Genomic DNA, 576,716 nt, shown 5'->3' on the forward strand with positions numbered 1-576,716 from the left:
GAAATATTGGGCAATATGTTATGTAAAAATTAGTTAGTTTAGGTTTATTATTTAATTTTCAGTTAAATTAGACGAAAGGGCACGATCATAAGATCATGCCCTTCCCCAAAGGGTGTCCATGGCGGTATATAAGCCAAGAACCCCACTTTGTAAACACTCATCATCTGTCTATTCATTTTTAATAAGATATTTATAAATATATTTCTGTTATCAAGAAGTTTTTTACTTCATCTGGTATCAGAGCATACGATCCTCAGTTGCTCTGTTGTTGCACAGATCCAATTGCCATTCACTTCCGCCATTTTGTTCTTTTTCTACCGCCATCCGACTGTGCCACTTGTTGTTCTGCTGATCTCGGTCGTCCCTTGTCACTCCGCTTTCCGCTTCCCATTTTACGCCCATAGCCCAATCATTTTTCTAATAACCCTTCGGCTATAAAATTTCCGTGTGGAACCAGAGTTAATTTGGGATTTGTGCAGGGCTTCTTTAAAGATGCGATTGAATTGAAAAAAAGAGCACAAAGTAGAGTATAAAACTATTGTAAAACCCCCCATTTCAGAAACCCTCGCCAGACGTCGAGATAAACTGCTCTGCACAGTTCAAATCGCTGCACAGGGACCCCCCATCACTTCGCCCTAGCTCTGTTGTCCATCCTCGACACTCGAATCGCCCAAAACGACTGCATGTGGCTACGTGGAATAATCTCTGTGGGGGTCCGTGTGGCATAACCTGCGGTGATAAACGCTGAAATTCCGGCGTTTTTTTCTACGTTATTATCCCTGCCCCAACCGAGAAGAGTTTGAACAGTCAACGGAACGTGACATTTCCGTTTGGACATGACTGTCCATTCGATCATTAAAATAATTCTCGAAATAATGCGTGACGGTAGACATATAAAACTATATATAACGTCAAATATATATATATAACATTTATTTATATATATAACGTGAAATATATAATATATATAACATATATACATAATTTTATTATATATTATATATAATCTATATAATTTAATTAATTAAATTTATTTTAATTAATTAAAAGTTATATACACACACACACACATATATATATATATATAAGTTAATTTAGTTAATTAAATTTATTTTAATTAATTAAAAGTTATATGTATAAAATTTATTTTAGCTAATTAAAAAAAAAAAAAAGAGGAAAAATATTTTAGCTGGCAAATAAATACACACCCCCGCAAACCCGCTCAATGTCGACAATGACAATGGCGGATTTCCAAAAAAAATTGTTGGATGCGAAGCATAAGATAAATAGCAACGACGATGAGGTCAGTAGAAGATTAGATGAATTCCATATCAAGCTTGAGAGGCAGGCTGACGATATCAAAAATCAGGCTGACAAAATCAAAAATCTTCAAGATACGACAAATCGAATAAAAATAAAGATGGAAAACCAACATGCCCAAACAGAAGTAAACATCAAAGAGGTCTTAACAATGCTGAAAATTCTGTGTAAAAAGGCGAATTGTACACCTGAATAACTATTAAAAGAAAATGAAGAGAATCAAGAACACATCTCATCAGATTCAACAAAGTCAACAGACTCTCATGACAAAGTTGAATCCCCAAAAAAATCAGCGACACCCCACCAAGAAGTGAGTAACACAACCCTTACAAACAAGCAACTCTGGGATACCTTTACCAATCAACACCCCTTTTTCGCTCAACCATTAGCAACATACCAGCGAAGGGCAAAGGTCAAGATGCCTAAATTCGATGGAAACGAAAAAAACAATGTTGCATGGATAAATAAAGCAGAAAAATACTTTGAGATATATGACATCAATGACGATGACGAAAAGCTCAGGCATGCATCCATGAAAATGGAAGGAGAAGCATATAACTGGTATATGTGGTGGGAAAAAACAACACACATCATTAGCTAGAGAAAATTTAAAGATGCCTTCTTTAAAAGATTCCAAGGTGTAAGAGGAGAAGAGTTTTTTTCAAAACTCATCAAGTTACGACAAAAAGGAAGTGTGGACGAATACACTCAAGAATGGAAGACCTTAGTAACATGAGTACTTGGGTTATTAGAATCTCATCTGATTCAATCATACGTCTCAGGACTCAAAACCCATTTACAAGCAGAACTTGAGATGCATGACATTACATCAATAGAAGTAGCAAGACGGAAAGCAAAAACAGCCGAAAAGAAATCCGAACCAATATTTTGGTCAAAAGCAGAAAAAACATATTCAAGACGAAGGATACCCCAGTATGTGGACTCAAATAATACAAGATATGTTCCACCACATCGTCGTGAAGATGAAAAATCTAATGTGGAAATGCAAAGGATAAAAAAGGGTAAATGTAAACGCTGTAGTGAGAAGTGGGACCCCAAACATAGATGTGCTAAAGGAAAAGAACCAAAGAACCTATATAATTGTGAAGCAACCAATGATTCAAACAGTGAAGGTTCTAACATAGAAAAAATAGAAGATGCCCCAGAATTCTCACCAGAATTAGATGACGGGAGTATTCCGCAAGTGTCATTATCAGCCATGACAGGTATATCACAACCTCAAACCTTAAAGTTAAAAGGACACATAAAGAAGAACAACGTAGTGGTTCTCATCGACTTTGGAAGCACACACAATTTTTTAGATGCAACCGTGGCAAAGAGACTCAATATCTTTTCATTTCCCTTGCCAAACATGAAAGTGATGGTAGCTAATGGTAAGAAGATTGAAAAGGTGGGGAAATGCCATAAGGTCAATTTGCAGATTCAAGACTTTAATCTAGAGTCTCCGTTCTTCACAGTACCGTTAGGAGGAGTAGATGTAGTCTTAGGTATCCAATGGCTACGAACTTTAGGTACTTATGCCGCCAACCATCAAGTACAATTTATAAAATTCAAATGGGGAGGTCAAAAGTACAAACTACACGGATTCCAAGCACCAGAAAATCAAGTTGTATCATCATCTCAAATGATGAAGCTGAGTCGAAAAGGAGCACCTGCTTATGTAGTACAATGTCACCAATTAGAAATGTTATCTGCAAATATGACCAGAGAAGAGTCACCAGAGATACAAGATCTGATTCGGAAGCATGAAAAAGTATTTCAAGACCTACCTATGAAGATGCCGCCTAATAGGGAAATTGAGCATACAATAGAAGTCAAGGCAAGATCAGACCTCGTCAACATCAAGCCATACCGATATTCACATCACCAAAAAACGGAAATTGAGAGATTAATCCAAGACCTTTTAAAGTGTGGGACCTTGATCATCTTGGAATATCTGATCAAGTGGAAGAACTTACCGAAGAAGATGCTTCTTGGGAGAATGAAGCATTTTGTCATCAACATCCGTCGTTACGTATGCTTTGAGGACAAAGCATTCTTTCGAGAGGAAGGCAATGTTATGTAAAAATTAGTTAGTTTAGGTTTATTATTTAATTTTCAGTTAAATTAGACGAAAGGGCACGATCATAAGATCATGCCCTTTCCCCAAAGGGTGTCCATGGCGGTATATAAGCCAGGAACCCCATTTTGTAAACACTCATCATCTGTCTATTCAATTTTTAATAAAATATTTATACATATATTTCTGTTATCAGAAAGTTTTTTACTTCACAATATGAGGGTGGGTGTGGGTGAGGGAAAATATTGGGCAAAACATATTTATCGTAGATATGTTTTGCTCAACTTTTCCCTGCACCCCCACCCTCACACATACCCAAGATGTATAAATGTGTACCCAAGATGTATAAATGTGTTGCAAATGGATCTCTAAATGTGTTTAGTTTGACGTCGACCTGTAGGTTGACAAGGTTGACAAGGATCTGTAGGTTTAGCATGGTTCCAAGGATGGGGTTGAGGAGAAATATACGCTAACATAATGTTTAAAATCTTTGGACAGAAAACAAAAAGGCATTGTTAAATAATTGCTTTATTTCATAAAATGTTCCAACTTCAATAAAACCAAATATTCATTTTCTGCATACATTCAGTCCAAACATATTTAAAAATGGTTAAATATTTCTTAGCAACGGCTCATTAATTGAGAGCCCTTTTTTATGTAAAGCATTCAGTCCAAACATTATTTAGAAAAGGTTAAATCTCTCTCAGCAACAACGGCCCATCCCTAGGTAGCCTTTTTTAAACAGGAATGCCTGTGGTTAGTCACAAATAGAGACACTTAATTGTTCACCAGACCCATGGGCCATCTCTTCCCTTTATGCTAATCTCTAGTTACTAACCACAAAAGCTATGGTTGGTCTTTCCAGCCATTGTCTGGGATTTGAACCTAGGCCATCTTTGCAAGCATTCCAAAGTATTGCAAAACCACACACAGCCAGAGTTAGGATTGTTGAACCTAGGTCATCTTCTCAAGCATTCCAAATTGTTGCTAAACTACATCCAGCCAGACTCAGGCACAATCTTGTAAGGGGCAATAATATTAACCGTTAGAATTTTTAAACTACCTAGCAAATATTGCATTGCCCAACAACTATCCCCATTTAAAGTTAAATGGTTGCCTGAACACTGTGGGAAAGTTTACAATTAAAACAAATGTCTCTTAGTAACAAGAATCCTTCAACACAGAACCCTTTTTTTAACTGAAAAGCTTGGGCTTAGCCCACTAACAAAACCAGTTAATTGTTCTCCTCACTCATGTGTAATCACGGTTACAGGAACTATCACCTGGGCTCAGATGTGATTTCTACCATGGGTATGGCTAGGATCTACACCTGGATCATCATTACAATAAACACTAACTTGCCACTGGACCACAGGCCAACATGCTTGAATGGACACATACAACCTTATAGGGACAATAATAATACGCTTAAAAGATTACATTTCTAAAACCACCTAGTTGCATACACCAGTGCTTGTCCTGAAATGGAGGATTATCGAATAACAAAATAGAAATAAATCATTATGTGGCATGACACAAAATACAGAACATCCAAAACATACATGGAGCCATAGAAGCATAACTACTGAATTTCTTGAAACTGTTGCAGAGGGTTCCTTGTATACAAAACCCCAACCTTTGAATTGCAGGAACAGAACCCAGAGAGCATATATCATTGAACTGGACAACATGATGCTTACCCAATACAATGTTATTGAATAGCAGAAAGCAAGGTAAGATGTCAACATCATGGCAGCTCAGACAACTACATACACTATACTACTCTATTAAGAGAGATTCAAAGCATTCTCTGACATAGCAACAACCTTGGAATCAAAGAAATCCTTTGCAATACTGAAAACAAATGTAGGTAGACAAGAAGTTAACATGTCTCTTCTATTACAGGTTTTAAACCATTATGACTCTACCACCACAATCTTGGAACTTTAATCAAAGACAACCTATGCACCATCTAAACAACGGCATCTTAAATAGCAAACTCCGTGACGAACAGATAGGATATACAGAGAATCAGGATATCAGCCTCAGCTCCTACACTTATAAGAAATATCTGAGACATTTAGGGATATTATTATGATATTGCATGGAAGAAAGAACAGGCAGACCCAAAGGATTATGTAGAAATGGTTAAATCTTTCTTAGCAACGGCCCATTAATTCAGGCCCCTTTCTTATGTAAAGCACTCAGTCCGAACATTATTTAGAAAAGGTTAAATCTCTATTAGCAACAACAGCCCATCAATACAGAGTCCTTTTTTGACAGGAAAGTTTGTGCGTAGTCCACAAACAGAGACACTTAATTGTTCACCATACTCGTGGGCCATCTCTTTTTTTAACATGAACGTTTGTGCTTGGTCAACAAACAGAGACACTTAATTGTTCACCACACTTGTCGGCCATTTCTTCTCTTTATGTTAATCTCTAGATACTAACGAGAGCTATGGTTGGTTTTTTCTGGCCACTGTCCAGGATTTGAACCTGGGCCATCTTCACAAGCACTCCAAATTGCCTCCAGAGTCCAAACCATAGCCAGCCAGACTCATATGGACACAATCTTGGAGGGGGCAATAATATTAAGATTCACGATTGCATTTCTAAAACAAACTAGCAAATATTGCATTTCCTTAAAGCTGTCCCAAGTTAAACTTAAATGGTTACCCAAACACAATCTGAGAAAGCTTGTAATTCAAAAGAATTTTCTCTTAGCAACAAGAATCCTCCAACACAGAACCTTTTTTATAAGGGAAAAAGACACTTGCTACGTAATATGGAACATATGCATATAATAAAATGTCATTGCACTCTGCTATGTACTTGCTATGTTTCAAAGGGCCAGAGTACAAATGCTTATAAATTTAGTATTGAGGAATCTAAGAATTTTTGTGAATGATTGATTGGTAAATGTGTCCAAGGCCAATACTGAATCATTTAGAGAATCTATGGAGATATGTAGGAAACCTAGCCTTGCAGCAGCAAAAGTATATCTTCGTCACCCCCAGTAGGAAGTTATTAGTCATGCACCGAGTGCAAGAGGATTCCATGCCCCTACATCCAACTTTGCTCCAAGGACTGCTCAAGAAATGTGAAGTGGACTTTGTTGATACATTCAAACATCCACATAGAAAGGGAAGGTGTAGGTATATCATTATGCTACAGAGTTGTTGATAAAGTAGGTGGAATCTCAAACACCTCGGAATCTGGCTTGAATCAAGAATTGAGTCTCTTTGTATGAAAACATCGTAACAAGGTACCTATGCTCACTACGATTGCCGAGTAGCAGAGGATGTCACTTTGTGAATCATGTTACTAAGAAGTTAATGGAGGAATTCATGATTGCACATCAATGTCAGGTTCTTAGTATCCCCAAGCTAATGTAAAAGTAGAAGCATCAAAATTATTGCACAGAAAGGTTACATGTGTCCTGTTGGCTTGCAGAACTCCATATAAAGTAACTACAAACACATTCACTTTGAACTGCATATGGCCAGGAGATATGGTGCCCTTGGAATTTGTGGTTTGTGGTTTGACAGTAGCTGCGCAAAATTGTCTTAGAAATAAAGAAAGTATACATCATAATCTTGGGAAACTTATACAGTTAGACAAAAGGAGAATCTGTGCAAGTTGGGTTACTGCAGTGGCACAACGAAGATGTTAAGTAGGAATGACGAGAACCTAAGAAAACATCAGATTAAGGAGGGAACACTATTCAAGAACCCCAAATTCCGTCTCCTTGTCTCTGCTCAAAAGGCCACAATGATATCACAAAGGCAACCAATCAAAACTCCACCTGAAATTTGAATATCATTGATTCACATTGACCAAAATTTCATTGGTAGCTGGAGACTTGGCATTGCTTTGTAGCCAAGGCAACGGAGCGAGCACTTTAATGACCTAAGTGGTAACAATATTCACTGATAATTCAGTCTTCAGACTCCGAGTTCAAAAATGATGGGAATTTTGGTAAGTGTATTTCTTGTTGCTGATAACCAAATAAAATAGTTGACAAAATTTCATCAGCAACAAAAATCTTGAACAACACTGAGGTTGTCAAAATCCAAGCCTGTGCATCATTCTTGACAACATCAATGTCTCCACTCCATTTTAGAACGTCTGTCTGCAAATCAGACGTTATTAGAGCCAACATGTTCTGAGGCATGAGTATCACAAGTTGTAATCCAATCTCATTCTAAGGATGTGCTACGTCACAAAAAAATACTAGGTGTGAACCCCCCAAACCATAATGAGAACATGGGTCGCTAATAAGCACATAGTTTTTTTAAAATTTTCCAACATGGGTGGCTAATAACTGCATAGCATTTTTTTTCCAACTAGGCTGAGCCTAGGCAAGGGCTTGGATGGAAGAAAGAGCCCTAGAATTAAATTAAATCACACATTAAGGTACTGTTTTGTTTCATGCATTGCAATCCAATCTCATCATGAGAAACCTATTTTGATATCATACACTTCAGTACAACCTCAACCTGATGATGCAGTGCTGCATCTAATAAGCTCTGTTTTCCTGCCAATGAGATAGCGCAATTTAGTGCTTTATTCAACCTCATGACCACTACTGTAAGTCACATGTGAGGTGGGCATCAATGCTACGCAGTCATTTTTCACATTAAAAAAAACATGCATGCAACATCCAATCGTTGCAAAACAATAAACAATGAAACCATGCTTTGCACTGAGAAGTAGCCATTCAAAGCATCGACCCAAAAAAACATAAATCCCAGAAACGATGACATAATAATAATCCAATCCTGCTCCCAAACAATCAACCCCCCTTTCCATAAACAAAAGCAGCCTTTTTTTGCAAATCAAACAACCCAACTTCTAATACCAATCAAAATTGCAGACCCCACCTTCTCCCCGAATAAAAGAAAATCTGCATAATCATAGAACAAAATTTTACCAAAATCCAAAATCAACTGACCTTCAAGTCGCGAATGAATGATACGACTTCCCCTTGGCAAGATTGAATGCCCTCAGAAGAATCCCAATTGCCAAGCTGACTCCATACACCATGAGAAAGCTCTGGCACAAATTCCCAACCGCATTGGCCACGCAGGAATCCGATGATTACATAAAGGACCCTGCCCCTTATGCTGTTTGAATTTCTTCTGCACTTCCTGGATGGCATCTCTCAGGCTTGCCTCCCTATTCCTCACCCTCCTCACCGCCTCCTCCCTATCATCCTTCTCCTTCTTGAACTGCCCGCCTGCAAACACCTCGGCCCTTGACATTACTCTGAGCCCTGCAGGAGAATTCTCATTGAATGAAGAAGAAAGAAGATCGCCACTGCTGAAGCAAGTACAAAGTCCTCAGAATTTAGTGTGGAGAGGGCCATCAAGGCTACAGGGACTTCAACCTGGCCTCAGATGTGGGTTGTACCAGAGTATGGCCGGGATTTGAAAATAACTTCACAACATACGGCGACCAGGAGAACAAGTATAATGCACTACATTTTCTGCCTAAGTGTTGCTGTATGGACCTCAGAATTTTCCATTTATTATTAATTTTCAGAAAAACTTCCCCATTCTAAATTTTGGCTAGACACCACGCAATTATTCGCAGGAGCGAGATAGAAAACTTTGAAATTCTCAAACGAACTAGCCTTCGATGAACTGGTCGACCACAGCACAACCCACATTCAATTTTTCATTACTGAGTAAGCGTAGTATAAACAGTTCACGAATTTTCTGTTACTTGACAAGTGTAATCAACGCGGTTGAGATGGTGTACAGAGCATTACCCGTGATATGCTTTATCCAGATACAACTGCATGGATTCTTACCGTGATATGCTTCAACCAAACACACCTTCTTGGAATTCGCATGCTTTTTATTCGGATCCAGCCAAGTTCCAGTTATTTTGAACCGCGTAGGAGGGCACAATTGAATAGGCTAGTTTAAATATGGCGAAAAATAAATAATTTATGGTAGAATTTCTATATCAAAAAAATTAAATAATAATTTATGGTAGAATTTCTATATTAAAAAATCAAATTAATATGAAGTATACTGATTTTCTTAAAAAGAATTTATATATAATAAAATATATAATATAAAAAATTACATTTTTAATATAGTAAAATAAAAAAATTAGTCACAAGTATGAGTGCTAAAGATTTTTATTTTTTTTTTTTTAATTTAATATTTTTAAATTATGATTAAAATTGTGAAGAGAAAAGATATAATCTTATTAATTGTATTGTTGATTTAATTTTTTTTTTTTATATTGTATCATGGTTTAAAATCGATTTGTGAAAATATATAATATAAATTTTATTTTTTATATTGCATCATGATTTAAAATTGAATTTTGAAAATACATAATATATATAAGGATTATTGAAGAAAATGATTTAACCAAGTCTATTTAATAATAACAATCACAAAACAAAAATATGAAAAAAATCAGAAAGGGAAAGATCAGTTTGAAGCTTCCTTAAATTGGCCAGTTTCTATAGTTAGTAAAAGCTCAAAACAGAATGGCAACTAATTTTTTTTGGAAAAGGAAACATTAAATATAAAAAGTTTAATATTTAATTTTAAAAAAACTTTAATAAATTTCAGAAATAGTTTTTAAAAATTTGCAAATTTAATTAAAAGTCAAAGCATTTTGACTCAAATTAGTTACAATATATAATATAATTTTTTATATTAATTTGAGAAAATTTCACTGAAATTCTTGAAAAATTGTAAAGTTATGAGTGTGTCCCAATTGTCTTAGAGTTGTGACACTGCTCACCATGATTATTGGTGCTGACCCAAATACTATTTAAATACTTTGGATTTTTCCAATATTTTTTATTCTAATTCCCAAACGCTTTGGATTTCTCAAAAAAAAATATCCTAATTCCCATAATAAAAAAAAAAAAAAAAATTAACAGTAAATCAAAATTGTAACTTCATTAAACAATACTATGTAAAATTAAATTAAATTATTAATTATTGACCATTAATGATTAATATTTAAATATAAAATTTTAAATTTATTTTAATTAATAAATATTTTTAATTATATTAAAATATATTATTTATTTTCAAAATTAAATATTACATATTTAACGCATCATAGTTAAATTAATATATCAAAATGCAAATCAATTACTACAATGCTACCTTGGCAGGGTCTAACAATGGTGTGACATATGATGGTAATGCATTCATCCCACAAGCCTAAATTGATGAAAGATTATATGGGTTCACATATGAGGAGGTTTGTTCCACCAATAATATAAGGGAAAGTTTCTATTTTATTAAATATATTATTTATTTTTAAAGTTGAATATTATTTGTTATATAGATTGAAGGCAAATTAATTATAATTAAAAATTTCACATTGGAAACTAATAATAATGTGATCATGTAATGAGTAATGCATTTATCTAAATTAATTGATGATTATATGAGTTTACATATGCAAGTGTGATGAGGTTTTTTCAATTAGAAAGGTGAGGGGAGATCCCTGGACTTAGGCTTTTTTATTTGGCAAAGTCACTTGGGCCATGACTTTTTGTTCTTTTGTGAAAATTTATCACAATTAAATTGTGAAAATGAGATAGTCATTCTTTATAATTGGCGTGTAGTTTACAATAGTTGGGTCCCCTCTTAATTAGGGGCTTTGGCTTAGATGGTGCTTGGACTTTAGAATTGGGATGGTTACAAGGTATCTTTGGGGTTTTGTCGTATACTTTACATGGTGTTCGACCTTTAACATTGGGATAGTTGTGAGGTATTTGGGGTTTTTCTGCAATGGGATGGTTGTGAGGTATTTTGGGTTTTGTCGTGTGGCTTACATTAGGGTTTTACTATGTAATATATATAGTACTTGGATTTTAGTATTAGGATGGTTGATGCTTGGACTTCAACATTGGGGAGGTTGCAAGGTATTTAGGGTGTTTCCATGAGCTTATATGGTACTTAAAATTTAGCATTGGGATGGTGGTGAAGTATTTAGGGTTTTGCTATGTAGCTTACCTAGTGCTATAGACTTCAACATCAGGAAGCTTGCATTAGGGTTTTGCTATGTAGCTTGCCTAGTGCTATAGACTTCAACATTGGGAAGCTTGCATGGTGCTTGGACTTGAGCATTGGGATGGTTGTGAGGTATTTGGGGTTTTGTTGTGTAGTTCACATGGCAATTGGATTTGTAGCTTACATGGTACTTGGTGCTTGCACCTGAGTATTGGGATGGTTATGAGGTATTTGGCATTTTGTTATGTAGCATACATGGCACTTGGTGCTTGGACTTGATCATTGGGATGTTTGTGAGGTATTTGGGGTTCTGGTGTGTAGCTTACATGGTGCTTGGACTTGAATATTAGAATGCTTTAGCATTGACAATTGGTGGATTTTGAGATCCTTAGTCAACATAGACTATTTGGTTGATGAATAGAGACAATTTTGTTGATGCATTATTGTGTGTCAACTTATCAACTAATAAAACCTTACTTCAGTGCCTAGTTGACTAATCAACTAAGATTATTATTTGCATTATTTTGACAACATTTGGGGATTTCATTCAAATTCTCATATTGTTTGTTATATATGCCTTTCTTTTCCTTTTTTTTGTATAAAAGAGATGTAATTCTCATTGTACTTATTGATAGAAAGTGAATCTTTTTATTCCCCACAAAAGGTTACATTTGCAAATTTGCATAGAAACTAGGATATTGTTTGAGACTTGATAAGTTTTTGTAATTGCTTCATTTTGTCATTATATTGCCTTTTGCAATGGTTATCACACAAACCTTCACTTCTTGAGATAAAGTCATAAATCTTGAGTGAGGCTTTGGTGTAACTGAGAGGGGGGCACTGTCACCTCACCAAACCTCCTTTGGCCCATAGAAGCCTCCTTAGGGTAGGATTGTTAGGATGTTACAATAGTGAATTCCAAGGTGATACAAAGAGCAAATCTAGCAAAGCAATTTTGAATTTGATTAAGAAAAATGAGTTTGATGGAAGGACTAGAAACTAGTTCCTTTTCATTGGGCATATAAGGTCAACAAAGGCTCCTCTTTGGGAAGTTAAAAGTAAAACTAAAATGATAACTAGGGTTGTTGTAGTTTGGTGAAAAGTATGCATTTGTTACCAGTAGATCCGTATACCAAGAAGATATTAAGTAAATATTGGCATGCAATTGTATATAAGAGATAGTAAAGAGAGAGAACAAAAGTAGTGGTCGACCAACAAAAGCACCTCTTGTATTAATCCACGATGATCATCAGTATATTCTTATGAGATACATCAATATTTATACTAGACTCTTAATACTTACAACTAATTTAATTGGTTAACTAACTCAGTTGGTCAACTCGACAGAGAAGTTGACCTGACTACTAGGTGGATTCAACTAGCGAGTTGACCCAAGTTACATATCAACTGAAGAGTCTAGTTAGTTATCTCGACTTGTGGGCTTAGTCGACTAAGTCAACTAGTCCTTCCAACATCTCCCCCATACTCAATTCCTTCTCCATCCTAAAGAATGGGAGACTTAGAGATTTTATACAAAATTTGAGAGCAAAAGTTCAGGAAGAGAAGAATATACTAAAAATTAATCATTCTTCAACAAGGTGTATTTGTCATAGATTTGGGTGTTTTTTTTTGTCGTGGATGTCATTGGTGTTGATGTAGCTAGCTAATCCATTGTTTGTGTTTTTGTCCAAGGCTGGAGAGGCACATCTTTATCCATGGGCTTGATGCCTCTTCTTTCTTTCTCTGTAGTAAACCAATTTGATCCTTCAACTTCCACCTTAGTTCTGGCTGAGTGAATTAGATGAGCATGTGGTGCACCTTCAAAAACACTTGTTTGAAAAAAATTGTACTTTGGTCAAGGAGGTGAAGACTCTTGCACTGAAGATACAATCTAAGTTCCCCAAATGTTATTTTAACTATTTTTGGGACCAAAATTTGCAAGTGTTGATTAAAGGTGTTCCATTCTTTGATTGAATATTCAACTTGAGCTTCAAGTGTCTTCATATGTGAAATGTGCTTCAATTGTTTAGATATGGAGTTGCTCTAAAACTCTTGAAGATTGATTTTTCTTTCTATGTCTTGTACTTGTCGAATTTTAAGTAGGTGGTCATAAGTATTATTTGCCTCAACCTGTGCCTTCTTTCCTTCTTTAAGCCATTGTATTTCCTCCTGCATTAGCTTGGTCTCCAGGCTCTTCTCTTGTTGTATTTACGTATCCAATGTTGTTGCCGCTCTTCCTTCTTATATGGAGCTCCTTTTTTTGGCTAAGTCCTTGACTATAATTTGTTGCATTTTGAGTCTACTATAAGTAGATGACAAGTATGTTGTCGAGTTATTCAGAATTACAGTCATTGTGGCAACACGATCCATTGTTGTGTCTAGTTATTGTTTGACTTTGTCAAATGAAGCAAACTATTGTTGTTGGATAAAGGATGCTTCATCGACACTCGAATTGTCAAATATCTTCCAATACAAAGGGGAATAACCATGTTGTTTCTAGCTTTCTCAACTTCCCTTCAATTTGACTATCATATAGTAATGCAAGATCTCCTATCTTCAAGTCTTTAGACTTAATATTCCTATCATGTCAAGTTTTCTATTGATTTTTCGAAGCCTCTTGCTAGTGTAATGCATGAAGTCGATTTTATTTAAGTATATGTAGTTGGTGGAGTCATTCTCATTTTTCATTATCATTATCATACTTAATAGCAGTCAAAACTTTGGTTGTGTTTGTCATGGAGTGTAAAGGGATAACAACTTCTTGTTCGTAGACTAGTTGAAATGGTGTATGATTGTCAATCTTTTGTATGTTGTTTTATAGGCCCATAGAAATGTTGGCACTTTATAATCCTAGTTGTTTCACTCGATTCCAAAAATATTTGTAAGTCATTTATGAAGTGTCTTATTAAAGGGACTAACCGCACCATTGGCTTGAGGATGGTACGTTGCCATTCTCTTGTGGTAAATCATGAATTTTCGCGATAAATACTTGTAGTGTTGCATTGACAAAGTGAGTGCCCCTATCACTAATAAGTGTTATGGAGTATATGAATAGCATGATGATGTTTTCATAAATAAACTTCATTGCAACTTCCTTGATACATGATTCAACCAGTTTTGCTTCAAATCATTTAGTGGGATACTCTACTATGGTTATAATATATTTGGTGCCTTTATTTTTCTCTTATTGTGAATGGACCAACAAAGTTAATGGTCCAAATTTCAAAGGTTAGACTCGAGTTAATTGACTTCAAGGGAATATCATATTTCCATAACATTTGGACCACCATTTGAAAAATATCGCATCATTTTATCCTTACTTGGAAATCTATAAATACGGTCGACCACCCTAGTCCCATTCAGAGTATCTTTCTCATTGTAATATTTGTTTGATAATGGATTCCTACTAGACCCCTGTGTTCTTCGTCGATAAAATTTTCTTACTCATTCTCAAGTACACATCTTTTGGGAATGTTCTTGGGTCCTAACTTACATAAGTATCCATTGACATGAATGGTGTAGCTTTCACTGCTAACACTTTCTTCTTGTTTTTTCGAGTAGATCCTTAGGGGCTTTTCGTTGATGTGAAAATTCAACTATCTCTACCAACTTAGTTGGAGTGGCTTCAACTCTAAACAAATGTGCATTTGGAATATCATCATCAATGCCTATTGGTTCTTCCCCTGTCTTAAGTTGACTTAAGTGATCAGACCCAACATTTTATTTCCTCCATCTCACTATTATGTTGAACTCAAATTTCTAGAATAATAAGAGCCATCAATAGATTCTCCCTCGGCGCATTGGTTTGTTCATTGAATAATTCAAGCCTTGATGATCCGTAAATAATGTGAATGGGTTAGTCAAAAAATAATGTGAAAATTTGTGTAGAGCACATATCATAACAAGTGCTTCTCGTTCTATAGTTGAGTAGTTTTGTTGTGCCTTGTTTAACTTCATATTGGCATAAACATTCATGTGGTTAATTGTGTTATTATCGGGTTGGGATAGTACCACCCTGACTACTACATTTAATGTATTGACATGAACATGAAATCTCTTTTCTCAATCGAGGAATTTCAGTATTGGTGTCTTTACCAATTTTGTTTATAATAACTTGAAATATTTGTTACACTCTTTTCTTTATACATACTTGACATCGTTATTTAGTAACTAGACAAGTGGGAAGGTGATGTCTGAGTAGTGACGAATGAATTTTCTATAAAAACTAGTGTGTCCCCCATTTTTTTTTTGTGCTTTAGAAGAGGCTTCAAGTCGAGGATGACCTTTATTTTTTCCATATCAACTTTGATTCCATATTTGTGCCTCACAATATTCCAATGGATGTGTCAAAGAGACATTTTTTTATATTGAGAGACAAATGGATTTGTATACAATGTTCAAGCATTAATCTTAGCCACTTGGTATGGTCATTCAAAAGAGTGTAGACATTCCAATCATCAAAATAGATTGCCATTGTCTTGTATATGTATTGTTGAAAGGCTTTTACTACAATCCTTAAAAACATTGTTGGAGTGTTTTCCAATCCAAATGGCATTACTTTGTACGTAAAGGAGCAAACTTTGAGATAAAAGTCATATTTTTCATGATCCTCGACTGCAATTAGAACTTGATTTTACCTTGAGAACCTATTTGTGAAGGAGTAGCATTCATGGTCTACCACCTCATTCATGATTTCATCAACAAATAGAGTTGAGAATAAATTTGTGATAGTAACTTCGGTTAAAGCCTCTGAAGTTGGCACAAATTCTCAATTTCTTTAGGTTGTGCCAATTGTGCTGCATGATTATAGGGCTTGCCAATTCTGATTTTTCCATGCAACATATATAACCCATGTTGCTAGCATCCCTTCTATCTCTTTTTACTCCATGGGCTTATACTTATGAGCCAATTTGTAAGGTATTTTCTTAATTGGCTTTGCTCCTTGGATAAGGTCTATTTTTATCTTGGTCATTTCTTTAACAAGTCCCTTTATATCTTTATAGTACCTAGCAAACACATCTTGGTATTCTTTTAGTAAGTCGATAAATTATATGGTTTGTTTGCTTGACCAATAGTCACTAAGTTGAACCATTTTTGGTCCACTGTCACTAGGGATATTGACTTCTTCAATTTTAAATTATGCATTCATTTATTCGGAGGCTTTTGCCTCCTCAAGTTCTCAATTATTGATTTTGACTTCTTAGTATACTGGTGCAAAATCAGGGTTCTAAGGATTTTCTTTCTCTTCGTTCGATAATTTTAGTAGTGTTTTTATTTTCCTTCATGTTTTAGGATAATTTTTTTTTCTATTTGATAATCTGCCCTAGAGATATGATATTCTCCATATCTAAACAGATCATTGATTGGTTAGCTTTCTTGTGGCATGATAGTCTATTACAATTTGAAGTGAAAGCAATTTTGACCTTTCGTTTCCCTTCTTTACAGTTGTGATGGGGTTTGTTCTTCCAAAAAAGTCACATATACTTTGTATTGCTTGCCATAAATCTTCCTCCTTAGATCGAAACTCAAAATCTTTTATGAAGTTGTTTTCAATTCCTTCCATTGTAAGGTTTCTCCTTGGGCCTCTTCGATGTCATACCACTTATTAGGCATGTTAAAAAGTGTGGATGGGAACATGTGTGGTCAAACTTGTTCATCCCCATAACCAAGTCGTTTCCATTCATTTTCACAACATTCGATATGTTCAGCAAGATCGTATGTTGGATTAAATTTCAAATTGCGGCCTTAACTAACAATTTTTTCTCACCAAATCACTCGATGAAGTACATTGTTGCATTTTTCCAAGTTTGTAGTTGGGGGGCATGAATGTCCCACCATCGAGTTGCTTGTCTAGTGAAATTCTAGACAAGAATTTACATTTTGCCTTGGTTCCCAAATGACTCAGATATTTCTCCAACACGATTCGATGAAGAACTCTATTCACCGTATCTTAGGAGTGTACCCGACCCAACCTTAAGCTTTGAAGGGACCAAATTCAAGGTTTGTATAAGTATATTTTCATAAATAATAGTTACTACTTTTACTAAAAAATGTGGTTGACTCCTCTCGATTGGAATTACTTTAATATGACAAATTTCTTTGGCCTTTGACTCGTAATTTTCTAGTTTCCACTTGTATAATTTAGCATCAGAGTTTTTGTCAATATTGGATAAAATTTCACCTTTAGAATTTGACTCGACATTGTATTTATCTTTAGGGATGACTTCATAAAGTTGTTTGGATTTCGATTCATCTTGTACTTCAATCTAGGGCTTTCCCTCTCATGGGTCTAGAGGGATGATATTTTTCCTATTATTTCCTTTTAATTTTGTTTTATCCCTCTCCAAGGAAATGGTCACTTTCATTTTCTAACCCATATTCTTCTAACCAGATCAAGGTATGTTCACATCCCTTCTACTAAGTTGATGACTTCAAAATTAACGAAAGTTAGAATACCCATTATAAATATTTGGATATTCTTTAATGTGTCAATTGGCTCTAGGAAGAGTTGATATGCTAACTTTAGATAATTTGTAGTTCTTTGAACTATCAATTTTCTTAGCTTCATCCAAGTGTCTCTAGGTAGATTTTTGACTTGTGATCCAAATTTGATTGTGAGCCACTTTACCATGTACGCATCGATTTCCAAGTTGACTTGGGGATCATGATCCTCATGACGATTTTCATGGTTGAGGTGTTGAAGGCTTTTAAATTGTTAATGCTCTTCTTTGCATCCTATTAATATATTTAATAATTTTATTAGTTGATTAATTGACTGGTTTTCTTTAACTAATTTTAAGAATTCTTCGAGGATGTTATCCTTATCTCACATTTCCTTTTAACGATCAATAGATTGATATTTGAAGAAGTCGAGTGCTTCTTGATAAGGAAGACCCACTACACCATATTTGAAGAAGATAAGTGCTTCTTTCATTGCTCATTCCTAACATTCAACATCTGGATATGGAGTAGTGGGTCTTCTTTATCAAGATATATGTTTCTATAGGGTGGGTTTTCTTGCCCTACCCTGGATCTAGTGACAATATCAAGATGTTTTGAATTTTGAACCTCAAGTTTGGGCATTAAGTGTAATAAATTTACAATTTTTTTTATTTATCACATTTTCTATAATTTTAGGGAAATCCTCAAAAGAGTGATTTCCTAGGCTGCATATATTACTAAATCGAGGGTCAGTTTTGTAAGTTTGTCTTTTAATGTGAGGAAATATATTCAGTGTCTACCTCGATCTCGGCCTCTGCCAAATCTACCATCGAATCCTCTGTGGCCTCTACCTCTTTGATAACCACCCCGACCTTGGTCGTTGTTTCCTTGATATGAATTTCCTCTACCTCTTTGCATGTTTGAATTCATTGATGAATCAGTCGACTATGTATGATATACTACATGATAATTGTGTTTGTTTCAACTATTCAACTGGGATTCTTTTGCAGAGTGGGTAATTTCCTTGCATATGACACAATATTTTGGTTTTACATTTTTGAAATTATATGGACAATCCTGTGTGGTCTAAGTGGTTGGAATCTAACAAATTTCACAAAATAATTTGAGTTGCACCTGACAAATGTCTTCTTTTAAGGTATATAAAAAAATTCAATTATCTTTGGTATCAAACCTTCACTCATGTAGTTTTTTTACCATAATTCATTACGTTGGAGTGAAAGACTTTTTATATTTTGTTGAAGTTGTGTTGTAGCGGCTACAACCACCCTCCAAAATTTTTCCTTAGCTTCGCTATCAACCATCCTAGAAGCATGTCTTGCACTGTCAAGTACATAGGCTTCATTGGTTTTTCAACAGCCCGCCAGCCTGTGAATGTTAGTTTGCTTCTCTCCCCTCACAGGCTGCCATTCTGAACTGGGGCTAGTTGATGGCTGAGCAGCTCCCTCATAAAATTGCACAATTCTAGAGGGGAACCAACCTTCCCTCCATAAATTGCGCAAATCTGCTGGGCTCAGAAATTGCGGAATGCAGTCAGACAATCTTCCTTGGGAAAATTGTGCAATCTGGACTAGCACTGCAGCTCAGCCTAGAAATTGCGCAATTATGGGAAGTAGTCACCTGCTGACCCCAAAAATTACACAATCCCTCTGGGACAGCCAACCCAATCTAGGACTGAGCAAAATTGATTTGAATGCATGGGCTGCTCTTCCAAAAATAGCAAAAGGCATCCCTAGATCTAGGGATCTATTTTTAGCAGTTGGAGGTTACATGCAAAGATCATTTCAGAAACCTCCCGCCAAGTGTCGCTTTTTCCTAGATTTGTGGCATGCACGTCATAACCTCAATCTTATCAAAAATTATGAACCGGACGTTGCAGAGCTCATTCCTCACATTGATCTTACAACTCTGACATCCCACATCGCATCCAGGATTCTTCGGCACTTTCAACTTAGCTATTTCAAGGTAAGTCTGCTTTTCATGTCTTGCGCTGTGTTTCTGTCACTTTTTGCGTTCTACTTTGTGTGAGTGTTGTCTTCTTGATTTCAATGAGTGCTTGTTGTTGTTTCAATGTATGTTAGCTTATAGAAGCATCGTTTCAGTTTTCGTTCACATCTCACTATTGTCACATGCATGACACTGCTTTTTCATCGACGATCGTCATTGCGGCGACTCGCTTCAAACATATGCATGCTTTCTCGTTTCTGAATCCTGCACCTTACTATTTGCATGCATGATCATTCACTCTTGTTTACACTTAGTTTCAACATGCATTCATACTTTCATGCTTTCAGTCGCCCGTCAGCAGGTCTAGGCTGCCTTGGACTAGACCTTGCCTTGCCCGGCTAGCATTGCGCATTTCTGGAAGTGAAGGTCTGCCTTCCCTCTAGAAATTGCACAAACTTGGCCGAACACTGACCTCCAGGCTTACATTGCACAATTTTGGAAGGCAGTGCCTTGTTGGCCTCAGAAACTGCACAATGCAGATCGCTGGTTTGCATGTCACTGCCGACTGAAATTGCACATTACGCAGTTTCAGTGCTCAACAGGTCAGGCTGGGTTGTGCATTGCGAAGTTCCAATAGTCAGTCAGCCTCCCGACAGCCCGGATTGTGCCTTGTGCATTTTTGGCAGTCAGTCTCCCAGCCTCCTAGTGAAAATTGCGCAATATTCACAGAGAGTCACATAGGTATGTTGCTTGTCAGTCCTCTAGTTTGTTTTGGTTTTCAACTGACAGATTGCTTGCCATGAGTGTTGCTATTCTCCGGGTATCACAAGTGTTCGTTTGCCTCTCAGCAGCACAGGTACAATGACTTCCAGGTGAGTAGAGTCAAAGACACCATTGAGAGCGCAATTGGGGATGCAGTCGATCAAGTGCTTATGAACTTGCCTATTTATGAAGACATCAAGTTGTTCATGGACAAGGATATCAAGATGAAATGGCAGCGACATCACAGTGAAAAGCACCATCAACAACAACAAAATGTAGCAGACTTGCTTGCAACAAATAAAAGAGGAAGGTTGTTGATAGCGTAGAGGCGGAGCAAAGTTGCAAGTTTGAGTAGATCCACTTGTGATGAAAGCATATTTGGAGATTGAGGCTATGAGGCGACATCGCGACAAGAAAATCACATGAAGGCAAAGAGAGAGAAACAGAGAAGGAGTTGCAGCTGTTGAAGCGACAACTCAAGGAAGAACAAGAGATGCATAGATGAGAGAAGGAGTTGCAGCAGGAACAGGTACAACAAGAGGTGCAACATGCACAGACTGATGAAACTGCACCTATACAGGTTATAGACCCAGCCCAACAACTGGCACAAAGAAGACATGGTGAGCAGTGTCAGCGATCGCATGCAAGGGTTTTCAGGAGCATAGATGTCGTTATGTGAACGCATGCGATCCCACCCATTGTCACACTCGCCAAGACGAAGACAAGAACCGAGTCCGACCGGAGCTAAACATGTATCTCAATATGTTGATGTGCATAGTCACCAGAACACACTTGGAGATCAACACATACACTATGCATCAGTATGTTGTTGGTCCAACTACACTCAAGACGATGATGCGCATGTTATCAAACAAGTTGTATAGAGGAGCCATATCAGTGTACCCGGATGCAACGGAGGCAAGGGTTTGCTTTTAGCATGGTGTCACCATTGAGCACACGGACACCATCACAGGTGACCAAGCTTGACATCAGTTCGCCACCATCGATCATCACAAGGATGTCAAAGAGTTGGTCTTACCACAACTGTCCGAGTGTCAGTGATAGCTTGCATGGCTTGCTCAAGCCTATTTTGTCTCACATGGGTACATGTGCAGATTGTACGTAACATCTTTTCAAGTGGAAGTTCAAGTGTTGATAGTTGAATGCAACAATCATAGAGTAGTTGAAGAGTCATGAGGGTAGGTGAATAGTCACAAAGGGGAATGTCAAGGATCGCCCCACCCTTTGCTATATATAGTACCTTATAACTCATTGCAGAGGCTTTTGGTCAGCCAAGCTTCCGATAAGAGTATCTTAGAGAAAGCTTGGGCAGTATTGTAACAAGCCTTGACTTCTCCACAGTGCAAAGCTAGTAGATATCTTTGGAGGAGCAAGCGGCATTGACTGTAATGTTTCACTATCGGGACTATTGTTTGGTCATGGTTGTACTGTATGATTGGAACTTTCACTTCTTAATATAACAGAGCCATCACGTTTCATGCATATGTTTTTATTGTATTTCAGCTATCTTGGTTACTCTAATGATATATGTATATGTTTTCTTACGCATGCATGTATGGAATCTTTCTATATAAGTATGTATGAATCTTACTGAGATGTGTTGTTGGTTTAACCATCACTTTGGATTGTTAGCTTACTTGCTTTCCAGTTTGTGGTGCACCTTCGCTCGTGTGTTCCCTTCAAAGCCGCGTGCTTCTACAGGTTTTCAAGGGGCACACTCACCTCACTTTCCATGTGTTAGAGCCGTTCATGCACCTTCATTGGCTTGTTGCGCATGTCACACCCTTGCTAGCAATAGGGAAATCTTACTTGCCTCTGCGTGCAACCGTGGTCAAGGCAATACTGTACAACCCATTATTGGGACTCCTATACCAAACAGTCTGAGGTCTAGTTGGGACTTCTTACCAGGGAGATCCCCTGACATGTTGGCGGGTCCAACACCGTCAACAAGTTGCTTTAATTTTTGTCTAGCCTTTTTCATGTCAATGAGGAAGTCGACAGGCTGTCATCATCAGTTTTAATACACTATGCCTTTTTCAAGACTTCCTCACATGCTAATTTCATGGATAGATAATTGACCTTGAATACTTTGCGAAATTCCAACTACGTACCCTTGGACAAGGAGAGATTCATGGTACAAGAGTTGACTTAACAAGTTCTTGAATCTTTTGTTGTATTCTCACACTTTTTCCCTAGGCTTTTGTTTAATTTATTTGAGTCACTAGGTTGTGAGATGCTTAACATCTCAAACCTTGAAGAATGTAAGGAGGCTACTCTATATTTTATCTTTTGTTTTAGTACGATTTTTTATTAAGTTCATGAACAATGTGAGTGTTGTTTTTAACAAAGCTCCAACAAATTGCACCGTCTATTTGTGTTCATTAGTTATATCATTATCATGCCAAAACTTTTTAGAGATGAACTAATGTATTTTTAAATCCTCATCTCCCTCATAGAGGGGAATGTGGCTGAATCCCATTGTTTGTTTTGGGGGTTTATGCGGTAAACTTAATTTGTTAGAGTGGGTAGGTGGTGGTGATTTGACTGCTTTAATAGAACAGGTAATTGAATGGGGTACCTGCTCGACTGAAATAGTTGTTTTGTTTCAAAATAAACTCTCGCTTCCTTAAATTGGTTGATTGTGAAAAAACTTACTTCTATACTGATTTTAACAATTATGGTTGGGAACAATGTGTCATCAGTTTGACATGCTTTATCTATATATTTTTTGAAACACGTGACTCTTCATTGACACGTTCCATGAAATTTTCATGTTCTTATGCAGTTAATAAATTTTATAGAGGGGGCTCATTCTTGAGATCTCTTATGTGAAGAAGTATGTCGTTGGCTTCTTCATTACCAATCCAAGTTTTATTAACTATTGGTATTTCTAGGAGAAACTGATCACTCATATTCCTTACTCATATTTTCCATACCAGATCGCGGAGGGTTATGAGTCAACGTGTAACATTTGATTAATAAATTCTCGTATTTTAGGACTTGTTATATTCAACATAGGAGACTGAGGTATTGCAAGTCTAGAGTCATCAATGTCCATATTGTTGACATTCCTTCTTTGGTTCAAACTATGTTGGGAACGTTCACTACCTTCTGGAGTCGTTGAGGCTAAGCCTCTCCAATATTGGTGTTCTTCGACATCCTTAGAGGAGTCCCATGCACCAACAATCTACCACTTAAGGTTTTTGGTTGGATTTTTGGTCAACTTGACTAATATAACATTCCTACATTATGCATCTCCTCTCTTTTCTTATAACATTTGCCGTCTCAATATTTTGGATATCAATTGATGGTTTATAGTAATGTTTGCAAATTTGTGTTTTTTTAAGAGACTGTTCATCAAGTCTATACTCTTGATTCTTTCTGGTCAAACTTCTCCTTTTCATATTGACTCCTCAACTTTGGACGACCTTTTCCTTGTTAGAAGTATTTCATAGATGATTACCCCCCATTTATGACCCCAACTTACTCTTGGTTGGTGGCTATGCAAGACATAAGCATGATTAGTTTCTCACAAAATAGTCCCACACATGTTTGGTGTCTCTGCAGTGGGCTTCTAGAAACTATTTCTAGTCTTCTTAGCTTTATTAATCCTATAGGTTTATTGGTTAATGCAATGAGGCTCAACACTCTACAATGTGGCCAATGTCCTTATCTAGGAGGAACTTGTGTAACATACAAGGGATTGTACATAATAATCCTTCATGGAAGTCAATATAGAATCGTTCATTGATCTTGTTAACTGAAGTGTGACCTTTAATTTCTTTTTCTTCACAATAATATTTGAGAATCTGTTTGACCTACTCATGTAGATTTGTTCTACCTCTGTTGATGATTTTGGACATCAATCATGCATTAGTTATCAAGTGATGCATTAGGAGGTAGGTTGATATAATTTTTCAATTCTAAAGAGTTCGACTCAATAAATTCTTTGTGGGTCTCTATGAAGAACTATGACCATGCCTTTGCAAACAATAGTTGATTTCTCCTTGCGTAATTCTATTTGGTCAATTTAGTGTGTCCTAAATTGCTATATAAGTTGTCAATCCGGGAGTCGTAAACTGCTGAAGTGAAGTGCACTGTATATGCAAGATAACCGATTTCTTAATTCTTTGTCATTTGTGATTTTTAGTTTGTTTTTGGGTTTATCTTTTGTTGATTCCCTAATGTGAGATGGCAAAATTCAAGTATGGATATAAGTGTTCAAGGCAATGGTGACCTCTAAAATAATTTCCAAACTTCAAAATTCTCAGAAAGGTTTTAAAATTTACAGTGATGAAATCAATTCCTAAAAAAAAATAAAGATGTACCAAATAGTGAGCTAGTGACAATGAAGCCCAGTATCCTTGCTGTTGTATAAAAAGAGAAAAAACTGAACTTAAAGCAATTCAAAAACTGTAACAAAGTAAATCATACTACTTCAACTCATATTCTAACCCCTCACTAGTAGTCTCGCTCTGGCTATAGGAGGTAATCATAAACAAATTGAGTAATCTGATATCTAAATTGCATAAAATGAAACTAAGATCAAACTACGCATTCATACCTTCAATCCCTCACCAGTAGTCTCGCTCTGGAGCTAGGAGGTAACTGAAAATGACATGAGTAATCTAATCACTAACTTGCAGAAAAGTAAACTAAATCATATCACATCAACTCATATTCTGACCCCTCACCAGTAGTCTCGCTCTGGCTACAGGAGGTAATCATAAACAAATTGAGTAATCTGATTTCTAAATTGCATAAAATTAAATGAGCAAAACAAAACTGAAAGAAATAAACGGTGCTGGAATTAGAACTCAGAAAATAAATCAGCAGAAGGACAAGATGATTTCATGTCATTAGTCATTAAAAAGCTATGTAAAATTGCCCAGGCTGTCTACAAGAACTTGAAAGAAAAACACTGATCAGTTAGCAATCATGAGAAAGCATAAAAGAAAATATGGACAGCAGTTAACATGAATATCAAAAACAGTATAATATATACAAAAAAATGGTTATGGAAACAGTAACATAATGGAAGAAAGCAAGAAACTATACAGTAGTTACAGAGCCTTGGTGTACAGGGGCCCTCTGCAACCTCGGCCAATCAGCAATCAGTCACAAATTGAACTTAAGAACACTGTCTTCTCATATATTAAAATGCAGTCATAAGATAAAGATAGAGCACGACACAGTGGGCTCGTAAAACAGTCAAAATTACATATATCAAGCTAACTAACAAGCGTATGATAACGCGTTATTTATAACTGAGGATGCTACAACTACTTCCTAAATTCTGCGCTGCTAAACAGACACGTGAATAACCACGTCCGGAGATCTAGCAATATGGTAGCCGTGACAATTAAATCCAAGGAGTGGTGGCTGTTGGATTTGGGTTCACGGAACAGTCCACAGGTGTTAGCACACCTCCTGAGATTGAGGAATTTTCCACGCAAGTCTTCACGTGGTGAAAAACAGAGTCCTGCCACCGCAAAACTCTTAGGTTGACCACCGCTTTGACTATCCTTGACCATGGCCTTTTGTGGGTGATTCGGCTGAACCAAGGGGACACGTTCCATGTACACATCATTTGCAGCTTGCCCATGTGGCCGGATTCTCCAGTAGACACCTGTAACATAGACTTCAACAAAATGGCTGCGGAAAGTTGAACTGGCTACGGAAATTGACAAGATTTCGCAGCTCACTGAGCAAAAATCTAAATCAAACGACAGTCATAAGACATAGTTAGGAAACCATTTTATAAGATCTTTTTAAACTAATATGCAATGATTTGACAGCTTGGTGGTTCAAGTAACTGGAAAAGAAGGCTAAAAAGGTGTATAGGGAAGATGCAAGTTTGGGACTCAACATACCCCCACTGTGAAGGTGTTGCATGTCCTCATGCAACCAAAATTTTAGTCATTCCCCTTTAGTCCATATGTTCTGAAGCCTCTGCTAGTACATCCAGTCCTCTTCTTTTCTTTCTTGGTGCTACCACCATCCTGGGTTTCCTTATCAAACATCTGAATTTGAGATTGATTAATTCCCTGCTCAACTTTCTGCACTTTTTCTTTAGTTTCTTGTTCTTCTTCTGCCATAGACCCAAATGTAGCATAGTATTATCATGAATGATTTTGTCCACTTTGCTCTGCTCCTTTAGTGCTTCATTTTCTTGTTTAATATGCCTGTTTAGAACCTCTAATTCAAACACTTCTTGTTTTAAGGATTGGACTTGTGCATCTTGTGTCATGTGGGGCAGAGTGGACAATGTACTCGGGCCTGCAGCTGTCTTTTCTAAAGATTCGAGGTAATCATACACCTCCTGCTGACTTGGATCTATTTCGGGTGTTTTTCTTGGACTGACTTCAAAGTCTTGTTGAGGAGGAGGACTGCTTTCTAATTCCGGCCGAGAGGGACTTACATCAACATCTGGAGGACTAGTTTCAACATTTGACTGAGGATGAGGTGGACTACGACCAGCTGGGGGTTTTTCGGGTGTTTCCCCACCCAAGTCGATGAAGTGGGGCCCTTTTACTTGTGTTTTCTTCCCCTTTCCTCTAAGCCTGCTGCTTCTTCTTAAATACTGTGGGCTAGTACTCCCTTCTTCCATGCTCTGTTTTCCTTTTTCCTTCTTCTTGGCTGTAGCAGCTTGTTTTTGAAGATGCACTAGTCTCTTAGACAATGTTTGATGGTCTTCCTCTATAGATGGCTCTGGTGATTGGTAGACTTCTTCTATGTTCCTTTTTCCTTTCAATTTCCTCTGTTTTTTGTCCTTAGTTCTTTCCTCCTTTTCTTTTTGACCAACTTCTTTAGTTTTGCTAACAGGGGAGTCTTGGATTATGGCACTCTTTTCTTTTCTCCTACTCCTTCTCGGTGTCTTTGGTGTACTGCTTTCAGGTGCCTCAGATGGCTCTTGAAAGTAATTTCTTACTAAGAACCGTTCCCAGGTATCTTTGTTCTTCTTCAGTTGGTCTTCAATGAGAATCCTTACAAGTCCATGATGATATAAATGAGGTTCTATGTCCCCTATGTTCTTTTGGACTGTGGTACTCATCTTTTTCAAACTCAGCAGTAAGAAATAAGGCAGATTAAGGGTTTGACTCTCTAAGAAGTTCATCAATAACCTAGCATGATACATGTACATTGCTCCAAAGCGTCCTTCGCAAGTGATAAACTTTTGGATGATTAACAGTAAGCTGGCCCATTCTTCTTTCAATGCATGAACAGGAATTCCTTTTGTAAATACAGTAACGTCCATACCTGGGTTTCGTAATATGATTCTCCATGCCTGTTCGTCCACACTTTTGTTTTTAAACCAACGCTCACCTTCCTGGGGCAAGTCTGTGGCAGCTGCTATTGATGCTTCAGTGACCGTGAACTTCAGGTTTCCAATTTCCACCATCTGGCCATTGAAAGACCGTGCAAAGGCTTTTGTTACCTCCTTATTATGGCCTTTAAATTTTTGAATGAAGCGTAGCCATTTTGCTTTCTTCAGCAAATCTTTTACTTGAGGGTAACCTTCTAAATACTTAGGTCCTTCCGGTTCTGCCCTTAGTAATCGTCCCATCCCTTCCTCTGTTTTGAAATTCCACTGAAATTCAACTGCGTGTGAGGGTTTAGCAGAGGTAAGATGGCTAGGTTGCAGGGTTTATGGAAAAAACGCAGTGGCTGCAATTGGAAGATGGATAACAGGTAACGGGAGTGTTCAAGAACTGCAAGCGGAAACAGAGGATGAGCAGCCGAGGTGAGTTCACAAAATGAAGTGCAGACGTATGTGAATGAGGCGGCTTTAACAGAATGGCAGGGTAATGGAGTGAAGTCGGAATTTTGAATTGAACGGCTACGTACGAGATGTTACACGTTTATGGAATGGCTGCGAAAAATGCGGTGGAGAGGAGCCGTAATGAAATAGGTCACATCTCATGATTACAAGTGGAGTATGAAAGTGCAGTCATCTATGAGTTAAACCCGAAATTTAATCATGAGACCGTTTAGGGAATAAATGCATGGCTTATGGGATAATGTCGTGGAATGGTAATAGGTAATGGAGCTATCGTGATAATCATTGCACATAGTGGAGCTTTAAGGTTTAATAACTATGCTAAATTGTGCCTTTGATTGCTATTTGAAAGAAATTTTTGCTCATACCTTGGAATCCTTGTCATTTGTTGTCCATTAGCCTTTAATCAACTGCTCCTTATTGATGTTTGTAGATGCTCCATGTCTTCATAGCATATGCTCAGTCACACCTGCATTTTCATGATTATTGCACTAACATTTTGACTGTAAATTTGAAAAACAGAGTGGTGGCTGCGGAAACTGATTCCAGCTGCGGAAACTGACACAACACCCACTTGGTTGAATGAAGATAGTTAGATAATAACTAACTGAATGGAAATGGTCATGAAAGAGACATTTATTGATGAAATGGAATGAAATGGATGAGATGGAGTGAGATGAAGTGGAGTGGAGTGAAATGAAAATGAAATGGAGATGGAGTGGAATGGCAATGAAGTGAAGTGAAGATGGAAAAAGAAGGAGAGATTTTTTTTTTTTTTGGAAAATATAGAGTGTCAGGTGTCCCTGATTTTCACTCTACATTTTCTGTATAAGACTGCCAATCAGTGATTGGTTTTCAGGCTTATACATATTTTTTTTTTTTAAGAACAGAAAGGAACAAAAGCTAGGCTGGTGGGGAAGAAGGATTCTTCTTCACCAGCCTTATTGCAGAATTTTCTTGAAACATTTTGACAAATTCCTCTTTTGAGAGTGGCTTATGATAAATTTTCAATCTGTGGCCATTCATAATAAGAGGAGTTTGAAATTCATCAATGGTCTTGATTCTTACCGTTCTATTGCTAAAGACTTTGTCAATCTCATATGGCCCAAGCCAATGGGTCTGAAATTTACCTTTGAAGTCTTTAAACTTGGAATCAAATAGTAATGCCCAATCTCCCTCTTGAAACTTTTTCTCTTTGATGTATCTGTCATGCCACTTAGCTCTTTGATGTTGAACTAGATCAGTTCTTAGGATTGCTTCTTGTTTGATCTCATCTAGCTCATTCAGCTGCTCCATTCTGTGCTTTTGGGCTTCTGATAGATCCATCCCCAACTGAACTGCCATCTTGAAAGTTTTGACTTGAAACTCAATGGGGAGCAGGACTTCTTTCCCATAAACAAGTTCATAGGGAGAATGTCCTGTTGTATTCCTCCATGTAGTCCTGTAGGCCCATAAGGCTTCAGTAAGCCTTTCTGCCCAATCTCTTCTGTGTAGATGAAAAGTTTTGGTGATGATGCTCTCAATAGCTTTGTTTGTAGACTCCACTTGGCCACTTTCTTGCGGATGGTAAGGAGTAGATTTTCTATGCTTGATTTTGTATTCTTCCATCAGCTTCTCCATCATGTTGGATGTAAATTGACTTCCCTAATCTGTCAAAATTTCTCTTGGGACACCAAAGTGAGTAAAAATATCCTCATAAAGAAAATTAACAATTGAATTTTCAGTAGCAGAAAGTAATGCTTTGGCTTCTACCGATTTAGTGACATAATCAATGCATACCAATATATAATTCTTTTGTTTAGATGGTGGATTAATGGGTCCAATGAAATCTAAAGCCCATTTTTCAAAGGGTTCGATGAGTACCTGTGGTTGTAATGGCATTTCATTTGAAAGAGTCGGTTTCCCTACTCTTTGGCAGCTGTCACACCTTCTGACATATTCTTTTGTATCTTTGAAGAGGGAAGGCCAATAATATCCTAAAGAAAGGATTTTATAGGCCGTCCTTTTGTCAGCAAAGTGTCCACCGCATGGTTCATCATGGCATGCCTTAAGGATGTCAGGCATTTCATCTTCCCGAACACATCTTCTGATCACACAATCTGGCCCGGTTTTAAACAATTCGTTAGAAATCCATGAATATATTGAACTCTCCTGAATAATTCTTCTTTCTTCACTAGGAAATAGATGTGGAGGTAGCTTCCCTGTAACCAAATAGTTAGTAATATCTGCATACCAAGGAGTCTTAGTAGTTACTACAAATAAATATTCATCTGGAAACTTATCTTCTACAGGAGAATCTTCGTTAGTATTTTTGATCCTAGACAAGAAATCAGCTACTATATTTTGTTTCCCTGGTCTATCCAACACAGTAATATTGAATTCTTGTAAAAGGAAGAGCCATTTTGTAACTCTGCCATTAGTAACAGGTTTGTTCATTATATATCTAATTGCAGAATGATCAGTATGGACAAAAGTTTCATAGCCTGTTATATAATTTCTAAACTTATTGATTGCATGAACAACAGCTAAGAACTCTTTTTCAGTCACAGTATAGTTCAACTTAGTGGGAGTCAAATTTTTACTGGTATAGTAAATGGCATAAGGAACTAAATCCTTTTGACCCAACACAGCTCCTAGAGCTGTATCTGAAGCATCTGTAGAAATATGGAAAGGAAGTTTCCAATTTGGTCCTCTCAAAATGGGTGCTTCAGATATTCTTGCTTTCAAAGTTTCAAATGCTGATTGACAATCAGGATCCCATTTGAATTCACAGTCTTTTGTAAGTAATTTGAAGAGTGGAGATGCTATTTTGGTGAAGTTTTCTATAAATCTTCTATAGTACCCAGTAAATCCCAGAAAACTTCTAACATCTTTTTGACAATTTGGAATAGGCAACTTGGAGATGACTTCAACTTTTGATCTATCAACTTTAATCCCATCCCCTGAAATATGATGTCCCAAAACAATACCTTCAGTAAACATCATAAAGCATTTTTCATGACTCAATGAAAGGTTTGTTTCTTTACACCTTATAAGGACTTTTTCCAAATTCTCTAATGCCTCTTCAAATGAATCACCATAAACTGTAAAATCATCCATATAAACCTCTACACAATCATGGATTAGATCAGAGAAGATTCCTAGTACTGCCCTTTGAAATGTTGCGGGTGCATTACATAATCCAAAAGGAAGCACTCGGTAAGCAAAAGTTCCCCATGGACAGGTAAATGTGGTCTTATCTTGATCTTCAGGTGCTACCTGAATTTGATTATAGCCACTAAAGCCATCCAAAAATGAAAAGTACTTTTTGCCTGCTAGAGTATCTAATACCTGATCGATAAAGGGTAAAGGAAAGTGATCCTTCAAAGTTGCTTTATTCAATTCCCTGTAATCAATGCATACCCTCCATTTACCATTCTTTTTAGGTACTATAACCAAAGGAGAAACCCATCGGCTATCTGAAATTGGATAAATGAAGTTTACATTGAGTAGTTTTTGGAGCTCTTCTTTCACTATCTCCCTAAGGTTTGGATTCGTCCTTCTCTGAGGTTGTCTGATTGGTCTATTGTTTTCCTCAATGTAGATGTGATGAATGCAAGTCTTAGGGTCAATACCTTTCATATCAGTATACTCCCATGCAAATGCAGTAGAATGCTTTTGCAAGATTTTGGTGAGCTCTCCCTGTTGTGATTTTTCCTAGTTTTTGTTGATATTCAATGTTTTACCTGGAAAGATCTCAATGGCGGAACTACCAAACTCTTCCATAGAGTAAAGAGACATTTGTCTAGATGATAAATACTCAATGTCAGAATCTAACTGAAATTGTGTGTGGTCATATTCTGAAGATGTTTCAAAATTTTCTAATGTGTTCAGAATTTGACTATCTTCACTGATTTCAGAAATGGTAAAGACAGGTTGTATAATGTCCTCATAATTGACCCATTCATTATCTTCTACTTCTGTAATTGCTTTTGCTGGAGGATACAGATTGAATTTCTTTGTCGAATTACCATCAGAAATATACATATCCCCAGATCTACAACTGATAAAAGCATCAGTTGTGGCTAGCCAAGGTCTTCCTAAGATGAGTGGGTGCCCTCCTAGATTACTCTTGGGAGTTAAAATCATGAAATCTACTGGATATTCCCAAGAATCTAAGGAGACCAAAATGTCTTCTAATACACCATCTGGTTTGATAATTGATCGATCTACAAGTTGCAGTAAAGTAGGTGTAAAAATAAGATTAGGAAGTTTTAGCTGTTCCATAGTCTGTCTACTCATAATGTTGATAGCAGCCCCTAAATCAATCAAAGTATTTGGAATTTCTACCCCATTGATATGTGTTTTGACAATTGGACTACCGGGATCTACATACTTCTGCATGGTAATTTTTCCCATCATGATATCTGCAATTTTTCCTACCAGGTGGATTCTTCTTGTATCTCTTGGTTTCCTTCCTGGTCTTTTGAGACTCAACTCCTTTATTGTTTTTGCTAGAATAGGAATTTCTCTAATGGCTTGTAACAAGGGAATCTTGATACAAACATTCTTTAATTCATCTAGGAAATCATAGTCAGGCAACAAGATTTGTTTTTCCACCCCTTTGTCAATTTGTAGTCTTTCAGGAAAAGGAGGTGTGGATAAAGATGCAGGTTGCTCAACTATAGGAGTTGTGGGGGTTGACTCTTTTTCTTTTTCTTTTTGAGTGCTTGGATTTTGAAGAGATGCTTCAGAACTTTTATTGGCTTCAAGAGAATCTTCCTCAGAAATGCTTTGCTTTTGAGCATCTATAGAAGGCTTGTCTAAAACTCTACCAGATCTGAGTTGTACATCATTGAGAGGAACAATCATATAAGTAGGAAATTGTTGTCTTTCTACCATGTAAGCATTTTGAGGGTTTTTATTATTGGGGTTTGGCAATGGCTGGGAAGTTAGTTGATTTGTTTTCTGTTGGAATGGAAGCAAGAGTTGGGAATTTGGATTCTGTTGCGAAGGTTGTTGTTGTTGAAATGGCAATGAAAGTTGTGGATTTTGATTTGGAAGTTGTGGAGCTTGTTGATTTTGAAAAGATGGAGGATATTGATAAAATTGAGCAAATCTCCCATAAGGATTTTGCATACCTTGTACCCATGATTGAAATGGATTTTGAGGTTGGGACCAAGGTTGTTGCCAAGGATTCCAATTTGGTGGAGGTTGAAAGTTTGTAGGGTTGTTAAACCCTTGATTTTGTTGCCCCTGCCAAAGTCTCCTCAAAACAAAACAGAGAGACTCAATTGAATTTGGATCTTCTTGAAAGACAAATTTGAGCCCAGGAATTGAAGGACAATCCTTGATCTCATGGCTTTCTAAAAAAATCACAAATGTTTCTACAACTTTTGCATCCAAGGGACATTCCCTTAGAGCATGTTTCTTCCTACATCTCGGACAAAAGATGGCCAAAGCTTCAACTTTTGCTTTCTGCTTGTTTTGTATCTTGAGGGTGTCTAGTTGCTCACTAAGACTCCCTAAAATATCAATTTTGAACTCATCAAGCATGTTGCCAATCTCAGCCCTACTTACTGATCCAGTTGCAGATTTGTTTGCTCTATTGAGAGAAGGATCTCTAGGCCCTTTCCCAATTTTAGATTTTCCCCTTGAGAGATGGACACATAGCTCTGCTATATCATGAAGTGGAAGTTGAGATATATCTCCTTTTCCCATCATGTTCAAAATATCTATCCATTCATCTCTAATGGCTTTTAATAGAAGGGCTGTCAAGGTTTCCTCATCTAAGTTATTCATTTTTGCTCTTTTCAGATTGTATTGAAATCTTTCAAGTAAATCCTCCAAGTTTTCATCTTCTTTTTGCACCATTTTGAATACCTCATCCTTATGATTGGTGGGCATACAATAGTCCAGGTATCTATCCAAAAATGTTTGTTTCATATCATTCCCAAGTCCTAATAGATTGAGTGACTAATCCCATGAACCATTTTAAAGCAGCTCCCTTCAATGTTGAAGGAAACAATTTGAGTTTTTGAGAGTCTTCCATATAATCATAAGTTCGACACACGACTTCAAACTCAAAAAGAAATGTTTTAAGATCCTCACTTCGCAACCCATAAAAGTTTGGGAGAACAGATGGTGAGATGTTTTTCATTGTTGTTTGAGATTCCTCATCAAGTTAGAGAAAGAATTTCGGCGAAAATCACATGGAATCTCATTTGTCGACGCGTTTCGAACCAACCAGTGTGGTTCATCGTCAGGACAAGTTGAAGAAACAGATCCAGCTTAGCAAGTTAAATAGACCGAGCAGAGCCTCCAACGGCTAGTTTGACCAACCGTAAATATTGACCAATGGACCGGGATCAAAACATTTCTAATAAAAAAAAAGGAGATAAGTTATATAGGAGACCAATAAATCATTTAAATTGGTGATAATAGTTTATTAATAAATAGTTAAAAATTATAGGTTAAATATTTTAAAAGGAAAATTAGATGCAGAGGACCGCTTCTATGAATAAATTTAATGTAAATACAAGCTAAATGGGAGTAAAAATAACTAAATGAATAAAATAAAATAATAAATAAATAATAATAAAAACAAAATAAATAACAATAAAATAAATAAATAACTAAATGAATAAAATAAAAATAAAAATATAAAATAAAATAAATAACTAAATAAATAAAATAAAATAAATAAAAATAAAAATAAAATAAAACGATAAAATGAAAAGTGAATACGAGTTAAATGGGAATAAAAATAACTAAATGAATAAAATAATAATAAATAATAATAAAAATAATAACAAAATAAATAACAATAAAATAAATAAATAACTAAATGAATAAAAATAAATTAGATGCAGAGGACTGCTTCTATGAATAAATTAAATGTGAATACGAGCTAAAATGGGTGTAAAAATAACTAAATGAATAAAATAATAATAAAAATAATAACAAAATAAATAACAATAAAATAAAAAATAACTAAATAAAAATAAAAATATAAAATAAATTAAAACCAAATAAATAAATAAAATAAATAAAAATCAAAATAAAATAAAAGGATAAAATAAAATGTGAATATGAGTAAAATGGGAATAAAAATAACTAAATGAATAAAAATAAAAATAATAAATAAATAAATAATAATAAAAATAATAACAAAATAAATAACACTGAAATAAATAAATAAATGAATAAAATAAATACAAATAAAATAAAAATAAAAATTAAATAAATAAATAAATAAAAATAAAAAATAAATAAATAAAAATAATAAATAGATAAAATAATAAATAATAATAAAATAAATAACAATAAATAAATAAAAATAAAAATAATAAAGGAAAAATTAGATGTACAGAGTAATGTATAAAATTAATTTTATTTTAAAAATATTATAAAAATTGTGTGTTAATAAAGGTAATAAAGAAAATCAAAGGATGATAAGATAGATTGGAAATTAGTTAAAAATGTAAGCAGCAAAGAATTAGAAAGGAAAGTAATCAATAGGAATGGAAAAAAGCATCAGAAGAAACTAAATAAATAAAATAAATAAATAAGTGAAAATAAAGATGAAAGAACACCAAAAAACCAAAGAGGACGACACAACGACTAGGAAGAGAGGGCTGGGACCCAACACCTACTGACTTTCCAACCATCCTCTCTATTGAGATTGCTTGGTCTCTTTTCGATCTCAAGCACTTCCCTGAATTTTCGATGATGGAAATGCGAAACCTTAGCAATGACACTGGCTTCTTCAATACAAACATGATGATTGGTTTTCTCAGCATGTTCAGCCAAAGCGGAAGACTTAGATCTCCTATGCTTCAGATCCGTTGCGTGCTCGCTAATCCTCTGATTAATGGAACAACCAGTCTCCCCAGTTTCCCCTGTTGTTGCTAATCTGTTTATGGAGGATTTTGAGTCCAAAGCTCTGAACTCTTCCCGGCTCCTTCCTAAACTATGGAAGAGGTATGTGGATGACACCAATGTCATATGGTCTCATGGCCAGGATGAGCTTGATCTCTTCTTTGATCATCTTTACTCGTATTCACATTTTATTTTATCTTTTTATTTATTTTATTTTTATTTATTTATTTATTTGGTTTTAATTTATTTTTTATATTTTTATTTTTATTTAGTTATTTTTTATTTTATTGTTATTTATTTATTATTTTATTCATTTAGTTATTTTTACACCCATTTTAGCTCGTATTCACATTTAATTTATTCATAGAAGCGGTCCTCTGCATCTAATTTATTTTTATTCATTTAGTTATTTATTTATTTTATTGTTATTTATTTTGTTATTATTTTTATTATTATTTTATTCATTTAGTTATTTTTATTCCCATTTAACTTGTATTCACTTTTCATTTTATCGTTTTATTTTATTTTTATTTTTATTTATTTATTTTATTTTATATTTTTATTTTTATTTTATTCATTTAGTTATTTATTTATTTTATTGTTATTTATTTTGTTTTTATTATTATTTATTTATTATTTTATTTTATTCATTTAGTTATTTTTACTCCCATTTAGCTTGTATTTACATTAAATTTATTCATAGAAGCGGTCCTCTGCATCTAATTTTCCTTTTAAAATATTTAACCTATAATTTTTAACTATTTATTAATAAACTATTATCACCAATTTAAATGATTTATTGGTCTCCTATATAACTTATCTCCTTTTTTTTTTATTAGAAATGTTTTGATCCCGGTCCATTGGTCAATATTTACGGTTGGTCAAACTAGCCGTTGGAGGCTCTGCTCGGTCTATTTAACATGCTAAGCTGGATCTGTTTCTTCAACTTGTCCTGACAATGAACCACACTGGTTGGTTCGAAACGCGTCGACAAATGAGATTCCATGTGATTTTCGCCGAAATTCTTTCTCTAACTTGATATGGATCACAGAAGCCTAAACTCAATTCCTCATCAACTATAGGAAATCCAAATGAGTTATCTCCATCCCTATTTCCCCCATTGTTACCTCTACCTCCTCCATTGTTTCCTCCTCCTCCTCTACCTCTACCTCTACCTCCTCCAAATCCGTTTACTACTTCCTCTGTCATGATAGTTTCCTTAGAGACTTCAGAATCCTTTGGTTCTTCTACTAATGGCAAACGAGGAGGAATTTCTCCCTCTTCCTCTTCAGGGGATTCTACTTCCTCAATTACAATGTATTTTCCTGTAGAAGTAAAGAAAGGGTCTTTTCCTAACTCAGATTCGGTGGATAGTGTGGGAGAGTCTCCTAATTCGGCTACTGCCTCTTGAATTCCAGGAATCCTAAGGTTGGGAATGTGAGTTGGAGATGATGGAGGTGTATCTTGTCTATACCTTGAAGTAGATGGAGTTGTAAAAATCGAACTCTTAGCCCTAGCTATAAACCTTCCCCTAGAATCTCTTGCTCTATGCATGTCATTTTTTTTTTTTTTTCTTCAAGTCGGGCTAATAATTCTCTTTCTGATCTTCCAGGTCACTCTAAGTGCAAGAAGAGAGCATATTTAAGAAATTACTGAACCAATAACTCTCTTTTCTAATCCTCCAGATCACACTAGGTGCAAGAGGAGAGCATACTTTGAGAAGTTACCAATTTTTACCTTCCTTGAAATTTTCTTTTTTTTTTTAAGAAATTGGCTACCTAGTTTCACTTCTCCGGCAACGGCGCCAAAATATTTGGTCAATTTAGTGTGTTCTAAATTGCTATATAAGTTGTCAATTCGGAGTCGTAAACTGCTGAAGTGAAGTGCACTGTATATGCAAGATAACCGATTTCTTAATTCTTTGTCGTTTGTGATTTTTAGTTTGTTTTTGGGTTTATCTTTTGTTGATTCCCTAATGTGAGATGGCAAAAGTCAAGTATGGATATAAGTGTTCAAGGCAATGGTGACCTCTAAAATAATTTCCAAACTTCAAAATTCTCAAAAAGGATTTAAAATTTATAGTGATGAAATCAATTCCTAAAAGAAAATAAAAATGTACCAAACAGTGAGCTAGTGACAATGAAGCCCAGTATCCTTGCTGCTGTATAAAAAAGAGAAAAAAAACTAAACTTAAAGCAATTCAAAAATTGTAACAAAGTAAACTAAATCATACTACTTCAACTCATCTTCTGACCCCTCACCAGTAGTCTTGCTCTGGCTATAGGAAGTAATCATAAACAAATTGAGTAATCTGATATCTAAATTGCATAAAATGAAACTAAGATCAAACTATGCATTCATACTTCAATCCCTCACCAGTAGTCTCGCTTTGGCTCTAGGAGGTAACTGAAAATGACATGAGTAATCTAATCACTAACTTGCAGAAAAGTAAACTAAATCATATCACATCAACTCATATTCTGACCCCTCACCAGTAGTCTCGCTCTGGCTATAGGAGGTAATCATAAACAAATTGAGTAATCTGATTTCTAAATTTCATAAAATTAAATGAGCAAAACAAAACTGAAAGAAATAAACAGTGTTGGAATTAGAACTCAGAAAATAAATCAGCAGAAGGACAAGATGATTTCATGTCATTAGTCATTAAAAAGCTATGTAAAATTGCCCGGGCTGTCTACAAGAACCTGAAAGAAAAACACTGATCAGTTAACAATCATGAGAAAGCATAAAAGAAAATATGGACAACAATTAACATGAATATCAAAAACAATATAATATATACAAACAAATGGTTATGGAAACAGTAACATAATGGAAGAAAGCAAGAAACTATACAGTAGTTACAGAGCCTTGGTGTACAGGGGCCCTCTGCAACCTCGGCCAATCAGCAATCAGTCACAAATTGAACTTAAGAACACTGTCTTCTCATATATTAAAATGCAGTCATAAGATAAAGATAGAGCACGACACAGTGGGCTCGTAAAACAGTCAAAATTACATATATCAAGCTAACTAACAAGCGTATGATAACGCGTTATTTATAACTGAGGATGCTACAACTACTTCCTAAATTCTGCGCTGCTAAACAGACATGTGAATAACCATGTCCGGAGATCTAGCAATATGGTAGCCGTGACAATTAAATCCAAGGAGTGGTGGCTGTTGGATTTGGGTTCACGGAACAGTCCACAGGTGTTAGCACACCTCCTGAGATTGAGGAATTTGCCACGCAAGTCTTCACGTGGTGAAAAATAGAGTCCTGCCACTGCAAAACTCTTAGGTTGACCACCGCTTTGACTATCCTTGACCATGGCCTTTTGTGGGTGATTCAGCTGAACCAAGGGGACACGTTCCATGTACACATCCTTTGCAGCTTGCCCATGTGGCCGGATTCTCCAGTAGACACTTGTAACATAGACTTCCAGCAATTGCCCATTAAAAACCCTGATAAATCACTCTAGTAACTCAAACATGTTTCAAGAATCTCAACCGGAAAATTTTGACTAGAATTCCTCCACTGTCTTTGAGAAGGAATCTATCAAAGAAGGTAGAAGTGGATACACCACCACCACTAGAGAAGTACACCACACTTTCAACCATACAAGATAAAATACCATAAGGAGATGAAGAGACCACTTATCAAATCACACACAAAGTCATTCTTCCATTGAGCATATATTAATTGATAAACATCCACAATATTAACATATGCATGAGAGTGCTCTAGCTAGCCATCTATAGAACAAATTAAAAAGAAAAAAATATCCAATATAATTTCACTTTACATATTAAGGTATTTCTCCAATCTAACCACGAATACTATTGAGGTAGTGCACCTATATTTATAGAGTGATGCTTAACATCCTTTAAAATAAAATATTAATATTTCATGAGCTAACCTAAAATTTAGCTCGTGAAAGAGAAAAACACGCTCTTCAACTAACTAATTCTAAGCTACAATAAAATTAAATTGGTCAAGCCATATGTACAATGATAAAAATGAGAAACACCCCTAAAAAATGGGACGTCCCTTAAGCAAAGGAAGAAAGTGGCTCCAAAGTGTAACATTGGCCTCCAAAAGCCCCAAAAGGGTGTAGATCCTCCTTAAAATCCTAAAAAATTGTAAGAAAATCCTCTAAGATTCCTCTGAATGTGGATGTGTGGGCCTCCATTGATGGAAACATCCTCCAAATCATGATCAAACCATTCTAGTGTGTGCCCCCTTAAAATTTGTTCCATAAAAAAGTTGTAAGGCTAACATTCTTTTCAAAGCATGCAACTTTGAAGCTTCATTTCTTCTTCCAAAATGGACATCTTAGTCTTCAAGGTAAAAATTCCATACAAATTCATGAGTAAAACCCTTCAAAGTGGGTGGCCCCTCAAAAATTAGCTCCATATACCATGAGAAGAAGCAATAAAAATAATGTGGACAACTCAACCAACTCCTCCAAATTGGTTAGTCTTCCTTCTATGGAACAAATTATCTAAACATGACACCCCAATTAGGATGTAGAAATGCTTCATTGAAGAGAGTGCTCACCTTGTACAAAGGTCCAACTAGCTTAATACTATTCCAATACCATATAGATCATTTTTGCTAGGGAATTTTTTTTCAAATCCTTTTGTCATCCAATATATTCATAATCACTTGTAACATAACTAGGTGAGACATAAGTTCTCCAATAGGAAAGTAATTTGAAAATTTTTAAAGGCTTCTGATGCTCTCTGTGTAGGATGATGCTAAATTTTTTCAAACCTTAAAACTATTATCAATCATCCATTTTAACGCTTTCCATTTACATCGAGGGAATAAAAGGAAATAAAAAAAAACGTGTCTATCACTATTGGCTATTATATGTATTGGAAGAATGTTCAATCGATTAGTTACATTAGGTCTTAAGAATGTGCTAGAGCGACTAGCTCATCAAATCATCTTGGAAACTATCCTAAAAAAAAATCCAGAATGAGGTATATGTTTTGTTGCTAGAAGTGTATCCATGACTACTGCAACCCAAAATGCTTGAAAAAATATTCTTTTTGTTTTATACTTCATGTTGGAAATGCCACACAAGCTTGCATTCCTAAACTGAATATGGTTGGTCCTTGAAATTGTAGGCACAAGGCAACCCCTTATTGAGTTTGATTAATGTGTGCTACAAACACTTAAGAGATTGAAATCCTTCGCTCAAATATCTTTAGTGAATTGCTCTGGCTTAGCCTTCCCTAGTAAAATTAGTATTCCACATAAAAACCTTGTGAGTATACATCCCATAAAACATGTGAATAGATATTCTAGGGGCTTATGCCTCAATATTACTACTCTATTGGTCAAGTTTCTATTTTAGTCACTACAGAATGATCTTTCCAAGCCAAAATCTACAAGCTTTAGAATCTTATTATTATATTTCAATGGATTAGATCCTTTGATGTGTCGATGCAAAACTCCGTTGATATGACAATAGTACAACCCACATAACTAGTGTTTCATAAAACACTTAATTTGAGGAACAATAAAGTGCATTCCTAGTTCCTCAGCTAGATTAGTTAGATTGCGACCCACATTTGAAAGACCATTGATCCAAATCGGATCCATAAATGATTGTCATAAGACCATGACTATATCGGGACGAAAAAAATCCTTGAAGAATCCAAAACAGCAATCGAAAACACCCTAAACCAATGGCCATGGCAGCCGACGCGGAACGACGAGGACCTCGGTCAAAGCACGCTGACCGAGGCCCATGGAGACTGCGCAGAAGGTCAAATAGCCCCTGGGAGCCTCGGATCAGGAAAAGGAGCTGATTTTCGATGCGCGTTAGCGCTTAACGCTAGGAAAATAGGGCCGAAAAGGAGGAGCCTTAAGCACTCGGTCGCATGGGTGAACCAGAGGACCGCGGGCGGAAAAAGGTAAAGGCGCTAAAGTACAAAGGCAGGACCCGCGCCGTGGAAACTGGCAGTATTGATCAGGGCGCCCTTGAACGGTAAGCGGTTTTGGAGAAAAAGGAGCGATCACACTCAGCGATCGAGGCATGGCAGCAGAGGTGAGAGAAAAACCGCCGTGATCGCGCGTTATCGGTTGAGCAAGTCAATCGCGCTCGACGTGCGAATGACGTTGGATCTGGAGGAGCCCAAATTGGATGGTTGAGATTGCACCCGATAGACAGAGCGGAATCAACAGGGGATTAAGCCGCGATTTAAGGGGATTTGGAATCCATTGACCGCCACGATGGAGAAAGAAACGAATCGACGAACAGGCTGGCGCTGTTCTGATGGAAACACGTGGCTACTTCCCGAGCGTTCATGCTTATGCCAAACAGGGAAATCCCAGCACGCAGGCGACAGGCGAATCGACGCAGGTGGGAAAGGAACCGAACAGGCATGGAGGTCGAATGGCTAAAGCCATGAATAGAGGCAGTGAACGGGGATTCGAAGAGAGAGATCAAAGAGTCGAAGTGACCAAGAGAGATAGTGAACAGTGAACCCTGAGAGGAGGACTGAGCACAGAGAGCAGTGAAGCCAAGCAGAGGAGACAGAGGGCCGAGCTGACCACAGGCAACATCGAGCACCAGAGAGCTTGAGGAATCAAGCCGTCCCAAGAGGAATCTGTCCGGATTGAGTATCACAGTTGGCTCTTTCCACTGTAGACCGAGGGTCACAGAGCTGGTAGGAAGAACAAGAGTCTGTGTACTCTAAGTGGCTTGGGGAATCCAAGAACCACCCTGCCAAGCAAAATCTGCTTCAGGAGAACTCATATTGAGTCCCTGCATTGTAATTTCTCTACTGAAAGACACAATAAAATAAGGCCACCACTGAAGCTGGACTAGAGACGTAGGCCTGGAGAATAGGGTGAACTTCTTATTAAAAATTGTTTGTGTCTTTGTATTGCTTACTTTATTTCTCTGTTGTCTTTCCATTCATTTTATGTGTATTGACAATCTGATCGATCCGTTGTTTCAATAACACAAAACACACACACACACCAGCACATGGGTCTATAATACCTTTTGTTTAATAAATCTTCACTGAGGTCACTCATAGGGTGATTATCAGATCAAGTGGTATCAGAGCTCTAGGCTGTAAGGTTAGACAAGCTTGTGTTGGTTTAGCTGTGAATGCTCACTAGATCAAAGCTCAAATTAGGAGAAGGAGAGTTGGTGGAAACTAATCCTGAAATTGGGAGAGTCTATTCTCGAAAGACAATGTCAGAAGAAGGTTCTGTAGGGCCAGACTCTCAATTCATAGAAAGTTTCCTAGCTATAAAGTCCATGGTGGAAGAAATGTATAGGGACTTTAGAAAGCATAAGGGTGAAGATTCATCAGGCTCTAAGCAAGATAAAGAAGAAGATGAATCTCATTCCCATGACCACTCCAAAGGAAAGGGGAAAGAAGAAAGCTTCCCTACACCTCCTAGTAGCCCTGTGCATAATAAGAAAGCATCTTTGATTAAGTTAGATGTTAAATTCGATTTGCCTATATATGATGGAGAGTTAAATGCTGAAAAGTTGGACAATTGGATAAGACAAATTGATGTGTATTGCAGAGTACAAAATATAGACTCAGACAAGAGAAAGATTCAGCTGGCAAGCCTTCGCCTAGGGGGCACTGCCTTGGTTTGGTGGGAAGGCAGAACCCAAGCTGATATGAGGAAGCATGGTAAGACCATCTCTGTCTGGAGTGAATTTGTTACTACAATCAAAAAGCAGTTCTATCCATTGGCCTACATGCAACAAGCCATGATGAGTTGGCAAACTCTTCGGCAGTTGAAAGGGCAAAGTGTACAAGGGTATACTCAAGAGTTCAGAAAGAGAGCATTGATGTTGGGTATTTCATTAGACTCACTAGAAACTCTTTTGAAGTACATTGGTGGTCTACATAGCTACATGAGGCATACCATCCTCATGTTTAATCCCACTAGTATAGATGAGGTATCTATACAAGCTACTCATCTAGAAGCTAGAGGAAAGAATGGAAATCCAGAAGTTGGGGGACCATCCCAACCTACTGTAAGCAAAATCAAGGAGAAAAGAGAGCAGAAGTGGAAAGCAAGGAAGGCTAACACTGCACAGAAAGGCAAAGCTTCATGCACTCACTGTAAAAAGGAGGGGCATGATGATGAGCACTGCTGGATTCTACATCCAGAGCTGAGACCTAAGAAGTCGAAGGGCAAGAAGAAGAAGACTGCTATAGCTATTCAGAAGGATTTGGGGTCAGACTCGGGAGATGAAACAATCATAACAGCCATAGGTATAAAAGGTAAGAATTCTTAAGCGTCTACTAGTAATTCTGCTCAATTTGTCATTGATGAAGAACATGAGAGAAAAAGGCGTGAGCTTTTTCATATTCGAGTTGTTTCCAAATATCAAAAGATTGATACTTTGTTTGATAGTGGCTCACAAGTAAATCTGATTTCTGAAGCAATTGTAAAGAAATTGGGATTAGCAACTACACCTCATAAGAAACCATACCCATTAGGATGGTTGAATGATAAAGCACAACCACAAGTGACTAGACAGTGCAAACTCAAGTTTTCTTTTGGGTCAGCATTTGTAGATGAGGTTGAGTTAGATGTAATTCCTTTGGATATATGTGGAATTGTTTTAGGAAGTCCTTACTTGTATGATAGAAAGGCTATTTTCTATAGAGCTGAGAACAAGTATCTACTTGTTAAAGATGGAATCGAATACTTTGTAAGAGCTCATAAGCTCAAGAATAATTATACTCTCATAAACTCAGGACAGATGAAAAGAATGATAAATTCATGTAAACAGTTCTTACTAATGGTTGTAAAGGAAAAGAAAACTGATAAAACCAATGTATTTGAGGGTTGTAATTCTGATCAGAGGGCTGATATAGAAAAGATTGTTTCAGAGTATGATGTCTTATTTCAAGAACCTCAAGGTCTGCCACCCAAAAAGGGAATAGTACATGATATTATTTTGCAGCAAGATGTTCCTTTGCCTAAAATAGGGATGTACAGGTTATCTGCTTTAGAGAATGCTGAAATCAAGAAGCAGGTGCAGGAGTTGCTCGAGAAAGGGTTCATCAGGCCTAGCACATCACCATGTGGGTCACCAATCATTTTGGTGAGAAAGAAAGATGGCTCGTGGAGAATGTGCATTGATTATCGAGCGCTGAATAAAATAACGATAAAAAATCATTATCGCCTTCCTCGCATAGATGATCTTTTAGACCAATTGAAGGAAGCTGTTTATTTCACCAAGCTGGATTTGCACAGTGGATACCATCAGGTCAGAGTTGCAGAGCAAGATGCATGGAAGACTGCTTTCAAAACAAAGCAGGGATTGTATGAATGGTTGGTTATGCCTTTTGGCTTGACCAATGCCCCTGCTACTTTCATGAGATTAATGAATGATGTACTCAGACCTTTTCTTGATGATTTTGTTATTGTGTATCTGGATGACATTCTGATTTTTAGTAAAACGTGGGAAGAACATTTAAAGCATGTTAAGCAGACATTAGATGTTTTGAAAAGAGAAAAACTTTATGTTAAACTCTCCAAATGTGAATTTGGAAAAACCTCTCTAAATTATTTGGGTCACATAGTAGGGGGAGGTGAATTGAAAATAGATCCCTCTAAAGTGGCAATCATTGTAAACTGGCCTAAACCCAAGTCTGCTACAGAAGTGAGAAGCTTCTTAGGAGCAGCATAGTATTGGAGGAAGTTCATTTAAAACTTCTCCTGAATTGCAGCTCCCTTACATGCTTTGACAGGATTGAACAAGGTGTTTCAGTGGGGAGGCAAATAGCAGAAAGCCTTCGACACCTTGAAAGAAAAAATTAGTACAACACCTGTACTAGCACTTCCAGATCTACAAAGACCATTTGAGATCCAAACTGATGCCAGTGACTATGCCATGGGAGCAGTGTTGACACAGCACGGTAAACCCATATGTTATCATTCTGAGACTTTTAATCCTGCAGTAGTTAACTATCCTACCTATGTTGAAGAATTGTATGCATTAGTTCAGTGTGTGAAAAAGTGGAAACATTACTTAATGGGCAAAGAAATAGTAATACATACTGATCATTAGCCATTTCAATATCTACACTCCCAAACTAAGTTGCAACAATCAAGGCATTACAGATGGATGGGTTTTCTACAACAGTTTCATTTAGTCATCAGATATAAAAAGGGCATACATAACAAGGTTGCAGACATGTTATCTAGACCCATTATAAATTCATCTACCATACTTAAGCATAATTCAGTGCTACATGAAAGATACATAGAACAGTATGCTCAGGACATGGACTTTAAAGATGTATATTCAACTTTGAGTCAAGGCAAAAGAGTAGAAGAATTGGACTATCATGTGAAGGACCGACTCTTATATCATTGTGGGAAAATCTGCATTCCACAAACTGAGGGAGCAAAGATAATTAGGGAAGCACACACTTCTCTGATATCAGGTCACTTCGGAGTAAGTAAAATAGTTGCACATGTTCTGTTATTAGCAAGAATGAGTGAGACAGTTTCTAGATATGTAAAGGGGTCTGCTATGTGTGCTAAAAGCAAGCCCAGCAACAGAAAACTAGGCTTGTACACTCCTTTTCCAGTTCCTTCTCACCCTTGGGAAAGCATTTCCATGGATTTTGTTGGAGGACTGCCTAAATCTAGGAAAGGTCATGATTATCTATATGTTGTTGTGGATAGGTTCAACAAAATGTGTATTTTAGTACCCTGTAGTAAACAGATTACAGCTAAACAAACTGCAAAATTATTCTTTGAACATGTATGGGTTCATTTTGGACTACCCACTTCTATTATATCTGATCGAGACACCCGATTTGTGGGAAAGTTTTGGTCCAGTTTGTGGGAACTAATGGACACCAAATTAAAGAAAGGCACAACTTTTCATCCACAAATAGATGGCCAGACAGAAGTAGTTAACAGGACAGTGATCCAGTTACTGAGAGGATATTGCACCTAAGCTTTGGGATGAACACTTGTGTTATGTGCAGCATGCTTACAATAGAGCCAAACACTCTTCTACCCAGAGATCTCCTTTTGAGACCTACTTTGGTTTCATACCAAGGTCTCCCTTGGATTTTGTCTTTGGTAAAGATACCATGGTTGATGGACACAGTGATGTGGACAAAGCAACTAGGTTCATTGAACAGATCCAGGAGATTAACCAGGCAGTACAGGAACAACTGGAAAAGAGCTAGGCCAAGTACAAGGCTAGGCATGTTAAGCATCGGATGGAGCATAGTTTTCAAGCTGGAGACCAAGTCTGGCTGTATATCAGCAAGGACAGGATGCAAGGTGAAGGCAAGAATCTAAAACCTATCAGGTATGGACCCTTCAAGATACTTGAGAAGATTGGTGAGAATGCTTTTCGCCTTGATCTGCCAGCTTACATGCACATCTACTCAGTCGTGAACACAGATTGCTTGAGGTTGTTTGAACCTTCAATGATTGAGGACCCTGAAGAGCAAATTCAATTGCCTTCTGTTGATGACCTACTACCTGAATATCTTAATGAGTTGCAGGAAGATACAGTGCTGGATAGGAAGGTAAGGATGACGTGCAGTGGACAGGTGGAATACCTCAGAATTGGGCTTAAAGGTTTGAAGCTGAGCAGTGCGAAGTGGATTGAGATTGGACAAGTGAGACAACAGTTTCCTCACTTAGTCGATGCTTGAAGAAAACCAACTTTTGGTGGTCCAAAAGCTTTTCAGTTGGGAGGCCGTGATCCGAATCAGATCCATAAATGACTATCATAAGACCATGACTATATCGGGACGAAACAAATCCTTGAAGAATCCAAAACAACAATCGAAAACACCCTGAACCAGTGGCCATGGCAGCCGGCGCGAAACGATGAGGACCTCGGTCAAAGCACGCTGACCGAGGCCCATGGAGATTGCGCAGGAGGTCAAAATAGCCCCTAGGAGCCCCAGATTAGGAAAAGGAGCTGATTTTCGATGCGCTCGCTGGGCAAACAGGGTTGAAAAGGAGGAGCCTTAAGCACTTGGTCGCGTGGGGGAACCAGAGGACCGCGGGCGGAAAAAGGTAAAGGCGCTAAAGTACAAAGGCAGGACCCGCGCCCTGGAAACCGGCGGTATTGATCGGGGCGCCCTTGAACAGTAAGCGGTTTTGGAGAAAACAGAGCGATCACACTCAGCGATCGACGCGTGGCAGCGGAGGTGAGAGAAAAACCGTCGTGATCGCGCATTATCAGTCGAGCAAGTCAACCGCGCTCGACGTGCGAATGACGTTGGATCTGGAGGAGCCCAGATCGGACGGTTAAGATTGCGCCCGATAGACAGAAGCGGAATCGACAGGGGATTAAGCCATGATTTAAGGGGATTTGGAATTCGTTGACCGCCACGGTGGAGAAAGAAATGAATCGACGAACAGGCTGGCGTTGTTCCGATGGAGACACATGGCTACTTCCCGAGCATTCATGCTGACGCCGAACAGGGAACTCCCAGCACGCAGGCGACAGGCGAATCGACGCAGGCGGGAGAGGAACCGAATAGGCATGGAGGTCGAATGGCTAAAGCCATGAACAGAGACAGTGAACGGGGATTCGAAGAGAGAGATCGAAGAGTCGAAGCGACCAAGAGAGACAGTGAACAGTGAACCCTGAGAGGAGGACTGAGCACAGAGAGCAGTAAAGCCAAGCAGAGGAGACAGAGGGCCGAGCTGACCACGAGCAACATCGAGCACCAGAGAGCTTGAGGAATCAAGCCGTCCCATAGAGGAATCTATCCGGATTGAGCATCACAGTTGGCTCTTTCCACTGTAGACCGAGGGTCACAGAGATGGTAGGAAGAACAAGAGTCTGTGTACTCCAAGTGGCTTGGGGAATCCAAGAACCACCCTGCCAAGCAAAATATGCTTCAGGAGAACTCATATTGAGTCCCTGCATTGTAATTTCTCTGCTGAAAGACACAATAAAACAAGGCCACCACGGAAGCTGGACCAGAGACATAACCCTGGAGAATAGGGTGAACTCCTTATTAAAAACTGTTTGTGTCTTTGTATTGCTTACTGTATTTCTCTGCTGTCTTTCCATTCATTTTTTGTGTATTGGCAATCTGATCGATCTGTTGTTTCAATAACACAGAACACACACACACACACCAGCACATGGGTCTGTAATACCTTTTGTTTAATAAATATTCACTGAGGCCACTCATAGGGTGATTATCAAATCAACCATGTAACTCTTTCCATTGTACTTATTCCACTTTATTTTTCTTCATGGCATCATTTCTGTTCTATGATTTCTTTCTTTTGCTATTGGATAATGCCAACATTGTATTCATTTGATTCTTTCAAGCTACAATCTCATTGTTATGCAGTTTTTTCCCCATTTTATTGTAGAGGTCTCTCAATTTCCACCATCAATTTATTGTTATAGGAATGAGATAGAACATGCTGGAAACAATTTTTTATCAATAAGCACCCTCTAGGATATGAAGTAGTTCCTTGCTATCCGGTTCCTAGTTATGACTATTACCCATAAGAGGCAAATCCACTAGCCACATTTGAAATTCAATAAAATACCTAGAACCTCATCCATCTCAAGCCCCTTATCCTTCTCCTCCAGTACTTGAAACCTAGTCTAATCAAGATGTTGATCCCAAGCAATCAATATGCTAAAAAACCACCAGCTCATGCATGCAAAAATCCCTCATGACAAATTGATGGGTAATAATTATACTAACCAATATTTCAAATAGTCTTTCCTATGATTGTACTTCATAAACCAAGAAATTTAAAACAATGCAAGCCCTATAGATTAAGAAAAAATGACATGAAGCAAATCAGTATTCAAAATTTATGTTAGTATTATTTCAAAATTCGAGAGATAATTCTAGTTGATGAGCCAAAAAATTAACAACAATGCAATCATTTTGAATTGATTAAAAATTCCCAGGGCAATAAATAAATTACACATATGTTAATATTATTTATCTAATTTAAAGAAATATATTAACATATATTTTAATTCCAAAGAAACCGTGTTAAGCAAGTCGAGTTCAAGTCTTTAAAAAAATGTCACGAATCCTTCCAACTTAGATCATGAATATCCAAAATATTTGGAACAAGAAATCCATGTGGATAAAATAATATATTGAAAAATGTATGAGAGATGATAGAATATAACATGATTGATTACAAAAGAGGACCTCATATAAATACTTAGATGGATTCCTTTTCACTAAGAGATATCATTTTATTTAAAGTGTATCTTCATATATATATATATATATATGCTTCTCCCTTTAGAAATGATTTGTCCTCAAAGAATATTTATGGAAAGGCAGTGTATATTTTTTCTTGACTTGTAATGTCTTTTGATGATTCTTTGTTCTTGAAGTTGGCATAGTTGATGATATGACATTATATGAAGTTTTAATTTCTAAGCATAATTTGCGAACAATCAAACAATCTGACCATCCTAATATGAGATTTTGTGGGGCATTATGCTTATATGATTTCAAAGGTGAATTGAATTATAAGATTTAATTTCCTTGGCATCAATAGGGTGATGTTGATAACCTAACTGGTCAGTGTACCTGCTTTTGTGATTAGGATGTTCATAAGGAGTCTTTGTAACACAAATTCCTCTTATCATGCTTATAATGTTTTCTTGGTTTACTTATGGTATTATATCTTCTTCATGCCCTTGTGTTGCTTTGTTAACCACACAATTTATGTTATTAAGTATATGTGGAATCTCCATCTTTTGTACTTGGGTTTTGAAGTTGTCCTTACTTCAAATGGATATGCACCTTTTGTAAGTTGTGATGTTGTTTGGATTTGTATTTGTTCCATTCTCCACATCTTAAATTTTTTTTTTTTTTATAAGGATTTCGTTGCTTTCTTCTTGATAAGTTGTTCTAACTAGATTTCCAGTGATTTCTTATCATTCTTAAGCTTCTTAATTTGTGTAAGTATATTTTGATTACCATTTTTCAGGAGTGAAGATTCTTCATTTTCTGATTTGTCCACTTTATTTTTAATGTCTTAATTCTCAAGTTTTTTATCTTTAAAATTCTAAGTTGTTCCAATAAATTTTTATTAACGTTATTTAAGAGAGAACTTTATTCATTTATTCATTTTATTTTTTTTCATAATAGGTTATTCTTGAATTATTCCTCGAGATCTTCACTTTCTTGTTCTAATCTTTTATTATTTCATAACCTTTGTTTTCCTAACTTGTGCAAGTACTTTTTTATTATGGTTTTTTAAATGATAAATTTCTTTGTCTTTTTTTATTAATTCCTTGCAAAACAAATCCCTTAGAGTTTTATATTTTTTTTGAGATACCTTCTTGTTCTGTTGAAATTTGACTAGTTTCTAATTTTTCCATATGTGATTTTTCTTGATCTTCCAATTGTTATTTTTTCATATTATATGGATTGTGACATCCTGTAGGAATGGTGTTTGGTGCTTGACTTGAATTTTGGGTTTTTTGTTCTTTGGCTCTTGAGCTACATGTTCTTTCTTGTCACTTGCCACTTCTTGTGTTAATTAATTGTCTTTATTTTCAGGGAATTTACTTTGCTTGAGTGTCACCATAGCTATATCTAATTCTTCACATATGTTCATAATATTTGTATCTCCTTGGTTGAGTTTAGGCTCTCGTACTAGGGATAATGCCTAACTACAATATACTCCTCATCAAGCTGCAACCTCTGATGTTGCACCTTACTGCTACCACCATTGCTGCCATTGTTGTCCCTGTTGTCCACTGCTGCTACTATTGTCCATTGCCACTACCATTCACAAGATCATTGTTATTGTCATCTAGAGAATGTCACTATTGCCACTATTGTCTAGTGCTTCAACTGTCTACTATTGTCATAGGGGCACACTGTAATAAATGTTGTCATTCATCATACTATCACAAACAACCCAAACCCTAGCTACTCATTAGATTTCAACATATTGCATATTGTAGTATCAACAAAGGATAACATAGGAATGACTAGGCCATACATCAAGGCTTAATAGCATTTATAGTAAGCCTAATTGATGAATGCACAATACTATAATCAAGACCACAATGCTATAATGACCAAGACTTCTCTATGTCCATTCTCTCCCAAGTTCACTGTCGTACTACAACACTATCATTTAGGCTACTATTTAGGGATATAAGCCATAGAGAGTCACTAACATATATGAATCATTGGTTTTCATCAGGGCCACTTTAGGTCCATGGGGGCTTCAATAATGAACCTCTAACATATCACGTGTGTCTGTGGCATACTAAACAGTACCATTAATTTGAATACATATTAGAAAATACCTCTAAAAATCACACTATTTAACCCCCTACTAATACGAACCCAATACACCTTCCCAATTTAAAAGAACCCCTACTTTCACTAGATATTGTAGGTATCCATTTTTTCATTGACATTTTTTATACCCCTTTATATTTTTTCATTAACTATGAGCTTGATTTTTCATACCTGTCAATATAAAAATCCTTTAGCCCTTATTATATGCTCAATATATTATGTCATTTTTTCCTGAATATATATATCCCCCAATATGAACCCACGTGGTATGGTATTGCTCCCCAAGTGAAGCCATAAAATGGATCTAGGTCACACCATATAATCAATGACATCACTGTTATGAATTGTAGAGTTCCAGGAATTTTCTGTTTTGACACCCTTTTTCATCCATTTTCCTCTTTTCATCATTGCTATCAACTCAATAAAAGCAGTGAAACCATAGATTTTGATAAGGTAAAAATAATTGTATGTATTATTTTTCATATTCGTTAATGTGCCTTATTATAATGTTAAAGATTGCATTAGCTACATAATTAACATGATTTTGCAGTTATTTTACAAATCTGTAGCTATCTCCATGGTTTGCGGGATTCTAGTGCGCCAACGAAGCAATGAAGCACATGGGCAGTAGAGGAATGATCTCCTCCTATTCGCTCGAGCCAAATCACTGAAGAAATCACACAGTGGCGTGGTAAAAGGCATGGGTCAAACACATAGCAGCAGGAGTCTGAATGCATCACGATTCTCCGATTTGCTTTCCAAATAGCAAATCGTCGAGATAACGCTTTTCTGTTTAAGATTCGAATTTGAATAAGGATTGTTTGAAGACCTATAGGCATAGAAGTCTCAAACTGTTGAGCATGCATTATATATATATATATATATATATATATATATATATATATATTCTCGTATCTAATTGAAGTTGCATTTCTTGTTAATTGATGCATATTTGAACGTGATTTGCACCTGCTATTTTACGGAGGGCCCCTACTGTAGGAATTTACAGGGTAAGTTCCTCAGATAGAACACCAAAGGACATCACTCACAAACAGATCACAGATCAGTATACCAGTATTCTTGATGTGGTTAAAACCCTCAAAGAGGGAAACATTCCATGGCCTGAGCCAACGCGGCCACTTCAGGCAATTTATTAATGTAAAAGAAAGAAAATTTACATAAACTTCTCTCATGAACGGTCACCCTACAAATGACCCTCCATGCTCTTTAAATAGAGATCACGGACCCTACAAAAACATGAAAACATCTTGAACACGTTTTATTAGTTTTGTTTCAAATACAGTTATTTTAATATCTAAAGGAACAATTACGTTTGGCTTTGGGAGTTTTGCTATTGAGTACATCAAAATTGAAATTTGTGTTGTATTTTCAAGATAGTGAATCCAACGACTTGAGATTCCGTAAATTCTGGTGCATATTCATTGTAACTTATTTAGTATTTAGTATTTTGAGTTAATTTAGTTGATAGTTTTTGAAATGCTTTATGGTAAATTGCAACTAAATTTCTGAAATGTTTTATTGTAATTTGCAACTTACAAAGTATTTTCTTGTCTATTAAGTTTATAATTTCATGCATGCTTGATTAGAAAATGAATTATTGTATAATTACTAGTTTTACTTTTTACATTTTTCTATTATTACCTTAAAATATTATAAAGCTTTAATATTTGTTTTGGGTATTTTTGACAGTATTGTATTTTCAAAAATCTGTCAAAGAATCGGAGAAATTAATACCATTTATCAGCTAGCACATTTCCTCCATTGTACAACCCCATTGCAGCTCGGGGTCCGAGGGGAAGGAGAGTACCCAAGGAGTAGGCTGGATTAATACCATTTATTAGCTAGCACATTTCCTCCATTGTACAACCCCATTGTAGCTCAGGGTCCAAGGGGAAAGAGAGTACCCAAGGAGTAGGCTGGGAGGTCAACCGATGGGTCACTATATTCGGATTAAGCACGTCAACATTCACACCTAGAGGCGAATGACAACTAGGGATGCAATAGCCACAAGTCAAGATTGAATATCATACGTATTGTATTTATGATGCTCTTTTATATGAATTCAATGTGCCTATAGTTAACAACATGTAAAATAGATGAGATTTGTTATGAAGTGAAATTCATGGATGTTTTATATAAGTGCTTAATATTTTGAGGTCCCAATGCTATCTACTTATGGTAGTATTCCTAGTTTATTGTATTATTCTTAAAAAAGCATAAAGTTGGTCTCTACACTTGGTATTCGAGCTTTAGGTTCAATCTCTAGGACCTATGGACCTTTGGAAACTTACTTTTCATAAGTGTTACCATGAATTTTCGTTAAGATCAAAATAAATAAATAAATAAAACAAGAAAGAAGAATTACATATTCAAAATATTTTTCCTTACAATAATAAGTAATTCTATCTAAAGGTAATTTTATCTAAAGTGGTCAGAAAAAATTTATTACTTCGATTCTATTATTGATAAGATGTGTTATTCACATATAAGGCTGGTACCCAACTTCTGAATTTGCTTTCAGAAGAGATTTACTAAGCAACATAAACTTCTATTAAAAGTACAATATACAATTATAAAATATAATCCTATTTGAACAATTCAATAAAGTTCGTTTAAAAAAAAATCATTCTTCCAACATTAGTAAACTTTGATCCCAGACAAATTTATAAAGACTACTCTCAGTCGCATAACCACCTAGAAATCAGATAAGTCATTTTGAAGCTTAAACCTTATGATTTTGAGTTTGTTGTGCCTTTGTAATTGGTGCTACTTGTAAATCTCTTGGCGCTGCTTATAAATCTCTGGCCACCACCTAGAAATCAGATAAATCATTTTGATGCTTAAACCTTATGATTTTGAGTTTGTTGTGCCTCTGTAATTGGTGCTGCTTATAAATCTCTTTGCATTGATGTCTAACCATAGAAAGGCTTCTAGTGAAAAAAGAAAAAGAAAAATAAAATAGCATATAACTCCATAATCGAGATACATTCCAAAGCTAATAAACACCCAAATGTGATATTGTTCACTCAAGGGATTACTGTTTGAGGGCATTCATTATGCACCTCACCCAAAAGAGAAGAAAGTGCAACCCTCCTTGAGGAAAGCACTGGTAGCTTGAGCCAAAGTAGGAAAGCACTGGTACCTTGAGCCAAAGTGTCGAAGTGCAAAGTGCCAGTGTCGAAATCTGGCAACATATAATAATAAAAAAAGAATATGGGGGATAGGACACCTGGGAAATATCTTCATACTCTAGTATTTTCCTTGGTTACAAGTTTTGTTAACGCTATGAGTATTCTTGGAAAAAGTAACAATTCATAGGAGGTGGGGTGGAGATGACTCGAGATCTAGTTAATTAGATTGTGAGATCCTGTAACAACTAGTTACTCTAAAGGTGGTGTTAGCTTTGCTATGCAAATGGATTAAAAATAGATTCAAAAAGCTCTCAAAGGCTGCAAATATGCTTATAGTCATGCCCAAAATCCATGTTTGCTGTTCAAATCATCAAGACATGACAAAAGCTACCCACCGATCAAAGAGGTTGCAAGAGGGAAGCCCTTTGGAGGGCAGAATTACACTATCGGAAGGTGAAAATACCCAAAAAATCACATAAAAACCAAAGTTGCAGGCTTAAGGGTCCGAAATCATATCAGTTGTTGGATCTGGCCGGTCAACGGTCCAGATCGCGTCGGCATTTCGCTATCGGCGATTACAGGGCCTTTCACATATGTTATGCGCCGATGCGATGGGCCGGACCCGATGACCCTTCAACACTCCATTTTATAAAATATCGGGTCCGCGGTGATCGCCGATATCGCATCGGCACTTTCAAAGGGGCGGAGCTTTAACACAAATGATGGTGCAGGCCGATGGGCCGGACCCGATATATGCACAACACTCCATTTCATATTTTTTTAAGTCCGTGCCCATATCGTTTTCAATGTATTTGGTGTATTTTCTTTGTATAAAGAAAATATAAAGGGAAGCCCTGGGCAGATGCCGATTATGATGGGTTTTGGATCCGATGGTATTCAAAAGTAAAATATATATATTCTTCAAATCCGCCAGAGCCATTTTTCATGATTTTGCAGCTGTTTTATGTATATTGTTCAAATATTAAAAAAAACAAGGGACCGGTGCAGGGATTTCATAAGAACGACAGCCACTCCATTGCAGGTTCAAGCGGCAAGCCATCCTTGAAGGAACTGTGCAGTTATGTTATATACCAGAAGAAGGATTCGGCGGAGGGGCAACGGTCGGAAAACAGAACCCAGAAAGGGAAGGGGAAGGGCCACTACACGCCTCAACCCAAATCAAATAAAATCATGGAGCATTAACGGCCCTGCCAGTGCAGCAGTCATCCTAACGAACTTAATGGGGCATCTTTGGCACGAGGGAGCTCCTATGCATCACAGCAGGCCACCCAAAATATCTGAGTATGGTTATTTCTCTGTCAGAAGAGGAAAACCGCCGAGCCATGCCTACCTATTGAGGGAATCAATCAGTTAAACAAGACAGAAGGATAGATTAAGACACCTGAAGCCTCAAAAGGCTGAGGACCATTGTAAACAAGCTATAAATAGCTGAAAACAAGATGTAACAAGGGTTCAACTTTTGGAGATTATTCCTCCCCTGTTTTCTCAAGCTTCTCATCTGTAGTCTTTAGTAATACAAGCTTCTTTTGCTGCTACATGTTTAATGTCCATTTCTCTTCTGTTCTATGCTTGCACCTGAACAGTTTGTTCAGGTTTTCTGTGTGTTCGAGGCCAGATAACTGTCATCTTATCTCTGCTTTGATATATTAGATTTGCAAGCTTCTTTGCTGCCTATGGCTAGCCATTTATATGTGTAATTATATACGCATCTGCCGGTATAGTTAGTAAGTTCATTTGCTGCCTGTAGCTAGCCATTCGTATAGGTCCATGTATGCAACCTGCTGGCATAGTCAGTGTTCTCCATTTATCCATTAAATCTACAAACTATTGAGCATTAGTAGTCTAAAGCCTTGTGTTATTGGGGGTGTTCATGCATGCCTTGAGTGTGAATAGATATGAAATGGTTATCCGACTTGATCCAAACCATCTTTCATTCCAATATTTCAGAGAACAATATTAAAATTTATATGTTACCAGGCATCTCTGATTTACAACCTCGAAGAGTTTCCTGGAGTGATAACATTAATTGGCGCCGTTGCCGGGGAGAAGAGAATCGAAGCTCAGCTTCCCTGGGAGACGACACAACTTCAAGCTTTGATGACAGACAAGGTTTGAACATAGACGTTGGTTGTAATCATCTGTCTGGCTACTCCACTGGAGGAAGGCCATCCTTTGGCGACTCCACTTTGAAGTTCTGGCTCAGTTTGTGAGGCATACTAGAAGAAATCCGCAGAAGTCTCCAGCTGTCCCAGTGACGGACCCTGAGAAGATTGTTAACCTGAAGAAAACATCACAGAAGGGAGCATCAAAATCAGGTAAGCCCCAGAAATCTTTTTTGTCTCTGCATGAGAAGTTCTTAGTTGAGGATACGCAGTTTGAAGATTTAAAGCCTAGTATTGCTAATGAAGAAGTACTTGCAGAGATTCATAAAGCTCCTTGTCCATTTAGTTCCCCTTTGAATCTCAGTCCAAAGAAAGCTTCCCATACTATCCAAAACATCCCAATATCTCTGCCATCCATTACATTATTTCCTACTGCCCCATCTGCTAGTGTCCTTCCACAAATTCCAAACATGGCAGGACCACAAGCACCCACCAAAATGGAAAGAATCATAGCTGCCAGGTATGGACCTTTAATACTGCCCACTCCCTTGAATGCTATGCCCACTGGAGAATATCAGAAGTATATGCCCAAGTTCACTGGGACTGAAGGTGTCACTGCTGAAGAACACCTTGAGTCATTTTATAGCTATGCTGATAATCTAGATATTAGTGAAGATGATGTGTGGATGAGAGTCTTTGTCCAAAGTCTAGATGGGGAGGCTAGGAAATGGTTTAGAGAACAAGCCCCAAGATCTATAGCAGATATCGAAGCTTTAGATGATACGTTCCTAAAACACTGGGGAGATAAAAAGGACTTGCTATACTATCATACGGAGTTTGGAAACCTGAAGAGGGAAAATGGGGAATCCTTGTCTGATTTTAATAAAAGATTCAACCGTATGTATAGTAAGATACCAGCTGAGGTAAAGCCTACCCCCACCTCTGCCAAACTTGCCTACACCAGTGCCTTTGACTCCGAGTTCTGTTTGCTGTTGAAAGAAAGAAGAAGTGCCACCCTAGCTGAAATGCAGGATGCGGCACTAGAAGTCGAATCTAACATTATGGCTGCAGAAAAGCTCAAAAGTCACGCTGATAGAAGGAGGCCGAGAGGCGAGGCTTCTTCTGCTTCATCCTCAGATACCAAACTTGATAAAATGACTAGAATGATCGAGTCACTGTCTGCTAAAATTTCTAAGCTGGAGATTGAGCAGAACCCTGGGAAGACAAGGCTCCCAGGCACATTTGCACCAAGAAATCCGAATCCATTCAGAAGAGCCAACGAACAATCACAAACCATTCAGAGGGGTAAAGAAACTAACGAAGATCAAAAGGTTAAGGCTCCTTTCCAGAATGTGGTCATGGAGGAGGAACAGATTGAAGATGAGGATGAAATTCTCTGTATGGAAGATAAAGGCAGTGATGCCTTTTTGACATTGGCTGCATATGAAGAGTCTTTGCTGCAGGAGCAAGACAGTCAAAGGTGGGACAGAGGGGTTGTTCTGCAAACGGGGGAGCAGAAAAGATATAATCTAAGGTCAAATGCAAATAATATCAAGGAGAATCCTGCCCAAAAAGCTGTCGTCCAAACAGAGACCCAGAATAGCATACAAAGAAGACCAGCAGCTGATCTAGTCACCCTCAAAGCACCAGTTCAAGAGGTAAAAATTCATGACAAGCTACCTCTCTCTTTTAGCTTCGAATCAGAAGTTCAGAAGTTAAAAATAACCGTGCCTCTGACAGAACTGGTAAAGAGTGAGATGTTTAGAAAGCCTATCCTTGAGGCTCTCGAGCTGAAGATCACACGAACCTCCACTGACTTTGTCAATTTGCAAGACGATAGGCCTGCAGTTGTGCTAAGCCTAATGACTGAACCTGCCAAGGATAATTCCCCATCTTTTTATGTCTCCTTGACCATTCATGACAAAATTCTCCACAACTGCCTCCTAGATACAGGTGCCAGTCACAATCTGATGCCTAAAACCGTCATGGAAGAGTTAGGCCTTGACATCACCAGACCATATCATGACCTATTCTCGTTTGATTCAAGGAAGGTGAAATGTCTGGGATTGATTAAAGATTTAGCCATTTCCCTAACCCAGCTACCCATGAAGAGCATGATAATGGATATTGTGGTGGCAGATGTCCCTCCTAAGTTTGGCATGCTGTTGTCCAGAGGGTGGATTAAGAGACTAGGTGGAACATTGCAGAACGATTTATCTTATGCAACTGTCCCAGTGTTCGGAGGAGAGAGCAGGAGGTTATATAGAGAAGCACAACTGGCATATATCATTAGCGATGAGAAGAATCCTACAAACCATCCCATATATGCAGTGGACACTGATTTTGGAGCTTGCATTCTCCAAATAGAAGAATCTCAGAAGGCTGCATTGCAGATCAGGAAACCAACAGCTCAGGCTGAGCATAATACAGGAGGTCAGATTTGGGAGATGTTCTTTGATGGAGCATGTACCAAGGAGACTGCAGGAGCAGGGGTGGTGCTAGTGTCTCCACAACAAGAAACAGTTCAATTGTCTCTAAAGCTGGTTTTTCAGGTGACAAACAACATAGCAGAATATGAAGCACTGTTGTTGGGCCTTCATGCCGCCAAAGACAGAGGAATAAAGAAGCTGAAGGTATTCGGAGATGCTGATCTGATAATTCAGCAAGTGAACAAAACATTCCAAGCAAAGCACCCAAGGCTAAAAGCGTACAGAGATGAGGTATGGAGAACCAAAGAGTTCTTTGAATTTTTCTGCATTTCATATATTCCTAGAGCCCAAAATCAGCTTGCCGACTCCCTTGCTGTCTCAGCTAGTTTGTTTATACCTCCATCGCCTCCCAAACTAGTTTATGAGGTACAAATGAAGTATAGACCCTCCGTGCCTGATAATGTCCACCATTGGAGGGTTTTTGATGATGATGATGAGCTAAATAGGTTTCTTCAAGTCATTGATGAGTTTTCTGAAATGCAAATTGACCAAAATAATGATGCTTTATTAGAAGATCCCAAGTCCAAGCTTAGAAATAAGATTGGCAAGAATAACATAGTCCAACTCCCTAGCAACCATATTCCTAAGGGTCTAATTCCTCTTGAGAGATTGTTTGATCACAATGATGTGCCTTACAAAGCTGCCCAAAAAGAAGATCAAACTGCAGTTTGCAAACATGATATAGGAGGTCCAGGCCACCCCAAATTCATAAATCTGTCTACCAATCTATCTGCTCACCAGAGTGCTGAATACTGCAAATTAATGAGGCAATTTGCTGATGTGTTCGCTTGGGAGTACAACGATCTGAAGACATATGATGAAAATATAATTCAGCATAAAATTCCGCTTGAGAAAGACACTATTCCTTTCAAACAGAAGCTGAGACCAATGAATCCTATGCTCCTTCCTCTAGTTGAGAAAGAAATTAAAAAGTTGCTGGCTGCTAAGATCATAGTGCCTCTCAGATATTCTAAATGGGTGGCCAATCTAGTTGTTGTGAGGAAGAAGAGTGGACAAATCAGACTATGTGTTGATTTCAGGAATCTAAATAAATGTTCCAAAAAGGATAATTATCCTCTACCAAAAATGGAGCATTTGTTGCAGCAAGTCTCAGGTGCCAAAGTAATGTCTTTTATAGATGGTTTTTCAGGTTATAATCAGGTTGCTGTGCATCCGGATGATCAGGAGAAGACTGCATTCACCACTCTTTGGGTACCTTTATGTATTCCAAGATGCCTTTTGGGTTGATGAATGCTGGAGCCACCTTTCAGAGAGCTATGGATATAGCATTTGTGGGAGAAAAGGATAAATTTGTCCTTATCTACCTGGATGATATAACAGTATACTCCAGTAGCCATCAAGACCATGTGCAACATTTGAAGAAAGTGTTTTTGAAGTGCAGAAGGTTTGGGATTTCAGTAAATCCTAAGAAGTCACAGTTTGCGTTAGAAGAAGGCAAGTTGTTGGGACATATTGTTTCTGCTGCAGGTGTCCGAATTGACCCAGAAAGAGTAAAAGCGATACAGACCTTGTCTGTCCCGAGATCGAAGAAGGACATCCAGTCTTTTCTAGGCAAGATTAATTTTGTAAGGAGATTTATCCCAAATTTTGCAGAACTTGTGAAGCATATTACCTCTATGTTGAAGAAGGGGTCAGAGATCAAGTGGAATGGTGTAGCGAGAAAGTCATTTGAGTCCATTAAAAGGGCAATTATGGAGGCCCCCACTTTAATCAGTCCAGATTATAGCAAGGAGTTCCGCATATTTTCTTTTGCCTCTGACGACACCCTTGCAGCAGTGTTATTGCAAGCAGATGAAGAAGGCTCAGAGCATCCGGTGGCATTTTTTAGTAAAACCTCAAGGGATGCTGAGTTGAGGTATGATATTATTGAGAAACAAGCATACGCTCTTATCAAATCTTTGAAAGCTTTCAGAGTATACATCTTGCATTCCAAAATAGCTGCATATGTGCCTTCTGCTGCAATAAAGGATGTCTTAACACAACCTGATGCTGATGGAAAAAGAGTGAAATGGATTGCAAAAATGATAGAATTCAACATAGAGCTGAAGCCTACCAAGCTGGTAAGAGGTCAGGGGCTTGCCAAACTGTTGGCTAAAGAAAATTGCAAATCTTTGGACGTCGATTTCTTGTTCAATGTAGAAGGAAATGGTCTAATGAAAGAGCATGAAACAGCTGAATCGCAGAGAGGGCAGTCGGTGGCCGAGAACCTAGCTTCATGTAATTGGTATGCTGCAATAATTAAATTCCTTTTAGAGTTAGAAGTTCCTTCAGAATTTTCTCAAAGTCAAGCAAGAACGTTAAAGCTCAAGGCAATGAAATATTGCATCAATGATAGCTCGCTTTATTGGAAGGATCCATCTGGAGTGCTTTTAATATGTCTGGACAAAGAACAGTCAATAGAAGTTATGTAGCAGTTCCATAACAGCATGTGTGGAGGACATCATTATTGGAGAACTACAGCCCAAAAGATTCTCAGAGCTGGGTACTATTGGCCATCTTTATTTTCCGATGCATTTGCTTTTGTTAAATCTTGTGACAGGTGCCAGAGATTTGAAGGAAAGCAGCAGTTAAAATCCCTGCCCCTAAATCCAATAATTGCAAAAGGACCTTTTCAGCAGTGGGGCTTGGATTTCATTGGTGAAATCAACCCGCACTCCAGTGGCCAGCACAGGTGGATATTAGTTGCCACTGATTATTTTACAAAATGGATTGAAGCAATCCCAACAAGGAAGGCTGATCATAATGTGGTAATGAAATTTTTATCAGAAAACATTTTCAGCAGATTTGGTTGCCCACATAAGCTTATAACAGATAATGTAGCAGCATTCAAGGCAAAAGAGTTGGTGGAAATGTGTGATTCAATGGGCATTAAGCTTGTTCATTCCACCTCCTATTACCCCCAAGGGAATGGTCTAGCAGAATCCTCTAACAAAAGTCTGATCAGGATTATTAAGAAGCTGTTAGAAGATAATAAGAAGAATTGGGATGCAAAGCTCAAATATGCACTATGGGCAGACAGAGTGACCATCAAAAGATCTACAGGCTGCTCTCCTTTCAAGCTGGTATATGGTACTGATGCTATTTTTCCAATTCAGCTTACTCTTCCTGTGGCAAATTTGCTCCAAACAGCGCAGAATGAAGAAGATGTTATGGCCAATAGAATCACTGATTTAACAGAATTATATCAGATCAGAGAGCAGCTGATTGAAAAAGCTACAACACATCAGCAGAGGATCAAGGAAGTCTTTGACAAGAAGGCAAAGAGAGACAACTTGCAGGTTGGGGATTTGGTTATGAAATGGGATGCATTTAAAGAAAAGAAAGGCAATCATGGGAAATTTGATGCTCTCTGGATGGGCCCTTTCATCATTTCACAGATTCAAGGGAACAATACCTTCATACTGAAAAGTATGGAGGGAGAACCAGTTTTTGATGGCCCAATTAATGGGCAGTTTTTGAAAAGCTATGTGATTTAAGGTCTTTAGGCCTTAAAACTGTAAATATTTTATTTTTTCAGTTTTAGTATAAGCAAAGTAGACTCCATGCCCAATGGAACACTAGGAAATTTTGGCTAATTTGTTTTCTACAGGAAAGGCATTGATCTGCAGTTCTTGAGACCTCACAGGGAGGATCTCATCCCCAGAAGGAGCCAGTGTTAGCTTTGCTATGCAAATGGATTAAAAATAGATTCAAAAAGCTCTCAAAGGCTGCAAATATGCTTATAGTCATGCCCAAAATCCATGTTTGTTGTTCAAATCATCAAGACATGACAAAAGCTACCCACCGATCAAAGAGGTTGCAAGAGGGAAGCCCTTTGGAGGGCAGAATTACACTATCGGAAGGTGAAAATACCCAAAAAATCACATAAAAACCAAAGTTGCAGGCTTAAGGGTCCGAAATCATATCAGCCGTTGGATCTGGCCGGTCAACGGTCCAGATCGCGTTGGCATTTCGCTATCGGCGATTACAGGGCCTTTCACATATGTTATGCGCCGATGCAATGGGCCGGACCCGATGACCCTTCAACACTCCATTTTATAAAATATCGGGTCTGCGGTGATCGCCGATATCGCATCGGCACTTTCAAAGGGGCGGGGCTTTAACACAAATGATGGTGTAGGCCGATGGGCCGGACCCGATATATGCACAACACTCCATTTCATATTTTTTAAAGTCCGCGCCCATATTGTTTTCAATGTATTTGGTGTATTTTCTTTGTATAAAGAAAATATAAAGGGAAACCCTGGGCAGATGCCGATTATGATGGGTTTTGGATCCGATGGGATTCAAAAGTAAAATATATATATTCTTCAAATCCGCCAGAGCCATTTTTCATGATTTTGCAGCTGTTTTATGTATATTGTTCAAATATTAAAAAAAACAAGGGACCGGTGCAGGGATTTCATAAGAACGGCAGCCACTCCATTGCAGGTTCAAGCGGCAAGCCATCCTTGAAGGAACCGTGCAGTTATGTTATATACCAGAAGAAGGATTCGGTGGAGGGACATCGGTCGGCAAACAGAACCCAGAAAGGGAAGGGGAAGGGCCACTACACGCCTCAACCCAAATCAATTAAAATCATGGAGCATTAACGGCCCTGCCAGTGCAGCGGTCATCCTAACGAACTTAATGGGGCATCTTTGGCACGAGGGAGCTCCTATGCATCACAGTAGGCCACCCAAAATATCTGAGTATGGTTATTTCTCTGTCAGAAGAGGAAAACCGCCGAGCCATGCCTACCTATTGAGGGAATCAATCAGTTAAACAAGACAGAATGATAGATTAAGACACCTGAAGCCTCAAAAGGCTGAGGACCATTGTAAACAAGCTATAAATAGCTGAAAACAAGATGTAACAAGGGTTCAACTTTTGGAGATTATTCCTCCCCTGTTTTCTCAAGCTTCTCATCTGTAGTCTTTAGTAATACAAGCTTCTTTTGCTGCTACATGTTTAATGTCCATTTCTCTTCTGTTCTATGCTTGCACCTGAACAGTTTGTTCAAGTTTTCTGTGTGTTCGAGGCCAGATAACTGTCATCTTATCTCTGCTTTGATATATTAGATTTGCAAGCTTCTTTGCTGCCTATGGCTAGCCATTTATATGTGTAATTATATACGCATCTGCCGGTATAGTCAGTAAGTTCATTTGCTGCCTGTAGCTAGCCATTCGTATAGGTCCATGTATGCAACTTGCTGGCATAGTCAGTGTTCTCCATTTATCCATTAAATCTACAAACTATTGAGCATTCGCAGTCTAAAGCCTTGTGTTATTGGGGGTGTTCATGCATGCCTTGAGTGTGAATAGAGCTGAAATGGTTATCCGACTTGATCCAAATCATCTTTCATTCCAATATTTCAGAGAACAATATTAAAATTTATATGTTATTAGGCATCTCTGATTTACAACCTCGGAGAGTTTCCTGGAGTGATAACAGGTGGTTAACTGAAATTTCAATTATATTGATCAAGATCTTAAATTATCATATCAGGAAGCAACCAATTACTCCGGATCTAATTAACTGAAGTCTTCAGATTTGTAATTACCCTATTTAGTATAAAACACACATATATAGGGTCAAGATTAAAATTTCAAAACAGAAAATCAAGGAATAAACGAGTATTGGTTTGTTACATTTAACACTTGTTTAAAAAATTCATATATATTAACTATGTAATTTAAATGTAATCCAATAATAAATAAATAAATAAACAAAAAAAAATAATCCCTACATTTTATTTTAAGAGATAATAACTCTTACTCTACCACTCTTTTAGCGAATTATAACTCCCCTATCTTTAGGATGTGAAAACTAAAAATTAGATTGATTCCCTTTCTAATTATTCGGACGTTGAAATCATACTCCCCTATCTTTAGGATGTGAAAACTAAACTGGTAATTAGATTTATTCCCTTTCTAATTGTTCAGAAGTTGAAATCATTGCGGGTTAGTAGTCTGATAATTCAGAAATTGAAAACTATAAATGATAATATTGAAAAAAAAAATATCTCTTATATCTTAAGGGATCTTTTGTCAAAGCAATTAATGAAATAGTATTGACTAATTTAAGAATAAGTGATTACACAATATCTCTAATATCTTAATAGATCTTTTGTGAAAGCAATTAATGAAATAGTATTGACTAATTTAAGAACAAGTGATTACACATGCATTTCACAGGTAAATATTAATTAATCCACAAACGGATATGTGCGAGTATTAACTAGCTTTAACTTCTTTCCATACCACAATTCATCCATTAAGATTATGTTGGTTGGATGTGCGTTGTTCATTGTGTAACCACTTAATTCACAAACGGATATGTGTGAGTATTAACTAGCCTTAACTTCCTTCCATACCACAATTCATCCATTAAAATTATGTTGGTTGGATGTGCGTTGTTCACTGTGTAACCACGTAATGGTAGATTGTGCTAGTGATGTAACAGTCCTTAATTACATTCGACGAGTTAAAAAATTCCATAATAAATAATCAAATTTTATAGAAAATTTAACAGTTAAGAAAAACATGAAAACATCTAGAACACGCTTTATTAGTTTGTTTCAAATACATTTATTTTAATATCTAGAGGAACAATTCCATCTGGCTTTGGGAGTTTTGCTATTGAGTATATCGAAATTGAAATTGGTGTTGTATTTTCAAGATAATGAATCCAGCGACCTGAGATTGCGTAAATTTTGGTGCATATTCATTGTAACTTATTTAGTATGCGGTGGTTATTCCGTGTGGATGGGACGGCTAGTTATTAACTTGGTTCGACTCGCGATACATGTCTGCGTGCTGCTGTGCAGTTTATGTAATTGCTGAGTTGTTGTTGGTGTTGCTGTGCAGTTTATGTGATCGCTGAGTCGTTGCGAAATATGTATGGTATATTCCGATATAATATTGTACCATGATGTATATATACAGCTTTTTTTATAGGGGATTCCCCTTTGAAAATTTTTTTTTTTAGTATTTTAAGTTAATTTAGTTGATAGTTTCTAAAATGCTTTATGGTAAATTGCAACTAAATTTCTGAAATGCTTTATTGTAATTTGTAACTTACAAAGTATTTGTTAGTTTATTAGGTTTATAATTTCAGTAGTTTATTAGGTTTATAATTTCAGGGATGCTTTGTTAGAAAAGACATTATTGTATAATTACTACGTTTTACTTTTTACATTTTTGAATTATTACTTTAAAATATAGTAATGGTTTAATATTTTTTTTGGGGTATTTTTGATAGTATTGTATTTTCAAAATTTGTATTAGAACAAAATTAAATGGTATTACTTTTTCCAATTCTTTGTCATATTTTTGTTTGAGTTTAAAATAGATCATATATAAATATTTTAACATTCTTGTGACCAGTGTTTAAAGTTTGTTGCAAAATAACGCTGAGCCTAAAGGTTTTCAAGGAATCTATTTTTACTAAGTTGTTCGCTATGATCATTTACAAATTACAATATATTGGATTTGAGATATTACAATATGGTAATAATGTTCCGTAAGTTATAAAAATATTTTACACTAATGTACAACTTGGTCATATAGTTGGATCCTTTTAAAATTGCTCAACAACTTGCATAAATTTTGGTGGGCATTAACCATGGTAAATCCACATATTAACATTCTTAATCAAAGTTAAATTATAATGAAAAAAAATTGAATAAATAATCGTACCAATAATTCTGGGTAGATATGTTTTTTTTAACCTGAATGTAAATAATATCTCAAATAACTCTTGCACTATTTTAGTCATTTACTCTTCATGGTTGTGCTAGTTTAATATTATCAAAATCATTACATTCATTTAATTATTTAATTATTTTCCATACAAATAATGGAATTTATTATTATATATTTTTTATTATTAACTAATGACATCCTCATTTTATGTTACAATAATGCTACCAACCACTTTTACCATTATATGGCATTTGCTAAGTCAGATTGATTGTATCCTTATGATTAAATTTTATAGGAAAGTTTGGAATTGATAAGTGAATTATATCATCAAGAACTTATAAATGCATAAATTGTTCCTTTGGAAGTTTACAATAATAGCAATTAATTATAGAACCACTCAGGCTGGTTATGATTTTTACTTGATTAGTTTTCATCTTATAAGGAAAAATCATGTTAAATTGTGGTAGGATTCATTGGTGAACCATGGTTAGAAGAGGTACAAGGAGTGGGGCAACTAAAGGGCGCAACATGACGCCACCACAACAACCAACTCCTACCACCTTACCCAATGATGGGGAAAACATCACAACACAAGAACAAATACCAGTCGAAGAAGTGTTGAACTTAATGAGATCATTTCAACACATGTCCGAGGCATTAATAAACCATATGGAACGGGAGTATGGAGGACCTATCATACAAAATGAAGCACCCCAAAACACTACAAGAAATGATGTACGTCGAGATTTGGAAAAGGTAAAATTTCCAAGGTTTTGGGGGTCCACAGATGGTCAATCTGTAGAGGCATGGTTAGTAAACATGGCTATGTGATTAAGCCTGAGAGATTACACCTCAAACCTGAAGGCCAAGATGGGTATATTCCAGCTAAAGGGAAACACACTACTTTGGTGGAAGACATTATTACCCCAATTGGGGATGGATATCTCAGAAGTAACTTGGGAATTATTTGAAGAAAAGTTTAGAGAACATTACTTGTCAGAGGAGTTCCTTGAGAGGCAACTAAATGAATTCAATGCACTAAAGCAGGGGAGTTGCTCAATACCAGAGTATGAGGCTCATTTCATGGAATTACTCCATTATGCCCCTTACTTAAACACAGAAAGGCTCAAGGTGAACAAATTTGTGTATGGACTAAATGTTAACATTTGGGCCAAGGTTAGGATCTTAATGCCTCACACCTTGCACGAGGCAGTTCGATGGGAGATCATTGCAAAGGAGGAGATCATGAGCAATGGACCTAGTAAGTCAACAAGGTCCACAGGATCAAGAGTATCAAGTGGAAATAGTATGGAGCATAGAAATTTTCAAATGGGTCCTGTGCTCAATCATCAAAAGTGAGTCAACAGGAAATCAAAGAACACCATATAAGCATCCAGCTCAGTAGCTGCACAAGGTACCTCAACAAACTCGTCATCCACAACAACATCATCCTATGCGACAGAACCAAGTCACACCACCTCAGCACTGATCCCAACATTCTGGCTCTTTCTAGCAGAGTTCCAGGCTAACTCCCAATTCATCCGGTAGTAGGAGCCAAGCTCCTAAGAGGAGGTGTTTGACTTGTGGAGGTCCTCACTATGCGAGGGATTACCCTCAAAAGACATGTAATACCAACTCAACTTAGAAAGAAACTACGACGGGGGATCTGGGGAAGTCTCATCGCATCCATGCAGCGGTGAACAATCATAAGGTTGAGCACCAGTCCACTGTGTTGGAAACCTCATGTAATATTGATGGTATGAGTTTTGATATTTTAATAGATCCAGGAGCTATTGATTCTTTTAATTCTCTAAATGCATTATCAAGGATTAAACATATAGAAATTGCACAACATGATTTTAGACATGTAGAAATGGCATGTGTTATGAAAAGAAATGTAGGAAGGATGGTAAAGGATTGTGAGGTGGACCTGGGTGTATGTAAGACCAAGGTATCCTTGTACTTTACGATCTTAGGAATCCATGGCGTAGTTATAAGAATGGATTGGTTGGAACGACATTAAGCACTCCTAGACTGCAAAGACAAGGTACTACATTTCACAGACGATGACGACAAAAGAAAATCGTTGAGGGGAAAGAACTGAGGGGTTTCCCTGAGGTTCATCTCCTCCATGCAACTAATGAAATGTAGGTGAAAGGGATGTCAAATATTCATGGTGGCAGTTCTAAACGATAAGGGTGATTCTGAAAACCTTGATAAACATCTAATTTTGGTTGAATTTAAGGATGTATTTCCTAAAGAACTACCTGGGCTACCCACAAATAGGGAAATTGATTTCACCATCGAACTTAAACTAGGCACTAAGCCTATTGCAAAGGCACCCTATCGTATGTCAGCTCCTAAGCTAAAGGAATTGAAAATCTAATTAAAGGAATTGTTGGACTTGGGGTTCATATGACCCAATGTATCTCCGTGGGAAGCCCCTGTGATTTTCGTTATGAAGAGGGATGGGTCTTGGCGACTGTGCATTGACTACCGCCAGTTGAACAAAGTGATGATAAAAAATCAATACCCTCTACCAAGGATAGATGACTTGTTTGATCAAATGAGGGGGGAAACTGTGTTTTCAAAAATAGATCCGAGGTCAGGATATCATCAGTTGAGAATCAAGGAAGAAGATATCACGAAGACAACCCTTGGACAATATTTGGGCATTATGAATTTGTAGTTTTACCCGTTGGACTGACAAATGCCTCGAGTGTTTTCATGAGTTTGATGAATGGAATATTTTGGGATTACTTAGACAAGTTTGTACAAGTCTTTATCGATGAAATTTTTATATATTCAAAGACTGGAGAAGAGCATGACGAACACTTGAGGATAGTTCTACAATGTCTTAGAGAAAAACGTACGGTGTTGTCACTTCCAGAGACAACCTCAAATTACTTACAAGACTAGTGCCTGGTAACATCTAGATTTTATGTGTCTCATATTATTTTCAAGAAACCGGAGACATCATATACATTTTATATACATATGTAAATACATACAATAAACAACATGGATTGGTTCATTCATTCAAGGGCATAAGCAATGTATTTCTAATACTCTTTCACATATACAATTCACAGAAATATATGTATGAATTAGTGGAGGTCGAGTAGTTCGAGGGCCTACATTTTAATCAGCTTTAGCAGAGCAATGAAAGAGGAGAAGGAGATAGAATAACTCATCATATAGAGCTTGAAACCTCAAGAATTCTACATTTATCACATAGAGCTTGGAGCATCAAGAGTTCTACACTTATCTGAGTTACAAGTAGACATAATGGATGAAGGAGAATTGGATGCGATGATTCATGGAGCACAATTTAAAGATATAATCTCAAAGCTACATATAGGCATGTGCATTAACAAGTCAACACAAATGAATCTGTAAGAATGAATGAAACATTTATGGCAGCTACAATTACATGAAATCAGAGAGGAAACATGAACATAATGGAATTTAACAAAGAGGTAACATACTGTAGTACTCAAATGTAGGAATCACCACCATTTCATTAATATTTTGAAAGATGCAAATCTTGAAGTCATATAGTCTCAGAAATAACATGTAGTTAATCTTTAGGATTCAGAACCTTTTTTAAGTGTTTCTTCCTCCCTTTTATAAGGAAAGGGAGAACATGGAAATTAGTTACAAAAATATCTTCAGGCTAGAGTTTCCAGCTGCCTCTATGACTAGCTGTCTCAGTGTGCAGGCTCTGTCGCCTCCAATTATGACAACAAAAAGATACCTTTCTTGGAAATAAAACAACATAACAATATCAATCAAAAACAACAAAACAAATTTAACAAGTGAACTGAAATGATGGTCCTGTAGAAATATCTCCACGCCACTCTCTTTGCTGGCCTCTAGTTCAACTGAGTTTCTACTACATCATGCCTCATGCTCTCTCGGCTAGTTCCCTGTTGCTTTCGGTCTTAACAACTTTAATTCTTTTCTTTTAGGAAGCGGGAGCGATCACCCATAATGGCCATAACATATTCAGAACATAGTTGCTGACTCATCCGTCCCTTTAACTTCCTGTATCATGTTATCGGAGCCATGATATGCCCAATAATACTACCTTAATGTTGAATTGGGGGTTCTCGTTATTAGCCCTTTGCACTTAAAAACATTACAAAATAGGCAAGTTCCGGGATCTTTAGGCCCTTTATGGTTTAGCCCCTTTTTGCATTCCTTCTCATATGACCGAGGGCAGTGACCTGGTGCTTAGCCTTATATCGGAGATCGACAATCAAGACTTTTCTAATCCATGCCTCTGGTTGCACCCTCCTAACTCTTGCGATTGCGATATGCGATGAGTCGGGACCTCCGATCACTGATTTGCGAGATGACATCATACTTCGCCGCGTGTCACCCCATTTTGGCCCCTTATGACGCCTAAAAACGCCAAATCTGCATGCCACGTGTCCTCCGTACTTCCACATCATGATGATGTCAGCTACCACGTGGGTTTATCGGGACCAATAGTATTCTGCCACGTGGCCTGTTGGAGGAGAGAGAAAAGGCCCATCCTTCTCTGGTTTTGCAATTGATTTCCTTTGTTAATCGCAATCGGCCCTCCCCGGCGCTTTAACACTAGAGGCCCGAATCTCGGTGATTTTTAATGTTATCAGCCTTCGATGGTTTCATGACACCGTATTTGGTTGTACCCTCTGGTACTTGCAATCGTTGATATGCCGATTCACCCCGAACCTTTGATTGCCTACTCATTCGTCGCTACCAAGACCTTTGATCGCCTATAGACTATGGGCCATGGACTTCCGATCGCCAATCACTGATCGCAAGTTCATTGTGCCATCTCTTACTGCTGCTTTGTCAAAAATCTGATTGCGATCTGCGACATGGCTATGACCTCCGATCGCCGATAGATCGTGCCTTAAAACTCTGATTTGCGATTTGTGATATGGGTGACCGCTGATCGCATATTTCACTGTCTTCCCCTGTTGCTGCTTCAATAAACTCTGATTGCGATTTGCGATGAGCCTTACCCTTGGTCCTTTTCTCTTTGTTTTCTGGCTTTCAAGTGGTGGCTTCAATTTGTTCTAACTTCTAATCCAAGAGTCCATTTTTGGACTTCCACATACCGTTGGGAAGCTTATTCCGAGCACTATCCAATGGAGAGGGTTTGATTTAGTTTCAAGAGCTTATGTGGCTTGGAAGATGGCTTCAAACTTCACTGCTCTTTTTCACTTTGGACAACTTAAAACACATTTGGCAGTGAGTGACAACATACGGGAAGTTGTCAAAGTGTTCCTTTCACCAAACCAAAATTCATTATCTTGGGCACATTATCTCTAGGGATGGTATCGTAGTAGACCCAAAAAATATCGAGGTCATCATGGAATGACCAACACCAACCAATGTTCATGAAAGTTTCATAGGCATGACAGGGTATTATTGTAGATTTGTCGAAGGGTTTTCGAAGATAGCCAGCCCCATTACTGAGCTCCAAAGAAAGAATAAGAAATTCATTTGGACTGAAAAATGTGAAGATGCATTCCAAAGGTTAAAGGTGTTATCAACGACAACACCAATTTTGAAGGTGCCGAATATGGAACAAGAATTTTTAGTTTGCACCGATGCCTCCAAGGAAGGGTTGGGTTGTGTGTTGATGCAAGAAGGAGGAGTAATAGCATACGCATCAAGGAAACTTAGAACCCACGAAGAGAACTACGCAACCCATGATCTAGAAATGGCAGCAATTGTTTATGCACTGAAGATTTGGAGACACTACCTTCTGGGAAGGAAGTTTGAACTTAGGACTGACTGTTACACAGTAATTTGTCACCATTGGTCACTGTCCCTGTTACCCCTGTTTCCATACATTGGAGGACGCATTCCGGGACCTGTGAGCAGTGACATAGTCTAAAAACACTTGCATTATGTTCCCCTGAGTATGTACTTCATGTTCCCTGAAGACACCTTCTGCAAATTATCCCTGAAAAGTGCCCTTTTTCCATTGGCGCGGGTCCACAGTGTCTTATCCGCACCAATCACTGAGATCCTCAAAAGGGGGTGTGACCATTGGCGCTCTGTCTTAGAACAACACTCGCGCCAACCAAGTTTGGTAATGATTTTTGACAAACGCGCACCCATATGTTTTTTCCCTTCAGATCACGAAGTCTTTTGAGGATAAAATCCATCTGATAGAGGTCGAGAGTCATCATCTATCCTTGACATCTATCCACAGTGGCTTTTCGGAGATAATGTCAATCCACAATGGGTGTCCTGGTGCATTGTATCTTCCTCCCTTCTCCATCTATAAAAGTTTGTCCTCATGCATTAGACAAGCTAGTTTTTGAGTAATGCTAGTTGTGATTATGCTTGTCCTGAGTGATAGTAAGAGTCTTGAAGCATAGGGAGGTTATGCTGCCGGAATCCTGAGAGAGAGAAGGTCTATTGCAAGACATACATAGCTGCTCGCCCAGCCAGAGGATAGGTTCAATGTCAGAACCTTGGTTGTATCTTTCTCTACTTATTATTCATTAATAAACGACTACTGTTATGGTTCCAATCTCATTGTTCATTATGATAATGTTTGGTTTATTTCCTTTCTGACTGAAATATAGTTGTATGTTAGTGGATTTTATGCTTGTTCTCGTTTCGTTCTTTGCATGTGCAGGTATCCATATGCGGGAATCGCAAGGATTGTGACCTGCCGGAGCAAGGGAACGGGAGTATCAACTCTTCTTCGACATTAGCGTTGGACTCCAGGTTGGTTCTCGTAATCCGCTTTTAATATACAACTAGGAATTTGCGTAGTAGTGTGATTTGATTGTTGCTAGTCCCATTTTGGGCTAGTGGGATCGCCTCTGTCCGCAGAGGGGATTTACCTCTCCAACACTGACCATTGTGGACTACAACACATATTCACTCAAGACCACTTAAATGCAAGACAATGATGATGGTTTGAGCTAATTAGTGAATATGATTTTGATATTACTTACATAAGAGGAACGATAAATAGGGTGGTTGATTCTTTAATTAGGAGGCATAAGATATTTTCAGTGATTCCCTTAAAGACAAATTTGAGGGAGAATTTGCTTGACTTACAATTTAAGGACACTTGGTACTAGGAGGTTAGCAAAAGTTTGAGGGAGGACAAAATGAGGATCTCAAAATATGAAGAACACTCCCTTAATAGTGATGGGCTACTATGATTTTGGGGAATTTTGAGGTCTAAAATTGGCCTCCTAAGAAAAATGTACAACCAAAATAAAATTTATAAGAACAAATAGGATTCAAGATGATGATGTCAACCATGGGGGATGATTCACCATTTTTGGAGTAAAAAAGTAAAATGATTAAAAACTAATAAAATAATAAAACTACTTTTTAAACTCGTATTTTCAACTTATCTCCCTAAGGTTTTACTCAAATTTCAAGTGGAAGTACTCGTTGGATGCAAAATTTAATTTCCCATCCAAGGAGTACCTATGTTTCATACTTTTGATGTACCCTACTACACAAAAAATGAGAAATAGATGAAAAAACTTGATTACAATCACGTTTTTCATGTATTTCTCAATTTTCGTGTAGAAGGGTCTATCGAAAGTATGGAACATGGGTACTCCTTGGATGAGGAATCAAATTCTGCATCCTACGAGTGTTTCCACTCAAAATTTGAGTAAACCCATAAGGAGACAAGCTGAAAATACGAGTTGAAAAAACAATTTTTTATTTTTATTTTTTCCCTCTAAAATTTGATGACGTAATCTAATATTATTTTATTATTTCCACTACTATTTTATAATTTCCTTAGGAGGCCCATTTTAGACCTCAAAATTCACCTAATGTATGTACCACCGAATGAAGATATACACTAGTTAATCTTGAATGAAGCACATCGCGTAGTATACATGGCACACCCTGGTGTTAAGAAGATGAGTGCGGACTTGAAACCACTCTTCTTTTGGAAAGGGATCAAGAAGGACATTGTACACTTTGTAGGAAGATGCTTAGAGTGTTAGTGAGTAAAAGCTAAGCACAAACATCCAACGGGGTTATTGCAACCCCATGAGATACTAGAATCTAAATGGGAAGTGATATCAATGGACTTCATTGTGGAACTACCAATGACCTCAAAAAGACATGATTCCATATTTGTAGTGGTGGATGTAGTGCCCACTCTAGTCTCCTGACCCTAATACGACATTATCTTAGACACTCTATTCTTCGAGGACCTCAGATTGAGGATCTGGACCCATGACACTATTATTAGTGATTGAGATATTCATGGTTGTGATGTTATGAATGCTTTCCATTGATATTATGGTAGCATGAATGGTTATGTATCTTATCTATCAGTATTCTGATGATTGCAATATTAAATAATTAAGTTGGTCTCTATTTGAAATTATGATGAGGGTAGTAAAGAATATGTATGCGCTCTACTAAAAGCATAATGAGGATAAATTTTATGGATAGGTATATTTCTACGATGTTACGATGTTGATAGCTTAATAAATATGTATGTCTCCATTGATGATTATTGATGATAGCCATGAGGGATGTGTCCCCTATGTTACCTACTTCCTTTAGCTCAGACTTACAATCGACAATGATGTGAATGACCAGGAATTGTTAATGACGTTATTATGATAATTGACTAACATTGAGAAACCGTGTTACTGATGATTATTGAGTATGGCAGGGAACCATCAGAGGCACTCGCATATGACGAGTTGATGACACCTGGTTTGACGAAAATTCATATTATTTTATCTTTGAAAGTCTAAGTCGATCTTAGAATCTGCCATATATGTTTAACTATATTTTGATGATATATTAATGGTTGCAGGCACAGATTAGTTGCTTGACCGAATGACTCACATATGGGTGATGGGGTTGTACAAGTCGATGGAACTACATGGGAGGGGTGGGACAGAGTCCCTGATCCCACCCACTAGCACTTCCGCCGTGACTTGGGCTGGAAGGGTTGAAGCACCTTCGCCTTGAAGATCATGATGCCATGAGGGCAGGTTCCAAAGTTGGGTCACTCATGAGGACTTTACCGGGGGGCGCGCATCAAGGTGGATTCCTTGATCCCCGACACCATTAGTCTCACTATAGCAGGCAACATAAGAGATGATAATGGTCTATGACGTTGCACTATATTTTCCCCTCGTAATCACTGGATGCTTGAAGGGCAAGAGGTGTGGCACCCTTGAAACTTCAGGGGAATTTCTTGAAGGGCACGACCAACTTGGCACCCTTGGCATCACAAATAAACTATTAGGTGTGGCACCCTTGGAACTTCTAGGGAAGTTCTTGAAGGGCACAACCAAACTGGCACCCTTGACATCACAAATAAACCATTAGGTGTGACACCCTTGGAACTTCTAGGGAAGTTCTTGAAGGGCACAACCAAACTGGCACCCTTGACATCACAAATAAGTTATTAGGTGTGGCACCCTTGGAACTTCTGGGGAAGTTCTTGAAGGGCACAACCAAACTTGGCATCCTTGGAATCATTAAAAATAAATAATAATAAATAAATATAAGCAAGGAATGAAAACTAGGTAAATTTACATCAAGGGTAAATGATGATCAGAAACCAATGTAATTAAATCAAAAATAAAACTTGGAATAAGGAGGATCATAGGAAGAATTAAAATAGAGTACCTTAAAAACTCTACCCTTCCCATTTTGGAAAATACTAGGAAGATTATGTGGTTTAATTAGGAAAAAGGGGAAAGACAAACATAATGGTAAGGATAAAGATTAATCCTAAACTAATTTAAACCTAATTAAGAAAAGGGGAAGGTGAATTAAAATGAGAATAATAAATTAAATTTAGAGAAATGTAGAGAAGCTCCATGTGTCAACAACCAACATAAGAATATCCATCTAGGAGATAACCTGAGTTAAATTAGGGAGTAGATTGGGGATAAAATCTTGACTCATTAATTGACTTCAAGTAATGAACACAAATTAAGGAATAAATGGGGGGAATAAAGAGACAACTAGGAGAAGAAATAGGAATCTTGTTGAGGTGAGGAAAATATTAGTTTTAAATAAAAATTTAAGTAAATAATTTTGGGAGACCCTTGATGTGAGAATGACACATGGGTGGGTGAATAATCAAGCTATTGAATTATAAAAAAATAATTAATTATGCATGACATGACAAGTGTCACCTATGAGGACTCCTATAAAAGAAGGGGCAAGCCATGGAAGAAAGGACTTTTTTTGGGGAACCCTATTGTTGGATGGATGAGATGTTGTGAGAGCAGTGATTACGAAGCTATAGTGAGTTTGGTGAGGTAGAGGATTTAGAGAGGGGACTCTTGAGCCAAGGTGTGCTCTCCTCTACTAGCTAGTGCTTGTCTCCATTGTACAACCCCATTGCAGCTCGGGGGTCCGCGGGGAAGAAGAGTACCCAAGGAGTAGGCTGGGAGGTTAACCGGTGAGTCTTCGCATTCGGATCAAGTGCGTCATCATTCACTCGCGGAGGTGACCAGCTACAAGGGAATACCAGCAACAGCAGAGCAAGCGGAGTCTCGCCTTCTGGTGAATGGTACATATGTATTTCATTACTATTGATCTTAGTTAAAGGTATGAAAATGTTATGGTATGTTTCCTGAAATGAGTGGCAGGAATGTGTGTGCTAAATAAATTTGAATTTCAATGCGTTTCTTTTCTGGTTGTCATTGCTGTTTTTTTTTTTTTTTTTTAAATGTATATAGTCTCAATGTGGTCCTTACACTTGGTATCAGAGCTAAGTTAAACCCTTGAGACCTATGGGCCCATGACTAGTTTTGATTAAATTTCTACAACATTCTACCCTAAAATTTTGTATAATGTACTTTAGAACCAATGTTCTAAATGACCATATGCTAAAATGATTTGTGAACAAGACTCTGCGGATAAAATAAGGTCCTGTAGTAATGCCGTGGAGACGGTCAACCTACAGGTTACCGTAGCTATGTCTACAACTTACTTAAAAGTTAGAAGCCGCAGTACAATATATTATATTAGGCTTTGGAAGTCTTTGATTTTTAATGCTCATCACGTTATTGTATTTCTACTTGCATTCAAGATTTCCCACTGGGATGCCCCTGCAAAAATAGTATTGCTTAACCTTATTACGGATTTTTGTGATATGTCTGTTTTTTTTTATTGCACCGAAAAATTAAGGCATCCGAATACGAAGAGATTCGAACCCTTCTCCTCCAGAATGATACCAACCCAAATATTTTTGCATTCATCCAGGATCGTTTCTCTTCCGTTCCCTTGGACACCTTCATTGCCATCTCCTCATAGGAGAAATCTCGCCGCCTCCGATCAGACTACCCGAAGCTCACCAAACCCCATTTAGTTCGCCAATATGTTGCAAGGTACACTGCGGGGGAAGATGTCTTAACCATAAGCCGGGACTCGGGACTTCCCCCCTGTCTTCTGTGCAAGTTTTTGTTCGAAAATCTTCTGGGCTTAAACAAGTTTGGCGCGGGTGTTACTCTAAGACAGAGCGCCAATGGGCGTGCCTTCTTTTGAGGATCTCCCTCATTGGCGCGGGTAGTACACTGTGGACCCGCGCTAATGGAAAAAGGGCACTTTTCAGGGATATTTTGCAGGAGGTGTCTTCAGGGCACATGAAGTCCATACTTAGGGGAACATAATGCAAGTGTTTTTAAGTTATGTCACTGCTCACAGGTCCCGGAATGAGTCCTCCAAAGTACGGGAAAGGGGTAACAGGGACGGTGACCAATGGTGACAAATTACTGTGTAACAGATGCCCCCTAAAGCATGAGGCCCGAGAGAGAGAGGGGTGAAATGCTTTACAAGAACACATGTAGCTGCCACCGAGAATCTGCATCGAGAGATACAACTGATAGCTCAAGTACATGATATATGTGGTATGGTCGCAACCATCCATAAGAGAGTACATAATAATCTAGATCCATAGTATGGGTGCAGCCATCTGGTTAGGATCAATCAATCGACTCAGGTATGGTCGCAGCCATCCAATGAATGAGTCATGTAACAAGAATCACGCATGGATTACAACAGACAAAATCCAGGGTCTTGCGCTTCATCTCGACCCGAACAAAAGTACAAGTTCAAGCATGCGAATATATGAGCTGAAGTCGAACATGCATGAACATCGTCTGATTACCAGTCAATACTGAAAACTGTTAACAGACGCGAGAGGTACCACCAATAATGACAATGGCCCTCAAGGTACTATAGGTACAATCTACGGCGTGCGAATTAGTGATCTGGCATCGAACATCCGTAGAATCATTCGATCGGAGGCCAATGATGAAAACCTCACGTCGAACACGAAGAACCTGCCATTGAGGCATGCAGGCTCCAAGGCACCGGAAGGGAGTCTCTAGATTAGCTTCCTGGATAATGAGCTGAGGTCGACAGGAAGTGACCTTGATCGAAGGTGGGCCATAATGTTTACCACATCATCGACACGAGACAGAGAGATAATGTTGTGAATCAGGATTATGTGAGCTATCAGAGGGAGGTTGTTTTTTTACAGAGGTCAACTTCTCTTGAACATATTGGCGGCACGATAGTGGAATTGGCAATATTTGACATCAATGGATCAGAGGTCATGGTGACGAGGCAATGAGCAGATGAGAGGTCAAACAGGATTACCCAAATCCATGGAGGCAAGTGAAAAATGAGATGAGATATCCCTACCCAGACACGAAAGCAGATAAGTGCCATGTTCAAGAGCGACATACTGCCGACACGACAATAATTATGGTTCCATTTTCCCCCGCCATTTCTGGCGAGTACCCCAATTATTTTTAACAAGCTTGATGGGGATAGCATATGCTTGTGGTGCGTCATTTCGACAGAATCCGATGTCATCAGGTTTTAACGAGTCTGACAAAGGAAAAACTCGGCGTCTTTTCATGTTTAGAGAGTTTGAAAAGACAGCAGAAAAGGAAACTCCAAGGGTGTCCTTTTTCGTAAAGTTGTGTCTCTCGAGCCCGAAAAAGTATAAAACAATGCTCGAAAGAACCGTCCGACCATTACGATCGAGGAGTACTTTTCATAAATAGTGATTTCGACCTGAAAAAGTAAAAAAAACGATCAAAACCACGTTGTTTCGTAACCAACGAGTCTGAAACGACAAAAACCCGGTAATCTTTTTATGTTTTAACAGTCGACAAAAAGAACTTAAAACGACCGCCTCTTATTAACGTTTAACGAGTTAAGAGGAGTAACTCGGCAATCTTTTCGTCTTTAAATGGTCAGAAAAGAGCTGAAAGCGGACCTCCATTTTTATTTTTTTTAACGAGCCAAAAAGGGAAAAATACTCGGCAATCTTTTCATTTTTTACGAGTCAAAAAAGAGCTTAAAGGAGACTCGTCCTAGAGGAACGAGTGGTATAAAGGGTAGCAACTGGTTCCAGCAATGGTGGAACTGCTCAAAACATGTAATGGTCAAGAGGCTGGCTAATACAACCACTCATCGCTGCGGTTCCTCAGGAAAGAATAAACAACCAAGTGAGAGCATATGATCGGCCAAAGAGATGGTGGCGATGGAACAACCAAGGCTCATCTAGCAAAATGTAGCGGATAGGCAGCAATCACAAGATGTAAATAAGGTATGGGTTCATTTTTACACAAGCTTGAACCATGGAGGATTCAGTTTCATGTTTACACAAGATTGAAACGAAAAACTATGCTTGTTATAAGTTCGCATGCCCCCAGCATAATAACGCAAATCGAGGTACATGCCCCAAGCTTCATTGCATTCAACGAGGTGGATGGAATGAAGGTTCACTCTCGAGATCTGTGAAAGACTTGACTTGTATTTTACGAGATCTTAATCAAAAGACTCGATTTGGAAAGGGATTTGTTTCATTTTTTAAGGAGGTTGACGCAGTAAAAGAACTATCCTCATAACCCTTGTTTCATTTTTTAACGAGCTTGACACAAGACAAGGAACTATGCTCCGACCAGTACCAGTTTCATTTTTTAAGGAGCTTGACACAGGAAAATGAACTATGCTCCGACCAGTACCAGTTTCATTTTTTAAGGAGCTTGACACAGGAAAATGAACTATGCTCCGCCCGAACTTCATCATAATGAACAGGAAGTCGGGGCTTCCGAGAGTGTCACTCCCGATGGAAGGGAAACATCTTGGAAGTCAGGGCCCAATGCCCCCAGGACACTATGCACAACGGCAGCATCACTGGATACAGGCACGGGATAGGTGGCCACGTAGTTGATCTGCGGTGGGGCAGATGCAACTGGTGGATGAAAACAAGGAGGGGATGACGACTGCGCAGGAGGTACCCTTGGACGAACGAATGATAATTGGTCGACAGTCACAATTCTTCCATCGTGTGGAAAGCAAACCACACGGAAAAGTGAAGAGACAAGGGCCCCCATGGCATATACATAGTCACAGCCAAGGAGAAGACTGAAATCTAAAGCACCTTGGGTAACCGATACGTCTATATAGACGGTTTTGCCTCCCAAAGTAATAGGGAACTTTGGAAGGATCCCTAATGGTTGACTAGTTCCTCCGTCAAAAGCCGTCAGATTCGGCGCGATTGGCACAAGCTGTGGGGAACCCAAAGCTTGCCAAGTAGTGGCAGGCATAAGACTGACAGATGCACCCTCATCCAAAACAGTGCCAGGTATCGCTTTATTATAGGCGTGTACCGTGACCCAGAAAGGCACATGGGATGGGAGGCGGGAGGTAGTCAAACGACTCCAGTCGAAGGAAACGACTGAACTACTTGGTGGGGGAATCGTATGATTGCCCCCCTGCTCTAAAGGAACCGAAGCAGGACTCTCGGGAACGGCTGGGATAGGAGAGTCATTTCCATACTCAGGAGAATCTGAGGAGACACCCATTATGGATTGGCATTATCTCCCAAATAACGAAGTAGGTAACATAGGGGACACATCCCTCATGGCTATCATCAATAATCATCAATGGAGACATACATATTCATTAAGCTATCAACATCGTAACATCGTAGAAATATACCTATCCATAAAATTTATCCTCATTATGCTTTTAGTAGAGCGCATACATATTCTTTACTACCCTCGTCATAATTTCAAATAGAGACCAACTTAACTATTTAATATTGCAATCATCAGAATACTGATAGATAAGACACATAACCATTCATGCTACCATAATATCAATGGAAAGCATTCATAACATCACAACCATGAATATCTCAATCGCTAATAATAGTGTCATGGGTCCAGATCCTCAATCTGAGGTCCTCGAAGAATAGAGTGTCTAAGATAATGTCGTATTAGGGTCAGGAGACTAGAGTGGGCACTACAGTGGACACTTTAACCAAGAGCACCCATTTTATACCAGTCAAGACTACATATAAGGCACCGGAGATAGCCAAAGTTTTTATTGATGGGATTGTGAGATTGCATGGAGTGCCTAGGAAGATCATATCAGATAGGGGAGCAATGTTTACAACAAGGTTTTGGACCAGTTTCCAAGAAGCCTTGGGAACTCAGTTGAACTTCAGCATTGCTTATCACCCTGAGACAAATGGACAGACGGAGAGGACTAATCAAATCCTTGAGGAGATGCTACAGATGCATGTGATGGGCTAACAAAACAGATGGGAGGAGTTTTTACCCCTGGTGTTATTTGCTTACAATAACAGTTATCAGAGTTCCATCAAGATGGCGCCATTTTAGTTCTTGTACTGAAGATCTTGTAGAATACCTCTCAGTTGGGACCGACTAGAGACCGAGTACTAATAGGACCAGATGTGGTTCAAGAGATGGAATAACAAATGACTATGATTAGGGGGAGGCTAAACGAAGCACAAGATCGACAAAAAATCTATGCTGACTCTCATCGGATAGACCGAAGTTATGAAGTGGGAAATAGGGTGTTCCTGAGAGTAAGGCCCCAAAAGAGCTCTATAGATTTGGAAAGGGAGCAAAATTGTCTCCACAGTTTGTGGGACCCTTTGAAATCTTACAAAGAAAAGGGTTGGTGGCATATAGGCTTCAATTACCCCCATCTATAATGCGTATGCATGATGTGTTTCATGTTTCTATTTTACGTCATTGTATTTTAGATCCTTCGCATGTTATCGACTTAGGCCATTTGCAGGGTTTTGACGAGGGAAAAACGATGGTCGAACCAGTTCGCATACTGGACCAACGAAATTTGTAGCTTAGACGACAGTTAGTGGACTAGGTTAAGGTCCAATGGGACAACTATGGTCCCAGTTCAGCCACTTGGGAGGACGTCGAGGAGATGCGTCACCATTTTCCTTACCTATTCCAAGGACTTCGAGACAAAGTCTATTTTTAAGAGGGGGTGTATGTGGTGCCCACTCTATTTGACTGATAGTGATACGACATTAACATTTATTTAGCCCTAAGGCCGCCGTTTATTCTTTGAGGACCTCAGGTTGAGGATCTGGACACATGACACTATTATTAATGGATGTGATGGTTATGTATGTTCTCTATAGCATTAATGGTTATGTATGTTCTCTAGTGATATTATGATGATTGTGTCATTAATGGTCTATTGATATTATGATGATTGTAGCATTAATGGTTATGTATTTTCTCTATTGATATTATGATGATGCTAGTAGTAAAGGATATGTATGCTCTTTATTGATATCATGATAATGATAACTTTGATGGATATGTATGTTTCCATAGATGTTATGATGATGATAGCCATGATGGATGTGTCCCCTATGTTAGCTACTTACATTAGTTCTGGTTCATAATGATGCAAATGACTAGGTCATGTTGAAGATGCTATTAGGACAATGACTAAAACTGAGAAGCTTTGTTACCGATGATTATTGAGTATGACAGGAGACCACCATAGGCACTCACATATGATGAGTTGACAACACCTGGTTTTATGGAAATTAATATTTTGTCTTTGAAATTGTAAGTCAATTTTAAAACCTCCTATATATGTATATATGTATTTTGATGAATATTAGTGGTTGCAGACATAGGTTAGTTTCTTGGCTGAATGACTCACATATGGCTGATGGGGTTGTACAATTGGATGGAACTGCATGGGAGGGGTGGGACAGTGTCCCTCATCTCACCCGCTAGTACTCCCGCCGTGACTTCGGCTGGAAAGATTCAAAACCCTTCACCTTGAAGATCACGATGTCGTGGGGGTAGGTCCCAAAATTTGGGTCGCTCATGAGGGTTTTGTCGGGGGCGCGCATAAAGGCAGATTCCTTAATCCCCAACACCATTAGTCTCACTATAGTAGGCACCATAAGAGATGATAATGGTCTCTGTCTTTGCACCTAGAATTTCCCCTCATAGTCACTAAATGCTTGAAGGGCAAGTGGCGTGACACCCTTGGAACTTCAAGGTAAGTTCTTGAAGGGCACGACCGATTTGGCACCCTTGGCATTACAGATAAATTGTTAGGCGTGGCACCCTTGAAACTTCAAGGGAACTTCTTGAAGGGCACAACCAACTTGGCATCCTTGGCATCATTAAAAAGAAACTAATAAATATATGAAAATATATGAAAATCCTACAAATTCACATCAAGTGGTAAATGATGTTATGATCGAGGCAATTAAAACATGATTAAAATTGGGGTAAGGGGAGAATAGGAAGAAATAAAATATTTTACCTTGAGAACTCTACCCTTCCCATGTTGGCAAATATTAGGTAGATAATGTACACAAGGGACATATATGTAAGTATATATATTAATCCTAAAATAGTTAAAACTTCATTAAGAGAAGAGGGTGGTGAATTAAAATAAGATTAATAAATTAATTTTTAGAGAAATTTAGAGAACCTCCATGTGGCAAGAGCCATCATAAGAATATCCATCTAAGAGGAAAATTGAGTTAAATTAGGAAGTAGTTAGGGGACCAAATATGAGACTTATCAATTGACTTTAGTAATGCACACAGATTAAGGAGTACAAAAGGGGGATCAAGAGACAACTAGGAGAAGAAAGAAAAAGTTTTGTTGAGGTGAGGAAAAATATTATTTTTAAATTAAAATTTAAGTAAACAATTTTGGAGATCCTTGGTGAGAGAGTGACACATGGGTGGGTGAATAATCAAACTTTTGGATTAATAAAAATAATTAATTATGCATGAAATGCCAAGTGTCACCTATGAAGCCTCTTATAAAAGAAGGGGCAAGCCATGGGAGAAGGGACTTTTTTTGCCCTATTGTTGGATGGATGAGACTATGTCATTATAGTGGCTATGAGCTATAGTTGAGTTTGGTGGGGTAGAGGACTTTAGAGAGGGCACTCTTGAGCTAAGGAGTGGTCATCTCTTAGCTAGCAGATTTTCTTCATTATACAACCCCATTGCATCTCGGGGGTCCGCGGGGAAGGAGAGTACCCAAGGAGTAGGTTGGGAGGTCAACCGGTGGGTCACTATATTTAGATTAAGCACGTCAACATTCACACTTGAAGGCGAACAACAACAAGGGGGTGCAAATAGTGACAAGTCAAGATTGAATCTCGTCTCCCGGTGAATGATACCTATGTTATTTATAATGTTCTTCTATATGAATTCATTGTGCCTATAGTTAACAACATGTAAAATAGATGAGATTTGTTATGGAGTGAAATTCATGGTTTTTTTTATATGAGTGCTTAATATTTTGAGTTCCCAATGCTATCTTCTTATGGTAGTATTCCTAGTTTATTGTTTTATTCTTTAAAATAAAAAATAAAAAAAAATAAAAAAATAAAAATAAAAATAAAAACATAAGGTTGGTCTTATTGTAGAGATTACAACCACCCTCCAAAATTTTATCTTAGCTTCGTTTTGGAGCCTCTCTACCAACCTTTCACAGCAACATGTATTGCCTTGCCAAATACACAAGCTCCAGTGTTTTTCTCGCAGAATGACACCTGTCCATGAGAGCTTGATGCATCCCCCTCACAGGTTGTTTCAACGGACTTGGTCTAGTTGTAGGCTAAGCATCTCCCTCAAGAAATTGCACAATTCTGGAGGGAAACCAGCCTTCCCTCCATAAATTGCGCAATTTTGTCTGGTAGCCTATTGGGCTCCAAAATTGCGCAATTATGCTTGTCATTGTTCACTGAGAAAATTGTGTAATTCCTCCTAGCAAGGTTGCTCAGCCCAGAAATTGTGCAATTTTGGGCAGCAGTCAGCTGCTCTGCCTAGAAATTGTGCAATCCCTCTGGCAAACCAGCCCAACTCCCTCCCAGAAATGTGCATTTTTTTCTCCCAACTAAGAAGACTGTTGCATGTGTAGTTGAGTTGATCAGTTCCCTCCGGGACCGAGCAAAACTGATTTGCATGCATGGGTTGCTCCTCCCAAGGCAGCATGCAAAGGCATCCCTTGATTTAGGGATCTATTTTTAGCAACTGGAGGTTACATGCAAGGATCATCTCAGAAACCTCCCGCCAAGTGTCGCTTTTCCTAGATTTGTGGCATGCGTGTCACAACCTCAATCTTATCAAAACTCATCAACTGGACACTGCAAAGCTCATTCCTCACATTGACCTTGCAACTCTAGCATCCCACATTGCATCTAGGAGTCATCAGCACATTCAACTCAGTTGTCTTGGGATAAGCCCACTGCTCATGACTTGTACCACGTTTCTGTCGCTTTTTGTGTTTCACTTTGTGTGAGTGTTGTCTGCTTGATTTCAGTGAGCGCTTGCTGTCATTTGCATGCATACTAGCTTGTACTAACACCGTTTTAGTTTTCGTTTGCATCTCACTGTTATCGCATGCATGACATTATTTTGCATGGATGGTTGTCGTTGCGACGACTCGCTTCACACACATGCATGCTTTCCCATTTTCTGAATCCTGATCTTGTTGTTTGCATGAATGACCATTCACTCTCGTTTGCATTCATCTCACCATGCATTTAGATTTCTCAACTTTTCAGTCGCCTATTGGCCGGACTGGGTTGCCTTGGCCCGGACCGTGCCTTTCCCGGCTAGCACTGTGCATTTCCGGAAGCGAAGGCTCTGCCTTCCCTCCAGAAATTGCGCAAGTCTAGCCAGGCACTAACCTCCAAGCTTGCATTGCACAATTCTTGGAGGCAGTGTCCCGCTGGCCCCAGAAACTGCGCAATGCAGTTTGCTAGTTGCATGTCACTGCTGACTGAAATTGCGCATTGCGCAATTTCAGTCCTCAGCAGGCCAGGCTGGATTGTGCATTGCGCAGTTCCAGCAGTCAGTCAGCCTCCTGATAGCCCGGACTGTGCCTTGTGCAGTTTTTGTAGTCAGTCTCCCGACTTCCCAGCTGAAATTGCACAACCTTAATGATCAACAACACAGGTATGTTGCAAGTCAGTTCTCAAGTTCATTTTGGTTTTCAACTGACAGATTGATTGCCATGAGTGTTGCCATGTCTCTAGGTATCGCAGGTGTTCATCTGCCTCTCAACAACACAAGTACAATGGCCTTCAGGAGAGCAGATTCAAAGGACACCGTTGAGAGCACAACGTGGGTTGCAGCCAAGCAAGTGTCTATGAGCTTGCCTACCTATGAAGACATCAAGTTGTTCATAGACAAGGACATCAAGATAAGATGGCAACAACATCACAACGATCAACATCACAGCTAGCAGCACCATCAACAATAGCAGAAGGTAGCACACCCGCATGCGACAAATGCAAGAGGAAGGTTGTTGACAACACAGAGGCAGAACAAAGTTGCAAGCTCAAGCAAATCCACTTGTGATGAAAGCAACTTTGGAGATTGAGGCTATGAGGTGATGGTGCAACAAGATGATCGCGCGAGAGTAGAGAAAAGAACAGAGAAGGAGTTGCAGGTGATGAAGCAGCAACTCAAGGAAGAACAGGAGCTGCACAGACAAGAGAATGAGTTGCAGCAGGAACATGTACAACAAGGGGCGCAACATGCATAGATAAATGAAACTACACCCGTACAAGTGATAGATTCATCCCAGTAGCTGGCACAGAGTAGACATGGTGAGTGGTGTTGTTGATCGCATGCAAGGGAATTCAGTAGCATGCATGTCATTGTGCGCATACATGCGATCTAACCCATTTGGCACACTCATCGAGGCAAAGACAAGAAGCAAGTCCGACTGGAGCTAAACATGTAGTTGACAGTTGATGCGCATGACCACCAGCACACACTGGAAGATCAACACAGACACTATGCATCAGTGTGTTGCCAGTTCGGCTGCACCCAAGAAGACCATGTGCATGCTAGCAGACGAGTTGGATGGAGGAGCCACACCAATGCACCCGGATGCAACGGAGGCAAGAGTTCGCTTCAACAAGATGTCACCATGGAGCACATGCACACCATCATGGACGACCAAGCTTGGCATTAACTCACCACCTTCACCATCACAAGCATGTCAAAGAGTTGGTCTCACCACAACGGACCGAGTGTTAGTGATGTCTTGCATGGCTTGCTCAAGCCATTTTGTCTCACATGGGCACATGTGCATTGTAATGTAACATCTTGTCAAGTGGAAGTTCAAATGTCGATAGATGGATGTAGCAGTCATAGAGTAGATGACGAGTCATGAGGGTCGATGAACTGTCACAAAGGGGAATGTCAAGGGTCACCCCACCCTTTGCTATAAATTGAACCTCATAACTCATTGTAGAGGAATTTTTTCAGCCACGATTTCAATAGGACTATCTTAGAGAGAGCTTGGACAATATTGTAACGAGTCTTGGCTTCTCATTTGTGCAAATCTAGTATATCTCTTTGGAGGAGTAGGCAGTTGTGGCTGTAACGTTCCACTGTCGGAACTAGTGGTTAGACATGGATGTATTGCATGATTGGAACTTACACTTATTAATTAACAAAGCCATCACGTTTCATGTATATGTTTTATTATATTCTATGCTATTTGGTTTACTCTAAATGATATATGTATTTGTTTGCTTACGCATGCATGTATGGACTTTTTTGTGTATGTATGTATGAATCTTTCTGAAACGTGTTGTTGGTTTAACCATCACTTTGGATTGCTAGCTAACTTTCCTTCCATGTTGTGATGCATCTTTGCTCGTGTGTTCCCTTCTTAACTCCGTGCTATCACAGGTTTCCAAGGGGCACACTCATCTCAACCCCCGTGTGTTTGAACCTCTCATGCACCTTCCTTGGCTTGTTACAGCTGTCACACCCTTGCTACCAACAGAGACATCTTACTTGCCTCTGTGCGAAATCGCGGTCAAGGCATTACCGTATGACCCACTACTAGGACTCCTACACCAAACAATCTGAGGTGTAATTGGGACTTCTTACCGGGGAGATCCCCTTACATGTTGGTGGGTCCAGCACCATCAACATTTTGGCGCTAGAAGGAGGGCCAGATGACAAGCTGAGTCCTCACATTTGTTTTGAATCTCTACATATCTATCATGACTAACTACAGAGTTCCTCTTCCAGAGTGTATGTCTTATGGAAACGAATTCATTATCTCAAAAGAGCTCTCAGATAACTTGTCACATAAAACATATGATGGTGGAGGCCATGTAGCCTTGGTTAGGCACGCATTTGGCGTTGTAGGCTCATGCGAAAGACATGGAATCTTTGAAGAATACATGACCTGTGCGTTGTTCGTCTACATACTTCGAGGGAACCCCATGCACTGGTGTGCCATGCTGCCTGAAAAATCTATTCATTCTCTTGCTCATCTGGTCACAGAGATAGACCGTGCTTTCAATCACTTTAACCATAAATCACTCAATCAAGAAATTCTGAAATTATGAAAAGCACCCGATGAATCCGTTGATAAGTTTTACACATGCTTTTGTAATCTGGCATACCGATTTCCTGAATATGAAATTGATTGGGAATTTCTTTATGGAAGATTTGAGTATTTTCTTCACATATCCGAACCCCACTCAGCACACTCCAGTGATGGAGTTGCGCAATCACAGGCAAGCACACACAGTGATTGTCCGCCTTCACCTCATCAAACAGTGCCACCACTACGGAGTGATGTGGGAGATCATGCACACACATCTATTGAACTGTCACATCCTCCCACCCCACCTGCTCTTGATATCTGCACAGATTTAGCTTGCAATCCTGTTGGTTGTCACATGGATTTGTTCCCTCAACCTCCATCCCCGCATTCTGCTGATCCTATGGATTGTATTGTCTTGTGTTCTTCCATTCCGGACTCCTCACCTGTTGTGAATGAGGATCAAGTTGTCGATGGAGTTGGTGTTATGCAGCCAACCTGTGCCATCATTCATGATGAGTGTGTGCAGGAATCTAAAGAAGAACCTGCAGTGAAGGATGACTCCCTTCCAGCCACGCCTCATCCGCTTTATCCTGACATCCCTTGTGATTCTACCACTGTTGATTTCCCCTGTGAAACCCATTTTCGGATGTTTCTACTTTCGATCATTCACAGGACATGTCGGATGTCAGTATATCATCACAGTGCAGAGAGGACACATCTTCCTCCAAAAATCCATCCAATCTGTCATCTGTCATTTCTGAAAATATAGAGGGTGAACATCTTTGCTTCTCATCTACCCCTCTGCCCGATTCATCAAATCATGAGGATGCCGACAAACATCCTAAATTTTCAAATCTTGGTCGTCGTAATCTCTACTCCTTCATCTGATCACGATGTTGTTTCAATTGTTGTTAATCTGTCTAAGGCACTGGTCTACGATGATCTATATGTCAATGAAGTCAAAACCCCGCAGACTGTCGAGGTACTTCATCCCAAGCTGATGGTTATGTCAGGCCCTAGCTATCCTGAGGTTGGGTTCACTTTTAGTTAGGAATTTGTTGAAACACTTGAGGCTCCTCATCACTCTCTGCTTTGCAGTGAAGATCAACCAAACACTCAGATTTCGCTTCCTCTACTCGAACTACACGATCCCATCGCTCGTGCATTGGAGGAATCTTACACAGCAAGCACACATGCACAACGTAAGTGGTCTACCCTTCTCACGTTTGCTTGCATGTCACAATCAAGAGAATGCATACGCTCGACATCTGCACGCAGTGTAGCACAACACCATGGCAATTCCATAGAGTGCATGTCATGTGCTTTCACTCATCTTTGTTTTGTGGTCGCTTGTAAGCTCAGAGTGTGTTCGTCTTCATCGTTATATCTTTCATTCTTGTTGGTTTGCGCAACTGCGATGTTCACAAACCGTGCTTTCACCAACATGGGTCAACCAATGCGTCAGTGGCTGCATTGGAAGTATCACTTCACGTGAGATGACCCATGCACTGTTAGCTTAGGAGAAGGAGTAGTGTTTGCTTTTGATTTGTTTGTTTGCATGCACGTTTGCTTCTTTCTTTGTGTGTTTGTTTGCTTGCTTTGCTTCAACATTTGCTTCTGCTTCTTGCTTTGCTTTTTGGTTTGTTTGCTTGTTATTGTCCGTAGGTTACTTTGGTATGACTCTTGAAACAAGCTGGGTAAAGTACAAGAGGACTTGTACAACTATCAACATTTGGTTAGCTATTGTCCACTCTCTTATGTAAGAACTTGTTGTCTTCTGTCCATGATACATCAATGGAAAATACTTATTGTTCGAAGTAAACCTTGGTGAAAACACAATGCTTGCGTGCTAACTAGTATCACCTACTCTAGTGGGTTGTTTTTGGGTTAATCCTTATCAGTTCAGTCAAGTAGAGTGAGGTGAGGGGGAAAACCTTAACAAGCATGCCAGAGGAATACATAAACTACTTCTTTTAAGGAACAACCTCTTCTTCTCTCAATAAGTCGGGATCCCTCTTCTACCTTTGAAATGAGTAAGTGCTATGCACAATTATGAAGATGAAAAATGAAAAAATGAAAAAGTGAAAAAGATTTGAAAAAAAATGAAAAATGAATAAGGTGAAAGAAGAGAAAGGCTTCGTGTGCAGAGAGGTGATGCAAGTAATTCCGCCAAGGTACTAACCAGGCTCGTTGGCAGTAGATCCATGCATGTGTTCCTGCATGACTTAGTCGGGGTACTGTCTAGGTCTGCTGGCAGCAGAGCAATACCAGAGATGAAACTAAGACTCTGACGACTATATTGCTTGTGCATCATATACTCCTCAACTCCAATCGAAACAACTATGTTGGCTTGGCTTGGAATGTGTGTCAATTGACCAAGAGCTTGGCATATACTACATCTTACAATCAAGCTAGTGTGGGAACCAAGACGAACTGAGAACTAAACAATACCTCCAGAGGTGTTAGACTTGTTTTTCACAAACAAGGTCCATTCAGAGAGCTGGAGTTCTACCAGTGTGTCGCCAAGTGTTGTATGTTATGAAACCAACTCACAAAAAGATAGAAAAGAGAGATGAACGCCTTAGAAATAAGCCTCTTCGAGGGGGCAACCTCCTTTACATTACACGAATGAACAATTCTTAAATGATACAAATGACAAGACCTCCTTTCTATATATAGGGGTCTAAGGGGTCATAATATAATCAGAGCCGACATAACAATAATAATGTAAGGGCACAATAATAACAATAGTGGGATTCTATGGGGCACAATAGTAACAATATGGGGACTACATGGGTACAACAATATAATAAGGGGGTTCTACTAATAACAGTAAGGGGTTACACTAGTAGTATAGGGGCCTAACATGCCCCTCTCCTTCAAAAAAGTGTTGTCCTCAATGCTTGAGTAGTTCTTGATGCTTCTGTATAAAATTCTTGTCCTCCCATGTGGAATCTTCAGCGGGTAAGTTCTTCCACGTGATGAGATACTCTGAAATTGATAGATTTCGTAGCTATTGGGTTCTTGGTTCTGTGACTGCTCTAGGTTCTAATATGATATTTCCTTCCTCTTCAAGTTTTGGCAATATTGTTTGAATTGGGATCTTCTGCAACTTTTGAATGAGTGGCCACTCTTCTTCGTCCTTCTTCCATTCATCCCTTATTTCATTTATCCAATCTGTTTGGATAATAGAAATAGCACAAAACAATGGCCACATCCTCATCCTTTCTTGAGAGTGCATATGCAACAAAATTTTGCTTCCCTTTTCTATCAATGATGTCAAAGTCATAACCCAACATATTTGTGACCCATTTTTTTTGTTCTTCTAAAGATAATATTTGTTCTAAAAAGTATTTAAGACTATCATGATCCATTTTACCTTGAAATGTCTTCCCATTGGGTAAGGTCACCATTTCTTAAGTGCATGTAGTATTACTAACATTTCCTTCTCATAAATAGCTTGCTTGAGATGTAGCCGTAAAAATACCCTATCACCTACATCAAAACATTTTTCACTACGACGTTGATCTACTTGTTTTTTCATTCGATCTGCACGAAAGTGGCATTATCCTTTAAAAGTTGGAGAAATTGTTGTTGATGCTCAATGTGATCCTTCACTGCTTGAACCTTTCTCTTCTTGATATGTCCTTTTATCTTTAGAGTTTGAAGAGTGGTAATTTCTTCCAATGCTTTACAAGATATGGTCGGCTTCATTTCTTGATGCTTGATGTGATCTTTCACTTCTTAAGCATTTTTCTTCTTGATATGTCCTTCTATCTTGATAGTTTGAGGAGTGGTAATTCCGGCCAATGCATCACAAGATATGGTTGGATTCATTTCTTCTTTCTTGATGTGATATTTCACTTCTTGAACCTTTTTCTTCTTGATATGTCATTTTATCTTGAGAGTTTGAGGAGTGGTAATTCTTGCCAATGCTTTACAAGATATGGTCGGATTCATTTCTTCTTTCTCTGGGGTTGGTTCCTGGTGTATACACTCTTCTTTTGATGTTTCTTGATCCTTTTCTTCCTCCTCTTCATAATCTATGTAAAATAATTTCTTCTTAGCACACTTATGACCTTTAGTGCATTTGCTATCACAATTGTAACAAAGCCCTTTTTCTCTTTTTTCTTCCAATTGTCATGGTGTCACCCTTGTAGGTTGTGGAAGGCTAGGAGAAACAACACTTCCATGTTTATAGTTGTGAGGGGTAGAATTCATTGTTTCCATAATTTTTCTTTCCACTTTTCTTGCCAACCTGAATGCCTTCTCCAATGAATCAAGTTCCCAAAGACGAACCTCATGTTGAATGTTATCCTTTAAAGTCCCTATGGAGATATCAATCCTCTGCTTCTCTAGAATATCATTTTCCCTTATATTCAATTTTTGAAAGTCCTCAATGTTCTCTTCCATTGAACACTTTTGTTTGAGATTTATCAATTGGCTAAAGAAGATGTTTCTCTTTGTATCTTCATAATGTGCTATCATTTCCTTCGTGAAAATTGACCACGTGACAAGTGGTTTACGAGAACAAAGCACTTTATACCATAAAAATTGATTCGGTTTTAAATAATTAGATGCAATACATACCTTTTGTAACAGTGGTACACCATGTAGATCAAAATATTTCTCCATCTGTAGTATCCAATCTATCGGATCCTTGCCATCAAACTTCCTCATCTTGCTTTTTCTTGATTTTAGGAGCTCGATCTTGAAATGACTGTAACTCTGTAATTTCAGATCTTCCAGTTCTGAAATCGCGACCTGCAGTAGCCCTCTGCATCCTCTTTCCAATGCCACTAGTCTGATCCAAATTGTATTCTCCAAGGAAGAGTTATGCCAAATCTCCCACGGTGACTTGATTATAGACTGGTTCAATGGAGCGAACTTGTACGATGTGCCATGTGTCACTGTTTCAACCTTTGGATCTGAAAAATGTATACAAGAAACTACAGTTCGTCCTCATTCTGTAATTTCTGACGAAATTGCAATCTGATGCTCTTATGACTATTTTCTCCAGGTCACCTGTTTGGAATGTAATTTGGAAGTCTGCAAAAAGGTCAACTTCCTCAGATCATATCCTCGCAAATATAGCACGAAAATCTTTGAAATTTGGACCCGAGGTTCAGAACGATTTCGGCCCAAATGGGTTTTTTTGTAGCATCTGAAACGTCGCAGAAACAAAGTTATAGCGCAAATGCCACGATGACCTGTTTGGAGCAGCGAAACCCTAGAATCCAAAGCTCTGATACCAAATGTTATGAAACCAACTCACAAAAAGATAGAAAAGAGAGATGAACGCCTTAGAAATAAGCCTCTTCGAGGGGGGCAACCTCCTTTACATTACACAAATGAACAATTCTTAGATGATACAAATGACAAGACCTCCTTTCTATATATAGGAGTCTAAGGGGTCATAATATAATCAGAGCCAACATAACAATAATAATGTAAGGGCACAATAATAACAATAGTGGGCTTCTATGGGGCACAATAGTAACAATATGGGGACTACATGGGTACAACAATATAATAAGGGGGTTATACTAATAACAATAAGGGGTTACACTAGTAGTATAGGGGCCTAACATTGTAGCGCAACAACCACCCTCTAAAATTTTACCTTGGCTTTGTTTTGGAGCCTCCCTACCAGCTTTTCACAACAACATGTATTGCTTTGCCAAGTACACAAGCTCCAGTGTTTTTCTTGCAGAATGACAGCCTGTCCATGAGAGCTTGATGCATCCCCCTAGCAGGTTGTTTCACCGGAATTGGTCCAGCTACAGGCTGAGCAACTCCCTCAAGAAATTGCGCAATTCTGTTTGGCAGCCTACTGGGCTCCAGAATTGCGCAAATCTGCATGTCATTGTTCACTGAGAAAATTGCGCAATTCCTCCCAGCAGAGCTGCCCAGCCCAGAAATTGCGCAATTTTGGGCAGAAGTCAGTTGCTCTGCTTAAAAATTGTGCAATCCCTCTGGGCAGCTAGCCCATCTCCCTCCCAGAAATGCACATTTTTTCCTCCCAGTTGAGCAAACTGTTGCATGTGCAGTTGAGTTGACCGGTTCCCTCCGGGACCGAGCAAAATTGATTTTCATGCATGGGCTGCTCCTCCCAAGGCAACATGCAAAGGCATCCCTTGATTCATGGATCTATTTTTAGCAGCTAGAGGTTACATGCAAGGATCATCTCATAAACCTCCCGCCAAGTGTCGCTTTTCCTAGATTTGTGGCATGCACGTCACAACCTCGATCTTATCAAAACTCATAAACTGGACGCTGCAGAGCTCATTCCTCACATTGACGTTACAGCTCGGCATCCCACATTGCATCTAGGAGTCGTGTGTTGATCAGTGGTTGTCATTGATGTCAACCCAAGCAGCACAAGGGACTACCCTGATCTTTCAAGGGAATTTTGACTTGACAACTCATATTATTTTGCGTCAAAGATCTTCTGATGGATTCTACTCGTCGAGATGCTTCCGTTGATATATGGTACACCTCCCAGTTTTTCATGGTTTGAGAGTTATTTGTGTTTGAAGTTAGTAACCCCAGTTAGTGGGCTAAAACCCTATGGGGTTGTGGCATGGCACTCATAATTGGTTGTGGTCATTGAATAGTCAATAGTTAATAATTTTTTTGCTCCTAAATTCCCTCCAATGTTCACTTGTTGAGGACCCTATCAACTCAAGACATTCATATAAATAATGACCCTCATATCCTCCTCTTGTAGGGATTTTGTGGAATTGTCGCTATAACTATTTTTCTATGAAGCTTCAGAGTCTAAAATTAAAACCCATTTGAGCCAAAATCTTGATGAGCCTTGTGACTGAATTTCAGATCTTGGTTCGCTATATTTTCAGAGATATGATTTGAGGAAGTTAGGGTTTTGCAGGCTCCCTGATGCAGGAGCATCTAGGCCTAACCAACAATGTGATGGAGTGGTCTCATGTTGTGGCTAATGAAAGTTTGGAGGACGACTTGGTTGTTAATTTTATTAATTGCAAAGTATGTAAGTATTTAATAATTGTCTAATTCTAAACTGAATTAGGAAATAAGTGGCAAGTGATCCTCCCTGTGTGGAGTTCAAGCCAAGTAGTTAGAATTCTTTAGATTATAATAGGATTTGATTTCTAAATATATAGTGAATTCCGTCATTTGTGGAAGGAAACTGTTAGATATGACATATATGTAATTTCCTTTGTTTTCTAAAAGGAGGAGAGAGAGAGAGGATTCACAGGGGAATCGTAAGCCTATGAGCAGATTAGGAAAAAAGGCCACTAATTTGTAGAATCAGGCCAAAGAGGATTGAGGGAGGACTGAGCAGAGCGAGAGCAGATTGCGTGTGGATAACATATGAGACGGAGGTATTTCTTTGTTATAATCAAGCCAAGGCCGAGACTCTGTAATCTTGTTAAATCGTGAATAAATGATGCTATCTGTGTAATTTCCTTATCAAATCTACGGAAATCGAATTATGCATGCATGTGTTTTATGTGTATACGGAGTTGAATCATATTAAGTTCTATTCCCATACTTTGCAGTAGAAAACCCTGTGTTTAAGACGAATTTGGTATAGTTTGAGTCTGCAAGCAGAAATCCCATTTACACAGAGAAATCACGCAAAACACTTAGCGGATCCGAAAAGCCGGACTTGAAATATTACAAACGGGAGTTTTGGGACTTATCGGGTCCGGACTTATTATCGCATCGCAAAAGCGGATCGGCATATGTCAAAGGCCTGTCCCCAAACCTTTGCGATTTGCGATTGCCGACATATCGCATCGGCGTTCGGGAGCGGAAGCGGTGAAGTGTTAAGTAGTGTCAATCGCCGATAGCGATTAGCGATAATCGCATCGGACCTCTACCAAAGGGAAGCGTCGATAGTGCAGATCTTGCAACTGCCGATGGTCGATAAGGCGAGTTGATCTGGACCGTCAAATCTCATAGCTCCACATCAACGGTCGCCAAAGCTCGGTGCGTTGAATTTCGCATATGATAGGCGCGCCAATGTAAAAGTGGTAAATATCAATGTTTTGTGTAGTTTTCAATATATTTCGGATAAAAGGGAAAACATTCGGATATAGTTAAAAGGGTGATCCACAGGGTGATTTGGGTTTTTTGGGCATTTTTCAAAGGCATTCTAATGCTAAAAGGAAAATACATACTATCGAGGTAAAGGATGGTAAAAGTGGGGCTTTTAAGGTTAAATGCATATTGAAATGATCCTGATAGTTTAAAGGGCTCGATAGCTTAAGTGGTCCTGTTGTTAAAAGAAAAATGCCAAATTAATGCTTCTGATATATATATGTGGGCATGAAAGTTAAGGGTTTATAAGGGTGAAATAGTCCCGATAAGGTGTGAAGGTGTAGCAGCCTTAGGGTTGCATCACTCCCGAATTCCATGTCAAAGAGCTGACGTTGGGAAAATCGTCATAACTTTCTCTCTGAGCATTGGATTCAAATTTTGTATATAGTCACATAAGGAGGATATACTGTAGTTTTGTTGAGTAGCATTTTTAGGTCTGAAGGTTGCAAAAGTGACACGTGGCACTTCGTATGAGTTCGCTCTAATGAACTAGGCTATAATCAGGTCATCGTGGGAGATTAGGCATAACTCTTTCTTGAAGAATCCAATCTTGATCAGACCTATGGGGTTGCAAACAGGGCTCAGAGGGCTACCACAGGGCGAAATTTCAGACCCTAGACATTCAAAATTACATAGATACAACAGATCAAATATCGGGCTCCTAGAAGGCAAGAAAAATCATGCATTCAAGGATCATTGCAATAAGGACCGCACATCAATAGTCAAGGGTAAGTCTCCTATAGCAAGGTATGTATGATTAAGTGTTTACATTTGAACTTTTAGTATCATCTCTGACATATGTTTTTGCAGGACAACGTAAGTATATACAAGATCTCGGTTATGTCTCTATGTCTCTATATGTCACAATTAGTTTTGACACCACATTTCAGATGTCCTATTCTTGATACTACACATTTGATGCTACACCAAGTCTGCTAAATCTATATGATCTTGTATGTTCATGTTACTTGCCTTGTCATAGTTGATAGAATGGTCTCTGTTGTTGTACTTAGAACTTGGTTCATCATAAGTCTAGGGTATGTCATTAGTTTCTATTGTATATATCTTTAGGTCTACCACTGCAAAAAGTCAACAACAAAAGTGACAAGAACATTTGAAGTATGCATTGTAATTTTAAGTTGTATTTATTCATTATTATGCACTTACATGTTTTGCAGGGAGAGGTAAGTTGAAGGGTATTTTTTTTTTTTTGAGATTGGGTTTCGCTAGGCAAATTTGCATGCAGGTAGAAGAGGATTCAAGGACAACATCAAGTGAGCATTCAAGAGCTGAAGTATCAAATCAAAGGAAGCATTGCAGCGAGACATCCTTTAAAGACATGACAGCCATCTGTATATTGTGAAGAAGCGTCAAGGCCAAAAGTCATCATTGTAAAGTTCTAAAAGAGTCATTTGTAAAAGTTTCATCATTGGAAGAGTCATTATTGTAAAAGAATCAATCTGCCTAGAGTCGAAAATGCATTGTTGGGAGATATAGGAGTCTTTGTTGAGATGACGTCATGGTTGGGTTGCAGGTCATAGTGTGATTGGGTGTTCGGTCAAAATCATTGTAAATCATATTGTATCGTGGATCATTGTCCCTGGTACGGGAATCCACACTCTTGTCTCATTTTAGTCATTATAGGGTCGCAGAGAGGTGATAGGTAGGTGCATGAAGTCGCCTACAGGTTGGATCCTGTGAACACTTCAAGGTGGTAGGTTGGTCTAGGGTGTTGGGGCATCCATTCAATTGATTACTAAAGAAACCAAGGCATTGGGGCATCCTTCCAGTGGGAACTAGAAAAGAATTCTTTTATAGAATTCTAGGAAGTTGTTGCTTTGAGTTGGGGTTGAAGATTAAAGAATTTATTAGAAAAGCGTTCGGTGGTTTTTGACTTGGAGGGGGTTTTCCACCTAAATTGTTTGTGCCTCCTGTATTCTTTTATTTACTGTTATTATTACATAAACATTAATAGTAATTGAAGATTAACTAATGCTCTGAAAATATTTAAAAGTGCTAATTGCTAAGGAATATTGATTCACCCCTCCCCCACCCCCCCGTCGCAGTATTTTCCAACAATTGGTATCAAAGCTTGGTTCCTTCAATAACAATCTAACAACTGGAAGGAGATCATGGAGTATACTAAGAATAGAGTTCCTTTGTTCAATGGAAATAACTATGCACTTTGGAGTGGAAGAATGCAGGTTCATTTGCTGGCGCAAGGATATGAAGTAGGGGAAATCATTGACAAAGGCTTCACACCGACCCAAGATGAACAAGGTAAGAAAAATATGGTATATGATGCAAAGGCTAAGGATCTTATTATCAGTGAGCTTATCGAATCTGCTTATCTTAAGGTATTGAGTTGCAACACTGCTAAAGAGGTATGGGGCAAGCTTGAAAATATATATGCAGGTGACTCAAAGGTGAAAGAAGCAAAACTTCAAATTTTCAGGGCAAAATTTGAGCAACTCAAAATGAGGGAAGATGAAGATATTGTTGCATACTTTCAGCGTGTTGATGAAACAACAAATACATTGGAAGGTTTGGGATAACCTGTTGAAACAAAAATTGTTGTCCGAAAGATCCCCAGAACCTTGCCGACAAGATTTAACCCTAAGGTATCTGTCTTGGAAGATAGATCGAATATGACCAATCTTAGCATAGATTAATTGCATGGAATTCTTATGACATATGAAATGAGGATTGAAGAAGAGGATGACACATCTCACTTAGAAACAACATTTGCCGCATCCAAGAAGAATAGTAAGGACAAGCAGACTCCGAAATCAAAAACTTGCAATTGTAAGGATGAGGAAAAGGAAGAAGATGAAGAAGAATTCTTAGATAAAGAGTTTGCCTATTTCTCGCGGAAAATGAGAATAGGTACGGGAAAATTTAAAGGTAAAATTCCATTAATATGTTTTGATTGTGGTGAGGTTGGGCATTTTGCAGCCAAATGTCCTCACAAAAATGAGGTTATAAAAGGAAATAAAAGTCCCAGGAAGTTCAACAAGCAAGGTAAGAAGAAATGGTTTAAGAAAAGTTTCTTCTGCAAAGAAGATATCTCCTCATTTGAAGAAGACAGTGATAACAAAGAAGAATTCAATGGAAGAGTATTGTTTATGGCCAAACACAATAAGCAAGAGCCACCTGATGAAGGAGACGAAGAAGAAGAAATGACTAAGGTTGAATTTCAAAACGAAGTGATCAGGGTTATCAAAGAGCTCAAGGCCGAGAAGAAGCACGTCAACACTCTTGAAGATGAATTAAAGACAGAAAGGGAACAGGTCCTAAATCTTAAAATCAAGGTTGAAGAATACAAATGAATTGAAGAATCGCTCAGGAAAGAATTAAAGGAAAGAGAAGAATTGGAAGCTGAAATCGTTTCTTTACAAAAGGAAGTAAAAAATGGAAAAACTCTTCAAAACTATGCAACATCTCAAAGACTTTGGATGAACTCATCAACAACCAACAATCATGCAGCGACAAGACTGGTCTTGGTTAAAAAGAAAAATTCAAAAAGGAGTCAAATCCTTTTATGACAACTAAAGAAGATGGATATGCAAAATCTACCAAGCAGGTAGATCTCCCAGCTAGATTGAGAGATCAAGATTCATAGAAAGAACCTTAGAAAACAATTCCTCGAAGAATATTTCCTCCCAAGTATCAACCTATCTTTTATGGTCATTGTTATTCATGTGGAAGGTTTGGACATAGAGCTTTAGAATTTGGCATGTATATTTGGAATGAATATAATTCCAGGAGATCTCTCAGAAATGGATATTCCAAAACTCAGCAGAATATCAACAAATTTGATCATTTGAGAGATGATGTCGAATGTTACAAATCTAACAATTTTGGGCACTTGACCAAAAATTGTAGACTTGGAAGTTCTTCAAAGGAATTCTCACAAAACTAGAATGAACAAGTATGGAAAAGGAAGATTGAAAGGTGTGCTCTTGCTCTCAAGGCTCAAAGTAACATAAACATATGATATGTTGACAGTGGTTTCTCAACGCATATGACTGGAGATTGAAATACATTCATATCCTTGAAAGAAAAGAAGGATGGAGCAATGTCTTTTGGAAATGACGGGTCTTCAAACGTCATAGGAGAAGGTACGATCACTATTGGAAGCAAGGATGCATTAACAAAGGATGTGTTGTTGGTTGAAAATATGAATCACAATCTGCTCATTGTTGGACAGATGTGGAATCAAGGACACACGATGTTATTCAAATCGAAGAAATGTGAAATCCAGAAAGGCAAGTTTGGTAAAATTGTGGCTACAGCAAGCAGAACTCCAAACGACATATATATTTTGGATGAGACACCTGGAGTGTGTTTCTTGGCAAAAGAAGACGAGAGTTGGTTATGGCACAAATGAATGGGACATATAAATTTCGACAATTTGGTGAAGATCAACAAAAAGGAAGCAGTTAGAGAAACACTGAAAATCTCAAAACCTACCAATACGATATGTGAATATTGTCGGCACAACAAACAGACAAAAGTCTAGTTGAAGACAAAGGAACATTTTGTGTCACGTCCATTGGAATTAATACATACTAATCTATGTGGTCCTATGAGAACAAAAGGTTTAGACGATGAATTATACTTTATGTTAATGATAGATGATTACAGCAGAATGATAGCCTTCAGTTTTCTTAAGTAAAAGTCTGAGGCATTCGAATTTTTCAAAATCTACAAGGAATTGGTTGAAAATGAAACCGATTTGAAGATCAAATTTCTAAGCTCTGATAATGGCAGAGAATTCATCTCCAAAGCATTTCAGCAATATTGTGATGAACATGGAATAAAAAGGCAATTCTCAACAACCAGAGCATCACATTAGAATGGAGTCGCTAAAATAAAAAACCGAATCGTATAGGAAATGGCTAGAACCATGTTAAAAGACTCAAACTTAGACGATAAATTCTGGGTCCAAGCAATTGATACTGTTGTATTCATTATAAACAGAGGCCTACTCAAGAACAATTGTAACATGACTCCGTATGAACTATGGAAAGGAAGACCAGCTAATGCCCAATACTTCAAAATATTTGGAAGTAAATGCTACATCAAAAGAGAAGACGAAAAATTGGGCAAGTTCGATTCCTGTGTTGACGAAGGTATTTTCGTTGGTTATTCGCGCAAAAGAAAGGCTTATAGGTGCTACGACCTAAGGCAAAAACAAATAGTTGAAATTATAAATGTTACTTTTGACGAAGATTGTGTTCTAAAGGATAAAAATACGATCGTCTCTTCAAACAAATCTGAGGGGCTTGAGGTAGAATCTGTGAAGGATGAAGAGGAAGCTCTAGAACAAGACCAATCAAATAAGGAAACACTAGTCAACCAAGAAGAAATAAGAAATGATCAACAGGATGTACAAGAAATTTCTCCAAAAGGTTCAAAAGAATGGTATCAAAAGAATCATCTGTCAAATCAGATCATCGACAACATAAATGAAGGAATTGGAACCAAAAGAAGTTGACAGCTTTGTTCATCACAACAAGCCCATCTTTCCCTTTTAGTGACTTTTGATCCTAGCAATTTTGAGGAAGCTAGTCAAAATGAACACTAGATAGTAGCTATGAATGAAGAACTGGATCAAATTGAGAAGAACGAAACTTGGGAATTGGTTCCACGACAAAAGGATAAAAATGTTATTGGAATTAAATGGGTCTTTAGAAACAAATTAATGAGGACGAACAGGTTACCAGGGATAAAGAAATATTAGTCTGCAAAGGATATGCACAAGTTGAAGGAATCGATTTTGAAGAAACATTTGCTCTCGTTGCCAGAATGGAAGCTATCAGGATGTTTCTCGCTTATGCAAGCTCGAGAAAAATCAAGGTCTACCAAATGAATGTTAAGTTAGCCTTTCTAAATGGTGAATTGGAAGAAGTTTACATTGAATAACCCGAAGGTTTTCTGCTCACTGACAAAGAAAACTACATTTGCAGATTAAAGAAGGCACTATATGGTCTCAAGCAAGCTCCTAGGGCTTGGTATGATCGTCTTGATAGGTATCTACATCAACATGGATTCAAGAAAGGAAGCGCTGACAACAATCTCTATGTGAAAGTGGATCAAGATAACCTAGCGATTATCGAGGTATATGTGGATGATATAATCTTTGGAAGCAATGAAGACAAATTAAGTAAAGACTTTGCCACAAAAATGCAAAGTAAGTTTGAAATGTCTATGCTTGGCGAGCTGACATACTTTTTGGGGCTTCAAATTTATCAGCAGGATAAAGGAATATTCATATATCAAACCAAGTATATCAAGGAAATGCTCAAAAAATTATAGATGGAAGATTGCAAGCCAGTCCTTACCCCCATGATAATAGGTTGCAAGTTAAGATTAGAAGATTAGTCAAAGGATGTGGACCAAAGGTTGTATAGATCCATGATTGGTAGTCTCCTATATGTGACAGCCTCCCGGTCTAATGTGATGTAGGCAGTTGGACAAGTAGCAAGATTCCAAGCAGCACTAAAAGAATCTCATATTATTGCCGTCAAAAGAATTCTTTGATATCTTAAGGGCACAATAGAATATGGTCTATGGTATCCCAAAGGAAATGATCTGGTTATCCAAGCTTATATAGATGCAGATTGGGCATGAATTGTTGATGATCGTAAAAGTACTAGTGGAGCAGATTTCTATCTAGGTGGTTGTCTTGTTTCATGGTTAAGTAAAAAGCAGTCTTCAATCTCGTTATCCACAGCAGAAGCAGAATATATCGTGGCAGCAACTTGTTGTACACAAGTTCTCTGGATGAAGCAAACTTTGCAAGATCTTCAAGTCAAGTTTGATGAGCCTATTCCCATCTTTTGCGATAACACCAATGCCATCAGTATCTTTGAGAATCCTGTGATGCATTCCAAAACAAAGCACATTCCAATTAAATATCATTTCGTTAGACAACAGGTCGGTGAAAGGAATATCAAGCTTGAATATGTTGGCACAAAGGAACAAATTGCTGACATCTTTACCAAACCATTACCTCGTGAAGCATTTGAGTATCTTCGCCAAAAGCTTGGGATTCTCCCAAGTTTTCATTAGACTCTTTCTCTTATCTACTCGAGTAGAAAGGGGGAGTAGAGGTGTGTACAAGTCCGCAGGATTCCTGTTTGTCAGGGGGGAGTTACCCTTTGCCATTGATGAAAAAGGGGGAGAGAAGGCAGTAGGAAGAGGTGTCATGATTGCAGGGGGAGTACTTGTGTTGCCATCAATGCCAAAGGGGGAGATTGTTGATCAATGGTTGTCAATGATATCAACCCAAGCAGCACCAGGGCCTACCCCAAAATTACAAGCGCATTTTGTCTTGACAACTAATATTATTTTGTGTCAAATATCTTCTCGATGGATTCTACTCGTCGAGCTGTTTCCGTTGATATATGGTACGCCTCCCAGTGCTTCACGGTTTGAAAGTTATTTGCGTTTGAAGTTAGTAACCCCAGTTAGTGGGCTAAAACCCTATGGGGTTGTGGTATGGCACCCATAATTGGTTATGGTCATTGAATAGTCAATAGTTAATAATATTTTTTTTCTCCTAAAATCCCTCCAATGTTCACTTGTTGAGGACCCTCTCAACTCAAGACATTCATATAAATAATGACCCTCATATCCTCCTCTTGTGGGGATTTTGTGGAATTGTCACTATAACTTTTTTTCTGCAAAGCTTCAAAATATGAAATTAAAACCCATTTGAGCTGAAATCTTGAAGAACCTCGTGACCGAATTTCAGATCTTAGTTCGCTATATCTTCAGAGATGTGATCTGAGGAAGTTAGGGTTTCGCAGGCTCCCGAATTCCATGTCAAACAGGTGACGTTGGGAAAATCGCCATAACTTTCTCTCTGAGCATTGGATATAAATTTCGTAAATAATTTGTTGAGTAGAATTTTTAGAGCTGAAGGTCGCAACAATTACACGTGGCACTTCGTACAAGTTTGCTCTACTTAACTAGGCTATAATCAAGTCATCGTGGGAGATTGGGCATAACTCTTTCTTGAAGAATCCAATCTTGATCAGACCTATGGGGTTGCAAAGAGGACTCAGAGGGCTACCACAGGATGAAATTTCAGACCCTGGAGATCCAAAATTACATAGATACAACATATTCAATATCGAGCTCCTAGAAGGCAAGAAAAAACATGCATTCAAGGATCACTGCAGTAAGGACCACACATCAACAATCAAGGGTAAGTCTCCTACAACAAGGTATGTATGATTAAGTATTTACATTTGAATTTTTAGTATCATATCTGACATATGTTTTTGCAGGACAACGTAAGTATATAAAGGGTCTCAGTTATATCTCTATGTCTCTATATGTCACAGTTAGTTTTGATACCACATTTCGAATGTCCTATTCTTGATACTGCACATTCAATGCTACACCAAGTCTGCTAAATCTATATGATGTTGTAAGTTCATGTTACTTGTCTTGTCATAGTTGATAGAATGGTCCCTATTGTTGTACTTAGAACTTGGTTCATCACATGTCTAGGGTCTGTCACCAGTTTCTATTGTATATAACTTTAGGTCAGTGTTGGATATAGTCTTGCATAAAGTCCAGGCCTATATCAAGAGTGGGAGTCTTTGTCTACTGCTGCAAAAAGTCAACAACAAAAGTGACAAGAGCATTTCAAGTACGCATTGTAATTTTAATTTGTATTTATTCATTATTATGCACTTACATGTGTTTTGTAGGCAGAGGTAAGTTGAAGGGTATTTTGTTTTTCTTTTTGAGATTGGGTTTCGTTGGGCAATTTGCATGCAGGTAGAAGAAGATTCAAGGACAGTGTCAAGCGAGCATTCAAGAGTTGAAGTATCAAATCAAAGGAAGCATTGCAGCGGGACATCCTTTAAAGACATGACAACCATCCATATATTGTGAAGAAGTGTCAAGGCCAAGAGTCAACATTGTAAAGTTGTAAAAGAGTCATTTGTAAAAGTGTCATCATTAGAAGAGTCATTATTGTAAAAGAATCAATCTGCAGTCGAAAAGGCATTGTTAATCAATGAATGTATTGAATTGATTTACATGAGCAAGTGAAGCTCAATAAGTAATACAGAGATATTTACAGTAATAGAAACATCAAGTTTCTATTAGGAAATAGAAACATCCAGTTTCTTCTAAGAAACTGAAAAATAACAACAACTAATAAGAATGAGCATTAAACACTAAATAGAATTATTCTAATACCCTCCCTTAAAGCTCAATCTATTTACAACACCGATAGACCCCGTGAATTTGACAAGATTATCAGGACCAAGAGGCTTGGTGAAGATGTCTGCGGGATGTTCCATTGTGGGAACATATCGCAACTGAACGGATCCGTCTTCAACAAGCTGGTGAATGTAGTGGCAATGGGTTTCCACATGCTTTGTTCGTTCATGAAATACAGGATTCTTGGCAAGTTTGAGCACTCCTTGATTATCACAGAACAAGGGAGTAGGACCTGTCTGGGAAACATACATATCCACAAGCATACGTCGAGGCCAAACTGCCTCAAAAGATGCCTTAATTGCTCCCTGATACTTTGCTTCTGTTGAGGAGAGAGCCACTGGCTGCTGCTTCTTACTAGTCCAGGTGACAACACCGGATCCTAGACTCAACACATACCCAGCTGTAGATTTACGGTCATCAACCAAACATGCCCAGGCAGAATCTGTGTAACCACTGAGTATAGGATCAGAACTTCGAGTGTACAGAAGTCCATAATCAGGAGTGCCACGCACATAACGCAACACACGCTTTGCTGCTATCCAATGATCAGCCTTAGGAGCTGACATGAAGTGGGAAATGTAGCTCACTGCAAAACTGATGTCAGGTCTAGTGGCAGTAAGGTAGATGAGGCTGCCCACTAATTGCTTGAATAAAGTTTCATCCACAAGAGGGGAGGATGACTGAGCTAAAAGTTTGAGCCTTGGTTCCATAGGAGTTGTGGCCGGTTTGCAATCCTGCATTCTGAACCTGTCCACAAGATTTTTGGCATACTTGGACTGAGAGAGAAAGATGTTGTTCTCAGTCTGCCAGACTTCAACCCCCAAACAGTAATGAAGAAGTCCCAAATCTGTCATATCAAAAAGGTGCTGCATAAGACTTGTTTGCTCCCATGGATCAAATGTGCAGAGCTGCCAGTAATGATAAGGTCATCCACATAGACAACCACAAACAAAATATCATCACCAATATGCTTGATATACAGGTTTGCATCAGATGGGCTTCGCTGAAAGCCATGATCTGTCAGGTACTGATCAATTTTCATGTACCAAGCCCGAGGAGCTTGTTTCAATCCATAGAGTGCTTTAACTAATCTACACACTTTCTGTTCTTGACCGGCAACCTTGAATCCTAGAGGCTACGTCATGTAGACTTCTTCCTGTAAGTCACCATTTAGGAAAGCACTCTTTACATCCATTTGATGAACTTTCCAATTGAACTGAGTTGCTAAGGCAAGGACAAGCCATATGGTACTCATCTTGGCTATAAGAGCAAAGGTCTCCTCATAGTCGATGCCTTCCTTCTGTGAGAACCCTCGAGCAACAAGACGAGCTTTATACTTGTCTAGGGTTTCGTCAGCTTTGTATTTCACTTTATACACCCATTTGCAGCTAATGGGTTTTTTCCCTGTAGGAAGATCAGAAAGGATCCAAGTGTGATTCTTCTGAAGACTCTGGAATTCAGCTTCCATAGCTTGTTCCCACTCAGATGTACCTTTAGCCTCTGAATAGGTTTGAGGCTCAAAAACACAGTGCAGGTTAGCCATAAGAGCAATTTACTATAGATTGTTGTTTGCTCTTATGTCTAGAAGTTCTACCTTCAAGGAGCTCATTATCCCGGAGATCACCAATGGTTTTAGCCCACCATTTAGGCCGGAGAGTAGAGGAACTAATATCAGGGGGAGGTGGAGAAGGCTCAGGAACAATAGGAGTAGCAAGAGGAGGGTTATTTTCCGGACGAAGCTCAGGTAGTGTATCATCAAATACTGATGCTGCATCATCCCTCCCATCAGGTGGACCTACTGGAAGAAGAATGTTGTGACGCTGATCCTCAGAACACTACTCAGAAGGAGGACACTGAAAGAATCCTCTGCTTCATCAAATACTACATCCCGACTGAAGCTAAGACGACCAGTGACTATATCTATCAGCTTATAGGCCTTGTGATGATCACTATACCTTGTCATCATAAGTTTCTGGCTTTTGGAACTCAACTTAGAGCGCTTAGTAGCTAGAATCCAAACATATGCAATCGAGCCAAATACTTTGAGGTGACTGATCTTAGGCTTACGGCCAGACCAAACCTCTTCGGGAGTCTTCCTCTTAACAGCTTGAGTAGGTGATCGGTTAAGAAGATAGACAACAGTAAAGATTACTTCAGCCCAGAATTTGTTCGGAACACCCCTGTGTTGTAGCATGGAATGAGCCATTTCAACAACTGTACGGTTGCGACTTTCGACAACACTGTTCTGCTGAGGAGTGTAGGGTGTAGTTAACTAGCGTTTGATGCCATGAGTATCACAGAAGTTGGAGAAAGCAAAAGAACAAAATTCCCCCCCGTTATCTGTCCTAAGAGTTATGATATTACAGCCAGACTCTTTTTCAACTAAGGATTTAAACTTCTGAAAGATACTAAATACATCAGATTTATTTTTTAGAAAATACACCCACATCTTTCTACTGAAATCATCTACAATAAGCAAAAAATATTTGCAACCAGTAATAGAAGATGTATTCATAGGACCACAAATATCAGCATGAATTAACTGGAGTACCTTAGATGCGCGCCAAGATTCTCCATCCTTGAATGAAGATTGATGTTGCTTGCCAGCTTGACAGGTGCCGCATACTCCCAACTGTTGAGTCTGAATATTAGGTAACCCTGACACAAGTCCTTACCGAGAGAGCTGAGAGAGATACTGCATGTTTAGATGCCCATATCGTTGATGCCACAGAGTGCTGATGGGAGAAACACAAGCTACTAGATCCACTTCTAGAGAATCACCAGTGTCAAGAAGCCTGTATAGACCATGATCTTCTAGGCCAACAGCAACCGTAAAACTAGTCTCCCTGTCGATAATGGAGCACTTGTGAACACTACATCAAGCTGAGGAGAGTTCCTCATAATATGGTTGACAGACGACAAATTAATTTCCATACCAAGAACATAGTACACATTCAGGAAGATGAGTGTGCGCCCACCAGACTGGATCTGAATTGTACCTCTGCCAACAATTTCACCTCTGCCGAATACCACAGAATCACTGAAAGATGAGAAGTCAATAAACCAGTCACGCTGGTGAGAGAAATGGCATGATGCACCAGAGTCAATGTACCAGGCAGAAGACAGGACATGACGTGAAGACCTTTTAGCCATAAAGGCATAAAAGGCAGATTCTGTTTCCTCGGAATGTTCTGCAAAATTTGTTGTCTGATGGGACCCTCCCTGTTTCTTCTGCTCAGAAGCAATCCTCTGTCAGCAATCTTTCTTCATATGACCGAACTTGTGACAGTAATTACACTGCACATTTTTCTTTTTAGCGAGATCAAAAGGTTGAGAAGAACCTCTCTGCTGAAAAGACTAAGAGGACTAATATTTGGCAGCAAAAGCATTTTCTGAGGAGACTGATGAAGCACCACTACCAAACTGTTGTTTCCAATGATCACGCTGCATGAGTTTGGTGCATAACTCTGGAAACTTCAGATCAACATTAGTGGAAGTAATGTTGAGTGTTTCTATGAAGTGCTCATAAGATTGTGGTAGACTTTTTAGAGTGATGACTACCATATCTTCTTCCTCCATGGTCCGACCAATGGCTTCAAGCTGATCTTGAATGTCTTTAATCTTGTTAAGATGTTCCTGCAAAGACATATGTTCGTCCATCATGATGGAGAACAACTGATTCTTGAGAAAGAAAGCTCTGCTCTTGTCGGATGTCTCGTGCAATTACTTCGAATGTTGCAAGATTTCTACAGCTGTCTTGCCGGAATGAATCTGCGGTAACTGATCATCAGTCACAGAGAGTTTGAGAAGCATAACAGCCTCTCGATTTCGATCATCAAACTTATCTTGATCAGTACCAGCTGTACTAGGACGAAGCTCTTTGTTCAAAACGAGTTGGTTAAGACGCCTATATTAAAAAATGGTCAACATTCTCTATTTCCAGATGTTATAATTTGTGCCATTAAAGCGATGACTGCCTTCCAACATTAGATTGGTTAGTGAAGCCTTCTGCATGTTTCCCAAGAAAGTAATAAGGAGATTTGACTGATCCGGACAGAATCTAACAGATGCTGGTGTAAAAATAGAACCAGAAATCGATCTGAGAGATTTAGACAAAAAGAAATGCCAAATGCTGCTTCTGCCACGCAGGATCGAACACTGAGAAGCACGATTTACTTTAAATAATCATTGAATTGGAATTTCTGAGGTTGCACCACCAATTCTGGTTAATTTGGAAGTGAACGATGGCCACAAAACTAATATCTCATCGCCTGATAGTTGCCCATTTGTACGATCTTTTGAAAAAAAACTCACAACACTACAAAGAAGTAATACTACGCACCATACAAATCTGGAAATGAGGCTCGGCCTATACGCCCAAATTTCTAAAAGTCTGCGTGGCCCTCTTAGAAGGCGTTCTGACGAGAACTCGGACCCACTTGTGGGTGGAAACTCACTGCCAGAAACTCGGTCCGGGTGTAATGAACACGACAACGAACTCGGCCAAGAAACTTTAATTTTAAATACAACAAAAAAAAGGGAGCCGCAGAGCAACGTGCAAAATAACCTTGGAATCCACAGTGAAAAAAATTCTTCCATGCGAAAAAAATTTGCGGATTTCTCAAACGTTGGCCATGTAAGAAATTCTTCGTCCCGACATTAATCGGACTGTAGAAATGATGCTTGGATCGTCGGTTGAGACTACCGTGTTTCGTGCAATGATCGATTGCAACTTTCGAAGCCTGTGGATCTGCTCGTCAAGTAACGTTGTCTCTACCGTCGCAAATTCCTTCCAAACGATTGATGAAAGAGCAATCGCTGTGTCTGCCGTCGCAAATTCCTTCCAGACGTCAAGGAATTCAGAGATCTATCAGCGAGCAGGAACCAAGGTCACGGAGCTGCCAAGCTCGCGTTATTCCGACATGCAGCAACTAGATCAACTATGTTCAGGCAAAGAGCGTTCATTCCCGAAAAAATATCTGCGGCAACAGAATCAGAATGAATCCTTTGAAAAAAAAAATCAACATACGCACGCTAAATTAATTTACGCACGTTGATTCGTTCAATTCAACCACAATCGATCGTGTCCAGGCAGGTATTTTTATCAGTGTCCCAAATGAAAACTGAAAAAATCCTCCACAGAAGAGCAATTTCGAAATGAAGCACGAAATTTTTCAACCTGTGAAAAATTATTTCGAAATAGAATACCCGTGATCTGATACCATAATCAATGAATGTATTGAATTGATTTACATGAGCAAATGAAGCTCAATAAGTAATAGAGAGATATTTACAGTAATAGAAACATCAAGTTTCTATTAGGAAATAGAAACAACCAATTTCTTCTAAGAAACTGCTAAAATGATAAAAATATCAACAGCTAATAAGTGAGCATTAAACACTAAATAACATTATTCTAATAATTGTTGGGAGGTATAGGAGTCTCTATTGGGATGATGTCATGGTTGGGTTGTAGGTCATAATGTGATTAGGTGTTTGGTCAAAATCATTGTAAATCATATTGTATCGTGGATCATTGTCCATGGTACGAGAATCCACACTCTTGTCTCATTTCAGTCATTATAGGGTGGCAAGGAGGTGCTAGGCAGGTAATGAAGTCGCCTACAGGTTGGAGCCTGTGAACACTTCAGGGTTGTAGGTTGGTCTAGGGTGTTGGGGCATCCATTCAGTTGATTATTGAAGAAACCAGGGTGTTGGGGCATCCTTCCAGTGGGAATTGGAGAAGAATTCTTTTCTAGAATTCTAGGAAGTTGTTTCTTTCATTTCAGTTGGCGATGAAGATTAAAGAACTTATTAGAAAAGTGTTCGGTGGTTTTTGACCCAGAGGGGGTTTTCCACCTAAAATTTGTGTGCCTCCTGTGTTCTTTTATTTACTGTTATTACTGCATAAACATTAATAATAATTGAAGATTAACTAATGCTCTGAAAAGATTTAAAAATGCTAATACTGATTCACCCCCCCTTAATATTTTCCAACATCGTCGGCACATTCAACTCAACTGTCTTGGGGTAAGCTCACTGCTCATGACTTGCACTGTGTTTTTGTCGCTTTTTGTGTTTCGCTTTGTGTGAGTGTTGTCTGCTTGATTTCAGTGAGCGCTTGTTGTCGTTTGCATGCATACTAGCTTGTATTAGCACCGTTTCAATTTTTGTTTGCATGCATACTAACTTGTACTAGCACTGTTTCAATTTTCGTTTGCATCTCACTGTTGTCGCATGCATGACATTGTTTTGCATGGACGGTCGCTGTTGCGGTGACTCGTTTCACACACATGCATGCTATCTCTTTTCTGAATCTTGCACTTGCTATTTGCATGAATGATCATTCACTCTCGTTTGTACTCATCTCACCATGCATTCAGACTTCTCATGTTTTTAGTTGCTCGTTGGCCGAACTAGGCTGCCTTGCCCTGGACCGTGTCTTGCTCAGCTAGCATTGGCATTTCCAGAAGCGAAGGCTCTGCCTTCCCTCCAGAAATTGCGCAAGTCTAGCTAGACACTAACCTCTAGGCTTGCATTGCGCAATTCTTGGAGGGAGTGTCCCGCTGGACCTAGAAACTACGCAATGCAGTTTGCTGGTTGCATGTCACTGCTAACTGAAATTGCGCATTATGTAGTTTGCGTCATCAACAGGCTAGGCTAGACTGTGCATTGCGCAGTTCCAACAGTTAGTCAGCCTCTTGATAGCCCGGACTGTGCCTTGTGTAGTTTTGGCAGTCAGTCTCCCGACCTCCCGGCGGAAATTGCACAACCTTCATGATTAGTCACACAGGTATGTTGCAAGTCAGTTCTCAAGTTCGTTTTGGTTTTCGACTGACAGATTGCTTGCCATGAGTGTTGCCATGTCTCTAGGTATCACAGGTGTTCATCTGCCTCTCAGCAACACAAGTACAATGGCCTTCAAGAGCGCAGATTCAAAAGACACCGTTGAGAGCACAATGTGGGTTACATCTAAGCAAGTGTCTATGAGTTTGCCTACCTATGAAGACATCAAGTTGTTCGTAGACAAGGACATCAAGATAAGATGGCAACAACATCACAACGATCAACATCATAGCGAGCAACACCATCAGCAACAGCAGAAGGCAGCACACCTGCATGCAGCGAATGCAAGAGGAAGGTTGTTGACAACACAGAGGCGGAACAAAGTTGCAAGCTCGAGAAAATCCACTTGTGACGAAAGCAACTTTGGAGATTGAGGCTACGAGGTGACAATGCGACAAGGCCATCGCGCGAGAGCAGAGAAAACAACAGAGAAGGAGTTGCATGTGATGAAGCAACGACTCAAGGAAGAACAGGAGCTGCATAGAGGAGAGAATGAGTTGCAGCAAAAAGAAGTACAACAGGGGGCGCAACATGCATAGACAGAGGAAATTGTGCTCGTACAAGTGATAGATCCATCCCGGCAACTAGCGCAAAGGAGACATGGTGAGTGGTGTTGTTGATCGCATGCAAGGGAATTCAGCAGCATGCATGTCATTGTGCGCATGCATGCGATCTAACCCATTTGGCACACTCACTGAGGCAAACACAAGAAGCAAGTTCGACTAGAGCTAAACATGCGGTTGACAGTTGATGCGCATGACCACCAACACACACTATGCATCAGTGTGTTGCCGGTTCAGTCGCACCCAAGAAGAAAATGTGCATGCTAGCAGACGAGTTGGATGCAGGAGCCATACCAATGCACTAGGATGCAACAGAGGCAAGAGTTCGCTTCAACAAGATGTCACCATGGAGCACATGCACACCATCATGGACGACCAAGCTTAGCATTAGCTCATCGTCACCATCACAAGCATGTCAAATAGTTGGTCTCAACACAACGAACCGAGTGTCAGTGATGTCTTATATGGCTTGCTCAAGCCATTTTGTCTCACATGGGCACATGTGCATTGTAATGTAACATCTTGTCAAGTGGAAGTTCAAGTGTCAATAGTTGGATGTAACAGTCATAGAGTAGATGAAGAGTCATGAGGGTAAATGAACTGTCACAAAGGGGAATGTCAAGGGTCACCCCACCCTTTGTTATAAATAGAACCTCATAACTCATTGTAAAGGCTTTTGGTTAGCCAAGATTCCCATAGGACTATCTTAGAGAGAGCTTGGACAATATTGTAACGAGCCTTGGCTTCTTCACTTCGCAAAGCTAGTATATCTCTTTGGAGGAGCAGAAGATTTTGGCTGTAACATTTCGTTGTCGGAACTAGTGGTTAGACATGGATGTATTGTATGACTGGAACTTACACTTATTAATATAACGTAGCCAACACATTTCATGTATATGTGTATTGTATTCTATGCTATCTGGTTTACTCTAAATGATATATGTATTTGTTTGTTTATGCATGCATGGACTTTTCTGTGTATGTATGTATGAATCTTTCTAAAACGTGTTGTTGGTTTAACCATCACTTTGGATTGCTAGCTAACTTTCCTTCCATGTTGTGATGCATCTTTTCTCGTGTGTTCCCTTCTTAACTCCACGTTATCATAGGTTTCCAACGGGTGCACTCATCTCAACCCCCGTGTGTTTGAACCTCTCATGCACCTTCCTTGGCTTGTTGCAATTGTCACACCCTTGCTACCAACAGAGACATCTTACTTGCCTCTGTGCGAAATCGCGATCAAGGCATTACCATACGACCCATTGCTAGGACTCCTACACCAAACAGTCTGAGGTCTAATTAGGACTTCTTACCGGGGAGATCCCCTTACATGTTGGCGGGTCCAGCACCGTCAACAAGTCTCTATAGAAAAATGGTATACTGAGCCACCAAGTCTTCAGAAAATAAACTCACGCCGACAAATATCTTCACTCAAATTTCCACCACCATCCAAAACAAAATGGAGCGTCATCAATAACCTAGCTACTAGAGCTTCTAGAATCTCTAACCTTGAACACTTAGAGGAAGAAGTTAACTATTTGTTCAAAGTTTTTAAAAACAATGGTTATCAAAAAAACATTATCCAAAAAATCATTAAACAATCCACAACCAAAATTCAATGAAAAAATTCTCTTGAAAACCCTAAAATCTCCTTATCCTATATAAAAGGAACAATTGAGAAAATTGATAAAATTCTCACCAAACATAACATGACGGTTGCATTCACTCCCCCAAACACCATTTAAAAAATGCTTGATTCTGCCAAAGATTTAATTGATCTGAAACAACACAATGGAGTATACTCTATTCCATGTTCATGTGGGAAAGTATATATAGGTGAAACAGGGAGATCTATGGGCATAAGGTTAAAAGAGCACATAAATGATATTGCAAGGAAAAGGTTGGAAAAATCAGTGCTAGCAAAGCATGCATGCTCCTCCTCACACTACATTTGCATGGAACATGCAAAATTAATTCATAAAGAGGACCATTATTTAAAAAGAAGGGTGAAAGAGGCCATTGAAATTGAGAAATCATCCAACACAATGAATAGAGATGATGGTCTAAAGCTAAGTAATTCTTGGAAACCCTTATTAAAAAAACATAATTGATAATTAAAAGCATTCATAAATAAATATTATTATTAATCATAATCATAATTAATAACCTACCTTAATTAAAATACTCTAAATATAATTAATTAAAGTCTTCGTAAATAAGCCGACATTAATAACAATAAAACTAAAAGTAATATAAATTTAATCTTTTATAAATATTTTATTTTAGATTAGATATATTCTTTTAACTTAAATCATTAAATCATAATTAATATTAAAAGCATTTATATATAATATTATTAATAATCCTAAAACTAAAATAAACCATAATTAAATTACTCCTTAAATTATGATCAATTCATCATAAATAAGCTAACAATAAACATTTTCCTCAATAAACTATTAATTTCTCCATGCATTCATGCTCTCTCTTCTCAAAATGCAGATTACATTTCCTTGATGATGGACTCACCTAGTTAGTATGAAACATTGGTTATAATAGGATATCAGGATTTTTCCACAAATACTTTTAACCTTCAACAAATCTATGGTCAAACCTGGTCAAACCCTCCAAGTCAAGCCTTCCAATATGATCTAACAACTCAACTCTCTAGCTCTACCCTAGGCTGAACTTCGGCCTTTTATAAATTTCCAGAATCCCATAATTTTGCCACCCTGCAATTGCCTAGAAATTTCGACTTCTACAATTGAAACTGCCCAAAAAAAAGATGTGAACTAGAGAGAAAGAGTCCTTTCACACATGGGATCCAGATAGAGAGATAAAGTGATGAATTTCGTCGTCCTTGTCCTTCTTGTCGTTCGCTTGGATACCCAAAAGATTCTTGATGACAGAGATCAAATTGCTACCTTGTGAAGGAGGTCAGTGTCTATATATAGTGTTCTATTAGGTCGAATGGGTGTGTCTTCTACCTGGGCTAATAAGACTTGGAGGGAGGTCGACTTGACTTACTTTGGAGCCAAAATTTGAAATTCAAACATTCAAATTTTCTTCTTTTAAAAGGTCCAAAGGGACATGACTCAAAAATATAGTTTTTTTTTACTTTTTATTCTAGCATGAAGAACATTGTTAATTTTAGATAACAATGGTATGTTCTATGCTTAGCACAATTTACTTCATTGTTCCTTGGTAGCCCAATGGCAATTTCCAATAATTTCTATTAGCAATCACATTAACTATTAATGACATTGATAGTAAATGTAGATAAAACATAAAAACATATGTAGAAGACAAGCCAAGACAAGAGGACACCAGATTTGGCGAATGCCAGGGAAAACCCCCAATGTGGAGAAAACCCTTTGATCAAATCTTCTTATTATTATTCAATAGTTCAATAGAGAGAGAGAGTGCAAAATTTAAATAGATTAGCCCAATACAAAGTCAAATCAGCCCTATCAAATTTTGCAGTCAACTACAGTCAAACTTTAGCCCTAAGCAAAAAGTCACCACTGGTCAAATCAACAGCAAATTACCTCCTTTGAAGCTCAATCAAAGGCAGATTAATTCGGCCTCCATCAAGGATCAAAATAGTGCCACAAATGTTGGTCAAACTTGGTCAAACAACAGTTAGCCCTGCGGTCAAAGAACCCAATGGTCAATGTTGGTCAAACAATCCCAAACACCTCGAAATTTGTGCCAATTAATGTGGCCTCAAGAGAGCGAAATTCTGCCTCCAAAACAATTCAAAATATGGTCAAATCAACAAGGGTCAATGCTGGTCAACAATATGAAAATATCAGTGCTGTTTTAGCCCATAAAAATAGTCCTCCTAGCCGCACGTGAGAGAGAGAGAGAGAGAGAGAGAGAGAGAGAGAGAGAGAATATCCCTTAGTTGTATGAACCAATCTATTGAAGAGAGAGAAGAATGGTTGAGTGAATGATGTCCAAATGAGGAGAGAGGTCTTTTCTATTTATACACTTTGATGTGGGTGAAGAGACACGTCTATTAGGCTTCTTGAGCCTACATTAAGCTGAGGCCGACCTTAACAATTTGTACATGTTAGAATAAATTCAAAATCACACTTCTGCTTGTCTGAAAGAGATGATCTTTATATCAAACTTTGACCTCTCAAAAAGAGGAATCTAATGCAATAATCATGATGGAGTTGTCCCAAGGTGGAATTTGACCATAGTTGCCAATTTTAACACTCCCTCTCAACTAAGGTGAATTCCACCTCCCAATCCATCTGTCACCATCATGCCATTTTTGTCATCACTGCCCTGCTATGCTCTGTTGAACCATGAAGTAATAATGAAGAAGAAGTGATTGAGAGTGAGTCACAAGACCTTACCACTCTACATTGACAAAATTTAGTACTTGATCCTAGATCAGGTTGTTGAACATCATGCATCCTAGTCATAGCGAGTACAATAGTACATGATGCGTCCATTGGTAGTGCTATGGTCCCTAACCACTTTTCCCAACTCATTGGCCAAATGAGAGGTACTTCCCATGGGTCCCTGACTGCATGGATAGGACGTATGTTGGGGCATCGATAGGAGAAGGTGAACCACTCACCCTACATACATGTCAACCATCATGGGGTATCATTGGGGACGGTGAACCACTCACCTTGTACATAGTGCACCATTAGGGGAAGGTAAACCACTCACCCTATGGTCACTCATAGCTCCAAGAAGTACCCCAAGCCCTCAGGAGCTCCCAGAGCTCAGTGTTCAATGCATGTGAGACCCTCATAAGAGGGTCTTTCTACGACTCCAAGTCTCTCTCGGAAGGTTAAGAATTTAACCTTCCTTAATGGCTTCGTAAGAATGTTTGCGACCTGCTCATTCGCCCTGATGTGCTGGAGCCTTATTGCTCCCCATTGTACCATATCTCAGATAAAGTGGTCCCTGATATCAATGTGCTTGGAGGGGTTGTGGAACACGAGATTCTCTGAAAGGTGAATCCCACTCTGGTTGTCACAAAAGATCACAGTGGTATCTAGCACGTGCTCAAATAGCTCACTCAAGAGCTTCCTCAATAAAATAGCTTCACAGCAGGCCATACTCGCAACAATGTATTCGGCCTCAACAGTGCTTAAAGAAACTGATTTTTGCTTCCTGCTCATCCAAGATATTGAAGCAAACCCTAAAGAGAAGCAACACCCAGACGTGCTCTTACGATCCAACACACTGCCAGCTCAGTCAACATCTGTATATCCATGCAGCCTCAAATTCCCGACAATATATTTCAATCCATAGTGGATTATGCCCCGAAGATATCTCAAGAGATTCTTAGCAACAATCCAATGAATGTGGTGAGGGTGGCCCATAAATTGAATTAACGTCTTCACAACAAAGCATATGTCAGGAGGAGAGTTTACCAAGAACATCGGGGCCCCACAAGTTGTCGATACTCAGAAAGGTTCGCTAATCTAGGCCCAACAACACTTCCACATAGATTCTTGAAGTTGAGTTCCATCAGAGTAGACACAGACTTGCAATCCACCATCCCACATCTCTCTAGAAGCTTCACAATGTATTTTCCTTGAAAAAGGAAAATCTCACTTGGATTTTGCCAAACCTCCAGCCCTAGGAAGTAGTGCATCAGTCCTAGGTCCTTCATCTCGAATTCATAAGCCAACTCCCTCTTGCATTGATGAATGAGAGGGTCATCACATGTCAGAAAGAAATCATCCACATAAAGGACCAAAATGAGAGGCCTGTCCTTTTCAACCTTGAAGTATAGGTTCAGGTCAGCGTCACTCCTTGTAAAACCCAACTTCATAAGATAACTATATATCCTCTCATAGCAAGCCCTGGGGGCTTGCTTCAACCCATAGAGGGCTTTCCTCAACTTGCATACATGTGTCTTACGATCTTGAACTTCGAACCCCGCAAGTTATTCTACATAGACTTCATCCTTAAGCGAGCCATGCAAGAAGGCAATTTTGACTCCATTTGGTGTAGGCTCCATCCTTGAGAGGCAACAAGGGCTATGATTGAACATATAGTGGTATATCGAGCAACTAGTGCAAATATTTCATCATAGTCTACTCCTTCCTTTTGTGAGAAGCCTCGAGCAACGAACCTAGCCTTCAACTTTTCAACACTCCCATCAACTCCATGTTTGATTTTGTAAAGCCATTTTGAAGTGACAATTGACTTTTCCTTTGGTTTAGGAACCACATCCCATACATCATTCTTCCTTATCGACTCATATCCCTCATTCAAAACTTGGTGCTTCACAGCTTCTTCGAATGTACATGGCTCAGATTGAACTATGGTACTCATAGCAGCTAAGTACCCTTGGTACTTGTTCGACTTCTTGCTTTCACGAAATGTCCCCCTTGGTGCAACATGTCTCTTGACATCTTCAAGAGTATCTTTGAGCCACAAAGGTCTTTTTCTTGATGTAGAGGGCTCACTAGGAGGTGGATCAATGGGATCCATCAGACCTTCAACATCGGGCATCGAATCATATATCGAAGATTAATCCTGCTTTTCTGCATCATCATCATTGTCCTTCCTAGGGATAGGAAGATCTCAGACTTTTCCAAGGGCATAATCTTCATCGAAAGTGACATCATGACTTATTTCCACTTCTCTTTGACTAGACATATATATTCTATATGCCTTCAAAGTTTCATTGTAGCCCACAAACATTCATTTCTTTCGAGATGCATCTAGCTTGTTTCTTTTCTATTTCGGCACATGAAAATATATGACAACCAAAAATTCTAAAATGAAAAACATCAAGTTTCTTACCCGTGAAAACTTCTTCGGGTGTTTTGAAGTCCAATGCTTGATGTGGGCATCTATTTTGAACATACACAACGGTGTTAGTAGCTTCTCCCCATTAAAAATTCGGCAGACCTTGGTCATGAAGCATGGCACGGGTGGCTTGTATGATTGTTCGATTCTTCCTTTTAGCAACACCATTTTGCTCAGGAGTATATGCAGTAGTGGTCTCCCTCTTAATGATAACTTCTCTACAATAGTCATTGAATTCATTTGACTCATATTCAGTTCCATTATTGGTCCTCAATATTTTGATCTTCTTCCTTGTTTGATTCTCGATCAAGGCTATGAAAGAGCGGAACCATTTGAACACTTCATCCTTATTCTTTAAAAAATAGATCCATGCTTTGTGAGAGTAGTCATCCACAAAAAATGCATAATACAAATATCCTCCCAAAGATGTTACGAGAAACATACCTGATAGATCATAATGGACCAATTGAAGAATATCGATAGTTTGACTTTCACTTGAGGGGAATGGCCCCCTTGTATGTTTTCCAGTTGCACAACCCTGACAAACCCCTTTATGATCTAAGTTGAATTCAGACATACCTGTAACCATCTTCCTTACATCAAGTAAGGCTTTGTAATGAAGGTGAGCAAATCTTCGGTGCCATTATTTAAATTGAAGAGAAGTATCACAAGTCATTGCTCCCAAAGGACTTCCTCCAACTTGACAGAGACCCTCAACCCTAAATCCAAGTGTGAATGCATCTTTTGGGTTCCTTTTCCAAACACAAAGCTTCCCATCAATGAATGTCACCTTGAAACCTTTATCTTCCATCACAGAAATAGAAACCAGGTTCTTTTTTAGATCAGGTACATACAACACTTCTTGTAAATGAAGGGTTTGACCTTGATTTAAGTGAAGAGTGACAATCCCAATTCCTTTCATGGGATAAGTGGCATTATCCCCGAGTATGATCTCCATATTTGTCTCATTTTCAACTAAATTTGAGAGGGCCTCCTTGTACCTAGTGAAGCGCCTTGAGGCACCACTACCAATCAACCAATGATCCAATGTATCTAGAGGAGAGGCAGTGGTGAGGGAAAAAATAAGATTAAATTCTTTTTTCTTTTCTACAACATTAGTTTCTTCATACCTGGAGTTTCTCAACTTCTTGGGAGGATGACCATTTCCATATCAAGCAGTGGGAGCATTCCTCTTTCCTTTATTGTTGAACCTGTTGTTCCTTTGATTGTCATTGCTTTTGTAGTTGTTGTGGTTATTGTTGTCATCATCCTTCGAAGTATCCTTCTTGTGAGGACACTATCTAGAAAAGTGGCCAAACCTATTGCAATTGAAGCATCTTCCTCTTCTTCCTTCTTTGAATACTGGCTTAAATCATTAACCTTGTCTTCTAGGACCGACATTGTTCTTCCTTTTAGCATGAGTGGAGAAGGCAATAGGATTGTTTCCATTTGAGGGCTTGTCTCTTTCCATCATTCCTTATTTCTTCTTGAGTGCATCTAGCTAATAATTCATCAAATCCCGAAATTTTGTCATTGTAGAGGATGGTAGTGTTAAACACATCCCATTCTCTTGTAAGGTGCCCAAGTGCAATAAGAGTGAGCTCACTATCACCAACAACTTTCCCAATAGATAGGAGATCATTTTTTATTTTGGTAATCCTCATGAAGTAGGATTTAATGGATTCTCCTCTATCCATCTTGATGTCTTTCAACTTGTTCTTGAAAAAGAGAACTTGATTTACATTATTTACTTTGAACATCCCAACCAGCTTGTCATACATCTCCTTAGATGTTTCCAAATCAGATATATAAGCAACCAAAGGCTTGTGAATAAAATCAACAATAATTTTCTTACCTTTGACCTCACCTTTCTTGTACTTTATTTTTGCAACAACGAGTGCACTTGAAGGAGGCTCCACCATATTCCCTTGACATAGTCCATAGCATCATTTTCTTCCAAAGTTAAATCCAGAACATCTTTCATGAATGATAGTCGGATTTTTCCTTAAGCTTGTCCTCAGATTTGAAGTAAGATGTAGTCATCATTGAGGCTAACTTCAAATTCTTGTCCAACAAATTCTCTTAGTGATTGCTTTCCTCACTCTTGCTTGGGCTTTGTCTTCACCTGAGCTCTGAAACCATGTTAATTTTAGATAACAATGGTTTGTTCTATGCTTAGCACAATTTACTTCAATGTTCCTTAGCAACCCAATGACAATTTCCAATAATTTCCAGTCGCAATCACATTAACCATTAATCACATTGACAGTAAATGCAGATAGAACATAAAACATATGTAGAAGACAAACCAAGACAAGAGGACACCAGATTTGGCGAATGTCAGGGAAAACCCCCAATGTGGGGAAAACCCTTTGATCAATCTTCTTCTTACTATTCAATAGTTCAACAGAGAGAGAGAGAGAGTACAAAATTCAAATAGATTAGCCCAATATAGAGTCAAATCAGCCTTGTCAAATTCTACAGTCAACTGCAGTCAAACTTTAGCACTAAGCAAAAAGTCAATGCCGGTCAAATCAACAGCTAGTCACCTCCTTTGAAGCTTGGTCAAAGGCAGATTAAATCAGCCTCCATCAAGGGTCAAAGTCAACCCAAAACATTGCCACAAACGCTAGTCAAACTCAGTCAAACAACAGTCAACCCTGCAGTCAACGATGGTCAAACAGTCCCAAACACCTTGAAATTTGTGCCAATTAATGCAACATCAAGAAAGCAAAATTCTGCCTCCAAAATGCAGTCAAAATTTGGCCAAATCAGCAAAGGGTCAATGCTGGTCAACAGTCTGAATAACTCGGTTCTGTTTTAGCCCAAAGAAACAATCCTCCTAGCTGCACATGTGAGAGAGAGAGATGATCCCTTAGCTGTATGAACTATTCTGTTGAAGAGAGAGAAGAATGGTTGAGTGAATGATGTCCAAATGAGGAGAGAGGTCTCTTCTATTTATACACTTTGATGTGGGTGAAGAGACACATCTATTGGGCTTCTTGAGCCTACATTAAGTTGAGGCCGACCTTAACAATTTGTACATGTGAGAGAATAAATTCAAAATCACATTTCTGCTTGTCCAAATGAGATGATCTTTATATCAAACTTGGACCTTTCAAAAAGAGGAAGCTAATGCAATAATCATCTCCATCATATGAGTTGTCCCAAGGTGGAATTTGGCCCTAGTTGCCAATTTTAACAAACATCCTTTACAATAATCAATATAAATACATCAAGGGCTAAAATATACATTATGAAGACCGACCATAATTATAATATTCAACACATTCTTGGATTGAACCCTCACCCACCTACCTTTGGAATCATTGCCTTAGCAAAATGATGTTTCTGGTTGTAGACTAAGCAATCATGATCTATATGCAGCCTCTTCATCCCCTAACAGCCACTAACTCTTTTTGATGGGACACATTTTCAAGATAAGCATGAGAACATGGGGGGGGGGATCCAAAGGTCCATACCCTTAAAAAGAAACCTTTAGGTGCATTAGACAAAGCCAAATTGTGTGGTTTCCTCCATTTAAGCCTTTCCTTTGGCTAGGAAGGGTTTATGTTACAATCCATTGTATGCACAATGTTGACCTCTCTGAATAAATAGAAAGGACAATTGGTTGGAGGGGGAGGGAGACTAAAGCTCAAGCTAGAATATTAGGGGCCACCAGATGTACATAAACCTTTAAGCTTTGGCACCAATACTTTTAAGAGTTGGGATCAAGGTGGCATCTTCGTTGTTTTACCTTCTCAAGTTGTGCCTTCTTGACGGCATTCTATTAGGACATAAGTGAAAACAAAGGGGCCAAACCAATCTATTTTCCCTTTGGCATACAAATGCCCCTTTAAATATATTCTTCTCTTCCCCTAACTCAAGATATATAATCTTTTTCTATAGTTATAATCTTTACAAATGTTCACTATGCACAACTATAAGGTGTTGTTTGGAATGCCTGCAATAATATTAAATAGATTTTCCTTACCTATTGTCATATGTCTACCATTCTATGAATTTGTATTCAGTTTAACCACCACTTCTCTCTATTTTATTCAATTTTGAATGAAAGCCATCATAGGTGACTTGGGACCATATTCATTTAAGTAACCATCTCTCTTCTTAGATTCTAATGCAATTGATCGCCAAGGAACACTACCTAGTTTTGTTATTTATTATATTGTCACCATTCCTCTTGGCTCAAGTGGCCTTTGGGTAAAGACATAGTGACTTTCTAATATAGGAAGGCTTGCTAATGTCTCATGCTCAATGGTGGTGATCAAAGGATTAGTGGACCGACGGGTGACCTTGTTATCAAGATGCATGTTTGTTTCCATGTCAGATATACGAATGTCTAAGCCACAAACATTATGCTTGAGTTTCTTCTCCTTTAGAGCATTGATTGATACTAAGTGCTAAGATATACAAATGCATATGGGAAGATCAAGGTTGCCACTTATGTCTATTTTGTAGGGAAGACAATGGATTTACCAAAATTATGCATATGATCCTTTGTGCACAACCACCATTTGATGCAACTCAATTGTCCAATTGTGAAGATAAAAGTTATGGTTGGGATCTCTGCAATGTTGAGAGCTGCACTTAATCAAATCCACCAACACCAACATGATAGTGTATAAAGATCCAAGGTTTAACAACAAAATCTATTGAAGCAACACTTGTGGAGTAGTTCCATACCTAGTACAGGGAATTCAATGAGACTGGAATTATGAATAGGGAAATCATCCACTATACCACAAAGGCATATATCTTCCTTTATACTAGATCTACAGGTTCTTTACCATAAGTATAAACAATTGACACTAGACCTTGATTACTAAAACTAGTAATTGGATGTGTATAGGCAATAACAAGAATACACATTAGACTCTAAGCCACAGGAATTTGGATATACTATTTACATATATATAGAATTAAGAGAAGGTGTGTTGTGTATGGATATGGATATGCTACTCTTGCTCTTGCTTATAGATATGATTACCTTGCTACTAGTGGTGCTTCAATTGGATGTTAGATTATATAGATCAGACAAGTTTTAGTACATTTATGCTAATTCCTTTTTATTACATAGGTAATGTAATAATCCTTCTATGCCATGCATTGAAATGCCACTGCCATTGTGTTGTCCACTTGAATTAATATGGATGTCGAATGAAGTAATTAAAGAGGCAAGTTACATATTAAATTCTTAACAAAAATATTATTCTAACAAACTTGTAGGCTACTGAAAAGTTAAATAAACTCTAATATTAGTTCACCTTTTAAGTGGCCGATTTTGTATATCATGACTATATCGTTAATTAATGGACCAGCTCTTGCTCCCAAGCCGGTTCACCAAAATGATATTAAAGGTTTTGTCTAATCATGAATATTGGAATGTCATTTTAACTTCTTGTAGTACCATGTCATTGGGTTGAGTGAACAAAGATGTCAGCTCTAGTATCTTAGAAACCTCCCGAAGCAGGATCCTGTCCTTTGAAAAACACAATGTCGAATCAGCTTAACTCGGCCCCTCTACGAGAGGGGGTCCAAAAAGGAACGAGGGAATGTGAAGCAACAAGGAACAAGGGCTCAAGTTCTCAGCCCTCTGGCTGCGTCAGTTGATGGAGTATCTATCCCAATTGATACAAATTGTGTTTGCCTTTTGCGCATTGCTTTGTTGGTTTTTCGTTTACCAGTATTCCAACCACTTTGGCACTCAATTATCTTTTGAGTTTTAAAAGGAAATAGTGAAAAACAATTGGATATGGCGATTCTCCTCACCGTACTGATCAAAATAGTTACATTGTTCACATAACTGCACCTTTAAAATGGGGACCTCGTTGATTTTTAAAACATTTCACTGTTAGAACACTTTATTGTAAAAATATTAAAACTACACACGATCTACAGTAAAAAATTTCAGTTATAGCTAATCTGTTTCTCTCAATAATAGCACTTGTTACATTGGAGTTCGTTGGATCAAAGCAATGCCAGTTATACATCCTTCTTCATATATGCACACCTGGTCATCTCTGCCTTTATGCTTCTGGCCATTTGAAAGTACTTGCACTTATGTAACAAGGGGATATGAAAGCTTCATTGGTGAGCAGGTATCTGTGTGCAAAATCTGGAGAATTGTTTTTATAACACATTTACCAACATCAAATCCCCTACATGGTAATGAATACATTCACAGTGCAGATAATATGGGATCGAAACAACTGGGTTAACTCTTTGACAGTGATGGACAGTATATCCACATTTTTCTGCCATTGAGTCATGCAAAAGTCTTATCTATCCATTGCTTAAAAATTAAGATCCAAGACTTAAAATGTCATCTTTCAGAAAAGCAGAAGCTTTCAAGCTTGACCTTCGCCATGGTATTCATCCAAGGCTGCTATAATTTAATTTTTTCAATTGCAGCTTCTGATAATCTTGAATCCACATAGAAAAGGTCCTACTGCAAAAATTCTCAAGCAACTGATGCTTTTTGCAGAAAATGATTCCTCCATCCCCATGAAAGCTCTAATCAAAACCCATAGCAAGACAATTGTGTAATGCTCTACAAAAGATCTTAAAATAGACGCTCTGTTTTGGCCACCAAAGTTTCTATCCTTATCAAGGAATCCCTTGTGGATCTTGCAGATCATTTATGTTTTAGTTTGTGCAGAAATATATTTTCTTTTCATCTGTCATAGACAAATGAACATAAAAAATGATGTTCATCATAAAGGGAAGCTATATCATCATAAAAGAAAGATGCTAACGTAAACGCTTAGATTAAGTGTAGTTTATGAGCAACCATTAATTGGCATCAATCAGCCTTTGAAAAATTCAAGATAGAATACCTTAAATTTCAGTGAGTCAGTATTTCTTCTGGAACCACTACACGATACACAGTATAGTGATGGTTGAGGCTTCTCTGTCCATGTAATCTGCAAGCACCACCTAATGCACCAATTCTTTTGTTTGGGAAAGCATAGAATACCCGGCGGACCCTTTGATGAACAAGGGCCATTGCACACCTGTGATAATCATTGCAGCATACAAAAATGAAAACTGTAATCTTCTGCCCCTACATAAAACATATCTTCCTGGTGAAACAAAGTAGCAGCCTATGAAGTTTATTTTATTGCTACAAAATAATAAAAAATTGCAGGTAGGTAAACATATCTTACATGGCACATGGCTCCCCTGTAACATAAACATCATATCCTGTGCAAAGGTAAGGTCGTGAAAGGCCTTTAGCTCCAAAAGGTACCTTACACTCTGCTGATGTTGCATTATCTTCCTCATGAATTTCGTCCATGCTTTTCTGCAACAATCGCATAAATTTTTCACTTACAGCAACCCTTGTTGTTGGAGAAAAAGAAAGATGGGTATGCAAGTGGATGAAGGTCTTGTATGTACTATGGATTAAAACAAACCCCTTGGGCATAGTATGAAAAGATTGATGAGTATCTTAAATCAAGAGGTTTCAAGAAAAGTGATTCTGATCCTAATTTGTATGTCAAAGAAAAGGTGAAGAACTTATTGTTATGGTTGCAGAGGTTGATGACTTAATCATTATAGGGAACAATGATAATTTGATTCAAAAAGAAAAAGATAATCTTTGCAAATATTTTGATATAATTGACTTGGGATTATTACATTTTTGTTTGGGCATTAAATTTTGGCAACAACCAAACAAGATTTCATCTCACATGCAAAGTATGTTTCAAAATTGTTGAACAAGTTCAGAACGGAAGATTCCCATCCCAATGAAACATCAATGGAGGTAAACTTAAATCTTTCAAAAGATGAAACATGTTAAAATTGGCAACTAGGGCCAAACTCCATGTGGGTCATCTTATTTATGGCCGCTGATATTTTTCTTGGATTCCTCTCATTGAGAGGTGTAGGATTGATCTAAAGATCATCCGATTCCGACAAGTATCCATGGAGATTTATTCGTGTTATGTGACAATTCGTCAAGGTCAGCCAGCAACCAAATAACCCCCACTTGTCCTTCATGTTTTAGTATAAATAGAGGTGCCTTGAAAGTCGTTTGGCACTCACCTCTTGGGATGTCTTCTCTCCACTGTTTTGGGTTTTAGTGGAAGGGAAAGTCCTCAAGAGCAGTGTTGAAAATATCGGTATCGGCAAAATATCGGCGAGGGTCCAGAAAATATCTTATCGGCAATATCGGCGAAAATATCGGCAAGCATAAAAAATGCATAATATATTCCCCCCCCTTTTTTTTTAACATATAAAGCAATAACAACATGAAGTAAACACATTGGCACAAATATGAAGAAAGCACTGACATATATGATGTCAAATAGAAATGATACATCAAATGTGATACCAAATCCCATTGATCCCTGATAATTGTCCATTCAAGGACTCAAATGTGGAGAACCAATACAAAATAACATCACATATATAAAAGTATCTCATCATCATCAGTTATATGTAGCATAACAAATAAAACTAGTAGCTATCTATCTGAAATCACTGCCCTCTCCCCCTTTTATGGGAAACATGACGGGCTGTTTGCCAAGCCTGCCCCTAGTAATAGAAGGCCGTCTGCATCTAATGTCAAATAATGAGTGCTAGGTATAGAGTTGTGCTCTCCTATATCTATAGCAGATGGCGTTGACGCTGATGCTTCCATAGTGTCCTCCTCCTCCTCCTCCTCCTCCGAGTGCTGCTCCTCCTCCGAGTCCTCCTCCTCTTGCTGCCCCTGTTCTAATGGATCATTTGGCTCTAACCATGAAGGTGACTCCTCCAAGATGGGCTCCTCAGACTCCACCCTCCACTGAGACAATACATCAATATTGTCTAAGGAAATGGCATTTGGATCCATTGGTGCTTCTATTTGCCTCACTTGAAGTCGGATGTTGTAATGCACATACACTAAATCATTGAGGCGTGCGAACTCCAACTTGTAAGAGTATCAAAAAAACTAATGAGTCTTGACTCTTGACTCTTGACACTTGAAGGTCATAATTAAAAACTAAAAATTACAATAAGTGTAATTGTTCAACTGAAGGCTGGAGCTCAAAGTTATACCTATTTCGCTTTTTTGCGTGTATTTTCTCAAATACACTCCAATTGCATTTACACCCTGAAGAGCTACATGTTTGACTCAAGATTCTTATTGTCAATTTCTGCAAATTTGGTGCCCTTGCACCATAGCTTCGCCACCAAATATCTACAACAAAATAAAGAAATAAAAAATTCAAAAAATTAAAACATAATTAAACTTTCAAATAAAAGTTACATAATTGAATTTAAAAAAAATAGAATTATAAGTAAGGAAATTCTAAATTGAAAATTCTAATTTCTAATGAGTGATGACTTATCACTTACATGGCATGAAGAGGGTCCTTTTCCTAATAGCACCATCAAAGTCAAATAGGCCAACACAATCTCGATAATATTGTATCTTGCGATTGATTTTGCTATGAAGCTCAGGATCAGGTACCATCCTATGAATACATGAATGGAGCCCTTCCATCACCTCGCCATCAAAATCAAAGCTGCATTTGTATGAAAATACGGGGTTGAGGAAGAGTGTTGCTGCATGAATGGGTCGATGAAGCATCCTTGTCCACCGACTATCAATCACATCCCATAACATCATATGCCTATCAAGGCCAGCAGAACCCTTGTCTGCATAATAAGAACGAATGGCCTCCTTGGCCCTATCCATGGCCTCATACAAATAAGCCATTGCAGGCTTCTCCCCATCTACCAATCTGAGAACCTTTACTATAGGTTCACTAACTGAGCATGCTTCTTCTACTCCACGCCAAAACGTCTCAGAGTACACCATTTTTGCAATGGCTTTCCCGTCCTGTCTCCTGTTGTATCTACAATTACGCCAGTCATCAGACACAAACATTTGCTTCAACTCGAACTGACATCGAAGCAAAGACTGAAGAGTAATAAAGTTTGTGGCAAAACGTGTGATCGCAGGACGCCGCAACTCCTTGTTTCTAGTGAACTTCCTCATGAGGCTAAGAACAAAAGCATGGTTATAAATAAACTTGGGGACGCTCCTAGCCATATCAACCACCTCCTTGATGAAGGAGAGTTTCCCCATATCCTCAAGCAACAAATCGAGACAATGTGCTGCACACGGAGTCCAGAACAATGTGCGATGCCTCTCCATAAGCATCTTGCCAGCAGACACATAATTAGTTGCATTGTCTATTATGACTTGCACTACATTTTACACACCAATCTTCCGAATGAACCCATCTAACAACTCACATATCGTTGCTGCATCTTTGATATATTCTGATGCATCCACCGATTTAATAAACATGGTCCCTTTAGGACAATGTACCAAGAAATTTAGAAGGGTCCTACCCTTCCTATCTGTCCAACCATCAGACATCACTGTACATCCAGTAACTTCCCATGTTTTTTTCAACTCCGCCAATCTAGAGTTGATGTCCTGCTTTTCTGTTTGGAATTGGCCCCTGCAACTCCTCATATGTAGCACTTTTGTACCCTGGGCCCACAACAACAATAGCATCACACATTGGTTGCCAAAATGGATTGGTTTTGGTGATGCTGAGAGGTAAGTCGCTCCAGAAAAGACACCTCCCCATGACTCTATCTGCTTCTTGCTTCTCCTTTTTTTTAACAAGCGATTTTATGCCAGGTTGTGATCCATGTCTTGTTTATGGAACAAAAATTGATGACCTCGCACTAGCAGTAGCAGGTGATGATGTGCCAGCTGTGGAGCCCCTCCCACTACCCTCAACATCAAAATCAGGAGAAGATATCCCAAAAGATCTACCTGCACGTTCAACCTTGTTTCTTTCTGTCTCTTCCTTCTTTCTGTCTTTTTCATCAATTGCCTCAAGAGCTTTTTGTATAAGCTCCGGACTAAAAACTGTACAAATCCCAACATCATGTCTAGTGAGTCTAGCCAGATGGTATTTCAGTTGTGTAACCCCTCCTGTCATCCTGGTCCCACACAATTTGCATGTAAGATATGCCCGATTTGTCCCACCATCAGGGTTCCCATACTCCCAAAATGGGTCCAAGGCTTTTGGCATATTTGAATTTTGTAGTGAGCTAACTCAAACCTAGGGCACCAAAAAAAAAAAAAATGGAATTAATAAGTAATAACCACATCATTTTACAAAATAATTTTTTTGCTATATTATTTGCAATGTGAATTCAATGAAAAACCATAAATGACAATAAGAGGGTGTATTTGAAAGTTTAAAAAAAAATGGAGTTTGCTCTCCAAATATGGAGAAAAGTTAAAACCCTTGCATTTGCTCATGGGCATGAAAATCATAGCAAATGGAAAAAAAAAAACAAGCAAAATGATTGTAGGCAAATAGGCAAGCAAGAATAATCCTAAAACTATCAAAAAATTCATTAAAATAGGGGTTTATTTGAACATACCTGTTAATGGAAGAAATGAAATTGTCTCACTGTTCTTCAAGCTTAGATCAACAAAATCTTCGTTGTTGGTGGCAATAATAGCTATTCAACACTCAAACCCTCCTTGGCAGCAAGCACATAGCTCTCCCCTTCCTTCTCCAGCAATCAGAAATGAAAATGATTGAAAAAAAAACAAAATTGGACTTTTATAGCCGCGGCGGCAATTTTTACTGTCTCCTGGTGATATTTTAAGTCGTAGCGCGATATTTCCCCGAGATATCGCCGATATTTCGGAAATATCGCGATATTTTCGGGGAGACAAAATATCGCGATATTTTCTCGGCGATATTTCGTCTCCTTGAAAATATCACGATATTTACGAAAATCGGCGAAATCTCGGTGATATTATATACACTGCTCAAGAGGATACACTGTCCTTAGAAGAAGTTTGCCATGCCCTAAATTCTACAAGGGACTTGGACGCAATTCAACAAGGGACTAGAACGCAGTAAATCCATTTTGGTGCAACGCAGACCTTGAGGACAGCTCGTGGAGGAAGGGAGATCTCTGTTTTGAGGCCACAGCAAGGGAGGCTAGGGCAGCATGGGTTGGAGGACTATTTCAAGGGTTGAACAAGGTCCGAAGTCTGTTGTAGGAAGCCGTGATGTTTGTTTTGCTAGGCCAAGGCCTTAGGAGCTAAATGCTATCTTGTTTAAAGGCTAACGGATGGGTTGTACCATTGTTGGAGGGTGTCATGAGCAGCAGTAGTGTTGTGTGGTAGGCCACTTGCCATACCACTACAGCAAATCTAGCATGGGCAGATTTGAGAGCTGTCTTGAGCCCTTATCTTCAGTGTGGAGAAGGAGCATCTCTCCTTGCCTAGTCCGCAGTTTTTGAAGGGCTGTTCGAGGACTGTTGAGAGGAGTTTAGAGCTGCAGCAGTATGCCCAAGTGCCCTAACCAAAACAGCCAGGAACAACAAAGTGAAAAGCAGATTTGAAGCAGTGTTAGAGGTGCGTTGGGTCAAGGATATTGACCAGATTTGGATCAGATTCAGAACAACTTGTGGGAGCCACGTGTTGGGTTAACATGGAGTGTTGAATACCCCAAAGGGGTGCAACATGATGTGATGGATGCAGTAGCATGGTATATTGCAGCAGCATGGTGCAGTAAGGTGCATGGAGCAACATGTTTAGATGCAGCATGGTGATAGAGACAACAGTGAGTAGTGCAGCATAGTGCACAATAATGGGTACAACAGTATGATGGTGCAACAGAGTGCACATTGATGGAATGGTGCAGCATAGTGCACAATGATGGGTACATCAGTATGAATGGTGCAACACAGTGCACAGTGATAATGGTGCAGCACAGTGATGCATAGTGCAGCATGATGATGAAGAGCAACATGTTGGGTAAAGCATGATGAGGTACAACTCAGTGATGGTGCAACATGGTGCTGCAGCACAATGATGGTGTAGAACAATGACAGGTACAGTAAGATGATGGAATCACCTATGTCCAGATCAACTACCTCATGTGACATCTTCTTAGAGAAGATCTTTGTTTTTATTTTGATAAGTCAAGATGCTGACTTCTGATGTATATGAACTATCTCTCTCTCTCTTTGTTGAACTATTGAAGAACATATAAGAAGAATTGATCAAGGGTTTCCCCACATTGGGGTTTGTCCCTCGCTGGCGCCACATCTTGTGTCCTCTTGTCTTGGCTTGTCTTCTGTGATTTATGTTTATGTTCTATCTGCATTTTACTATCATGCTAAATGTGATTGCTAATCTGGAATTGATATTGAGCTAATATGGAAAATTGAAGCAAATTTGCTCTAAGCATAGAACATACCTAAAATTAACATGGTATCGGAGGTGAAGTGAAGACAAAGCCCAAGAAAGAGTGAAAGAGCAATCACTGAAGACAGTTGGAAAGGACAAAAAGGCTCAATGAGTTCCTCATCCCTCTTCAAATTCACCAAGGGTGAAGTCAAAGCAAGAATATTATCCGAGTGGCGCAGCGGAAGCATCTGATGGCTTGCCTAAAGATCACTTCAATGGGAAGTTTGGATCTAAGGGTGGAAGGAAAGGCAGATGCCTTGCTTGCAATTAGTTCGGCCATTATGCGAAGGAGTGTTCGAATGGTAAGGACACATCACTTGATGATGATAACAATCATTCTAAGGACATCTTCAATGATCGGAGGAATGACAGGTAATGCAGGTCATCAAGGAAATGGCCGACTCTTCAAAAGGAGCAAGGAACTCCAGGTATGAAGAATCAAATGTTGTTTCTGATAAACTAAAGAAGTGTTATCTTAAATTGGCCTTCTCCACTACTTCTCCTCCAGACTCTTTGGGAATCTGGCTTATTGATAATAGTGCTTCAAGGCACTTCATTGGATAGAAGGAAGATCTCTCTAATTTGGTAGAGATGGAAACAATCATGGAGATTATACTTGGAGTCAATGCCACCTATCCCGGAAAGGATGTAGGGAATGCTACTCTTCAATTGAATAAGGGTAGCACGATTCATTAACAAGAAGTTCTTTATGTACCTGATCTCAAGAAGAACCTGCTGTCCATTTCGGCAATGGAAATCAAAGGTTGCAAGGTGGTATTCAGCGATGGAAAGGTATGTGTTTGAAAAAGGAATTTTTCAAGATGCTTTTATTCTTGAGTTCAGGGTTGGCAATTTGTATCAAGTTGTAGGAAGTCCATTGGAGACTGTGTCAGTTGACACATCTCGTCTATAGCATCGAAGCTCTGCTTATTATGGGGCCCTACCCGATGTGAGTCAGATGGTGACAGGGATGCCTAAATTCAAGAAGAGCATGAAGGTACATGTCCGAGATGTACCGAAGGAAAATCTTACCAAGGGACCAGTCCCCTCATGTAGCAAGTCCACAGGTTTGGAACAACTTGAGGGGTTTGAGATTCATGATTAGGAATCTCACGTATGTAGGTTGAAAAAAGCTCTCTATAATTTAGAGCTAACACCCCGGGCTTGATATGAGAGGATTGATAGTTGTCTAATGAAGCTGAGATTCACTAGGAGTGAAGCCAATCCAAACCATTGCTTGAAGGTTGTAGATGATAGACATCTCATATGTTGATTTGGAGTAGCATCGGATGTGCTCTAGCCATGAAATTTGGTGGAAAGGTTAAAGCGCATGAGATCTCCAAGACCCAGAAATGGTTTGGGCAGATTCTAATCAGTTTGGGAGATATTATAATAATTAATATTTTTAATGGAGTTCAAAGTCTAAACTTAGGAAAAATAAAATATTAATGGGTATTAATATAAAACTAGGTTAGAAGGTTCCAAAAGTCATGGATCAAGTCAAATCTAATCTTAGCCGTTCATTAGAGATTTAATCTCGGTCGTAGAAGGACCAATAGGAAAAGTATAAGAAGAGGCTAGAGGGTCAGTTGAAGAACACACTGAGGGAGACCAATCAGTTCGATTTCTGGAGCGGGGTTAGCTGAGAAATTTGAACTAGTGGTTTGGAGAGCAACAAAAGGCAGCGGGTATGGAACAGAGAGTCAGGAACAACACCAAAAGGCCAGCGCAGAGGTTGGAGAGGCAGACGCAGAGCCTCTCAGGCAGACGTAGAGGCAGCAGACTGCGCAGTCAGTGGAGGGCCTGCATGGGTGATGCAGAGAGGTAGGAGCTGACGTAGATGGTTTGGGAGCTGCACAGAGGCCAGCAAGCCTAACGCTAAGATTGAGAGAAGTGCTGGAGAATTTTTCTCTGTTGGGTAAGCCAGTTTGGCACCTAGTTGTACTGAAGAATCGCTGAATAATAAAATCATCCTCTGCTGCACCAGTTTTCCCACATTGGGTTTTTCCAGGGAAAATTGTACAAAATATCTGTGTTGATTTGTTGATTCTTGTGCATGTGTTTGTTTCTATATTATGGTGTGATATCTGCAACATAATTTATTTTAATGTTTCTTGAAGGGTTTTTCATAAACAACTTATTGAGAAATAAGTAGGTAAAATAAATCAGTTGTTTCAGTGATCGAATTTTCAAATGGTATCAGAGCAAGTAATTAGAGACAGGAAGGGAAAATCAATTATGGGTCGAGATCATGATGCAAAGGCATCTACGTCAGGAGACTCACATAGATTTTCAGAAAATTGCACAAGAGACAGTAATTTCGATTTCGCTATGTTGGTTTCCAGGCTGGAAGAAGAAGTGGCTTGTGTGACTAGCTCTGCATCATCAGGGGTATGGTATATAAGCAGTGGAGCCTCTTGGCATATGATGGGAATCCAGGAATGTTTCTCAGATTATTAGGAGGAGAAGATGAACTTTCAGATCACCATGGGGAACAAGGAAAAGTGTACTCCAATAGAGAGGGGTACCATAGTTTTTCAAACAGAAACGGGAGAGTCGTTTTGTGCTACCAATGTGCTGCATGTACCGGGATTGGGGATGAACTTACCTTTCGTGTCCCAACTTCAAGGCAAAGGCTATGACATTTTCTTCATCAAAGAGAAAGTATACGTCAAACAACTGAGCTGGAAAAAGAAAGTGCAGATCGAGATCAAAAGTAACAGGTTGTACAGGCTACAACTGGAATCACCAATGGCACTAATAGGCAGTCACGGAGACAAAGATTTGAACAAACTATGGCACAGAAAAATGGGACATTTGCACCATGGGGCTTTGATAATTCTCAGGAACATTGTAATAGGAGTTTCGGATCTGAGTACGAAACGAGATGATGTATGCAGAGGATGTGCTCTGGGAAAGTATGCTAAAGAAGTATTTCTTGGAAGTAAAAATAGGGCCAAGAGTGTACTAGGATTGATACACTCAGATATTTGCGGACCTATGTCCACTAAAGCTCTTAGTGGTGTTGAGTACTTCCTTACCTTCATTGATGATCACTCAAGGAAAACTTGGATTTATTTTCTGAAAACCAAGGACAAGGTTTTCTGTCGATTCAAAGAGTTCAAGGCTCTGGTGGAGAATCTGACTAGGAAGAAAATTAAAGTTTTGCATCCAGATAATGGTGGAGAGTATGTCGATAAGGACTTCACTGATTTTTGTGCTAAAGAGGGCATCAAAAGAAAGTGGACAACTCCTTACAATCCGGAGCAGAATGGAGTAGCAGAAAGGAAGAACACTATTGTAGAAGCAGCGAGGGCCATGATGTATGATCAGGATATACCAAAATTCCTGTGGGCAGAAGCATGCAACACGACAATCTATGTTCAGAATAGAACTCCTCATCGAGCATTGGGAAAGATTACTCATGAGAAAGTCTTCACAGGGAAAATGCCTGAAGTCAGTCATTTCAGGATATTTGGGAGCTTAGCATATTGCAACATACCCAAGGAAAAGAGGAAGAAGTTGGATCAAACTGCAGAGAAGGATATCTAGTGGGATATAGCGAGAATGCTAAGACATAAAAATCTATCTTCCAGGGAGCAGGAAGGTAGTAGTTCAACAAGATGTGAAGTTCATGGAGGACAGGGCTTTCAGAAAATCTTGAGAAATGCCTTCCGAGGAGCAACCAAAAGAGGAGTCGTTGGTCAAACCTCTTCAACCAATGGAAGTAAAGAATTCTTCCTCGGATCAGGAAGAATCACAGGAGGAGGAGTTAACAGAAGCACCTACTGGCAAAGAAAGAACAAGCAGGGAACTTCGTCAAATTCTGCAAGATGCAGAGGATTTCATTGGTGCACCAAGGAACAATAAGAAGGAGAGAAAATAGCCAGATAGATATCAGGCATTAGTAGCTCAGGGAGGGGAGCCTGCCAGCGTTGAGGAGGCAGCACAACATCAGGTTTGGTTGGATGCGATGGTAGAGGAGTACAACTACATAATGGTGAACGATGTCTAAGAGGTAGTCCCAAGGCCTCAAGATAGATCAGTGGTAGGTTCGAGATGGATCTACAAGATTAAATACGCTGCAGACAACAGTGTTGAGAAACACAAAGCCAGGTTTGTGGCTAAGGGGTACGCTCAGAAGGAAGGAATTGACTACGAAGAGACCTTCACCCTAGTAGCCAGGTATACACCTATTAGAACCGTGATATCTCTTGCAGCACAGATGGGGTGGGAGATTCATCAGATGGATGTCAAAACGGAATTTCTGAACAGCGTGATAGAAGAAGAGGTATACATTGAACAACCAGAGGTTTTTCAGACACATGAGAAGAAGTCTCATGTATGCAGATTGAAGAAAGCCTTGTATGGGCTGAAACAAGGACCTAGAGCATGGTATGGTCAAATCGATGGCTACTTGCAGAAGATGGGATTTGTCAAGAGTGATGCAGATCCAAATCTCTACTATCTGGTTGTAGAGAATGAGCCTCTAATCTTAGTATTATATGTGGATGATCTCTTCCTGACAGGATCATCCAGGCTCATCGAGGACTGCAAGAAGAATCTAGCCACGGAATTCGACATGAAGGATTTGGGACGAATGCATTATTTCCTGGGATTGGAAGTTTGGCAGAAAAAGGCGGAGATCTTCCTTGGGCAAGGGAGATATGCTACAAAACTCCTGTAGATGCATGGCTACTCTAATGATCACCAACTGGAAGAAGATTGATGCATCAGAAGACAAGGATGTTGATCCCACCTTATACAGGCAGCTCATAGGGCCCCTGATGTATCTGATCAATACCAGGCCAGACATTTGCTACGCTGTCAACACCCTCAGCCAGTTCATGGTGGAGCCGAAGAGGTCACACTGGGCAGCAACCAAACATGTTCTCAGGTATTTACAAGGAATAGTCGATTATGGACTATTGTACACCAGGACTAAGGATATCAGATTGAGTGGATTTACTGATGTAGATTGGGCTAGAAGTTCAGTGGATCAGAAAAGTACCTTTGGGTACCGTTCTAAGTTGCACGAAACGGGGAAACGGGGAAGCGACACGAAACGCGGAAGCGAAACGAAACGCGACCTCCCCGAATTTTGGAAACGGGGAAACGCGAATATATATAATAATATATATATATATATATATATATATTAAAAACATTTAAAAATTATTAATATATATATGTGCAAGACTGCAATCATAAAGCATTAATGATACATTTACTTAAACATTTTAACATTAAGATTAAATTTACATCACAATGATCACATTTACTCATGAGTCATCACATAATGAAAATAAAAATATAGGAACTGGAAAATCCAAAATCAGCCTTTATTTATATTAGTATATGAGGCTGCAAGTACAATAAAGACTATAAGGCTGCAAGAACTATAGAGACAAGTCACAAAAGACTAATCCTCATCATAACAATCCTCATCAAAAATAGAAGCAGCAGAATGCTCAACAGTGGATGGTGGTGCTGAAGAAGATGATGCACCAATTCCACTTCCAGAATCCTCCTCAATATTCAGGGCAGCAAGAGAGAGATCCAAATCAGGATTTTCTGCATCCACATCCCATTCTTTAGAAGGACCACTGTTGTATTCTGGACCCCTACGAGATGCAAGGCGAAGGTTGGAGTGCACATAAACAAGATCCTCTGCTTTCTGTGAGCCCAACCTATTGCGCTTCACAGAATGAATAAAACCATAAGTGCTCCAATTCCTTTCTGCTGATGAAGAGCTTGCCACTTGTGAAAGAATACGAATGGCAAGGCTTTGCAAATGTACACCATTTGCTCCATGACAAATCCACCACCTAACTGGATTCATGGTGCTTCTCTCCTCCAAAGCTGATATATCTGCATAATCATCTATTCCTGCAGCAAAACTGGCAAATTCCTCCTTTACCTCCCTATGTAGGTGAGAAGGAAACATTCTCATTAGTGCTTTTTTCACCCCAGTAGCCACCTCTCTATCCTTATGGGGTGCCTTCCTCTTCCCATTGCTTTTAGCAATAAGCTCCTCATCATAAAATTTGGGGTTCAAAGCATGTGCTAAAGTGTGCAATGGTGTATTGAAATTGTTCCACCGGTCAACAATGATTTTCTTGATCAAACCAGCAAAATGATCATCAACAAACAGAAGTTGTGGAGACTCCTGCGAAATGATTTCCATAGTTTTCTCAACCATGGAATCCATGCCATCATATACCTCTCCCAAGAAAGGTTGGTCAGTGTCAGCACTCCGGAGAAGCTCAAATGCAGGGGTTGTGAACTTTAGCAAGAAATCTACCTTGCTCCACCAATCCTCATCAAGGCACAATCTACGCACCATAGATCCCCGCTCTGAATCTGCTTGTCTCCACTCAATCCACAGTTGACTCACCACCATAGAAACTAATGCATGCTTAATCTCAACAAGGCGGCGCAACATCACGAAGTTTGAGGCATATCTTGTCTCAGCAACTTTTAACAACTCCAATTTGGAGTACTCTCGAAATATGGCCTGAGACTGGTGGTGGTTGGTGATGAATTTGATAATCTCCCTTGCATCCCCTGTGACTTCCTTTATCCAGGAAACTTTGTTGTCGATCTCCTCTAAGATCAGATTCAGATTATGGACAATGCATGGTGTCCAAAATATGTTGTCATACCTCCCCTCAATAATCAAACCTGCAGCTTTGCAAACTGGTGCATTATCCGTGATAACTTGCACCACCCTGTTAGCCCCTATTTGTTCAATAGCTTTTATAATAATATCAGCAATGAACTGTGCATCTTTCACCTCTCCTGAGCAGTCTTCTGCCTTGATAAACATTGCTCCTTTGGGGGAAGTGGGATTGATATTTATCAATGGTCTGCGCCTCATATCTGTCCAACCATCTGAGACTATGGTAACCCCAGAGCTACTCCAGGAAGAACGAATTGGAGCTAAAACGTCCTCCACAAGTTCCTTCTCATTTTTGAGAAGCTGGGTTCTGACTTTCTCATAGTTGGGCCCCTTGTACCCTTGAGGAGCTTTGTTAACTGCCCTCAACATATCTTGCCAGTAAGGAGAGCGAACAACATTGAATGGGATACCACATGCATAAATGCACCTGGCAACTCTGGAATCAGCTTCTTCTCTTGCTTGCACATTCACCAATCTAGCAATTCTGCTATCCTGAACTGATTGGGATGCCCCTGAGCCTCTGGTATGTTTGGGTGCTGCTTGTTCATGTTCTTGACTGTGACCCAGACCACCTCTCCTCTTTCTTGCTTCAACTACAATCCTTGGCTCAACGTTAGATGTAGCCTGAGTATGCTCATCATGCCTCCTCTTAGTACCATCCGCCTCATCTTGCTCTCTTTGATATGCCCTCCTTACCAACGGATCTGCTGTTTTTGTGCAACCCACAATCCCCTGTCCTCCTCCATGCAACAGATGCGCCTTCACTCTTGGGTAGGAGCCCTTGTACGTAATATTGCAAAGAGTGCATCGCCATTCCCATGAGCCACCACCTCCACATTTTTGAAGCTTCACCACATGCCTCCAAAGAGGATAATATTCAGCCCTTGGGTTGGCCCTAGGGTTTGAAGTTGCAGCTGCACTTTGGCTGGAAGCCATTGCTGCAAAAATAAATTAAAAAAACAAATCTGTAAATAATAAATTTATAAAAACGTTTTTCATATTTTTGGCTGTATAAACCCTAGAAAAATTAAAGAAATAGTAAGGAAAAAACTAAGAAATAAATGTGGCTTACCCAAATGAATTATCTGTGGCTGAATCTACCCTAAAATGCCAGAAAAGAGGAGAAATATGGCTGTAGCTGAGCCAAATCTGCTGCAAAAATAAATTTAAAAAACAAATCTATAAATAAAAAACGTTTTTCAGCAATTTAGCTGCATAAACCCTAGAAAATTTGAAGAAATAGTAAGAAAAAACTAACAAAATGAATGTGGCTTACCCAAATTAATTTTCTGTGGTTGAAACTACCCGGAAATGCCAGAAAAGAGAAGATAAATATGGCTGTAGCTGAGCCAAATCTGCTGCTACAGAAATCTCTTGCTGAAATCTCCTTCTCTTGCTGCTGAAATCTCTTTCTCCCGCTGCTGAAATCTACTTTGCTCAATGCTCAAAACACCAGCTACTGAAACAACTGCCAATCTCCAAGAGAAACTCCTCGCTGAATAGTGTGATGAGAGAATGAGAGGCACAGCTCTTTTATAACTTTAGAAACGCTTTCTAGAAGTGATTAGAAACCCTAAGCTAAACCCTAAACTAATTAGGAATTTTTTTTTTTAAAAAACAAGTGCTTTTTTACAGGAAACGGGGCCCGTACGGCGTGGAAACGAGTTTCCGTCCGTACGGGCGCGTTTCCATCTCGGGAAACGCGCCCGTACGGACGGAAACTCGTTTCCACGCCGTACGGTACGGGGAAACCCGTTTCCGTTTCGTTTCCGTACGGAAACGGACCCCTGCCCAGCGTTTCCTGCTACTTAGGTACCGTTTCAACATTAGATCAGGAATGACCTCCTGGTGCAGTAGGAAATAAAAATCCGTGGCTTTGAGCTTAACTGAGGCAGAATATATGGTTGCAAGCACAACTTTGTGTGAGGCCATATGGCTTAGAAAACTGCTTGTGAACCTATTCAGAGTAAAGATGGAGGCGACCAGGATCATGTGCGATAATTAGAGTTGCATCAAGCTCTCTGAAAATCCAGTGTTTTATGATCGGTCACAGCATATTGATATCCAATGTTACTTTGTCAAAGACTGTGCTCAACGAGGAGCTGTACAGTTGAGCTACACTCCTACAGGAGAATAGGTGGCAGACATCCTCACCAAGGCCCTTGGAAGAACAAAGTTTGATTATTTTAGGGAAAAGATGGGGATGATAAAGAATCCATTTCAATAGCAAAAATGGGGGTGATGTTGCAATGCAGTAGTAGTCAGTAGTGGCACGATGCAACATGGCGAGAAGAGATTGCAGTGCAGATGCAGTGTTGGGAAAAAGGACCAACAACAGCACGAATGCAGAGGGAGTTGCAGTGCAAATGCAGTGTTGGGAGAAAGGACCAGCAACAGCACGAATGCAGAGGGAGCTGCCGTATGGATGCAGCAGTGGCAGAAGCAGAGCCATAGGGAGCAATACAGGATGCAGGAGTGCAAAGGATGTTGGGCAGGGAGGCCTAGCATCAACACAGTTACTGATGCCGTATAGTCAGAGTAATGTTCAGTATGAAGTATTACTAGAGCACAGTGCTCGCTAAGAGGGAGTATTGATTTGGGGTAGCATCGGGTAGTAAATTTGAGTACAAGACTATGGATGCTCAAATCTAGCAATCCATACAGAGAAATGACTAACAATAAATCTAGCGAGAAAAATCTCATTCCCACAGGCGATACGACACTGACCTTGGCTGAAGTTGAGTTGCTCTTTGCTGCCTCTGCGCAGACACTGCATCAGCCTATGCAGTACTGCGTCAGCCTATGCAATACTGCGTCCTCACAACTCAGAATTGCTTTCCATCTTGCTATTTGATCAACTGCTGTCTGGAAGATGGATCCTCTTGGCCTTCGGACTCTCTTTCTAGCTTCTGGCACTGAATCACTGCTTCTCCCCAGCAAAAAACGAAATCCCCTTTGAAGCACTGTGCTACCTCTCTGTGGCGCTTATTGCCTCTCTACACTGCACTCACTGGAACTGGAAAAGCTTCCTCCGACCTTACTATCCCTGCCCCTCTCACTGCTTCGAGCTCACTAGCTCTCTCTCCGACAACTTAGCATTGCTACTCTGGAAATCAAACTGCTGGTTTTTCTTCTCCAAGCCCCATCAAATTTCTTTTTATAATCTTTTGTTCAGACACCAATGACCATGATTAAAACTTAATCAATGGCTAAGATTAACTAGAACTCGATCCAAGTCTTCTCTAGAAGATTCTCACCATGACTTAATTAATACCCTTTAACTAATCATATTTCCTAAGTTTAGACTTAGGAAATATTAAAAAAATTATTAATTATTTTAAATAAATCGCCTCTAGGTGGAATTTCCAGAAACAGTTTCTGGGTTTTGCAGAATACATGCATTTTAGCCTCTCCACCAAATTTTGTGGCTAGAACACATCTGATGCTACAAAAACTAACAGTCCCTCTCAGCGAGGAATGTGTTCTAGCGTTGCAACTCACTGAAGCAACACCCTGTCTCTACAACACCTCCTGTCACGCCACTGATGTTTGGCTGCTACTACCCACCAACTACTACGCAACTCTGATATGTGTTGTCTGTTCTGTTGCTGACCCTGAAAACTACTGCCAACACTACATATGCACTGCACCTCCCTCTCCATCTGCTATTGCTGCAACTGCAACTGAAAAGCATCCAAAATACTGAATCAACTGTGATTAGTATGATACATTTGTCTCCCAAGTCTTTGACTGCTGCTAGTCTATATGCTGCTGCTAACTCTGCTCTGTGCGAACTGCACTGATGCCAACTCTACACTGCGCTGCCCTGTATTTGACCGCTACTAGCCACTGTATCTGTTACTCTGGCATCTGATTGCACCATCTACCACTGATCCATCCTGCTACTGAAATATTGTGGGCTCCCATAGCAAGGTTCTAATTCACGAGGTGGACCTCCTCAAGAATCTTGCCCATCCTGTAGCTCTTTGGGGCTACAAAACCAAATCACCCCACCTCACTCCTAGACGTATATCAGTGATCATGGACAGCCTGTCGATCTCTGCATCAGCTGTCGCCTGGTCCTCCTTCTCCTTCTTCTTAAGAGGACATTGGTTGTTGTAGTGGCCAAGCTCACCACATCTGAAGCATTTGACCTTGGAAAAGTTATTCTTCCTCTGACGCTGCTCCTATTGCCCCTTTGATGCAAGGGCCACATTCTCCTCTTCCTTCACTTTCTTCGTCCCACTGCTGCTGCTAGTGCCACTGATGGAAACGTTGTTTAGAGCTAATCGCACCAATTCTGTAGGCTGGGGCGCTAACCCTATTGCAGACAACTGGTCTTGGACATCCTAGATCCTAGTGAGGAAGGGGTCTATGCGTTCCTCTTTCTGCATCCTTGTACATCTCAGCTTCTCCTCAAGATACATCTTTCGCTGCTCAAAAGATCCCTGGTATAGCATAGCAATAGCTTCGCACATCTGCTTGGCAGTATCTTTGCCAGCGATGTGAGATACCACGTGATCTCGAACCCCATCGAGAATCAACCTTTTTTCCCTTGCCATCTCCTTTCGGTATTCCTTCAGTTGATCTCCATTCGTGGGGATAGCTACCACTGCATCAATATATGACTTCAAGCCATATTCATCCAAAAGGACATCCTTGCCTTCCAAAGGACATATAGTTGGAAGCACCGTCCAACTTGTCTTGATCTCGTAGTCCAACAGTGGCCATTTCAGCAAAAAAAAGTCGAAATGCTCTTCTTCTGTTCTGCTCAGCTGCTGCTAGGTTCTACGCACTCCCTGCTAGAGTAAGTAAATTTGCTCACAACGACTGTTGATCTACAAGAGAAAATTGAACTTCTAAAGCTAGAAGTCCCCTGAGGAAAATTTCCCTTAGTGTGTGCTCTTTCTTCCTCCTTTTGCACTAACAACTACTACAAAATGTTGCATCCATCTAGAGATTGTTAGGTTTGGTAGCATCGAATGTGTTGTAGCCACGAAATTCGGTGGATAGGCTAGAATACATGTATTCTCCAAAACCCAAGAATCGTTTCTGGAAATTCCACCTAGAGATTACTTAATTAAAATAATTAATCGTTTTTTAATGTTTCCTAAGTCTAAACTTAGGAAAACTGATTAATTAAAGGGTATTAATTGAGTCATGGTGAGAATCTTCTAGAATTAGATTTGGATCGATTTCTAGTTAATCGTAGCCATCGATTATGTTTTAATCTTGGCTATTGAAGCCTCAACGAGAGATTATAAGAAGAAATCCGATGGGGGTTGGAGAACACACTTGTGAGCAAGGAATTCGATTTTGCTAGGAAATCAAACTCCAGAGTAGCAGCAATCAGTTGTCGGAGGTGATTTAGTGAAGTCGAAGCAGTGAGAGAGGAGGCAGGGATAGTAAGATGGGAAGGAAGTTTCTCCAATCTAGTGAGTGCATAGAAGAGAGGCAGTGAGTGCCACAGAGAGGCAGCGCAGAGCTTTAGAGGGAGATCCGTATTTTGCTGAGGAGAAGTCGAAATTCAGTGCCAAAAGCCGAAGTGGGAGCCCGGAGGATTGATTTTCCAGATAGCAAGTGATCAAATAACAAGAGAGATGTAGTTCCGATTTGTGGGATGCAGTACTACGTAGGCTGACACGGGGATTGTGCAGAGGCAACAGAGACTAGCTCATCTTGAGCCAAGGTTAGTGTCCAATCACCAATGGGAGTGAGATTTTTCTCACTAGATCTCCTGTCAGCCATTTCTCTGTATGGATTGCTAGATTTGAGCTTCCATACATTTGTACTCGGATTTACTACTACATAATAAATAAAACCCTCAGTTGCTGCACCGTTTTTCCCAAGTTGAGTTTCTCTGGGGACATTGGTCCAAAAATAACTGTGTACTTGTGAAGTGTATTAGTTTCGATATTTACTGTAGAATGCAGTAAATAATTTGTTCAAGTTATTTAACAAATACAAGAAACTTAATCAGTTGTTGCAGTAGGATTCGGGGTTTCCATATTTTCACATGGTATCAGAGCACGGATTGTAAACCAAAGAGCTCAGTAGTAGAAGGGAAGAGAATTTCGAATCTCTGCAGAGGCAACAGTATGAAACCCTCTAGAGGCAGTGCAATCTTTGGGCCAAGGCGGTCAGTTTTTGAGGAAAATTTATTTCTCTGCGAGAGTTGAGAGATAAATTAGATTTTCCAGATAAAAAATTACCAAAGGCAGAAGAAGTAGTAGTTGTTTCCTTGCATAACAGATCTTCAGCTGGGACGCAGTTATTTTGCAGCAGTTTGCTAGTGCAAAATAACGTCATGAGGAAGAAAGAGCACACACTGAGGGAATTCTTTTATCAGGGGACTTCTAGCCCAGATGTTCGAATTTTCCTAGCAGAGTAGCAGTAGTTGTGAGCAGATTTGCCCACTCTAGCAAGCAGTGCAAAAAGCCAATGAGCAGCTGCGCAGAGGAGAAGAGGAGGAATTCGACATTTTTGCAGAGATGGCATCAACAGGGCTAAGAGATTAGGATTGATTGGAGGGAGCCTTTAACTATGTGATCTGGAGGCAAGAATTTCTTGTCTTCTAGATGAGTACGACCTGTAGATGCAGATCCTCTTAGGGCCTAGAAGAAGGAGATGGCTAAGGCAAAGAGGCTAACTCTCGATGGAGTTCAAGATCACGTGGTGTCTCACATAGCTGGAAAAGATACTGCCCACAGATGTGGGAGGCACTTGCTACATTATATGAGGGATCTTCCAAGCAGGGGAAGATGTATCTTGAGGAGAAGCTGAGATGCACGAGGATGCAGAAAGGGAAGCGGACAGACCCATTCCTTGCTAGGCTTCAGCATATCCGAGATCAGTTGTCTGTAGTAGGGTCAGCGCATCAGCCTACTGAGTGTTGAAGAAAGTGTAACTAGGTTCAGTCTTTATAAATGTAATTTTGATCTTTGTACTTGTAAAGAAAAAGAAATATTATTTTTGTTATTTATAACAATGAGTTTCTTGCTCATTGATTAGGTCAACCACATATTTAAGTGCTTCTAGGAAGTCAAAGAGTCAATGTATTAATTAAAGACCCTTATGGGCTTGTTACACTATGTAATAATATGTATTAGAGTCATAAGAACACCTCCACGCAAAGTCATAAACCTCCTCCAAGCATTCACACCATCAAAAGAAGCAATCCAAATTATATAGAGCAAGTCGGCTTCAAGTCTTCATGTCGGCCTAAAAGAAGGAGACAAACTCCTATATAAGGAGCCATTTGACCTCCTCAAAGTATTATCATATCATCTCTGAAATCAGCGAGAAAAAGGACGAGTAAAGGGTACAAAGAAGTCAAGGAAAGAGGTCTCCAAGTGCAACGAAGAAGGAAGGAAGTAAAGCGAGTTTTTGGGAACTGTTCTAGGGCTAATTGCAGTCACATGTGTGAAGGCAAGAAGGCTATTCTGCTGTCATATCAAGCTCTCCTATTGCAGTCATAAAGGAGAAGTGTTTGGGCTAGAAAAGAGTGCCTATAAGGCCTCTCATTCAAGCGAGAAAGAAGGCTACACAAGTGAAGGAAGAAGAAGGAATCTAACATAGTTTTTGTGAAGGTATCCCCTCACACGTGCAAAGAATTAGGGTTGTATTACTGCTGCTCTAAGTCTGCAATCTTCGTGAAGAAAAGAAGGCTCGGTTGGGAGGTGACAAGTTCATCTTCTTAAGTTAGAAAGGCTCCATCTCAAGTGAAGGAAGAAAAAGGACAAGGATCACTCTAGGGCATACCATCTAGGGTTTCTACAGTTGTCGGAAGAAGAAGAACAAAGTGTCGGAAGGAGGAAGACAAAGTGTCAGAAGAGGGAGGACGAAGTGTTGCAAGAGGAAGTGATCTTGAAAGGGCTTGACTTGTGCTTGGAGGATCTTCTTGTCAAGGGTCTAGGGTTTGGCATTGATCAATAGAAGCTTCAATAAGAGAAATTTACGAAAGGGTTTTCCTCTCTAAGAGAGAGAGGTTTTGCCCTGGTAGAGAGCCAACATCTTGTGTTCTTGTTTCTTGTGTTTTGGTAGCAGTTTGATGAAGTAAACACACACACTAATAATAAGAAGAAGAAGATCAAGCTAACAAAGATAAATTGGAAAAGTGCTTCACAAATTGTTATCAAGTCTAGAAGAATCCTACTATACATAACTGCCCTTGATTCTTCAACATGGAATCGAAGCTAAGGTGACACATCAAGGAAAGGGCATCTCAAGAACACTCATAAGGTGACTCATCAAGGAAGAACATCTCAAGGACAACTACAAGGTTGAAGCATCAAGTCAAGAAGTCTCAATCACATCAAGAACAAGAAAGGACTACAAGAAGACTACAAAGCAAGAGGAGAAGCCTTTTGTATAAAGGCACCTACAAGAAGAGAAAATCAAAGAGGGACCTACATCAAGCTACACCATCTTCAAAAAGGAAAAGCACTACAAGCCAAGTCATCAAGCAAATCTCATCATCAAACAAGTCCATTTGAAGAAAGCAACTTGAAGAACATCAAGATCTAAGGAAGGCAAGCCATCAAGTCTTCAAGAAGAAAGAAAGTCCACTACATCTCAAACTCTATCAAGTAAGTATATGTCCCCTTCTGAATATACCTCAATGTCTTTTTGCAAAGAAAGCAACAAATTGGTTGGGACCACTAACTTCCTTGCATGGAAGAAGAGGATTGATTTACTTCTCAAAGAGAATGAACTTCTAGATCACATCAAAGGGAATATCACTATCCCTGCTAAGGAACAAACTCAAGCCTTAGCCAAGTACAATAAGGATGAGACAAGAGCTCAAAGGATTCTAATAGAATCCATCAAAGACTCTCTCATTCCTTATGTCTCCAAATTTGAAACATCAAAAGAAATCTATGACAAGCTAATAGAGCTATTCTTGGTAAGCACAACTGGAGAAGTGATATCTCTATGAAATGATTTGTACAAGATGTAGATACCAAAGGAAGGAATAACTCCATACTTCATGAAGATCTCTGAGATGAGGGATCAACTTCAAGAGCTGGGAGAAGTCATGTCTAACAGAGAAATGACAACCGTAGTACTCAATGCTCTACCTGAGGATTGGGGCAACTTCACATCAAGCATATATGCCAAGAAGGAAGTTACCCCACTAAGTGAATTATGGTCTCTATGCAAGATAGAGGAAACTAGACTCAAAGCAAAAGATGATGTGGGATCAAAGAAGCAAGCATTTGCAACCATGGCCAAGAGAGAGAAAATTTGGCAAATTTGGTCCATGAAGAACAAACAATAGAGATATGTCCAAAGTCCAATGCTTTGGATGCCAAGAATATGGACACTAGAAAAGGAATTGTCCTAAACTTAAGAGGGACAACAACAACAAAAGAAAAAGGGAAGAAGCTCATATAACTCAAGAGGTGAAAGAAGAAAACAAGAAGCAGAAGAAGTAAGATCCACCAGATCTCTACTATGACTAAGTCTACTTCTTTACTTAAAATCTTCTTTCAAAGTTTTGAGTAGTATAGGAGCATGTAGAAATAGAACAAAATGCATGGTTAGAAATATCTTCTAGAATGTAGGAGCATGGTGTACATATAGCTCAAAATATTCATGTAGAAGGAGCATACCTATTATAGGACATCATCCATGATAAAAGAATAATTGATCATGATTAAAAAATCAAGGCCTCCATCATCAAAAGGAAGAAACATTTGCAGGATGAGGGTCTTCAAGATCCTATCACAAGAATCTTCAAAAGAAGGTTCATAAATAAGAGTAGATGTATCAATGGGAATTCCATTCATGGAATACAAGGTACAATGATATGTAGGCAAGAAAAGATGAAGCAAGAAAGGCTACACCAATCAAAAAGGACCATCAAATGAAGCCGAGATGATCAAGGAAAAATCAAGATGAGGTATGTATGCATCAAAGTTTAAGTCATGTCATCATATATGTTATTGAGTCATGGGTATAGTTCTAAAAACATGATCAAGTACAAAAGGATCTCTTTCACCGAAGACATAGTCAAGAGCATGTACTACATCTAATAAAGGTCAACAAAAAGAAATACTCACATAAGGAGTATAATGTTGTTGACTAGTCCAAGAAGCAAGTGAAGAAGAAATACTCTCTTAAGGAGTATAAGATTGCTGACTAAGAAGCAAGTGAAGAAGAAATGTTGACTAGTCTTTAAGGAGTATCAGATTGCTAACTAAGAAGCAAGTGAAGAAGAAACATTGACTAGTCCAAGAAGCAAGTAATGAAGAAAGTGCTCTCATGAGGAAGTATAAGGTTGTTATCTAAACAATTCAAGAAGAAGCAAATGAAGAAAGAGATCAAGCATGTGAAGAACACCATGGTCATAAAGAATCACTATCTGACAAGATCCATTAAAGACATCTCCCGAAAGAAGGCATGACAACTCTGACAAAGGAAGAAAAAGATCAAAGGACCCTTGACACCTATGAAGCCCTTGGAGATATTAAGGTGCACATAACTGATTCAACTCTACAAAGATATCATAATGAAGAAACCATCCAACAAATGCACTATTTAATGTTGGAGCAATGTCAGGATGAAGTCATGAAGGGCTACTAAATCGAAGAATGGGAACAAGCAAGTACAACTAAGCATCTATGTGATAAGTATTATGAAGCATAGACAGATGACAAAGGAGTAGCCAAATGATGAAAGAACTTGACATACATCAAGAAGGCTACTTTCCACGAAGGAGCAAGGACATGACAAGCCAGGAAGGAAAGTGATCAATGGCCTGTGCCCTACCAAGAAGAAGTTCAAATAAAGACTTCATGACATCAAAGGAAAGAAGGAGCAATGTTGCACGAAGCGGGAGCGAAGCGGAAGCGTTTTTTCGAAGCGGGGACACCGAAGCGTCATTTTCCAAAAATCTAGGAAGCGAAGTGTCCGCGGAAGCATCTGCTATATATATATTTATATTTTTTTGCATTTATACTCAAAACAAACATCCCAAATACCAAATTAATTGTAGAAGACATGAAAACATGCATATTTTTGCATAAATCAAAATAGATATGGCATCCATGATTCCATTGTAGTTATTAGTATGTTCAACAATCATCTATATTCTAGCTATTACAAACATACATCAAATTTTTAAGCATATTATAAAACATAAGACATAGAGCATATTATGATTTATCTAGCAAGTGAGCAACTGTCAACATTTGTCATGTCCAAAATTCAAATAATAATGTTTACAAAATATGTCACTTGGTCACCGCCAAGCCAAAAAAGTTCAAAATTCAAATTCACAAGTCTACAAGTCTAATGAGTAATCTATGACAAAAAATAGTAGATTGTGAATATATCTACTAATCTCTCCTCCTTCCACCACGAATAGAACATGGTGGTGGGCCTCCACGTGGTGGCAATGAAGAAGATGGTGCCTGTGGAAGTCGTGGCACTGAAACTGGTGAAGAAGAACCCCCTGTTGTTGGTGTTGAACCATGGAACCTAGGAACCAAGGGACCAGATGGGGGTGGGGGTGGCATATCAACACAGTCATCATCATCCTAGAATCGCTCAAAAAATTCATGCAAAAAAAAACACTAGTTAACAAAAAAATTAAAAACATGAATTAGAGAAATGCTTTATAAGGGAAAATTGAAAAATTCATACCACAATGGACATACTTGGATAAGAGCATCCTCTAATTGCTCTAATCGCAACACTCCATCCTCCAAATTGGGCTCCTCTAGATTCTTGTCCCAAATCAACAAGTCTTTATTAGACTTTGCATCTTCACAGTAATGGGACAACAATCGCAAGTTGTAATGAACATAAACCAAGCTCTCTGCCCGGTCTAAATTCAACCTGTTCCTTTTAACACTGTGGATGAAAGAATAAGAGCTCCAACACATCTCTGCAAAAGAAGTGTTTACCACCTGTGATAGCACCCGCAATGCCAAACTCTGTAGAAGTGGAGTACCCCCTCCATGCATGTTCCACCACTCAAGAGCAGAAAAAGTCTCTCGATCTTTAATTGCATGCATGCTCCCAAATGGACCAGTGTTGAGCGTATAGTTGCTCACCTGTCTCCGTACCAATGCAGCCTCCTCCTCATCAGGGATTAATTTACTCAATGCAGCCATATATTTTTTGTGAACCTCTTGATCTTGGTGTGGTTTTCTCCTGCTTCCCCCCCAGGTGCTGGTGTTGAAAGCCATGATGGATGATAGTATTTAGGTGTCAAAACATATGCTAATGCATGCAATGGAACATTTAGCATTTCCCATCAGTTTTCCACCTCTACACGAATATAATTGTACAAGGTGGTATCTCTAGGCTCAACAATGTCTTTAATCTGCCCCAACATGCTATCCAATTGCTCATACACCTCCCCAATTACTGGTCGATCTGAATCTGCAAACTTGATCATGTAATAAATTGGTTTGGTGAATTGTAAAACATATTTAACCTGTCCCCAAAAGTAACTGTCAAGAACAGTGTCCTTGACTGCATTAGCACCATCTATGTCAGTGTTAATTTCATCCCATGAATCAGCACACACCAGATTAGTTAAAGCTTGTCTCACCTTCACTAGCCGCCTAAAGGTGAGGTAATAACTAGCAAATCTTGTCTTTGCAATTTTAAGCAACTGCAACTTGGAGTAAGTGCCATAGAAGTAGTTTACCCTCGTATGCCCTGTGATGAATTTAATGAGCTGCTTCCCTCTCCTGTAAACCTCAACAATCCACCCACATTCTTTGTGTTTCACAATATCATGCATCAAAAGGTTCAATGTGTGAACTAGGCACCCAGACCAAAAGATGTGTGGATGAGTACGCTCAATAATTTTTCCTGCTACCTTACAATTTGCTGCATTATCTGTGATCACTTGAACTAGATTACTTGGACCAACATCTTTGATTGATTTCAATAGGAGATCTGCAATGTTTTGTGCAGATGCAGTGATGGAGGAGGAGTCATGACATGCAATAAATATTGAACCACTAGAAGAAACACCAAGAACATTTATCAAATGTTGGTTTCTAATATTTGTCCACCCATCTGATATAATGGATACCCTAGAATCTACCCACTCATTTGTAAAACGTGTCAAAGCTCTTTGAACCTTAGCTTTTTCTCTTTCTAATAACATTGTTCTAGCTTTCTCATAGTTGGGGGCCTTATATCCTTTTGGGGCTTCATTGATGGCCTTTACCATTTCATGCCAATAGGGAGAGCGAAGCACATTGAATTTTACACCGAAAGCACAAAGAAAACGGACTATCTTTCCATCCACATCATCCCTCCCAGCAACATTAAGGAAATCCCCTATTGTTCTTCTACCTCCAGAGCTTGCAAAAGTACCATGAGGAGATGAGCAACTACCAAATTTAGAGGTTGCACTTGATTCAGAATGAGTTTTTTGTTTCTTGTTTTTTTGTTGTGCAGCCATCTCTATTTGGATGTATTTTCTTCTTTCTTCAGTTGAAATGTTTGGGCAAATTTGTACCCCCACAGGACCCTTTTTTTCATCACTGTCCAGCACCCCACAAAGATGCCTCCTCAGATGGTTATATGAACCACAATATGGTTTTCCTCCATGACAACCATGAGGGCACACAAATTTGTAAGATCCACCACCCTTTCCCCCATCAAGTTTGGTCACATAGTTCCACAAGGGTGTTGATGTAGCTTTCCCATCTTGTGTTTCAGTGTCCCCTTCAGTTTCATCCCCTTCCTCTTCAAACCCTTCCTCCTCATCATACATTGGGTCACTCATATTGGGACCATCACCACTGTCCTCTTCTGTTTCTTCCCTTCTATTCCTATTCACCTTTGCCATCATTAAAACCAAGAGTGGAATGATACATAGAAGCCAAAAGAACACCATCTTGGAATATGGATATAGGTGGTGGACAACCTGTAAATAAAGGAGCAAGTAGAAACAATGGGAAAGAGTAGGAGAGGTAGGAGAAAAATACAAAAAAATTGTCAAAAAAATAAGGGAGTTTGGGGTTTGAACTTACCTCTTTAGCTCTTGTAGATGAAGTCCTCCAAGCTCCTCCTCCTTCTCCTAGCTCCTCTTTCTTCACTCCTCCAAGCTCTCCTCTCTTCTCCTCTCCTTTCCTCTCTTCTCTTCTCCTCTCCTCTCTTCTCTTCTCCAACTCTCATAAACTCAAAGTGAGAAAATGAGGAATTAATGGGGGCATTATTCTTTTCATTCCTCACCTTAACCTCACTCTAACCTCACCCTAACCCACCCCCTTAATGCTAAGTTAACATAACTTAAAAAAAAATTTAAAAAAAAAGTATCTTTTTCCCTTGCGCGTAGCCTGCTTGCCCGAAGCGTACGGAAGCGTGCACTTCCTCCTTCGAAGCGCCGCGCTTCTGAGGCCCGAAGCGCCGTACGAAGCGCGCTTCGGAGGCATGGAAGCGGCGCTTCTGTCCAGCGCTTCGGAAATTCCAGGAAGCAGCTAAAAAAGCCGAAGCGGCGCCGCTTCTGACGAAGCTTCCTAGGCGCTTCCGTACGGGACATGCTTCGGGGCTTGGAACCAGGGGGGGGGGGGGCACTTCGTGCAACACGGAGAAGGAGGTCAAGCAATAGAAGGACCCACAAAGAAGAAGTTGTTGATGAATGGACAAGTCCCCAGCTAAGAGGTAGTTAAAACAAGTTCCCAATTACAAAGGAGCTTGGACAAGTTCCTTGTCAGAGGAAACCTGGGCATGTCTTCCTCAATTAAGAGGAAGAGATAGACACAACATTCTTGTCTTCACTTGGGAACAAAGAATGGGAGCATTGGGTAATCATCTGGCATCCGATACTCTTCGAGGATGTGTAGGGCATCCAAGACAAGAGTAGGCGAGAGGACCGATATTCTTTGAGGGTTGAGAACCCAAGACAAGAATAGTCCTTGAAGGTCATACTCAATGAACACCCGGGTGGGTATGTACCTTGAGAGACAATAACTAAGGTGTCTATAAGTCATTGGTCTCGCCAACATTGTGCTCTGATCTTATGAGAGATAGAGTTGTTAGTCAAGGCCTTGCTATGAACAATGTCAGTTACTATGATGCTACAACAGATGGATTTCCAATGTAGAAATTTCTGTTTTTCCACCCCGGTTTTCAGTTTCACCTTATTTCTCCCATATAGTTAAATGCCCATTCCCATATCCATACATTTAACACTGAAAAAATTTTTTTTTGCTGAAAACACAAATTCTGGAAATTTTACAGAATGCTGGAAAATGCAGAAATAAAATTCAGTAGTTACAAACAGCCATTAAAACACATTTAAACACACAGATTTTTGGTCAAGGTGACCCTGGAAAAAACCTCTACAACTCTTGGGGAAAACCAGTTCGAGAGCTCTTCTTTATCTGAAAATTGCCTTTATACAATGAGAAATATTTAGCAAAAAATCAGCAAGCAAATTTACAACTTATCTCTTTTCCCGTGCCAAACAGCAATCTGGAAATTACAGCAAACAGGACAGCAATAAATGTTGTATGGCCTCCTCGACTTTCGTGCCCACTTTCAGCATTAAATGTTGTTGTACGGCCAGCATTAAATGCATTGTACGGACTGCAATAAATGCGCTGTACAGCCTGCAATAAATGTGTTGTACGGCCCTCGTTTTGCGTGCAGAAAAACCAGCAAACTGCTCCTTGATTTTTGTGCAAACCACTCCTCGAAAATCGTGCCAAAATCTGCCTTTCACTGTGTGCTGAATCAGCTGTACAAATATGCTCAACTGCTACCTTGGAATGTGTGCCAAGCTGCTGTCTCCTTCTCCTCCCTGCTCAGAAATCTCTCTTGCTCTCTTGCTCTCCTTCTCCCAATCTGCTCATGAAAGAATGAATGACCTTTTCCTCATTTTCCTCCTTTAATCTAACCCTAAGTGACTTTTGGGTGATCCCTAAATCCAATGGCTGAAATAGATTGAGATCTATGGCTGAGATTAAATGCTCATTTAAATCTCACTTTCTATTTTTTAATTCACCCCACTTTAATAAAGACCCACTTAGTCATTTATTTCCAAAGTCACTTTTCCTTTCTAATTTTTCATTGACTTTATAAAAGTCACTTTAAAATTAGACTTTAGTAACTTCATCACTTAAAGTCACTTTTAAATTAGATTTAACTTTATAAAAATTATAGTCACTTTAGGAGAAAAATTAAATTCTTTTGGGCACTTTTCCCTAGGCCAAAGATCAAAGCCTTAGGGAAACACCTGTCCTCCGGTACCAAATTTCAACATCCAATCCGGTTTCTCTTATGTGAATTCTTCAAGATCGAAAAATAGCCAAACACCTTGTAATGATTTATGACTACCTCCCTCGTTAAGAGGGAGTGTTGAAGAAAGTGTAACTAGGTTCGATCTTCATAAATATAGTTTTGATCTTTGTACTTGTAAAGAAAAAGAAATATTATTTTTGTTATTTATAACAATGAGTTTCTTGCTCATTGATTAGGTCAAGCACATATTGAAGTGCTTCTAGGCTCTGAAACCGGATTCATTGAAATAGGTTGACGTGTCTTGAACCCGGCAAATCGGACACGATTTGTGCCAATTCGTGTCCGGAAAACGGGACACGATCGAATCTGGATCATGTCCCAATCGGACACATCGAGTCCCAATTTCCAGACACCAATCCGGAAAAAGTGACTCGTGCGACCAGAAAAAGGCGAAATTGTTGTTCTTTTTTATCATTTTCACTTCTCTCTTTTGCAATAAGTTTGTTGTGGGTTTGGAGCAAGGAGCAAAGGGTGTGGGAGCGTTTTCAAGGAGATTCAAGCAACAAGTGCATTTCCTCTCTATATTTTTGCAATTATATTACAGCAGTTTGCATATGCATTTCTTTTACAAATTTGTGCATTTTTGGTTTTTTTTTTATAGTATTCATAGCTCAATCAAGGGCAGCAGGGAAAGGGCAAAGGAAGGGGAAGAATGTCCCCATTGGAGATGCCCCTCCTCCCCTAATTTCATCAGAGGTTGTTGCAAGTATTCCCTCTATTGCAAGTAATGTTGAGGGAAGACTTCCTCCTCAATGCGACATTGATAAATATCCCTTGTGGAAATATGTCACAAGAAAACAAAGGCCAGGCAGCGAGATGAAGGGAAGAAGCAATGTGAAATGGAGATGCAACTTTTGCCACAGTACTTTCGCAAGCACATATTACTGTGTGAAAGGCCATTTGTTGGTTTTACCAGGTTGTGGAGTTGGAGCTTGTACAAAAGTTCCTTTACAAAAGAGGAAAGAAATGGAAAGAGATTTCAATGTTGGTATGGCAAATGTGGCTACAAAATAAAAATAAAAAACCAAGAATGATGACCCCCTTCCATTTTTTAGGAAAGACAGCAGCAAATCCCCATTTGAGAGTTCAAGTGGGGGACAAGTAGCAAAAAGAAAGGAAATTTTACTTAGTCCAATGGACAAGATTTTTCAAAAGGAGAAATGGGAAGAGCTTGATCTCACTATTGCCTTTTTTTTCTATCAAAACTTCATATCCTTTAATGTTGCACGCTCGCCTCTATTTATTGAGATGTGTCGAGCTCTAACTCAAGGGGCTCCATTAGGGTATGTGCCTCCTGGTTCAGAGAAGCTTAGAACCACATTGTTGATGAAGGCAAAAATGGAGGTGCAAAAAATGCTTGTGCCTATTGAAGCATCATGGCCACCATCTGGGGTTAGCATTGTTTCTGATGGATGGACAAATCCAGCTCGACACCCACTCATCAACTTCATGGTGTCTTCCTTGAATGGTCCAGTTTTCTTGAAAGCAGTGGATACACTTGGAGAATACAAGGATGCACAATATATGGGTGAGTTGTTTATTAAAGTTATTGAAGATGCAAGTGTTGATTCTTGTGGGCAAATCATTACAAATAATGCACCTGTTTGCAAGGTTGCTGGCATGATTGTGGAAGCTAAATATCCACAAGTGTTTTGGACATCTTGCATTGTCCATTCATTGAACTTAGCACAAAAATCCATTACTTCTGATGTGCTTTGGATTGGTAACATTATTGAGGATGCACGACATATCCGTAGCTTTGTACAAAATCATACAAATGCCCTCACTAGCTACAAGGAGTACAACAATCTATCATTGTTGAAGATTGTGGATACACAATTTGCCTCTTCATTCATCATGTTGAAAAGTTTGAGGGAGGTCAAGACCACTCTTGGGGCCATGGTTATTTCAGAGTTTTGGTCTTTTTGGATAAAGACAGATCAAGTAGCCTCTAAAAGAGTGAAGGACATTGTGCTAGATGATGCTTGGTGGGAAAGGGTAGATCTACTTATTCAGATCATGGACCCTATCATTTCTTTGCTTCGATTTGCAGATACAGACCAACCCATCCTAGGAGAGGTTTATGAGGGATGGGATTCCATGATTGAGTCTGTGAAGAGCCTTATTTTATAGAGTGAGTGCCCCGAGTATGAGACATCACCAGAGGCCTTATGTGGTACTATACAGGATATTCTTTTCAGCAGATGGGTCAAGAATTGCACACTTTTACATTGTTTGGCTCACTCATTGAACCCAAAATACTACAGCCATGAGTAGCTGAATGATGGACCTTCCTGTAGATTCCCTCCTCACATGGATGGTGAAATCTCACAGGGGAGAAAATATGCATTCAAGCGAGTTTTTTAGGATAGAGCATTGCTTGATGAGGTGGAGGATGCCTTTGCAGAGTTTTCCACTGGCACTGGTCGATTTGCAGGATATAATCTGATTAGAGACAGGGGGGCTAAGAAGCCCTATTCTTGGTGGGCAAATCATGGGCCAACAAGCCCTCCTCTACAGCAGTTAGCCATGAGGCTCCTCTCTCAGGTGACTTCATCCTCTTGTTGCAAGAGGAATTGGAGCACATATGGGAATTTGCATAGTGTTAAGAAGAGCAAGCTTGAGCAAGTCCAGGGCAGAGACAATGGTGTATGTGCACACCAACCTTTGTCTTATTTATAGGCAGAGGGAAGATGGTTGAATGGAAAGATAAAGATGTGGGATGTATTTCCTGATGATATGGGTTTGGACAACAATGTCGAGTTGGCATTGGCCAACATGGATCTCAATGATCCAGTGTTAGAGCCTGTCAAATTTGATGATGGTGATACTGTAGAGGGGTCATCCTCCACGCCAGCAGATGCAGAAATCACTTTGGATATAGGGGAGGAGGATGCAGCAGAGGAGAGCAGTAGTGACCATGATGATGAGAACAGTGATGTTGATTTTAATGATGACTATGAGGATTGACGACTCATGAGTCATGAGCTACCTACTGCCTTGAGGCTTGTATATTTGTAGTTGTTTTTTATTTTCTATTTCTATTTTCCATTGGCATTGCACTACCTATGTAACACATTTTGATATTGATGACTTAATGAGAAAACTAAAGTTGTCAGTGTCTTTATCTTACTATCTTGTCTTTCTCCTATTGGATCATTGATGAATTGAATATGTATTATGCATAATGTTACTAACTTACTTTGTAAACAATAAAACTTACATCTAGATGAAGATCTATGTTTGAAATCAATGAATTTGTATCATGAATGAGAATGTGTAAGAAATATCTAATTTTTAATATATATATATAACGTATCCGAACATGTCCTATTCCGCGGGGTCAACGTGTTTGAATCCGACACTCGAATTCCCGTATCCGACGAATCCCAAATACATGTGTGTTAGGTTACTTATCTTCTAGGAAGTCAAAGAGTCAATGTATTTATTAAAGACCCTTATGAGCTCGTTACACTATGTAATAATATGTATTAGATTCATAAGAAGACCTCCAAGCAAAGTCATAAGCCTCCTCCAAGCGTTGGCACCATCAAAAGAAGCAATCTAAATTATATAGAGCAAGTCGGCTTCAAGTCTCCATGTCGGCCTCAAGTCGGCCTAAAAGAAGCAGACAGACTCATATATAAGGATCCATTCAACCTCTTCAAAGTATTATCATATCATCTCTGAAATCAGCGAGAAAAAGGACGAGTAAAGGGTATGAAGAAGTCAAGGAAACAGGTCTCTAAGTGTAGCGAAGAAGGAAGGAAGTAAAGCGAGTTTTTGGGAACTGTTCTAGGGCTAATTGCAGTCACACATGCGAAGGCAAGAAGGCTATTCTGCTGTCATATCAGGCTCTCCTATTGCAGCCATAAAGGAGAAGTGTTTGGCCTAGAAAAGAGTGCCTATAAAGCCTCTCATTGAAGCGAGAAGAAGGCTACACAAGCGAAGGAAGAAGAAGTAATCTAACATAGTTTTTGTGAAGGTATCGCCTCACACATGCAAAGAATTAGGGTTGTATCACTGCTAATCTAAGTTTGCAATCTTCGTGAAGAAAAGAAGGCCTAGTTGGGAGGTGACAAGTTCATCTTCTTAAGTTAGAAAGGCTCCATCTCAAGTGAAGGAAGAAAAGGGACAAGGATCACTATAGGGCATACCATCTAGGGTTTCTACAGTTGCCGGAAGAAGAAGAAAAAAGTGTCGGAAGGAAGAAGACAAAGTGCCAAAAAAGGGAGGATGAAGTGTTGCAAGAGGAAGTGATCTTGAAAGGGCTTGACTTGTTCTTGGAGGATATTTTTGTCAAGGGTCCAAGGTTTGGCATTGATCAATAGAAGCTTCAATAACAAAAATTTACGAAAGGGTTTTCCTCTCTAAGAGAGAGAGGTTTTTCCTTGGCAGAGAGCCAACATCTTGTGTTCTTGTTTCTTGTGTTTTGGTAGCAATTTGATGAAGTAAACACTAATAATAAGAAGAATATTAAGATAACAAAGATACATTGGAAATGTGCATCACAAATTGTTATCAAGTCTAGAAGAATCCTACTATCCAAAATTGCCCTTGATTCTTCAACATTGAGTTGGTGCGATTTTCTCTAAACAACATTTCCAAAGAGTGGCAAGTCTTCATCCAGAGTATTATCGGCAAGGAAAAGTTGCCAAACTGGGATCGTGTGTGGGCTGATCTGCAACAGGAAGAGATGAGGCGAGGTTTGGTGAAGACCACCATCACTGGCAGTAGCAGAAACAGTGGGACAAAGCAAATAAAGATAGAGGAAGATGTGGCCCTCACATCAAAGGGGCAGCAGGAATAGCGCATGAGGAAGAAGGACATTTCCAAGGTGAAATGCTTCAGATGTGGTGAGCTTGGCCACTACAACACTCAATGTCCTCTAAGAAAGGACAAGGAGGAGAAGCAGGATCAACAGGCTGCATCTGTGGAGATTGACAAACTGTCCTCCAGATTGGAGGAAGAGTTTGCCATGATCACTAATGAGGCTCATCAATAGGTAAATTATATGGACCTTAATGCCACTCTCTAGTGTTGAAGAAAGTGTAACCAAGTTCGGTCTTCATAATGACATGATCTTTGTAACTGATGTAATAAATGATGTAATAAATTATTTTTGTAATCTTGCTACATGGGTTTCATGAGCAAGAAGTGTCTAGGTGAAAGACTTCTTGATGTCTTTAGGATTTATTCATATGTAAAAGAGTCATGTCATGTGTATAAAAACTCTTCATGAGTTTATGTAAATATGTACAAGTCTTCAAGTTGTCTAAACAACCCTCCAAGACCAAGATCAATGCCTCAAAAGCAAGCCTACCAAAGTCTGCAAGCAAAAGATTCAAAGGATCTTCATGTCGGCTCAAAAATGGATTAAATATATAAATATATGACATGTCAGCTTGAAGAAAAAGACATGTTGGTTCAGAAGGTCATGTCGGCCTAATATATATGTGCACAACCACTATAAATACCCTGTTGAGGTATCCGCAAATCAGTGGTGAAGATCTCGCATTTCTCTAAGATGTCAATAGGGTATAGGGTGCAGGAAGGTGTGCTTCGTATGGGTGCAAGCAGCGTGATCTCATGTCACCGTAGGTAGACAAGGACTCGGGTGAGGGAGCCACAATCAAGGAGGCAGAGAGCATACAATCAAGGAAGACGATCTCGCATGAAGAAGCAGGGTCTGACTGCACCTTAGCTAGGGTATTAGGTGCAGTCATGACCAAAACTTGAAAGTATAATATGGATGCAGATCTGATCTATATACTACCTATGAATCAATTCTCAGATGGACGAGGAAGTAAAGACTTCGGATGACGTTATTGCAATAAGGTCTAAAGTTACTCTAAACTATATAGAGACCTAACCCTTATAGCGACAATCTTCACATTACATCAATAAGTATGACAAGGAGCAGTCATGGTATCCCTGTAGGATACTTGGTACAGGGATGACCAGTCATGGATCTATTCTATAAGATCAACAAAGATCACATCTCTGCCTTATATGTATTACAGTCTTGGCATAGCTACAGACTCGGGTGCAATATCTCGGTGACTAGGTGCAGTCATGGATGGAGCAGAGATCCATATTATAGAGGACAGTTTAGGATGTCCTTCTTGGAGGTTTGAAATATCGGATAAGGTACAGTAAGGTATCTCCGTTATAACATGGTTACAATCTCAGTCCAAATAGTAATCTCAATATGAATATGATTTCAAAGGTAGTCACAATGACAAGGATCACAAGAAGTATTAGAGTCCAAGTATGATGAAAGAAGCAGTACAGTGAAGTGTTGTCATGAATAGAGACAACCATGGTCTAGCCATGATAAACCTAATGACATTGCTACAGCAATGAAATTCTCAATAATGCAATGGTGTCAGAGGAGCATCAAGATGATGATCTCAACAGTGCTCGAGAAAGAGGATTGATGGCTTGGTCTTGGAGAGGTAGATAGTGTCAAGGGTCATGGTCTTGGTATTCGTCAATAAAATCTCTATAAGAAGAATTTTGAGTGGGTTTTCCTCTCCAGGAGGGAGAGGTTTTGGCCCTGACAAAAAGCCAAACATTTGTGTTCTTGTCTCTTTTATTCTTGATAGCAGTTTGATGAAGTTAACACACACATGCTTACAATGAAGTAAACATCAAGCTAAGATAAATTGTTTAAATACTTCACAAATTGTTATCATGTAACGAAGAATCATATTAACTTTGCTTGCCCTAGATTTTTCAACATGGTATCAGAGGGAAGGTTCAACAGTCAAAGGAAGGGCAGAAAAGAGACATGCAAGAATCAAGATTCAAGCATCAAAGCAAGTTCAAAGATGGCAGGACCTACATTAAACAATTACCTTGATCAAACCTTAGATCAAGGAAACAGTATACAACATCAAGTCTGCAGCAGTAAGGGTTGTTGAATGACAACAGTTTTCAGATCTCACAACTACACCTTCAGCATCTCAGTGATAGTTACTATCTCAGAATACCTTTCAAATTGACTCGAGAGCATATGGACAGTACTCAAATCAGATGTTGCACTATCCAATTACATCATGGCAAGGAACCTCTAGTCGATGTTGCAAGGACTAGATATTCAAGTCAATTATTCTTGAAGGACTTGAAGAGAAGCTTCAGCAAGGATCCTATCCGGAGGAAACATCAATGCATCTACCTCAACAACAACCAACATGATCAAGGTGAAGATCTTGTCTACACATATCAAGTAAGTATCTTTATTCTATAATCAAGTTTTGATTTATGACTTCATCAGTGCAAGAAGATCTATGGGTAAGATAAGTCGTCAAAAGTTCTTGCAATAGGATTGACAGAATCCTCACGAGGGAGTGAAGTCAGTACATCAAGGTCTCCTTTGAAGTCATGAGAACTCTTAAGGTTCTATGAAGTAAGAAGGGAGACATAAAAGGATATACTCTTTGAAATGAAGTGCAGAAGGTGCTAAGGAATGAAGAAACATCTTCATGAGATCTCAATTGAGAGATCTAAGAAAATGATGAATAGATGATCATTATTAATAAGCAAGGTAACAGATGTCCATGAACAAGAAGGGTACCTTGATCAACAGTTTGTGGTCTCTATGAAGCAATAGATTAAGGCAAGTTGATAGGACACAAATAAGTGCTGATAAGTAAAGGAAGGTTGACAAGACAGAATAGTACTATGGAAGAGGAACTCATATCGCTGGAAGGGTGAAGGAAGCTAAAGAAAGCTCAGAGAAAGAGGGAATAATAGATCTCCATTAAGAATGAGATGGTATCCCTCTCAAAAGGATCCTATTAGAAGACCTTACAGATATGATAATGGTAAGGAGATGCATCGTGGCATCATGAAAAACAAGAGCTAGTATGGGAATCATAAAGGATATAGCTCTTGGGAATCTCAGTATACATTAAAGGAAGGTTAAAGGAAGCATTTTCCAGATGGGGACATACTAGATCCTGAAGGATCTCTGATAGAAACTTTAGCGGAGGATCTCCTAGTCCGGAAGCTAGCAAATGTTTCATCGGGATTTCCAACTTATGGAAATCATGAGACAAAGGACTAATGACATGATGAAGCAGATCAAGGGATTGAAGATCCGTTCAAACAAGGAAGCTGCTGAAAGATACCTGAAGGAAAAATGAGGTATGTATGATTCTATTTGTATTTGCATCTGATATTGTAATGTCATGATATATGGTTGCAGATAAAATGGATCAAGCATGATCAAAAGGGAAAGGATCTTCTTCTCTGAAAGGATGCAGAAAGACATAAGTCTAACTAGATGAAATCAACATAATATGTCCTCATATGAAGTATGAGGTAGTTGACTACAATTGAAAAACTCTAAGAGCTCCTGGGAATGAAATAAATGAGGCTGGAAGAGATCGTGAAGTATGCAACCTTGATGAAGGCATTCAACATCAAGAAGATCAAGAAGACTTGACCAGGATATCTCCCAGAAAGATATGAAGACTCTGATGGAATTCGGAAAGGATGAGGACCCTTGACAACAGATATCATTGGGAGATGTGTCAACATGTATGAAGGATGATTAATACCTACAAGAAGATGTCACTGGAAGAAGGCCATCACCAAAAGGTAATATGTGATTTGTTTTGGTGTCTGACCTCTTGGAAAAGTCTGGGTATGTGTGCAGGATCAAGGAAAGAAGAGTTGTGAAGGATGTCACAACTATGTACCTTGTGATCCAAAGCAATCACTATTGAAGGAAAGAAAAGACAGATGAGCTTATGAAGGAAGCCCCAGATGTAAAGCCAAGGAGGATACTTTCCGCGAAAGAAGGAATGACATGACGGAGGAAAGTGATGGATGGCTGAACCGTACATGTGAAGAAATTGATAACATCGAAGTCTTGAATCATCAATCAATTAGAAAACCCTATAAAGCACTAATGATAGAGTCTCTGGGTAATAGGGAGCTTTGGGAAGTTCCTATGAGCAAAGGAACTCGAGCAAGTTTCCAAGTGAAGAGAAACTTGGACTCGTCCCTAATTAAGAGGGAGAGTTAGACACAACATTCTTGTCTTTAGTTTGGAAGAAACAATGGAGGATTATGTAATCAACTGGCATTCGACACTCTTTGAGGATGTGGTAGGGCATCCAAGACAAGAGTGGGCAAGAGGACCGATATTCTTGAGGGTTGGGAACCCAAGATGAGAAAAGTCCTAGTAGGGCATACTCGGAGAACAACCAGGTGGGTATGACCCTAAGAGAGACGATGATGTGTGTCTATCAATCATTGGTCTCGCCAACATTTTGTGCTTTGATCTAAGTGAGAGATAGAGTTGTTAGTCAAGACCTTGCTAAATGGAAACAATGTTGGTTGAAATGATGCTATAATAGATGGATTGCAAATCCAATTCTTCTTAAGAGAAATTCTTCAGATTGAGAATGACCGAGTACCATTATGAATACCTCCCTAGTTAAGAGGGAGTGTTGAAGAAAGTGTAACTAGGTTCGGTCTTTATAATGGCATGATCTTTGTAACTGATGTAATACATGATGTAATAAATTATTTTTGTAATCTTGCTACATGGGTTTCATGAGCAAGAAGTGTCTCTAGGTGAAAGACTTCTTCTTGATGTCTTTAGGATTTATTCATATGTAAAAGAGTCATGCCATGTGTATATAAACTCTTCATGAGTTTAGGTAAATATGTACAAGTCTTCAAGTTATCTAAACAACCCTCCAAGGCCAAGATCAATGCCTCAAAAGCAAGCCTACCAAAGTCTACAAGCAAAAGATTCAAAGGATCTTCATGTCGGTTCAAAAATGGATTAAATATATAAATATATGACATGTCGGCTTGAAGAAAAAGACACGTTGGTTCAGAAGGTCATGTCGGCCTAATATATGTGCACAATCACTATAAATACCTTGTTGAGGTATCCACAAATCAGTTGTGAAGATCTCGCATTTCTCGGAGATGTCAATAGGGTATAGGGTGCAGGAAGGTGTGCTTCGTATGGGTGTAGGCAGCGTGATCTCATGTCACAGCAGGCAAACAAGGACTCGGGTGAGGGAGCCACAGCCAAGGAGGTAGAGAGCATGCAAGCAAGGAAGAAGATCTCGCATGAAGAAGCAAGGTCTAACTACACCTCGGCTAGGGTATTAGGTGTAGTCATGACCAGAACTTGAAAGTATAATATGGACGCAGATCTGATCTATATACTACCTATGAATCAATGCTCAGATGGATGAGGAAGTAAAGATTTCGGATGAGGTTATTGCAGTAAGGTCTAAACTATATAGAGACCTAACCCTTATAGTGACAGTCTTCGCATTACATGGATAAGTATGACAAGGAGCAGTCATGGTATCCCTGTAGGATACTAGGTACAAGGATGAGCAGTCATGGATCTATTCTATAGGATCAACGAAGATCACATCTCTGCCTTATATGTATTACAGTCTCGACATAGCTACAGACTTGGGTGCAAGATCTCAGTGACTAGGTGCAGTCATGGATGGAGCAGAGATCCATATTATAGAGGACAGTTTAGGATGTCCTTCTTGGAGGTTTGAAATCTCAGATAAGGTACAGTAAGGTATCTCCATTAAAACATGGTTACAATCTCAGTCAAGATAGTAATCTCAATATGAATATGATTTCAAAGGCAGTCAGAATGACAAGGATCACAATAAGTGTTAGAGTCCAAGTATGATGAAAGAAGCAGTACAGTGAAGTGTTGTTATGAGAGAGACAACCATGGTGTAGCCATGATAAACCTAATGGCATTGCTACATCAATGAAATTCTCAGTAATGCAATGGTGTCAGAGGAGCAGCAAGATGATGATCTCAGTAGTGCTCGATAAAGAGGATTGATGGCTTAGTCTTGGAGAGGTAGATAGTGTCAAGGGTCATGGTCTTGGTATTCGTCAATAGATCTCTATAAGAAGAATTTTGCATGGGTTTTCCTCTCCAAGAGGGAGAGGTTTTGGCCCTGGTAGAAAGCCAAACATTTGTGTTCCTATCTCTTTTATTCTTGATAGCAGTTTGATGAAGTTAACACACACATGCTAATAATGAAGTAAACATCAAGCTAAGATAAACTGTTTAAATACTTCACAAATTGTTAACGTATCGAAGAATCATATTAACTTTGCTTTCCCTAGATTTTTCAACATCCAGCTTATTTAAATAAACTTTTCTCACATTTCTTTACATATTTTATTATATTTTGCTTAGTGATAAGGGTAAAGATGAGATGTTATGTCATGTGGCCTAATGTGCATTAATTCCAGGATTGGGAGCAATTTTGGCAAATTTAAGTGCAAAAACTCGAAGTAGACAAGAAAGAAGGATTTTAGGAGATTGGATCTCCCTCCTTCACTCCTCAATCACTCAAAGATTCCTCCACCAGATTTCATCAGCTCGGAGTTACAAGCAGTGAAGCCCACTGAGGTCATTAGCAGCCAAGCCAGTGATAGTTGAAGACAAGTTGATCTCGAGTTGGGAGCCAAGCCTCCCTAGAATTAAGGAAGTTGTTGGTAGCTTCAATGAGATAAATAACAAGGCCTAGGGCCTCATTAGGATTTAACTTTTTTTGTTGTAGCCAAGAGGCATTTTCGAGCTAAGACATTGTGACCAATAACTCTTATGTATTTTTTGACATTTTGATAAAAAAGAAAAGCATTCCCTTGATCCAACACTGATTTGACTCAGAGGGTTGAAGCTCTTGGGTTTAGGCTGAACCCCTGCAGCAGAGGTTCCTCTTTCTGTACATGTATGCTTAGATTGCATTCATAGTTAGTCACTGAAGTGATTTTGGTTTTGTTTAATCTGCAAGTATTTGGATGATTACTTAGATTCGTTCCATTTGTGGATAGATAGATCAATGATACAATAGTGACAGTAAACACTTCAGAAAAGCTTGTGGTAGTGGCCTTTGCCTGATCTCCTTTATGTTGGAGAAAATTTAAGTAGGTTCGGTCTTCATAAATGTAATTTTGATATTTGTACTTATTCAAGAAAAGAGAAATTATTTTTGTATTATTTGTCAATGAGTTTCTTGCTCGTTGAAAATAGGTTAAGCACATTTTGAAGTGCTTCTAGAGAGTCAAAGTCAAATGTAATTATGAAAAGACCCTTTGAGGGCATGTTCCATCATGTAAGTCATCATACAAGGTCAAGGAAATAAATCTAAGCATGGTCAAATCCTCTCCTAGCACCAACAAAGTCTACAAGCAGCAAAAACGATGAATAAATGTTGAAATATAATCCAACTATAAGTCGGTTTTAGGGACAGTCATGTCAGCTTCAAGGAGGAGGGGCAGACCTCTATAAATAGAGGTTGTCCACTCCTCATTTGGACACACACTCACATCTCTGAAATCCGCAAGGAAGAAGAAGGCTTAAAGGACGAAGAAAAGGTGAGAAAAGGGGCTACAAGGACAACGTTACAAGAAGGAAGAACAACAAAGTTAAGGGGCTGCTTTCTAGGGTTTCTGCAGCGACACGTGCGAAGGAGTAAGGGACAAACTGTGGCCAGATCAGCAGCAAAAGTGCAATGACATATCATTTATGGTTTGGGCTAGAAACTAGGCTAATAAAGGTCTCCTACTCTAGCGTTGAAGGCAGCCTCACAAGCGAAGGAAGAAGAGGATTGTTTCTAGTGCTCGAAACAGTCACACGTGCGAGGCGCGGGAAGGGCTTGACGACATTTTAGGGCAGCAGCGTAAGAAACCTAATTCGGATGTGCAGTTAGGTCTACAAGGTATCCCAAGGTTAGCAAAGAAGGTCCTTCTTATATAAAAGAAGAGGGGCCCTAATATTCTAGGGTTTCCTAACCTAGAGGACAAAGTGCTGGAAGAAGTGCCGGAAGATGTGCCGAAAGTGACAGTGCAGAAAAAGGAAGGATTTGACTCATGCTTGGAAGAGATCTTAGTCAAGGGTCTAGGGTTTGGTAGTTGTTCAAATAAGAAGCTTCAATAAGAGAAAACTTACAAAGGGTTTCCCTCTAAAAAGCGGAGAGGGTTTGTCCTTGGCAGAGAGCCAAATTTTGTGTTCTTGTTATTTTATTTTGGGTAGCAATTTGATGAAGCACACACATATGCACTAATAATAACAAGAAGACATATAAGCTAACTAAGAAAAAGTAAAAAGACTTCACAAATTGTTATCAAGTCATGGAGAATCACCACAACACTACTTTGCCCTAGATTCTCTAACACTTTATTGGATCATGGTTTGAGGGTTCCATTCACATAGCCCAAAAATAGATTTATTGTTTGATCACTGCATAACCTAGGGTTTCTTCTTGCATAGATCACTATTTCTAAATTTCTTAGAAGTACCTGCAATTGTCATTTTGGTCTCTTGAGTTTGCTATGGTTTAGAAGCACTTCCATTCATAAACTTAGCCATTAGCTATTAATAACTCTGTCTTTTCCTAAATTCTACTATTCTTTTCCATATATAAATGAGTTTGTGCATAAATGAATAAAAGCATGTATCTTGTTTCAGGAGTTTCTGATCTGCAGGGAGACCTCATCTCTCCAGCCTCATCCAAGTCTTCTCCATCTATGCTGCCAAAACCCACCAAACACTAATCTGAATTTTTGTTTTGTAGCAAAGTGGACATTTTCCTTGAGCAAGTCCAACCATATTGAAGCCTTGCACTGAGCCTTGGGTAGTTTTCACCTCCTTTGTGCCTTATTTCCCCATTAGATACCTTTCCCACACTTCATTCTACCTTTCCTACCTCCCTATAAGCTTTTGGCCTATTTCTTGTAGTAAAACAGGGCATCCTGTAGTAGAAATAGGACATCTTGTAGTACTACAAGAAACCTTGTAGCAGCCTGTTTTAAGCCCGAATTGAGCAGAAATGGTCATCTGAGCTTAGGTTAGGCCTCCACTTGGCTTCCATACCCTTGACACCATTCCAGACTTGTTTCCCCATACCTGTCTCCCTTGCCAAAGAACAAAATGGTTAAATTAGCATTTGCATTCATAAAACTTAAAATCAAAAAGGATTTTTCTGCAATATCTCATTAGCACAGGCATGCAGCAACCATAGTAGTTTTTAGATAAATTTCCATGCTTATTTAGTCCAGATAACTAGATGTTATATGCAAGGTTAAGTTAAGTCTCTTATGCAAGCAATATGTGTAGATGCTTAGCTAGATGATTTCATGTCACTTTATAGCACCTTCCAATTCAACACTTTCATTTCCTAGAGTAAGCAACATTTCCTTTCTACATTAAGAGTAATTTTCCCTTTGCTATTTGGTAGTCAGATTCCTTCTAGTCAATAGAAGGCTGGTTTGAAAAACCCTAGTGGTCTATTGCCACAGTTGAAAAGTGACAAGCGTAGACCATTGCATCTACTGTGTATACAACATTGTCACCTTCGAGTTTGTATGAACTCCGGGTTGATGAAGTAAAGTTGGCAGTCCTAGGAGTTGCAACATTTTTGCTACAATACTGGATCTCATCACTTTTTGGTGCCATTGCCGAGGAGGTGTCTAAATAGATGTGATTTTTGCTTTCCTTCTTTTTTTTTTCCATTCAGCAAATAGTTGCAATCTTTGTTTTCTTTCTAATTCTACAAGTGATTCCATTCAGCAAATAGTTGCAATCTTTGCTTTCTTCCCATTTTTCAAGTAATTCTGAGAAAAAAAAAAAAAAAACTGGAAAAAGAAAAACAAATTCCTTTCATGCCTCGTAGCAGTAAAAACAACTTAGGAAACCTTTTGCCAAATACCCCCACTGCATCTAATAGCCAACCTTCCCTCTTCTTCGTTGGTTGTGAGCTAGAGGACCCATTAGGTGAACAACCAGAGATCTTTGAGGAGCTTATTGGGGAAGAAGAAGAAGAGGCCATTCCACTAACCTACACCATGGTTGAAATAGAAATGGGATTGAAAACAGAGAAGGATCTGAAAATAGAGCTGAGGGTGCTTTTCCCATCAGAGAAACTAATGGAGATGCTAGGATGAAAAACATAAGCCCCTCTGCCCTTCCTCACTTCCATGGCTTAACCTCAGAGGACCCAGATACCTTTTTGTTTGAGTTTGTTGTCATATGCAGAACTTATGATTATACCTTTGATGACCAGAAGTTGAAATTGTTTCCATCCACCCTCAAAGATGTAGCCTTGTGCTGGTTCATGGGTTTACCTGGGGACAACATCACCACTTGGGCTCAAATGCAACAAGCCTTCAACAATAAGTATAGGGATTATTGCAGGTCCAAAGATACCAAAGAGGAAATTTTTAGAATGACCTTGGGACATGATGAGTCTTTGGAAGATTATGAGGAAAGGTTCCAACTCAACTACAAAAGGGCCAGATGCACCCTCGATCCTGAATCACTTAAGCTAGTCCTTCTTAGAGGGATCAGGGAAGATCTCCTAGAAACCCTAAACATGTTGTCAGGAGGGGACATCTATCAGTTACCCTATGATGATATCAAGACAATTTTCAAAAATCATTCTAGGGCAGCCAGAAAGAAGGGTAGGGCTAGTCAAGCTTTGGCCAGTTCATCCTCCTCTAAAGTGAAATCGGGAACATGTTGGAAGACTTCAAGAGTGAAATGTTGCATACCCTTTCTTTGCAAATGGACACCATGCAGATCAAGAGGAAGCAAGAGGAAGCAGAAAGAGCCTTAGCTGTCTTCTTCCCTAGATGCACCAGAAGGCACCCTAGAAATGAATGTCCATTGAATCTTATAGAGATCTGCTCAGTCTGTGAGGAGAACCACTCCACAGACAAGTGCCCTTCTCTGCTTGGATTGAAAGTTGTGTATCAAGGAACTGAAGGGGTGACTGAACAACTCTGCTATATCAACCAAAGGAGGCCTCAAGGACCTCGACCATACCAGCAAGGCATGCAAGGGGCATCCTATTCATATTACAACCCTAACCAGAATGCATCCATTCCCCCTTGGTGCCCTCCTGCTCATCCTTCATGGTCCACACCTTCTCCCTGGTCTTTTGCACCTCAATACCATTCCCAACCTGCCAATCAATCATTTCAGCCATATACTCCTCCACAACCTCAGTGGAATGCACCATCCCAGGGGTGGAGGCCCCCATACAACCAATCTCTAGCCTTACTGCCTCCACCTCCATCTCAACCACAACTCCTTCACCCTGCTCCACCTAAGCAACCTCAGATGCCTACTCAACCAAATCCGAACCTGAACAACAGACAAACACAACAGGTCTACAGTGGGGAAACATCTTACCCTGCCTATGCTGTGGAAATTCAAGAAATCAACCTCAGGTCTGGAAGAGTGCTTCCAGATAATCAACCTCCATCTCCACCTGAGGATATTGAAAAGGAGGAGAGTGTTCCTCAAGCCAATCCACCTCCTTTTCCTGAGAGATTAATCCATCCTATCCAGCACACCCCATAAGAGACTGAACTTCTAGGTGAATTGAAAAACTTGTGTGTTAAAATCCTGCTCCTCCAAGATATCAAGGATGTCCCCATCTACAACAAGTTAATCAAGGAGAAATGCTTCAAACATCCTGGGAGGCGAAAGAAAGACACCCCTACCATTAATGTCATTGGACAACTGTCTGACTTAATGTTGGGGTGGGTGATTTGCCCGAAGTATCTAGATCCTGGAAGTCCTGTGGTAGATGTGCACATCAATGGTATCATTGTCCCCCATACCTTGATCGATCTTGGGGTTGCCATCAATGTGATGACTAAGGAGACTATGCTTAAACTGAATCTCCAAGGATCATTAAGGAAGACCACAATAGTCTTGCAGCTTGCAGACAGGTCCACAGTAGCTCTTGAGGGAGTTGTTGAGGATGTGATGGTCTCCATTGATTCCTGGGAATACCCTGCTGACTTCTTAGTTCTCCAACCTAAGACCAAGTTCAATGGTTATCCTCTCATCCTTGGAAGGCCATGGTTAGCCACTGTTGATGCTTACATAAGTTGTAAGGTTGGGAATATGACCATTAAAAATGGGCATTTGTCCAAACAATTGGTCTTGTACCCTCCTGCTCAACCATCTCTAGAGCATGACTTACCTTTATGGTTAGAAGAGGAGGAAGATGAAGTCTACTCTTCCCCAATCTATACCCTAGATGCTACTATAGGAGGGGGGCAACCTGATGAAGACGACCTGATTGAGCAAATCCTCCAGAATCAGCCCCCAACACCATGTCTCTTGAGGAGTTAGTGAAGAAAGATGAAGATAACCCTTGGACTGATTTGTGCCTAGCTGACTCAAGTCCTAATCATGTCAAGATGATAGAATTTGGTCTAGAAAGAACATTGAAAATCAACCTTTCTCTCTCTGCACATCTGGAAGAGGAGTTATGTGACATGCTAAAAAAGCATTTGGATGCCTTTGCCTAGAGTTATAAGGAAATGAAGAGAGTGCACCCTTCGGTGTGTACTCACCACATTTACATCAAGGAAGGTTGCAAGCTAGTGTGCCAACCTCAGAGGAGAATGAACCCAACCCTCAAGGATATAGTCAAAGAAGAACTGCAGAAGTTGTTGGATGCAAGGTTCATTTACCCCATCTCAGATAGTGAGTGGGTGTCTCCTCTAGTTCTGGTTCCAAAGAAAAATAGGAAGTGAAGGATCTATGTGGACTACTGAGAGCTAAACAAAGCCACAAAAAAAGACCATTTCCCTCTACCTTTCATTGACCAAGTATTAGATGGTCTAGCAAGAAAGAAGTTCTTCTCTTTCCTAGATGGATTCAGTGGTTACAATCAAATCCAGATCAACCCAGAGGACCAAGATAAAACCACCTTCACCTATCCTTGGGGTACCTTTGCTTATAGGGTCCTTCCTTTTGGATTATGCAATGCCCCTGCCACTTTTCAGAGGGCAGTCTTGAGCATCTTTGCAGAGCTAGTCCATGACTTTATGGAAATTTATATGGATGATTTCATCCCCTATGGGTGTGATTTCCTGGAGGCTCTCTCTAACTTGGGAAAAGTATTAAACAAATGCATTGAAATGAACTTATCCCTTAGTCCTGAGAAGTGTGAGTTCTTGATGACTGCAAGGACTGTTCTAGGTCACTCAATATCCCAGGAAGGACTATAAGTGGACCCAAATAAAATTGCTATCATAAAGAGGGCCCCTACTCCTAAGAAGCAGAGGGATGTCAAAAACTTCTTGGGTTTAGTTGGATATTATAGGAGATTCATAAAAGACTTCATCAAAGTAGCCTCACCTTTGTTTGGACTATTGGCCAAGGATTCCGAATTTTTATGGTCAGAAAGTTGCCAAGAGGCCCTAGAAACCCTAAAGGACAAGTTGACTACTACACCTATACTCTGAGGCCCAAATTGGGCTCTTCCTTTCCACATCCATGTTGATGCCTCTGACAAAGATATAGGAGTAGCTCTAGGCCAGATAGATGACAAATTACCCTATGCCATTTACTTCATTAGCAAAAATCTATCCAAGGTTGAATTGAACTATACTGTGACTGAAAAAGAGATCTTAGTTATTGTCCATTCCTTGAATAAATTTAGACATTACATCATTGCTTACCAGACCTTTGTACATATTGACCATTTTGCTATTAAATATTTGATGAACAAGCCTGATGTGAATGCCTAAATTATTAGATGGTTGCTTTTGTTACAATAGTTTGATCTAACTATCATTGATAAGCCTGGTAGAGAAACTGTAGTTGCCGATTTTTTGTCCAAACTGGGTTTGCCTGCAGGTGAGGAAGGAATGGTTGATGATCAAATGCCAGATGAGCATTTATTCGCTATTTCAGTTCTCTCTCTGTGGTTTGTTGACATAGCCAACTACTTAGTGGCTGCACAATTCCCTCCAAATCTATCCTCCAAGGAAAAGAGCAGAATTATAAGGAAAAGCGCACCATTCACTTGGATTGGGGGCAATCTCTTCAAGCTAGGCCTAGATCAAATTCTGAGAAGATGTGTCAAGGAGGAGGAAGTTTTTGACATCCTTCTGGCCTGTCATGATGGGCCTTGTGGAGGTCACTTTGCAGCCAAGAGGACAGCCTTCAAGGTACTACAAGCTGGCTACTATTGGCCCACTCTCCACCAAGATGCAAGAAGATATACCAGCCAATGTGACCGGTGCCAAAGAATGGGGAAACCTACTCCCAGGGATGAAATGCCTTTGCAACCTCAAGTGACTTTTAAGCCATTTGACAAGTAGGATATGGATTTCATTGGGTCCATTCATCCACCATCAAGACAGAAAAGTACATAATTGTGTGCACTGATTATTTGACAAAGTGGGCTGAAACCAAGGCTGTCAAAGTAGACACAGAAGAGAAAGTGGTTGAGTTCTTGAGGGAGAATGTGTTTTACAAGTTTGGGTACCCTAGAGAGCTAGTCACTAATCAGGGCACTCAATTCACCTCACACCTGATTGAGAATCTGTTGAGCCAGCATAAGATCAAGCAGATGAAATCAACTCCTTACCACCCTCAAGCCAATGGACAAATAAGGGTTACCAACAGAACATTGGAAAGCATTCTCACAAAGGTGGTGAGCAACAACAGGAAAGATTGGGTTGACAAACTAGTGGAGGCCACTTGGGCCTATAATACAACTTGGAAGACAACCACTGGCTTCACTCCTTATGATTTGGTCTATGGGAAGAAGGCTCTGCTCTCCATTGAGTTCGAGCACAACATTTTGAGAATGGCAACACAATTGGATTTGGATGTTACAAGGGCAGAACAAGAGAGGCTACTCCAGCTCAATGGGTTAGATGAATTCAGGATGCAGGCATTCCTACACAAAGAAGTGACTCAAGTACAAAGAAAGGTTTTTGCATGACAAAAATATCAAAGGCAAGGTCTTTCAAGAGGGTGATTGGGCTCTTCTATATGACTCCAGGTTCAAGGATTTCAAAGGCAAATGGATGACCAGATGGCTGGGCCCATATGTGATAGAAAAGTGCCCTGACATTGGGATTATTCAGATAAGAAACATTGATGAAGAAGGTATCCCCTTGCTTGTCAATGGGTACAGATTGAAAGCCTACAAAAGACCTCTGTCAAAGGAAGAGTTTGTCAGTAGTATCAGTAAAGAAGTGATGGTGATTGGAGGTGTCTCAACTTCCACCTCACCGAATTCTTGAAGATTGTTTTATTTTTGAAAAAAATGAAAAAAGAGAAAAAAACAATAAGGGACCTAGGTGAAAACCTCCATGAGGCACCTAAGACCAACTTTTGGGTTGAAAACCTCCATGAGGCACCTAAGGCCAACTTTTGGGTTGAAAACCTCCTTGAGGCAGCCCAAGAGTGAAAAAAAAGAAAAATAAAAGATCCCTGGGTGAAAACCTCCCTTGAGGCGCCTAGGGCAGGCAAACAAGTTGAAAACCTCCTTTGAGGCGACCTGTGTGTCTCTCAAAAAATAAAAAATAAAAAAAAAAATAAGAAAAAAACACAAAAATGCTATGGTAGGGACCTCAAACTTGCCCACTAATAAAAGTCTGTGATTTTTGTAGGTTTTCAAGGCAACAAAGGACACCAAGTTCAGAGGACAGCAAGCCAAGCAACACCCCATTCCTCCTTCATTCATTTCATACCTTCCATGCCCACCATGTCTCCAGCATCCATTCTCATCTCCAAACATCAAAAACCAATTTGCAGGCAATTTTCTGACTTCTATAGGATTTCTTGTAGTTACTACAAGAGTTTCCTGTAGTACTACAAGATGTCCTAAAACTCTACAAGAATGGAATCCCGGTTGAGAAATAATGATGCAGCCATATTCTGGGTTGAAAGAGGAGGCCATTGACCTCACCACATCTCACCCACCACCAATTCATGACCATGCCACCCTCTATGTTCATCAAAGAAACAACTCAAAAAGAAAAAATAAAACAAAACAAAAGAAGAGAAAAACAAAGAAAATTCCAAGGGCCATACCATCAGTGGCCTACCTCACCTACCACTCCATCTTCCCCATTGCCACCCGTTCCACTCCTACTTCAACACCTATTCCTCCTCCAAGAGAAAAAAAGACAAAAAATATTAGGGAATAGGCCGCTATAGGATTTCCTATAGTACTACAAGAACCCTGTAGCACCCTGTATGATGACAATCACTGTTTTAAAACTCCAACTCGAGTTCGGAACCGACCGAGGTTGACCCCAACTCCGACTCCGACTCGGTATCGACTCAGCTGGCTTGATTTCAATGACTCGGTCATTGTAAAAAATACATTAAATATTAAATTTTTTATGAAAAAACATAATTTTAAAGAGTTTCATTCATGTTTCCAAACACAATGCATTAGAATATAGAGAGAAGACAACGTATGATCAAAGTGGGCTCATGAAGATATCCATTATATCAAAATGGCACACAATGCACTGTCCAATACATACATGATATAGAGATCAAAACAAAAACACATAACCAAGGAGGCTCTAAATGGCCTCTACAACAAAAGTAAGTTGTAAAACATCACTAGGCACCAGTACTACTGGCTACCAGTGTTTTTAAAACCGGAACCGGTGACCGGACCGGTCCACCTAATGAACCGGTTTACCGACCGGAACCGGTCTAACCGGGACTGGTTTGGTCTAAATGAACCAGTTTTAGAAAAATACATTAAATAATTATTTTTTAATGAAAAAAACTATTTTTAAGATTTAAAACCATGATTCCAAGCCAATAGAGACAAAATATGGAAAGATTGCTCATTGATATACCATGTAAAGCCTTAAAGGTGAATATATCAAAATGGCACCGAGTGCAATACATATCATCGACAAAATACATAAGCAATGAGGCTCTAAATGGCCACTAGAGTGCAAAAATAAAGCCTACAAACTATGGGGCCAGTGGCCTACTACAAGACTTCAGTCTAGACTCTAGACTCTACATATATGATAATAGCAATACTATAATAGTGATCAACATTATCACTTGAAGTTGAAACTTCTCATGAGTCTCAGTCATCATGATCAAACTCAGTTGGTTGAGTCTCGACTCCCAAACTGTGTAGCCACAAACTTCTCTATTGGTTCAGTGACTTGAGTCTCAAACTTCTGAAGGTATTCTGCCCTAATATGCCCTATTATTTCATTTGGTGCTCCACATGGCTTTACATGGCCTCCTATCCCAGCCAAGTGTTGCTTGAACCTGTTAATACCCCCTCCTTGAATGGATTTTTGGCAATATTTGCAGATCATTTTGCCATCAATCATATCACAATGAGCCCATGCAGTATCTTCGGCTTTTGGAGGCATGATGACTCCCTGGATGGTAGATCATAGAAGTGAGAAGTTTATAACACAAAAAAAAATTCATGGACAGCAGACTCAAATGAGGAATTATCAAGTGCAAATCCTTACCTGGAAATGCAAACTAGCTCCCTTAGCCTCCTCTTGAAGATGGCAACTCCACTGACAGCTACACACTATCTCCAAAATAGCTCCAACTCCAACTCCAAGATGACTACTTCAGCAAAAACTCCACACTCTCCAAGCTCACAAACAAACTCACAAACACTCACAAACACTCCAAATCAGTTGTGTGAGACAAATGAGAGTGAGAGGGGTGTCTTATAGCAAGTGTGAGGGTGTTTTTGGAGGGAAAACACCTTTCCCTGCCCCCCAAAACCCCTAAACCACCACTAACAGCCAAAACCGCAGCGCTTTTTCCTTTTACCGGCGGCCTGTCCATAAACTGGCCGGTTTAGGACGGAACCGGCCGGTTAGCTATAAACCGGCCGGTTCCGCCCTAAACCGGCCGGTTTTTACCGGTTAGGGCTGTATTTTGGGCGAGTGAGGGAGGAAACCGGGTTAGAAGGGCCGGTTCGGACCGGCCAGGCCGGTTACCGGTTTTTTTCCGCCGGTTTTTAAAACTATGCTGGCTACTGCTAACCTCCCCAGTAAAGCTTCTAAGTTCTGCCTCCAAAGCTTTATAGTGATACCTTGGATTTAGAAAAAACCCAACTGCATGTATAGGGCGATGGAGTTGATTGTTCCATCTTTGATCAATGATTTCCCAAATGGGCCCATACTTAGCCACTCTATCCTTGTATGCTGCCTTTATTTTCTCCTTTGCTTGATCCATAGCCTCATAAATGAAGCCCATAGCCAATTTTTCCCCATCCACCAAAGCAACACCTTAACAAACTGGCCAAGGGTTTGACTCGGTCGGCTCGGTCGACTCGGTCAGCTTGGTTGGCTCGGCCAATTCATTGACAAACTGGCCACCGAACTGGTTTTTCTACCGAGCCGACACGGCCAAGGGTCCAGCTTGGTCTGTTCAGCCGAATCTAATTCAGTTCGACCGAATTTTAAAACACTGATGATAGTAGCAGTCTCCATGTTTCTCCTTCACCAGCCATAGAGAGAAAGAGTATCAAAACCCCTGTAAGCACTATGGCACCCATCTAGAACTCAACAGCAGCAGAATAGGCCAACACCTGTACATCGCAACAAAGAAGACAAACATATCAGCTGGGTGAAATCAACAAAACAAGAGCAAAAGAGAACATGTGTCTGAACAAGAAGAAGCGCAGCAGAGCCACCCTCCAATGTGCATCAACCGAGCAAAGGAAGCCACAGGTATGGCACCTCATCCACACTCTTTCCTAAGTAAGAATATGATAAAATAGTAATAATATGAAAAAGTTGGTTTTATAAGCTAAAGGTGACCAGTTAACTTGGCCACCCTTAGCCCGAAAACAAAAAGTGAAGTTCTAGTCAGCAGCCCGTGTGGCAAGGTCACATCAAAGCAAATAAGTCGGAAAGGTGGCCGAGTTAAGTTGTACAAGCGTGGGTGATGATTACGAGAAAGGGTTGCATGATAACTAGTGGTGGGCCAACGGTCCAAGAGGAAAAATCACGTACCCTACCACCCAGCACACCGTTCCAAGGAATCGACCATAAATAGCAAAAATCCCTAACTTTCATGCACACATCGTTCATTTCGAGATTTAGAGAACTAGGACCACCTGGAGGAGCCATCGAAGAAGAAAGTTAGTCTCGGCCATCCTACAGTGAACACCTACAGGAAACACATAAAAAAACTACATAAAATAGTGGGAATTCTCACAAAACTCTGCAAGGGGGAGCCTAGGGCCAAGCTATTCAGGAATTCTCCTCAACCAGGGCATTATAGTGAAAGGTAGGTGGTCCATATCCTCTGTGTTTTGACTTGATAGCTACAAAATAGAAAACGAAAAGAAATCTTCACTTTTTTCTAGTAATTACAGTGTGCATAGGGATAGACAGAATTGTGTGGAGAAATTATGTGGGGATAAAGGAAGAATTGCATTCATCACCCTCCTAAACTCTAAACCCTCAATCACCTTGGAAAGCTCTAAATCTAAGCCACCAAACTACCTACAATCAACTTGACAGGGAGGAGAAAATGACAGGAGGCTTCAATAGAAGGGAGCACACAGGGACATCTAGAATACACCTCCATCCCCATGTGGTAGAAATATTTAGAAGGAATCAATGGTTGGGATTCTTCGAGCTGCATAGAGGATACGATGATGATGTAGCTCGGGAATTTGCCATGTCACTCACATCTTAGGCTAGAGTCAGTGCCACTTCTGTGGTGAGAGGATTGTCAATAACAATTACCCTTGAAAGCATTAGCATAATCACTACACTCCCTCTAGGTTTACAATGGAGAAAGAAGGATAAAGCTAGCAGCACTTATGCCAAGAACAACTTTTTCTTGAAAGATGAGGAGCCAATTGAGGACAAAAATGTGATTAGAAGGGATAACCTTCCCTATCCTTTGGATAAAGTAAGTTATCACATTCTCAAGTATATTTCTTGTGAGGGAAGGCTTAGTATAGTCTATGGTTACCAATTTAGACTCCTCCATGAGCTGAGATTTGGAGAAGAATTACCCCTTAACAGAAGACTTAGTGTGCCCTACTTCTTGTTGCAATCAATAATAGACATGAGCATAAAGGTATAGGAAGGAAAACATCAGCAACTGGCACATCATGGACTAATCAAGCTCATACTAGAAGATGCCTTAAGCCAATTAAGAGTCCCTATTCTATGGTCCACATTTAGGGACATGGACAAGGAGGTTGTAATTGAAGCAATTGAGTATGAAAGAGACCCAACCTCTAGTGGTGAGGAGGAAGAAGAAGAACCTGAGAAGGGAGAAAGGAAGAAGAAGAAAGAACGCAGTGGGAGGAAATAGAGAAGCATGCAGGATTTTATCCACAAGAGGAGAATACATCAACAAAAGCTTGGGATGTCAAAAAGGCTACAAGAGCAATGAAAGACATGGACATAGATTAAGTTGCTCAGAGGATGAGCAACACTTTCAGTAGGGGGGTGATGAAGAGGCTCATCAATAGGTAAATTATATGGACCTTAATGCCACTCTAAAGCTTATTAAAATCAGCTTTTCTCACATTTCTTTACATATTTTATTTTTTTTGTTAAGTGAGAAGGGTAAAGATGAGATGTTATGTCATGTGGCCTAAGGTGTAGTAATTGCAGGATTTGGAGCAATTTTGGCTAATTTAAGTGCAGGAACTCGAAGTAGACAAGCAAGAGGGATCTTAAGAGATTGGATCTCCATCCTTAACTCCTCAATCACACAAAAATTCCTCCACCAGATCTCATCAACTCGGAGTTCCAAGCAACCAAGCCCACCGAGCTTATTGGCAGCCAAGTCCATGATAGTTGAAGACAAGTTGATTCGAATTAGGAGCCAAGCCTCCCTAGATTTAAGGAATTTGTTGGTAGCTTCAGTGGGATAAATAACAAGGCCTAGGGCCTCATTAGGATTCAACTTTTTGTTGTTGTAGCCAAGAGGCATTTTCGAGCTAAGACATTGTGACTAATAACTCTTATGTATTTTTGACATTTTGATAAAAATGAAAAGAATTCCCTTGATCCAGGACTGAGTTGACTCAGAGGGCTGAAGCTCTTGGGCTAGGGCCCAAACCTAGCAACAGAGGTTCCTCTTTCTGTACATGTATGCTTAGATTACATTCATAGTTAGTTGTTGAAGTGATTTTGGTTTTGTTTAATTTGCAAGTATTTGGATGATTACTTAGTTTGCTTCCATTTGTGGATAGATAGATTAGTGGTACAATAGTGACAGTAAACACTTCAAAAAAGATTGTGGTAGTGGCCTTTGCCTCATCTCCTTTATGGGATCATGGTTTGAGGATTCCATTCACACAGCCCAAAAACAGATTTTTTGTTTGATCACTGCATAACCAAGGGTTTTTTGTTGCATAGATCATCGTTTCTAAATTTCTTAGAAGTACCTGCAATTGTCATTTTGGTCTCTTGAGTTTGCTATGGTTTAGAAGCACTTCCATTCATAAACTTAGCAATTAGCTATTAATAACTCTGTTTTTTCCTAAATTCAACTCATCTTTTACATATATAAATGAAGTGTTGATTTGGGGTAGCATCGGATGTGCTCTAGCCACGAAATTTGGTGGAGAGGCTAAGGCACATGAGATCTCCAATACCCAGAAAGGGTTTGGGCAGATTCTGAACAGTTTGGGAGATATTAAAATAATTAATATTTTTAATGGAGTCCCTAAGTCCCTAAGTCTAAACTTAGTGAAATTAAAATATTAAAGTGAATTAATATAAAACTGTGTTAGAAAGGTCCAAAAGTCATGGATCAAGCCAAATCTAATCTTAGTCGTTGATTAGGGACTTAATCTCGGTTGTTGATCTGTCAACGAGAAAAGTATAAGAGGAGGTTTGAAGATCACTTGGAGAACACGCCAAGAGATCAAGGTTTCGACTTTCTGAAGTTGGGTTTGCTGAGAAAGTTGAGAGAGTGATCTAGAGTTGCAGCTGAGGGGCAGTGAATACAAAAGCAGAGAGGCAGAGATAGTGCCGGGAGGATTAGCGCAGCAGCCGGGAAAGCTGACACAAAGAGCAAAAGCCATGAAAGCTGACGCAGAGGGCAGAAGTCGAAACTGCTAGAACTGTCGGGAAAGCTGACCCAAAGGGCAGAGGCCGGAACTGCTGGGAACAGCCGGAACTGCCAGGAACTACCAGAACTAGTAGGAAAGCTGACGCAGAGGGCAAAAACCAAAACTACTAGAACTGCCGGGAACAACCGGAACTGCCGGGAACAGCCGGAATTGTCGGGAATTGTCGAGAACAGCCGGAACTGCCGAGAAAGTTGGCGCAAAGGGCAGAAGAGGCTGACACAGTCCCTAGAGGCTGACGCTGCGGTTTTCGTGGGGCAGATTGGAGCTGAGGAGCTGCCGGAGTGTTTATTCGAGGTTTCAGAGGGAGCATCTATCTCCGAAGGAGAGGTACTACTGCCGAGATTTTTCTCTATTGGATGAACTGGATTTGGCACCCAAATTGTATTCTGAAACTGCTTAATAAATCAAACCCTCAGATAGCATTGGGTCTTTCCAGGGACATTAGTCCAAAAATAACGGTGTCACTTGTGTGCTTGTATCTGTTTCCTTCAATTGATGATCTGTAATGTGTTGAGCATGTACTTGTGTTTATTTTCAGTATTTACATGGTAAATAACTTGTTAATTAATCAGAAGAAGTAGGAAGGCATAAATCAGAAAGTACATGGAGGGTTTCTAACTGTTAGACTTAGAATCTTCAACATGGTATCAGACTGGTTGTAGATCACAAGAGAACTGAGGACATCAGCTGAGCAGAGCAGCAGCAGCCAAAAATAGTTGTCCCGAGTGACAGAAGCTATTCCTAGTAGCAAAATAGCAAGGAAGGGGTGATGCAGTGCCTGCGTCATCAAGTTCGGGCCAAGAAGAGGCTGCACAGAGGCTGAGGGAGGCAAAGACAAGCTCACGCAGAGCCACGCAAAGGCCAGGAGGGCTGACGCAGTTGGCTTAGGGAGCTAGTTTTTTGGTGTTGGGACTACGCAGAGCCTAGGAGCTCTCACCTTCAGGTTGTTGGGGTTTAGGAGGCTGTGGATAAGTTGCAGAGTGGAGCTGGTGGGGTATTGTTGTCAGAACAGTACCTAACAGGGAAAGGCCAAGGAGGAGGGAGTTGCTACTGAGGGTTTCTAGCTGACAAATCTGGATCAGTGGTGCGATTGCACAGATGATCATAGTAGGGGGCATCTCGACATCAGCAAAAGGATTTCCAGGAGGGAAATTGAGGCTCAGAGGGAGTCACATCGAGAACTTCCAGGAGGGAAGTAGAAGAGCAGCGGAATGGCACTACACAGAGTAAAAGACCAGGACAGATTGGATGGAGCCTCAAACTTCGTAGTCTGGAAGGCCAAAATCTTATCCATACTTGACGGAAATCATGTCAAGCACTTCGCCTTAAAGACGATAGCAGTCCCAGTTGACCCAACTGACAATGACAGGTATGAGGAAGCAATGGCGAGGACCAAGAGTATCATTCTTGACGGGGTCAAGGATCATATAGTACCACATATTGCCGAGAAGAATACGGCACGGTAGATGTGGGAGGCCCTAACCAAGTTGTATCAGCATACTTTCATGCAAAGGAAAATGCTCCTAGAAAATCAGTTGTGGTCATACCAGATGCAGAAGGGAGAACAGATCGACACCTTCCTCAATCGATTGAAGGAGATCCGAGACTAGCTAACTCCCATAGGGGCCACACTAGATCCAGAGTTGATGGTGAGAACAACCTTGAATGCAGACTCAGAAGACTAGGAGATGTTTGTCCAGAGCACACTGGGCAGGGCAACCCTTCCAGATTGGGAGGAAATGTGGGCGGCTCTTCGCCAAGAAGAGATCAAGAGGGTGACCAAAACGGGAAGCAACAACAAGGGGATTAGAATCAAGAAGGAGGAGCAGGTGGATGCGGCCCTAACATCTGAGGGTAAGCAAGAAAAGCGGAAGAAGGACCTCTCCAAGGTCAAATGCTTCCACTGTGGGGAGCTGGGTCATTATGCAACCCAGTGTCCGAGGAAGAAGAGCAAGGGAGAGGCTTCTGAGACCAAGGCAGCACCAGCAAGGGCAGAGAAGGAAGTGGAGACAGACGATGTTTGTGCCATGAGTGCACACACACCACTTGAGTGAAAGTGCAGAGACATCGAGCTGTAGTCAAGAGAACTACAGAAGATGAGGGGCAAGATCCTCGAGGTACCCAACCTCTTGGATTATACATGGCTACGGGAGCCTCGAAGAGGAGTAGTAGGACTGGCAAATGTCGATAGAGACAGATGAGGATGGAGTAGCAGAGAGAGCTACAGTGCAAGATTCCCAGGACAGCACGAGGCTAGTAGGCTGCAACAGTGCGAGAGGCACAGGAGTGTTACACCCGTGCAGGATGCAACAGATACATGTGCAACGGTGCAAGACGCAGGGAGTTGTTGCAACAGCGCAGAGGTCAAAGAGGGAGCACATGTCAGCGACAGATTGCAATGCAGCAGTTAGCAGTGGTGGTGCTATGGGCAACACGATGCAGCATGATGAGAGGGGATGCAGTGCAGACACAGCAGTGGCAGTGGTAGGGCCATGGGCAGCAGCACGGATGCAGAGGGAGTTGTCGTACAGATGCAACAGTGGCAGTGGCAGAGCCATGGGTGGCAGTACGGGATGCAGTAATACAGATGATGGGCAGTAGGCCTAGCATCAGGGATTGATGCCAGATGATTAGAGTAATACTCATTGAGGAGTATTGCTAGAGCATAATCCTCACTAAGAGGAAGTGTTGATTTTGGGTAGCATGAGATGTGCTCTAGCCATGAATTTGGTGGAGAGGCTAAGGCACATGAGGTCTCCAATACCCAGAAAGGGTTTGGGCAAATTCTAAACAGTTTAGGAGATATTAAAATAATTAATATTTTTAATGGAGTCCCTAAGTCTAAACTTAAGGAAATTAAAATACTAATGTGAATTAATATTAAACTATGTTAGAATGGTCCAAAATTCATGGATCAAGCCGAATCTAATCTTAGCCGTTGATTGGGACTTAATCTCGGTCGTTGACATGTCAACGAGAAAAGTATAAGAAGAGGCTTGAGGGTCACTTGGAGAACACACCAAGAGATCAAGATTTCGACTTTCTAGGGCTGGGTTTGCTGAGAAAGTTGAGAGAGTGATTTGCAGTTGCAGTTGAGGGGCAGTGAATACAGAAGCACAGAGGTAGAGATAGTGTCGTGAGGATCAGTGCAACAATAGCGAAAGCTGACACAAATGGTAGAAACCGGAACTGTCGGGAAAGCTGACGCAGAGGGCAGAAACCGAAACTGTCAAGAACAGTCGGAACTACCGGGAAAGCTGACGCAGAGGGCAGAAGCCAAAACTGCCGGGAACGCTGACGCAGAGGGCAAAAGCCAGAACTCTCGGGAACAACCAGAACTGCCGGAAATTGTCAGAACTGTCATGAAAGCTGACGTAGAGGGCAGAAGCCGAAACTGTTGGGAACTGCCAAAACTGCCAAGGGGAGCTGACACGGAGGGCAGAAGAGGCTAACGTTGGGGTTTTTCGTGGGGCAGATTGAAGCTGAGGAGCTACTGGAGTGTTTATCCGGGGTTTCAGTCGGAGCATCTGTCTCCAAAGGAGAGGTACTACTGCCAAGATTTTTCTCTGTTGGGTGAGCCAGATTTGGCACCCAAATTGTATTCTGAAACTTCTTAATAAATCAAACCCTCAGATAGCTACATCGGTTTCCCGCAATGGGTTTTTTCGGGAACATTAGTCCAAAAATAATGGTGTCATTTGTGTGCTTGTTTCTGTTTCCTTCATTTGATGATCTGTAATGTGTTGAGCATGTAGTTGTGTTTATTTTCAATATTTACATGGTAAATAACTTGTTAATTAATCAGAACAAGTAGGAAGAAATAAATCAAAAAGTACATGGAGGGTTTCTAATTGTTAGACTTAGAAACTTCAACATGAAGTTGTGCATAAATGAAGAAAAACATGTATGTTGTTGCAGGAGTTTCTGATTTGCAGGGAGACCTCATCTCGCTAGCCTCATCCAAGTCTTCTCCACCTACGCTACTAAAGCCCACCAAACCCTAATCCGAATTTTTGTTTTGTAGCAAAGTGGACATTTTCCTTAAGAAAATCCAACCATCTTGAAGCCTTGGACTGAGCCTTGGGTAGTGTGCACCTCCTTTGTGCCTTATTTCCCCATCAGACACCTTTCCCACACTTCATTCTACCTTTCTTACCTCCCTATAAGATTTCAGCATGTTTCCTGTAGTAAAACAGGGCATCCTATAGTAGAACTAGGACATCTTGTAGTACTACAAGAAACCCTATAGCAGCCTATTTTAAGCCTGAATTGAGCAGAAATGGTCATCTGAGCTTAGGTTAGGCCTCCACTTGGCTTCCATACCCTCGACACCATTCCAAACTTGTTTCCCCATACCTGTCTCCCTTGCCAAAGAACAAATTGGTTAAATTAGCATTTGCATTCATAAAACTGAAAATCAAAAAGGCTTTTTCTGCAATTTCTAGTTAGCACATGCATGCAACAATCATAGTAGTTTTTAGATAAATTTCCATGCTTATTTAGTCCAGATAACTAGATGTTATATGCAAGGTTAAGTTAGGTCTCTTGTGCAAGCAATATGTGTAGATGCTTAGCTAGATGATTTCATGTCACTTTATAGCACCTTCCAATTCAACACTTTCATTTCCTAGAGTAGGCAACATTTCCTTTCTGCATTAAGAGTAATTTTCCCTTTGTTATTTGGTAGTCAGACTCCTTCTAGTCAATAGAAGATTGGTTTGAAAAACCCTAGTGGTCTATCGTCCTAGTTGAAAAGTGACAAGAGTAGACCATTGCATCTACTGTGTATACAGCACTGTCACCTCCAAGTTTGTACAAATTTCAGGTTGATGAAGTAAGGTTGGTAGCCCTAGGAGTTGCAGCATTCTTGTTGCAATACTGGAGCTCTGCAATCATCAATATACCTCCGGGAGTGAGGTGGGGTGATTTGGTTTTGTAGGCCAAGAGAGCTACAATATGAGCAAGATTCTTGAGGAGGTCCAACTCATGAATCAATACCTTGCTATGAGAGCCCATAGCAAGCAGTAGCAGGATGGATCAGTCGCAGATGTGTTGAAAGATGTAACTAGGTTCGGTCTTCATAATGACATGTAATTATGATTTTATGTAAAGAGATGTAAATAAGAAAAATGAAAATTATTATATTGACTTGCTTCATGGGTTTCATGAGCAAGGATTTTGTTTTTGAGTCAAGACTCCCATTGAGAGTCTTTAGGATTTATTTGTCATCTAGTCATAAAATATAAGAGTTATTGTCATGTAAATGAAGTCATGTTACACTTTGTAAAAAGTCATCTTGTCTATGTAAAGTATCCTCCAAAGAACTTGTCACCAAACCTCTTTAAATCAGCCTACAAACATTAAAGAAGTTGCTAGAACAAGTCAGCCTACATCTAGCTGTCAAGTCGGCCTAAAGACCCAGAGAACAAGGGTATAAGTAGGGGAACTCGGCCTCCATTCTAGGCATCAAGTTTGAACTCATTTCCAACGAAGAAGTGCAGAAAGTAGTGCAAAAAAGAGGCAGAAAAAAAGGGTTTTCTCTAAAAGGAAAAGGACACTCTTCTAGGGTATCGAAGGAAGAATATTTTGGGGAAAACGAAGTAGAATCTTCTGGAGCATCGAAGTAGAACCTTTTGGGGTAGCGAAAAGATATCTTTTGGGGCAACAATATCTTTGGAGCAGCGAAGGAGGAATCTTCTAGAGGCAATGAATAGGTTTCTTTTGGGATAGCGAAGGAAGTAATCCTCTGGAATAAAGAAGTAGGGACCGAGTTTCTCTAGAAGACCTAGAGACCAAGATTCTCTAGGGCAATTGTGAAGATGCAACATAAGAAGTAGAGATCGAGTCTCTCTAGAAGGAATAAGAGAAGGAAGGACAAGCAAGACTAGGTTGGTGACAAGGTTCTAGAAGAGGATACTAGAGTCAAGGGTCAGTGTCATGGTCTTGGTACTTATCAATTAAAGATCTAGAAGAAGAATTTTATTGGGTTTTCCTCTTTAGAGGTAAGAGGATTTGGCCTTGGTTGTAGAAGAATATATTTTGTGTCACTTATCTTTATTTTGCTAATTGCCTTGATGAAAAAGAACACACTAATAGACTAACAAAGTGAAAGATCATAAGTAACTAAAGAATAAGCATATCACAAGCAATTATCAAGCAAAGAAATTGTTAACATTGAATGCCCTAGATTTCTCAACAAGATGGTGTAGTCAGATGCCTGAGTGACAGATGCAGTGGCTAGTAGCAGTCCGATACTGGGCAGCACAATGCAGAGTTGGCAACAGTGTAGTTGGCACATAGTAGAGTCAGCAGCAGCGCAGAGGCTTCAGTGACAGCGCAGAGTCTAGCAGCAGTCAAGACTTGAGTGACAGATGCATCATACTGATCACAGTTGAGTCAGTATTTTGGATGCTTTTCAGTTGTAGTTGTTGCAATTGCAGTAGCAACAAATGGAGAGGGAGTTGTAGTGCTGATGCAGTGTTGGCAGCAATTTAGCAGGGCTAGCAGCAGCGCAGATACAATGTTTATCAAAGTTGTGTAGTATTTGGTGGGCAGAGTAGCGAGACATCAACAGCGTGACAAGAAATGTTGCAGAGACAGGGTGTTGCTTCAGTGGGTTGCAGCGCTAGAACACGTTCCTCGCTAAGACGGAATGTTAGTTTTGGTAGCATCAAATGTGTTCAAGCCACAAAATTTGGTGGAGAGACTAGAATTCATGTATTCTCCAAAACCCTGAATATTTTTTGGAAATTCCACCTAGAGACGACTTAATTAAAATAATTAATCGTTTTTAACGTTTCCTATAAAGGGTATTAATTAAGTCATGGTGAGAATCTTCTAGAAGAAGACTTGGATCGATTTCTAGTTAATCTTAGCCATCGATTATGTTTTAATCTTGGTCATTGAAGCCTCAACGAGAGATTATAAGAAGAAATTCGATGGGGGTTGGAGAACACACTTGTGAGACAAGGAATTTGATTTTGCTGGGAAATCGAACTCCAGAGTAGCAGCAGTCAATTGTTGGAGGTGATTCAGTGAAGTCGAAGCAGTGAGAGAGGGGTAGGGATAGTAAGATCGGAAGGAAGTTTCTCTAGTCCGGTGAGTGCATAGCAGAGAGGCAATGAGTGCCACAGAGAGGCAGCGTAGAGCTTCAGAGGGAGATCCATATTTTGCTGAGGAGAAGTCGAAATTCAGTGCCAGAAGCCGGAGTGGGAGCCCCGAGGATTGATTTTCCAGATAGCAATTGATCAGATAGCGATAGAGATGCAGTTCCAAGTTGTGGGATGCAATATTGCGTAAGCTGATGAAAGGACTACGCATAGGAAGCAGAGAGCAGCGCATTTTGAGCCAAGGTCAGTGTCGGATCACCGGTGGGAGTGAGATTTTTCTCACTAGATCTCCTGTCAATCATTTCTTTGTATCGATTGCTAGATTTAAGCTTCCATATATTTGTACTCAGAATTACTACTGCATAATAGATAAAACTAAGTTGCACGAAACGCCGAAACGTCTGGAAGTTTCGAAACGGGTACGGTTGGAAACGCGACCCCTAAAACTGGAAATGTCAGGCGAAACATCATATATATATATGGATTGATGTACATAATTGTTTTTATAAATGAGTTAAAAAAGAATGAGACACATAAATGACATTTTAGAAGGAAAATCTAGTCTGTCATAGATGATTAAATGATTCAAAAGCCAAAATTATCATTTATAAATGAGGCTTTACATCCAAGATTCAAAAATTAGCCTTTATACGTGGCTATATGTGTTGAAAATGAAACATAACATACGCTAATGACAAGTACAATTACATATCTTATAATTCTAATCTTCATCTTCATTAACAAAAATAGAACAAGTTGTTTTTTAACCAGAACTAGAGTGTGGATTGATTAGAGATAAATTAGTTTGTGGAGTGATTAGAAATAAAATTTAGTGTTATATTAAATATATTTTGGCCATAGAAGGGCCCCACAACCTTCTTGGGTGCTTGAGTGAGCCTGCAGAAGCAAAAAATCCACAAAAATGGGTCAAAATTGGCTGGAAATGGGGCAGAATTGGGCCGAAACGCCACAGAAACGTTTCAACAGCATTTCCAAATCAGGAAACGCCACCTAGACGTTTTAGTCGCATTTCAGCGACGTTTCGGGAAGTTTCAGGGATGGGGACGCCACCTTGGGGGTTGTTTCCTACAACTTAGAAATAAAACCCTTAGTTGTTGCACCGGTTTTCCCAAGTTGGGTTTTTCCTAGGACACTGGTCCAAAAATAACTATGTACTTGTGTGTGTGCATCTATTCTTCCAGCATTATTTTTCTTCGGCAGTATTGTATTTTTCAAGGCTGCAGTGTATTAGTTTCGATATTTGTCGTAGAATGCAGTAAATAATTTGTTCAAGTTATTTAACAAATAGAAGAAACTTAATCAGTTGTTGTAGTAGGATTCAAGGTTTCTGAATTTTCACATCTGCTCTGCAAGGAAAATACTAGTTGCTCCCTCTGCCTTTCGTAATCCTCAAACTGGAGAAATCCAATTTCTCTGTTGCTCTTTTTCCTCGAGAAATTGACCCTCCTCGCCAAGAAACTGCGTTGCCTCTGAGGATTTATAACTGTTGCTTACACAGAGCTACGAAATTCCTCTTCCCTTCTACTACTGAGCTCTCTGGCTTATAATCCGCACTCTAATACCATGTGAAAATTCGGCCAACCTCAAATCCTATTGCAGCAACTAATGTTATTTCTTTTATTTGTTAATTTAATTAAACAAATTATTTGTTGTATGCTACGGAAAATATCGAAAAAAATACACTGCAACCTTCACAAAATAAATATTGCAGAAGGAATAAAAATGCTGGAAGAATAGATGCACACACACACACACACATATAGAGTTATGTTTGGACTAAGTCCCCGAAAAAACCCAACTCAGGAAAATTGGTGCAGCAACTGAGGGTTTTAATATTATGCAGTAGTAAATCTGAGTACAAGACTATGGATGCTCAAATCTAGCAATCCATACAGAGAAATGACTGACAATAAATCTAGTGAGAAAAATCTCACTCCCACAGGCGATCTGACACTGACCTTGGCTCAAGTTGAGTTGCTCTTTGTTGCCTCTATGCAGTCACTGCGTCAGCCTACGTAGTACTGCATCCTCACAACTCGGAACTACTTTCCCTCTTGTTATTTGATCAATTGTTGTCTGGAAGATGGATCCTCCTGGCCTTCGGACTCTCTTTCTGGCTTCTGGCACTGAATCATGAATCCCCTCTGAAGCACTGCGTTGCCTCTCTGTGGCACTCACTGCCTCTCTGCAGTGCACTCTCCGTAACTGCAAAAACTTCCTCCGAACTTACTATCCCTGCCCCTCTCTCACTGCTTTGAGCTCACTAGCTCTCTCTTCGGCAACTCAGCATTGCTACTCTGGAAATCAATTTGCCTATGAAATCAACTTGTTGGTTTTTCTTCTCCAAGCCCCATCGAGTTTGTTCTTATAATCTCTCGTTGAGACATCAACAACCACGATTAAAACTTAATCAATGGCTAGGATTAACTAGAACTCGATCCAAGTCTTTTTCCAGAAGATTCCCACCATGACTTAATTAATACCCTTTAATTAATCATATTTCCTAAGTTTAGACTTCGGAAATATTAAAAAACTTATTAATTATTTTAATTAAGTCGTCTCTAGGTGGAATTTCCAAAAATGATTTCTGGGTTTTGGAAAATATGTGTATTCTAGCCTCTCCACCAAATATCGTGGCTAGAACACATCCGATGCTACGAAAACTAATAATCTTCACTAAAGCACTCAACAAGGATAGGTTTGAGAAGTTCCGAAAAATGTTAGGAGTCATGAAAAAATTAAAATAGAATAAACATTGAGGGGGGTGTTATATATTGTAATACTTCTCTAAAGAATCATAAATTTCATGTTGTAATGTCATAAAATGAGAAATAAATCATATCTAACAAATGACTTTTAAGTTAATGTATTTATGAAATTATGTGAGCAATTGCAAATAAAATTAATGGTACTTCCTAGATATGTATATAATACCACTTTATGTAAATTTGAAGCACATTAATATAATGCATATCTCTCTCTCTCTTACTTCTCTCTTTACATACTCCTCGCTCCATATTATAGTTTAACAGGAAAGATAGGAGGTGGAAGGAAGGGCAGATGATGGCTATGTGATTAAGGACAATAAGGAAATAGAATACAATTTGGCTCCCAAGTGCAGATTTTCATGAATCCTACTTTATAAGCTTGATGGACTATTATGAACAAATACACGATAGTGTAATAATACCATACTGAATAATGATTGAATGACAATTTACGACGACCTTTGTGACAGTATATATGCAAATTGACATGTCACAAGGTGAAAGCTTGTAATCAAGGGCTATAAGCCTTACTATTTTATAATTTTTATCATTATTATTTAAATTTTTGTCAAGCCAGGAGATAACTCCTCAAATGTAATTGTATTATTCACTCAAGTTCTTCATTATTATATAAAAGAGGGAGTGATTGTTTAGTTCATCTCCCGATGACTCTCTACTTTCTCTATTATTTATTTACACTAATTACAGTTGTTCAACCAATCCCTATGTGTAGGTGTCAACATTCCCCCCTTAATCTGAAAGGATGTTGGTGAGTCTAAGCATCGTTCTGAATCTTTCAAGCTTTTCTCTTCCAAGCGCTTTGGTGAAGATGTCTACAATTTGCTTATTAGTGGAACAATGGTGAAGATGGATTGTTTTGGCCTCAACATGATGTCGAATCAGATGATATTTTGTATTGATGTGCTTCGTTCGATCATGGAACTTTGGGTTCTTGGCCATCTTTATTGCCGAGGTATTGTCAATCATGAGTGGAGTCAATTATACTTGTTTTACCTGCAAATCTTCAAGAATTTTCTTGAGCCACAATTTCTTTTTTTGCCTGAGCTGCTACCACATATTCTGCCTTTGTTGTGGAATCTGTTGGAATTGATTGTTTGTGTGATCTCCAAGAGACAGCTCCTAATCCAAGACTCATAGCATAACCTGAAGTAGATACCCCAATTTCTTTATCTCCATCGAAGTGTGAATCAGAGTATCCAATCAAGTTGAAGTCGCCCACCTGTGTATACTTGATTCCAAAGTCTTGAGTTCCCTTCAAGTACTTTAGAACTCTTTTTGCAGCAGACCAATGTCCCTCACAAGGCTTTTGCATAAACTTGGAGAGGATTCCAACAGCGAACGAAATGTTTGGTCTGGTAGTAGTTAGGTAGTTGAGACTTCCTACAAGCTGTCTATACTTTGTTGCATCCTCAAATTCTTTTCCTTCAATGGATGTGAGCTTTAAGTTTTGTTCCATTCGAGTAGTCGGAGGATTGCATTCAATCATGCCAAACCTGTTCAACAGATCTCCAATGTACTTGTTTTGAGAAAGGAATATGGACTTCGAATGTTGAGTTACTTCAATACCAAGATAGTAATGAACATAGCCCAAATCAATGATTTCAAAACCTTTTCTCAATTCCTTCTTTATGGATGCAATGTAGCTCTCATTGTTCCCTGTCATGAAAAGATCATCTACATATACCACAAGATATACAATTGTTTTTCCAACCTTCTTGACAAACAAAGTTGCATCATCAAGATCATAATGTTTGAAATTGAGTTTCAGAAGATGCTCAGTTAGTTTTTCATACCAGGCTCACGGTGCTTGTTTGAGGCCATACAAGGATTTCACAAGTTTGCATACTTTATGTTCATGTCCTTTCACGGCAAATCCTTTAGGCTGGGACATAAAAAACATTCTCGTTTAGATCTCCATTCAAGAAAGCAATTTTTACATCCATTTGATGGACTTTCCAACCATTCTGAGCTACTAGGGCAAAGAGTGTCCAAATGGTAGCCCATTTTGCTGTGGGGGCAAAAGTCTCCTCATAATCGACTCCTTCCTTATGTGCAAAACCTTTTGCCACAAGCCTGGCTTTGTGCTTGTCAAGTGAGCCATCAGCTTTATACTTGTTCTTGTAGACCCACTTGCAGCCAATTGGTTTGGTTCCCAAAGGAGGATCAACCAGCTTCCAAGTGCCATTCTTTATTAAGGCATCATACTTCTTTTGCATTGCTTCTTTCCATTCATCATGAGAAGCAGCTTCTTTGAAGGAAGTTGGTTCGAAATCTGTAGACAAATTCATTTCACAATCATAAGAAACATCCATATCAACAGGTGAATCAGAGTCATCTACATCACCTCCATTTTGCCAGTTTGAATTTCTAGTTCCTGTCTTTCCAACTTCATCAAGATGAACACTTTCAAGTGTTTTTGTCAGCCACTTTGGGGGACCTTTCTTAGATGGTCCAGGCTACTCCGTTGATTGAGTTGGGATTGAATCAAGATTGAGTCTCCCAATTCTGTCAATCACATCACTCAAAGCATCATCCGTTGTTGGAGTTTCGTGCGGGGGAGAGAGTGCTTCAGAAGAAGATTCCACAGATTAATCTAGTATAGGAATCCCCCTTCAAGATGTGGAATCTGATTATCAAATTCTTGAAATGATTTTGCATTTGCGAATCTATCCAAGTGATCAAGTTGCCACTCAACAACATTGTCAATTTTGGATGACTCAAGAAAGATTACATCTCTAGAAACAACAAACTTTTTATTGATGTCATCATAAAGATGGTATGCTTTGGAGGTGTTTGAATACCACAGGAAGATACACTTATGACTTCTTGCACCAAGTTTGTTTCTATGTACCTTTGGTATCAAGGCATAACATGTGGAACCAAAGACCCTGAGATGCTTTACCGAAGGAATGTGCCCATACCACATTTCATAAGGAGTCTTGTTTCTAATAGCATTAGATGGACATCTATTCTTTACATATAAAACACATAGAACTGCATCAGCCCAAAACATCAATTTTACATTTTTGAAAAACATCATGGAGCGTACCATATTTAAGATCGTTCTATTCATTCTTTCAACTACTCCGTTCTGTTGGGGATTATAAGGCACAGTTGTTTGATGTTTGATCCCAGGTTGGCGAAGATAGTTTTCAAATTCATTTGAATTGTATTATTTTCCATTATCAGTGCAAATAAAGCTAATATGAGATTGTGCATCATTTTCAATCCATGTATGAAAGTTCTTGAATGTTTGAAAAGCATCAAATTTGTTCTTCAATAACTAAACCCAACATATTCTGGTGTAGTCATTAATAAATGTCATCATATATTTATTTCCATTTGCAGAAGGAACAGGCATTGGACCACATAAATCTGAATGAATGAGTTCAAGTTTTCTATGTGCTCTTGAATGTGCATCATGAAAAGATTGTTTGCTATGCTTTCCTAGAATGCAAGCATCACATTGCTTAAGTTTCTTAGGAATTGTAAGCAAACCAATAACACCATTTTTCTTCAACAAGCGGAGGCTGTCATACTTCAAGTGTGCAAATCTAGCATGCCATAATAAACTTGATGGAAATGTACCTTCTTCATAATGAGAATTGTATGAGAGATTTTGTGCATGAGCAGAGGTACCCTGCAGCTTGAGAAGCCTTTTTTCCTCTATACCCATCATGACAAGTGAGTGGTCTGATGCTTTTCTCACCTCAAGCTTGCCATCAAACATATGAATGGAGTTTCCTCGCTGGCGGATGTGGACCAAGGACAACAAGTTTCTCCTCAGCTATGGGAGATATAGAACATGATGCAGAAGAAAGTCTGGAAGACCAGGCAATTTAAGCCTGATTGTGCCAAGCCCTAATGGCTTGAGTTTTGATTTGTCTGCAAAGTATACTGCTCCATCAACATTGTCAGTAAATTCTTCAAAAAAATCTCTTCTAAAAGTCATGTGGCAAGTTTCTCCTGAATCAAGCAACCAATCATTTTTCAAGAAGCAAGTGAGGCATTAAATAAGCCTTCATTTACTCCAATATTATAGTGTGCCACAACATAGTGAGAGGATTCAGGTGCTTTACCTTTCTCTTTGTCATTAATTTTACCTTTCGATTGGTTTCTTTCCTACTCAATTCTATCCCAAGGCAACTTGCATGTGGATGCATCATGTGATCCATCTCTTTTGCAGCGTATGCAGTACAAATCTGACTTTTCTCCTTGAGAGTGTCTGCTCCCCTTGCCTCTGAAATTTCTTCCTCTTCCTCTTCAACCACCTCTTCCTCTGGAAGAATCTTGAGCAAGATTCTTTTCTCTATAAGCAAGGCACACAGCCTCTTCAGAAGACTGAGGAGTTGTCTTCTTCCCAAAAGCCTTCTATCTTTCAGCAATTTTTTTCACAAGGGAGTCAAAGGTAATATCTTTGAGGTTTCCATTTGCTTGCAATCATAGTTTTAAAAACCGCTCAGAAAAACCGGTAACCAGTCAAACCGGCCGGTTAGCTAGCTGGCCGGTCTGAACCGGCCTAAAAACTTGGTCAGACCCTTCATTTGCCCGATTTTTGGCCCTAACCGGTGAAAACCGGCCGGTTTAGGACGGAACCGACCGGTTTGTAACAAACCGGCTGGTTTTGTCCTAAACCGGCCGGTTTTAGGCACAACCACCATAAAGTTAAAAAAACATGTTTTTGACTGTGTTTGAGGGGTTTTGGGGGGGGACTAAGGGTGTTTCAACCCTAACAATGTTGGCAATTAATGGTAATGTTAAATTCTTAAAGTAAAAGTGACATTTCCTTTAATTTTCATTTTCATCCTTTTACTTAAACTTTTAACACTACCATGAAATGACTCAGGATGTTTGAGAGTGGTTTCGACCTCATTGGATTTCATATGGAGAAACTAGAATTTTAGATTTAACTCAAAATTCAGCAGACTTAATGGTTTTCAGGATTTCATGTTTTGGGGGTAAACAATAAATGCAATTAGAGCTCCAAATGATGAGAAAAACTCCTGATCTAGATCCCATTGTGTTGGATGATATTGATCCAACATCAGAATGGGTGGAGGAGACTGAAGAACCTGTGTTTGAGGCTGATTTTGATATCGACATGGCTTTGGCGGGGGATGAAGCAGATTATGTGGTGGCATCAGAACGAGGATCAATAGCGACATCAAGGAAAGGCAAAGAACCAATGGAAGGCACTAGTCATGCAAGTCGACAAACTCGTGCTTCCATTAGGTCCACTTCTATTGTCATTGGTGGCATTGATACTGAGGTTGCAGATCAGGCTGAGGCATCCTCAGACTTTGAACCAAATGATGTCTATGTAGCTCCTGGTGATGATCTTGTGTCTAGTAGTGATAATGAACTTGATGATTGATCATGTGTATAGTATATACTGTAGACTTGTAGTAGGCCAATGGCCTCATAGCTTGCAGCATTGTTTTTGGACTTTATAGGCCATTTAGAGCCTCATTTCTTATGTATTTTGCTATTTTGTTGATGATATGTATTGCACTCGGTGCCATTTTGATGTATTCACCTTTACATGGTATATAAATGAGCAAACTTTGCATATTTTGTCTCTATTGGCTTGGAATCATGATTTTACATCTTAAAAATAGTTTTGTTTCATTAAAAATTAATTATTTAATGTATTTTTTTAAAACCGGTTCGTTTAGACCAAACCAGTCCTGGTTAGACCGGTTCCGGTCGGTAAACCGGTTCATTAGGTGGACCGGTTCCGGTTTTAAAAACATTGCTTGCAATGACTCAAGATAATTTAAGTAAGTGGGATAAAGTGCCTTGAGAAAAGCTATCAGAGGAATATCTAGTTCAACATTAGTGACTTTGATATCATGCATAATAGATTTTACTTTTGATGCAAGAGCAAGAGGATCATCATTTTGTAATTCAAGGGTGAACAGTTTAATCATGAGTTGAACAACTTCAAGTGCAGAGTGTGAGTCATAGAGTTCCTTCAGTTTTTGTAAGGCTTCAAAAGCATTTGAAAATGGTGAAATATGGCAACTCACCTCTTCATTTACTAATGCTGCAATCAATGCATAAGCCTTGCTGTTCTTATTTTCCCAAATGGCGAATTCCTTGTCTGAGGTAGGTTGTTCTGGCTCTTTGTCTCCGTTTCCAACACACACTCCTTTCCACAACTCATTAAAAATGAGAGTGTGTTTGATTTTTTGCAACCATTCTAGATAGTTTTCCTTGCCGATGAGAACCCCTCCCGCAATAGATATCAATGAATGCATTTTAAAAATCTGTGTACTGTAAAAATACTTCTACTGCCAATGTTAAAAAAAAATTGCACCTCGAGTGTTAAAAAAAATGCAGTTCTAGTGTAAAATTGGGAAAAAATTTCACTTTGATATATAGGATAGAGGTATTTTATGGGGGAGGTGGTTTATGGGGAAGGGTTTATATGTGGGGGAGGTAACATATGGGGAGTATTTAATACCAAAAAAATTCGAAAGGTCATGGAGTTCCTTTAGCATAGTAGGCAGCAGATATTTTATAACAATGAGGCGCAACCAACGAGGAGGGCGTAGAGAAACAGGCAGCAATAGCATTGGAGCTATGGGCTCAATCGAAAAAGTAATGGTGACAGGCGCAACGTATGGAATGAGCAGAGTTGTTGGACAGCGTGGGAGCGATGGTATAAGGACGAGCAACGCAACGTAGGAGGAGGGGTCGTACGGTTCGCAGAGCAGTGTATGTAGTGAGCAGAGTTACTAGACAATAGGCTGACATACACAGAGCCATTGTGATCCCACGCATTGATCTTTGAGATTATATCAAGCTGATTTCCCCATGCAACGAGCTATCAAGCCACTTTTTTTTCATGCTGAGAATCATGAAGCCCTGCGCAAAAATTGTTGGGAAGCGAGTTAAATATCACCTTCATGGTTCCAAGATAATGAAAATCTATCTGGATCCTAAGGAGCGCAATAACACAGAGTACAAGTTGGAGACCTTTGGGGGAGTTTATAGATAACTATGTGGAAAATATGTCGGTTATCTGAGTGGGCCGTGGGGTTTAGAAGGCCTATGGACCTGGTAGGCTTGATGGTTGTGGAGGGTGCCAAAATTAGCAGAATGATGGAGAGTCGCAGGGGATATGAGAGAGATGTCAATCTGCAAAGGATACAGAACATAGGCAAAATAGGCAGAATAGGAGTTACAAATTAAAGAGGGAAGCCAAAAATGGCGCTGGCTCTGATACCATGTTAGGCCAGGAGGTAACTCCTCAAATGTAATTGTATTATTCATTCAGGTTGTTCATTATTATATACAAGAGGGAGTGACTGTTCAGTTCATCTCCCGATAACTCTATTTTCTCTATTATTTATTTACACTAATTACAGTTGTTCACCCAATCCCTATGATTGGGTGTCAACAATTTTTTATACCTACTCTATGTATGTAGTAAATTCTAGGTAAGTGGCATCCCAGGAAGGGAAAAACATTTGTGCTATAAGGATGATAAAATAACATAAAGTTTTCGTCTCGGAGCGCGGAAGCGTCATTTTCCAAAAATCTAGGAAGCGAAGCGTCCGCGGAAGCGTCTGCTATATATATATATATATATATTTTTATATTTTTTTGCATTTATACTCAAAATAAACATCCCAAATACCAAATTAATTGTAGAAGACATGAAAACATGCATAATTTTGCATAAATCAAGATAGATATGGCATCCATGATTCCATTGTAGTTACTAGTATGTACAACAATCATCTATATTCTAGCTATTACAAACATACATCAAATTTTTAAGCATATTATAAAACATAAAACATTTAAGCATATTATAAAACATAAAACATAGAGCATATTATGATTTATCTAGCAAGTGAGCAACTGTCAACATTTGTCATGTCCAAAATTCAAAAAATAATGTTTACAAAATATGTCACTTGGTCACCGCCAAGCCAAAAAGGTTCAAAATTCAAATTCACAAGTCTACAAGTCTAATGAGTAATCTATGACAAAAAGAAGTAGATTGTGAATATATCTACTAATCTCTCCATCTCTCCTCCTTCCACCACGAATAGAACGTGATGGCGGGCCTCCACGTGGTGGCAATGAAGAAGATGGTCCCTGTGTAAGTCGTGGCACTGGAACTGATGAAGAAGAACCCCCTGCTGTTGGTGTTGAACCATGGAACCTAGGAACCAAGGGACCAGATGGGGGTGGGGGTGGTGGCATATCAACACGGTCATCATCATCCTAGAATCGCTCAAAAAAATCATGCAAAAAAAAAAAAACACTAGTTAACAAAAAAATTAAAAACATGAATTAGAGAAATGCTTTATAAGGGAAAATTGGAAAATTCATACCACAATGGACATACCTGGATAAGAGCATCCTCTAATTGCTCTAGTCGCAACACTCCATCCTCCAAATTGGGCTCCTCTGGATTCTTGTCCCAAATCAACAAGTCTTTATTAGACTTTGCATCTTCACAGTAATGGGACAACAATCGCAAGTTGTAATGAACATAAACCAAGCTCTCTGCCCGGTCTAAATTCAACCTATTCCTTTTAACACTGTGGATGAAAGAATAAGAGCTCCAACACCTCTCTGCAGAAGAAGTGTTTACCACCTGTGATAGCACCCGCAATGCCAAACTCTGTAGAAGTGGAGTACCCCCTCCATGCATGTTCCACCACTCAAGAGCAGAAAAATGCTCTCGATCTTGAATTGCATGCATGCTCCCAAATGGACCAGTGTTGAGCGTATAGTTGCTCACCTGTCTCCGTACCAATGCAGCCTCCTCATCATCAGGGATTAATCTACTCAATGCAGCCATATATTTTTCGTGAACCTCTCTATCTTGGTGTGGTTTTTTCCTGCTTCCCCCCCCAGGTGCCGGTGTTGAAAGCCATGATGGATGATAGTATTTAGGTGTCAAAACATATGCTAATGCATGCAATGGAATATTTAGCATTTCCCATCGGTTTTGCACCTCTACACGAATATAATTGTACAAGGTGGTATCTCTAGGCTCAACAATGTCTTTAATCTGCCCCAACATGCTATCCATTTGCTCATACACCTCCCCAATTACTGGTCGATCTGAATCTGCAAACTTGATCATGTAATAAATTGGTTTGGTGAATTGCAAAACATATTTAACCTGTGACCAAAAGTAACTGTCAAGAACAGTGTCCTTGACTACATTAGCACCATCTGTGTCAGTGTTAATTTCATCCCATGTTTCAGCACACACCAGATTAGTTAAAGCTTGTCTCACCCTCACTAGCCACCTAAAGGTGAGGTAATAACTAGCAAATCTTGTCTTTGCAATTTTAAGCAATTGCAACTTGGAGTAAGTGCCATAGAAGTAGTTTACCCTTGTATGCCCTGTGATGAATTTAATGAGCTGCTTCCCTTTCCTGTAAACCTCAGCAATCCACCCACAATCTTTGTGTTTCACAATATCATGCATCAAAAGGTTCAATGTGTGAACCAGGCACCCAGACCAAAAGATGTGTGGATGAGTACGCTCAATAATTTTTCCTGCTGCCTTACAATTTGCTGCATTATCTGTGATCACTTGAACCACATTATTCGGACCAACATCTTTGATTGATTTCAATAGGAGATCTGCAATGTTTTGTGCAGTTGCACTGATGGAGGAGGAGTCATGTCATGCAATAAATACTGCACCACTAGAAGAAACACCAAGAACATTTATCAAATGTTGGTTTCTAATATTTGTCCACCCATCTGATACAATGGATACCCCATAATCCACCCACTCATGTGTAAAACGTGTCAAAGCTCTTTGAACCTTAGCTTTTTCTCTTTCTAATAACACTGTTCTAGCTTTCTCATAGTTGGGGGCCTTGTATCCTTTTGGGGCTTCATTGATGGCCTTTACCATGTCATGCCAATAGGGAGAGCGAAGCACATTGAATGGTACACCGCAAGCACAAAGAAAACGGACTATCTTTCCATCCACATCATCCCTCCCAGCAACATTAAGGAAATCCCCTATTGTTTTTCTACCTCCAGAGGTTGCAGAAGTACCATGAGGAGATGGGCAACTACCAAATTTAGAGGTTGCACTTGATTCAGAATGAGTTTTTTGTTTCTTGTTTTTTTGTTGTGCAGCCATCTCTATTTGGATGTATTTTCTTCTTTGTTCAGTTGAAATGTTTGGGCAAATTTGTACCCCCACAGAACCCTTTTTTCATCACTGTCCAGCACCCCACAAAGATGCCTCCTCAGACGGGTATATGAACCCGTATATGGTTTTCCTCCATGACAACCATGAGGGCACACAAATTTGTAAGATCCACCACCCTTTCCCCCATCAAGTTTGGTCACATAGTTCCACAAGGGTGTTGATGTACCTTTCCCATCTTGTGCTTCAGTGTCCCCTTCAAGTTCATCCCCTTCCTCTTCAAACCCTTCCTCCTCATCATACATTGGGTCACTACTATTAGGACCAAGTTCATCCCCTTCCTCTTCCCCTCTATTCCTCACCCTTGCCATCATTAAAACCAAGAGTGGAATGATACATAGAAGCCAAAAGAACACCATCTTGGAATATGGATATAGGTGGTGGACAACCTGTAAATAAAGGAGCAAGTAGAAACAATGGGAAAGAGTAGGAGAGGGAGGAGAAAAATACAATTTTTTTTTCAAAAAAACAAGGGAGTTTGGGGTTTAAAATTACCTCTTTAGCTCTTGTAGATGAAGTCCTCCAAGCTCCTCCTCCTTCTCCTAGCTCCTCCTTCTTCACTCCTCCAAGCTCTCCTCTCTTCTCCTCTCCTTTCCTCTCTTCTCTTCTCCTCTCCTCTCTTCTCTTCTCCAACTCTCATAAACTCAAAGTGAGAAAATGAGAAGAGAATGGGGGCTTTATTCTTTTCTAAACTCACCCTAAACTCACCCTAACCTCACCCTAAACTCACCCTAACCCACCCCCTCATGCTAAGTCAAGTTAACTTTTAAAAGAAATTAAAAAAAATTTAAGTTTCTTTTGCTGCCCGCGCGGAAATTTCCGGAAGCGCTCCGAAGCGCTCGGGTTGCGTGCGCTTCCGGGCCCGAAGCGTGGCGCTTCCGGATGCTCGAAGCGCCCTCCGAAGCGCGGATCCGGGGCAACGCAACCGAATTTCCAGGAATCGTTTTTAAAAACCGGAATCGCGCTTCAGAAAAACCGGAATCGCGCTTCGCCTGGAGGTTCCGGAACGCTTCCGTACGGGACGCGATTCCGGCTTAGGATCCGGGGGGGGGGGGGGGGGGGCGATTCCTGCAACACTGAGACAAAGTTAAAAAATGGACTTTCAGATCGTTGAACCTAGCTGGTAGGTTGATTCTGACAAAGGCAGTTCTGCAATCTATCCCTGTTTTCTTTTTATCAGCCCTCCCAGCTCCCAAAGGGGTCTTACAGCAATTCAGGAATATACAGAGAGACTTCCTTTGGGGCAAGGAGGAAACAAGGAAGAAATGGGCCCTTGTTTCTTGGGATAAAATCTGTAAACCCAAAAGTCACGGAGGTCTAGGCTTGGATGATCAGGAGATTCTAAGTAACATTTTAGGAGCCAAGCTCTGGTGGAGATGGGTTAAAGAACCGGAGGCTCAATGGGCTAAGACCTGGAAAGAAAAATATGCAAGCTCCTGGCAAACAAGTGATCTTATAAGAATGTCTGGAAGCATAAAAGGCTCTTACATCTGGAATAAAGCCTGGGAAAACAGAAGCCTTGTACAAAACAATAGTTTCTGGGAAATCAGAGCAAGAGATCTGGCTCTCTTATGGGAAGACAAATGGCAACAAGAACCAACGCTGATAAGAGAAGATTTTATGAGCCTTGAGCAGGAAACAGACTCCCAAGGATTAATCAAAGTTAAAGATTTCTGGAATCCTCCACATGACTCCGGAAAGTGGAGAAACTGGAGAAGCATAGACTGCAGTGAGGACAGCCACATAAAGATAAGAGCAGAGGAACTCATGAGCATGTTAAAACAAAGGAAGATCTTGGTAACAGATGGGCAGGATCAGTTAAGATGGGGCCTCAATAAAGAAGGTACCTTTAATATTAAGGAAGCAAAAAGAATTATCCTAAACCTAGATCCCTGCGTTTTGGCGAAATCCTGGCAACATCTTTGGAGCCACCAAGGGTGGATGAAGATCAAGCTTTTTATGTGGTTAGTTCACCACAAGAAAATCTTAACTTGGGACAATATTCGGAAAAGGGGTGTTATTGGGCCTTCCAAATGTCAGTTATGTGAAGCTCAAGAGGATACAATGGAGCATATTCTCAACAGCTACACCTACACCACTTGGCTGTGGGATTCTTTTGACACCATTTTTCAATAGACAGATAGAGATAAGGGAAGTATCATTAATACCCTGAACAAATGGAGAAAAAACTTTTCGGAGAATGAGATCCTTAATTTGGCCTGGTCCTTTACGCTAAGCTTCATTATCTGGAATGTTTGGAAAGAAAGGAATAAAAGAATTTTCAAGGAGGAAAAAACTACTCTTTGCTTGATGAATCTGATCTTGAAACAGATAAAGGAGACAATTTCCACCACTGTTCGCAATTTTCCCAAGAATCCTCTCACAAAGAATGATTTGAGAACTCTCAGGCATCTGGGTATGCAAGAGATCATTCACCATGGACTAAGCAGAAAGGAAAGAGATTTGGAAATGGAAAAGGAGTTTTGGCATCCTCCACCAATAGGTTATCTGAAATGCAATATTGATGGTGCTTCAAAAAGCAACCCTGGAACAGCAGGTTATGGAGGGGTGTTAAGAGACGAAGAAGGAAATATAATCTTTATATTCCACTGCCATTTAGGCACAGCCACCAACAATATGGCTGAATTAATGGCATTGGAACAATGTCTAGAGATTCTAAAACTAAATCACAGCTCTAATGTCATTATCGAAGCAGACTCAGAGATCTCTATAAACGCGGTTAAGAGAATCAGTTGTGGAATAGCGCCGGAGAGGGTCTCAAAACACTGGAGACTAATACAAGTGTACCAAAGAATTCAAAAACATCTCCTGAGTCTTCGAACTGTTAGCTTCAATCATGTTCATTGAAAGGCCAATAAACTAGCGGATATACTGGCCAACCAAGGAGTGATTAATTCAGAATGCAGGATTGAGATGAAGTGGTAGGAAATGCCTCAGAGCAGGTTAAAAACTCTCTGTAATGAACAAGCAACAGAGGACAGAGAAATTTTTGGACATTCGGCCAGAGGGAAAGGCACGGAATGATGCTTTCTAGGCAGGCTCAAACACAGTACTTTGGTTGGTACCTTGAAGAAGGGCAGACTCAAAGCGGTTCCAAAAGCCTTTGGTGTAAGTTATTCAATCTCCTTTTTACTTCGAATTGCAATACAGGGTTTAATGTACTGCGAGTGGATGTTCCTGAGGCAAGTTTCGCAGCAAGCTTTCGCGAGAAGGGCGGCCGGAACTTTCCAGCGGCGGATATTCTCTTGCTTTCCTCCTACGGAACGGAAAACCAAGCCTTCAGCGGTTTTCAGGTGATCGCGGGGCTTTTGAATGGTAAGTGGTATGGGAATTTTGAGAGCGATTCCACTAGGCTCTCAACACGTGGCAAGGGGGTGGTAAGGAATACCACCCTCCATCGCGCCTTAATGTTTGAGCATCTTGGCTATGCGATATTTCTCCAAATCGTTCAATTTTGTAAAGAGAATCGACAGTCAGATTTGACTGTGCTTTTTGGTGGGACCGCTTGTCTTTTCAGGCTTTTCGTAACAGTGATGTGAGAGTTTGCTTTGTTTGACTTTGGGTTAGAGACCATAATGGTTAACCGAAGTTTGACAGGTCAGCTTAACTTCTGATAGAATGGAGGGTCATATCTATGACAAGATGCCCTTGTTTTTTCCGGAGTCCAAGGTGAAGTCAGGTTTTTTGTATATGCTGTAACATTACTTTTTGTTTAATTGAAATAGAAGGATCGTCTCTTGCTTCAGCAAAATAAAAAAGATATATCAGGATTGGACCAAGCATATGATGAGAACTTGACTCTCGACTTTATAGGCAATGCAATTTTACTTTATGGCAGTGCTTGCTGGATCTAAAGAGAACAACGTAAGATATTTCTAACATTTGCTGTTATAATAAATACAGAGAAAATAATGAACATAATCTATAGATTATCATCTGGGTGCATTACTGTTAATTTTAAACCTCCAATTTTTGAAATAATATGCATGTCTACAAGAATAGCTATGTTTCCCTCAAGTGGCATCCTTGTTAAATGTAATTGTTGAAAATCCCTGATGTTATTTTAACAATCAATATATTACTGGAACCTACCTTGCATATTGATGTCTTTTGACGTTTTACATTAATCTCCATTGTAGAAGGCAGTAAATCAAGGTCTAGCTTATCTTGATCAAGAAGTGATCCTCGATCTGGAAATAATTCTTTATCTCTCTCAGCCGCCATTTCAATAGCCACTATGACAGCATGCCTCAATGGATGCCATGGATAAGTCCTGCCGCCTTTTGCTAAAAGCTCTGGTGAAACATTTACTTCCACATTCATTTCTTTTTCTTTTGTACATTTTGCACTCTTAAAATCCGTTTCTGTATTCTTCATACATTCGGCATCCTTAAAACCCATGCCCTCTGATTGAATGTCCCTGGCATGACTTGGTGCAGAGGCAGTATCTTTAGGCTGGTTTTCATTATTTAATTCGGCTTCTTTAATGAGAATATTATTACGGACAACCTGCCATGAACCTGTTTGATCATGACCACAGGCAATTATCTCTCCAATTGAAGGATCAACGATGACTGCACCATTGGCTAACTGCACATCATAAAGCAAGCGAACAATGCCATAATGATTCCTATGTTTCATGGAAAACAATGGTGTCTCAAACAAAATAATCTTATTTTATACAAAATGGAGCAAATCTTCATTTCAATTACCAAATCTTTTAACAAAACACTAGGAAGAAGGAATATGGTGAATATTAGCCACTAAAATTTACCCTGGGCCTAACAACATAGCTGCTGTTTGTAAAACTTATAAAGAAGTAAAGAATAAAAAAAGAAATACCAAAAAGCCATTAATAGAAATACATGATATACAAAAACCTTGGACCTATTGTCTCTCTCAGCTAATACAAAAGATAAAGAATAAAGCATAGAACATAAAGAACATAATACACTAATGTTGCAAGATGTCTCTGATTATAGCTATACTACCTTGTCAATTACTACAGAGCCCCCAAAATTTATCTAATGGCATCTGGGGAGACATTAACAATGAATTATAATCTTAAACGAGATTATGTGGTCCTAAGCAATCAAATACATAATTAAATTTAAAGTAATTTTAGAAGGGGTGTTGGGATTAGATTGCGGTATTTGAATTCAGAGGGGACTAAATGTTTGGTACAGATGGCATTCCCTTATACATGATAATATGTTGTATAAGCACAAACAAGCATAATGTATACAACCTTAAACAAGTGCTGCATGGCAGCTTAGTCCCCATCAGAGAAGTTAAAAATTACACAGTGAATAGTCAAACTTAATCTGACTAAGTACACAAATAACAAGCATTCTTTGTCAAAAGATAACTAAAATAAGAAAAACATTATTGAACTGTTTATCCTAAAAGAAAAAAAGAGATTGGAATCATCTGAAAAGCAAGTTCATATTAGTAATTATCAATTGTAAAATAGGTATAATTATTATTCTATAACATAATAATAAATAAAAATATATGATATATATTTATTTTACGTCTTATCAGTTGCACAATATCAATAGCTAATATATATGGTATGGTATGAATATATTTAGCTGCTAATATATAATATTATTATATTTACATTATATACATTAATATATATATTGTATAATGTTGTCAAAAAACAATTAAAAAAGGTTTTCCCATTAGTCATAGTTTTTTTTTCCTTAGTTAATTTGACCTTTCTATTTTTTTCCTTTTTGTATGTTTTTTTGCTATTTCCGATTCAGTAGCCACCACTTTGCAATAAAACTTCAATTCTCTCCACCAATAGAATGATTGAAAAATAAAAACTTAATATATCATACAAAATAAAATTATTTGCCTAATGTTCTACATTAACAAACAGGAGTCAAAGCACAACTAAAGCAAAGTCAAACGATGAAATGATTGCTATAGTCCTGGCCTTCATCAGGGACTAATACGGAAAAGTACCTATATGCTGGCCCACCCAATGATCAGACTTTGAATTGCCTAAAAGAAACCATGTTTTAATAGATGGTTGAATAAACAGACAGTCATGTACTAATTATGTCTCCAACCAGTCAGGAAAGAAAAAGAAGTTTGGAAACTGTCAATCTACCTGACCACTTTTGCAAGCAAGCTTCCCATTCTCTATTGCAGCTTTCATGAAGGTACAAACTATGGTAGCCTCTTCTTTAGTAAGTTCTTCAACAGCCTGAACATTACTGTGTTGATCCCAAGATAAGATCAGTGTCAACTTCCCTATCTTTGGCAACTAAAAGATAATATAATACGAGGCTAGCAAACACCAAAAATTCCTATGTTACTGATGAAGATCAAATTTGCAGCAGCTACCCATAATTGCACCCATGACAATTCTTATCTGGAGAACCAAGACATGCACTATACATGGAATAATTTGTCTCTTAAAAGCATACTAAGTCCTCAATGTTTTAAATTTAAACATTTGAGGTAGTTTTCAGCAGAATATTTCAATTGCATATTAGAAATTTACAATATGATTAGGAAAGCAATATATGATACAAGCTGAATCACTGAGGGTTAGAATATGACAAATGCAATGGCAATGAATATCCTGCTTATAAATTATATGCTGGGAGTTGAACTTTTGTTCGAATGTTCTCAAGTTTTGGTTCAATCAAGATGCTGCTTGAGAATTACATGGCACAAAGATAAGTCGTAGTGTCCAACATGATCAGGCGTACCAATTTGTTATGGTACTAACGCTTATTAACAAAGTAAAAGGACATGGCCCTCACGGGTGCCATGTTCATATTCTGCATGTAAAGCACTGACACACTATGGCATGTGTCTGACAGGTGTTTAGTGCACATCCTAAAACAGGATACATGCCCTAAATGTGTCCTACCTGTTCGGCTATGAAAGACATTGTTCAATGTTATTTTTGTTGAAATATGTAACTGGGTTTGGTCTTCATAATGCCATATGTAATCATGATTTTATGTATTTAATGTAATGAGAAAAAATAAATTTATTATTGGTATTCTTGAAACATGGGTTTCATGCTCAAGGAAATTTATTTTATAGATCAAGCTCCCATTGAGAGCTTCTAGAGCTTGTCATTAAGTCTACAAGTCAAGAAAGTCATTGTCATGTATGGAAGACCCTTTTGGGTGTTGAAGAATCTAGGGCATCTAGATTCCGATGAGATTCTTCTGACAATGATAACTATTTGTGAGGTACTTTTTACTTTTCCTTATTAGCACAATCTTCTATTATTATTATTAGAGTGTGTTCTCTTACTTCATCAAACAGTTACCAAAACAAAAGAGACAAGAACACAAGATGTTGGCTCTCACCCAGGGCAAAAACTCTCTCTCCTAGAGAGGAAAACCCTTTTGCAAATTTCTCTTATTGAAGCTTCAATTGACAAATTCCAAACCCTAGACCCTTGACCAATAGATCCTCCAAGCACAAGACACGGTCTGTCTTCCTTTTGTTCTCCAATCAATGCCTTCTTCTGCTCTGCACCTTGATCTCTTTCTTCGCACTTCTTCCGGCAACTAATAGCACTTTTCTTGGCTCTTTTTCCAGCAACTGCAGAAACCCTAGGTCTCCTTAGAGACCTCTACTATAGAGTACTTCTTCTTTTCTCTTCCTCGCTTGGCAACCTTCCTTTTGCTTGATGCTTAGTCTAGAAGGTGGGACTTTCCTTAAGGTATATTTCTGAGTTAGAGATTGATCCTCTTAACCCTGCTGCAGGTCTGAATCTTCTCGCACGTGTGGCTGATCTAGTCTTGAAATTGTCCTTGTTTGATCCCTTCCTTTGCTTGATATGGGATCCACTTCGCTTGAGACGGAGGCCTACTTGAAGCCTCTTTTTCACCCAATCGAATTCTTTTATGTCATTGCAATTAGGGCAACAGATTTACCCTCTTTTCCTTCGCACGTGTGACTGAAATTAGCCCCAAAACAGTCCTCCTAAACTCGGTTTCCTTTTCTTTCTTCTCCTTTTCGCACCTCCTTTTTGACTCTCTTCTTTGCTGATTTCAGAAATTACTTGATGGTCATTTGGTGAGGTCGAGTTGCCCTATATATAGGAGTTTATCCCTCCTATTTGAGCCGACTTGAGCTAGTGAGGCTGACTTGTCCTAAAGTGCATAAAAATTCATTTTTTGAGCTGACATGAAGAGGAGACTTGTCTTTGCTTTGGAGGATCATCTTTGACATATTTCTTTGACATGTTTACATAGTGTAACTTGCCCTTAAATGGGTCTTTCATAATTACATTGACTCTTTGACTTTCCTATAGCACTTCAACATGTGCTAGACCTATGACTCATTTTTACAATTGACAAAAATAATAATTCTTTTCTTTTACAAGTACAAAGATCAAAATCACATTTATGAAGACTGAACCTAGTTACACTTTCTTCAACACTCCCTCTTAACTAGGGAGGTATTCATATATCACTTTCCAAGGTGTTTGGACATTTCCAATCTAAAGAATTCACATAAGAGAAATCGGATTAGCAATCCATCTGTTATAGCATCATAGTAACCAACATTGTTTCCACAGCAAGGTCTTGACTGACTGCTCTATCTCTCATTAGATCAGAGTACAATGTTGGCGAGACCAATGACTATAGACACCTTCATCATCGTCTCTCAAGGTACATACCCACTTGGGTGTTCACTGAGTATGACCTTCTAGGACTATTCTTGTCTTGGGTTCTCAGCCCTAATGATTATATGAAGACTCCTTGCCCAAGGATGATCCAGAGAACACTTGTACCATCAGATATTATCAGTGAACAGAGTTTTTTAACTCTACTTCTATCTTCTCATCATCTTTCTTGTACCCAGATTCCACACTCTACAAGGAATTGTAATAAGTGATACTAGTAATGATGGGTTTTGAGTCTATAACAGGCCTACAATGTTGGGACTCGATCAACAAACGAGTACACCTTGGAGTGTTTTCTTTATCTGGTTAATTATCCCTTCTTTTTTAGAAGCGGATAATTTTCTAGGTTTTTTCACTCACTTTGTACCCCAAAGTCGGGGTGACAGTTTGAAGGTTGAGCCCCTAACACATCTTAGTGTCTAAAGTCGATGTATATTACCATAATAGATCACACAAAAAAATCTGTGGAATTTGGTTAGGTCTACGTACTCGTTTTTTAATTTTTTAGATTTCCCGCAGGTTAGAAATTGCAAATAGAATTATATTTAAATTGTAATAAGCGTAGTCTAAAGAAGTTGTATGGGGTATGAGTAATAAAAATTACACCTCTCATCCTCAAGTTTTTACTATGACACACTTTGAGGGGTTAATAATGTGTTTAGTGGAAATTGTGACATTTTAATTAGGCTAGAATTAAATAAAATAGAGAGATAAATTATTCCATGTGACAGAATGACGTGGAAATGACAAGGAAATTATCCTAAGTCAAAGAGTTGAGTCAACGGACATGTGGAAGATGACTGAGCACACTGCATCATAAAGACACCATTATTTCATAAAATCAAATTTCCCAGATATAAAGCAGCAGTTACACATGTGGAAAATCGAATTTATTAGAGGAGCTCATGCACTGAAGGAATATTCCATGGTATATTTGGACTGAACATTAGGTGGGGCATCATCTCACAGTTATCTCAGGTTCTTCTACTCTTAGCACTCCACTCTAGAGGACTACGACTTGTTCATGGAGGGAATCACGCAGTTCATGGAGGAATCACGCAGAGCTATCTGGGAATCATCTATACATGTGACATAACTTAGTTCGAGTTTGCATTTATTGACTGGAGTTATCACAGTACTTGGATTCACTCATGGATGAATTTACTATGCCATATTGGAATTCAATTTTCCTTCATGTGCACATATGGAATTCGATTTTGCTCTGATGTCTCTATCTTCTCCACATCGAACTTGACTTATCTTTCCTTGGGATTTGCTCCAATTTCAGTTCTCACATGCATTCTTCCTTGGGATTTGCTTCCAACTCTTTATATAATAAGGCTATATGCTTTCATATTGTATGATGTAATACGAGCTATTGTGCTTGAGGAGACTCTATGGGATTGTATTCACTACTTGCAATATGATACAACAGTGTTTGGGGTAAAGCGTGATAGTGTTCTTCTCCTTGCATGTGTGGTAAATTCTTGTCTTTTGTTATGCTTCTATTTATTTCCTCATGTCATTGTTTCTTTCATGCTTGTTTCAAGTTATGTTAGCATGTAGTTATCTCATATTAGCATAAGAATTAATTATTTGCTTTAGGAAAAGAAATCTTCTAGTGGATAATAGATGTATCTCTAGGAATTCTTTCCACTGCAATTTCATGTTGATTTAATGATTTGTGGTGAAGTTTTGTAGATGAATCATTATTTGGTCAAGCTTTTCAAGCGTGAGGGGAAATTCTCAGTGGAATCAACCCATTCTTGAAAAATATTTGTTGACCACTACTGGTCAACTACCCATGCAGTACACCCCCTTTTCTTGGCAGAAAGGGGTAGCACCTGATCGACATGTCCGTGCCATCCCGCAGTCATCAACAGCTTGATCGATTTATGTTGTAAACCCAGTCTGCATGTATGAATTGTAAATAATCTTAGCAGATCTGAGTCATGTATGTAAATTGCCTAGGGGGACCTAACTTTCTAATGATAATCTACCAACCCGGAAGGTTTTTCGTCTCACCGATCTACGATCGGCAGAGTTTTCTTTCAACCTGACCCCAAAGCCGGGATGCATTTTGTTATTAGAACTTTAGGAGAATCCTAGTGTGTTAATCTGCTAGATTATAGTTGTGTCGGAGAACTGGGTGGTTTATGAGGGTCTATGTTAAAGTGGGTTTGTCCCCTTAAGATGTAAATTGTAAAAGTCATGATGTAATGTGTCTTGAGGGTTGAAAAATGTTTTAGTCCCCTCATGAGTCCTAAGTCCTAGGTCCTAGGTGATGTTTCCAAAGGCTTAGTTCGATGATTCATTTAAGAAAATAAATAAAATAATAAAATTAAAAAAAATTAAAAAATTAAAAAATGAAATAAATAAAAAAAATTATAAAATAAATCAAAAACCCTAAATAATAAAATAATAATATTTTTGTGAATGCATGCAAAATATCATTTTTTAATAAATCGACGGATGAGATTAAGAGATGCCTTGATCCTCATCGACGGTCGAGATCATTTCGACATGGATCACTCGAACTAGCCGTTGGGATCATTTCCTTTAAATAGGGTTCTAGGGGTCATTTCAGATCATTGGATCTGTGAGTCTTGGCTGAAAAAGCTCTCTTGTAATCTGTTTTCTGGTTAATAAAAGAAGACTTTGGGGTCCAAATCTGGCTGGTGTTACTCTCTGGAAGTGCTGTGAGATGTTTAACTTTCTGCATATTTCATTTTTCAGCCATTAATAATAGCTTGTTTTTTTTTAGAGTATTGTGAGCACAGGTATCTTGTTCACTTACTAGGGTTTGAGTGGTGTTAGGGTTTCAAAAGTAATGGCAGGTATCTCCATTGCTTTTTGAGATCTGGCAACATTCTTGCTCTTTACTGATGGTTGCTTGAGCTATGCAGAAAAAACCTTTACTGAAGAATATTGGTGGGCGTTTGGGGAAGTTCTAGGCTGAACCAGCCGACTCCCACAAGCTTTTCCTTGCAGAGCCCAACTGATTTTCCCTGGGTTAATCATTTAGACTTGTTTTTCTAGTTTACATGAGAGATTTTATCGAGCTTGTTCACAGTAAATTTCAAGTTTTCTGATGTTTTGACAGTGCTTCTGTTATTATTGTCAAATCTGGCTAAAAAGGGGCCAAAATTTGTATATTATTCAACTGATCTGGGGTTTCAAAATTTCACTTTATACCCAGTCTTCATTAGGGTTTAGGGTTTTTAGGTTAATTTCTGGCACATACTATTTTAAGCTTTCTTTTCTTTCGCAGGTATAGGATTAGCTTTGCGATGGCAAGGGTTTTGCGGAGGCTGCAAAGCATACATTGAAAAATCCTGGGTGAATTCTTTGGGCCGTCAGAAAAATCCATAATCGCTGAAGCGGCCATCAGGGTTACCACTGTTGGACTTTGGTATTTGCCGGCTGCAAGTTCTCAAGAAGTAGCCCGAAATTTTATCAGCATTCCAAGTGAAAACTATCGATGATCTGCGTACCATCGTCCTGAGTTCTGGGCAAAGCATTTCAGTTGTCAAACGTCGGCTGGGAAAGAAAAGTTGTGGCTAGTTACTACTATCGGATACCTGCAAAACGACGACAGAAGAGGTACCGGGACGCGGCATCACAATTGATCAGTCGCCAGAGTTCCTCAGGATTACGATTTCTAAGCTCTGGTTATCCTTCAGCGTTCTGAGCGTATGCATTGCCGCCGTCGACTGAGTCTCTTTGGGACGTTTTGATTTCTGATAGTGCCATCGAAACATTCCAGCACGTCAGGTAAAATTCGAATTATACGCAAGCATTTCAGGTAAGTTTTACACTGTTTGCCATTGCCGCTGTCTTCACGTATTTTTGCAAGCTTAAATCGATTTTTTTTTCCCAATCGCCGTCGGTTTCTCTCATTCACTCATCGATTTTTCTCTCAGGGCTATGTTTCTTTCGTTGTGATCAAGCACATCGCCTTCCGCCATTCGATTTTTTGTTTACATGGTTAGCCTTTGGTCTAGAATTTTTTGTTCGAACCTGCAGCTTGAACCTTGTTACGGCTTACATCTATTCCCTTTTTTATTTTAGTTTATCAGTTTTCAAATTAAATTTCGACCTTTTTATTTTTAACGTAGGCTTTTTACATTTGTTAGTTTTAGCTTTATGAAGAATTAAAATTAAAAAAAAAAACAAAAAGAAATGCGATTTGGTTTTTAGTTTTAGCTTTATGAAGAATTAAAATAAAAAGCAAAAAAAGAAATGCGATTTGGTTTTTTTTAGGTTATATATAATTTCATTTTTTCATGTATTAAATCTTAGCTTTTGTTTAGATTTAATTTTTTATAATTTAGTTTTTTTTAGATTAGATTTAATTTTTATGTTTTAATTAGATTTTAATGTGTAAGATTTAAGTTTGATTTAGTATTTATATTTTAGATTTTTATTAAGTTTTAGATTTTTATTAAGTTTTAATTTTATTTAAAAAAAAAAAAAAAAAAAAAAAATTTAGATTTTAGTTTCATCTTTTTTTTTTTGATTTAAAAAAAAAAAAATTGGGAAAATTTTCTCTTTTGCCAAGATCCAGTTATTTCCAGGAAATTATTATGCTGAGATTCAAATTTATCAATGCGGAATGAATGTTTTATCTGTACATGAATGATTATCTTAAATATGGTATCTGGTTAACGATTTGTGATTTATAATTGCGTTAATATTTTCTTAGTTGCTGGATATCGTGATTGAGATTTGGTCATTGCAGGAACTTTGTGGTTTTACTGGATATTTAAGCACTGTTCAAGTTATTTGATGATAAGTGATTGCTGTTCATGGTTTATATTCTATATCATCTAACAAGTAATCGTTTTAACAACAATCTCTTAAGGCACTGGTCCACCAAATTAATAAAACCATTTTAGTGCATCTTGTCTCCCAGCCCAATTGTTTGGCAGTTGGCCTTCATCATTTCACAGGGTCTACCCCCCTTAGCCGTGGGAGACAGGCTTAAACGGGGGGATCGGGGATCAGAGTGACAGCCCCCGGTCTGAGCGTTGTCGTGTCAATCTGCGCAACAACATTTTTTGGCGCCGTTGCCGGGGATAGAGTTTTTTTGTCCTTGGTTCTTTCATTTCAAGCTTTTCTATTTTTAACTTCTTGTTCAGGTGGCAACTCCACTTCCTATATTATCTGCAAGAGTGTACACTAGAAGGCATCCAAGCAGTCTGTGCAACCCTACTCCTGATCCTGAAAAGGTCTTCAGGGTGCGATTACACAAACTCGCTTCTCGTACACTTCTTGGAAATCTTGGACAAGAAGCCCTCTCCGATATTCATTTGCTCTTTAAGGGTCAAGTTAGGCGCAGCACCATGAGTATGTATGCCCCTTGTAATTTTTCTAACATTCCTGGATACCCCAATGATATTCCATCTGTTGGGATAGACAAATTGCCTAGCTTTCAAGGAGATAATGCCATTACTGCTAATTCCCACTTGCGAGATTTCAACATATGGATGGCTAAGTATGCAAGATCTACTGATTTTGATCATGAAGATGTTAGGATGACTCTTTTTATCTTGACTCTTGGAGGTGATGCTTATGATTGGTTTACAGAAAAGCCTCCAAATTCATTCGACTCCCTACAATCAATCATTAATGCTTTTAAAGAAAAATATGGAGATAAGAGAGAGGGAAGACATCTTGTAAAAGCTATTAGTCTAATAAAAAAGAGAGAGGATGAAACTGTCGAGGAATTTAATAGAAGGTTTAATGGTATTATTAGAGAATTACCTCAAGACTATAAACCTACAGATAAAACTCTCCAAGACTTTTACATTGATGCCTTTAGTCCTGAACCATCTTATGAGTTAAGGCATGCTAAACTTAATGATTATAGAGATTGCCAAGCCTTAGCTATAGAACTTGAAAAGGACAAGGCAGCTTCTGGGAAATCTGAAATCCCAGGTTTTGATAGGGCTGCTACGAAACTAAAGGAACCTAAGGGAAAAGCAGTCCAAGAGCCAGAAAGTGAGCTTGTTCTCAAGTTGCTTCAAAAAATTGAAACTATGGAAATTAATCATAATAAGGAGATAAACACTTTGCAGAATAGGTTGATTCAAATGGAAAGAGCGCAATCGCAAAATTTTCAGCCTCGAAATAATAATAACAGAAATAATAATTGGCAAAGAAAGGGTCAATCTAGTGAGCAGAGACCCCCTAATCCGCTTACTAATCTGGTAGATAATGCTCCTCCTTACTGTCGTGTTTGCGATGCTCTTCATGAAGAATCCTCTTGTCCCATCGTCAGAAGAATCTTAGATAATGGAATGTTTGGGACAGGTGATCAAATAAACGTAGTAGGGAGCAAGTTTCCTTTGCCTATGAATGATTGGATAGAGGTTAAGGAAAGGAGCTATGATGTTATGAATCCTTCATCTGCTTTTAGTATAAATAACCTTGAAAATGAAGATGACATTTTGGCTAGGTTATATGGTGAGAAACCCTCTCCTGAGAAAATTTTAGAAATTGCTAGAGATAAGGGTTTGACATACCAAAGAAGGGATAAAGATCAGAGCGGGAATCAAATTCCCCCTCGAACTTTAAACCCTGGCATAAACTCTGGAATAGATGTCGATTTGGGAAGTTGGTTTAACAATGCAAAAATCTGGGTTCCTGTATCTGAGATTGCTAAGATCCCTTCCCAAAGAGACAAGTTACTAAAAGCAATTCAGGGTCCTCAAGTCAACGCTTCTCAACAGAAGACTCGCGAGGTTGACTATCATGATGCTCCCATATATCTGCAAAGCGTAGATGCTGATAACAAAGATCATCAACCCTTCTTTATCACCTTATTAGTCAATGGGTATAAATTGAATAACTGCATGTTGGATTCAGGCGCATCTGCTTGCGTTATGACTAAAAGGGTCATGGAACAGCTTAACTTAAGAGTTTCTAGACCCTACTATAATATATGTGCCATGGATTCTAAGAAAATCGAAGTACACGGTTTAATCAAGGATTTACAAGTTCATCTTTCAGTTTACCCAGACATCATGGTTGTTATGGATATTGTTGTCGTTGATGTACCTGATGCTTGGGGTATGCTGCTATCCAGAAAGTGGGCCTCTGATCTAGGAGGAAGCATTCAAATGAATTGGTCATATGCTATGATTCCTTCTCCTAGGGGTGATGGTTTTGTTAGACTAAATAGAGAGCCCGAGAGGAAATTTCATGTTGAAGATCCTAAGAAGCCTCATAATGAAATAATTAGAGAGCAATCTGACATCGGGAACTATTCTATCATGTCTAATTTCATAATTCCTCCTGATGATAAGATTAAGGATCTTAAGGATAAAGTTTGGTATATGTACTTCGATGGTGCGTCCTCTAGTCATGGTAAAGGTGCTGGAGTAGTGCTTAAATCTCCCCTTGGTCACACTTTCAAGTTTGCCTATCGTTTAGAATTTGAAGCAACCAACAATGTCGCTGAGTACGAAGCTATATTGTTGGGACTTGAATTGGCCAAGGCTTTAAGGGTTAAATTGCTTAGCATCAAGGGGGATTCTGATCTGGTTATGATGCAGCTTAAGAACAAATTCACATGTAGAAATCAAAGATTAAGAAATTATCAAAACGTTGTGTGGGATACTATGGAGCATTTCGATGCCCTTAACCTTGAAGCAATCCCTCGAGAACAAAATAGTTTGGCAGATGAACTTGCTGTAGCTGCCACAACTTTCCAGTTGTCTGATGAGTTAATTAACGATAAAATCAAAATGGAAGTAATATTTAGACCATCTGTCCCAGATAACTCGGAGCATTGGCAAGTTTTTAACGACGAAAAGCAAGTCATTCATTTTCTCAACAGTTTGGATGAGTTTGAAGATTTTCGGATAATTTCTCAGGAGGATGGATCTTTAAATCATGAACATATCATAAATCCTACTCCTAGAAATGTGGTTGCCTTAGAGCAACATTTTGATCGGCATGATGCCACAAAGCTTAGAGAAGAAAACAAGATGGACCCAGGCGAGTACCTCGAAATTAACATTGGTACTTCTGAAAATCCGAAAATAGTTAAAATTGGTAAAGCTACTAGTTTGGAGGAAAGGAAAAAGTTAACCGATTTACTTCATGAATATAGAGATGTTTTAGCTTTTTCCTATGATGAATTAAAGGGCTATAGGGAAGATGTTATGGAGCATACTATTCCCTTAAAGGACGAGAATGCTAAACCCTTTCGGCAGAAACTTAGGCAAATTAATCCGAAATTAGCCCCCTTGGTCCAGAAAGAACTTGCAAAGATGCTTTTAGCAGGGATCATCGCTCAAACTAGGCATTCGACATGGTGTTCGAATTTGGTGATTGTTAGGAAAAACAACGGTACAATAAGACTTTGTGTCGACTTTAGAAACCTTAATCTAGCATGCAAAAAGGATAACTACCCTTTGCCAAACATGGAAACTTTGTTGCAAAGAGTAACTGGGTCTGGAATGATGTCGCTGCTAGATGGTTTTTCTGGGTACAATCAGGAATGGGTTAAAAGGGAAGATCGGCACAAGACCACATTCACAACACCATGGGGTACTTTTGAATACATCAGAATGCCATTTGGGTTAACAAATGCTGGGGCTACTTTCCAAAGGGCTATGGATTATGCCTTCAAAGGGTTAATCGGGAAAATTATCGAAATTTACCAAGATGATCTTACTGTTTTCTCTAAAGATGGTATTAGTCATATAGATCATCTTAGGCAAGTTTTCGATAGATGTAGAGAATATGGAATTTCTTTGAATCCGGCTAAGTCTGTTTTTGGTGTAACAGAAGGGAAATTACTCGGTCATATCATTTCTAAGGAAGGAATCAAGATCGATCCCAAAAGAATTGAAGCAATTCAAAAGATTCCTCTCCCGCATAATCTTAAATCCCTTCAGTCTTTCCTTGGAAAGATAAATTTTATTAGAAGATTCATCCCAAATTATGCAGAAATAGCTAAGCCCATTCAAAGTCTTCTGAAGAAAGATGCGAAATTTGTCTGGCAAGAAAAGGGGAAAAAGGCTTTCCAAGAAATCAAGTCTGCTATTGCAAAAGCTCCTGTCCTGGTTAGTCCTGATTACTCCAAGAATTTCATGATTTTTTCTTTCGCTTCTGAAGATACCATTGCCGGTGTCTTGCTTCAAAAGAATAAAGATGGTCATGAGCAGCCTATTGCTTTCATGAGTAGAGCACTTCAAAACTCTGAATTGAAGTACAATACCATGGAAAAGCAGGCTTATGCCCTAGTCAAGTCTCTTAAGCATTTTAAGACTTATGTGGGTTATTCTAAGATCATTGCTTTTGTCCCACATTCTGCTGTTAAGGACATATTAACTCAAACCGATTGCTTAGGGACTCGTGCTAGGTGGGTTACTAAGATACAGGGGTATGATTTGGAAATCAGACCCACCAAGCTGATCAAAGGCCAAGGTTTAGCTCAAATGTTAACTGAAAGTAATGAAAAGACTCTTGGTTTGTTCTGCCTTAACGATCTATCTTCGCCAGAATTGAAAAGATTAGCTGAGCATGAATGGTATAAGGACATAGTTTATTACTTAACCAATCTTGCATGTCCTAACCATTTAGTCGCTCATAAGAGAAGGGCTCTTAGACTAAAAGCCACTAAGTACTGCCTTATGAAGGATGGCCTTGGATGGAGAAATCCTGAGGGCATAGTGCTTAGGTGTGTTGACGATGTTGAGTCCAAAAGATTAATCTCCGAGTTTCATTCAGGATTTTGTGGTGGTCATTATGCCGCTAGAACTACCGCCCACAAAATCCTGAGAGCTGGCTATTATTGGCCTTCGATTTTTTCTGATGTGCACAAGTTTGTTAGAGCGTGTCAAGCCTGTCAACTGTTCACTGGGAAGCAGAAGCTTGTTGCCCTTCCTCTACAACCTCTCATTGTAGAGGCACCTTTTCAGCATTGGGGTCTGGACTTCATAGGGAAGTTCCATGAAAATTCTAGTAATGGCTACTCATGGATTTTGACTGCCACGGATTATTTTACTAAATGGGTCGAAGCCATTCCTGCTAAGAATGCCACTGAAAAGGTTATTATGGATTTCATTGAGAATAACATCATTACTAGATTTGGTGTCCCCACTAAGATCACTACGGACAATGCCAAGGCTTTTAGTTCTTTAGAGTTTTCATCCTTTTGTTTCAAGTATGGCATTGTCTTATCTCATTCGTCAAATTACTATCCTCAGGGTAATGGTTTGGCTGAATCAAGTAATAAAAATCTCATAACCATTATCAAGAAGATAGTAGGAGATAACAAGAAGTCTTGGGACAGCAAAATCAAGTATGCTTTGTGGGCAGATAGAATTACTAAGAAGAAATCTACTGGTAAATCTCCCTTTGAATTAGTTTATGGCTTGGATGTTACTTTACCTGTGCACCTGAAGTTGCCAGCTTATCAGCTTCTCCAAAATTTTTCTACTAATAAAGATGTTGTTCAGAATAGAATAGATCAGATTGTCGAGTTAGATGAAGCTCGTAGGACAGCTTTCGACGCTATATGTAAAAATCAATCTAATATTAAGAAAAGCTTTGATAAATGCTCTCGATCTAGATCTTTGCAGGTTGGAGATATGGATTTACTTTGGGATCGCAAGAATGAAAAGCCGGGAAAACATAAGAAGCTTGATAGTTTGTGGCTGGGACCATACATCATTAGAGATATAGCTGGGCCAAACTCATTCTACTTGAGCAGATTGGATGGCGAACCACTTGATCTACCAGCGAACGGCCAAATGCTCAAGCTGTTCTTCAGAGATGATATCTGATGCCATGGGGCATCTTCTGTATTGTATTTCTATCCCTACTCCTTGTCTTTTCAGCATTTCATTTCTGTTTTTAGGATTAGATTTACGTTTCATGTTATTAGTTAGTCAATAAATGAAGAGCTTTTATCTTTCCTGTGCTTAATGTATATGATGATTTTGGAATGGACGCTACTTATTTTTATCTGTGTGTTGTATGGATGCAGATTCTGGATTCTCACATTCCTACAGTGCAGCAACGTGTCCCCAAGTAGAGCCAGATGTTGACCACTACTGGTCAACTACCCATGCAGTACACCCCCTTTCCTTGGCAGAAAGGGTTAGCACCTGATCGACATGTCCACGCCATCCCGCAGTCATCAACAGCTTGATCGATTTATGTTGTAAACCCAGTCTGCATGTATGAATTGTAAATAATCTTAGCAGATCTGAGTCATGTATGTAAATTGCCTAGGTGGACCTAACTTTCTAATGATAATCTACGTCCCGGAAGGTTTTTCGTCTCACCGATCTACGATCGGCAGAGTTTTCCTTCAACCTGACCCCAAAGCCGGGATGCATTTTGTTATTAGAACTTTAGGAGAATCCTAGTGTGTTAATCTGCTAGATTATAGTTGTGTCGCAGAACTGGGTGGTTTATGAGGGTCTATGTTAAAGTGGGTTTGTCCCCTTAAGATGTAAATTGTAAAAGTCATGATGTAATGTGTCTTGAGGGTTGAAAAATGTTTTAGTCCCCTCATGAGTCCTAAGTCCTAGGTCCTAGGTGATGTTTCCAAAGGCTTAGTTCGATGATCCATTTAAGAAAATAAATAAAATAATAAAATAATAAAATAAATAAAAATTAAAAAATGAAATAAATAAAAAATAATAAAATAAATTATAAAATAAAGCAAAAACCCTAAATAATAAAATAATAATATTTTTTGTGAATGCATGCAAAATATCATTTTTTAATAAATCGACGGATGAGATTAAGAGATGCCTTAATCCTCATCGACGGTCGAGATCATTTCGACATGGAACACTCGAACTAGTCGTTGGGATCATTTCCTTTAAATAGGGTGCTAGGGGTCATTTCAGATCATTGGATCTGTGAGTCTTGGCTGAAAAAGCTCTCTTGTAATCTGTTTTCTGGTTAATAAAAGAAGACTTTGGGGTCCAAATCTGGCTGGTGTTACTCTCTGGAAGTGTTGTGAGATGTTTAACTTTCTGCATATTTCATTTTCAGCCATTAATAATAGCTTGTTTTTTTTTAGAGTATTGTGAGCACAGGTATCTTGTTCACTTACTAGGGTTTGAGTGGTGTTAGGGTTTCAAAAGTAATGGCAGGTATCTCCATTGCTTTTTGAGATCTGGCAGCATTCTTGCTCTTTACTGATGGTTGCTTGAGCTATGCAGAAAAAACCTTTACTGAAGAATATTGGTGGGCGTTTGGGAAGTTCTAGGCTGAACTAGCCGACTCCCACAAGCTTTTCCTTGCAGAGCCCAGCTGATTTTGCCCTGGGTTAATCATTTAGACTTGTTTTTCTGGTTTACATAAGAGATTTTATCGAGCTTGTTCACAGTAAATTTCAAGTTTTCTGATGTTTTGACAGTGCTTCTGTTATTATTGTCAAATCTGGCTAAAAAGGGGCAAAAATTTGTATATTATTCAACTGATCTGGGGTTTCAAAATTTCACTTTATACCCAGTCTTCATTAGGGTTTAGGGTTTTTAGGTTAATTTCTGGCACATACTATTTTAAGCTTTCTTTTCTTTCGCAGGTATAGGATTAGCTTTGCGATGGCAAGGGTTTTGCGGAGGCTGCAAAGCATACATTGAAAAATCCTGGGTGAATTCTTTGGGCCGTCAGAAAAATCCATAATCGCTGAAGCGGCCATCAGGGTTACGACTGTTGGACTTTGGTATTTGCCGGCTGCAAGTTCTCAAGAAGTAGCCCAAAATTTTATCAGCATTCCAAGTGAAAACTATCGATGATCTGCGTACCATCGTCCTGAGTTCTGCGCAAAGCATTTCAGTTGTTAAACGTCGGCTGGGAAAGAAAAGTTGTGGCTAGTTACTACTGTCGGATACCTGCAAAACAACGAGAGAAGAGGTATCGGGACGCGGCATCACAATTGATCAGTGGCCAGAGTTCCTCAGGATTACGATTTCTAAGCTCTGGTTATCCTTCAGCGTTCTGAGCGTATGCATTGCCGCCGTCGACTGAGTCTCTTTGGGACGTTTCGATTTCTGATAGTGCCATCGAAACATTCCAGCACGTCAGGTAAAATTCGAATTATACGCAAGCATTTCAGGTAAGTTTTACACTGTTTGCCATTGTCGTTGTCTTCAAGTATTTTTGCAAGCTTAAATCGATTTTTTTTTCCCAATCGCCGTCGATTTCTCTCATTCACTCATCGATTTTTCTCTCAGGGCTATGTTTCTTTCGTTGTGATCAAGCACATCGCCTTCCGCCATTCGATTTTTTGTTTACATGGTTAGCCTTTGGTCTAGAATTTTTTGTTCGAACCTGCATCTTGAACCCTGTTACGGCTTACGTCTATTCCCTTTTTTATTTTAGTTTATCAGTTTTCAAATTAAATTTCAACCTTTTTATTTTTATCGTAGGCTTTTTACATTTGTTAGTTTTAGCTTTATGAAGAATTAAAATAAAATTAAAAAAACAAAAAGAAATGCGATTTGGTTTTTAGTTTTAGCTTTATGAAGAATTAAAATAAAAAGCAAAAAAAGAAATGCGATTTGTTTTTTTTAGGTTATATATAATCTCATTTTTTCATGTATTAAATCTTAGCTTTTGTTTAGATTTAATTTTTATAATTTGGTTTTTTTTAGATTAGATTTAATTTTTATGTTTTAATTAGATTTTAATGTGTTAGATTTAAGTATGATTTAGTATTTATATTTTAGATTTTTATTAAGTTTTAATTTATTTATTTATTTATTTTTATTTTTTTTTTTTAAATTTAGATTTTAGTTTCATCTTTTTTTTTTGATTTAAAAAAAAATAATAATAATAATAATAATTTGGGAAAATTTTCTCTTTTGCCAAGATCCAGTGATTTCCAGGAAATTATTATGCTGAGATTCAAATTTATCAATGCGGAATGAATGTTTTATCTGTACATGAATGATTATCTTAAATATGGTATCTGGTTAACAATTTGTGATTTATAATTGCGTTAATATTTTCTTAGTTGTTGGATATCGTGATTGAGATTTGGTCATTGCAGGAACTTTATGGTTTTACTGAATATTTAAGCACTGTTCAAGTTATTTGATGATAAGTGATTGCTGTTCATGGTTTATATTCTATATCATCTAACAAGTAATCGTTTTAACAACAATCTCTTAAGGCACTGGTCCACCAAATTAATAAAACCATTTTAGTGCATCGTGTCTCCCAGCCCAATTGTTTGGCAGTTGGCCTTCATCATTTCACAGGGTCTACCTCCCTTAGCCGTGGGAGACAGGCTTAAACGGAGGGATCGGGGATCAGAGTGACAGCCCCCGGTCTGAGCGTTGTCGTGTCAATCTGCGCGACAACAATATTCAAGGAGAACCGACATGTTTTGAATTCCAAAGTCTCATCTATATCTTATTTGTGTCTTGCAAGGATTCTTTCAAGTTTCTTAAAGTTTTTATTTCTTGCATCAAAATATCAAACTCGGAAAAATTTATTTTTTACGTATTGTATTTCATTTATCAATATCTGGTTATTTCAAAGAGCTAACTCATGGCTAGTCAAAGAAGAGAGCTTGCTCATACTTTTTGGCCTAGCCTCTTGTAGATTATTTTTGTAACATACTTTGTAATTATCTTGAGCTAACATTTGTTGTTGTAGATTGTTTCTAACCTGTTCTTTTGCAACTAGTTGCGAGATTCGTCATCGGAAAATTACTTACAAGTTTGCATGTAGGACCTTGGGACTCAGATTTAGTGATTACTTCTACCTTTAGGCTAGATTCATCTTGGATAAGGTTGTGTTCTTCTTAAGGAAGACCGAGTTCATTTTAGCCATCTCTTGCTCTCTCTTGGCCGTGGCCATAGAAGAGGCTTATCTTATCTTCTTCTTCTTCGGAAAATCTGCATTTTGTTGAGCCTTTGTGGGCCTCAAATTGCAGAAATTTTCTGTGAGGAAAAGCCTATGTTTTGATTCCAATTTGTTAAGGCTTTCATTGGATTTAAGAAAAGACTTCATTGTCTTTTCCTTCTTGTAGCAACTAATACATTTTCTGATTTTGAGAGCATGGGTTTTACCCATTGGTATCCCTATATCTCCACCTTTGGGAGAGGCTTGGCGGTTTGACTTTGTTGGTTTATTTCATTTTGCATGCATATCATTTAATTGATAAATTAACACAACATGCATCACACTCTTTTGCATGCACTTTATTTTAACTTACTAAATGTTTTAAATCCATAACAAGTTCAGATTTTTTGCATGCAAACACTTTTTACTTGATCTTATTTGACTTGAACATAGTTCTAAGTTTACTTATGCTTCACCATTAAGCACATTTTACATGCATCAAGTATTTGGACAAATTTTCTCCATAAAGTAACATTTTATTTCATGTCAAGCAAGTACATTTCAAGCAGAAGTTAATTCTCATTGTTTAGTTAATTTATTTACATGCTCCAAGCATCACTAAAACTTACCTCCAACTTAAGTTGGTTGAATAGAATTTTAAGGACCCTCTACCTCTATTGACTCCTCATTGTGAGATCCAAATATTTGGGCGAGGATGAGCTCTGAGGACTAGAGTTCAATTGTAACTTTGCCTTAGCACTAATCAAATAAAATGAACCAAGAAAAACATTCCATCACATTTGCTTTGGTTTGAAGTCTGACATGCAGATTTATTTCAAGAGGCACTTTGGATGCAAGCATTGTAATCTCTTTTAATTTTGCAACAAGTTTAATTTTCTTGTACTTGAAAATTGACTCAACTTTTGGTTTAATTGCTTATTGTCATGAATGGTTAATTTTACTTTCAAGTACTATTATTTTGGCTTGCAAACTTAATTGTATGTTGTCATCTTGGTCTAACATTTGAGTTATTTTTGTATCATTTTGAGCAAGATAGTTTCCATGCTTTGATTTGTAGACTTCTTCATCTTGAAAGCATTTATAATATCTTGTGCTAACAATTTAGTGTTTCACTTTTCAGGGTTATTTTGGCTTTCCATTTGAAATCATTTCACTTCACTTTAAGCAAAATACAATTTCATTTCTTAAAGAGCAAATACTTGGAAGGCATTGGTTGTTCATGTATTTCATGCTTATCTTATGATGGTTATTGTTCATATCAGCTTTTTTCTTATAAATCTTAAAGAGATAATCTATTTAACTCTAAAAAATCTACTAGAAACTCACATCCTTTTTAACTTAACTTTTCATTAGGGACCACCCTCCTTAGCTAACCTAGGAGATAGCTCAAACGAAGAGAGTTGGGATTAGTTTGACAACCCCTTCTCTGAGTTCCCTGCCACCAACCACACCTTGTGGGGTTGAAGGATTTTCTCACTAACTTGTAGGTAGGTGTAGGCAGCAGGGTCAATAGGTCCTCTTGCCTACTCTTATCTTGGATGCCCTACACATCCTCAAAGAGCATCGAATGTCAGATGATTACCCAATCCTCCATTCTTTCTTCCCAAGTGAAGACAAGAATGTTGTGTCTATCTCTCCCTCTCAACTAGGGAAGATATGCCCATTCCTGTGAAGGAATGTACCCAAGCTCCCTCTGACCAGGGACTTGCCCAAGCTCCCTCTTAATTAGGGACTTGTCAGAGCTCCCTTTCAACTAGGGACTCTTCTTTTCATCAACAACTTCTTTTTGTGGGTCCTGCTTGATCAATTTCTTTCCTTGATGTCATGAGATTCAGTTGAGCTTCTTCCTTGTAAGGCATTATCCATCCATCACTTTCATTCTTGGTTCGTCATGTCATTCTTCTCTTCATGGAACGTGGCTTACTTGATAGATATCTGGAACCTTCTTCATATGGTTACTACTATTGAAGATTCAACCACAAGATCCTTATAATCCTTATCTTGCAAATGCTTCTTTCTGTTGATGATAGTGGCCTTCTAAGATGATTCTACCTGATCATGATCATTCCTTTATGCATTGATGAGGTTATTCAATGGCTACATCCTTCCTATATTGAATGTCTTTATCTGAGCTATCTCTACACAATGCTCCTATATTCCTGAAGGTGCCATTCTTATAAATCATGAATTCTATCCTACTCCTACATATTCCTATGATACCCAAAATTTTAAAGAGAACTTAGGTGAAGAAATTGATCTCAGTCATAGTAGAGAACTAGGGGGTTTCCTTGTTCTGATTCTTCTCTTTTTCTTTCACTTCTTGGGTAATGTAGGCTTCTTCTCATTTCCCTTTATTGTTGTCCTTCTTGAACTTAGGACAATCCCTTTTATAGTGTCCATATTCTTGGCAGCCAAAGCATTGAACTTTTGACATATCTCTTTTACCCTTTCTCTGTGGACCAAACTTGCCAAATTTTCCTTTTCTCTTGGCCATCGCAGCGAACACTTGCTCCTTTGATCCCACATCTTCTTTGGCTTTGAGTCTAGTCTCATCAATTTTCCATAGAGACCAAAGTTCATTCAACGGGGTAGCTTCCTTCTTGGCGTATATACTAGATGTGAAGTTGCCCTATTCCTCTGGTAATGCATTGAGCATTACAGTAGTCATCTCTCTGTCTGACATAACTTCTCCTAGTTCCTGTAGCTGGTCTCTCATCTCAAAGATCTTCATGAAGTAGGAAGCTATTCCTTCTTCTTTGGATATCTTCATTTTATATAATTCATTACGCAACGATATCACTTCTCCTGTTATACTAACTGAGAATAGCTCCACCAACTTATCATAAATTTCTTTAGATGTTTCAAGTTTGGAAACATAAGGAATGAGAGGGTCTTTCATGGATTCTATCAGAATCCTTTGAGCCCTTGTTTCATCCTTGTTATACTTTGCTAGGGCTTGAATTTGTTCCTTTGTAAGAACAATGACATTTCCTTTGATGTAGTCAATAACTTCATTTTCTTTTAGAAGTAGATTAGTCCTCTTTTTCCATGCAAGGAAATTAGCAGTCCCAACCAATTTGTTGCTTTCCTTGCAAAAAGACATTTTGATATGTTTAGAAGAGGACATAAAAATAATTACTTGAGAGAGTTGTTGTGAAGAGATCTTGAGCTTTTTTGAAAATTTGATGATTTGACTTCTTATATCTTGGAGTTCTTCAAGATGCTTCCTTCAAGGTGCCTTATGAGAGATCAGCTTGGTGATGAAGACTTCTCAATATGTAGTTCTGGAGATCTTCATTGATAGGCCTTGATCTTGGGTGCCTTCCTTTGAAGATGAAGAATATTTGATGGAGACTCTTCTTGGATGATCCTTCTTGTAGATGCCTTTAGATGGAAGGCTTTCTTCTTTCTTTGTTCCAGAATGGTAGTCCTTCTTGATGGATCTAGGAGAGGAGATGGTAGTCCTTATTTTGATGGATTTGGAACCCTAGCTTGTAGATTTGATGCTTCAACCTTTGTGTTCTTGAGATGCCCTTCCTTGATGTGTCACCTTAGCTCTGATACCATGTTGAAGAATCTAGGGCATCTAGGTAGGATGAGATTCTTCTAACGATGATAACTATTTGTGAGGTACTTTTTACTTTTTCTTATTAGCACAATCTTCTCTTATTATTATTAGAGTGTGTTCTCTTACTTCATCAAACAGTTACCAAAACAAAAGAGACAAGAACACAAGATGTTGGCTCTCAACTAGGGCAAAACCTCTCTCTCCTAGAGAGGAAAACCCTTCTGCAAATTTCTCTTATTGAAGCTTCAATTGACAAATGCCAAACCCTAGACCCTTGACCAGTAGATCCTCCAAGCACAAGACACAATCTTTCTTCCTTTTGTTCTTCAATCAATGCCTTCTTCTGCTCTACAGCTTGATCTCTTTCTTCACACTTCTTCTAGCAACTGGTAGCACTTTTCTTTGCTCTTTTTCTGGCAACTACAGAAACCCTAGGTCTCCTTAGAGACCTCTACTATAGAGTACTTCTTCTTTTCTCTTCCTCGCTTAGCAACCTTCCTTTTACTTGATGCTTGGGCTAGAAGGTGGGACTTTCCTTAAGATATATTTCTGAGTTAGAGGTTGATCCTCTTAACCCTACTGCAGGTCTAAATCTTCTCGCACGTGTGGCTAATCTAGTCTTGAAATTGTCCTTCTTGTTTGATCCCTTCCTTCGCTTGATGTGGGACCCACTTCACTTGAGATGGAAGCCTATTTGAAGCCTCTTTTTCACCCAATCGAATTCTCGTGTCACTACAATTATGACAACAGAGTTACCCTCTTTTCCTTCGTACGTGTGACTGAAATTAGCCCCAAAACAATCCTCCTAAACTCGGTTTTCTTTTCTTTCTTCTTCGTTGGCCTAGAGGCACCTTTCTGCTCCTTTTCGCACCTCCTTTTTGACTCTCTTCTTCGCTGATTTCAGAGATTACTTGATGGTCATTTGGTGAGGTCGAGTTGCCCTATATATAGGAGTTTATCCCTCCTATTTGAGCCGACTTGAGCTAGTGAGGCTGACTTGTCCTTAAGTGCATAAAAATTCATTTTTTGAGCTGACATGAAGAGGAGACTTGTCTTTGCTTTGGAGGATCATCTTTGACATATTTCTTTGACATGTTTACATAGTGTAACTTTCCCTTAAATGGGTCTTTCATAATTACATTGACTCTTTGACTTTCCTATAGCACTTCAACATGTGCTAGACCTATGTAATGAGCAAGAAACTCATTTTTACAATTGACAAAAATAATAATTCTTTTTCTTTTACAAGTACAAAGATCAAAATTACATTTATGAAGACCGAACCTAGTTACACTTTCTTCAACATTGGGCATATTACATATTGTAAAGATAATTTATTTGGGTCAAAAGACCCTCCAAGACCTCGTTATGGTGCAAAGATCAAGTCAGCCTTCACAAGTGGACAAGTCGGAGCAATTTGACCTAGTGGAAGACCTATATATAAGGGAGACTTCAACCTCACTTAGAGCACTAACTTCACTCACACAAGTTTGATCAAGAAAGAGGAAAAGGTGCGAAGAAAAGAAGGATGAGGAGAAGGAAAGAAGAGTGAATTTTTTGGACTGTTTTTGGGCTATTATTCTTCACGTGCGAAGGAATTAGGACATCATCTTGCAGTAGCAAAAGCCGAGTTGTAGAAGTCGAGTTAGAGCATCAAGAAGTACACTTTGCAGGTCGAGTTCTCTAGGAGAGAGAATCAACTCAAGTGAAGAGGAAAGGAGGAAGAAACTACCATAAATTTCAGCACGTGCCAAGGCTGTTTCTGCAGAAGAAATTACTAGAGGACGAAATTGTAGAAGAATTTGTTGGGAGCTCGAAATTGCAGAAGATTCTGCTGGGGGTCGAAGTTGCAGAAGAATTTGTTGGAGGTCGAAATTGCAGAAGTTGCCAAGGAATAACTAGAAGGAAAGCCCATCAAGAAGGAAAGATTTGACTTGGCCTTGGAGGGTCTTGGTCAAGGGTCATAGGTCTTGGAATTCATCAATTGAAGTTCTATAAGAAACGAAGAATTCTTGTGGGTTTTCCTCCCAAGTGGAGACGTTTTGGCCCTGGTTGATCGCCTACATCTAGTGTCCTCTTGTCTCATTGTTCTATATGATTTGGTAGCTATTTGATGATAAGAATGTTGAAATATGTAACTAGGTTCGGTCTTCATAATGACATATGTAATGTTGATTTTATGTATTCGATCAAAAGAGAAAGATAAATTTATTATTATTTTTCTTGAGGCATGGGTTTCATGCTCAAGGAAAATTTATTTTTAGGTCAAAGATCCCATTGAGAGCTTCTAAGATTTGTCATTGAGTCTGTAAAGTCAAAAAGAGTCATTTTCATGTATGAAAGACCCATTTGGGCATGTTACATATTGTAAATAAATTATAAGAGTCCAACGATTGTCAAGGAAACCCCTCCAAGACCAAGTATACAAGCTCAAGTCAGGTCGACCTATATACATCATCAAGTCGGCCTGCCAATGAAGTCAACCTATTTTGGAGCCCAACATCGCCTATATAAAGGAGGACTCGGCCTCTCTCAAGAAGACACATTCAAGCATCACAGAAGTTCGATCTAGAGACAAGGAGGAGCCTCATACCCTAGCGAAGAAAGAAGAAGTATAAGAAAGAAGAAAACATAATTGTTTGGGCCTGTTTTGGGACATCTCTCTCACACGTGTGGATTGTATCTAGGGCACACTTTCAACTGCAAAAGGATGAAATTACACTCACTTCAAAACGGAATATCAAGTGTCAAAGAAGTGTGGGAAAGTAAGCCGAATTGTTCTAGAAGAAATCTATATCCTAGCAAAACAGAAAAGAGAAAACTTTGTCCATGTTTTAGGTCACACGTGTGACCTAGGGTTTTTGCAGTAGAGCTGAGTTGCAATCAAAAAGTTGCAAGTCCGAGAAAGAGGTTGAAGGAACAACAACTGCCATTAGAAAGCGAGTTTAACTAGAAGTTTACTTTGGGAAAGGGAAGCACATCAAGAAGGCTTTGACTTGGTCTTGGAGGGGTTGTTGGTCAAGGGTCTAAGTCTTAGAATTCATCATTTGAAGATTCTATAAGAAGAAGAATTCGGTGGGTTTTCCTCTCAAGATTGGAGAGGTTTTGGCCCTAGATGATAGCGTATATCATGTGTCCTTTGTCTCATTGTTTATTATGCTTTGGTAGCTGGTTGATGAAGAGAACACAATAATAAGCAAGCTAAAGAACAATATAATGAAGAAAATTAAAAAGTCTTCACAAGCAATTATCATAAAGAGAAATCACCTACTATTGTTGCCCCTAGATTTCTCAACACGGTATCAGAGCTAAGGTGACAAATCAAGGAAGGGCAACTCAATAAGGGACACTCAAGCACTGAAGGACCGAAGGATATCAAGCGCACCAAAGAATCAAGAAGATCCTATCATCTCCAAGGTATTTTGAAGTCAAGGACTACATCATCATCGTGAAGAAAGTATCAATACTCTAACTCATTCAAGAAAAGAACCTATACTTGAAGCATTCTTGGGAATCTCGCTCAAATCATCATCACAAGGAAATCACAAAAGATCCTACCTCTACTCAAAATTGAAGAGATCTACAAATCAAAGCATCTTGAAGTCTACTTATCCAAGGGAAGCAAGATCAAGGACGTTGTCATCATCATCAAGGATTCAAGGTGATCTCCCTCTCTTTGGATCACTTTTGAGAGAAGACACCTTCTTCAAGAAGAAATCTTCGATTAGCATATCATCATCAATCTCAAGAAGGAAGCAGAATGAAGATATCGACATCAAGAAGCATCTCCTCAAGTAAGTATTTTTTATGTCCACATCTAAATCTATCAAAAAGTTTTTTTCCAAGGAGAAGAATAAGTTAGTTGGGTCTACAAACTTTCTCACATGGAAAAAGAGGGTTGATTGATCCTCATAGAAAATGAAGTGGTGGATCATGTTAAGGGCTTAATCACTAAACCTCCAAGAGAAGATGCTCAAGCACTTGCAAGATATATGAAAGGGGAAGTAAGGGCTCAAAGGATTCTCATAGAATCCGTCAAGCATCCCCTCATTCCCTATGTATCAAAATTAGAAACATCAATAGAAATATATGACACACTTGTGGAATTGTTCTCCATAAGTACTGTAGGAGAAGTGATCTCGTTAAGGCAAGAACTCTACAAGATGAAGATATCAAAAGAAGAAAGAATAGCCTCATACTTCATGAGGGTATCTGAAATAAGGGACCAACTACAGGAGTTGGGAGAAATAATGTCTGACAAGGAAATGACTACCATAGTACTCAATGCACTACCAAAGGAATGGGGTAACTTTACATCAAGCATCTATGGGAAGAAGGAAGCTACTCCATTCAATGATCTATGGTCACTATGCAAAATTGAAGAAACCAGGTTCAAGGCAAAAATTGATGTAGGATCAAATGAACAAACTCAAGCATATGCTGGCTTGGCAAAGAAGAAAGGAAAGTTTGGAAAATTTGGTCCTCAGAAAAGGAAGAAGAATATGGCAAAAGATTCAATGCTATGGATGTCAAGAATATGGGCACTAAAATGAAGCAGCAAAACTTATAGCTTGCTGACTTTAATGTAAAAATACACAAAGATATTTGTAATAATAATTTATTACATATAAAATGTACAAGTGATGTAGAATGTTACAATGACGCCCTACTTATATATCTATGCATGTGTCCTTTCATGATTGGGCATGTCTTTTAAACATGCCTTTTCACTTAACTAATGACTACTTAACATAATCATTACTTGATTATTTAGTATTTACATTTATTTATATTTATTTAATTTTATATAATTTATATTCGTAACATTGCCCCTTCCTTCAAAAGCTTTGTCCTCAAAGCTTAATGTTGACAATTTTCTTCACCTTAATCTTGAACAATTGTCTTCACTTTTTTTGATAATGTCACTGGTCACTTTGTACCTCAACATGTATAATTCGCTAGTGATATTAATTTGGAACTAAGGGCTTTTTTAATAATAATAATAATATTATTATTATTATTATTATTATTAATGATTAAATTATATAATTAGATTAATTAAATTATATAAATTAATTAATTAATTAATTAAATTATATAATTTGTAACTATATAAAATATATAGTTAAGAATTCAATGGACCGTAATGACCCGACAACAGAGTCACACCATTTGACTTTTGACTAATCTGCTTGACCTATCCACTGTTTGACCACAATACACAATATCGGCATCGATCTGTTAGGAAACAACGTTCAGGAAGCGGAGGTAGTCGGGCAGGAACAAGGGGTGGACGTGGATGTGATCCACGACAAGAAACAGTTGAACACACTTGACAGGGGACGGTCGAGCACGGAAACGCGAGTGTCGAGCATAGGGACAACACATGTACCAGGGTCGACGAGTTCTTGATGGAAGGGACGATAGCGGGGAGCTCAGGACACACAGGAGCGTGGGGCTTATTTGGTGGAGTGGATGCATTTTGCGGGAGGTCTTGTCATCAAGCTCCATAGAAATATTTTCATCTGGATTTCCATGGTTAATATTGTTGTTATCAGAAGTGGTTGTCTCTAATTCAGCTCTGCTGCGGCCCATACATTGGCTATCGTAAAAATGTTCTATCCTCTCCCAATTTTTAGTGGCATAGATACTGGTTGAATTGACATTGCTTTGGCTCGAATGATCATTTGCAAAAGCACGGTGGCTAGGGCTTCCCATATAATGGTTGTCGTAAAGACGTTCCATTCTTTCCCAATCTATAGTAGTTAAATTGACATTGCTTTGACTTTCTTTATCCTCCACACTTTTATTATCGATGCCTTTTCCTTTGTCGAAGTGGCTTGTGGATTCAATATAGTTTCCGAAGATTAATTTCTTGAACTTGTCAATTTCATTGTCGAAAAACAGTTTTCTGTCAGCGGCCAACATTAGAATGTGCTGATCTGTGAGAGGAATATAGGGTACCAATGTCAGAACCTCGTTTTCCTCATTGAAGAGAGGACACCCTTGTTGGATGTGGAACAGAGCTCGTTTGACCGCTCGTTGTAGCTTGCTGCTGTACTTATCATATGGTATTAAAATAAACACAGCTAACATCCTCGAGCTATCGTTTCCTTCTCCATTTTTGGCTGAAATGCTATTTTGTGCATGTTCGATAATGTTACGAAACACACGATTTACTCTTATGTTCGGGGAAATGGCTAGCACTATGTCGAACCACCCATTCTTCCCAAACCACTAGATCAATTCTCTATGATTATATGCGCAATACCTTCCATTTGGCCTTTTTCCAAATCCTATTGTTTCTCCTTCAGCCCCTACAACTACATCCAAAAACTCTTTCATCTCTATATATGATGTCTTTTCCTGATAACAGCCTAGGATCTCGTTGGGTTTTGTCAGTACGTGCATTTGAAAACAATCCATTATCTTTATCTTTACACTTCTCTCCTTAATCCAATCTTGCTCTATCAATTGCTTCTCAAACATGTCATCTTCATAATTATTTTCACAAATACCTTCTCCTTTTTCTTTTCCCAAATTTTCCTCTTCATCGTCATCAATGTCTTCTTCAGCATCTTCCTCCTTATTATCATATTGTTCATCTTCCTGTTTCTCAAGATAGTCCTCATTCACATCATCTTCATCTGTATCACCATCTTGATCTACATAATCTTCATTGACATCATTTTCATATTCATCATCATCGATGTCTTCTTCAGCATTTTCCTCATTGTTGTGATATTTTCCATCTTCTTGTTTCTCACGATAGTCCTCATCCACCTCATCTTCATCATCATTATCATCACTCTGATCAAAATCTTCTTCTCCTGCTTCACCTTGTTCCATTCCTTCAATGTCGCTATCATCTTCCTTATTATTGATTTCCTTTAGACATGTTTTAACTTCTGCATATGATTTTTCCCATTGCTGAAGCTTTTCTTGAATTTTACTAAACTACTCAACGCATTCAAGGCGAAAACCTAACGGCAAATTGTGCAGCGAACAACATTCAAGGACTCGCATGGTTATATTGTGCGGCATGGCTCCGATACCACTAAAGCAACAAAACTTATAGCTTGTTGACTTTAATGTAAAAATATACAATGGTATTTGCAATAATAATTTATTATATATAAAATGTACAAGTGATGTAGAATGTTACAATGAGGCCCTGCTTATTTACCTAGGCAGGTGTCCTTTCATGTTGGGCATGTCTTTTAGACATGCCTTTTCACTTAACTAATGACTACTTAGCATAATCATTACTTGATTATTTAGTATTTACATTTATTTATACAATATTTAATTTTATAAAATTTATATTCGCAACATACAAGAGAGATTGTCCTAAGCTCAAGAAGGACAACAACAAAAGAGGAAGGGAAGAAGCCCATATCATTGAGGAAGTGGAAGAAGCTGAAAAGAAGAAATCCACGAAGGAAGAAGTAAAATATCTCTACTATGATTGAGATAAGTCTTCCACCTAGTTCTTTTTTAGTTCTTGTAAAGTATAACTATCATGATAGGAATCATTAGAAGCATGATGAGATGCATCATGTTGGGAGATGGCATCATAGGAGCATACAATATGAAATAAGAGCTTGGGACATCATAATAAGCTTGCAAAAGCATTGAAGTAGAAGTCTATGGCGGTCACCTATAGTGAAAAGGAGTTCTTGGTAACCTCATTAGAAGCATAAGTAGTACTTATGGATAAAGTCATCTAGTATAGAGCTTGTCATACATCATTCAAGAGAAGCATTTTCTAGATGAGGATGATCAATATCCTCTGTTGGAAGGGTCACCTACTGGAAGAAGCAAGTGTCTCACCAAGAATTCCACCTTGTATGGGATTCATGGAATGATGGTATGATGTCAAAAGAAGTGAAGCAGGTCAATGTGATTGAAGTTCTTTCAATCAAAGAAGCTGCTGAAGGAAGTCTAGATGACCTAAAGGAAGAAGATGAGGTATGTATGCTTGTATTTGATAAAATTGAGTCATGTCATACAGTTGCACATAACATGGATAAATACTATATCTCATGAGCATGATCAAGAGAAAGAGATCTCCTCCTTTGAAAGGATGCATGAAGGCATGGTTCACATATTGACTAAAGATGAAATCAACAAAATAAGTCCTCATATGGAATATGAGGTGGTTGACAAAAATAAAGGAACTATGGATGGAAGTTCCTGGGATGCAATATGTGTAGAAAGTAAGGAGAGATCATGAAAAATGCAACTATGGTCACATAAAAAAGGAAATCAACATCTAACGACTAGAAGGATTGATTATGACATCTCCAAGGTAAAGGCATGAAGACTCCGATAAAGTCTGGACTCTGAAAAGGAAGATGACCCTTGACATGTAATATCTTTTTGGAGATGTGTCAATATGTATGCAGGATGTTGATATGACAACAAGCAGATGTCATGATGAAAAGACCATCATAAAGGTAAGTTCGATTCAATGTTCATTCTTAATTTTTAAACAATAACTGGATGGGTTAATGCAAAGCTACCAAAGGAAGAGCTATAGATGTCATCTAAAATTGGTACTCATGTGGTAGGATGGAAGATCCTGAAGGTAACATGATGAGAAGAAGGTAGCAAGGCATGGAGGAAGGCCAGATATGGACTAATGGATCACTTTCCGATGAAACGAAGGATGACATGACTAACATAATTCATAAATGAAAATGATGGATGGTCGATGCCCTACGAAGAAGTCCCAAAAGATGAAGACACCATAATGATGAGAAAGAAGTCCATGGCATGGAAAGGAGGAGCTCTTCAAGCAGCTGATTGTCCCATGATCTCCAGCAGCAGCTTGGACAAGAACCTGATTAAGAGGTAGCTTGGACACATTCCTTTTATGGAATGGGTTGGTCATACCTGGTTAAATGGGAGTGACAAATATGGTTCTCTACTTCATGTGTCATGCACTAAACCAGGACTAACAGCCACAAGTCTTAGTGAAGGTCATGAGAAGAGATGGACACATCATTCTTGTCTTCACTTTGGAAGAAAGAATGGAGGACTAGGTAGGCATCTCGCATCCGATACTCTTTGAGGATGTGGTAGGGCATCCAAGATAAGAGTAGTTGTAGAGAACCAATATTCTTTGAGAACTGGGAATCCAAGATAAGAATAGTCCTGGTGGAACATACTTTGAGAGACCCCGGGTCGGGTATGTTCTGAGAGAGAAAATGATGAGGGTGTTTATAAAACACTGGTCTCGCCAACATTGTGCTCTGATCTTGTGAAGAGATAGAGCTGTTAGTCAAGGCCTTGTGTTAATTTTGAGTTAACATGTTCTTTTCTTAAGACAGTTACTCCATTAACCCATAGTTAACTTCATTAATCCATTAGTAATCACATTCACCATTAAAATATGACAATAACTGATGAAAGAACATTAATGCTAAATGCAGAAGACAAGCCAAGAACACAAGGATATGGCACAAGCCAGGGAAAAACCCCAAGATGGGGAAAACCCTTGATCAATTCTTCTTATTATCAATATCAAATGTTCAACAGAGAGAGAGTACAACGATATAAGTCAAAATAAACTTGCTAACCCTTTGTTCAAAACAATTCTGAAGCTTACTTCCTGGTTAGGGTTCTTATCGGTGACTGAGAAACCTTCTTCCAGTGAGTTGCACCCTTTGTTGTCCTTTCCAAGACATTCAACAGTGATCGAGTACTGTGGTTCCCCTTCAAGGCACCCTATACTCACATCAACAAGAATTTGCTCATGATCTAGGGTTAAACTTTCTGTTTAGATTGCGGCCCACTCTCCTTGATAGCGGCTGAGGTAAAGAGCTCAGATTAGGTCATGTGTCCCTTCCATATGTGCCTCCATATTGGCTATTGTAGTAGCCTTTCTTGCGGCCCAAACCAGAATACAAAATATGCACAAGGAGATCCCAAAACTCACCTATCAATCAATGCCCTGATCTATGGATCCATACAGAGAATGTGGCTTGCTCTTGGAGAGATTCTAACCCAAAAACCATGCCAAAACATCACCCAAAATTTCCCTCAAGCATGCGGCAAGTTGTCTACTTCTAACTTGGACTTATGGGAGACCAATGTGCCAAAGAACAGACTCAAACAACACGTCCTCCTTACTTCTCTAAGTTGCAGTTACGTACTCCTTTCTGGATGATTGCTAATGAGGATGAGGGATGCCTATATATATAACAATTTGTCCTTATGGAGGTGAAGCCGACTTTGACACTTGGAGGCAAAATTTGAATTTCAAATTTTCAATTTTCCCGCCTTGAAGAGTTTCTTTTAAATAAATAAATATTTTTCCTTATCCAAATTTGATGATCTTGAGGTCGATTTTGGTCCTCTTGAAAAGAGGAATTTAATGCAATCATCATCTCTATCAAATGAGATGATCAAAGGTGGAATTTGGCCCTAGTTGCCAATTTTAATACTCCCTCTCAACTAGGGAGAATTCCACCTGTCAATCCATCCATCATCATGCCATCCTGATGTCATGTATCATCTTTGTCATCTCATCTTTTCTCTGTTGAACACTAATATAGATAATGAAGAAGAATTAATCGAAAGTGAGTCACAAGACCTTGTCACTCTCCGCTAACTAAAGTCAGTCCACATAACCTGATGTAAAATCACAACCAAACTTGATCCCAAGTGATCAAGTTTGTTGAACATCATTCATCCTAGACATAGGGAGTACGACAGTACACGATGCGTCCATTAGTAGTGCTATGGTCCCAAACCACTTTTCCCAACTCATTGGCCAGATGAGAGGTACTTCCCATGTGTCCCAAACTACATGGGTAGGATGATGTAGGAACACCAATAGGGAAAGAATATGTCACATCCTACTTATAACCACACATAGGGAAAGGAGAAACCACATCCTACAAACATATATCACAACCACACGTAGGGAAAGGATGAACCACATACTACAAACACATATCACAACCACATGTAGGGAAAGGATAAACCACATCCTACAAACACATATCACAATCACATGTAGGGAAAGGATAAACCACATCCTACATGCAGGCAAACCACCGAGAGTAGGAAAAGGATGAACCACGTCGTACATTCATGCCAACTAATCATTCGTAGGATAGATCCTACTTGTGGGGAAAGGATGAACCACGTCCCACCGACATGTCAACCATCAATCATGGGGAATGTGCATCCTACACGTGGGGAAAGGGTGAACCACATCCCACTGACATGTCTGAATGCAGATGCCTGTATGCATCTTTCACTGGGGTGTCCGCAGGAGAAGGTGAACCACTCATCTTGCTCATATGCCATAGAAGAAGGTGAACCACTCATCCTATGCATATGTCATCAATAGTAGGGGAAGGTGAACCACTCACCCTACATACATGTGGGGAAAGGGTGAACCACATCCCACCGACATGTCTGAACGCAAATGCCTATATGCATCTCTCACTGGGGTCTTTGCAGGAGATGGTGAACCACTCATATGCCAGAGCAGAAGGTGAACCACTCATCCTATGCATATGTCATCAACAATAGGGGAAGGTGAACCACTCACCCTACATACATGTGTCTGCAATCGTAGGTAAAGGTGAACCACTCACCCTACACACATGGCATACATCACAGGGGAAGGTGAACAACTCACCGTGTACGCCGCGCACCTATAGGGGAAGGTGAACCACTCACCCTATGGTCGCTTGTTGCTCAAAAAGTACCCCATGTCCTCAGGAGCTCCTAGAGCTTAATATTCCATCTTAATCAAAGATCCCTTCATATAGGGGATAGAGCCAGGCTACTTTCTGAAAATCAAGACTACATCTAGGTGATGATTTCGCTAACTTAATCATCAATCACTTCACCCAACAGCATATATATACACGACCTTTTAATAAACATATTGATTTGTAATTAGCCATTTTTGCAGCAGAGATCTTAGCAGCACTTAGTAATCCTCTGCTTCTAAATGAAGAAAATATTTAACTATTCTTACTCCCTCTTGCATAAGGAGATCACAAGCCTAAGCTTGCCTTTCCAAAGAGCAAAGTGTCCATCTGGCAGCGTGCTCATCATGAGATTTATCTACTTTGTAGATATAAATGTGGACTTTAAGAGATACATCACTTAGATGTGCTTTTACCATCAATCGTACTGTTAGCCCTGCAATTTTCTAAGATGAACTACATATCATATTATTTAGTGAGCAGTTGTCCATTGGAATCAAGGCTTATAATGAGAGACAACATCAATGGTTGTGTAGCTCCTTTGAATATTGAGAAGGTAACCATCTGATGTAAATCCAGGGACTTTATAATTCCCTCTTAAGATGATCATCTGGATTTCAATCATGATCTTTTCATGCGAGAGATGAGGTTTACTATGTGGCTACAATGGCAGAAGTGTTGCTCTTATGTTTCGGGCAGATCACAGTAAAAGATAAGCTATCCAATTTAACATTTGTCTTGTTCACAACTTTGATTGTGAACAAGACCATAACTACAAGATTGTAACGAAATTGTTGGACTAATATAAATGATGTTGATGCCATAGAGCTACATATAGAAGTCCTAGCTCTAGATCTTCATCTTTTCTGGAAAGATTTTCCTCCTTGAGAGATTCAGGTCAATTTGACCTTGAATTATTGTGCTCCCTCTCTATTGCTACAAGATTATTGCAATCTTTACCAAGTTGTTATGACAACTATGCTTTATGTTACAAGATTGATGATAGGAAGGCCACAACAATGTAATCCTAGATCAATCACAGGTCATAATTTACTGGGTTACTTCATTTATCATAAACAATGTCATTGATTCACTTGTTCACAAGATTCATTGTCAATAAGGTCTTGTGTTACTGACACTAGACCATTTAAGAAATGTAGGCGTACTATTCATAAACATCACAGGAATATTATTCCGAGAAATTATTAACCTTTATCAAGGACTCTTTGACATGAATACAATTGATGGCCTCTACTATTTCTGATGCTGATCAGATGCAAAATTTGAAGAATCTTTTTGGCAAAGGATAGTGAGAAAGTTTACTACCTTTCTCAAAATTTGATAAGTCATCCTCCCAGTCTTTATACAAACTGTCAAAACAGCATAGTGCTCTTCCCGTCTTCACAATAGATCCTTCAAGAACACTTAATACCAGGTAAGCTATTTGAATGAGTGCCTTGGAATTGTTCTGCACAAACTTATGGATAAAAAAAACAAGAAGGTAAATCAACAAGACGGTTGTAAAAAGGATAATTAGCCAAAGCATAAATTTACCACTAATCATTAGATCCATAACAACTAATGATCCCACAAAGTCAGTAGAAAATATATGCCTTCAAATAATGATCCTCTTCGAGAGTGGGTTTGATTCGCCTTCTGTACCAATATTCCAAGATTGTAAAAAAAACCTCCAAACATGTATCAATATGTATAGCCTTCTTCAGACAAGCATCTAGTGGCGAACAACTTAAAAGCATAAATCGGTACAAGGGCCTCATGAAGTTAGCACAATCAAACAACTTGGTGGCAAAGATAATGACCTTAATCTTAAAGTATCCATTTGCAATTCTCCATCGAGAATTCAATTCTACATTCAGAGGTTCAATCTCCGCCCACTTGCTACTGTTTTTGTCCTTGGAAGGAGAAATACCTACAACCCGAGTTCTTCTCAAAGGAGGACCTTGTTATCATAAGCAATGTGTGAAAATTCTTAGTTCTAACAATCTCAGGAATCCTACTACAACCAACTGAATCTACTTCACCTAGATTGTAAATTACATTACAAGCTTATTTTCGATTTCTTCTTGAAACATTGAAGTAAATTATTGAGGCAACCCACACCAATTAAATATGATTCTGAAACATAGAAACTGAGCAAGGAAAATAAAACACATAGGACAGAGTTATTTTTGGACAAAAGTCCATGGAAAAACTCAATGCGAGAAAACCGGTGCAGCAACTCTGAGGGTTTATTATTATTAAGCAGTAGCAAATTCTGAATACATCACTGAATACCTCATAGCAATGTTGCAAACATCGCGATCGGGATTAAATCGGCGAGGGGGAAAATCGGCAAATACAAAAATATTATTTTTTTTTCAATTTTTTTAATATCTAAAACGTCTACGACATAAAATAAATGCATTGACAAATAAATATGATAAAAGAACTAATATATAAGATGTGTAATATCATTTCTAGTGCTACATCACACATAACAGTGAATCATGTCCTGAATAGTAAGTCCTGAGTCCCAACTCAACCTCAAAATATCAACAAAAAATATAATAATGTATCTCATATCATGAGTCATAATGTCATATACAATGAAATGAACCAAATAACTAATACTATTGATTTCCTCTGCCCCTCTCTCGAGAAAATGCAATAGCTTTCCCTCTAGATGTAGATGGCGGTGGAGTTCGCAGTGAACTTTGTTGTGCTTTAGAAGCTGAAGAACTAGGAGCTACAGGAGGTAGACCAAATCCTCTACAAGTGACAGGGGTAGCCTGGGTAGGTGGTGTCACCTCCTCCTCCTGTTTCTCCTCCTGTTGCTCCTCCTCCTCTTCCTCTACCCCCTCCACTACCTCCTGCTCTAAACAATCAGCGACAGACTCCATCAAAGGCCTCTCGGCCTCAACCCTCCATGCAACAATGGTGTCAATCCCATCCAATGAGATGGCCTCCATATTAGGTGTCCTCTCAAGTTGCCTCACCCACAATCGAACATTGTAGTAGACGTAGACCATGTCATTAAGTCGTTGGGACTCCAACCTATACAAGGGTCATAAAATAATCATTATAAAAAAATAGTATTTAATGAATTCAAAAAATTATTTGGAAATTTGGAATATTTTAAGTTTTAACCTGTTGCGCTTCTTAGTGTGTATTTTTTCAAATACACTCCAGTTGTGCTTGCTTCCTGAGGCGCTGCATGTTCGGCTAAGCACTCGAATGGCAAGCCTTGTAGATTGGGTACTCTGGCACCATAGCTTCTCCACCATGCAACTACAACAAAATTAAAAATAAGATAAACATAAAAAAAAAAAAAAAAATGAAAGTTGAAAGTTGAAGAAAAGTATGAAGTTATGAACTTGAAGAGACAATGAAATTTGAAACAAACTAAAAATTACCTGGCATTCTAGTCTTCCTATCAACCACAGCCATGTCAAAGCTAAATGTGCCACCTGTCATCTTGTATATCTCCATTTCTTTCGATATTTTTGCACGTTCTGTTGGAGATGGCACCATCCTCTAAACACAGGTGAAGAATCCATCCATGACCTCAATATCAAATAAGAACACACAGGGGTAAGCAAATGTGGGGTTCAGGTAGATCCCTTTAGCGTGAATGGGACGATGGAGTGTTTTGTTCCATCGTTCATCAATCACTTCCCATAGGAAGAGTTGTTTTTGAAACCCCTTATCTCCCTTATCATCATAGTATGTCTGAATGGATTCTTTGGCCCTGTCCATGGCCTCATACAAGTAGCCCATTGCGATCTTGTCACCATCAACTAATCGAAGAACTTTTACCAAAGGTTCAATAATGTTGCACACCTCCTGCACTCCCGTTCAGAAACTTTCCTAGTGTTGTCGCACAGAATGTCTAGGCACCGTGACAATGCTCAAATCGGGGGCTGTCACCCTGATCCCCAATCTCTCTGTTTAAGTTGTCTCCCTACAGCAGGCTAAGGAGGTTAGACTCTATGGAAAAGTGGAATGAAGAAGAACTAGTTGGGAACCAGCCAGTTTGGGAGACACAATGAAGCGATCAAGTACTTGATTAAGATTTACCAAGACTTATAGGATTTGATTAGATTTTAAACGATTGATACCAGTGCCTTATGGAGTCAACGATCTTGCTAGGGAAATTAAGACCAAGTAATCGATTAGCAACTGCTGCTTAGATGAATGACTATTTTATATGAAACGCAGATCCTAAAACTAATGTGAGATGCAAGAATCTTGGTTAATATTAGTTAAATGCCTATTTAAATTTGAACCCTTCAATCCTTTCTGTGTTGAGCCTGATTTCGTAGTAATTGGTAGAGAGAAGATCAAGAGAAGCACACTAAGGTGTGATTAACGATACCTTTTCTGAAATTCTAACATACCCGATGCCTCCAGCGCTGCAAAGAACTGTGGCTCTGACAACTGCAAGGTCACCGTTTTAAGTACTATTAAAACAGGCTTCTCAACAAAAAACGGATGGAGATCTATCTGTCTATCGACCAAGCTTATGCTTGGAAATAAATTTTATCTATGCAATGTTAACTTATATGCAAATTCACCAGAAGATGAGATGAAATTAGACTCGAGAATGGGAAAACACTTATGCCGCAAAAGCCCTCAATTACCCAAATGAAATGCTCGCCCTTTTTTAGATGAAGACTTAGAAAATAAACTCTTGAAGATACTATAGTTAAAACACCAGCTTATTTCAAATCTTCTTGATACAATTTAGCTCAAAGAGAACAAAAACAACTTTGCAATTCGATATCAATGTCAACAGATGCTCAAAAAAAATACTCAGTTTATGAAACAAAGGATATGCATTTTATCACAATTCCATGACAGAGTACTTAATTTTCAGAAATTAATTTTTAGGACAGCAGTAAGAAAAAATTTATGACAGCAGCAATATGACAATGAAAACAGTAAACTATCAATGATATCTTTATGCCAAAAATTTACCGAAATTTTCCAAACTTGCCCACATGAATTATCAAAAATTGTCAGCCTATTGTAATGTGATTTCTGGAATTATCTTAGATCTAATATACTTATTATAGTCAGCAATTAGAACAAGAAATAAGCCTAATGATGAATGCCCAACTCAAGAAATTAATTCCTTAATGAATTAGACAACTTAGGAACTGATTTTAGGCTAACCCACATGAAATTTTTTCACTGTTATATTTCAGACTTCAGAAACAGAATTATTCAGAGATAACAGTGACCCAAAATATAGATCTAGGCTAAATTCTTGATACACATCAAACATAAATGACTTATTAATGTATTTAGCAATTTTTTTAGTTAATTCCAACCACTTAGATGTGTTTTTCACCACTATTAGAAAAGTATATGACTATTGTAGCAAACAGTGAAGAAAAAGATGGTTTAGATATCAAACTCTTAGGCCCTAGGACTTGAAGATCACTTGCCCAAGTTGCCAAAAAAAAATTCAATATCTGAAACACAAATTTTTACCAAATTTTCTGCAAAAACCCACCAATGATTAGCTTCAGAAAATTAAATATTCAAATCAGAAATGGAGCAAGGGAATCTAGGGCCAATGAGAGCTAGCACTGGGCCCAATAGAACTAGTGTTGGGCTAGGAGAAGGCAGATCTAGGCTTAGCAGCCCCAAAACTTGAAACCCTTGTTTAAAAAAAAATATTTTTCTTCAGATCTTCAGATTTATTGCAAAATCTTTAATGACTGGCCTTGTAAAAAGACTTGGGATAAGATATTGCCCTCTAGGACCTAGATCTGTCTCAAAACCCCCAGATCTGCTTGAAAAATCTCAGATCTAAAGATTTATTTAATTGATTTCTCAAATCTATTCCTACAAACAATCTTTGAGCCCAGATCTTGCCCTCCAGGGTCTAGATCTAACTCAGATCTGAAGATTTTCTTGGTTGATTTCTTAGATCTATTTCTGCACAAGTGAAAAGAGAAAAACCCAATACCCAATATGTACAAAAATAGAGAAAATCCCAAAAACCTAAGTGTTAAAATTCAAAATTATGTTACAAAATTTTAGATCTACACAAGTAAATAACAAATCTATATAAATAATTTACAGATCTATACAAATAATTTACAGATCTATCAAATCTGAGGAGTATGAGTCCAACTCCGTTCCCATATCTGATAATCTAAGGCTCTTAATAGCCAGATCTATTAAAATTTACACGAAATATTTAAAATATTTTGAAATTTTAGAGAGGTACTAGCCCAAAAACACCCTGCAGAAAAAAAGATTATAGTTAGATAAATCCTGAGACTTATATGAAGTAGGCTCTTCAAAAAATATGTGTTGAGAGTTGGCTGGTCCAACTAAGGACTATCCCCAAACGCTCAATGAGAACCTGAGAGATCTTCTGCAAACACTAGATCAACCATCAAATCAAGTAGAAAAATAGAACAACAATAAAATTATGAAAAAATAGAAATACCTTCTACTTCAATCAAAATTAAAAATGTTACCCTAGATCCAACAGACTGAATAAGATACCTGTATTCAGATTATTCTAAGAGAGCTATTGATTGATAGTTGTCACATAATATTAAGCAGAAATTAAAACAATGTTACCATAAATTCATGAAAATGAACACTACAGCCAATGTTTTAAAACCCCAACTCCGACTCTGACTCGGCCGAGGGTCGACTCCGACTCTTACTCCAACTCCGACTTAATATCGACTCGGCTAGCTCGATTTCAATGACTCAATCATTGTAAAAAATACATTAAATATTTATTTTTTATAAAAACACATAATTTTAAAGATTTTCATTCATGTTTCCAAACACACAGCATTAGAATATAGATAGAAGACAACATATGATCAAAGTAAGCTCATGAATATATCCATTATATCAAAATGGCACCCAATGCACTGTCCAATACATACACGATGATGATATAGAGATCAAAACAAAAACACATAACCAAGGAAGCTAGAAATGGCCTCTACAACAAAAGTCTGTGACCAGTACTACTGGTTACTGCTAGAGTTGCCAACATCATCTGGCTCAGTGTTACTTGGGAGAGGGAGCGACATTTTCAAAAGCTCCCAGTTTGGGAGCGAATCCCGAAGCAGTTCGACAACCAATGTCACTAACATCAAGGTACATAGAGGGATTGGTGCTCTTGATTAAATACGAGTTCCATACCCTAATACATGACAAAATTCAATGGACACATTGCAATCCCCCAATCCTGAAATCCTGAAAAACTGATAACTCTACTGGATTTTGAATGAAAGCTAAAATTCTACTTTCTCCATATGAAATCCAATGAGACCGGAATCACTCTCAACCTTCTTGAGTCATTTCATGGTAATGTTAAAAATTTAAATAAAAATATGAAAATGATGATTAAGGAGAATGTCACTTTTACTTTAAGAATTTAACATTACCATAAATAGCATATCAATACTAGGAATCAGAGTCAGACAGGGAAACCCATGAGTCAGACAAGGAAGCCCAGGGAGTCCCCCACACTCAGAAAAATTTAAAAAAAAAGGTTTTTTGGGGTTCATTGGCCGTTGTCAGTAACTCGGTCGGGTTGATACGGACACAACTCGGTCGGCTCGGTATTAGCCCGGCCGGCCGAACCGGTTCAATGGCGGGGTCAATTTTTTTTTGACCAACTCGGCCGAGTCGATTCCGAGCCGGCCGAATTTAAAAACACTAACTACAACACATTGAAACCCCAAAGACTTTTGCATTAATTCAAAAAAAATATACAAGAGAGCTTGAGAGTTTAGTACACGATCAAAAGATCGAATCAACTGACTAACAAATGACCTCCTCTTTAAAGATAAATCCTCCAACGACTAGTTCGAGTGATCACGTCAAAGCAATCTCGACCGTTGATGAAGATCAAAATTTCTTTTAATCTCATCCGTCGAAATTTTAAACTCTTGAGGAAATTCGAATTTTTCAATTTAATGCATTTTAATTAATTCAAAAATTAAATTTTTGAATTAATTTCCTCAAAATTTTGACTTTGACTTAACTCTAGGGACCAAAGGGTTAGAATTTAGCAAAATAATCAATTTACCTTAGTCCCGAGACCTCTTAAAATTTAATTTTGAGGAACCATCGAATTTTGCTTTCGGAGAATTTAAATTTACCTAGGACCTAGACTTAATTAAATTTATGGCTTAGGATTTTAATTAATTTTTGAAGAAAATTTTTTAATTATTTAACCTATGAGGGGATAAATTACTTTTCCAACCCTCAAGACACTTTACATCATGATTTTCACATTTTTTACATCTCAAGGGGGGAAACCCATTTGTAAAAAACCCTCACAGACCACCCAATTTTGCGACACAAATATAATCTAACAGATCAAGCAATTTGTAATAAAACAACCTAACCAAATAGTTAGGATTATTCCCAAATCACTTTTACATAGACTCGATCTAAAACACTAAAACTCCCCTAAGATCCCAGTGACAAAATCCATTCCGGCTAAACAACCTAACCAAATAGTTAGGATTATTCCCAAATCACTTTTACATAGACTCAATCTAAAACACTAGGACTCCCCTAAGATCCCAGTGACAAAATCCATTCCGGCTTTGGGGTAACGCCGAAGGAAAACTCTTTCGACCATCCGAGAATGGATCGGTGAGACAAAAAACCTCCCAGAATGTAGATCATCACCAGAAAAGTAGGTTTACCTAGGTGATTACATATATGACACAGATCTGTTAAGATTATTTACATTATATACATGCAGGCTAGGTTTACATTATAAGATGATGATCAAGCTAATGATGATATCTGGACGACACGAACACATCGATTAGGCACTATCCCTTTTGCGAAAAAAGGGGGTGTACTGCTATGGGTCATTGACACGTAGTGGTCAACACCTCGTATGAAACTAATATGCATATGGCCTCTCCCTCTAGTTTGCGGCTAAAGGCCAAAGCACGTCCCTAATCTGAAAGAAACATTCTCTTCACATCCCACATAGAATTCAAGAGGGATTGAAGAGATATGAAACTAGTGGCAAACCGTGTAATGGAAGGGCGCACCAACTCCTTGTTGTTGGTGAATGTTCTCATCAAATGAAGCACAGATGCATGATTATATATAAATTTTGTAATGTTTTTTTATGAGTCAACAATATCTTTGACAAAAGGAATTTTTCCTATGTCCTCCAACATCAAATCAATGCAATGTGCAGCACAAGGTGTCCAAAATAAAGTAAGATGCCTCTCCATAAGCATCTTGCCAGCAATAACATAATTTGCAGCATTGTCCATTATGACTTGGACAACATGTTTTGGACCCACCTCCAAAATAAACACATCCAGCAAATCACATAATAATTGTGCATCTTTGATATGTGCAGATGCATCAACATATTTCATAAACATTGTCCCCTTAGGACAATTAACCAAGAAGTTTATAAGGCTTCTACCCTTTTGATCGGTCCAACCATCTAACATCACAGTGCATCTTGTGTGTGCCCATGAAACCCTAAACTCCTCCAATCTCTTGGTGAAATCAACCTTTTCATTTTGAAAAATGCGGCCTCTAAAGTCATCATAAGAAGGGACTTTGTACCCTAGGCCAACAATTGCAATAGCATCAGCAACAAGCTAGAAAAATGGATTATTCCTTACAACGTTGAAAGGAATATCACTCTAAAGAAGAAATTTGCCCAACAACTTGTCAACTTCTTCTTTCTCCTTTTTTTAAATAATTGAAAAGATAAATGGTTGTGAACCAGACGTGGTTCTAGGAACAAAATATGATGAGGCAGCTACAGGGTTGGTTGTAGATATTGACGCTGAAGTAGAACCAGTGCCACTCTCATATTCACCTCCTAACACTCTATTCCCTGCCAGTTGACTCTTCAAAGCTAACTTAGACAGTTTGGTTTGCTTTATTTCTTCCAATGATCTGAGGGTTCTTCGAATGATTTCTGTATTTGTATTGGTGCAAGGCCCTACCACATGTCCAAAGATTTGTGCAAGGTGATACTTCAATCTGTATACCCCCCTTGTCATATGATGCCCACACAACTTGCAAGTCAAGTTTGATCTGTCAAACCCTCCATCAAGTTCACCAAATTCCCACAGAGGGTCCAATTTCCTTGGCATGTTTGTAACTTGGTTGAACACTTGAGTTTTAATGTAAGATGAATTTTGAAGTTGAACCTAGGGCACAAGAAGAATTGCAAGTTGAAAAAATAAAAATAAAATTTACATGGAATACATTGAAAATTTGACCCCAAAAAAAAAAAAAACTTGACTCAATGCAACAATAATGGAAAAAATGCACATTCAAACCCAAAGAAAAATTATGCAAAAAAATAGAGCACAAGAAGAAATTAAACTTATAAATCTAACAATCAAGTTTTTGCATTTTTTACTAAAATGAACCCTTTCTAGTTCCACTCAATGCAACAAAAATGAAAAAAAAAAACACAATCAAATCCACTCAAAAATAATTGATAATCAATGGGTTATAGAAACCCAAGCAAGAAAAAGAAAAAAACCAACAAAAATCGCTAAATTTGGTGCCCATACCTAGAAACCACACTTTGCTGAAGCAATTTGGTCCAAACTCAATTTTTTCTTGCTTGGAATGCTAAAATCTTTCGCTTTTCTCCTCCTCTGCCCTTGTAGATGACGTCCTCTCCTTCTTATCTCTCAAACTTTCCCACTGTCTGAAAAAAATGACAAACAAAAACCAAAAATTGGCTTTAAAACCTGTTGTTTCCGCCACTCACGATTTTTACTCGTCGGATCGCGATTTTTTCAAAAAAAGCAGCGATTAAATCGGTAGATCGAAAAAATCGTGATGTTCACAACACTGGTCATAACCACTGCTCCAATGTTCGCAACACTAGTCATAACCACTGCTCCAAGTTGCCACTAGACCACAACCCAGTGAACTAATCCTAAGTTGTTATCTGGTCAGGAATTTTTAAAAGTGGAATGCTTGGACATTCAATGGCAGTTTCTGTGTAACTATCAAGGAGGAAGATGCATCCCTCTTATCATCCTTCCACAAGCCGTCATCTTCAGTGAAGAAGCTAGTAATGCCATTGACCTCACATACATCTAAGTGGATCATGAAAACAGAAAACAAACATGCGGTTGCTTAAATATATTATAGACATGATGATAATAGCTTAAATTACACCCTCTCTAAAAACTGATGGAAAATGTGGGGTAGAAGTTGGAGTATGTGACCTTTCACTTAGGTATGCTTTGGAAATGACACATTTAATGGTCATTTAAGTCTAGCTTAAACTAAACATGTTACATTTTTGCTCTCTCCCAGGCATATTTTCTGATATGTTGCCTGAATCTGGCCAAAATTGTTGGAATAGCATTTTTGAGTTGTTAAATCTCTACAAACTGAATGCCCCATGGATCTTTCAGGGCTCTGAATCCGTTTATTATTCAAAAATGCATTTCAAGAAATGAAAAATAACGATCTCACCAGGTTCTGACAAAAATCGAAAAAATGTCGAACAGTTACACTTCACCATTAAGTCAGATCTCATTAAATCTTTAATTATCTCACTGATGGAACAATATCATGATAGAATTGACGTATTCTGAGATGAGTACAATAAAAAAATAATTGGTAGAATAAAATAAAAAATGATTTAATAGTAAAATAGTTGATTAAACAAAAGCAATACTACTGCACATACCAGGCATTTGGATGGTAAGATGTTGGCCAATATTGACACTGTGCCTCCCATTCTTCTTTAGAAGCTGAAGCATACTTTGGAACCTAAAAACAAACCAAATAAAAATAGACTTCTGAAGATTAGTTTCCATAACTACTCATTTATGAAGAAAACAAACTTCCTTTAAGTAAATGAAGTAAATTTCTAGGTTGAGTTAAACGGAATTTTAGGTTAGTTTCTTTGCTCATTTAGCCAACAAATGGCTTTCTTGAGTGTTGCTTTTTAAACATGCAATTCAATAAATTGTCCAAGTCCAAGAGCCAAAATGCAAATCTAGGGGAAACCAAGGGCTTCACCCATTGCCACCTTGGTTAATGTCCCCTATATTTAGGCTGGTGCTTTTCCAACCAAGGGGAGAACCTCATAGGATCACAAATCAGCCCTTACAATGCTGTTACAAAACTCAAATTAATGGAACAAAGTGTTTTTGGGTTTTTCAGTGTTAATATGGAGGATCCCAACAACAATAGTGCCTAGTCTTTTGGTTTTGAAGTTGAGGCAACAAATGGAACTTGAAAGCATGTGAAGATGGGATAACCACCCATTGGCATATTAGCAAGCATTATCAATCATGAACATATCTGATATATAAATAACAACCAAGTGAAATGTTAAAGAGAAACACAATAACACATCAACTTCTTGCAGAAAAATAATGCATTAACGATAAACTCTAATCAGTAGGAACAGCCTACAAGTGAATCAACAGCTCCTTGGTGCATCAAGTTTTATCTGATATAGAAGAGAAGACGGGGATTTTACAAGCGCGCTTCAACATCTCTTCCAGAAAAGAACAGCCACTATAATAAGCAAAATGCAGTCCTCCACAAAAGATATGGTAGGAATAAATCAAATTGTGACCTTACACTTATATTAGGTCCTTGAGAAAAGATGAAGAAAATGAAGGCGCAGAGATGTTATAACACTTTCAACAGCAACAACCCAAACATGGCAATCTTCCTCTCCTCCTTGAATCACCCTCTGCAAGTGAATCTTCTACCCCTCAGACTGCTTCCTCCTCCGACAACCATTCATTATAATATTATAAAGAAAACTTTAGAAGGTCATAGATCCATCTATCCCTCCCAGAAATAAAAATAAAATACAAGCTTTGGAGCCCTCTTTAAGTTGAGTATTTCTCATTATAGGTGAGAGAATCCTGCAAAGAAAGGTTTGAAATTTGAATGACTTATGATGCCACTTGACATCTCCATATGCCACATACTCCCGCCATATTTGAGTTAATCCTGGAGCACTGCTCACATAATAGCTTGCAAATCCTTTTCATCCATAAAAAAAATGCCACAAGAAAATATATTTAACCTCCCAAATAAAGTGCTCCTCAAGAAATGACTAGTGTGACCTTTTCCTTTATGAACCAACCTCAAATTTAGCCCTAGGAAACCTCCCAAGAGGTGTGACATTCCCCCTTTCATGAAATAAGTTGATTGTAGAAAATGGGATATCTCCATTTGTACAGTGTTGCCCTAGTATGGGTTTATTCTTCTTGTCAAAAGCATCAAGTGAATGATTTGGGTCACAAAATCTTCCTTGGATGAAGTGAGTTTTTCTTCAAGTGTACCATTAACTTCCTCAACCATGAAATCTGTTAGCCTTCCAAGTTACCTCATAAGCATTAACACCATGTTTTGGGGTGTTTTGTTGCTTAAATTTCTAGACAAACAACAATTAGTGCAAAAAATGTAGATTTTTAATGTACCTTGGACAAGTGGTTTCCCATGGGTTCGTCTCTACCTAGGGAAAAGTGTCCAAAATAACTCTTTTCCTAAGTGATTTTATAAAGTGAAAATGACTTTATAAATGGTAAAGTCAATGTTAAATTATAAAGTGAAAAGTTACTTTAGACATAAAATACAATGCGAGTACTTTATTTAATGGGTGAGTTAAAAAATAGAAAGTGAGAATTAAATACACATTTATTCTCATCGCCTGATCTAAATGAATCTGAGCCACTAGATCTTGGGGTTGCCCAAAAGTCATTTAGGGAAACAAAAAGGGGAAAAGAAAAGAGACACTGCATTCATTCTTTATGAGCACATTGGAGAAAGGAGGTTGAAAGCTGAAGAAAAGTTCTGAAGGAGAAATTTGTTGCAGCAAGCTAAATGAGTGATTTCTGGGCAAAGCTGGGTAGGCAAATCAAGGCATAGAAGACAGCACAGAAGGTACAGTACGAACAGCATTTAATTTTGTGAGCTGCATGCCATTTGCAAGAAGTTTTTGAAAAAAAAAAAAAAAAAAAATCCATACAGCAGTACAGAAATTTGTACAGTCTGTACAGAATCTGTACCATACAGTCAGTGTTTGTATTGTACATATTTTTCAGCTTCAAGTGGGCATGGAAATCGAGGCAAAGTGGGCACGGTTTTCAAGGAGTTTTGGGCTGAAGAGATAAGTTGTATTTTGTTATTTTATTTTGTCTGCAAATGTATTTTTCCTGAACTTGAAAGATAAATAAATTTGAAGAGCTCTCTAACAGGTTTTCCCCGAAGAAGATTGAAGGGGTTTTGCCATAGTTTTAAAAACCGGTAACCGGCCTAACCGGCCGGTTGGAGGCCTGGCCGGTCCGAACCGGCCCTTCTAACCCGGTTTCCTCCCTCACTCGCCCAAAATACAGCCCTAACCGGTAAAAACCGGCCGGTTTAGGGCGGAACCGGCCGGTTTATAGCTAACCGGCCGGTTCCGTCCTAAACCGGCCGGTTTATGGACAGGCCGCCGGTAAAAGGAAAAAGCGCTGCGGTTTTGGCTGTTAGTGGTGGTTTAGGGGTTTTGGGGGGCAGGAAAAGGTGTTTTCCCTCCAAAAACACCCTCACACTTGCTATAAGACACCCCTCTCACTCTCATTTGTCTCACACAACTGATTTGGAGTGTTTGTGAGTGTTTGTGAGTTTGTTTGTGAGCTTGGAGAGTGTGGAGTTTTTGCTGAAGTAGTCATCTTGGAGTTGGAGTTGGAGCTATTTTGGAGATAGTGTGTAGCTGTCAGTGGAGTTGCCATCTTCAAGAGGAGGCTAAGGGAGCTAGTTTGCATTTCCAGGTAAGGATTTGCTCTTGATAATTCCTCATTTGAGTCTGCTGTCCATGAATTTTTTTTTGTGTTATAAACTTCTCACTTCTATGATCTACCATCTAGGGAGTCATCATGCCTCCAAAAGCCGAAGATACTGCATGGGCTCATTGTGATATGATTGATGGCAAAATGATCTGCAAATATTGCCAAAAATCCATTCAAGGAGGGGGTATTAACAGGTTCAAGCAACACTTGGCTGGGATAGGAGGCCATGTAAAGCCATGTGGAGCACCAAATGAAATAATAGGGCATATTAGGGCAGAATACCTTCAGAAGTTTGAGACTCAAGTCACTGAACCAATAGAGAAGTTTGTGGCTACACAGTTTGGGAGTCGAGACTCAACCAACTAAGTTTGATCATGATGACTGAGACTCATGAGAAGTTTCAACTTCAAGTGATAATGTTGATCACTATTATAGTATTGCTATTATCATATATGTAGAGTCTAGAGTCTAGACTGAAGTCTTGTAGTAGGCCACTGGCCCCATAGTTTGTAGGCTTTATTTTTGCACTCTAGTGGCCATTTAGAGCCTCATTGCTTATGTATTTTGTCGATGATATGTATTGCACTCGGTGCCATTTTGATATATTCACCTTTAAGGCTTTACATGGTATATCAATGAGCAATCTTTCCATATTTTGTCTCTATTGGCTTGGAATCATGGTTTTAAATCTTAAAAATAGTTTTTTCATTAAAAAATAATTATTTAATGTATTTTTCTAAAACCGGTTCGTTTAGACCAAACCAGTCCCGGTTAGACCGGTTCCGGTCGGTAAACCGGTTCATTAGGTGGACCGGTCCGGTCACCGGTTTCGGTTTTAAAAACACTGGGTTTTGCGTGGGTCTAAGTTGAGCAAAAATCTGTGTGTATTTTTATGTGTAGATTCAGGTGGATATCGGTGGCCACCTACCTCTTCTACTCTCTCAATGGTTCTCTATCTTCTTGGCCATTTTTCTCTATGATTTTGGGTCCCCAACTTCCAGGGTCATTTTGAGGCCCTAAACAATGCTTTTTGACAATTTGAGGGGCCAAGGATTGCCATGGCATATCTTGGCCCCAATGAAAAGTTGTGGTCCTCAGATAGTTCTTTCCAACTAGCTATTATGCACCCCAAATAGATATTGTATGCAAAAATTGCACCCCAAAGAAGTTGATGTGCCAACTAAACACCATGGGGCCCACAAACCTCTTGGTGTTTCATCCTCTAAGGTTAGGTTTTTGGACCTCTAGGTTTCTTTATTTATGTTAAAAGGCCATTCTTTCGACCCCCTGTAATAGCTTTTGCAAATGCATGTAGCCACCATCTCTCTTTGTTCAGAGATAGCTACCACCATTCTAGCTAGTTTGTGTCCTATAGTATTATGCTATTTCACTTATTAACAGAAGTTGGGTTTTCACCATAGTATTGTAATCTTTGCTATGTTTCTTTGTGTGTGTTCTATCTACTTTCTTGCATTTCATTCATTCCTTGTACAAATAGGATAAATGGTATCAAAGTAATATGCTCCTTATTGTTTCTCAGCGCATGTCCCCGACGAGGTCAAGGTATAGAGAGTTGGGTTTTGAGCTAGTTTCACTTGGGAACAATTGTCTCGCAAATCCAAGCAGCCTCCAATGGCAGAAGTAAAGAGAGATGACAAAGCAGGAGATCCAATCAAGTTGTTTCTGGAGGAAGCACTCGCACAACAAAGTAATGAGATGACAATTTCGCTTAGATCCTTCAACAATTGCCAACAACGATCAAGATACCTTCAACAAATGGCAATTTTGGAGGTGCGGCACTCTTCAAGGTACAACTTAACTTTAATATCCCCTTATTTGAAGGCCAAATAGATGCAAATGCTTCGAAGAAATGGTTAAATATGTTAGAGGGCTATTGCTTTGTCCAAAACTTTTTCAACAATGAGAAGATCACCTTCATGCTCCTGAAAGTCATTCCCTATGTTAAATATTAGTGGGAAGGTCACTGGGAAAGACAAAATGAAAATGGGTCTGTGATGTTCAATGCAGGACTAGCTTGGGCCGCTTTTGTTGATGCCCTCAAGGAGGAATTCTAACTCATAGGGAACTATCATACCAATACACGAGATGGAAAACTCTGCGACAAGAGAGTGTAACACAGCTCTGTGATAGTGGTAGGATTTGTTATGGGATTTATGTCCTTGGCTCTATTGTTTGTGATCCTTGTCGCCTTGGAATGTGTCTTCAAGAGTTTAGTGCACTAGACTTTCCCTACCGTCTTGATGGAAGAAGTATAGGGCTTGATTATTCTTAGGTAAGGTAGAACATTCCAGTTGTTTTCCCATTCCTAGTTGGTTGTTTGCTTGATTGCATCTACCACGAGGGGAGAGTCTCTAGGTGGGTGGGGCTCTCTAGTATTGGGATCCCAACAAAGTTTTATAAGCAACAAAAATATTCAGAATATCTGGAATATTTAGTTTGGAATCTTGGATTTACCACAGTCATTTTGTAGGAATGCCTGTGTTTTGGGTCCATAAGTGGATCCATCATCAAAACATAAAAGCCTAAGGAAATAATGTCGAGAGAACAACAATATATATACACAAAAGAGACGCAAACAGTAAAGTGAAGAAATGTCGGCTCTAATGAGAAAACCATAATAATATAAAAAAAAAAATAATGTAATATTCTGATAAATTAAAAAGGAAATTATTAATATATTAAACTAAAATATATAATGATAATGCTTTTACTATATAATTAATATATTATAATTTATTATTAATGTAATAATAATAATACATTAATATTATTATTATTGAAGCATTAATATTATGTTAATAATCAAAATATTTTGAGATTAAAATTATTATTGATGTATTAATATTATGTTAAAAATATTATGATGTTAAAATTAGATCATAATACTATTATAATGATAATAATGTTGTATTAATGTTATTATCCAGAGTTAATAATTAATATTATAATTACTTAACATTAAGTTAATAATTTGTACTAATTTTTAATTAACCTTAATATTGGTACTCTAATATTAATGTAGTGTTTGTTATAAATAATACAGGGGTTGGAGGGAATGAGGAAGAGAAAGGGAATGAGGAAGGATAATTTATAGGAGAAGGTAAGGGAGGTAAGAATGGGGCAAAATTTAAGATTTCTTAAGGAGGGGAATCTAACTATTGTTGATTTCAAGGCCATTGTCTCTGTTCAAATTGTTAGGGTTTTTGATGATTTCCAAAGCTTCTCTAAAGTGTCTTCTTAAATAATGGTTTTCTCTAGCAATAATTTCAGTGTTTTCAAGGTTTATATGGTGTTTGGTTTTGATGGAGTGCTCAGCAAGGGCGGAAGAGCGAACACATTCATGTCTAATATCAACAACATATTCTTTCATTCTGATTCTAAGAATCTTCTAGTTTCCCCAATGTAGCATTTACCATAGGAACAAGTTATTTTATAGGTTGTTATGAATATAATTCATAACAAGTAAATAAATAAAATAAATATAACTATTAAATAATCAAATATTGATTATGTTAAATAGTCATTAAGTTAAGTGAAAAAGAATGTCTAAAAGACATGCCCAGTCACAAAAGGACACCTGCTTAGGTATATATATGTGGGTCCTCATTGTAACATTCATCTATTATACATTTTTTTATATATAATAAATTATTATTACAAAATATCTCGTGTATTTAACTTTTAAGTCAACAAGCTATCATTTTTTATGCTTCAGTGGTATCAGAGCCATGGCACACAATATAATCATGCGGGTCTTTGAACGCTTTCACCGCACAATGTGCCATTACGTTCACGTCCTGAATGCGTTGAGCAATTTAGTAAAATTCAAGAAGCATTTCAGTGTTTAGAAAAATCATTTGCAGAAGTTAAAGAATGTCGAAAGGAAATCGATAATAAGGAAAATGATCTAGATAATGATTCCGATGAAGTTGATATAGATCAAGAAGATTATATTATTGAAAATTCAGATGAAGTTGATGTTGAAAGTAAAGGAGGAGCAGATATCGAACCAGTTAGAGAACTAAGTGATCAAGGTGATGATCACCATGTAACTCGTTCAACAGTAGCTATGCATGATGTTTTTGGTTATTCTGGCAAGGAAGAACAACTCGTATATGCTTCTCAGCATAGTCCAGAGCAAAGTGTTGGTAGGGTTACTTCAGTGGAGGGAAGAAGCGAACAAAGGGGATTACATCCGGATTATATAATACATGATGAAGTGGATCAATATGAATCAGAAGAACAACAGTATGAGCAAAGGAAAAAGGAGAAACCATTAGTCCCTCCCTTAGAGCTGGAGTTTCCATTACGCCCACCTCCAGGTCAGCCAGAACCAATGGATATTCCAGATGCGGAGAAAGAGAAGGCGACTCAGAAAGAAAAGAAAGATTTGGGACAACAGGAAGATTTTGATCCAAAGTTGGCAGATGAAAGAGCGCTTGAAGTGGAGAAAGAAAACCTTGAGAATGTGTCAAAATCACTAAAGAACCTTGAACTTCAAATCAAGGATAAAAAAGAGCAAGCTGCATATCTCAAGGAGGTGTTGCCTTACGAAAAGAAGACAACAAGGAAAATAGCTAAACTTGATAAGCAACCAAAACTCCTCGAGCTGAAAGAAGCAATCACTCGGATCACGCAAAAAATTAAGAGCAGTGGGAAAGAATTGGAGAAAAAGAAAGAAGATCAGATCACCTTCACCAACAACAGCCATGAATTTGAGAGGTTTATGACTAATCTGAAAGAATTGAAGGTTGATGTATTCCATGGAGGCCTACCTATCAAAAATCACAAGGAAATATTGAAAAATGAATGCCCCCAAATAGTTGTTAGGACCCCTCGAAGGATTTCGGCATTAGCAGAAGACAAGGATCTCAGTCTGAAAAATATTAGGCATTTTATTGTAGATGAGTGTGACAAAATGCTAGAATCTTTGGGCATGAGGAGAGATGTACAAGGCATTTCCAAGATGACCCCTCATGACAAGCAGGTCATGGGTTTTACAGCCACACTGAGCAAGGAAATCATTACTGTCTACGAGAAATTCATGTAGGATCCTATGGAGATATATGTTGATGATGAGGCCAAGCTCACACTTCAAGGGCTAGTTCAACACTATATAAAACTGGCTGAGGTGGAAAAGAACAGGCAGTTCTCTGATGTTCCAGATTATTTAAAACATGGTGAGTCCACGTTGCACGAGGAACCCGAACATTGTGTTCTTTACTTGGATGCAGGCACTAGAAAAGCAATGGTGGCCACTATAGAGAAGAAACTGTTGGATCGTCACACTCATGCGATTTTGGGTAAAGGATTTACTTTTCTCATGTATGTCAATCACATTCCAAACCTTTCAGTGCATGTTCTCTCCTTTTTCTAGGGTTTCAATGTTATTTCGTTTCCAGGGATCAGGCGCAAGACGGTTTCTCATTAAAGGGAGATCCAACGACTTCGTCTATGTCTGCAATCCACTCACACAAACTGCCAACCACCTGCCATCCTCGCTGCCACTATCATTGAGCTATCATCCGTTGTCCTCATTCGCTCTTCACTGTCTGCCATCTTTCCTTCCCACTACCCAACAAACGACAGTTTTGTCTCATTCCAACCCCGTCCCTTCGTTGTTACCAAAGTCCTCTGCTCCATGCTACCCTGCATTTCCACAGTCCGCAACTGTGTTGTGGCAACACCGAACACCAGACCAACAACGTCCACCATTCCGTTGCTCGTCTATAGTTTCATCTTCCAGCCAGCATGTAAATCCGTAGGTCGTGTCGTTTAGTGGCCAACATGTAAGCTGTCGTCCATCATGTCGTTTAGTGGCCAACATGTAAGCCATCGTCTGTCATGTCATATAGTGGCCAGCGCGTAAGTCGCCATCTGTCGTGTCGTTTGGTTGCCAGCGTGAATCTATCGTCCATATGTCTTATTTTTGGTTCATATATATAGTTATATATATACGTTATAGTTTTTTTTTTCACGTGTGGTTCACAGATACCCATGGTCACTGGGTAGCTGCTACATCCACGGGACAACACTAGGGTGGATCCCACTCGAAGGGGATCACACCCCTCAGCCTATTTACTGACCTGACCCCAAGAGCTTTCGGGAATTGACCCTGTGACCTCCCAATTGGCGAGGCACTGATTTGACCAATTAAGCTAACTCTTGGGGCTTATATATAGTTATATATATACATTATAGTTATTTATATATAATATAATTATATAACATATATATATATATATATATATATATTATAATTATAATTTAATTAATTAAATTATTTTAATTAATTAAATTATTATTTAAAAAATATATATATTATTTTTAAAAAAAAAGAAAACAACCTTATTAAAAAAAAAATCGATAACCTTGGATTCAAGACAGTGTTACCAAGCGAATTACACAAACAAAGGTGCCAATGGCGTCGAGTTATATATGCCAAGATGACAAATGCAAACTGAGGAAACTGACAACAATAAGCTTTGAGGACAAAGCTTCTGAAGGAAGGGGCTATGTTAAGACTATAAATAAGTAAAATAAATGTAAATATTAAATAATCAAATATTGATTATGTTAAATAGTCATTAAATGAAGTGAAAAGGTATGTCTAAAAGACATGCCCAATCACGAAAGGACACTTGCTTAGGTATATATATGCGGGTTCTCATTGTAACATTCATCACTTAGACATTTTTTATATATAATAAATTATTATTACAAAATACCTTGTGTATTTAACTTTTAAGTCAACAAGCTATTAATTTTTACGCTTCATAGGTCCCTTGGTGTTGATGTGGGTCAATGTGATCTTTGACGGACCTCATCTCCTGATAGATAGTTTTCATTGGTTTGAAGCAATGGAGAAGTTCTTCTTTCTTACAATTTTGGCTATTCTATCAGTTACACCTTTAATGTATGGAAGATAAATCATTTTGCATAATGGTTGGGGTTCATGTGGGTGGAGCTTCCTTTACTCAACCCTTTTGAAAGCTTTTCTAATATCTTCTTCCTTGTAGCCAATCTTTTTGAAGGCCTTAATCAAATGGTTCTTTTCTTGGTCAATATGTTCATTGTCTGAAATTCTAAGGGCTCTCATGGCAAGAGTTTTAAGAACACCAGTTATTTATGAGGGGTGATGGTGGGAATTTCCATGGAGGTAGTTGTCTATGTGAGTCTTCTTTCTGTGGACTTGGTGTCCTAAGGTTCCATCAGCTTTCTTGGTGACCAACACAAAAAGGAAAGGTATGCTATTGTTTTCTTTAGTCTCCATAGTAAATTTAATGTTATTAGTGTTGGAAAATTGAATAAGGCGACATTTTAAATTCATATTTTCCATTACATGGCATTTACTTGTGACATTATAATATTCTTCTTATATTTATGTTTATGTTCTTATAAGGTTGATACACATCCAAAAGACGAAGAAATTAAGTTAAAGGATCTCAATTGCTTTATGACAAATGAAGACCATCAGCCTTTCTCCCTGACATTAGATATCAATGATCGCCTTCTTCATAATTGTATGTTGGATTCCAGTGCATCAACCAATGTCATGACCAAGAAAGTTATGGATCAATTGAATTTGAGGATTTCTAGGCCCTATCATAACATTTGCTCTATGGACTCGAAGAAAATTGAAATCCTTGATGTAGTTAAAGATTTATAGGTTTCCTTGGCTAACTATCCATACAAAATCATCACCATGGACATAGCGATTATTGATGTGCCAAGTGTGTGGGCAATGCTTCTATCAAGAAAGTTTGCGGCCGATTTAGGAGGATGTATTCAAATGGACTTATCATATGCTACTATTCCTGCGACAATCAGTGGTATGGTTAGGTTATACAGAGAAGTAAAAAGAAGATATTGTGTTGAAGTTCCAAAGAGGCCAGAAAATGGCGAAAAGATTGAACCACAGGGTTATCCATCATAGTATGAGACTGAATTCATTCAGTCGGTTTACCACTTTTCTTCCTCCAATTTTTCATCCCACTTTCCGAGCAACAAAAGAAGCAGGCTTGAACTTGACAGAGATATGCAACACAGTGATCAAAATCTTCATCAACCAAAAAGGGTCAAGATTCAGCAAGGAACATCTGACAAACAGCCTATGGACCTACCAACATGCAGATAAGTGTTCTGGATGGTACCACACAGATGACATTTGATGTCATGGGGCATCCTTTGTATAGTATATCTAACCCTGCTCCCTTTCATTTATGTCATTAGTTTTCTTTTTAAGCACTTATGTTATATGTCTTTGCTTTCCAGTTTGTTAGAGTAGATTTTTCTATTCCAACAAATATTATATACATGCATGATGATTTTGATTATGAGTGGATATCTATTTGATGGACTTCTATTTTTTTGGATACAGGATTCTGGATTCTCACATTGCTCTAGTGAAGTAACGTGTCCCCATATGGAACAGATAGTTGTTGTTGCAAACAAGTCCCTAGTTAAGAGGGAGCTTGGGTATATTCCTTTTATAGGAATGAGTATATCCTCCTTAGTTGAGAGGGAGAGGTAGACATATCATTCTTTTTTTCACATTATGAAGAAAGAATGGAGGATTGGGTAAGCATCTAAGACTGATACCGATACTCGTTGAGGATGACGTAGGGCATCCAATAGGCAAGAGTAGTCAAAGAGGAGATTCCATGAGGATGTGTAAATCCAAGATCAGAATGGTCCTAAAAGAACATACCTTGTGAACATCCAAATGGGGTATGTGCCTTGAGAGACAATGATGAAGTGTCTATAAACCATTGTCTCCCTAGCATTGTGCTCTAATCTAGTGGAGAGATAGAGTTGCTAGTCAAGGCCTTGCTATATGACAATGCTGGTTGATATGATGAGATGCACTGATATAAGCTGAAAGATAGCTTAACAGATGGCTTACCAATCTGACTCTTCTTATGAGAATTCTTCAGTATGAGAATGTCCATGTACCATCTATGTATTATGAATACTTCCCTAGTTAAGAGGGAGTGTTTAAATATGTAACTAGGTTCGGTCCTCATAATGTCTTATGTAATCTTTATTTTATGTATTTCATGTAAAAAAGAAAAGAAAAATTAATATTGTTATTTTATAGCATGGGTTTCATGCTCAAGATCAATTTGTTTTAGGTCAAAGCACCCATTGTGTGCTTCTAGGGTTTGTCATAGAGTCATAGTCAAATGAATCATTGTCATATGTAATAGACCATATTGGGCATCTTGTATCAAGTCAAAAGAATTTATTTGAGTCAAAAATTGAGTCAAAGTCCTTCCAAGACCAAGTCGGCCTCATGAAGGCAATGTGTACCCTTTGGAAGCCTATAGATGAGTGCATTCGACCTCATTTGAAGAGCACATCCAAGAAATTTGATCAAGCAAGAGAAGAAGTTCGACCACAAGAAGAAAGAAGCAAAAAAGCAAGAAAAGAAGGACGAAGAGCAAGAAGAAGAAGAAAGGAAGCTGGAATCCAAGTTTTGGGTCTCTATCTATCTCACATGTACGAAGGAGAACTAGGGTTTATGAAGTTGCTAAGGTTGAAGTTGTGAAGCTGCTAGGTCAAAGTTCTAAAGTTGCTAAGGTCAAAGTTTTGACGCTGCTAAGGTCAAAGTTGCAGGTGAACCTACTAGATAGAAGTTATAAAATAAGTTGCTAGGTCAAAGTTGCATAAATTGCTAGGGGTCGAAGTTGCAGAAAATTGCCAAGGCAGAAGTTGAAATTGCAGGAAGGAAAAAATTTGTTGCTCATCAAAAAGGAGGTTAACATGGTCTTAGAAGGGTCTCAGTATTGGGTCTAAAAGGTCTTGGAATTCATCATTTGAAGATTCTATAAGAAGAGAAGAATTACGTGTGGTTTTTCCTCTCTAGGAGAGGTGTTGGCCCTGGCTAGCAGCGTATATCAGGTGTCCATTGTGTTCTATTGATCTTCATTTGTTTGGTAGTTGTTTGATGATTAGAAAACTATAATAATCAAGAAAAGAAGAAGCTAATAATAATAACTACAAGTTGAAGTAAAGGAATATCACAAGTAGTTATCAAAGTAGAGAGAAATCACTTCTAATCTAGCTGCCCTTGATTTCTCTCCTTGAAAATACTTGTTTGTTGCCTAATCATTTGTTTTGCAGGCTTGAGATCCATTTGGAGCAATTTTTGTGGGCTTGGCATTCATTGGACCCATTATACTAGCCCTCTAACCTTGGTCGTGTTGAGAAATCTAGAGGGCAATGGTTAGAGTGATTTCTCTTTTCTTGATAACTACTTGTGATCTCTATTTACTTTTTCTTACTTATTAGCTTCTTTACTTATTATTATGTTTGTATATCATCAAACAACTACCAAAAACAAGAAGAACAAGAACACAAAATGTAGGCTGCAAACCAAGGCCAAAACCTCTCCACTTGAGAGGAAAACCCGCAAATCTCCTCTTCTTATAGATTCTTGAACTGATGAATTCCAAGACTTCTAGACCAAGACCAAGTCCAACACTTCTGGATGATGTGCTTCCCTTGTCCAAGTCAAACCCAATCAAATCTCTTCCAGCAGCACAACTTCAAATTCCAACTTCAAAATTTCGTCCTCTACTGCAGATCTGAAATTTCGGCCCCCCAGCAGTAGCTATTGCCACACGTGTGAGTTTGTTATTGCCTTCCAAGGCTTCCTTAGACCTTCACTTGGCTTTTCTCCTTCTTCTAGTGCTTGAGGATGACTAAATGTGACCTTTGTTGACCTTCGTTCTCTTCTTTCTTCAAGATCGAACCTGCAGAAGAAAACCCTAGACTGGCAGAAGAAACCCTAGCCTTCCTTCGCACACGTGAGAGAGAAATAACCTAGAAACAAGTCTTCTTCATCCTCTTCCTTTTTCGCTGCCTTCCTCCTCTTCCTCCTTCGCTTGAATGAGTGAGTGATGAATGCATTCCAAGGAGGTTGAGTTTCCTCCTTTATAAAGGTTTCTTAAGGTGGACGTGGTTCCTCAAATTAGATCGACTTCCCAGTTGTCAAGCCAACTTGGTCTTGAAGGGTATTTTGACACTTTTAACAAAAGTAATTTCTTTACAAGTTACGATGTGCCTGATGGGGTCTTCAACTTATGACAATGACTCTTTTGACTTCTTAACCTAGGATAAACCCTAGAAGCACTCAATGGGTGCTTGACCTAAAAATAAAAAACCTTGAGCATGAAACCCATGCTCGAAAAACAATAATTATAATTTTTCTTTCATTTTACAATATACAGGAATCAAAAGTACATTTCATATTTATGAAGACCGGACCAAGTTACACATTTTTCAACACTCCCTCTTAACTAGGGAGGTATTCATAAATGGTACATGGACATTCTAAATCTGAAGACATATCATAAGAAGAGACGGATTGGTAACCCATCTGTTTAGCATCATACCAACCAGCATTGTCATATAGCAAGGCCTTGACTAACATCTCTACCTCTCCACAAGATCAGAGCACAATGTTGGTGAGACCAATGATTGATAGACACCATCATCATTGTCTCTCTCGAACAGTGTTACTTGGGAGCGGGAGCGGGAGTGGGGAGCGGGAGCGGAAGCGGGAGCGAGAGCGACCATTTTCAGAAGCTCCCGGTTTGGGAGCGAATCCCGGAGCGATTTTTTAAAAATATATATATTTTTTATATTTTTTAATTTTTGATACATATATGTCAACAAAAACATGTAGAATGATGAAATAGACATAAAAAACATAAAAAAACATAAATTGATCATTGAACCATATCACATCAATCATCTAGAAATTATAATCGTCATCAACCTTAGTAAAATAATAAATTAAAATAACATTCAATTCAATAACATTTATCATCATTGATCACCAAAGTAACAAGTTGTACTTGTAAGCCAAGTTTAACCATTACAAGAAGTAATATCGAAGATATTTCTAAGTCCTAACTTCTAACTGTTAACATGATATGAAATGTTAAAAATTTATAAAATGAAACATGAATAATGAGATGAAATGAAACAACTTTAGTCTTTCACAAAGCATCATATTCATAATTCACAATCATTACCAATGAGTTATAATTGCCAAGGCCCAACTTCAAACTTCAAATTTTCATTGTCACAGTGATATAATGTTTACAAAAAATATCATAATGTCATAATGATATGAAAGAGTCAAGAGTCAAGAGTCAAGGACTCAAAACTCAACACTGAACAGTTATGAAAACTAAAGTGACAAGTCTAATAGAAACTAAAAAAGACAAGTAAACTGTAAATCTACAAGTGGCCCTTGCCACGAGAGTCTCCAGGAGTATAAGTAGGTCTTGGCGGTCTTCTAGGAGTCTCCCTCCCAGACCGACGACCAGAACTAGAGCCTCCACGCGAGGGTGTCGATGGAGGTGGCGACAGCAATGGAACAAGACTCGGGCCCCGAGAACTGCTACTGGATGGTGGAGGTGGAGGTGGCATGGCTGCTGCAGCTGCTTCAGCTTCATCCCGTACAAGCTCATCTTCTAGTTCTTCCATATGTACAATGCCATCCTCTAAATTGTCGTCCTCAGGGTGACTGTCCCAAATTTTATATGTGGGATCTTCATTAGCCCGATCACAGTAATGGCTCAACAACCTCAAATTGTAGTGCACATAAACCAAGCTTTCTGCTCGGTTTTCGTTGAGCCTGTTTCTTTTCACATTATGTATATAACTGTAGGTGCTCCAACACCTCTCTGCAGAAGAAGAATTTACAACCTGTGCAAGAACTTTCAATGCCAATTTTCGCAAAAGTCCGTCGCCGCCATATGTTTCCCACCATGTGAGAGAATCAAATTTATCTTTGTCGTCCATTGCATGGAAGTTACCATACAAACCACTGCCAGTGAAGTATCTGCCTATTTCAAGGCGCACAGCTGCACATTCCTCCCTGTCAGGCACCAACTTTTCTAATGCATCCAGATATCCTTTAGTTACCTCTCGATCTAAATGGGGTTTGGTCCTAACACCACCCCCTGCTGCAGGTTTGCCCAACCAAGAATCTGAGTAGTATTTTGGCGTAAGGATATACGCCAAGCAATGTAGTGGAAGGTTAAGCTTTTTCCACCGTTCACACACACAATCGTGAATCAGATTGTACAAGTCGGGATCTCTGTTATTAACAATGTCTTTTATTTCCCCCAACATGGTATCCATTTGCTCATACACCTCGCCAATCACTGGTTTGTCTGTATCTGCAAACCGAATCATGTTATAAATTGGCTTGGTGAAATCCAATACCTGTCTCACAGCTGTCCAAAACTGCCCATCAAGAGCGGCCTCCTCCACCGTTTCAAAACCTGCAATGTCAGCTACATTTGTAGCCCTTTCCTTTAACACCTGCCAATTTGGACTTGATACCATGCTAGCTAAACCCTCTCTTACCTTCAAAAGGCGCCTGAAGGTGAGGTAATAGCTACCAAATCTAGTCCTCGCAATCTTCAGCAACTCCAATCTCGAGTGACTGCGGAAAAGGCCATGGGTATTGCTATGATTTGTAATAAATTTTATCATTTTTTTTCCTCTCTTGTACAAATCCCCAATCCATTGGTATTGTTCATTTTTGTTTTTGACAATATCATGCAACAGAAGGTTCAATGTGTGAACCAAACATCCAGACCAAAATATGTTCGGGTATCTATCCTCAATAATTGCTCCCGCTGCCTTACAATTAGGAGCATTATCAGTGATGACTTGGATGACATTGTATGGGCCAATACGCTCAATTGTTTCAAGCAATGCTTCTGCAATGTTGATAGCGGTCTTGAACTTGTCTGAGTAATCATGTGCAGCTAGAAAAATGGGACCACTTCGGGACACAGCAAGAACACTTATCAATGGCTTGCCTTTTACATTTGTCCATCCATCAGATACAATGGACACCCCATTGTCAGTCCAAGAACTTGTCATTTTATTCAAAGATTGTGATATTTTTGCTTTTTCATGATCAAGGCCAACTGTTCTTGCCTTGTCATACCCAGGGCTCTTGTATCCTTTAGGGGCATCATTTATGGCAGAAACGATTTCGTGCCAATAAGGTGAGCGTAGAACATTGAATGGTATCCCATTTGCATAGAGGAACCTGTAAATTTTTGAATCCACATCATTCCTACACCCCTCATCAAGGAAATCTGATATGGTTCTACGGCGTAAAGATGATGACCCTGAGCCTCCATGTCCATATCCACTGCCTTGGGAGGATGCTGAAGGAGTTCTTTGTGAGCTTGGTTCAAAGAAACCCCTTGATCTTTTTGCTTTGTATTGGGCGTCCTCCTCTTCCTTTATGTATTTGGCTCTATCAACTGTTGACACCACGTCGCAAGTTCTGATTCCTATTTGTTTCTCTCCATCCCATGCCCTTTTCCCGCAAAGGTGTCTTCTCAAACGGGTGTATGAGCCTGTGAAATCAGTGTTGCAATGGGGGCAATGAAATTTAGTGGTTCCACCCCCTCCCTGTTTCAGGCCTCTGAACATATTTCCACAATGGAGTTTGGTCTTGTTTAGTTTTTTGACCCTCATGTTCACCCTCCACATCCTCCTCACTGGGGTTTTCACCTATTTGACTTCCTCCGGCTTCTTCATCCACCTCTTCAGTTTCAGGCCCCCTCCGTTTCCTACTCTCCACCACCATAATAACCAGAAAGGGGACCAGGAAGAGGAAAATGCCAATAAAAATGCTCAGGTCCATCGTGTTTGATGTTTGTAGGGTTTGAGTCTTGAATCTGCAAATTAATTTAGTTTATTGGGATTAATTCATTTAATTTATTAATTTAATTTAAATTAATGATCTTTAAACTCAAACAGGTAAATGAAACTAACCAAATTAACTACCTAACCAGCTAAACTAACTAAATGATTAAGTTACTTACCTCTGCAAGCTTGCTCCTCGCTCCTCGGCACTTGCTCCTCGCTCCTCAGCTCTGGCTCCTTGCTCCTCAGCTCTTGCTCCTTGCTCCTTTGCTCTCAAACTCAACCTCAATCTCATTAGAATGATTTTGTTTTGGCCCATTGGGCTTATAAATCCAAAAAAATTTGTTTAATTTTTTGTTTTTTTCGGGTCCGCGGATTTTTTTTCCGCCGAATCGCTCCCGGAAATTTAAAATTCGCTCCCGGAGCGTTTTTTAATGCCCGGAGCGATCAGGGAGCGATCGCTCCCCGATCGCTCCCGGGCATTAAAAAGCGCTCCGGGAGCTCGGGAGCGATCGCTCCCTGAAGCGCTCCCTCACAGACCAGGGAGCGCAAATTTTTTTACGGGAGCGCGCTCCCGAAAATCGCTCCCGTCCGGGAGCGATTTGGGGAGCGCGCTCCCGACCCGCTCCCGCCCGGAGCGCGCTTCGGGAGCGGGTTCGTAGGGGGGGGGGCCGCTCCCCCGCATCACTGCTCTCGAAACATACCCCACCTCGGTTCTCTCAGAGTATGTTCCATCGAGACTATTCTTATCTTGGATAGCCAGTCCTTAAAGAATATTGGTCCAATACAACTACTCTTATCTTGGATGCCCTACCTCATCCTCAAAGAGTATCAGATGCCAGAGGCTTACCCAATCCTCCATTCTTTCTTCCCAAGTGAAGATAAGAAGGATGTGCCTATCTCTCCCTCTCATCCAGGGAGGATATATCAACCAAACCAAGCTTCTCTCTCAAATACACAAGCTTCTTGTTAGGAAGATATTTTGTCAAAATATCAACTACCTGTTCACCAATGGAGATATACTGTAGCTGCAATACACCATCTTGTACTAGCTTCCGAATGTAGTGATACTTGTTGTTTATATGCTTTGTCTTTCCATGAAACACTAGGTCTTCAGACAATCTTATACAACCGGGGTGTTGTCACAATGTATCACTGTAGGGTCCATTGGTCCTTCAAACAAGTCAGACAATAGCTTACTCAACTAGACAGCTTCTCTACTTACTTCATAGGCTGCAATATACTCAGCCTCAGCACTACTCAAACCAACCTTATCTTGCTTTCTGCTCATCCATTAGATCATAGAGGATACCAAACTAAAGCATCCTCCTATAGTGCTCCTTCCATCCTGCTCACTGCCTCCCCAATTGGAATTTGTATATCCAATCAAATGGGCATCATTCCTCCCATCATATTTTAGGCAATGGTGGATGGTTCCTTGCAGATATCTCAGTATATGTTTTACTGCTATCCAATGATCAAGCTTCGGCTCCACTTGAAATTGACTGAGAACATTTACTACAAAACATATGTCTGGTCTTGTATTCACCAAGTATATCAATGAGCCGATCAATTGTCTAGATTTGGAAGGATCCACAGGGCTTGAATTAGAACTCCTTAGTCTTTTCAATCTTGTGATCATCAGGGATGTCATTGGTTTGCAATCCATCATGTCCAACCTATTCAACATCTTGATCACATACTTCCCTTGACCTAGATAGATCTCATCAGGTCTTTGCAAGACTTCTAGTCCCAAATAGTAGTGCATCAGCCCTATATCCTTCATGTCAAATTTTGTTGCTAGATGATTCTTACATTCTTCAATTCGAACTTCCACACATGTCAAGAGATGATCATCCACATACAGAAGAATGATTACCGACTCTCCCTTCACAACCTTAATGTAAAGGTTTGGATTTGTGGAACTCTTTGTGAAGCCTAATCTTTGTAAGTATGCATCCGTTCTAGCTGTTAAAATTGGCAACTAGGGCCAAATTCCACCTTAGGTCAGCTCATATGATGGAGATGATTATTGCATTGGATTCCTCTTTTCAAGTGGTCCAATTTTGATATAAAGATCATCTCATTCTGACAAGTAGAAGTGGAATTTTGAATTAGTCTCTATCATGCACAAATTGTCAAGGTCAGTCTCAATGAAATGTAGGCTCAAGAAGCCCAATGAATGTTTCTCCACACCCTCAACAAATTGTATAAATAGGAGTGACCTCTCTCCTCATTTGGACATCACTCATCACATTATTTCATCTCTCTCCTCTCTTGATTGGTTCATGTTGATTTGGGGTAGCATCGGATGTGCTCTAGCCATGAAAATTGGTGGAGAGGCTAAAGCACATGAGATCTCCAAGACCCAGAAATGGTTTGGGCAAATTCTAACCGGTTTGGGAGATATTAAAATAATTAATATTTTTAATGAAGTTCCTATGTCTAAACTTAAGAAAAATAAAATATTAATGTGAATTAATATAAAACTGGGTTAGAATGGTCCAAAACTCATAGATCAAGCCAAATCTAATCTTAGTCGTTGATTAGAGATTTAATCGCGACCGTTGATGGACCAACGAAAAAAGTATAGGAGGAGGCTTGAGGGTCAATTGGAGGACACACCGAGAGAGATCAAGAATTCGATTTTCTGGGGCAGGGTTCGCTAAGGAAATTGAGTGAGTGATCTAATTTGCAGCTGAGGGGCAGTGAATACATAGCAGAGAGGCAAAGTTAGTATCGGGAGGATCAACACAGAAGCTGAGAGAGGTTGACACAGAGCCGGCTAGAGGCCACACAAAGCTAGCCAAAGGCCACGTAGAGCCAGCCAAAGGCCATGTAGAGCCAACCAGGAGCTACGCAGAGCCAACCAGGAGCTAGCATGTGAGACGCAGAGGCAGCACTGGGAGATTTTTCGTGGGACAGATTGGAGTTGGAGAGTCGAATAGGGTGACGCAATCCCTATCAGTGTGACGCAGAGAAGCAGAAGCTGCGTTGTTGCAGTGGGATCGTTCATCCTGTGATTTAGCCGAAATATCTGTCTCCGACAAAGAGGTACTACTACCGAGGGCATTCTCTGTTGGGTGAGCCATTTCTAGCACCAAGGTTGTATTCTGAAAACTGCATAATAATAAAACCCTCTGAATAGTTGCACCGGTTTTCCCACATTGGGTTTTTCCAGGGACATTAGTCCAAAAACAACGGTGTCGCTTGTGTGCTTGTTTTCTTTCAGTTGCTGATCTGTATGTGTTGATATTGTGCTTGTATTTAGTTTCAGTATTTACATGGTAAATAACTTGTTAAGTAATTCAACAAGTAAGAAGAAATAAATCAGATAGCACAGCAATAATTTCTAACGAGTTAAACTTAGAAATTCCAACAGTTCATACAGCTTGGGGATAGCCTCTCTCTTCTTCGCACGTGTGGCGAGAGGCCAAATTTTTCTGGGACAGAACAGGGCAAATTTCAGAATTCTGATTTCTCTAGGCCTAGTTGTTGGGCACAAATTTCGAGGTGTTTTGGGCAGGTTGACTTTAGCGTTGACTTCAAAATTGACCACAGAAATTACAGTAGTGTTTCTCTCTCCTTTGACTAGATTTGACCGAACTGTTTTGTGTTCAATTTGACTCTCTTTGAAGGTCGAATTACACTGTCGTTGACCGAGCTACTTGGAGGACATTTTGGTGTTGATTTGACCATCTTTAACTTTCTGGTTAGGGTTGTAGTTGAATATTGTTGACTGCTGATTTTGACAGGGGTTGTTTCGACTATGTATTGGGCAATTGAATTTGATCTATGTACTCTCTCTCTATTGAACTATTGAATAATAATAAGAAGATATGATCAAAGGGTTTTCTCCACAGTGGGGTATTTCCTTGGCATCCGCCAAATCTTATGTCCTCTTATCTTGGCTTGTCTTCTGCACATGTTTTTATGTTCTATCTGCATTTACTATCAATGTGTTTAAGTTAATGTGATTGCTACTGGAAATTGAAAATTGTCATTGGGTTGATAAGGAACATTGAAGTAAATTGTGCTAAAGCATATAACATACCATTGTTATCTAAAATTAGCATGGTATCAGAGCTCAGGTGAAGACAAAGCTCAAGCAAGAGTGAGGAAAAGCAATCACTAAGGGAAGTTGTTGGACAAGAACTTGGAATTAGTCCCAATGACGACTACATCTTACTTCAAATCTGAGGACAAGCATAAGGACAAATCCGACTATCATGCATGGAAGATGTCTCTAGATTTGACTTTCAAAGAAAATGATGCCATGGACTATGTCAAAGGAAGAGTAGTGGAGCCCCCTTCAAATTCATCGACAGCTGCACAAACAAAGTACAAGAAAGGTGAGGTTAAAGCTAACAAAACTATTGTTGATACTATTGACAAGCCTTTGGTTGCCTATATTTCTGATTTGGAAACATCTAAGGAGATGTATAACAAGCTGGTTGGGATGTTCAAAGTAAATAATGCAAATCAAGTTCTCCTTCTTAAGAACAAGCTAAAAGTCATTGAGATGGATAGAGAAGAATCCATTCAATCCTACTTCATGAGGATTTCCAAGATCAAGAATGATCTCCTATCTATTGGAGAAGTCATTGGTGGCAGGGAGCTCACCCTTGTTGCACTTGGAGGCCCTACAAGAGAATGGGATGTGTTTAACACCACCATCCTCAACAATGACAGGATTCCAAGATTTGATGAATTATTGGCTAGATGCACTCAAGAAGAAATAAAGATGATGGAAAGAGAGAAGCACTCAAACGGAAACAATCCTACCGCCTTCTCTGCTCATGCTAAGAGGAAGAACAATGTTGGTCCAAGAAGACAAGGTCAAGGGTTCAAGCTGGGATTCAAAAAAGGAAGAAGAGGAAGATGCTTCAATTGCAACAAGTTTGGCCACTTCGCTAGAGAGTGTCCTCACAAGGAGGATACTCCAAGAGATGATGACAACAATAACAACAACTTCAAAGGCAATGGCAATCAAAGGAACAACAGGTTCAACAACAAATGAAAGAGGAATGTGCCCGCTACTCTTAATGGAAATGGTTGTCCTCCCAAGAAGTCAAAAAACTCCAAGTATGAAGAAGTTAATGTTGGTGAAAAGCAAAAAGAATTTTATCTTATTTTTTCCCTCACCACCGCCTCCTCTCCTCTGGATACATTAGATCATTGGTTAATTGATAGTGATGCCTCAAGGTACTTCACTGGGTACAAAGAGGCGCTCTCAAACTTGATTGAAAGGAAGACAAATATGGAGATTATACTTGGGGATAATGCCACTTATCCCATGAAAGGAATTGGGACTGTTACTCTTCACTTAAATCAAGGTCAAACCGTTCATTTACAAGAAGTGTTGTACGTACCTGATCTGAAAAAGAATCTGGTCTTTATTTCTTCCATGGAAGATAAAGGTTTCAAGGTGACATTCATTGATGGGAAGGTTCATGTTTGGCAAAGGAACCCAAGATATGCATTCAGTCTTGGATTCAGGGTTGAAGGTCTCTATCAGGTTGGAGGAAGTCCACTATGAGCAATGACTTGCGATACTTCTTTTGAATCTGTATTATGGCACCAAAGATTTGCTCACCTTCATTATATAAAGCCTTACCTAATGTAAGGAAGGTGGTCACAGGTATGTCCGAATTCAACTTAGATCATGAAGGTGTGTGACAAGGTTGTGCAGCTGGAAAACATACAAGGGGACCATTCCCCTCAAGTCAAAGTCAAACTACCGATATTCTTCAATCGGTCCATTATTATCTAAGTATGTTGCCCATAAAATCTTTGGGTCGCTATTTGTACTATGCAATTTTGTGAATGACTTCTCTTGCAAAACATGGATCTATTTCTTAAAGAAGAAGGATGAGGTGTTCAAATGGTTTCGCTCTTTCAAAGCCTTGGTCGACAATCAAACAGGGAAGAAGATCAAAATATTGAGGATCGATAATGGGACCGAATATGAGTCAAATGAATTCATTGACTATTGTAGAGAAGTTGGGATTAAGAGGGAGACCACTACTACATATACTCCTGAGCAAAATGGAGTTGTCGAAAGGAAGAATTGAACTATCATAGAAGCCACCCGTGCCATGCTTCATGACCAAGGTCTACTGAAGTTCTTATGGGGAGAAGCTACCAACACCGCTGTGTATGTTCAAAACAGATGCCCACATCAAGCATTGGACTTCAAGACACCCGAAGAAGTATTCACCGGTAAGAAACCTGATGTTTCTCATTTTAGAATTTTTGGTTGTCCCGTATATTTTCATGTGCCGAAAGAGAAAAGAAACAAGCTAGATGCATCTGGGAAGAAAGGAACTTTTGTGGGCTATAGTGAAACTTCGAGGACATATAGAATCTATGTGCCTGGTCAAAGAGAAGTGGAAATAATTCATGATGTCACTTTCGATGAAGATTCTGCCCCTTAGGAAAGTCCAAGATCTTCCTATCCCTAGGAAGGACAATGATGATGATGATGCAGGAAAGCAGGAAGAACCTTCCTCTGATGAACTGATGCCCAATGTGGAAGGTTTGATGGATCCCATTGACCCACCTCCTAGTGAGCCCACTGCATCAAGAAAAAGACCTTTGTGGCTCAAAGACACTCTTGAAGATGTCGAGAAACACATTGCACCGAAGGGACATTTCGTGAAAGCAAGAAGTCGAACGAGTACCAGGGTACTTAGCTACCATGAGTACCATTGTCCAATTTGAGCCTTGTACATTCGAAGAACTCATGAAACACTAAGATTGGAAGGATGTAATGAACGAGGAGTTGTTGATTTGAGGTAGCATCGAATGTGCTCTAAGCCTCAAATTTTGCAAGGAGGCTTGGGCACAGGTATTCCAAAGAACCTAGAAATCATTTTGGGAAATTCCACCCAGAAGTGATTTTATTAAGATAATTAACATTTTTAATGAGGAGCCTAAGTTTAAACTTAGCAAAATTAAAATATTAATGGGTATTAATCTAATCAGAGGTGAAACTTCTAGAAAAAGCCACGGATCAAGCCAAAACGATCTGAGCCTTTGATTTAGATGTAATCTAGGTCGTTGGTTGCCCAACAAGAAGATATAAGAAGGCGCTTGAGGGTCATTTGGAAAACACACCAGGGAGATAGTCAGTTGCCTAGGAAAATAGATTTTCTCATTGGTCGAATTTCGCCAAGAGAAAATCGATTCAGAGGGAGAGTTGCAGGTGGAGGGGAGAGAGAGGGTTTAGCATCAGGCAGGGAAACAGGGACAAAGACACATAGAAATGGAAGGAACAATGTTGGGCAGATTGACACTGGGAGAGGCAACGCTGGCCTGAGTGACGCAGGCATTGCGCAGGCCAGTCCAAAGGCCAGAGAAAGTGACGTTGGGCAGGCTAGAGAGACGCAAAGGGTGGAGGAACCTCTCTCTCAGAAAGCCTTGTTGTATATTGTTGTGTGTAATTTGTACACGTTGATTTTTGTTGAAGAATAATAAAACCCTCATCTATTGCAACGGTTTTCCCGCATTGGGTTTTTCCAGGGACACTTGTCCAAAAATAACCGTGTCATTGTGTGTGTATATGTGCCAGTGTTTTACTTATATTTAATTTATGCAATGTTCTAATTGTGAAAGTTGCAGTAGAATATGTTTCGATATTTGCCGTAAGAATACAGTAGATAACTTATTTCTGAAGTAATAAGTAGAAGAAATCATATTAATCACTGCAGTAGGATTTCTATTTTAGAAATTTTCACATGGTATCAGAGCTACAAGGAAGCAGAAGAGAGAAGCCAGAGGATCCAGCGCTGAGAAAAGAAAGGAATTCGAAATTCTTGCAAGGGCAGAAATTTGAATCTCCAAGAGGATTGTAGAGTTCAAACCAAGGAGATTGGATTTCATGGGAAAACTCTCTCTGAGTGAGCCAACAGAGAGGTAAGTCTTTTCCAATCAAAATTTATCAGTGGTAGCACACCAGAAGATTCAGCAAGGAGAGGATTATTTCAGGTGGGATGCAGTTTTTCCTACAGCAATTGTTGGGATAGGTTAGCATCAGAAATTGGCACAATATGGATACTCAATGTGTCTCAGATTTATTTACCAAATTAGATGAAGGATCCGCATGCCTAGCTAATTCAGCATCAGCGGATGTTTGGTACATTGATAGCGGGGCTTCAGCTCATATGGCTGGAGTACGAGAACATTTCTCAAGCTATAAAGAAGAACAGATGGAGTTCCAAATAACTATGGGAAACTGAACGAAATGTGCTCCAGTAGGGAGAGGCACCATAGTTTTTCAAACAAAAGCAGGGACCAATATCCGAGCCACCAGTGTTCTGCATGTGCCAGGATTAGAAATGAATCTAATTTCAGTGTCCCAGTTACAGGACAAGGGATATGATGTATACTTCATCGAGAAGAGAGTATACGTTAAGCATCCAAGCTGGAAGAAGAAAAAGCAAATTGGGGTTCGAAGCAACAAGTTGTATAGGTTGCAGCTCGAATCGCCAATGGCATTGATAGGCAGCAACTATAATGGTGAGAAGGAGCAAAATGAATTATGGCACAGGCGAATGGGGCACTTACACCATGGAGCACTAAGGATGCTCAAAGAGACTGTTACAGGGATACTAGTCCTAAGTAGTGAACATGATGACTTGTGCAGAGGATGTGTGCTAGGAAAGTACATTAAAGCAGCTTTTTCCAGAAGTAACAATAGAGCAAAGGATGTATTAAGATTAATACACTCAGATATCTGCGGTCCTATGTCCACAAATACTTCGTCACTTTTATCGATGATCACTCCAAAAAAACCTGGATCTATTTCTTAAAGACCAAGGATGAGCTCTTTGATTGTTTCTGAGAGTTTAAGGCTCTTGTTGAAAATATGACAGGGAAAAAGATAAAGGTATTGTGTTCAAATAATGGTGGAGAATATACAAACAAAGATTTCACAGATTTTTGCACAAAGGAGGGCATCAAAAGAGAGTGGACAGCTCCATATAATCCAGAACATAATGGAATGGCAGAACGAAATAACTGAACTATTGTTGGGGTAGCCAAAGCCATGTTGTATGATCAAGATCTACCCAAGTATCTACGGGCAGAAGCTTGCAACACGGCAGTATATATTCAGAATAGAACTCCTCATAGAGCATTAGGGAAGAGAATGTTGAAAGGGGTATTCTCAGGGAAGAAGCAGGAAGTCGGTCATTTGAGAATATTCGGAAGTGTGGCTTATTGTCACATTCCAGACAAGAAGCACAGCAAATTGGATCAAACTACAGAGAAGGGGTATCTCGTAGGATATGGTGAGACCTCAAAGGCATTAGAATCTACATTCCAGGTAGCAGGAAGAATGTAGTAAGATAGGATGCAAAGTTCATGGAAGATAAGAGCTTTCAATAAATCTCGTGTAATGTCTGCGGAAGATCAGTCAGGAGATGTTTCGTTAGTCCAAGAGCAGCAGGGGCAGCAAGAAGGACAAGCAGGAGAGCATACACCTGGCTCGACTACAATGACCAGTACCAGTATTTCCTCAAAGGGAGGAAATACATATGCTTCTCAACAAACGGAACAACAAGATCAGGAGGAAGAATTGGTTGAGCCTCCCACCACCAGTGGTAGAATGAGTGGAGAGGTGTGGCAAACACTAAGGGACGCAAAGGAGTTTGTTGGAGCTCCTAGAGCCGAGAAGAGGCAGCGTAGACAACTAGATAGATACCAAGCATTGGTAGCTCAAGTTGGAGAACCCTCTAGCTTTTAAGAAGCTGTTCAACACCAAGTATGGGTGGATGCCATGGTGGAAGAGTACAACTCCATCATGACGAATGATGTCTAGGAAGTAGTACCTAGACCAAAAAATAGATCAGTTGTAGGATCACGATGGATCTACAAGATCAAGTATGTTGCAGACGACAGCATAGAGAAGTACAAGGCAAGGTTCATAGCAAAGGGGTATGCTCAGAAAGAAGGGATAGACTATGAAGAGACCTTCGCCCCAGTTGCTCGTTACACCTCTATTAGATTTGTTATATCCCTAGCAGCTCAAATGGGATGGGAGATTCACCAAATGGACATCAAGACAACAGTCTTGAACAAGTGATAGAAGAAGAGGTGTGTATCGAAGGCGTCGAGACTCATGAGAAGAAGTCTCATGTTTGCAGGTTAAAGAAAGCCCTGTATGGGCTCAAGCAGGCACCTAGAGCATGGTATGGTCGAATTGATAGTTACTTGCAGCAATTGGGATTTGTCAAGAGTGATGTTGATCCCAATCTCTACTATTTACTAATAGAGAATGAGCCACTTAATCTAGTACTATATGTAGATGATCTGTTCCTAACTGGATCATCTAGGCTCATCCAGGACTACAAGAAGAATCTTGAAGTCAAATTCGACATGGACTTGGGATTGATGCATTATTTTCTGGGGTTGGGAGTTTGGCAGAAGAATGGGGAGATCTTCCTTGGAAAAGGAAGGTATGCTACAGAGATTCTGAAGAGATTTAGAATGCAAGATTGCCGACCCATGGCTACTCCCATGATCACCAACTGGAAGAAAATAGATGCATCAGAGGATAAAGAAGTAGATCCCACCTTGTACAGACAACTCATTGGGTCGCTTATGTATCTAGTCAACACTAGGCCAAACATTTGTTTTGTTGTCAACACTCTTAGTCAGTTCATGGTGGAACCAAAAAGGGTGCATTGGGCAGCAGCAAGACACATACTTAGGTATGTACATGGAATAGTTGGATATGGGTTGAAGTACTCTAGAGGGGAGGATATCAACTTGAATGGGTTCACCAATGCAGATTGGGCAGGTAATTCAATAGACTAAAAAAGTACCTCAGGGTACTGCTTCAGTGTTGGATTAGGGATGATATCTTGGTGCAGCAGGAAGCAAAAATCGGTAGCACTGAGTTCAGCAGAAGCAGAATATATGGCAGCTAGCACAACTATGTGCGAAGCCATATGGCTCAAAAAATTGCTTGTGAGCCTATTCAGAAAAAGGATGGAGGCAACCAAGGTTTACTACGATAATCAGAGTTGCATCAAACTCTCTGAGAATCCAGTATTTCATGATTGGTCGAAACATATAGATATTCGTTGTCACTTTATCAGAGACTATGTTCAGCATGGGGCAGTACAACTACAGTATGTTCCCACAGGAGAGCAGGTGGCTGATATACTCACAAAGGCTCTTGGAAGAGCTAAGTTTACTCAATTCAGAGAGCAGTTGGGTATGGTTAGAAATTCGTTTTAGTAGCAGCGGCAGGAGGTTGCAGTGCAAAGATGGTTGGCAGTGGTAGTGCCAACAATTGCACAGATGCAGCAATTAAGAGGGAGATGTAGTATAGGTGTAACATTGATAGTGGCAGTGTCAAAGGCGGCAATACAGTAGCAGCAGCAGCGCAGTAGTTGGTGGACAACATGTCAGACATCAATAGCGCAGAGGACGATGCTTCAAATTCAAAGCAGTGTGCAGTAGTAGCGTATTGTTAGAGCACATTCCTCACTAAGAGGGACTGTTGATGGGGCAGTACAACTACAATATGTTCCCACAGGAGAGCAGGTGGCTGATGTACTCACAAAGGCTCTTGGAAGAGCTAAGTTTACTCAATTCAGAGAGCAGTTGGGTATGGTTAGAAATTCGTTTTAGTAGCAGCAGCAGGTTGCAGTACAAAGATGGTTGGCAGTGGTAGTGCCAACAATTGCACAGATGCAGCAATTAAGAGGGAGATGTAGTATAGGTGTAACATTGATAGTGGCAGTGTCAAAGGCGACAATACAGTAGCAGCAGCAGCGCAGTAGTTGGTGGACAACATGTCAGACATCAATAGCGCAGAGGACGATGCTTCAAACTCAAAGCAGTGTGCAGTAGTAGTGTATTGTTAGAGCACATTCCTCACTAAGAGGGACTATTGATTTGGGGTAGCATCAGATGTGCTCTAAGCCTCAAATTTTTCAGGGAGGCTTGGGCACAAGTATTCCAAAGAACCCAGAATTCGTTTTGGGAAATTCCACCCAAAAGTGATTTTATTAAAATAATTAATATTTTTAATGAGGACCCTAAGTCTAAACTTAGGAAAATTTAATATTAAAGGGTATTAATCCAATCAGGGGTGAAACTTCTAGAAAAAAGCCATGGATCAAGCCAAAACAATCTCAGCCTTTGATTAAGATGTAATCTAGGTCGTTGGTTGCCCAACAAGAAGATATAAGAAGGGGTTTGAGGGTCATTTGAAAAACACACCAAGTAGATACTCAGTTGCCCAAGAAAATCGATTTTCTCACTGGTCGAAGTTCGGCAAGAGAAAATCGATTCAAAGGGAGAGTTGCAGGTGGAGGAGAGGTAGAGAGTGTTCAACATCAGTCAGGGAGACAAGGACAAAGACACAGAGCAGTGGAAGGAATAGTGCTGGGCAGATTGACGCTAGGAGAGGCAGCGCTAGCCTGAGTGACGCAGACATTGCGCAAGCCAGTCCAAAAGCCAAAGAAAGTGATGTTGGGAAAGCTAGAGAGATGCAAAAGGTGGAGGAACCTCTCTCTCGGGTCAGATACTTGTTCGAGAACATTTATAAATATTTCTCAAAAAGCCTTGTTCTACACTGCTGGGTGTAATTTGTACATGTTTGTTGAAGAATAATAAAACCTTCATCCGCTGCACTGGTTTTCCCGCATTGGGTTTTTCCGAGGACAATCGTCCAAAAATAATTGTCATTGTGTGTGTATATGTGCCAATGTTTTACTTATATTTACTTTCTACAATATTTTAATTGTGAAGGCTACAGTAGAATATGTTTCGATATTTGTTGTAAGAATACAGTAGATATCTTATTTCTGAAGTAATAAATAGAAGAAATCATATTAATCACTGCAGTAGGATTTCTATTTTAGAAATTTTCATAGGAGTATGAGTCGATCATGAAGAATGATGTCTGGGATTTGGTTCCTAAACCCAAAGACAAGTCAGTGGTCACTTCAAAATGGCTCTACAAGATCAAACATGTAGCTGATGGGAGTGTTCAAAAGTTCAAGGCTAGATTTGTTGCTCGAGGCTTCTCTCAAAAGGAAGGTGTACCGCAATGTTAATTTATGTATGTTCTATGCTGATAGCAAATTTACTTCAATTTTCCATATTAGCTCAATATCAATTCCATATTAGCAATCACATTTAGCATGATAGTAAAATGCAGATAGAACATAAACATAAATCGCAGAAGACAAGCCAAGACAAGAGGACACAAGATGTGGCGCTAGCCAGGGACAAACCCCAATGTGGGGAAACCCTTGATCAATTCTTCTTATATGTTCTTCAATAGTTCAGCAGAGAGAGAGATAGTACATATACATCAGAAGTCAACCTTTTGACTTATCTAAATAAGAGCAGAGATCTTCTCTAAGAAGATAGCATATGAGGTAGTTGATTTGAGCTGAGTAGAAGGCATACTACTTCCATTGATCCAAGGTGACTCCATCACCATGCTGCTCCTCACTGTTTTGCACTCAATCATAATGTTGGACCTCATTACCACGATGCACACATCATACGGTTGCACCTTATCATCATGTTGCACCTCCCTGTGCTGCATCATCAAGTTGTACCTTATCATCATACTGCACCCACCAGTGTTGCCTCATACTGTACCTCACTGTGCCCATCATGCTGCATCTCATTGTAGCTTTTATTATCTTGCTGCATTGGATGGTAGATGGGACAGCCTTCATCAAGGACTATTTAGGGTCTCTGTTTGCTGCATTGAATGGCATATAGGGCAGCCTTCATTATTCAAGACAGTCCTATCTAACAGTCATCAAAACAATCCTTGACTGTGGTGTTATGGCCTGTGGCCTAACACACAGTCTTCCTGTAGCTTCCAGGCAACACAAATATGATCCTTGATCCTCCAATGATACCTCAACAGATCTGATCCTAAGCTCCCCTAACTCTGCCCTCCTAAACAGCCTCACAGTCTTCCTGAAATAGCTTCAGAACAGCGTTATTTCTCCACGCTGAATACTCCTTGTTGCAGCTGTCACGTTGTTCCTTTAGGGCAGATTCAAGCCCAATGCATGGACTTGTCACCCTCAAACAGTTGTTGCACCCTCCAACAAACCCTCCTTGCCTTGGCCTCCTCCAATCAGTCATTTTGTCCTCTAACCGTACCCCTGAAATAGTCCTCAAATGTCCATGTTGTCCAGTCCTCTCCTTGCTGCAGCTAGGGCTTCCATTTGGACAACGAACTAGGGACTTCTGACTGTGAATGGATGACCTAAGATTAGGTCTCTCTAGACTACGAATAGAGTTTTCTTGAGGCAACATATTAGGGCTTCTTTAGGCAGCGTATAGGAGCCTCTTTAGGCAGCGTATAGGAGCCTCTTTACTGCGGCCAGATCTCCTACAAGACAGTTGCTAGGGCTTCTTATATCTGCAGCTAGATCTCCTATAGGACAGCTACTAGGGCTTCTTATATCTGCAGCCGGATCTCCTTCATGACTGCGGCTAGGGCTTCATGACTTCAGCTAGGGCTTCCTTATGACAGCAGCTAGGGCACATTTAGATCAGCGTTGTAGGTCTCTTCTAGACCTGCATTTAGGGCTTCATCCTCTTAGATTTCTCTTGCCACTAAAACCCAAAACAAGTGGAGAGAAACCAAGAGTGTAGTGTGTGTCTAAATCAGTGTTGCGGGGGAGCGCCCACCCCCCCCTCAATCCCGCTCCCAATCCGCGCTACAGGCGAGAGTGACTCGAGAGCGGGTCGGGAGCGCGCTCCCTAAAAAAATTTTCGCTCCCTGTCTTTTCGAGAGCGTTTTGCCTTTTTTGCAATTTTTTTCGTAGTAATGTTCGAAATGCAATTTTTTTTTAAAGAAACGAATAATTTTTGAGTGGGATGATCAATTCTAGGCCCTAATATTGATATGCTATTCATGGTAATGTCAAATTCTTAAAGTAAAAGTGACATTCTCCTTAATCTTCATTTTCATCATTTTACTTAAATTTTTAACATTACCATGAAATGACTCAGGATGTTTGAGAGTGGTTCCTGCCTCATTGGATTTCATATGGAGAAAGTAGAATTTAAGATTTCATTCAAAATCCAGCAGACGTATCAATTTTTCAGGATTTCAGGATTGGGGGATTGCAATGTTTCCATTGAATTTTGTCATGTATTAGGGTATGGAACTCGTATTTAATTAAGAACACCAATCCCTCTATGTACCTTGGTGTTAGTGACATTGGTTGTCGAACTCCTCTATCATGACCCTCCTAAAAATGTATGCATCACTCAAACAAAATCTTGACTTGACATGCTATGCTTTTTCTATCTTATGTTAATGCATAGAGGGTGATATTAATGACAAAGATCCTATACAGATACAGAGGTAATGACAAAGATACCTCTGGATATTAATGCTTAGAGGGTGATATTAATGACAAAAATCCTGATTTTCCAACAAGACTAAAAAATTAGACATTTCTCGTGGTGGCAAGAGGCCCAAGCATAAGAAATAGATAATATATTTACTTCTCTTTTCTAGTTTCTAGTAGCTTTTATAACTAGTGACTCTTTCATATTTATTATGATATTTTTTTAAACAATATATGACAATTTAAGTTTGAAGTTGGCAATTATAACTCATTAGTAATGAATTATGAATATGATGCTTCATGAAAGTTGAAAGTTGTTTCATTTCATTTCATTTTATAACATTTCATTTCATGTTAGATATTATTTGTTGTAATGGTTACACTTAGCTTACAAGTACAACTTTGGTGATCAATGATGATAAATGTTATATATTGAATTTTGAAAGCTTGAAACTTTAAGATTGATAAATCATGAGACTCAACATGTTGTATGTTACTATGTTACTAACTTGTGGACGTGGTTGATGAAGATTATAACTTCTAGATGATTGTTGTTATATGGTTCAATCTATGTTTTCTTATGTTTTTTATATCTAATTCATTATTCTACATGTTTTTGTTGACATATGTATCAAAATATATATATATATATATATAAAAACGCTCCGGGATTCGCTCCCAAACCGGGAGCTTCTGAAAATGTCACTCCTGCTCCCCCCTTTCGCTCCCGCTCCCAAGTAACATTGGTTTAAATGACTATCAAGTGACCTCCTTTTATACTAAAACGTTGAGCACAAGTGGGAGTTATTTGGTTGCTGGCCGACTTTGCCAAATTGTCCCATAACACAAATAAATTCATATCTCCATGAATACTTATCGAAATCGGATGATCTTTAGATCAATCCTACACCTCTCGATGAGAGGAATCCAAGAAAAATATCAGTTGCCATAAATAATATGACCCACTTGGAATTTGGCCTTAGTTTCCAATTTTAACACACCCTCCGTTCAATCATAGCCCTTGCTGCCTCGCAAGGATGGAGCCTACACCAAATGGATGTTAAAATTGCCTTCTTGCATGGCTCACTTAAGGAGGAAGTCTATGTAGAACAACCTAAGGGGTTCGAAGTTCAAGATCAAAAGACACATGTATGCAGGTTCAAGAAAACCCTCTATGGGTTGAAGCAAGCCCCTAGGGCTTGGAATGAGAGGATTTATAACTATCTTATGAAGTTGGGATTTACAAGGAGCGATGTTGACCTGAACCTATACTTCAAGGTTGAAAAATACAAGCCTCTCATTCTGGTCCTTTATGTGGATGATCTCTTTCTGACAAATGATGACAAGTGATGACCCTCTCATTTATCAATGCAAGAGGGAGTTGGCTTTTGAATTCAAGATGAAGGACCTAGGACTGATGCACTACTTCCTAGGACTAGAGATCTGGGAAAAGCCAGGAGAGATTTTCCTTTCTCAAGGAAAATACATTGTGAAATTGCTTGAGAGATGTCGGATGGTGGATTGCAAATCCGTATCTACTTCGATCGAACTCAACTTTAAGAAGCTATGTGGAAGTGCTGCTCAGCCCGGATTAGCGAACCCTTCTGAGTATCATCAAGTTTTGGGGGCCCTAATGTTCTTGGTCAACTCCCATCCTGACATATGCTTCAATGTGAACACATTGAGTCAATTTATGGTCGAAACTCATCACATTCATTGAATTGTTGCTAAGAATCTCTTGAGATATCTCTGGGGCACATTCCATTATGGACTAAGAAACATTGTTGGGAACTTGTGCCTACATGGATGTTCAGATGTTGACTGGGTTGGCAGTGTGGTGGATTGTGTTGCTTCTCTTTGGGGTCTGCTTCAATATCTCGAACGATCAGGAAGCAGAAATCCGTTGCTTTAAGCACCGCCGAGGCCAAATACATTGCTGCGAGTATGGCCTGTTGTGAAGCTGTTTGTTTGAGGAAGCTCTTCTGTGAGCTATTTGAGCATGTGCTAGATACCACCGCGATCTTCTATGACAACTAAAATGGGATTTGCCTATCCGAGAATCTCGTGTTCCAAGACCGCTCCCAGCACATTGATATCAGGTACCACTTTATCCGGGATATGGTACAACGGGGAGCAATAAGGTCGCAACACATCAGGACAGATGAGCAGGTCGCAAACATTCTCACAAAGCCTTTGGGGAAGGTCAAATTCTTTACCTTCCAAGAGAGGCTTGGAGTCATGGAACGACCCTCCTATGAGTGTCTCGTATGACTTGGACACTAAGCTCTGAGAGCTCCTAGGGGCTTGGGGTACTTCTTGGAGCTATGAGTGACCATAGGGTGAGTGGTTCACCTTCCCCTAGTGGTGCGCTAGATACAAGGTGAGTGATTCACCTTCCCTTGTGATACCCCCTAATGGTTGACATGTCTGTAGGGTGAGTGGTTCACCTTCCCCTACGATTACGAACACATGTATGTAGGGTGAGTGGTTCACCTTCCCCTACGATTGCCATATGCATAGGATGAGTCGTTCACCTTCTCCTATGGCATATGAGCAGGATGAGTGGTTCACCTTCTCATGGGAAGTACCTCTCATCTGGTCAATCAGTTGGGAAAAGTGGTTAGGGACCATAGCACTACCGATGGATGCATCGTGTACTGCCATATTCCCAATGACTAAGATGCATGGTGTTCAACAACTTGATCTGGGATCAAGGACTAACTTTTGTCAGTGGAGAGTGGTATGATCTTGTGATTCACTCTCAATCACTTCTTCTTCATTATTACTTCATGGTTCAACAGAGCAGGGCAGTGATGATAGAGATGGTACATGATGGCAGATGGATTGGCAGGTGGAATTCTCCCTAGTTGAGAGGGAGTGTTAAAATTGGAAACTAGGGCCAAATTCCACCTTAGGACAACTCATATGATGGAGATGATTATTGCATTGGATTCCCCTTTTCAAGAGGTCCAATTTTGATATAAAGATCATCTCATTCTGACAAGCAAAAGTGGAATTTTGAATTTATTCTCTCTCATGCACAAATTATCAAGGTCGGCCTCAGTCAAATGTAGGCTCAAGAAGCCCAATGAATGTGTCTCCACACCCTCAACAAATTATATAAATAGGAGTGACCTCTCTCCTCATTTTGACATCACTCATCACATCATTCTGTCTCTCTCCTCTCGTGATTGGTTCATACAGCTTGGGGATAGCCTCTCTCTTCTTCACACGTATGGCAGGAGGTCGAATTTTTCTAGGACAGCACAGGCTGAATTTCAGAGAAATAATGTTGGGTCCCTATAATACTAGTGATTACCCCATTACTATTGTAGTTATACCCCTTATTTATATTGATGTACCCATGTAGTGCCCATATTGTTACTATTGTGCCACATAGAAGCCCACTATTGTTATTGTTGTGCCCTACAATATTATTGTTATGTAGGCTTTGATTGTATTGGGACCACTTAGACTCCTATATATAGAAAGGAGGTATTTTCATTTGTATCATCCAAGAATTGTTCATTTATGTAATGTAAAGGAGGTTGCCCCCTCGAAGAGGCTGAATTCTAAGGCGTGGATCTCTCTTTTCTATCTTCTTGTGAGCTGGTTTCATAACATTTGGTATCAGAGCTTTGGATTCTAGGGTTTCGCTGCTCCAAACAGGTCATCGTGGCATTTTCGCTATAACTTTTTTTCTGTGACATTTCAGAAGTCGCAAAAAAAACCCATTTGAGAAGACATCGTGCTGAACCTTGGGTCCGAATTTCAGAGATTTTCGCGCGATATTTTCGGAGATATGATCTCAGGAAGTTGGTCTTTTTGATGACTCATGAATTACACTCAAAACAGGTGACCTGGGGAAAATCGTCATAACTTTCTTTCTGAGCATCGGATTGAAGTTTCGTAAGAAGGTACAGAAAGAGGACGGACTGTAGTTTCTTGTGGGTGATTTTCAGATCCAGAGGTCGAAACAGTGACTTGTGGCACATCGTACAACTTCGCTCTACTGAACCAGTCTAAAAGCAAGTCACCGTGGGAGATTTCACATAACTCTTCCTTGGAGAATCCAATTTGGCTCAGACTTGTGGCATTGGAAAGAGGACGCAGAAGGCTACTACAGGTAGCAATTTCAGAATTGGATGATCCGAAATTACAGAGATACATCAGATTCAATATCAGGCTTCTATAAAGTGAAAAAAGGTGTGTAGTTTTTTTTTAATTTTTGTATAAGCTTGGTTTAACGGAAGTCAAAGGGCATAGTAAAGCATTATTATCGGTAACTGATGCCCCGAGGAAAGAAAATGCAAACACCTAGTAAGGAACCTGAAAGCTCTAGCATGACTCATGAAGAAGAAGAAGAAATGCTACATGATATATCAAAATTACAAGAACAAGTGCAACAAATGTCACGCTCACAAAAGCTAACAGAAGCTAAGATAAGTGGCGTGGAATCTAAGGTAAATGGCGTGGAATCTAAGATAAAGGGCATGGAAGCTAAGATGGAGGATTCGATGGCAAATTTGAAGATAGATTTGAATACAAACATGGAAGAATTGAAGAAGTTGCTACAAGAAAGGGTTACTAATGGTGAAAAGGTAGTAAAGGAAACTCATGATGAGAACAAAAGAAATGTTAATCATGATTCCATAGACTCTAATGTTGGATCAAAGACTCACCATGTTCCAAAAATCGATATGAGGAAGTTTGATGGCAAGGATCCCGCCACATGGATATTACAGATGGAGCAATTCTTCGATCTCAATAATGTGCAAAACACACAAAAGGTACGTATGGCAACTTTATATTTGGAACCAAATCAGTTTGTATGGTATCAATGGCTTTGTTCTCGTAAACCATTTATCACTTGGGCCATTTTTACGGAAGAATTAATAGCACATTATGAGGATACAAAAAGCAACACTTTTTTTAGCCAATTGATAAGTCTCAAACAAAAGGGTTCAATAATGGAGCACATTGAGGAGTTCCAAAAATTGAACATAAGGGTAAAAGATATTCCAGAGAGCATAGGATTGATGTGTTCATAGGGTCTTTAAAGGATAATATCCAACATGATGTGCGCCTTTGGGAACCTGATTCATTAGAGAAGGCATTCAGGTTAGCAAGAAAAATGGAAAGCAAAATTATGGCAACTAGGAAGCATACCATTCACAACTATAAAGAAGGAAGTGTTGTTGCCCATAGTCTTCCACAACCTACAAGGTTGACACCACAACAATTGGAAGAAAAAAGAGCAAAAGGGCTTTGTTACAATTGTGATAGCAAATACACAAAAGGTCATAAATGTGCTGAGAAGAAATTATTCTACATAGATTGTGAAGAGGAAGAAGAAAAGGAGCAAGAAAGGTCAAAAGAAGAGGATATATTCCAGGAACAAAGCCTAGATGAAGAAAAAAAAATCCGACCATATCTTGTAATGCATTGGCGGGAATTACCACTCCTCAAACCATCAAGATAGAAGGACAAATCAAGAAGAAAAAGGTAATAGTGTTGATTGATTCAGGAAGCACCCACAATTTTATTCATTGTAGGGTAGCAAAAGAATTGAATTGCTTCCTATATCCAGCTCCAGAGTGTCAAGTGATGATTGCAAATGGAGGAACAATAAATTGTTCTGGAAAGTGCCATAATATCAAGCTATCCATGGGAGAATATGTATTGACTAGCCCAATGCTTTCCATTCCAATGGGAGGTGCTGATGTTGTACTAGGAGTCCAATGGCTACAATCCTTGGGTACAATAGCTTTTAATTTTCAAGAACTTTTCATGAAATTTTCTGTGGAAGGAAAGGAAGTTGAATTAAGGGGTATTGCAGGGAAACCAGGAAAGATAATCAGCTCTAATGGAATGACAAAGCTTCTAAAAAAGGAGCAAAGAGGTGTAATTGCACAATTATGTTCACTAGATGTTTCCACATTGGAATCATCTATTTCTCCAGATCTCCAAAAAGTCTTGGACAATCATTCCAAGGTATTTGATACTCCCAAAGGTCTCCCACCTATGCGTGATCATGATCATGCTATTCATCTGATTCCAGGAAGTGTTCCTCCAAACATCAGGCCGTACAGATATCCATATGTCCAAAAAAGTGAAATTGAACGTATGGTTGCAGAAATGCTAGAGGCTGGTATAATTCAACCGAGTCAAAGTTCTTTCTCAGCTCCAGTAGTATTGGTGCACAAGAAGGATGGATCATGGCGCATGTGTCCAGATTATAGGGAGCTCAACAAGCTCACTATTAAAGATAAGTTCCCCATTCCTGTTATTGATGAATTACTGGATGAATTGCATGGATCAATTTACTTCACCAAGTTGGATCTTCGTTCGGGATATCATCAAATTAGAATGAAGGTTGAAGACATTCCGAAAACAGCATTTAGAACTCATGAGGGTCATTATGAATTTTTGGTCATGCCTTTTGGCCTTACCAATGCACCTTCAACATTTCAAGGTTTGATGAATTCAATTTTCAAACCATTCCTTAGAAAATTTGTGTTAGTATTTTTTGATGATATACTAATCTACAGCAAGTCTTGGAAGGATCATGTTGAACATGTTGACAGGGTGTTACAACTATTGGAGGAGAAACAATTATATGCAAAAAGATCCAAATGTTTCTTTGGAGTCCAGGAGGTGGAATATTTGGGTCATATTGTATCTCATGAAGGAGTTAAGGTAGACCCTAGCAAAATTAAAGCCATTAAGGAATGGAAAATCCCCACATCCATAAAGCATCTGCGAGGATTTCTTGGGTTGACAGGGTATTATCGCAAGTTTGTTAAGAATTATGGGAGAATAGCGGCACCTCTAACAACATTATTGAAGAAAGATTCATTTTCATGGAATTCGGAAGCAACAAAGGCCTTTGAACATCTTAAAGAGGCAATGTGCCAAGCACCGGTCTTAGCTACGCCGGACTTCACAAAAACCTTTATTGTGGAATGTGATGCTTCAGGAAATGGAATTGGTGTTGTTCTAATGCAAGATGAAAGACCCATTGCTTTTGAAAGTCGTCCAATCAAGGGAAAGTTTTTAAGAAAAGCTATTTATGAGAAGGAAATGTTGGCAATACTCCATGCACTTAAGAAATGGCGACCCTACCTAATGGGAAGACACTTCAAGGTAAAAACAGATCATGATAGCCTTAAATACTTTTTAGAACAAAGATTATCCTCTGAAGAGCAACAAAAGTGGGTCACAAAGATGTTGGGTTATGACTTTGAAATCATCTACAAAAAAGGGAAGCAAAATGTGGTGGCAGATGCACTCTCAAGAAAGGATGAGGATGTGGAAGCATTGTTGTGTGCCATTTCTATTATCCAACCAGATTGGATAAACGAAGCAAGGGAGGAATGGAAGAACGACGAAGAAGTGTGGGCACTTATTCAAAAGCTACAACAAGATTCCAGTACTTCTGATACATTTAGCTGGAAAAATGATTCGTTATGGTACAAAGATCGCTTATACCTCTGTAAGAATTCCCAGCTAAAACAAAAGATTCTTATGGAATTGCACACTTCTCCCTTAGGAGGGCACTCAGGATTTTTAAAAACTTACCACAGGGTTAAGAAGGAATTTTTTTGGGATGGCCTTAAATCAGATATTCAAAAGTTTGTGGCGGAATGTTTGGTTTGCCAGCAAAATAAAGTTGAAACAATTAAGACACCGGGTCTATTACAACCTTTATCCATTCCAAGCCAACGTTGGGAGGAGGTTTCAATGGATTTTATCACAGGTTTACCCAAGTCTGAGGGAAAGAGTGTCATCATGGTGGTAGTTGACAGACTTACGAAGTATGCACACTTTTGTGCATTATCACATCCATTTAAAGCCAGTACAGTTTCTACTGCATTTATGGAAACAGTTCAAAAGCTACATGGAAACCCAAAGATTATTGTAAGTGACAGAGATCCCATTTTCACTGGAAATTTTTGGACAGAATTATTTTCTTGTCTTGGTACTCAGTTAGCTCATAGCTCATCTTATCATCCTCAATCTGATGGGCAAACTGAGATAGTAAACAAATGTTTGGAAGGATACCTTCGTTGCTTTGTATCTGATAAACAGACACAATGGGTCAAATGGTTGCCTCTGGCTGAATGGTGGTATAACACTTCCTTTCATACAGCAACAAAAATGACCCCATTTATGGCACTTTATGGGTATCAACCACCATCCATCACATCATATTTAAGAGAAAATTCTAAGGTTCAGGCAGTGGAACATCACATCGAACATCAACAACAAGTCCTCCAACTCTTAAAGGATAACCTTGTGTTGGCACAGAATAGAATGAAACAACAGGCAGATCAGCATCGCAGTGAAAGAAGTTTTGATGTAGGTGATTGGGTATTCCTACGGCTACAACCATATAAGCAAATGTCCCTCAAGCAAGCTAAGAAGGATAATAAATTATCACCAAAGTATTATGGTCCGTACAAGGTGTTGCAAAAGATTGGTACTATGGCATACAAATTGGAGCTTCCTGCAGTTCTCGATTGCACCCAGTTTTCCATGTTTCATGCTTAAAGAAGGTTATAGGCGACAAGCTCCCAGTTCAAACAATATTGCCAGAACTTGACGAAGAAGGAAAAATTATATTGGAACCGGAAGCAGTTATAGAAACAAGAACTCGACAGCTACGAAATCGATCAATTTCAGAGTACCTTATCAAGTGGAAGAACTTATCCGCTGAAGATTCCACATGGGAGGACGAGAATTTTATGCAGAAGTATCCTGAACTACTCAAGCGTTGAGGACAACACTTTTTTGAAGGAGAGGGGCATGTTGGGTCCCTATAATACTAGTGATTACCCCATTACTATTGTAGTTATACCCCTTATTTATATTGATGTACCCATGTAGTGCCCATATTGTTACTATTGTGCCACATAGAAGCCCACTATTGTTATTGTTGTGCCCTACAATATTATTGTTATGTAGGCTTTGATTGTATTGGGACCACTTAGACTCCTATATATAGAAAGCAGGTATTTTCATTTGTATCATCCAAGAATTGTTCATTTATGTAATGTAAAGGAGGTTGCCCCCCTCGAAGAGGCTGAATTCTAAGGCGTGGATCTCTCTTTTCTATCTTCTTGTGAGCTGGTTTCATAACAAATAAACCAACATTGACCAGGGTTGATTTGACCAAGTTTGACTTCAATCTTCAAGGTAGAATTCTGATTTCTCTAGGCCGAGTTGCTAGGCACAAATTTCGAGGTGTTTTGGGCAAGCTGACTTCAACGTTGACTTAATATTTTACCGCATAAATAACAGCAGTGTTTCTCTCTCCTTTGACTGGGTTTGACATAACTGTTTTGTGTTGACTTTCATTCTCTTTGAAGGTTGAATTAGACTGTCGTTGACCGAACTTCTTGGAGGACATTTTGGTGTTGATTTGACCAACGTTGACTTTCTAGTTAGGGCTGCAATTGACTGTTGTTGACTGTTGATTTTGATAGGGTTGTTTTGACTATGTATTGGGTAAGTGAATTTGATTTATGTACTCTCTCTGCTGAACTATTGAATAATAATAAGAAGATTTGATCAAAGGGTTTTCCCCACATTGGGGTTTTCCCCTGACATCCGCCAAAACTTGTGTCCTCTTGTCTTGGACTGTATTCTGCACATGTTTTTACGTTCTATCTGCATGTACTATCAATGTGTTTAAATGTGATTGCTACTTGGAAATTGTCATTGGGTTGTTAAGGAACATTGAAGTAAATTGTGCTAAAGCATAGAACATACCATTGTTATCTAAAATTAACGCTAGCATACCATGCCTTTGGTGCTTGCTTGAGGCCATATAATGCCTTCGTCAATCTACAAACATATGACTCTCTATATAGACTTCCTCGTCAATTGTGTCATTCAAGAATGCAATCTTGACATCCATTTGGTGGATGTTCCATCGCATCGATGCTGCCAAAGACACCAATGAACGTAAAGTTGTATACCTTGCTGTTGGAGCAAATGTCTCTTCATAATCGATGCCTTCTTGTTGAGAGAAGCCCCTAGCCACAAATATTGCCTTATATTTATCAATACTTCCATCTGCTACATGTTTAATCTTGTTGAGCCATTTGGAAGTTACCACAGATATGTCTTCAGGCCTAGGTACGATCTCCCAAACTCCATGTTTCTTTATCGATTAATACTCTTCATTCATGGCATCCTTCCATTCTTGGTGTATGGCAGCTTCTTCAAAGGTGGATGGCTCTGCTTCTATCAATTTCATCATATAGGCTGCATACCTTGAATATCATTTGGGCTTCTTGCTTCCCCTGAATGTGCCTTGAACTGCTCCATGACCTCCTGCATCAAGTAGCGTGCGTAGACTTCAACCAATTAGGTCTCTTTCTAGTTTCGGGGATTACCACAAGTTGTATAGGTTCACTGGGACCTTCATCTTCATGATTTGATTCTTCTTCCTCCCTAGTAACTTCCTCTTCAAATACTGGAAGTTCTTCATCATCAGAGTCCATAGGGAGATCCTTTGATTTCTTGAATGCAATACTTTCATCAAATATCACATCTTAGCTAACTTCTATTCGGTGTCCTTCCTTTATGTAGATCTTATAGGCCTTAGAAGAGTTATTGTAGCAACCAAATGTTCCCTTCATGCCTGATGGATCCGACTTCTTTATTTTGTCCTTAGATATATGAATATAGACAGGACAACCAAAAATTCAGAGATGATCTACAAATGGTTTCTTTCGAGTGAATACTTCTTCGGGAGTCTGATTATCTAGTGACATGTGGGGACTTCAATTTTGTTTGTATACAACTGTCTTCGTAGCTTCACCCCACAGAAATTTCGGTAAATCTTGATCATGTAGCATGGCCTTTACACTTTCTACAATGGACCGATTCTTTTGTTCTACAACTCAATTTTGTTCAGGATTATATGGGACTATCAACTCCCTTTTAATCCTAGATACCTTACAGGAGGCTATAATTTCCTTGGATGTGTATTCTCCTCCATTATCATATCTTAATATCTTGATCTTTCTTTCTGTAAGGTTCTCTACTTCAGCTTTGAATTCTTGAAATTTGGTAAATACTTCATCCTTGGATTTAATTAAGTAAACCCAAGTTTTCCTTGAATGGTCATCTATGAATGTGGCATAATATAGATGACCTCCAAGTGATTTAGGAGTCATAGGATCACAGACATCGAAATGAATAAGATCCAAGATTTCTTTTGACCTTGAAGCACTGCTTCCAAATGGTCTCTTGGTGTTCTTACCCAATGCACATCCCTCGCATACTCCTTCGTGATCTTCTTTCCGTTCAGGGATTCCATCTACTATTGAACTGACAGTTGGAAGGATTTTGAAGTGGAGATGATCAAATTTTTGTGCCAAAGTTCACATGGACGACAAGCTAGGGCCAAAACCTCTCCACTTTAGAGGAATACTCACAAATATCTTCTCTTCTTATAGATTCTTCAATTGATGAATTCGAAGACCTCTAGACCAAGACCACTACCCTCCAAGAACAAGTCCAACCCTTCTGGATGATGTGCTTCCCTTGTCCAAGTCAAACCTAGTCAAATCTCTTCCAACAGCACAACTTTGACTTCCAGCTTCAAAATTTTAGCCTCTACTGCCGATATGAAATTTCGGCCCCCCCACCAGTCATTGTTGCCACATGTGTGAGTTTGTTCCTCCTTTCCAAGGCTTCCTCGACCCTCGCTTGGCTTTTCTCCTTCTTTTAGTGCTTGAGGATGACTCAATGTGACCTTTGCTGACCTTCTTTCTCTTCTCTCTTGAAGATCGAACCTGCAAAAGAAAACCCTAGCCTTCCTTCACATGTGTGAGAGACAGAAATAGCCTAGAAACAAGTCTTCTTCATCCTCTTCCTTTTTCGCTGCCTTCTTCCTCTTCCTCCTTCACTTAAATGAGTGAGTAATGAATGTGTTCCAAGGAGGTCGAGTTTCCTCCTTTATATAGGCTTCTTAAGGTGGACGTGGTTCCTCAAATTAGGCCGACTTCCCAACTACCAAGCCAATTTGGTCTTGAAGGGTATTTTGACACTTTTACTAACAAAAATAATTTTTGAATTCAGGCTTCTGTGATCCATAATGAATTAAGAAAAGTCTTTTGGTAGAAATCACATAAGAGAATTTTTTGGCAGATGCGTTTCGAACCAACAAGTGTGATTCATCATCAAGGCTAGATGAAGAGGCAGGCCATGTCAAAGGCTTAAATAGAGAGCAATGTAGAGACCATAATTTCAAGTAACGGCTATATTTGAACAATAATATTTAAATTATGATATTACTTTATTATTAAAAACAAATATTTTTAAGTAACGTTTATATTAAATGGCTAACTTTTGAAAAAAATATTTAAATTATGGTATTAATAAGAATCAAAAATCAAAGTCAAACTCAACAAGGAGGGAAGTCCAAAATTATAAAAAGGAGTCAAGACCCTAATCGAGACAAGATCATTTAATAAATAAAAATAATTAATGGAAATAAAATAAACTAAAATAAAAATAAATAATGGAAAATAAATAAAATAAAACAAAAATATACACAAGTCAAAAGATATATATATATATATATATATATATATATATATATATATTCAAAGAAAAGTAATCAATAAATAAAATAGGGTCAACAATAAAATACGAGGTTGAGGCCCATTAAACAAATAACAAAAATACTAAAAGGAGTTAAGAACGAATAGGATGATAAAATACTTAAGAAAACACGAAGGATCAAGAATATAAACTCTAATGAAGAATAAATCAACAACAAATACTATAAAAAGGACATCAATACCTACATAGATAAATAAACAAACAAAATAAATCCCAAAAAGAAACCGAAAAAACTAGGAGGACAGAACAGGGACCCAACTTCTACTAATAATCCAAAAAAGGCCCTAGAAATCACAAAAAGGCCCAATAATTTGAGTAGAGACAATGGTTGGATTATTAGAAGTTGGGTCCCTATCCTGTCCTCCTAGTTTTTTAGGTTTCTTTTTGGGATTTATTTTGTTTGTTTATTTATCTATGTAAGTATTGGTGTCCTTTTTATAGTATTTGTTGTTGATTTATTCTTCATTAGAGTTTATATTCTTGATCCTTCGTGTTTTCTTAAGTATTTTATCATCATATTCGTTCTTAACTCCTTTTAGTATTTTTTTTATTTGTTTAATGGGCCTCAACCCCATATTTTATTGTTGACCCTATTTTATTTATTGATTACTTTTCTTTGAATATATATATATATATATATATATATATATATATATATATTTCTTTTGACTTGTGTATATTTTTGTTTTATTTTATTTATTTTCCATTAATTATTTTTATTTTAGTTTATTTTATTTCTATTAATTATTTATATTTATTAAATGATCTTGTCTCCATTAGGGTCTTGACTCCTTTTTATAATTTTTTACTTCCCTCCTTGTTTGGAGTTTGACTTTGATTTTTTGATTCTTATTAGTTTTTTTTTTTTTAATAATATTTTATTTTAATAAATTAATTTAAATATTATTTTTCAAAAACTAGCCGTTTAATATAGTCATTACTTATTAATATTTGTTTTTAATAAATTAATATCATAATTTAAATATTATTTTTCAAAAACTAGCCGTTTAATATAGCTGTTACTTAATAATATTTGTTTTTAATAATAAATTAATATCATAATTTAAATATTATTGTTCAAATATAGTCGTTACTTGAAATTATGGTCTCTACATTGCTCTCTATTTAAGCCTTTGCCATGGTCTGCCTCTTCATCTGGTCCTGATGATGAACCACACTTGTTGGTTCGAAACGTGTCGGCCAAAAATTTCTCTTATGTGATTTCTACCGAAAGACTTTTTTTTTTAAAATAATTTTATTTACAAGTTACAATGTGCCTGATGGGGTCTTCAACTTATGACAATGACTCTTTTGACTTCTTGACCTAGGACAAACCCTAGAAGCACTGAATGGGTCTTGACCTAAAAATAAAAGACCATGAGCATGAAACCCATGCTCCAAAAATAATAATAATAATTTTTCTTTCATTTTACAATATACAAGAATCAAAAGTACATTTCATATTTATGAATACTGAACCTAGATACACATTTTTCAACAGGCCACAAGGCCTAAAGGCCCTCTTCACATTAGCTGCAAGACCTAAAGGGCTTTATAAGCCTGCCCACTAGCAATTGAGGCCCAATTCATTGTTGCAAATAGTTTAGGGCTAACGCCTTTGTGATTGCAGGTACTTGGAAGGGTTTCACTACTTGTTTGGGGTCCAAAAAAAACAATTTTTGAGGGGTTAAACTTGGCATATCAGTCACCTTGGCTTGGCCGCAGGCCCAGAAGGCCTCTCTCGCCCTAGCTGTGAGGGTTTGAAGGTCTGATTTGGTCATTTCTCAAGCTAACACATGTGGTTGCAGGCTTAACATTTGATTTTGGAGGAGTTTCATTGCATACTTCAAACTGTTCTTGGGTTCCTAATTTGGTGTATCAATCATTAGAGGAGTCCACATGGTTTTGGGGCCTTGTTACTTTCCCACCCTGTCTCTTTGCTGACTGTCATAACACAATCAGAGATGAAGCAAAGTATTCAGTGACCTAATCACTCTAAAAACAAACAATAATAAGTCTAAAAAACAGCAGTAAGTAACATATAACAATTGCAAGATTAATCATTGGTGTTTTGCTATCATTTTGTGACTTAGGTTGTTGCAGAGGTCTGATATAAATTTGCAGAGGTCTAATATCACTCTTCCGTGGTATGATATTGACAATTTTACCTTGCATCCAGCACTAGAATTGATCAGTAAACTTTGGCATCTTGAGAACAATTTTCTGACTGATCTCTTGTGGACAGTGGGCTGATCTAATTGACAGTGATATCTGTCAAGATCCGCTGCATTCATCTCATTCCTGAGTTAACCATTATGTGCTAAGAAGTGTATTAAATAGCAGATTGCATTCATCTTGAGGATAGCCTTGTTTGGTTACTAAATCCTCCTTGTTTCTTCTCTCTAGTTGCATTTGATTTTTTGCATCTTATTGTGCATGGTTAGACTTTAGTTGCATAAATGTTTTGCAAATTGCATCGCATGGTTGAATCCTTTTTTTGCACTTCATTTACTAATTTCACTGTTAGCAATCTCATCTAATTGCCTATAGTTGTGCTCTTGCAAATCATGAAAGTCTTCTCTTGTTCTAAATTGGAATTTAACAATTGAAAGAGAAATTCTAATAGGCAAACATAAGTTATAAAGAGATCTTGCTATAATTGTTTCATTGAGTAACATTAAGGTGCTTCTCTATTTGTTTCTTAACTGACAAAGTGATATTTGACATACTGGTTAGAAGTGATCTTATCTTGTTGTCATTGGAGCATTTTATCATTGTTATCTCATTGAAGCACTTCTAAGTGCCTCATCTCTTGCATTCTCATCCTAGAGTAGAATTGCATATTTAAAATTTAACTCCAAATTGGGGCCACCTTCTTCATTCAAATTGAGAAGTTAGAACCCCATTCACAGTTAAGTTTTAACACAGGTGATCTTGCGGTTCTCTTGTTAGAAGTCCCTTGTAGGAACGGAGGCACTTGGGTGGTTAGAGGTCCTAGGGAGGTATCGTTAATGAGACCATTGCCTCCTTCCCAACACTTCTCTCTACAACTTTGTTTGTGACTAGCTTCAAAATAATTGAGGAGAAGGCTTCACCTAGAATAGACATTTAACTTAAAAATAACCAAGATCCTACACCTCACATTTAGATTAGATCTTGCATCACATCTAGGATAGATTTTGCATATTATCTTTGCAGCATTTGCCTATCCAATAACTTGACATATTAATCATTGTTGTGCAAGTATCTCCTAAATTCTAAGGCACTGCTCTATCACTGATATATCTCAGTAGTCTAATTGGTTGTGCTCATTAATCTCACTTGCCATATAATCTAAAATCAAGTTTTTAGGATATTCATTTGTATCTCCTAAAATTGTTGATTCTCATCCTTTCACCCATAGGGACTAACCCCTTTACCCTGCTTTTAGGAGATAGCTTAAACGGAGTGAGCAGGGTCAAAGTGACAACCCCTGCTCTGAGTGTTGCCACCTTGGATGTACACTTCACGTGACAACATTTATGGTGTCGTTGTCGGGGATAGAGTTTACTGTCCCTGATTCTCGACATTCTTCACTGGGACAAATTTCTTGTTCTTGGTTTCCTTCTAATAACTAGCATCTAGCGTGCCCGGGGTTAGTTTTTTGTTTGAGTGGCGACTCCACTTATTCATCCTTTCACAAAAGCGTATACTAGAAGAAACCCAGGTAGCTTTGCATATCCCGCTCCGGATCCTGAAAAGACCTTTAGAGTTCAAATAAACAAGCTACATTCTAGTAAACATCTTGTTTTTCTTGGATAGGAAGCTCTCTCTGACATCCATTTTCTCTTTCCTAACCCAGTTGAGCAAGACATCATGCACTTGTTCGCCCCTTGTAACTTTGCTAATATACAGGGTCATCCTCATGATCTTCCAGAGCATGGTATCGACAAATTATCCTCTTTCCAAGGAAATAGTGCGATTAATGTGGATGATTACCTCAGAGCTTTTAAGACTTTCTTGGGTAGATAAACTAGCAGAGATAATTATAATCATGAGGATGTAAAGATGAAGCTCTTTGTTCTCTCTTTGGAGGAAGATGAGTTAGACAGGTTTATGGAAAAGCCTGCTGACTCATTTGATTCATTGTGAACCCTGATTGATGTTTTTAAAGATAAGAGAGAAGGAAGGTATTTACTTAGAGCTATCAACAATATAAAGAAGAAAGACAATGAGACTATAGGAAAATTCAATAAAAGGTTTAATGGTATTGTTAAAGAAATGCACCAAGCTCATAAACCCACCGATAAGTCCCTTCTTGAATATTACCTTGATGCATTTAATGTTGACACTTCTTACGAGTTAAGACGTGCTAAGCCTATTGATTATAAGACTACTCAGACCTTAGGTGAGGAATTAGAAAAGGGCAAGAAAGCGTCTAGGAAATATGAGATTCTAGGCTTTGATAGAGGTCAAATCAAGCCACGTGAACCTAAAGGGAAAGAGATTAAAGAAGTTGACCACGACCCTATTAAAGAGTTGACTCAATTAATTAAGGATATGAAAATCAAACATGCTAGAGAAATGAATGCCATGCAGGCTAGGTTGATCCAAATGGAAAAATCACAAGCTCAAAGTTTTCAACCTAGAAATATTAATAACAATACTATTGGGTGGCAAAAAAGGACCTCTCCAAATGAACAAAAATTGTCGAATTCGCTTCAATCCACAAATGTTGTTGATCAACCTTTGCCATATTGTAGACCTTGTGAAAGTTTCCATGAAGAGAACTCTGGTGCTATCGCAAAAGGAATCCTGGATGATGGACAAGTGGGAACAAGTGAGCAAATTAATGTAATCAATCAACATCCTCACTTGCCTATAGAAGAAAATATGGAAATACTACCTTTATATTATGCCATAAATAATTTCAGTGATGAAAAGGATCCAATTACATAATTGTATGGAGAGAAGCCATCTCAAGAACAAATCTTGGAAATTGCGAAAAGTAAGGGATACAGTTATCGCAAGAAAAACAAAGATCAGAGCAAGGAACAAATCACTTCTAAAACTTATCATTCTAGTTTGAAAATTGATTGGGTCACACGGATCAATAATGCAAATTTGTTCTTGTCCTCGAAGTTTTGAAGATTCCATCTCAAAGAGAAAAATTCTTGAAAGCTATCGGCATAAGTTGATGTACACTCCAAGAATGAAAAAATTAAGATAAAAGACCTAAACTGTTATATGACAAATGAAGATCATCAGCCTTTCATCATGACTTTAATGGTTAATGATCTCTTGTTGCATAATTGTATGTTGAACCCAGGGGCTTCAACCAATGTTATGACTAAGAAAGTCATGGAATGGTTAAATCTAAGGATATCAAGGGCTTACCACAATATATGCTCCATGGATTCAAAGATGATTAAAGTTCTTGGTGTCATCAAATATTTACAAGTGTACTTGGCAGCATATCCGTACAAGATGATTACTATGGACACTCCTATTATAGATGTACTGATGTATGGGGAATGATTTTATCTCAAAAATTTGTAGTTGATCTTGGAGTTTGCATTTAGTTAGACTTATCTTATGCTACTATCCCTTCAACTACGGGGGATATGGCCAGGCTCTACAGGGAGGTTGAAAGAAGGTATCATGTTGAGGATCCAAGGAAACCCAACAATGCAGATGTCAGTGGATCGTTCAAAGACTATAGCACAATATTGACTAAGCTTCTTGAGACTATGAAAGAAAGTGACCAAGATTCCACATCATCGATCACCAATAACAAAAGGAAGAGTAAAAAAAATTGATAAATCTACACCATACGGCGTTGGAATACTTCATCATCCTAAGAAGGTCAAGATTCAACAAGGTACATCAGAAAAGCAACCAATGAATTCACTTGTGAGCAGACAAGTTCTTCAGATTGGACTTCAAAGATGACATCTGATGCCATAGGGCATCCTTTATATTGTATCTCTAACCCTATTCTCCTAGATTAGATTTTATTTCTATCATTAGAGTAGGACTTCATTTCAACATTTGTGTTTTATGTCTTTAGATCACATTGTTAGAGTAAAAAATTTATATTCCAACACTTGATGATACTATATGATGATTTTAATTTGTATTTGAATAGATATCTACCTGATGTTACTTTGTTTTCTTGGATGCAGATTCTGGATTCTCACATTCCTTCACTAAAGCAATGTGTCCCCATGTAGAGCTAGATGTTGACCATATACATGTCGATAGTTCCAAGTAGCAGAGTACACAGCAGTGAACAAAAACAAATTAAGTCATTAAAATCATTGTAATCCCAAATTTTGCAATTTTATTGTAAAAATGATTCTAGTATGATTCTAAAGCCATGTAATAAAACCTAGGTAAGCCTTTGATTCTTAACAAAGGATTTCACTCTAGGGATTTTTTTAACCTCCCTAGATTATTTGTGTTTCTAAACATGAATAATTAGTAGAGTTTTTCTCCCAAGCATCCCCCAAACCTAGGGTGGGATCCTCTGATAAGGTCTTAGGTGAGTCTTAGTGTTATTGAGTTTATGTATTTTTATCATACTAGATTATGTGTCTTGTGTCGCGGAATTTGGTTGAGTCTCAGAGGTTGTGTCTATGTCTCCCCACTTCCGGTCAAGTGGTGCGTGTGCACTCATGGCACGATTATCGTCTGTCAAAACTTCCTTCTTTGCCCGTGTTGGCGCTGCCTTAGTCTCAGAAGACTCTCCCTTACTCTTCTTCCTTGGGCACTGGATCGCATAATGAACCATCTCCCCACAGTGGAAGCACTTGATCTTGGAGAGATATTTCTTCTTCATCTTCTCCTACTTTCCCTCAAATGCTAGGGCCACATCCTCCTCCTACTTGACCTTGATCCCTTTACTGCTGCTACCTGTCTTTGACTGTCGTTTGATCTCTTCCTGGCGAAGAGCTGCCCACATCTTGTCCCAAGGTAGGAGAGTCCCTCTGCCCAGGATGCTCTGGACAAACACTTCCCACTCTTCTGAGACAGCATTCAAGGTTGTCCTCACCATAAGCTCCTAATCTAGTGTCGCTCCTATAGCAGTCAACTGATCTCAGATCTCGTTCAGTCCTCCGAGGAAGGAGTCAATCGATTGACCCTTCTTCATCTGATACAACCTCATCTGGTTCTCGAGCAACATTCTTCTCTACACAGAAGTATGCTGGTACAGGTTCTTGAGAGCCTCCCACATCTCAACTGCCATTTCCTTCTTGGCTATATGTGGTACCACATGATCCTTGACCCTGTCAAGGATAATGCACTTAGCCCTCGCCATCGCCTCTTCGTACTTGTCATTATCATTAGGGTCGACTGGGATAGCTATAACCTTCAAGGCGAAGTTCTTGACACGATTCCTGTCAAGCACTGATAAGATTCTGGCCTTCCAGACTGCGAAGTTCGATGCTCCGTCCAGTCTATCTTGGTCTCTTACTCTGTGTAGTACCGTGATGCTATCTACTTCCCTCCTAGAAGTTCTCTATTCGACTCCTCTGAGTCTCTACTTCCCATCTGGAAGTTCTCTTTTGGACTCCCTCTGAGTCCTGATTTCCTTCCTGGAAATCCTTCTGCCGGTTGTCGAGATGCCCCCTACTTTGATCGTCTTGTGCAACTGCACTGTTGATCCAAGTTCCTCGGCTAGAAACCCTCGGTAACAACTCCTTTGGCTCTGCTCTGTCAAGTACTATTCTGACTACAGTACCTCACCAGCGCCACTCTGCAATATTTCTACATCCTTCTAGACTCCAGCAATTGCCTCTCTATGAACTGCGTCAGCCCCTCTCTACCCCACGCTAGCTCTACGTCACCCCAAATGGGTCTGTGTCAGCCCTGGGATGCCCTTCGTCAGCCCTCTAGTCCTCTGCGTCTGCAACGCTAGCCTCTCTGAGGCTCTGCGCAGTTCTCAGCTTCTTCTGTGTGGCTCTGGCTAGCTCTACGTCACACTTCCTTGGCTTCTGTGCTGCTAGAAACAGCTTTTGTCACCTCGGGACAGTTGTTTTCTGTTGTTATTGCTCCGCTTCACTGATGTTTTTTAGTCCTCCTATGATCTGCAATCACGCTCTGATACCATGTTGAAGTTTCTAAGTTTACTTAATTTAGAAACCCTTCATGCACTTTTTCTGATCCCTACCTACTTGTTAATTTTTCTTTAACAAGTTTTTTACAAAGTAAATACTAAAATAAACACCAGTGCATGCTCAACATATTACAGATCAGCAACTAAAAGAAACAAGAACAAACACATCACATGACACCATTATTTTTGGACCAATGTCCCCGGAAAAACCCAATGCGAGAAAACCAGTGCAGCTATCTAAGGGTTTTCTTATTGAGCAATATCAAAGTACAATCTGGGTGTCGAAACTAGCCTACCCAATAGAGAATTTCCTTAGCAACTATACCTCACAATTTGAGAGAAATAACCAAGCTAAAACCCCGGAAAACCCTTCCAGCAGTTCCCCAACACAAAACTGCTCTGCAACCCTAGCGTTTGCCCAATCTAGACTATCTCAGCCACTCCTAGCCCACCATTAGCCCTGCGTCAGCCTTCCTTGGCCTGCGTCAGCTCTGGGAGCCTCTGCGTCAACCACGCTAGCCCCTCTGGTGCTCTACACAACACTTGCCTTCCTCTGCGTGGCCCTGCATGAGCCCTTGCTGGCTCTACGTCACTCTCCTTCGCTATTGCACTGCTCTCCCGGCACAATCTCTGCCTTCTCTGTTTCTCTGTACTCAATGCCTCTCAGTTGCTCTCCCGATCACTGATTCTATCTCTCTTACCAAACCCCGCTCTAGAGAATAGAATGACTGATCATCTGGTGTGCTCTCCGAGTGACCCTCAAGCCTCATCTTATACTTTTCTTGTTGACATCTCAATGGTCGAGATTAATTCCTTAATCAACGGCTAAGATTAGATCTAGCTTGATCCATGTCTTTTGGACCACTCTAACACATATTCATATTAATACACATTAATATTTTATTTTCCCTAAGTTTAGACTTGGGGACCCCATTAAAATATTAATTATTTTAATATCTCCTTATTTGTTTAGAAGCTGCCCAAACCATTTCTAGGCATTGGAGATCTCATGTGCCCCAACCTCTCCACCAAATTTCATGGCTAGAGCACATCCAATGCTACCCCAAATCAACACAAGTGCCCTCTCTGCAAGCTCTGGAAAGAACTCCTGTGCACCTGTCATATGGCAGGAGGCCCCACTATCTATGACCCACACATCAGATGATGTACACCTACTAGATGTAGAAGTAATAAATGCAAAGTCCTGGTCAAACTGTGAAGCAAACTACTCCACCTCTGTTGAAGCTTTAGTACCCTTCTTCCCCTTGTTCTTCCTCTCAAGACACGTAGCAGCATAGTGTCCCATCTTCTGACATGCCCAAAATTTAACTTTGGACATATCCTTATCTTTCTTCTTCTTCTTCTCCTTTCCCTTAGCCCCATCTGATGAAGCCCCTTTCTTGGCCTTCCCTTTGTTCTTCCCCCTGACTATCAAGGCTAGATCCTCCTCATCTACTATCTTCACCCCACCACTGCCAGTCTTCTATATCTCATGCTGCACACAATCATCCCAGAATCTGTCCCAATTGGGAAGATTCTCCCTAGACATAACATCTCCAAAGACCTCCCAAGACTTAGGAAGTCCCGCTACAGCTATCCTGACAAACTCTGTGTGTTAAGATATGGTATGTTCTATGCTTATAACAGTTTACTTCTCTTTCTTATTATATTCCACAGATTAGCAATCACATGTACATAAAGTAAAGTGCAGATAGAACATTAAACAATCGACAGAAAACAAGCCAAGACAAGAGACACAAGATGTGGCGGCAAGCCAGGGACAAACCCCACAATGTGTGGGGAAACCCTTTGATCAAATCTTCTTTTATCTTCAATAGTTCAGCAGAGAGAATAATACAATAAATCTAATTTATATCAGCTGTAGCAAACCCTAGATCAGCAACATCAACATTAGCAGCTTCATCATCAAAACTAGGGTAGTCGATATCTCGCAAACCGACCCTCGGATCAGCTTGATTCCACCACCAAAAGTTGTGGCCTTGAAAGGAGATCCAGATGAACCTACAGCGCAGTTCAGAAGAGGAGGTTTGATGGTCCACGCTGGTCAAACTTTGAATCTGCAGTTGCAGAGTTAGTTTCAGCAGCTTCCTTCAAACTAGGGCAGTCAATATCTCGCAAACCGACTGTCGGATCAGCTTGATTCCACCACCAAAAGTTGCAGCCTTTGAGAAGGTCTAGATGAACCTATAGGGTAGTTCAGAAGAGGAGGTTTGATGGTCCACGCTGGTCAAAGTTTGGATCTGCAGTTGCAACTTCAGTTTCAGCAGCTTCCTTCAAACTAGGGCAGTCGTTATCTCGCAAACTGACCGTTAGATCGGCTTGATTCCACCACCAAAAGTTGCGGCCTTCTGAGGAGGTCCAGATAAACCTACAGGGCAATTCAGAAAAGGAGGTTTGATGGTCCACGCTGGTCAAAGTTTGGATCTGCAGTTGCAGTTCTAGTTTCAGCAGCTTCCTTCAAACTAGGTGTGAGAGAGACTCTTTTCTGCGCAGTAGAGAAGAGCCTATTTTCTGCACAGTAGAGAAGAGCCTCTTTTCTGCACAGGAGAGAGAGAGAGATGTGATGAGATGAGTGAATGCAAATGAAGAAAAGTCGTCCTATATTTAAACACAACGTTGATGTTTGAATAGATGCGACTGTTGGGCTTCTGAGCGTACATGAGTTGTAGGTCAGCTTGATAATAATTCCATAATCAAAATAAATTCATATCTCCATAAATACTTATCGGAATTGGATGATCTTTAGATCAATTCTACACCTCTCGACGAGAGGAATCTAATAAAAATATTATCAACCATGAATAAGATGACCCACATCGAGTTTGGCCCTAGTTGCCAATTTAACACTATGGGTGCAACTGCCTCACCAATAGCAGTCAAATCATCACTTACCTGCTGACCCTGCCAAGATAATGAACTACACTTTCAACCTTTGTCATCCTAATGTTCTTCAATTGTTCTTTGAGTACCATCTTCCTGCTCTCATTGGTACTCTGATAGAGTGGTTAGAGTTGTCCACATCTGATATGCATATGTGTTTCCTCTCACCTGAGGAACCACATGATCCTTCAGACTGTCCATCAAAATCATTTTTGCCTTCGCATTATTTTTTGTAAATTCAACAAGTTCATCTGCAGCAGTAGAAGGTACAATCACTTGACGCACTATGTCCCAAACTACTGCCTACTCAAACACTGTCTGAATTTTGTCCTTCCAAACGGCATAGTTGGATATCCCATCCAATTTGTCCTATATTCTTAAAAACATGGCCATGACTGTTGTCCAAAATTTACAAAACCCAGAAAATGGAGAAATGAACTTTCCAACACACCTTGTTGTCCCAAAAGTTCAGTCTCTATGAAATTTCACCTTGTTGTCCCAAAATATCAGTTTGTTGTCCAAACTGAGTTTGTTGTCCAAAAATTCAGTTTGTTGTCCAAACCATTGTTTGTTGTCCCAAACTATTGTATGTTGTTCAAACTACAATTTTCAGCCTATAGCTCTGATACCATGTTGAAATTTGATGACTAAAAAGTTTCCTGCAATCCCAACCCGGTTTTAATTTCACCTTATCACTCCCATTCAGTTAAATGCCATTTCCCATAAACATACATTCAACATATAGAATTCTGGAAATGAAATTTTTATATTAAAACACATGGGACTGTCAACACATGCTGAAAATAAATATGGACATAAACAGACCAGCAACACACATAAAAATACATAGATTTTTGGTCAACTTAGACCCAGGCAAAACCCCTTCAATCTTCTCCGAGGAAAACCTGTTAGAGAGCTCTTCAAATTTATTTATCTTTCAAGTTCAGGAAAAATACATTTGCAGACAAAACAAAACAGCAAAATACAACTTCTCTTCAGCCCAAAACTCCTTGAAAACCATGCCCACTTTGCCTCGATTTTCTTGCCCACTTGAAGCTAAAAATATGTATTGTAAGGATACGAACTATACTGCACGAATTCCATGTGGATTTCTGTACCGTTGTACGGACTGTATTGATTTTTTTTCAAAAAAAATATTTTTTCTCAAAACTTCTCTCGAACAATGTGCAGCTTATGCCATTAAATGTTGTTCGTACTGTACCTTCTGTTGTCTTCTATGACTTGATTTCCATGCCCAACTTTGTCCAAAAATCACTCCTGTAGCTTGCTAGAACAAATTTCTCCTTCAGAACTTTTCTCCAACTCTCAACCTCCTTTCTCCAATCTGCTCATGAAGAATGAATGCAATCTCTCTCTTCTTTCCCCCTTTGGTTTCCCTAAATGACTTTTGGGAAACCCTAAAATATAATGGCTCAGATTCATTTAGATCAAGGGATGAGAATAAATGTGCATTTAATTCTCACTTTCTATTTTTTAACTCACCCACATTGTACTTTATGTCTAAAGTCACTTTTCACTTTATGATTTAACATTGACTTTACCACTTATAAAAGTCACTTTCACTTTATAAAGTCACACTTAGGAAAAGAATTATTTTGGACACTTTTCCCTAGGTAGAGATGAACCCATGGGAAACCACTTGTCCAAGGTACATTAAAAATCAACACGTTCAGCCATTTTGTGGAGGCCGCAAGCCCTAGAGGGGATAAATTCCTTGCAAAATCAGGGTTTTCACAAAGTTTTATCACTCAATGGTTTTGCAAATTAGTATTTGTGGATACAATCACATTTTTGTGACTCAAATTCGATTTAATCACTTGTTGAAGGCAGCCACGGGGGTCTTGAGGGCTTAAAGACCTAGCCGCAGCCCTTGTTGGCTCTTTAAGGCCCTAACGTAGGCCTTGCAGACTTGATAATTGCATTGCATTTCATTCTGGCACTAATTTCTTTTGTTTGCAGGCCTAAAATAATTTTTGCAATTTGAACTGGCTTATCATTGGCAGTTTGTCATTTCGATCCATAGAAGCCTTGAAAATTCTTGTTTGTTGGCTAATCTTTTGTTTTGCAGGCTTGAGATCCATTTGGAGCAAGTTTTGTGGGCTTGGCATTCATTGTGCCTGTTATACTAGACCTCTAGCCTTGGCCGCAAGGCCTAAAGGCCCTTTTCACCTTAGCCACAAGAACTAAAGGGCTTTATAAGCCTGCCCACTAGCAATTGGAGGCCCAATTCATTGTTGCAAATAATCTAGGGCTAATGTCTTTGTGATCGCAGGTACTTGGAAGGGTTTCATTACTTGTTTGGGGTCCCAAAAAAAAAATTTGAGGGGTTAAAATTAACATATCAGTCACTTTGGCTTGGCCGCAGGCCCAGAAGGCCTCTCTAGCCCTAGCCATGAGGGTTTAAAGGTCTGATTTGGTCATTTCTGAAGCTAACACTTGTGGTTGCAGGCTTAACATTTGATTTTGGAGGAGTTTCATTGCCTACTTCAAACTGCTCTTGGGTTCCTAATTTGGTGTATCAATCATTGGAGGAAGTCCACAAGGTTTTGGGGCCTTGTTCCTTTCCCACCTTGGCATCAAGTCTCGTGACACAGTTCCAACAATAGCAGGGGATCAAGAGCAGGAAGCTTTGAAGGTTGAGTTATAGGTACTCAGACTTCATAGTAGGATGAGGAGCAGGAAGCTTCTCCTATAAAGGATGCTCCTTTCACATCAAGGAAGAGGAGGCCATGATGGCTTGAACAACCCTTAGAGATGCTCAGAAGCATGTGGATGCTCCTAGGACTTTCAGGGAGAGTATGCCAGCATAGAATTTTTCCATCTATATGGCACTCATGAGCCCTCTATCACCATAGAGATTATGGATTCGGGTCGATGAGAAATTATAAAGTGAACCTAAGGGAGAGGATGAAGACACAACAACATTGTTTGAGAAAGATTTTCTCAAGGAGTGAGAAGCTCGTGTGACTAAAAAGAAAGGAAAAGTGTGCAGCAAGATTTTCCAAATGGGAAATTTAGTGAAGGCTGAGAATTTGGAGAGTGGGGTCAAGATCAGGAGGATGAGTTTTTTGTGCAAGTCGAGTTTGTGGAGTGAGGCCGAATTTCCAGCCAGGGCTGCGTGGATCAAGGGAAGAGGTCGAGTTTCCAGCCAAGGGGCCAAATTTCCCAGTGTACAACAAAGGGGATTTTTTACTAATGTAAGAATAATAAATCTTTTATTAAAATTTTAGTTTTTTTTACTTACATTAATTGAATTTCACAAGTTACGGCCAACATTTTCCAGGGCTGAATTTCTCTTGGGTCAAGAATCCAGTGGGCCATTTCCAAGTTCAATTAATGCTGTAATTTCTGTGCATTTCTTTGTGGGTCAAGGCCCTAAATTTTCCAAGTAAATTAATGTGAAGGAAGATTGATAGGGCAGATTTATGTGTTGTTTGTGATTGATTTTCTAAGTATTTTCTGTTGCAAATTTACTGTGAAAAGTTGAAAATATCAGTCTGTCTATTTTCAGTGGGTCAGAAAATTAATTTAACAGTTAAAAAAATTTGTGGGTTGCTGTGTGAAATAGATCAAATCCAGTATTTAGAAGTTAACAACCAAACCTTATATAGGTTTAAGCTCCATCTGCTCATACGGTAAAACATTATTTGCTTTCCTAGATCCATTAGTTCTCCAAGGAATAATGATAAAATAATAATTTCTAACCTCCTCAACAAACTTCTTACTAAAGAGAGAAAAGAGTTTATTGAGATCCACAATTTCCTCTAGCAGGTTACAATAAAATATTCTAGGAAAACAAATACAATGAAGTTCTCATTTAAATAACTCAAGTAAATAATAGAATAATGATCAAATATGGACATAATTACAACTGAAATCCAAAAATAGCCAAGTAGTTGGGCACCTTCATGGCTAGGTAACAACCTCAAAAAATAGTGGACAAGTGTCTATCCACACGTGCACCCTCCAAGAAGCTATCCCATGTGTAGATCATTTAAAATTGTGCCATAGAGGCTCCATATGGCACGTGTGGCATGATCCTAAGGTAAAAGTAGTGGTATAGGACGAAATAGTTGCTCCAAAGTTTGGACACCCTAGTCAAAATGACACGGACAAATCTACAAAGTACCCTCATCAATGGTGCACATATAAATATGTATAAACTCCTCAAGTGGACATCTCCAACAAATGGCTTGGAGAAGTGGAAATAGCCTCATCATCTCCTCATCACTCTAATAGATGGCTGAAAAATTGGAGTACTCCAGTAGAAGTGGAGTTGTCGATGTTTTGTGACGTTGAATCTCCTCATATTATTCGATTGAAACTTTTCTTGTGCACTTGGATGCTTGCACACATATCAAGGGCAAAATTCTGTGTGATGAGCTCTTGTGCTAACAACGCAGATATCCTAGGTGTTGATAGTCCATGATCATTAGGGACACCACCCATAACTGGAAAAGCACCAATCCAAACATAGTAGTTATCAGTGACCATAGGCTAACTACTCATACTTATTTTCTAAGTTTTCTCGGAGCAGAGCTGAAAGCTAACAAGGCTCTAATAATTGAGTTTGGCCTGAGACAGTTAATGTTATCTAATATTTAGATAGACTGTTGTACCATACACGATAAAGTATGTACGATGCATGATAAAGTATGATATACACTAACATGTAATTAATCTATTCTAAAGATTTTCACAAAATCAAATAAAAATTGTCAGTAGAGAATGTCAAATAACTTGGCAACTTACTCTTGCAATATATGGTTGCAATTGGTATGTCTTGGTCAGTTCAAAAACATCACAAGGTAGATCCTTTTCTACGTCACTCGAATGATTTCCAGCAATACAAAGAATGATGGAAAGATCAATGTTACCTACAAAACAGTCCACAGTGAACATATATCAGAATAAAATCAGTGCCTATTACTAGTAACCATTACATCAAGGCTTTATCTTTATCCACTCAACATACAAGCTACCAGCTAATGAAGAGTTTGATATGAGACCCCGCTTACAAATATCCACAGATTTTTCTCTTGTGATTTTAGATGGTACATCCCACACATCTAACTCTGACTAAATTGAACCAAGGAAAAGATCCTCCAGTACCAATCTTAAATTAGTTTATTTGAACATTGAAAATTTGGGTGAGTAAATTTTATCTACGGTCAATACTCAAAGAATACCCCCATATTTCAGAACCTATCGTGATATGCCACAATAAGCAATTAAAGAAATATATCTTCTAAAAGCATTTTGGTAAAACACTGAGTACAGTGAGGTTTAGCTTCAAACATCAGCTGGAAGTTTCTTTAATGGCACAAGCCATAGGAAATAACTAAGCTAGTTGTGTGGTCTTTCTACTAGAAATTTATTACTAATTTCATTTAAAAGTTGCACCTTTCTTTTATCTTTTTTTGTCATCCAATATCTACCTCATGCTTCTGTTGGAAGGTAGCTCCTGTTGAATGCCTTGTAAGTCTTAGTTGACGGATACCAAAGGTCTGAGAGGGTGGCTGCTAAATTCTTATGCTTTGTTAAAGTTTTAAATGACTGTCTTGGTTGGTTGTGGGCTTCCATAGTGGGCTATGTTGTCTTGCATGATGAATTCATCCTCAAACAACCCTATAAATGTACCCTTAAGTGTTATGATAAATATCACACACATATTAAATAAATATTCAAGAATGTGGTGTATCCAAGATTGTTGTGAAACATCTCTCCCCGTTATTGCGACATGGTAACAGAGCCAGTACAGCCCTGACTCTCTCACAAGAGGGGTCAATGATCATGCAAATTCCACTTGGTTAAGTCTGCAAAAATGTAGCCTTAGTTAAAGAGACTAGTGTAGATTGTTTGTGTGTGTTTTTCTAGCGAAGTGTGCAGTTCTATGTGCCCTAATGTTAAAATTGGCAACTAGAGCCAAACTCCATGTGGGTCTTCTTATTCATGGCAGTTGATATTTTTCTTGGATTCCTCTGGTCGAGAGTTGTAGGATTGATCTAAAGATCATCCGATTCCGACAAGTATTCATGGAGATATGAATTTATTTGTGCTATGTGACAATTCGTCAAGCTCGGCCAGCAACCAAATTACCCCCACTTGTCCTCCACGTTTAGTATAAATAGAGGTGCCTTGCAAGTCATTTAGACACACCTCTTGTGATCTCTTCCTCTCCACTTGTCTTTGGGTTTTGGCGGGAGGAGAGATCTTAAGATGTTACGCTGCCCTAGAGGATGCCCTAGATCCTAACGTTGTCATGAAGAGAGAGCCCTCAACACTGTCATGACCTTAACACTGTTATGAAGGAGGCCTCCTCAACACAGCAGGAGAAGCCTAAACGCTGGTCTATAAGAGACTTATTCGCTATTCTAGAAAGGCATCCATACACAATGTTAATGAGAGGATATACCCTAGCCCGTAGATAATAATGAGGACTCTTTGCTGTCAAGGAAGGAGCTATATAAACGCTGTCCTATTAGAGGATGATCATCACATTGATAAATTACATAAAGTCTCGATGATGATCAGTGAAAGAGCAATCACCGAAGACAGTTGGAAAGGACAAAAAGGCTCAATGGGTTCCTCAGTGAAGGATAAAATCCCTGAGCCTCCATAAAATGCACTAGCTACAAAGAACAAGTACACCAAGGGTGGAAGGAAAGGCAGATGCCTTGCGTGCAATAGATTTGGCCATTATGCGAAGGAGTGTCCAAATAGAAGGGACACATCACTTGATGATGATAACAAGCATTCCAGGGGCATCTTCAATAATCAAAGGAATGACAGGTACAATGGCAAAGGAAAAAGGAATGAAGGTCATCAGGGAAATGACCGACTCTTCAAGGAACTTTAGGTATGAAGAATCAAATGTTGTTTCTGATAAGCTAAATGAATATTATCTTAGATTGGCCCTCTCCATTACTTCTCCTCCAGACTCTTTGGGAATCTGGCTTATTGATAGTGCTTCAAGGCACTTCATCGGATAGAAGGAAACTCTCTCTAATTTGATAGAGATGGAAATAATCATGGAGATTATTCTTGGAGACAATGCCACCTATCCCGGAAAAGGTGTAGGGAATGCTACCGTTAAATTGAATGAGGGTAGCACGATTCATTTTCAAGAAGTTCTTTATCTCAAGAAGAACCTGGGGTCCATTTTGGCAATGGAAGACAAAGGTGGCATTCATCAATGGAAAGGTACGTGTGTGGATAAGGAATTTTTAAAGATACTCTTGGGTTCAGGGTTGGCAATTTGTATCAAGTTGCAGGAAGTCCAATGGGGACCATGTCAGTTGACACATCTCTTCTATAGCACTGGACATCTGCTCATTATAGGGCCCTACCCAATGTGATTCAGATGGTGACAAGGATGCCTAAATTCAAGAAGAGCATGGAGGTACATGTCCGAGATGTATCGAAGGAAAATTTACCAGGGAACCATTCTCCTCATGTAGCAAGTCCATAGATTTGGAACAACTCGAGGGGTTTGAGATTCATGATCGGGAATCTCATGGATGCAAATGAAGGAAAGTTCTCTATGATTTAAATCAAGCACCCCGAGCTTGGTATGAGAGGATTGCCAGCTATCTGATGAAGCTGAGATTCACTAGGAGTGAAGCCGATCCAAACCATTGCTTGAAGTTTGTGGATGATAAACCTCTCATACTGGCACCTTATGAGGACGACCTCTTTCTGACAGGTGCAGACCCTCTCATTTGGAAAAGTAAGAGGGAGTTGGATTCCGGATTTGGAATGGTAAACTGCAAGCCCGTGACTACCTCGATGAAGCCTAACTTTAAGAAGTCATGCGGTAGTGATGTCGGACTTGATTTGGAAAATGCCTCTGAGTTTCATAAACTCTTACTAGCATTGATGTTCTTGGTGAACTCTCGTCCGGGTATATGTTTTGCAATTAGCATGTTGAGCTCATATATGGTTGAGCCTCACTGGATCGGTGCCAAGAATCATTTGAGATATCTTTAGGGCACAACCTCTCATGGATTGAGATACACTGCCGGAAATGTGAAGTTGCATGATTATTAGGCAGGCAGTGTGGAGCATCGCAAGAGCACTTCTGGGTGCTGGTTTTCTTTGGGTTTTGCTTCGATATCCTAGATGAGCAGGAAGCAAAAGACGGTTGTTTTGAGCACCGCCGAGGCCAAATACATAGTTACGAGTATGACCTCATGTGAAGCTATCTGGTTGAGGAAGCTCTTCAGTGAGCCATTTGGACACGTGCTAGATACCATCGTGATCTTCTGTGACAACCAAACGGGGATTCGATTATTGAGGAATCCCGCATTCTATGATCGCTCCAAGCATATAGACATCAAGTACCACTTTATCTAGGATATGGTACATCGAGGAGCAAGAAGGCTTCATCGCATTAGGACTGATGTGCAGGTCGCCGATATTCTGTCGAAGCCCCTGGGAAAGGTCAAGTTCTTGACTTTCCAAGAACGACTAGGAGTCATGGAGAGATTCTCTCCTAAGGGTCCTGTATGATATGGACATTGAGCTCTGGGAGCTCCGGGGGACTTGGAGGTACATCTTGAAGCGATGAGCAACCAGAGGGTGAGCGGTTTAGGCTTCCCCTAGTGGTCTGCTATGTAGGCAGCATGAGTGGTTCATCCTTCTCCTGCCGAGACACTGTCATAGGGTGAGAGGTTCAGCCTTCCCCTAGTGATTTGTTGTGTACAGGGTAAGTGGTTCAGCCTTCCCCTGGGATACCCCTGGCGACATGTAGGCAAGATGAGTGGTTCATCCTTCTCCTACTGAGACATCCTACCCATACAGTTTGGGACTCATGGGAAGTACCTCTCATCTAGCCAATGAGTAGGGAAATGAGGATAGGGACCATAGTAGTACCGATGGACGCATCGTGTTACTACATACTCCCTATGCTAGGATGATATTGATCTGGGATCAATTGGAACTGACTTCGGGTCAGTAAGAGTGATATAACTCACTCTCTTTTGGAACTCCACAGATCAGTGAACCTTTCACTGATTCACCTTGGTATGCAGATATCATATTTGTATTACTAAACTTACAAGCTCCTCCTGGTTTAACCAGAACTAAAGCTAGATTCTTAAAAATGAAGTCTTTAAAATATTGTATCATAGATAATGCTTTGTTTTGGAAAGACATTAGTGGTATTCTTTTGAATTGTTTACTAAAAGATGAAGCTGATAAAATCATGCAAGAGTTTCATGCAGGGGATTGTGGAGGACACTTGTACTGGAAAACTACTGCTAACAAAATTTTGACGGTTGGTTTCTACAGGCCCACTCTGTTTGCAGATGTTAAAAAAAATGTGACCTCCTATCATAAGTGCCAGATATTTGAGGGTAAGAGAAAACTTTTACCTTTGCCTCTTAAACCAATCTTTACTGAAATGCCATTTCAACAATGGGGGTTAGACTTCATTGGAGAAATACACCCAGCCTCCTCAACTCAGCATAAATGGATTCTGACACCACTAACTACTTCACAAAATGGATAGAAGCCATCCCTTCTAGACAACCCACAGACACTCTCATAATCTCATTCCTAGAAAGTAATATCCTATCAAGATTTGGATGCCCCCAAAAGCTCATTACCGATAATGCAGCTGACTTTAAATCCAATAAATTGGTAGATTTCTGTAACAAATACCACACCACCCTTGGCCACTCCACTGCCTATTACCCTTAAGGTAATGGACTTGCAGAATCCTCTAACAAAAGCTTGGTCAATATCATTAAGAAATTACTAGAAGACAACAAAAAGACATGGAACAAAAAGTTGGTCAATGCCTTATGGGCAGATAGACTAACTACTAAGAAGTTAATTGGCACATCTCCTTATCAGCTGGTACATGGGATGGATGTTGTCTTTCCATCATCTTTAGGAGTACCAGTATTGAAGATCATCCAGGAATTACAGGTGGAACCAAATGATATCCAGAGAAGGATAGATCAGACTATACACCTACAGCAGACCAGAGAAGAAGTATATGTATAATCAAAAGTCATCCAGGACAAAATCAAGAAGATATTTGATAAAAAGACAAGAGCTGATGATTTTTACATAGGTGATCAAATAAGTGGGACTCAAAGAGAGAAGACAAAGACAAGCATGGTAAGTTTGACTTCTTATTGGAAGGGCCTTATGTGATTTATGGTTACAAGGGTAACAATGTTTTTTTCTTGAGAGAGATAGATGGATTAGATCTACCAGCAGGACCTGTCAATGGTAGAACGTTGAAGCATTACTTTTCCACTGATTCACAATAGTTCACTTTACTTTGCATCATTGTACAAAACATTGCAGATTGTAGATTGGATTGCATGGTCATCTTTTGAAGTTGAAGCCCGGAGCAAAGGCCCTGAGCTTTGAAGGTTTACCATCATAAGCATGAATAAGGCAAAAATCACAGAAGCACAGTTTATAGAGTAACTGCAGTCACAATTCAAAGGCCATTGATCTTAAAGTTCTTGACATTTCACCAGGAAATGCCATCCCCATGTGGAGCCACTATTAGGGTCCTATAATAATAGGATTCATAATTTTGAATTGACTATTGTTAAGTCTTGTAATATTGTACATACCTTTGCTTTTCTGCAAATGTTTTCCATATTAAAAAATTTAAAAATGTAAAGAGGGTATGTCCTAAAAGAAATATCAAAGGACAAAAAGAATAAGAAAAGTGAAAAAATATGAACCCCAAACAAAAAACAAATCATGAAAGTGTGCAAGTCCAAGTGCCACTACTTTTTACTTTTATGTACAAAATAATGGTTGTGTGCAGCTTGTCATAAATGCCACAACCCATGATAGTCAAACTGTTTAATCTTGACTACTTCATGCTTTAAATTTCATGTTTATAGTTAGAGAATAAAGATCTAGCCAAATTGTTTAATCTTGGCAGATCAATAGATAGGTAGAGAAATAAAATGTGCTCATAAGCTTAATCTGAGCCATTGGAAGATATAAGGTTAGCATTAGATAGTTTATTTGACAAAAGAAAAAGGTAAGAAAGGGTTTGCTAGCTTAAGTGCACCCAATAAAGTGAAGAAAGAATGTTAGGGTAAGTAAAAGGGTAAGTAGAAGAAAGGTTGCAGAAATACAAAGCTAGTTGAAGCATAAGCACATTTTGTCATGCTTAATGTTATGTTTCAATGTGCAAGAGCAGTTATGGAAGTGAAAAATGTTCACAAAATGATTTACTTAACTTCCCCTCATTTCATCTCGCCCCCCACTACATACTTACTGACATTCCCCATTATCCCATCATTTTTGGTTAATATACCATTTTCCCTTCATTTTGACCTTACCCTTTGGTTTCACACATTTCCCTAGCAAAATTACCCTTCAAAAGTCATTTCCCTACCCAAAACCCCTTTTCCCTAGTGTGAAACCCATTCCCCTTTGAAAAAATCAATTTCCCCTTATTAACTTCCCCAAAAACCCAAAAAAAGCCCATAAAAACCCCTTATCCTAACTATTATTCCCCCCCTCCGCTTTATAAAGTTAAACTTCGCCATACCCATTTAATCCCGCAAAATCGCATTTACCCAATATAAAAATCCTTTTTAACCCACCCCCTCGATGTAGTTAAGTAAACCCCTCCGCAGTTGAGCCTCGGTCCGACTCCTTTTAAACCCATTCATTATACGTTTTAACCCGCACCATTTAATTATTAAATAATTACATGTTAAGTGTAATTATCCCCCGGGCCCCGCTAATCCCCGCCTCCTTTGCCTATCGTGCAACTCTACCGCGCTATAGCCATTGGATCTCATAGCCCCAGATCCTATGGCCCACAACCATATCGCACACTCCTGATCTCCGAAGTTTACCCGCCTGAGAGCACGCGATATGAGCAATTTTTCTCGGGCCCCTTGTGGTTATGTGGCGACTCCACATTAACTCGCGTGCTCCCCAAATAATACCTGCCCATCGCTCAAAAGCAGTGCGATGGCCTCCGATACCGCCTCCCCGCATAAGCCTAAACTGCTCACTATTCACTAAACTAATCTCTCGCTAAATTTAAAAAGTTGCCCGTTCAAACCCTAAAAACCCTCATTTTCATTCTTTTTGCCCCTTTACACGGTAAAACCTGCATAAACCCTTTCAGCACCATCCTGAACCTCTGCAACACAATTCGACTTCTGATTACTTTCAAAACATTGCCACGACTCCTTCCACAGACATCCCTGTGCAATAAAGCCATCAATTGCCTTCCCTGCCAACCTGTGTTTTCTTAATGATTGTTGTATTTTGCAAGTAATTAGAAGAAGACCAGAGCTTGGATAAACATGTTTGATACTAGTCATAAAACTTGTTTACTCCAAGACTCGAAAGGAAATCTATTCAAAAGCCTTTATTCAGAAGAAGAAGACAATTATACACAGAGCAGAAAAAATCTTTCACACAGAGACAGTAAATGTTAAAAACAGACAATTTACACAGCGAAAGATAGAACAGAGGAATAAGACAAAGCATACAGTTAAAAGACAAACAGATCAAACATATAGAAAGATGATCAATATCCATTACCAGATGCTGATACATATGAAAAACTAAATAATTTACTGTTGAAATACACAGTAAAAAGTTGAAATGTACAGTAAAAGTAAAAACACAGTAAAGGATATTGACAGGTCAGCAAGGTCAAAGAGTATCAGATTAAAGTGTATCAGGTGAAATGTCATAAGTAAATATGACATCCAGCGTGAAGACCAAACAGCCAAGCAGCTTAAAGGGCAAAAGATCAGACATCAAAGACAACAGAACCTAAATAACAGGGACAGCAAGCAGCAGTTGAAAAGTTGTCTCTATCTTCTTGCATGAAGATATTTTCCTTTTCCTAGATTAGTTCTCAATACAGTTTGAGATATTTTGTAAATTACTTTTGTATAAATACTTCACAATTCGAAGTATTTAGTGTGGATTACATTACATTTGTAGAGTTATTTTGATCTTGAACCTAAGGGTGATTGTACCAATTTCAAGTCAACAGACTGGAGCAAGTAATAAAAGCATTGAACTACAGGATTCATGAGATGAGCTATTTGCGGTGAAGTACCTTTTTTATGTGATTTTGTTACCTTCTTATGTTTTCATAAACTTAATTGTAATTCCAAATTTGAATGTATTAACTGGAAATATCACTCAAAATTTGTTTAAGTACACTCTGTTTTGCACAGTTAGTCATTTATATGTTTTCCTCTGATACCCGGATTTGAGAACCCTTAATTGCTCTCCCATCTCGGTTGACCTCTTTCATTCTTTCCATAATCCGACCTAGGGAACCCTTAATTGCTCCCTGGATCTGATTAGAAGCCACTTCACCATCCAGCCTTTGAGATCTACAAAAACTCACCTATCTTGCCCTGTAGACACTGTCTTTTAAAGCTTGATCCAGTCTAGTTTGTCTGATATTGAATCCATAGCCCAATGGTAAAAGCAAACCTCTGTTCATCTATGTAAGTGATCCCACCACCCAATTTATAACCAAAACCCAAGTGCAACCATAACTAGCCTAAAATTTATTAACTAAAAACAAAGTTAAAACATACAGAGAGAGCCCTCTCTAAGATTAGGAAGGCTAGGTCCTGATCTCCAAAAGTGGTTTGTTGTTACCTCTATTATTTCCTTCTTTAATAACTCTCAAAGGAAATTTTGGAGTGATAACAGGATTGATCTAAAGATCATCCGATTCCGACAAGTATTCATGGAGATATGAATTATTTGTGTTATGTGACAATTTGTTAAGGTCGGCCAGCAACCAAATTACCTCCACTTGTCCTCCACGTTTTAGTATAAATAGAGGTGCCTTGCAGGTCATTTTAGACACACCTCTTGTGATCTCTTCCTTTCCACTTGTCTTTGGGTTTTGGTGGGAGGAGAGACCTTAAGATGTTACGCTGCCCTAGAGGATGCCCTAGATCCTAATGCTGTCATGAAGAGAGAACCCTCATCGCTGTCATGACCTTAACATTATTATGAAGGAGGCCTCCTCAACGCAGCAGGAGAAGCCTAAACGCTGGTCTATAAGAGACCTATTCGTTGTTCTAGAAAGGCTTCCATACACAGTCCTAATGAGAGGATATACCCTAGCCCGTAGATAATAATGAGGGCTCTTTGTTGTCAAGGAAGGAGCTATATAAACGTCGTCCTAATAGAGGATGATCATCACATTGATAAATTACATAGAGTCTCGGTGATGATCACAATGATATAGAGGGTAGTGCTTTCCTTCTCGATGGTGCATATCTCAACGAAAGGAAGCACGATGATTATCTTTTGATGGAAGATGCAAGAAAGGGATCTTCGAATCCTACACTAGCCCTAAAAGTCTCGGCATAACTATGACAGGATCTTGAATATATCATAGTGAGATTCAGACTTGTATGTATGCATCTTGGTGATCTCATAATAATACATAGTCACAATCCCACTGTCTCGGCACAAGAAGAAGAAGCAGTATTACTAGAGTCTTGGCATACTAACAATGAAGGAGATCCAAAATGATATCTCTGTAGTAGTTTTGGTATCATAACAGTGATGAGGGTTTCCAGATGTGTCAAGTGGTGCAAGACGAGGAAGCAATAATGACAATAATTATTATGATAATAAAGGAAACTATGATGTCAACAGTAATGAAGTGCAGTATGGTATAGCACAGTCATAATGAAGTGCAGCATGGTACAACACAGTCATGATGAAGTACAGCATAAGTATTACAGCAACATGGATGTATAGCAACACCATAAGTATTACAACAGCATGAATGTATAGCAGCAGCATGATGTATTGCAGTAGCATGATGATGATGTATTGCAGTATGCATTGAGTGTATGATAGGTGCAGCATAGTGCAATGAAGGGTACAACCTAGTGCAGCATGACTGTGAGGTGCATCCATAGTTTTTAAACCGGAACCGGTGACCGGACCGGTCCACCTAATGAACCGGTTTACCGATCAGAACCGGTCTAACCGGGACTGGTTTGGTCTAAACAAACCGGTTTTAGAAAAATACATTAAATAATTAATTTTTAATGAAACAAAACTATTTTTAAGATTTAAAACCACGATTCCAAGCCAATAGAGACAAAATATGCAAAGTTTGATCATTTATATACCATGTAAAGGTGAATATATCAAAATGGCACCGAGTGCAATACATATCATCGACAAAATAGCAAAATACATAAGCAATGAGGCTCTAAATGGCCTATAAAGTCCAAAAACAATGTTGCAAGCTATGAGGCCATTGGCCTACTACAAGTCTACAGTTTACACATGATCAAACATCAAGTTTATCAGCACTAATAGCCACAAGATCATCATCAGGAGCTACATAGACATCATCTGGTTCAAACTCTGAGGATGCCTCAGCCTGATCTGCAACCTCAATATCAATGCCACCACTAACAATAGAAGTGGACCTAATGGAAGCACGAGTTTGTCGACCTGCGTGACTAGTCCTTCCATTGGTTCTTTGCCTTTCCTTGATGCTGCTACTGATCCTGGTTCTGATGCCGCCACATAATCTGCTTCATTCCCCGCTAAAGCCATGTCGATATCAAAATCAGCCTCAAACACAGGTTCTTCAGTCTCCTCCACCCATTCTGATGTTGGATCAATATCGTCCAACACAATGGGATCTAGATCAAGAGTTTTGCTCAACATTTGGAGCTCCGATTGCATTTATTGTTTACCCCCAAACCATGAAATCCTGAAAACCATTAAGTCTGCTGAATTTTGAGTGAAATCTAAAATTCTAGTTTCTCCATATGAAATCCAATGAGGTCGAAACCACTCTCAAATATCCTGACTCATTTCATGGTAATGTTAAAAATTTAAGTAAAAGGATGAAAATTAAAATTAAAAGAAATGTCACTTTTACTTTAAGAATTTAACATTACCATTAATTGCCAACATTGTCAGGGTTGAAATGTGTCAGGAAAATGAGAGGGTAGGCATGTTTTTCTTAGAGGAAAACAACCCCAAATTTCCCTCAAAACAGCTTCAAAACTCACAAAAATGCATTTTGTGGGGGTTATACTTGCCCTGGAAATAAACCGGTCGGTTTAGGACAAAACCAGCCGGTTTGACCACAAACTGACTGGTTAGGACCGGTTAGCTCCAATTTTTGGCCAAACAAGGTGTCTGACCGGGTTTTTTGACCGGTTCCAACCGGTGGGCCTGCTAACCGGCCAGTTAGACCGGTAACCGATTAGCTGGGCCAGTTTTGAATACTATGGGTGCATCATAGTGCAATGGAGGGTACAGCCTAGTGCAGCATGACTGTGAAGTGCAGCATAGTGATGATGAGTTCAGCGGAGTGAAGTGCAACATAGTGCAGCATAATGATAGGTGCAACATAGTGTAATGAAGTGCAGCATAAGCATGATGGGTGCAACATAGTGCAGCATAATGATAAGTGCAGCATGATGGATGCAGCATAGTAATGAATGGGTGCAGCTCTGTGATGGGAGCTGCACAGTGATGAGAGCAGCTCAGTGATTGGGTGCAGCACAGTGACGGGTGGAGCATGATGCTGAGGTGCAACACAGTGATGGGTGCAACATGGTGATGGAATCACCTTGGAGGATCAGTTGAAGCAGTTTTCCTTCACCTGAGTTCAGATCAGCTACCTCATGTGTCATCTTCTTACAGAAGATCTCTTATCTTATTATGACAAGTCAAAATGTTGACTTTTGAACTATATGTACTATCTCTCTCTTTGCTGAAATATTGAAGAACATAAGAAGAATTGATCAAGAGTTTCCACACATTGGGGTTTGTCCCTAGTTGGCGCCACATCTTGTGTCCTATTGTCTTGGCTTGTTTTCTGTGATTTATGTTTATGTTCTATATTTATTTTACTATCATTCTAAATGTGATTGCTAATCTGGAATTGATATTGATCTAATATGGAAGATTGAAGTAAATTTGCTCTCAGCATAGAATATACCTAAAATTAACACCTAATGTGTGAATCATATATTGCTTTATGACAATGTGTTACAAAGAGGCCTGGAAAAAATCATTCTGATGTATTTCTCACAGTGATTGGTTGTATTGTTCTTGCATAGAGCATGGTGCCTACGTGAGATTGATGATGACTAAAATATGATATGCGGAGTGCAGAGTTGGTGGATCTGTTGGGATGGCAAAGAAATTTGCTATATTGTAAGCCCGTGTGGATACTTCTATGCCAGGCATGATGCTGCTCCATAGTGCAGAAGTTGCAGGTTGGAGAAGTAATTGATGCTAACTTGTTGAGGAGCTAAGTTGCACGAAACGGGGAAATGGGTACGAGTTTCCGAAACGGGCACGGGTATGAAACGTGACCCCCCCAAATTTTGGAAACGGGGAAACGCAATAGATATATATATATATATATATATATATATATATTAGGACATTTAAGAAATATGTGCAATTATAAAGCATATATGATACATTCTAATTTATTACATTATGATAAAATTGTCAATTGTCAATGCATAAACTATAAGTCTCTAAATTTACATCACATTTGCTCATGAATGATCACATAATGAAAATAGAAATATCCAAAATCAGCCACGAGAAATTTCTAATTTCTTGTCTTGTGCCTAATTGCGAGTCTCCTGCTACATAGTCGAACGACCTTAGTTCTCTTGATTAAATACAAGTTTCATACCCTAGTACCCTACATGCTCTTGATTATTGGGAGTCTCCCCTGCATAGAGGGCTTGGTTCTCTTGATTAAATACAAGTTCCATACCCTAGTACATGATAAAATCCAATGGAAACATTGCAATCCCCCCAATCCTGAAATCCTGAAAAACAGATAAGTCTGCTGGATTTTGAATGAGATCTAAAATTCTACTTTCTCCATATGAAATCCAATGAGGGCGAAACCACTCTCAAACATCCTGAGTCATTTCATGGTAATGTTAAAAATTTAAGTAAAAGGATGAAAATGAAAAATAAAGGAGAATATCACTTTTAATTTAAGAATTTAACATTACCATGAACTGCATATCAACACTAGGGCCATAGGCTTGAACATTCGGCCGCCCCACACAAAATACTCCTTTTTTAATAACTTGAGAGACATCTAGAAGCATCTAAAGGATATTTGAGTCGCCCAATAAAAAATTAGAAGCGAGAAAATAAAAAAAATACAAGAAAAAGTCAAGTTACAAGAGGAAACTCTGACGTACGGCCGGAAACGCGTTTCCGGTCGTACTGGCCATGTTTCCTCCTCGAGAAACGCGTTTCCGGTGGTACTGGCCGTATCGTACAGATTTCTCCATTTCTGTTTCGTTTCTGTACAGAAACGGACCCTCTGCCCACGTTTCCTGCAACTTAGTTGAGGAGACTTAGTGTGGCTAGATAGCTTGGGTGGATGGCTCGCTGGGTCTTTGTATTGATTTTTAGAGTTGGTTGTTGATGGTGGATGCCTTATCTAGGGTTTGGGAAGCAATCAAAATGTCCTCGCTTGGGATAAGTTGAAGGGACTTGTTGTACTAGTTTGGGATGCTCTAAACCAAGCTGAAAAGTTCTGTTAGGGTTGTTACAAATCTGTTGTTGGCAAACGTTACTTTTAGTTCCATGTATTGGTTGAGATTGTTGTTAAATCTCTAATTCCAGATCTGATTTATTTATACCTCAACAATTCTTTTATACCCAGAAATTATTTACTCAAAAATCTGAGAATTGTTGGAAAATAAAATCACTGGTATTTTAACTTTCAGAAATCAGTGGAAATAAAATAGGGAAATCAATCACAATACAATAGAAAAAAATTGCGCAACACTTTTCCTTTGATTTAAATTACTAAGGAAAATTAGGGTCGTTTTCGCTTGATTCCACACCTAAGGTTAGCATGGAGAAAATCCCTAAATCCACTTGGTGTGGCCTTGGGGGCACGCTGTGAGCTGGGGTTGTCACCCAATTCCCAACTCCTCCGTCTAGAGTCTCTCCTAGATGAAACCAAGGGGGTAAACCTTAAGGAAATCTAAGGTTTTGTTAGAGAGACTAAACAAGTTCTAGGAGATCAAAGATTAGTTAATCAAGAGATATATTAACCATCAAATTAAAACATGTAAATACTTCAACAAGTAAATGATATAACCATGAGCATGTAGATATAACCAGAATTGAAATGATAAGACCAGTGCCAAACAGGTATCTTGCAAAAGATAAATGCTCAAGGAAATTTGACTTGCAAAGTAAAAGAATGCAATGGAAGATAGCAAGTAAAAGCTACAATTGCACTTGAAATGTAAAGTGTGTTCACAGGAAATATACTTGAAGGTAAAGTTGCACCAATGAAATGAAATATAGTTTAAGTACATAAACTCCAAATGCTCCAAGATAAACAAGGGAACTTCAAATGAAATGCCCCGAATACAAGCATATAGATGCTTGCAAAAGTAAATCCACCATACTTGCAAAATAAGAAATGCTACTTGAAAATTAAATGATACTTCCAAATAAAACTTGATCTTCAAGATAGCATGAACTATAATGTTCCAAATTCGAAATAACAGCAAATACCAAAGCAATTTAGCAGCCAAATATTCTGAGCCATTTAAGTAATAAACTGGGAACATGTACATAAAATAAGCTGAAATGATGGAACCTAGGCTTGCCACTGAAAGCTATGACAAGAACAGAGGTGTGAATACAATGCTCAAATGCTGGAAAGATCCCCCCCAGGAAGATTGCAATGCCAAGGAAGAACTGTTAGTTGTTGCTAGAAAGAGGAATTTGGAGAAACTACTCTGTAAAGTGCTCAGAATGAGATGAAACTGGTTGAGCGGTCTCCTCACAAGAACGCATAGCAAACCCCAGAAATATCTCACAAACACAAGTGGTGGAAATGTTCCCAGAGTTTACTACCCCTCCTCCAATAATTTATGTTGCTGGCTGTTGGATGGAACTAGAAATTATGCCCTCAGAATTGCTCAAAAAATTCTGCAAAATTAATCCTAGTGTTCTCTCACCAAACCCACAAAAACCCAGAAAGGGTTTGGGTTGAATCCATCAACCCCCAATGACCCCCAACAAGTGCGAATTGCTCAATTTGGCCAGGCCCCATAGTTTTGATATTGCTGAATTAGTCCTAAATCCACCGCTAAAATTTCCTCATGCTCCTCTACAAGTTTATCTTCGGAAGCCTAGCCTTTTTCCAACACCTTGCGCTCCAAGAATCAGTTCTCTCTCAATGCCTGCATGGGTTGTGTCCAAGACACTCTGCGCACTGCCAGAATTAACAAATTCGGCCCACAAAATAATGTTGATCTCAAACCAGCAAATCCACTACAAAATCGTCAACATCAATAGAGAAACCAACCTACAAAATAGGTAGAACTCCAACCCCCAATAGTTGATCCTCAAATGAGCAACTCGAACTGCCTTTGCGCCCAACCAATGTGAAAAACTGAGTGAATAACCTGCAATAAAGCTCTGTGGAAATCCTAAATCGGACTCCCCAAATTACCTCGCTAGGGAAACACTCAATGTTCTCCGAAATGAGGGTGGAATTTCCGCTCAAAAATTCCTTGTGCTGAACACCATGGGGTGTCTTAGCTAACCAACTCAAGAGAACCTATTGTTGAATTATCAAACGACCAAAGATACCAAATGGACGCCTCCAAGCTCTATTTATAATTGTTGGCCCTCTCTCCCTTGGCGGTTCCTACTTTCCACTAATTCGCACCCCTTCCTCTCTCTCTCTTCTCACTAGTGTGAATTGCCTCTTGGGTCAAATTTTCTCTCTGTGTGGTCCCCACTCTCCTCTAAGGCTATAATTTCCCTTTTTCCTTTTAAGTCCCAATGTCGAAAATGTCTCCCTTTTTCCAAAATTGTCTCTAATGCGGAAAATAAAAATTGGGGATATCACAGTGCTCCCCACCAAAAATTGCTTGTCCTCAAGCAATGCCTGAACAAGCACCCCCTCGATCAGTTGACCCAAATAGCTGTTGCAAACAATACCGGGGTCCCAAATGTGCCACTGAGTCATCCCTGTCTCTAGCACTAACCTGCCATGAAGAAGTCCCTCGATACCGGGATCTCAAGCCATCCTGACCAACATGAAGCACCTCTTGCTCCACTCATTACCCAACCTGGTACAAGCACATGCAACCTCTTGCATGTCATCAGTAAGTAAAGCATCATGATAATATAAAGTCCTGACCATCTCCTTGTGCTACTACTCTATTGAGTCATTCGTCTCATGCACTCCAAGGGTGGACTCCTGAAGATAAAATCCGACTCCTGTGGAGATGAATCATCGCCTGCATGGGTTTCCCCTGACCATCCCTCCACGTCGATGAAGTCCCCCTCACCAACAACGAATCAGTAAAATCCAATGGAAGGTCGGAATGATCTCTCGCTTGAACCCATCTCAACCCTAAGGGTAGTCGGATTGTCAAGTACTACGACGCTAGGGTCCCATGCCCATCGCAGAAAGAAATTGTTTTGTTGACCCTACGACACTCTGGTCATGACTAACTACCTAGCATGCTTGTACCAGAGCCTCCTCTCCCGTAACCCTTGAACATAATATATATGATGATCGAGGCTATGCCCAACCTGCCAAAGCAACTCAGTGATGCCAGAGCCCATCACTACATGGTTGGCCCTAATCCTGAGCAACATTCTGCCTCGCCATATGGTGGAGACCTCACTGATCCCCCATGTGTCAACCTGAGAATGAACCGGATCGCCTGCTATCTTGATCGTGCTTACTAAGAAGTGGAGCATCCCGCCAATCCATTAGATCCCATAACCATACTGAAGGTCCACAACCACCAATCCTCACTACCTATTGTTGTGATACGCTGCTAGCTATTGGGACCCCTTTGTGCCTCGTCTCTGACTCCGGTATGTATCCAATAGGTGGGCACCAAGCATTAAGAATTTTTCCCACGAATGACCAACTACTCTGCTCGCCAAATCACACAGCAAGATTTGTTATCCCAACTCCTGATGATGTGTCCGGATACTGTCGGGACCCTAAGCATCCTTCTGCCTATTACCCACCACCTGTGGGCATTGTTTTAAAAACCGGCCGTTTCGAAACCGAAACGGCCGAGTTGAACCGAGTTGATGCCTGGAGGAGTGACCCGGCCAAGGAAACGGTCCGGTTGACCGAGTCATGTGTGACTCGGTCAACCCGGCCGGTTCCGATATGACTCGGCCGAGTCACAAAGGAACGGCCAGGCACGCGTAAACCACATAAAAATAATCATTTTTTTGGTATTTTTGAATTGTTTAATGAAGTTTATGGATCCCAAACTGTTATAATAATATGCTAAATGTTTTTGGGGTCCATTTCCCCCTCCCAAACCCTATTTAAGACACCCAAATGCTCTCATTCACTCACAGCAGTCTTATGCATTTGAGTGAGAGTCTTCTTTGAGAATTAGTGAGCAGTTCTTGAGCTTGTTTTGGAGCAGCAGTGAGGAGTCTTGGAGGAGCATTGTAGCTGGAGTGAGGAGCTTCTTGGGCAGCCATTTGGAGCAGCATTGAGGAGCTGATTCTTGGAGCAAGCTTGAGGAGGCAGTTTGTGCCTGGAGGTATTTTTTTCCACCTCTATAAATCTGTTTTTGCTTAGTAAATTTTAGGTGCATATCAAGAAAGCTTAGAGAGTGTTTTTTGTCAAATAAATGAACATTGAATCAATGTTTTTTTTTTTTCATTTTCAGATTGTTTTCCTAGTCAAAAAATGGCACCTAGAGCAAGAGATCCTGCTTGGGCATATGTTGAAATGGTTGATAGTCAAATGCATTGCAAATTTTGCCATAGGAAAATTAAGGAAGGTCCTGGGGCATTAATAGGCTGAAACAACACTTGGCAGGGATTAGAGGCCAAATTACCCCATGTACCTCACCAGAAATTGGGGAGATTAGAAAGAATTTGTTGGCCAGCTTTGAGAAATTTAAAGAAGATAAGGCTAGGCAAAAAGAGATACAGGCTGAAATTGGGAGGAAGAGGGAGATAAAAAAAATGATGGCTACCAACCCCCACTATGATTTTGAGGGTTCTTCCTCTATCCCTCAAACTGAGGCATCCATCCCTTTCTGTTATGTTCCTCCCTCTTTTGGTTCTGTTCAAGATAAGGGAAAGGGTAGAATGAATTTGAAAAAGGGTGATGTGACTATCAAAAGTTATTTCACTCCCTCCTCTCCATCAGATGCACATGGTCCTGAAGTTAGTAAAGGTCAAATTCAGCCCACTTTAGATGACCATTGGAAGAAAGAATTGAGGGAGACTGCTTGTGAGTACATAGCTAGATGGTGGTATGATGCTGATATCCCCTTTAATGCTGCTCGTTCACCATATTATGAGCCTATGTTTGATGCCATACATGCTGTTGGAAAAGGCTTCAAAGGCCCTACTATGCATGAGCTAAGGGGGTTTCGTTTGCAGAAAGAAATTCAATCCATTAATGAGTATTTGCAACAGTTCAGGGACTCATGGGCAAGAACAGGGTGTACCATCATGTCAGATGGATGGACTGATCAAAGAAACCGTACCATCATAAACTTTCTTGTCTTCTGCCCACAGGGAACCATGTTTTAAAATCAGTTGATGCATCTGATAAGGTAAAAGATGGCCACTTGTTGTTTCAGCTATTGGATCAGGTTGTTCAGGAGGTGGGGGTGGCTAATGTTGTTCAAATCATCACAGATAATGCCTCTAACTATGTTCTTGCTGGTAAACTGTTAGAGGAAAAACACAAGACCATCTTTTGGACCCCATGCGCTGCACATTGCATAGACCTCATGCTTGAGGATATTGGAAAATTAGATTGGGTCAAAAACACTGTAGATCATGCCAAAAGCATAACAAAATTTATCTACAATCATACACTGGTTTTGAGTCTCATGAGGAAACACACTGGAGGCAAGGATATTATTAGGCCTGCCATCACTAGATTTGCTACACATTTTTTGACATTGCAATCTATGCTTTCCCAACATAGAAACTTGCAAAAGATGTTTTCCAGTGATGAATGGAATCAAAGCAATTGGTCTAACAAACCAGAAGGCAAAGAATTGAAAAGGAAAGTCCATGAAGAAACTTTTTGGAGAAAGGCAGTAGAGATTGTGAAGCTTGCTGAGCCACTAGTTAAGGTGTTGCGGTTGGTGGATGGGGAAAGGTTGGCTATGGGCTTCATTTATGAGGCTATGGATCAAGCAAAGGAGCAAATAAAGACAGCATACAAGGATAGAGTGGCAAAGTATGGGCCCATTTGGGCAATCATTAATGAAAGATGGAACAATCAACTCCATCGCCCTATACATGCAGCTGGGTATTTTTTGAACCCACGGTATCATTATAAAGCTAAGGAGTCAGGAGCTTTGAGGGGGGAGGTCAGAGATGGACTGGTTGATTGCATTGAACGCATGATCCCATTGGAGTCTGATCAACTGGAGATACATCGACAGGTCACATCCTTCAGCAATGCATCAGGTACCTTTGGGAAGAACCTAGCAAAGATTGCAAGAGAAGCAGATGAGCCAGGTAAACAAAAATTTCAATTTTCAATTTCTTAATGGTTTTACTTTTTTTATTAAAGTTTGTTAAATCATTTATAATTTGAAAGTTAGATATAATTTGTAATTTTGTTGAGCTTCAGCCTTCATCTAACTCATAATTCATTACACTCCTATGGTTTTTGCAGCACAATGGTGGGAGGCCTTTGGTGGCCAGTGCCCTGAATTGCAAAGGTTTGCAATTCGTATTTTGAGTCAAACTTGCAGTGCATCTGGGTGTGAGCGCAATTGGTCTGTCTTTGAGAGCATTCACACAAAGAAGAGAAACCGTTTGGATCAAAAACGGTTGAATGATCTAGTTTATGTCCAATACAACCTTCGGCTCAGACGAAACCAATTGCTGAACAAAAGACCTGATTCAGATCCCATTGTGTTGGAAGACATTGATCCAACATCAGATTGGGTAGTGGAGAGTCGTCCACCAGAGTTTGATCCTGATGAGGATCTTGATGTAGATATAGATATGGAGACATCAGTTGAACTTGAACATGTTGTTCAACTTCAGCCTGTTCAGTTGAATGCAGATCCCAATCCACCAGCCTCAGTCTCACAGCCAGCAAGCACTCCAGTTGTAGGTGCTTCCTCTGCTCAGCCACGACAGAAGCGCAGCCACATATCTACTCTATCTCAGCTTGCATCTGCTGCACAGCCTGCTAGTGGTACTGGTACCACTTCTACAGTTGCAGTTGGAGACGATGATGATGAAGAGGAGCCATGGGGCCCCTTGTCTGACTCTGATGATGATGATCCAGAGATTGGTCGAGATGATCTTGGCTCCTCTGGCAGTAGCTACTAGCCAAGGCCTAGTAGTACTAGTATTGCAGTCTGGTCACCATCACAGTTTACTTTTGTTGTAGAGGCCATTTCTAGCCTCCTTGGTTATTTGTATTTTGTTTTGAGTCTTTGATCATGTATGACAGTTGACTATGTATTGCCATTGGGTACCATTTTGATATAGTTGATTGGTTCATGAGCCTACTTTGATCATATGTTGTCTTCCATCTATATTATAATGCTGTGTATTTGGAAACATGAATGAAAATCTTTAAAATTATGTTTAAAATATTTAAAATTATGTTTTTTAATAAAAAAAATAAATATTTAATGTATTTTTTACAACGACCGAGTCATTGAAATCGAGTCGGCCGAGTCATTACCGTTTCGGAGTCGGAGTCGGAGTCGATCCTCGGCCGAGTCGGAGTCGGAGTCGGAGTTTTAAAACATTGCCTGTGGGTGACACCCATAGGAAAATTTTTTCTCCTGGATGGTGGTCCTCAGTGGACAGCCCCTTGCAGCCACCAGATAGCTCGATGTGCCACCATCTCCGCCACCTGAGCCAGGCATTATGATTCCTTGCCTATCTGTTATGATAGTATATTTGTAGGTGGGCCTCCCAACCTTGAAGGTATGGCTTTTCATTATGTCGTTGGGTGTTTTTGCTTACTTGTCATGGACACTTTTGAACATGGATTAGTGGCAGGATTTGGCGGAAAGAATGGAATTGGTTTGTACTCTTATTCCCTTGTCCAATTTGATGGTTAACCTTGTATCCTAGTTTCGTGGGATCTCCTTTATTGGTTAGTAGCTTTAGGAGTGCCACTACATGGGAAATCTCGATTTCTCGATTTTGGTTGTGTGGTCCTGCTTCCTGACACCACATACATCACTCCCCTCCGCTCATTGTAACCCCTTTTCACATATTTACCATATAAGTCCACATTTTTCCATTGGGTTTCTTGTCAGATAGAATGTCTAGGCACCACGACAACAGCTTAGATCGGGGATTGTCACGTTGATCCCCAATCTCTCCGTTTAAGTTGTCTCCCTATGGCAAGCTAAGGCAGGTAGACCTTATGGAAAATGGAATGAAGGAGAACCAATTGGGAACCAACCAGTTCGAGAGACACAGTGAAGTGACCAAGTACTTGATTAAGATTTAGCAAGACTTCTAGGATTTGATTAGATTCAGACAATTGATACCAGTGCCTTATGGAGTCAACAATCTTGCTAGGGAAATTAAGACCAAGTAATCGATAAGTAACTACTTCTTAGATGAATGACTATCTTATATGAAATGCAGATCCTAAAACTAATGTGAGATGCAAGAATCTTGGTTAATTTTAGTTAAATGCCTATCTAAATTTGAATCCTATAATCATTTTTGTGTTGAGCCTGATTTCGTAGTAATTGGCATAGAGAAGATAAGGTGAAGCACACTAAGGTGTGATTAACGATACCTCTCTGAAAATCTAACATACCCGGTGCCTCCGGCACTGTAGACAGTTGTGGCTCTGACGACCACAACGTCACCGTTTGAAGTACTATTAAAAGCAGACTTCTCAAGCAAAGATTGATGGATACCTATCTCTCTATCAACCAAGCTTATGCTTGGAAGTAAATTTTATTTATGCAAAGCTAACTTACATGAGATGAAGTTAGACTTGAGGATTAGGAAAACTTGTGTCGCAAAAGCCCTTAATCACCAAAATGAAATGTTCACTTTACTGGATGAAGACTTAAAGATAACCCCTTGAAATATCACAATTAAACCACAAGCTTTCTTCAAATCTTTTTGATACAATTATAGCTTAAAGAGAACAAAAAAACTTCTTCGCAATTTAATATCAATGCCAACCGATGCTCACAAAATACTCAGCTTAGGAAACAAAAGATATGCAATTCATTACGATTCCATGACACAGTACTTTAACAATTACTTGAAATATTCGCAAAATATCTAACATGCAATGAACATCAAATAATTCAAGCAATTAATATGACGATCAATCTCAATAGATGCAAAATATTCTAGCAATTAAATTTCTAAAGATCTAAATACTTTGAAAAACCATGAAATTCAAATGCTAAGCAATTCACAATCCTAGAAAAATGATTTGTCCTTAGTGACCCAAATCTAGGAAAATTTACCACTTTCCTATAGTCAATCTTCAGATACGATAAAAAATTAAGTGTGTTTGACTATAGAGAAATGAAAAATGTTAATACCACAAAAGTTTTCTTTTATAGATTTTACCCTTAGCCCAAAAAGACACCAAGAAGGAACTTTAAATTAACAATTTAATTATTCCTTAGAAAAAAAAATTCGATGTGCTAAGTTTTATGAAGCAAGACTAATGCGGTAAATGATCAATTAAGATTTTTTTTATGTGACCAAAGTAAAACAAATCAAAAGGATTTAATAATTTTTAAATTTTTTAATGGGCCAAAGGCCACAAAAAAAAATATAATCTTTTAATGTGAAAAATTATCTTTTGATTTAATTTCTAGTCACATAAAATGAAATTTTTTAGGTTTTTTAAATGTTTAGTTTTTGCTTTCCAAAAAAATTAAAACCCAAGGGGAAAAGCAAAAATAAAAATGAAATTCAATTTTTAGAAGAAATCAAACTCAAAAAAAAAAATTAAAATTGAAATCAGAATTTTCAGTTTTTCCTTTTTTAATTTAGAAAAAAAAAAAATGAAAACTAAACAAACAAACAAAAATGTAATCAAATTTTTTAAATAAAACACAAAAAAAACTTAACCAAAGTCTAACAAAAAAAATGAAATCGGATTTTGTAAAACAAAAGGGACACACAAACAAATAAAAAAGAAAAAGAAAAAGGAAGTCGATTGTTTGGTTGTAGGTTTGTACTGACGGCGGCGAAGGATGGAGATCGACGGGAGAGGGAGCTGCAAGCCGACTGGAGAGGGAGGTCACGCGGTATGGGAAGAGGGGCGCGTGAAAGGCAACGAGGAGGAGACACTGCAGTGACAGGGAGGGCATGTCGATGGGCGAGAGGATGAGGGGATTCGAGCAAGGTTTTCAAGAATGCAGGCAACGAGGACGCAGAGAAGAAAAGAGCCAACAGAGGAGAAAGAAAAAAGATGTGGTTAAGGAGCTCGAGGAAAGGACGTGGATCTATGGAGAGGCAACATAGGAAAGAGCAATGATTTGCAGGATGAGGGAGATCCTACAGGGCACGTTTTTTGCAGGCAGCGAAATAAAACGCAGGCAGGGATGTCAAGCAGCAAGGGAAAAACGATGAGGGTTTGCTGGAGATGAAGGGACAAGCCGACAGCAAGAAAAACGCAGCAGAAAGAAAGGAATAAACCCAAAAACGCAAGCAGAGAGAATCAAAAATTTTACAGAAAAGGAGGAAACGCAGCAACAGAAAAGAGAGGCTCAATATGGCAGCAGACAAGAGACAAATGGTAGCCAAAAACCCAAGAAAATTTCCCAGAAATTTATGATTAAAATGATATATTCTTCTGCTTAAAATTTGTCGTCGAAATTCTTGCAGAAAAACCCCAGATCTAAACTTTGAGATCCTCAAACTGAAAATAATTTAGAATAATGCCCCTGCAAATGATTTTGAAGCCAAATCTTACCCTCCAGGGCCTAGATCTGGCTTCAAATAAAAAAACTCTCCTTCAGATCTGCACCCTTTACCTACAAAAACAAAAAAATCAAAACACAGATATACAAAAATAAATAAAACCCCAGAAACCCAAGTCAGAAAACCAAAAAAAATTACAAATCTATGCACAAAAATGGTAGATCTATCAGATCTGAGGAGTATGAGTCCAACTCCGCTCCTAGATCTGATAATCTAAGGCTCTCAATAGCCAAATCTATCAATTTTCCACACAAAAAGTTAAATTTTTTTAATTTTAAAGGAGGTGCTAACTCAAAACCCTTCGTGTATCACCAATAAAATCTTATGATAAGCCCGGAGCTAATTTAGCTAGGCCCTTCAAAAAACACAGATCGAGAGTTGGGTGATCCAACTGAAAACTTCCCCCAACGCCTGAGGATCTAAAAATCAAGATTTCCCTGGGAAACTCAATCCAACCATCAAAATAGAGGGAGAAAATAATAATAAAATTCAGACAAATAGAGATACCTGCTATTACATTCAAAATTTAAATTATTATTTAAACCCCAGCAACTGAGCAACATACCTGCTACTCTTCAGAAGCCATCAATGGCTTTACAAGAAAAAAAAAATTCATGCATGAAAATGAAATATCTTATAGTATTCCCATGAAGAGTAACACCAACAGAATTTAACCCCAAAGTCTTTCTTTATTATCCAGAAAAAAGAAGATTACACGAGCTTTTTGCTTAGCACGCGACTCTGAGATCGGATGAATCAACTGACAAATGAATTCCTATTTAAAGATAAATCTTCTAACAGCTAGTTCGAGTCATCCTCGTCAAAACAATCTCAACCATTCATGAAGATTAAAATTTCTTTTAATCTCATCTGTTGAAATATTTAAATATTAGGGGAAATTCAAAATTTTTAAATAAATGCATTTTAGTTAACTAAAAAATAATTTCGCCAAAAATTTGACTTTGACTTAATCCCCAAAGATCAAAGGTTTAAAATTTAGCAAAATAATTAATTTACCTTAGTCCTGAGACCTTTTAAAATTTAATTTTTAAGAACCGACGAATTTTGCCTTTAAAGAATTTAAATTTACCTAGGACCTAGAATTAATTAAATTTCTGGCTTAGGATTTTAATTAATTTTTGGCCAGAAAATTTAATTAATTAACCTATGAGGAGATAAATTAATTTTCCAACCCTCAAGACACTTTACATCATGATTTTCATATTTTTTTACATCATAAAGGGGAAAACCCATTTGCAAAAGACCCTCATAGACTACTCATTTCTGCGACACAAATATAATCCAATAGACCAAGCAATTTGTAATAAAATAACCTAACCAAATTGCTAGGATTATTCCCAAATTACTTTTATATAGACTCGATCTAGAACACTAGGACTCACTTAAAATCCTAGTGACAAAATCCATTCCATCTTTGGGGTAAGACTGGAGGAAAACTTTGCTCACCATCCGAGAATGGATCGGTGAGACAAAAAACCTCCCAGAATGGATATCATCACTAGAAAAGTAGGTATACCTAGGTCGTTACATACATGACACGGATTTGCTGAGATTATTTACATCATATACATGCAGAATGGGTTTACATTATAACATGGCAATCACGCTGATGATAATCACTGGGCAGTGCAAACACATCGATCAGGCGCTATCCCTTTTGCGAAAAAAGGGGGTGTACTACTATGGGTCGTTGACATGTAGTGGTCAATAGGGTCCACAAAGAGTTAGCCTCCCCCTTCCCTTGTCCACACTTTGGGTCGAGCCTGGAACGATTCCCCGAAAGTTGATGCATCTAAAAAAAAAAAGTAAAAAGCATAATTTGGCCACTATCAACAAGAATGTACCACAAAATGCAAAAGATGGCCGGAACATATGAATTTAGCGCGTGGGAAAAAGCTAACATGAGCTCTAACCCCCTATCATTATAGCCATCAACCTGGTTCCTACATACCCTATATGAGCCCCCTACATCACCAAGGAACCCATGATTGTCCCAACCCCTGGAAGGCAATGAACTGCCCAACCTTAAGAGAGTATTCATTGTTATATCATGCACTTCATGCACTCATCCCCTAGAGCCTCGAGCAGTTACGAAAAATACAATCAGTAAAAGGAAAAAGGTATATGAAAAAAGTGGAAAAACAAAGGTCAGGGTACCTCATGTACCACAATTTCTCCCTCCTACATTCATATGCCCAAGTGTGGGCTTCCCTCATTATAGCTACCTTCGTACTGTGGCATATGGCTAGGAGTCTTCCCTGATACCTCACTTTGTTCCATCATTATATCACATGCCACCTACCATTTGACGGATGTACCACGGACCTGTCACTCCTTTAGAGGTTGAAACCACCTAATAGGGTCCTTGGTTAACCTTCTTCTTGAACTTAGAGGCACTTGTACATTCTAAAGCCCATTATGGAAGGGCATGCCACTATGAAGTGTCCACGTGGTTCCATGATTTGTAAACTCATTCACTCAATTGCACTAATGATTTGTTGTACTGGAAGGTGAGGGGACGCATTGGATCTTATACAGGATTGGAAGTGGGTCTTCATTGTGGGTTTGGTCTCCCTATACGAGGTCCAAGTCCTCCAAAGGGTTAAATTGGCATTTGTAGGGTGAGCATTGAGAGCCATGGTCCTCCACCATAGCTGACAGCAAATTGCCACATCTTCGGATCTTTCAATGCCACTCATTGCTTGCTCATGTTCCATTTATTTGATGATGATGATACACCTGAACCACTTTGCGCAGTCGGCTACATTCTTGCACCACACACTTGGCAGTTGATCCAAGGCCTAGATGAGGATGTGTCTCACCATGGGAGACAAAGGGATGGTTGTATCACTCTTCTAGCCCTTACAGATGGGATACAGGCATGTTCGATACATTTGGAGACCCATGAGGATGTTTTGTGCCCCCACAGTCACTCGGAGGCAACATAGGTCATTTGCTCAAATATCAAGGGGTCACCCCCTTTATCACTATGTTGGGAGCCCATGCATTCAACTTTGGCACATATTGGACTCCATTAGGCCTTTTAAATAGCCCTTTGACCTATTGTATCTATCGTTTTTCCCTCTTGAGAGGCTTATTTTTGTATTATAGAACTATCTTGGTGGGCTTGTCACAAAGTAATGTTGTTTTTGCACATTATTTTATTAGTCGAGGCATCATTATGCCTAATTAAGCAAATCAAACCCCCTTGAGGAGGATATATATTGATGTGATGATCATTTCATTTTATTAGTATCTCTAAAATAATTTTGCACTTGCTCTTCTTGGACGAAATTGGAGTATCTTGATGCACTATGAAGTTTGGATTTGCGCTATTGTCTTTGGGGCTTCTATTTTTGCGAGCATGATGAATGGATATACTCTTGTCTCTCACATTACCTTTAATGTTATTTTGTCTTGTTGCTTGTCTAACGCATGGAATACGTATCATTGATATTGTACATGCCATAAATCATGCGAAATTTTTGTGATCCTTGAATAATCGATATATATATATATATATATATATATATATATATATATTGTATGTAACGAACAATGTTCGTCTACTCAGAGAAATGCTCTGATTGTTGAAAAATGTGTAACTAGGTTCAGTGTTCATAAATATGAAATGTACTTTTGATTATTGTATATTGTAAAATGAAAGAAAAAATATTATTATATTTTTGGAGCATCGGTTTCATGCTCAAGGTATTTTATTTTATAGGTAAAACACCCATAAAGTGCTTCTAGGATTTGTCTTAGGTCAAGAAGTCAAAAGAGTCATTGTCATAAGTTGAATACCCCATCAGGCACATTATAACTTGTAAAGAAAATTATTTTTGTCATTAAAAATGTCAAAATACCCTTCAAGACCAAGTCGGCCTGGCAGCTGGGAAGTTAGCCTAATTTGAGGAACACATCCACCTTAAGAAGCCTATATAAAGGAGGGAACTCGACCTCCTTGGAAGACATTCATCACTCACTCATTCAAGTGAAGGAGGAAGAGGAAGAAGGTAGTGAAGAAGGAAGAGGACGAAGAAGACTTGTTTCTGGGCTATTTCTCTCTCACACGTGTGAAGGAAGGCTAGGGTTTCTGCTGTTGGTCTAGGGTTTTTCTTCTACATGTTTGATCTTGAAGAAGGAAGAGAAAGAAGGTCACATTAGGCCATCCTCAAGCACCAAACGAAGGAGAAATCCAAGCAAAGGTCTAAAGAAGTCTTGGGAGGCTAGAACAAGCTCACATGTGTAGCAGTAGCTACTACTGCAAGGGCTGAAAATTTATGACCTGCAATGGAGGCCGAAATTTTGAAGCTGGGGGTAGAGGTTGTGCTACTGGAAGAGATTTGACTAGCTTTGACTTGGACAAAGGAAGCACATCATCCGGAAGGGTTGGGCTTGTTGTTGGAGGGTATTGGTCTTGGTCTAAAGGTCTTGGAATTCGTCAATTGAGGAATCTATAAGTAGAGATTTGCGGGTTTTCCGCTCAAGTGGAGAGGTTTTGGCCCTAGTTTGCAGCCTACATTATGTGTTCTTGTTCTTCTTGTTTTTGTAGTTGTTTGATGATATACAAACATAATAATAAGTAAAGAAGCTAAAAAGTAAGAAAAAGTAGAAAGAGATCACAAGCAGTGATCAAGAAAAGAGAAATCACTCCAATTCTTGCCCTACAGATTTCTCAACATGATATTAGAGCTAAGCTTGGCTAAGGGCATTATGAAGATCTCTACTACACTGCAGAAGTTTCTAAAGAAGTGTTCAAATATAGCGAGTCATCTCAAGAAGGGCTTCAAAGAAGTATGGAATCTTCTATTTACTCCAAAGAAGGAAGCGATCAAGACAAAGGACGAAGGACTCTTCTCACCACTCACTGGCACATTTCAAGATGAGAGCATTTGGGTGATCAATAGGGGAGCATCAAGACATATGCCCAACCATCCCAAGCAACTAAAAACATTGTCAAAAGGAAAGTCCTCTTAATCTGTAAAGCTTGGTGATAATAAGAGCTATCCTGTGAGAGGAACTGGATCAACCTCACTAGAGCTGGAGAATGGAGAAAATATTCATCTCAACAACATCCTATTTGTTCCAAGTTTGCATAAGAATTTACTTTCCATTTCAAGTCAAGAAGATAAAGGTGATAGAGTGGCTTTCATTGACGGAAGAGTTGTAGGTGTTGAAGAAAGTGTAACTAGGTTCGGTCTTCATAAATGTAATTTTGATCTTTGTATTTATAAAAGAAAAGAAATATTATTTTTGTTATATTTATCAATGAGTTTCTTGCTCATTGAAATAGGTCTAGCACATGTCAAAGTGCTATAGGTAAGTCAAAGAGTCAAAATAAAATGTTGAAGACCCTTAAGGGCATGTTACACCATGTATATATTTGTATTAGAGTCAAAGATATCCCTCCAAGAAAAGTCACAAATCCTCCATGCAACGACATCACCAAAAGAAGCAATTTCGAAGAAGAAAAGTCAAGTCGGCCTGCAGTGTCCTAGTCAGCCTCAAGTCGGCCTAAAGGAGGGATAGTCCTCTATATATAGAGGTTGTCCACTCCTCCAACGACAAGCAATCATATCTCTGAAATCAGCAAGCAAGAGAAGTCGAGTAAAGGGTGGAAGAAGTCGAGAAAAGGAACTCTAGTGCAACGAAGAAGGAAGAGACAAAACTGACTAATAAAGGGTTGTTCTAAGTGTGAATCATGCGTGCGAGAAGAGAAAGGGTAATCTGCGATCATCATAACAGCCATATCACAGTTACATATCTCTCTTGTTTGGGCTAGAAACTTAGCCCTATAAGGCCTCCTACTCAAGCGAAGAAGAGACTCTCAGAAGCGAACGAGAAAGGAGTCAAAACATAAGGGAAACCTCCCACATGTGTGAGAAACTAGGGCTGCAGTGTTGTCACATCAAGTCTGCAACTACACATCAAGAAGAAGCTCGGTTGGACAAGAGAAGGAAGGTATCTTCATAGGTGAAGGACCTCACTAAGCATCAAAGATAAGTCTCTCTTCTAAAGCTCACATAACAAGGTCTATCACCAGTTGTTGGAAGAAGGAGGACGAAGTGTCGGGGAATGAAGCTCCGGAAGGAGGACGAAGTGCCGAGAAACGAAGTGTCGGAAGAAGGAAGGATTTGACTTGTGCTTGGAGGATATTCTTGTCAAGGGTCTAGGGTTTGGCATTAATCAATAGAAGCTTCAATAAGAGAAATTTACAAAAGGGTTTTCCTCTCTAAGAAATAGAGGTTTTGCCTTGGCAAAGAGCCAATATCTTGTATTCTTGTTTCTTGTGCTTTGGTAGCATTTTGATGAAGTAAACACACACACAATAATAATAAGAGAAGAAGATCAAGCTAACAAGATAAATTGAAAATGTGTTTCACAAATTGTTATCAAGTCTAGAAGAATCCTACTACACCTATTTGCCCTAGATTCTTCAACATGGTACAAGAGCTAAGGTGACACATCGAGGAAAAAGCATCTCAAGAACAACTACAAGGTTGAAGCATCAAGCCAAGAAGTCTCAAATACATCAAGGACAAGAAGGTCTACCATCTACTATCCATCAAGGAAGACTACAAAGCAAGAAGAGAAGCCTTTCATACAAAGGCACCTTCAAGAAGATCAAGTCAAAGAAGGACCTACATCAAGCTACACCATCTTCAAGGGAAGAAGCACTACAAGTCAAGTCATCTCTCTCCAAGCAAATCTCATCATCAAGCAAGTCTATTTGAAGAAAGCAATTTGAAGAACATCAAGATCCAAGAAGGCAAGCCATCAAGTCTTCAAGAAGAAAGCAAGTCCACTACATCACAAACTTTATCAAGTAAGTATATATGTCCCCTCTTGAACATACATCAATGTCTTTTTCAAAGGAAAGCAACAAATTGGTTGGGACCACTAACTTCCTTGCATGGATGAAGAGGACTGATTTACTTCTCAAGGAGAATGAACTTCTAGACCTCATCAAAGGGAATGTCACTATCCTTGCTAAGGAACAAACTCAAGCCTTAGCCAAATACAATAAGGATGAGACAAGAGCTCAAAGGATTCTAATAGAATCCATCAAGGACTCTCTCATTCCTTATGTCTCCAAGTTTGAGACATCAAAAGAAATCTATGATAAACTAATTGAGCTATTCTCGGTAAGCACAGTTGGAGAAGTGATATCTCTACGAAATGATTTGTACAAGATGAAGATATCAAAGGAAGGAATAGCTCCCTACTTCATGAAGATCTCTGAGATGAGAGATCAACTTCAAGAACGAGGAAAAGTCATGTCTGACAGAGAAATGACAACTGTAGTACTCAATTTTCTACTTGAGGATTGGGACATCAATCAGGCATATATGCCAAGAAGGAAGCTACCCCACTTAGTGAACTATGGTCTCTATGTAAGATAGAGGAAACAAGACTCAAAGCAAAGGATGATGTGGGATCAAAGGAGCAAGCATTTGCTACCATGGCCAAGGGAAAAGGAAAATTTGGCAAAATTTGGTCCACGAAGAATAGAGATATGTCCAAAATTCAATGCTATCACTGTCAAGAATATAGACACTTAAAAAAAAGAGATTGTCCCAAACTTAAGAAGGACAACAACAAGAAAAAAAAAAGAGAAGAAGCTCACATAACTCAAAAAGTGAAAGAAGAAGACAAAAAGCAGAAGAAGGAAGATCCTCCAGATCTCTACTATGACTAAGTCAACCTCTTCACCTAAGAGTCTTCTTTCAAAGTTTTGAGTAGTATAGGAGCATCTAAGTTACCAGAAACGATTGAAGAATTTGCCGAAAACGCGGATCCCCGTTTCCGATACAGAAACGGATACGATTCTTGTCCGAAATGCTGTAAAAACATTTTTGTGCCGTTTCAAAAAATCAAAAACCTCAGATTTGGAATTGGATACATTTCCAAGGGATTTAAAAAAATTTGGATTCCGAAAACGGATCCATGAAATTCGTGATCTGAATCCAAAAGCATGAAAATTTGTATAGCATAAATAAATAATAAAAATAAAGAAATCAGATTTGCAAATAAACTCACTATAAACACAGTGTCATCAACGACACTCCATATATTTATCAAGGATTCTTACTAAGAAAAAGGTAGATGTTCAAAAATGCAAACAAAAGGGTTTGATGAATGTCTTCGTAAAGAGATTTATTTGAGCAATTAATTTTCAGTTTGGTTAAGGTTTTGTTATTTGTCATTGATTTTGCTCTTGATTTCATAAATCCCTGCAATATAAGAAATCTTCTCTAGCCAATCTTTTGCTTGCATATAGTCAAGAGACCAAGTTGACATTGAGAAGATTGAAATGTTCAAATATGTCTTGACGGAATATCCCAATGATCCCATGGGCCTTTTAATTGCCATGCAAGGAAGATAGATATCATCTGTCATGCATGACATGTTCTCTGAGGGAGTTGGACTCGAAAGCACAAAGGTCGTAGAATTTCTGAATACATTACAAATCATGATGATAATATGTTGAATGTTATAATAATCACTAATGATGATGACATTGTTTATGCTGAGTGATGATGATGAATTGTTAATGTTGAATTCATGATGATGATTATGTATTTTTAGATATAGATTCTAGATACTAAAAGATGAATGGTAATATATATATATATATATATGTCGTTCCCTTGTTGTATCGTATCCTGATTTTTTGAAAATGTGTCGTATTTGTTTCAAACCCCATATCTGTTTCAGTGCAACTTAGAGGAGCATGTAGAAATAGAATAGAATGCATGGTTAAAGATATCTTCTAGAATATAGGAGCATGGTGTAGATATAGCCCAAAGATATTCAGGTAGAAGAAGCATGCCTATTATAGGACCTCGTCCACGATGAAAGAATAATTGATAATGATTAAAATCTTAGAAGCAATCCATCATCAAAAGGAAGAAACATTTGCAGGATGAGGGTCTTCAAGGTCCTCTGACAAGATCTTCAAAAGAAGGTTCATAAATAAGAGCAGATGTCTCATTGGGAGTTCCATTCATGGGACTCAAAGAAGGATGATATGCAAGCAAGAAAAGATAAAGCAAGAAAGGTTACACCAATCCAGAAGAACCATCAAATGAAGCCGAGATGATCAAGCAGAATCAAAATGAGGGATGTATGCATCAAAGTTTAAGTCATGTCATCATATGTATTATCGAATCATGGGAAATGTTCTAAAACTTCATCAAGCATAAAAGGATCTCTTTCACCGAAGACATGCTCGAAAGCATGTACTACAATCTAATGAAGGTCAACATGAAGAAATGCTCTCATAAGGAGTATGAGGTTGTTGACTAATCCAAGAAGCAGGTAAAGAAGAAGTGCTCTCTTAAGGAGTATGCGGTTGTTGATTAAACAAGTTAACAATCCAAGAAGAAGCAAATGAAGAAAGAGATCAAGCATGTAAGAACACCATGGACACGAAGAATCATTATCTAACAAAGATCTAGTATGAGATATCTCCTGAAAGAAGGCATGACAACTTTGACAAAGGAAGGTAAAATATCATAGTACCCTCAACATCCATGAAGGCCTTGGAGATATTAGGATGCAGATAATTGATTCAACTCTACAAAGATGTTATGATGAAGACCCATCCAACAAAAGCACTATTTGATGTTGAAATAATATCAGGATGAAGTAATGAAGGGCTACTAGATCGAAGTACGGGAACAAGCAAGTACAACTAAGCATCTATGTGATAAATATCCCAAAGCATAATCAAGTGACAAAGGAGTAGCTAGATGACACAAGATCCTAACATATATCAAGAAGGCCACATTCCATGAAGTAAGCAATGACATGACAAACCAGGAACGAAAGTGATCGATGGCCAGTGCCCTACCAAGAAGAAGTTCAAACACAAAGACTTCATGACATCAAAGAAAGAAGGAGTTCAACAAGTTGTAGGACCCATGAAGAAGAAGTTGATGATGAATAAATAAGTCCCTAGCTAAGAGGGAGCTCTAACAAGCTCCTAATTACAAAGGAGGTTGAGAAAGTTCCTTGTCAGAGGAAACTTGGGCATGTCTTCCTCAATTAAGATGAAGAGATAGACACAACATTCTTGTCTTCACTTGGGAAGAAAGAATGGAAGGATTGGGTAATCATCTGGCATCCGATGCTCTTTGAGGATGTGTAGGGGCATCCAAGACAAGAGTAGGCAAGAGGACCGACATTCATTGAGGGTTGGGAACCCAAGACAAGAATAGTCCTAGAAGGTCATGCTCAGTGAACACACGGGTGGGTATGTACCTTGAGAGACAATGACAAAGGTGTCTATAAGGCATTGGTCTCGCCAAAATTGTTCTGTGATCTTATGAGAGATAGAGTTGTTAGTCAAGGCCTTGCCATAAACAATGTTGGTTACTATGACACTATAACAGATGGATTGCCAATCCGGTTTCTCTTATGTCAATTCTTCAGGATTGAAAAATAGCCAAACACCTTGTAATGATTTATGAATACCTCCCTAGTTTCTCTTACGTTAATTCTTCAGGATTGAAAAATAGCCAAACACCTTGTAATGATTTATGAATACCTCCCTAGTTAAGAGGGAGTGTTCAAGAAAGTGTAACTAGGTTCGATCTTCATAAATGTAATTTTGATCTTTGTATTTATAAAAGAAAAGAAATATTATTTTTGTTATATTTATCAATGAGTTTCTCACTCATTGAAATAGGTCTAGCACATGTCAAAGTGTTATAGGTAAGTCAGAGTCAAAAGAAAATGTTGAAGACCCTTAAGGGCATGTTACACCATGTATATATTTGTATAAGAGTCAAAGATATCCCTCCAAGCAAAGTCACAAATCCTCCACGCAACAACATCACCAAAAGAAGCAATTCCAAAGAAGAAAATTCAATTCGGCCTCAAGTCGGACTAAAGGAGGGACAATTCTCCATATATAGTGGTTGTCCACTCCTCCAACAACAAGCAATCATATCTCTAAAATCAACGAGCAAGAGAAGTCGAGTAAAGGGTGGAAGAAGTCGAGAAAAGGAGCCTCTAGTGCAGCAAAGAAGGAAGAGATAAAACCGAGTGATAAAGGGTTGCTCTAAGTGTGAATAACAGTCACACGTGCGAGAAAAGGAAGGGTAATCTGCAATCGTCACAACAGCCCTATCGTAGTTACATATCTCTCTTGTTTGGGCTAGAAACTTAGGCCTATAAGGCCTCCTACTCAAGCGAAGAAGAGACTCTCACAAGCAAAGGAGAAAGGAGTCAAAACATAAGGGAAACCCCCCACACGTGCGAGAAACTAGGGCTGCAATGTTGTCACATCAAGTCTGCAACTACACATCACGAAGAAGCTCAGTTGGACAAGAGAAGGAAGGTATCTTCATAGGTGAAGGACCTCACGAAGGATCAAGAATAAGTCTCTCTTCTAGAGCTCACATAACAAGGTCTATCACAAATTGCTGGAAGAAGGAGGACGAAGTGCCGGGGAACAAAGCGCCGAAAGAAGGAGAACGAAGTGTTGAAAGAAAGAAGGATTTGACTTGTGCTTGGAGGATATTCTTGTCAAGGGTCTAGGGTTTGGCATTAATCAATAAAAGCTTCAATAAGAGAAATTTACAAAAGGGTTTGCCTCTCTTAGAAAGAGAGGTTTTTCCTTGGTAGAGAGCCAATATCTTGTGTTCTTGTTTCTTGTGTTTTTGTAGAAGTTTGATGAAGTAAACACAAACACAATAATAATAAGAGAAGAAGATCAAGCTAACAAGATAAATTGAAAAAGTTCTTCACAAATTGTTATCAAATCTAGAAGAATCCTACTAAACCTATTTGCCATAGATTCTTCAACAGTAGTATGGGGTAAAATTCAAGCATAGAAAATGCAAGAATGATTGGAATTCATGAAGGAATACTTTACAAGCTGCTAACTCCCCTTGCTTGAGCTTTAGTTCACATTGAAATCAGCCCATGTGAACTTTGGCATAGAAGATTCGGTCATCTCCACTTCAAAATCCTTCCAACCCTAAATTCAATAGTAGATGGAATCCCCGAACTAAAAGAAGATCACGAAGGAGTATGCAAGGGATGTGCATTGGGTAAGAACACCAAGAGACCATTTGGAAGCAATACTTCAAGGTCAAAAGAAATCTTGGATATTATTCATTCCAATGTTTGTGGTCCTATGACTCCTAAATCATTTGGAGGTCATCTATATTATGTCACATTTATAGATGACCATTCAAGGAAAACTTGGGTTTACTTAATGAAATCCACAGATGAAGTATTTACCAAATTTCAAGAATTCAAAGCTGAAGTAGAGAACCTTATAGAAAAAAGAATCGAGATATTAAGGTCTGATAATGGAGGAGAAAACACACATCCAAGGAAACTATAGCCTTCTGTAAGGAGTCTAGGATTAAGAGGGAGTTGATAGTCCCATATAATTCCAAACAAAATGGGGTTACAGAACAAAAGAATCAGTTCATTGAAGAAAGTGTAAAAGCTATGATACATGATCAAGATTTACCGAAATTTCTATGGGGTGAAGCTACGAGAGAGTTGTATACATACAAAATCAAAGTCCCCATAGGTCACTAGATAACATGACTCGTAAAGAAGTATTCACTAGGAAGAAACCAAGCGTGGATCATCTCCGAATTTTTGGTTGTCCTGTCTATATTCATATACCTAAGCACAAGAGAAAGGCATTGGATCCATCAAGCATGACGGGAACATTTGTTGGCTACAGTAACTCTTTTAAGACCTATAGGATTTACATAAATAAAGGACATCAAATAGAAGTCAGTCGAGATGTGATATTTGACGAAAGTATTGCATTCAAGAAATCAAAGGATCTCCATATGGACTCTTATGATGAAGAACATCTAGTATTTGAAGAGGAAGTTACTAGGGAGGAAGAAGAATCAAAGCGTGAAGATGAAGGTCCCAGTGAACCTATACAGCCTGTGGTAATCCCCGAAACTAGAAAGAGACCTAACTGGTTAAAGTCTACACTACTTGGTGCAAAAGGTCATGGAGCAGTTCAAGGCACATTCAGTGAAAGCAAGAAGCCCAAACAATATTCAAGGTATGCGACCTATATGACGAAATTGATAGAAGCAAAGCCATCCACCTTTGAAGAAGTTGTCACACACCAAGAATGGAAGGATGCCATGAATGAAGAGTATTAATCGATAATGAAAAATGGAGTTTGGGAGATCGTACCTAGGCCTGAAGACAAATCTGTGGTAACTTCCAAGTGGCTCTACAAGATTAAACATGCAACAGATGGAAGTATTGATAAATATAAGGCAAGATTTGTGGCTAGGGGCTTCTCTCAATAGGAAGGCATCGATTATGAAGAGACATTTGCTCTAACAGTAAGGTATACAATTATACGTTCGTTGGTCTCTTTGGCAGCATCGATGGAATGGAACATCCACCAAATGAATGTTAAGACTGCACTCCTAAATGGCACAATTGATGAGGAAGTCTATATAGAGCAACCCTTGTGATTTGAAGTTAAAGATAAGAAAGGCATATGTTAGCAGATTGAAGAAGGAATTATATGACCTCAAGCAAGCACCAAGGGCATGGTATGCTAGGACAGATGCATACCTACAAAGATTAGGCTTCTCAAAGAGCTTTGTTGATTTGAACCTTTTTATTAAGCTTGTGAAGGGATAGTCGATAATCATTCTTCTGTATGTGGATGATCTTCTCTTGACAGGTGTGGAAGGTTGAATTGAAGAATGTAAGAAGCAACTAGCAGCAGAATTTGACATGAAGGATCTAGGACAGATACACTACTATTTGGGACTTGAAGTCTGGCAAGGACTTTATGAGATCTATCTAGGTCAAGGGAAGTATGTGATCAAGATGTTGAAGAGGTTTGACATGATGGATTGCAAACCAATGACAACCTCGATGATCACAAACTTGAAAAGACCAAGGAGTTTTGAATCGAGGCCTGTGGATCCTACAAGGTATGGACAATTGATAGGCTCACTGATGTACTTGGTGAAAACACGACTAGACATATGTTTTGTAGTAAATGTTCTCAGACAATTCCAAGCGGAGCCTAAGCATGATCATTGGATAGCAGCAAAATATATATTGAGATATTTGCAAGGAACAAACCACTACTGCCTGAAATATGATCGGAGGAATGATGTCCATTTGATTGGATATAAAGATTCCGACTGGGGAGGCAGTGGCAGGATGAAAGGAGCACAATAGGAGGATGTTTTAGTTTGGGACCCTCCATGATCTCATGGATGAGCAAAAAGCAAGATACGGTTGCTTTGAGTAGTGTTGAGGCTAAGTATATTGCAGCCTATGAAGTAAGCAGAGAAGTTATCTGGTTGAGGAAGTTGTTGTCTGACTTGTTTGAAGGACCAATGGACCCTACAATGATACATTGTGATAACACTAGGTCTTCATGTATAAGATTGTCTGAAGACCTAGTGTTTCATGGAAAGACAAAGAATATAAACAATAAGTATCACTACAATCAAAAGCTAGTACAAGATGGTGTATTGCAGCTACTATATATCTCCACTAATGAACAGGTCGCTAATATTTTGACAAAATCTCTTCCTAACAAGAAGCTTGTGTATTTGAGAGAAAAGCTTGGTTTAGTTGATATATCCTCCCTGGTTGAGAGGAAGAGATAGGCACACCATTCTTGTCTTCACATGGGAAGAAAGAATGGAGGATTAGATAAGCATCTAGCATTTGATACTCTTTTAGGATGTGGTAGGGCATCCAAGATAAGAGTAGTCGTAGAGGACCAATATTCTTCGAGGATGGGCTATCCAAGATAAGAATAGTCTTGGTGGAACATACTCTAAGAAAACACGGGTGGGTATGTTCCGAGAAAGAAAACGATAATGGTGTCTATAAATCATTGGTCTCGCCAGCATTATGCTCTGATCTTGTGGAGAGATAGAGTTGTTAGTCAAGGCCTTGCTATATGACAATGTTGGTTGATATGATGCTAAACAGATGGGTTACCACTTTGACTCTTCTTATGAGATCTCTTCAGATTGAGAATGTCCACGTACCATTTATGAATACCTCCCTAGTTAAGAGGGAAGTGTTGAAAAATGTGTAATTAGGTTCGGTATTCATAAATATGAAATGTACTTTTGATTCTTTTATATTGTAAAATGAAAGAAAATTTGTTATTATTATTTTTGGAGCATGGGTTTCATGCTCAAGGTCTTTTATTTTAGAGGTCAAGCACCCATTGAGTGTTTCTAGAACTTGTCCTAGGTCAAGAAGTCAAAAGAGTCATTATCATAAGTTGAAGACCTTAGCGGGCACATTGTAACTTGTAAAGAAAATTATTTTTATCATTAAAAGTGTCAAAGTACCCTTCAAGAGCAAGTCGACCTAGCAACTGGGAAGTCGGTCTAATTTGAGGAACCACGTCCACCTTAAGAAGCTTATATAAAGGAAGTAGCTCGATCTCCTTGGAATACATTCATCACTCACTCATTCAAGCGAAGGAGGAAGAGGAAGAAGGCATCGAAGAAGGAGGAGGACGAAGAAGACTTGTTTCTAGGGTATTTCTGTCTCACACGTGCGAAGGAAGGCTAGGGTTTTTGTTGCTAGTCTAGGGTTTTTTTTCTGCCGGTTCGATCTTGAAGAGGGAATAGAAAGAAGGTCACATCAAGTCATCCTCAAGCACTATAAGGAGAAAGCCAAGCGAAGGTCTGAACAAGTCTTGGGAGGCCAAAACAAGCTCACACGTGTGGGAGCAGCTACTGCTGGGAGGGCCAAAAATTTTAGACTTGGAGTGGAGGCCGAAATTCTAAAGCTGGGGGTCGAAGTTGTGTCGCTGGAAGAGATTTGACTGGGTTTAACTTGGACAAAGGAAGCACATCATCCAGAAGGGTTAGACTTGGTCTTGGAGGGTATTGGTCTTGGTCTAGAGGTCTTGGAATTTGTCAATTGAAGAATCTATAAGAGAGATTTGTGAGTTTTCCTCTCAAGTGGAGAGGTTTTGGCCCTGGCTTGCAACCTACTTTTTTGTTCTTGTTCTTCTTGTTTTTGTAGTTGTTTAATGATATACAAACATAATAATCAGTAGAGAAGTTAATAAGTAAGAAAAAGTAAAAAGAGATTACAAGCAGTTATCAAAAAAAGAGAAATCACTCTAATCCTTGCGCTATAGATTTCTCAACACTGATACCACTATAACGAACAAGATTCATATACGCAACAATAATTTTCAAAATACTTCGAAGACAATAACATCCATTGTAGGACAAGTAATGTATGTTAAATATTATAAAAGAATTGATGAGAGATGATTACAAATGAGGGTGAGTGTCTGCTTATATACCCTAGGCAGGTACCTTTTCATGTACGGTCATGTCTTCAAAGACATGCTTCTTCATTATTAACTACTAGTTAATTAATCATTATTCATGTTTATTAATGTTTACATTTTCGTTATTTTTATATAAATTATATTCATAACAATGTCTTCCTCTTCAAAAAGCTTGGTCCTCAAAGCTTACTGATGAAAGGGCTTGATCTTTGTTTCGAATATCTTCTCATCGCAGTACTTTCATCTTAGTTTATACAAGATGATATGATCCTTGGAGTGATAAATAAAATTGTCGGACTGAGAATGGATTTGACCATCCTAGATTAATCTTTTGTGGAATCTTCCGATCACTGGAAATTTGTAATGAATTGTTATCATAAGACTGGATTCTGCAAACTTCAGTATTCCTTGGAACATAAATTTGTTGTTTCTATTCTGAATGGTTCAAATATGTAGACTGACTTAGTTGTCTACTCTTGTGATTCAGATGTCGATAAGGAGTTCTTCTAGTTGGACTTTCCCTTATCATGTGTGTGGTAATTCCTAATTTACTTTAGGTATTGTTGTTGTTGAGTTGGCTATTGAATCATCACTTGGAATTTCCATTGTTTGAACTACAACATCTGAATTGGTTTTAACTTCTATAGGTTTCTCTTCTTCTTGAATTGTGATATTGACTGGATCGATATTTATTCCTTTATCTTCAACTTGGACTCTTACGACTGGAGACTTTAATACTTCTTCTTGAGTAAGTTGTTCTAACTTGTCATTTAGTAGTGACTTCTTGTCACTTTTAAGCTTTTTTATTCGCATGAGAAGGGCTTGGTTATGATTACCTAGACGTAAAAGCTCTTTGCTTTTTGGATTGTTAACTTTATTTAGTATCTTTCTCATCTTTTAATTTATCATTTTTGTTCTAATAACCTTTGATTAAGGGTTTTGAAACGCAAATTTTCTTCTTCTTTTTTGATAGATTCATGTTGAATTTCTTCTCGATACATTCATTTCTTCCTCTAATATTTATTTGGTACCTTTGGGCTTCATGACCTTCTCAAGTAATTTTTTGTTATGGTCCCTTATACGCGAAATTTCTTCATTACTTTTTGTTGATTCTTCATAAAACCGATCTTCGAGGTCTTTATATTTATTTTTTGATGCTTCATTTTTTTGTTGAAGCTCTACGAGCTCTTCTTTTAATCTTTAATTTGTGTGTGTGGATTACCTTGATTTTCTTCCAAAGTAAACAATTTCCTACATGTTGGACAAAATATTGTGTGATTTTTAAAAATCAATGAATACTTATATTTTGTTTGAAAAAATGGGCATCTGGTCCAAAATGTAGAATTATGTATGATATCCTTATTTCTTCATTCATCTTCGAATTACACTCTATTTTGTTCTTGTCACTGATTGATTCCATCTTGCTTGTCGAGATGAACTTTGGGTTTTAAAAGGAACCCTTTTTTTAATCACTTTGTAATTTGGTACTATAATTTAAATTATTTATTAAATACTCTTTTTAATAAAAATCTTAAATGAACATTTGTAATTACTTTAATAATTCACTTCATCTCAATAATTCTTCTTATAAATACCTTTCCACTTATAATCACCTTAAATTAACAAATAATATTCTTCTTGGTCACTTTTCTAATATGAAGATAACTTTCTCATATAAACAATACTTATCTCTTTTAATGATGAACCTTCTCCTTTTATATTTAAATAATCGAAGTACTGTTTATATGTTGGCCCTTTTATGATATTTGAAAGTATAATAATTTATTCTCTTTTTTACTTTTTTAGTATTTTATCTTGTAACATTAATTCATATCCTTTAAATCTTTTTGTCACTTCACTTTTAATTTGCCTTTCAATTATGGGCAAAGGATGTGGCCGTACGAATTGGGCAATAGGAAGAATGTGTATGAACAAATTAAATGCAAGCAACCAGTGTAATAGTAATCTAATTTAATGAAGCTTTAACTATATATATATATATATATATATTCTTTTCTTTTCTTTTCTTTCTTTTCTTTATTGCCAGTGAAAGAAGACGGATTGTGGTGGAAATAGAGCAGCGATTACAGTGATAGCAATTTGTTTGTACAATTGATAGTTGAATGATGGATTCGAGTGGCAGCAAGGAGGGAGCAGCAACAGCTGTTGTTGAGCATTGACAGCGAGCGAAAACAGGCAGGTGGAATTGTGGGCCTCTACAAAATTGAAGAAGGTGCGAGAGAAATGTGGCAGCGGCAACGGTGGCGTAGGACGAGCTCTAGCTGCGCTAATAGTAGCAGCGGCTCATCAGGACCGGTGGGGGAAGGTTGGCACAGTCGTGGCGTTGGTCTAGGCGAATCGAGGGCGGACAATGACAGTTGATGGTTGTGGTGGGTGATTGGCAATATGAGGGCGACGGTCTACCGACGGCCTCGTAAGTGGCAAGTTAGTGTCTGCGTTGTGGGCTGCGAAGTATGGTGCAGCAGATGTAATCAGACGGGCAACTATAAACTGTTTCAGGATAGTGATAGACACGAGTGGCGGGGGCAGTGGCAGCGTCGGTTATCTCTCTTGTTGGCGATTGTGTGAGTAACGACAATTTGGATTTTCAATATATTTTTAATATGATCTTTTTCAATATATATATATATTTATATAAACTTTCATTTTTATAATTTTTGTTTTTTTTGTTATTTTTCTTTTCTTTTTAAATAAATGTAATTTTATTTTTATTATTTGTTTTCTAATATATATAATTTTTTTCTTATAATAAATTTTTTTTAATATCCTTTCTGTATATAATTTTTTTCCCCTTTTATGACCAAGGGCCAATTGGCGAAATGGAGAAACTCCAAATTCCTGTAGCGAAATGCTTCAACGACAACAATGTTGACGAATTTGATGGTCAAAGCCCTGGATCGGAGAACATGGATGTAATACCAATGTAATGAACAAAGTTCGTCTACTCAAAGGAATGCTTTGATACCATTGTAACGAACAAGGTTCGTATATGCAACAATAATCTTCAAAATACTTCGAAGGCAAGAACATCCATTGTAGGACACGTAATGTATATTAAATATTATAAAAGAATTGATGAGAGATGATTACAAATGAGGGTGTGTAACGACCAAAAGTCGTATACGCAGCGGAAATATTAAAATACTTCGTAAACAAAGACATCCATCGTAGGATAGTAATTGTAAAATGTATATTGTATTAAAGAATTGATGTAGGATCATTACAATGAGAATGAAGGTCATGTATACATAGCCAAGTAAGTACCCTTTCACGAACAGCCATGTCTCTAAGACATGCCTTTTCATTATTAACTAACTAACCATTAGTTAATTTACTTATTATTTATTATTATATTTATATTATTATGATTATTATTATTATTTATTATCTATTTTTACATAATTTATGTTCATAACAGGGTGAGGGCCTAGTTATATACCCTAGGCAGGTACCTTTTCACGTACGATCATGTCCTTAGAGACATGCCTCTTCATTATTAACTACTAGTTAATTAATCATAATTTATGTTTATTATTGTTTACATTTTTATTATTTTTATATAAATTATATTCTTAACACTCCACCATAGCTAAGAGCAGATTTCCACATCATCAGATCCTCCAATTCCACTCAATGCTTGCTCGCGTTCCATTTATTTAACAATGACGATGCACCTGGACCACCTTGCCCAGCCGGCTACATTCTTGCACCACACACTTGGCAGTTGATCCAGGGCCTAGATGAGGATGTGTCTCACCATGGGAGACTGGGAGGGCTTGCATCATTCTTTTAGCCCTTATAGATGGGATAGAGGCATATTCGATCCATTTGGAGACCCATGAGGATGTTTTGTGGCCCCACAGCCACTTGGAGACACCACAGGTCGTTTGCTCGAATATCAAGGGGCCACCCCCTTTATCACTATGTTTGGAGCCCATCCATTCAACTTTGGCACATTTGGACTCCACTAGGCCCCTTAAATGGCCCTTCGACCTATTGTATCTATCATTTTGCCCTCTTAAGAGGCTTATTTTTGTATTATGGAACTATCTTGGTGGGTTTGTCACCAAGTAATGTTACTTTTGCACATCATTTTCTTGGTTGGGGCATCATTAGGCCTAATTAGGGAAATCAAACCCCTTAGAGGAGGATATATATTGATGTCATAATCATTTCATTTGACCATCACTTGGATTTGGATTAGCATCTCTAAAAGATTTTCACACTTGCTCTTCTTGGACGAAATTGGAGTATCTTGATGCACTATGATTGGATTTTTGCTATTGTCTTTGGAGCTTCTATTTTTGCGAGCATGATGAATGGATATACTCTTGTCTCTCTTGTAAGTACACTTTAATGCTATTTTGTCTTGTTGCTTGTCTAATGCATGGAATATTTATCATTGTTCTTGTACATGCCATAAATGATGCAAATTTTTTATGAGTCTTGAATAATCGATATATTGTATGTGTTACTCATTGGGAGGGAGAGTGAATGTTCCTAGAGGCGGCCTAAGAGCTTAACAAGCCTTGAAACTTCATCTATCTTGCAAAATAAAGTGTAAATCCCTATGACCTAGTTGTTGCACTTGGGAAGGCTAGCGAAAGTCATCTAGGGCTCCTTAGCATATCAAAATTCAAAATCTTGGTGTATCTTGACTCCATTAAGCCCAAAAGACAAGGCACTGATCCTCAAATTCCTTTGGTGGTCACCATAATCTTGTCCTTTTTTTTCTTTTCTTCTAAATAAAGCCTTAACCCTTTAGACTCCCTAGGGCATGATGCGAATTTGATTGTAGCCATCAAACCTTGGTGAAATTTGGTCTAGAGCTACGCTGGTGTATCCTTGAGAGGCCCTCCAATTTTGAAGCCATTCCGACAACGGAATCTCGAGTTTTTCCAAGCCCTAGCTCAAAAACCATTCTCCCTAGGTTTCCTTTGGTGAGTGGCTTTATCAAGGATCATTGCATTAAAGTCTCAAGTCAAACCCAATCTTTTTGATCCTTTTCCTCTCCCTCACTTGGTCAAGACCCTTGTTTGAAGTTCCACCCCAAACCCTTGACCTCGTTTGGGTCCACTAGGGTTTCTTTGTGGTCTCACAACCTTGTCACTCCAATTCCACAAGGATTACTTAGAGAACCCTATTCTTCTAGGATTCTTAGGTCTAGGGCACTTCATATTAAGAAATACTCCTCAACCCTAGGTCTAGGTCTCCCTCTAGCCCTTCTTAGAGAGCCATTCATCTTGCTTCTAAAGCAAGCAAGCCCTATCATTATAGTCTCTCGATTGAATAGGCTCTTGAAATCACAACCTCCACATCATTAATACATTATCCTTAGTAATTTTCATAATATTAGGACTCCTCCATTCGTGAAAGTCCGTAAAGAGCAGGGGGCTTTAGCTGAGGTGATAGTGGTATATTGCTCAAATGTTGCCACTTGACCTACTAGTTGCTCTATAGGAACCCCTCCTAGGATCCTTGCTAGATTGAGCGCTAACGCTACCAATAAGGACTACCATCCCCTGTACCTCATGCTCACCTAACGCCTCAAGTTGTCCTACTAGAAGTGCATCATGCAACTCCCTCTCAGTCACTCCCCTAGGTATGAACTCAGGGGTGCATACGCTACCTCTGCAGCCAACCACGCACTCCCCAAGGTTGTATCTCTCACCTCGTGCCTTGGTCAAATGCCACCACTCAGAAGTCCCTCTCTGGATACTCTATGTCCCAACTAATTGTCTCGAGTGACCCTCCTACATCTTGCTATTTGCGATGAAGGCAACAAGGGACAACATCCAACTCCTCTTTGCCTGTAAACAATGTGGAAGTGGGCCAGGCGCCTGAGTTCCCGTGGATATCATCAAATGATGCTCATCTGCCTCCTCATCAATCTTGGGTAAACCACACCCAATGGCATGCCTGTTGCCCCCATCAGGCAGTCTCCTTGGAGGTAACACTCCAAAATCCCCATAGGCAGCATCACACATCACTACATATGGCCAAGCACCCCTGTGCTCCCCTGTATACAAACATGCATCTTTGTGCCCCTCAACACACGACTACACCTAGATGCACCCCTCTGTGCATTGTTGGATACCACTACCTACTGTCGTACCACCCTACATCATAAGGCATCCCATGTGTGCCAATGTATCTACCACTCAGCTAGTGGACACACCATGATGCATTACATATCTCCTCACTTGTCCTGGTAGACTTGAGCGGCCTAACTCCATACATGCTAGGGTAAATATCACTACTATGTCAATCATCAGTGGCCCCTATGCCCAATACATCAATGGGAAAGCATTGTCTCCATACAGTGCCCTATCCGATGGCCTGTCGATGCCACCTCCTTTGACAGGCTCTTGCCAAAGTGTGCTAGTCCTCCCACGAATCCATGCACGACCAGCATCCCTAAACAACTTGCAGAGTCTGCCTACTCCCCTGTCAATCCCATCCGTCACTAATGCTGATGGAGATCTGAAAACGTGTGGATGCTAAGTCACCAAAATTGTCACACCGTCAATACCCTTACTAGCCAAATCCATGATCCCAACATCCATCATCCTTTGTCTCGAGTACAAGGTAGGGAGCCCTACCCAGATCCCAATGCCAACCTGGGCCTCCAATATCCTAATGTCTGGGAGCTCCTGTTGGGCTTCACTTCCAACTACGACCATCTCCATAAACCCAATCCACTCCACCAGGTACCAACTCAAAATCTCTCGCCACCCAACCCCAAGGGCAGGATCGAATGCACATGTACCAACACGCGCAACAACCTCATCCTGTGAATGTTGCGCCTTGCGCAACTCGTGTTTCCTCGTCTCACTATCCTAGTCAACGCATGAGATATGACTTGGTAACTCTGCCTCTCCCTCTCCAACATGTAGAGGCAACCCACTAGCGGTACGAGCCCAATCTATGTATGTCTGAAGAGGGTTGTTGTGGCACTCCAACTTACACCCCTCTAGCTGCATCGTTAGGGACATCAACCATTCCCCAACGTAAGTCAACTTGGCCACTGACTCGACACAGACCGCTCTAATCCCTATGTTGTAGAATGACCTCTCAGACTGTTGTGGCCTTCTTTTTCAATGTTAGAAGGTTAGCCTAGAGTTGTTGAAACTATTGTGGGCGGTTATCATCGATAACCTCAGTCACAGCTCTAGATGCCTTTGAGTCTCCAAGCACCACATCAATGGTGGATAAGTCTCCTGGGACCTCATCAATGGTGGATACCTCTGTGTCTCCTAGCACCTCATCAACCTGTTGTACGCAGTCATCATCTAGAAACTTTGTCACAACTCTAGGTGCCTCATCAATAGATGGCCCTACGGGTGTATGCTCAACTATCTCCACCCAAGTGTCAACCGGAGCTATCAAAGGAAACTCCGATAAGGGTGACTCCTGTGTCACTCTGGGTATATCTACGTGCTCCTCCTGTGTGCCATTAGCCAAGTTCCTGATATCTAAAGCCAGGTCTCCACTAACAGAAGCACCTCCTGGTCTCACCCTCTAATTGCCCTCCTCTATATGATGATCCAGTCCCTGATCTATGCTCCTCAAATGAGAGAGCCCTCCTAATCCTAGTGTCCAATGCCTCATCACGTGTTTACCTTTCTCACAAACTTGGGAAAAGAGTGTCGAGGAAGGGGTCCTAGTCTCTATACAACCAACTTATGATGGAGGTTAATTTTAGTGAGCAAAGTGCTAAATTGCAATTGTAAATGATATTCAAAGTAAAGTAGCAAATTGCAAATGAACAAATGAAGTAAGTTGTAAATGAACTATGTAAGTAAATCTAAATAATGGAAATTGGAAATAGATGTTGTAGCAAGTAAATGAAGACTAAACTAACCAACTAGATATCACTTGCATGTAAATGAAATCAAAATGTTGAGAGCATACACAAGTGAATGATTAAGTGAAATTTAACAAGAAACGAAATCTAAAAGAAATGAAGCACAAGATAACCACTTAGCTCAAAATTTGTGAATGAAATGTGCATAAAACTAGATCAAATACATTAGCATGGAAATAGAAATTGCATGAAACTAAACTAATTTGTAGAAGGTCATTAGCATGGAAATGAAATTGAATTTGCTTGAGGAAATTAACATGCAAGATGAACAACTAGCAAAAGGTGATAGCTAAGTGAAATGGAAATAACAATATCCACTTAACTCAATATCAAAATGTATTAGTAAATGGAGAAATTTGCGTGCAATTAGATCATTAGCATTAGAGTGAAACAAAGAGAGGAGTATGGGATGCCAAGAGAAAATCCCAAGCTCCCAAAGAAAAATTAGTTCATTTATTATTACTTAGTGATGTGATGGCCCTCTTATAGAGATGAGGGAATAGCTTGGGAAGAGCTTATAGTATTCTTGATGATCAAGGATACTCTTTCCCAAAAAAGTTACAAATGAATGATTTAATATGTACTTGAGAAAGGTTACAAAATAAAAAGGCTTAAAAGCCTTGAGTGAATAATGCGATACAAGAGTTACAATTTGTTGAAATTTGGGCAGTTATGGGACAAATTTCTCATGAGTAACCCAACCGCCCCAAAGGAAAGTCCATCATGCCCCAAATAGAATTTATGTTGGTCAAAGAAGAATTCAAAAGTGGGTAAAGAAATATTATTATTAATTGATATGTCAAAACCATTTGGGTTAGCAATTATTAAAGAAAATATATTTAATATAATTAAAGTTGAAATTAAAGAAGGGTACGACGGCAAGGTCAAGTCGACTTCACTTTTGAAGTAACTCTTTCACCCATTGGATGACTATATATTATGAACATTGGATTACTCATTCAAGGACACACTCATTGGGTCGTATATCTATCATTCGAATACATTTTTATGGATTGCAATTTCTGGACTTGCATTTATCTATCTATGGATCGCATATATAAAAGGGGCATCACATGCACAGGTGACATCACATCTCTACAAGGACTATGAGGCTCGAATCATTTTACCCTATATACTTTGTGGAACGAATCATTAGACCAGCAGATCACATTTTTGTTATTCGCTAAAGCTTGTATTTTTGGCATCGCATTTGTGTAAGGTTTGGATCATAAATTCAGTGGCATCGCAACTCAGTGGCATCGCATCAAATCACAATGGTACGCTATGGCTCGTATTCTTGATGACCTGCATTCACAATGGCACACAATTTCTCCATGTCTCATGTTGACCATGCATATGTCAATAGTTCCAGGAAGTAGTGTACACAACAGTGGATAAAAAAATTTAAAGTCATTGTCATTATTGTAATCCCAAATTATGCAATTTTATTGTAAAAATGATTCTAGTATAACTATCAATCCATGTAAAAACACCTAGGTAAGCCTTTGATTCTTAACAAAAGGTTTACTCTAGGGAGTATTTTAACCTTCCTAAATTATTTGTGTTTCTAACTGTGAAAATTTTTGAATCTTTACAAACAAAAACCCTACTGCAGTCACTTGTTTAACATCTCCTACTTGTTAGTTCATTCAACAAGTTATTTAATTATATAAACAGTGATGTAAACACTACTGCATACTACACTGACATACAGATCATAAACTGAAACAATAAATGAGACAAACACACAAGGGACGCCGTTATTTTTGGACAATACGTCCCCGAAAAAACCCAACTCGAGAAAACCAATGTAACAGATAGAGGGTTTGTATTATTAAGCAAGCAGACTCTAAGTACAACAAGTTGTCTCTCACACCAACTAACCTTACAGAGAAATCACGACAGCAAGAAATACATATGAGGGTTTACCTTGCTTCCCAAGTCACAGCTGATCCAATGAGTGATCTGACACCCTCCCGGCAAACACTGCACAGTCCCTACGCAATCACTGCGTGGCCCTGCATCTTGCCTCTAGAGGATTGTGTCACCCCTTCTGCTGGATCGATTTGCCGAGTGAAGTCTGTCGTTCAGCCCTCCCGGCTCAGAACCTTGCTTCCCCAGCGAAATCTCGAACCACTGACGAATACTCTGCACTGCCACTGCAAGAGCCCCTCCTGGACTGCGTGAGCCCCTCCTAGGCTACGTAGGCCTGTGCATTGTCTTTCTGCTCAAGCTGCCTCTCTGCCACATATTCTTTGGCTCGGAACTTACTCTCCGATCCAGATCTCTGCTTCTGCCCCTCATGCTGAAACAGATCACTGGTTCGATTCTCTCAGCAAACCACACCCCATGAAAATTGAATTAATTAGTCAACTTGGTGCATCTCCAACTAACCTCGAAGCCTCCTCTTATACTTTTCCTATTGATGAATCAACGGTCGAGATTAAGTCCCTAATCAACGACTAAGATTAAATTAGACTTGATCGTCATCATTTAGAAGCTTCTCACCCATATTTTCATTAATAGTTATTAATATTTTTGTTTTCATAAGTTTAGACTTAGGAACACCATTAAAAATATTTATTTTTTTAATAAAATACAATCCGGGTGGAATTTCACCAAACGATTTTTGCGTCTTGGAGGTCTCATGCATTCTAGCCCCTCCACAAAATTTCGGAGCTAGAGCACATCCGATGCTACCCAAAAATCAACACTAAACACAAATAATTAGCAGAGTTTTTCTCCCAAGCATCCCCCAAAGCTAGGGTAAAATTCTCTAGTAAGGTCTTAAGTGAGTCCTAATGTTATCGAGTCTATGTCATTTTATCACACTAGATCATGTGTCTTGTGTCGCAGAATTTGGTTGAGTCTAAGAGGTCATGTCTATTGTCAATTTCCCCTCCTATGGGTGATTATAGTAATATCTTGATGTAAAAGTGGTCTAGGAATATTTTTGGTGTATGGATACTCACAGTTAGACACTATTGCCAAAATATTTTTTAGACCCACTTAGAGGGTGGAAAAATATGTGTAATCCCCTCTTGAGTCATTTTATTTATTTTCTGGCAAAAATAAAAAGAAAATTAATTACCCATAAATTATCAAAAATTAAAATGAGAGAAAAAATAATTTCTCTCCAAGTAGAAAAATAAATTCTAGAGTAAAGTGGCCTTCCAGAGGAAGAATAAATTTGAAGGACTCAATTCCAAGAAGAAAATCCCTCAAAAATTCGTGGGTCCAGAAGAAATTAATTTTCTGAGATCCTCCATCAAAGGAAAAATCATTTTTTTAAGAAAAATCAAACCTTTGGACCATGGTGGTTAGGTCAATGATCAATTTTCAAAGAAAAAAGGTTAGAAAAAATATTTTTAGATCAGGATCAAGGCCTTCATCAACAAACTCGAATTTTCCTTCCAGATCAAGGGATAGGATTTAATTTTGGCATGGATCAAGCAGCAACTAGCCGTTATTCTCCAGGATCAAGAAAAATAGTTGTTTTTCTCCATTTGGAGGGTTCTCACACTCCCATTTTTCTATACAAGGAAGCTATTGAGCTCCTCAGCGATCATCATGTATTGTAACGAAAAATCTTAAGCAAGTTGTGCGTCAAGTTGTTGGATGTAATTTCTCTTTTGCACTAATAAAATCAAAGTCTTTGGGGGTTTATCTTGCGATGATGTTCCTTTTCTGCTTCTTGTGGTAATGTTGTCCTAAATCGTGCTTTAATGCTCTATTGAATAACATTGTCAAGTTATTATTTCATTTGCCAGTAGTTGGATTATCTATTTGCACAGGTATCTTGCATTAGGTACTGGGTTTAGAAAAGCATTCTAGCTCACTCGATCTAGCAGGTATCTCTAGATCTTAAGGGTTTTAACATATATCTAGCCCCTTATGATCTAATAATGTTATTTCAAGTGTGTAGAGATAATTGGATATTCAAAACTTGGGCGTGAGGGGAAGTCTTTGGTTGGACCAACCAACTCCCAAGGCAAGAAGCTTAAAATCCCATTGTGTTAAATGCTCCAGTGCTTATCTAACGATTGTTTTGCAGAGACTCTGGCCTTGGCTCAAATATAAAAATCCTATTTCACTCATTTATCTCTATCTAATTGTGCATAAAAATATATATATGCCTATAAGAGCCATAAATCATTTGTAAATTTTGTAAATTACATCTTGTAAATAATTCCTCTAGCCTTTTAATTTCTATAAATATAATTTTTATATATGTTACATTAACCCTTGTGTATATTTTAAATTTGTATGTATGTGAAGTTTCCTAACGTTTTGACTGTAGATCTAAAGAAAGATTTTCGTTTTAGCTTGAATCTAGTAATATTTGGAAGGAAATTAAGTTTTGGAGGGGCACCCTCTCCTAGCCTAGCAGCCAAGGTTTCAAGGCTATATTAAAGGCTCTACTAGTCGATTATCAATTTTTAAGGCAATCGCTAGCAATATTAGCTTATGCCACAAGCCTATTAGAAAATATTATCCTAGCCGCTAGCCCTCTAGGGCTTCATCTTTTATCATTTGATTTCATGTTCTAAACTTCTTCTTTTTGCATGTTCCATATCATTTTGGGGATTTCACCATAAATCGTCAACATACCATTAATTTTCCAAGGGTTTCATTGCACAGAAAATTGCCAAAATTTCCTCTAAGGATTTTCGTTGGTTTTTTTTTTTTACATCAGAAATTCACCTTCTCCTAGCCGCTAACCTCGGTGACTCTTCCTTGGCATCCGCTTGGGGTTTTTTCACTTAAAATCAGGTTTTTTGAAACTTTTGGCGGCAACCGTGTTGCACTTATTTTGTCACAAGACCAAGGAAGCAGTGTACAAAAAAAAAAAAAATAGAAACATCAACCAGCAAATTGTTGTATCATTGTAAACTCAAATTTTGCAAGTTGTAATGTAAATGACTAGTATGACTGTTGAATTTTTGTAACAACACCTAGGTAAGCCTCAGATTTTGGCGGCGAATTTCATCCTAGAAGGTATTTTAACCTCGCCTCATTATGTGTGTTTCTAAACACGAAAAATCGGCAAAGTTTTTCCTCCAGCTTAAACCCCAAAGCTAGGGTGGAATTCATTGACAAGGTCTTAGGTGAGTCCTAGTGTTATATTGAGTCTTTGTAAAAGTGGTTTGGGAATAATTTACGCTATTTCGCTAAATTATTTTATTATAGATCACTTGGTCTATACTAGAACATATTGTGTCATAGAATTGGGCAATGTCATGAGGGTCTATAACGAATGTGTATTCCCCCTTTGAGGTTGAATTATTTGTAATATCTGATGTAAACATATTTTAGTGCATGGTTCCTCATATTTAGACACCATGGCTAAAGTATTTGAGGGTGGAAAAAATATTATCAATCCCCTCATGTCAATTAATTAATTTTTCTGAAAAAAATAAAATTAATCCTTAGCCAGAAAATTAATTAATTTAGAGTAAAAAAATAATTTTATAGATATTAATTTTCTTCAGGTGGAAGATGACCAAAAAAATTGTGGGTCAAAAAGAAGTGAAATTTTGGAGGTCCCCCACCAAGGCAAAAATCGATATTTTAAGAAAAATTAAGCCCTTGGAGCTTCGTGGTTAGTGGTTAAGTCAAAGTCAAAATGTTGAGGAAATTAATCCAAAAAATAATTTTTTTATTAATAAAAAATGGGTTTTATGAGAGATTCGAAATTTTCCTCAAAATAAATATTTTCGACCAGTGTTGCGGGGGAGCGCCCCCCCCCCCCTCGCTCCCGCTCCCGATCCGCGCTCCGGGCGGGAGCGACTCGGGAGCGGGTCGGGAGCGCGCTCCCTAAAAAAAATTTCGCTCCCTGCCTTTTCGGGAGCGTTTTCGGGAGCGTTTTGCCTTTTTTGCATTTTTTTTTTTGTAGTAATGTTCGAAATGCAATTTTTTTTGAAAGAAACAAATAGTTTTTGAGTGGGGCAACTTAATGATCAAGTCTAGGCCCTAGTATTGATATGCTATTCATGGTAATGTTAAATTCTTAAAGTAAAAGTGACATTTTCTTTAATTTTCATTTTCATCCTTTTACTTAAATTTTTAACATTACCATGAAATGACTCAGGATGTTTGAGAGTGGTTTCGTCCTCATTGGATTTCATATGGAGAAAGTAGAATTTTAGATTTCATTCAAAATCCAGCAGACTTATCAGTTTTTCAGAATTTCAGGATTGGGGGATTGCAATGTTTCCATTGAATTTTGTCATGTATTAGGGTATGGAACTCATATTTAATCAAGAGTACCAATCCCTCTATGTACCTTGATGTTAGTGACATTGGTTGTCGAACTCCTCTATCATGACCCTTCTAAAAATGTACGCATCACTCAAACAAAATCTTGACTTGACATGCTATGCTTTTTCTATCTTATGTTAATGCTTAGAGGGTGATATTAATGACAAAGATCCCTATACAGATACAAAGATAATGACAAAGATACCTCTGGATATTAATGCTTGGAGGGTGATATTAATGACAAAGATCCTGATTTTGCAACAAGACTAAAAAATTAGACATTTCTCGTGGTGGCAAGAGGCCCAAGCATAAGAAATAGATAATAGATTTACTTCTCTTTTCTAGTTTCTAGTAGCTTTTATAACTATTGACTCTTTCATATTTATTATGATATTTTTTTAAACAATATATGACAATTTAAGTTTGAAGTTGGCAATTATAACTCATTAGTAATGAATTATGAATATGATGCTTCATGAAAGTTGAAAGTTGTTTCATTTCATTTCATGTTAGATATTATTTGTTGTAATGGTTACACTTAGCTTACAAGTACAACTTTGGTGATCAATGATGATAAATGTTATATATTGAATTTTGAAAGCTTGAAACTTTAAGATTGATGAATCATGAGACTCAATATGTTGTATGTTACTATGTTACTAACTTGCGGACGTGGTTGATGAAGATTATAACTTCTAGATGATTGTTGTTATATGGTTCAATCTATGCTTTTTTATGTTTTTTATATCTAATTCATCATTCTACATGTTTTTGTTGACATATATGTATCAAAAATTAAAAAATATAAAAAATATATATATTTTTAAAAAATCGCTCCGGGATTCGCTCCCAAACTGGGAGCTTCTGAAAATGGTCGCTCCCGCTCCCGTTTTCGCTCCCGCTCCCCGCTCCCGCTCCCGCTCCCAAGTAACATGGTTTTCGACAATGGAGATTAAAAGATGATCAAGTATTTATCAATGGTCGAGATTATTTTGACGGGGATCAAGCCAACTAGCCGTTATTTTCCACTTGGAAGGATTTCTCTATAAATAGAAGCCATTTTGCTTCTCAAGTCACAAGGATAATGGATGATGTAATTTTGTAACGCTAATATTGAGCTATTGCTGCGCTGGTAACGTTTGATATCCTAATAAAAATACTTTGGGGTTCAGTTCATGGTGCTCTTTGTCCATTGATCTGTGGTACGTGTTGGTTATGTGCTTTCCTATATTGTGCTAAAATATTTTTATAAGCTTGTTATTTCGTTTGTCGGTGATAAGAACATTATATTGGTAAAATTTGGTTTTATCTTAGGTGATCCGATTCACCATATGATCTAACAACTCTGCTTGAGAAAATATATAGAGATTTGAAGGTACACTGGCCCTTGGGCTCCAAGTTAACAAACTTTGGAAAAGAGTTGACCTTGTTTGACCTCTGGGAAATTTTATTTGGTTTTCTTACTTCGCTAAAGGGTGTGACCAATATTCTAACTTTCAAAAAACACATTCATCTATTGTCATTATTCAAAAATTATTTTTCTCAAAAATATTTTATTTACAAGCCTTGTATATTTGTAAAATAATTTTGTAAATAGATTTCTAACCCTTGTTTTGCAGCAGTTGGGGTTTATTTTTAATTTTGTATATATTGGGGTTTTTGGGAAATTCTATTTCATTTGTGCAAGTAAGCTTCAAGGCGATCAAGAAAAATTTTGTTGGGGTTTTGTGCTAAATCTAGGCCCTTGAGGGTAAGATCTAGTCTCAAATTTGATTTTGCAGGCTAAGCATTCAGCATTTTCGCAGCAAATTTATGGAGAAAAAATTATTTGCAAGGTGTCAAAAAATTTTGGGGCCTTCCAACCCTAGCCATTGTCTTCCTTAGCTGTAGTATTTCGCTTATCAGCTCTCTTAGAGGCCTCGGTTCCCTTTTAGGGAGTCGTTTGGCCCTCTATAGGTCGCGGCCCCCTAGCGATAGCCCTTAGGGCTAGGTCGCAATCCCTAAGGGGCTTCTCTCTTAAGCCGCAGGTGTGATTAGGATTGGGCTACCTTTTTTTAGGGCTTTTAGCCCTGGTCGCATGCCTTTAAGGCTAAGTTGCCGGAAACGGTTACCTCCAACCCCAAAACGATGTATTCGATTTCAGATCCAAATCCGCGTATGAAACGTCCGAAAAACGTATTTGTGGACTTTTTTTCTAGAAAAGGGACGTTTTTGTTTCAGCCGTTTTTTCGGCGTTTTGGCTGAAAAACGACCCATTTCAAAAAATTGCCAGAACGTTTTCAGATATTGTGATACGTATTTCACTAATCAAAAAACATTTTCCAAAATTTGGCAAATTTTGCCCGTCGGGAACAATGAATTTAGTTTTTCGATCCTCCATTTTCGTTTAACCACCGAACCTAACCTAAAAGGTACTCGTGACTGTCGCCAGAGTGAAATATTATCGCTCAAGGAGTGAAAGTTGAAACATTATCGCTGGAGTGAGCCGCCGAGTGATTGTTCAATTCAATGTTTGACATTTGTCTACCACCCAGTCACATGTTTGTCTTTTCGGCGTTTTCACTGGAGGAGTGTCGTCGGTCAACTGTTTGTGTTCAATTGACAATGAGCCACAAACTGGAGTGAGGCTTGCAAGTTGCCGCTTGAGCCATTGAGAGTCGACTGTGCACTGTGCAGATTGCGGAAAGCCAAGGTCCAAAGGATTCGACTGTGCGGAAACTTGAAAGTTGAAAGGACTCGATTCAAGATTGTGCAAGTCATCTTTTAAGTTTTAACTCCCAAGGTTCTTATCATTCTTGGGGTATGATTCTCCACAAGCTTTTAACTGCCAAGGATTTTCCAAAATAAAGATATTTTTCAGTCCCCTACCTCGTTCATCTCAAAGTAACCTAGAAATTTTTTCCTTATTTTCTCTAGTATCCTTTTTGGAATATAAGTTAAGGTATGCCAGAACATTGGGATTGTCTCAAGGATTGACTTAACCAAAGACAATATCTCACTACTCAATATTAAATAACTACCTGTCACACGGATTAATAATTCTAGCCTCAATTTTTTCCACCATCTATCCCCAGTCTTGTATACCATACCCATTGGGTTTCAGTGGAAACCTCAGATATTTGAATTCATCACAAAAACCAATACAGCTGAAAGGAAAATCTTCAGAACCTGCCTTTTTGTCTCATAATTCATACCAGAAAAGGAAATACTAGGTTTCATAATATTTACCATCCTTGTAGCTATGCTATACAAGTCCGTAATTTCTTGTACTTTGCTTGTTCCCCTCATAGATCCCTTTTGGAATAGCAGGACATTATCTACAAACAATAAATGGTATAAGGATATATCTTTTCCCACTTTGACTCTATCAACTGCCCCTGTTCTTTGGGCTTCAACTATTTCTCTGCTTAACTCTTCAGCTATTATAAGGAGCAACAATGCTGAGAAAGGGTAGCCTTGCCTTAACCCCCCGTCGGGTTTGAAATACCTTGATGTTGATCCATTAATTAACACAGCAAAGGATAATGATGTTAATACCTTTTATCCATTCACTCTAGGCAAACAGAAAACAATGTGCAAACTTTATGACATTAGCTGCCAGTGATGTTCAGTTCTTGACACTGTCAAGCATGTAATTCCAGTCATTCCATAATTTCCATTGTGCCTGGAATAAGCACTTATTGACTTGTTGTTCACACATTACTGCCTCTCAAAGCTTGTTGTTCACAAAAGATTCTAAAATCAATCAGAACACCAAAAATTTAGATGATATCGGTTTAAACAATTTACAGTTATTAGATTATCATTACATAATACAGTATGCTGTTAGGAATAAAATCTTGTTTGAGATTGCTTTATTGAAAGTACAAGTATAATTTTAAAATAAATTTTATAATGTTTTCTACAATGACCTCATGACAATGTTTGAAATAGTTCTTATAATGATAGAAATAAAGTTTTACTAGGGTTTTCTTGAGATCAGAAGATTGAGATACATATTTTAATTTTTTTAAATTTCAAGTTTGTAAATTGTAACTTGTTTTGAACTTTTGAAATACATATTTGTCAATTTTATTTTGCAGTTTCATTTACATCATCATCATCATTCATGGAAACTTCAAGTTCAGCCATTCATGAGGCAGACGAAGTGGAACATGAAATTGAATCTGCTCCTAAAATTGATCCAAAGTCACCACTTTGGAAATATGTAACTATTGTTGTGAAGATCGAAGGAGGTGGATCATTGGCATGGGTTTGCAGTGAGTGTAAAAAGCAGTATAAGGGATCATACACACGGGTTAAAGCACATTTGTCTGGTTAAAAAGCAATGGGGTTCAAATATGCAGTGGCCCACCTAAAGAGAATGAAACGGATGGAAATGGTTTAAGCAAGGCAAAACTTGCAAAATATCAGAAAGAACAAGGTGAGGTAGATGCTAAAGCAAATGAGGCAAATCTTGCCTCCCATTTAAAACACCCAACAAGGTTGGGAGCATCTTCATCAAAGCCTCCACTTCATTCTCATGGAATTGTTTGTTGAAAGCGGTCTAATTTGGGACCGCTTGAAAAGAGTTTTAATAATGACACTCGAGAGATAGCAAATGCAGCTATAGGCCAATGCATTTATGCAAAGGGTCTTCCCTTTAAACTTGTGCGATCTCCTTACTAGGCAAAGATGATAAAAGCAGTGAATGAAGCCCCAAGAGGGTACAAGAGCCCTGGATATGAGAAAGTACACACCATAATGTTGAGTGCTTTTCAGGGGTGTCCATCATTTCTGATGGATGGAAAGATCAAGGAAATAGGCATTTGATCAATGTGATTGCTCAGAGCCCACAAGGGGTAGTGTTTTTGGAAGCAGTGGATTGTGAGGGGCGGATGAAAGATTCTCAATTCATTGCTGACATCTTGATTGAAGCAATTGAATTGGTGGGGCCTCAAAATGTTGTCCAGGTAATAACTAACAATGCAACGGTGTGTAGAGCAACAGGACTAATTATTGAAGGCAAATATTAATAAATCTTTTGGACCCTTTGTGTTGTACATTCATTGAACCACATGTTGAGCAAGATGGGGAAGAAAATTGAGTTGATTCGAGTTATTTTTGAATAGGCAAAAGAAATTCAAGCCTTTATCACAAACCACCACATGTCCCAAGGCATCTACAGGGAATTTGCTACGCTGGAGCTCCTTAAGGTACCTATACTTTAAAGTTTATTTCATAAATTCTAATTTCTGACTCTAAATTCAAATATTTAAATTGGATTCTCAAATGTCATGATTCGTGAATCATAATAGTTATTCAATCAAATTATGATTTTGAATTTGTCGAAATTTGAAACATTGGCAATTTGACACATGCGGCCTGCAGGTTGCCGAGACTCGATTTGCTTCTCACATCATAGTCTTAACAAGGCTTATGCAGATGAAAGATGCATTACAATCAATGGTATGCAGTTCTATTTGGAACCAATGGAGGCATTCCCAATCTGATAGAGCACAAGCACTAAAACGGTTGATGATGAATGGTGGGATAAGGTGGAGTACCTCTTGGCATTTACAAGATGACCACCCCATTGCACTTTTTGGCCTATGCAGTGAATCCAAAATATTATGCTGCAAAGTTGCTAAGTGATCTAGAAAGAACTGCACCAAACAAAGACCCAGAAGTCGCCAGAGGATTTAAAAATGCTTTTAGAAAGCTTATTGTAGATTCCGAAATTGGGCTTCATATTCGTGTACAGTTTTCTCATTTTGTGGGATCAGAGGGTTAGGGTTGTGAGATTGATTGTATATGGGACAAGACCAGATTAAATCCAATTGAGTGGTGGAAATTCTATGGTGGGGCACTTCCACATATCCAAAAATTGGCCATCATGATCTTATCATAGGTTGCTAGTTCCTCTTCAGTAGAAAGGAACTGGAGTACATACGGCTTCATCCATTCAGTCAGGCGAAACAGATTGGGCTCTAAGAAGGCTAAGGAACAAGTGTGTGTTCATTCAAACCTTTGCCTTCAGTCACACAAGAGAGATGAATACAAATTTGGGCCCACCAAATTATGGGACGTGGAACCAGAATTGCCTGACTTGGGTATGACATTGAATGCCATGTCTCATATGAATTTGTTTGATGCGGAGTCACCAATAGGTGGATCTTCAAGTGGACATGGCAGCAATGTTCCCAGTCCCACTTCTGGAGAGGACATGGAGCATTTTAGAGGCATGAATGAAGACATATTTGATGATATGTAAATGTAATTTATGGTGGTGTTTTAACTTTTAAAATTTTGAACAACCATATGAATTATGAATAATGATAGTAGACTGCTAGTCATAGTTCATTTTGTACTATTTAGTATGCATTAGTAATTTTTGTAATGATGGTGTAAGTTGTAACTTGTCATGTTGATAACTCGATGATTGAAATTTGAAATTTGAAACAAAAACTTGATGATATGTTGAATCATGAATCATGAATGTTATAGTAATCATTAATGATGATGATAGTGTTTATGCTAAATTGATGCTAATGAATCATGATAAATCATAGATGATAATTGATTATGTATTTTTAGTCTTTAGATCTAATCTAGATTCTAAAATATGAATGGTAATATGAAATTTCTTTTATTATTATTATTATTATTATATACATCGTTTCCTGCCGTATCATATCCAGATTTTTTGAAAATTTGTCGTATCTGTTTCAAACCCCATATCCGTATCCATATCAGCGCAACTTAGCTTTAAGGCCTTTCCTTAGCCTCCTCCCTCCTCGGTCAACCTCCTTCTACCCTTTCCTGCCTCTTTTTCCCTTGCCAAAGGCCCTAAGGCCTCATTTTCTTAGGACACGGCACCTCTTTGGCCTTGACATCGAGCCCTAAGGCTTCCTCCCTCCTTGTCATGGGCCTATCAAGACCTTGGCCATAGCCACTTCCATCTCTAGGCCTAGCGTTGCCCTCTTTTGGCCACTTTTGCCTCGTTCAATCATTGCATTGGGTTGTTCAATTTTTGCCTCTACATATTTTGGTTGCAGCGAGATTCTATTGGAAATACTAAGAGGGGGGTGAATCTGTATTTCTTTTACAATTGTTACTTTACCAATTTAGATCACTTAGATAAAACACAAAATGAACAATAATAGAATAATAATTTTATTAAACAAATATATCAAGGACTCCAATCCTCTTTTTACAATAAACAGAGTACAATAATGTTTAGGGCTCCAAACCTAAATGAAAACACTAATCTCCAATCCACTAGGCTCCAACCTATACATTGCCAAGCACCAACTTGGACTTCACGAGGCTCCAACCTCTAGGGCTCCAACCCTATCTTTCCCAAGGCTCCAACCTTGTCTCTATGAGGCACCAACCTCTAGGGCTCCAACCCTCTCACTGGTACAGGCTCCAACCTGATCTTCTTGAGGACTCCTATCCTCTAGGGCTCCAACCCTATGCTTCAATTCTTCAAGATAAGTTCAATGATTCTTCAAGGCTCCCAATATCTTCTGCAACAAGCCTTGACAATATCTTCACCTTCAACAATGCCCTCAATCGATCTCCAAAGCACTTAGCTCATTAATGACAACTTTTATCTTCTCAAAAGGTGTCTCCACAACTCTTCATGTTACCCAAACAAAATCTTCAAGGTTACATCATGATGGCCTCAATGCATCATGGTCTCCAACAATGCCTCCAAGATCAACTTCTATTATGCTTCCAATTTCCTTCAATGGGTCTTCAATGCCAGCTCCAAAGTACTCCCCAAGATCTACAAAGTTCCAAGTTCAAGGAGGTAGTTTCAAGGAACTTCCAAACACCAATTGATATCAAACCATAGATTCTTCCAATTGCTCTTCTAATCAGTTATACTGAGCTTGCCTTCAAATGATGTCAATGATGAGCTACACAAATACAAGCCTCAAGGTGCCACAACTAATTAATAGATCAAGTCAATAATCCGAGCTTCCACAATTGTGCTTACCACAGATCTGAGACTTGTTTACCACAGGTCTATCCGAGGTATATTTCCTTCACAAGTGACAGCCACCGCTACACAAATACAGACCTCAAGGTGCCACAACTAGTTACTAGATCAAGTCAATAATCCAAGCTTCCACAATTGTGCTTACCACAGATCTAAGACTTGTTTACCACAGGTCTATCTGAGGTATATTTCCTTCACAAGTGACTGCCACCACAGGTCCTTAGAAATGTCCCTCCATAGATCCGAGAAGAATGAAAACTCAAGTCCGAGCCTCCAGGTTAAGTTTGAGCCCTCACCAAGTGATTGTTCCACGAATCCGAGCTTCAAGAGTCAAGTTCGAGCCTCCTCACAAGAGACTGTCCTCTGTTCCAAATTGTAATATCACTAGTCCGAGCTCCAAGGTCAGGTCACAGGTCTGAAGTGTTATTTTCTCCACAGGTCCAAGATATGTGACTGTCCCTATCACAGGTCCGAGGAAAAATTCCTAAGCTTTCAACTGAGCCTCCAGGTCAACTGTCTGAGCTCAAGTCTTAGGTGAGATCCGAGTTGTCTAGGTGACTGTTCATTGTTCGAGGTATCACAGGTAGATGATGATTACAAGTCTGCAATCTGGGCTTCTCATGCCACTAATCTGAGCTTGAAAGATACCTTAATCACCAAATTACCCGAACAGAAATCTTTTATGTCCTCCTCGGGCTATGTCTACGTTTATGCTTCCTCTCTAAATTCTTCACTGAGTTGGATAGCTAAAACGATGAGATCAGACTCATATTTATATACATTTTGACCTATAACGAAAAGACACGTCTTTTTGAGAGGGAGCCGACTTGCACAAGTAGCCTTATGTTGGCTTACCAAAAATTATGATTTTTCTATCTTACATATTCAATTTCTCTCAGTTTATATGGAGTTTGAAGGTGAGTAAGGGCTCGTTGGAAAGCTCTAGATCTCTTCTACGAGTTTATGCCAATTCCAACTTCAATTAGAGTCTTTTTACCATCAATAAAATTATATTTGTGAACTGCAATTATTTCATCCATGGCGGCCTTTAGGATATTATGTTTTGGACAATGTTAGGGCTTCCTCTAGGATTAAGACATTTTTTCTTTTAGGCCTTCAAGTTTATGACATGCAAGGTAAGGGTTCCTTCACATGTGTTCTTTATTGATAAGGATTAGGGCTTCCTTAGGGCATCATGAGCATCATTTAACAAGGCTAGGGCGCCTTTTCAATAAGTCTTCTTTATTAGGGCATCTCCAACAAAGCTTGGGCAATGCATACAAGAGCTAGTTATTGTCTTGTCATCATTAATGACCGACAAGGCTAGCTTCAACAATGCAAACATGATATCATAATGACAACATTGCTAGGGATTCGTTATGGTAGGTGCATCTAGAATTTTATTAATATACTCATGCACCTAGGGTCGAGTCAAGTAGTTAGGGTTTAGGTCTCCTAAGGTTTGCACAATATCTAGGGTTAGGTTTTGCTTCAACAATTCAATTATGATGGCATCAATGACAACTTTATTCAACAATCCCCCCTTTGTCATTGATGGCAATACTCTCCTCCTTTAGGCATTATCTCCCCCTTTGACATCAATGGCAAATGGGGTGCCCAAGTACCCCCCCTATCAAGTTGCTTCTTGAAATGTTGCTCCCCCTGTCATAGTGCTCCCTGTTATGTTATTCTTTGCAACTCCCTCTATCATTATGCTTTTCTTTAATGGACTTGCACCCCCTAAGCCTTTGCATGTTTTCATGGAAATGGATGAGGTAGATGATGTTTGCATTTCTTCATGTGATCAACCAACTCCCCCTACCTGCATAAACTCCTCCAACTCTTATTTTTGCTCAAGAAAGATTGTTGCCTTGTGATCAAGTAGAAGACATCTTCAACAATGGATGTGTAGTGAAGACACAATATCATGACTTTCTTCAATGGAATTACTCTCGAGAGATGATCTATCAAGAAATGATTGTCCATGTGTGAGTTATCAAGGGTTTCATAGGGTTCTTCCCGAATAGCTTCTGCAAGAATAGTAAAGAATCACAAGCTTCCCCTAACAGTATGCATGGTCTCCTTTTTGATAGAATTTCATCATCGAAACTTGGAATATCATATCTGCAAAAGGGGAAAACCCGGTCAAGAAATTCTTCCTTTCAATAGTATTCTTTGAGACTCTTCACCCTAGACCAAGACAAGACCTTTCCTCTACACCAAGTCAACCTCCTAGAATTTCGACCCCTTTCCAGCAACTTCGACTAGGCAGCAGCTTCCGGCAACTCATAGCTTCCGACAACAAACAAACTTGGAAGACTTCGATCTCCCAATCCAGAGCACAAAACAGAGAGAGAGAGAGGCACCAAAATTTCGATTTTTCCTTTCTCCTTAGACTTCCCTAAACTCGCATTCACTTTGGCTTCCCAACAACAGACTTCGCACCTTTTCCCAGCTATAAGAGATATCGAACTTGTGTGAGAGAATGATGCTCCAAATGAATTCGATGAGCTTGTATTTATAGGCTCCATGTGACGTCGAATAGGGTCCTTAGGCCGACATGATCTTCTTCTAGGCCGACATGGTGTGGCGGATACATTAATCATATTTGTCTCAATACTTAACCTTTTTACATGATTCAAAAGCCGAAGAAAGGTCTCTTTAAAAGTACAATGACTCTATTGACTCAGAACAAGTCCTAGAAGTCCTCAATGGGAATTTTGACCTAAAACATGGTGACCCAAGCATGAAACCCATGCTTTAATAAGTCACAATAATAATAATAAAAATTATTTTCTTTATTCTTTTGACAAGTACATTCCATGATGACTGATGACTCAAATACATTATATGAAGACCGGACCTGGTTACATTTTCCAACATAGTGGAGAACACCTTTCTCGCTAAGAGGGAGTGTTAGTTTATGGTAGTAGCAGACAGGTGTTCTAGTCTCTATGATGTCTAAGAGGCTAAGGAACATGAAATCTCCAAACACAGAAAAGGTTTCACACGATAAGACTCAGAAATGCCTTAGTTAAATTAATTAGCCAATTTATTTCCTAAGTCTAACTTAGGGTAGTTGGTTAATTAAAGTTAATTAATTAAGATAATTCGATTTTGCTCTAGAGACTTCTATTGATGGAGTCAAAGTGATCTAAGCCATTGATCGGGATTAGATCTTGGTTGTTGGTTACCCAATAGAAGATTATAAGAGCAAGTTGAGGGTTTGGAAAAGAGGCATCAGAGAAGATCGAGTGAGTTTGAGCAGTTCGACTACCCAGTTGGTAGCATTCGGCAAGGGCACAGTTGAAGCTAGGGAAAGCATCGAAGAGAGGAAGCAGTAGAGATTTGAGAGCAAAGATTTCGGAGGAAGATTTCCTCAGTATTTCCAGTGTCCAGGAGACAGGAAAGAGGGAAGTTGAATTATTTGAGAGGAGGTCGTACAAAGCAGTGCAAATAGCTAGAAACCCCAGTGCAAGTTGTCTGAAGAGACTTGTTTCAGTTACTAGCTGCCGAATCGGGGTCTCATAGGGAGAGCAAGTTGGTTCCAGAGCCAAATGGAGGCTAGACGTCTCACCTAGACGCAGTTCCAGGCCTATACGGTTTTATTCAGCCAGGCAATGCACATTTCTAGGCTGCAATGTGAGTGGCCAGGATGAGGTGTGATCAGGCTAGGAGAGGCTGAGTTCATTGCAAAGGGAGACCAGGGTGTCTGCCAAATATATTTCTAGTAGATTTCTAGAGGTTTTCTAGTTAGGCAACCAGTGGTAATATTTCTCTCAAATTGCTACATAATAATAAAACCCTCATCTGCTACACTGGTTTTACCTTCAGGGTTTTTCCAGGGACATTTGTCCAAAAATAACAGTGTCAATTTTTTTGTGTGCATCTATTTCTTAGCTCTGTATTTTTATTTCCGCATTGTTTTTATTGGGAAGATCGTTATTTGTCGAATAATAATTCAAAAGACAAATAAACTGCTAATAGTTAGAAGATTAAACTCCAATTGTTGCATTCAAGGAATCTTCACGGTAGTTTTCACAAATTATAAATTAGCCATCCAAATGCTAGCCAAATTAATGATGTCACGCTGATAAAGGGTCGTTGGAAGGACATGTTGAGTCCTCTTTGTGCCAAAATGTGAGAGAGGACTCTATAAATATCGAACAAGGGGATGGTGTGAAATTTTCCTCAAATTGCAGTAACTGGAAATTTATTCTTCTAATTGATTAATTATGCAGTTTATTTGTTATGGCAAACAACAAATAAATCGCACTGCAATTCTTCACAAATAAAAACGTTGTGGAAATAAAACAAGAACTGAGAAATATAGAGCACGCACACACGAAAATATGACACCATTGTTTTTGGACAATTGTCCCAGGAAAAACCAAATGTGGGAAAATTGGTGCAGCAGATGAGGGCTTTATTATTATGCAACAGTGAAATTTTGAGTACAATCTGGATGCCCAAAACAGGCAATCCTCTACAAGATAATCTGGCCACAAAAAATATTGAAACAAATTTTGCCTCACCCAACACTAATCTAGCTCCAAATATGGCACAAACTAGGCTGCATGAAACCCTGCGTCAACCTCTGCGCAGATGTTGCGTAGTCCCTCACATGCACTGCCTAGAAGCTGCTCTGATCAAGATGTCTAGCACAACTCAGCCTCTGAGAATGACTCACTAGCCCTTCTGGAATTTCTCTCGATCTCTAGCAATTGAATCGACCATCACTCCAGCTGAATCAAACTCCTCGTCTGAAGTTGTCTGCGCAATCCTTTTACAGCATGATTGAGGAAAATTTGGCCCTGTTGCATTTGACTCTCCGGAACTGGAATTTCCTCCGAAATCACTGTCTCTGCCCCTCACTGACTCTGCTTCCCCTCTGGCTCGAACTTCTCTTCCCTGCTCAGCTGATGCTGCTGGATAGCTCATTCTACCAAGCAAAATCGATCTCAAGTGTATCTAGCTCCAACCCCATCGACCTCCCCTTATAATCTCTCGTTGGCTCACCAACAACCATGATTAAATCCTCATCAACAGCTAATATCATCTCTAACTCGATCCATGTGAGTTTCTAGAGAAATCTCACATTTCTCAATTAATTCTTGTTAATTAATCACTTTTCCTAAATTAGACCTAGGAAATATTTAATTATTGACAAATTAACTTAATTGAGCCATCTCTAAGTGTTTTCTCTTGAAACATTTTTTGGGTTCTAGTGTTCCTTAGCCTCTCTGCCCAAAGTCAAGACTAGAACACATGTCCAATGCTACCAAACCATCAAAAACTAACAGATGGCCCTTTAGTCTCCATGCAAGTCACTGGTCTCATGGATCTCCTGATGATAGAAAAACCTATACTGCTCCAATGATTAAGGCTTTGACGATGGTACTTGCCCTCCCATGTCTCAAGGGTGAGACAAACCTCCTTTGGGCCTTGGATCGGTTGCCATAATATGTTAAGTTGACCAGGGCACACTAGTCCAAGTGCATCATCTTGCAAATAATATGGGACGAGCAAACTTCTGAGGGTGTTGAAAGTGCCCATAGCATGAAATGATGTTGTAACACATGATGGAGTCCCATGGCTCTCAACGCATCCCCTAGAAGTGTCAATATGATCTTTTGGTGGGATTGGGCCCCATTAAGTTACCCAGTCCATGATGAAACCACTTGCAAATTACATATAAGATCCAATGTGCTTCCTCACCATTAGGTACAAATTACAATAATTCATTAGTGCGTCTAAGTGAATCAAGCTTGTTAATCAAGCGCACATTGAGACTTCATATTGAGCTTCCGTTCCAAATTTGGGGTTTTAAACTTGTAAAAGTGTTACCTCCCTAGGTAGGAGTGGCTAATAAACAACCCTATTAGGTGTTCCCAGCCCCTAAGAGGAAAGATAGGTCCAAGGTACATCCTTTACTTGATAGGGGTCATGTGAATAAGGATAAGATGGATAGGGAAATAGGGGTCTCAAAGCCAAATGCCATGGGTTCAAGGATGGTAATCATGACGGATGTCAACATATTTTGGTGTATAGATATAGAAGGGAGCAATCATAGATACATGAGTTACCCCAGCCTTTGTTTTTCCACCATTCATTATTTTCCTTTTGCCTTTTTATGATTTTTTCTTTGTATTACTGCTCGGAACTCTAAGAAATAAGAGCATGATGTGAGTGATATGTGGTAATTATTACCCCCTTAAGATGGGGCAGTGCATTGCCCACTAGGGGTTGGGACGTGCATGTGTTCCTTAATGATATGTGGGGCACTCAACGGTCCTAGGTACCAAGGTGATGGCCATGATGAAGGGGTAAAGCTCATGTTTGGCTTTTGCCCACGTGCTATATTAAATGTTCCGGCCATCTTTTGCATTTTATGATATTCTTTTCTTTTGTTTCTTGCTTGTGGCCATGATATGCTTTTAACGTTCTTTTAGTTGCATCAACCTCCAGGGCAACAGTGTCAGGCCCGACCCAGACATGTGGACAAGGGGAGGGGGCGTGAAAAGTGTAAAATGGGAAAACAGGACCGCACTACCAAAATTAGGGTTTCCCAAGTAGTGCCTTTCTTGAAGCCATAAGCCAATAGGGGAGATCCCACAAGACTAGGATTGAGGATTAACCCCCCCATTTAAGGTGAGGGAACAAAACTACAATCAAAACTCTTCCTCCTTCCAAGTCACCCAATAACCCATGCCCAATATGCCCATGGCAAAACAAGCACAAGCACCCGATTGCACAATGAAAAACATAACTTTAGGATTGGATTGCCCAGTTTCAAACATATGCTCTTGACAGATGGGTGAGGGGACACATGATTGGTTTAGGGAGCAGAGATCAAATCGCACAATACATCGGCTATACTAGTGGTTGTCAAGGGTTGTTGGCTGTCGACTGAAGAAAAGACTAGGATAAAATTTCTCCTATGGGGTCACCCACTTTTGGTAGGTATCAAGGACCTAACAATATATCCTAGGAAACCCTTTCAAGAGAAAACCCGACTGGAAGGTGAGGTCGCTATGTTCTCTTTCTTTAAATAGAAAATGGTTGCAAGTACAAAGAAGTAAAGTTTGTGGCCCATGGGATACTAAATTTCACAAATCCTCTCTGTTTGCTCTCTCCCAATCCCTCTCGGCTACATTGCTTGTCTATGGAACAAATGCACTCAAAAAGAATGGAACCCTTTTCCCTTCAAGTGGCACAGTTATAACACAACCAAATAGCCTACTAATGGTTTGATTTGACTCCCTCAACTCTTAACCATAGTTACAATATGGACTCTTATAGAGCCTTCTTCATCATAGTCGCATGGCTAGCCCTTTTTCTATGAGTTATGGGGGTTGGTGTGCCATCCTCTTGAATTATGGTGGTCAAAACAGGAAGGTCAACTTCTAAGTGGCATAACTTTTGCATACGAACTCCCATTGAGGCGATTCTTGCATTGTTGGAAAGGTCTCACTGTGTAGAATAGGAAAAAAAGTGTGGTACTAAAGCGATAGTTTTACGCCCAAAAAAAGGCGTTTGATGACTCAAAATCCTCTAAGAAGGTTTCAGACCCCTGTTTGCCAAACTGGTTCCTGCAAGTAAAAAAAGTCCTGTGAGCTGATTCCTCCACTTTTTCCACTCTGAAAGCATTGAGATGGATGACAAACAATATAATGATCCAATCTGGATCATTGATGGAATCATTGAAGATTTGTAGGAGGTGCATTAGACACATATCGTGGAGTGCCCTTGCATTTGAAGCGTTGATTGTGGATGACGTCGCCCTAGAGCTTGATGTGTATCCTTGGAGTGTATCACTCCACATGTGTGACCCTACATGTGTCATTGTAGGTTACTTGTAAGGGCACAGGCCCACATGTTAGGTTGGACTCCATTGCCTCTCATATATATAGAGGAAGGAGAGAGTACTTTCATTATCATCATTATATTTTCCTCTTTTCACTTGTCTTCTTGAAGTAATTCACTAAGGTTCATGAGGAAACTAGTATTGTGATAAGACTATGGTACGTACATGAATTTCATATTGTGTATGCAAATGAAGTTTTCAGCTGTCCAATAACTGTGTAAACTGCAAATTTGATTTCAGCCTTCTATGTCCCTCATGGTTTGTACTGTCCAGCTATATATATATATATATATATTATTGATTTGACATAAGTTAATGATGATTATGTTCAGTGATTTAACATTGTAATCAAAGAAGATAAGGGTTGTTTTGGTGTTGTATTTACAGTTGGATGATCATCTAATGGATCAATGGAACCACCCAAAGAACACAAGCACCTCTAACCAATGTTAGTACCAGCATGAGGGAGGATAATATTGCATCAACCTAGGTACTTACACACCAAAACCAGTTTTTCCAAGAATGACACAGGTTCCATTCCAGGACTCACACTACAAAGCCAGTTTTGGATTAACAAAGCTTCGGTGTGTGTAGTACTCCATAATGATTTCTTTCTCAAATTTGTTGTCAATGTGAGAATAATACACACATTCATCTTGTTTTGTATTTGTGCTTTGTTTTTTACACGAGGGCTAGTAGTAATGTCCGTGTGGATTAAAGGCACAGTTGTCGCATCAAGGGATAGTAAGGTTACTTTAGAAGGCATCATAAAGACCACACCCACAAGCAATTGGGACCCACCAAAAACACAAGCACAAGCACCTCTGACTGATGTTAGTACCAGAATGAAGGAGGATGATATCACATCAACCCAGGTACTTGCACCCCAAAACCAGCTTTTCTGAGAATGACTTCCCTTTTCTATTAACAATTTAATGAACATTGAGTTGTTTTGGGTTGACGAAGAGTCCACCTCCACAAGAGAAGACTACTTTCCATTTTTAGAGAGTTCAAGTGAATCAAATTCTATTTTTGTCCATTAGTTGACAAAATTGTTTGCAGGATCACTCATGTGAAGTTAACTTTCTCTGTAAAACGAGCATTATAGTAAATGTAGATCAAAGGTGACACAATTTATGCAGGCCCATGACTAAAATATTTATTGTCTACCACGTTTAACAAGAGAAATATTTTATAATATTTCTCATCTTGTTGTTCAGTGCTATCTCACCTTTGTAGTACAGTGCCTGTGAACTTTCTTTCTATTTTGCATTATTTCTGCCTGGGGGTTTTAGTTCGAACTTCTAATTATTTTCTGCGTTATACTAGTTCCCTTGATTCCTGCAACCTTAATTTTTAGTCAAAAATAGTAACTTTTTCTCCACCTTTACTGTGTGCTATGTCTTTGTCAGATTTCCTCATTGGTTATCATGTGTTAAAAAGAAAAGGATTTAAGAGGTTAAATCAAAGAATTAGACAAAAAATACTAACCAGACAACTGAGAGAGAGGAAAAGTAATATCTAAATATTTGCAAGCTAATATGAAAATTGATCAAGCGATTAAAAAGAGGGAGGTTCACCTTCAAAAGAAGCCTTCCGAACCCGTTTCACATGTCCCAGATTCTCTAGAGGCGCAATTAAATTTAACTGTCTAAAAGTTTACATTGGTTTCCATTTAGAGCAAAGCAATAAAAACTCATAGGGAATGTAAATGCACCCTATATCTACTCTTAACTCCATCTTCATTTTACCCCCCTCCAGCCCCTCTCTCTCTCACACATGTATAACTGCATACGCAAAAGGTGAAACAACAACAAATAAAGCCAAAATTAGAGTACCTGATCAGTGTACTGGTAATTTTTGGTTCAATTTTTGCAGCAAACACATCGACTGCACAACAAAGGGAGAGTTTCAGAAAATGCAACAGAGGATGTATGAAGTTATGTATTACTCTGAAGAAGAAATTTCATGGACAATAATGGATTTAGTTTTTTGCATTTACAAACATTGTTGTTAACTTGTGATCCAAAATAATAGAGACCAATATACAGTGTCGTTCAAGTGAGCTAACACCAAAATTCAAACGCACATGAAAACATGGTAACTTAACTCAGTTAAACACCCCTCCAAATGAGCTCCTCTATGTTCATTTTTCATAGATCTTCTAAACTGATAATTACTTCTTATGATTTCTTAATTTAATCTTTCATTCATTCAATTTCATCGTAAAGTAATTACACAGAAGATCTTCAACAATAGACATTCGGATCATAAAAAGACATCCAGATCAAGAACACAAGCATTTACTCTAGGAAAACCCAGTAACCTTAGAGAAATTCTTCAGTTCAACAAGAGACACACCTAGATCATCTAGTCAACAATAAGGTTAAACTGACCATAAAAATAAAATTGGTCAAACCTGGTCCACTGCCTCCTAGTCAAGTCTTAATCCTACCACTGAACTCAGTCTGCTAGGGCAATAAATTCGGACATGCTGCTCTGCCATATCTCAGAAGTTTGGTCCTGTACTTTCTCAAGAATTCTGTCTGCTGCCTTGCCTCAGAAATTTCAGTCCTGCAACTTCCTTGCCTCAGAAGTTCAGTCCTGCAAATTGTCATCAATTCGTCCTCAGATTTGTCTTGTATAAACCTTAGATTTCATCCTCTTATTGACCTCAAACTAGTCCTTTTCTTTCTGCCTCAGAAAATCGAATTTTACTTTAGATGTGTTCCAAATCTTGCTTGATAAGGAGGTCGAATGCCTCATATATATAGAAGATTAGCTTGCCGAATGGGTGCCTCTTCACTGGAACCAACTTGACTAGGAGAAGGGCTGACTTGGCTTCTTTGGAGCCAAAAAAATTATTTTTCAAAATTCAAATTTTCTCTTTTCAAAACTGACATGAAGAACATGTCATATATTTTCTTCTTTTGACAATAGCATGAAGAACATGCTTTATATTTATTACAAATACATCAAGAGTAAAATATTAATTATGAAGACCAACCATAGCTACAAAATTCAACACTCCCTCTTAGTTAGGGAAGTATTCATAATAATAAGAAAAGGTTATAACAAATCATCACCAATGGTAAACCAAATGTGACAACATGCTAAACCAGTAGCATTAATCAATTACCATAATCTGGTCAAACAACTTTGACACATGGTAAGTCAACAACATCAACAAGTTACCATAATTTGGCTTGGTACCTCTGACCTATGGTATATCCCCACCAAAATCTAGGTCGGTACTCCAGACACATGGTACATCATTTAGCATCAACTAGTCACCATAATTCGAATCGGTACCTAACACATGGCATCCAGACTAGTCTTGGTTGTTGATTTGGGGTAGCATCGAATGTGCTCTAAGCCTCAAATTTTGCAGGGAGGCTTGAGCATAGGTATTCCAAAGAACCCAGAAAGTGTTTTAGGAAATTCCACCCAGAAGTGATTTTATTAAAATAATTTATATTTTTAATGGGGTTCCTAAGTCTAAACTTAGGAAAAATTAAAATATTAATGGATATTAATCTAATCAGGGGTGAAACTTCTACAAAAAGCCACGGATCAAGCCAAAACGATCTGAGCCTTTGATTATGATTTAATCTAGGCCGTTGGTTGTCCAACAGAAAGATATAAGAAGGGGCTTGAGGATCATTTGGAAAACACACAGAGAGAGAGAAAATCAATTTTCTGAAGTGAGAAGTTCTCAGGAGGAAAAATCTATTAAGGAGATCTCTTCTAGTCGAGGGGCAGGGATAGCAGCTTCCGGAGAGAGAAATTCTAAGCCGGAGATACATCAACAGAGAGAGGCGGTGAGTGATTCAAAAGCCTTGACACAGAGGCTGACGCAGGGCCAGAAGGGCCACGCAGAACCAGCGCAGAGGGAGAGAGAGGAGTCTGAAATCTGCAAAGGAATTCGAATTTTAAAAGCCGGGAGTCAGGATGTGAGACCGGGTTGCAGAAATGGAATCTCTTGGGTAGTAGATCGACCAACCAGAGAAGTGACACAGCACCCAGAGAGTTTGATGCAGACACTGCACAGAGGCAGCCAGAAAAGTCGGGGGGCAGTCAGTTTGGGGCTGGATCAGACAGGATTTCTCCGTGACTGTGTGAGGTAAAACTCACAAAGCTTCTGCCAGTATTTCTCTCTGTAACTGAATAATCTTATGAGGTATTCAGTGATGTATTCAGAATTTTCTACTGCTTAATAATAAAAAACCCTCGAAGTTGTTGCACCGGTTTTCCCGCATTGGGTTTTTCTGGGGACTATTGTCCATAAAAAATTGTGTCCTATGTGTTTCTATTTTCCTTGCTCAGTTTCTATGTTTCATAGTCATATTTAATTGGTGTAGGTTGCTTCAGTAATTTACTTCAATGTTTCAAGAAGAAATTTGAAATAAGCTTGCAATGCAATTTACAATCTAGGTGAAGTAGACTCAGTTGGTTGCAATAGGATTCCTGAGATTGTTAGATCTAGGAATTTTCACATTGGTTCACCATCATTCGAGTCAATATCTTTGACACGTGGTGAATCTCCAAAGGCCACACTCTAACTGAGTAATTCGGGGCCTGATGCTAAACGAACCTGATGCTCCAAGACCATTCTTCCTCATTTGGGTCAATATACTAGACACAGGGAGAATAATTATCCTCTGTCGGACAATTCTCCCTAATAAGGGTCAATATACTTGACACGGGGAGAATGTCAGTCCATGACGCTATCTCATCAGCACTCCCTCTCACTAAGAGAGGCATTCTCAACAAATCCAAGCTTGTCCCTGAAGTATATGTAGACTTCATCCTGTGACAGAGACTTTTCCAAAAAACTGCTATATTGTAGCATAATCCGAAGCCACACTGCTTCCTTTTGTACCATTTCTCGATACTGGATCTCACTGTGCTTCAACCTATCATCATGGTCGTCCCCTGCATCTGATCAAGACAGTCCTACAAGAAGCCTCTGAAGCCATACTACTCAACTTGTCAATTCAGTTGCAATATACACAACTTCTACAATACTGAGTGTGACAAATGTCTGCTTCCTGCTCATCCAAGAAATCATAACGAAGCCAAATTGAAGCAATATTCTAATAAACTCTTTCTGTCTTCAGCACTCTCTGCCCAATCTGAATTTGTGAATCCCTAGAGTTGTAATTCACTATTTGACACATCTCAAACCATAACTGACTGTGCCATGACCAATTGTACCATGTTGGTACTTCAACACATTTTGAGCTACATGTATTGGCTCATAAACCAATATGCTTCCTTCACTAGATTCATCACCACAGCGTCTTTCCTGTCACCCTGACTAGGTGCTTCCTCTCACATTGAAACATATCCTACTCTAGTAACTCTAGCTCCTCCCTCTGCCACTGTTGCTTTCTAGCATATCAGCTATCTAGCCTGACAATGTCAATGACAGTTCATCAACTTGAACTCGGAGGTCAAGAAGCTAAAATAAGGGTTCTTAACTACTCCCTTTGAATCTTTTTGCCGCAATTTCTCCCTCTAACAAATGAGTCCTTCTACTTCCATCAAAGACAAATAATAATGAGATCAACCAAGACTTATCAGATATCCATCAATATAAGAATACCAAGCCTAATGTGTCTGCTTGTGATCATACAACGTCGCCTTCAATCATGAGACTTCTTCTCATGTACTTCAAAGTTCAAAGCCTTCTGTGTATATTTCTTCCTTTTCATTGAGGAAAACGATCTCTGCATCCACTTGGTGCAATTTCAAAGCAATGATTATAGTTCTAGAAGTGTACCTCACAACTGGAGTAAACATCTTGTCACGATCCTCTCCCTCTTATTGGGAGAACCTTCTATTCTAAACTCTCGCTTTGTACTTGTCTATATTGCAAATTGTCGCATGTTAGATCTTGTAGATACATTTGGAAGTCACCATTGACTTCTCTTAGGCACAATCAAGGTATACTTCAAACTTGTTTATCTGCCTACTCCCTCTGAGCTCAAATCTCATTTAGTACAATATCTCTCAGCACAAATTACCGATTCTAGGAAAGTCCTCTTGTCACATGTTTTGCTTGGTTCCTCCACTACTTCCATCTATTGTCAGAGCTTTAGCACCCTTTACTAAGTACCTGTAGCCCTCACTAGGAGGCATGAACGAATAATTACAACCAAGCAAAGGATACAAAGACAAAAGACTAACTAATAGTAAAACAACAACAATAGCAATAATCAAAGCGGAGATAATGCTTATCTTTTAAGGATTCTAACAAAATGTCAACGCCCTCTTAATTTTAGTCCTCTTGCATCCAACTTACAAATTTTATCGACCTTGTTCTCATCATCAGCATAATGTCATTATGTTCTTGCATAGGCTAGGGTTTCTTCTTTCAGTGGAAACATTAATCTAGGTTTAGTTTTAGGGTTTTATCCATAAACCCTAAAGCTTTCTTATTCAAAGCCCTTTTAGCTGGCTAGGGTTTTTCAAACCCTAGATTTCCAATTTTCATATCCAAATATCAAAACCCTAGAATCTTTACATATGAGATGAACTTCATCATTGTCATCAATCAATCAAGGATGTTTCGTCCAATGAATATCCTTGATCTCTCCAAACCAAGTAACTTGGCTTCCTCACAATCATTGTAGCAGCAACAATATATTGTCCTTCGAGATTTCGTCAAATCATTATGTGCTCAACATTATGTCAACACCCAATTATCTATGCAAGATCTTCCACAACATCAAAACTTTTTTATTCGATCAAAAAGCATCAATCCGATATGTATTTAGTCATTTATATCCTTGGACAATACTAGATTTGCAAATGACTTTATCAAGAGAGCCTTTAATCTCTAAGCTTGAAGAGGGACCGACTTCTTTTCCACTATCAATGCACTTTATTTATCAAAGTGGTCTTTAAAGGCATATTAGTGAAAGTGATCCCTTTTCCCTTCTTGCCTTGATGTGCAAAATATATTTCAAGACTAAGCATCCATAAATCATAAAGTAGATACCATTCTTCAAAATATCCTATCAACAATCATATGCAGTGCAGAGTTCATGACATATCTTGCTTCTAAACATGTAATGCAACATTTCCAAAGAGCACAGATTCGATATATCATATTTCGTCCTTTCAGTAGATGAGTAAAGGTTACATGTTTTTCCTATGTGGCTATGTCTTTCCTTGAGCCATCATTCAAATTGTAATGTTGTCATTTCTTCAAGAATACCCTACAATTCCATGGCTAATTCAGTGACTTTTCAATCTACTAAGATTAAGTGTTTTCTTCATTGAACTGGAGATCAATAGTTCCAAGGAGAAACTTTGATACAAGTCTTACTACATACTTTTAACGAGACCTCTACTTGGTCCTTATTGACAGGCCTAGTCTTCAAGAATGTGCCAAAGGAACTTGATCTCAAACAAAGATCATTGTTAGCAAATTTAGTGATTGATACATACATTTTATTTTGCAAATTCATAGCTTCGATGGTCTCTTGTAGATCAAGCTTCATATTCGTCGTAGAACATCCTATAATTGTACTTTGCATGAAACAGAGTCATGCTTGCTAGGTGACCAAAACAACTCTTCAATACTCCATCCTTGTCGTAATTTCGTAAATGCTAAAACATCAGCCCTTCTTAGACAATGTGTATCATATTATTGTTAATATCCATATCAATATTGTATCTTCCAAAATACTCGTGATTATGAATCAGTCCTTCTCCATAGACAAGGTAAGCTCCAATGATTCTTCCTTCTATTTGGCAGGGTCTTATGAAGCATTAGTCAAATCACCAAAACAACTTGGTGATATTTTGGATATTCCTGAGGCCATTTACTCGGCCCTCTATCATTAGTCATCAGGCCTTTTGGCCTTATGCAACTAGATTGAAGTATGCCTTTCAGCCTTCATGTAAAGCCATGACTAAAGGCATATCTCTGGTATATATTTGTTCTTCTTCCAAACTATGACATTTAACTAGGACAACAAACTTTCGGCCTACTGTAACTGGGGCCTTGAGGTAACTTTGGCCTTACTGCAACAGTTGTCTAGGGTTATTTTGTCTATAGAGTGAAGTATCTAAGATTTGTTTCGGCCTTTACTAAATATTATCACAATCTTAAAAACGGATCACGGTCTTCTAGCCATATGAAACTTGGCTTCAAAAGAAAGGGTATTGTTTCCAATACAAAATGGAGCTTCAGTCTTTTGCAATTTGCACTGAGATCTTCTCAATCCTTTGTCACAAGCTCTGATGCTTGAAAAAATTTGGTACTCATTTCCTATACATAGAACACAGAAAGTTTTCTGCTCCTTTTCATTGCCGAGACAGACCCTTGTTAGGACACGGATTACATTGTGGCATCTCTTCCTCAACTCGGCCTGAACAGAGTCCAATTTTCTTTTGGCTTCATTTTGAAGTGTGTTCCCTGAACTAGGGCTTCTATGGCAATCCCTAGAGAATGACTTGAAACAAAGATGATTTCTTCAGGGTTGTTATTTTACCATAGCTCTGATACCATGTTGATTTTTCGTAGATCTTCTAAACTGATAATTACTTCTTATGATTTCTTAATTTAATCTTCCATTCATTCAATTTCATCATAAAATAATTACACAGAAGATCTTCAACAATAGACATTAGGATCATAAAGAGACAACCAAATCAAGGACACACGCATTTACCTTGGGAAAACCCACATGGGGGGAAATCCAACAACCTTTTCCTTAGAGAAATTCTTCAGTTCAACAAGAGACACACCTAGATTCATCTAGTCAACCATAAGGTTAAATTGACCAACAAAATAAACTTGGTCAAACCTAATCCATTGCCTCCCAGTCAAGTCTTAAGCTTGTCACTGAACTCAGTCTGCTAGGGTAAGAAACTCGGACCTGCTGCTCCGCCATATCTTAGAAGTTTGGTCCTGTACTTTCTCAAGAATTAGGTCTATTGCCTTGCCTCAGAAATTTCGGTCTTGCAACTTCCTTGCCTCAGAAATTCGGTCCTGCAACTTCCTTGCCTCAGAAATTTGTTCGTGCAACTTCCTTGCCTCAGAAATTTGGTCCTGCAACTTCCTTGTCTCAGAAGTTTAGTCCTACACCTTGTCATCAATTCGTCCTCAGATTTGTCTTGTATATCCCTTAAATTTTATCCTCTTCTTGACCTCAGACTCATCCTTTTCTTTCTACCTCAGAAGATAGAATTTTACTTTAGATGTGTTCCAAAATCTTGCTTGATAAGGAGGTCAAATGCTTCATATAAATTGAAGATTAGCTTGCCGAATGGGTGCCTCTTCAATGGGGCCAACTTGACTAGGAGGAGGGCCAATTGGGCTTCTTTGTAGCCAAAAAAAATATTTTTCAAAATTCAACTTCTCTTTTCAAAACCGACATGAAGAACGTGTCATATATTTTCTTCTTTTGACAATAGCATCAAGAACATGCTTTATATTTATTATAGATACATCAAGAGTAAACTATTAGTTATGAATACTAACCAAAGCTACAAAATTCAACACTTTGCACTCTGGCTTACCATGCACAATTTATTAATGATATAAGCTTCCCATCCACAAGAAGTTACCAGATTATATTTTAAGAAATGTATTAACCAAATGACAAACAAGCGGGGTTTGGTACAAAATAAGACTGTGAAGTGTTAACGAATAAAAATTTACGTTTTGTGGCACAATTGGTGAGGCTTATTGTCTTCGTAACTTCATCCATGAAACCTCTTGGAATTTAATGCACTTGTTGTGGACGTTTGCTTTCGAGGCAATTTAACCTAGAAATGTGACTCCCAAAGGGCTTCAAATGTCAAAACTTTGAAGCCTAGAACAAATAATGGCAACCAACGTGAACTGGGATATTCATTCAAAAGACCCACCAGGTAGGCACTCATCCTACAACCTGTAATGTAAATTTATTACAAAAAGAATTACCTTAGTCTCCAACCCAAACAAAAGGACCAAAAAGGGTTTGTTACGCTCAAACAAGTAGGGATCCTAGAGGGTCACTTGCTTGGTTAAGAGCAACAATGAAGCTAAAGCCCACTGTCACCGCAACTAAAGCTTCCTACTCTTTATGGACTTTCACCAATGGGAGGAGAACTGATATATAGAGAATCACTTATACAAGATAGGTCAACTAAGATGGATGTGAAGTGATCTCAATGACCCTTTCCTAGGAGAGACTCAAGAGTGGGACTTGCTTGCTTTTTAAGCAAGGTACAAGGTTCTCTAGGATAAGGGGATAGGGATTTTAAGGCTAGGTTAAAGGAATGTGATTTGTAAAGGAGCTTCCCAATCCCTAAAATCCTTGTGGAACTTGGCTTCCCGAGTTGTCTTTGAAGAGTTGACTTTGATTAAGATATGGGACCACACGGGACCAAGTGGACCCAGGTTAGGTCAAGAGGAGGGAATTTAGAAACCAATGATGATTTTGACCTAAACAAGGAGGAGAAGGGGATCAAAGAAAGAATTTTCACTTAAAAGTGCCAAAATGATCCCTATGAGGTACTAGCCTAGGGGAACCTAGAGCGAAAATCAATCTCAAGGCTAGGGCTTGGGATATCTCACAATCCCACCATCTGAATTTCCTCAAATTTGGAGGAGACCTTGGAGACTCATCAGCGCAGGAGATACCAAGCAAGTTTTTCTGTGGGTAGTTTGAAAGGAAAATGATGCCCTAGGTGACCCAGTAAGGCTAGACCTAGAGAAAAGAAGGGAAGGTGAAGAAAAGTGGTTTTTAGGATGATCACCTTATGGTGGACCAAAGCCTTATCCTTTGGGGAGATTGGAACCAAGAAGAATAATGAGAATGGATTTCGTTTCTAGGTCAAGGAGGCTTCAAGGACAACTTCAATTAGCATTAGGCAAAGGAGAATGACCTTAAATCTTTTATACTTTGTTTTGCCAGATGAGATGGCTTATCAAGATAAATTCAACCATAGAATTATTCGTAGGAAAATTCGTTCAACATACACGGCCCATACGCAGAGAGATGCTATATAGAAACATAATTCCACAATTTCGTAGTAAATGCATGCAGCAATTAGCCCTGGTATAGCATAATTCTCATCATCAATGCATGTGACAAAGTAAAAGAAGAAATAGCATTACATTAGTACTTACATGTAAGAGAATATATCCAAACATTAAAATTCATCCATGCTCCAAATTTCCATCCACCAAGAAGGAATAGCAAAAATCTCACAAGAGATAACGATCCAATCCAAGTGATTATGCTAAAACGAATCCTCATCACTTCTATTTATACACTTCTAATGAGTTCGATTTAGTTACTTGGGCATACATTAGCCCCTAAAATAAAAATAATGTGCAAAATAATTAACTTTTGGTGACAAGCCCACCAAACTAGCTCATAAACAAAAGAATAAGCCTCTTAAGAGGTCGAATGATCAACAATACATGTCGTTGGGCCTTCTAAGAAGCCTGATGAATCCATAAGTACCATAATGATGAAAAGGACTCCCAAAAGTAATGGGCAAGGAGTTGGCCCCTTGTTCTCCAAATAATAAACCTATGGTGCTCTCAATGGGTGTGAGAGCACACAAGTAACCTCATGGGTCTCCAAGTAGGTCGAAGATGCATGTAGACCATTTGCAAGGGCTCAGATGATGGTGTAAGTGATGCCACATCAGCATACAAGTCCAAGGTCATCTGCCAAGTGCATGGTACAAATGTGGGGCCGGTTAGGCATGGTGAACCTCATCAAATAGGTGAATCTCGAGCAATCTCTAAACATCTCTAGGGATCCATGGAGTGTTGTCTACTGCTATGGAGGCTCATGGTTCTCAACACACACCCTACATGTGCCAATGTAACCCTCTGAAGGGTTAGGACCCCGTATAGGGAGACCAAACCCAAAATGGAGACCATTTGCAATCCTGCATAAGATCCAATGCGTCCCCTAGCCTTCCAATACAACAAGTCATTAAAGGAAATCGAGTTAAAGAGCTTACAAACCATGGACAACAGGTGGGCACTTCATAATGGCATGCCCTTCCATAGTGGGCTTTGGCATGTGCTAATGTCTCTAAGCTCCAAATGGGGTTAACCAAGTATCCTATTAGGTGGTTTCTACTTTTAAAGGGGATAGTATGTCCAAGGTACATCCTTCAAAGGGTGGTGGCATGTGATAAAGAGATGAATGGAGTAGGGAATGAAAGGGGCAGCCCTGGGCCACATGTCGTGGTACAAGGATAGCTAATAAAAGGGAAGCCCATGCTTGAGTATATAATGTATAGGAGGGAGCAATCGTGGTGCATAAGGTGCCCTGGAATTTATTTTTCCACCCTTCTTTATATGCCTTTTGCCTTTTATGATTTTTCTTTAATTAACTACTTGGGGCTCAAGGGATAAGAGCATGATGTGTAAGGTATAGCAGTGGATACACCTTTTAAGGTAGGGTAGTTGATTGCCTACCAGGGGTTGGGACCATCATGGGTTCCTGAATGATAAAGGAGACTCATCTAGGGCCTATAGGAACCAGGGTGATGGCCATGATGATGGGGTAGAGCTCATGTATTGGCTTTTGCCCACGTGCTAAATGTGGTTGTCCCGACCATCTTTTGCATTTTGTGGTACATCTTCCTGTTGAATGTGGCCAATTATACTTTTACTTTTTTTTCAGCTACATCAACCTTCGGGGCATCATTCCAAGCCCGACCCAAGGTGTAGGAAAGAGGGGGGGGAAGGCTAACCCTATGTAGACCCAGTGGAGAAATGTGGACCCAGGTGGGAGAAATGATGGATAGGGTTATAATGAGTATAAGGGAAGTGATATATGTGGATGAGGGAGTGGGACCACGAAACCAAAATTAGGGTTTCCCACGTAGTACCATCCCTAAAGCCCAAAGGTCAGTAAAAGAGATCCCACGGGACTAGGGTCTACGGTTAAAGAGGTCTAGGGGACAAGAGCACAAACCTAGCCCATTCTTTCCGTCGAATCCCCCCATTAATCCATACCCAGAAGTATCCATGATAAGCAAACTACAATACTCAATTACCAAATACCTTTAGGTTCGGGAGGCCCACCTTCAAACATACGATCATGACAGATGGGTGAGGGACTCCATGGCTGCCTCAAGTGGCAAAGAAATGGCACAACGAGCTAGTTGATGGCTGCAAAGGGCTGCTAGCTACCAGCTAAGGACCATCTTGGAGAAAAAAATCTCCTAGGGATGTCACCCACAAAATGATGGGTAACAAGACCCACACTTCGAACATCGTATCTAAAAGGTCTTATAAGGGCTCATTGTGGGTTGTTTTATGATTGTCTTTACAGATGTGATCATATGAATATTTAATGAACGTTTTCCATTGAATAACACGCTTACAAAGAACATGTACATAAATACTTCCCAAACATTATGATCACCTCCTCGATAATTTTAAGTTTATATTCTAAACATTGATTGTCGAAGTAGTTGTATAATTCATGTCAATATTGTCAAGTTGCAGAATAGCTCCATATTTTAATGTTTATTTCATTAACTCAAAGTTGCATATACATAAACAAGTGCTTATTCATGTTACACTCCATGAGGAATTGTTGCTATACTCGAGGCTATTCATTTCACCTACCTCCATATTATGTAAAAAAAAAATCCCAAAGGATTATGAGTCTAACATCAACCCCCCCCACTTTAATTCAAAGGGATGTTTGTGAGTCTAAGCATCATTTTGAACTTTTCAAACTTTTCTCTTCCAAGTGATTTGGTGAAGATGTCTGTAATTTACTCATTTGTGAGACAATGTCTCAAATGAATAGTCTTGGCCTCTACATCATATCAAATCAGATGGTACTTTGCGTTGTTGTGCTTGGTTCAATCACGGAATTAGGAATTCTTTGCCAACTTGATTGCAAAAGTAATGTCAATGAGAAGAGAAGTAGAATTCACTCGTTTCTTCTACAAATCTTCAAGTATTTTCCTGAGCCACACAATTGCCTTTATTAACTTTGCAGTTGCCACAGATTTTGTCTCTATTATGAAATCCACTGAAACTAATTGTTTGCCTGACCTCCAAGACAAAATTGTTGATCCAAAACTCATGAGATAACCAGAAGTTGACACTCCACTTTCTTTGTCCCCGTCAAAGTCTGAATCAAAATATTCAATCAGGTTGAAATCATCCACCTTAAAATTCTTGAGTCCAAAGCCTTAAGTTCCCTTCAAGTATTTAAAACCTTTTTATTCCCACAAAACAATGTCCTTCACAAGGTTTTTTGCATAAACCTAGAAAGAATCCAAACAACAAATGAAATATATGGTCTAGTGGTAGTAAGGCAAATAAGACTTCCCACAAATTTGTCTATAGTTAGTTGCATTCTCAAATTCATTCCCTTGTTTTGATGTGAGCTTCAAATTTTGTTCCATGGGTTATGTTACCGCTCAAACTAACAGGGGTCCTAAAAGGGGATCCTTGAAGGGCTACTACTAGGCTAAGAGAAACAATGGAGCGATAGCCTACTGTCACCTCAGCTAAGGCTCTCTACTCTTCACAGACTTTCACGATTGGGAGGAGACCCGTTATGATAAGGATCACGAAATGGATGGACCAATGATAGGGCGAGGGGTGATCCTGGAAGCCTATTCACAAGAGAGGCTCAAATATGTGGCTTGCTTGTCTTGGAAGACAAGATGGAAGGCTCTCAAGGAAGGTCTTGGGAAGAATTTCAAGGGTTAGGTTTTGAGTATGTGTCTTATAAAGGAGATCCCTAAGCCCTAGAATTCTTGTGGAAACTTGGGTTCCAGGTGATCTTTGAAGAATTAACCTTGATAGTGCATGGGACCACATGGGACCAAGTGGACCTGAGGTTAGGTCAAGGGGATAGGATTTAGCAACCAATGATATGCTTGACCTAATTAGGGAGGGGAAAGGGATCAACGAATAAATTTTTAATGAAAGGCAATCCAAGGATCCCAATGAGGTTTCTAGCCTAAGGGAAACCAAGGGCAAGAATTGGTCTTCAAGCTAGGGCTTGCGATATCTCAAGATCCCACCATCGGAATCTCATGAAATTTGGAGGGCTTCTTGAGGACACACCAGCGCAGTTGTGGACCAAAAATCGAAGTATTTGGATGGCTAGATTGTGAGATAATTGATGCCCTAGGTGACCTAGAGGACTAGACCTAGAGAAGAGGAGAGGGGAGAAGGAAAATAGGTTTAAGGTGATCACCTTATGGTGGACCAGTGCCTAATCCTTTGGGGAGATTTGGAGTCGAGTAATTATGACTATGGACATTGAATTTTCTATGTCAAGGAGGCCTCAAAGACAACTTCGCATAGCATTAGGGCAACAGCAAAAGCAGCTTCAAGAACTTTATACTTTGTTTTGCAAGATTGATGGCTTATCAAGATGAATTTCAATGAAGAAGCATCTCTAGGAACATTCAATGAAGCATCACTATCTAGAAACTGAATTTCCGCAACTTCGCATAAATGGTTGCAATAAATTAGCCCTAGTATAGTGAAATCCCAACAACAATGTATGTGACAAAAAAAGAAAAAACAAATAACATTAAATTGCACTTACAAAAATAAAAAATAAAAAATAAAAATAAAATAAAATAAAAAATAACATTAAATTGCACTTACATGTATTAAGAGTATATCCAACCATCAAGAATTTACCAATCAAGAAGCTCCAAGACGAGAAGACAATCCAAACATCAAAATTCATTCCATGCTCCAAAATTCATCCTCCAAGAAGGATAGTGAAATTCTCAAGAGAACTATAATTCCAATCCAAGTGATAATGCTAAAATGAATCCTCATCACTTCTATTTATACACTTCTAATGAGTTCGATTTAGCTACTTGGGCCTACATTGGCCCCTAAAATAAAATAATGTGCAAAACAACTAACTTTTGGTGACAATCCACCAAACTAGCTCTTAAACAAAAGAATAAGCCTCTCAAGAGGTCGAATAATCAATAATACATGTCGTTGGGCCTTCTAAGAAGCCTAATGAATTCCATAAGTGCTACAATGATGAATAGGACTCCCAAAAGTAGTGGGCAAGGGGTTGGCCCCTTGTTCTCCAAATAATAAACCTATGGTGCTCCCAATGGGTGTGGGGGTACACAAGTAACCTCATGGGTCTCCAAGTAGATCGAAGATGCCTGTAGATCATCTATAAAGGCTCAGATGATGATGTAAGTGATGTCACATCAACATACAAGTCCTGGGTCATCTGCCAAGTGCATGATACAATTGTGGGGCCGATTGGGCATGGTGAACCAGATGCGTCTTCCTCGTCCAATAGATGAAATTCGAGCAATCCCTGAACATCTCTGGGGATCCATGGAAGGTTGTCTACTGTTGTGGAGGCCCATAGCTCTCTACACACAACCTACATGTGCCAATGTAGCCCTCTGAAGGGTTAGGGAGACCAAACCCAAAATGGAGACCATTTGTAATCCTGCATAAGATCCAATGCGTCCCCTTGCCTTCTAGTACAACAAGTCATTTAAAGAAATCGAGTTAAAGAACTTACAAACCATGGCCAACAAGTGGAAACTTCATAATGCCATGCCCTTCCATAGTGGGCTTTGGCATATGCTAATGTCTCCAAACTCCAAGGGGGGTTAACCAAGTGCCCTATTAAGTGGTTTCTGCTTTTAAAGGGGATGATATGTCCAAGGTACATCCTTCAAATGGTGGTTGCATGTGATAAAGTGATGGTATGGAATAGAAGATGGAGGGACCAAACCTGGATCACATGCCAAGGTGCAAGGGTAGCTAATAAAGGGGAAGCCCAGACTTGGGTATATAATGTATAAGAGGAAGCAATCGTGGCACATGAGTTACCCCGACCTTGATTTTTCCACCCTTCTTCATATGCCTTTTTCCTTTTATGATTTTTCTTTGGTTAATTACTCGAGGCTCAAGGAGTAAGAGCAAAGGATACCCCTTTTGAGGTGGGGCGGTTCATTGGTCACCAGGGGTTTGGACAATCATGGGTTCCCGAATGATAAAAGAGGCTCGTCTAGGGCCTATAGGAACTAAGGTGATGGCCATGAGAATGGGGTAGAGCTCATGCATTGGCTTTTGCCCACGTGCTAAGTGTGTTTGTCCCGACCATCTTTTGCATTTTGTGATACATTTTCCTATTGATTGTGGCCAATTATGCTTTTAATTTTCTTTTCAGCTGCATCAACCTCTAGGGCATTGTTCCAGGCCCGACCCAAAGTGTGGGCAAGGGGAAGGGGAAGGCTAACCCTAGTGGACCTAGTAGAGGAATGTGGACCCGAGTGGGAGGAATGATGAATAAAGTTATAATGAGCGGAAGGGGAGTGATATATGTGGATAAGCGAGTAGGACCACGCAACCAAAATCAGGGTTTCACATGAAGTACCATCCCTAAAGCCCAAAGGTTAGTACAAGAGATCCTACAAGACAAGGGTCCAAGGTTAACATCCAAAAGAGGTCTAGGGGATAGGAGCACAAACCTAGCCCATTGTTTCCATTAAATCCCCCCATTAATCCATATCGAAAGGTTTTCATGATAAGTAAACTAAAATACTCAATTACCAAATGACAAGGCATACCTTTACATTTGGGAGGCCCACCTTCAAACATACGATCATGACATGGGTGAGGGACCACATGGCTAGCTCAGGTGTTGGAGAAATGGCACAACGAGCTAATTGGTGGTTGCAAGGGGTTGCTGGTTGTCGGTTGAAGAGCATCTTGGAGAAAAAAATTCTCCTACGGATGTTACCCACAAAATGGTGGGTAACGTCTAGCTCCAACTAGGACATGATCTCTCGAAAAGCAAGCGAAGCTGCTCGAATAGGAGGTCACAAGAACTCCAACCTACACATGTCAAAGACTAAACCCACAGGGCAGCATGTTTGTACGGTGCCTTATGATCACTCATGCTTAAAGTTAGGTCATAATATCGACAAATAATAAAATGTGCAAATTTTAATCTAAACGGAGCTAATCTACCATGAGAAATATCATATGACATTAGTTCTAATGCGAAAATCAGCATGCAGTACATCCTATTCTAACATGCATATGGTACAAAACTAATACTAAGTATAATCATAAAGCAAATGTGGACAGAATCACACGGATGATAAGGTCGGTGGGAGGTAGGAAAATAGAATGCCCATACATGGATGATCACGTGAGAAGAGGTAAGAAAAGGATGTAATCTAGTCCATGAGATCCTCTCTTCTAACCAAAATATAGGAATGTCAATGATTAGGCTCATAAACTTTTGATGGGTGGCAACGTCAGGCATATTATTTCCATTATGGTCCTTATCATTTATGTCATATTTTATGGCCTCTATAGGGTTATGATTAGTAGGAAAGGGAGACTGATGAAATGGAGAAACATAAGTAGGTTGCCCATGATGATTGTTACCCACCATTTTGTGGGTGATATCTCTAGGAGAAAAAATTTCTCCAAGATGGTCCTCAGCCGACAACCAGCAGCCCCTTGCAGCCACCAACTAGCTCGTTGTGCCACTTCTCTGCCACCTCAGCCAGCCATGTGGTCCCTCACCCATCTGCCATGATCATATGTTTGAAGGTGGGTCTCCCGAACCTAAAGGTATGCCTTGTCATTTGGTAATTGAGTATTGAGGTTGGCTTATCATGGACACTTCTGGGCACATATTAATGGGGGGATTAGGCGAAAAGAATGGGCTAGGTCTATGCTCTTGTCCCCTAGCCCCCTTTTGGATATTAACCTTGGATTCTAGCCCTGTGGGATCTCTTTTACTAACCATCTTTAGGGATGACATTTCATGGGAAACCCTAATTTTGGTTGCAAGGTCCGGCTCCCTCATCCACATATATTGACCCTTTTTCCATCCATTATTGCCCCATTCATCATTTTTCCCACCTAGGTCCACATCCCTCCAATGGGTCCACATGGGGTTAGCTTGCCCCTCCCCTTGCCCACACCTTGGGTCATGGCCTGGAATGAAGCCCGAAGGTTGATGCCACTCAAAAGAAAGTTAAAAGCATATATGGCCACATTTAATAGGAAAGGTACCACAAAATGCAAAGGATGGTTGGAACAAAAACATTTAGCACATGGGCAAAAGCCAATACATGAGCTCTACCCCAACATTATGGCCATCATCCTGGTTCCTACAAGTTCTATGAGCCTTCTTCATCATAATGGAACCCATGATTGTCCCAACCCCTGGTGGGCGATGAACCGCCCCACCTTATTCCACAATTATATCTTACACATCATGCTCTAACCCTTTGAGCCCTGAGCAGTCAATCAAAGAAAATCATAAAAAAGGCAAAAGGCATAAAAGAAGGTTGGAAAATCAAGGTCGGGGGACCTCATACCACGATTGCTCCCTCCTATACATTATAAACCCAAGTGTGAACTTCCCTCTTATCAACTACCCTTGTACCCTAGCACGTGACTCAGGGTTGCCCTTCCTCATTCCCTACTTCATTCACCTATCTGCCACATGCCACCACCTTTTGAAGGATGTATAGGATTGGCAACTAATGAGATCCTTAATTCTTCCTCACTGCATGCAGTCGATAATTTTTCAAAGGTTGGAGCTACCTTCCAACTGTTAAGTCTTGCAGCAAATGCACCCCAAGTAGGTGGCAATCCTAATAGAGCAGTGATCACGAGTTCTTTGTCTAGAACAATTTCATCAATGGCCAAAAGATCATCCTTGATTCTTGTTATCTTCACAAAGAAGGATGCCACTGTGTCTTCTTGAGTCATCTTTGTGGTCCTTAGCTCATTCTTCAAACTTGCTACTTGACCAATGTTCTTAATAGTAAATAACTTTGACAAGGCTTCATACATTTCTTGAGCATGATCGATGTTAGCTATGAATGGGACAAGGTTGTCCTTTATCCCTTCTACCATCGGAGTCATGGCCACCAATTCTAGTTCTCTGAATTTCACTTTGTCATCGTCACTGAAATCCTCTGTAGGCTTCTTTACTTTTCTTTTGACCAAGTCTAGTACCTTGTTCTTTTCAAGGATGAGGTCAATCCTCTTCTTCCAGGACCTGTAGTTAAAGGTTCCTTCAAGTAGATTCCTTCCTTGAGATAATCCTTTTGAATGGTTCCTTGATCAAGTGCTTGAGACTACCTTTTTCTTCCTTCTTGACCAAAGCTCTGAAACCGTGTTAGAAAATCAGAAAGGCAGAAAGATTTTCTTATTATTGATAATTACTTGTGATGTTTCTTACTATTGTGATTATTTATATCTTATTTCTCTTAGTTCATCAAGCAATTACCAAAGCATAAAGTAGCAGCACATAAAACAATAGACACCAAATGTAGGCACTATGCCAGGGCAAAAACCCCCCTCGAGGGGAAAACCCAGTCAAGAAATTCTTCCTTTCAATAGTATTCTTTTGAGACTCTTCACCCTAGACCAAGACCATACCTTTCCTCCACACCAAGTCAGCCTCCCAGAATTTCGACCCCTTTCCAGCAACTTCGACTAGGCAGAAGCTTTTGGCAACAGTGAAACTTGGAAGACTTTGATCTACCAATCTAGGGCACGAAACAGAGAGAGAGAGGTACCAAAGTTTTGATTTTCTTCTTCTCCTTAGGCTCCACCTAACTTGCACTTCCTTTGGCTTCCCAGCAATAGACTTCGCACTTTTCCCAGCTACAAGAGATATCGAACTTCTTGTGAGAGAGTGTGTTCCAAATGAATTCGATGTGCTTGTATTTATAGGCTCCATGTGAGGCCGACTTGGTGTGGAGGATACATAAATCATATTTGATTCAATACTTACATGATTCCAAAGCCCAAGAAGGGTCTCTTTAAAAGTACAATGACTATATTGACTGAGAATAAATCCTAGAAGTCCTCAATGGGGACTTTGACCTAAAACATGGTGACCCAAGCATGAGACCCATGCTTTAATAAGTCACAATAATAATAATAATTCTTTTATTTATTCTTTTGACAAGTACATTACAAGATGACTCAAATACATTAAATGAAGACCAAACCTAGTTACATTTCCAACAAGGCCTACCACCCTGATTTTGTGGGCAATCTCTCTTAAGGTGTTCCTTACCGCATGTCCAATACTCCAATCGTCTAGTACCATCACCTCTATGTTGTTGTTGTGACCCATGTCCTTGTCTAGTTGCATTGAGGCCTACCACCCTGATTTTGTGGACAATCTCTCTTAAGGTGTTCCTTACCGCATGTCCAACACTCCAACCGTCTAGTACCATCACCTCTATGTTGTTGTTGTGACCCATGTCCTTGTCTAGTTGCATTGAACTTCTTTTGTGGTGCCACATTTTCTTTATCTTCTACATTCTGAGGCCTTGTTCTTTTCAGCTGCCATTTACCCTTACCTTTATCTTTATCCTTCCCTTTCCATCCTTGCTGAGATTCATTCTTACATTTTGATTGTTCATAGCAATGCTTCAATTTCCCAATAACTTCCTCAAGTGACTGAGGTTCATCATACTCAATCTGATCTCTAAATGCTAATGGCAAACCACTGACAAATCATTGAACTTTAGCCTTCTCATCTTTAAGATACGGTACATACCTCAATAGCTCCAGGAATTTAGTCGTGTACTCTTCATCTATCATTGATCCCATCTTTAGCTCATAGAATTCTTTGGCCTTATTGTCGTAGTACCTTTCTGACAAGTACTTCTTCCTTAAAAGCCTCTTGAACTCATGCCAACTCAAGTCCTCTGTGTGGATGTCTCTGACCCACTTCACATCTTCCCACCAGATATCTACTTTAGCTTTCAGGCTGAAGATAGCAATTCTGGCTTCATGCTTTATGTGTACTCATGCAACTCAAAAAACTTGTTCATCCCAAGTATTCAAGTCTCTGCATCTTTTGGTTTCTTCAAGTCTCCATCAAAAGAAGATGGCTTTGCTTTCTTAAACTCATCTGGCAAGTATCCCCTATCACTCCTCTTGTAAGGATGATAACGATGACGATCATGATGCCTATCAGAACCAGAACTAGAATAATACATGTATCCATCACCTCTCCTATCCAGAGTATCCAACAACCTGCCATCTCTAACCGTGTCATCTTTATCTGACCTGTGACCACCATGAGACCTACTACCATATGCCCCATTAGTTTTGTCCTATTCATGACTGATCTGAAGTGGCCCCTATCGCTGCAATTCTGACAAACTCTGAAGGAGTATTACATTAACCTCTGCTTGTTTCTCTTGTGCATGCATGATTTTGTCATTGTCCGCCTTACAACTTCTTCCTTCAAGCTTCTCAATGTGTCTGCTAAATCAGAAGAGTATCCAACACCACGTTGCTCATCTGATTCATAGGGAGAATCTTTGTAGTCTACCATCTTGCTAGTCATTTTGATCTCTTTCCTGCAAAGCATACTATGTCAACTAAACCAAATCACAATAAACCAACGTACCTTAGCATAATTCGGGGAGGATATCTCATCTGCAAGATCATCCCAATCAGCGTAATACATGTATAACATAATCATGACAGCATATATACATATAATACATAAGCACATAACCATATAACCATCATTCTAGCTAGAGTCCAGTCATCAATGCATGACCATATCAACTACACATACCATGACCTCATGCATGACAACAACAACCATACCAATGTACACTAACAATATACAAGCATAAACAACATGTAACCAATCATACACTCATGGCAACACTTCACAACAACAACATCCTCTTTCACATGGCGACATCACTACAACCATGACCAACACCATGCATATGCAACAAGCACATAGACCACAAGGATGATTAACACACGTGCAACCGACATGAATGCATGACCAACACACACCGCCCATCCAGTCCAAGGGGTGAACCATGCTCTGATACCACTCTGTAACACCCTCCTCCCACATCTACCCAAGTAACCAGCCAACCGGGGTAAACATGTGACGAGAGGCTACTATGATGAGATTCAACCTCCTAGGTGACCTTAAGGAAGTGGAATCGATGGAAACACACTACAAAGACCTTCCACATCAGCAATAGGACTCCCAAGAACCATCCCCAACCTCTCAAGTAACCAGCCCCTGGGTTCCACTAAGTTTTTAGACCAATTAACCCCCAAACACTACCATGATATGGGCATGCATGCGTCCAGAAGGCTCTGGATGCTCCCACGACGTGATATGTCAGCGTCCAGGGACTATTTTGCTAAGTGTTGTGCCAACATCCCCGGGATTTGAGCCACTTTTTCAAGCCTAGAGCCCAAGTCACTGCCTAGAACTAAATGACACTTTTAGAACAGAAATATAACAAGGGAATGATGACAACAATGTAATTACTTGAACAAGGTTTGACTAGACCCCTACTAGCCATAACAGGCATTTCGTCAAACATATCACAAATATGTAATCTACAAGTGTAAATAACATATTTAAGCATAGGGGTCTCATACTTATCTGAGAATCGCTAAGAAGCATTGTTCCCTTATATCATTAGTTGCATTATCATCTATTAGGTCATAGATACATTGTTCATTCATTTACAAATCAAAACATGAGGAAAGCCATACATCATCATTGTCATAATACATGCTTATAACCAGCATAATAACAACAGAAATATCAAGGATACATCAGCCATAAAATCCACATATAAACCAGTACATTTATACATAAGATATCAAGGAGAGAACCTCTTATTAATGAATGCAAAATCCAACCTAGGATGGGACTACCACGTTCCACCTGACCATAGAATGGTTGAGCCAATTCTCTCTTCAGCCATTCACCCTCGTGCCATATTCCAAGCATGAATGTGGGACTCAAACCAAAAGAACCAACCAGGGCATCCCAAGGCTAAACCACCTCACCCTCATCAATAGAAACCAAGCTTTACTGTAATCCATCCCGGATCACTAGGCCAACACAATAAACATGTAATAATAGGCTTTACCATGATCTCCACCCGATCAGTAGTCCAAAACAAGCATGGATGCCATTGGATTTCTCCACCTACACCATGAGGAATTTTCTTGTCTCCTAATCTCTCAAGCTTTACCGTAATCCACAATCCGATCCAAGGATCACTAGACCCTAAACCGAGACACCACCCTCTTGGCTTTACCGTATATCCCACCATTTACCGGCAAGGATCCCTAGGCCTAATCAAGGGCAACTACCTCTAGGATTTACCATATAGCTCGCCATTCACCAGTCGAGGATTCCTAGGCCCACTGAGGCAACACAAAATCCGGCTTTATCGCAACCCACAATCTGGTTCAAGGATTACTAGGCCATTTGTTCTATTATTCAGAGATCCACCTCACTCAGCTTCGAATCCATCCGTCAATCCAGCTCAACCAAAACATGAGAACCCCATCACACATGGCTATCCGGAAATAGCAAAGCTCGGCTGAAAACACTGTCACGCCTGGCAAAACCCATGCCATAACAACAAAGAACCACATGCAATACCGTGCATGCCAAATCTAGCAAGGAAAACACACATGTAAACTAATACCTGCAAAGAATCATGTTGTAACTGCTTGATCCTACTCTTCCTTGCTTGCTCCTTCCTTCCTCTTGCCTTCTTTGCCTTTTTTGATCCAATGCCAAAGTGCTCCAAGAAAACTCTAAGTGTCCAAGAGTGAGAGAGAGAGAGAGAGAATAATGAGAGAGCTCCAAAACTGAATTGACAAAAAGTACCAACTGATCCTCATAAACCTTTTTATCAATTAGGCCTCTATTTTCTTCATTTTCCATTATTTTCCTTCATTTTCCTCCTCACATGCAACATGTGACCTTTCACCTTCCTTTTCTCCTAATTTCCATTATTTTCATAAATAAATGTGCCAAAAATGCCATTTTGCCTTTCCAAAGTCTTAGCCATTGCCTTTGCCAATTTCCTTAACCATAATAAACCAAATGAACACCCACTAGGATGTCTTGCCCAACATTTAGCTTGGAATAAGTGTCCCATCAACCTTGATTAGTATTTTTGCCTTTATTAACTTTTATTACATGGAATTTTCACCAGGGTTGTTACACCATGTTAATTTTCCACTATTCTATGCTTAGCACAATCACTTATTCCGATTTTTCTTCAATAAGCAAGCAATTTATCCAATATAATTCAATCTTCCAGTAACAATAAGAAATTGTAGACACAACACTAAATCCAATGCACAATAGAAGACAACCAAGAACAAGAGAGACAGTAGTTGGTTAAAGACCAAGGAAAACCCCCACAAGGGGGAAAACCCTTTCAAAATTCTTCTTCTATTAGATTATCATCAAATGTTCAGCAAAGAGATACAATGTTCCAATTCATCAATAATGAGTCAAAGGTCAACTACTTTGACTATCCAATTCAACTAAACAATATCCAATGAGAGATAAGCCCAAAAGTCAAAGGTCAACTACTTTGACTATCCAATTCAACTAAACAATATCCAATGAGAGATAAGCCCAAAAGTCAAATCTCATCCAAATTCAAAGTATGCAATTTCTGGTCAAGTCAACAACAGTCAACAGCAATCAAAGATGCCCTAACCAGTCAACATTCAGCAATCAAAGTGCCTCCAAAATATTTGGTCTTGGTAGCAAAAAACTTGGCCTCTTTAGCTCAGTCAAACATGGTCAAAATAGTCCCAAAATGTGCCTCAAAAATTGGTCAACATCAAGGTCAACCCTACAGTCAAATGGGAGCTTCAGATCTGCAGTCAAACAAGGTCAAAGTACCCAAAAAAGTTTGTTCTCCTTGCCTTTGAATTCAGCCTTCAAGACGGATCCAAAATCCCAAGACAAACAAGTCAAACCATGCCCAAAATCCCAAAAGTCAATGTTGGTCAAAGATGCCCTAAACAAAAAAGTCAACGCAGCACAAAAATGTCTTCTTCTTCTTCGCATGTGTGAAGCTCGGACCCATGCAATTTCAAATCAAGTCAAACCAATCAAGAGAAGAGAGATGCTTGTGATGATGCTCCAAAGTGTTGTGACAAATGGTCTATTTATATGTGTCTCAAGGGGTCGAATCAGCTTGCTCAGGCCCACTTGTACATTTGTGCACATGTGGGTTTCACCATAAAAATTATATTTTTCCTTGACCAAATTAAATTCTTCCAAGGGATAGTAGTGGCTTCTCTGGATGAGGAAGGCTCTCCAATGGAAGGAATTTATCCCTGAGCTACCAAATTAACAGCATGAACCTCAGAGAAGTGACATGGGACTTGATTCAAGTTGCAGGGGCATAAAGCCACAGGTACACATTGTAGACCTATTGCCTAAGTGTCAAATCAAATCTTCACCAAGCACCAATCGCTCGCATAATTTTTGTCTCGAGCTTGTCCACATGATGTCATAAAAAATATCTTTTAAGAAACTCGCATACTATAAAAGTAGAGTGCCATAGTTTCACAGAAATTTCACATACCATAGTACATTAGGGACCTCGCACTCCACAGAAGATCTATATAAATCTCAGAAAATATCAAATGCAAACTTCGGCCTTCTTAACCACTTGAGCGAAGGCTAGCAGAGATTAATTATGACTTTTGTGCTTTTAAGACTTGCATCACCATAGGAGAAGGTGCCTCTAAAATTCGCATTAGAATTATGTCATAGCCCAGAGAGAGATTTGACCTCTTTTATGAGGCAGAATCCAGTTGCTTCTTTGATCTTCCTTAGCTCTAATACAATGTTGAGAAATCAAGTGTAGTGAGGTTAGGCTTGGTTTCTATGTCTTGATAACTACTTATGAATGTTTAATGTCTTCTTATTACTTTTTAGGTTCTTCATCAAGCAATTATACAAATGTTCAGTCTTTCAAGAAAAGCATAGAGACGAGACACAAAAATTTGGCTCCAAGCTATAGGGCAAAACCCCACAAGGGGGAAACCCAACAATCCTTTTCTTATAGAACCAAATCAAAATGAGATATCCAAGACCAAGACCAAAAATCCCACCAAAAATGCCAAGTCAATCCCTCCTCCAAGTCACCTCCAATGTCAAAGTCAACAATGGTCAAACTATCCCAAATTTGGTCAACTCCTGAAATTTCAAGCCCATAGTAGCACAGAAAAATTCGACCTTCAAGTCTGAAATTCAATCAAGCAAAAATATTCTTCTATTCTTTGACTTCATTTCTCTCTCCTTTTACTTCTGCTTCTTGTCCTCCTTCACATGGTTCAAATGTACATCTTGTGTGTGTGATTGGATGATCTCCAAGAGGATCAAGCTTGCTTCTTATATATAGTTGTCTAGGAGGACGAACATATGTCTCTTGGAGGCCCAGGTCGACTTGTTCCAAGGAGGGTCAACTTGACATTTTTTGGACTTACTGACTCAACATAAAATTCAAAATTCTTTTCTTACAAGTGTCCAAATGCAACATGACTCAAGTACATTTTTATTTGACTCGTAATAAATTACGTTTTACTCTTATTGACTCTATAAACATGAAGAACATCCTTTGACCAAAAACAAATAAAATAATGAATATTAAATACGTCAATGATTGTTTTACATTACATTATGAAGATCGACACTAGTTACAACTTCAACATGGACCCAAAGAAGGAAAATGATGAAATAGGGCTTGTAATGTGCGAAGGGGAGTGAAAAATGTGGAACGGGAAAACGGGACCACGCTACCAAAATCGGGGTTTCCCAAGTAGTGCCCTTCCTAAAGCCATAGGCCAATAGGGGAAATCCCACGAGACCAGGATTGAGGATTACCCCCCCATTTAAGGTGAGGGAACAAAACCATGGTCAAAATCCATGCCCAAAATGCCCAAGGAAAAACAAGCATAAGCACCTGATTGCACAATGAAAAACATACCTTTTGGGTTGTATTGGCCACCTTCGAACATATGCTCTAAAAAAATGGGCGAGGGGACATATCACTGATGCAGGGATCGGATATCAGATGGCACAATATATTGGCTACATTGATGGCTATCACAGGCTACTAGCTACCGACTGAAGAGATATCTAGGAGAAAAATTCTCCTATGGGGTCACCCACTTTTGGTGGGTAATAGGAAGAAGTCCTACTATCAATGTACTAAACACTGGTGGTAACTGAGCTTGAGAGACGAGCAATGAGTGAAAACTCATTCTCAAACTTTGCTACAAACTTGTCAACTTCTACAGTAGTAGCAGCCTGCTTCTTTTGTTTGCCCTTCTTCTTGTTAGGGCACTAGCTGGCAAAGTGTCCTAGCTGATGGCATGCAAAACACTTGATCTTACTTAGGTCTTGTTGCCACACAATCTAGTAGGGGTCCTAGGAGGGATACCTAACGAACAACTACAAGACCAAGTGACAACAATGGGACAAAGACCCATTGTCACCTCAGTCAATGTCCCCTGCTCTTCACAGACTTTCACCGATGGGAGGAATCCCGGTATGGAGGAAATCACTTGTAATGATGGGACCAATGATAGGGTATGAAACGATTCCCAAGGCTCATTCAAAGGAGAGGCTCAATTATGGTTTAATGAGGAAAAGGCTCTCCAAGAAAGACCTAAGAGGAGAGTCAAGACCTAGGGTTATGAATATTCAATGATAATGAGTATGTCTAGGATCAAGACTTCCAAGGTGAGGCAAGACCTCTCTAGGGGATTTGCAAGATGATTCTTCTTCAAAATAGGGTTTTCGCTCCACTAGAGAAACCTAGAAAGAAAACCAAGCGAGACTTAGGGTTTTTGAGTAATCATGGGAGGAAATCTTCTAATATGATCACTAGGTCAAGCAAGGGTAGAGAAAGGGTCAAGAAATTATTAATTTCTTTATGTGCCAAAGACCCTCAAGAAGACCTCTCAACCTATGACGTTCAAGAAAGGCTTTCAAAGTCCGAGCTAGGGCTTGAGTTTTCTCACAAACCAACCATGGGAATTGCTCCAAACTTGGAGGGCCACTAGACGAGACACCAGCGCAGATATTTGAAAGATCACTCCCCTAATGCAATTCACAGACAGCCCTAGTTGGTCATCTAGGGATGGGAGGCCGAAAAATTTGGAGGAGAAAAAGAGAAGGAAAGTAAGGGTGATCACCAAATTTTCTTGGACCAATGCCTTACCCTTGGACTATGGAGTCTATGTGATTCGAAATTTCGCTTAATCCTTCCTCAAGGAGGCTAAAAAGCAATGCCCTATCACCTACTTTTCAACAATTACCCACCAAATATCTATGGACTTTTATGGAAGAAAAACAATTTTCAATCCACTAGGACCATTCATCTTCTTGTTATTCAATTAGTAACATGTGCAATTTCACTATCTAACAATCTTCACAATGATTTTCAATAAATTAGGGCATAAAAGAACTAGGTAGTTGCAATAATTCCACACATTAGACGTTATTCATGAAAAATATTCAACAAAATCACTTACAACATAATAAGAGATATATCCAGTCCAAGATCAAAAAAGCAGCTCCAAGAGAAAGCAAATTTAGCTCCCAAAAATATCAAAATGCATCAAGAGATCTCCAATAGACATCTAAGGAAAAAGTGTGAAATTCTCCAAGAGAAATAAATCCAAGTGTGATGATGATGATCTCTCTCAATGAGCGAGATCTAAATATATATGATCCTATATCCTAATCAAATTAGCTTATGATGCCCCTATAATTATTTTAATGTGCAAACTAACATATCTTCGGTGACTAGCCCGCCAAATAGCTCAAAAGTGAAGAATAGCTCAAAAGTGAAGAATAAGCCATCCAAAATGAAGCTGAAATGGTGAAATGGTGATGTAGAAGGGTCATTGGAAGGTCTAATCGAGTGCTCAAAGTGCCAAGATGAAGAAGAGGGCTCCACGAATGATGGTCAAGGGAATTGCCCCTCAATCTCTGTGCAAAACATCATGTGGTGCTCCAAATGGCTCTGGGGCACAAGTAGTGGTCTCATGGGTCTCTTGGTGAAAAATAAGCCAATAGACTGCTCCAAATGATGGAATGGAAGATGGTGCTTTCCCTCCCATGTCTCAAGGATGAGACAAACCTCCTCTGGGCCTCAGATCAGTTGCCAAACCTTGTCTACATTGTAAAGTTGACTGGGGGCATTGACTGAGGTGACAGTGGGTCTTTGTCCCATTGTTGTCACTTGGTCTAGTAGTTGTCCCTTAGGTACCCCTCCTAGAACCCCTGCTAGATTGTATGGCAACAGGTCCTTCCTCTTCGCGCCCTTTGAAGACGACCAATCACTTGGCCCCTTCTTGACCTTGGAGTTACCCTTGCCTGCTAGGGCAAGATTCTCCTCTTCGAACTTCTTCTGGTCAACACGCTGAGCTCCCCTCAAATTTCCTCCTAAATATAATCATCCCATATTCTCTCCCAAGAGGGTAGGTGTTCTCGGCCAACAATACACTTGACAAACACCTCCAACTGTTTCATAAAGCCATTTAAGGCTATACGCACTAGCTCAAGTTCTGGGATTGTATCCCCAACTGCCGCCATCTTGTCCCTCAATTGCATTATCCTAGTCAAGTAGGTGGCTACGCCTCACTCTTGGACATTCATGCTAATGGCCATGGCAGGAAACCCTAGAAGCTTGTTTATTGAACTCTGATCACTTGACTTGGTACCCTATGTCAAATCGCTTGGTTTCGTATTCATAGGCTACAATTATGATACCATGTTAATTTCCTATGAACCCAGCTACAGATTTATTGTTCAATAAAATAAACACAGAACAGAAATTTAAATGCTTTCTAATCTGATTTCATAACAGCAAATACTCTGGGTTCATTTACTAGCATGCACAGCAAAAGCAAATACACGAAACCACACATATAAAATTAATAACACAGCTTTTACCCTGGAAACCCTAGTGAGGGGAAAACCAGCAAACATTGGGCTTTCTATTCAGCTTCAGAATGAGGAATTACAAGGAGGAAATACATCAGCAATCTACAGCAACTACAGTCCAGCAAAATCTGTGTATGGCCCATCCCAGAAATGCACTGTACAACCTGTCTGTATGGCCCAGAAATGCAGCCTGCTCGTCCCAGCAAGTATGGCACCGTACGGCCTGCCTTTCCGAGCTGCTTTGCTGGCCCGGAAGACACTCTTCTTCGTTGATCCTCTTCAACCCCTGCGCTCCAGCTAAATGCTCAGGTGTGCCACTCGAATTGTCTTCTCAACAGCTTGACTCCCCTTCAAATAGTGGCTGACCTAATTCTCCAAAGAGATGGTTGGCTGAGATTGCATCTCATCTTTTGAGATCAAGGGCCACAACTTAATCTGTTATTGACATTTTTGCCCTTTACCAAAAAGGTGGCCAGAAAGTTAAATTATTAAATTTAACTTACAGCCTAAAGTCACGACTTAGGGAGTAATTAAATAACACTGTAGGAGTGGATTTTAGGTGGATGGCTGCATGTCATGGCACCAGACCTGCGCAGAACCACCTTCCAAGCTACAAATTTAACATTCAATTCTTTCAGTAAAAAGAAAGAAAAATCCTTTAAATTAGTGATTTTTCCATACCCATCATCAATTCTTCCTTTAAAGATAACAGAAAAATCATTTAAACCAATGATTTTTCCTTCCTCTCCTTTACAGAAATCATTTAACCCAATGATTTTTCCGTTCCTCTCTGTGAGTTGGCATTTGATACTCATTATAATTTTTGGCACTAGGCATCTACAAATTTCAATGGCAAAAATGCTCATTAGCACGTTAAAGGAGTTGAACAGGTTGGACAGAGAGAAAGTGTAGGTCTGAATGAGAGCTGCATATGCATTATATGCAATGCTAATGGTACTCATTAGCAGGCTGTAACAGCTGAGCGGCTTGGACATTAAGAGGGTGGAGGTCTGAACATGAGTTGCATGGACATTATTTTCCTTCGGCATAACGACCACTGCATATCTTTAGGTAGGTATATCCGATATCGAGAACAGCCTCATTCAGATGCATTCAAATACCAATCGATTTGCATAGCCCAGTGTCATATTGGTTGACATTGGCATTTGTGTGTTGTAGTATGGTACCATAGATATGGCCCTTGATACCGTGGAATCTGGATATAGCACTTCAAATTGTCATCAGTGCTTTGCATCCCCGGCAAAATTTCTTGTTTGAGTTTCCATCCAATGCATTCAACTTTAACGAAAATGTAAAACTTTGAATGAGTTGATGTTTTTATAGATGGTACCTTTTTAAGTTTTCATCACAAAACATGGTACCTAATTGAATGAGTTGATGTTTTTGACAGAATGTCTTGTCACAGGAAACCAAGAAAACCAAAACGTCAAAAAAATTAATTTGACGAGTAGTGTGAAAAATAAATTCCAGCAATTTTAGGACCAATGGAAATATTCGTTACCATCAAATATAAACGCCAAAAGGGAATAGAAAAAACCATCATTTTCAACGATTCTTGATGGCGGCTATTTCGAGTCCAAGTTGAACTCTTACTCTCCAGACTCACCAAGTCGTTTCCCAGTTCCTTATTTTGAACGATTTCTGCTCCAAGCTTTTTCCAAGTCCTAATCGAACTCTTACACTGGCGTAAAACCCAGTACTTCCCAAGCAACCCTTATTTTGAATCATTTCTGCTACTAAGCTTTTCTTGAGTTCAAGCTGAGCTCTTACACTCCAGCCCAAGTCAAGTTATTCAACAGGCATTTCTGTGAGTATGTGTGTACCTCTCTGGAGACGAATATATGTCTGTATTCATAACTAGGGCAAACTTGGTGTGGGTATTTTTTTAATTAAATGATCAGAAAAAAATAGTATTTCAGCCGAAGAAACTTATGGAGTTGCAGGCCAACAATTCTAAGGTATGACTTCTGGCATGAACTTAAATTTTTCCATGCAACGTCCATTGCTAAAACCATGCCCTGAGCTAAGCTAAATGCTGAAAATCTGCCTCAGATATTTAACAATAAAACCACTCTATTTGCAATCGAGCGCTCCATGAAACTGATCAAAACAGAAGCAATCTCCGTGGCTTTCATTCTCATAATTCAAAGCTGTTGAACCATTCTGCTGAGAGGTATGATTACACGTACCTGTAGCTTCTTTTTGCTGCGAATTTGGAAGCTCCCCTGGAATATGGATTATTTTCCAGCTATGCTGTGTATTAAATGGCTCCGTGACGGCCATTGACTTCTGAGTGAAGATGCCAAGTGTGAAGCTTGGCACAAGTTTTGTGTATTCTCTCTCAACGGTTTTCTGTTTCCTTTGGCAGCGAAAGCCAGCGATGGTGCGAAGAACATAAACACGAGTATCAGGGGAATTTGAATATAGTTAATCTGGATTTGTGCGATCTGTAGATTCATTTTAATAATGTATTTTAGTAAAGCATTCAAAAACAAATTTATTAAGTTGTTTTGTAAGTGTAAAATTTGAAAAAAATATTAATTTCATATATATAATTTCATTTGTTGAAAAAAATATTAACTTCATATATATATAATTTAATTTGTATTTTTGGTACATTAGTTGTAGAATAAAGGTGAAGAAGTGTATTATTAAAGAATTCTATGATAATTAGTATTTTTGGTACATTAGTTGTAGAATAAAGGTGAAGAAGTGTATTATTAAAGAATTCTATGATAGGATGGTTATTGTTTTGAAATTTTATAACTAAAAATCTAGTCAGATGCAATTCTAGAGCGTAGAATAGACGGTGATGAGGTGTAATGTTAAGGATCTTTGTGAGATGAGGTCATTGCTTCGAAACTCTGTGTCAAAATTCCAGCCATGTTAAGGGTTGGTGTGGCCCAAGCTAGGTGTAGTCCCCGGGGAATTTTCACTGTTTAGATGCTCCTAGGTCAGAGTTTCTCAAGCCAAAAATTAAATGTGTAATCATCTCAAGACTCACACAACTTAGCAAACAAAAAAAATTGCATTTTTTAATATATAAATAGATCTTTGAAAATAGCATTGGCCACTTGAATGATGTTAAGTACACAACTTAAACTTATTCTAATGAATTTTTGTTCCATTATTTACAAAATTAACCTTTTTATTGAATTAAGGCTTCTATGATCCATATCAAGTTTTTAAGACATGTTTTCGGTGATAATCACATCAAAATTCATTTGTCGGCTCGTTTCGAACCACAAGTGTGGTTCATCGTCAAGACAAGATGAAGAATAAGATCATGGTAGCAAGTTACACAGAGAGACCGACCATTCAAACAGCTAGAAAAACGGCTACTTTAAAATTAACCTTACTTTAAAAAGAGCCAAAATATAAATGGTTAGACTATTTAAAATATGTTAACCATAAAAATAAATAAATAAATAAAATAAAATAAAAATTATTTATTTATTTGAATTCCCCGGGCGATAAACCTCAGTTTGGATCGGCCGTGCCTGAGAGCGATCGTCGAGCTGCCTCGGCCCTTGCAGGCCGCCCCCTGCGCGATCTGCTCCCCCAGCGGATTGAGCAGGCCACTCTTCCGATTTTCGACTCCATCTGCCGGTCAAAGCGACGCCTCTGCTAGTCCTGATAGCAGATCCGGATTGCAGGACCTGGAGAGCTCAATCCGTGCGCGCCCCCAGCCCTGAGGGCGGATCCGATTGAACTTGTGGGTGTTTATGGAGATCTGGGCAGGATCTGACCTCAGCTAAACTTGAGATCATGGAGACTCTGGGCTCCCCCCAGGGTCCATCCGCTCCCTCATCCCTCTCGCCTTCGGAGGCCTTCATGCAGATTCTGGCAGGGCTGCCTAAGAAGAAAGCCCCTGAACCTTCGAAATTTGTGAAAAGATTGGAGGATATCCCTGCGATTTCCCTTCCGCCTGAAACCCCGATGCAAGTTGCTCTGTCGCTGTCCGATCGAGCCCTCGTTGGTCAGTTTACGGGGCTCTGGCCGTCCCCTAAAGCTACGGAGAGCTGGGTAACCAGAAACTGGGCGCCGTTGATCAGAGAAAGCGTCACCTCTTACTTCTTGGGGAGAGGATACTTCCTCTTCGAATTTACAGCAAAGGAGGACAAAGAACTGATCTTCCGAAACGGCCCCTATTTCATGGGTCCTCGGGGTCTGTATCTTAACAAATGGACCCCGGACTTCGATCCTGCAGTCGATGTCCCTAACGCAGTCCCTGTGTGGGTCAGACTCCCGCACCTCCCGGTCCATTGTTGGAATTGGGACTCTCTGCGGCATATTGGAAACGCTCTGGGGAAATTTATTGATCAAGCGAACAACAAGGATCAATACGACTGCGCCCGGATATGCGTAGAAGTAGACCTGGAGGTAGGGCTCCCTGAAGCCATCACGATAAAGGTTGGAAGCTGGACGCATCTGCAGAAGCTGGATTATGAGCAGTTGCCCTTCAAATGCCGGAAATGCCACGAGTATGGACATTTCGCCAGAGGCTGCCCATCCAACGCCGAGGCCGCACAGGGAAAAGATGATGGATGGAACCAAATCAAGCGCCACAAACCCAGGAAGACGGGAGGACCTAGTAGCAAAGGACAGCCATCTGCTCAAAATACTGCACCTCCCTCAGGGAATCGATTTGATCCGCTCATCTCTCAACAAGAGAAAACTCAGGATGCTGAGATCCAAAAGGAGACCGAGCCTACAGAGGAGACTGGGAAACAAAACCCCGATTCTTCAAGCAAAGGATCTCCTCCAGCCTCCAACAAAGACACAAATGAGGAAACCCCCAAAAGCAAGAAAGATGAAGACAATGAAGAAGAGCAGATCACAGATGACTCAGAAGAGGAAGGAGAAATAGGTGAGTCTCAAGCCTCGGTCAGAAGATCCACGAGAGGCCGGAAAACGGATAGAGAAAAAAGAGAGGAGGAAACGTATAAAGAAAAATTACAAGGCAGCCAGCCCACTCTGGAAAAATTGCTAGCCTCCAAACCCAGAATGCCGAAAAGCCAGCCCCATGGCTCCAAGGGAGCCCACCAAAAACACAAATAATGAAGATCATCTCCTGGAACTGCAGAGGTATGGGGAGCAAGGTCAAGGAAGAAGCCATACGTAGTCTGATAAGAACAGAGACCCCAGACATACTTCTCATCCAGGAGACGAAGCTGGAAGACTCTGTCTTCCGGCAAACAAGCAAGAAAATATGGTTCAAAAGTGAAGCAAGAGCAGTCTCCGCAAGGGGAGCCTCGGGAGGCATTGGTACTCTTTGGATTGAAAACAAATATGCAGTCATCACTGAAGCCAGCAACACTCACTGGTTGCTGTTGAAAATCCAGGATCTGAACACTAAAGAAACTCACTGCATCTTCAATGTCTACTCCCCAGTCAATGCTGGGGAAAAAAAAGCATGCTGGGATTCGATAAGACTTCAAGCAGACCTCATGAATCTGGAGAATATTATCATTGCCGGAGACCTCAATCTTACTCTCAGTTCGTCTGAAAAAAGAGGTGGTAGCGCTGTTCGTGATCCGGCAAGAGAATGGGCGGAGGACCTCATGCAAGACTGGGACCTGATTGACATCAAACCCTCCTCCGGTAAGTACTCTTGGACCAACAAAAGAATAGGTCCGGGGCATATAGCAGCTAGATTAGACAGATTCTTCATGCAAAGCTCTTATTTATTGCTGGGAGTAGAACCAAGAATGTGCATTCTCCCCAACAGTATCTCGGATCATAAACCCATAAAGCTAGAATTACTTCCTCACCTTGACCTGGGTCCTATCCCCTTCAGATTCAGCCCAAACTGGATCAAGGAACCAGATTTCATGCAGCTTGTCAAGGATTGTTGGAATCAATCTATTACAGGATCCCCCTTCTTCATATGGGAAGAAAAGCTCAGAAGGGTAAAAAGAGCTCTAAAACATTGGGCCAAAACTCTACCCAAACCGGATACAGAAAGAAAAAATATCAAAGTAGCCCTTGCCAATCATCAATCTCATATGGAAGATTCTCCAATCACCAAAGATCTGCTTGACCAAGAAGCCCATCTCCAACAGCACTATAATAAAGCCTGCCTTGCAGAAGAGGAATACTGGCGATTAAAATCTAGAAGCCTCTGGCTAAAATCAGGGGACAGAAATACAGCTTTTTTCCATAAGCAAGCGCAGAGCAGAAAATGTTATAACACCATTTCCGAGATCAAGGTGGACAGCGAAACATTCAAGGAGTTTTCAGACATAAAGAAGGCAGCCCACGCCCACTTCCTAAAGTTATATAGCGAAGAAAAGGTACAGCACCATGCTTCAAATCTTTTAGAAACGATCCCAGCCAAAATTTCCCCAGGTATGAATGAAACCTTGGAGGCCAAAATAACCAAAGATGAAGTCAGAAAAGCATTATATGACATGGATCCGGACAAGGCCCCTGGGCCGGATGGATTCACTGCCAGATTTCTTCAATCATGCTGGCCCATTATTGAAAAAGACCTGATTAAAATGATCCGAAAATCTCAGAACTCCCAAAAAATAGGTGGGAGCACAAACTCTGCCTTCTTAGCCCTCATTCCAAAGGAAAAAGGGGCCAGCAACTTCAGCAGATTTCGGCCGATCTCCCTATGCAACATTGGGTATAAACTAATCACAAAAGTCATAGCAAATCGTTTGAAGCATATACTCCCTAAAATAATCCCGGAGAATCAAGGCGGCTTCATCCAAGGGAGGCAGATAGTGGACAACTTCACCCTTGTCCAGGAGGCAATCCACTCAAGTCTCCACCGTAAAGAGCAAGGTATGATAATTAAACTTGATCTAGCAAATGCATTTGATCGTGTAAATCACAGTTTTTTGCTAGAAGTTATGAACAGGTTTGGGTTTGGATCAAACTTCATTAGCTGGATCCGGGCCTGCGTTTCGGAACCATGGATTGCCCCTCTTGTGAATGGAAGAGCCACGGACTTCTTTAAAGCTTCAAGAGGACTCAGGCAGGGGTGCCCTCTCTCCCCTCTGCTTTTTGTCATTCAAGCATCAGCTCTCAGTTTCCTCCTGGAAAAAAAAATGCAAGAACAAGAATTAATGGGACTGCGTATAGCAAGAGGAGTCAAGAACATCAACCACGCTTTGTTCGCGGACGACACCTTGCTTCTGGGCGCTGCCTCCCTCTCCACTGCCTCCAAATTCAAAGCTGTCCTGGAAGAATTCAGCATGGCCTCTGGTAGCGTTATCAATAAGAACAAGTCCCACATCTACAGTTGGAATACCCCGCCCAGACTTCTCACTGATATCTCCAGGTGCCTTGGATTCGCAGCCTCCGCTTCATGGACCTCCTTCAAATACCTGGGCCTCCCGGTTGTACACAAAAGAATCTCCAGCAAAGATTGGCTTCCCCAGCTCGAAAAATTTCAAGCAAAAATTCAGGCCTGGGGCTTTACCTGGCTCAACTATGCTGGTAAGTCCGTTCTCATCAAATCAGTGCTCACTAGTCTCCCTATTTTTCAATTTGCAGGAATGCTTGCTCCTTCAATCATCCTAAAAAAAATGGACGAGCATATTCGGAGATTTTTCTGGAAAGGTGGAAAGCAGAATGAAAGAAAAATCCCCCTCATCAGCTGGGAAGTTATTTCTAAGCCTCTGTGGGAGGGAGGTCTTAACTTTAAAAATCTGGGCCATATGAATGTAGCAATGGCGGCAAAGGTCATCTGGAGAGTTGTCGCGCCCAATCCTGGTTGGGCTCAGACAGCTCTCAGGAAAAAATATCTCCGAGGCCCTCGCTCCAGCTGCTTAGACCATGTAATTCGACTGCCAAATTCGCCTTTCCTAAAACTCTATGATAAGGCCGCCTCTCTGATAAAAAATTATTGTTATAGAATTCCAGGTAACGGCAAGAAAACAAAAATTTGGTCTGACAGAATCCTATCCTCTGTCCCGATCAGCGACAGAGCGCATTTGGGCGAGCTCCGGGAGTGGATGGAAAGAAATAACTTAAACACGCTCTGGGATATCTCCGCTTGGAAAGGCAGTGAGTGGACTGGCTGGAAGTCTGTTGATTTGCCAGATCGCCTGGCCGCTGACTGGGCCACGCTGATCGATCTTCTCCACGGCCTTGCGCCCTTGAACAAGTATACACAGGACGCTATCGGCTGGGGAAATAAATCCAAAGGGTATACAGTGGCTGAAGGTTACGTTAAACACAGAGAGAGGCCGCACGTCCCCACCAACCCAGCGCCATGGCAAGCGATCTGGCGAATTCAGGCGTGGCCCAAAATAGACATGTTTGCGTGGATGTTGTGCCATGGCAGAATCCTTACCTTTGACCGTTTGCAGAAGCTGGGATTCAACGGTCCCTCCATATGTCACCTATGTAGCAATAGTGAAGAAACAGCTGCGCACATCTTCCTGGAGTGCAGATTTGCTAAACAGATTTGGAGCGCTCTGTTATATGTCTTGGATCCCTCCTTTCAACTACCGAATACAATGGCTGACCTCTTCGCTAGCTGGACTTCAAATTACCCAGGGCCTTCTCCTCAGAATCAGGTAATCAAATCAGCCTGGGCCATCCTCCCAAAGGTCATTTGCTGGCAGTTGTGGCTGGAACGCAACAGAAGAACCTTCAAAAATGACAGGCAGCACCAAAAAATTATTGAAGTAAAGATCAAGTGCCAATTAAAGGAATGTCTGTCCCAAATCAAAGATGATGCAAATCTCACCCATCAAGACAATGTTTGGGGCGCCTTCCTGGGATTACATTTCCTCCCAGCAATCAGAAAAGCACCTCCTCTCAAAGAATGGCAAATCAGGAAAACAGAAGCTGACTTCCAAGACTGGATTAAAACTCAATCAAGCTACTTCCTTTTCTTCGATGGAGCAGCTAAGGGCAACCCGGGCAGAGCAGGTGCTGGAGGGGTCATCCTAAATCCAACAGGAACAAAAATCCGCTCATATGCTTGGGGGCTTGGACATATGACCAGCACACAAGCTGAGGCCTTGGCCCTTCTGCAAGGCCTCAAGACCCTAAAAGAGCTGAAAATAAGAGAAGCAACGGTTATAGGAGATTCTCAAATCATAATAGGTGCTATGATCTCTAACTCCCCTGCAGCAGACCTCAATCTAGCCAGAATGATCTTCAGAATCAAGGCCCTTGAAAGTGACTTCCAGAAGCTGAGCTACTACCATATTTTGAGAGCCCACAATAAAGAAGCTGACAGCGAAGCAAACAAAGCAGCTCTTCTATCTGCCGGGGTCAAGATGAAAGAAGGAAAAGAGTCATGGGAAGCCATTCCTTAACTTGCAGTCCGCCATGTTTTACTGCTTGATTCAAAAAAAAATTGTATGTATATCCAAGTGGGGGAAAATAGAGAATATAGAAACTAAAGATCTTGATGCTAAGGGGAAAATCTCAAGTAACATCAACAGCCACACTTTCATAAGTGAAACTTCTCAGGATCCAGGCATCCTTATTGTACTCAGAAATTTGGCATTCAAGCCAGGAGGAATATAATCACAATATAACCGTTTCTGTCAAAAAAAAATAAAAAATTATTTATTTATTTTGTTTTATATAATATATACATATTTTTTAAACCATATATAAAAAATACATAATTGACATTCAAATATTCTATCTAACATGGTCATTCAAATATTTTTATTTCTTGACCACATTATGAACATTAAAATGTTTTTTAATTAATATATTTTTAAATACATGTTAATATTGCTTAACACTATATATTAAAATATTCTATTTATCATCCACATTAAATATTATTATTATTATTGTTATTTAAATGTTTTATATTAATTTTTTATTAAGAATTGAATGAAGTACAAATCTCTTCTTATTATTATTATTATTAGAAAGTAATTCAATTTTTTTTTAAGTATTTTTTCTCTTTAAACATTCAAACATTTTATGATGGTGAACATACATACATATATATATATTTGTCTAAAATATTTGGGATTTTATATAAAACCTAATGACTTCTAGTATTACAACAAGGATATTGCAACTCTCAAGACTACCAACTTTAATTTATCGATCTGGGATCTGTACAAACTTAAGAGGTGACAATGTTGTATGCACAGTAAGTGCAGTTCTACCTAAGTTATTATGAGGCAATGAATCAAACCAAGGTGTAAAGAGACCATTTTGCAAGCTCAAAAGAAGGTAGTTTACTAAATCTAATTTGCAAGAAAGGAAAATATTGATTATCCTATTGCATGAGAGAAGATTTAGATCTTCTTGCGAGGAATGAAATACTTTGAAAAGAAACCCTAATCTGCTACAGAAAATGAAAGACAAAGAAACAAACCTAGTTTGGCAAATAAACCTAGTCTAGCTACATATATTCTAAGTACCATGAAATCAACCCTACACTACTGCATCCAAAGCATATCATATCCTAATTACAAGCTCCAACAAATGCTTCAATAAATATCAATGTAAACTATTATGTGTTATTGAATTCATGAGAAACAATTAACCCTAATTGCAGTGATGAAAAAAAGGGTTCTAAGAGGCCTTTGATCTTCCTTAATCTTGTTTCCAAGGCCTAGAAGACGTTATGGAGGGTTTAGAAACAAAAATGAGGCTTAAGTGCAATTATTGTCAAGTTCTGGTAGGTTTTGCACGGTGTTACACGATTGTTGCAAAATGACCTGTATTGCTACAAGATTGCATCTTAGAGCATTCCAAGGGCATAAGAAGTGATTTGAAGATGAAGGAAAGATGGTAGAAGGTTGGAGAAGGTTATGGAAGGCCTTGCCAAGCTTAGTCCTCCTAAGGAGTCCATCTTGCAAAAGGTAAGAATACAATCCAATAACCTCTAGTAAATTTGTGATGTAATTTATGTGTGTAGACCATGTAGAAGGGATGGATGAGAATGGAAGGAGAGTGCCAAGGAAGATGGTGGATATGAAAATGACAATAATGTTGTTATGTTATGCAACCAGATCCCAAAACAGAAGAAAAGATAGATCAACTACTCGAAAATTAGCATCTTTGAGGGGGAAACCTCCTTCACATGACATAAATGAACAATTCTTGGATGATCCAAATGACAAGTCCTCCTTGGTATATATAGGAGTATAAGGGGTCACAATATATTCACAGCCTACATAACAATATTAAGGTAAGGGCACAACAATAACAATAATGAGTTTCTATGGGGCACAACAATAACAATATGAGGGTTAAATGGGAACAACAATAACAATAAGGGAGTTACACTAATAATAACAATAAGGAGGCTACACTAGTATTATAGAGACCTGACATGCCCCTCTCCTTCAAAAAAAGTGTTGTCCTCAACACTTGAGTAGTTCTAGATGCTTCTCTATAAAATTCTCATCCTCCCATGTGGAATTTTTAGTGTGTAAGTTCTTCCACTTAATGAGATACTCTAAAATTGATCGATTTCATAGCTATTGGTTTCTTGTTTCCATGACTGCTTCAAGATCCAATATGATTTTTCCTTCTTCATCAAGTTTTGGAAATATTGTTTGAACTAGGAGCTTGTCACCGATAACCTTCTTTAAGCATGAAACATGGAAAACTCGGTGTACTCTGGAAGATGTAGGTAGCTCCAATTTGTATGCCATAGTACCAATCTTTTGCAATACCTTATAAGGACCATAGTACTCGGGTGATAATTTAATATCCTTCTTAGCTTACTTGAGCGACATTTGTTTGTATGGTTGTAGCTGTAAAAATACCCAGTCACCTACATCAAAACTTCTTTCATTGTAATTTTGATTTGCATGTTGTTTCATTCGATTTTGCGTCATAGTGAGGTTATCCATTAAGAGTTGGAGAACTTGTTGTTGATGCTCAATGTGATCTTCCACTACTTCAACCTTAGAATTTTATCTTAGAGATGATGTGATGGACAATGGATGATATCCATAAAGTGCCATAAATGGGGTCATTTTTGCTGCAGTATGAAGTGTTATACCACCATTCAACTAGAGGTAACCAATTGACCCATTGTGTTTGTTTATCATATACAAAGCAATGAAGATATCCTTCCAAACATTTGTTCACTATCTCATTTTTCCCATCAAATTAAGGATGATAAGATGAGCTATGAGCTAATTGAGTACCAAGACAAGAAAATAATTCCATCAAAAAAATTCTAGTGATAATGGGATCTCTGTCACTTACAATAATCTTTGTGTTTCCATGTAGCTTTTGAATTGTTTCCATAAATGCAGTAGCAATTGTATTGACTTTAAAAGGACGAGATAATGCACAAAAGTGTGCATACTTGGTAAGTCTATTAACTACCTCCGTGATGTCACTCTTTCCTTTGGACTGGGGTAAACCTGTGATAAAATCCATTGAGACCTCCTCCCATCACTGACTTGGAATGGCTAAAGGTTGTAATAGACCTGGGGTCTTAATTGCCTAAACTTTATTTTATTGGAAAACCAAACATTCTGCCACAAACTTCTGAATATCAAATTTAAGGCCATCCCAAAAAAAATCCTTCTTGACCCTGTGGTATGTTTTTAAAAATCTTGAATGCCCTCCTAAGGGGGAGGTATGCAATTCCAAAATAATCTTTTCTTTGAGTTGGGAATTCCTACATAGATATAAGTGATCTTTGTACCATAATGAAATCATTTTTTTGTATGTATGTATCAGATGTACTGGGATTGCTGCAACTTTTGAATGAGTGTCCACACCTCTTTGTCATTCTTCCATTCATCCCTTGCTTCAGTTATCCAATCAGGCTAGATAATAGAAATGGCATAGAGAAATACTTCCACATCCTCGTCCTTTCTTGAGAGTGCATCTACAACAACATTTTGCTTCCCTTTTCTGTAGATGATTTCAAAGTCATAAACCAACATCTTTGTGACCCATTTTGTTGCTCTTCTGACGATAATCTTTGTTCCAAAAAAAATTTAAGACTATCATGATCTATATTTACCTTGAAGTGTCTACCCATTAGGCAAGGTCGTCATTGCTTTAGCGCATGTAGTATTGCCAACATTTCCTTCTCATAAACAGGTTTGTGTAAATACTTTCCCTTGATTGGACAACTTTCAAAAGCAATCAGTCTTCCTTCTTGCTTTAAAATAGCACCAATTCCATTTCTTGGGGCATCACATTCCACAATAAAGGTTTTTGTGAAGATTGGTGCTTGGCACATTTCCTCTTTAAGATGTTCAATGGCCTTAGTTGCTTCTGGAGTCCAAGAAAATGCATCTTTCTTCAGCAATGTTTTTAGAGACGTTGTTATTCTCCTATAATTCTTAACAAACTTCCAATAATACCTTATCAAGGAGAAAAAATGACGAGCAGGTGGAATGTTTCGAGTGCTTTCAACAACAACAACGGTTCGAGTCCCGGGGGGTTGAACACAACGAAGCATTACTGGAAGCCGTGCAGCAGATCAAGCACGCCTCAGGCAGCTTGCAGAACGATGTTTTGTTGCTTGGTGTCACGAGTGGCCACAACAGCGATGCCAAGCATGGCTTCGCTCGGCCAGAGATGTACAGGAAGCCGCTTGTGGGATCCATCCAGATCTATGTGAGGCACGTCTTTCTCTAATACAAGAATCCCGAGATATGGTCACCTTAGGTGGAGGCTGCTGAGTTTGATCGCTTGCCCAGGCTCCTCGCTGCCACACATAAAGCCCACAAAAATGAGACTCCAAGAAAGACGAAAATGGAATACAGAGCTAGGGTTTCTCTGAGTGACAATGGGATTTTGGGCGCGGCAACCATATACTATTCCTTGGACAGATCGTTGGGTTGCAGGGTTGCAGATCCTCTAGGTCGATGGTGGCTACTGTTTCGTGGAAGGGGCTTAATGGAGGAACCGGCTCGGTGGGAACACACAATGTCGATTTGCTGCATATACTTTTGTTATTTCACTGAGCCCATAGATGGCGACCCCTTCTGGACAAAATGGCTACTACGGATGTACTGGAAGGTTGATTAGTCTGTGGGGACTGTGTTTCCATCCGGGCACAAAACATTTGATTGCAGCCGGATTGGCAAATCAAACCCCTATTGTGGCCTGTCGCTGACTGAGAGCTATGCTATGGGGTGTGGAGCAACTGAGGGAGCATCTTGGCAGATGGGTCACTGTGCACGAGGTGCCATGGTGGAGGATGGACCATCCAATGATTATTTCCTTGAACCCTCTGCAACCATCGACTTCCAGCATTGCTCAACAGTCCAGTGATTCATGAACAAGTGCATGGGCGTGCATCAACGAGTCCCGCTTTATGGGTTGTTTGTGGAGACACAAATCTACACTGTCCTACATCCTCTATGGACTATTTCGTCGTTCGAGCTATCTCCATTTATGTGGTCTATTGATCATAAAAATGAGCCTGGCTACCGGAAACTGGATAATACATACCCGAAGGAGTTCACAGAGATCCCATTATAAGGCGCCGCATCTGACCCTTCACGGCCTAGAAACCATCAGTCGGAAGCATAACCCCTAGTAAAGTCTCAACGATATCAAATTTTTATTAAAACCCCTTTGGGGATATTTATCTTGGTTTGGGTTCTTGCAACAGACTCTAACATTTGAAGAATCACATTTTCCACCATATTAGATATCCTGTCGGATCTCAACATCTGATATATGGGGGCAGAGCTCTCCAGGATACCAGACCTCTCATGGACTACAATATTATATCTACGTCTATAATAACACTCAATATGAGGCTGAGAGGTGGAGCAGCAGTAGCCTACAGTAAAACAAAACAAACAGGAGGTGGCATAGAGTGCAGTTCAACAAAAAATATAGAAACACGACAAAAGCACAAAAATGCAGGGCTTTCTTTCAAGAACATCCTCTAAGGGAAAAATACTACTATAGCAACACCAAAGCAAGCTGGAACTGAACCCAACCCATATATTGTGAAGCAATTGAATTATACCCCAGAATATAACATAGATATACCAGAACAGACGAACATTGTAATACTTTTGAAAAACAAGCTATTATCTGTAGATTCAACTATTTTTGGCCAAAACCTGTCGAGCTGGCCCCTATCAAATAAGTAACTAAAAAAGTCACTAACGTACCTAATTGATAGCTCAGCTTCTCAGAGATCAAAGTCAGTAAGGTATGTAGTCGCTTGTCCGCACCAGGCAAGGTCCGGCAGGGCTTGCTTGACGTTAGGTGTTGAAAAGTGTGCAACAAGAAATGCTTGTTGAGAGTGCAACAAGATGATGGAGCTTAGTGAAAAGAGTCGCCTTCACTAAGTGGGCCCGCAGGCTATTTTTGGCGCAAGTCTATTTTTAGACTATGTCTATTTTTAGACATATGGATCATGTCTATGGATTGCAGGTTGTTGTTTATGGATGATTGGTCAAGTAGGGAAAAATAGATGGACTTCTATTTTTGATGAAAGTGTGAGTGATCACAGTGTGAGTGATCAAAGTCTATTTTTAGACTCGTTGTCAAAAATAGAAAAGTCAAATATTATTGTCTCATAATAATATTTGGACTATAAACTTGATCTTATTCTCTTGGAGCACTTCAGGATGAGCTACGGATGTGGTACATGCAGATCCCAGAGGGAAATACGTGGTTACCTATGGGATGACTAATATTTGCATGCAAGACTTCAGTTAGAACTCAAGTGAGTTGAGTTTAGTGGACTGGAGGTGCAGTTGATGGAGTTGTGTTCAGTTTAGCTTTGTTAAACTGGTTGTATTTAGTCTAACTGATCAATAGACTAGAGATGAGTTGGGTGAATTAGTTATTAATTAATTCACAAGTTATTAACTCATAATACAACTATTGAATACATCAGTTAACTTAGTTGCATGGTAGTGCATGTTCAGTTCAACAGAGACAGGTGGTAGAGAATCAGATTGTTATCAGTTGTGACTATAGTTGTGCACCAGATCTTGCACAATCAAGGGATTGAGTATGCCAATGAGTTTGCTCACGTATTTGCCCAGTATTGTAACCTTTGTTCACATCCAACAAAGTGCGAGTGATTATTTTGAGGTGAAATACGAGTTTGGGAAGCCATTCTCATCAGTTCTTGAGCAGGTATTGAGCAGTGGAGGCAGGCAAGCAGTGGAATAGATTTGGAGATCAGATCTAAGCTGTTTGTGTGTAACAGGTGGAGCTGGTATTGGATTGCTTGTGATAAGCATTGTAGTTTGTAATGTTGCATGATTCAATCAATATAATATACAGATAGTGTGGGGTTTTTAGCGAGATGCTTTCCCCGGGATACATACTGTGTTTATGAGTTTGATTGATGCTTCTATGTGTGCCTGTGAATGTTTCTGCTTCTGTAAATTGATGATCAACGTAGAGGAGATTATGTATTATACATGTTCCGCTTATAATTGTATGATTAGGATAATCTCTGTGAATATGTGTCATATTATTCAAAATTTCTACATTAGGAAAGAAAGGACCCATTAGGGGGCTCACTATTCATATGGTGAGGGTGAGCCTGCCGAACTCTCGACCAACGCCCCCCCCACCCAATAAGTAAATTGAAACGTAGTGCTGTTCTTCCAATGGATTTTCACAAACTGGACTACTCACTGTGAAATTCATCTCTGTTCCAAGGGTTTCTTCATTATAAATTTCCCTTCAACAGAGGCTAGAGACATTATATTACAGGAAGGACCATGGTTCTGGGGATCCATGGGCCTCTTCATCACACCATGGTGTCCAGAATTTAATGCAGATACTATGGTTGTATCCAGGATGCCTGTATGGGTCCATTTACACAATCTCCTATTACATCTTTGGAACCAACAAGTCCTTGTAGGTATTGGAAACACCATTGGGAGATACATTAAAACGGACTCACAAAGACTTGAGGAAAGAATTTTCACTTTCACACGAATTTGTGTGGAAGTAGATCTCAGCAAAGGCTTGCCAGACCGCATACAATTGAAACACAAACAAGGGTGTTGGACACAGATACTAGACTATGAAAATACAACATTTAGATGCAGAATCTGCCGGTAAACAGGACACCTACAAAATATGTGCCCTGAAGCCAAAAAAGATACCCGAAGAAAGAAAAAATAGGGAAGCAATTCAAGGGATGGCAATTTCCCCCACCATTGTCAGATGAGGAGGAGGAAGTTGATGTGGAACATCCCATATACAATGAGAACAATCATATGGACAAAGAACTAGAAGTACAGGTATCAAATCCACAAGATTCGATGGACTCATAGCCGGCAAAGATACCAGATACAATGGATACCAGTGGATGAAAGAGACTACATACATCAGACAATTCTGATTCTGATAAGGACAACCCTCAACCTTAGGCTGACACTTCGCTTGCACTTGTATCTTCAATCTCGACTCAAGGGGAGTGGCGCAAGGTTGAGAAGAAAAAAGGGAGAAAAGCGTGACCTTTCTCCCCATTTGTACACTATTTTTTTTACTTTCTATGAACATCGGATCAGTAGTCTTTGACTTGTTGATGAATGTGTCTCGCATCTACAACATGTAATTTTGTTTTCATTAATAAAATTACAATTTTTCTTCCGAGGAAAAAAAAATACCCTATCAACCTGAGAAATCCTCGAAGATGCTTTAGGGTTGTGGGTATTTTGCATTCCTTAAAGGCTTTAATTTTGTTAGGGTCTACCTTAACACCCTCGTGAGATACAATATGACCCAATTATGCCACCTCCTATACTCCAAAGAAACATTTGGAGGTTTTTGCATATAATTGTTTCTCCTCCAATAGTTTGAGAACCCTATCAACATGTTGAACAAGATCCTTCCAAGACTTGTTGTATATTAGTATATCATAAAAAAATACTAAAACAAGTTTTCAAAGGAAGGGGTTGAAAAGGGAATTCATCAAAACTTGAAATTTGGAAGGTGCATCAGTAAGGCCAAAAGGCATGACCAAAAATTCATAATGACTCTTGTGAGATTTGAATGTTGCTTTTGGAAAGTCTTTAGTCTTCATTCTAATGTGATGATATCCTGGATGAAGATCCATCTTGGTGAAGTAAATTGCCCCATGTAATTCATCCAACAATTCTTCAATGACATGAATGAGAAATTTATCTTTAATAGTGAGCTTGTTGAGCTCCATCCTTCTTGTGCACCAATACTACTAGAGCAGATAAAGAGCTTTGGCTAGGTTGAATTATACCGACCTCTAACATTTTTGCAACCATAGGTTCAATTTCACTCTTTTGGGCATAGGGATATCTATAAGGCTTGATGTTTGGAGGAACACTTCCTGGAATCAAGTGAATGGCATGATCATAATCACAAATAGGTGGGAGAATTTTGGGAATCTCGAATACCTTTGAATGATTGTCCAATACTTTCTAGAGATCTGAAGAAATGGATGATTTCGATGCTTGAACCTCTAGTGAGCATAATTGTGCAATTATGCCCTATTGCTCTTTCTTCAAAAGCTTTGTCATTTCATTAGAGTTGATGATCTTCCTTGGTTTCCCTACAATACCTCTTAATTCAATTTCCTTTCCTTACCAAAAAAATTTCAAGAAAGTTCTTGAAAATTAAAATCCATCGTCTCTAAAGATTATAACCAGTGGACTCCTAGTACAATATCAGCACCACCCATTAGAATGGAAAGCATTGTACTATTCAATACATATTCCCCCATGGTTAGCTTGATATTATGGCACTTTTCAGAGCAATTTATAGTTCCTCCTTTTTCAACCATCACTTGACACTCTAATGATGGATATAGAAATAAATTCAATTCCTTAGCTATCTTACAATGAATATAATTATGGATACTACTAGAATCAATCAAAACTATTACCTTTTTCTTCTTGATATATCATTATATCTTGAGATTTTAACAAGTGGTAATTCCTGCCAACGCATTACAAGATATGATAAGATTCATTTCTTCTTTCTCTAGGGTTGGTTCTTGGTGTATATCATCTTCTTTTGATGTTTCTTGTTCATTTTCTTCATCCTCTTCACAATCTATGTAAAATAATTTATTCTCAGCACACTTATGACCTTTAGTGTATTTTCTATCACAACTGTAACAAATCCCTTTTTCTCTTTTTTCCTCCAGTTGTTGTGGTGTCAACCTTGTAGGTTGTGGGAGGCTAGGAGCAACAACACTTCCATCTTTATAGTTGTTAGTGGTAGACTTCCTTGTTGCCATAATTTTGCTTTCAATTTTTCTTGCCACCCTGAATATCGTCTCTAATGAATTAGGTTCCCAAAGGTGAACCTCATGTTGCATGTTATCCTTTAAATTCCCTATGAATAAATCAATCTTATGCTCCTATGGAATATCAATTGCCTTGATATTCAATTTTTGGAAGTCCTCAATGTGTTCTGCCATTAAACCCTTTTGTTTGAGATTTATCAATTAGCTAAAGAATGTGTTGCTCTTTGTGTCCTCATAATGTGTTGTCATTTCCTCCGTAAAAACTGACCAAGTGACAAGTGGTTTACAAGAACAAATACATTGATAACACACAAACTGATTGGGTTCTAAATATAAAGATGTAATGTGTACCTTTTGTGTGTGTTGCACATCATGTAGATCAAAATATTGCTCCATCTGTATTATCTATGTTACCAGATCCTTGCCATCAAAATTCCTCATATTGATCTTTGGAACGTGGTTAGTCTTAAACCCAAAGTTGGAGTCTCTAAAATCATGATTTCCAGTCTGTTTGTTCTCTTCATGAGTTTCATGAAATACCTTATCACCACTAGGAAGCCTTTCTTCTAGCAACTTTGTCAAACCTTCCATGTTTGCTTGTAAACCATTCATGTCGCTTTTTATACCATCCATGTCACCTTTTAAACCATCCATATCGCCTTTTAAATCATTCATGTCCCCTTTTAGTTCGTCTTTGGTTGCTCTTTGTGAGAGCAAAATTTGTTGCACTTTGTCCCGTAATTTTGATATATCATGTTGCAATTCTTCCTCTTAATGCATCATAGTAGATTTTTTTTTTTTAGGGCTAAATGGATGTATATATATATATATTTTTGTTTTAGAGGCATTTTAGAACCGGATATTGATATCTATGCTTCAATATGCCCTTTAAATCACTTCAAACTGATTTTTCGAACAAAAGTTATGCAATTTAATATAAAAATACACACATTTTTCTTGCTTTTAGGAGCTCAATATTGAAACTATTGTATCTCTATAATTTCAACTCTCCAAGGTCTGAAATTTCATCCTACACTATTCCTCTTAGTCTTCTCTGCAACACCATAAGTTAAAGTAAGAGTAGATTCTTCAAGGTAAATTTATGCCCAATCTCCCATAATGACCTGATTATGGATTGGGTCAGTAGAGCGAACTTGTATGAAATTCCACGTGTCACTAATTCAACTTTTGGCCCTCAAAATGATACAAAAAACTACATTCTGTGCAATGTCAGTCACTTTTTATGAAATTGAAATTTGTTGCTTGTAGAGAAAGTTATGATAATTTTCCTTAGGTCGCTTATTTGAGACTGAATTCTAGAGCATGCAAAAACCCTAATTTATTCGAACCATATCTCAGAAATATATATCGAACAAAGATATAAAATTTTTACATGAATTTCACCAAGATTTCCTCTCCACGTGGTCAAAATTTCATCTTCTGAAATCTCGTAGAAAAAAAATTATAACACAAATTCAAAGATGACTTGTTTGAAGCAACAAAACCCTAAAATCCAAAGCTTTGATTCCAAATATTATGCAACCAAATCCCAAAATAGAAGAAAAGATATATGAACGAATTGAAAATTAGTCTCTTTGAGGGGGAAAACTCCTTTACATCACATAAATGAACAATTCTTGAATGATCCAAATGACCAAAACTCTTTGGTATATATGGGAGTCTAAGGGGTCACAATATAATCAGAGCCTACATAACAATAACAATGTAAGGGCACAACAATAACAATAGTTCGCTTCTATGGTGCACAATAATAAAAATAAGGGCCCCCGGATGCGGGTGACCATTAATACGCTTGTGATGAGAAGACGGGATGACGGCGAACGGGTTGGCCACTTGGCTCTCGACAATCTTCCCAAGAACAGAGTTAATACTCCTCAGAGCACCTTGTAGACGGCATTAAATTCCTGCTACAGCCGAGGCAAAACCATACCTTGTTTAACCATGACCTCCGCTCATAAACATGGCATTCTTCCCCTGATCCATTGTGCCCGCCCTCTGCAGGTGGCTGAGCATATTGAAAGAACCAGTATAGGGCGACGCTATTGGTTTGTTTGCAGCCTTGTTTCAGGCAAAGTCCATTACCACTCCCAAACGATTCTTTGCAATTCAACACCCGCTCTCCAGCATTCTGATTCCTCAGCGCCCACTTCCCCTATCAATCCCCCCTCCGCTTACCCTGACGCTCTCTCTGCTCTTCATTCCACCATGGTTCGCCACCGTATGCTCAGTAGACGTGGCGACTCGCGGGGTGGTAGCTCTCGGCCTCAGGCTAGGCAGCGAAGTATCTCGGACTCTCCGTCTTCCTCGGCGGAAAATCCCCACTATCTAAATATAAGAAGTGGCCGTGGAAGAGCAGGCCTTCACTGCTCAGGGAGTGGAGCGGGGGATGTGCGCTCTGCTCCCTTCCCTTTGCCCTTGCATCATACCCCCCATACCACGCAATTCCAATTCAGAAGCTCTCTCAATAGATCGATCATCGTCGCCACTATTTCCATCTCCTTTTCTGAGGAACGAGAGCAGAGTATCCCGATGACATTCTCCATGGACGAGATGCACAGAGCTGGACCGAGTCGAAACAGAGACAAGGAAGAAGCGCAAGGAGGTAATGGTGGTCGGAACAAACGGAATGGGAAGGCTGTCGTTGGCAGCCTGCATGAGGAATTGGAACTGCAGAATGACACACAGGCTGTGGAAAGCCACATGATGGACGCGTCGGACCCGTAGTTGGACGCAGGCAGTAGAGAAGGCGAGCAACAGGCAGTGTGCCAAACTGAGTCAGACAACCCAGATGACTGGGCTTGCCCAATTGTGGAGGAACCTGCCACGGAGGATTTCACTACACGTGTCACGAATGCCAAGTGGCACTTCACTTAACTCTTGGTTTTTTCTTCCTCTTTTTGTCCAAGTTGGTGATCCAATGCAGATGTACTGCTGGTTTTCTGGGTGATTCGCTGGTTTTTGGGTGGAGTAGATGGGTTTACAATGTTGTTTTATTTGTTCTCTTCAGAAAACTGTGGATAATTTTTGGTGTTGTCCTCTTTTTTTTTGCATCTCCCTTTCTATTAGACTGGTTTCCCCTCTGTTGGGGCAGTCTCAAATCTAGTTAAATGGCAGCAAGCTGAGTTAGGTTGTGTTCCTTCACGGCCATAACACCTTTGTAAATACCTTTTTATTTCTTTTAATAGATTACTCTTACTTAGAAAAAAAAAACAATAAAAATAAGGGGGCTACACAAACAATAACAATAAGGAGGTTACACTAGTATTATAGGGACCTAACATTCTCTGCCTTGCTAGCCAATAGGTATCACTGCACACAAGGAGGTCATTTAACTAGCAAAATATCAAGATCTAAAATCTGCCAAAAATACTAATTACAAAAAATCAAATTGTAAAGGAAAGGATGAGTTGAATTTAAACCAAGATTGTTAGGTCCCCATAATGCTAGTGTAGTCCCCTTATTTTTATTGTTAGTGTAGCCGCCTTATTGTTATTTTTGTTCCCATGTAGCCCCTGTATGGTTATTATTGTGCCCCACAGAAGCCCACTATTGTTATTTTTGTGCCCTTACATTATTATTGTTATGTAGGCTCTGATTATATCGTGACCTGGAGGTCTTGTCATTTGTATAATCCAATAATTATTCATTTATTTAATGTAAAGGAGGTTTCCCCTTGAAGAGGATACTTTTTAAGTCGTTGATCTATCTTTTTGTGAGTTGGTTGCATAACATTTGGTATCAAAGCTTTGGATTCTAGAGTTTCGCTGCTTCAAACAAGTCATTGTGGCATTTTCAATATAACGTTATTTCTATGAAGCTTCAGAAGCTGAAATTTCGCCCACATTGATCTGAAATCTTGGTGAACTTCGTGCTAAAATTTCATAGCTTGGTTCACTGTATTTTCTAAGATATGGTCAGAATAAGTTAAAGTTTTTTCATTCTCCATAATTCAGTCTCAAATAGGCGACCCAGGGAAAATCGTCATAACTTTCATTTAAGGCATCGAATTTGAATTCTGTAAAAATTTCCTGAAACTACATGGACTGTAGTTTTTTGTATAGCAATTTCACGGCCAAATGTTGAAACGGTGACACGTGGAATCCCATACAACTTCGCTCTACTGAACTAGTCCATAATCAGGTCATCGTGGGAGATTTGGCATAACTCTATATTGAAGAATCCACTATTGGTCTAACTTGTGGCATTGTAAAGAAGATCATAGGGTTACAAAAAGATCTAATTTCATACCTTGGAGATCCAAAATTACAGAGTTACAACCATTTCAAGATCAAGCTCCTAAAAAGCAAGAAAAATGTTTGTATTTTTTAATTTTGCATAGCTTTTGTTTGAAAAATCAGTTGGAAGTGATTCAAAGGGCATATTAAAGCATAGATATTAGTATTTGGTTCTAAAATGCCTCCTAAACAAAATAGTTCTACCTAAGCCCTCAAAAAGCTCTACTATGACACATGAAGAAGAAGAATCACAACATGATATATCAAAGTTACGGGACCAAGTGCAACAAATTTTGCTCTCATAAAGAGCAACCAAAGATGACATAGATGGCTTAAAAGGGGAAATGGATGGTATAAAAGGAAACATGGATGGCTTACAAGGGGACATGGATGGTATAAAAGGCAACATGGATGATTCTAAAGTAGACATGGATACGATGAATGTCAGGTTGGAAGGGTTGACAAAGTTGTTGCAAGAAAGGCTTCTTGGTGGTGACAAGGTAATCCATGAAAATCATGATGAGAACAAAAGGAATATGAATGATGATTTTAGAGACTCCAACATGGGGCTTAAGAACCACCACATTCCAAAGATAGATATGAGGAAGTTTGAGGGTAAGGATCCGGTAACATGGATACTACAGATGGAGCAATATTTTGATCTACATGATGTGCAACCCTCACAAAAGGTACATATTACATCTTTATATTTAGAACCCAATCAGTTTTATGGTATAGATGGATTTGTTCTCATAAACCACTTGTCACCTGGTCAATTTTTACTGAGGAAATGAGATAGCACATTATGAAGATACAAAGAGCAACACCTTCTTTAGTTAATTGATAAATCTCAAACAAGAGGGTTCAATGGAGGAGCACATTGAAGACTTCCAAAAATTGAATATTAGGGTAACCAATATTCCATATGAGCATAGGATTGATGTCTTAATATGGACTTTAAAAGATAACATCCAACACGAGGTTCACCTCTGAGAACCTGATTCATTAGAGAAGGCATTTAGGGTGGCAAGAAAAGTTGAAAGAAAAATTATGGCAGCAAGGAAGCCTACCACTCACAACTATAAAGATGGAAGTGTTGTTGCTCCTAGTCTTTCACAACATACAATGTTGACACCACAAAAATTGGAGGAAAAAAGAGAAAAAGGAATTTGTTACAGTTGTGATTGAAAATACACTAATGGTCATAAGTGTACCGAGAAGAAATTATTCTACATATATTGTGAAGGAGAATGAAAAAGAACAAAAAACATCAAAAGAGGAGGATACACACCAAGAACCAACCCCAGATAAAGAAGAAATGAATACGACCATATCTTGTAATGCATTGGCAGGAGTTACCACTCATCAAACTCTCAAGATAGAAGGATATATGAAGAAGAAGGTAATAGTGTTGATTGATTTGGGTAGTACCCATAATTTTATTCATTGTAAGATAGCCAAGGAATTGAATTGCTTCCTATATCCAGCACCAGAGTGTCAAGTGATGGTTGCAAATGGAGGAACTATAAATTGCTCTGGAAAGTGCCATAATATCAAGCTAACCATGGGGGAATATGTATTGAATAGTCCAATTCTTTCCATTATAATGGGTGGTGTTGATGTTGTACTAGGAGTCCAATGGTTACAATATTTGGGGACAATAGCTTTCAATTTTCAAGAACTTTTCTTGAATTTTTTTTGGGAAGGAAAGGAAGTTGAATTAAGGGGTATCGCAGGGAAACCAAGAAATATAATCAACTTTAATGGCATGACAAAGCTTTTGAAGAAAGAACAATAGGGCGTAATTGCACAATTATGCTCACTAGAGGTTCAAACATTGAAATCATCTATTTCTGCAGATCTCCAAAAAGTATTGGACAATCATTCCAAGGTGTTTGAGACTCTTAAAGGCCTAACACCTATTCATGATCATGATCATGCTATTCATTTGATTCCAAGAAGTGTTCCTCCAAACATCAGGCCTTACATATATCCTTATGCCTAAAAGAGTGAAATTGAACGTATGGTTGCAGAAATGCTAGAGGTTGGTATAATTCAACCTAGTCAAAGTTCTTTCTCTGCTTTAGTAGTATGGTGCACACGAAGGATGGATCATGGCACATGTGTCCAGATTATAGGGAGTTCAACAAGCTCACTATTAAAGATAAATTTCCCATTCCTGTCATTGATGAATTGTTGGATGAATTACATGGAGCAATTTACTTCACCAAGTTGGATCTTCGTTCAGGATATCATCAAATTAGAATGAAGACTGAATACATTCCAAAAACAACATTCAGAACTCATGAGCGTCATTATGAATTTTTGGTCATGCCTTTTGGCCTTACTAATGCACCTTCCTCATTTCAAGGTTTGATGAATTCCATTTTCAAATCCTTCCTTAGAAAATTTGTGTTAGCATTTTTTGATGATATGCCAATCTACAACAAGTCTTGGAAGGATCTTGTTCAACATGTTGACAGGGTGCTCAAACTATTGGAGAAATAATTATATGCAAAAACCTCCAAATGGTTCTTTGGAGTACATGAGGTGGAATATTTGTGTCATATTTTATCTCATGCGGGTGTTAAGGTAGAGCCTAACAAAATGGGTGTCATTAAGGAATGGAAAATCCCCACAACCATAAAGCATCTTTGAGTTTTTCTTGGGTCAACAAGGTATTATCGCAAGTTTGTTAAGAATTATGGGAGAATAATGACACATATAACATTATTACTGAAGAAAGATGCATTTTCTTGGACTCCAGAAGCAATGAAGGCCTTTGAACATCTTAAAGAGGCAATGTGCCAAACACTGGTCTTAGCTACGCCAGACTTCACATTTTTTTTTATTGTGGAATGTGATGCATGAGGAAATGGAATCGTTGTTATTTTAATGCAAGAAGGAAGACCCGTTGCTTTTGAAAGTTGTCCAATCAAAGGAAAGTATTTACACAAACCTATTTATGAGAAGGAAATGTTGGCAATACTACATGCACTAAATAAATGGAAACCTTACCTAATGGGAAGACACTTCAAGGTAAAAACAAATCTTGATAGTCTTTAATATTTTTTGGAACAAATATTATCTTCAAAAGAGCAACAAAAATGGGTGACAAAGATGTTGGGTTATGACTTTGAAATCATCTACAAAAAAGGGAAGCAAAATTTTGTTACAAATGCACTCTCAAGAAAGGATGAAGATGTGGAAGCATTTCTTTGTGCCATTTCTATTATCCAACCTGAGTGGATAACCAAATCAAGGGATGAATGGAAGAATGATGAAGAGGTGTGGTCACTCATTCAAATTTTGCAACAAGATCCCAGTACATCTGATTCAGTTGGCTGGAAAAATGTTTCATCATGGTACAAATATCGCTTATATCTTTGTAAGAATTCCCAACTCAAACAAAAGATTCTTTTGGAATTACACACCTCTCCCTTAGGAGGGCACCCAAGATTTTTTTAAACTTACCATAGGGTCAAGGAGGAATTTTTTTGGGATGACGTTAAATCTGATATTCAGAAGTTTCTAGAAAAAATTTTGGTTTGCCAACAAAATAAAGTTGAGACAATTAAGACCCTAGGTCTATTACAACCTTTGGCCATTCCAAGTCAGCATTGGGAGGAGGTCTCAATAGATTTTTTTCACATGTTTACCCAAGTTTGAAGGAAAGAGTGGCATCATGGTGGTAGCTGATAAACTTACCAATTATGCACACTTTTGTGCATTATCTCATCCTTTTAAAGCCAGTACAATTATTATTGCATTTATGAAAACAATTCAAAAGCTTGATGGAAACCCAAAGATTATAGTAAGTGACAAAGATCCCATTTTCACTGGAAATTTTTGGATGGAATTATTTTCTTGTCTTGGTACTCAATTAGCTCATATATCATCTTATCATCCTCAATTTGATGGGAAAACTGAGATAGTGAACAAATGTTTGGAAGGATGTCTTCGTTGCTTTGTATTTGATAATCAAAAACAATGGGTCAAGTGGTTACTTTTAGTTGAATGGTGGTATAACACTTCCTTCCATATTGCAGCAAACATGACCCCATTTATAATACTTTATGGATATCATCCACCATCCATCACATCATCTTTAAGAGAAAATTCAAGGTTCAAACAATGGAAGATCACAATGGGCATCAACAAAAACTTCTCCAACTCTCAAAGGATAACCTCACTATGGCACATAATCGAATGAAACAACAGGGAGATCAACATTGCAATGAAAGAAGTTTTGATGTAGGTGACTAGGTATTTTTACAGCTACAACCATACAAACAAATGTCTTTCAAGCAAGCTAAGAAGGACAATAAATTATCACCCAAGTACTACGGTCCTTACAAGGTGTTGCAAAAGTTTGGTAATATGGCATACAAATTGGAGATGCCTGCATCTTCCCGAGTACACCCATTTTTCCATGTTTCATGCTTAACGAAGGTTATCAATGACAAAATTCCAATTCAAGAAGTGTTTCCAGAACTTGACGAAGAAGGAAAAATAATATTTGAGCCTGAAGCAGTCACAGAAACAAGAACCTGACAACTACGAAATCAATCAATTTCATAGTATCTCATTAAGTGGAAGAACTTACCCGCTGAAGATTCCACGTGGGAGGATGAAAATTTTATACAGAAGCATCCAGAACTACTCAAGCGCTGAGGAAAAGACTTTTTTGAAGGAGATGGGCATGTTGGGTCCCTATAATACTAGTGTAGCCCCCTTATTGTTATTGTTAGTGTAGCCCCAATATTGTTATTTTTGTTCCCATGTAGCCCCCATATTGATATTGTTGTGCCCCATAGAAGCCCACTATTGTTATTGTTGTGCCCTTACATTATTATTATTATGTAGGCCATGATTATATTGTGACCCTTTAGACTCCTATATATATGAAGGAGGTTTTGTCATTTGTATCATCCAATAATTGTTCATTTATGTAATGTAAAGGAGGTTTCCCCTCGAAGATGATACTTTTTAAGTCATTGATTTATATTTTTATGAGTTGGTTGCATAACAAAGATTGAACTATTGCATCAAGAGAAGAACTATATTTTTGTGCCTGCCATTACAAAGCCTACAACCACACTTTGCAAGAGAAATGATTGATAAATCTACAAAGGAAAACTTTTTCACATAAATAGATTTTGCAAAAAGGAACCTCTGTTAAACTAAGTATATAAAAGAAAAATGTGTATACAAAATTTACAAGAGAGGGGGATTGGAGTGCTTGGGTTGAGCCCTAACCCAAGGGAACTCAACCCTCTTGAAACAAACTCAGGCTAGAGACAACAAAATGCTTTTCATTGATCTCAAAAAGTGTTCAAATACATGAATTGAAATGACAAGTAATAAGCTTTAGCTCTAGTAGTCACCATCCTCCTCTAAAAAGTCAAATCCTACTAATCTCTTGGACTCCTTTATTTATACAAAATGAGTGAGGGGGAAACCTCCTTGGAATGAGGGTTCTTCCCTCCAAAATCCCTATAAAAGTGGATCTAGTCTCTTGAGATCCTCACAACCATTGAGTGTAGTAATTGCCCAACAGCCAACCCAGTTGTCGGTGAGTTAATGCACAAAATGAGCCTCCTACATTCCCTCCAGCTAGTCTCCAATGTACTTTTGCATAATAAATGCACTTTTTTCCTGCACACTCAACATGTTAAGCTATAAGATATGGCAAATATTCCTTAATATCCCTAATGAACACGTTATAGTCCAAAAAGGTGTCATCAAATGCAAAGAGAGAGGCAAATGTATGTTGAAGGATGGTCAGATGGGCCTTGATTTGTACCTATTTAGGAGGCCCATCAAAGCCAAATATTAACATATTGTGGATCGGTTTTGGATGGTTTGAATAGCGGAGGTGCGCATATCACATTGGTCCACTCGATCCCCGTCGAGGGGAGGCACTAGGAAAATCGATTTTTCAAAGCATTCTAGTATATTGAAATTCTATAGTGGTGGTTCCTAAAGGAGTTATTAATTGATTAGAAAGAAAAACTTTCATTTTATGTGGTCTCGTTCAAGCTACCACAAAGGTTTCCTGCTAGTATGATGGGCCCACCTTACAACTCTTAAAGAGCTTGGGGGTGAGGTTTGAAAGAGATTGATATTTTTGCTAAAGCTCTAGCAGGTAAGAACATGTGGAGATTAATGTAGGGTCCCTCGTTATGGTACAAAGTAATGCAAGCTAAATATTTTCTTGAGGAATCAACTATGGAATGGTTAAGAGTGGCTAATAAGTCGTTCAAAGGCTCAATAGTGTGAAATGCAATTGTAACACCCCTGCCCAACCTGGTTGATGTAACTATATGTACATATGATATTAGCTTGGTGAACTAAATACATGTGAATGATAAGTTGGTAAGCCAAGGTTATTTTGGGTCATGCATGCCATGTATATAGATGTATATATGTTTTGGTGTCAACGTGCTTATGGAAATATGACTTTAATGGTTGTGAGGCCGGAGAGCCTGGAAATGTTATTATACATATATTAGTAAAATAACGGTTGGTTGTAGACCAACTCCACAAAAAAGAGTTTGGGGGGCGCAACTCACTATAAAGGGAAACCATTATGAGGTGTTTTTAGTGAAAAAGGTACCCAGGGCCCATGTGGCTTTTGAGGGTGCCACATGGAAAGATAAAGCCATGCATTCATAAAAGGGTATGTTTTTCTATGATGGCATTCATCCATTCATGGATTGTTGAGTTTTGGGTTAGTTAGTGAGTCCTTGTCCTGGACGTTCTAACTGACTGGGGGTTATTCAATTTTGACTAGAAGGGTTCCTAGAAGCACTAAAGAACAACAAAGTTCCTGGAGCCATAGGCTAATACTGTTCTTGGCTAGCTATAAGGAACCTTAAAAGGTGGGCACAACTAAGGGACCATTGGGTGCAAAGAAGGGTTGCCCACTTGGGCGCAGGTCAGGGGAGCGGGAGCTTGCAGTTGGAGATTAGGGATACCGGGGTTGGTGCCTTGGGCAAAGTTTGTGGTGTGTTATTCGATGAATAGATTGTTGTCATAGGAGTTGACCTAGTGACCTGTGGTTTAGATTTATGAAACACATGGTCTATGGTTGGGTGGAACATATAAGGTCTGTAGCCAGTTGGTTTTTCCTTTAGATAAGTGTTCACTGTGTAATTTTACTATATTTATGTGTTGTGTTATATCTATATGTTATTTTGCTTAAAAACCCTAATCAGGGTAAGGTATTCATGTGTGTTAATTCCGCTACGCATAATTCGTTTAATGTATTTAATTGAATAATTAAATGTGTGGTTAATGCCTAATTTAATTTTTGTGTGTTGGGTATTGCATGTATTGAGCATGTAGAATTGCATTGCATAAATTTATAAATTGATGTCAGGTACATGAATGGACTATGGAAGATATGGTATAATTAATTAGAGGCAAACAAGTGTATTAAACTAACATAGAGAACCATCCATGATTTTTTGTGGTCACGAGGACTCCAGAGATGAGTAAGGGGTTAAAATTATACTAGGGATTGATGCTTTTGTTGGAAGAATTTGTAGTACCTAGGTTGTGTTGGTTTGGAGCGCTACGAAGTTGGGGGTTGGGGACGTTACAAGGTGATATCAGAGCCCAAGTTACAACACTGGGAATTCTTGGGCCAAAAATGGTTACATGAGAACTTGTTACAGGTTATCAACCAATTGTTTGACAAAAGTCATAGTGGTGGGAATGGTGGAAATTTCCCTAAAATCTTAGGATAGGTACCACGGAAGGGCACCAAGAAAAGTTAGGGGTTGCTATTAGATGGAAATTAGAGGCAAGTGTATGAAATTTACCCATGAAAGGCTAAATTCATGTAATGTAGGTTACAGGGGTGATAAGAAAATCCCATCAACTTGTTTTGGAAATTTCCATTAGTTTACAGAAAACCCTGTTGAAATTATGGTTATAAGGGAGCTTGGCACTATTTCATATGTGGGGAGTTAGAATCACTATTATCAAGTTGTCTTATTACCAAAGTCCATATAGGTCTATGATGTTATCATAATGCTTCAACGAAGTTTCTTCATTTCACTGTTGCTCCCAAAACTAGATCGAAAAGCCATGGTGTAGGCAACAAACTTCTCGCCCTTATATAATAATTGGTGTCTGGATCATTAACCACTCTCCCAAAAGGTTTTTCAATTTCTGCATTTTCCTTCTTACGAATGTGATTGGCTGATTAGGAAAAGGAATTTTCCGTGAGAAATTAAGAATAACACCATGCTTCTTGAGTCATTCAAATACTAGCATAACTTCTTTAGAGGCTGAAAAATTCGAATCAAATTTGTGTTAGTGTGCTAGAAGTTCAGGTTTCAACTAGGATAGGTTGCCATGATAGTTAATGAAGAACTCAACTTTGAGGGCCTCTGATGGGCAACAACAACCATCTCAACCCCAAATCTACTTAAGATTACAAGTCACATAGCCTTTCTTTGTCTCCACAGGAAAGTAGGGGTTACATGATACATGTATTTGATCTAAATTTTATGATGAACTTGAGTTCGAGAAGGAAGAATGTGGAGAGGAGTAACCATTACCAAGATTGATCCAATATTATTCGATATTCTTGTTCTATCAATGTTCTGTGTGCCTCTTGAGCATCGTTATGAGAAACTCTACTAGATTGCCTGTTGATTGAGTTTTATGCCCACGACCACATTTGGGCAGTCATGACATCTGAAACTTCATGAATTGACCTTAAAATGTGTTTAAGGATCCATGGGGGAAGAAAACAAAATGGGTATTAATGCAATGCATTCATTTTCTTTAAAATCAAGAATTCTTTTAATGAGACACCATGGTATATGCAAGCCTTTGGCTAGCTTTGTTGGGCCTCTTTCCATTGGCTTTGTGTGTTTCTCTTGAAGGATTGGTTTCGCTTGAAGTCAAAAGAGAATAGAATGACCTAGAATTACATTCAAATGAAGGCATTACATGTGACCAGAGATCGAGTTCCATTATGGAGGTTAATATAAGAAATGGAGGGAATAGTGACTTGATGCAGGTAGATGGAACAATGGTGTAAAAGTCGGTGTGAAGAATGGTGGAACTGTGTCGTGGAGGTAGAAACTTATCGAGGGATTGGAACAATGACAAGAGGGGAAAAGCTATGAGTGCAAACACCTACTTTCTCCTTACATTGTCAGTGTACCCCATTGGTTATCGTTAGATGGGATGCACGAAACCTAGAGGTGGTACACGAAGAGTGGACCCCCTCTCTGACATCGACATGGGAAGGGGGGGGTTTGCATTCAATTTAGACTATTGATTGCTAGAGGACCACTGCTATTGTTGAATGGAGGGGGCCACTTTATAGTGGGGCATGACCCCGTTACAAAATGAATATATATATATATATATATATATATATATATATAGATATATATATCTATAATAAAAGTGTATGTGGGGCTTCGTTGAGAGTTGAGAGTTGTAGAGTTGTAGAGTTGGAGAAGAAGGAGGATTTAAACCTTGGCTTGTGGGTATGACCATTCACATTTTCCACATTGAAGGGCCCATGTGAGTGCTAAGGGCTTAAGTGGGGCCAACATACAAAGAACACATGTGACAGGTGTTAAGGAAGAGCCCAATAGGCTAGTTTGTGTCCAATGCAAACTGAGTTGGTACAAAGAGTTGCCAATAAATTATGGTAGGAAAGGAAGCTTGTATGCCAGGATATAATTACAAGTAGTCACCAGTAAATAAAAGTGGATTGAATCTAGGAAGAAAAACAGTTATAGGGCTATTACAAGCAACCCATAAATTGAATTTCAAGATACAATGAGAAATTGAAGAAACAAACCGAACTTCACGACACCATAACTTTCAGCCTGGAAGTAAGTATTAGGCAAGTGAGCAGTCAAAACAAATTTATTTCCAAGCAGAGCACTGCTTCCAACCCAAAAAAATTATTTGAGGAAAATATTATACTAAAATCCCAGGAGAAAACTACACAATTTTTTAGAGGACAAAATTGGCTTAACAAGCTGAAAATTCTAGAGGGCATAAATTTTAGCCCATACATAAGAATTACACAAATAAATAGTCAATGGAAAACTATTGATGAGGAGCACACGTTGTCAAATCCAGAATTCTAAGTTTGGGTGAAATTTTTGCCAAAATTCAACAGGAAATTATAGGTGTTAAATAGGGAAATTACATAATGGGGACTAGAAGTGCAAAAGATGCTCAAAGACCTTATAGTGAAGAAGAAGAAGAAGTTAGATTTATGAACATCATTGTGGGAAATCCCAATATAGAGTCAAATGGCCATGGAGTAGACAAGCCAGAGGACAGGGAATGAGAGGAGACCATGAGAAGCCTCAAAATGGAAGTACTTGGCTTCAAAGTTGATAATGAGAGGCTCGTTAAGGAGTAAGAAAAAATCAACAATCAATTTTTGCAAAGTTTGAATAAAACTCAAAGAGACCTGGACCAGAAAACCGAGTCCAGATATACACATGGGTATGATGTTGGAATCAAGGAAAGAGATGTTGGAAGCTTAAGGCATTCTAAGAGTGTTTCCCAACAACATTATTACTCAACAAGGAGGTCAAGTAAGAGGGCTTACACTACCTCATAATCAAGCAACAACCCAAGTGTATCGCAAGCCAAAAAGTAAAAGATAAGATTAGTCTAAGATAATTTGCAGGGGGATATTAGAAAAATCAAACCTCCCACATTTAATGGGGAGCATAATAAAGGAGAAGAAGTTGAGGCTTGGCTGTTGGAGATGAGGAAATACCTACAGATGTACGCTTACTCCTCAAACCTGGAAGCCATAATTGTCATTTACCACTTGAAGGGCAAGGATAATTTATGGCGGAAGAAACTTGTAGAAATTCTGCTCTCTACACATCTTGTAGAGAAATCGTGGATTAATCTGATTATGCAATATACTAAAGCAAAATACTTGATCCACTTCTACTATCAAACTTTGCGGAAGCTTAATCAATTTGAGCAAGATCAATCAAAACACATAACAGAGAAGAAGATTCAATCACACATGAAACATAGAAGAATACTCTGGGGAAAGCCTCAGCTAAAAATCCCGCTATCTGTATTATCATACAAGTGGAAATATCTCAGGATTACACAGAGCTTTAGCTCACAAGCTATCCAACTCTCAGTACAATCCCTCACTGCTACTCTTAGACATAATAGACAACACATATGCCTTCCTTCAGTCCTTCAAGCCTCCTATTTCCTTGCATAGTTTCTCTTGGGTCCTCCAGCTGCAACCTGTGTGATTCTCACCTCACACACAACATTGACCTCTGAAATAACTGCACAATCCTAAAGGAGATAATTCCTTCTACATGGATGAGTTTCCTATATAGGAAAATTCCTCCAACTGATAGTACATTGTCCCTTCCTTTAATCTCAAATAGGTCTTTCTCTGAACTGACATGCATGAGTTATTTATGAGAGAATATTCAGTTATCTGGAGAACACTAGTTGCATGCATGCATGCATTAACTGACTGAACTCACAATTAGTTCCTCCAACTGTTTGGAACTAATTTAACTGGACTTAACTCAGTTAACTGAGCTAACTAATTACAACTCAAATACAACTCACCCTTATCTCCTTAATTAAGGGATAACTTCCTCAATCAAAGGGATAACTATTGCATGTCTTCACATAGATTTCATGTTTGATTTTCTCCAACTAATTAACTCAAGATGAATTAATTAATTATTTTCAAACAACTAGTGAGACTAAATTCGAATTTTAATTCAGGGACTAATTAAAATTGGAATATATCCCGAAATGCTATTTATAGCAATGCTATTTTTAGCATTTTTATTTTTTTGCTATTTCCAACAGAGTTGGAGTATATCCTGAAATGCTATTTATAGCAATGATATTCTTAGCATTTCTTGTTGCTATTTTCAACACTCCCTCTCAACAAGAAAGACATTCAACTAGAACCCGAACTAGAACCTTTGGAATGTTATGCATGCAACACTTCTCTCAAGTGTTGTTGCTCCAGCAACTCTAGAAACACAAAAAATTTCCAACCTGAATCAGAATGATGCATCTGTCATCAAAGTCTCTAGCTGCTATTGCCTCTGTCGAATGAAAACTCTGCACCTCTGTGCTCTTCATTATCTAACTGCTCTAGCCTCTGTCACTTTGATCTCTGACTGCATCAATCACACTGATTCGTCCTACTGCATCTGTGTTGTTGCTGGTCCTATCTCCCAGTACTGCATCTGCACTGCACCTCCTCTCATCATGTTGCATCGTGCTGCCCACTGTTGCACTGCAACTCAATTACTGAGAAGTAAGTAACTGATCTCCCAACTGACCTCCCTATTGGACTAGAAACACCCTCTGATGTTGAAGCTCCCTCTGCCGCTGACAAGTGCTCCCTCTCTGACATTTGTGCTGCTGCAACAACTCCCTACATCTCGCACCATTGCACACCTCTCTGTGCCATTCTGCACAGGTGCAACACTCCTGTGCCTCTCACATTGCTGCAACCTACTAGCTTTGCACTGTCTTGGGACTCCTGCACTGTAGCTCTCTCTGTTGCTCAGCCAGTCCTGCTACTCGTCGTCAGGGCTCTCATAGCAAGGTCTAATCAAAGAGGCTGGGTACCTCAAAGATCCTACCCCTATTTCAGCCTTCTTGGGACTATCACTCCACGTAGCCCCACTTCTCACCTGGAGGTATGGATGCATGTGATCCCTCTGCCCACTTGGCTCGAAATTTCCCCCTACTGGAGGTCTCTGCATGAGTGGATGCCTCCACTCGATCTCCTCTCAGCATCTCCAATTGTGGCTCCTCCACAATTGTCTGAGACTTCTTCTGGGTATGCATGTTGAGAGGTAATTTACTCTCCCTCTCAACCACCAAGTCTCTAACCTTTGCCTTGCTCCTCAAGGCTTTGCATGCATCTTGAACCTCAAGAGAATACAGGTTCTTAGCTAGCACACCGATTTGTTTCATCTTTCATGCCGTCATGAAATTTTTTGGAAAAAGATTTGATTTTAAATCAGCAATATCTCCCTCATCCGAACTCCGATTCAACCGATTTTTTTTTTTGAATTTGGGTATTTTTCCACAAGGAATCTAGATCTACTATTTGTTTTTAAAAATTTTGCATAAAAATATTCAGATCTGCTCTAAAAAATCGCGGCCCAAAACTCAAAACTTTGAAATCTCGTCTAGTATATTATTCACTACTCTGATAAACTCAGCTTTGATACCATGTAGAAATTCTGCTCTCTACACATCTTGTAGAGAAACTGTAGATTAATCTGATTATGAAATATACTAAAGCAAAATACTTGATCTACTTCTACTATCAAACTTTGTGGAAGCTTAATCAATTTGAGCAAGATCAATCGGAACACATATAACAGAGAAGAAGATTCAATCACACATGAAACGCAGAAGAATACTCTGGGAAAAGCCTCAGTTGAAAACCCCGCTATCCGTATTATCATACTAGTGGAAATATCTCAAGATTACACAAAGATTTAGCTCACAAGCTATCCAGCTCTCAGTACAATCCCTCACTACTGCTCATAGATAGAATAGACAACACTTATGCTTTCCTTCAGTCCTCCAAGCCTCCTATTTCCTTGCGCAGTTTCTCTTGGGTCCTCCAGCTGCAACCAGTGTGATTCTCACCTCACACACAACACTGACCTTTGTAATAACTGCGCAATCCTGAAGGAGATAATCCTTCTGCATGGATGAGTTTCCTATATAGGAAAATTCCTCCAACTGATAGTACACTGTCCCTTCCTTTAATCTTAATTGGGTCTTTCTTTGAACTGACATGCATGAGTTATTTATGAGAGAATATTCAGTTATCTGGAGAACACTAGTTGCATGCATGCATGCATTAACTGACTAAACTCACAATTAGTTCCTCAAACTATTTGGAACTAATTTAATTGGACTTAACTTAGTTAACTGAGCTAACTAACTATAACTCATCCTTATCTCCTTAATTAAGGGATAACTTCCTCAATCAAAGGGATAACTGTTGCATGTCTTCACATAGACTTCATGTTTGATTTTCTCCAACTAATTAACTCAAGATGAATTAATTATTTATTTTTCAGACAGCTAGTGAGACTAAATTCGAATTTTAATTCTCAATTTTAATTCAGGGACTAATTAAAATTGGAATATATCCCGAAATTCTATTTATAACAATAATATTTTTAGCATTTATATTTTTTTTGCTATTTCCAATAGAGTTGAAGTATATCTTGAAATGCTATTTATAGCAATGCTATTTTTAGCATTTCATGTTGCTATTTTCAACACAACTCAAGGTAGTAAAGCACTTGGATGAAAGGAAAGTTACATGGATGATATTCAAGGAATATTTCCAAAAGATTTTTTTGTCACAATGCTACTATGAGTGAAAAATGAAATAATTCTTCAAGCTCCAATTGGGGAACATGACCATGGAGAAGTATGGTTGTTGTTTTTTTTTTTTTTTGACATATGTTAGCTTTATTAAAGATGAAAAAGTTAAAATTCAAAGATATGTCAATGGGTTTCAATCTTTTTATGGTGACATGCTTAAATTTGATAAGCCTAAAACCTTAGATGTAACCATGGGAAAGGCAGAGTAGTTGTATTTAATAGAGTAAGAACAAATTAGTCCTTCAAAGGAATTTGAGCAACAAGAAAAAGAAATTCATGGAGTAGAGGAAGAAAGGGTTTAAACCCTCACCTTTCAAGAAGAATTCCCAGGTAAATCAATTGACAACACTAACCCTCAATGAGCCAAAAGGGGGTGATTTTTCAAACAAGAAACCTTAGTTCTAACCCATTAAATGTTGTGGTTGTGAAGGAGACCATAGCCTTATAGGGATTGTCCTCATAGAGCTAGAAAATTAAGGGTTGTGCATAACATACAAGCAACAAATGCAGTGAAAGATATGGGCAAGAGCATGGCCAAAATTTATGTAGCACTAGATAACAAGTAGGTTGAGCACCAAGCAAATATGATTGAAATTGAAGGTAAGCCTAACAACCAACCTATTGTTATTTTAATTGACTCATGAGCTACTCATAGTTACTTTGATCAAAAATTAGTTGTGAAAATTATTTTATAGAAAACTAAGCATTGTTAGTTCAACTGGTTATAGGTGAAAACAAGAAAAATACAAAGCTAGTGAAGGAATGTCCTATCAACATGAATGCGCTAAATATAAGGGCATAATTGAATATAATTTCTTTAGATTCTTACGATTGGCTAATTAGCATGGACTAGCTGGAAAAGCATCATTCAATTTTGGGCAGCTATAACAAGTTCTTTATTTGCCTTGATGAAGAGGGTTAACAGAGGAAAATCCATGGGACACCAAGGTCGATATCCATAAGGGAGATATCAACTATGCATCTGAAGAAGTTTTTTAGAAAAGGGTGCCAAATCCTTGCAACTCAATTGGAGGAAGCAAATATGGATCAATTTTTGTGTTTAGAAAATTGCCTAGTATTAAAAGAATTTGCAGATGTATTTGCTGAGATTCTTGGATTATCTCCAAGGAGGGATATAGATTTCTCCATTGAATTGGTACTTGGAGTTGTTCTGGTATCTAAAGCACCCTATAGAATGAGTATTCAAGGACTCAAGGAATTGGAGATGTGGTTGAAGGAGTTATTAAAGAAGGGATACATATGCCCCAATGTGTCATTGTCGGGTGCTACCATTCCTTTTGTTAAAAAGAAAGATGGTGCATTACAGTTGTGTGTTGATTTTCAACAATTAAATAAAGTTACCATTAAAAATAAATAGCCATTGCCGAGGATAGTTGGCTTATTTGATCATCTTCTAAAATTTAATTCAGATTAGGATATCACCAACTACAGATTAAATAGGAGGATATCAACAAAACAACATTTTAAACTCATTATGGATATTATGAGTTTGCAGTGGTTCCTTTTGCATTATCCAATGCATCAAGAGTTTTTATGTGCTTGATGGATGGTGTTTTCATAGAATATCTAGACAAGTTTGTTATTGTTTTTTCTAGATGATATCTTGGTATATTTTAAATTGGAAGAGGAGCATGAGCAACATATGAGGTTGGTTCTACATGTACTCAAGGAGCATCAATTGTATGCTAGGCTGATTAAATGCTCATTTTACTAGGGGAAGATACATTACTTGGGTCATATTATCTTAGAGGATGGAATAGTTGTGGATCCAGAGAAAATTAAGGCCATCAGATAATGGCTAACACTTAAGAATGTAACAAAAGTGAGGTATTTCGAGATAACTCATCCTATCAATTCATTGAAGAGAAATGATGTAAAATTCGAATGGTCACTTAAGTGTGAAGAAGCCTTTTGGTGTTTAAAGGTTTTGTTGACCATGGCTCCAGTATTAAAAATTGCAGATCCAAATGATGATTTCCTGGCATGCACAAATGCATGTAGGGAAGGATTGGGAGGAGTCCTCATGCAAAATGGGCATGTAATTTTCTACGAGTCCATAAAATTAAAAGAGCATGAAAGGAATTATGTTGCCCATGGTTTGGAGCTAGCAACTATAATTCATACGCTCAAAATGTGGAAACAATAACTCATGGGATGGAGGTTTGAGTTGCAAGCTAATCATCATGGGTTACGACATTTATTTGACTATCCAAATTTAAATGCCCGACAAATTAGATGGTTGGAATTACTAGTTGAATGCGACTTTGAAATCAAGTATATTGGAAAAGAAAATAAGGTAGTTGATGCACTCAGAGAGAGAGTGTAGATCACGGATGCTACAACGATCAGCATTTCCAGGGTCGATTCAATGAGCAAAATTGTAGAAGCTAGGAATTCAGACCAATTGTATGTTGAGATAAAAGGTAACCTACAACATGAGAATATACAACCAAGATATCAAGATTATGAGATCGATGAAGATGGGATTCTTCTCTATAAAGGTCAATTTTATGTGCTAGATGTATCGATAATGAAAGAATTAATTTTAAAGAAATGCATAAAGTGGCTTATGCTAGGCACTCGAGTTACCATAAAACTATAACATAAACTAACAAGCAATATTTTTGGCCAGGTTTAAATGGAGAAGTGGCTAATTATGTTAGGTCCCTATAATACTAGTGTAGCCCCCATATTGTTATTGTTGTACCCCATAGAACCCCCATATTGTTATTGTTCCCTTCATTTCTTTTTAGCAACATACTCATGTTTGGGCTCATTTCACATTTCAGAGTACCCATCAGGTGCACCTTTCCTTGTTTTTTGGTTCATCTTATTTAGCGCATTTTTGTTTACACATGGTTTATCAAGATGTTTTCACTTGGGGTATTGGTTGTCGAAGTTGCAAGTTCCCTGCAATTTCTTAGCAAAATCAGTCCCCCAATGAAAATCGACAGTTAAAGTATCATTCACCACTCAACAGGATAGCCTTCCTTGAAAGCTTTGCATATCCTGACATCATTCCTCTGAAATAAACCATAGGGTCCATCATCTCGACCACGTTTACCACCACCTTCCACTTGTACATGGTAAACATCCACATTAGTCAATAACACTTCCCCTACATGGATCACCACATTTTATAGTTCTCCTTACACTATTTGGACCAATGACCATTCTCACAGGCTCGAGAGCCATCTCATATGCATCTCTTGAAGATCAACCTCATTCTTCTCTTCTTTACTTAGTGCTTACCAACCCTACTCCCGGGCCACCTTATTTATACAGTGTTGGATTGAATCGAATGTGCACTCACATTCCACATTTGACCTATCACCCCTCTATATGGCAATAGTTCATCTGTGTCACTTCAACCACCTCATCAACCTCACACTGAGACCAACCGATGGGGCCCCTGCCCTTAGTAAAAAAACCCACCTACATCATTACATAAGCCATCCTTTTCTCGGGGAACTCGTCTCCATGTTTGTACATCCCAAACCACTTTTACATTCTTTTAGAAAGTGTACAAATATTTTTTAGGGAAAATGATTCTCACCCGTATTATTGTGTCAGTTACCTGATGACAGTCCCTAGTTTCCCTTGGTTGGAGCTTGCTTTCATCACCACACCATGACCCATATTCATTCATTATCTACCATGATAGTCAAAACATACTCACCCACCCTGGATGTCCTACTGACTCTAGGGGAATTTCCCCTAGAAAAATTGTTTTGACTGTCGCCACTTGCATTACAGCTCCAACCTTGGGAATTTTTCTACATCCACTCATGTTGTCAACTCTTGTTATCATGCCTTTATGACCCATTATATTACAACCATATTTATTCCTTCACAATGATTCCCCAGAGTAGCTTTTCGTGCGGTTGACACTTCTTTCTTGTCGATTTCAACACTCATCTTATAGGATCAAAGTAGTACCTTGGTTTCTCCCCCCCTTAAGGGACAACCTTGGGTGGCATAATGGGAATCAATATTTCCCATTGATGTCATCATTCTCCCTAACATTCGATATCAACATACCTTTTCATATCAGGGTAGTATCGTACATCGTGACTACTGGAGTTCTCTCATTTAGTCGAATACCCATGCATCCCTTAACACCTCCTTCGACATTTCTTTCATTTCGATGCATGGGAGGTACCCAGAGTCAAAGACCCATGCATCACATAACACCTCATTCAACAATGCTTCACCTTTGATGCATGGGGGCACCGAATTCAATCTATTTGTCAAAGACGCCCCTGAGGGAATAAGCAGTTATCTTCAGCAACCATCAACATGTCAACCACATCAAAGCTGACTTGACAAGACCATTTCCTGCATGATTGTAATGCTTAGTCATAGTAATCATAACGAGAATGGGATATTTCGCCACGTATAAACACTTTTGTATCAGTATTTCTGAAGAGTATGGTTCTCTTTAGTTCTTAGTCAAGGATTTTCCCTAATCATCTCTATAGTAAGTTTCTCTATCTCTCAAGAAGTTAAAAGGACTCTCAGTTAGATAAAAAAAAAAAAGTGATGTATTTCAATTATACAATTGCTCCTAACCTCACACATCAGGGGGCAACTGTTATCATGTGAAAATCATACACTCATATGTATGCACTAGAAGAAACTCAAAGTCAGTGATCAACACATACAGAGGTTACATTTTCAGCTGAAAGCATCATGAAGACAAAAAATTAAAATCTTTCCTAAGGTTCAAGTTAAAAAATTGAATTGGACAGGTGCACCATTACTGGAAATTAACAGTCATGCAACTATTTCTTCGATAGCCACGTGGTCGCAAAAAATCCAGTCATAGCCTTGGGTCGTGAACTTGCTTGAAGAACACTCCAACTCTTGACATGATGTGCTGACAAATTTGAGCCTTGAGCCCCAAGAAGACTTAAATTCAAGGAAATGGTAGCTCTCATCTCATTTATGAGGTGAACAAACATATTGATGAGCCAAGGATGGAAGGAATGTCCAAAAAAATCTATAAATACAAGTTCAAGGAGAGCCAAGAAACAAGAAGAAGTAGAGCATTGTTATGTTGCCAAAATTGCTCCCTAGCAATCAAGCATACCATTGAGAAGAGTATTCCATCATTGAGAGTGTCTTCTATACTTCTTTGAGAGAGAGAGAGAGAGAGAGAGAGCTTGCAAGGAGATTTGAGAAAGGGAAATCCTTGTTGAGAGTTTTTTAGCACCATTGCTCAAACAATTATCTTCAAGTGTCTTTTGCACTTCTATTGTAACTCTTCTACCTTCAGCAGTCAATAAAGGGGACCCTTTTCCTAACTCTTTTTGATTTGTTTGCTTCATTAAGCTTTTTTGTGTATTATTTAGTGTAGTTTTTAGTTTATGTTCCTTCATGCATTGTTTCCATTACTTTCAATGCTTTGTTTATCCATGTTTGTCCACTAACAACAACCAATTACTTGTATTCTCCTTGTAGGTAACAACCAACTCCAAGTAAGGTGTATTTAGTACTCATAAGAAACAAACACACCACTATAGTTGTTGCCATTGTTATTCTTGTAGAATAGGAACCAATTTGAAAATGAATGAAAGTGTGGTCCATTGTGTTTGAGAAGGTTGGGGCCTTCAGCAAGTGTTGGCTTGCTATACAGGAATTTGGGGCCTTCAGCAAGTAGTGGCTTGCTAGATAGGAATTTGGGGCTTCCTTATTGGTTGTGGTCGCCAAAAGTCTTTATGGAGGTTGGGGCCTTTGATAAGTTGGGCTTGCTATATAGGGAGTTGGGGAATCCTAGATGGGTGTGGCTAACAAATCTATGTAAAATAAATTTGAATATTAATGAGAACAAGACAAGCTGAGAAACAATATGGTGGTTTTTCTCCCCTCGAGGGTTTCCACCTAAAATCATGGTGTCCATGTGTGTTGTTTCTCATGTTGTGTTTTGAAGTTGCATGCATGTTAGATTTGTTGTTCTTGTATTATGCTACTGGTTGTTTAAGTGTTAATTGATTTGGAAAAAAATGGTTATATTGTTTAAATAAACATTGTATTGATTTAGCACCCCTCTCCTTGTAACTAAGTTTCCAACATGTATTGGGACAATGCAAATGTAATGCTCTTAGCATGAAAATTGCATACTGAAGAGAGACACGTCAAACCACAATCATGCTTCATCTTAGACATCTCTTTGCCACCATGTGGCAATAATAAACCCGGGGGAGGGGGGGCTACTTGGCATGTCCCCTCCCATTAGTACTAGGTGGTATGACCGACATACCAACTCACATGTGTCCTATTTCTTCCAACCCCATTTGGGGAATTAATATCATTTATATTATAAAATAATAAATATACAAAAATGGAAAGATGTAGGCCTAAAATTTAATGTTTATTATAATTTAGATTTTTTTTTTGGAATCTAAATTTATATTAATTTCCAAATATCACATAAGTTGAAAAACTATACCTGTCAGTGACCTACCACTTGGGAAATCGAGACATTGATAAAATAACAAAGCATCATTCCAAAAAGAAGTCAAGTTCCCAAGAACTATCTCTGAAAATAGAGCGTCCCCTATATTGATAGAGTAATATATACTTTGTTTATTGTAAGTATTTTCGTAATAGATAGAAACTAGAAATTGTGGGCTAGATATAGGAGGACTGGAGTAACAAAAAAACTAGACAAGGTGAGAGTCAAGCAACCACACAAACCAGCATCGGGAACAATATTGGCTTCAATCCACTAGAGTTTCTCATTCATATCCTTAAGTTGAAGCACCACTTCATCTAGAACCAACATAATTTCTTCCTTATCATTGTTATATTCCATGACGACTTAACCCAACGGTGACTTCATCCTCTAATATAAGTCAATGGTGAGCAAATATTGATTTTTTCTACCATAGGTGTTGTTAAGAAACCAACTCACAAAAAGATAGAAAAGATAGACCAATGCCTTAGAAATAAGCCTCTTCGAGAGGGCAACCTCCTTTACATTACACAAATAAACAATTCTTGGATGAAACAAATGACAAGACCTCCTTTCTATATATAGGAGTCTAAGGGATCATAATATAGTCAGAGACGACATAACAATAATAATGTAAGGGCACAATAATAACAATATGGGGACTACATGGGCACAACAATATAATAAGGGGGTTGTACTGATAACAATATGGGGTTACACTACTAGTATATGGACCTAACATGCCCCTCTCCTTCAAAAATTGTTGTTCTCAACGCTTGAGTAGTTATGGATGATTCTGTATAAAATTCTTGTCCTCCCATGTGGAACCTCCAACGGGTAAGTTCTTCCACCTAATGAGATACTCTGAAATTAATCGATTTCATAGCTGTTGTGTTCTCGTTTCTGTGACTACTCCAGGTTCCAATATGATTTTTCCTTCCTCATCAAGTTCTGGCAATATTGTTTGAATTGGGATCTTCTCATTATGTAAGGTCGCCATTTCTTAAGTGCATGTAGTCTTGCCAACATTTCCTTCTCGTAAATAGCTTTGTGTAAATACTTTCCTTTGATTGGACGACTTTCGAAAGCAATGGATCTTTCTTCTTGCATTAAAACATTGCCAATTCCATTTCTTGAGGCATCATATTCCACAATAAAGGATTTTCTCAAGTCTGGCGTAGCTAAGATCGGTGCTTGGCACATTGCCTCTTTAAGATGTTCAAAGGCCTTCGTTGCTTTTGGAGTCCATGAAAATGCATCTTTCTTCAATAATGTTGTTTTCGGAATGTCTTCAATCTTCATTCTTATTTGATGATATCCTGAACGATGATCTAACTTGGTGAAGTAAATTAATCCATGCAATTCATCCAATGTTTCATCAATGACATGAATGGGAAATTTATCTTTAATAGTGAGTTTGTTGAGCTCTCTATAATCCAAACACATCCACCATGACCCATCCTTCTTGTGCATCAATACTACTGGAGCAGAGAAAGAACTTTGACTAGGTTGAATTATACTAGCCTCTAGCATTTCTGCAACCATACGTTCAATTTCACTCTTTTGGGCATAGGGATATATTTAAGGCCTTATGTTTGGAGGAACACTTCCTGGAATCAAATGAATAGAATGATCATGATCATGAATAGGTGGGATGCCTTTGGGAGTCTCCAATGCCTTGGAATGATAGTCCAAGATTTTTTGGAGATCTAGAGAAATAGATGATTTCGACCTGGGAACCTCTAGCGAACATAATTGTGTAATTACGCCTCATTTTTCTTTCTTTAGAAGCTTTGTCAGTCCGTTAGAGCTTATTATCTTTCTCGGTTTCCCTGTGATACCCCTTAATTCAACTTCCTTTCCTTTCGAAGAATATTTCATGAGAAGTTCTTGAAAATTAAAAGCTATTGTACCCAAGGATTTTAGCCATTAGACACCTAGTATAACATCAACACCACGCATTGGAATGGACAACATTGGGTTATTCAATACATATTCTCCCATGGATAGCTTGATATTATGGCACTTTCCAAAGCAATTTATGGTTCCTCCACTTGCAACCATTACTTGACACTCTGGTGCTAGATATAGGAAGCAATTCAATTCCTTGGCTATTTTATAATGAATAAAATTATGGGTACTGCCCGAATCAATCAACACTATTACCTTTTTCTTCTTGATATGTCCTTCTATCTTCATAGTTTGAGGAGTGGTAATTTTGGCCAATATATTACAAGATATGGTCGGATTCATTTCTTCTTTCTCGATGTGATATTTCACTTCTTGAAACTTTTTCTTCTTGATATGTCCTTCTATCTTGAGAGTTTGAGGAGTGGTAGTTCTTTCCAATGCTTTACAAGATATGGTCGGATTCCTTTCTTATTTCTCTGGGGTTGGTTCCTGGTGTATATCCTCTTCTTTTTACGTTTCTTGATCATTTTCTTCCTCCTCTTCACAATCTATGTAAAATAATTTCTTCTCAGTACACTTATGACCTTTAATGTATTTGTTATCACAATTGTAACAAAGCCCTTTTGCTCTTTTTTCTTGCAATTGTCGTGGTGTCAACCTTGTAGGTTGTGGAACGCTAGGAGAAACAACACTTCCATAGTTATAGTTGTGAGGGGTAGACTTCCTTGTTGCCATAATTTTGCTTTCCACTTTTCTTGCCAACCTGAATGCCTTCTCCAATGAATCAGGTTCCCAAAGATGAACCTCATGTTGAATGTTATCCTTTAAAGTCCCTATGGAGACATCCATCCTATGCTTCTATGGAATATCATTTTCCCTTTTATTCAATTTTTGAATGTCCTCAATGTGCTCCGCCATTGAACACTTTTGTTTGAGCTTTATGAATGGGCTAAAGAAGTTGTTGATCTTTGTATCCTCATAATGTGCTATCATTTCCTTCATGAAAATTGACCACGTGACAAGTGGTTTACTAGAAAAAAACCCTTTATACCATAAAAATTGATTCAGTTCTAAATAATTAGATGCAATGTGTACCTTTTGTAACAGTGGTACACCATGTAGATCAAAATATTTCTCCATCTGTAGTATCCAATTTACCGGATCCTTGCCATCAAACTTCCTCATCTCGCTTTTTCTTGATTTTAGGAGCTCGATCTTGAAATGACTGTAACTCTGTAATTTCGGATCTTTAAGTTCTGAAATTTTGGCTTGTAATAGCCCTCTAAGTCCTCTTTCTAACTCCGCAAGTCTGATCGCAATTGGATTCCCGAAGAAAGATTTATTCCCAATCTCCCGCGATGACCTAATTATAGACTAGTTCAGTCGAGCGCAATTATACGACATGCCATGCATCACTATTTCAAGCTTAGGTTATGAAATTTATACCCAGACAAAATACAGTCCGTCCTCTTTCTGTAACTTCTTACGAAATTTCAATGTGATGCTCGGAGCGAAAGTTATGATGATTTTCCCAAGGTCACTTGTTTAGGATGTAATTCGTGAGTCTGCAACAACCCTAACTTCCTCAGATCATATATCCGAAAATATAGCGAGAAAAGATCTTAAATTCGGACCCGTGGTTCAGACCGATTTCTTCTCAAATGGGTTTTGTTTTTAGCTTATGAAACTTTGTAGAGAAAAACTTATAGCGAAACTTCCACGATGACCTGTTTTAGATGAAATTATGGAGCTTGAAAAAACCTTAACTTCCTTAGATCATATCTTCGAAAATATAGCGATAAAAGATCTGAAATTTAGTCCCAAGGTTTAGCGCGATTTTGTCTCAAATGGGTTTTTTGTTTAGCTTTTGAAACATAGCAAAAAAAAGTTATAGCGAAAATTCCACGATGACCTGTTTGGAGCAGCGAAACCCTAGAATCCAAAGCTTTGATACCAAATGTTAAGAAACCAACTCACAAAAAGATAGAAAAGATAGATCAACGCCTTAGAAATAAGCCTCTTCGAGGGGGAAACCTCCTTTACATTACACAAATGAACAATTCTTGGATGATACAAATGACACGACCTCCTTTCTATATATAGGAGTCTAAGGGGTCATAATATAATCAGAGCCGACATAACAATACTAATGTAAGGGCACAATAGTAACAATAGTGGGCTTCTATGGGGCACAATAATAACAATATGGGGACTACATGGACATATCAATATAATAAGGGGGTTGTACTAATAACAATAAGGGGTTACACTAGTAGTATAGGGACCTGTTAGGCACCAAATCCCTTATGTTTATCGTCACTTCAAAGTTTGATAGGAAGTTCCTCTTACTAGAAATATGTTGTTCCAATTTGTGAAGCTCCTCTTGAACCTCCAACACTAGATGCTCCGTGTACATTGTATCAAAGTTTTTCGCCCTCACACTCACTATGGAGCCTCCTTGCACCCCATGACCCCCACACACTCTCTGGCAACATGCTCTCTTCTTGTCCATCCGTGTGAACTAGGGGTTACAATCCAAAATAGACATTCAGTGAGATAGGCTTAAGAGTTAGGCCAAGATAATTGTGCAAAGAACCTTCTCATTGAAAATGCTCACAAAAAGACAAAAAAGCCATGGGTTGAAGCAAACAAGGTGAAGAAAAAAGTACTGAAATCTGCGATGTGGATGTCATACAAAATTCCACGAGGTGTCCAAAGATGATGGCATTGAATACCATTGCATTGGACTACTCAGATATAATGTGAAAAAGACCCAAATCAATGTCATCCACTTCAACATTGTGCAAAGAGAAAAACACACATCCCATCAAAAACCATAACCACAACATAAACTGCAATAAAAAGGCTCTAACTAAACCTCCACTTCTCCCATAATAACTTAAAATAACGACACATCAACCTCACTTAATGTTGACACACATTTAAATATATTAAATGTTAAATTTTTAGTTCATACTAATTAAATGAAATTAATAAATTATAAATTTTTAAACTTATTAAAATGTAAACTTAATTAAACTTATTAAAATAAAATAATAATACTTATTTTATGGAGTGTAAAAGTAATAAATTAAATAATCAATAACACATATCCATTTAAATGCAAATATAAATTATAAAAATATAATTTATATTAAAAATCTTAATATAAATCTTGTATAAATATAATTAAATAAAATGTAATCAACAAAAATTTATAACAAATAAAATAACATTGTTTATATTCATAATTAACTAGAATCTCTATAAAATATGAATATTTAGAATCATGATATCTCAATAAATATACAAAATATTACGATATTCAAATATCATGATATTAGTATTGGAAGCACAATCGATATGTTTTTGGAAATAAAACTCTCCAACTATACTTATCTTTAGAATTGCAACACTTTTATTTTATTATTTTTATTTCAAATTATCATTAATTTTTTATATGTTATGCATTTCCTCGCTAATAGATTAAATTCAAAGTGTAGCATCACTATTATTTTTTATATTATATATTTTTCCTTATTAATGGATTCAAATTGTGGGTTAATAATGCATGGCATTTTTAATGATTGGAATTATTTATATTATTAGGAAAAGTCATATTATTAGTTTTTGCTCTTTGAGATGCAGGGATTATAGTAGTTGATTTTCGGTTTTGTATTGGCTATGTATATAAACTAAAACTAATTTCACTTTTTTAAATAAAAGTTTTATCAATTTAATAATTTGTTTCTAAGATTTTCATGATTTTAACGGAGCTTTAAGGTTTGAGACCTTATTTGGCTTCTTCCTGAGGCACTGACCCATATTAGCTTACTTTAAAGCTAAGATATAAATTACACTTGATGAACGAACTTTTTCACTAAACTAATGCTAGCATTACTTTAACATTAAGAGTAATACCCTCCTCCCACATCCACCCAAGTAACCATGCCAACCGGGGTAAACATGAGATGAGAGGATACTATGATCAGATTCGACCTCCTATGTGACTTTAAGGAAGTGAAATCAACATAAACATCTAGTCATCCAATGTCATCAACAGAACCCTCAGGAGACAAGTCAGCCACTCAGACAGTCTGTCCCTGGGTCCCACTGTTGTTCTGGATCTCTTAGGCCATATTTGGTCTCATGCTATGAGTAAGGGAGCGACTAGAAACCTAAAGTCACTCTCACAAGCTTGCCTGCCAGTGACCAGAAACCAAAATTGCCAAAACTGCGCTAGCAACCCTGGGATTTAAGCCACTTTTTTAGGCCCAGAGCCCAGGCCACTGCTTAGAATGGAGTGATAGCTTGAAATCATTAAAAATGCAGGGAAACAATGAGGCAAAATCAATAAGCTGAACAAGACCATAACTAGACCCGTACTAGCCATGCCAGGCATTTCATCCAACATATCATCAACATGTAACCTACAGGTGTAAACAACAGAATTAAGTGTAGGGATCTCATACTTATCTGAGAATTGCTATGAACCATTGTTCCCTCATGTTATTTCTGCATTATCATATATTAGGCCATAGAGACACTATCTATTCATTTACAAGTAAAAACATGCTGAGAGCCATATATAGTTGCTGCCATAAAATATACATATAAACAACATAATAGGAACAAAATTACCATAAACATATTAGTCATCAAAATCTACATATACATTAATACATTTGCACATAGAAATCAAGGGAATAAATTTCACATTAATGAATGTATTAAACCAACTGAAGATGGGACTACCACGTTCCACCCGACCAAAGAATAATTGAGCCAAATCTCTCTTTAGCCATTCACTCTCGTGCCATATTCCAAGCATGAATGTGTGACTCAAACCAAAAGAACCAACTAGGGCATACTGAGGCTAAACCACCTCACCCTCATAAACATAAACCAGGCTTTACCGTAATCCATCCAGGATCACTAGGCCAACACAATGAACACATCATAACAAGCTCTACCGTGATCTCCACCCGATCTCTAGGCCAAACAAGCATGGACGCCACCATATTTCTCCACCTACACTGTGAGGAATTTTCCTGTCTCCTAGTCTCTCAAGCTTTACCGCAATCCAAACCCAGATCAATAGGCCCTAAACCAAGACCCACTCTCCAGGCTTTACTGCATATCCCAAACCTGGGATTACTAGGCCCAATGGAGAGCAAACCACCTCTTAGCTTTACCGTGTATCTTGTCATTCACCGGCAAGGATTATTAGGCCCACCAAGGCAACACAATCATAGCTTTACTGCAACCCACAGTCTGGCTCAGGGGTCACTAGGCCAGTGGCTTTACTGTGATCCACAGTCTAGTTTAGGGACCACTATGCCATGTGCGCTATCATTCAGAGATCCACCCCACTCAGCTTTGAATCCATCTGACAAACCAACTCAACCAAGACATGAGAAACCCATCACACCATGGCAATCCGAAAATGGCAGGGCTAGGCTGAAAACACAGTTACACTTGGCAAAACCCATGTCATGATAGAAAAGAACCACATGCAATGTCATGCATGCCAAATATAGCAAGGAAAATACACATGCAAGTTGATACCTACAATGAAGCCTATTGTAATTGCTTGATCCTGCCTTTCCCTGCTTGATCCTTTCTTCCTCTTGCCTTCTTTGCCTTTCTTGCTCCAATGCCAAAGTGCTCCAAGAAAATTCTAAGTGTCCAAGAGTATGAGAGAGAGAGAGAGAATAATGGGAGAGCTCCAAAATTCAACTGATAAAAGGTTACCAACTGATCCTCATAAGCCTTTTTATGAATGAGGCTCTATTTTATTCATTTTCCATCATTTTCCTCCTCACATGCAACCTGTGACCTTTCACCTTCCTTTTCTCCCAATTTCCCTTATTTTCATAAATAAATGTGTTAAAAATTCCATTTTGCCTTTCCAAAGCCTTAACAATTAACTTTGCCAATTTCCTTAGACATGATAAACCAAATGAACACCCCTTACGATGTCTTGCCCAACATCCAGCTTGGAATAAGTGTCCCATCAACCGTGGTTATTGTTTTTTAACGTTTATTACAAGGAATTTTCACCAGGGCTGTTACAGAACCCTCCCCCTTAGGGCTCACTGCCCTCAGTGTTAAACCACACCAAGACCATTGAAAAACAAACATACTGCCCATGGAACTTTATAACATAGCTCAATGCAGTATTTACAATGATCATCCTATGAAAGCAAACCATCATGACAACATAATAACATGACACCCATACCGCTTATTGGAGCTTTATAACTTAGCCCATGGCGACATTTACATCCATATACATATGTACATATAGAAACATCACCAAAACATATACCAAGACATATACCCAAAACACCATACCAAAATTACTTTGCCTCAACCCACAAACAAGGAAGGATGCATAGCCCGCATCTGATCTGCCATCTCTCATGTAGCTTCATCGGGCCCAAAGTGCTTCCACTGCACTTTAAATTGTTCGATTGCTTGGTTCCAGAGCAGGAGCACCTTTCTCTGCAATATACACTGAGGCTCTAACTGGAATTCTCCATCTTGTTCCACCTGCAATACATACCAGTTAATCACATGATTAACATCCTTAACATACTTCTTAAGCAATTCTACATGGAAAACATCATGGACTTTCACTATTGGAGGCAGTGCAAATCGATACGCTACTGGCCCAATCCTCTCAATGATACTGAAGGGTCCATAAAACCATGGTGCTAGCTTGGCACATGATCCAATCCGCAAGGAGCTCTTCTTCGGTTTGATGCGCAAGTACACCTGTTCCCCAACCTGGAACTCCTTGAACAACCTGTTCTGATCTGCATAACTCTTTTGCCTATCTTATGTTGCCTTTAAATTTTTCTTGATCATCTACATTTCTTGTTCCATGTATGCCAACATATCTGGTCCGATAAGTACCCTGTTAACCGGATCGCTCCAACTTATGAGAGTGTTACAACTCCACCCTTACAATACCTCGAAAGGACTCATCCTCAATGACTCCTGATAATTGTTGTTCTATGCAAACTCTACCAAGAGGAGATACTCTTCCCACTTCAGCTGTTGATGCATCACATACATCCTCAACATGTCCTCCAATATCTTGTTGACCCTTTCTGTCTGTCCATCCATCTGTGGATGATATGTTGTGCTGAAGGCCAACTCTGTGCTCAAACTTGCAAATAACTCCTTCCAAAACTTGGAAGTGAAATTCACATCCATATCTGCCACAATATTCTTTGGGACAAAATGCAGTCTGAACACATCTCTGATTAATACCTGTGCCACATCGCTAGCTAAGAATGTAGACTTCACTAGAACGAAATGTGCAACCTTTATTAACTTGTCCATAACAACCATGATGGAATCATGTTGTCTCACCGTCTTCGGAAACCCTGTAATGAAGTCCATGAAAATGACCTCCCATTTCCACTATGGAATCACAATCACCTATTGTAGTCCACCTGGTTGGTTACACTCTGTTATATCCCTCTTCACAATACCTCTCCACAAACTCTGTTATATCCCTCTTCAAATAGAATTTCTTCACTGTTGTAAGTGTCTTCTAATAACCTAGGTGACTTGAATAAGGTTTCGCATGAAACTCCCTCAAGATCACCTTCTTGAGCTCACTATTATCCGATACATATATCCTGTCTCAGAACCTGACCAATCCATCTATTGTAAGAGAATAATCCATAACCTGCGCACTTGCACCTGCACCTATACCTTCACCTGTACATGTACCTACACATGTACCTATACCAGCACATGTACCTGTACCAGTACCCTGTTGCAACCTGTGCACAATCTCCATATACCTAGCATCATACTGACCATCTTGCATGATACTATCATGTAAGTTTGTACCATAGGAACTCATAACTGCCAAGTGATTTACCTGTACCCGTCTGCTAACAACATCTGCCACCCTGTTCTCTTTATCTTTGATGTACCTGATCTCGAAATCAAACTTGTTGATCGTGGCCAACCATCTAGCCTCCCTGATGTTCAAATTCGTCTAGTCAAACAAATACCTCAACCCAATATGATCACCCATCATTACAAACCTCCTTCCATGAAGATAATGTCTCCACATATTCAATGCATGTATGATCACTGCTAACTCAAGATCATGTGTCAAGTAGTTCTGCCCATGCTCGTTTAGTTTCGAAACTCATAGCATACCACTTGTCCATCCTGCATAAGGACTCCACCAAGCCCTCTCTTGCAAGTATCTGTGCATACCACAAACTCTTTGTTCGAATTTGCAATCTGTAGCACTGGTGCATGTGTCAACAACTACTTAAGCTGCTCAAAGCTAGCCTCACACTCCTCTGTCCATTCAAACTTCTTACCTTTCCTCTACAATGATGTGATAGGATAAGAAATATGTGAGAAGTTCCCGATGAACCTCCTATAATAGCCTGTGAAACCCATGAAAGATCTCACCTCATCCACACTCTTAGGAGCTACCCACTCCATGATGGCTCTTATCTTCTCTGGATCTACTGCAATGCCCTCCTTGGAGATAACATGTCCCAAGTAATGTACCTCACTCTGAAAGAAACTACACTTGTTGAGCTTAGCATACAACTAATGCTCCCTCAACAACCTCAACACTGTTGCTAAATGTTCAACATGCTCTTCCTCATTTTTAGAATATACCAATATATTATCAATGAGCACAATAAAAAACATATCCAAATATGGACACAACACACTATTCATCAAGCACATGAATGTAGCTGGAGCATTAGTTATGCCAAATGGAACAACAACAAACTCATAATGCCCATACCTGGTCTTGAACACAGTCTTGTAAATGCATTCTTCTTTGATGCGTACCTGATGGTATTCGGATCTCAGATCAATCTTCGAGAACACTGATGCTCCCTTCATTTGATCGAACAAGTCATCAATCCTCGGAAAAGGGTACTTGTTCTTGATAGTCACTTTGTTCAACTGCCAGTAGTCAATGCACAATGTGAGAGTACCATCTTTCTTCTTCACAAACAAGATCGTTGTTCCCCAAGGTGATACACTTGGCCTAATGTATCCCTTATCCATCATTTCCTTCAACTGCAACTTTAACTCAACCAACTCGAGTGTGCTCATCCTGTAAGGTGCTTTCGATGCTGGAGATGCCCCTAGCACTAACTCAATAGAAAATTCTATCTCCTTGTGAGGTGGAAACTATGTGATGTCTCCAGGAAATACATCCTAAAACTACTGCAAAACTGGATACTTGCTCAACACATCTGCATCCTCAACCTCCTTACCCTTATCACTAGAAATGTGCATTGTGAATAACACACACCCTTTCCCGTGGATACTCTTTGCTTGCACAGTGTTGGTACTATTTTATTGCCATCATTTTCCTCTAAAAATCCATCATTCATCTATCATTTTCTCCCATAAACCCCTCATAGTCCATTGAAATTGATCAATTAAGCATCATAATTGTTATTTTACATTAAATTTAATTTGTGGATTTTTATGTTAAAAATTAGAAATTTTCAACAAAATTACGGGATGTCATGACTTCCTGTAATTGGTTTATGTTGTGACACGTGGCATGGCAGGAAAATCAAAACAAAAGATAGGGATGTGATCACAGATGTACATACATGGTGAAGGATCTATTCAGCATCGCATTTGGAGCTCCTGGATACATGGTCAATGCTGGTCAAACCTAGCCTTTTTGGTCATAAAAGCAGCAAAAAGCCAGAGTTACCTAAACTGATTTCGTTTTGTTTTGGAAATCAGTTAAGATTAAAAAAACAAAAATTTCCTTTTTGACTGTAAAAGCAGAAACATCTGCATGATAATGTATGTACATTCGATTGCAAATAGGACTGCGTGATAAGAGACATAGAGCAAACTTAAGACTGCGTATCATATTGTATTGTATTGTTACCAGAACTCTGTTCTTGCATGTAATTGATTTCCAGAATTTAATGACAGGCAGCGTTTCATCATTCTAGTGTTTTATGTGTTAACGGTTTCATCATTTGAAGTTTTCTAAGTGTACCATCAACGCGTGGACGGGCCCTACATGGGGACTAGTATACTTCCATTTCATTTTCATAGCATTTAGACTTCAGATCTGAATAGCGTTTGATGCCATTTCTTTGCTTGTGAATTAATTAATTCGATTATAAGTTCTTGTGTTATTGTATGATTCATGGTGATAGCTTGAAAATTCAATTGCTAAATTATTGAACAAGATCTTGTAAAAGATTTAATTGAGCACTGAATTTCGAAGTATCTCTGTGGACTCTGTTTTCATGCATTTGAGTTTTAGTATGCTTAAAAGAGTCTTTAGTTTTCATGAATTTGATTGTTAGGATGCTTTGTGTGTTACCGAGAAAGAGTTTTTGTGAATGATCTCCTTGTAAGAGGATTGAAAACTCAGATTAGTAACACGCTGTGTTTTTAGAACAGTTAATTAAATTAGATGATCTGAGTGTTTAAAGTGTGAAAGGAAACATATTCCAATCTCTTGTAAAAGATGTTGTAGCCTGTCACAGTAGACACTTATCTAGGTAGATGAGATCCTTTTAGGTCTATAGATTGTAGACACGTGCCTCTAAGTTTACCTACCTTGGTTGACATTAAATTTAGTCTAATCTAGACCCTTGGATTGGTCACTACATTTTGGCGTCGTTGCCATCTTCAGTGGCATTTGGTCAATCATGAATGAGTCATCCTCGATGCTCCAGTAGTGAATGAGCATTTCAAGCAAGTGAGTGTTTGCCTTCATATTTGGCATTTTGAAGAACTTTACCAAACCGCATCCTCTTAAGGCATCCAAGGCCCATGGATCGTTCATAACCTCATCATCCACTATGGCATGCTCCCTTTCCCTCCAAGTGACTAGCATCCTAAGAGAAAAACAAGGTTGGACTGTTAGTTTTTTGTTTTGAAGTTCAAACGACGTATACGCAGGTCTGTTTCATACACAATCACGTCTAGGGCTTGCGTATATGCAGGTTTCATATATCCAACCCGCGTATACATCGCGACAATTTTTTTGACATAAATTTAACTGTGAAACTTGAATTAAAATTCTTAAAACCAATCACAAATTAATACAAGATAAGTTTGAGGGTTACTTGGTGCTTTTGGGAAGATTTGAACGATCAAATTCGGCAAATGGCAAAGCTTGCTTCTTTTTCTCCAGTTCTTGTTCTCTCAACTCAAATGGTAACAATGGTGAGTCAAAAAACTATTTTATAGGCTTGGAAAATGTCAAATTTTTTCAAAACTTGATTTTGTTTTGTCTCATGTAACTTTTAACTTGGGAGCTTGGAATGTCGAGAATGGTTTGATTTTCATGACATTTTGGAAGCTTTTTCAACAGTTTCGAGTCGGTTCCATGACTGCAGACTCGTCATGGCAGGTATCATTTTCTTACTGGCATATAGGTTAGGGAAGACATTTTTCCATTTCATTTTGCATACTAGCCTCCATTTTTCGATACACTTGCCGTAAGGTCAATCCCATCGTGTTATGGTTTGTAAACCATCTTCACTCGCCGATTTTTTAAACCATGGCACGATGATAGAGCCATACTTTTCATGGGCATCGTAGTTAGCACCTCACTGACATTTGTTGCCCATGCTGCTTCGATTTGAGTAGGCTCGGGAGTCCTCTGTAGTCCCGCCATGACTTATGCGATGAAGACTCATTCCTCTTTTCTTCTTCGTTTCATTCTGGCCTTATACCCTGGAGGCTCCTTCGTGTTGAGTTGTACTACTGCATTGCATTTTGACCATTTGCACCTTTTAGCCTTGACCCGGCTTCACTTGGACTCGTGTTTAAGCCACTTTTTGACCATGTCATCTGCAAAATCAAACCTTCAATCCCTTAGTTTCTGCAACTCGACACCCTATGACCCGTGGAAGGAACATACCTTTGAGTGTCTTTGAATAGTTTTTCGCCTTCCTGCATTGAGCATAGGATGGTTCCAATCGCAAGAACTAGATCATCTGTTTCACCGACACTCATTCTTTCCACTGTACTATAACATTCTTTTATTCTTTTTCCAGCGTAAAGAAAAAGAAAAAAAATTATATATTTAAAAAAGAGCGAGGACGGGACAATATTTCCATTTATTGTTGGTAGCTAGAGTCAGTTGTGTCGCCCTTGAACAAAGCACTCAAAACAAAGTCTCCTCCATTTGGGCGGGATTTAGTTTGACTTAGGTACGCCTTAACCTTGTTATTGAGTCAGTCCTTCTTCGATTGGTTATCTCTTCCAATCATATGGAGAGTTCGTTCGTGCCTCCTGCAAGACGAACTTATACAGAATCATCATATGCTGCCACATAGTCATCATTGAGTTGTGCATTTGTTCAAGGGAAGTTAGCCTGAGTCGGCCTCTCTACGGTGTCTCTTGACTCATTTTTCAATCGACCATCCCTGGTTGTCAGTGTCTTGTCTATCATCACATCAATTCTATTGGTCCTTTACTCGTGCTGGTTTGAGAAGGTCTCCATTGACTTCTTGTTGGCGGGTCTTGTCCTTATCGACGACGACATCTTGCTCTGAGGATAGGCCTGGAGCCACACCCTGGCCCTATTTTCATTATTGATAGGTCACCTTGTGCTCAACATCGATCAATATCATGGGTCTTTGACTGAGTGGTTTCCCTTGTGTTCGACATCAGCTTACACTATCACACATTGGGATTTGTGCAGTACCTTGGTTTCCATTTGACCCTATTGGTGGATACCTCGCCTCTGTGTCAGCTTTCATTATTGGTTGGTTCAGAGGGTTTCTATCGTGTGCTAGCCACATCTTGTGTACTCCAAAAACGTGCTTCGGTTGGGTTACTGCATCTTTTTCGTCCGATTCCTTCCACATTATTGGCCCGCAGGTTACACTTGCGCTAGATTGATGAAGGATGCCTTAATGCTTTCCTTCTAGTGGATCTTTCCCCAACGACTATGACTCATTGCTCTGGGGCACAGGTCTAGGGTCCATTTGGCAGTACCTTGGGGTTTGCAGTCATTAGTGGCAAATCCTTCGCTATCAACAGTGGGAAATCATCATTGTCTCATGATTGATAGATTCTTACAGGTGTTCGACTTCAGCTCATCTATTCACACTTGTTAGATTGTACTGGATACCTTGATTCTCATTATCAATATCGATGAGTAGTCTCGTGTTTGTTAATAATATACATCAATGATCGGTAATCAAATGATTTCTCACATGGTCGACTTCAGATCATTTATTCCCATTGTGTAGAAATGTACCACGGTGGTCGATGAAGACCTCAGGTTGCATCAACATTCATTGGTTCACTTGACAGTTGCTCCTGTTGCTGCTAGTTGATACCATTCCACCTTATATGTTGCAGTCATTCATGGCGACATCCTATATGCTGGCACCCAAGTTTGCAGTGTAGTACCATCTTATTCCATCATGTTCATTTGGTACTATTGGGATCAGTCTTTGATATCAGTGATCAGCTTCATCTTTTAGCATCATTGACATTCTTATATGTGATATTCAGACATGTACTTGTTCGATCGTGATCAGATGATCCATTATGTATTTCCAGTCTCTTATACTTGTATACTTAGTGGATCCTCTTGTACTTGATATGCGGACATGCTTTATTTTCTCTGAGCATGGGTTTCTTTCTGATCTCCTTTTGTGGCTTGGTAGGCTTAAATCTGGTGCAGTCCTTCTCAGTTTCTGATAGGTTTCCTTTCCATGTACTTAATACATTTCGGCCATCATGTTCCCCTTTTGACCTCATATATTAGGGGGCATCTGTTATAGTTCCAAATCTCACCCTTGATAGTTGTGATGCTCCATTTATGGCCTAGGGAAACCCCTCCTTCCAGACCTGGTCCAAATACTTAAAAAAACAGTGTTTTACTCCCTATACGTGACATTTCCCTGAGCTAAATGCGTGTGTACGTGGGTCAGTATATACCCAACCCACGTATATGTCTTAAAACACTTTAAAAAAAATAAATCTCCTTAATTTCGGGGGGAGATAACGGGTTTTACCTGTTGATTACCTATTAGTGCCCGTGGCCCAACTGTTCCCAACGAATTCCCAACTAAAAAACTACTCTGGGAGAAGTATAAAAAGGCTTCAATGGGAAGGCCTAAGAGGAGAGAATAGAGAGAAAATTACTCTGTTGAGATTATCCCTGATCAGGTCTGAAGATCCTTGTGCTTCCAGCACTCCCCCCATTACAGGAAACCCTTGTTTCCTTGAGCTTTGATGTTATTTCACTAGTTGAGATATCTTTGTATGAGTCATGGAAGGAGCCTTTTGAAGACTTGGGATTGGACGGATCCGGAGGACGGTTCCGCTTGGAGCTAGCGAGGGGAAGGTTCAGGTGATGTCATTCCTTGCTTTGTTTTAGTTATCTACAATAAAGAAACATTTGTCTTGTTCCCGAAATCAATCTTCTTCATGCATATGATGTTAATGTTATGGTTTACGTATGAATAATTGTTTCAATTGTATAACTAACTACCTTTCAATATGTTATGAAGTTGATTTCTATATGATACTTGGTCCATATATTACTATGCTTCTTTGAATTGGTTGTTTTTCAGGTCTAAGGATCGAAAGGAACTCCAAGAGGGTTTGGACCGTGGCTAGATCTACTCGAACGAAGGACCCCCAGGTGCACCTCTCTTCGCGTAGTTTGCTTATTTAAGTATCATGGCTATGTGGAATGCTTGTTTCTTATTGTAGATAACCCCCACTCTGCTAGGGTGTTGACCCAAAACCCTAGGGGACTTTGTCCCTCAACACCACCATCTCAACAAATCCTTTTGCTGCTCTAAACCCTCCAGAAGGCCAACCAGAACTTGAAGAGGGAGAGGTGCAACAGAACATGGAACAGATAGCAGATATAGAAATAAACTCAAGATCTCAGGAACAAATTGCAAAAGCCATTGCAGAAACCCCTTGTCTAGATGCAATCCAACAGGAAAATCAGGGCCCTCCAGTAGGCGCCACTTCCCCACCCTCTTATGCAGAAATGACCAAAAAGAAAAAGCTGATAGACAGTCCTGGTTCTTCTGAAGATGAACCTCTTGAGCAATCCAACAAAAAGGCAGGAAGGAAGTCTCGCAAGGATATTAGAGAAGAAGAGGCGGAGTGACTAAAGATGCAGGGTAGTCAGTCCACTATCAAAATGTCACTAGGCAGAAACACAAGGACCAGACCCCCAAAGGGTGGGTCTGCACCGCCCCTCTCTAGTAAATAATGCAGATTGTCTCTTGGAATTGCAGGGGTCTGGGAAATCCTCTGAAAGCTGAAGCAGTAAAAGATCTATTAAGAATGGAAACCTTAGACATTCTCCTGCTCCAAGAGACAAAGATAGAAGAAGATGCTTGTTACACAGTAATTTGTCACCATTGGTCACCGTCCCTGTTACCCCTTTCCTGTACTTTGGAGGACTCATTCCGGGACCTGTGAGCAGTGACATAACTTAAAAACACTTGCATTATGTTCCCCTAAGTATGGACTTCATGTGCCCTGAAGACACCTCTTGCAAAATATCCCTGAAAAGTGCCCTTTTTCCATTAGCGCGGGTCCACAATGTACTACCCGCGCCAATGAACGAGATCCTCAAAAGAAGGCGCGCCCATTGGCGCTCTGTCTTAGAGTAACACCCGCGCCAATCGAGTTTGGAAAAGATTTTTAACAAACACGCGCCCAGATGTTTTTTCCCTTCAAGTCATGAAGTCTTTTGAGGATAAAGCTAATCTTCTAGATGTCGAGTTTCATCATCTATCCCTTACATCTATCCACAGCGGCTTTTCGGAGATAATGCCAATCCATAATGGGTGTCTTGATTCATTGTATTTTCTTCCCCTTCTCCATCTATAAAATTCTGTCCTCATGCATTTGACAAGCTAGTTTTTGAGTAGTGGTGATAGTGCTAGTAGTGATAACGCTTGTCTTGAGTGATAGTAAGAGTCTTGGAGCATAGGGAGGTTATGCTGCCAGAAGTCTGAGCTGTGTATTCATAAGCAAAGAGAGAGAAAGGTCTATTGCAAGACATATGTAGCTGCTCGCCCAGCTAGAGGAGAGATTCAACGTCAGAACTTTGGTTGTATTTTTATCTGTTGATTATTCGTTAATAAACGACTATCATTATGGTTCCCATCTTATTGTTCGTTATGATAATGTTTGATCTATATCTTTTCTGACTGATATATAGTTGTATTTAGTGGATTTTATGCTTGTATTCGCTTCGTTCTTTGCATGTGCAGGTATCCATTCATGGAGATCGTGAGGATCGTGACATGCTGGAGCAAGGGAACGGGAGTATCAACTCTTCTACGACACTAGCGTTGGACTCCAGGTTGGTTCTCGTAATCCACTTTCAATTTGCAACTAGGAATTTGCATGGTAGCATTGATTGATTGTTGCTAGACCCATTTTGGGCTAGTGGGATCGCCTCTGTCCGCAGAGGGGATTTACCTCGCCAACAATTTGGCGACTCCGCTGGGGAAGCTATTTGTTGTTTGATTCATAAACCTTGGACGGAGCCTGAAGTACGGCCAGGCAGCCTTCGAAACGCTATTGCTTTGCATTAGCGAAGTAGATCAACGCCACTTCAGTCAATCTCCGGTTTGGTTTACGAACCGAACAGCTTGGAGTTTGTCTTGCATTTTGGTTTTCTCTTGCTTGCTTGCGTAAATAAGCTTTCTGGGTTAGTTTTTAAGTTGTTTCTTGCTGTTTGATCTGTCTGAATACTGTCGACCAGACCCTGGACTGCTTGATTTATTTTTTAGGCCAGCAAACTTTATTAGCGCGTTTTTCTACCTGACAGTCGCGCCAGTTGGCGCAGGTTGCACAAAAGCAACTCGCGCTAATTCCTTAATAGCGCGAGTTACAGGCTGACAGTCGCGCCAGTCCTGTGAACTTTGCCAGTTTGTTTGTTGGAAGCTTTTTAAACTCAGATTTCTGTCTTTTTACATCCTTTTCAGCTACTGGAGTGTGTCAGAACTCTGTTTGACTGGTTTTTTACCTTTATCCTTCGGGTGTTTGCCTATTTCCATCGATCTTATATCCCAGCCCTAGAGCATCTAGTGGCTTTGTATATCGAGCCTTCCGTGGGAGTTTTTGGTTCTTTGATTGTCCAGTCGACTTTTTGGTTGTTTTCTGCACTTGTCTAGTGGTTGTCAAAACTTATTATTCTGTGCTTCGAGCAATTCACCTCTAGCTCGTTTGGATTTTGCTTGGCTTCGTTTGAGGTCTTTGTGATTCTCCTTGTTTTGACAGTTTGTCTTGGTGTTTCAGACTTGGTTCTATTTGCATTGAGTGAAATTTGCCTGTTTACGCTTGTTAACATCTCTCGAGATTTGTTTAAGTGCATTATGCCATTTAAAAAAAAAAAAACAAATGATCTTTTTGCATTATATTAGTTAGCATTCTTCATTGTTATTGGCAATTAGTCACTTTTAAAAAAAAAGAAAGGAAAAGTTTCATTTATTGCTATTAGCTGCATTAGGATCTTTGTTGATTGTTTGATGATCATTTTGTTTGTTTGAAAGATCTCAACTCTTCTGTAGTTAGCATTCATTGAATGAAATGATATATTTTGGCATATAGCTTGCATTTAGGAATTCTGAGAGATCACATTCCGGCGTCGTTATACCTAGTCACTGTTGTTTCACATTATGGTTGGGTGATTCCTCCTTTTGTGACTCGATAGTGGTCTAGCATGGATTTGTGCTCCCACGTACCATCAAGTATATGTGGAGACCCCACTAGGTTATCATCCTTTATCCACAGGAAGCCGTGTCTGCCGCCTTACAAGCCGTAATGCACTGAACACAGCATTTGGGAAGATTGACTGCCGTGCGGAAAGTCCTTGGTTTTCATCTGATTGCCAAGGTGTATAAGCAGTTTTACGGATTGTTTGGTAAACCTTTTGCCTAGTTCTCCAGAGTAGTCACTTTTGACCCTTTTCGGACTCCTTAAAAGAAAAGGTTCACCTGAGCATTTGTCACTTCGGGCTCACTAAATATTCGAAGGAGACTAGAGTCATCTTTTTGTCCTTTTCTCGACTCTTAAAACATGAAAAGGTCAAGTTCAGTTCCTTTGTCTTAAAATTTATTCGGCCACGATACACATTTACCCGGTTAGATCTTGTTTGCGTTAGTTTGAGTAGGGTTTTGTCTCGTTAGATTCCCTAGGATTTTGTGAAGTTTCATCCTGGCGGAATTACCAATTTCGTCTTCTTCCTTTGCCGAGATACCGGTTGTGAGTGAAACTCTTCCTGTTGTTCCGAGTATACAACCGATTAATTCTCGTGCTCCAGGCGACGAGACTTACGAGTTTCATTGGAACCCTGTTTGGGAACCTTCTGAGGACGGTATCCCTTTTTGGGAATACACTTCTCCTCGTGTTTCAGTCCCACCTTTTTCCTCCGACATGGAGGACGTATCCCCTACTTCGACTGAAGAATCCGTTGCGACGAGCGGTGAAATTCCCACCGCAACGGAACCTACACTTGTTAGTAGCACTCCTACTACTGGGAGACTACCTCCAGGCTATAAAGCATTAAAGGATGTTATGTCCTCTGGAACTCCTTTCACGAGTTCTATTTGGTCACAACTCGCTTTTCCCACCACGGAGCCTTTTACTCCACAAAGTCGCAGTACGTCTGTTACCTCAATCACAACCGCTCCAACGGTATGTGTAGCTTCTTCGACTCCTATTTTCAGTCGTCCTTCGGCTTCTTTATTCGGAGTCTTTGATCCTACGTCAAACGTCCCAGCAGAGGGGCCATACGATCAGTATTTACCACATCTTGGTAGGCCTTTGTCGTCTCAACCGATTGTTGAGATTTCAGTTCCACTGTCAATTGATTGGGGCCCCACCTCTTTTCATGGTGGCCAAGTATCGTCTGCGCAATCCCAAAGACCACCTCATCAAGACCAACAAGGGCAACCCTTCCAGGGAAACCCTTTCGCTTCTGGTGGTCCGTCTTTCACCTCTTATGCTCAACCTTCTGGTAACTCAGGTCAATCTTCTGTTCAACAAGCCCAACCTGGTATCCAGCAAGGTTATCCTACTGGAAAAATTGGTCAATCATATGTTAACCCAAACCAACCTAATGTCCAGTATGGTTCAATATCTGGACAAACTGCTCAACCACATGGTCAGCCCATCGTCCAGTATAGTCAACCTTTTGGGCAAGTCGGTCAGCCTCAAATCCAATCAGGCCAACCAACTGCCCAGCCCACTCGGCCATCTGGTCCGTTAGGACAACCTCCCCTTGTGCAACAACAATTCCACCCCCAGCAAGTACAACCTTCTGGGCAGGTAGGCCAACCTCAATATCAACAAGGTCATCCTTCCGGCCAGATAGCCCAACCTACAGGACATCCTTCTGGCGCTGCTCAACCCGGTTTTTTGCCCCAGGCTGGACCCCAGACCCCATCCGGTCTTCAAATGCAAGTTGGAATTCAATCCCAACCAGTCTATCAAACTCAGCCTGTTTCTCAAACTCAGTTTGGAGTCCAGCCCCCGTATGGTTACCAGCAACCTCAAGGGCAACCTTCGTTTGCCCCATATCAAAATTATCAACAACTGCAGGCGAATCCTTATCAGAATTATCCGCAACCATATGGCGCTCCTGCAGGACAGTTTGGTAATCCATGGAACGCTGGGGGGCAGAACCCAAATCCCTACGGACAAAACCCTATGGGGCCAAATCCGTCCGGACCAAGCCCATGGGGGCAACCGCCAGTTGGTTGGAACCCTGGTGCTCCATCCTACCAGCAGCCCCCGATGTCCTTCAATCCTCAGTTACCTTTCTTAGCGACTTTAGAATTACCGGATGTGTCCAAATTGACCAATGATCCTATTCTCCATAATCCATATTGGCCTCCGGTTCCAACGAAAATCCCCGGTGACTGTCCAAAATTCAATGGTAAAGCTAATGAAGATCCACAAGCTCATGTCATGACTTATCACCTGTGGTGTTCATCTAATTCATGGCTTGATGACTCAATTCGGCTTCTCCTTTTTCAAAGGACTCTCACTGGCTCTGCAGCTAAGTGGTATATTGAGCTTAATCGCGAATCCTTTCAGGATTTCAACTCGTTGGCTATGGCATTTCTCACTCATTTTCAGTTGCCCATTCGATATGAAACGGGTACACACCTCCTGACATCCTTAAGACAGACAACGGCTACGCATATCTCTAATCATATCCATGAATGGGGACGGCGTAGACGTATGATCAAATTTTGGATTCCCGACCAACTTCTTACCGATTGGTTTACGACTTCGTTCGTTCCTCCGATAGCTCAGGACATTGCCATGGGGGCGTGTGTCACTGAAGAGCAAGCTATCGCGCGCGCTCAGTACCTTGACTTGGTTTATTCTCAGTCAGGTACATTGTATGATTATCTGCCTGACGCCCCGAGACCAGGAACATCCAAAGCCCCGCCAACACCAACTGTTGACGGTATTATTGGTTCTGTTAATTCGTCCTCGAAGAAAAATTCCGCGAACCCTGGGAAGCAAAAATCAACTGCTTCGAATGAACACACTTCTCAGGTAACACCCACTTCGAATATTACTTCCGAGGTCAATACCGTCCAGTCCACCACGGCAGACAAAGCCTCGAAAGGAAAGAAGAAAGGGAAAGCGAAGAATAAGCCAGATCAACCTAAACAGGACTCCCCTAAACCTCCGCCCGAGGAAGGTGCCAAGCGCAAACCCAAGTATCCTTGTCTTATCTGTGATGAAGATCACTATACCAAAGACTGCCCTAGGCGGTTCGAAGTTAGTCGTTTGTTGAAAGGCGCTCCCGGGATTCCTGCGGTGCTCAAAGAACCCTTTCCCTCACAACAAACTCAAATGGTGGCTGACCCCTCTCAGCCTCCCTCTTCCTTCGGTTCTCAAGTGTTTATGGCTGGAACGATACCTGTCAATATCAGTACTCGAACAAAAGATTATCCGTCATCTGCCGGGAAAGAGCCTGAGGTCCCCTCCAGTGCTCCTCCGTTCAGTTCAGGCCCGCTCCACATCGAGAGACCTAGTACTGAGACGCCTATTCGACCCCCTCCAAAAGGAGTACTCCGGAAATCTTCTTACAACCTAAACGCCCGGTCTGCACAGCACTACAATATCGTTGAGGACTTAGCTCAGACTCCATCGGCTATGTCCACTTTAGAAGTTCTCCAGAGCTGCCCTTCTCAGAGGAAGTCCTTGCTATCTGCTATCGGTGGCATAGATCCAGCCGACTCGGATTTAATTACTTTTGACTTGGAACGCCATACGCAGAGACTGCCTCCCCAAATCGCATTCCTTATACAGGTTATTATTGATTCCAAAACGATTCACCGTACAGTCATTGCTTGTTGGAAAGCTATTGGATCTCCGACGCTGAGCCAGTCTCCCACAACCTTGGAAGCTTTTGATGGAAGAGCATCCTGTCCTTATGGTATACTCCAACGTTTGCCCATCTCTTTGGAAGGGAAGACGGTCGAAATGGAAGTTGAAGTTGTTGATGCTACTCTTACCTACAACCTCCTTCTCGGACGTAGCTGGATATACGCGATGCAAGCTGTAGCTTCATCTTTGTTTCGTATCATCTGTTTCCCTCATCAAGGGAAGATTGTTACTGTAGACCAGCTATCATTCTTCGCTTCCTCTTCTGAAGGCAACATCCCTTTTGTGGAGCATACCTCGAAATCATCTGAGAGTCTGGGAGCCGGACTTTTCAAAGATCCCGCCCTTATGGGTGTTTTTCCGCTCCCACCTCCTAACGTCGCTTCTGTTAATATGATTACTACTTGTTCTGATTCGTGGATCCTCCCTCCCACTGACCAAGTAGATTCTTGGGGCGACCAGATGCCGTTGAGTCCGGCCGAACTCAACTATGTCGAAATCATTGCTGCATCGGCTCCCTCTTCTGAACTTGCTCCTTCGAGTAAAGTTCTCCACTTGTTCACTCCATCCTCAGGGCTTGTAGATGAGACTTCTTCGGATCCTTTAAAAGAAACATTCCCTTCCGACGAAGCCATTATTGAGACTATGTCTCTCGAGGAACCTCCTTGGCATGATTCTCACCATCGTTCCTCGTTTCTCCCTGCCCATCAGGATATGCTGACTTGCCTCGAGCGGTTTGCTCCTTGTCTCCCATTTCAAACACCTATTCAGGTTTATCAGGTGTCTTCTGAAGGAAATATGGCAAACATTACGCAAACCCAGCCCATCGACATCTCTGTGAAACCAGGGATTGTCGAACATCTTCACATTGGAGTCACTTGTACTCCGGAGGAGATTCAACTTTATTCCAATCTTTTTCGCGAATTTCGTGACGTCTTTGCATGGTCCTATGAAGAAATGCCCGGCATTGATCCTAGCATAGTGGTGCATGAGATAATCACGTACCCAGGTGCTAAGCCTGTTCGTCAACGTTTACGCCCTGTACACCCCCGAAAGGCTGCAGCTATTAAGGCCGAAGTAGAGAAGCTTCTTAAAGCCGGTTTTATTTATCCTATCCCGCTCACAGATTGGGTTTCCAATATCGTACCTGTGAATAAAAAACAGGGTACAATCCGTGTTTGTGTCGATTATCGTGATATAAATCGGGCCTGTCCTAAAGATAATTTTCCCACACCATTCATTGATCAAATTATTGACGAGTGTGCCGGAAGTGAAATGTACTCTTTTATGGACGGTTTTTCTGGATATAACCAGATCAATATTGCTCCCGCTGATCAACACAAGACCGCCTTTATCTGCCCATGGGGCACTTTTGCCTATAAGAAGCTCCCTTTCGGTCTTAAAAATGCCGGTGCTACCTTCCAACGTGCAATGTCCTATGCTTTCCATGACATTCGACACATTGTACAGCCATACCTGGATGATCTCCCTGCTCATTCAGCCAAACGTCAGGACCACCCTACTCACCTTCGCGATATCTTTCGTCGCTGTCGACACTACCGAATCAGACTCAATCCTCACAAATGTGTCTTCTGCGTTGAATCTGGCTGACTGCTCGGGTTTGTCGTCTCCCGAGAGGGCATCCGTTTGGATCCCCTTAAAGTCGAAGCTATAGTGAATCTTCCTCCCCCTGCTTCTTTACAGCAATTGCAAAGCTTGCAGGGTAAAGCAAATTTTCTAAGACGATTCGTTCCAAACTATGTCGAGGTGGCTAAAGGTTTCACACGGTTACTAAAGCGAGATGTCCCTTTTCATTGGGATACCATCGCTCAGGAATCTTTTGAGCGTCTCAAGGGTCTCCTTGTTTCTGCTCCATTGCTCCGTCCTCCGAACTATTATCGTGACTACACTCTGTATTTGGCTGCCGCCGACACCACTATCGGCATGGTTCTTGTTCAAACTGACGATGATGACACTGAGCATGTTATCTATTATCTCAGCCGCAACCTTTTAGACACGGAAACTCGATATGCTTATGTTGAGAAGTTGGCTTTAGCCGTCGTTTGTGCTGTCCAACGCTTCCGTCACTACATTCTGCTGCGCACTACCACCGTGATTTCTGATTGCAACCCCATGACGTATATTTTGTCACGCCAGTTGCTGGGGGGCAAGTACTCAAAGTGGATTGTCATCCTCCAAGAGTTCGACTTGGAATTTACCACTGCCAAGTCCAAGAAATCCCTTGTATTTGCTGAGTTACTTTGCTCTTTGCCATCTTCTTCCCCGCCCTCTCACGTAGAGGATCAAATTCCGGATGAGACTTTATTTCTCATTAGCACCCTCGACCCCTGGTACGGGGATATCATTATATATCTGCAAACGTCCTCCTTTCGCCCTGGCGTGTCCAAAGACGCTCGACGAAGGATTCGTCATCAGTCTCAACCATACCGTATCATTGGGGACACACTTTATCGCCTCGGCGCCGACTCGGTTCTCCGCCGTTGTCTAACTCTCGAGGAAGCTGAGCGTGTTTTGAATGACTGCCACTCTGGTGCCTGTGGTGGTCACATGTCCAGATACGCTACTGCCCAAAAAATCCTCCGTGCTGGCTACTTTTGGCCCTCTATCTTCAAGGATTGCATTCTTGCCGTCCGCTCTTGTCATGAGTGCCAGATATACCAGCGGAAGATGCGAGCGCCTCCCGCTCCATTGCACCCTGTTGTCACCGTCGGCCCTTTTGCCAAATGGGGCATTGATTATACGACCTGTAACCCTCGCTCGGCCGGGGGGCATGGGTTTATTATCTTTGCCGTCGATTACTTTACTAAATGGGCTGAGGCGATCCCTACATTAACTGAAGACGGTTACACAGCGGCGCAATTTTTATTCAACCATGTTATCTCGCGATTTGGCGTCCCTCAAGCCATCGTCACTGATCACGGGAAGCATTTCCGTAATCATATGATGACGGAACTAACAACCCAGCTAGGCTTACAACACGATAGTTCGACTCCATACTACCCTCAGTCCAATGGCCAAGTTGAAGCTATCAATAAGATTTTGGTTACAATGCTTCAGCGTACCGTTGGCATGCATAAGTCTAACTGACATCTGATGGTTTTCCCTGCCTTGTGGGCCTACCGAACCTCCGTGAAGGATGCCACTGGTTTCACTCCATTTCAACTAGTTTATGGACTAGAGGCTACCCTTCCAATCGAATGTGAAATCCCTTCATTAAAATTGGCTGTCGAGCTACTTCCCAACACTACTCCATTAGAAGAACGCCTTCTTTACCTGGAACGGCTAGATGAGACCCGTCGCCTAGCCTCTTTGGCCATCGAAACACAAAAGAAGCGAGTCAAGACTCACTTCGATCAGACTGTCCATCCACGTTCTTTTGTTGAGGGAGATTTAGTCCTGCTATATGATCAGGCAAATGATAAGTTGGGAGCAGGAAAACTCGAGCCTATGTGGCTAGGCCCTTACATTGTCAAGAAAGTTTTGCAAAAAGGGGCCTACGAGCTAATTGATTATGAAGGGAACCCTCTCGGGAAGCCCCGAAATGGGCTGTACTTGAAAAAGTACTATGCATGATGCTTGTACATTTTATTTTGTACATACATGTACTTTAGCAGGTGTGTTGTGTGTATGTGTGTCAGTTTTAAAGGCGTAACTGCCACTTATTGTGTCTTTCGCTTCTTGTGCAGATGTCTGATGCACCTTATGTTGGTTTCGCTGATGGTGCCTGCCGCAGTACTCGCAACTTGTCCTCTGCGGCGTGGGTGATCTATGATCCTTATGGCGAGCTGATAGATTTTCAAGGTGTGTGTTTGGGTCGTACCACTAACAATGTCGCCGAATATTGTGCTGTAATCGAGCTACTTGCTGAAGTAATTAATCTCGACATTCGTGCATTGGTAGTGAACCTGGACTCTCAACTTGTCGTCCACCAGCTCAACGGGCAATATTCTGTCAGAGACCATCGCATTCTAAGGTTGTATTTACGTGTGAGATTGTTAGAAAGGAACTTTGATTTTATCACATATCAGCATATTCCACGACAATTAAACACGTTATATGATGCATTGGCTAATCATGTATTAGATAGACATTTGCGTAATTTGTAATCAAAACATTATACAAGCAAGCACATGAAAGCACAATAATAAACCATAGGCATATGTATATATATACGTGTGTGTCATAATGTTTGCGCCGTGTGCGTTACATAGTCCAAAAAATTAATACATGTTCGAATCTCATATGGCCGGAGACAACATGTCTCTAAAAAATATGCAAAAATGAAACCTGGGCGTCTAATCACGGTGATGCTCATGATAGCATGTCACCGCTCGCACCAAACGTCTCAGTAGACGGTGGACGCGAGTCGGTACTCCCACTGTGTGCCTCTGGTACACGAAGGGCACATCCGCCAATCTGGCATAGTCTGGAATCCCTCGAGTGAGTCCCTCAAGGTTCTGTACTAGCTCTTCACCCACACCACCCTCTACCTGAGGGTCGGCTGCGGGTTGTACCCTCCGTGCTATGTGAGACAGACCAACTGGTCGCTCTGCACCAACATCTGCATACATATATATAGCTGTTGTCAGAGACATGCATGTATTACAAAAAAAAAATTATTAAATACATAAAAAACATCAAAAACACAAAGAGTTCTTACCAAGCTCCTCATCCCAGTCTTCTCCCGCAGGCAATGGGAGATCTGGGTCTCCAGTAAAATCGGTGCCCGCATAGGGCCAATCCTCTATAACGATCATCTGGTGACGAAGCCATATGAAGAACTCGGGCCTCCAGGCCATCTGCTGGCCCCCTCCTCCTCTGGGCATGAGTGCTGCCCATCGAGTCATCCTCGGTTCCCGTGGCACTGGATCTGCCACTATACCTCCCTGAATCCGGAAAATCGGCAGTCGCTCCAAGAAGAAGGATACCACAATGGATCCATACCCGAACTGTTTGTTGCCCCCATGCTTACACTTCGTAAGCTGTCTCTTGATGTTAAGGGTCACAGCTGTGGCCCAGTCAAACAGAGTAGGGTTGAGACACTCGGTTGCCAGCAGTAAATGATTCTTGCTGGCCTCATGGGGCGCCTGTACCCCCGCCATCCGTGTAATAGTGAATAGTATCACCCGTAGCACTAGGTTTGGAACTGTGACAATATCTACCTTGGCACTGTTCTGTCCAAACTGTGCCCCCGGACAAACCCGGTCCATCACCTCCCCCATCTTTTCTCCGGAAGGCCTACTTCCAGTCAAAATGGGTCGTGCACCTCTCCGCGATAACCCAGTGATAAAATAGACATCGGAAACATCCATCTCCAATGTCTGATCTCGCAAGCGGAATACCTGATCCTCTATGTCCCAAGCATCCATGATAAATCGTAGTAGCTTCGGTTGTGCACGCAAATAGGAGGTGAGGAAAAACTTCTTTAAGCCACAATCCCTCAAAGCATCCATGCAGGCTTCATCCTCTAGTGCCAGAGCATCTATAGCATCATGCTCTCTTTCTCTCCATTCTACAACCATTTTGACGAATCCCTGCAACCATAAAGTTGAAAATACCATCATTAGATCACTAGTGAAACCATAATTCAAGGAAATTTGTGAAATTAACGATAAAATCCACGGGAAAATTAGGTCGCGCGGGTGGCACGACTGTTTTCAAAACAGTCGCGCCAATGGTGCGCCCCCTTTTGGAAAATAATCCCATTAGCGCGGTCCCGAGTGGGAAACCCGCGCCAATGGCGCAACCCTAAATTTTGCAAATCCCCTTGCAGGGGATCTGTCTGTGGATGGAAAACTGAAAAAATAGAACGAAAATGAAGCTAAGGACAAGACCTCTTACCTGCTCCAGACGGTGGCTCGATTGCTTTCTTGGATTGATCACAATCGACGGTTGAAGTTTGTACCCGAAACCCTCCAATGGTAAACTCACAAGGTGAAAAGTAAAAAGTGAATTTGTTTTTTTACCATTTTGCTATTTTATAGCATTTTTTGACCTAAAATGCATTAAAAATATTATTTTTTGGGTATTTTTGAATATATTTATATCAAAATGGGTTTTACGCTGTTTTTGGTATGATGACAGGTGTTGGTGCAACTCAAGCGACGAAACGAGTTTTTTTTTTTCTACTTTTTCAAGCTCGGTAAAACATGTGAAAAAGTTACTTTGAGGTCCGCTTTCAGCTCTTTTCTGACCGTTTAAAGACGAAAAGATTGCCGAGTTACTCCTCTTGACTCGTTAAACGTTAATAAGGGGCGGTCGTTTTAAGTTCTTTTTGTCGACCGTTAAAACATAATAAGATTACTGGTTTTTTTTCGTTTCAGACTCATTAATGGTTACGAAACGACGTGGTTTTGATCACTTTTTTACTTTTTCAGGTCGAAATCACTATTTATGAAAAGTACTCCTCGATCGTAATGGTCGGGCAGTTCTTTCGAGCATTGTTTTATACTTTTTCGGGGTCGAGAGACACAACTTTACGAAAAAGGACACCCTTGGAGTTTCCTTTTCTGCTGTCTTTTCAAACTCTCTAAACATGAAAAGACGCCGAGTTCTTCCTTTGTCAGACTCGTTAAAACCTGATGACATCGGATTCTGTCGAAATGACGCACCACAAGCATATGCTATCCCCATCAAGCTTGTTAAAAATAATTGGGGTACTCGCCAAAAATGGCGGGGGAAAATGGAACCATAATTATTGTCGTGTCGGCAGTATGTCGCTCTTGAACATGGCACTTGTCTGCTTTCGTGTCTGGGTGGGGATATCTCATCTCATTTTTCACTTTCCTCCGTGGATTTGGATAATCCTGTTTGACCTCTCATCTTCTCATTGCCTCGTCACCATGACCTCTGATCCATTGATGTCAAATACTGCCAATTCCACTGTCGTGCCGCCGATATGTTCAAGAGAAGTTGACCTCTGCAGAAAAACAACCTCCCTCTGATAGCTCACATAATCCTGATTCACAACATTATCTCTCTGTCTCGTGTCGATGATGTGGGAAACATTATGGCCCACCTTCGATCAAGGTCACTTCCTGTCGACCTCAGCTCATTATCCAGGAAGCTGATCTAGAGACTCCCTTCCGGTGCCTTGGAGCCTGCATGCCTCAATGGCAGGTTCTTCGTGTTCGACGTGAGGTTTTCATCATTGGCCTCTGATCGAATGATTCTACGGGTGTTCGACGCCAGATCAATAATTCGCATGCCGTAGATTGTACCTATAGTACCTTGAGGGCCATTGTCATTATTGGTGGTACCTCTCGCGTCTGTTAACAATTTTCATTATTGACTGCTAATCAGACGATGTTCATGCATGTTCGACTTCAGCTCATATATTCGCATGCTTGAACTTGTACTTTTGTTCGGGTCGAGATGGAGCGCAAGACCCTGGATTTTGTCTGTTGTAATCCAGGCGTGATTCTTGTTACATGACTCATTCACTGGATGGCTGTGACCATACCTGAGTCGATTCATTGATGCTAACCAGATGGCTGCTCCCATACTATGGATCTAGATTATTATGTACTCTCTTATGGATGGCTGCGACCATACCACATATATCATGTACTTGAGCTATCAGTTGTATCTCTCGATGCAGATTCTTGGCGGCAGCTACATGTGTTCTTGTAAAGCATTTCACCCCTCTCTCTCTCTCGGGCCTCATGCTTTAGGGGGCATCTGTTACACAGTAATTTGTCACCATTGGTCACCGTCCCTGTTACCCCTTTCCTGTACTTTGGAGGACTCATTCCGGGACCTGTGAGCAGTGACATAACTTAAAAACACTTGCATTATGTTCCCCTAAGTATGGAATTCATGTGCCCTGAAGACACCTCCTGCAAAATATCCCTGAAAAGTGCCCTTTTTCCATTAGCGCGGGTCCACAATGTACTACCCGCGCCAATGAATGAGATCCTCAAAAGAAGGCGCGCCCATTGGCGCTCTGTCTTAGAGTAACACCCACGCCAACCGAGTTTGGAAAAGATTTTTAACAAACGCGCGCCCGGATGTTTTTTCCCTTCAAGTCATGAAGTCTTTTGAGGATAAAGCTAATCTTCTAGATGTCGAGATTCATCATCTATCCCTTACATCTATCCACAACGGCTTTTTGGAGATAATGCCAATCCATAATGGGTGTCTTGATTCATTGTATTTTCTTCCCCTTCTCCATCTATAAAATTCTGTCCTCATGCATTTGACAAGCTAGTTTTTGAGTAGTGGTGATAGTGCTAGTAGTGATAACGCTTGTCTTGAGTGATAGTAAGAGTCTTGGAGCATAGGGAGGTTATGCTGCCAGAAGTCTGAGCTGTGTATTCATAAGCAAAGAGAGAGAAAGGTCTATTGCAAGACATATGTAGCTGCTCGCCCAGCCAGAGGAGAGATTCAATGTCAGAACTTTGGTTGTATTTTTCTCTGTTGATTATTCGTTAATAAACGACTATCATTATGGTTTCGTTCTTATTGTTCGTTATGATAATGTTTGATCTATATCTTTTCTGACTGATATATAGTTGTATTTAGTGGATTTTATGCTTGTATTCGCTTCGTTCTTTGCATGTGCAGGTATCCATTCGCGGAGATCGTGAGGATCGTGACCTGCCGGAGCAAGGGAACGGGAGTATCAACTCTTCTACGACACTAGCGTTGGACTCCAGGTTGGTTCTCGTAATCCACTTTCAATTTGCAACTAGGAATTTGCATGGTAGCATTGATTGATTGTTGCTAGACCCATTTTGGGCTAGTGGGATCGCCTCTGTCCGCAGAGGGGATTTACCTCGCCAACAATGCTCTTCTATTTTTAAGTCGAACGAAATGGAAAAAGAACTCAGGAAAAGCGGTTAGTGCCCACGTTATTTCAGGGGGCCTTGCAACCTTATGGTTGGAGGATATGTTCCAGCTTAAAATCTCTTTTGCAACCCAACACTAGATATATATAGATCTTCTACACCTCCCAAGTAAGATTTCTTTAGCTCTCTTCAATCTTTATGTTCTTGTTAACTTCCTGGAAAAAAGGACTGCTGGAATTCTCTCTCAGGCTTCCTAGAAATCTATGTCCCCCCAAACATCATTTTGGCGGGGGATCTCAACATCACTCTAGACCCAAACGAGACAAAAGGCAGAGTAAGGGGTAAAGATCCCTTCTATGCCTCAGTGGAGTCACTGATTCTCGCATGGGACCTTCTAGATCTCAAACCTAAGAAAGGTCGTTATACCTAGACCAACAATAGAGTTGGTAATGCCAACATTGTTGCCCGTTTAGACTGGTTCCTAGTCCAAAGTACTCTGCTGGAGGGGAAGCATTTAATCTCTTAAAAAATTATACCCATAATAACATCTGATCATAACCCCATCTTGCTGCTGATAGAGAAAGAGGAGGACTTGGGCCCTATTCCCTTTAGATTCAACCCTCTTTGGGTATCGAGAGAGGGCTTTATGGAAATAGTGGTTCACATTTGGTCGAACCAGTTGAAGGATCCCCCAGATTTGTGTGGGAACAAAAACTCAAATATACTAAGTCTGCATTAAAATCCTGGGCAAAAAAAAACCCCTTTCCTCTCCAACAAGCCATAGACAAAAGATAGTTTAGGCTTTAGTTGAGATTCAGTTAGGCATGGAAGGATTTGAAATCACCAAAGCTCAGCTGCTCATCGAACAAAACACCCAGTTCAACTCCTTTCTTTCCTTTCGACAAGAAGAGGAATACTGGCGCCTTAAGTTTCGCAGCCTCTGGCTCCAAGCTGGAGACAGAAACACACCTTTCTTTCATAGACAATGAAGATCCCGTCTCTCTTGGAATCACATTTCCAAAATATCCAACAGGGAGGGGGGAGTTATCAAAGGACAGTCTCTCATAAAAGAGGCAGCCACAACCCATTTTCAGCACCTATTCCAGGAGGATAGTTCTTCTGATGATGACATGGCTGCCGACTTTTTGTCAAACATCCCCTCTCTTGTCACTGCAGATGTAAACGTTGGGTTAATGTTGCCTTTTTCTGAAAAAGAGATAGTTGAAGTCATTTGGTCAATGCGGCTAGACAAAGTACCTGGGCCGGATGGCTTCACCATTCATTTCTACAGAGCTTGCTGGAATGTAATAAAACTCGATCTTCTCAGAATGGTAAAAGCCTTCCAAAAGAAAGCCAAAGTGGGAGGGTGCACCAACTCCACCTTCCTTGCCCTTATCCCGAAAGAAGTTAACCCTGAATCTTTCGACAGGTTCCGACCAATCTCTCTTTGCAATGCCTCCTACAAGATCCTTGCCAAACTCTTAGCCAATAGACTCAAGCCTCTGTTAGGAAACCTGATCTCCCCTCTGTAGGGCGGTTTCGTCAAAGGAAGGCACCTCATAGACAGTGTGATCCAAGTGCAAGAATCCCTCCACTCTAGCCATTCTCAGAAGGAAAAAGGCATGCTCATCAAGTTGGATATGTCAAATGCTTTTGACTGAGTTAAATTTTCATTTCTCTATAAATTCCTTCTCTCCTTCGGTTTAGTGCTGAATTTGTCAACTTGATAAAAGCCTGCACTCTCAAACCTTGGATAGCCCCCCCTGGTGAATGGTAGACCTTCTGACTTCTTCCAAGCTTCTAGAAGGCTCCACCAAGGATGCCCATTGTCACCCTTTCTTTACATCTTGTTGGTAGAATCCTTAAGTAGAAAGCTGACAATGGAAATGGAAGTTGGCACTATTCCAGGTATCAAGGTAGCAAGAGGGGTGGATCCTATAAACCACGCACTCTTTGCGGATGACTCTCTCCTTTTGGGAGGGGCCTCGATAAAGATAACAAAGGCATTCAAAGAAATCCTTCAACACTTCTGTCTAATCACAGGAGCCTTGATCAATAAAAGAAAAAGTGCGGTTTATGGCTGGAATGTAGATCACCCAACTATTCTTCGAATTGCCTGCATATTGGGATTCCCTGGGTATGACAAGTGGGAAAAGATCAAATATCTAGGCCTTCCCTTAACCTTGGGACCAAGCCCTCCCTCCCTATGGACTGAAGTAATTAGCAAGATAAAAGCAAAAAATAGCTTATTGGGGAGGCCAATGGCTAACAAAGGCTAGAAAGCTAGTTTTGATAAAGGCAGTCCTCTCTGCCCTTCCCATATTCTAGTCTTCCCTCTTGCTAGCTCCTAAGTCTACCACGGAGCAGATTTCCAAACTCCTCTGGGACTTCCTATGGAACGGGGGCAAGGGCAATCAAAGCAAGTTACATCTGGTAAGATGGGATATCCTGAATAGACCACTCTAGCAAGGTGGGTTACAGATACGGGACCCAGGCTTAGCAAATCTGGCTCTCGGTGGAAAAATCATATGGCAATTGTATGCAGATAAAAATCATCCTATCAACAAGATCCTTTGGAAGAAATACCTAAAGGGAGGCTCCCTGAGAAACCTCACAACTGCTTCTACTCCAACAGGAACAACAATATGGAATTTAGTCAGAAGAAGTATCGACCATATTCAACAGCATTTATACAAAATACCAGGTAATGGACAAAGAACATTACTATGGGAGGACACCATTCAAGGGAATGCCCCATTGACCACCCTAAATTCCTGTAACGATTTAAAAATCTGGCTAATGAACAAAGGGCTCCTCCAGCTTGCAGACATATGTTCGTGGGACAACAAAGGGAATTGGGCAGGATGGACTTTTCCAAGGATTCCTGACCCTCTGAAAGCACAAAAAAACTCACTTTGTGCAGCACTCTCGCTCTGTGCAACACTCTCTAGCCTCGCCCCTGTCCATCGTACAACCAAAGATAAATGGGGGCATGGAAAAACTAGAATTTATACAGTAGCTCAAGGATTCTCCTCTCTACAAGTCACACACATCTTTGCCGACACAGAAGCTCTGGAAATCTGTTTGGTCTCCCTTTTGCCTACCAAAGGTGAACTTATTCACTTGGTTACTCATGCATAAAAAGGCACTAACAGGAGAAAATCTGAACAAAAGAGGCTTCCACGGCCCCTTTAGATGCTACCTATGCACTTCTGCTATCGAAACCTCTGACCATTTATTGGTTGACTGCGTTTTCACATAAGAAGTCTGGAAGATGGTCCTCTACGGACTTAGCATACCCACCCCCTCCCAGATTTCAGTCGTTTCTCTATACACCTCCTGGGCAGATCAAAACCTAGAGAAAAAAACTAAAAACGCAGGCTGGAAAAACATTTGGCAAGCTATTCCAAAATGCCTTTGGTGGAAAGTGTGGTTGGCTCAAAATGAGTGTGTTTTCAACAACAGGCTCCCGAAATCAGTGGAAGTGGCTGCCAAAGTAAAAGCTCTCTTGTTGGAAATAATAGACAAATCAGCTTTTGCATTTATTTTATCTGCAGAAGTCTCTGCGTGGATAGGACCCTGCATGACAGGAGAAAGGAAAGATTCAATCAACAAACCGATGAAAGCTCCTACTTGGCGCCTGCGTCTCTCTGAAGGTGATTTTCTTACGTGGTGGCAGGGAACCCCAAAAGCCACTATCTTCTTTGATGGAGCATCCAAGGGTAATCCAGGCACTACAAGCACAGGGGGATTGATTCTTTCCCCAGATAGATCGAATAAAATCAGCTACAACTGGGGCCTAGGCATAAGTTCGAACAATCAAGCAGAGAGTTACAACCTCCTAAAAGCTTGCAAGATTGCGAAGGAGTTAGGATATAAAATAATCCAAATATTCAGAGACTCGGAGCTTCTGATTAAGCTCTTAAACTCCAAAGATTATTTTACTAACCCAGCTTTAAACAAAACCTTGCAGAGAATTCGAAACACATTGAAAGACTTCGACACAGTTGACTCATATCATATTCTACGGGATTTAAACAAGCAAGCAGACTCGCTGGCAAATAAAGGCTGCCTGTTGTCTCAAGGTAATCTTAGCCTTAATGGAGGACCCTGCTCGATTCATCCTTTGCCTTAGACAATCTACAGAAGGCAGATCTGCACTCACTGGCCCCAATATTCAGAGTGAGAGTGGTAATTGGAACCTTGAAAGTCACATTCAGGATCGCCAAGCAGCAAGCAGATGGAACAACAAGCACAAGGATTATCAAGTAGAAGGAACAACACCAAAATGTACAATAGCAGATGGCAGAAGGAACAACCGCAGAAGGAACAATAACTATAAGGAATTGCAGCAAAAGGAACAGCACTAGAAGGAACAACAAGCAGAAGGAACAACAGAAGAAGAAACAACATCGGAAGGAACAACAACAACAGAAGGAACAACAGAAGAAGGAACAACATCGGAAGGAACAACAACAACAGAAGGAACAACAAGCATATTAAGGAACAACAGCAGAAAGAACAACAACCAGAAGGAACAACACCAGAAGGAACAACAAGCAGAAGGAACATCATCTGAAGGAACAACAGGCTGAAGCAACAACAACAGAAGGAACAACAAGCAGAAGGAACAAAAGCAGAAGGAACAACATCCGAAGGAACAACAGGCCGAAGGAACAACAACAGAAGGAACAACATCCGAAGGAACAGTAGGCCGAAGGAACAACAGGTCGAAGGAACAACACCCGAAGGAACAACATGCCGAAGGAACAACAAGCAAAATGAATAATAACAGAAGGAATGGCAATTCAAGGAACAAAAAAAATAAAAACACAAGGAAGAGGTCACAGAAATTGCTCTTCCAGAGATAATATGTAAGACAAAAAAACAATAATAGCCAAAGAAATCACTGAATTTTTGAATATAAGCATAGGAGAAGGGACTACGTCATTAGCTCTTTCTCATTGCTCAGTTTCGAAAAGCTACTGTCGATTGTAATAGGAGCATGCTCCACTTTTGGCAATAAATACATTAACGGTTCTTGTTAAAAAAAAGTTTATTAATCATAGTAAGACATTAGCTTATTAGTTTATTAATCATGATACTCTATCATTATGCTTATTAATGAGTCTTGCTAATGTTTATTAATAATAATAGGACATTAGTTAATTAATCATAATAGGACATTAGAGAGAAACAAGTAGCATTTCACTTAGTGACATACTTATAAGTGGTTTGCTATGAAGTAGAAAGTCGATTATATACTAGGAAATAGTATAAGAAATAGAAATTTAACCAATATTGGAGTTTGGATCTAAATTGCTAAAGGATATTTGTTTATCCTAATGTTGATGGTGTTGGCACCGCCAACAAAGGGGATCTCCTCGATATGAAGTCCCAACTAGACCTCACATCATTTGGTGTAGGAGTCCCACCCGGTATGATGGCCCGGTTGCCATTATCTTAGAGATTTGCCTTAGCTCTTGTTATTCAACACATGAGAGTGTTATGCTTGTAACTTCAAGAAAGTAAGGTGAGTATGCCTGGTGAGTGCTTAATGTAACTCTGTGTCCGGGTTCTCTTATTGTCAAAGGGGGGAGGTAAAGTGAGCCTCTTGATGAGAGGGAATAGTCCCAACCTAACAAGAAACACAGGCGAAAAAAAACAAGGGTTTGTCCAGAATGTAGCGGAATAGTCCACAACGAATGCAGCAATCGTGAAAACCAAAGTTCAAGGGAGAACACGTACACCATCCAACGGAGTAGTCCACATGGGGGTGATGGTCATTAAAACCAAGAAAACATAAATATGGTTTGTCTAATGTCCGGCGGAGTAATCCACACGGACGGGACAACAGTGATAAACAATACAACACATCTTCATAAATATGAGTACTAAACTAACTGAAGTAGTTCAACTATATTAGTACAGGTTAAGAAAACATGCATTGCAAACGTTTAAATAATAGTCTTACAAATGGATACAAAACATGCATGAAGACGTGCTGGCCTGAGACAGGGTTCTAAATTAAGAAAAATATCCAAGACACATCTGTACACCATTCATCACTAGCCCTAGTAGTGGGACTTTGGAGCCACTCCTCGCTCCTCAAAGAATAGACTATAGACTCTAAAGGCTATGTGGGAGGAGCCAAGGTGAAAAGTCATTTGATCATACAACGAGGGGGTGTATATAGCCAAGGGGGTATAACTGACCTTGATGACTCTTCGACTTCCCTCATGACTGTTTGAATTCCTATGACTTTTCAACTTTACATGACTCTTCGACTTCATATGTGGGTCTCTTGGAATTCCACTTTACATTACATTGATTACAACAAGTATGGCCCATAGTAGTGATGTGGCCGAGACAACTCATGACACAAATCGACATGACACTGCTGACATGTACTGGCTGACTGTGGTGTCCATGTCGAGTTGTTGTGCTACTAAGTGATGGTATGCTCTAGAAGTAATATGTCTTCACCTCTGCATGGAAAATTGCGCAGGGTCTTTGATGGTCTTGGTCTTTTCTTGATGTTGCATGTGAATGTGTCCCTTTCGCTCCCTTGCTTGATGTGCTTCATGTGTTTGTTCGACCACCAGCAAGTCTTCTAGCATGCGCCTCTTTTCCACCCTGTTTGTGATTGCACCGTGTTTCATCGATGTACCTGTTCCTGTAATCACTCATGACAAGACGACATCAAATCCAAAAATCTCTTAGTCTATCATGATGCATTGTTTTCCATTTTGGTGCAAGTGACTGGGAGAGGGACAAGGCACTAAAATTGCGTAGAGCACAACTTAGGTCGGGATGCAAGGCTCTAAAGCACTATTGGGAAAAACTGCGTAGATGTCACTAGGAGATATATTTTCACAATCCAGGATAGCAATGACTGTTGCGGGGAAAAATCCAGCTGGGAGGTAAAATTGCGTAGTTTTCGGGAGGAAGGTCAAGCGGGGTGTCAGGGAGCTGCTGGGTCAATCTGCGCAATTTTCAAGGGGAACACTAGGCAGGCCATTTAGCTGGGATCTACGCAATTTCTCTAGGGAAGACATTGGGGGAAGCAAGAGGCACTGGCAGAAAAATCTGTGCAATTTTCCAAAGGAGCACAAGATTGGGCTGCGGGAGCTACTGGTCAGAATTGCGCAATCTTGGGAGACATTCTGGGCTCGGACAGTTTTGCGCAATTTTTGAGCTAGTTGTAGAGTGGGGAAGGAGGGAATGGTAGGAAAACTATGTGCAATTTATGAGCTGGTTGCAGAGCAGGGAAGAAGGGCTGGTAGGGTAGGACAACTCTATGTAATTCCTCGGCTGGTTTCAAAGCGGGAAAGGAGGGCAGGACAGGACAACGCTACACAATTCATGGGCTAGTTGTAGAGCAGGGAAGAAGGGATGTTGGTAGAACAACTCTACGAAATTCCTGGGCTAGTTGCAGAGTGGGCAAGAAGGGCATGACGGGACAACTCTACGCAATTCCTGGGCTAGTTGCAGAGCGGGGAAGAAGGGTTGTTGGCAGGACAACTCTGCGAAATTCCTAAGCTGGTTGTAGAGTGGGGAAGAAGAGCTGGTAGGATAGCTCTACGCAATTTTAGAGATTAATGTAGCCCTGGGTCACAACTCAAGTCATTTATTTCGGTTGACCAATGAGAGACTTGATGGGAGGTCCTGTAGAAAGCACAAATCAGATCAGTTTCTGGGACAACTTCTGCTTAATTCTGGGAGTTAGTCAGCTGGCTCATTTCCAGAATTACGCAGAGCAGGTTGCCCGAAGGATAGCCTCAAGATTTGCACAGTTCTGGGCAGTAGTACAACGTCACTGAGATCGGGTCCAGTTGACGGAGGGTTGTCCGGTCGATAGATTTTCAGGAAAATTGCCCAAGTGTGAAAGCAAGTGTACTCGTGAATACATGACAATGTGATCACACACTTAGCATGACTCAACGACAAGATACCTCAAACCAACAAGACAACATGTGCTTAGTGAGACTGACTTGAAGGTTGAGAGTGATAGTTGAAATATGTCTTCGAACGACCATGACAACACTTGCGTGACAATGTTTACAACTTTGTGTGTGAGTGTGACCAATGTCGACAGAGCGAAAACAACTCGTACACACAAAGACAAACCTTCAAAATTGCAAGAAAAAATGCGCAAGAATGACATAACGATCAACATGCCAAAAGACGGCTGATGATCAATCAAGTGAAGAGGGTGTGAAAACTCGACAAGATCTCATGGGATGAGCCTAAGTGTTTGTGACCATCAAGGGGAAAAAACCAAGGCAGGCTTCGAAATTTGGATGCAGGGCAAAATTTTGGAGGGTGTTGCAGCCACTACAACAATTGGTGACACACTGGTTGAATACCAACTTCTTTGTTTCAGTTCATTTGCGGCACAGGGCCTTGGCCTTTTAAGAAGTATTGATTCGTTGTGTGGGTTACTTTGGCTTTCCCACTTACCCCATAAACAAACGTGGTTCAACTTGTACCAAATCAGTCAAACGCAACAAAATTTTAGGTAGATCACAGTGTTTCAAAATCAGGAAGGGTAGTTTGGTTCGCGAGCTTAAGATTTGCAGAGTATAATTTTTTGTCTCTGGTGTTGCTCTGCTGCTATTAGGCCTGGACAGTACCCCGACGAAGTCACGCAGGAACACAAGCATTGCTCCACTGCCAGCGAGCCTGGTCAGTACCCTGGTGGAGTTGCCTGCTTCACCTCTCTGCACAGGAAGCCTTTCTCTTCTTTCGCCTTTGTATTTTTTGAAAAGAGGACTATGCATAGGCACTTATTTATTTTTGGGGCGGAAGAGGGATCCCGACTTATTGAGAGCAGAAGAGGTTGTTCCTTCAGAGAAGCATGTAAGACCTCTGATTTAGGTTTGCTTGTTTAGATTTTTCCCCTTCTCCATTTCTACTAGTTGGATTAAGCTTGAACACACAGAGCAGAAGACTGAGTATAAGCATGGGGTTTCCCAGTTTGGACACAGGTTCATGGTTTGACCAGAACTTCCCTTATAGACAGTTCATATTTTCTGTCTAAGCTTCATCGGCCAAAAGTTACAACCAAGCACAGAGAAGATGGACACAAGACTGGCCAAGTGTTGCAGTGTCACAAGACTCTTTAAATTTAGCCACACCCTTATTCAAAAGCTAGAACACAGTATTGGACAACACTTACTCGTGTAGCCAAAACAAAAGGAACACTCAACACGAAAGGGAAAAACAAGACAAGGAAATGAGTACACAACAAGTAAACAAAACTAGAAGACAAGAAAGCAAAATGGCTAAAGTAAACATAATGAAAATAAGAAAACCATGAAGGACTACAAGTGCAAGGAAGGAAAACTAAGATGCAACTAATCCTACTCCCATCCTAATAGCTAGATAGTCGGGATTACATGACATGAAATTTCCAGTGAAGCCATCGTAGTCGTTCCCGACCTGAAACCACAAAGATACAAGCGGTTAAAACAGATAACAAATAGTGTGCGATAGAAAATACAAAATCTTTAAAATCTTGCACACGAAAAGGAAGGTCTTGCTTGTGGGTAGAAAAATGTGTCACAATCGCCCAATACACATGCTTACCTTTTTCAATGGATACTATTAATCAACAAACCTTGGAAGCCTCTTGTGAGTGTGTGTTCATCTGCAATGAGATTCTTAGCAAGTGTGAGGAAGGATTGAAGCTTATTTCCTGCAACATGGCTCGCGCAAGTAAGATTGTTCCAACCATTGAGCGATTGGATCGTGAAATTCATAATGGTTGTTTGGAAGGTCTCATGACCTATGAAAAAGATGTCTTTCTAATTGGAGAGATGAGATCACGATGGGAATCCTATACAGAAAAATAAATCTGATCATTCTCATCAGTCATGCCAAGACAATGAGGACCTACCATAACCATTAGCGCAAGTTGAAGTGCCTCACGTGCTTGACAAAAGTCTAAGGAGAAAGATGCTAAACAATGAAGATTGGAGAGCACGAAGTAACTGCCATTGAATGCACTGTTGGGAAAATGATGAGCTACATGATAGTCACCTCAGATGGGAGAATCATCAGATGAGTTTGTTGAGACAAGAGATTCCCATTTTACGATGAACAAAGAAAAAATCATCTGAACAATATTGCGAATGCGCTGAACAATGGAACCAAGTTCGTTGTGAGCTAGACATGATGGACCCCCCTGAAATTGGTGAAAAATTGCATAGGCATCATGGTCATCATAGGAATGTAAAAGGGATGCCAGTACTGTGAATGCGTGAAACTAGTTGGGGCATGGTGAAATGAAAGGAACTTGATTCACGTGATATCTTGTGTGCTCATCATCACATAGGGGAATTGTTGGTGTGATGAGCGAGCAGATTTGAAGTACAAGATTCACAAGGAGACTGAGGAGATGATCATGAGATGAAAAATCCGATAAGTATGATTGCAGGAAAAGACAATATTTGAGATAATCAACTTCATAATTCCATGATTTCATGAGGGACGAACATTCCCATCCCAATTTTGATGCAAGAGATGTGTAGGAAGACGGATGCACTGTGACAAATTTGTGAATTCGATCATAAGTGAAATTTTGAAAATTGGAGAGATCACATCCAGAATACCATTTTTTTTACACGTGAACTCACATCCAATGAAACCATGCAGATAGATGGATTGTGCATGAGAAACCAGATCTGATTGAGTTATGGGGGCTTACCAGAGTCGCAAGGTCTTGACATAACCATCAACGGAAGTTGAAGTGCCTCGACTCCCTGGCACGTCCCAAAACTTTCCAGAATTGTAAAATCATGTTTTGAAGCTTGAACCAGATCGTGCACGGCTTGAGGGTGGCTATTGTTGTTGATTTCATAATTTCTCTCAGGATGACAACCATCTCTGTCACAGGTTGCACTAGATTTTTTAGCTTCAACAAGTTGACTTGAAGAGTTGTCTTCATGCAAGAGAAGAGATGACGAGGAATGGGAAGTACACTCTACGATTAAACTATTTGCAACTTCATCATGGACAACCTCACTACTTTGTGTCAACTGAGGAGATAACTCATTGGATGAAGAAGTGAGAGAACATGGAGTATCTTCGATGCATGTGGATGCGTTACAAATGGTAGGACACATAGGCAAGTGAGGAGAAGAGGAAGTTTCGATGTGAACATCTTCTTTGACCGAAGGAAATGCTAGATTTGAGTTATAGTATTCATGATAAAACGGAAGATCACATGATGTGCTTGGGCATTCGTCACAACATATGGAAGCATGGGAGTGATGACTGCCTAAGACTGGTGGTTGATCGAAAGAATTAATTATACAAGATGTTTCACTGAGATTAGCAAATTGAGAATTTTTAGAGAGTAGAAGCCTATTGTTTTGATGTGGACAATTTTGAATCAAAGAGGGGGAATTGATAGTGTCTTCACCTTTCTACTCCTCTGCCGATGTAATGCGACTGCCTTGCGCCTGATCGCAATTTGAGCCAATTGTTAAGTTGCAATCCATTTCTTGGTTAAATTAACCTTCTTTATTGATCAATAACCTATTATAACTACAAATGGTATGAGAGCTCGTGGAAGAAGTACCCTCGGGTCCACGATGGCGAGGGGAGGAGCATGGACATGGCGATCTGGTCTGCACCATTTCTGCCAGCTTATTTCATTAGGGTATAACTGATAGCCCACCCGCGCTCTCCCTCTATTTGATTTCCTCATAACCAAAGGATGAGGAGGGGTTCAGTAGAGGCGTGTCTCTGTCATTGTGGAGTTATAAAAAATTTCATATTTTTTTTAATAAAAATTCAGTTACAAGAGAAGGGTTAAATAGTGGGATAGGAGTCTTACAGGGTGAAATGCATGGTTAAACTTGCAGCAGTTCAAGTTGTGTGTGGGTCAAGATAGCAACAAAATAAAAATAAAATGAAAATTTTCATGTAAATGGGTATACGACTGTAAGACCTAGTAAGGCATGCGTACCCCAGTAAATCACTGGTAAAGTCTAAATGTCCACTTGGGTGATATGGGGATGCATGTGTGGTATGATGAAGCATCCTGAACTAAGACAACTTGTGAGATTATCAAATACCTTGACATTGACTGGGTAGGGCTTCTAGGTGAGTGGTGGCTAGCTCACTTGGCAGATTTGGCTAGATTTGGCCAAGGAAAACCCAAAGTCAAGTTTAAAGGGGGGATTGTTAGATAAACTTGAACCTATGGTGGAGTTGAGGTTATGTCAACAATTATGGTTAACAGTTGTAGTTTTGGGCACCTAGTATTGGTGACTCATGGTATTACATGTAGTTGAAGCCCTTATAAGGTTTGTGTATTCTCCATTATAGGGAGCCATGGTTGAGCGGTGAAAGCTCAGGTTGTTGGCCAGCTTGGCTATGTTTTAGCCAAGGACAATAATAGATATATTGTTGGTTGGTTTTTTACCCAATTGAGGTTTTCCAGATAATCATGGTGTACATGGTTTGAATGTGTGTTTCCTGATTGTTATATTTATTTCTCTTGAACCCTAACACCAATAGCTTGGGAATTGAGAGAATGTGCATAGTTGGCTGGTGAAACAGATTGATCAAGCGAGTCATGGTACAAGGAGTCATGGCTTGTGAATGATGGAGGATGGCAAAGAGGAAGATCAACTTCGAGACATGACTTGTGAACGGTGATGTCCTCTTATGGAATGGAGGAGTGAGTCTTGGATATATGCTTTTTGATCCATTCTGGAACTTCCTCCATGGAAGTGGGAGACAAATGAGAATATGGGCTGGGGACATGTTGCGCAGATTCCTCATCTTTGCAATCACCGCAAGGGGGCACCCACATCGGGACCGGAAAAGGAGGAGGACAAGAAAAAAATGGGGTGTTGGGCTCCTCCTCTACAATCTGAGGTGCCTCATGATCCGCAAGAGTTGGGGAAGCAAAAAAATTGGGAGGTTCAAGTTCACTGTATGAAGAGACATGAACCAAGTGCTTGAAATCTTGTTTGAAGATATGCCAGTTCAAATCTTCTTCCAGAATTTCGCAGCAAAGGTGAAGGAGACGATCAGAAAATTTCTCAACTGATTCGTTAGGCTCCATTATTAATAGGTTGATTCTTCCACAAACATCTCAGTAGTTATACTTACTAAAGGCTTGATGGAGCTCCTTGAGGAAAGGGCGAAGGGAATGGACAGAAGTAGGTGACAAGGTATGACACCACCGATTATCACGAACTTCAAGGGTGAGGAAGAAAATCACACAAGAAGACTCTTCATTATCAATTTCATAAGGTTGGAAAAATTGAAGAAAATCATAAATGTGCTTGGATATGGACGTTTTGTCCTCACCATCAAACTTTAATTGGGACAAGTGAATGAGAAGCTCATCAGGGAGTGAAATTTGATCAAAGGGAAAAATTGGAGAAACACCCAGGAGCACGATTGATGGATGAGCCATTTTAGATAAGAGATTCAAACCAGATGCAACGGGCTCAACTTGTCATCTGGCCCTCCTTCTAGCGCCATTTTGTTGACGGTGCTGGAACTGCCAACAAAGGGGATCTCCCCGGTATGAAGTCCCAACTAGACCTCACACCATTTGGTGTAGGATTCCCATCTGGTACGATGGCCCAGTTGCCATTATCTTAGAGATTTTCCTTAGCTCTTGTTGTTCAACACATGAGAGTGTTATGCTTGTAACTTCAAGAAAACAAGGTGAGTATGCCTGGTGAGTGCTTAATGTAACTCTGTGTCTGGGTTCTCTTACTATCAAAGGGGTGAGGTAAAGTGAGCCTCTTAATGACAGGGAATAGTCCCAACCCAGGAAGAAACACACGCAAACAACAACAAGGGTTTGTCCAGCATCCAACGGAATAGTCCACAACAGATGTGGTAGTTGTGAAAACCAAAGTTCAAGGGAGAACACGTACACCGTCCAATGGAGTAGTCCACATGGGGGTGACGGCCGTTAAAATTGAGAAAACATAAAGATGGTCTGTTTAATGTTCGTGGAGTAGTCCACACAGACGGGACAACAATGATAAACAATACAACACATCTTCAATAATATTGAATACTAAAATAACCGAAGTAGTTCAACTATCTTAGTACAGGTTAAAAAAACATGTATTACAAATGTTTAAAGAATAAACTTACAAACGGATACAAAACATTCATGAAAACATGTTGGCGTGAGACAAGCTTCTAAATTAAGAAAAAGGTCCAAGACACATCTGTACCATACATCACTAGCCCCAGTAGTGGGACATTAGAGCCACTCCTCGCTCCTCAAAGAACATACTACAAACTATCAAGGATATGTGGGAGGAGCTAAGGTGAAAATTCCTTTGATCATATAATGATGGGGTATATATAGCCAAGGGGGTATCTGACCTTGGTGACTCTTCGACTTCCCTCATGACTATTTGACTTCCTATGACTTTTCGACTTTACATGACTCTTCGACTTCATATGTGAGTCTCTTGGAATTCCAATTTAAATTACATTGATTACAACAAGTGTGGCCCATAGTAGTGATGTGGCCGAAACAACTCATGGCACAACTCGAAATGGCACTACTGACATGTACTAGATGACTGTGGTGTCCGTGTCGAGCTGTTGTGCTGCTAAGTGATGGTATGCTCTCAGTGTAATATGTCTTCACCTCCGCATGGCAAAGTGCGTAGGGTCTTCGATGGTCTTGGTCTTTTCTTGATGGTGCATGTGAATGTGTCCCTTTTGCTCACTTGCTTGATGTGCTTCATGTGTTCGTTCGATTGCGAGCAAGTCTTCTAGCATGCGCCTCTTTTCCATTCTGTTTTTCGTTGCACCATGTTTCATCGATGTACATGTTCCTACAATCATTCATGACATGACTACATCAAATCCAAAAATCTCATTATCTATCATGATGCATTATTTTCCATTTCAATGTAGGTGACCGGGAGAGGGACAAGGAACTGAAACTGTACAGAGCACAACTCAGGCCGGGATGCAAGTTTCTGGAGTAATGTTGGGAAAAACTGTGCAGATGTCACTCGGAGACAAATTTTTGCGATCTGGGACAATAGTAACAACTGCGGGGAAAAACCCAGCTGGGAGGAAGAATAGCGTAGTTGTCGGGGGGAAGGCCAGGGGTGGTTTTGGGGAGCTGCTGGGCCAATATGCACAATTTTCAAGTGGAACACTGGGCAGGCCATCTGGTTGGGATCTACGCAATTTCTCCTGGCAAGACAACGCGAGTAGTAGGAGGCACTGGCAGAAAAATCTGCGCAGTTTTCCAGAGGAGCACAAGATCGGGTTGCGGGAGTTGTTGGTCAAAATTGCACAATCTTGGGAGACAGTCCGGGCTCAGACAGTTCTGCACAATTTATGAGCTAGTTGCATAGCAAGGAAGAAGGGCAAGGAAGGATAGTTCTATGTAATTTCTGAGCTGGTTGCAGAGTAGAGAAGAAGGGATGGTAGTGCAGGAAAACTCTACGCAATTATTGGGATGGTTGTAGAGTGGGAAAGAAGGGCATGACAAGACATCTCTGTGGAATTCCTGGGCTGGTTGCAGAGTGAGAAAGAAGGGTAGGACGTGACAGCTCTACGTAATTCCTGGGTTAGTCACAGAGCAGGCCATAAGGGCAGGACAAGACAACTCTGCGCAATTCCTGGGTTGGTTTCAGAGCAAGGAAGAAGGGTTGTTGGCAAGATAACTCTATGCAATTCCTAAGATGGTTGCAGAGTAGGGAAGAAGGGCTAGTAGGATAACTCTATACAATTTTGGAGATTAGTGTAGTCCTGGGTCATAGGTCAAGTCATTTATTTTGGTTGACTAGTGAGAGGCTTGATGGGATGTCCTACGGGAAGCGCAGATTGGATCAGTTTCTGGGACAACTTCTACATAGTTCTAGAAATTAGTTAGCTGGCCCATTTCCAGAATTACGCAGAGTAGGCTACCAAGAGGACAACCTCAAGCTCTGCGCATTTCTGGGCAGTAGTGCAAGGTCACTGAGATCGGGCCCGGTTGACAGAGGGTTGTTTGGTCGATAGATTTTTAGGAAAATTGACTAAGTGTGAAAACAAGTGTACTTGTGCATACATGAAAATGTGATCACACACTTAGCACAACTCGACGACAAGACACCTCAAACCAACAAGACAACATGTGCTCAGTGAGACTGACTTGAAGGTTGAGAGCAACAAGTGCGACAATTGAAATATGTCTTCGAACGACCGTGACGACACTTGCGCGATAATGTTTACAACTTTGTGTGTGAGTGTGACCGATGTCGACAGAGTGAAAACAACTCATACACACAAAGAAAAACCTTCAAAATTGCCAGAACAAACTCGCAAGCATGACATAACGATCAACATGCCAAAAGACGACTGGTGATCGATCAAGTGAAGAGGGTGTGAAAACTTGATAAGAGCTCATGGGATGAGCCCGAGTGTTTGTGACTATCAAGAGGGAAAAACCAAGGAAGGCTCTGAAATTTGGGTGGAGGCAAAAATTTTGGAGGGTGTTGCAATCGCTACAACACCTAACTGATATAAAGTCTTATAGAGTGAGTTTGTACATGCTTTCAAACTAACAATTGTCTTTGACAAAATGTATTTATGAACCAAATAACCAAACCCACTTTTTTGTCGTAATTATTTTGTGTTCTCATGCCATAAGAAGGAATGAAATTCTAGATAAAAACAAAAGACATAACCCAATAAAACACTCCTTGGTCGAAAATAATGGTGTCATAGACAACAAGTTTATACACTAGGATGAGGCCTAAATTAGCACTAAGGTGATGCTAGAGAAAAGGTTATCTAAGCAACAAGTTAATACAATTAGTAAGCATGCAAAACTTGTCGAGTATGCTTTATTTTGATTTCCCACAAGTAACTATGGTGATCTATTCCTTATTGGTTTTTGGGCTTCTATATCAATGTATTTTAGATGGCTTGAAGGAGTTAGGCATGATTTTTTGAGCAAATTGTAGTAGTGGATTTCTCATCATCCTTCCACCTCCCATATCTGACAAACTGCCTCCATCATGGAATGTTACTGGATCTATAGGATTTAAGCTTATCATGATTACTAGAATAGTGATACTAGCTCATATCAGTAGAATGCTATGGAATGTGTCCACTTATATGCATATACCAAAGTATACCAAAGTAGCAACACACTTTTAAATTGCACATATTTGGGGGAAACTATTTATATGCAAATACCAAAGGAGCAATGTTTCACTTGATTATGATGAATAGTCACAAACTTAGATTTTGAACTCCCACACTTGAACTCATTGCATGCACATTTTGTCATGCTAGTTTTTCATTTTTTTCAAACCACGTACATTTTTTGTAGCTACCAACATATAGCATAGGAGTCGAGTCGTAGTGAACACATTAAGGAATTTACATCAAAATAAGTATACCAATGATTGTTGCTACAGTGCATATAAGACACATAAATGTTGATCCTAGAATATAATTTGGTTTATGTATCAGAAAGCATACAAATAGAACTCTTGGTGGCCTTTGCAAAAAGAAACAAAAATTCAGATTTGTTCAAACTCAAAAATGCAGGCATTGTGTAATATTTTTGTGAGATATTTAACTACAATTCCTACTCGGTGAGGCACACTTCCTACTCCAGCTCGACAGGGGCTTGTTGCTTAGAAACCGCTCTTGTTTATTTTTGTTGCATCATGTTTTAAGTTAGGGAAAAAATATGAAGTTTTATTTTTTTTGTACGCTTGGTAGGACTACATCTTCATCATGTCCAATATATCATCCCAATCGGGGCGGGGAATTGAACCGATGACTTCACATCAAAGAGTGCCTTAAAAGAGCACCCGATCACCATCTACCCAAGACCCTATGGACAAAAGATGAATTTCTATTGACGTGGAGATCATTTTGGAAAGTTTTTAAAAAATTAGTAATAATTAAATATGTTATATTGTTATCTTTTCAATATAATAAAATGAAATAGTAAATTGTTGACATACAAGAAACATAATACAATTTAAAAACAACGAGGCTTTGTGTTAAGTATAGAGAATATACTCATAAGCTGCATATACAGAAGCCACATATCCCTAGGATATTAGAATGCGTGGCCAAGTATATCCATCAATAAATATAAGCATATTGAGCTTGCACTTAGTGCAATTATGGTTTTTTAGTTACATATGACTTTATTAACATCATTTAGCTAAACATAACTATGTTTCAGTTTGTCAAGTGAGTGATTGTAATCATATCTCCACGCATAGCTAAGAGAGAAGGTTGCCACCTAATATAGGTCCATGGTGATTCCAAATTGGTAATATAGACAATATCCAAGATACTTCAAGGTTTTTCATTAGACTCACTCATACATAGTTTGCATCTACAGGCAATGGTAGTAGCTTAAAAGACCTTCTATATAACTTTCATTTTGTCATACCCATTCAAACATGACGGGAAGGTAACCACATAGCAGATGTGATGGAAAACTAGAATTGTAGGAATGAACACGTCACTCTAGACAGACCATGGTCGGTCTTGGAAGGCAAAAAACAAGCGGAAAAGCTAAAGGAATACATCTCACAAGATAAACAAATTATGGGAACTCTAAACCCCAATGGGGGTGATATCTAGCAATGTTATCCATTTTCCTCTCGAAGCCGGTGACAAGAACTGACGACAACCTTTCATCCAGCTCTGATTACTAACCCTGATGGTGTATTCTCCAGGCAGAGAAGTGCAACGTTACCCAATTTCCTCTTAACTCCGACAACAAGCACTAACGACAACCCTCCATCCGAATATGACAACTAATCCCGATGGTGTATTTCTCTGGGTAAAGAATTAATTATGAGCATGCACAATCCTTGGATGGCTAAAAAGTTGGTAGACCTCGAATGTGATGCTTAGTGTTACACTTAGAGGAAGAGGATGAAAACATGGCAAGATAACAACCCTCTTAGAGGTATCTATAAGCTCATCCTCATGTGCCTTAAATTGCCACCCCACGACCTATTTGTCCCTGCGTGTGGTATCATTCTATTTTACTCCATCTCCTTTTCCAGTTCTATAATGGGCATTCCTCCATAGGCCGGATTGGAGGCTTCTACGTTTCAATTTGACAAGATTAGAGCTCTCATTAATGAGAAAATAATGGCTTTGGGAATCCTAATGGAACTAGGATGGTGCACAAGGTACTTTTGGTGACCAAGGGTCTTGTCCCTCACGTCTGAGATACAATATAACTGCATAGTAAAGAATGTAGGGTGGGAGAGAGTTGGGCATCCTAAAACACTTGCAGAGATGACTATTCAGTTTTACAATGAGGAAATCGTCCATTTAGTTTGGTTAAGGGTCATACCTCTTATGGTCCTAAAGTGGCACAATGGAGGTAGTGTTCCTTGTTATGTTTCCTTTTATTTCCAACTCAGGTCTTGGGTATGCTCTACTATTCTATGGAAATTTCAGTTTGTTTGGAAATTTAGTTGGTTTCAATTTTATCCATGGTGTCTTCATAGCTCCATTACAGTAGTTCATTGTTTGCTCAGTTATTACATTTTTCGTCTTGGGCCATTTTAGTTAGGGTCAATTATTACATTTTTGCTTCCTGTTTGGATGAACATTATCACTAGTTAGCCAGGCCGATATTCGTAGTGCAATTCGCAAAGCTCCTATCAATAATAAATTATCTAAGCTAATAAGAGTCTCATATTCGAGTTGTTATCCTTTTCTAGGTCAATTTTTTTCTTACTCTTTTTTCACAACTCTGAGTCTAGTCCCTCTTTCGAACTCGTCACAGTACTGCCTTTGGTGACTCTTGAGAATTTGGACCCATCAAGGATTTATTTCCACTGTCTAGTCTTGGTTGGGGGGTTTGGTACATGTAATAGATCTCACCCGCAAATTTATGAAAATGGAAAATATGCCCAAGAAATATCAAGATCGATCCAAGAATATAAAATAAAAATGCTTCTTTATTAATATCTTCTGAAAAACCCTTGAGGTAGGGTAACACCATACAACTACTCCTTAAGGAAGGAGTTCACTCCACAAGCCATCAATTGTCAATACAAAATTCCTTGACCTCTCTCAATGGAGAGTCTCTAGCCTCTATATAGACTTCATGCAAACAATACTATGGGTAATTACCATGGGTTTCTCAATACCATACATCCATTACACTGGTCTTATCACATTATTCCCTATCTACTTGTGGTCCCTTACCTAATGTGGGTTAACCAATTTATTTATTAAATATGGCTCATCACATTATTACATTATTCCCTTGGGTACCTCCCTCTGTACCCAATAATATCCCCCTAGGTATACTACAGTACACATGTACCTTTTCAATATGGTCTTAAATGGGTGATTTACAGTCACAAAACCACACACTGTCTAGTCCATCTTAGTTCTTCCCATCTTCCAAGTCACTGTTGTTTCTCGTCATATTATTACACCTAAAGCTACTCTGTAGAGAGTCATCCAATCACATGTTCTAGGGTCTCGTACTGCAAGAACTGTAATTTAATGAAACCAAGCTTACATGCCTCAAGTCATACAGGAGGCTCCTCGAGGTCCTCCTCCTCATGTCACAAAAGACTATTTGGTTGGGAATCTATTGATGACTTTTTTGATGTAGCGCCTTTGGAAGTTTGAAAAGGAACTCTTCAGTTAGAGGCAAACAAATTTGGGATCGAACCTATTTTTCAGACACATACATTAGAGGTAGCAGTCTCAAATGGATCCTAAGATCCAGGGAAGTTTCGTAGGAGAAGGATCCACTTCCTACACTCCATTACTCACCACCGTCAAATGGAAACCTTACTTAGTATGGTTATAAGAGATAAACATATAGACAATTATAAACTCTTTGCAGGTCAAGAAGATATCAAGTGAATCCTCAGAGACATCTAGTATAATTTGGATGACATAGTTGCTCGATTTTCCAACATTAAACACTATATAGTTTCAAAGTTTGACACTGAGTCAAATGAGAAACAAGATTTACCTGGGGTCATCAAATGTAATGGCTCAAGCAACTCCTCAAGCATACTCATTTGCATCTTCTCCAGTGATAATTTTGGACTAAGAAGTCCAACAGAAGTTTAAAGGCAATCTCCTTTTGTTCAGTTTCATCCTCTTTAGTTTTGGAAATTTTGTCTTTAATATTACATATATGATGTTGGACAATATCACATTGTGTTTGTTTTGTTTCAATATCATCCTTATGATTAATTTTTTTTGACAAGGATGGTATAAGGAAATAAGTGATGTACCAGATCAGATTGACTATTGTTCAAGAGTCAACTATTTAGTGTTATCTATTCTTGGGGTCTATATGTACAGTCAGTTTGTTGCCGATCTGGAAATGTAATTTTGATCATCTGTAAACTGTTTTTTGATATCAATAGAAATGCAACAATGAATTTACAAAAGAAGAAGAAGAGTGATTGTAATCATTTATATAAATCCTTTGTGTCTAATTGAAGAGGGACCTTTTGGTATTCAAAAAAATCTTCTCTTTGCATTACGAAATTAATTTTTGGAAATTACTTTTAGATATGAACGAGAACTTTATTATTTTCATATGAGAAGAGTTTGTTTTTGGTTTTGTTTTTTTATTTTTTCCATCTTGCCTAACCTCTCTCATAGTTGGAGACCTGCATCATTTCAATTCTGGTCTAACAATAAACAAACCAAATCTAATTAAAGTTCATTTAGAAATAGGAGATTTTTTTTTTCTCAAAATCAATTCCTTCTACTTGGGAATATTCAATTGCTATTAACCAAACTTTGTATTTCTCCACATTGCCTTTTTCATGTAACCGCTTCTTAAACATCCATTTGCTACCTACAAACTCTTTTCTAGCTAGCAACTTAAGTAGATCCTAGGCCTTGTTCTTATCAAATGCTACAATTTCTTCAACCATGTCCTTTTTCTAGTGTTTACCATCCTTTGAATCCACTACCTCCCTAACATTTATAGGGTTATTATCAATAATAGACAAAGAACAACTAAAATTAATATTAAGTGGAGTATAATTTTCTAGTTGTCTTCTTTCCCAAATTGATCTCCTCAATACCCGAGTATGAGGCTCTTCTTCTTCTTATTCCTATTCTTTTGTGGAGTGAGATTTGTCATCCTTCAACTCAAACTCTATTTTCTCTATTTCTTTTTCCCTTGATAAGAATTATTTGACAACATCTTTGACCTCTTGACACCATATTTTCTATAAATAACCTTCTTAGGATTTTTGGTTCTAAAGTTTATAACCTTTTAGACAATCTTTATAACCAATAAAGATATAGTTTTCATCTTTATTATCTAACTCATTCTATTTTCTTTTGGAACATGTATATAAACATCAACCGAATTTTTTTAGATGTTTACGCGATGAATTTTTTACCATTCCATGCCTCATGTAGATTATTGTCAATCAACATTGATAGGAGTGATCAATTTACCATGTAACATGTAGTATCCACTTCCTTTGCATAGAATTTCCATCCTAACATCACACCATTGAGCATGTTCGTTGCTTTTTCCATCCATGTTTTGTTCATCCTTTCTACAACCCCATTGATTCTATTGAGGTGAGTATGCCTTTTTTTGTTGTTGAAATTTTGCATTATATTACTTTAGAACAGGAATACAACCATCATAACCTCTTGATCATAGTTTCCCTGCTAGGAAGCCAACCCATGACCACCAGTTCAAAGTACAAATGCTTTGCTTGACCAGAGAGTCATTCAAAACCATAGATAACACAAAACCTGTTGTTCGAAAGAAAACAAAATAGTCAATGCAAGGAGAAACGAGCCAAGAGTGGGTGAATCCCAATTCCAAATCATATGCAGGCTCAGGCCTTTAAAGAACCTAAATCCACCATCGTTCATAATCCATATATCCTTCAAGAAGAACAAAAAGCCACCAAGGAGTCACCACGACGAGCCTTAGATTAAATGTATCGCATTCAAATTTTAGTTCGACTAAAGAACAAACAATCATGCAAGCTAGGTGATCCTATAACGGTAAAATGTTGGTTTTTTTTGCCTCCTCGAATTATTTAAACAGGTCTATGGATTTGCCTGGGAATTTAGAAGTCCCTTCTCATAAAAAGAAAGTGTTCAAATAAATAATTAAACAAAAACATTAAAATAAATAAACATTATTAAAACTATGTATTAGTTTTAAAATATTATTTTATTTTACTATAAAGTATATATTATTTTAAATGGTATAAATTTTAAATAAAGTTAACCATGTACATAATAGTGAGTGATGATTATTATTACCTTAATCTTATTCTCATTGACAACAAAATTAAAGTATAGATTTTTTATTTTTATTTTTAATCTAATTAATGTATTTAAGTTAAATTATTTGAAAAGACTGGATTTTTTTATTAATAATAATATTATTAAATTAGTAATTAATTTTAAATATAAAAAATTAAATTGAATTAAGTGAGAGTTTTTTTTCACATTTAAATTGAATCAATTTTTATATTAAGAAGAAATTCAAAATTATTTATTAAAATTATAGAAATTTTCAAATCTATATATATGTTATAATTTATTTTATTTTTTAATATATATATGTTATAAATTTTTTTTTTAAGCATTATTTAAGGTGTAGTTTAATCCATAGAAAATATGGTTTTATTTTGTTGAAATCTCATAAATACGATTTATAGAAATTGTGATTTTTGTTGTTGTTTAAAATACATTTTTGAATACATAAATGAATTCAACACCTTGATAATCCATGGGACACCTTATTTTTGTAAATTAAACAATTTTTAAATTGAATCAATTTTTATATTAAGAAGAAATTAAGAAATATTTATTAAAATTATAGAAATTTTCAAATCTATATGTGTGTGCGTGTGTTATAATTTACTTTTTAATATATATGTTATATATATATATTTTTAATGTATAATTTAAGGTGTAGTTTAATCAATAGAAGATATGGTTTTATTTTGTTGGAATCTCCTAATACAATTTATAGAGACTGTGATTTTTGTTGTTGTTTAAAATGCATTTTCAATACATAAATGAATTCAATGCCTTGATAATCCATGGGGCACTTTATTTTTGTAAATTAAACAATTATAAAGATTGTGATTTTTTGATGTTTAAAATGCACTTTTGAATATATAAATGAATTCAACGCGTTGATAACCCATGAGACACCTTATTTTTTGCAAATTAAATAATTTAAACTCATGATTTTTAAAAATATGTATGAGACTAACAAAATTAATCATAAAAAAATTCAGAAAAAATAAATAAATACCATTTCATTTACTAATTAAACTATATTATATGAAAAACTAAATTATTAAAAAACTACAATATAACAATCTATTTCACTCACCATTTTTTTGGATCTGATAATTATTAATAATTAAATTAAAATTATAAAAACTTTAATTAAAATAAACCAATAAAATTAAATAACTCTTTAATGCAAACCAAGAAAATAAAGTTGATTATTGAGATGCGGTCAATTCCGGAAAGAAAAAAATTGCCATGACCACTAACGACGACGACAGATCCGCATCGGTCGGCATTAAATGCCGAAAGCAGTCACTTGGATGGTTTTCGAGCAGTCCGACCTTCGTCTCATTCTCAATATGAACGGCTTGAATTCAAATCGAATCTTCAAAGTGTTTCTCGGTGTGTTTATATATACCTATCACATGGGATTGAAATTCAGTCTCAGTTGATTGAATTTGTAGGGTTAAATGGTGATTTAATTATTAATTATTTAATAATTGTTTTTAATGTGATTTTTTGAATTTTTCAATGTTATAATATAGCGTAAAATTTTGAGGTGAAGTTTTGATTTGATTTGTATTATTTAAATTGGTTTTTTGATTGGATATAGATTCAATATAGTGGTGAAAAATCCTAAGGCATTTAAATTGTGAAAGGTTAATCATCAAGTTTGTAATTTCAAAAAAGTCTTGTCAGATTTTAGACAAATAGATTGGAAAAATTCACTAAGAAAACTTTCAAAAAATCTCACTAAAAACAACTCGTTTATTTATCTCTTTAAATTATAATTTAAATAAGGAAAAAATATAATATTTAATTTATTTTAATTAATAAAAAAATAAACAATAAAAATAATATTATTTTATTTTATTTTAAAAAAATATTAGTTTAAATTTTTTTGTTTTTATATCGAAATTAGATGAAGTTTTGAATGGAGATGGGTGGTGAATTTGAAGAAGTTGCTCATTTAAAACGATAGTTGTTATGCTTGATATGCAATAAGTTATATAAAATAAAAGATTCCATTTTTTATTATTATATAAATTATGAGTATATTTTACTTTTCCACTTGTGAATATATCTTTTGCTTTTATTTATAAAGAAATTTTATATTTATTTATTTATTTTTCTCGGTAAAAAACTAATCTATTAAAATATGTATAGAGGTCGAAAATACATCATGGTGAAACCAGTGAGAAACAGGCTTTGGGCATGACACCCGAGAGCCGATAATGCACCAAACACAAAAGCAAGAGCTCACTCACGCAGGGGCACCAGACTAAGACCGAAACTGACCACAGTAGCAAGTCCATGCATGGGCAACAGACTAAAAACCGAGGCTGACCATAGGAGCAAGCTCACGCAGGGGCATCAGACAAAAAGGAGATTGACCACCAGAGCAAGCCCACACAGGGGCACCATCCATTTCCTCCCTCGTAGGGGAGACTGTTCTTACCCAATCCATTAACAAAAATTTCGATACAGAGATGACAAAACAGAAAGCGAAAGAGACCATAACTGAACCAAAGACAAATAGCAAATAAGACCAGTAGACCAGGCGAAAAGCCCAAAGAACCTTGAGTGCGGGCGTCTTCATTCGTCCATTTGCTCTTCCTCAATTCGGCACCACCCATAGGCTTCTCTTTCAGCATCAGTAGGAAATGTCGCTGCTTCTTCCCCAGTTTCCGTCTTTTGAACGTTCTGAGTTTGCTTAGCATTTTCCGGGTCTGAAGCCGGTCCCTTTGCCTCCTGCTCCTTATCAGCTTCCGGAACCTGCGCGGCTTGCCCTGGGTTGACATTCATCCGTTGCCTTTGTTCATCCATGGAGTCGTCATCGTCTTGTGCATTTTCAATAAACAGGATAGAGACATGCGCGCTGATCCGTGGATTATTTGTGGAGCTGGTGAAATTGAAGATGGTGGAGCCAAAGGCTGGCAAGGTAGCCGAGCCCGAAGCCCCTACATCCAAGAATTGACTGGAGTGTAGGGGGTTAGCTCCAGTAGAGCTAGCAAGATTGCAGTGGCAGCAATGGCCAACATTGTCCCCTTCATGCCTGCGTGAGGCTCCCCCTCTGGAAGTGCCTCGACGGCTAAGCATACGCTGTCGAGGTCTCACCATTGAGGGACAAGAATTCCAACAAGCCGCGGGATAAACCAGACTCTCTGCTACCAGAGTCGAACGAGTGATGAGCCCGTCCGTCTGAGAAGGTATCTCTACGAAGACAGAGAGGCCAGTCGTCTGCATAACCACCAACATTCCCTGTTCATACCCTGTTTTATCCCCATCGTCCTCACCTACCCTGCTCGGGATCACATCCGCCATAACTGTTGCCATCCTCTGGGCCGAATAACCTCTCCATGCATTTACTATCCCATGCCGCTTTGCCTTAAACCGCCTGCGTCCTTTCCTGGTGTTTGCCGTGGGTGCCACGTGATGGCCGAAGGTCGGCATGTGTCCAGCCACCCACGCCTGTCCCGTCTCACATATCACCCGCATCCGGGGGAAATTTTATATTTATTAAAATAGTTAGAATTTTTATTTCAATAATTTAGAAGGATAACGATTTAATTTTAAAAAGTGATATTTAAAAGTGGTTAAGATATTATTTTCAAATTTAATTTAAGCATAGTTTTTATATGGATTAACATAATTATGTTAGTAAATGTGGTTGATATACACTGATTTATTTTCATGTAGTGATTGACATACAAAGGGTTGAAAATGACATTAATTGACTTATATCAACCATATTTACTAATGTGGTTGTTTGAGTTGATGGCTAGAATATGTGGAGAGGATTACTTGACCATAGTTGAGTATGGCTAAACATGTTAAAGTCTATATTTTTAGGGACGAAATATGTTAGGGTCCAACCCTAAACCCCTTATTTATGTAATAGGGTCGAGTCATAGTTGTACTTAGTTAAAGAGTCAATAAAGCCCAATTAATAATTGTAATTGGTTGACCTGCATTTAAAGAAAGGGACCACAGGTAGTTGCAAATGGGCCATGGTATTAGATAGATGGTATTAAGAGAACCATGGTACTAACCCATGGTATTGCATGTATGAATCCTATATAAAGGATAGAGACTCCCCATTGAGGAGCGTCGTGTCTTATTTTGTAATCGAGCCCTGCTCTATTGGAGGTTGCCCCCTCGAAGAGGCAAGTGAACATTGCTTTCATCTCTGAATAATAAAATACATGTTGTTATTTCTCATTTTGTTCTATGTTCTGGGTTGTGTTTCTTCGTATATTTGGTATTCTGGCATCTTCTCGCAGGTCAAGAGCATAACAAGTGGTATCAGAGCACTTTCCAGGGCCGGTGGTATCTCCATTTTTAGCAGATTTCTTTTTGGCTAGAGACGTGTTCCGATGTCTTTAAACTGCAGGATCTGGCGTTGAGCGCATAAACCTGCAGATTTGGGGAGGCACGCACATAGGAAATACAAGACGTGGTCACGCTTGTTGGACTCCCTTGTAACCCCTATGGGTACCCCTTTGAGTAGTAGCGCATTAGACAGAATTGCGCACGGACTGTCTTCCACGTACCCTCTGAGTATATCGCAAGCCCCCTAGGCTCACCTCAAACCTTTGGCCGTCTTGCTGCTACAGTACACCAAGAACAACACTCGGAGAGATTACTCGCGCATACGATAGGGTAGTTGGGTAGTATGGCTAAGGGTACGGTTGATCCTCCTTAGTTAGTGCCCTGAAATATTGGGCCGAGTACTACTGTTGGATCCTTATGTATATTGTGATCTGTAGCACCTGACACTCCTTGAGACCATAGTTCCCTCATCTCTCTGACGATCGCTAAGGGTACGGTTGATCCTCCTTAGTTAGTGCCCTGAAATATTGGGCCGAGTACTACTGTTGGATCCTTATGTATATTGTGATCTGTAGCACCTGACACTCCTTGAGACCATAGTTCCCTCGTCTCTCTGACGATCGCGCATCATATTCTTTGCCAGATCAGATCTAGCAGGTTGGGTTCTATCGCTGCCGTAGTCCTACTCACATTCTACAGTTGAGGGTTTCGCAGACAGATCTGACCATTTGTGTAGGGAGGCTTGTGGCTCCTATACCCTGGGGCGATTCTCGCAGGACATTGGACAAGATTAACTGTTATGGAAATTGGCTACTACAGTATTGATAAGCAGGGAGTAAAACTCCTTTCGGAATAAAACTCCCAGGACGCTTATAAAGAATCAGGACGACGAGTTGATCAAGGTGGTACCATTCACTTGTCAGCTTCAACGACAAGTGACCTGGATCTATGTATGGTAGAAACTAGAGCTCAAGCTATGACCAATGAGAAGATGGAGACCCTTGAAAAACGATTGGAGGAATTAATGAGGCAAATCTAGACATTATAAGACATAGTCACAAAAGGCAAGTCGGTGTTACAATCAGAGACATATGGTTTTAATGAAGACCATGAAGGAGAATCTAGCCATCATCTTCACTTCCATGGAAATCACCAACATTCCCACCCTCGACCACCCAAGTTGGACATGTACAAATTTGATGGCTCTAATCCGGCAATATGGCTATCACAAATGGACCAATATTTCACTCTGAATCACATCAGAGATGATGAGACTAAGCTATGTGTGGGAGGCCTTTACTTGGACCAAGAAAGATGGCAATGGTGGCAGTGGCATAAAAAATGCTATCCAAGGACAATTACTTGGCAGGCGTTTGCAAAATCCATTTGTGACCGCTTTGAATGTGAATCGAATTTTTTGGGTCGTCTTACTAAGCTTAGATAGACGGGCACAGTAAACGACTATATTACAACCTTTGAGGCATTAGCCTTCCGCACAATAGGTCTGGGAGATGAATTCTACTTGGAATGCTTTATAACTGGTGTCAAAGACGCCATCCAAGCCCACGTTCGGATGCACCATCCACCCACATGGATGGAAGCTTGCACAAAGGCTATCGAAGTGGAATGTGTTTTAGCAGCCCAGTTGCCTCGTCCAAATTTCGTAGCCAAGGGATGCCCCACCCAGGCTCAGGGCACTACCCAAACACTTAAGGTTCAAAAGGTGTCACCCGCAAAAATGACTAAAAGAAGAAAGCAAGGATTGTGTTACTACTATGATGACAAATACTCCCCGGGGCATAAATGCAAGGAACCCAAGTTCTTTCAAATTGATGTTACTAATCACAGTTCATCTGAGGAAGCCCCACCCTTTGAGGGACCAGAGGAGGAAGATGAGGACAATCAACAGGACAATGAGCTCCTAGCTACACTAGAAGAACCAATTATCTCGCTCCATGCTTTGGTAGGCATTTCTTCTCGCCAAACTCTCAAAATCAAAGGTTTTATTAAACATCGCCTTGCAGTAGTATTGATTGATAGTGGCAGCACGCATAACTTTATCCACCAGAGAGTCGTAGAAGCCGTGCATTGTTTTGTCAGAGAAGTCTCTACTTTCCAGGTCCAGATTGCTGATGGGGGGACAATGAAATGTAAAGGCTGCTGTGAAAATATCAAACTTTAGAGGGATGATTACCACCTAAAGACCCACATGTTTGCCATCAACATGGGTGGGTGTGACATTGTCTTCGGTGCTGAATGGCTCCACACACTCGACCCAATCACAATGGATTTCCAGGAGTTATATATGAGCTTTAAGCAGAATGACCACACACATACCCTCCACGGACTCTAGGCAGGTAATCCTTCTATCATTAGCTCGCATCGGATGGAAAAGTTGTTAAAAAAGGGCCACCATGGAGTTATTGCTCAATTTAATGCCATCCAGGCCTTCAAGCCCACTACTCTTCATATTCATCCTGAGATGCAAGAAGTCTTAAACAACCATCCACAGGTCTTTGACAAACCTCATGAGATTCCACCCTCTAGAGGGGAACATGATCATAGCATTACTTTGGTCCCAGGGGCACAACCACCGAATGTGCGCTCATATAGGTACCCTTTCACCCAAAAGAATGAAATTGAAAAAATCATCAAGGAACTGTTGGAAGCTGGTGTCATTCGTCCTAGCATCAGTCCTTATTCATCGCTTGTGGTCATGGTGCTCAAGAAATATGGGGAATGGCGTATGTGTCTAGACTTCAGGGCCCTCAACAAGCTGACGGTCAAAGATAAATTCCCCATCCCAATTGTTGATGATTTACTGGATGAACTAAATGGGGCTCAATTCTTTACTAAGCTAGATCTTCGCTCGGGCTATCACCAAATACACATGAAAGAAGTAGACATTCCGAAGACTGCTTTCCAAACTCATGAAGGCCATTATGAATTCTTGGTCATGCCATTTGGTCTCTGTAATGCCCCATCCACTTTTCAAAGCCTCATGAATCACATGCCCAAACCATATCTCAGAAAAATTGTCCTTGTTTTCTTTGATGACATTCTCATCTACAACCTCACCTGGGAAAAACATCTTCAGCATGTATACTTGCTCTTGCAACTGCTCTGGAAGCATAAATTATTTGTCAAATTGTACAAGTGCACTTTTGGCATGAAAGAACGAGTATTTGGGCCACATTGTGGGGCGTGAAGGTATCTGGGTGGATCCCAAAATGATCCAGGCAATGCAAGATTGGCCCCAACCAAAGACCTTGAAGAGTTTGAGAGGATTCTTGGGTCTCACCAGCTACTATCGCAAATTTGTCTGCAATTATGGTCGCATTGCTAGACTCCTCACTCACCTTCTCATAGGCCATGTGTTCCACTCCCGTATTGGCACTACCCAACTTAACCAAATCTTTTGTGATTGAATGTGATGCTTCAAGTACGGGTATTGGGGCTGTCTTAATGCAGGAAGGTCGACCCTTGGCCTTCACCAGCCAACAACTAAGTGGGAAACATCTGGGACAATCTACCTATGAGAAGGAGATGATAGCCATCTTACATGCAGTGGATACCTGGCAACTATACTTATTGGGGCATCATTTCCAAATCCACACAGACCATCAAAGCCTTAAATATTTTTTGGAGCAACGACTATCCTCACCACAACAAAATAAATGGGCATCCAAAATGCTGGGATATGACTATGAGATAATTTACAAGAAAGGGCACGAAAATGTCGTAGTGGATGCTTTATCATGCCAATTTAAGGAGGACAACACCCTGCTAGCAATCTCTTTGCCCATTCCAAATTGGATTGAAGAAGCTCGCAAGGAATGGTTTTCACATCCTTCGCTCTCCCAAATCATTAATAACTTGCATGCAAATCCTACTTCCACAACGGGCTACTCTTGGAAGGATGAGATTCTTCGCTACAAGGCTCGAGTAGTGATATCACCGACATCCACCACATTTTGGCAGAGTTGCACTCATCTCCCACTGCAGGCCATGCAGGATTTCAGAAGACTTATCCTCGCACTCGTCATTCCTTCTTTTGGACAGGCATGAAAATGAAAATTCTTACTTTTGTATCTGAATGTGATGTGTGTCAACGCCACAAAGGAGAAATAGTCAAGTCCCAGGCACTTTACAACCATTGCCCATCCCTGCCTGAATCTGGATGGATGTTTCTATGGATTTCATTACTGGTCTTCAGAAGTCAGGCAACAAGTCAATCATCATGGTGGTTGTGGACAGACTTTCTGAGCATGCTCATTTTTGTGCCCTACCCCACCCTTTTACACCCACTTTGGTGGCTCAATCTTTCATGGACGAGATCTTCAAATTGCATGGCATGCCCACTTCCATTGTGTCTGATCGTGACCCGATCTTCACTAGTAACTTTTCAAGCTACAAGGCACCCAACTACAACTAAGTACTTCATATCATCCCGAAACTGATGGTTAAAATAAAGCTGTCAACAAATGTCTAGAGAACTACCTCAGGTGCTTCACTTCAGAAAATCAACATCAATGGGTACAGTGGTTACCTTTAGCTGAATGGTGGTATAATACTAACTATCATGCCACCACCAAGATGACTCCATATGAAGCAGTTTATGGTCAACTCCCCCCTTCACCTACTTCTTATATCCCTGGATGCTCTAAGGTGCAAGCAGTGGATCAACTCCTCCAAAACTGTGCAACCATGCTAGCCTGTCTCAAAGATAATCTCCATCAAGCTCAGAACCACATGAAGCAACAAGAAGACCAACATCGTTTGGAGCACATATTTCAAGAAGGGTATCAGGTATTCTTGAGGTTGTAACCATACAAGAAAACATCACTCAAAGACAAGGGTTGTCAGAAACTATCTCCAAAATTATACGGACCTTATCAAATACTTCAACGCATTGACGAAGTAGCCTACAAGCTAGCCTTGCCACCCACTGCAAAAATCGATCCCGTCTTCCATGTATCAAGCCTTAAGAAAGTGGTGGGGAACAATTGCAGAATTCAAACCAGTCTACCTGAATTAGATGAAGAAGGTTCAATATGGCTCCAACCAGAACAGGTCTTTGACAAGCGAGAATGACATCTGCATGGCCGCATGATCAAGGAAGTCCTCATCAAGTGGAAAGACACCTCTCCCGAAGATGAGATCTGGGAAAGCCATTATTCTTCAGCAGTTTCCACAGCTTCAACCTTGAGGACAAGGCTGTTTTTATGGGGTAGGGCATGTTAGGGTCCAACCCTAACCCCCTTATTTAAGCTAATAGGGTCGAGTCATAGTTGTAGTTAGTTAAAGAGTCAATATAGCCTATATTAATAATTGTAAATGGTTGACCTACATTTAACGAAAGGGACCACAGTTAGTTGCAAATGGGCCATGGTATTAGATAGATGGTATTAAGAGAACCATGGTACTGACCCATGGTATTGCATGTATGAATCCTATATAAAGGATAGAGACTCCCCATTGAGGAGTGTCGTGTCTTATTTTGTAATCGAGCCCTGCTCTATTGGAGGTTGCCCCCTTGAAGAGGCAAGTGAACATTGCTTTCATCTCTGAATAATAAAATACATGCTGTTATTTCTCATTTTGTTCTGTGTTCTGGGTTGTGTTTCTTCGTATATTTGGTATTCTGGCATCTTCTTGCAGGTCAAGAGTATAACAAAATATCTTCAAAGGGTAAATTTTTAGGATAACAATTTATATCTCATAGTTGGCCATATATCAAAACCTTTATTAATTTTTTTAAGGTATAAATAGTCATGTAATATATATCACAACAAAAAAATAAAAAGCCATATTAGCCTATTTTTAAGGGGGCAAGAGAATTTCATAATCACATTCCCCTATTTTCAAGCAAAGAGGACAAATTTTCACCATAAATAATTTTGAAGTCCATGGTATTTGATGTGATAAATCTTAAAGGTTAAACCATACATAGTTTTCAAGCCCATTATATTGAGTGACCCATTGCATTCATTTATTGTACTGATCTAGAAAGACATACAATTATTTTCCATGCAAATAAAATTAGAATATAAAATCATTTGTTAACTTTGAAATGAAAAATAGTTTAGATTTTTTCAATTGAGGGATAAGGAAAATTTTCATATATGTTGTGCTTGTCACTATGCTTATGGGATTTTTTTCTTTTATCATCCATTCTAACAATTAGAACAAAAATGAATGTTCATAATTTTTAGTTTATTATGTCAGTTCAAAAAATAGAATTGTTATTATGTACAATGAGTCTCATTTTCATGAAGTTCATGCATGCATGGCATGTATAACCTATTTATTGAAACTACAACTTGATAGTGGTCATGGAAGATCAAATACTAATTGGAAGGAGTTTTCTTACATTTTTTTGTTTTAAATCACTCACTGGTTTTCCATCATAGCCAAAGAATTAGGTATGGAAGGTTTTATGTAGAAATTTGATAGAAATTGCAACTGCTCAAGGTTTCAAACTAAAAAACAAGAGACACAATTCTACTTTATTGGTCTGTAGAATGAAAATCACAATTTAGAATAACATGCATAGACATGCAACAAGAAAAACCACAAGTACACAATGATTTCTAGGGGAACGCAATTGGGAAAAACCCCTCAAGCCTCTTTGCATTAACCAATTAAATAGAGAAACTATTACAATTGCTTGCTCCAACTCTAAGCATAACCTGCAAAAGAATAATTGTTATCTCTGCTGAATGAGAAAATTTGGCCAACACTTTTCCAATTATATGCTCCTCCAACATCCTATTTCCTTTCGCAAATCTGAGCAAATTTTAGCTTTAAATAATAGGGAAGTCCCTATTTCCTTGCACAATTCCCAAGGAATTGATCTCCGGACTTCATGCAAAAACTGTACACTAAACTAGTATACAACTCATGTTACACTGGGCTTATCTCCTCCACCTCAGCTGAGCAATTCGAATTCCATGCATGAATTAGCTATTTTGGGTTGATTGATCAGTTAACTGATAGATCTCTGAGTTAAATAGTTGCCCCACTACATAACTGACCTTCAACTGAATCTATTAATAGTTAGAGGCCAATTAATTAACTGAACTAGATTGCTAAAATTTAGCAAGCAACACATGCATGACTGAAATCCAAGCCCCTAACTCAAATTTATTGAGCTAACTGAGTGAAAAAATCCATGTCAAACTAATTAACTGCCTCTAAGTTGTCTTGATGATGTGGAAATTCAATTTACTCAATTTGACTAAGGCTAATGTCAAATTGAGCCTTTCTTGCTACTTTTTTTAACACTACCTCTTAGCAAGAAAGGGATTTTTCACCGCCCCTATCATGCACTTGTGGAATTCGAATTTACCTCTTGAATATGACTTTGTCAAGATGTTAGCATCTTGCTCCTTAGTTGGAATGTACTGTAGCAACATAATTCTCCTCTACACATAGTCCTACAAATGATGATACCAGATATCAGTGTGCATGGATGTATCATGAAATACCAGATTCTTAGAGAGCTTAATGCAACTCTGATTATAACAGGATATCACTATCAGATCCATCTCCTGATTGAAAAGACCCACAAGTATTTTCCTCGTCCATATGGCCTCACATGTTGCTTGACTTGCAACCATTTATTCAACCTTTGTTGCACTCAGTGCCATAGAACTTTGCTCCCTGTTGTACTAGGAAATAGCTACAAACCCAACAATGAAGGTAGAACCTGAAGTACTTTTCCTATCTGATGGACTCCCTGGCCAATCTGTAATGGTGAAGCCTTGGATTTTCACTCCCTTTTTCCTCTTGTACCATAAGCCATACTCGGTAGTTCCTCTGAGGTATCACAACACATGCTTTTTTTCCTTCCAATACAACTTGGTAGTCCTCACCATAGCTTAACTAAGATGGTTTATTGCATAGCACATGTCAATTTTTGAGTTCACAAGATACATCAAAGACCCTACAAGTTGCCTATAAATAGTTACTGCATCAACCTCTTGACTTGAAGTGGCACTATCCTTCCTCCAATTTGCAGCTAGAGGTGTGTCCATAGGCTTACTGATCTCCATGTGAAATCTATGAAGTATTTCAGAGGCATACTTCCCCTGAGACGCAAAATTTCACCATCACCTTACCATACTTCCAATTCGAGGAAGTAATGCATTAAGCCCATGTATTTCATCACAAATTCCCTTGCAAGATCCTCTTTGCTAGAGCAGATCAACTACTCATCGCCTATCAATTTTAAATTATCAACATACAAAACAAGAATACGCAACTTACCATCTACCATAACGTGATAGAGGTTCACATCTATTTCACTTATGGTGAATCCCAATCCATTGAGATAACTGTTGATCTGAGTGTACCATGCTTGGGGTGCCTGTTTGAGACCATACAATGCTCTCTCGAGTCTACACACATGTGACTCCCGATCATATATCTCAAATCCTTCGGGCTGCTCTATGTAAATTTTCTTCTCAACAACACTATTGAGAAAGGCAGTCTTCACATCCATTTGGTGGATTTTCCACCCCATTTGTGCAGCCATTGCTAAAATGGATCTGATTGAGGAAGATATTGCAATTGGTGCAAAAGTTTCCTCATAGTTCACTCCCTCTACTTGAGAGAATCCTTTGGCCACAAATATGGCCTTATACTTCTTGATGCTCCCATCAGCTACATGCTTCACTTTGTAGATCCATCTGGAACCAACCACTAATTTCCCTTATGGTCTTGGCACCACCTCCCATACACTATTCTTCATGATGGATTCATATTCTTCCACCATGGCATCAACCCAAATAGGTTGAGAAACGTCTTCCTCAAATGAAGAGGGCTCTATCTCAATGACCTCTGACATGAGACCTGTTAGGTTCCTATACCAATAGGTTTCATTTTTCATGATTGACTATGGAAGTGCCAAAAATGTTCATCCTTGCATACTGCAATGGTTCCATATTTTGTGAAACAAAGAAAGAAAATTAAAAAATGAAAAGAGGGTATGCCCTAAAAGAATAATCAAAGGGCAAAAAGAGTAAATTGGTTAGAAACAATAAAAGAAAATGAACCCCAAAGAAAGACCAGGAAAGTGACCAGTCAAAATGCCACTGCTATCTTATGTACAAGTTCACAATGTGCAGATATGGTTGCTTACAACACTTGATGGATGGCCCAACAGTTAAATCTGGACCATTCCATGTTTAAATTGCTTGTTGTAGAATAGAGAATGAATATTTGTCCAAACAGTTCAAGCTTGGCAAATGAGTAGAGAGGTAGAGAAATTAAGGAGCCCAACTGCTTAATCTGGGCCCTTGGAAGAGATAAGGGTACATTTAGATAGGAGGGCAGTCAAAAGAAAAGAGGAACTTCAAGTTTTGCTAGTTCAAGTGCACCCAATCAAAAGGAAGAAAAAATGTTAGGTGTATTAGGCTGGGTAGGTAGTTTGAGGTTGCAGAAGCAGGTGGGTGCTCACTTTTGTCTTGTCAAAAAGACTCATCTCATCAATGACATTGCTAACATTGGTACCATGGTAGTTGTTTGTTTGCATAACAGTGGAAGCATGACTAATTTCCCCTTCACTCCCCATAAATCTTTGACTAACATCCCCTCAAGGAGCTTGGGATCTGCCCAAGGGTCCTGTTTCACTTCATTTCATGCTAAATGCTGAGTTGAATCTTGACTCCACTTAGTGGAAAGAAGCCACATTTCTTGTGTAAAAATCATTACTCCATACTCCTTTCATCTTCTTATGTCTAAATTTTCACTCCACATATTCACCCATTCAATTTCAGGTCATAAGGTCATATTAACCTCTAATTTTATTATTTAGCTCCCTTAAAACATTTCCCTATCCCTATAGTACAAAAAACTATATAAAAAACCCCAAAAATAGTAAATATTCCTACCCTGTGGCACTATAGCCATATAACCTAAGTTTAGGGAAATATTAAAGTCCATTTGGGACTTATATTAGCCCTTCCGCGTCCAAACCACAACTGGGATTCATTTAACGACTGGTTAAGTTAATAACCTCACCGAACCCTCCATCTAAACCATTCATAACCCTGGCGCCCATGTATATAGGGGTTAGTTTAACATTCGGTTGAACTAATAACCTGCGCCACCCATTTAAACCATATAATAAACCCATATAACCAAAGTTTATGCCCCGGATATATTATAAAATATTTAAATATGCGCGGGCCCCTGTCATTCCATAACCCCGCAACTTTAAACGTCCCGACCGCCGTCCGATCCAGCGCCCGCGATCCAACGGTGGGCGGCAATATCGGGCGCCCCGATCTACCGAAGATTAGCGTCCGGGGGATGGGCGGTATTGCTGCCGTACCCCCGCCACGCGTCAATCGCCCGGCGTGATCGGAGGCCCTCTCTGCAAAACCGCCCCGGGCCAAAAGCGGTGCGGGGAAAACCGGAAACCGCCCGCCACCTGCCCCCTGACGTCAGCTCCCCGTCACCTATGACGTCACGTCCGCGTCGGCCCGCCGCTGCCCTGTACCGTTGCCACATCACCCGCTCACGTCACCACCCCGCCAACGTGTCACCGCCACGTCACTGTCTTCGTCAGCTTCCACGTCACCGTCCCGTACCCGTTGCGCGCCAAAATACGTCATGCTGACGTCATCAATCAAATGCGCCAAAAAGCGCCAAAATGTCCCAAATTCAATAAAAAGTCGCGAAAGCGACCATTTTGTTTGTTTTTTATTATTGCGCCCGCGGACAACGTGCATGCAATTTTACGACGACATTGCCGCCACCACTCCAGATTGCTCAACCAAGCGTGTTCTGCCTACAAATCCGGCCCCTCAGCTCGCCATTGAACCTGCTAATTGCCCTCTGCACCATACAAAACAGGTATTTACCCGTAGCTGACCTATGAACCCTGTTTTTAAGAAATTTCGCCATTAAAGTTGGTTGAATACCTGCAAATTCGAACCAGAAAGGCACTTCAGCACCTAACATTCCACCAGTTAACTCACTTGTTAACCCCCTGTTCAAGTGCAACCCGAAAAATTTTCCCTCTCTGCGAATTCCGCCATTAAAACACATTTTAAGTTTGTTTCTGCCGGTAGATGCTCTAAACTACCCATGCATTGAAATCCCTTTGTCAAAATCCTCTGTAAAATTTCACCCCTTTGGCTAGAAATCAACCCCATTCCCTCTGCAGTTTACCCACAGAGCCTATCAATCCAGTGAAATCATTTATAAGCCTCTCTAAATTCTGCAAATTTGCCTTTTTATCATAAACTACACACAGTGAAGGCCAGTTCTATATCTAAGCTTATTCTACAGCTTCCTCACAAAGTTTCTGAGGCAATTCTCACTGTTCAGCTGTTTCACCAATCCAAATTTCAAATTACAGACACAGAGCATACAACATGGCCACTCCAGCAGCATTGAACATTGCTCCTCTAAATGCACCTCACAAGGAACTTGAAGCATTACCCCTAGCTGATAGAGACCACCTTATTCAAGATTTGGTTGGGGACAGAAACCACTTGCAGACCTTCTGTCAGCTGAGAAATAGTTTTTTGAACAACTGTGATATGTATGGGATATGGGAATCTAACCTGCCCATTTACTTCCTCCCTTCTGTCAACATTTTCCCTGAGATAATTCATCTCTGTGCTGAAAACTATGAGCCAAATCAAAGAGCAGTCAAGTCTCCATCTGGGAGCATTCTTTTCCAAATAACTCCTGATTCAATCAACCAAATGCTTAATTTCAAGCAAACTCAGCTCCTGATGCCTCTTTCTATGAAATACCTGCTTGATGAAGGTCCCAAACTCTCCACCTCAGAGATAGCCAGAGTTGCCAAAATATTCATGAGAGCAGATCGCCAGCCTACAGAGCCACCTCCTTTTCTCTATGTCAATTTCAATGAAGTGGGGAAACTACTGGTAGACATGATATCCTATGTTCTAGGTTTCAAAACAAGTGAGCACATTGATGAAACCATTCTGGTCCTATTGTCTGCATATAGCCCAGGACAGCCTCCTGCTGTCAAGTACAACTATGCTAAATTTATCTCCAACAAGATACATGACCAACTACTGAAACTGGATAGGGAGGGAGTCTTCAAATACTCATCATACATTTATCATTTGTTCATGTATTATCAGCCAGACTGCTTCCAGTGCCCCATCAAAAGATTGGACTCTAAAGGGGAAAAGAGGTCTGTAATTTTCTGGACCTCGGTCTTTCATGAAGTCCAGAACTCCCCCTACTCTTACTGTGAGTTTATTGACCTGTTTGTCTATCCAGTCTCTTGTCTTCTAAAGAGAACTCCTCCTGCTAGACTATCCTATGACATGCAGAAAATATTGCAGCTTTCAAAGAACTACAAAATAGGTGACTGGTACTTTTACCAGAATCACACTGTCATTAGGATCTATGGCTGTGAGCTCTGTCCCTACAGGCTCCCAAGGTATGTGCCAATGAGACTCTTTGCCTTAGAGTATTACAGGAAACTCATCAATTCAAACTTAACTCATTTTCATAGTGCCAAGAAGAAGGCTCGCCTGAAATTCAAAGACCAACTAGGCCCCTTTGTCATGAACAAGAAAGAAGGTTGGCAAGAGGCTGATCAAATATTGGGGCAGAAACTCAAGTTAAAGAGGAGTTTCTGGTGGGTTCCTTATGACCCAGATGGCTTTATCAGTGCCAGAAAAGTAAAATATAGGCTGACAGCCTATGAACATTGTAAAATCCCACAGATTGAACAATTTGCCAACCAAGATGAGTGGGTGCAAGGTACACTAGTTGAGGAATTCACTCAAGAAGAAATAATGGAGCAAAATGTCAAAGATTTAGAAAAAACTCTTGACTTGGATTCTTTTGACCAGGTAACATTCAAACTGCCACAACAAGTCGGAGAAGGCCCATCTACTGCTGCAGCTTCACAAGCTGCCCAAGAAAGATCTACATCAGCAACAGGTACAACAAAAGGCAAGGAGGTAATGGATGTGGGGCAGGAAACAGTGACAGAACAGCCTACTACCTCAAAGGAGCAGGCTCAAGGACAAGCCCCTCCACAGCAAACTGAGGCACTACAAGTGCCAGCTTTACAGACTCCCATTAATGAGGAAAGAGGTAAGAAGCGGGACCAGGAAGAGACTACACCTGCTAGTGGGTCAACACAGCAACCAGAAGCCAAGAGACAAAGAGTTGATCCTCAAGTTGAGGAAGAAATTATTGAAGAAGTGACAGAGAGCCCAAGGAGACAAAGGGAAACAAGCCAGCAGACACCTACTAGCTCATTCCAGCAAGAGCAAGAGAGGCAACAAGGTATGGAGGTGTCTTCCTCAAGACAACAAAGCAAGCAACCGCCTGGCATCAAAGCAACTTTCATGGAAATCAAAGCTCAGAATGAGCTGTTAAGAGTACAACTATATGATCAGTTTCTCAAGGCAACACCCTCCAAACAACAAAGATTAATGGCAGCCTATGACTTTAAAGAGGAGAAAATGATACTAAGTCATTTCAAGCCAAAGATCCCACAGCCCCAGACAGCTGCAGACTATATAAAGACAAGTTTAGAGGTCCTCTCCAAGGACATACACCCGATGGACCAAATAGAGCTGCATAAACAAACAGGTGAGATGGTCTATGCCACTCTAGCAGACAAGGCCATGCTGGCCCATCAACTGAAGGAATCACTGAAAAACACAAACACTCAATTAGATTTGGAAAGAATGTCTTCCTCTGCTAAAGATAATAGAATAAAGACATTGGAGGAAATTATTGTGGATCTAGGGCATGATCCTAAGAAGGATGCCAAAGCCATCCAAGCCCTCATAAGGAAAAAAGAGGATGATATTGCTGCACTCAAAAAACAATTGAGGCTGCCTTCAACAATGCACCCTCAAACTGCAGAACTTGTACAAGAAAAGGAAAAAGAGGATACCATGGATCTACTAATGAGCATGAACCAAAGAATCATTCAGATGGAAGAAGAGTTGGAGAGAGCACTGCAAGGCAAGCAGGGAGAGTCAACCTCCCAGCCACCTCAAACAGCTCCAAATGTTGCCACTACTATTCCTCCTACACAAGCAGCAGCAATCCCTCCTATTATCTCAGCATCCACAACAACTACAACAACTACAGATGCTACAGCAGCAACAACAACAGCACCTGAATCTAGCATGAGCATGGAAGAAATGATAAAAGCATTCAAGGAGCTAGAAGTTCAGGCGACAGAGGTGAAAGAGGCCAAAGAAAAGCTGGCCAAGCTGGAGGCAAACTATGACAAGTCCAAGATGACAGTGGCTGAGAAACAAAGAGAAATAAAAGCCTTGGACAACAAAATAAAGGCCTTAGAGAAGGAGCTCACTTTGGATAAAACTCTAGCTGAAATAAAGAAGATTTTGTGGGCCAAAATTAACCAGTCAATCACTGACCAATGGCGGTCGATTCAGGCCATACATGAACAGATAGAATTAATAGGCCTAGCACAGTTTGAGACTCAAAGGGCTAGAGTAGCATTGGGGAATATGCCTGAGCAGGCCAATAAAATGATTCACTTCCTCAACACTCATACCAAAGAGGAATTGGCAGCATTAGACATCAGCAGCAGGACAGATACTATTCTGACAGCAAAGAAGGTGCTGACCCTAAGAAATTTTGTGCAAACTCTGGAAAGGAAGTGCCAAGAAATGCAGGCAGAAATAGATGATTTCAAGTTAAAACTTGCAGCATTGCAGAGCAGAGGATTTCCCAGTCTATTAACCAGCGCCGGAAGACTGCTGACCCGTGAGCAGTATGCTACCAGGGTGAATAATTATGTTTCAAATCAGATTACAACATCTTCAAGTACCTCAGAGGAAACAGGGCCTCCCTCTGGACAGACTCTGTATGACAAATTGGAGAACCTGTTTTATATTGAACATGAAATAAATCACCTCTTTGAAGTACAACCCAATTTTTACAGATATACTGAAGCAGATGAGACATTAGTAAAGATACAAAGGCATCAATTGCCTACAGAAGATTGGTGGCAGTCAATGCTGGAAATTCTGCCAAGGTGATATAATTTTGTTTCTTTCTAAATCAGCTACAGGTCAGCAACCCCACATATACGGGTCAGCTGCCAAAGTGTCAAGGTGGTAGGAAAAGAAAGTCAAATATGATGGCAGCTCATTAAAGCAAAGCAATCACAAGTGGCAAGAGACAGCACATCAGGAACGCAGGCCAAAGCTACAGCCACCAGCCGAAGAAGCAGCCTAAAAGTCAACAAAGCAGGACACCTAAAGTGGCCAAGTACCACATATTTACTCACTCAGGTTGTGTTGGCTTCCACATCAGTTATTGCTGTTCAGCAAAGTAGATGGATAAATTTATGACTAGATATTTTCCTACGGGATATTTTTGTAACAAATTCTCTTATATATAGACCCAACTCATATGTTTTTTGGGTTGGTGATTTTCTCTCTAAGCTACGCTGTAATTTCTGAGACCTTCTAATACAAACGGCTGTTGAAGTTCATGGTTTCTGCACTGTCTGAATGTGCAAACGATGTTCTGGGACCTGCTACTGAATTCCTGAGTCATTCAATGGAACAATAAGTTATTCTAAACTGTGTTTTATGTTTTCTGTTTACAAATTTCACCAATGTTTCATAATCTTGATAACAGGGAGAAAGAATAGCCCAGGATTTGTTTAATTACACCCTGTGCTCAATTTCTGCTATTACTTGTGTTTTCCTCAGAATTAGTCATAGATATGAATTCTTAACTGCTCATGTTTGCACTAATTCCTTCATTTTGAATATTGTTTAGGAATTCTTAATTGCTCCTGAATAACATTCATACACTTTCCCTCTACCAGCATAATGAAAGATTCTTAATTGCCTTTCATTCCCTGACTTCATTCCATCATTTCCAGATTTGAAAATTGTTCCAAAACTGCCTATCTTGCTCTGTAGCATTACCATTTATCCAAGAGACACTTTCAGCTGTACACCATCACCGACTCCATAGCCCAATGGAACAGACTGTCTTGGACTTGTATCCCAGCTCTGCTTGAAAATCACCATCCAGCAAACTTAAAACAAAAACCTGTGCATCATAACTAGCCTAAAATATTACAAAACAAAGCTAAATTACAAAGAGAGAGCCCTCTCTGGTTGCAGGTAGGCTAGGACCTGTAGCTAAAAGATTGGTTAGTGGTTACCTTGGCCGTATTCCCTTCAGGAGGCAAGGAACAACCTGAGTGATAACAAGACCCATGTAACTAATGTACCTATCATGTGACCTCCTCTATCTGTGCTATGATGTAAGGGCTACCACATTTGTCCTAGTATCCTGCAACAATCTATCAACTTCTTTGGTTCTCTTTCTCCCCTCCCTGAAAGATTCTAGTTGAGTGGGTGCCTCCACTCTACCTCCTATTTGCTCCACTGCATGTGGCTCCTCCACATACTCCTGAAGCTCATCTTGGGGATCCTCATTTGGATCTAGAAGCTCCTACTCCGATGGGATACTGAACTCTCATTACATAGAGCTTCTCATAACCTTCTCCTTAACGAACTTGACATCTCTCCTCACAACTGTCATCTTCAATGAAGGTAAATACACCTGGTAATTGTGTAGAGTTTCAATGTATCCTACAAAAACTCTGAACTCTATTGTAGGCTCAAGTTTCTTCCTTGAATCCTTGGAGATACAATAATAAACTAAAGCCCCAAAATAATGAAATGAGACACATAAGGATTTCTCCCATAGAAATCTTCCTCCTGTGTGATCATACTAAGTATTCTATGAGGACTTCGGTTCTGCAAGTAGATTGCGGTGTTGCATGCTTCTGCCCAAAGATGTAATGGTAACCCTTGATCATGCAACATAGCTCTTGTTTCTACCACTATGCTTTTGTTATTCCTTTCAGCTACCCCATTATGCTGTGAGTTATGGGGTGCTATCAGTTCTCTTCGAATACCTTCTTTGGCACAAAAATCCTTGAAGGCATTTGAAACAAATTCACCTCCATTGTCACTCCTGAGAGCCTTCACCTTCTTCCTAGTCTCCTTATCAATCAATGCCTTGAATTCAACAAATTTTGAGAAAACTTAATCCTTTTGTTGGGTTGTGTTATATTATTTCCACTTAGTTAACAGGGGGTTTGAAGGGCACCCATAACCCCACTTTATGGGGTCCGGGGCAGCGCCCCGGAAAATTTTGATTTTGGACCCTATGTTACGTTGGGCGGACCCACCTATGGTTTTGTGCATGATTTTCGAACATTTTTTTTGGATGCGATGGTTTTTGGTCCATGGTATTGGATGCTTCGGCATGTATAAATATGTATTGTAATATTGAAAGGAACATAATGAAAAATGAAGCTGGTAGTCTCGGTTTTGGGATCTAGGGGAAAATCTCTGTGTATATGTGTTTTATGTGTTATGCTCTGGCATTTTTTTATTTTATGTGTTTTAGAATTCGTATGCAGGTAATTTATGTACGGGGTTAAAACCTACATTTGGTATCAGAGAAGATTTGGCTTCAAGGGGACACCTTTGTTGCTGAGGGGTTGCGCTCGGGCTTGTGGTAGACCCTGTTCAGTGGGAGATTTGCGAGATTGATTCTGGTGGTGAAAGAAGATGGCGAGCAGTGGAAATATAGAGATCGAGAAATTTAATGGTCATAGTTTTGAGTTGTGGAAACTCAAGATGGAGGATCTGTTGGTGGATAAAGATAAGTGGATCGTGGTAGATCTAGGTACTAAACCAACAGGAGTGTCTGATGAAGAATGGAAAAAGTTGGATCGGAAGGAAAAGAGCGAAATACGATTATGTGTCTCAGATTCAGTATTGCTAAATGTATTAGAGGAAGCTACGGTGAAGGCTTTGTGAGACAAGTTAGGGACTTTGTACCAATCTAAGTCTCCCGTGAATAAACTGTTCCTGCGAAAAAAGCTATATAACTAGAGGATGAAAGATGGAGACTCGGTGACAGAGCATCTGAACGCATTTAATACTGTGGTAAGTCAGTTAGCATCTGTTGAAGTTAAAATTTTAGATGAAGATAAGTGCATTAGTTTGTTGTGTTCTCTACCAGATTCGTGGGATAGTCTGGTTATTGCAATAGGTAGCAATGCAACTGCCTTGCAGTTTGATGAAATAGTCTTAGCCTTGCTGACGGAGGAGATGAGACGGAAAAATATGGAGAGCTATAATGGTGATGCCTTGTCTGTACGAGGATGGTCCCAGAACAAAAACAAAAATAAGTCATCGAGTGGGAGATCTAAATCTAGAGGAAGATCTAAATCTCCAGGAAAACGTGTAAATGTGGTGTGCTGGAAATGCGGAAAGGAAGGCCACTTCAAAAGGGACTGTAAATCTAAAGCTCCCGACAAAGGAAAGGGATCTGATGAGGCTCCTTCTGCAGAGGCGAAAACCACCTTAGATGAAGGTGAGGATGTGTACTTGTCTTCTTCAAGTACAAATGTAGATCATGAGGCATGGTTGATTGACTCAGGTGCATCCTTTCACTTCATTCCTCATAGAGAGTGGTTCTGCGAGTATGAGAAATATGATGGTGGTGATGTCTTCTTGGGGGATGATAGGAAGGCTAGAATCATTGGTCTCAGAAAAGTAAAGTCGAATTTGCAAGGTGGAAGGGTTAGAACGCTTCTAGGCGTTCTACATATTCCTGCATTAGCCAAAAATCTGATTTCTGTAAGCAAGCTGGATGATGAAGGTGTAAAAATAGTGTTTAAGAAGGACACCTGCAAAATGGTTTGAGGAGCACTGGTATTGATGTGGGAGTTCAGATTGGAACTTTGTACAAGCTGCAAGGTAGCACTGTTATTGATGGGTGCACCAGTTCTGTGGTTCCTGAAAGTGGAGCAGAAAATCTAATGGTCTCTGGAGAAAAGACTGTTGGCTACTCGAATTGTTTATTGATTAAACAGTCGAGTACCACATTAATTTGTCAACCCGGGAAAGTCCTTTTATTTCAAAGGTGACCTCGTACTGTATGCATTTAACTCTAAAAGCATTAAAAGCTGTAGTATACACAATTCTATTTTCTGTCAAACTCCTTACTCTATGTTATAGCAGTTAAAATATATTGCAGAGATGAAATGAAAGCAGTTAACTAAGAATACAAATCTGCAAAGAAAAATAATGGCTGCTCTGTTAGCAGAGGATCAGGACCCTATCCTCAGGGTAAGGATGTTCAGCACCTGCCCCTGTAACCAAGTTGCCAATACACACTGCAATTCCTAATCACCGGTGAAGTACTCTTTTACAATATCAAGCAACTAACAAAACAGAGTATCAGCAAAAGGAAATTATCAGAGGTAATGCTACAGAATTCAAACACACTCACACACTAACAGAAAATAAATGGGTGAATCTTGTGAAGAAGGTGGGCCCTGTCCCTCTCACAAGATTCCCTAGAACACAGATGCTGAATTAAATGATCAGAACAACCTTTTATTCATCTGCCAAAATGTCTAGTTACAATGAAGATTCAGACTTGCTTTTGTTTTTCAAAATTTCCCTTACAACTTGTTTTTTTCCTCCCCGCCCTTCTAATGTAGATGTATCCTCTAATAGACTGTCATAGTTCATTCAGTTTATCCTTTTTGTCAAAAATAAGAAATCCATCCTTGTTACAGGATGCCGTTACAACAGTGTGACGGTGTATTCTTTCTTGGGTCTCTTACTGTTACACAACTGGTAAACGAACCTCAACCGTCTTCTCGGAATCCTCGTACTATCCTTTGCTGCTTCACCATTTTTGCTGATTTAGTAAACTCATGCTGTTCCTGGTGTTTCAACAACTACAACTGTGTTTTACCCTTTCTGGACAGTTGCTGATCGTGCTGTGTCAGCATGGAGCTCTGTCGATCTTCTGATAGTTGCTGTTTCCGCTTGCCATTTCCGGTGTTCCAGTTGTTGCAAAATAACGTTGTTCCTGCTTTAGATAGTTGCTGTTGCTGGTGTTGCAGCAACTGCGTAGTTGCTATTTCTGGTGTTGCAGCAACTACGAACTATAATTTCTGCAGACTTTAAACAGTTCAACGGTTACTTAGCAACTTGGTTAAATTCTCCAAATATTAATTATAAAGATAACATGAATATGTAATGAATGATTAAACATATAGTAATGAGGAGAGTTACTTCATACCTTGGAATGATTAGGTCATTATATAATCAAGGCTTTCAACTTATGGACTGAAGAAGGTAATATTATAGCAAAAATACAAGGTCAAAAGTGGTCAATTTGGAATCCTAACATCCCCCCCAACTGAAAGGGTTGCATGTCCTCATGCAATGCTTACTCTGAATCTGAGTTGGAGTACTGGGATGAAGAGTGTAAATTACTGATACAGTAGCTATAGAAAGTGTTATCAAACCTGTTTCTGAACCCACAGACACTCTCTAGTTGCCTCCATGCTGCCACCTCTTCCTTTTTGGATGATCTAAACTGACTCTTGTATTGCTCACCAGATAACCATAAGAGGGGAAATTTAAATCTGTAGCCAATCCATTTTTTAGCACATTGTTCCATACATATAACATAGTAAGGTACCCTTGAAATTGCTGCCTGTAGATTGGAGGGATTGTAGGGATGATACTCCTGTCTTTCCTTGGGACAATATTCCCAGAATAGGTTGTTGGCTTTAATAGCCAAAGGTGCCTTTGTTTTCACATAGTGTTGGCAATCTCGCAAGACCTCTGCTTGTAGTTGCCTAATGTGATCAGTCATTCCAGGTTCTGTTAAAATTCTTTGGTGTTGTGCAATGAAAGTAGCTGCATTTTGAGGTTCAACCCTAATCCAAAGGAGGCAGTTCTGTTCATTGTGTTGTGCTGAGATGAAAGCATTTTGCCAAGTGAGTTGGTTGGCTAGAAAAGAAATGAAAGCTCTGAGTTGTATGTCGCCAACAAGAGGGAGTATATTCATTTTTCTGTCTTCAGACATAGCTTCGTTGTGGAGATAAAGCTCACACAACAAATTCTGATCATTCTTGGGTGCTTCTGCAAAGGTTTCAATAAATTGTTCTGATGTAATCACCTGATGAGGTCTACCATCTCTAACTGCCTTTATCTGTAAGAATGTTAGTCGTTCCCTCAAAAATGCTGCATAGTTGAAGGAAGGTTTTCTTGTAGCAAGTATTCTTTGAACCAAATCAAAAATCTGGGACAGTCTAGCTTTTAGTTCCTTAATTTCTTTGTACTGAGCTCTAGACTGCTCAAGTGCTTCCCAATTCTTATATGCATAACTGAACCAGATTCCCTTTTGGTGTTGAAATGCTTTCCCTTGTGACAGCTCATATTCTTTCCACCATATTCCCTTTAATTCCTGAAAACTAGTGGTCTCTATGCATGCATCGCTGACAGAGGGAGATTCAGTTTGTGCATAGGCATCAACAAGAATTTTTTGCTCTGTGATAATTTGAGTAGGCCGGGGTGGTTCTATGTCTTCTTCTCCATTTCCTGCTGATTCCTGTGTAACAACCAATTCTTCTTCTTGTTCCATAACAATTTGGGTAGGCCGAGGTGATTCTATGTCTTCTTCTCCATTTCCTGCCGATTCCTATGTAACAACCAATTCTTCTTCTTCTTGTTCCATAGCAATTTGGGTAGGCCGGTGTGATTCTATGTCTTCTTCTCCATTTCCTGCTGATTCCTATGTAACAACCAATTCTTCTTCTTCTTGTTCCATAGCAATTTGGGTAGGTCAGGGTGATTCTGTGTCTTCTTGGTCATTTACTGCTGATTCCTGCATAACAGCAAGTTCTTCTCTTTCTTGTTCTGTAATTTTTGGGGAGCCTGCTGGTTCTTGTGTTACAGCAAGTTCTTCTACTTCTTTCTTTACACTTTTTGGAGAACCTGCTGGTTCTTGTGTTACAGCAGGTTGCTCTGTTTCCACCTGTATAGTTTTTGGAGAGCCTGCTGGTTCTTGTGTTGCAGCAGGTTGCTCTGTTTCCTCCTGTACAGTTTTTGGAGAACTTGCTGGTTCTTGTGTTACAGCAGGTTGCTCTGTTTCCTCCTATACAGTTTTTGGAGAGCCTGCTGGTTCTTGTGTTGCAGCAGGTTGCTCTGTTTCCTCCTGTACAGTTTTTGGAGAGCCTGCTGGTTCTTGTGTTGCAGCAGGTTGCTCTATAACAGCAGAGGGTTGTGGTGGTTCTGTTTTTGCTTCTGCAATTTTTGAAGGGCCTGCTGGTTCTTGTGTAACAACAGGTTCTTCCATTTTAATTACAACAGCAGAAGGTTCTGGAATGACTCCAGTCACTGGTACTGCAATTATCTTGTATCCTGCTTGAGTGTAGAGCTCACCACACTTAGTGCACATATATTCACTCTCTTTACTCTTCTCCGCTGCAGGTGCTACCTATGCTAAAATGTGTAGGTTGTGTTCATTTTGATAAGCTTCTTTGACCCTTATTATTTCCTCCTGATAATCCTGAATTTGGGATTTCAGAAATTCAATTTCTTCCTGCAGGGCAGATATGGTAGGCTGAGCTTGTGGAACTGCAGGTTCCAGTGGAGGCAGAGGTTGTGTTTCAGCATTCATTTGATCATTTATACCCCCAACAGGTGGTTCTTGTGTGTCACCTGGTGGGGTAGTGGCTGTTTCTGTTGCAGCCACTTGGCCAATATTACCTTGGGTGTCGGCAGCTGGTTCTTGTGTGACAGCTGCCTCAAAAGATAATGTCACGAAACTGTGAACACTCTGCATCTCAGCCCCAGAGGGTGAGGAAGGGGAGTGTTTAGGGCTGGTGGAAGTACGGGTTCTTAACATGATGGGTGGAGAGCTGGGGAGAGTGGGGCTAGGGGATTTAGCTGTTACAGGCGACCGAGTCCTTCGCTTTGGTAGAGAAGCAGGGAATTCAGATATTTTTTTTTTTTTTCGGCTAGCTTCCTTTAAAATAGGGGCAGTGGCGGGAATAGCAACTGCCTTGACCGAAGCCCTAGTTCTTCTTCTTTTCGGTGGGGTTTCATTTTGCTGCTTCTTTCATTTGAGAAGGGTAATAGGGATGTTATCATCAGAGTCGTTGGTAGAAATACCAAGTATGGGAGTGGATGGGTCGGTTTTATTGGGGGATGGGGTCGTTTGCATGGGTGTTTCTATTGCTGATTGTACATTTTCAGCAACTTGTGGGGGAGTTTTTTTAGTTTGCTGGGGAATTTCTTGGGGTATTTGCTCTGAAGCATCCTTTGTTTGCTGAGGAATTTCTTCATCCTGCTGAGGTATGTCCTCAACTTGGTGAGGAATTTCCTCTTCCTCATGAGGAATTTCCTGCTCTGGCTGAGGGATTTCTTCCTCTTGGTGGGGGATTAATGAGGAAAGGGGGGTTATTTAAGGCAAGGCCTCTATTTATCAATAATTGAGCTAGACGGTGGTGTTTCAAGGAATGGAGCGGATGCTTTGCGTTGATAGTGTAACGTGACATATTTTTAAGACATCCCAATAGATAGTATGGCATATTTATCAACTGAGCATGCCTCAAGTGATTCAACAAGACGAAATCGTGCTGGTAAATTACCTGGTACCGGCCTTTGCACGTCAGGTATTGCTTTAGAAACTCAGCAACTTTCGGCCATGGTTGAGGCAGTGATTGAAGTGCTACGCCTCTGCCCTTGGGTTCCACCTGCTCGCCTGGTTGAAGAAAATCCTGCTGCGCATTGAGGATCAGATGCTTCCTACTGAACCAGCGCATGCCATTAGCTGGTAGCCCGGTAACTTGGGCTATGACTTCCTCTGTGACTGGAATTTGTACTCCCTGAACGACGGAAAACCCCTCTGTTAAATTGCATGCAAACTCAAGGACTTGCTGAGCGTCGAAATCTGGGAGTCTCCTAAAATAATCTAGCCATCCCGCTTGCAGGAAGATTTGGTAGGCCTCGGGATAGAGCTCAAGAAGTGCTGTTGTGCCAGGTTCGTATGTGATGAGATTTCCTCCCATAGCTGCTGTTTTAGTGAGAATTTTCAGTACAGAGCCGATTTTCCGAGTTCAGTCCAGAGTAAACTGTTGCAAATGGTAACATGACACGATGAGGTGACTTTTACATATTACCGGGAGAGTTAAGGGTGGCGGTAGTTGGCATGCTATACAATTATGACAATGCTTTGGTAATCCCCCCCCAAAAGCTATGGCTAAGTGATATGATTGGAAGTACAATTATTCGGTAGTCCTATCAACGTCCCCACATTAACTATTATTTAATATCCATGCATAATCATGCATACCTTTATATTTTACCTTTTTAGTTGCTGCGTCGAAAAGTCTTATCTTGTCTTTTGCTGGATTAATAATGATTAAAGCGGGTCTAAAAGTATGAGAATACCGGCGGTTTTTATTACTGACGGGAAGTAATAGTGGAGGATTGTAATCATCATAGTGTATGGCTGGTTCTTTTGGTAGGAAATGGTATGTTTTATGCAAATAATAATTCCTTTCTTGGGAACTGAAATGGAGAAATTGGTGCTTTTTTAGTATAAATGAGAAAAATACTGAAAAAGGCATTACGACATTGGGAAGTGGTGTTGCAGCAACGGGAGTTGGTGTTGCAACAACGGGGAGTGGGTTGCAACAACAGGAAATGGTGTTGCAGCAACAAGAGTTGGTGTTGCAGCAATGGGAAATGGTGTTGCAACAACGGGAAATGGTGTTGCAGCAACGGGAGTTGGTGTTGCAGCAACGGGAAATGGTGTAAGACTGATTTATGGTCCAAAAACGTTCCCAAGTCTGCAAGGTGATTCTTTTGAAGTTTTTGTTCTCAGCCATTCTCCAAAACTAAGATCTACAAAATAATGAATTGTAACATGGCAACCCTTGGCAGGGATTATTAGTTGAAAAGAATATCTAATCTAAATAAATGAACAAAAATTTAGGTGCCTTGAGGGACAACAAGTTCCCCCAGAAAAGAATAGTGTATTTCTGTCATGCAAGTAGCTTTAAAATCTTCTTTAGAAACAGGCCGCTGATACAAACAGAGTCGATACCCATTCACTAGTAGTGGTGTTCTGCTATCATCAATCGTTAAAAGTCTGACTGTCCCATTTGGAGAAACAACATCTACTTCAGAAGGCCCTAACCACCTTGTTCTTAACTTACCTTGGAAATTCTCAAAACGGGAGTCATAGAGTAGAGCCCAGTTACCTTTCTGGAACTGCTTTTGCTTAATGGTTCTGTCATGCCACCTACTTCTTTGTTGCTGTATCATGGTTTTTTGATGGATGGCATCTAGTCTCTTCTCGTCCAATTCCTGAAGCTGCTGCAACCTGGCTGTCTGTGCATCAGTCAAGTCAAGGTTAACAGCTAAAGAAGTTCTTAAAGTTTTGATTTCAAACTCTACAGGGAAAACAACATTTTTTCCAAAAACTAATTCATAAGGTGAAAAGCCCTTAGTATTCCTCCAAGTAGTTCTATAGGCCCATAATGCCTCAGGCAACCTTTGAAACCAGTCCCTTCTATTCTCCTTTATTGTTTTTGTCAAGATGGCTTCTATGACTTTATTGGTGCTTTCTACCTGCCCATTTGCCTGGGGGTGATAAGGTGTAGTCATTTTGGGCTTAATATGATATTTCTGAAGTGTATCCTTGAAGCCATGAGAGTTGAAAGGAGGTCCTCCATCCGTGACTAGTTCTCTAGGCAATCCAAACCTAACAAAGATCTCTTCAAATAAAAATGTTAGTACTGATTCTTCATTAGCTTTAAGGAGTGCCTTAGCTTCTACCCACTTAGTCATAAAATCTGTGCACACTAGTATGTACACTCTTTGATTGGATGGGGGATTGATGGGACCTATAAAATCTAATTCCCATCTCTCAAAAGGTTCGAGAATTACCTGGGGTTTGAGTGGCATTTCATCCCTGTGATTAGGCTGGCCCATTCTTTGACAGCTATCACAGGCCTTCACATATTTCCTTGCATCTTTGAAGAGTGAGGGCCAATAATAACCCATTCTGAGTACCTTGTGTGCTGTTCTTTTATCTGCAAAATGCCCTCCACAAGGGCCATCGTGACAAGCTTTTAACACATCATAAATTTCATCTTCACCAATGCATCTCCGGATTTCCTGATCGAGTCCTGTATGGAAAAGACACCCGCTTATCCAGCTGTACCTAGCACTTTGCTGAATGATCTTTCTTTTTTCCCTGTGTGATAGGTGCGATGGTAATTTTCCTGCAACTAAATAGTTGGCAATGTCTGCATACCAAGGTGAGTGAACAGATACTGCAAATAAATATTCATCAGGAAAAGAATCATCTACTGGAATATTTTCATCAGTTTTTAATCGAGAAAGGAAATCAGCAACTACATTCTCTTTTCCTGGCCTATCTAGAATTGTGATGTCAAATTCTTGTAATAATAATAACCATCTGGTAACTCGAGCATTTGTAACTGATTTATTCATTAGATATTTAATGGCCGAGTGATCAGTATGCACAAAAGTAATGTAGCCAGTAATATAATGTCGAAACTTATTGATAGCATAAATGACTGCTAGGAATTCCTTCTCAGTGACTATATAATTCAGTTCAGCTGGTGTCATATTCTTACTGATAAAATAAATAGCATAGGGAAGACTATTTTCTTCTTGGCCCAAGACAGCTCCAATTGCAGTATCTGAGGCATCAGAGGATATATGAAAGGGTAGTGCCCAATCAGGTCCTCTCAAAATGGGAGCTGTAGACAACTAATGTTTAAGTTCATTAAATGCTTTTTCACAATTGTCAGTCCACTTAAATTCAACATTTTTTGTTAATAACACAAATAGAGGAGAAGCTATTTTGGAAAAATTCTTGATAAATCTTCTATAATATCCAGCATGTCCTAAAAAGCTTCTTACATCAGTTTGTGTTTTGGGGATAGGGAGGGTCTGAATTACCTGTATTTTGGCTGGATCGACTTGAATTCCTAGGAATGAGATGAAGTGACCCAATACAATACCTTGATTCATCATCATATGACATTTTTCAGTGCTTAAGGCAAGGTGTGCTTCTATACATCGCTTAAGTACTTTTTCAAGGTTCTGCAGTGCATCCTCAAAAGTCACTCCATAAGGAGTAAAGTCATCCATAAATATTTCTAAGGAATCATTTAGGATATCAGAAAAAATCCCTATCACTGCTCTTTGAAATGTTGCTGGAGCATTACATAGCCCAAATGGAAGAACCCTGTAAGCAAAGGTGTTATGAAACTAGCTCCAGAAAAGATAGAAAAGAGAGATCAACGCCTTAGAATTCAGCCTCTTCGAGGGGGCAACCTCCTTTACATTACATAAATGAACAATTCTTGGATGATACAAATGACAAAACCTCCTTTCTATATATAGGAGTCTAAGGAGTCACAATATAATCCAGCCGACCTAACAATAATAATATAAAGCCACAAAAATAACAATAGAGGGATTCTATGGGGCATAGAAATAACAATATGGGGGTAATAGGGGCACAACAATATAAATAAGGGGTATAACTACAATAGTAATGGGGTAATTACTAGTATTATAGGGACCCAACATGCCCCTCTCCTTCAAAAAAGTGTTGTCCTCAACGCTTGAGCAGTTCTGGGTACTTCTGCATAAAATTCTCATCCTCCCATGTGGAATCTTCAGCGGATAAGTTCTTCCACTTGATAAGATACTCTGAAATTGATCGATTTCGTAGCTGTCGAGTTCTTGTTTCTGTGACTGCTTCCGGTTCCAATATAATTTTTCCTTCCTCGTCAAGTTCTGGCAATATTGTTTGAACTGGGAGCTTGTCGCCTATGACCTTCTTTAAACATGAAACATGGAAAACTGGGTGCAATCGAGAAGCTGCAGGAAGCTCCAATTTGTATGCCATAGTACCAATCTTTTTCAACACCTTGTACGGACCATAATACTTTGGTGATAATTTATTATCCTTCTTAGCTTGCTTTAGGGACATTTGCTTATATGGTTGTAGCCGTAGGAATACCCAATCACCTACATCAAAACTTCTTTCACTGCGATGTTGATCTGCCTGTTGTTTCATTCTATTTTGTGCCAACACGAGGTTATCCTTTAAGAGTTGGAGGACTTGTTGTTGATGTTCGATGTGATGTTCCACTGCCTGAACCTTAGAATTTTCTCTTAAATATGATGTGATTGATGGTGGTTGGTACCCATAAAGTGCCATAAATGGGGTCATTTTTGTTGCTGTATGGAAGGAAGTGTTATACCACCATTCAGCCAGAGGCAACCATTTGACCCATTGTGTCTGTTTATCAGATACAAAGCAACGAAGATATCCTTCCAAACATTTGTTTACTATCTCAGTTTGCCCATCAGATTGAGGATGATAAGATGAGCTATGAGCTAACTGAGTACCAAGACAAGAAAATAATTCTGTCCAAAAATTTCCAGTGAAAATGGGATCTCTGTCACTTACAATAATCTTTGGGTTTCCATGTAGCTTTTGAACTGTTTCCATAAATGCAGTAGAAACTGTACTGGCTTTAAATGGATGTGATAATGCACAAAAGTGTGCATACTTGGTAAGTCTGTCAACTACCACCATGATGACACTCTTTCCCTCAGACTTGGGTAAACCTGTGATAAAATCCATTGAAACCTCCTCCCAACGTTGGCTTGGAATGGATAAAGGTTGTAATAGACCCGGTGTCTTAATTGTTTCAACTTTATTTTGTTGGCAAACCAAACATTCCGCCACAAACTTTTGAATATCTGATTTAAGGCCATCCCAAAAAAATTCCTTCTTAACCCTGTGGTAAGTTTTTAAAAATCCTGAGTGCCCTCCTAAGGGAGAAGTGTGCAATTCCATAAGAATCTTTTGTTTTAGCTGGGAATTCTTACAGAGGTATAAGCGATCTTTGTACCATAACGAATCATTTTTCCAGCTAAATGTATCAGAAGTACTGGAATTGTTGTAGCTTTCGAATAAGTGCCCACACTTCTTCGTCATTCTTCCATTCCTCCTTGCTTCGTTTATCCAATCTGGTTGGATAATAGAAATGGCACACAACAATGCTTCCATATCCTCATCCTTTCTTGAGAGTGCATCTGCCACCACATTTTGCTTCCCTTTTTTGTAGATGATTTCAAAGTCATAACCCAACATCTTTGTGACCCACTTTTGTTGCTCTTCAGAGGATAATCTTTGTTCTAAAAAGTATTTAAGGCTATCATGATCCGTTTTTACCTTGAAGTGTCTTCCCATTAGGTAGGGTCGCCATTTCTTAAGTGCATGGAGTATTGCCAACATTTCCTTCTCATAAATAGCTTTGCTTAAAAACTTTCCCTTGATTGGACGACTTTCAAAAGCAATGGGTCTTTCATCTTGCATTAGAACAACACCAATTCCATTTCCTGAAGCATCACATTCCACAATAAAGGTTTTTGTGAAGTCCGGTGTAGCTAAGACCGGTGCTTGGCACATTGCCTCTTTAAGATGTTCAAAGGCCTTTGTTGCTTCCGAAGTCCATGAAAATGAATCTTTCTTCAATAATGTTGTTAGAGGTGCTGCTATTCTCCCATAATTCTTAACAAACTTGCGATAATACCCTGTCAACCCAAGAAATCCTCGCAGATGCTTTATGGATGTGGGGATTTTCCATTCCTTAATGGCTTTAATTTTGCTAGGGTCTACCTTAACTCCTTCATGAGATACAATATGACCCAAATATTCCACCTCCTGGACTCCAAAGAAACATTTGGATCTTTTTGCATATAATTGTTTCTCCTCCAATAGTTGTAGCACCTTGTCAACATGTTCAACATGATCCTTCCAAGACTTGCTGTAGATTAGTATATCATCAAAAAATAACACAAATTTTCTAAGGAATGGTTTGAAAATTGAATTCATCAAACCTTGAAATGTTGAAGGTGCATTGGTAAGGCCAAAAGGCATGACCAAAAATTCATAATGACCCTCATGAGTTCTAAATGCCATTTTCGGAATGTCTTCAATCTTCATTCTGATTTGATGATATCCCGAACGAAGATCCAACTTGGTGAAGTAAATTGATCCATGCAATTCATCCAGTAATTCATCAATGACAGGAATGGGGAACTTATCTTTAATAGTGAGCTTGTTGAGCTCCCTATAATCTGGACACATGCGCCATGATCCATCCTTCTTGTGCACCAATACTACTGGAGCTGAGAAAGAACTTTGACTCGGTTGAATTATACCAGCCTCTAGCATTTCTGCAACCATACGTTCAATTTCACTTTTTTGGACATATGGATATCTGTACGGCCTGATGTTTGGAGGAACACTTCCTGGAATCAGATGAATAGCATGATCATGATCACGCATAGGTGGGAGACCTTTGGGAGTCTCAAATACCTTGGAATGATTGTCCAGGACTTTTTGGAGATCTGGAGAAATAGATGATTCCAATGTGGAAACATCTAGCGAACATAATTGTGCAATTACACCTCTTTGCTCCTTTTTTAGAAGCTTTGTCATGCCATTAGAGCTGATTATCTTTCCTGGTTTCCCTGCAATACCCCTTAATTCAACTTCCTTTCCTTCCACAGAAAATTTCATGAAAAGTTCTTGAAAATTAAAAGCTATTGTACCCAAGGATTGTAGCCATTGGACTCCTAGTACAACATCAGCACCTCCCATTGGAATGGAAAGCATTGGGCTAGTCAATACATATTCTCCCATGGATAGCTTGATATTATGGCACTTTCCAGAACAATTTATTGTTCCTCCATTTGCAATCATCACTTGACACTCTGGTGCTGGATATAGGAAGCAATTCAATTCTTTTGCTACCCTACAATGAATAAAATTGTGGGTGCTTCCTGAATCAATCAACACTATTACCTTTTTCTTCTTGATTTGTCCTTCTATCTTGATGGTTTGAGGAGTGGTAATTCCCGCCAATGCATTACAAGATATGGTCGGATTTATTTGTTCTTCATCTAGGCTTTGTTCCTGGAATATATCCTCTTCTTTTGACCTTTCTTGCTCCTTTTCTTCTTCCTCTTCACAATCTATGTAGAATAATTTCTTCTCAGCACACTTATGACCTTTGTGTATTTGCTATCACAATTGTAACAAAGCCCTTTTGCTCTTTTTTCTTCCAATTGTTGTGGTGTCAACCTTGTAGGTTGTGGAAGACTATGGGCAACAACACTTCCGTCTTTATAGTTGTGAATGGTATGCTTCCTAGTTGCCATAATTTTGCTTTCCATTTTTCTTGCTAACCTGAATGCCTTCTCTAATGAATCAGGTTCCCAAAGGCACACATCATGTTGGATATTATCCTTTAAAGACCCTATGAACACATCAATCCTATGCTCCTCTGGAATATCTTTTACCCTTATGTTCAATTTTTGGAACTCCTCAATGTGCTCCATTATTGAACCCTTTTGTTATCAATTGGCTAAAAAAAGTGTTGCTTTTTGTATCCTCATAATGTGCTATCAATTCTTCCGTAAAAATTGCCCAAGTGATAAATTGTTTACGAGAACAAAGCCATTGATACCATACAAACTGATTTGGTTCCAAATATAAAGTTGCCATACGTACCTTTTGTGTGTTTTGCACATTATTGAGATCGAAGAATTGCTCCATCTGTAATATCCATGTGGCGGGATCCTTGCCATCAAACTTCCTCATATCGATTTTTGGAACATGGTGAGTCTTCGATCCAACATTAGAGTCTATGGAATCATGATTAACATTTCTTTTGTTCTCATCATGAGTTTCCTTTAGTACTCTTTCACCCTTAGTGACCATTTCTTGTAGCAACTTATTCATATTTATCTTCAATTCTTCCATCTTATCATCCATGCCATCAATTTTAGCGTCCATGCCATTCACCTTAGCTTCCATGCCCTTTATCTTAGATTCCACGCCATTTATCTTAGCATCTGTTAGCTTTTGTGAGCGTGACATTTGTTGCACTTGTTCTTGTAATTTTGATATATCATGTAGCATTTCTTCCTCTTCTTCATGAGTCATGCTAGAGCTTTCAGGTTCCTTACTAGGTGTTTGCATTTTCTTTCCTCGGGGCATCAGTTACCGATAATAATGCTTTACTATGCCCTTTGAATTCCTTCAAACCAAGCTTATGCAAAAATTTAAAAAAAACTACACACCTTTTTTTTACTTTGTAGAAGCCTGATATTGAATCTGATGTATCTCTGTAATTTCAAATCATCCAGTTCTGAAATTGTGACCTGTAGTAGCCTTCTATGTCCTCTTTCCAATGCCACTAGTCTGATCCAAATTGGATTCTCCAAGAAAGAGTTATGCACAATCTCCCGCAGTGACCTGATTATAGACTAGTTCAGTAGAGCGAACTTGTATGAAGTGCCACGTGTCACTGTTTCAACCTTTGACTCTAAAAAATATATAAAAGAAAACTAAAGTCCGTCCTCTTTCTGTACCTTCTTACAAAATTTCAATCCGATGCTCAGAAAGAAAGTTATGACGATTTTCCCCAGGTCACCTGTTTTGAGTGTAATTCAGGAGTCTGCAAAAAGACCAACTTCCTCAGATCATATCTCCGAAAATATCACGCGAAAAGCTCTGAAATTCAGACCCAAGGTTCAGCGCGATTTCTTCTCAAATGGGTTTTTTTTGCGACTTCTGAAACGTCACAGAAAAAAGTTATAGCGAAAATGCCACGATGACCTGTTTGGAGCAGCGAAACCCTAGAATCCAAAGCTCTGATACCAAATGTTATGAAACCAGCTCAAGAAAAGATAGAAAAGATAGATCAACGCCTTAGAATTCAGCCTCTTCGAGGGGGCAACCTCCTTTACATTACATAAATGAACAATTCTTGGATGATACAAATGACAAAACCTCCTTTCTATATATAGGAGTCTAAGGAGTCACAATATAATCCAGCCGACCTAACAATAATAATATAAAGCCACAAAAATAACAATAGAGGGATTCTATGGGGCACAGAAATAACAATATGGGGGTAATAGGGGCACAACAATATAAATAAGGGGTATAACTACAATAGTAATGGGGTAATTACTAGTATTATAGGGACCCAACAAAAGGTCCCCCATGGGCTAGTAAACGTGGTCTTGTCTTGGTCTTGGGGTGCAATCTTAATCTGATTGTATCCACTAAATCCGTCCAAAAATGAAAAGAATTTCTTACCTGCCAAATTATCTAATACCTGATCAATCAATGGTAAAGGGAAATGGTCTTTCTGGGTGGCTTTATTTAGAGCTCTGTAATCCACACATACTCCCCATTTTCCATTTTTCTTGGGTACAATTACAAGTGGGGAAACCCACTCACTATCAGATATAGGATATATAAATCCTGCATTCAACAGTTTTTGAAGTTCTTCCTTCACAATTTCCCTTAAATTGGGATTCATCCGTCGCTGGGGTTGACAGACTGGGCGGGATCCTTATTTAATATAAATGCGGTGGGTGCATAGCTCAGGAGAAATCCCCTTCATGTCTGTATAATCCTATGCAAATGCTTCTTTATTCTCCCGGAGTAACTTTATTAGCTTCTGTTTTTCATTATCAGTTAAGTTAGGATTTATATTTAATGTTTTGCCAAGCTCAATTTCTATTGTTGTACTTTTGGAGGAGCTGCCTGCTATTGTCTGAGATAAGTTTTCCGTTTTCAGGTTCTGCTGAGATTCAGATTCCAAGATTGCAGTGAAGTGATTATGCATTTCTGGGCTGACCGAAGAAGGTTCAAAAATGAAGCTACTGATTAATTCATCTTCGGTAGAATCTTTGAAAGTTAAAGCTTGTCCGATAGTCAAGATAGGTTGGGTTTCTTCATCCTCATAATCTACCCATACAGAGTTGTCATTATTAATCATGGGTGTAGCATGAGGATAAAGGGTAAGCTGTTTGGTTTCCTGCCCATTAGAGATGGTCATTGATCCTGATCTACAGCTAATGAAAGCATCTGCTGTAGCTAGCCAAGGTCTTCCTAGAATCAGTGGATGACCCCCCAACTTTGTTTTAGTTTGTAACACCACAAAATCAGCTGGGTAATTCCAGGATTCTACAGAAATTATCAGGTCTTCAATGACTCCTTCAGGTTTAATTGTAGAGCGATCAGCCAGCTCTAGAATGGTTGGAGTTTCCCTAATAAAGTTTTTTAACTGCAGCAATTGTGTTGTTTCAAGCGTCATAATGTTTATTGCAGCACCCAAATCTACTAGAACTTTAGAGACCAAGGTTTTTCCAACCTGAACTGTTACTCTAGGGTGACCAGAGTCACCATATTTCATAGGAGGATATTTTTCTGTCATTAAAGCAGTCAGTTCTCCCATCACATGAACTGTGAGGGGGTCCTTAGCTTTTCTCCAAGGTTTTTTTATACAGATATCTCTAACGGTCCTAGCATAAATGGGAACATCTCTTAGCGCTTGCAACAATGGAATTTTGACATATAAATTCTGTAGTTCGCCTAAAAGGTTAAAAGCAGGTTGCTCAAGCGTTTTGGTGAGAGCCAGATGTTCAGGGAATGGCGGATTTGCTGTTTGAGCAGTGTTGTTAGATGCTGATTCAACTGTTTCAACATTATTGTTAGCTGGTTTTTCTTTTCCAACTTCCTCTTTATCAGAGTCAGTAATGTCATCAATGATGGGTTCAACAATTCTTCCAGAAGGAAGATGGATATCGTTACATTGCATAGGGGAGACAGGCTGATTTTGAACATCAATTACTTGCAGAGCTTTATTGTTATTTGGGTTGGGGTTAGGTTGGACAGGCAGCTGCGGTCTAATTGCTTAGTTATTCGGAGGAGTATTGGATGGTAAGGAAAGAGATTGTTGATACTGAGGAAATGGCATCTGCTGGGCTGCCCAGTTCGGATTCCATTGATTAAAATACGATTGCTGGGGAGCCCAAGGATTCCACATGGTAGGATCAACAAAAGGAAGACTTGGTTGCTGCATGGGTAGAAAATGCATCGGATTAAAGGGTGGGTACTGCATTTGGTTCATGGGTGGGTAATTTGTTTGAAAAGGAGAATGATTATTCCAACGACTAAATGCTGTGTTAGAATTTATACCCTGTCTTTGTGGCCATTGCCTCCTCTGTGTCATCAGGTACACTGCTTCAACCTCTTCTTCAGTTGACTGCAGTGCTGCTTTTATTCCCGGTAGAGAGGGGCATTGCTGGGTCTCATGGTCCTTTTCACAGATCGTGCAGACTGGTACCTTATCTAGTGGGCATTCCCTGAGTGGGTGTTTTTCTCTGCATTTAGAACAAAAAATAGCCAGGGCAGCTTCTGCTTCTGCCTGCTTCTTTTTTACCTGCAGAGCATCAATTTGTGAAGCAAAAGAGCTTAACATTTTAGTTTTAAATTCTTCCAACAAATTACCTATTTCAGCCCTTGTTGCTCCTCCACTTGCTGACTTCTGGACTCTTGAATATACGCTGTCCCTGCTTTTTGGTCTGCTTACTGCTCCTCTTGAACATCTCATACAGAGGTTGATAATTTCATCAAATGGTTCCTTGGAAATGTCCCATTTTCCAAGCATATTCAACACATCCAAGCAGTCATCTTGTACCCCTTTCAACAGTATTGTTTTCAGAATGTCTTTACTCATGGTAGGGTGGTCAGACCGCTGCAGATTATACTGCAGTCTTTCCATAAAGTCCTCTAGATTCTCGTCCTCCTTCTGAACCATTTTAAACAACTATTCCTTCCTCTCTCTTGTTCGGCAGTAATCTTGGTATTTGGCCAGAAAAATTTCTTTCATCTGATCCCAGGTAGTGATTACCTGAGCTCCTAAGCTCATAAACCACCTTAACGCATTCCCTTTCAGTGTTGCTGGAAATAGTTTTAGTTTCTGATTAGGGCTCACATAATCATAACTCCTACATATTATATCAAATTCAAAGAGGAATTCATCCGGGTCTTCAGAGGATAACCCATGAAAGTTGGGTAATGCTGAAAGTGGAATGTTCTTCATAGGGGTTGCCCCTCTCGGGAGCTCCCCAATAGGGAACTCCAGGGCAGAGAGTGAGTTTTCCCCCCTTCCTTTCGCTATGTTATCCTCCATTGGTCTTTTTCCTGATTCGCTTGCTCTATCTTCAGTATCTTCTGTCTCCTCAGGTTCTTCTACCGGTTCCTCAGTGTGCTCTGGTGCTTCCAGCTTCCTTTCAGGTCCTAGTACTTCCTCCATCTGTCGATCTGTTTGTGAGGAATACTGGATCTAAGGTCTCCGGGAACTCGTCCTCTGTGATGTCTCGGCCTTTGAAATAATTTCGTCAATGAAGGTCTTTCTTCCTCCCCCGCCTTTGCCGCCTGTGAAATTAGGTTTCCTGCGTCCTCTCATGCACCTGTTATTCTTAAAATGAAATCATTAATGCTTTTAAAATCTCTAGTCGCCTTCCCCGGCAACGGTGCCAAAATGTTGGCTACTCGAATTGTTTATTGATTAAACAGTCGAGTACCACATTAATTTGTCAACCCGGGAAAGTCCTTTTATTTCAAAGGTGACCTCGTACTGTATGCACTTAACTCTAAAAGCATTAAAAGCTGTAGTATACACAATTCTATTTTCTGTCAAACTCCTTACTCTATGTTATAGCAGTTAAAATATATTGCAGAGATGAAATGAAAGCAGTTAACTAAGAATACAAATCCGCAAAGAAAAATAATGGCTGATCTGTTAACAGAGCATCAGGACCCTATCCTCAGGGTAAGGATGTTCAACACCTGCCCTTGTAACCAAGTTGCCAATACACACTGCAATTCCTAATCACCGGTGAAGTACTCTTTTACAATATCAAGCAACTAACAAAACAGAGTATCAGCAAAAGGAAATTATCAGAGGTAATGCTATAGAATTCAAACACAATCACACACTAACAGAAAATAAATGGGTGAATCCTGTGAAGAAGGTGGGCCCTGTCCCTCTCACAAGATTCTCCAGAACACAGACGCTGAATTAAATGCTCAGAACAACCTTTTATTCATCTGCCAAAATGTCCAGTTACAATGAAGATTCAGACTTGCTTTTGTTTTTCAAAATTTCCCTTACAACTTGTTTTTTTCCTCCTCGCCCTTCTAATGTAGATGTCTCCTCTTTATAGAGGAGACATCTATTACAATAGACCGTCATAGTTCATTCAGTTTATCCTTTTTGTCAAAAATAAGAAATCCATCCTTGTTACAGGATGTCGTTACAACAGTGTGACGGTGTATTCTTTCTTGGGTCTCTTACTATTACACAGCTGGTAAACGAACCTCAGCCGTCTTCTCGGAATCCTTGTACTATCCTTTGCCGCTTCACCATTGTTGCTGATTTAGTAAACTCATGCTGTTCCTGGTGTTTTAGCAACTGCAACTGTGTTTTACCCTTTCTGGACAGTTGCTGATCGTGCTGTGTCAGCATGGAGCTCTGCCGATCTTCTGATAGTTTCTGTTTCCGCTTGCCATTTCTGGTGTTCCAGTTGTTGCAAAATAATGTTTTCCCTGCTTTAGATAGTTGCTGTTGCTGGTGTTGCAGCAACTGCGCAGTTGCAGTTTCTGGTGTTGCAGCAACTACGAACTATAATTTTTGCAGACTTTAGACAGTTCAACGGTTACTTAGCAACTTGGTTAACTTCTCCAAAGATTAATTATAAAGATAACATGAATATGTAATGAATGATTAAACATATAGTAATGAGGAGAGTTACTTCATACCTTGGAATGATTAGGTCATTATATAATCAAGGCTTTCAACTTATGGACTGAATAAGGTAATATTATAGCAAAAATACAAGGTCAAAAGTGGTCAATTTGGATTCCTAACAAAGACCATGCTGTGGCATCAAAGGCTTGGATATATTGGAGAGAAGGGCCTTCGAATACTTCATGGTAAAGGTGTGGTAGAAGGTATGAGTAATAGCTCTTTGGATTTTGATTTCTGTGAAAATTGTGTATATGGGAAGCAGAATCGGGTGAGTTTCCCCTCTGGTAGTAAGAGGGCGGAACATATATTAGAGCTTGTGCACAGTGATGTGTTTGGACCTGTGAAGGTTCCATCACTGGGTAAGTCTGTGTACTATGTATCATTTATAGATGACTTCTCAAGGAATACATGGATATATTTTCTTAAGAAGAAATCTAAAGTCTTTGACAGGTTTAAAGAATTTAAGGCTCTGGTGGAAAACCAGACAGAGAAGAAGATAAAGGTGCTGAGAACAGATAACGGTGGAGAATTTTGCAGTAAGGAATTTGAAGAATACTGTAAGAAGTGTGGTATAGCACGGTAGAAGACTACTCCATATACACCTCAGCAAAATGGAGTTGCAGAAAGAATGAATAAGACGTTGATGGAAAGGGAAAGAAGCATGCTCAGTGGTGCCGGGTTAGGACAGGAATTCTGGGCAGAGGCAGTGGATACTACATGTTACTTGGTTAACAGGTCACCTTCATCAGCGTCGGAGGATAAAACTCCACAAGAGGTATGGACTGGTAAGAAACCCTCTCTTTCACATCTGAGGGTATTTGGATGCGATGCATATGTACATGTTCCAAAGGAGAAACGAACCAAGTTGGATAGTATATCTGAAAAGTGCATCTTTATTGGGTATAAGGATGGTTTAAAGGGTTATAAGCTTTGGAATCTAGTAACAAGGAAGGTTGTGTACAACCGAGATGTGGCATTCAGAGAGGTGAAAGATGTTATTAAACATGAAGTCCAACCAAAGGAACCTGAGAAGATAGAGTTTGAGCTAAAGGAGGAAAAATCAGACTCTACAGCAGAGGAGGAATTAGAAGACGAAGAGCCACAAATTCCAGCTGTGAGAAGATTAGTTTGAGAAAGAAGGTAGCTAGAAAGGTATAGTCCATCTGCTTTCTGTTCAAATTTTGCTTTGTCTGTTACTGATGATGATCCCATAACTGTGAAGAAAGCAGTGGATTCAGAGGATGGAAAACTATGGAAAGAGGCCATGGTTGATGAAATGGCATCTTTGCACAAAAATGAGGCTTGGGATCTGGTGGAGTTGCCGGCTGGAAGGAAACCCATTGGCAGTAAATGGGTGTTCAAAAGGAAGACAAATGCAGAAGGAAAAGTGGAGAAATACAAAGCTCAGTTGGTAGAAAACGGTTATTCCAGGTGTCGGGAATTGATTTTGGTGATATTTTTTCTCTTGTTGCCAAGGTAACTTCTATTAGATTAATTTTATCTATTGTTGCTACTTTTGATTTTGAGGTAGAACAGATGGATGTGAAGACAACATTTCTTCACGGGGATATGGAAGAGGAGATCTACATGAAGCAACCTGAAGGCTTTGTGGTGAAGGGTAAGAAAGAGCTGGTATGTAAGTTAAAGAAGTCTCTATATGGGTTAAAATAGTCACCAAGGATGTGGTATCAGAAATTTGATACATTTATATGGGGACTTGGCTTCACCAGAAGCAAAGCAGATCAATGTGTGTATTTTAAATTAATTGGTGACCGTGTTATTTATCTGGTCTTGTATGTGGATGATATGTTGTTGGTTGGAAATGACAAAGAAGTTATCTAGGATTTGAAGACCCAATTGTCCTCCAAATTCGACATGAAAGATATTGGTGCTACAAACTATATTTTGGGCATGGAAATTAAAAGAGATCGGGCAAAGAGGAAGCTCTGGTTAAACCAGGGGAAGTATGTTGAGACAATATTGTAGAGGTTTAATATGCAGGATAGTAAACCGGTGAAGGTTCCTATTCCTGTAGGTGTGAGGTTATCTACTGAACAGTGTCCCAAGACACAAGAAGAGGAAGAGGACATGTCCCATGTTCCATATGCAAGTGCAGTCAGTAGCCTAATGTATGCAATGGTCTGTACTAGACCAGACATTGCACATGCAGTGGGAGTATTGAGCAGGTTTATGTCAAAAATAGGGAAGGAGCACTAGACAACAGTGAAGCTGGTTTTCAGGTATTTGCGTGGCATTAGTGATTATGTTTTGTGCTACCAAGGAAGACCAAGATTGGACAGAGTGTTGGATATTCATGGCTTTGTTGATGTAGACTGGGCTGGAGATCTGGATCACAGAAGATCTACAAGTGGGTATGTGTTTAACCTATTTGGAGGTGCAGTCAGTTGGATGAGTAAGAAACAATCTATAGTGGCACTATCAACTACAGAGGCAGAATACATGGAAGCCACTCATGCAAGTAAGGAAGAATTTTGGTTGCAGAGATTGTGTTCAAGTATGGGGTTAGTACATGAAGCTATAAGGATAGACTGTCACAACCAAAGTGCAATTTTCTTGGAAAAGAACCCCGCATGTCATTCAAAGACAAAGCACATTGATGTTTAGTATCACTTTGTGAGGGATATGATAGAATACAAAAAGGTGTTGCTGGTAAAGGTGGACACTTTGAAGAATACTGCAGATGCATTAACAAAATCTGTGAGCTCTGAGAAGTTCTTGGTGTAGAGAGACAATGGGCATTTCAGGGCTAGAAAAATGACTAAGCTCTCTTGTGGCCCCTTGTGGAAAGAAAACAACAAGTGGGAGAATGTTGGGTTGTGTTATATTCTTTCCACGTAGTTAACAGGGGGTTTGAAGGGCACTCGTAACCCCACTTTGTGGGGTCCGGGGCAGCGCCCAAAAATTTTTTGATTTTGGACCCTATGTTAGGTTGGGCGGACCCACCTATGGTTTTGTGCATGATTTTCGCACATGTTTTTTGGACGCGATGGTTTTCGGTCCATGGTATTGGATGCTTTGGCATGTATAAATATGTATTGTAATATTGAAAGGAACATAATGAAAAATCAAGCTGGTAGTCTCGGTTTTGGGATCCAGGGGAAAAGTTCTGTGTATATGTGTTTTATGTGTTATGCTCTCGCATTTTTTATTTTATGTGTTTTAGAATTCGTATGCAGGTAATTTCTGTATGGGGTTAAAACCTACACCTTCCGCATAAAGAAGATCCAACATTCTCTAGAGAAATCATCAAGAAAAATAACACAGTACTTATGTTTTTCTATGGAGGATGTAGAAAAGGGTCCACAAACATCAGAGTGGACTTTCTATAAGATTGCATCTGCTATGCTATCTCATCCATGGAAATTTTATTTGACATATTTCCATCATGTGCAACCCTTGCAGACATACTGCTGGTCAAGGGAGCCTCTACGGAGACCAGTGGTAATTTGTTGCATGATTTTTAAGGCACCATGTTGTAGATGACCCAATCTCTTATTCTAGATTTCTATAACATCTTGACTGTACACCTTTTCTGCCTTGCTACTCAATGCAGTGTAATCTCTCACCTCAAGTTTGTATAGGTTCTTCACTCAAACTCCAATCTACTTCACTTTCTCGGTAGCTACCTGTCTCAGAAAGGATTTCCCCTTACTAAAAATAACATCATAGCCTCTATCCTCCTATATTGCTGCAAAGATCAGGTCCTTCTTTAGCCCATGTATAAACATAACATCTTAGAGGAAAAAAAGAAGAGGCTTTCTCCCTCTCAAAGGTGACAGTACCAATTCCTATAGCACTGTACCTCCTGGCATCCCCCATTTCGATACACATCTGTAGATCCTTCTCCTCTGGTCTACTGAAAAACTCCTTACACCTTGTCATATGGAACGAGGCGTCGTAATTAAGGTACCACACACTCCCCATAACAGTGTTAGCCATGCATGTTAAGGGTGAAGTCTAATTTGAATTGTGAAGCTAGTGCTTCAACTCTTGCTCCTCTTGAAGACTTCTTGTGCAAAAATTTTGTTGCATAGTACCCGTATTTGAGGTATTGGAAGCAGTTTATCTTTCTCAAGTATTTCTTCTTGCCATTATTTTGGTTGGATATAGGTTTTCTTTGGGTCTTCCTTCCTTTTCCCTTCTTCCCCTTTCCAACAAAAGAAAATTTTTCTTCATCCTCTGCTCTGGATGATGTTCCATCTCTGATATTTCTCCTAAAATCTTCTTGAACCAAATCATACCACAAAATTTCCCTTCCATTCACAGATTCCTGGTAGTTGTGCTAGGATTTTAGAGGCCTAGAAGAGCTAGGCTCAACGGGTCATCTTAAAAAACAATCACCCCAACCCCTCCAAGGTCATCCCAAACTTGAGTAAATCTAGAGAGATACTGTGGAAAGGTACCATTCTTTTGTATCCTAATGTTTCGAATTTTATCTTTCAGGGCCAATTTTCTATGGCCACTGCTATTTTCAAATAGCTTAGTGAGTGCCTTCCATATAGATAATGGTGTCTCTTTTCCATGGATATTTGAGACCACATGGTCACTCACACCTTCTAGAAGAATTCTCCAGGCCTTTGCAACATCCTTCTTCCATTATGTTATCACATTTTAGTTTGATTTTTTTTTTTCTATTAACATTGACAATTTCAGTGTGAGCGATTTGTTTTTGTAATAAATAGAAGAATGTCGATAATCTGGTTATCAACGTTTATCAACTTCAAAAAATTGATTAAAAGGAATACGCTGACAATGGGAGTGTCAGCGTTATCAGGGATTGGCTGATAACAGGAATATCAACATAAAAAATAAAATAAAATCTCAATTTTTTACAACGTGCTTACAGATTCCACGTCATCGATATGATAATTATTCAGTGATACGATAATTATTGCTTAGTCACACCACTATTTACCTATAGGTGAAAGGTATGTATTGAAATTGAAAATTTCCGTCGCCGAAGAAATATGGTGTGAGTTTGTAATTATCAAAGGGTCAGAATAATTATTTCACATGTCAATCAGTTAGTTTTGTTTAAAAAATTCTCATTGTTTTTACCGCATGTTATTTTCACCTTTGTCATAATTTTGCAAAGTTGTGTCAGTTTCAGCATTGGAGGGTTGTTTAATTCAATTTTATCGACGAAGATACAACGTTCGATCCCAGTTTTTTGTTTGAGTAATCACAAAATCATAGGAAAAATGGGGAGGAGTGGAAAACTAAACCGAAATGAGCCCAAAGGTGTTGACCTTCTGGAGATTTATCCAGACATTCAACAAAAATTTTAGCGGGATGGGTGGTAGGATTTTTTCCACCGATGCACTGATTACCATGATGTCGTAGCTCGAGAAGTCACCTAGGGGTTTGAAGGACAACATGTGGAGGTAGGAGGACTTTCGTTCATGGTCACAACAGAATTGATCACATAAGTTACAACTTTTCCGACAGATGGGGAAAGGTCTTCAGAAGCCATGTTCTAGCTGGGATTGATGGCCCATTTTTCCTAAAGGACGAATTCAAGGAAAAATATTGGAAAGCAGGAGTGTAGAGATCATGGCTGGAGGATAAATGGCATGGGATTCTATGCATTACCCAGTCATACTTAATGTGTGAAGGGTGTTTTAACCGGGTAAAACTTTACCATTTTCATTTCCTAACTCATCTAGCAGGGCAAGTAAGAAGGAATACTTGTTTTTATTTATTGAAGATTCTTAAACACATGGATGCTCATTTCCAAGCCAGGGCAAACCCATATCCTCATTTTGTTTACCACAAGGCTTTAATTAAATTGTTAATTGAGAATTAGTTGGCCAAAACAGACAGGAATTTGAGCCATTTCTTGTTTTGGGGAGAGTTCCTCAACCCCTTAAAGCCAAATGAGGGAGACAAAAGGGTACTAAGCAGGGTGAGAAAACTTAGGCATAAACCTCTACTCAGGGCACCTCTACTGAAGCCCAAAGCCAAAAAGAGAGAGAGATTCCCTCATCCTCTGAGCCTACAATCCCTAAGTTGTATGCCAAAAGAAGTGATAAACTGAAGAAAACCCAAACTACTATTGAAAACCCTCCCGCTGAAAATCTACCTCATTCTGTGAATCCCCCTGAAAAGCGACCCACTAAGATTTCCCCTATAGAAACTCATCCACTAGAATAGACAAAGGGAAAGGAAATTAAAAGTGAACCCTAGGATTAATAAGAACCCTCTCTATTTCAAATGTTCAATGGAGGGAAGAAACCTCACACCAGGCCTTTAAACAAATTAAGGTTGAAAATAAAATTAAAACAAAATCCTGACCTCGCCAAGGAAGTGATAGATGTGGAAAATGTCCCATTAAAGGACCTGATAATAAACAAAGGGAATACTACACGTTATAAAAGGTCAAGGGTCGAGAAAACTAAGAAGAAAATACCTATGGAGACCAGACCAAGTAAGAGGAAGAGAATGGAAAAGGTGGATGTTCTTTTGGAGGCGATCAACACCCTCAGCTAGGAAGTTGATGACCATTTTTTGACTTTTGATCAAGTCACTACTACAATGAGTTTTTGGTGATCTATCACTGATCACACACCTGCCAGCGTTTAGATACAGAGTAGCACAAAGCAGAGCTAACATTTCCCTTGTTAGCGCATTCTGAAAAGAAAAAAAATCATTTTGGAAAAGGTGTTGACAGTTAATGAAACCATTGGTTTAGGCAACTATAGGAATGGCAACGACGGTATCAGCGTATTGCAGCAGGGATGACCGAGAAGACAACAACGAAACAAAACCCATTTTTGGAGGATGACAAGGTTGATCTACAATGAGGAGAACATGATCATGATACACTTTCTCAGCCTCATTTTCAACATAATTTTCAGCAAGTTATTATGACTTTTTGATATGTTTAAAATATATTTTCAAGATGCATGTACCTAGGATATTTATTCTATTTCTGGATTACTGTAATTATTTTTTGAGCTACAAACATATTACAATTATTGTATTATCTATATAAAAGACTGTAGAAGAAGAAAGGGTTGGATTTTATTTGAGATATATCATCCCTTGTGTTTTTTGAGTAGATTTTAATGAAAATAGTCTTCATGAGCAGTTTACAGAAATTCTCGTGTTATGATTCCCTGTCTATCTTTTCTTTGTTTTATACTTCCTCATGTCTAAAAATAGTGAGTGTTAGAAATTGGAATTCATGTGTTTCTGCTCTTTTTTCTTTATTTTGAGGCATTTAATAAATGTTGTTCACTTAAACATTGCACTAATTTCCTTCATTTTCTTTCCAAATTCCTTAAAGTGTAAAAGGAATTTCCTCTACCCTACTTTTTTGTTTTTCTCATCTAAACTATGTTTATATGTACCTAATTGGGTTAGACTCCATGCCCAATGGTAGTATTTTTCATATATCCCAATGTTGGGTGCAACCCAACTTGGTCCAAGTTTTGGTCAAATACTCTGCATTTTGAGGAGTGGAGCGTGCAGAGCTGGCGAAGTTCTATTCATTACGCTAAGTTTAGGGGCTTTGGGGTGGGTCAAAAGTCCCTTATTTTTTAACGGGTTTCAAGTATTAGTCCATTGTTTTGTCGGATCCATGGTATGTGGACCGTGGTCTTGTATTAAGGAAGCATATATAAAGAAGATGTAATACTTTGTCAAATATAACCAAGCATAGATTGTTTGAATTATCTGTCTTGAGTCTATGTTTTTGGGAAGGCTCTGCAGTTGAGTTTGCGGAGGTATTGAAGAGTCTACAATTGAGTGCATAGATCACCTACAGTTAAGTGCACAGGTCAAGGAAGTCCATATATTGGAGATCCTTATTAATAAAGAAGAATTTTTGGCGAAGTATTGTGTATGTTTCTGTGTTCATTCTCTATTGTCATTGATATCGTTGTGCATGCTTTTTACAGAATTATGCGAAAGAATACATGTTATAATGTTTTCTGTTATGTCTATGCATTAAGTACCAATCTGTGAAATTAATCATCAACACGAAGTTATTCGTGTACGCGAAGTTGTAGGTAGATATAAGACATAAGCGAACACACGGACACCACATCGTGCATATCCCTCTGGTTGTAGAAACCTATTTCTGCAACCTCCCATAATCACTTCGGGTGAGACTTCGATCTGCTTGCAAGTCATTGTTGAAAGGGCCAGTGGTAGAGGGTTTTGTTGGTGCGTAACACACTCTGAACCTAGGTCAAGCCCCCTTAAACCAACAAATGGTTCTGTTGCTAGGACTGGGATCTGCTTAAGGGATATGTTTTGGCATCCATCGACGAAAGAAATCCAAGAGTGGGTTGAACAAAAAAAAAGAGAATTTGCGGAAAAAGCGAACATAAAACCTCGATTATCAGCTGAAGATTGGTTGCAGAAGTATATCTTCAAAGAGTAATATGAAATATTCTTTGGTTCATTCCAAATTGAATTGTATGAGTGGGTATCTAAGTTGATCGAGCGCAAGACTTGTTTTAATAACGACGAACCTAAGGAGTGGAATCCTGAATTGATATGGCGACTCAAGAACGCTAATAACAATATCTCAAGGGTTTTTGATTTTTGGATCAATAACATTTTGGGAGGATTTATCACTGAGTTTGCGATAGATGCGATCGTATCTTATAGCGAAGCTAAACAAAGATTTTTCAAAGGACCGCGAGGTAAGTTCTTAAGATATTTTAATCTTTGGATTAAGATGTTATTGTGTGAAAAGGGGATTCTGCAAATGTAGTAAGAATAATGTTTAGACAAAGAGGAAATAAGCCTGAGCTAGGGTCTACGTGAAGGGGAAAACGATATAGAACAAATTCGAATAATTTTATTGAAACTGACTATAGCCCCTTGTTAGGAGGATCTGAGAATGAAGAAGAAAGAAGTAGCCCTACAACCCCACAACATTCCCCCACCCTTCCTGAAGGTGTTTCCAAGTTAAGTGTTGAGAAGAATCAGGGTGTCTTTGGGATTCTCCATCCATCCACCCCCCTTTTCCCCACCCCCTCTCCCTCCACCTAGCTCCCTAAGAAGGAAAATGACCGATGACATTAAGCTCCCTATTTTCAAAGGACTGGGATCAGAGGATCATGATCAGTTTTGGTTTGTAGTTGATGCAGTATGGACATCAAGAAAGATCACTAGTGATGATGTAAAGAAGGCACAACTCGTCACATTGTTGCGAGAGAGAGTGCTAACCTGGTATATGAAATAATCTGTGACTAACTTGACTACTTCGTTGGATGAAATTAAGAAAGCATTGGTATCAGAATTCAAGAAGCTGAAATCAGAATCATAGTGCATCACAGAGCTAAAAGAAATAAAAAAGACAACGAATCAATCTATTTGGGAGTTGGATCAACGATTCAAGTTGTTGATGGGTCAAGTAAGATTTAATATACCTCCAGAACAACATAAAGAATGGTTCATAGCCATGCTATTGCCACATATTAGGTTACCTTTGATGCAACATAAGATCGTGACTCAAGATTAAGCATTAGAGATTGTGATGAAGCTAAAAGCCTCACCGATTGGAGATACTCATGCAGGAGTACATCAAATATAGAGCATCCGGCTAATTTGACCTTGGAATTGCAGGATCTGAAGAAAGGTAAAGAGACCAGATCAGAAGTATGGTGTACAAAATGAAAAGCAAAGGGTCATTATAAGGACCAATGCCTTGTGTTCAGAGATTATTTGGAAAGTGGAGCGCCTAATCCAGTAAACCCAAGTCTGTGGTGCAATATTTGTAGAATGAGAGGCCAACATTGATCTGAAGACTGCTACCTATTACATAAGTATGTGCAGAGCCTGAAACAACTATTTTACAACTTTTGTAGATCAGTAGGCCATGATGAGAAATATTTTCGAAGTTATGACTTAATGATGGAGCACACTGCTGATGCTTATAGACTGCAAGCTGAGGGACATACACATGAGGAGCCAGGATAGCATGTTGGTCGAGGAGGATTTCAAGGACGAGGACAAGGACGAGGAGTTGGTCAAGGACGTGGCCAGATTATTTGTTATAACTATGGACAGGCAGGACACTTCGCAAGAGACTATCTGAACCCTGCGACAACCTACAGTTACTGTAAGTCTTTTGATCATGTAATAGAAGAATGCCCCATACTTATTGTGAAGATGCAGGAGAAAAGAAACTAGAATCCTGCAACAAATATTCAAATGATGACTGCTAAGCCAAGCGAGAATCAACCATGCATCGAAATTGTAACAAGAAGCGGAGCTGTGACTGGGAATGATAAAGCCAATGGGAAAAAGGAAGTTGAAGCTACATTAGTAAGAAAAAATACTGAAAAATCTCCTGCATTTGATATCCTGAAGGAAAAGCAAGTATTCATGGAGGCAAGGCAAAGCTTTATGGATGATGGGGCCTCGACCTCTACCGCGCAGCAGACTCAGAAGGATTACTGCGAGATGGTACTGGTTGCCACATAAGATGTGGATCTGAATATTTTGAATTCTCTCCTATAGACTTGCATGAAGTTGTTGAGAAACCAGAGGGCCGTAGAGGGATTGTAGGAATTGATAGACTCTTGTTCTCCTAAAGAGGTACTATGGAGTGAGATGCGCGCAGTGAATAATATGCATAGACACAAGAAGCAGTTTGGAAAGGAAATGATGCTTATAACGCAGATTGGGGAATATGACATGGATCAAGTTATCTTGGATCTAGGATATGATGCCAATGTCTTGTAGAAGAAAACTTGGGAATTGATGGGTAAGTTGAAGCTGCAATCGTAAACTATCCAGCTGAAGATTGCAAACCAATAGAAGAATGTCCCTCTAGGAAGATTGTCAGGTATCAAAGTAGACATTGATGGAGTGCGCACTAACACTGACTTAAAAGTGATTCAGATTATGGATGACAATAATCCTTACCTCACATTTGTTGGATTCGATTGGGAATTTGATAACATGGCTATAATTAACTTGGAAAAAAGGCAAATGATATTTGAAAGCAATAATATGAGAGTTATTGTGCCATTAGATCCATCGGAGGGAGTGAGATATACTGAACTTGTTAGAGAAGAGTACAATGTGGAAGACATCGACAACATTTATTAGATAACAACAAAAGAAGAAGAATGGATTAACCCTATTGCAGATGGAAAACTAACTTGGGAGCAAGATAGTTCCTACACTTCAGATTCAGAAGAGGAATTGGAAAACTAGCAGAATAGGTTGCATGAAGTGTCTACAAGGCGATGTGCAAGGATCACTAAAGCAACGACAATTGAAGTATGTGATTTACCTTTGTATGATGGTTTGGGTAATATAAATACTTTCTTTAAATATTATGAAAGATGGGTACCCGAATGTCAGAGATTGTTAGCTCTGGATCAAGCACTGAGGGCTACTCTTGCTAGATGGTGGGGTACTCATAAGAAGAATATAGGAGATTGGAAAAAGTGTAGAAGGTTGATGTGGGTAAGGTTTGGTCAAGTAGAAACAGAGCTCACAGACAAGTATGATGGCCAGAATGATCCTAGAGACCACATACAACTCTGTATGGCAGCTTGGGGAGAAATTCCATGAGAAGAATGGGTGCATGGCTTCATCCATACCCTGGAGACAATTCCTCAGAATTGGTATTTGGAAACCGAGCTTTGACATGGTATTGCTAGCTAGGTAGAAATGGTTGATGGATTTATAATGACATTCAGATTTGAAGATGACTGCCCACATATAGATGCAACTCTGAATATAGTTAAGAAGAAGATTTTTGAGAATGAAGTTCCAGTTATCTAGAAACCTGATTGGGCTACGTAGATACGTAATATAACGGGATGCTATAATCTCACTGCCGAAGAGGATGAAGATCCTCACAATATTGACATCAAAGAATCAAAAGGTCATCGTGAAGTAAATGGACCTAAGATAGAGATGCTTGATATAATGAAGCCATTGAAGACGAGGAAGGTGAATATAGGGTTAGAGGCTGAACCAAAGTACACAACAATAGGAGATTACTGGGATGAAGTTACATGAAACAAGATAACATATCTCTTGCATGAATATAAGGAGTTGTTCCCTACTAAGTTTTCAAATATGAAGGGCATATTAGGAGATTTGGGAGTTACGAGGACTCCTCTAAATTCTGATGCAAAGCCTATCAAGCAGAGACCTTATAGATTGAATCCAAAATACAAGAAGAAGGTGAAAGAATAATTAGAAAAAATGTTAACAACTGGGATAAGTGAACTTGTCGAAGAGTCTGAATGGGTAAGTCCCATGGTGGTTCAAGGAAAGAAGGCAAAAGGGGAAATCAGAATTTGTGTTGACTTAAGGAAATTGAATGACGCATGCATACATGACCCCTTCCCTACGCCATTTAAAGATGAAGTATTGGAAAATGTTGGAGGAAAAGCAACCTATTATTTCACAGATGGATTTTCAGAATACCATCAGATCATATTTGTGCCAGAAGATAGACATAAGACAACTTTTGCTAGAGAGTGGGGCTCTTATCAGTAAACAGTGATTCCTTTTGGGTTGAAGAATGTGCCTACTATATTTTACATAGTTGTAGTTACGACCTTTAAAGAATATATACACAAGTTTATGGAAGTATACATCGACGATTGGAAAATATTTGGGCTATTAAAGAAGCAAGTCAAAAGCTTAAGGTTGATGTTGGATACATGTAGGCAGTATAATATCTCATTAAACTTGAAGAAATGCATCGTTTATGCACCATTTGGTATACTGTTGGGACATGTAGTTTGTAAACAGGGATTAATGGTGGATCCCGTGAAGATCGCAATTATTTTGAACCTGCCAATACAAAAAATAGTGATACAACTACGCATGACATTGGGACACATTGACTACTACAAGTATTTTATAAAGGGGTATGCACAGATAACAGTGCTGATGGAGAAATTCCTGAAGAAATATGTGACTTTTTAATGGAGCAATGAGTGCCAAAAGAGCTTGGATGTACTAAAAGTGAAGATCATAACTACGTCTATTCTAGTTTTCTCGGTCTGGAAGAAGGAGTTCCATGTACATGTTGATGCATCTTGCATAGCATTGGGTGTAGTGTCAGCGTAGCCAACAACGTTAGAAATTGATCATCCCATAGCATTTGCAAGCAGGAAATTGTTCAACACGGAAAAGAACTATAACATGACAGAAAGAGAGGGATTAGCTATGGTATATGCATTACAAAATTTTAGGCACTATTTGTTGGGGGCGCATCTCAAAATGTTCACTGATCACTCCACGCTAAAATATTTGGTTAATAAGCCTGTTTTAGGAGGAAAGATTTGTCAATGGTTGTTATTATTTTAGGAGTATGAATTCAGATTTATAGTGAAGCCAGAGAAATTGAATGTTGGGCTTGATCATCTATCAAGAATAAAGTCAATAGGATAACCCACAAATATTGATGATAACCTACCCGATGCACAATTTTTCACAATTAGAGTTGCAGATGATCACTTTGCGGATATTGTTTAGTTTTTGGCCACATGAATGGCATCTGCGGAGTACACTATGAAGCAAAAGGAGGAGTTGGTCATTTGAGCAACTAATTTCTTGTTGATTGATGGACACTTGTACAAAATGGGAATGGATGAAGTACTGTGTAGATACGTCCCTAAACATGAACGAAAAAGTATTATGACAGAAGCTCATGGAGGAGTCATAGGTGGGCACTATGCAGGAAAAGGCACTGTGTATAAAATCTTAAGGGATGGGCTATGGTGGCCCACAATACATAAGGATGCAAAAGAATTCTGTCAAGCATGTGATGTATGTCAAAGAACAGGAAATCCATCTAGAAGAGATGAGATGATACTAGTACCACAAGTGACTTTGTAGGCTTTTGACAAATGGGCTATTGAATTTTTTGGACCTATTAGTCCGCCAGGAAAGAAGACTAGTGCAAGGTATATCATCACTGCCATTGATTATTTAAAAAGATGGGCCAAGGTACAACTAGTGAAGGATTGCAGCGCAGAAACTACTGTGAAGTTAATCTTTGAATATATACTATCCAGGTTTGGCTTCTCGAAGATCTTGATGAGTGACCAAGGCACACATTTCTTGAACAAGACCATTGAAGCACTAACTGAGGAATTTCAAGTTTACCACTAGAAGAGCACTCCTTAAAGTCCTCAGGAAAATGGAACAATGGAAGCTTTCAATAAGATTATGGAGAATGCATTAACTAAGGTATGCAATGTGAACAGATATGACTAGTATTTAAGGATTCTAGCGGTGTTGTGGGCACATATAACAACATGCAAGAAATTAATTGGGGAGACACCGTTTAGGTTGGTATATGGACAAGAGGCAATTATGCCTATGGAATACACTGTTCCGAGTTTGAGAATTGTAGCTGTCACAGACATGGTATATCCTAACATTATGAAGGAAATAATGTCACAGATACTATCTCTAGAAGAAGATAGGTTCATAGTAGGGTTCCATTAGCAAGTGCAGAAAGCAAGGGAGAAAGCCTAACATGACATGCATATCAAGAAGAAGACATTTCGGGAAGGATATATTGTATTATTGTATGACAAAAAATTTGCAAAATTCCTGGGAAAATTTAAAACACATTGGTTGGGACCATATATCATCAAGCACATCTCTGATGGTGGTCATGTTTAGCTCGTGAAGTTGAATGGTTAGTTGATTCTGAGACGAGTGAATGGTAGCAGGTTGAAGATATACAAAGACAACTTTGTCTTTGGAGATTTGCAACGAAAAATGAAGGGAAGGAAGTCTTAGAGCCACCTACAGTTGAAAGTGGGTGCAAGACTATAAACTACTATGTAGAAAAGGGACTTCATCGAAGGAAGATTACCACGCGATACTCAGGAATATGAAGAAGTTTGAAGGAGCTGCGACAAAGAAAAGGTGACTGCGCCATGAGGAAAGGTTCATTGAAGTTGGCTGGAAATATGACCGTTGGAAGGAAAAAGGTATTGTTAAAAGGGAATTTTCGTTAAGGGGCACGGGAGAAGAGCATTTATGAGGCATAATTGAATGTATCTAGCCCCATACCTGCATTAAATGAGAAAATCTTGAAGTAATCATGAGGCTGGAATTCAAATTTTTTATAAAAACCATATCCCACATCACATTTGACACTTTTTTGTCTAGAGAAGTTGAGAAATTACATCTAAAAGGGAAGAGAAGAGAGCTACAATATGTCTGAAAGGAGTTTTGAGGAAATTGTTGGAATATTTACAGAGAAAGGATTAGTGGGTATTATGGAGGCACAAGCAGCGAAGGTACCCATGTCCTCAAGGCACCAGACATCGCTGAGAAAGAAGGTACCCACAAAACCACAACCACACAAGAAGCAGGAGAAGGGACCAGCTGAGGTCTCCAAGGTGGAACTCAGAACATCCTCGAGGAAGAAAACACAGAAGAATTTCTGCATAAAGAGCAAAGAAGATAAGGGGAAGAAGCCTGTGCAGAAAGGAAAGAAGCCGATGTAGTAGAAGGCACCTTAGTATATCAATGATAGTGAAGAGGAGGTCGAATTTCACCACATGGAGATAGAGGACGAAGAGATTCCCGATGTGCTCCCACCTTACATGCCACCAAGAAAACAAAATGACAAGCCATTTAAGGATCCAAAGGAGGGTAAGACTTCCACGTACACTCCATTGCTGCCGGAGGAAGTTCAGTTTTATGGTGAAGTGTTGGGGAGGATTCCCTAGTTGAAGATGGAAGACTGGGTGTTACGGGAATATCACACCCTAGGGTCTGGGATGAGAACCCCAATAGATCGAATGTAATACACCAACAAGAAGCAAGCAAACAAGCAGCCCTAATGCTTAAACTACTAAACTGGTATGAAGAGATAATACCTGTAGGTCCTACATTTGAGGATGTTCCCATAGGGTCCAAACCCTTTGCTTCCTCCAATGCTTTGAAACCTGCAACTCATTCCAGAAAAGCATATCTACTAGCAGTAGTTCAAAGCATGTTCAATATATAAATGTTAGATCATATAAGCATATAGATACAAAACATGAGATCATACATAACTAGATCATAACATGATTTAGAGCATAAATATCATAAC

General features: G+C 39.2%; 3 protein-coding genes across 3 annotated transcripts; 1 reads left to right on the plus strand and 2 right to left on the minus strand.

Annotated features, from left to right (window-relative positions):
• Nucleotides 1–128,090: 128,090 nt before the first annotated feature.
• LOC149244252 (tRNA-specific adenosine deaminase TAD3-like) lies at nucleotides 128,091–421,422 on the minus strand. The gene is made up of 10 exons (XM_089374775.1): nucleotides 421,185–421,422; nucleotides 390,025–390,076; nucleotides 389,767–389,837; nucleotides 317,641–317,765; nucleotides 256,050–256,132; nucleotides 211,637–211,742; nucleotides 209,605–210,102; nucleotides 129,429–129,565; nucleotides 129,099–129,275; nucleotides 128,091–128,939 (listed from the first exon to the last, which is right to left on the minus strand). The coding sequence occupies exons 1-9, from the start codon at nucleotides 421,276–421,278 to the stop codon at nucleotides 129,107–129,109; spliced, it is 1,335 nt and encodes a 444-aa protein (XP_089230901.1). The 5' UTR covers nucleotides 421,279–421,422; the 3' UTR covers nucleotides 128,091–128,939; nucleotides 129,099–129,106.
• On the minus strand, nucleotides 146,525–205,886 carry LOC149244253 (uncharacterized). Its single transcript, XM_089461048.1, has 3 exons — nucleotides 203,653–205,886; nucleotides 203,318–203,528; nucleotides 146,525–146,787 (listed from the first exon to the last, which is right to left on the minus strand). The coding sequence occupies exons 1-3, from the start codon at nucleotides 204,748–204,750 to the stop codon at nucleotides 146,525–146,527; spliced, it is 1,572 nt and encodes a 523-aa protein (XP_089317174.1). The 5' UTR covers nucleotides 204,751–205,886.
• A 1,341-nt stretch (nucleotides 421,423–422,763) lies between the features above and the next one.
• Nucleotides 422,764–428,282, plus strand: LOC149244254 (uncharacterized). Its single transcript, XM_089371482.1, has 2 exons — nucleotides 422,764–423,938; nucleotides 424,082–428,282. Exons 1-2 carry the CDS (start codon nucleotides 422,764–422,766, stop codon nucleotides 428,280–428,282), a joined length of 5,376 nt encoding a protein of 1,791 aa, XP_089227608.1.
• The last annotated feature ends 148,434 nt before the right edge of the window (nucleotides 428,283–576,716 follow it).

This window comes from Pinus tabuliformis, chromosome 8, assembly GCF_031772625.1.
Source record: "Pinus tabuliformis cultivar Carrire ecotype Pingquan chromosome 8, CPIR1, whole genome shotgun sequence".
Classification (NCBI taxonomy): Eukaryota; Viridiplantae; Streptophyta; class Pinopsida; order Pinales; family Pinaceae; genus Pinus; species Pinus tabuliformis.

Excerpts from the sequence above, each read along its gene's own strand:
- LOC149244253 (XM_089461048.1), bottom strand. The coding sequence starts at position 204,750 with ATGCATGATATTGTGAAACACAAAGATTGTGGGTGGATTGCTGAGGTT. Across the intron at positions 203,529-203,652 it reads TAGAGGATGCTCTTATCCAG|GATGATGATGACCGTGTTGA; the intron begins GTATGTCCATTG and ends GAGCGATTCTAG. Across the intron at positions 146,788-203,317 it reads GAGGAGAGATGGAGAGATTA|TGGTAGCTATCCCCACGAAT; the intron begins GTAGATATATTC and ends ATATTGATGCAG.
- LOC149244252 (XM_089374775.1), bottom strand. The coding sequence starts at position 421,278 with ATGGCCGTCACGGAGCCATTTAATACACAGCATAGCTGGAAAATAATC. Across the intron at positions 256,133-317,640 it reads TGCAACCATATATTGCAAGA|GTTCCAAAGTATGCTTCAGC; the intron begins GTAAGTTGCCAA and ends GTTTGTTTTTAG. Across the intron at positions 210,103-211,636 it reads TTGCTTGCAAAAGTGGTCAG|TTAGCCAATGGTGCAGTCAT; the intron begins GTAGATTGACAG and ends TATGATGTGCAG.
- LOC149244254 (XM_089371482.1), top strand. The coding sequence starts at position 422,764 with ATGGAGACTCTGGGCTCCCCCCAGGGTCCATCCGCTCCCTCATCCCTC. Across the intron at positions 423,939-424,081 it reads GAAAAAAGAGAGGAGGAAAC|AGGTATGGGGAGCAAGGTCA; the intron begins GTATAAAGAAAA and ends CTGGAACTGCAG.